The 576,716-nt window shown below is 41.8% G+C and overlaps 6 protein-coding genes, 2 long non-coding RNA genes and 2 pseudogenes across 24 annotated transcripts; 6 read left to right on the top strand and 4 right to left on the bottom strand.

Moving 5' to 3' along the window:
- Positions 1-38,888: 38,888 nt before the first annotated feature.
- Positions 38,889-62,005, bottom strand: LOC126941300 (uncharacterized). The gene is made up of 5 exons (XR_007721241.1): positions 61,952-62,005; positions 52,649-52,722; positions 47,973-48,099; positions 41,086-41,846; positions 38,889-39,023 (listed from the first exon to the last, which is right to left on the bottom strand). It is a non-coding gene; the product is annotated as an uncharacterized LOC126941300 (long non-coding RNA).
- Positions 62,006-65,505: 3,500 nt separating this feature from the next.
- On the top strand, positions 65,506-66,789 carry CETN1 (centrin 1). The gene has a single exon (XM_050767671.1). It carries the CDS (start codon positions 65,570-65,572, stop codon positions 66,086-66,088), a length of 519 nt encoding a protein of 172 aa, XP_050623628.1. The 5' UTR covers positions 65,506-65,569; the 3' UTR covers positions 66,089-66,789.
- An 11,984-nt stretch (positions 66,790-78,773) lies between these two features.
- Positions 78,774-136,990, top strand: CLUL1 (clusterin like 1). 2 transcript variants are annotated; one of them, XM_050767654.1, is made up of 9 exons: positions 78,774-78,914; positions 102,304-102,422; positions 103,499-103,647; positions 109,272-109,439; positions 111,820-112,252; positions 118,204-118,341; positions 126,231-126,445; positions 131,061-131,248; positions 136,600-136,990. In XM_050767654.1, the coding sequence occupies exons 1-9, from the start codon at positions 78,904-78,906 to the stop codon at positions 136,601-136,603; spliced, it is 1,425 nt and encodes a 474-aa protein (XP_050623611.1). In that variant the 5' UTR covers positions 78,774-78,903; the 3' UTR covers positions 136,604-136,990. The 2 variants fall into 2 exon arrangements, with proteins under 2 accessions (XP_050623611.1, XP_050623610.1); XM_050767653.1 differs by lacking the exon at positions 78,774-78,914 and adding an exon at positions 100,967-101,046 and having other exon boundaries at positions 136,600-136,884.
- A 7,414-nt stretch (positions 136,991-144,404) lies between these two features.
- Positions 144,405-157,321, top strand: TYMS (thymidylate synthetase). Of its 2 annotated transcripts, XM_050767668.1 has the most exons (8): positions 144,405-145,064; positions 145,100-145,388; positions 147,369-147,442; positions 149,783-149,957; positions 152,941-153,042; positions 154,563-154,738; positions 155,247-155,318; positions 156,730-157,321. In XM_050767668.1, the coding sequence occupies exons 2-8, from the start codon at positions 145,184-145,186 to the stop codon at positions 156,865-156,867; spliced, it is 942 nt and encodes a 313-aa protein (XP_050623625.1). In that variant the 5' UTR covers positions 144,405-145,064; positions 145,100-145,183; the 3' UTR covers positions 156,868-157,321. The 2 variants fall into 2 exon arrangements, with proteins under 2 accessions (XP_050623625.1, XP_050623626.1); XM_050767669.1 differs by lacking the exon at positions 144,405-145,064 and having other exon boundaries at positions 145,079-145,388.
- A 391-nt stretch (positions 157,322-157,712) lies between these two features.
- ENOSF1 (enolase superfamily member 1) lies at positions 157,713-197,360 on the bottom strand. 5 transcript variants are annotated; one of them, XM_050767657.1, is made up of 16 exons: positions 197,201-197,360; positions 191,374-191,482; positions 180,655-180,770; positions 177,439-177,525; positions 177,074-177,100; positions 174,411-174,483; positions 174,275-174,313; positions 173,770-173,852; positions 171,812-171,846; positions 168,861-168,948; positions 166,189-166,323; positions 162,840-162,881; positions 161,913-162,042; positions 161,518-161,617; positions 159,482-159,563; positions 157,713-158,247 (listed from the first exon to the last, which is right to left on the bottom strand). In XM_050767657.1, exons 1-16 carry the CDS (start codon positions 197,282-197,284, stop codon positions 158,146-158,148), a joined length of 1,332 nt encoding a protein of 443 aa, XP_050623614.1. In that variant the 5' UTR covers positions 197,285-197,360; the 3' UTR covers positions 157,713-158,145. The 5 variants fall into 5 exon arrangements, with proteins under 5 accessions (XP_050623614.1, XP_050623616.1, XP_050623617.1 ...); XM_050767659.1 differs by lacking the exons at positions 174,411-174,483; positions 191,374-191,482; positions 197,201-197,360 and adding exons at positions 188,326-188,418; positions 188,558-190,845; XM_050767660.1 differs by lacking the exons at positions 174,411-174,483; positions 191,374-191,482; positions 197,201-197,360 and adding an exon at positions 191,026-191,301.
- Positions 197,361-202,541: 5,181 nt separating this feature from the next.
- On the bottom strand, positions 202,542-347,827 carry YES1 (YES proto-oncogene 1, Src family tyrosine kinase). 10 transcript variants are annotated; one of them, XM_050767646.1, is made up of 15 exons: positions 290,846-291,046; positions 240,379-240,500; positions 239,422-239,515; positions 238,429-238,529; positions 237,135-237,413; positions 231,666-231,765; positions 228,168-228,266; positions 226,215-226,318; positions 225,975-226,124; positions 223,557-223,712; positions 223,219-223,398; positions 220,024-220,100; positions 217,402-217,555; positions 213,420-213,551; positions 202,542-205,113 (listed from the first exon to the last, which is right to left on the bottom strand). In XM_050767646.1, the coding sequence occupies exons 5-15, from the start codon at positions 237,403-237,405 to the stop codon at positions 204,905-204,907; spliced, it is 1,632 nt and encodes a 543-aa protein (XP_050623603.1). In that variant the 5' UTR covers positions 237,406-237,413; positions 238,429-238,529; positions 239,422-239,515; positions 240,379-240,500; positions 290,846-291,046; the 3' UTR covers positions 202,542-204,904. The 10 variants fall into 10 exon arrangements, with proteins under 10 accessions (XP_050623603.1, XP_050623599.1, XP_050623600.1 ...); XM_050767642.1 differs by lacking the exon at positions 238,429-238,529 and having other exon boundaries at positions 290,846-291,045; XM_050767643.1 differs by lacking the exons at positions 238,429-238,529; positions 290,846-291,046 and adding an exon at positions 254,897-255,010.
- Positions 275,742-275,888, bottom strand: LOC126941613 (uncharacterized; annotated as a pseudogene).
- Positions 327,586-329,061, top strand: LOC126941099 (26S proteasome non-ATPase regulatory subunit 8-like; annotated as a pseudogene).
- Positions 347,828-379,295: 31,468 nt separating the features above from the next.
- On the top strand, positions 379,296-387,445 carry ADCYAP1 (adenylate cyclase activating polypeptide 1). The gene is given in 7 exon segments (XM_050767194.1): positions 379,296-379,862; positions 380,065-380,099; positions 380,102-380,366; positions 380,689-380,799; positions 382,969-383,100; positions 383,571-383,669; positions 384,758-387,445. Coding segments are annotated over 7 exon segments (1,014 nt in total). The 5' UTR covers positions 379,296-379,680; the 3' UTR covers positions 384,948-387,445.
- Positions 387,446-438,834: 51,389 nt separating this feature from the next.
- Positions 438,835-524,013, top strand: LOC126941026 (uncharacterized). Of its 2 annotated transcripts, XR_007721052.1 has the most exons (6): positions 438,835-439,267; positions 494,860-495,000; positions 497,766-497,800; positions 503,142-503,308; positions 508,050-508,167; positions 509,648-509,721. It is a non-coding gene; the product is annotated as an uncharacterized LOC126941026 (long non-coding RNA). The 2 variants fall into 2 exon arrangements; XR_007721053.1 differs by lacking the exons at positions 508,050-508,167; positions 509,648-509,721 and adding an exon at positions 523,763-524,013.
- The last annotated feature ends 52,703 nt before the right edge of the window (positions 524,014-576,716 follow it).

The raw sequence follows: 576,716 nt of genomic DNA on the forward strand, positions 1-576,716 counted from the left end.
GGCTCATGCCTGTCATCCCAGAGCTTTGGGAAGCCAAGGAAGGAGGGTCAGTTGAGGCTGTGAATTCAAGACCAGCCTGGGCAACATAGTGAGACCCTGTCTCTACAAAAAATTTAAACATTAGCTGGGCATGGTGGCATGCATCTGTAGTCCCAGCTACTCATCAGGCTGAGGCAGGAGGATTGCATAGGCCCAAGAGTTCGAGGTTGCAGTGAGCTAGAATCATGCCACTGCACCCCAGCCTGGGCAACAGAGTGAAACCCATCTCTAAAAAAAGAAGGAATCCTTATGAGTGCCTTCCTATCCCCACCCTGTCACCTTCAGCATAGAGTGAACTAGGCCCCACAGGTCCCCAGTGTGGAGCCTCCTCTGAGCCCCACTCTGGAGGATACAAGCACTGAAGGTCACGGTCACAGGCAGATCATCAGGATTTCTTCAGTCAAGAGCTCTGAGAGGAATTGAGAATTGAGCTGGAGATCAGGGAGAGAAGAAGGGAAAGAAGAGAAGAATGTGACTGGAAAGGATTGAGCCATGGAGCCAAAGATGTTTTGAACTCCTCAAAGATGGCCTGCAGGTCCTCCGGTCATAGGCAATCCTCCCCACTCCCAGAAGCAGCAGCCAGGCCCTGCATTCAGACTACAGTTCCAGAACCCGGAGGAAGCATGATCTCATCTACCCCTCACCCTAGCCCCACGCTAGTATCAATCACCTTTATACTGATGGAAAAAGCCCAATCACCCTTGACTCCTCCCTCTCCCTCAACTCTACATCCTCACCAAGCCCTGCTTCTACCTTAGAAATACATCTCCAGCTTCTCTGTCTCTCCGTCTCCACTGCATCCCCCATGTAGGGACCATCATAGCCCATCTGCGCTGCTGCACTAACCTTCCAAAGGGCCTCCCCACGCCCACCTTTGCACTTCTCCACTCCGGACTCCAACACACAGCAGCCACGACAGTCACAAGGGACAGATGGGAGATGGGAAACAAACAAGTCAAACGCTGCAGTTTCTCCAGCTTTCTGCCTTGAGAGAGTTTCCAGCCTGTGATAAAAGGAACCTGGGCAGAGCCTGATGGCCACCTTGGGTGGAAGAGAAGCTGAAAGTCCAGGGAGATCAAGGCAAGGCAGAATACTGGAGGAGAGAGAGCCACAGTCCATTTGTGCTGCCTGCTGGGATCACTGCAATACCTTGATCTCTCACACTCTCTAGGCTTCCCCTCCAGCTGGCCGCCAGAACATTCCAGCAATGTTCGTGGTTACCACTACCTCCTTCCCACTCCTATCTCTTCCCTCCTTGTGCAGCATCTTTTGCTCCCTGTCAGCCAGGCTATTTAGTGCCTCCATCTATGATGCTTTGTGCCTTGTGTTGTGCCTCTTAAAACATCCTATTTCCTGCACTGTATCACTACATGTGTCCATGTTATCATGTCAGGTTCCAGTCAGCCGAGTTGTGCTTACTTAAACGGCATGAGAGGTTTCACAATGACTCAATAATGCCTATTTAAATGCTTTCAAAGGTTTACTGCAAGGCTTTCATACACCAATAACTATGCAAATATATGTAACACACATAGGAAACACACATAGGAAACACACATAAGAAACACACATAAGAAAGAGGAGGACGAAACCACGTGAATCTTCAAAACGCTGACCTGTGGGGAAAAGTGTGGGGGAGGGCAGAGTTGCTGCTGCTCCCCATACTCTACTGGGAGGACCCAGCAGAGCTTCCACTGCCAGACTAAAGGAGGCTTCAGAGTGCTCATGGACAGAGCTTCTTCAAGCTTCTTGGCCACGGTTAGTTTCTTTGCTGTTTTATGGCCCTCCTCAGGAGAGTCCATGGTCATTAGCTCAGCCACCTTTTGGCTTTACTTTCTTGTGAATCTGTATCACATCTGTAATCTCAGGACTTCGGGCCAAGACAGGCAGATCCCTTGAGCTCAAGAGTTTGAGACCAGCCTGAGCACTAGCTTGAGTCTTGGTGGGGTGGTGCCTGGCCACAGCAAGTATTATCTTATCATCACGGTCCATCATATGTATGCGTATCACTTTGAGGGGTCGGCAATTTTACTGTGGGTTGAGTTACTTGTCATAAGTGACTCCATTTTGAGACATTTAGGATCACAACACATGTATATCACATGTCCACTTTTATATATCACATATCCACTTTAAAAATACAACTCTCCATTTAGAAACAGATCCCTTCGATTGTTCAAAATCAAAGAATACAAGAAGAACCAGCAATCACCGAGGAGACACTTTGTGTTGGCTTAGGCAGGGTTGGAGCAGACGACCAGAAAATTGCAGCAGGCACTTTACAGCAAATGTGTACTGTGGACTTGGGAGAACCATTGCATTCCTTGATCATCACAGGAGGCAGCATACATCCAATGGAGATGGAGATGCTAAATCTGTTTTCCATACCAGAAAATAGCTCAGAATCTCAAAGCATTGATGGACTTTGAACATAGATATTTACTATTGTCTGATTTAAATTTCAGCCATATATGGATTGATATGGTTTGGCTGTATCCCCACCCAGGTCGCATCTTGAATTTTAATCCTCATAATCCCCAGGTGTTGTGGGAGGTAATTGAATCATGGGGGGTGGTTTCCCCCATGCTGTTCTCATGATAGTGAGTTTTCATGAGATCTGATGGTTTCGTAAGCGTCTGGCATTTCCCCTACTGGCTCTCAATCTCACTCTTGCCGCTCTGTGAAGAGGTGCTTTCCGCCATGATTGTAAGTTTCCTGAGGCCTTCCCAGCCATGTGGAACTGTGAGTCAGTTAAACCTCTTTTATAATTAAAAAAAAAAACAAAACCAAAAAAACAGATCCCCTCATTCAACAAGCATGACTTACATAATAACTATATATGGGCACTGTGCCACATGCTGCAGAGAATGCAAAGTCAGATCAGACACAGTCTAGATTCCCTATCCAGAAGACAGGTAGCTTAGACAGGGCATTCTAGAAAGGACCTACAGTACCAGACAGAAACTGGGGAAGGGGTGGTCAGTGTTCTGAGAAAGACACAGATTAAGTGCTAGAGAAGGAAAGAAAGTGGATGATGACTAAGTCAACATGGAAAGTTCCACTGGGACTGGCCCTGAAGGATGGTTAGAATTCCAATGAACAAGGGAAATGCTTTCTCTCCCTCCACACCAGTGGGTTTAGAAATGGAGCCTGGGAACCACCTGTATCAGAATGACCCGGGGTGATTTTATAAAGTGCAGATCTGTTTTATATCACTCTTCAGATGATTTTCATGCTCACTAAATTTGGAGAATCATCACAATAGACTAGGAGCTTCTTAAGAGAAGGACCATGTCTTCTTTATCTTCGTAACAACAGCTTCTAACAATTAACATTCAGTCAAAGATTGAATACAGGGAAATGAATTAACAATGGAGGGAAGTGCCTTAAAAATGCAGAGCAAGAGTAGCAAAATGTGGCAAAGCTTAGTGGCACACATCTCTAATCGCAGGACTTCCGGCCAAGACAGGCAGATCCCTTGAGCTCAAGAGTTTGAGACTAGCCTGAGCGACATGGTGAAACCCCATCTCTACAAAAACACACAAAAAATTAGCTGGGCATGGTGGTGTGCGCCTGCCTGCAGTCCCAGCTACACAGGGGGCTGAAGAGCAAGGATTAGCTGAGCCCACATGGTCCAAGGCTTCAGTGAGCTGTGATTGCGCCACTGCACTCCAGCCTGCGCAACAGTAGCAAAACGTATGGGACTTCCCTTAGGAGATTTTGTTGTGACTCACTGAGAGGTTCTGTCACAATTTTTAACCACCAATTCTCTGAAAATCAAGTCTTTGAGTATGGCAAGAGAGTGATCTTGTTTTTTTGAAAAGGATATTGGCTTCTACAGCTTGGTAATAAGTCACTTGATATTCTCTTCCATAGTTGAAAAAGAATGAACCTTGTGTGGCACAGCAGCCATGGTGCTGTTAATCACATCCACTAAAATGTTATATATATACATATATACACACACACACACATATATCCAGTAAAGAGACTAATGTTGAGATGGGTGCCAGATGCAATGTCTACAACCTCTAAGATGTGATTATGCTTGAAAACTGTGTGAAAACTTTTTTGAAATAAAGAAATGGCTTCTAGGTTTTTAAAAGCATACGGTTCTTTGGCTACTTCATATATCTATTTCTTTAGTTTTTAAACTTAAGGTTTTTGAAAGAGGGCTATGATTGAGAGCTGCTTTCTCTGTTTGTTCTGAGAGCCAGTATTTTATTCCATTTGCTGTGTCCCAGTTCAGAGGAACAGCCTGAAGTAATTCCTCCAAACTATTCTAAGGCCACTGATGATTCTTAGGACTGGTACTGGAGCCTCTTTTGAAGTTCAGTGGAAAGCCATGAGCCAAAGAAAATGGAATATGGCCCCCAAGTCTCAGTTTGGAGACTTGGACAAGTCTTTTAAAATCTCTGGCCACAATTTCCTCATCACGATGTACAAATACTGGAGACATGACCTGTAGGTCTGTTCCAACTCCAATATGTTAGTAATTGTTTTCCTATTAGGCTTTAGCTGTATCACATATGGACATTTCAGGCTATTGACCAATATATGCGGCTATTTTTATCACAATTAATTAATTAATTTCTATTTTTAAGGTAAAACAGAAAGCCAATTGAACAAAGGTGAGATAATTTTGTCCGATTATTTATTTATTTATTTGTCTGAGAAGGAGTTTCGCTCTTGTTACCCAGGCTGGAGTGCAATGGAGTGATCTCGGCTCTCCAAAACTTCCACCTGCCAGGCTCAAGCGATAATCCTGCCTCAGCCTCCCAAGTAGCTGGTGTGACAGGCACGCGTCACCATGCCCAGTTAATTTTGTATTTTTAGTAGAGACGGGATTTCTCCATGTTGGTCAGGCTGGTCTCAAACTCCCGACCTCAGGTGATCCGCCCGCCTCAGCCTCCCAAAGTGCTGGGATTACAGGCATGAGCCACTGCGCCCGGCCTTGTCCAATTATTTTATATGAAATAACAATTTGGTGGGGTAGGGAAGAGCCTACTAAAATTAAAGTCCAAATGATGGAATATCTTTAAAGAAACAGTTTTACTTGGCCGGGCGCGGTGGCTCAAGCCTGTAATCCCAGCACTTTGGGAGGCCGAGACGGGCGGATCACGAGGTCAGGAGATCGAGACCATCCTGGCTAACACCATGAAACCCCGTCTCTACTAAAAATACAAAAAACTAGCCGGGCGAGGTGGCGGGCGCCTGTAGTCCCAGCTACTCCGGAGGCTGAGGCAGGAGAATGGCCTAAACCCGGGAGGCGGAGCTTGCAGTGAGCTGAGATCCGGCCACTGCACTCCAGCCCGGGCTACAGAGCAAGACTCCGTCTCAAAAAAAAAAAAAAAAAAAAAAAAAAAAAGAAAGAAACAGTTTTACCAAACATTTTACAAGCAAGGTTTTCAGAGCTTGTTTTTGTTGTTACTATATGTATTTTGCAGTGACAGAGATGAGAAGGGATTTACTTTGGCTTCGTCTTTCATCTGGTTTTGTCATTCATTTGTTCTGGTGGAGATGAAGCAAGTTGATGTGTATAAAGGCCACCGTCTGGTGGTCAGTAGCATCCAACGGTGGGCACTGTTCTGCTCTTAGCTCCCTGTCCCACGGAGCACAGGCCTCTCACGGCTCTAGGCTTAACAATTATCACCTGTAAAATGAAAGATTTGGGGGCTAATTTCCGAGGTCTTTCACAGCTCAAAACTTCTAACGGGAAAAACATATAAACACTATTTAAGTACAGAATAGAAACAGAAAATCTGAAAGTTGGAAATTTAGAAATATTTTAGAGAGAGAGAGATACTTGGCTGATCACTTTTTAAAATATTGGACTAGCTAAAAGATAGTACATCTTTGTTCATATATTCGTGCTAATATTCCCAGATCATAGGAAACTTTCGGTAAATGTTAAATGAATGAATATTCAAATGCAACTGAAACAGACCCAAAAGACAGAGGAGCTATTTTTTATGTCCTTGAATTCTCACCTACCTTTAACAAGAGCTTTATTATTATTATTATTATTATTATTGAGACAGAGTTTTGTTCTTGTCACCCAGGCTGGAGTACAATGTCCCAATCTTGGCTCACTGCAACCCCCACCTCCCGGATTCAAGCGATTCTCCTGCCTCAGCCTCCCAAGTAGCTGGGATTACAGGTGTGTGCCACCATGCCAGGCTAATTTTTGTATTATTAGTAGAGACAGGGCTTCACCATATTGGCCAGCTATTCTCAAACTCCTGACGTAAGGTGATCTTTCCAACTTGGCCTCTCAAAGTGCCGGGATTACAGGCATGAGCCACTGTGCTTGGCTCAGAGCCTCTTTTTAATAGTAATAACAGTAGACATTTATTGAATGCTTTCTATGCTTTAGACACTTGATATGGATCATCTTATTTATCACATTCAGAAAATACTTGGGACCTCAGGGCAATTACTTCTTTAAGTATCAATTTCCTCATCTGAGAAATGAGGACAATAATATCTATTTTGCAATAACTGGGATGGGGGATTAGAGATAACGTTTTAAAACGCCTCACACATTGCCTTTAACTTAATACAAGCTCAATAAATTGCACCTTTTTTTCTTTTTTTTTTTTTTTCGAGGTGGCGTTTCGCTCTTGTTGCCCAGACTGGAGTGCACTGGCATGATCTCGGCTCACTGCAACTTCCGCCTCCCAGGTTCAAGAGATTCTTCAGCCTCAGCCTCCCAAGTAGCTGGGATTACAGGCATGCACCACCATCCCTGGCTAATTTCGTATTTTTAGTAGAGACAGAGTTTCTCTATGTTGGTCGGACTGGTCTCAAACTCCTGACTACAGGTGATCTGTCTGCCTTGGCCTCCCAAAGTGTTGGGATTACAGGCAAGAGCCAACGTGCCTGGCCTTAATTGCACCTATTTTTCTCATAATTTATTATTTTTTTCTACTTGTAATTTTTTGTTTGTTTCACTATTGTTGCCCAGGCTAGAGTGCAGTGGCACAATCTTGGCTCACTGCAATCTCTGCCTCCCGGGTTCAGGCAATTCTCCTGCCTCAGCCTCCCGAGTAGCCAGAATTACAGGCGCCTGCCACCATGCCCAGCTAATTTTTATATTTTTGGTAGACCTCATGTGATCTGCCTGCCTCAGCCTCCCTGGGAGGAGTGCTGGGATTATAGGCATGAGCCACTGCTCCCGGCCTATTTTTAATTTTTTTAAATTTACTTTTTAGTTTTATTTTTTGACACAGGGCCTTGCTCTATCACCCAGGCTGGAGTACAGTGATTCTATCACAGCTGGCTGCAGCCTCAGCCTCCTGGGTTCGAGGGATCCTCCTGCCTAAGCCTCTACAGTAGTTAGGACTACAGGCATTTGCCACCATGCCTAGCTAATTCAAAATTTCTTTTTTGGTAGAGAAGGAGTCTCACTTTGTTGCCCTGGTCTTGAACTCTTGGCCTCAAATGGTCCTCCCTCCTCAGTCTCCCAAAGTGCTGGGCTTACAGACATAAGCCACCTTGACTGGCCCTTTTTCTATTTTGTTTTTTTAAAGTAAAACGGGAGAACAACTGAACAAAAGCAAAATAATTTTGTCCAGTTTTTTTTTAAATGAAATAACAGTTTGGTTAGGTAGGGAAGAGCCTAGTAAAATTAAACTCTATATGATGTGATATCTTTAAAGAAACAGTTTTATTTTTAAGAACAAACAAGTACAAAAATAGTACATGTCCTAAAGAGAACTAATTTAAGGGATAGATTAAAATATTTATAATTCACTTGTAAATTGTTACTAAGTATGGTATGCTCAAGATATTTGAACATAATTTGTACTCTAAAGTAATTTAAACATTAACTTTATGAATATTGTTTATTCTATAATTTGATTAATAACAGTGAAAAGGTAAACTTTTGCTAAACTTTTGTCAAAATTGTCACAAATTCCAAATAAGTATATCAAGATTGGTGAGGTTTCACAGTATGGTTTCATTCCTATGTGGTAGTATCTGTTGACATTATGGTCTTTGAAGACTGGCAGAATTTTACTTTACTCCTTATTTCTTGTAAATAACTAGCAGTTTTCACCAGAGTTTTTGACTATAAATAACTTACACTACATTTTTTATTCAAGGTCAAGGGACAATACTTCTTTCCATTTTAGTTATTTGTATCTTTCATTGAGACAATACAACATACTTTGAGTTTAAATTTTTCTTTATCTTGAGTGTGCTTTCTTAGCACATAAGAATATCAATATTCTAAAAGATTAAAAATAAAGCGCACTAGAAGTGCAGATGATTTATTAAATATGATCTTTTGTTTTGTAGACTTTTTGCTAAATTTCAAAGGTGTTCATTGCTGATTGTTCCTATGCCGTAGTGAATTTTCACATCATCTATTAAGTTTATTTGCTTTATAAACTTTTTTTTTTTTTTAAGACAGAGTCTTGCTCTGTCACCCAGGCTGGAGTGCAGTGGTGTGATCTAGGCTCACTGCAATCTCCGCCTCCCAGGTTCAAGCGATTCTCCTGCCTCAGCCTCCTGAGTAGCTGAGATTACAGGCGTGCACCACCATGCCCGGCTAATTTTTGTGTTTTTAGTAGAGACAGGGTTTCACCATGTTGGTCAGGCTGGTCTCGAACTCCTGACCTCGTGATCTGCCTGCCTCAGCCTCCCAAAGTGCTGGGATTACAGGCATGAGCCACCACCCCTGGCCTGCTTTATAAACTTTAAAAGTTGTTGTTTTGCAATCACATACAATAAAAATATAGTTGACCTCCATATCCATGGGTTCCACATTCATGGATTCAACCAATCACAGATCAAAAATTTTTTTTAAAAGAGGTTTTGAATGTACTAAATTTGTACAGACTTTTTTGTTCGTCATTGTTCTCGAAACAAGGCAGTATAACAACCATTTACATAGCATTTACATTGTATAAGGAATTATAAGTGATCTAGAGATGATTTAAAGTATACAGTGTGCACCTGTAGTCCAATTACTCATGAGGCTGAGGTAGCAGGATTGCTTGAGCCCAGAAGGTGGACGTTGCAGTGAGCCAACATTGCGCCACTGCACTCCAGCCAGGGTAACAGAACGAGACCCTGTCTCAAATAAAAATAAATAAATAAATATAAATGAAGCATACAGGAGGATACTTTACTAAACCATTTTATATAACAGACTTGAGCATCATGGATTTTGGTATCCATGATAAGGTGGTGTCCTGGAACCAATCCACTCTGGATAGCAAAGGATGATGACTATATTTAGTATTCCATATAATGGAAGCTGCAGCCCAGATGGGTCCCACACCTTTTCTAAAGCCATAGTAGCCAAGAATAAGGCTCCATTAAGATTACTATTGTGTCCGGAACAAGTCCATTTTAAATTGAATGTAATTTTCTAATAATTGCATTTTTATACACTATTCAGAAGAATGAAAAACTTGAGACTGAAAAGAATGAATGTAAATTTTATAATTAAACTTATGATTTATAAATTGCAGGAACAGGAAAATACGGATAGCTGAAAGATCATTCGTACATTCTACTTAATATCTCTCATGGAGAAAGTGTGGCTAATGAATTTTTTGTTGTTGTTGTTTTGTTTTTTGAGACAGAGTCTCGCTCTGTTGCCCAGGCTGGAGCGCAGTGGTGTGATTTCTGCTCATTGCAACTTTTGCCTCCCCAGTTCAAGTGATTCTCTTGCCTCAGCCCCCCAAGTAGCTGGGATTACAGGCTCCTGCCACCACACCCGGCTAATTTTTGTATTTTTAGTAGAGACCGGGTTTCACCATGCAGGCCAGGTTGGTCTCGAACTCCTGGGCTCAAGCAATCCGCCCGCCTCTGCCTCCCAAAGTGCTGGGATTATAGGCATGAGCCACCGTGCCCGACTCTGCTAATGAAATATTTCTAAAACTTCAGGTTCCTAGATTTTAAGGAGCTGTAAGGAATGTACCCAGAAGTCAGAAACCAGGTTTTAGTCCAGCACAGATCATAGCCAGCTCTGCAGCCTCCAGAGTCAGCTGGGGTCTAACAGTACTTCAATAATCCTGGTCTAGGAGTTGTTGCCGGGGAAATGGGCAGCCCAGAGTGTGTTCCAGAATTATGGAGGACCCTGCTCGACTCCCGCCCTCATACTCTCCACAAATGATATCATTTCTTCCCCTGCAAAAGCAGAAGTTATCTGCTGGGCGCGGTGACTCACGCCTGTAATCCCAGAACTCTGGGAGGATGAGGTCGGCGGATCACCTGAGGTCAGGAGTTTGAGAACAGCCTGGCCAACATGGTGAAACCCTGTCTCTACTAAAAATACAAAAATTAGCCGGGCGTGGTGACGGGCGCCTGTAATCCCAGCTACTCGGGAGGCTGAGGCAGGAGAATCGCTTGAACTCAGGAGGTGGAGGTTGCAGTGAGCCAGGATCGCCCCACTACACTCCAGACTGGGAGACAGCGCGAGACTCCATCTCACACACACACACACACACACACACACACACACACACGAAGAAGAAAACAGAAGTTATCTAGCAGGAATCCCTGCAAGTTCCTGCACTCTGCCTCTACTCCACTCTCTCTGCAAAGGTCTCTCTCAGCTCCTGGCCTCACCAGTTCCCCTTATTTTCATAGGAAGAAGCAATTGTCTGCCATTCAAGGCTCCCCTCCAGCTCTCTGCTCAACCCCCGCCTCTCCCTGCTCACACGCCTTCGCCATCTATTATTGTCCCCCTCTCTTTCCCTGGAGATTCTTCTCTTACTGCCTACCCTCTTTCCTGTTCGCCTAGCTCCTGTAGTAGTCTACACTGGCAGCGTGCACTTCCAGACCTCCTGACCCCACCTCAGACCTCGGCCATGCGTCTGCTGCCACACGGTGGCGCTGACCCTGCTCTACCGAAGGACATGCGTGGCCGTAGCAACGCCCAGTCCCGCAGGCACTTTGCACTCCTTCCTTGCTCTATTTAATGTCTCTCTGTGGACCACTCAACTTCTTCTCTCCCCTTCCTCTGTTAGGGGTCATCGCGTTTCTCTGATTTCTCCACGAACTCTGTGATTATTTATTTTGGGTTTTCATTTCTGGCTTTTCGTTATCTGCCTACTTTCAAAATAATGACACTCCCACGTACCCTGCCATCACTTCTGCCTCCTAGACCTGAATGAATAACTGTCCGTTTCTGGTCACCTTTGTTTCCCATCTGAACTTTCCCGAGCTCCAGACACAAATATCCAATTGCTAACTAGATATTTCAAAACCATGCCCCTTCATCCAGTTTTTCAAATTTACTGTTGTGAAGTTCACCGTACCCACTTACGATTTTTTTAAAAACCTCATCTGTGTCTGTATTTATATTTCTTACTTCTTATATTATTTGACCTCATCTGCTAGAGGTTTGCCATTTCAAAGAAACACCTTCAGCCCTGCTCACCTCTATAGTATTTTTATTTTGTTTTGTTTCTCTATTTCTGCTCTGATCTTTATTATTTTCTTCCTTATTTCTTTGGTTTTGCTGTGTTGCTCTAGGGTTTTGTTTTAGATGAACGCTAACTTATACAGATGAGTAAATTTTCTTACTTTTTTGTTGATGGAGCAAAGGATTGCAGTAGATATTTGTTTTTGTTTTGGAGTATATGAGATGGAGCAGGGATCCCCGTTTTTAGGGGATTTTGGCCCCCGAGCCTGGAAATAAAGGCAAATCTTGAGTTCCTTGAAGGGAAATTCCAGGCACCTAGCTAGCCTTGAGAAGTAAACAACTTGATAAGCAAGAAGGTAATAGTAGCCTAAAACAATAGCCAAGGAAGTTGGAGTCAGGATATGGTTGGTTCCCCTATGGAAACTAAAGATAACATTTTATCTTAACATATGTCCCTGAGCTGTTTACAGAAACCCAGACCCCCCCCCCAAATGGATCTGTTGGCACAGAGACCTCAGATAAGGGAAAACTGAGGACTGAACTCTAACCACCGTTCTTTGTTCTAAATTTTTCCTGAGAGGCTTAGAGATAGTCACACCCATTAGAAAGAGCTAACATTCTTTTCTGCTGACCCTAAATTTTTACATAAAATGTCTCCTCTCTTTGAATCTCTGACCTTAAGGCCCCACCTCAAGATATCCTGCCCTTTCAAGCCAAAACCAATGTGTAGCCTTCATGTACTGATGTATGATTTTGTCTGTAATTACTGTTTTCCTGAAATTTACCCCTACCTTTAAAAACCCTGACCTCCGAGCCATCAGGAATGTCAGGATTTGAGCATTAGCTGCTTGGTCCTCCATGCTTAGATCCCTGCAAATAAATGCCTTTCCTTCCACCGCTGCACAGCCTCGGTGTGAATATCTGGTTTTACTGCGCTGGGCAAGCGGACCCCTCTTCGCTTCTTTTACGTGTCTACCATCTGAATCCCCATACTATGTTTTGGAAAATCCCCCACATATCTGGTGTCAAAAGCGTGGAGTGACTGTGTGAGAGTAGAGAGGAGGAAACAGCTTGGTTTTCTTCTGTCTCACAGGCATATTTGGAGCGACGTGGAATACGCCTTGCTGTTGGGTTCTCCCTTCTCTGATGATCTGTCATGAGAGGAATATGAACAACTGCTGTCCCCCGAGCCTGGGCCCCCGGATGAGAAATGTGAAGCAGACCACACGGCCTAGTAGCATTTGGTCCCAGAGGGATGAGACAGATACACATGGGTCAGAATGGAAGCCAACCTGGGGCCTGGGGCCTGCAGCCCAGAGGCTGGCTGCTAGAGCCTGGAGTCCAGCCAAACCCAGCAAAGTGACAGCCTGCCAGCAGCCCATGTTCCTGGGAGTAAACGGTTAAAACAGTGGACGCTTCTGAATTTTGTTACACAGTGTTGTTGTGGCCGTAGCCGACTAGTGCCTTATACTTTATTTAGTTTTCTTCATGTTTTGAGATATTTGGTTCACAGGTTTATTTTGAATGTGAGAGTTTTTGTTTGTTTCCTCTTCTTCTCTGTGCTTATCACTGCCTGTTAGTACAGTTCAGAAACCTTCCTGCAGGCCTCCTGGGCCTTGTGTCCAGAGCTAAGTCTTCCGTGGATGCTTCACGTCCTATCCCTGGTTAGAGAGGGAAGAGTCCTCCAGCCAGAGTGTGTGTTGGCCCAGGTACTGGGTGTGAGCTGTGTTTGCATCTTTCCCTCTCTCTAGGTATGAAGATCACATAGGTGGAGACCCGGGTGGCAGGTGGTTGAAGCTTGAAGCTTTCGTCAGTTTCCACTGATGCAGGAGTAAGGGTCAGCCTGGCTCACTTAGTTTCTGCCTTGCCTCGGGTTCTTTTAGTCCTCATCATCCCACAGGACACCAACTCCATGTCTACCTAGTTCCACACCTGGGCCCAGCAGGCCACAGCTTCAGTCTTGCTTGTCTTTTTCTTCTTTATGTAGCCCAATGCTCTGTTCACCTTGCTTTTTTTTTGAGACCGCGTCTCACTCTCGCCCAGGCTGGAGTGCAGTGGCATGATCTCGGCTCACTACAAGCTCTACCTCCCAGGTTCCCACCATTCTCCTGACTCAGTCTCCTGAGTAGCTGGGAATACAGGCACCTGCCGCCAGGCCCGGCTAATTTTTTGTATTTTTAGTAGAGACAGGGTTTCACCATGTTAGCCAGGATGGTCTCGACTTCCTGACCTCGTGATCCGCCCACCTCGGCCTCCCAAAGTGCTGGGATTACAGGTGTGAGTCGCCTTGCTTCTGAGATGGAAATGTCTTTTCAGTTTTTCTGAATATATTTTCCCCATCGTGTTGTGAGTTTCAGGCAGAAAAGGGGGGTGCACTGCATGAACTCATGAACTCACAATGCTATTCCGACCAGAATTCCCCTGGAATTTCGACTTGCAGGTTCACCAAATACTTGAATTTCATATACTCAAAACAGAACTAAAATTATAATCATGTCTTTCCCATAAAACCACTGCTTTCTGGATTCCGTATTCTGGTTAATATTCCCATCCTCTTTTCATTTGCTGAAGTCAGAATCCTCATTTATTCTTTTCTCTCACCTTCCATATGTATCTGCATCCCATCTGACAACCAACTCCCCTCCACGCACCTGTGAAGTAAGTTCATGGACATCTTATTCTATGACTCCACAGCCTGAAACTTCTCAGCTACAGAAAAAGTCCAAAGCCCTTAGTGCAGCATAGAGGGAAGGACAGGCACGGTTGTGGCCTGATTCTCTCTCAGCCTCAGCTCTGGCTATCTTGCCCTTGGCTTTAACAAAACAAATCTGTTGACAATTGCCAAGCTCTGTCAACCTGTTTCTGGCTTTAGTCCCCATTCCTGCCCTGCCTATGGCTCATCTGGCAAATGTTCAAGACTCAAAAACCACCTACTCAGAAAATAATTTCCATGAATTGCCTCCAATTGTTCATCCTTCATTTGCTTTTTTGTTTTGTTTTATTATTTATTTATTTATTTAGAGACAAGGTCTTGCTCTGTTGCCCAGGCTGGAGTGCCTCACTGCAGCCTCAACCTCCCAGGCTCAGGTAATCCTTGTACCTCAGGCTCCTCGGTAGCTTGGACTACAGGCACTCACCACCATGTCTGGCAATTTTTTTGTTTGTTTGTTTGTTTTTCATTTTCTTTCTAGAGACAGGGTTTCACCATGTTGCCCAGGTTGGTCTCGAACTTCTGACCTCAAGTGATCCACCCACCTCAGCCTCCCAAAATACTGGGATTACAGAGGTGATCCACCATGCCTGGCCTCCACTAGGTCTTCTGTCTTCTCTTTGGTAAATTAAGGAGTTAGACTAGATGATCTGTAAGAATTCTTCCGGACTCCTCCTGCCATTGTTACGCTTTGAATGTATAGTTTAACTGTAACTCATGTAAAAATTATTATTTATAGGTAACTTCAGTAAATCTTTGATGTTTCAGGCCTCAAAATATGATGGCAGTAAAATTGATGGTTGCTTTAATAAATGCTTCTAGTTTATCCTGGTTTGGGAGTTTTTCTTTGTTGTTGTTGTTTTCAGCTAAAGATAAAACACAAACGAAGACCATCGGGTAAAAGGTATGTTACTGCAAGCTTATATTGTACGTAATTACTTCAGACATTTTAATATAGTATTTATATTTTTGTTTAAAGTATTTGATTATAGTTTTATTCCAATGGGAGTCTTTCATTTGCAGTTGTTTGGATTTTGTGGTATTGTTGTTTTAAGGATTTAAAAATCCATTCAATGGAGACCTTAGCTAATGTAGAACAATTGAAATAGTTTTAAAATCGGAAAATTCCTTTCAATCTCTTTGCCTGGTTTGGCTACCCCAGAGTTTTCAGGTTCCAGTTGGAGATTTCAAGCACCTGTAAATGACATGAAATCTAAGCAAACTGAATGTGTGGTTCAGGTCACTCACTGCCCAAGAAAATCTGCCATTCATTCATTTCACTCATTTGACATATATTCATGCAACCCTTACCAGGTACCAAGCACTGGGAACACAACTGTGACAGGACAGTGGTGGTTCCTGCCCTCAAGGATCTTAGTGTTTACTGGGGGAAAAAAGCAATTAAATAACCAAGAAAAGGCTGGGTGCGGTGACTCACGCCTGTAATCCTAGCACTTTTGGAAGCCGAGGTAGGCGGATCACTTGAGGTCAGAAGTTTGAGACCAGCCTGGGCAACATGGTAAAACTCCATCTCTACTAAAATACAAAAAATTAGCCGGGTGTGGTGGTAGGCACCTGTAATCCCAGCTACTCGGGAGGCTGAGGCAGAAGAATGGCTTGAACCCAGAAGGGGGAGGTTGCAGTGAGCTGAGATTGTGCCACTGTACTGCAGCCTGGGCAACAGAGTGAGACTCTCTGTCTTTAAAAAAAAAAAAAAAAAAAAAAAAAACGAAAAATATCATGTGTAAATGCTGATAAGAAGCTTCTGAGTGCAAGAAACAGAACACCCAACTCCAACTAAGTTAACAACAAAGGAAATTTACATATACCTGTGAAGTTCAGATGTAGGCTGGCTTCAGGAAGATTTGTTCCAGGCAACTCAAAGCATGTGACAAGACCAAGCACTTTTTTCTCTTTATTTTTCAGCTCTGGTTCCATGATAAGCTCTTTTGTCATCACAGTGCTCTTCCCAAGATGGCTGCAAGCAACTCCTAAAGCTATGTGATTTACATATAGCGAGGAATAAGGAATCTGCATCCCATTCCCTGCATCCTGACCAAAGTCTCAAGATGAATTCTGATTGGGTCAGCCTAGGGCATATCCCTACCCCAACCAATCACTGTGCACAATGGGAGGAAATACGTTGATTGGCTTAGCCTACATCACGTGTTTCACCCTTGGGGCCAGGGATGGACACTGTGTAACCAGATTGAAATAGAAAGGTGTTTGGAAAGGGGCAGGAGACGGGGGGGGGGGGTGGGCTAGAACCCCACTGACGTTTACTACAAGTACTATGATAGAAGAAACAAGAGTGCTTTGAGAGCAAGTAGTACTTCGGAAAGTAGGATAGTGTAGCAGTTAGGAGTAAGAGCTCTGAAGTCATATCACCTGTGTGTGAATGCCAGTTCTGCCAACTTACTTTCCTTCCCTGTACTCTGCCTCTTCAACTATGAAATAGAGATAATGATAGTAACTTACCCCTCAGGTTAGTTTCAGGATTAAATACAATAATGCATGTAAAGAGACTAAGGCGATGCATAGCGCTCTTAGCAGTTTTTATATATTAGAAAAGGCTTCCAGGAGGAAGTGGCATTGACATGAAATCCCAAAGGATGAGGAAAAGTCATCTAAGGAAAAAAGAGGATTAGATTTTATGAGAAGCGAGGCTGGCCTCTCAATGTTTGGCCCTAAATGGAACTTGTACCACCTCAGAAGGAAGTATTTTCCATCTCACTTTCTAAATGAAATGTGTAATGATTTTACCAGACATATAATTTCTGTAATGACCAGTAAGAAGTAGCTTCTAAGAAGGGCAGCAATGTGAAACTGGAGCTCAAGGAAAGAAAAAGTGGAAATAAAAATCAGTTTGTGCAGATTATTTTTGGAATTTGGCTTTCTTTTTTACAGGTCTGTGTATGTGAGCAAGCTCTTTGAATTTTGAGGGCATCTATCCAGCTATGTTTGGTCGATTTATAGCAAGAGACTTTTTTTTTTTTAAAGAGGGAGAGGGAGCTTCACAGTTAATTGTTCCTCGGTCATTGAAGCTAGTAAGAGGTTGGCCCCAAAGACACATAAGACCCAGGGCTGGGTGCAGTGGCTCACATATGTAATCCTAGAACTTTGGGAGGCTGAGGTAGGAGGATCACTTGAGCCCAGGAGTTCAAGGCTGCAGTGCACTGTGATCACACCACTGCATTCAGCTGATTGCACCACTGCACTTCTGCCTGGGTAACAGAGCAAGACCCTATTTCTTCAAACAAAACAAAATAAAACAAAAAACAACCAGTGTCCCAGTGTGTAGAGTCTGTGATTTATGAGTTGTGAGTCAGAGTAGTGTGAACAACTACAAAGTGAGTCCATGGAAAGAAAATGAGGCATCTTCCAGGGAAAGCAAACCCCAACCCACTTATAATGGAGGTCAGGGAGGACAAACCAGCCTTAAGCAAACCCCCTTTTTTTTTTTTCCCATGCTCAGATCCACCCTAAACTGTGTCTATGGTTACCACCAGCAAGCTGTAGAAGGCAGCCAGCACTTATTCAGTAAGCCTTTACTTAGCCCCTTCTGTGGCTGAGGCCCTTCTCTGGGTACTTGGGAAAATAAAAAAAAAAATGTATCAAACACACACCTTTCCAGGCTCTCACCCTTTGGGAGTAGTAAGGATAGCTAGCTAACATTGACTGATTATGTCCTGTGAGCTAATACTCCACTGACTGCCTTGTGAACAGGATTGTTACTATGGTTGTCTGCATTTTACAGATGAGTAAACTCAAGCTCTGAGAAGTTAAGTAACTTGCTCCAAGCACCACAGGTGATCAGGGTCAGAACCAGGATTCAGACTCATGGCTATCTGACCTCAGATGGTTTGCTTTTAACCCTGCCCGTGCTTTCTGAGTTGCAGAGACTCACTGTGGGGTTGGTAGGAAGTAGGTACAGCATGTCTATGGACAGCTGTGCTCTAGTTTCTTTGCAGGGCAGGGAAAATGAGGAGAAAGTGAGAACTTGGATTGGCTGGTGTGTATTGCCAGAATGAATTGTTTTGACCCTTTTCTCTCTGTTATTCTCAAAGATAGTTGAGATCTCATTTGATTCTTCATGGTGAATATTCATTTTCTTTCAAAAGAGTAATATTGAATATTGTAGTGCTCATTAGAAGTACTTTATTGATCTTCATATATATGCACAGTTTTTTCTAATCATAAAATTTAAATTCTGGTTGCTTTTATCTTGAGCCTTAAATACAATTTTAGTTCTATGATAGTCACTGCATTAGTCTGTTCTCGCATCACTATAAAGGACTACCTGAGACTGGGCAATTTATAAAGAAAAGAGGTTTAACTGATGTACAGTTCTGGAAGCTATATAGGAAGCATGACTGGGGAGGCCTCAGGAAACTTACAATCATGACAAAAGGCGAGAGGGAAGCAGGTGTGTCTTACATGGCCAGAGAAGGAAGGAGAGAGAGCAAGGAGGGAGGTGCTACACACTTTCAAACTACCACATCTCGGGAGAACTCACTCACTATCACGAGAACAAGGGGAAAATCCGCCCCCGTGAGCCAATCACCTCCAACCAGGCCCCTCCTCCAGCACTGGGGATTACAATTAGACATGAGATTTGGGTGGGGACACAAATCTAAACCATATTAGCTACAAAACTACAACCTTAATAGAGAAGTCAGGCACAGTGGCTTACACTGTAGGCTACTTAGGCTGCTTCAGTGAGTTACGATCAGAGCACTGCACTCCAGCCTGGGCCACAGAGTGAGACCCTGTCTCAAAAAAAAAAAAAAAAGGAGAGTCATGTAAGTTTCACCAATTAAAAAAAAAAGGAGAGTCATGTAAGTTTCACCAATTAAATGTACATTATTCCCAACTGTAACTCGTATTTTAAAAGTGAGAATTTTCAAAGATCTTGTGTGTGTGTACCTGTGTGTGTGTGTGTGTGTGTGAGAGAGAGAGAGAAGAAAATGGTTTTCTCATTGAAATATTTGTAAATTTGAAAATTTTTCTGATTTTCTTAGGGCATAAAAACAGTCATTTCTCCTCCTTCCTTTCCTGAGTCATGTTTTTATACATTAGTAAACTTACCGTTGCTAAAAAAAAAATTTGAAACATTTATTCTGCCACTTTAACAGTATTTCAACAGAGCCATAATCTTCCTGATAAAGTAAAATTACGCTGGTTCTTAAGAAAACATACCAAGCAAGGACTATCTCAAGAATGTGTAGATGTTCTTAATCTTATTTCCTGACCTCTTTAAAGAACAGATATTCATTTAATTGAAATTCCCTTTGGCAACTCTTTATGCAGTTTCTGGATCTTCCATGATAGTAACCGGATTTCTTCTCGCTGTTCATAGCATATAGAGGTGGTTCTCAATTTTTTGTTTGCTGAACACTGCTGAATATAGATTTGGGGGTGGCACATTCGAAGTGATTAAAGTACAAGTACCTCACTATTCTGCTGTCAACCAAGTTGTTATTTGAATAAGTCTATTGACATGTTATTCCATCACACTGTGGATGCTCAGCTGGAGACCCTAGCTGTGGATCCTCTGGTGCAGGGGTGCAGAGAATAGGCTTTGCAGTCACGCACACTGAATTTGAATTCCTGTTATGCCATTTGTTTAGCTGAGTGACACTGAACAATTTGCTTAACCTCTCTGGATTTCATATTCATCAAAGAATCAGGGCAATAATACATCCCTTATAGAACTGTTGTGATGATTAAATGAAATGATTTATGGAAGGTACTTAAAACACAGTGATCTCTCAATAAATGTCAGCTGTTTTCAAAAATCAGTCTTTCAGATGTTTTTTAAAGGGCCTCATCTTTGTGATCGGTTCAACTGCCTATGTCTATGCTATTGACTTATTCAATGATCTCTCCACTAATGCCTTCTATTCTTGTCTGACAGTGCACTCCCTAATAATCTGCAGTCCCAAATTAGTTATGACTATTGATAGTGTTGGCCTCTTGAGGGCTATGAGCGCCATGAATATCTAGACCGATGAGGTTGTTCTTTGCGACCCTCCCTTACCTCTTAGACAGGGGTTACTGATACAGGAGCTAGAAAGAAATTATTTAGGCAGATAGTAAGGGCAACAGAGCCCTCTGTGTAATTTCCCTTTAAAAAAAAAAAGCAGCTGCTGGATCATTTATTTTCTAACAAAGAACAGCCTGAAAAATGGAGCTACGGACATAGATACGCAAGCTCGAAGCTTGCATGGGTAAAATGCCAGCAGTTGTGCCAATAGAAAAGGGCTACCTGAGGGCCAGGTATATTCAACATGGAGGCTCCATCTTCCCTTTTCTTTGTCACCACGTGTATAGTAAAGAACCAGGTAACATGGTGACAACCAGGTAGAGAACTCATCTGCATAATAAAAGAGATTAGGGTGGGATGGCCAGCTTCTTCATGCGCTATGCAAATGGCACACCTAGTCCAACCAATCTTTTGTGCCCTATGTAAATCAGACACCGGCTCCTCAAGTTCATTTATAAAACCTTCTGCATTTCATTGCATCAGTGGCAACGCATTTTCTCTGCTACCCCTCTCTGTTCAGAGAGCTCTTCTCTTTCTTTCGTCTATTAAACTTCTGCTCTGAACCTCACTCTGTGCGTCCGCATCCTAGTTTTCCATGGCCATGAGACAACGAATCTCGGGTATTTACCCCAGACAGCAATGCTGCTTCATTACCACATTCCTGATTCCTGAAGGCCCAGGACAGATTGAGCTCTAAATTCAGTTTCTACTCTAGGTAGAATTTTATGAAGCTTCCCATTGGGACAGGAGTTTGCTTCAAAATCAAGGGCTCCGGCCGAGTGCGGTGTCTCACGCCTGTAATCTCAGCACTTTGGGAGGCCGAGGCAGGCAGATCACGAGGTCAGGAGATGAGAGCAGCCTGGCTAACATGGTGAAGCCCCATCTCTACTAAAAAATACAAAAAATTAGCCTGGTGTGGTGGCATGAGCCTGTAGTCCCAGCTACTCGGGAGGCTGAGGCAGGAGAATCTCTTGAACTCGGGAGGCGGAGGTTGCAGTGAGCTGAGATCGCCCCACTGCACTCCAGCCTGGGCCACAGAACGAGACTCCATCTCAAAAAAAAAAAAAGAAAAGAAAAGAAAAGAAAAGAAAAAATCAAGGGCTCCATCTGGAGGCCGGGGTTTCTGGTAAGCATCTACCCTTTCAAGGCTAGTCTTAGGCCTTAGCTTCTGTACTCTTGCTGACGGTCAATCACCACAGGCACCAGCTGGGGATGCTGCAGAGGGAATATGTGTGTGAATGGAATCTGTGATCTCTTTTGGTGCTGAGAAGCTGGACCTGCTCGGTTTTATGACCTACTGTTCTCCCGAACAACAGCTCTTAATTGCTTCTGCACCAATCTGCTTAGAGATGCAAACCAAATTTCATCACACCCTCACACTGTCAGGTAAATTCCGTGCTCTGATGTCCTATCCCTCTGCCACCTTCATGATTCCGGCACTGACACATACCCAGCCTCCCTGCTAAAATGTCAAAGTTGGAGCAGCTATGGTGGTATCAGTCTTCACAGCTGGAGTCACCATAATCCACAGAGACAGAAACATGACTCATATTATACAAAATCCTTTAATACCAGACTAGAAATTCTGATGCTGACTTTTTGGATCGAAGAAGTTTTGGTGCAACGATTTTCACTGGAGAAAGGGGAAAGATGGCTATGGTTCAACCGGAGAAAATCTTGGTTATCAGATCAAAGGTATGTCTAAGCGGAGCTTCAGATGGTGTCATCGTTTTATTCATTGGTCTCAGATTAAGTTAGAGATAAGACAGACTGCTAGACAAATCACATAATGGAGTGAGTTTACTCAGATAATCGTCGCTCGTTGTCTGGAGTCACTCAGTCATTTGACAAACTATCACATTTTCCTTGATGATCCATTTGGTGCCAGACAGTGTTCTAGACGCTGAAGGTGGCTCAGAAGCCGCTGGGGGATGTGACTGTTCAGTGGCAGAGATTGGAAAGTTAGCAGATAGTCATAGGTCATTCATGCTGTGAGGGAGATTTGTAAGCAGTCCTGAGAAGTCGGGGAAGGAGGGAGACAGTTTCCAGGGGAGTCCAGGTCTCCACAGAGGCGACAACGTGCTACACGTGAGACGTAAGTTCACTTTGTGTTCCAACCCTATGCAGAATCCTTCCCCCTTGCCATCTGGAAATTCTCAAGTTCGGAGAATCATTTGAACTCTACATAATTTTAACATCTTTAAATTTTACGGACATTCAAATCAAAATGTTGACACTGTGGAAGAAAGCCATTAGTAATAAAAATGTCTAGCTCACCTCTAGTGAGGTACACTTGATGAATGCAAGATTGAAATCATTTGAGCATACCTGAAAGACCACCAGGCTTCAGAACTTTGCCTTAGTGACTCTGAAAAACAAAGATAGACATCTGAAGTCAGTCCCTCAGGCGGAGTTTTGTTAATTCTGTTTGTTTTACACCAGAATCCTCAAGGGCTTGAAAGATAGCTCATGAGAATCAATGGCTATGAAATTAGTCTCATTTTCACAATTATAGCATTAGTAGGAATTTGAGTACTGATTATTATTATTATTATTATTATTAATATTATTATTATTTTGAGGCAAGTCTTGCTCTGTCTCCCAGGCTGGAGTGCAGCGGCATGATCTCGGCTCACTGCAAGCTCCACCTCCCAGGTTCGCGCCATTCTCCTGCCTCAGCCTCCCGAGTGGCTGGGACTACAGGCGCCCGCCACCATGCCTGGCTAATTTTTTTTGTATTTTCAGTAGAGACGGGGTTTCACTGTGTTAGCCAGGATGGTCTTGATCTCCTGACCTCGTGATCCGCCCGCCTCAGCCGCCCAAAGTGCTAGGATTACAGGCGTGAGCCACCGCGCCAGGCCTGAGTACCAATTATTAAAAAGTTCATTACAAAACCAAAATGAACTAAAACTTAGACATGCTGGCTTGCACCTGTAGTCCCAGCCACTCAGAAGGCCGAGGCAAGAGGATCACTTGAGCCGGGAGTTTGAGGCTGCAGTGAGCTATGATTATGCCACTGCACTCCAGCCTGGGAGACAGGGACCCTGTCTCTAAGAAAAATAAAAATAAAAAATAAAATAAGATAAAACTAAATCTTAAACACACACACACACACACACACACACACACACACACACACACACACAAAGTTCAAAACAACGCAGAAAAGGAAAAGTTTCTGTGACAAACTCTCACTTCTAAGGAACAGCCTTCCTTTTCTTCCTCCCTTCTTTCCTTCTTTCCTCCCTCCCTCCTTCCTCCCTCCCCCTTCCTCCTCCTCATCCATCCTTTCTTCATTCCTTCTTTCCTCCCTTTCTCTGTTTCTCTTTCTCTCCGTCTTTCTTCCTTCTTTCCTTGTGAATGTTTTTTCTTGTTGTATTAATAACTTTGGTTTTTTTCAGTTGAATCAAATGACAATTTGATTCTTGCTCTTGAACCACATTGTCAATCTGTCAATTGGAACATATTACTTCCAGGACACATTTTAGCCTGGCAACTGCCTTTAATCTACATATTTACTACAACTCTTAAGCAGAAGTCATTGAAACTAATTTTTCAAAATGCATATGGAAAGCACCATTGAGGAAACAGATGGGACTCAGGACCTGCCTCCAGCCCACTGCCTTCCCCATTTACTTGTCACTCTTCAGCCCTGACCCCTTCCTGGCATTCTCCACTGTGGGCTCCCCTCACCCGCTCCTTTCTCATCCCCTTTAACCCTTGCTACCTGCTGCTTACTTGGACGTGCTCTTCTCCAGAAACGATATCCTCAGACCTGACAAAACCAAGCCAAGTACCCCTCCTTGGGGCTCCAATTTAGCCCTTTCACTGCCTTATAATAATCTGTTTTTATTTTCAAAGTCAAACATTATATCATACACATTGTTTTATCTTCAGTGCCTGGCACAGAGAAGCTCAAAAAATATTTGTGCAGGGCCGGGCATGGTGGCTCATGCCTGTAATCCCAGCACTTTAGGAGGCCAGGGTGGGTGGATCATCCGAGGTCGGGAGTTCAAGACCAGCCTGACCAACACGGTTAAACCCCATCTCTGCTAAAAATGCAAAATTAGCCAGGCATGGTGGTGCACGCCTGTAATCCCAGCTACTCGGGAGGCTGAGGCAGGAGAATTGCTCGAACCCAGGAAGCGGAGGTTGCGGTGAGCTGAGATTGTGCCATTGCACTCCAGCCTGGGCAACAAGAAAAAAGAAAAAAGAAAAAAAAATGTATGCAATGAAGAAATTTGGTTATCCTATAAATTAATAACCAGAATTATAGTAATAGCGAATGTCTATTAAGCATGTGTAATGTGCCAGGCACTAAGCAAAACACTCTACATGTATTTAATGTCATTTAGTCTTGGGCCCAATGAGGTAGATATTATTATTCCCCTCATTTTAGAGATGTAGACACTGAGACTTGAGGGATTTGATGGGATGACAGAGGATCAGAACTCAAATCCCATTGGAGTTCACACTTTTTACCACTCAAAAAAAAAATTTTTTTTTGAGACAGAGTCTCACTCTGTCACCCAGACTGGCGTGCAGTGGGGCAATCTCTGCAACCTCCACCTCCTAGGTTCAAGCGATTCTTCAGCTCCAGTCTCCTGAGTAGCTGGGACTACAGGAGCACACCACCATGCCTGGCTAATTTTTGTATTTTTAGTAGAGACGGGGTTTCGCCATGTTGGCCAGGCCGGTCGCGAACTTCTGACCTCAGATGATCCGCCTGCCTCAGCCTCCTAAAGTGCTGGGATTACAGGCGTGAGCCACTACGCCTGGCCTTACCACTCAATTTTGGAGCTTCTTCAAAAGACGTCCTTTTGTAGGGTAATAATCTGTTCTTAGAGGCTGCGTTCTCTTGAAACGGGTATCTTTTAGATGATCTCTTTCCGTGCTTATTTCTTCAGACTTCAGTACAAAGGCTTGTTTAGATGCAGTCAGGTTGACTTTCCATAGCACTACCTGTGACGTGTTATGTTTTCAGGCTCAAAATTCTTTTTAACCCAACAGGCTTTGCCATGTAGTAGGAAAAAAGAATGAGCTACTACCATAGCTAAAACACCAAAGCAACCCAGTGTTCATCTGACGAATGGATAAGCAAAACGTGATCTATACATACCCGGGAATATTATTCAGCCTTAAAAAGGAAGAAAATTCTGAGATATTTTACAACATGGGTGAACTCTGAGAACATTATTCTAAGTAATAAAGCCAGTCACAGAAAGACAAATACTGTATGGTTCCATTTATAGAAGGTACCTAGAGTCACCAAACTCATAGAGACAGGAAGTGGAATGGTTGCCAGGGACTGGGGGGAGGGGAGAGAATGTGGAGTTAGTGTTTCATGGGCACAGAGTTGCAGTTTTACAAGATGAAGAGCTGTGGCGATGGATTGTGGTGACGGCTGCACATCATGAGTGTATTTAACACCACTGAACAGTACACTTTAAAAAGGTTGAAGCTGAATGTAGTGCTGCTTGCCAGTAGCTCCAGCTACTCGGGAGGCTGAGGCAGGAGAACTGCTTGAGCCCAAAGGTTTGAGGCTGCAGTGAGCTATGATTGCACCACTGCACTTTAGTCTGGGTGACAGAGCAAGACTCTGTCTAAAAAAAAAAAAAAAATCACACCACTGCACTCCAGCCTGGTGACAGAGCGAGACTCTGTCTCAAAAAAAAAAAAAAAAAAGGTAAGATAATAAATTTTATGTGTCTCTCACAGTAAAAAAAAATTAAGATAAAAAGAATATACTAGGAGTCATTCTGCTTGCCGGCTGGCCTTGAGCAAACCGAAGGCTGTAGGCAAGTCCCCCAACCTCTCTGGACTTCCAAATCCTCCCTTGAGAAGTAAGGTCCTCCCCAGCACTTAATCCTGGGAGCTATTCCTCCAGGATCTCCAGCTTTCTCCCTTCTAAAAATAGAAAGGACCTCCCTAGAGTGATACGTTTTGTAAATTTAATTTTGGCACTTTATTTCCTTTCTCAGAACATGTGTCTTAGAAGATGAAACAGAGAACTAAGTTAACTGTCCAGAATGATTCAGACCAAAAAGAAGTGCTAATAAGGCCAGGTGCAGTGGCTCATGCCTGTAATTCCAGCACTTTGGAAGGCCGAGGCAGGGGAATTGCTTGAGCTCAGGGTTTCGCGACCAGCATGGGCAACATGGCAAACCCTGACTCTACAAAAAAAAAAAAAATACAAAAACTGGCCAGGCATGGTGGTGCACACCTGTAGTCCTAGCTACTTAGGAGGCTGAGTGGGGAGGATCGCTTGAGCCCAGGAGGTTGAGGTTGCTGTGAGCGATGACTGCACCACTGCACTCTAGCTTGGGTGACACAGCGAGACTCTGTCTCCATTAAAATAATAATAATAATAATAAAATGCTAAGAAGTCAAATTTTTAGCCTTGCCTGAATTATCTGACCTCCTTTGACCAAATAATGCAATCTCTGATGTCCTACTGTCTTGCCTGGAGGACTGAGCTAGATGCAATCAGGCCTTCCGGGGTTCAGATGGTCATTGTAACACAATGTCTCTGGCAACCACAAGGAGAAAAATACAACCTTTGAAGCCGAGTCCCAGAAGTCAGAATTTTAATTGAGAACAGTAGAAAGAAATCCATTTTGATAGAAAATTGTCCATAGTTCCATGTGGATTTGTCTGTAATTACTCCCAAGGAATTCTTCACTTATCAAAGTCATCATGCTTAAGTTAGGTAACTTATTTTTCTCAGAGAAGCAAGTTGAGAAAGCAGAAGAGCACACCCAAATCACGAACACTTGGCACAGCAGAAGCAGCGCGTGGTGGGGCTGGGGACAGAGGGAGGTGAGTCTGATGAGTCACTCACGACCAGAGCAGGCTTTGTCAAAGCATTGATATCCGCCCTGTCCCTGGGTTCCTGTTTCCTCAGAGCATAATCAGGGGCCTTCAGTTCCGGGTGGTCTGTTTTCCCAATCTACAACGCCTGTTGTATCATCTTATCCCTCTTCCGCTTTCCAATTTCCTCTCCCCTTCCTCTTGACCATTTCCCCTTCTTCTCTCTCCCTCTCCCCAGTAACTCCTCTGCATAAGCACGCTCACATAGAGTTCCATAAAGCCAAATCCAACACTCAATCTTTTATTATAAGAGAAAACTAAAAACAAGAGTGAAACACTGGAGATTATTTTCCAATATAATAGAATTTTCATATCAGAAGTATATCTAGCAAGTCCCTACGCAAATTTCTGCGTTTGACCATTGAGTCAACAGGCTTGAGGAGCTTTTGTGATTGTCTCCAGTTGTTACACAACTAAAGTAGGAATTAAAACTGGGGCTCCCAGCACCCAGACATTCTCCACCACCATCTTATAACAGTAACATCTTAGACATGTATAAAATCTGCACTGTAGAAGCACACTTTCCCATATGGGACTCAGCCTAGGCATCTGGCCAGCTGGCTATGTATGAATCCTATTATTATGTATAAAAACAATAAGGCTAAGAAAGTGAGTGTCTTCCATTGGGCCACCTGTCTATTAAGTGGTAGAAGGAGGGCTTGAACTCTGGAGTCTTGGGCCAACTGCTGTCTTCCATTGCATGCTCACACTTGTATTTTAGGGTCAAAGGTGCACACACAAATTTATGCATGGCAACAGAAATGATCTGGTTCAAGCAATAAACTCCTAAGTGTGAAGTCAATGCTATAAAATGATTCTGGAAGAGTCCATTTGCTCAGATGGTGCTTCCTGGCTCAGCCCGGAAGCATCATGGCCAATCTGGATACATTCACCCAAGGTCTTCTCTTAAATTTAGTACTCTGTCTTTAAGGCCTAAGTATTTCATCTGTTTTATCATCAGTCTCATCCTGAAACTCAGGATAGAGCGAGCAGTTGCAGTCTAGGGCAGGAACACCAACAAAGACATGAAATATCTGTCAGAGTCCATGGTTCCTTGAGATCCACAATTGTAATAACATTCAAATGATACTCAAAGCTGTTAGGAGGCCTAGGTTGTAACATGCGTTTTTTTCCACTTAGTGCTATACATACCATAAATGTTTCCATACCCACGAATCTATTTCCATAATGGGATGTGTAGTAGGTGCATAGAATTCCACCGTAGGTATGCCCTGTATTGTCTGTAGCCAGTCCTGAGTTGTTGAATTAAGGTTGTCTCAGATCTTTTATGTTACTAACTGAAAACCTCAGTAACATCTAAATCATTTGTTATGACTCCTTTCCTATTTGAAGACAATATGAAAAAATTGGAGTACAGAAGATCAGATTGATGTAGCCTGACATATAGACCTGTATGGTTTCCTCCAAAACATCTTTATCCCTGAAAGCTGTTTGTTCGATATTTTGATTTGTGCTGTCTAAAGGGAGCTAGTATTTATGAGAAAAAGAGAAGCTGATTAGTACGCCACTCATGAGCGTGCATTTATTTAATTAGTCAGTTATGAAATGTTTATTGCACACTGAGTTATGTCCACTGTGCTAGTCATGTGCTAGACAAAGATGGTTTAACACAGAGTCAAACTGGGCATGGTGGCACACGCCTATAGTCCCAGCTACTTAGGAGGCTGAAGTGGGAGGATTGTTTGAGTTTGGGAGGTTGAGGCTGCACTGAGCTGTAATCATGCCACTGCACTCCGGGCTAGTTAACAAAGCCAGACCTTGTCAAGAAAAAAAGACACTTATATCTCGGTTAAAGCTTGCAATCTGGTGGATGAGGTGCTAATGTATGTTTCAGTCTTCCCGCCTGGAGAATGAGCTGCCTGAAGGCAAGGGTGAAGCTGGTCCCCTCTCTGCTCACCTGGCACCTACTTCAGCAATCTGTTCCCTGGAGTCCAAGATAACCATTTACTGAACGGATGAGCACATTCAACTTAGAGTGAACGATTAAAGCCACTTACTTCCCAAAATTGAGAAAAGAATACAGGGTTATGTGAGAGGGAAGGAACTCAACTTCTTTCCTGCTTTAGAAGAGCCTGAAATTGAGACTTACTGGGAATTATACAAGAGCATTTCGTCTCTTGTGTTGGCTTGTTTATTTTACATTTTATTTGTTTTGGGTCCGTTGAGTCAAGAGATTAGTTACCGGCTACTCATTTCCTTGTTACTAAAGACTTAAAGATAACTAATAAAAATCTTAACAATATTAACATTAAATGATTGTTAATGTATACACCAGGCATATTATCTATTACTAGTCCCAATAGCTTTAGTATTCCTAATAACTTTTTTTATCCATAAAGATTGCCCAAAAGCAAATAATTAGAAGATAAATTTTATAATTGGCCAACTGAAATTTAAGTTACTCCCTGTTTTTGTTTTTTTCTTTTATTTGAGACGAAGTTTCACTCTTGTTGCCCAGGCTAGAGTGCAGTGGCACAATCTCGGCTCGCTGCAACCTCTGCCTCCCAAGTTCAAGTGATTCTCCTGCCTCAGCATCCCGAGTAGCTGGGATTACAGGTGCCCACCACCAAGCCTGGCTAATTTTTGAATTTTTAGTAGAGATGGGGTTTTGCCATGTTGGCCAGACTGGTCTCCAACTCCTGACCTCAGGTGATCCATCCGCCTCAGCCTCCCAAAGTGCTGGGATTACAGACGTGAGCCACCATGCCTGGCCTGTTTTTTTGTTATTTTAAAAGACAGAGTCTCACTCTGTTTCCAAGGCTGGAGTGCAGTGGTGCCTTCATGGTTCATTGCAGCCTCAACCTCCCAAGCTCAAGCAATCCTCCCACCTCAGCCTCCTGTGTAGCTAGGACTACAGGCATGTGCCACCACTCCCGGCTAATTTTTATTTTCATTTTTAGTTTTTGTAGAGATGGGGTCTCACTTTGTTGCCCAGGTTGAGAATCCCTGATGTTTTATTCATGTTTTAGAAAAAAGTTTTAAACATCGTCCTTAGGAACAATTTCATAAACATTTTAATTTTCATTTGTAGTGAAAAAAGCTTGTCTTTTAAGCTTTCTAAAAGTAATTTTGAGAAGTTGCTATAAATAACCTAGTTACAGGCCTGAGCGCAGTGGCTCACACCTGTAATCCCAGCACTTTGGGAGGCTGAGGCGGATGGATCACAAGGTCAAGAGTTTGAGACCAGGCTGGCTGACATAGTGAAACTCTGTCCCTACTAAGAATACAAAAATTAGCCAGGCGTGGTGGCACGTGCCTGTAATCCCAGCTACTCGGGAGGCTGAGGCAGGAGAATTGTCTGGGAGGCAGAGATTGCAGTGAGCAGAGATCATGCCACTGCATTCCAGCCTGGGTGACAAAGCAAGACTCTGTCTCAAAAAAAAAAAAAAAAAAAAACCAAAAACCCTAGTTACAGAATTAATTAGCATCCAAGCCAGAAGAAAATTAGAATGATAGACTCTTAGAGCTAGGAAAGCTAAGAAATAAAATTCAAGTTCTCCATGTAGATTGATGTTTGTAATTAAGTTCTGAGAACTCATAAAGTTGGGCATTGGTAAGGGAGAAAAAAGTTTTGGTCCAATGATAATCAATATACAATTTTCTAGGCACAGATGGAAAATAGCAAGGAAAAGATCATAGCTCTTTCAGCCTAGCTTAGAGAAGGAACTCTATGTGGGAGTTAATGGGGCAAGGGAAGGATACTGGCTACATGATTTGTGGGCCTTGTTGGAAAATGAGATGGGAGAACCATTTCAAAAATTAAGAATTGACTGGGCACAGAGGCTCACGTCTGTAATCCCAGCACTTTGGGAGGCTAATGTGGGTGAATCACTTGAGATCAGGAGTTCGAGACAAGCCTGGCCAACATGGCAAAATCTGTCTGTACCAAAAATACAAAAATTAGCTGGGCATGGTGGCGGGAGCCTGTAATCCCAGCTACTAGGGAGGCTAAGGCAAGAGAATTGCTTGAACCCAGGAGGCGGAGGTTGCAGTGAGCAGAGATCGTGCCACTGCACTGCAGCCTGGGAGACAGAGCGAGACTCTGTCTCAAAAGAAAAAAAGAAAAGAAAAGAAAAGATGGAGTGAGACCCTGTCTCAAATAAAAATTAAATTAAATAAAAAATTAAATAAAAATAAAAATAACTTCAAGACAACACTAGCACAGCATCACAACGAGCACAAGTTGCATGCCCACAAAGCTAGCCCTGGGTAGCGGGTCCAACATTGTCTTGTCCCACCAAATTCAGGTGCCGGAGCTCACCCTCTGTGTCCTGGTACTTACAAACATTTCAGGCTTTTTTTTTTTTTTTTTTTTGAGACGGAGTCTCGCTTTGTGGCCCAGGCTGGAGTGCAGTGGCCGGATCTCAGCTCACTGCAAGCTCCGCCTCCTGGGTTTATGCCATTCTCCTGCCTCAGCCTCTCGAGTAGCTGGGACTACAGTTGACCGCCACCTCGCCCGGCTAGTTTTTTGTATTTTTTGGTAGAGACGGGGTTTCACCATGTTAGCCAGGATGGTCTCGATCTCCTGACCTCGTGATCCGCCCGTCTCGGCCTCCCAAAGTGCTGGGATTACAGGCTTGAGCCACCACGCCCGGCCCATTTCAGGCTTTAAAAGAACAATGAATAATTATATCACACTGGCAAATGTCAAGACATGAATGAGCCAAAGGGGCACGAGGGTTGTTGTGTAGACCCACATGCCACAGTGAAAACTCTGGCTTTGATGGCTGCTTTTTCTGGGTAGTTTGCTGTGTTCATTAGAACAGCAATAGTCCCAAAGAACCTTAAGGCAATAGGAATAAAGCAAAACGTCTTTGTCACACCCCTCCCAGATTCTCTGTAGCACAATTGCAAAGCTTAGCAATTCTGGGCCCTGCCTCTGAGAAGCCCCACCCAGCCCACCCAGCCTCACATACTTTGACTTACGATTCTCGCCTTGTCCCCTTAAAACTTTCTTAGAGGAGGGAGAGCACACACCAGCAAAAGGCCTTGGAGGGAAGGCTTTTGGAAGATACCTCTTTTAAGAACCTTATTGCAGAATAATGAGTACATAGGCAGCATTTGGGCCACAAGACAAGCCACTAGGACAATTGCACCTGTGCCACTATGGTACATGTCACTTGAGAAATGAAATGGGACATAACCCCAGCCTTGGGCAGACACAATCTGACACCAAATTGCCAAGTGGCTGGGGTGGGTGTGAATCGGTGGTAGTACAGGGTGTTGAAACAAGTATTGAGCTAGAACCTAAGGGTCCTTCTTTCTTGATTCGACTTAGCTTCTTTCTAGCTGTGTGAGTTTAGATAAGTTGCATAATCTCTCTGGGTTTTAATGACCTTGTCTCTTGAATTAGAAGGTTGGATTATCTCAACACTGGGGTCTTTTCCTGTGAAGGAAGAGAAATTCTACACACATTTTGTTGAAAAGATATTAAGAGAAGATAGGGTAAGGAAAGGGGAAAGAGCGTGTTCAAGGGACAAAGAGTTTGTTCACTGACATAAATAATGAAATACCCAGGGAGGATGAATCATGTCCAGGAAACCAGAGGAGACAAGAGAAAGGACTAATATTTAGGGATTGAGATAATTAGCTACAGAGCACATCAGGGTGGTGGCCCAGGGAGTTGAAGGATGTTCAGGGCAAGCTCTTGGCTTAGTGTAATAGAAGAGGCGGGGAGAAAGGCTGGATGGGATACAGATTTTAATTTCAAACTTCCAAGAGGTTATTACAAACAACTGGAGAGAAGGTTGTTCTAAATTGTGTTTAATGTGAGTATTCTCTTGTTGGCAGTGATCAGCATTTCCTATAAATACCACTTACATCTTATGGAGTGAAGCTGTGACGGGGAACGTGTTAGGAGAAGAGGTGAAGAAAGAGCCGTGAGGGAAACTTGGAACCTGAGCACTTGGCATGAAAAATTGGGGAAATTGAGCTCCCCCCCCCCTTTTATTCTTTTTGGAACTTATGGCAAACAATTGCCTTTTGAATGACTGTGATCTTTTTAATATACATTTTTGCTTCGCTTTTGGGTATTTAATGTGCTCTCCAGAGAGTGGTTCAAAGCATTTAAAATAGCACTTGCCAATTTCTCCTTCTTTCTAATTAATACCAAGTGGTTACATTCAAACTGAAGTTTCAAGCTGATTCAACATAAGCAAAATGAAGTGTAGACTTGAGCTTTGGAGCCGGAATGATCTGAAAATCCCTGCCCTACCACTTGCTAGCTGTATGCCCTTAGGAAAATCATAGAACCTATCAGAATTTCAAATGTATCTTCTTTAGCATGAGAATTGTTATAATTATTGAGACAACATCTAACAGTTCTTTTTCTTTTTTTTTTTTTTTTTGAGACAGAGTTTTGCTCTGTCACTCAGGCTGGAGTGCAGTGATCCAATCATGGCTCACTGCAGCCTTGGCCTCCTGAGCTCAAGCAATCCTTCTGCCTCAGCCTCACGCGTAGCTGGGACCACAGGTGCACATCACCATGCCTGGCTAATTTTTATATTTTTTGTAGAGATGAGGTTTTGCCATGTTCCCCAGGCTGGTCTCGAACTCCTGACTTCAAGCAATCTGCCCACCTTAGCCTCCCGAAGTGCTGGAACTACAGGCGTGAGCCACTGTGCCCAGCCACTAAGACAGTTCTTGAAACGTAGTAGGAACTCAACAAAGAGTAGCTATGTCTATTCTTCCACCTACACCTCCCTCTCCCTGAGAGGAGATGCATGTGATTTGGGAGGTGATAATTACAGTTGACTCTTGAACAACTCAGGTATTGGGGCGCCGACCCCCGGCACAGTAAAAAATTTGAGTATACCTTCTGACTCCCCAAAACTTAAGTACTCATAGCCTACAGTTGATGGAAGCCTTACCAATAACATAAAGTCTATTAACACATATTTTGTATATGTATTACATACTGTATTTGTACAATAAAGTAAGCTAGAGAAAGGAAAATGTGATTAAGAAAATCATAAGGAAGAGAGAATACACTTACTATTCATTAAGTGGAAGTGGACCCTCATAAAGGTCCTCATTCTTGTCGTCTTCATATTGAGTAGGTTGAGGAGGAAGGACAGGAGGACAAGGAGTTGGTCTTGCTGTCTCAGGAGTGGCAGTGGCAGAAGAAAATCCACATATAGGTGGACCTCCACAGTTCAAGCCTGTCTTGTTCAAGGGTCAGCGGTATTAGCACACACACTTATGTTGGTCACATTGCCAAGGGTGACCACTCACCCCGTTCCACTTTGTGCCTGCAGATGAAGGCTTGGGTAAGAGTCTCTCCTCAACATCTCAGCTCCTTATGTGGCTCTGGTGGGGGGTGCCATATGCATCGGCTCGGGCAGTCCCATGTGCCTGCAATTCCCATTCTTCCCTTCCCACCTCACCCCACTTTGGGGTTCCTCTTAGGGGGTAACTGATGCAGAAGCTTTCCCTGACCCTGTCACTTACGGGTCCTTTCACAGTACCCTGTGCACACAACCCAGTACATTTCCCTTGCTGGTTGTATTGTATCTCTTTACATGTCAGTCTCCCCCACTGGTCTGTGTGTCCCGAGAGCAGGAACATGGTGTCCAGCATATGATAGACACCCAACACTTACCGAAAGGAAGAATAAAAGTCATCATATCGAAAATGACCTTTTCTCATCCAATTCTGTTTCCTCCTGGCTTTCCCATTTCGCTGATACCAGCCGAGTTTTCCAGAAGCTCTCTCTGAAGACTCCAGTAAACCTTCCCTTGCTTCCTACTACCTCAAATAGGGTCACATGACAATCTTTGGCCAAGAATGGTGGATTTCTTTTCTTTTTTTTTTTTTTTTTTTTTTTTGAGACAGAGTCTCACTCTGTCGCCAAGGCTAGAGTGCAGTGGTATGATCTCGGCTCACTGCAACCTCCACCTCCGGGTTTAAGCAATTCTCCTGCCTCAACCTCCCAAGTAGCTGGGATTACAGGCATTAGCCACCATGCCTGGCTAATTTTTGTATTTTTAGTAGAGAGGAGGTTTCACCATGTTGGCCAGGCTGGTCTGGAACTCCTGACCTCAAGTGATCCACCTGCCGCGGCCTCTAAAAGTGTTGGGATTATAGGAGCGAGCCACTGTGTCTGGCCCTATGCATGGCCATGTAAAAAATTTTTTTGTAGAGATGGGATGTCGCTATGTTGCCCAGGTTGCTCTTGAACTCCTGGGCTCAAGTGATCCTCCTCCTTTGGTCTCCCAAAGCACTCAGATTACAGGCATCATTTCTTCAGCCTTGAATGCCCTCCCTTCACCATCCTTTTTTCAAGCCCCACCTTGCACACTCCCTCCTCCCCAGCCTGAAACCACCTGTCCTGCCTTGGCCATCTCCTAGCTCTTTGTTTATGTGCATCATGGACATGGGCCCAGTGCTGAATGTGTGAACAGCAGGCAGGTCCATACTTGTGATATATTCCTTGCATTGCTGGAGGTTACTTTTGTTGGAAAAAACCATGGGGAAACCATTTGCACATAGGTAATAACAGTTTTGGAAATTTGGCTTTATTATTGAGAAAAGTTCTTGATAAGAAAGATTTGTGTGCATCAATGTAGTCTTTAATCCACTGGAGCACATTTGTAGGACAGAGCAGTGATGAAGATCCCAACTTCTTTTATACTTTCTTTCACTTCAACAGTTTTTTTCATGATATCAAAAGGTTTACATTTTTCAGTTGCAGCCCTATATATCCATTTGTGGGGCACAATGCCGTTACAGGGGTAAAAAATGAAGTGCTAATGTGTATATCTAGGTTAATTAGAAAACAGTTCTTCCTTTCTTTTCATATGCCCCCTTCTCTCTTTTCTATTTTGATTGGCATGGAAGCATGGTGTTTCTGCCAAATGAGTAAGTTGAAATTAAAAAAAAATCTTTTTCAGCCAGAATAGTGTCAGTGTTGATCTGGGGGGAAATGGGTGCTGATCCGTGTCCTGCAGACCCTACCACAAAACAAAACAAAACAAAACAAAACAAAAAACACCAGGAGTGCTTGAAGAAACTCCAGCATGAATAAATGGGTTGCCTGACAGTTTAAATAAATGTACTTGCACTAAACTATCTAACTATGGTTGTCTTTTCGAATGAAGCAAAAGAAGGTCTAGACAGATGACAACAGAATAATTCCAAGTCTGTTCCAATTCTAACTCCTAGTTGAACACATATACATAGCTGCACACACAAACCATGCAGTTTTCTATATATGTTATGGCTAATGAGCTTCATAAGAAAGCAGTGAGAATGGCTGGTAATTATTTTGTCACATGTATAGACAGCCAAAGTCCTGATATCTAGGTCTCTGCAGGAACTTTTCTACCTACATCAATTAATCTCAAGAACTTTTAGCAATTTTTGAATGTTTCTCAACATGACAGGAGGTCCTGAGCCCAGGAGCAACTGTTTTCTCTTTTTAAAAATTTATTATGATTATTATTTTAAAATGGGGTTTGGCCATGTTGCCCAGGCAGGTCTTGAACTCCTGGTCTCAAGCAATCTACCCCACTTGGCCTCCCAAAGTGCTGGCATTACAGGTGTGAGTCACTGCTCCTGGCCAGAGCAATTTCACTGAGCAAATTTTTACTCTAAGTCCTGACAGAGGTGCCCCAGGACCTCGGAGCCTTCTGCTGTATTTGCTTATGAGAAAATAAAGCAAATGGATGAACTCTCAGCCAGGTGTCTTGGGCTGAGGGCTTGAAATATTAAGGGGTTAACTTCAGTGATTAATGGGAGTCAGTGGCACAGCCAACCAGGGGGACAGCAGAGCACTCAGGAGAGAGGGGCCTGGACTCACTCTGTCACCCAGAGTGGTTAGAGACAACTGTCAAGGGTGGAGAGAGCAGGACATGCAAACAAAAGATAGGATTCAGGCCCCCGACTCCCCAACCCTCACTACTTCCTGTGCTGTTTAGAGCAGGGGTCCATTGGTATATGAGAAGAAAAAATAAAGATTTCTGATTATATTAATATTCTATTTCTTACATTAGGTACCTAGAGTAGTCAACTTCATAGAAACAGAAAGTGGAATAGTGGTTACCATGGTCTGTGGGGAGAGAGGAACATGAAGTTATTTTTTAACTATAGGTTTTCAGGTTTACAAGATGAAAACATTCTGAAGATGGCTGATGGTGGTGGCTGTACAACGTGAATACAATTAATGCCACCTAACTGTACACTAAAAAATGATTAAAACAGTAACTTTTATGTGATGTATATTTTATGACAATAAAAAATAAATAAACATATAACAATAAACACTCCTACTCTGTCACTTTCCAATAAAGGTGATATGTTCACAATGAGTGAGAAAGTAAGTATTATCTGAATGGAATTAATAGTATACAGTATGAAACTGGATGAATGGAAATATTTCCACAATCGTAGAGTTTTGTTGTCAAAAATAGTGTGTGACATCTATAAAGTCTCTAATATCTGCATATTTTAAAAACTTGGGAAGATAATTTCTAGCTTTAAAAAATCTTCTATTTTAAAAATTTCAATGGTTTTGAATCCACAATACAAAAATGCAACACTTTTTCATTAATTTGCAAGATCCAACTGACTAACATTAGGGAATAGCTGAATTTGAACAAAAGAGCTTTGCATAACTGCTAGATCCAACTAAAAAGTAAGTATGATGTTTCAGAAAGTTTAGCCAATCATGCAATTCTTCTATTTGTGTCTATTTATCATTGTAAGAAATCTTTTTCTATGTAGCCCATTAAAAACCAAGTGTTATGTGAATACATAAGTTAGTATTACATGCCTATCTTAATCCTGTCCACTGAATGAGGCTAGAAGCAATGACACCCTAATAGCAATAAACATACCCAGTGCTTAGATCTTGGTCTCTAAACACCATTCTCTTACTGAAGAAACCAGGACTCCTAGAAGAAATGGCTGATTCCAGGACTGGGGCAAAGAAAATATAAGATGAACCAGGAGCATCTTGTAATGCCTGAAAGCATGAAACTGTCCCCCAAAACCACAAAAGCATGGTAGCAAGTCAAAGGGACACAGGAGCCAATCTGAAAGAATTCACAATGGCCAGGGACGCAGGTGTATTCAGAGGGAAAGGGTGGGAAATGAGTGAGGGATAAGAGACTACAAATTGGGTGCAGTGTATGCTGCTCAGTTGATGGGTGCACCAAAATCTCACAAATCACCACTAAAGAACTTACTCATGTAACCAAAGACCACCTGTTCCCCAAAAACCTATAGAAAAACAAAATCTCAACTCAGATTCAAGGAAGGGATCTCATGAACGCAAATAAACAAATAAATAAATAAATTTTAAAAATAAAAGAATTTACAATGGCCAAAGCTAGTAATTTTTGAGCAAAAAAATAAATAATGTAGTATAGGATTATAACCCAAATTATAAAATAAATATTCATGAGTCAATGATTGGATAAATAAATTTAAAAAAGGGAGAGACAAACCTTTACAGAATTCCGAACAATGTATGTAGATACTCCTTTTCTAGGGGGTAGAACTTAATTCTCAACTCCCTGTCCCCTGCCATGAAAGTGGGCTGCACATAGTGACTTGCTTCCAAACAATAGGGTAGCAAAAGGGGAAAACAGCAGCTCCTCAGTGAAGAAGCCTGACAAATAATATCTTAACCAAGTGACAGCTAACATCCTCTATGACAGCATATGGCTATCACGTACCCCCGATATGACATAGTGGGAGGGGCACTTGACCTCTGTGCTATTCTTTAAATAGAAATTCTTTAAATGTTCTTTAAAAATTATTAAAAATAACCATAATCATGAGAAAAAATCAGACAAACACAGATTGAAGGGCATTTTACAGGATATTTGGTTAATATTTCTCAAGACTGCCAAAGTCATAAATAACAAGGAAAGACTGAGAAACTTACAGACCAGAGCAGACTGAGGAGAGATGACAGCTAAATGCAATTGAGGACCCTTGGTAAGTTCCTGGAACAGAAAGAGGACATTAATGACAAAGTGATGAAATCCAAATAAGTCTGGAGTTTAGCTGAAAATAACGCAGCAATGCCAGTTTCTTAAGTTTTGACAAATGTACCATGTAAGGTGTTAACAATGGAGAAACGAGGGGAGTGGTATATACACAAGTCTGTACTATCTTTACAAGTTCTTTGTTTTTTTAAGACAGGATCTTGCTCTGTTACCCAGACTGGGGTGCAGTGGCATGAACATGGCTCATTGCAGCCTCGACCTCCTAGGCTGAAGCCATCTTCCCACCTTAGCCTTCCACATAGTTGGGACTACAGGCATGTGCCACCATGCTTGGCAATTTTTTTTTTTTTTTTTGGTAGAGACAGAGTCTGGACATGTTGCCCAGGCTGGTCTTGAACTCTTAGACTCAAGTGATCCTCCTACTTCGGCCTGCCAGAGTGCTGGGATTACAGCACTCTGGCAGGCCAGTAGCATGAGCCACTGCGCCCAGCCTATAACTTTTTATAAATCTAAAATTATTCCAAAATAAAAAGATTATTTTTAGGCTGGGCGTGGTGACTCTTGCATGTAAACCTAGCAGTTTGGGAGGCCAAGGCAGGCAGGTCACTTGAGGTCAGGAGTTCGAGACCAGCCTGGCCAATATGGTGAAACCACATCTCTACTAAAAATACAAAAATTAGCAGAGCGTGGTGGCAGCTATAATCCCAGCTACTCAGGAGGCTGAGGCAGGAGAATCGCTTGAACCTGGGAGGCAGAGGTTGCAGTGAGACGAAATTGTGCCCCTGCACTCCAGCCTGGGTGACAGAGTGAGACTCTGTCTCGGAAAAAAAAAAAAAAAAAAAAAGTAAGCTGGGCGCGGTGGCTCACGCCTGTAATCCCAGCACTTTGGGAGGCCGAGGCGGGCGGATCACAAGGTCAGGAGATCGAGACCACGGTGAAACCCCGTCTCTACTAAAAATACAAAAAATTAGCCGGGCGCGGTGGCGGGCGCCTGTAGTCCCAGCTACTCAGGAGGCTGAGGCAGGAGAATGGCGTAAACCCAGGAGGCAGAGCTTGCAGTGAGCCGATATCGCGCCACTGCACTCCAGCCTGGGCGACAGAGCGAGACTCCGTCTCAAAAAAAAAAAAAAAAAAAAAAAGTTAAAAAAATCAAAATAAATTGAGGACAAAACTTGAAAATCATTACATCACAAAGTGTTAAACCAAGATTTTCATAAACACTGACATTTTAACTATCACATCCCTAAAAATTAACATTACTTATAATTGAAGCAAAAGCAAAAATAATTTTTTAATTAATAGAGTTATCTTTAAAACATCATTTATTTCATTCTTATCTGTTTAAAACATGTTTTATTGTATCTTCTATAATGCACTCAATACACTAACATTGTCATCGATTTTACAATTCATAGATGAATAAATATACCTATGTTTGGAATACGGAAACATTTTCACAGCAATATGAGGCTAAAAATTGTTTGTGTATCAGTGATTTAAGGATATGACTAATATGCCATATAGAAATCAAGCCAGAATGTCTGGGTACAAGTAAGTGATCATGCATAAGTCACCTTGCTTCTCTGAGCCTCATTTTTCTCATCCGTGAAATGGGGACAGTAATACTACCTACTGCTCAAGCTTGTTATTTTGGTCAAATGAGATCATGAATGTGAAAAGTTTCACAGACAGTACAGTGCCCCATAAAGGTGAGCAGGAATTCAGACTAACGAAGGTGGGGCGTCTATGGTCCCAAGGCCGAAAGCTGAAATGCAAGGTCAGAAAACGCACAAAGTGGACAACTGATTGCTAACTGAAGCAACCTAGGGGGCTTTATACTATGGGCCCTTAGTCCCTCCCCAGGCATTCAAAGTGGCAGGAGTCAGACCCAGCATCCCTTCAGGTCAGCTGGGGCCTTATGAACAGCTGAGGTCATAGAGTCACTGAGGCCTAGAAGCTGGGCCTCAGGTTATATCTATGGGTTCAAAATGTGCTCTGATCAGTTCACTCAGAGGTACTGGAGTTGGGGGAATGCCCAAACTTGAGAAAATTGACTTACGCGCTGATGTGCTTGCAGTGGAGAGGGGAATACTTGGCCCACTGGCCAGGACATGCCTTTCCTTATAAGTTTTGGTTGGAGAATGGAAGATTAGAATGCAAAGAGTTGAGATCTTCATCCAGTTGGATATTTTGCCCTGGGCAGGAACAATTTCCCACTCAAATTGGAGTTCCTTGGTGTGCTGGACAGAGGCTTCCTTCTCCGGGTTCCCTGGTGACCTCCTTTTTTCTGTTACCGTGACAACACTCCTTATTCTCCATATCATCCAGTTCTCACCATGAGTGACAATCCAGCCACAAGACGTTAACAAGATGATGCCTGCTCCTTCTCATATCTCTGGAGGCATGTTAATCTCATCAGTAGCGTCTCTAAACCCCACAGCAGGCCCTTTCCTTCTGAAAGCGCTTCGGACCATCTGGACCTGTCTAGGTGAATTTCAATAGCTTGAATCTCAGAAGCTATTGCTGTTGTAGAGGGCTGTCACTAAAAAAACTTTTTAATAATAAAATGATGCTCAGAGACTGGTATTTCCCCAACTTGGGTGTCATGTCTTCTCTTGACCTTCCCCTCCAGATGTGTCCCATCTTAAATCTCAGGGCCTTTCTCGAGGTTGTTTGTGTTTCCTCTACAATGAGTAAGACCTGATGATCGTGTGTGTGTGTGTGTGTGTGCACGCACGTGCACACGCACATTCAGGCCCTTCTGTTTCCCTCCTCACTGATCTTCAGAGATTTCAGCCTGAAACCAACTGCTGCAACTTCCTGTGTAAACAAAAACAGCCTGTCAAGATCCAAAGAAATAAATATGAACATCTCCTTATGTAGCACAGTTATAGCATTCATTTCTCTTGGAAGAAGACTTTACATATCCTCATGCGAAGCTGGGTACCCAAATCTAAAATTATTAAGATTCTGAACCCATGAAGCTTTGAACAAAGTTTGGTCTCATTAAAAAAAAAATTGATGGTGCTGCACAAAACACAACCATCTCTTTGATCTAAATGTTTTGAAAAACTGCAAAAGTTATGGATTCCACTGTCAGAAGGAGACTCCTTTGATAAAGGAATGTTTTTAATTATTTAAATACCTTCACAGCAAGAGCTCATGGTGGGTTGGTTTCTAAAAGTATTACTGGAGTCTCACTGCAGGTAACTGTGTAACTCTGTCAAAGCCATTGATTAAACAACCTGGCATGAGGCAAAGTATCAGCATGAGGATGTGTATCCCACATATAAACATGCAGCGCAGTCTTAATTGTATATTTTTAAATAACTTAAAGAATGTCACTGGATTGCTTGTAACTCAAAGGATAAATGCGTGAGGGGATGGATGCCCCATTCCCCATGATGTGCTTGTTTCACACTGCACGCCTGTATCAAAACATCTCACATACCCCATAAATATATACACCATGTATCCACAAACATTTAAAAAATAATTTAAAAAAATTTTTTAAAATGCAGCATGCAATATTAACAGCCATCTATTTGTTATGCTTTATTCACTTTCACCTCTGAGTAAATTAAAGTATTATTATATCCTAACCCACCACAGACTTCTGGGGTTCAGGTAGGAGGAATGCAATTCAGCCACAGACCTCTGATGGCTTTTTATCTTTTAAAAGATGGTTAAAGAATAACATCTGGAGGGCACGGTGGCTCACGCCTGTAATCCCGGCACTTTGGGAGGCCGAGGCAGGTGGATCACCTGAGGTCAGGAGTTCAAGACCAGCCTGGCCAACATAGTGAAACCCTGTTTCTACTAAAAATGCAAAAATTAGCTGGGCATGGTGGCGGGTGCCTGTAATCTCAGCTACTCGGGAGGCTGAGGCAGGAGAATTGCTGGAACCCGGAGGGCGGAGGTTGCAGTGAGCCGAGATCGCACCATTGCACTCCAGCCCAGGCTGACAACAGCGAGACTCAGTCGAAAAACAAAACAAAACAAAACAAAAATCAAAGACAAAGGATTTTTTTCTAATCCATAGGCAATTAGAAGTAGCCTTGAGAATTTACGAAAATAGAATTCTCTATTTCCTCTATCCCTTGGGAAAACATTTTCACATATGGAGAGGTAGTTACTATCTCTGGACTCTTTTCTGACTGCTCTTGTTCAAAATGAGCACTGAAAAGGCTTTAAATAAGGTCAAAGTGAAACCCACTAAGTATTCTTTTTAACTTAGACAGCTAGATAAGAACACACAGAATTCTTCCCTCTCCTCTTTTCTCCTTTTCTTCTCCCCTATAGTCTTTTTTTCCAAAAACATTTAATACCTACTATGTCCAAACATTATACTAGACACTTGGGATACAAAGATAAATAAGAAGTGGTCCCACATGTCAGATCACCATCTATGGAAGTCAAAACAATTAGGTCGTTCATTTGTTCATTCATTCATTCAAATAGTACCTATTGAGCACCTACTATGTACTGTGTGTACCGCACATTGAGGTCACGATAAAAAACTCAGTTACCTAGGGATGTCAGTGAACGCTAATGCCACCTGGGTCAAAAATAAAGGGATGGTAGATGTTCAGGTTATCAATTTTCCCTCCTGCCTGTGTATTTCAAATATACAATAATAATAAATAACAATAAACGTGTTCAAATGATCCATTGTCTAAATCTTTGACATAAAAAATTTTCACTAAGAGTAAATGGAATAAAATACCCATCAGGCACTACGAGGTATCAGCTAAACTGAAACTCAGTAAAACGACTTATGTCAAAGATAAGAAACTGGAGACTAGATGATCCCTGCAGAGTATGTTAAGAAATCTTTTCATTATTATGTAACTTTCTTGCCTGAAAGATGTGCCTCACCTATTAAAACACTTGTATCTGCCTACTTAGACTTGAAAAAAGATTATTTTTCAACTCTTCAAAATGGAGAATGTCAGCGTACTTTGAACCATTTGTCAAAAACATAAAAAAGCAGCATCCTCCGATGAGGGAATCTGAAAATTTTCTTTTTTTCTTTTTTCTTTTTTTTTTTTTTTTTTTTTTTTTTTTTGAGGCGGAGTCTGTCGCCCAGGCTGGAGTGCAGTGGCGCGATCTCAGCTCATTGCAAGCTCCGCCTCCCAGGTTCACGCCATTCTCCTGCCTCAGCCTCCCGAGTAGCTGGGACTACAGGCGCCCGCCACCACACCCGGCTAATTTTTTTGTGTGTTCTTAGCAGAGACGGGGTTTCACCATGTTAGCCAGGATGGTCTCTATCTCCTGACCTTGTGATCCACCCGCTTCAGCTTCCCAAGGTGCTGGGATTACAGGCATGAGCCACCGCGCCCGGGCCCTAAGTGAAAATTTTCTAACCAAATTTTAGCAAAATCCTTTGTATAGTTGGTGCTTGGCACTAAAAAAAAAAAAAAAAAAAAAATGTATATATATATGTGTGTATATATATACACACACATACACACACACACAATTATTTGTAACTGTACCCAACAACTCACATCTTTCAGTTTTGTATATATATATATTTTTGTGAGGTATCTTTTTCTGTTATCATAGCCATTAAAATCAAGTATATAGAAATAAACTGAACTGAGAACCAAACCCTTTGAGGGTTAAACTGTTAAACCAAGATTTTAAAATATGAAGAAGTATTTAATGTCTCAGTAAAGTAAGAACAAAGGTTGTTTAATATTAATAAGTGTTTTAGATTATTAGATATTAATACTTATTATTAACTATTACATATTCAAATACTTGAAAATTTGCTAGCCATAAATGCTCATAGTGGTAAAGAATAAAGGCTGAAATTCTGTGAACTAAACATGCTGCTTAAGAAGTTAAGAAGAGTAATGGGGATAAAAAAGAAAGCAAAAGGAGGAAAATAATAAAGAGATCAGAAATTAATGGGGGAAAAAGCTTTAATAAAGAGGACCAACAAAGCCAGAAATTGGTTATCTCAAAAAACTAATAAAATTGTCAAATCTCTGGCAAGACTGATCAAGAAAACAAGATAAGGTATCCATAAATTATATTAGAAATAGAAAAGAAGACATAACTGTAATTATAGCAGAAATGTACAATAGTAAATAATATTATATACAACTTTATGCCAATAAATTTCAAAATCATAAATGAAATATGTAATTTCCTAGAAAACTATACATTACAAAAACTGATACAAGAAGAAACAGAAAATCATAATGGTTCATATGCGTTAAAGAAACTGAATCAAAAAAAAAAATTAAAGAAATAGAATTCATAAAAGAAATTGAAATAATTCAAAATCTTTCCTTAAAGAAAATATGAGACCCATTGTTTTGTTGTTAAATATTACCAGACATCTAAGGGTTAAATAACTTCAAGCTTTACAATATTTTCAAATTATAAATCCCTAATTCATATTATGACACCAGCTTAACCTTAATGCTAAAACTGGTCCCAGGCAGCACATTAAAGTTTTTGGAAAATTAATAGGGTTGGAAAGGGTAAAACGAAGCTACCATTCAGTGATGATAGACTTGTTCACATGGAAGACCCAAAGAAGCTTACACATTATTAGAATTAAAATAAGATTAGTAAAATTTCCAAATACTAAATCAATATACCAGGTTAATTGCCTTTCTCTTCACCAGCTACTCAATTAGAATATTGAATTAATAAAAACATTTTATTAATAATTTAATACTAGCAATAAAAATATAAAATACCTAGGAGTAAGTCCAACAAAAGATGTACGAGACTTATATGTAAAAATTATAGGCCGGGCGCGGTGGCTCAAGCCTGTAATCCCAGCACTTTGGGAGGCCGAGACGGGCGGATCACGAGGTCAGGAGATCGAGACCATCCTGGCTAACACGGTGAAACCCCGTCTCTACTAAAAAATACAAAAATCTAGCCGGGCGAGGTGGCGAGCGCCTGTAGTCCCAGCTACTGGGGAGGCTGAGGCAGGAGAATGGCGTGAACCCGGGAGGCGGAGGTTGCAGTGAGCTGAGATCCGGCCACTGCAGTCCAGCCTGGGTAACAGAGCGAGACTCTGTCTCAAAAAAAAAAAAAAAAAAAAAAAAAAAATTATAAAACTTTTTAAAGAAGGCATTAAAGAAAACTTTTTTTTTTTTTTTTGAGACAGAGTTTCTCTCTTGTCACCCAGGCTGGAGTGCAATGGCGTGGTCTTGGCTCACTGCAACCTTTGTCTCCGGGTTCAAGCGATTCTCCTGCCTTAGCCTCCTGAGTAGCTGGGATTACAGGTGCCAGCGACCACGCCTGGCTAATTTTTGTATTTTTAGTAGAGATGGGATTTCACCATGTTGGCCAGGCTGGTCTCGAATTCCTGACCTCAGGTCATTCACCCACCTTGGCCTCCCAAAGTGCTGGGATTATATGAGCCACCACACCCAGCCAAAACTTTTTTAAGACTGGAAAGATGACATGTTTATAGATAAAGACTCAATAATTAAAGTCACAAATGCCCCTACCCCAATGATTTATGGATTCAATGTAAATCCAATCAAAATCTCAAAAAGGGTCTATCATGAAATTTGACAAGATGATTCTAAAATTTATAAGGAAGACCAAAAAGTCAATAATACAGCAAAGACATGCAAAATAAAAGAGAAGGATGTGCTTACCAGGTATCAAGACTTATTATTCTATAGCTACTGTATTAATTTAAATGATGCAGTCATCGTGTAGGGACAGACAAACCGAATCAATGGAGCAGCCACAGACCCAGCATACATGGAAAACTGATGAGACCGTTCAATCTGTGGTGCTGAAGCAATGATCCATATTTAAAAAGATGAAAATGTGTCCTTACCTTACACTATTCAAGGTAAATTAAGGAATTTATCAATTCAAGACAGATTAAGGAGCTTCAACGTGAAAGGCAAAACTTTTAAACTTTTAGTATGCAGTACCTTAAAGTACGGAGAGATTTCTCAAATAAGATATAAAAATCACTAACTATAAAATATTGAAGAATTCAACTACAGTATAAATCAGGGGTTCCCAACCCCCAGGCCACAAACCGGTACCTGTCCGTGGCCTGTCAGGAACCCAGCTGCACATCAGGAGGTGAGTGGTGGGCGAGTGAGCTTGACCACCTGAACTCTGCCTCCTGTCAGATCAGCCCGGACATTTGATTCTCATAGGAGCTCAAACCCCATGTGAACCGTGCATGCGAGGGATCTAGGTTGCATGCACCTTATGAGAATCTAATGCCTGATGATCTGTCACTGTCTCCCTTCACTCCCAGATGGGGCTGTCTAGTTGCAGGAAAATAAGCTCAGGGTTCCCACTGATTCTACATGATGGCGAGTAAGTAATAATAATACAAATAAAAGTGTGGAATAAATGTAATGTGCTTAAATCATCCCAAAACCACCCCCCACCTCACCCCGCCTGTCAATGGAAAAATTGTCTTCCACAAAACCGATCCCTGGTGCCAAAAAGGTTGGGGACCGCTTGTATATGTTACAATTTGTGATAGTCAAGATATAGTAGTCCCCTCTTATCTCTTGGGGAGACACTCCAAGACCCCCAGTAGGTGCCACCACAGATAGTCCCCAATCCTATATATAGTATGTATAGTTGTTCCTATACTTACAAACTTGTAATAAAGTTTAATTTATAAATGAGGCACAGTAAGAGATTAACAAGAATAATATAACAATTATACTGTAATAAAAGTTATATGAATGTGGTCTCTAGCTCTCTTTCTTTCTCAAAATACTGAAATATTTTTGGGCCTCGATTGACCACAGGTAACAAATCTCAGAAAGTGAAACAGTGGATAAGGGCGGCCTTCTGTATTATAAAGACAGCAAAAAAGGTACGCCTTGAAACAAGATTTTTAGAGCACATTTGATGAATTGTTTCTATTCTGTATTGTTGTATAACTACAAATTTTCTAGCTGGAAACAATAACTATTTTATTACCTGTGAGTCTCTGAATCAGGAATTTGGGCTGAGCTCAATGAGCAGTTTTTCTCTTTCCTGGGGCATTAGTGGAGATCATAGGTGCATTCAGCTGGCAGCTTGGCTGAGGCTTCCAAGACAGTTTCATCTGTATGGATAGAGAATCAGCTGAGGCGGTTGAATGAGTAGTGGCTGCCTGGGCCTCTCTTTCTCTGTATACCATGTCTCATCCTGTGGAGAGTCTCTCTGCATGGCCTCTCTCTTCATCAGGATAGCTGAAGCTTTTCACATAGCCGCTAACTTCCAAGATGGTGAAATGGAAACCATAAGGCCTCTAAGGCTTTGGCCTGGAGCTAACGCAGCATCACTGCCATATTCTATTGATCAAAGCAACACACAGGGCCACCTCCAATCCAAGAGGAGGTGCGATAACCCCACCTCATGATGAAAGGTGGCAGGTGGCGCGCACCTGCAGGGATGAGAGGAATTGTTGGCAGCCTTTTCTGCAGACATTCTGTGCACTAAGGTTTTAATATCCAAAATATGTAAAGGATTCCCATGAATCATCAAGAAAAAGATAAAAATAGAAAAATGCAAAAACACAGACATCCATAGAAGAGAAACATGAATGGCCTGTAAACATATGGAAAGATGTTTACTCTCATTATTCAAGAAAAATATATTAAATCTACCAAAGAGTGAAAATTTGAAAGTCAGATAAGACCAAGTATTGGTGGGAACTGTTATATACAGCTAATGTGAGTGTAAAATTACACATTACTTGAGAAAACAATTTTGCATCGCCTAGTAAAGATGAGTGTATATACACAGCAGTCCCACTCTTGGGAAAATTCTTGTACATATGTCCGGAAGACAAGTAAAATAATATTCTTAGGAGGATTTGGGAGGTTGGGGGGAAATACTAAAAACAACCTAAATGCCAATCAATGATTGAATGGAGAAATAAGCAGCAGTGGATTCATATCATGGAATACTATAACCCACAGCTAGATATGCCTCAATGTGGATGAAGCTTGAAAACATGATGTTGAAGTGGAAAAGAGTCACAGAAGGCGATTTCAGTGTAATTCTATTTATATACAAAGCTCACAAACAGGAAAACTGAACAATATATTGTTTAGAGCACCAAACTTATAAATGTGCTTGCGTGCGCGTGCACACACGTATGAGGGAAATGCTTAGCCCAAATTTCAGAATAGAGGGTAACTGGAGTGGGGAGAGGGAGGAGGCAAACATGGACTTCAAAGATACTGGTAATATTCTCTCTCTCACTCTCTCTCCTTTGAGCTCAATCATAGTTATATAGGTGTTTGTTCAAATATTATTCAAATATTTTTAGTTCTGAGAGTATTGATTATATACACATTCTGCACATAGAATGCATTTTTTTAAAAACAGAGTCTTACTCTATTGCCCAGGCTGGAGTACAGTGGCACGATCTTGGCTCACTGCAGCCTCTGCCTCCCGGGTTCAAGCGATTCTTCTGCCTCAGCCTTCCAAGTAGCTGAGATTACTGGCATGTGCCACCACATCAGCTAATTTTTGTATTTCTAGTAGAGACGGAGTTTTTAGTAGAGATGTTGGCCAGGCTGGTCTCGAACTCCTGACCTCAAGTGATCCACCCACTTCAGCCTCCCAAAGTGCTGGGATTACAGGTGTGAGCCACTGTGTCTGGCCTAGAATGCATTTCTAAAGTGGCAAGGATCTTCCAATAAATTGCTGAGAACAAAACACCTTGATGACATGAACGGAAAAATGATACTTTCATATATGACCATGGGAAAGACTTCAAATTGGCATGTGACTCAATCATTTCATGTTCCCATACACTGAAATACTTGGAGATGAAATATCTGGGAATTGCTTCCAAATAATCTGACAGGGGTAGATAATGATGCAACGTATCAACCGCGAGTTGGTCACTGCTGAAGCTGGGTTCATTTGTACTCTTCTCTCTCCTATTGTGTATGTGTGAGGAGGAGGGGTAAGAGGGGACAAGGGTTGAGAACCCTCACCAGAAGATAACTGGAACAAGTGAAGATATTTATGGATTATCTGAATGCTAAGCATTCCCTGCTATAAAGCATAAAACAGAGGAGATTAAAAAAGAAAGGGGAACAAAATGAAGGGGGACTCGCCAGCTTTTTACATGCAGGAAAGAGTCTAGTTGGCCAGAACACATAAAATGTGCAAGCATGAGAACACGAAAGACCCAGCCAGGCTGGCATGGGAGGCGGGGGAGGAAGTGGGATCTGGAAGGCCAGCATGGACAGCTCTAGAGCTATGTATGAGTCCATCCCACTGCTGCTGCTGTTGCTGCAAAACTTCAGAGCAGTGCTGTGGCCCTGAGCCCTTGGGCTGGCCAGAGGAAGCCCACAAATAGGACGCTGTGGCCATCCTGTAGTGCCACACTGGCTATCAGCCACCTGACTTGGGTGGTCTATGACAGAGGAAGCCCCATCACCAGACTCTCCCCTTCTAAGACCGACTCCAAGACTCTGAGACTCTGACTGCCCTTTGAAGACTCTGACTCTGGACTTCCATGGCTTGCAGCTGCCAACCCAGTTCCCACCATACCTGAGTACCCATCAGCCCTTCACAGGACTCAGGCCACCCCCAACTTCCACCCTCCAAGTTCACAGGCTCACCTCCTATGCCTAACCAAGTCGACCCCTGCAGTTCGGAACGTGCCCCCCTTCTGGTTCCTACTCCTTTCTATGCGCTCTTCCCTCTGCATAAAAGCCTTCTGCTCCTCCCTACCCCTTGTTCTCTTGGGCAGTTCATAGTCATTTTACCAGAATGGGCTCAAGTGTGTCCTCCTCCTCCAGGGAGGCGTCTCCCTGACTCCGCAGGCCGAGCAGAGCTGTTCGTCCTCTGCTACACAGCATTGTCCTCGGGGCTATAAGTATTTGCAACATGGCTGGCTCTTTCCACCCTGCTGAACTGTTCCTCTGCTAAATATTGGAGCCTCTTGTAGAGGAATCCGAAGATGAGTTTTCAGCTCTATGTTAGGAGGTACTCATTAGAGCCAGAAAATGAAGGAAAATGTTCTCTTCCAATCACAATCGCCTATCTCTGTGGCCACCATTATACATAGAAAAATGGTCTCAAAAAGCATATGTTTGCTATTTCAATGATTGTAGAAAGTATCAGAGGAAGGCGATTATGTTTGCAATAGGATGTTGCAGTTTGATCCTGGTTTTTGTTCTTTTCGATTTTCCACAATTATGTGTTGCTGTGATTTAGATGAAGTTAGCCTAGACAAGTTTTGCTGAAATAAAGGACTGCAGTTGATGCCCTCCTCCCCTGTGTATTGGTTCCTCCTTCATATTAAATGACCGCTTTCACCAACCTCCACCAGAGGCAAAGTCACATCAACCCCTAAGTGAGCCAGGGTGGAGGGAAAAGGAGAGAAGAGAGAAGGTACTGAGTTTTAGAAAGCTATAATACCAGTCCCCTTCTTACAGGGAAAAAGAGATCTGGTTCATTAAACATTAGGTTGGGCACGGTGGTTCATGCCTGTAATCCCAGCACTTTGGGAGGCTGAGGCACGGAGGCTGAGGAGTTCACTTTGGGAGGCTGAACTCCTTACTTGAGGTCAGGAGTTCAAGACCAAACTGGCCAACATGGTGAAATGCCGTCTCTACGAAAAATACAAAAAATTAGCCAGGTATGGTGGTACATGCCTGTAATCCTAGCTACTCAAAAGGCTGAGGCAAGAGAATAGCTTGAACCTGGGAGGCAGAGGTTGCAGTGAGCCGAGATTGCACCACTGCATTCCAGCCTGTGTAAGAGAGGGAGACTCCATCTCAAAAAATAAAATTAAATATTAATCATTTTAAAAATTCATCAAGAAACCTATGCTAAAAAGGAGGATGTGGTTGGACTGGTTCATTTTTCTCCTCTAGTTTTGAGCTCCCATGCTCAAGAAGAACAAAGCTAGCTGTAGCCAAACTTGGCGATTTAAACTTCTGTCATATCCATGGTATCTGTTTTTATTTAGTAATATTGTACATTTTTATCCAGCACTGTTCTATTTCACATATGATACAGTACATGCACAATGTTTTGGATCATATCTATGGTACAGAACAGAGGGCAATTACTCTAATTTATGGGTGATCCCAATTGTCGCTTCCCCCAAACAGCAATGGAATTTTTCAATATCTTCAGAATAAATCCCTCCTCTGGAGCAGTAAGCATAATATGACAGTGTGTCAACCATGGATTTGTTTCAAGATTATTTACTTACAATTCAACAACACTGCTGGCCCATGGAATGCCCCGTCAGCAAAAGCTGCATTGTTTGAAGTAGCTTGGGGAAACAGCCAGGGTTTCAGAATCCAAAGAATGTAGTTTTCCTAAATACCTCAGGATTACGAGATGCTATAGAACTAATAAATTTGCTCCTTAAAATAGTCCAGAAGGAATCCTTAACCATGGCTACATGTTTGAAAGTTTAGGTTATTAATGGGGAGAGAGAATGCTGTTTCGTCCCTTGGGCTCACATAATGAGTACCATGGGCAACTTTTTTCTCCCTTTATTCTCTTTATGATTATTTTTAAAAGGATAAATTCCAGAGGTGGATAACCTTTTGGAAAACAATGATGAAATGATGAGAGATGATGTGCAAGAGACCCACGCAATGAAACCTTTTAAGTTGGAAAATGCTTACCTGGTGCTGATGGTTGCTTCTCGGGATGGTGAGCTGGGCAATCTCATCCACCTATGGATAAACTGGATCGTGCTCTGTAGGTGTAACCAGTAATACAGTAACACAATGGAATCGAATGTTCTACAACTGGTTTATTGTTTTCATACTAGATCTAACCTATATTTACTAGGTTGGTGCAAAAGAAATTAAAAGTAATGGCAGAAAACCGCAATTACTTTTGCACCAACCTAATACATCATATTTTAAAACTTTCAAATCATTTTCCCATGTGCAATGTAATTTTTTTCACAGTCACTCAGAGAAAGAAGTTATGATTATCACCAATTACAAATGAGGAAGTACCAGCTCAGAAGACTTAGCAACTTGCCTAAGTTCACCTGGAAAATGGGTGGAAGAGTGTGGATGAAAACTCAGGTCTCTCAGTTCAGTGGTCATAACCTCTAGCCTATCCATGATGCATTTAGTTGTGCAAATTCAAATTTTATGAAGCATGCACAGAGACTTCATCCACAGTAATGAACTTTTAAACTGAGAGCAAGTCTTTCCAGAATAAAACATCCATCGCTCAGCCCCCATTGCAGCTTCGTGTGTCCGGTGGAACGTGAGCAGAAAGGATGAAGACAACTTTTGGTACATAAAAGGCTTGTGCACTCCCCTGTCTTGGCCAAGGTCCCCCTGAGACTAGAATCTAAACCTAAAACTCAACTGCAGGTTTATTTGGGAAGTGATCTCAGGGAGCAAGGCTGAGGGATAGAGAGGGTGGCAAGAAAGAGCGGAGGTCAATGCAAGAAAGAGGTACTAAGTTGGACACTCTTATGGGTGACTGGTGCTCAATCCCACAGGACCTTCTGACGGGAAGACACAAGGGGGAAATATCCACTGATACTAGTCTGCCATTGATCAAGGTGTTAAGTCTACACTGCTGTGATGTCTAGAAGCCCCAGAATGGAAATTGAGAGGCTTGGGGCACGGGCCAAAGTGAGGTACTAACAGGGTGCAATTGTGCAAACTGGCAAAGTCTGCACAGATCTGATCATCACAGGAGTAGTTAGGTGGGGCTGAGAGAATTTGAAGTCGTCTTTAAGTAGTTTCCCTTCCTGCTGGGTAAGATGCCTGTGGTAGTAAGCCAGCTCAGACCACGCAGACAAGGGCAAACCACCTGGGAGGCCTGGGGCGATAATACTGAAGGATCTTGGCACCCTGGAAATATCTAAGTAGCCATGTGAACTTGAGCTGTACAAGAGAGAAATAAATCTATTTCATTTAAGTGACCCTTATTGTGTAAACTAATAAAAAGTGCATCTGATAATCATGAGCTACAAACATCAAACTGCAGAGACTTGTTTAGACCAGCGAATAAAAAGTTTAGGTGTTACTAAGCAGCAAAGCCATGGTCCGTATGATGAGCACATTGAAAATTTCACCTCTGTTTGGCTCAGTCCGTGACACCAAAGAACAATTGTGACAACTGGCACTAAATTATTGAATTCGCTGGATGGCGTTGCCATCCAAACACAACCCCTCCAAATACTTTATAAAATACACACATTCTTAGGCCAGGCACAGTTTCTCACACCTGTAATCCTAGCATTTTTGGGAGGCTAAGGCGGGCAGATCACTTGAGGTCAAGAGTTCGAGACCAGCCTGGCCAACATGGTGAAACTCCATCTCTACTAAAAATACAAAAGTTAGCCAGGCGTAGTGGTGGGCACCTGTAATCCCAGCTACTCAGGAGGCTGAGGCAGGAGAATTGCTTGAACCCGGGTGGTGGAGGTTGCAGTGAGCTGAGATGGTGCCATTGCACTCCAGCTTGGGCAACAAAAGTGAAACTCTGTCCCCAAAAAATAAATGAGTAAATAAATAAAATAAAATATACACGTTCTAGCCTTAGCACACTGTATTTTAAGCTAAAGCAATGTAATGATGTTTTTTTTACAAGTATGATTATTTTATGTCATTGTATCATACCAGTTATTAAGAATTGATATAGCTTTAGCACACTAAATATACCCCTCACTGAATAAACTTTTAGCTAGTAAGTGACTAAATTTGACAGAGCCTTGAATAGGATATATAAAGGGACTGTGTTAACTGCTTTCCTTCAAAGTGCACATACTGACTTGAGGAAACATCTGTGCCACATTATGAAGGAGGAAGTAGGTACAGGGAGTGAGGGATAACTTGATGAAAGTGGCCCAACTCGAAACTGGCAGAGCTGGGATTTGAACCCAGGTATGCTTGACTCAGAAGTCTCTGCTTTACTCATTATGCTAAATCTGACTGAAGAAAGTTTTAGCTCTAATATTCTCTGGGACACTAGAACACCTAAAATAAATAGCTTGCTCACCTGGTGCTTAAAGGGAGGGCCATAAAGGAAGAGCACGATGTCAGGATCTGAAGACTCGGCCATGCACGGTGGCTCACCCTGTCATCCCAGCACTTTGGGAGGCTGAGGCAGGAGGATCACTTGAGCCCAAGAGCTGAGACTAGCTTGGGCAACATAGTGAGATCCCTATCTCTACAAAAAATAAAAAAGTCAGCTGGGCGTGGCAGTGCACACCTATAGTCCCAGCTACTTGGGAGACTTAGGTGGGAGGATCACTTGAGCCCAGGAGGTCGAGGCTGCAGTGAGCCATGATTGTGCCACTGCACTCCAGCCTGGGCAACAGAGGAAGATTCTGTCTCAAAAATAAATAAATAAAAAGATCAGAAGACCAGTGTTGTTCTCTGTGTGAATGGGAAAACAGCTGAGACTGTCTGACCTCAGGCACTTCCTTGATAAAATGGGAATAATACAACCTACCTCACAGGCTTTTGGAGATATTAAATGACTGTATGTGTATATAGAAGTGCTTTATAAACCATAAAGTACTACATTTACTTACTGTGGGCCATGCGCAGTATTAAAGCACTTTACATGGATAATCTCATTTAATCACCACTACAACCCTATGAGCTAATTATTCTTCTGTTTGTGGTAGAGGAATTTGAAGTTCAGCTTGCCCGTGGCCAAGTAACTAGTAGAAGGAGGAGGCTGATGTTCAAAGGCTTACGGGTCCACACTCAAGCCCCCCACCACACTGCTGCCCTGTACACGTGGTCATATGGCCACTACCTACACATTTACATGCCACCTACGTAATGTGGACAACCCGTCTCAGATTCAAACGGACTCTACAGCTGCAACATTCCTGCCTTGTCCTCACTGCAGTATTAACAGGCTCTGGCAGAAGTGGAATGATGAGAATCAGAGGACAGACATCTCTCTGGGAGCTGCTTTTTCCTAAGACCTGGGATACAATTTCCGAACACATTCTTAATTTTATCCCATTTATCTAGACATTAGTCCTAGTCTGATAAATTTCTGGAGTGCCCTCATGCTAAATTTAAATGTATTTATTTTGTGTGTATTATAATTCATCCTTAATGAATCAGGAATTCTAAGGTACCTCTTTATCTTAAAGAGTACCTAAGCATAACACATATAGCTTATGTTTTAGTCTCTAAAATTTGGCTGTGTTGGGAAATTAAGATGTTTACAGTCTAAGCCAGGTACAGTGGCTCAGGTCTGAAATCTCAGCACTTTGGGAGGCTGAGGTGAGAGGGTCACTAGAGGCCAGGAGTTTGAGACCAGCCTGGGCAACGGAGCAAAACCTCATCTCTATATTTTTTTAAAAATAACTAGCTGAGGCCAGGCGAGGTAGCCCACGCCTGTAATCCCAGCACTTTGGGAGGTTGAGGGCAAATCGGTTGAGGTCGGGAGTTCAAGACTAGCCTGATGAGCATGGTGAAACCCCGTCTCTACTAAAAATACACAAATTAGCCAGCCATGGTGGTGCGCGCCTGTAATCCCAGCTACTCCGGAGGCTGAGGCAGGAGAACTGCTTGAACCCCGGAGGCAGAGGTTGCAGTGAGCCATGATCACGCCATTGCACTCCAGCCTGGGCAACAAGAGCAAAACTTTGTCTCAAAATAAAAATAAAAGTAAAAATGATTAGCTGGGCATGATGGCATGTGCCTATAGTCCCAGCTACTCAGGAGGCTGAAGGGGGAGGATCATTTGAGTCCAGGAGGTCAAGGCTGCAGTGAGCCCTGACTGTGTCACCGAACTCTAGCCTGGGTGACAGAGTGAGACCCTGTCTCTAAAAATATATAAACATATAAATATTTTAAAAAGATGCTCACAGCTTTAAAGCAGAAAGAGAGACTAAGAATGTCTACCACTTTCTTAGGATTCACTAAATACTCATGATTTTGAGTTCACAAAGACACTTCTGTTGTGAGATATGTATCCCTCCTTTTTTAGTCCAGCTTGGTAGATGAGTTTGATGTGAGTTTACATTTGAGAGTGAGTTTGCCTCCTCTTTCCCCCACTTGCCTCATTCTCATATGTTATCTGTAAAATATTCTTTTTCAATGTGCCTGTATGAAATCTGTTCTTACAGATTTAAGATTAACTATGGACTCAATAGTAATGCAATGGGGTCTGAGATCACCCTGGCAGGCAAACACTTTGCATGAGGTGTAATTGAAAACACTAGTACAACTAAATAACCCAGTTTCCATTCTAAGCTTTGTCCCCTGTGCAGCATTCAAGGCAAAAGAAGCCCTGACCAGTGCCATGTGAAAAAAAGGAAAAGAACATGGATTTCAGATAAGAATGATCCAGAAACCAAAGGAATTTGGGAAAGACTTTATAGATGCAAAGGAGCAAATGCAGAACATGAAGAAAACTAAGAGGGCCTCAGTTCGGGGTGGGGAACCCACTGAGCTTCAAAAGATGTTTAAGCAGCATCTAAATGAAAAAATCTCCCTGGGCGTGGTCAGTTGCCAACTCAAAAGGATGAGGGAGACATCATCGTCTTGCCTAATTGCACCCCCCCTTTCCTACTTAGAGCTTAGCAGGAGGGGGCTGTAATATGATTACTTGTTGAGAAAGGGATTTCTAGTTGCTGCTTCAGAGGAGACTGAAATGACCTATTGCTTTCCTTTGATGTTTTGTTTGCTGATACAACTGCTGGACTTTGAAATGCAGTAGAACTCTAATTTAGTTCAGAAGCTTGTTTTTAAACATATATTTCAGTCAGAGAACTGATTTTTATCTAAAATCCACTTTTCAGAATTTTTTAAAATGCAAGTCTTTTCTTCACAAAAGGCGTAAGTTTCCTCTCCCATCTCATCACTTTCATTTGGCTTCTCCAATTCCCTCTGAGCTTGGAGCAGACTTCTGGAAACAAGACTGTTGTGGAGTGCATGGGAGAGAGTCCTAGCCCCCAGCTGTTCTGTTCCCTCACTGTGCCATGTACTGGACCTCATGGATGGCCTCTAAGACTGGACCTAGATCAGCCTCGCTGACAATCCTAGAGGACTGCTAGGCCCAAGGAGGTTCCAGTGGAAAGGACACAGGGACATGGCAGGCAGAGTGGGCTTCTCTCCTTCCAAGCTGGTTTGGGGAGAAAAATCAAACAGGTTAATTGCTACATCTTCATTAGTTGACTTTCCCCTGTGGGCTGGTCCTGTAGTATGGCCTAACCTTTAGTAAAGATACTTATGCTAAAGGAACTAGGCACAGATGGACTTTAGGCTAGAATTCCATCTTCCCTCTGTCTCTGTCCTTTTCTCTGAGAAGTGTCCTTACTGCTTGAACCTCGGCGGAAGAGGTGGCCTCTGCAAGGGCTGGGTGGATAATGTGCACCCTATAGGCCAAGTTCTGCTTCACCTGTTTTCTTGGACCTGCACAGTTTTCTTTTTTTCTTTTTTCTTTTAATTTGAAAGTCAGTGTCTTTAAAAAGGGCACAAACTCTCCAGGTCACTGTTAATCCCTAAATCCACCCTTCCCAGGCAGCCCACTTGGCTCATTCTGTGTTACCTAACACCACTGTGGGCTTCTGACCTTTCAACCTCTGGTGAACGAAAAATTCTCAGTTAACAGCCTCAGAAACAGCTTTAGATCCTGACGTTCCAGGGCCCTTGGAGAATAAAAGGTGGATCAAAGAGTAAACCAATCGCTCATAGACTGAGATTTAAATGAGATTTAAAAATCCAATGAAGCCACTCCTGGGCCTCCTGGTTCTGCATTTTCTGTTGGATGCCTGCACCTGGTGGGCACTCTGAAGACCACTTACAGGGTGGGACAACTGCAGAATTGCAAACCCCATGAGGTTCTGCTTGGAGTTTATGTCAACATAGATCTCGTCTTTTCTCAGCCTGTTTCCATCAAAGTAATGCTTAATTGGGGCTGATCTGGGCTCCGGGAAGGAAGGGGAGAGGGCAGTCATTCTTTCACTGGATGCATTTAATTTTACTCTACCTAACAAGTTCAAAATGCTCTAGACTTTCATTCTTCCTTCCCTTCCTCCTCACACTTTTCCATCCTTTCCCTTCTTTGACTCCCAAACCCAAATGGGGTATAAGTGAGCAGCTAGGGGTTGGGTAGGGGTGAGAAACATTGTAGATCTTTATTTTATTCACCTCAAGCCCCACATTAAATCCCACATCCGTGTTTGCTAAAACATATAAGGTTCTGTAACCCCTGGTCATGTCCTTGGAGACCATTTAAAGTCATAAAATAAGCAATGTGTACTTTTTTGGAATGGTCAGTCATTTAAAACTATCATAGAACCAGCAAAGGCACTATGAAACAGAAAGCAACATTCACTTTTTAAAAAGTTAAAACACAGGATTATAAAGACATTTGATGCTTTTTGCAGGTTTCTTCCAAATGTTTCCTTGTATCTCAGGGGATAGCTTTCAACTCTCTTTTGCGATTAGGAATATTTGGGTGAAAGTTTGAGAAACCGTGTGAAATTCTGGCAGATCTTTTTAGAAAAGTCTGCTTTTGTATCTGAGAGGAATATTTTCTTATTTCTGGGGTTCATGGAATAAGGAATCATGTAGCCCTTGGCTGGACACTTAAATATGTTCCTGGACTTGCCAAAAAGACTTGGGTTGAGTCACTGGACTTGACTTCAAATTCCCATTCGGAGACCACTGGGATTGTAAAACCTTTTGCTGCTGAGTCCATTTCTTGTAACTGGCTCCATGTATTTAAGAATAAATAATTTAGCTCTGTTAGTGTTGGTTTTGGGGTCCCCCTCCACAGCCCCAGCACAGTTATCCTGGTTTGTAGGAGCCACATCCAGCATTCACATTTTGTCTGTTCTGCATTTGTTGGAAAGTAAATAAGCAGCAGTAAAGAAGCTGTATTATGCATGTTTTCTGCCTTGGGTGGCACCTGGAATTTGCTGAATTTGCTGAGTGCAACTTAAAGTTTAAAAGGCTCCTGAGCCTCACCTTTTTCATGCCATGCAAGTCAAATGGAAAACCAAATAATCAGCATAAGCAAGCTGGTGGGTCCTTTCTCTTGGTTTCAACTGACTCCAGACCCTGTTGTGCAATTCCAGTGCTTCTTTTCTCCCCACTTCCAGTTGTTAAGTCTCCATGACCGGACTTAAATAACCATCTCCTCTCCCCTTCTCAGAGAATCAACCACCAATTTTGCATAATACTTAGGACATTGTGGTACAACAAACAAATTGAGGACCCCCCAAAAACCCAAAACCAAACAGAACCCCACTCATCTCCACTGATTTTCTAGTATGTCTTGTTTACTTTATGTCAGTCTCACTAGAACTTAAAAATCACTTTTAAAGTAATAAAGCTGATTTTCACATGCCTTGTACAGACTTTCACTAATGCCAAGCAAAGGCATTTTGCCCAGATTGCTTTCCCCAGCTTATACACAGAGTTGAAAGCAGGGAATGGGGTGAAGTGGAATGGAAGAAGAACAGATGTAAATACTAAGCATATTGCAGGTTCAGTGACTTGCCCCAGAATGGGAGCCTGTCTTAGATCCTACAAATTCCTGTTCAATCCTTCTAGGCAAGATGCTTAATTATTGTTATGTGTAGGGAAGAAAATTGTTATCGGCAGAAGGTATCCGAGTCACATGGCACCAAAATGTATCACTGGTAGCGAATATCCAAGTTATCGTCAGAGAATCTGTATAGGTCGGCAGCAACCTCTATTCTTACGTCCTCAGAAGAAAGAATTCAACTCAGGGTCATAGGCAGAAAAAGAGACTGAGGCAAGTTTCAGAGCAGGAGTGGAAGTTTATGTACGCCTGAGAGCAGGAACATAAGGCAAGTGATACAGGAGACAGAAATTATTTTAAGCAGATAATGAGGGCAAAAGAGTCCTCGGCAGAAGGGCTTCTAACAAAGAACAGCCCAAGAAATCACTTCTTTTCCAACAAAGAGCAGCCTGGGAGATCGGGCTGCAAACACAGAGAAGAAAGCTGGAAACTTGCACGAGGGGATGCCAGCAGCTGCACAGTTAGAAAGAGGTGCCTGGGGCCAGGAATGTCCACCATGGGGGCTCCACCTCCCCTCTGTTTTTAGCACATGCACAGTAAGAAAGAAATAAGTGGCCGGGCGCGGCGGCTCACGCCTGTAATCCCAGCACTTTGGGAGGCCAAGGCAGGCGGATCACAAGGTCAGGAGTTCGAAACCAGCCTGACCAACAAGGTGAAACCCCGTCTCCACTAAAAACACAAAAATTAGCCGTGTGTGGTGGCACCTGCCTGTAATCCCAGCTACTTAGGAGGCCGAAGCAGGAGAATCGCTTGAACCTGGGAGGCGGAGGTTGCAGTGAGCCAAGATCTCACCACTGCACTCCAACCTGGGTGACAGAGTGAGACTCCTTCTCAAAAAAAAAAAAAAAAAAAAAAGAAAAAGAAAAATAAGCAACATGGAGTAGCTACTCACCTGTATAATAAAAGATTGGGGTGGGGGCTGCCAGAGATTCGTGCCCTATGCCAATGGCACACACGGTCCTAACCAGTTTTTCACGCCCTATGTAGATCCGACACCGCTTCCCCACTAGCTCATCTATAACACCCCCTGCATTTAACCACGGATAGGCAACTCATTTTTTCGGGACCCCTCTCTGGGGCAGAGAGCTATTCTCTTTCTTTCACCTACTAAAATTCTGCTCTAAACCCCACCCTTTGTGTGTTTCCGCATCCTTTACCTCCAAGGCTGTGAGACCGAGAACCTTGGGTGTCATCCCAGACAACAAGGCCGCTTCACAAGTACACCTGGAAGAGAGCCAAGTGGACACCTTGTAGGTCAAGTGCCCCGTTTGATCTTGAACCTAGGATTTTATATGCTGGCCTACTTCCGGCATTTTGTGCCCCTTTCCCTCATTCTTCCCTTAGGGTGAACCTCCCACGTGCATAGTGCCCTGCTTGTGATTGGGAGGTGAGCATGTGCAGTGTGTTTAAGAAGTTGTATGCGTGCTCACCTAAGGCTTTCTTCCCTTTTCCAGTGGAACGCCGCTAGAAGGTCATACTCTGCCATTTTGTCTCTTAATGCGCATGCTCAAGCCCACTGGCCCAGTTCCAGAGATCTTAATTGGAAGCTGCCGACTACCAATTTCAAGTGTATTCATCTGTTGGGAAACTGCCTCTCCCTGTTGCGGCCATGATCAATGATCATTTTACAGCGGCAGTGTGAGAACTGCCAAACCATCCCCTGATCGTCACCTGACATTTCTGGCCGGCTGGGAGGGGAGCCCTTCTCTGCCCCACTCATGCCTGACTACCTACCTACTCTAACAAAATCAGTATCTTGTCTTCCCAGTGATTCTTTATTTTGGTAATATAGAATCAACTTGTGGAGAAGGCAGCATGATGTAGTGAACAAAGCTTCAACCGGCCAGGATTTAAATCCCAGAGCCACCATTTATTGGCCATGTACCATCAGATATGTGTTACAGGCCTCTCCTGGTCCTCATTTTTTTCATCTGCAAAATGGAAAGTGATGGCAAGGATCAAATAAGACGATAACTACAAGAAGCAAGCCCAAAGCTAGGCACACATTAAATGTGTTTCCCTTCCCTTCTTAAGTCAGAGTTTGGACTCTGAACATAAAATGTAACTCCCCACCAAGAGTTGACTCTGACTATGGGCACTGTTTCTATGAAGGAAGCTCTTGGTGGCCCTTTGTTGTAACTGTTGATTGCACACATCTGGAAACCATGACAACCGTTGTGCTTTGAGTTCAGCTTGGCCCAAATGTGGCTCTATATAAGGCAGCTTCTATACTTCAGTTTTTCCCAATACATCATAGCTTGGCTTGAGTTTGGGCAGAGGGGTGGGTGCCAAAGGAAATGTACAATGTCTGGGAAAAATTCGTATTCAACTAACAATTACCCAGATCTGTATGGCCCCACTGGGGCGCTGTTCCTGGAGCTTTCGTGTCCATTCTCCCACTGAAAATGCAGTAGGAAGCTTTATGATGATGCCTACTTTGCAGGTGTTTCGATGACTCTGGGTGGTTTAAATGACTTTCCAAGGTCACAGAGATAATAAGGCAAGGACTAGGGATAAGATCCCAGGCTTCTGTCATGGAAGAAAGCAGGTCACAAGGATTTGCGGTGTTGGAAGAACAGCGGCTGTAGCGTCTGCCTGCCAAAGTGGTCCTTGAGTTGACACTGTCCACAACATGCACTGGAAGGCAGGAGAGGGGAGGTCCTATGTAAGTTTCCTTGGCCTTTAGAAGAAACCCGGTGTCCAGGCTCTCTGTCAACTAAGTCACATATCGAGCTGGGGCAGGTAGTGATATATGGCTAATTAAATGTGCCATGTAAAAAATTCCTGACCACGAATTTTAAAAAACAGTTTGTAAAACACTCCTGGCATCATTTAATCTTTTGGGGTTTTCACTTTGTATTCAGAAGGTATTTTAGGACCAACATTGTCATGCATTCATTCAACGAATATTTATTCACCTACTTACTGTGTATCAAGCACTGTTTTGTTTTGTTGTTGTTTTGGGACAGAATCTCACTCTGAGGCCGGGCGCGGTGGCTCAAGCCTGTAATCCCAGCACTTTGGGAGGCCGAGACGGGCGGATCATGAGGTCAGGAGATTGAGACCATCCTGGCTAACACGGTGAAACCCCGTCTCTACTAAAAAATACAAAAAACTAGCCGGGCGAGGTGGGCGCCTGTAGTCCCAGCTACTCGGGAGGCTGAGGCAGGAGAATGGTCTAAACCTGGGAGGCGGAGCTTGCAGTGAGCTGAGATCCGGCCACTGCACCCCAGCCTGGGCGACAGAGCAAGACTCTGTCTCAAAAAAAAAAAAAAAAAAAAAAAAAGAATCTCACTCTGTTGCCTAGGCTGGAGTGCAGTGGCACGATATCTGCTAACTGCAACCTCCGCCTCCTGGGTTCAAACGATTCCTGTGCCTCATACTCCCAAGCAGCTGGGATTACAGTTGTGTGCCACAACTTTCGGCTAATTTTCGTATTTTTTTGTACAGACGGGGTTTCACCATGTTGGCCAGGCTGGTCTTGAACTCCTGACCTCAGGTGATCTGCCCGCCTTGGCCTCCCAAATTACTGGGATTACAGGTGTGACCCACTGCGCCCGGCCATTAAAACTTTTTAACACAAACTCTTCAAAATGCCATCTTTTGTAACCTTCATAGGTTACAAAAGGTATTAATAGATTGAGATTTGCTGGGGGAAAGAAAGCTAAAAAATAAGTCAGCTTTCTTTTCTGTAACCATTTAAAGAAATACAAAGTAATTCTACAGGTAATTCCTTGGTGGGCTTATTTGGTAATTTTTTTCTTTCTTTTCCATTTTTCTCTTACTCTTTGGTTTGTAGGAGAACCCCTTTATTCCCAGGAGGCAATTTTGAGTCCCAACATGTCCTGCATCATCTCCTGTGCCCACTGCCAAAGGAAGGCTACCAGAGCGTGGGTTTCAGCACAGCTCTGATTGGATGATAAGCAAGGAGAGTAATATGCTGCTAGGGGGTTAGAGAAAAAAAAAAACAAACAAACTAGAATACCAGAATGTAGTATTTCAAATTTCCTCCCTCCAAATCAAAAGCCTTGTGAATGAAATTATGACCATTATTCAAGTGTAATTATACTGAGTATGTAAAATGGAAACACTGAAAGTAAATCATACATTTGGATATTACATTTCATATTTGAGAACATTCCAGAAACATTTTATTATTGTTGAGTGTAATGTCAGGAGACAAACTTCTACAAATTTTATACATAAATTTTTCCATTTTCTCTGTTTCCCATTTATGTCAAGTTGAACACATGGTATGACTTTTAATATTCTCTCTTCCTTCTCCTTCCCCACATTGAATGTCAAGTGATCACACTCAATCTTGATTATCCTAAATTTACCCTTAGGCTCTATCACCCCATTGTGTGTTGCAGCCAGAACAAGAGGGTTTTTAAATTAATATCAAAAGGAGAGGCCAGGCTTGGTGGCTCATGCTTATAATTCCAGCACTTTGGAAAGCTGGGGCAGGAAGATCCCTTGAGCCCAGGAATTTCAGACCAGCCTGGGCAACATAGTGAGATTTTGTCTCTACAAAAAAAAAAAGATTTTTTTAATTTAGCAGGGTGTGGTGGCATGCCCTGTAGTCTCAGCTACTATGGAGGCTGAGGTGGGAGGATCACTTGATCCTGGAAGGTGGAGGCTGCAGTAAGCCGAGTGGCACCAGTACACTCCTGTCAAAAGAGAGAGAGAGACAGAGGCTCTAAATAAACCTATAAAACTATAAAACTGGGGTCTTATGGATGCTAGCAAATATCTTGGAAAGAACTGCCAGCTCCAGTCAATTACGGAAGACCACGGCGGCTACAAGCTGTTTTCCAGCTCAGGCGTCAACTCGTGGAAACTGGGTAATACCGAGGGAACTGCGGATTCTCGCGTGAACAGGATCTCGCAGATGTGGGGGCGTAGGAAGAGTCTCCTCAGGCCCGCTCCAACCCCCAACGGACTTAGGGGTTGGCGGTGAACTACGGGTGGCCCCGCGCCGCGCCAGCTGGGGGCGCCGGAGCGGGAGCGCGGGGCGGCGCCGTTGGGATCACAGCCGAGGCGGGAGAATGGCTTCCAGCTTCAAGAAGCCCAGCGCCGCCCCCACCAGCCAAAAGAGAAAGTTGGCGCCTAAGCCCGAGCTCACTGAAGATCAGAAGCAAGAAGTTCGGGAAGCGTTTGACCTCTTTGACGCGGACGGAAGCGGGACCATCGACGTGAAGGAGCTGAAGGTGGCCATGAGAGCTCTGGGCTTCGAACCCAGGAAGGAAGAGATGAAGAAGATGATCTCCGAGGTGGACAAGGAAGGCACGGGGAAGATCAGCTTCAATGACTTCCTGGCCGTGATGACTCAGAAGATGTCCGAGAAGGACACCAAAGAAGAAATCCTGAAGGCCTTCAGGCTCTTTGATGACGATGAGACCGGGAAGATCTCGTTCAAAAACCTGAAGCGCGTGGCCAACGAGCTGGGGGAAAACCTCACGGATGAGGAGCTGCAGGAGATGATCGACGAAGCTGATCGGGACGGGGACGGCGAAGTGAATGAGGAGGAGTTCCTTCGGATCATGAAGAAGACCAACCTTTACTGAAGTCGGTTCAGAAGCTAAAGTGACTCTCTGGGTTCCCCGCTTCCATTTTGTGAAACCTTAGAGGACGGCAGTTGCCTGTCCCTTCTTCACCCCCTCACCCCCATAATTTGTCTAGATCTATTTCCATATCTCTAGTTCAATTATAGAATTTGAAAGATGCTTGTAATGTGAGTTTTGGTTTTTAATTCTCAAGAGCCTACCTGGAGCACATAAGGTTAAACAAAGGGCCCTGAAGTTTGAGTGCGCCCTCCATTTGCCCTGTGCTGAACTTGCAGAGACATCCGTTGAGCTGGAGGCAGGACAACTTCTGGGACACACAAAAATGTGATTGCCTTTGTCACTTCTTTGGTGGTCTTAAATTATCTTGCTTCATATATCATTCCTTAAATTCCAGTCATTGTTCCAGCATAATGAGATGGAATCTGCCAGTAGATTTGCCTAGCCTGTCCACTTAGCTGAATACCAGTTTGAAGGAAAACAGAGTGGCCACTTACAAACTTACTGAGCTCAGGACAGATAATCTTTTAAAGAATAGGCTTGCTTGGGTGGTAGTACGTTGTGCAATTTAGACTATTCACTGGCTTCATACGTGCAAATGATTCTTCGTTTGTGTGTAAATTGTCCACCGTGCATTTATCTAGGGCTAGTATGTATACCTGGGCTACAGAATAAAAATAAAATCTAATACTGGCCCAAGCAAAGTATAATTTGCTTAAGAGGTTATGCTAACAAATGATTTTGAGTAAATATCTACAAATGTAGGATCTTAGTTTAGGAAATTGTAGGGAATACCTTAATATAACATTTTAAGCTACTTACAGTCCTTGGAAATATCAACAAATATCTTAGATATCAGACTATTAAAACCTTAGTCATCTCATTACTGCTTGATTATAAGACACTTTCTCCCCGCCAATCCTTAGAACATCTTGTTTCTTGGTACTTGACTTTTAGCCCCTCTGACATATAGTTGATGTTAGAGTATCTGGCGTTTAAGTAGTGCTCTATTTTACAAATCCCAGTAAACTGTTCCACTGTGGCTTGTTTATGTGTTAATACTGCTTGTTTTCTGTTATAAATTCTTTCTTGCTTTGGAGTAAGATATCTATCATTTTGAATATCTACAAATCTGAAGGTAAAGAAAATTTTTTAAATGTAATTGTGGGAAAATAAATAGATCTGCTGAGATGGAGGCTTTGACTAGTGTTTTAATAATAGGCAACAAAACAAAAAGGCAGGATATTTTGGTCACAACTAAACCTAAATTAAATCCTCATACAAAGCCCCATTAAGATAAATGCTCAAATTCTGGGAACATTTCACTTGCTTTGCCAGCAATTTTACCCTTCAGAGGGTGTGGATCTAATCAGGGGAACAAACTACCCTGGACTTAATTCTCATTAACAGGGACTAATTTGTCAAAGCGGCAGTACTAGCTGAAGTGATGGGTATGGAAGTATTCACTGTGAGGATTTTGCTGAGGTGCCTGGCACAGGGCAGGGGAACTCACCCAGGCTGCAAGATGCTAATGGTTCAGGTTCAAGGTCTTAGTGTGGACTCAGGTGCAGTCAGGATGGGAACAGGTACAACTTGAGCCAACATCAGTATGAAGGGCCTGATCTGAGGGCGGTGGGAGGAAGGGGTATTCTGGGAAGCATGAGTTCCTGGTATCCTGTTGACCAGAGTCTTGGCCCAAGGATCAACGTATGAATTAAAAGTAGAAATACCAGAAACAAAGAAAGTTGGCAGAAACTAGGAGAAGCAGAGTCTCAGCCAACTGGACTGGGCTCAGTCTTGGCTACTGGCCCAGCAGATGATAGAAGAGAAAACCAGGAACCCAGGCTGAAGCCCAGCGGTCGGGCTGGCCACACACCTCATGCCTTACAGGGGTGGCCTGAGGGCATGGTCCATTCCAAACAAGGAAAGGGGGCTCCAGAATATTTCTGAATCCCACTCACTGCCAGGGAAGAACCTCTCAATTCACTGAATAGTGCATTCTCCTGCCTCTCAATAGGCTCATACTCTAGAGAATATGGGGACAAGGGGAGGAGGGTCTACTGGAACAAGCCTAAACTGGCATTTAAATTTTAAGATAAGTTAATCATACATTGGCTGGGCCAGCCATGTCTCTTAGTCTTTACAAAAGTAGAACACAAAAAAATTCAATGGAAATCTGCAGACAACTATTTGCAGATGAGGAAACACGGCTATAAAGATTGGGAAGAACTGGCCAGGTGCAGTGGCTCACGCCTGTAATCCCAGCACTGTGGGAGGCCAAGGCAGGTGGATCACTTGAGATCAGGAGTTGGAGACCAGCCCGGGTAACATCGTAAAACCCTATTTCTACTCAAATTACAAAAATTAGCAGGGCGTGGTGGTGCCCTCCTGTAATCCCAGCTACGTGGGAGGCTGAGGCAGGACAATGGCTTGAACCTGGTGATCAGAGGTTGCAGTGAGCCAAAATCATGCCACTGTACTCCAGCCTGGTTGACAGAGCAAGACTCTTTCAAAAAAAAAAAAAAAAAAAAAAAAGAGAGAGAGAGAGAGAGAGATTGGCTGGTCCCAAGGCATTCCAAATTGGGACGAGGAATTTGGGCCTTTAAAACTTCTCATTGACTGTCAGTCACTGGGCATGAGCAGTCCCCAGGAAGAGGGGATGACTTCAAGCAAGGTGGACGTCTTCAGTCAAGGGCAATCACTGGTTAGTTCCACTGTTTTGTTTTTTTTTTTTTTTTTTTTTTTTTTGAGACAGAGTCTCACTCTGTTACCCAGGCTGGAGTGTAGTGGCACGATCTCGAATCACTGCAACCTCCGCCTCCCAGGTTCAAGCAATTCTCCTCCCTCAGCCTCCCGAGTAGCTGGGACTACAGGCACCTGCTACCATGCCCAGCTAATTTTTGTATTTTTAGTAGAGACGAGGTTTTACCACGCTGGCCAGAATGGTCTCGAACCTTCTTAACTTTTGAAGGATAATTTCACGGGAAGAAGTATAGGTTAGTGTATTTTTCTTTTAATACTTTAAATATTTCACTCCACTTTCTTCTTGCTTATGTGGTTTCTGAAGAGAATGACGTAATTCTTATTCTTGTTTCTGCGCAGGTAAGGTGGTTTCATACCTCTGGCTTCTTTCAAGAATTTCTCTTTGTCTTTGATTTCCTACAGTTTGAATATGATATAATTATGTGTAGATTTGGGGCTATTTATCCTGTCTGATGTAGTCTGAGCTTCCTAGGTCTGTGGTATGGTATCTTGTCATTGATTTGGGAAAATTCTGAGTCATTATTACTTCAAATATTTCTTCTGTTCCTTTGTGTTTTTTTAACTTGCACCAACTTTTTAATTGATACATGATATTTTACATACTTTTGGGGTACATGTGATACTTCATTACCTGCACAGAATGTGTAACGATCAAGTCAAGGTGTTTGGGCTATTACCTTGAGTATGTGTCGTTTGTATGTGTTGGGAGCTTTTCAAGTCCTCTGTTACAATAATTTTGAATTATACAATGCCTTGTTGTTAACTAGTCACCCTGCTCTGCTCTCAAACACTAGGATTTATTCCTTCTATCTAACTGGGTGTTTGTACCCATTAACCAACCTCTCTTCATCCCCTCTACCCACACACCTTTCCCAGCCTTGGGTATCTATCATTCTACTCTCTACCTCCATGAGATCAGCATTTTTAACTCCCACACATGAGTGAGAACATGTGGTATTTGTTTTGCTCTGTCTGGATTATTTCATTTAAGATAATGACCTTTTGTTCCATCCAGGTCACTGTAAATAACAAGATTTCATTGTTTTTTCTTTTTATGGCCAAATAGTGTTCCACGGTTTATATAGACCACATTTTCTTTATCCATGTGTGCATTGATGAACACTGAGGTTGGTCCATATCTTGGCTATTGTGAATAGTGCTGCAATAAACATGGGGGTGCAGGTATCCCTTTAATATACTGATTTCTTTTCCTTTGGATAAATACCCAGTAGTAGGATTGCTGGATCATGTGGTAGATGTATTTTTAGTTTTTTAAGAAACCTCCATACTCTTCCATCATGGCTGTATTAATTTACATTCCCATCAACAGTATATGAGTTCCCTTTTTTTCCTGCATCCTCACTAGCATCTGTTATTTTTGTCTTTTTAACAATGGCCTTTCTAACAGGGGTAAGATGATATCTCATTGTGGTTTTGATTTGCATTTCTCTGATGATTAGTGATGTCAAGCATTTTTCCATATGCCCATCGGCCATTTGTATGTCTTCTTTGGATGAAGTCTGCTTGTGTCCTTTGCCCAGTTTGTGCTCCTTTCTTTTTTCCTTCTCCCTCTGGTATTCCCCTCACACATATGTCAGACCTTTTGTAATTGTCCCACAAGTCTTGCATTTTCTGTTCTTTTTCATTATTTCTTCTCTTTGTGTTTCAGTTTTGGAAGTTTCTATTGATATTCAAGCTCACTGATTCTTCCTCTGACTCTGTTCAGTCTATAAATAAGCCCTTCAAAGGCTTTCTCCCTCCCCTCCCCTCCCCTCCCATTCCCTTCCTCCCTCTTTCTTTCTCTTTCTTTCTCTCTCTCTCTCTTTCTTTCTTTCTTTCTCTCTCTCTCTCTTCTTTCTTTCTTTCTTTCTTTCTTTCTTTCTTTCTTTCTTTCTTTCTTTCTTTCTTTCTTCCTCTCTCTCTCTCTCTCTCTCCCCCCCCCCTTCCTCCCTTCCTCCCTTCCTCTCTTTCTTTCTTTCTCTCTTTCCTTCTTTCTTTCTTTCTTTCTTTCTTCCTTTCTTTCTTTCGAAATCAGTTCTCACTATGCTGCTCAGGCTAGCCTAGAACCCCTGGGCTCAAGTGATCCTCTCAGCTTAGCCTTCCAAGTAAGTGGCACAAATGCACCATTCTATCATACCCAGCAATTCTTCATTTCTGTTACAGTGGGTTTTATTTCTAGCATTTTCTTTTGATTCTTTCCTAGAGTTTCCATCTCTCTGCTTATATACACATTTGTTCTCTCATATTGTCTACTTTTTCCATTAGAGCCTTCAGCATATTAATTATAGCTATTTTCAATTCTAACCTGATAATTCCAAAATCTCGGTCATAGCTGAGTCTGTTTCTATGCTTGGTTCGTCTCCTCAGACTCTGTTTTTTCCTTTTAGGATGTCCCTTATCTTTTTTTGTTGAAAACCAGACATGATATATCAGATAAAAGTAATTGAGGTAAACAGACCTTTAATATGAGCTTTTATGTTTATCTGGCTTGGAGTTAGGTTGTATTTACTGTTTAACATAGCTTTGGTGTCAGAGGCTAAAATTTCCTCTGGTGTCTTTGTTTTTGTCTCTCCTGTTATGTTTGGGTTTCTGTAGAGTCTCCGTGAATATGGTGTGAGGCTTGAGGTTCTTTACCTGTAACCCCTCTTATTATACAGGAGCCCTGCTGATGTGGTGGTAAGGTGGGAGGATGGGAGTAAGTATTCAGCAGTCCTGTGATCAGGTCTCAATCTTTTAATAAGCCTAAGTATTCCCCTTTCCCTTTCCCCATGTTAGAGTGGCCTGCAGTTGGAAGTATCCATTATCCCAGGTTGGTAGGCTTTGGTAAAACCACAGTCTATCAAGCTGTGGTAAAATAGTTTCCCTGCGGTCTGGCTTTGTTAAGGAGAACAGAGGGCTCTGGGGGTATTTCAAAATTGCTACTTTTCCTCTCTCCCTGTTGGAAGCATAAGGGAATTTCTCTTGATCTTCACCCTGAGAGTCTGGTGGGATTCCTGCAGGTAAAACTCAGGCAAGTATGAGGGCCTACACACAAAGCGTCCGCTGGAGTTTGTTCCACAGCCTCAGTTCTCTAATGAATCTAAGAAGAGTTGTTGATTTTCAATTTGTCCAACTTAATTCTTGTTTTGAAGACAGAAGTGATGACTTCCAAGCTCTTTATATGTTGAACCCAAACCTATATTATTTTCAATTAGCAATTGCATATAGCAACTGTACACTGCATTTATAGAAATATAATTGATGTTTGCCTGTGTATCTTTTTTCCTATTATGTTACTGAATTCACTTCTTAGTTCTAGGAGTTTTTAAAATACATCCCTTAGAATATTCTATATACATAATCATGTCATGTGCACATAAGGACAGTTTTGTTTCTTTTTCTAGTCTGTATTTCTTATTCCCTTTTCTTGCCTTACTGCACTGGCTAGAACTTCCAGCACTATATTAAAATAAGAGTGGTAAAAGTGAACATTCTTTCTTTGTTGCTGATCTTGGGGGGAAGATATTCAGTCTTTCGCTGCTGAGCATAATGTTAGCTATAGGTGTTTTAATCTTTATCCAGTTGAGGAATTTACCCTTTATTCCAATTTTTCTGAGAGTTTATATCATAAATTTTGTCAAATTTTTTTGCATGGATTGATATGATTATGTGATTTTCTTCTTTAGTTACTGTAGTGGGTTACATTGATTGATTTCTATTATTGAACCAGCCTGCATTCCTGGAATAAACCCCGTTTGGTCATGATGTGTAATTCCTTTTTTTATATATTGCTGAATTCTATTTGCTGATATTTTGTTAAGGATTTTTGCATCTATGTTCATGAGGGATCTGGGCTGGTAGGTTTTATTTCCCCCTGCAATGTCTTTGTCTGGTTTTGATATTAAGGTAATTTTTTTTTTTTTTTTTTGAGATGGAGTCTCGCTCTGTCGCCCTGGCTGGAGGGCAGTGGTGCGCTCTTGGCTCACTGCAACCTCTACCTCCCGGGTTCAAGTGATTCTCCTGCCTCAGGCTCCCCAGTAGCTGGGATTACAGGTGCGCACCACTACACCTGGCTAATTTGGTATTAAGGTAATATTATCATCATAAAATGAACTGGGAAGTGTGCCCTCTTCTTATTTATTTATTTATTTATTTTTTCTGAGACAGTCTTTTTGTTGCCCAGGCTGCAGTACAGTGGTACAATCATGGCTCACTGCAGCCTCAAACTCCTGGGCTCAAGTGATCCTCCTGCCTCAGCCTTCCCAGTACAGGGGCAGGCTACCACATCTGGCCAATTTTTAAATGTTTCCTTTGTAGAGAGGGGTCTCACTCTGTTGCCCAGAGGACCTCAAGCAATTCATCTACCTCGGCCCTTCTTCTTTTATTTTATGGAAGAATTATTGGAGTTAATTCTTCTTTAAAGTTTAGTTAGAATTCTTCAGTGAAGCTGTATGGGCTTGAAGATTTGGGGTTTTTTTTTTCTTTTTATCTTTTTTTTTTTTGAGCTGGAGTTTCCCTCTTGTCCCCCAGGCTGGAGTACAGTGGTGTGACCTCTGCTCACTACAACCTCTGCCTCCCACATTCAAGTGATTCCCCTGCCTCACTCAGCCTCTGGAGGAGTTGGGATTACAGGCACCTGCCACTACGCCCGGCTAATTTTTTGTGTTTTTAGTAGAGATGGGGTTTCACCATATTGGCCAGGCTGGTCTCGAACTTCTGACCTCAGGTGATCCACCCATCTTGGCCTCCCAAAGTGCTGGGATTACAGGCGTGAGCCACCACACCTGGCTGAAGATTTCTTTTTGGGGAGTTTTAAATTATACAATCAGTTTGCTTAATAGATATAAGCTATTCAAGTTATCTATTTTATATTGGGTGAGTTGCAATAGTTTGTGGTTTATGAGTTTATATGGTCCATTTCATCTGAGGTATAAAATTTATTTGTGTAGTATTGTTGCTAATATTCCCTTGTTATTTTTTTATGTTCACATGTTATATGGTGATGGTCCTGGTTTAATTCCTAATATTAGTAACTATCTCACTCTCTTCTCTCTCTCTCTCTGGTAAGTCTTTCTAGAGGTTTGTCAATTTTGTTGACTTTTTCTCCTCAAAGAATCAGCTCTTTGTTTCATGGATTTTCTGCTTTTCTGTTTTCAACTTCATTGATTTCTGCTGTTTGTTGTTTCTCTCCTTCTGTTGGTTGTGGGTTTGTTTCGCTTTTCTTTTTCTATATATTCGATGTGAAATCTTACATTATTCATTTTGGACTTTTCTTCTTTTTTGATGTATGCATTTAGTATTCTAAATTTACTTCTTAGTGCTGCATACTATTTGAACTATGTCGACAAATATTGTTTTTAAATCTTTACTCAGTTCAATGTATTTTTAAAATTTCCTTCTATGCCTCTTCTTTAACTTGTTATTTAGAATTGTGTTGTTTAGTTTCCAAGTATTTACATTTTCCTGTTATCTTTCTGCATTGATTCCATCATAGTCAGAGTGCATGCTCTGTACAGTTTCAGTTCTTTCAAATTTATTGAGCTTTGTTTAATGGATCTGGATACAGTTTATCTTGGCATATATATATATACACACACACACATATATATACACACACACACACACATATACACACACACACACACACACACACATATATGTGGCATTTGAAAAGAAAGTGTATCTGCCGTTTGGTGGAATGTTTGGAGTGTTCTGTAAGTGATGATTAGATACTGTTGGTTGATGATGTTGTTGAGTTTTCCAATAGCCCTACTGAGTTAAGTCTATTTAGTCTGTCAGTTATTCAGAGAGAGAGGTATTGAACTCTGCAATTTGAATTGTGGATTTGTCAAGTTCTCCTTTCAGTTGTATTGTTTTTTTCTTCACATATTTTACAATTCTGTTGTTTGGTGCATACACATTTAGGATTACTATAACTTCCTGGTGGATTGACCCTTTTACATTATATAATGTCTTTTTCTGTCCCTGGTAATTGTAGTTGCTCTGAAGTCTTTGTTTTCTCAATATAAATAGGCAACTCTGCTTTCTTTTGATTAATGTTTACACGATACATCTTTTTGTATTCTTTTACTTTCAGCTTACTTGTTATATTTGAAGTGAGTTTCTTGTAGACAGCATGTAGTAGGTCATGTGTATACATATATATATACACACACATATATATATATATAATTTTTTTTTTTTTTTTTTTTGAGATGGAGTTTCACTCTGACACCCAGGCTGGAGTGCAGTGGTACGATCTTAGCTCACTACAACCTCTGCCTCCCGGGTTCAAGCGATTCTTGTGCCGCAGCCTCCCCAGTAGCTGGGATTACAAGCGCACGCCACCATGCCCAGCTAATTTTTGTATTTTTAGTAGAAATGGGGTTTAACCATGATGACCAGGCTGGTCTTGAACTCCTGACCTCAAGCGATCCACCCACCTTGGCCTCCCAAAGTGCTGGCATTACAGGTGTGAGCCACTGTGCCCGGCTTAATATTTTTAATCCACTCAATCTTTGTCTTCTACTGGTGTAGAAGCATTTAATGTGAATGTTGATATGTAAGAGCTTGAATCTGTTATGGTTTTGCTTTCTCTATGTTATCTCAATTTTTAATTTCTCTGTTTTCTTTTTTTCTGCTTCATATTGGCTAATGAACACTGTGAGTCATTCCATTTTGATTTACTTATAGTGTTTTTTAGTGTGTCTCTTTGCATAGCTTTTTTAGGGGTTACTTTAAGTATTTCATTATTTATTCATAACTTATCATAGTGTATTGGTATCATTATTTTACCAGTTCAAGTAAAGTATAGAAATGTTCCTCTCTTTACATTCCTTTACCTCATTTATAATATAGTTGTCTTAGGTATTTCTTGTACATACATTTTAAACCAGATGAGTGTTATTTTTGCTTTAGCTATCAAATAATTCCAAAAACTCAAGAAGAAAAGGAAAGCTCCTACTGTATTGACCCAAATTTTTATTTACCATGTTGTTTCTTCCCTCTTTATGCCCCATAGGTCCTTCTTCTATCATTTTCTTTTTGTTTAGAGAACTTCCTAGCCGTCCTATTGGAGTAGATCTCCTAGTGACAAATTCTCTTAGCTTTCTTTCCTCTGTGAATGTCTTTATTCTCCTCTTTGTTCCTGGAGGACATTTTCACTGGATATAGGATTCTTGGCTACTGGTTCTTTTCTTTTGGCACCTTTGTAAGTGTGCAGTCTGCTGTCAAAATAAAAATTAAAATAAAATAAAAATGAATGTGCTCCTTGGCTACATTCATGAAAGTGTAATTCACTGAATGAGGAGGGACACCCATGTCTATAATCTGGAGGCCCATGCTCACCTCTGGATAGTACATCTGCAGAGAAATTGGGGAAATCAAAGTCTGTTGAGACCAGCAAGATAAATAGGGTGAAAGGATACAAAACCATGTCCAAAGAGAAATGGTTTAAAGGAACTAAGGCTGTTTCTCCTGAAAAGAAAATAGTGGAGACATCTGACCTCCAAAGAAACAGGACTTTTTCTTTGGGGCTCCAAGGGGTTTTTATGAGAGAATGATAAGGGAGAGATACTTCAGCTTAGTCTCAGGAAGACTTTTCAACAACCAAACCTGCCCAAAGATGGACTGCCCTGCCTAAGGATTGTGTTCTGACATTAAGGGTATGGAGGTATGGGTTAGATGAATATTTTACCAAAATGCCACAGATATTTCAGGCTATTGACATTGTAATGTCATACCAGGCAACTCCACTTCAATATGAGTCTCTACGACGTAAAATGAAATGGGATGTGTTTTGATAGAGAGTTGCAGATTTCATTTTGATGTTAGCGACCACACAAAATTACTTTTTCCTACATAAGAACATGTTATTACTCTAGTTGATGATGGCTACTTATAGGAAATGTGTCTGCTTCGTTATGAATCTTGCCTAATATATCTATAATTCAGGATGGTATTATAAAGTGACATATCTGATTTTAACATTAGCACTTAAAATAGCACTTATTCTGTACCACGCACTGTCTAGGAGCGTCTACATATTCCGTTATTATCTTTATTTTACAAGACAGGGAACTAAGGCATGGAGAGATTAAGTAATTTGTGCGATGTTACATACCTAGTAAGTGGTAAAGGAAAGATCGGAACCCATTCTGGCTCCATAATCCAGGCTGAAAGCCAATATACTATCCACCACCCTAACTCTTCATTTAGTTTAACCAACTTGTTAGGAATGATTCAAAAATGATTTAACCCTTATTTATCTGTAAATTAAGGGGATAATTGCCCAGTTCAATAAATGTGTCCCCTTCAAAGGTCACATACATAACCAATGGTGCTACTGGGCTCAGAACATTTTTGGAACTACGATTTTGGTGACAACCAAAAAAAGCCTCCAGTACATTCCTCTGAACGTTCTCCAGAGGCAAACCTTTCTCCATGGAGACTGGGCTTCATTTTTTGAATTAGCCTGAAGTTGTTTGTAGTCAAATCTGATAAAAAGAGCAGCTGGGGAAGCTGGCTGTTTTCATTTGTGGTTTAAAACAGTAAATGCCACCTAAATGAGGAGGCTACTTTCTTTGAATGGTTTGTAAACTGGCTTTGAAGGCACTTCTTTTAAAAAAAGCACAAGAAAGATGGTGACTGGCAACAGCATCACTGGAATAAGTCTCTAATCATCAAGGAAATCCACACTCATTTGGATGTGTGCATCTGGTATGTTATTATTTTTAAAGTTATGTGCCACAAAGATTCATCCTTTGCCATATAAAAAAACTGTTGTTACATTTATAAAGACATAAAAAGAGGAAAGGAGAAGGCACCAAATGGAAGATTCTTAGGCATTAAGTGCTCAGACAGCATAGATCTTCATTAGGTGACATCAGGGAGAAAAGACATAGACTTTGCCATCTCAGGTAGAAGTAACAAAGTCATCAGCCTCCTAGGAAGACAGACCTGGGTTTGAAGCTCTGCACAGTCATTTCCTAGCTGGTCTGGGGAAAAATTACTTCTTCAAGCCTCAGTGTCTTTATCTGTAAAATAAGGGGAATTATATTACCTTGTCAGGATGTTTTCAGAATTAGAAATAATTTAAAGAGGTCCAACACAAGTAGGTCAATCAAGGGAAGATGTTAAAATTAACAACGGGTGAAACATACTCCCAAAAGGTAAAGTGGATACATAAATGCATCTTTCTCACACATAGAGTACAATAACCTCAGAAAAATATTGCCTAGAGTAAACATGCCTACAGAGCCAACATTCACCATCCAGGAATATGGAGAGGATGTTTGGGATATGGGGGGTGTGAAATTTTACAATTGTATGACCCTTTAACAAGAGCAGACTTGCAAGTTGCACTGGCTTTCCTGCCCTCTGGTTACCTGTTCCAGCATCCAGAATTTGTGAACCTGGGGCCCAAGGACAGAATCTGGCATGGGCAGGCCTGCTAGGTGGCTGTCTCAGGGCTGCTGCAGCTGTGTCAGTGTCCCCACAAGGAGGCTGACATCCAGCCATGATCCTCGCATTAAGCCCAGCAGTCGGGCAGGGGAGCAACTGCTTATAGGCACCTTTGACTTGGCACATAAGCACCCACTACCTTTTTCCCCTCCTGCTTTATCTGCCCAGAGCGATGTTCTCTTTCTAATGTGTACAAGGCATTGTACCTATGACTCGTGGTCCTGCCATAGCAATGCTGTTTTTTTGTGGGGGTTTTTTTGCGTGTTTTCTTTTCTTTTTTTTTTTTTTTTAACTGAGGTTGCCAAGTTTGAAAAATCAGGAATTTCACATAAGCATCCATATTTCTGGCTTCTTTTGAAAAACTGAATGTTCTTTCCACGGTGAGCCCACATTCCTTCCTGACAACCATCGCCGTTCAGCGGGAGCCAAGAGGCCTCTGCTCGCTTCAGGCCCAGACTCGCAGGTCCTCTGCAGGCCCCGCCCACCGGTGTCACCTGCAGGCCCGGGCCGCGGGGTTGGCTTCCACCCTGGAGGTTGCCGACACCTGTGCCCCAGGCTCTGACTTCCAGCCGGTGGCACAGACGCCTCCAGGGGGCAGCACTCGAGCGCGTCTTATGAATGACAGGTGAGAAACAACACCCTTCAGGACACAAACTTCTCTCCTCGCCCCTCTTGCCCATTTCTCCCGAGAGCCAGAGAAGGTCGCTCCCAAGTCCAAGGCCGGGCTCCACAGATGCCCGGCCCTTTCGGCGCGGGCAGAACAAAGCCACTCCCTGTTCTTGCCGGGGAAGGTAGAAATACTGTGGGCTCCTTCAGAGGCTGCCAGCAGAACTCAGGCTATCTCCTGGGCTGTTCCAACGCATTTCTTCTCTTTTTCAAAACAGCCAGGAGGAGGAGGAGGTAGAGGCAGGGAGACACATCATCCCTGCAAAACCCCTGGCAAAATCTAAGCGGAGCCGGGTGTGGTGGCTCACGCCTGTAATCTCAACACTTTGGGAGGCCGAGGCGGTCCGATCACTTGAGGATAGGAGTTGGAGGCCAGCCTGGCCAGCATTGTGAAATACAAAAATTAGCCGATTGTGGTGGTACATGCTTGTAATCCCAGCTACTTGGGAGGCTGAGACAGGAGAATCGCTTGAACTGGGGAGGCAGAGGTTGCAGTGAGCCGAGATTGCACCACTGCACCCCAGCCTGGACAACACAGTGAGATTCTGTCTCAAAATAAATAAATAAATAAACCCAAGCAGAAAAAGAATCACTTTGAAAACGATCACATTCAAGGATCAATGCTCAGACAGTTTATGGAATTATCAGCCCAACCTGATAAAATCAGTATTTGAGGAAACTGTGGATGAGCCCCCTGGTTTCAATCCCATTCTGCCAGGTCCTGGTTAACTGAGGTTAACGAAGTAAAGAGCTGTAGACACTATTTACTGCTACCTTAAACCGATTACTCTAGCTTAGCCTACTTTCCACGTACAGATTTTACCAGTGGACAACATGATGCTTTATCTTGTTTTTCTCTCCCTGGGACTTTTTTCCAGACATTGAAAACAGAAATACTAATAAGGCCACTTTTACCTGTCTGATGCAAGAACAGAATTTTCAAACTCAACATTCATGCAACCCCTCAGTCCCTGACAATGGCGGGTGGGAAAGTTTCTAAAAATATGCGGCAGCACAATTATCGGGAAAAGATGAGATACTGTTACCTAATAAAAATGCCATAGAGAATGATGAACTACCATAGGAAATGAATCCATAGAAGAGGACATGCTGGAATGTGGGACAGTAAAAATCACTTAAACTTTGCATGACCTTGAAGAAAGTCACGATGATCTGTTTTTCCAGGTTCCTCAAATAGCACGGGGAGATGTGGCTGTTTCCCAGCTCTTCCTCTCCAGTGCACTGAATTTAGACCCTTTGTGAGTCTTCCTTCTTTCGACAGCCTCAAGTCTCTCTCTTGAGTCTAAAGGCTGCCTGAGTTCCTCTCTAACATCCTCTAGGCAGCATCAGCTAATGAGACAATGAATTCCAGGGAGGCATCTCGGTTGCAGCAGTGGAAACAGAAGTACCACTCTTGGATAATTTAGAACACTGGTGAGCAGAGGGTCAGATCACCCGGGGGTTGGTGTCACAACCAAAAAAAGTGGCTGTGGCACTGAGTTCTTGGATGGTTTTCTACAGCTGGTCCAGATTTTCCATGGGCTCACCTTTAAATTAAAAGAATTTCTGCACTTTCAAGAATTTGAAAACAAAGCCATGTGTGAGAATAGGAGATCCACTCATATGCCCTTGCAAGAAATAGGTTGCATTCCTTTTTCGGCACTTATAAAAAGTACCTCCTCTTTTTTTTTCAGAAGGCATATATGTAAATGATTCCAAATTAATCTTTAGCATGTGCCCATGTTGTTCTGATTTACTAAACTTTAAAAATATGTCCATTGTTCTCTGTTAACAGCTTTTGGCAACTTTTTCAGAGATTGAAATATGTGAGCAAATTAAAGAAATGAGTACAATTATTAGCTAGTACCATTCAACAAGCACTAAAGAAACAAATACCTCTACAATACATCAAAGGTATGATTATAGTAGATTTTATAATGCCATATAAGGTTTCTTATTTAACTTCATTCTTAATTCTCAAAATAAAATGAAATTACATAGAAGCAAAGTAATATAGTTACCAGAATAGTATTTTTACATGTCTTTAAGTGATTTTTGTTGTTGTTGTTGCTGTTTTTAAGGTAATTATGTGATGTTGTGGAAAGAACAGAGACCTGGGTTAGATAGAATGCTAGTTGTCTACCTTAACAGTTTGTGATAGTGAGCAAATTACTTACCTTCTCTGATCCTTATCTTGTTTATCTATGAAATAGGATTAGTAATACTCCTCAGGTTGAAAGGATTAAATGAGGCTCTATGTAAAACTTCTAATATGGTGCCTGGGACAGTAGAAGATGCTTAATAAAGATAGCTTTCATTATTATTATTAACTTTTTCAGGTGATGGTGATTTTAAATGTTTAGGTAATTTTTTAAACTTTAGAAAGAGTTGATTTTCAAATGATTAAGACTGCTGATTTTAATCATTTATTTTTGTCACCAGATTTATTTTTATTACCCAAAATGTCAATGACTGTCATAAAGATAAAAATTAATAATAATTGGCCGGGCGGGGTGGCTCATGCCTGTAATCCCAGCACTTTGGGAGGCCGAGGCGGGCGGATCACGAGGTCAGGAGATCGAAACTATCCTGGCTAACACGGTGAAAACCCGTCTCTACTAAAAATACAAAAAATTAGCCGGGCGTGTTGGCAGGCACCTGTAGTCCCAGCTACTCGTAGTCCTGGCTGCTCCTAGTCCCAGCTACTCGGGAGGCTGAGGCAGGAAAATGGCGTGAACCCAGGAGGCGGAGCTTGCAGTGAGCCGAGATCGCGCCACTGCACTCCAGCCTGGGCGACAGAGTCAGACTCCATCTCATGAAAAGAAAAGAAAAAATTAATAATAATTTAAACCCGAAGTATGAACTGAATTATTTCCTTTAATAGCACATTACATAGGCTGATGATAGTTTTGGTGACTGGTTTATCTATTCTTCCTAAAAGCAAACTGTTGTTAGATGGATGATCACTTGCATGTTGTGACTGAACTCAGCAGTTAGATTTTATTTTTTATTTGCTTCAGTAGCATTAGCCTTTCCTACCAAGATTCGAACAATCCATTTGCCTTTTTTTCCCCTAAAATCTCTCATACATTATAAATACTGGCTAAATATTTCCTGGACAGACATAAAGAACACATAAATCAGTCTCTTTATGATGTTTCTCACTGTAAAGGAGTTTATCTGGTTCAAGACCAGGACATTTATTGCATATCAGGTTTCTACAGTTCAGCCAAAAGTTTGAGGATAAGGACTTACTGCAAAAAGTCTTCTATTGTTCTCACCATTTTCTCGCTTAGCATATGCAGAGATGTGAAATGGTCAGTGGTGCAATCGTTGCGTCTGCGTATTTCTCTTGCAGAATATTAGAACAAGGGATTGGCAGTTTCCAGAGAAGGCTGGCAAGCTGTTTGGAAATACTCAGAAACCTGAGGAAATTAGTGGCAAGAGAGGCTTATTATTTCTAGAAATATGCTAGAGTATGTTTTGATTGTACACCTGAGGAATTAATAGATTAAGTAGTTTTATAAGGTTTGGGGTTACTAGAATACCGGCAGTGAAATTTGTCTTAGGACTTATTTATTTATTTTTTTTGAGACGGAGTCTCACTCTGTCACCCAGGCTGGAGTGCAGTGGCCGGATCTCGGCTCACTGCAAGCTCCGCCTCCCGGGTTTACGCCATTCTCCTGCCTCAGCCTCCCGAGTAGCTGGGACTACAGGCGCCCGCCACCTCGCCCGGCTAGTTTTTTGTATTTTTTAGTAGAGACGGGGTTTCACCGGGTTAGCCAGGATGGTCTCGATCTCCTGACCTCGTGATCCGCCCCTCTCGGCCTCCCAAAGTGCTGGGATTACAGGCTTGAGCCACCGCGCCCGGCTAAGAAGCTTTTATAAATTGCCTACTGTGTGCCATTTTCTGGAGGTGATATTGTTCAACTGATGGACGAGCATCACTGGTTGAAATATTTTGTGGTTCTCATGCTTTGTGTCTTGTGCTGATAGCCCCACATGGATATTTCTGTTTCCAGGTTTGTGTCACTTCTGGAGATATTAGCCTGAACTCAGCAAAATAGGATGATCAAAATGAACCTTTCCAGGGAATTCTGTCCTTGTTGTGCTGTTGTCATCTAACTTAGATACAATGGCCGGGCACGGTGACTCACGCCTATAATCCCAGCACTTTGGGAGGCCGAGGCAGGTGGATCACCTGAGATCAGGAGTTCGAGACCAGCCTGGCCAGCACGGTGAAGCCCTGTCTCTACTAAAAATACAAAAATTAGTTGGGCGTGGTGGCGTGTGCCTGTAATCCCAGGTACTCGGGAGGCTGAGGCAGGAGAACCGCTTGAACCAGGGAGTCAGAGGTTGCTGTGAGCCCAGATCACCCCACTGCACTCTAGCCTGGCAACAGAGTGAGATGCCATCTCAAAACAAAAACAAAAACAAACCAAAAAAATTAGCTGGATGTGGTGGCGCATGCGTGTAATCCCAGTTACTCGGAAGGCTGAGCAGGAGAATCTCTTGAACCCAGGAGATGGAGGTTGCAGTGAGATGAGATCGTGCCATTGCACTCCAGCCTGGGTGTCAGAGTAAGACTCCATCTCAAAAAATAAAAATAATAAAAAATAAATAAATACATAAATAAATGAATACATAAATTAGATATACCTAGAAAAGTATAAAAAAATCTTGTGTGAACATAAATTAAAATTGGCCAAAATAGGTAACAGACAGGGTCAGGCATGGTGGTTCATGCGTGGAATCCCAGTACTTTGGGAGGCTGAGGTGGGAGGATCACTTGAGGCCAGGCGCTCAAGACCAGCTTGGGCAACAAAGCGAGACCTCATCTCTATGAAAGAAAAAAAAATTTTTAAGAGGTAATGAATAACTTGCTTGCCTTCCAGCCTCCCTTCCTTAAAATACTAAGTTAAATGCAATACATGCTCTGACATTGTAGTTTGCTTTCACAAGGACTTACTGAATACTTACTCTAGGTTAAACCTTGTGCTACGTGTGGGGCTACAGGGATGAAAGAGAATTGGTCCTGCCCTCAGGAACCTTTCATTTAGTACAGAGATTTAGTGTGGGCTGGTTGGTCTCTGTTCTCCCCCTCTCCTCCAGATCTATTCTCCACCTTTTTCTTCCCCTCTCCCTGCCTCCAGGGAGGGGGGCTGGATCACTGTGGTTCATTGCTCTGTGGCTTCTGATTGAGTTCAGCCAATGGGAGGGATCATTTTGGCGTGGCAGCTCTGGCGGTTCCTCTGCAATTACAGTTCCCTCCTCCAAGGATCCAGCACTCACTGGGTTCCTGTATCCAATAACAGACTCCCTTAAATGCTCACTTCTGAAAATAGTTTCTTCATAAAACTATTTTTATAATTTCCTCTGAGTGTGCCTTCTGTTTCCTGTGCAGACCCTGATTCAATAGGAAAACAAATTATTGAAGTAGAGGAAGAGAAGTGTAATAATAGAGGTATACATAAGTAGAATGGGGCAATAAATGGCGCATTTTCACGCCATCAAGAGTGCCCATATAACAGAGATAAGTAAATATATCTTGAGTTGAACACTGAAGGATAAGAAACAAATGGGAGAAAGACCTAGAAGGGGCAATATACAGCAAGGAGGGAAAATAAACTATTGTACATTCATGCAAATGTTAGTGTTTAGGACATCTGGAACACAAAGTATATGGGAGAAAGCAGTGGGAGATAGTGTGGAGAGACAGGCCAGGGTCCATCTGTCTCATGTATGTATGGTAAGCAGTTTTGATCATTATTCACACCCACCCATCATGTACCAGACACCATCTAGCCACCTGAGATTCACTAAACAACAAAACAAAGATTCCTATCCTTAGGAAAACGTGAACAATAAGCAATAGAAGGCCAGGCTCGGTGGCTCATGCCTGTAATCCTAACACTTTGGAAGGCCGAGGTGGGCAGATCACCTGAGGTCAGGAGTTCGAAACCAGCCTGGCCAACATGGTGAAACCCTGTCTCTACTAAAAATACAAAAATTAACTGGGCCGGGCGCGGTGGCTCAAGCCTGTAATCCCAGCACTTTGGGAGGCCGAGGCGGGCGGATCACGAGGTCAGGAGATCGAGACCATCCTGGCTAACACGGTGAAACCCCGTCTCTACTAAAAATACAAAAAAAAAAACTAGCCGGGCGCGGTGGCGGGCGCCTGTAGTCCCAGCTACTCGGGAGGCTGAGGCAGGAGAATGGTGTAAACCCGGGAGGTGGAGCTTGCAGTGAGCTGAGATCCGGCCACTGCACTCCAGCCTGGGTGACAGAGCAAGACTCCGTCTCAAAAAAAAAAAAAAAAAAAAAAAAAAAAAAATTAACTGGGTGCGGTAGTGGGCACCTGTAGTCCCAGCTACTCAGGAGGCTGAGGCAGGAGAATCGCTTGAACCCGGGAAGGGGAGGTTGCAGTGAGCCAAGATCGCTCCACTGCACTCTAGTCGGGTAAAAGAGTAAGACTCAATCTCAAAAAAATAAAATAAAATAAAAACATAAGCAATAGATACAACATATAAATAAATTACAAAGCATGTTAGAAAGTGCTAAGTGTTTGGTAAAAGAAAAAGTAGAGAGAGCAAGGAAGGTCAGGAATGAGTTGGGAGGGTAGTAGGTTGCCATTAAAAAGGGGAATAGGCCTCATTGGAAAGGCCACATTGAGAAGGAAATTTGTGCACAGAGTTGAGGGAATTTAGGGAGTTAAGAATGTGGATTTCTGGAGGAAGAGCATTCCAGACAGAGGGATCACCAGTGCAAAGGCCCCATGGCAAGACTGTACCTGGGACATGATCCTGACATCAATAAGGCCAGTGAAGCTAGAGGTGGAGTGGAAAAGGAGAGAGTGATAGGAGCTGGGGTCAGAGAGTTTCAGGGTGGGAAGGTCTTGCAGGACCTTATAGGTCATTGTAAAGCATTTGGATTTTATTCTGAGGGTCACTGGGGTGTCATTAGAGACTTTTGAGCAAAGAGGTACATGCTCTGACTGAACTTTATTCTGTGAACAATGAGAATCAACTAGATGGATTTAAATATGGGTATCCCATGAAAGAAAATTACTTAACATCCTTGCTACTCAAAGTATGATCCAGGACCAGCCACATTGGCATCAGCTGGGAACTTGTTAGAAATGCAGAATCCCAAGTCCCCGAGACAAACCGAATCAGAACTTGCACTTTAACAAGATCCCAGGTGGCCCATTTGTATGGTAGAGTTTAAGAAGCATTAGTTTAGGGCGGGGCGCGGTGCCTCAGGCCTGTAATCCCAGCACTTTGGGAGGCCGAGAGGGATGGATCACGAGGTCAGGAGATCGAGACCATCCTGGTTAACACGGTGAAACCCCGTCTCTACTAAAAAATACAAAAAACTAGCCGGCCGAGGTGGCGGACGCTTGTAGTCCCAGCTACTCGGGAGGCGGAGGCAGGAGAATGGCGTGAACCCGGGAGGCGGAGCTTGCAGTGAGCTGAGATCCGGCCACTGCACTCCAGCCTGGGTGACAGCGCGAGACTCCGTCTCAAAAAAAAAAAAAAAAAAAAAAGAAGCATTAGTTTAGGGCGGGGCGCGGTGCCTCAGGCCTGTAATCCCAGCACTTTGGGAGGCCGAGAGGGATGGATCACGAGGTCAGGAGATCGAGACCATCCTGACTAACACGGTGAAACCCCGTCTCTACTAAAAATACAAAAAATTAGCCAAGCGTGGGGGCAGGTGCCTGTAGTCCCAGCTACTCGGGAGGCTGAGGCAGGAGAATGGCGTGAACCCAGGAGGTGGAGCTTGCAGTGAGCCGAGATCACACCACTGCACTCCAGCCTGGGTGACAGAGCGAGACTCTGTCTCAAAAAAAAAAAAAAAAAAACATTAGTTTAAAAGATCCATCTGATAGGAGCGTGGAAGATACATTTGAAACAGAATAGACAAGTCAGAGAGAGGTGGGAAGGGCCTAAAACAGGGCAGCAGTAGGGAGGTAAAAGAGGGGAAAAATATAAAGGAAGAAAATGCACAGCACAATGTAGACAATTCCTAAATACTTGAAAAAAATTTTTTGAAATAGTTATAGATTCACACGAGGTTGTAAAGAAATGCGTAGGAAAGAACAATGCACCCTTTACCCAGCCTCCTCCACCATTAACATCTTATACAACTATATTAAAATATCAAAAACAATCAAATGACATTGCTACAATCCGTAGAGCTTATTCAGATTTCACCAGTTATTAGATGCACTCGTGTGTGTGTGTGTGTGTGTGTGTGCATAGAGCTCTGTGTAATTTTATCACATGTGAAGCTTTGCTACCACAAACAATATATTCAAGCCATTAGCAGAAGACTTTCTGGTGTTACCTCCTTATAGCCACACCCATCCCTCCATCATTAACCCCTGGGAACAACTAATCTGTTCATCTCTATAATGATTTTGTTTCACAAATGTTTTATAGATGGGTATGTGCAATATGTATTTTTTGGGACTGGTGACAGAGCAAGACAGGATCTCACTCTGCACCCAGGCTAGAGTGCAGTGTCATGATCTTGGCTCATTGCAGCCTCCACCTCCTGGGCTCAGGTGATTCTCCCATCCCAGCCTCCTGAGTAGCTGGGACTACAGACACGCGCCACCTCGCCTGGCTAATTTTTATATTTTTGTAATGATGGGGTTTCACCATGTTGCCCAGGCTAGTCCAGAACCCTTGGGCTCAAGTGATCCAACCGCCTTGGCCTCCCAAAATGCTGGGAGTACAGGCATGAGCCACCACTCCCAAGAGCTTTTATTCATTCATAATTTCTTTGAAGTTCATCTAAGTTGTGTGTATCAATATTTCACTCCTTCTAATTACTGAGTAGTATTCCTTGGCTTGGATGTACTAGAATTTATTCATCCCATTCAACCCATTAAAGGACATTTGGGTGGTTTCCAAGTTTCCAGTTTTGGGCTATTATGAACAAAGTTGCTATGAACATTCATACACAATGAATACTTTTTGTATGAATGAATGGAATGGAATGGATAGGATTTAGTGATCGGTTATGTGGGATGAAGAGTGGCAAAAGTAGGAAAAAGTAACCCTCAATGCAATGTGCAGCCAGCAAGTACTACTACTAACAAAAAAGAGTTTATTTTGTTTCATACATATATTTCTATATATACATACACATGCTTTATTAATAACCAAAGAATATCCTTTTCAAATGAAAACAATAATTTAACATAAACTATGAACTTAAAATCTAAAGTAAAACTTGACAACAGTGATGCAGGATTTTTTGCTCCTTAGCTCAGTTGGGTCTGTGTTCTTGTCTTATGCCCAGGAAGAAATAGGTACCCGGGCATCAGAGAATGAGTGGCGTAGAATTTATTAAGCAAAAAGGAAAGCTCTCGGGAAAGAGTGGGGTCCTGAAAGCAGGTTGCCGGTTGCCGCTTCGTAATTGAATACAAGGGCTTCTATATAAAAGCTGATGGGGCTGAGTTCCCTGTTCATATAAGGCATGAATTCCTGGTGGCTCCACTGCACTCCCCCAGTGCACATGTGGGCCCTTCATCCGCTAGGGACATGTTTAGGCAAGCCGCCTGTGCACGCTCCCTTATCTGCACAAAGCATGGGTTGGAGGTTCTCTGGCGACTCTTCCCTTGCTTTCCACCTAAAGCAAGCTGGCTAACTCCTTTCAACAATAATAAAGACATACAGACAATGGTTCTCAGTACAATCATTTTAAATATTTAAGTAAACTTAAAATGGTGTTTGTTTTGATTTGACATTTTAAAAGATATTGCTGTTCTAAAAATTCTGTTTTTTTAGTTGTTTGGGCTCCTATTCTACAATGTGCTATTACTATTAAGCATTATTGTATCATGGCATTCCTCAAATAGTTTTTAAATTACTTTTAATTTGAAGAAAGAACATTCTATACAGTCATGGAAAGTGTCAAGAATGAAAATGAGGCAGGGCGCGGTGGCTCACGCTGTAATCCCAGCACTTTGGGACGCCTAGGTGGGTGGATCGCTTGAGCCCAGGAGTTTGAGACCAGCCTGGGCAATATGGTATAACCCCCTGTCTATAAAAAATACAAAAATTAGCCAGGTGTGGTGGCCCATGCCTGTAGTCCCAGCTACTTTGGAAGTTAAGGTGGGAAATCCTAGGTGACAGAATGAGACCCTGTCTCAAAAAAGCAGAAAAAAGAAAATGATAAAGGATACATACCAGGAAAACATGCATGGTATTTTGTATCATCTGCTTTAGAGTCATTCCAGTCTAGTGGGTTTTTGTTGTTTATTTTATTTTTGAGAAAGGGTCTTGTGCTGTCACCCAGGCTAGAGTGCAGTGGTACGATCTTGGTTCCCTACAACCTCCACCTACCAGGCTCAAGCCATCCTCCCGACTCAGCCTCTGAGTAGCTGGGACTACAAGCACACGCCACCACGCCCAGATAATTTTTGTATTTTTTGTAGAGATGGGATTTTGCCATGTTGCCTGAATGCCAGCCTCAAGCAATCCACCCCGCTCAGTATCCCAAAGTGCTGGGATTGCAGGCGTGAGCCACCACACCCGGCCCCCGTATAGCAGTTTTTTCTTTTCTTTTTTATTCTATGTTTTAATGAATTTACACGTTACCCAAATGTTCCTTAGTTTTTCTGCCCTCCAAGATCATTCTGGAAGAATATTTAAGACTATACCAAATAAGAATATTCAAGTCCTCCCCTGTGGGTGGCAGGAAGAACCTCCTTCCCCAGATGGTATCTAGCACCTCGGCTGGGAACTGCTTCCTCGTGCTCCTAGGTCCGGGTCCTCTCTTGGAACGACGCTACCACCACCGTGCAGACCCACAGCAGGAAGAAGGACAGCCACAGTCCCCCAATCCCCTGTCCCGGGGTGTGCACAGCCTGACTCCTAACTCCCCACCACCGACTCTAGGGGGAAAACAGCACAGGGCAGGAAACAATTTTCCTTGTCACCAACCTTTCTCTGAGGGAACCTACTGGCCACCTCCCTCTTAGGACCAGCCCATCATCCACAACATGGAAGTCCAGCTTCCCCTCAAATCAGAGTGCTTTCTTCATGACATTTCTTTGCAAAGTACCAGGACCCACAGCTCTGAGACTCTGGCCATCCTCCAACCCCTCATTCCCACCCCATCTTCCTTGTCCTCACCCCTGGTCAGGAGAAGCCAAAACATCAGTCAGCGTCCCAGGAATTAAGCGTGGCTTTCTCACCGAGGGCTCGCCCCAGATCAACCACCGGCTTCTTCTGATGTAGTCAAAAGGCTATTAGAGTCTTCTCAAATGAAAGAGATTTTATCAAAGACTTGGAGAATAAAAGCAAAAGAGGATTATGTAATAAAACATAAAACAACAAACATACACACAAACAAATGTGAGATACTATTCTCCCAGAGTGTTTAGAGCAGGAATGTTCTTGGGCATCTCTCTGTAGCCTTCCCCCTTGCCACAAGGCAAGGCCAGATCACCCTCAGTGCTCACTACTTTGCAGTGTTCATAGAATATCTGTAATAATTTTAGTAGGCTTCCTAAAACTTCTTTTTCTTTCCTTTCCTTTCCTTTCCTTTCTTTTCTTTTCTTTAGAGTCACGTCCCTCTCCATTGCCAGGCTGGAGTTCAGTGGCATGTTCATAGCTCACTGAAGTCTCAAATTCCTGGGTTCAAGTGATCCTCCCACCTCAGTCCCACGAGGATCTGGGACTACAGGCATGCACCGCTATACCTGTCTATATTTTATTTATTTATTTATTTATTTATTTTGAGACAGAGTCTAGCTCTGTCACCCAGGCCAGAGTGCAGTGACATGATCTCAGCTCACTGCAACCTCTGCCTCCTGGATTCAAGCACTTCTCCTGCCTCAGCCTCCCTACTAGCTGGGCTTACAGGCTTGCACCACCTATATCCAGCTAATTTTTGTATTTTTAGTAGAGATGCAGTTTCACCATGATGACCAGGCAGGGCTCGATCTCCTGACCTCAAATGATCCACCCACTGTGGCCTCCCAAAGTGCTGGGATTACAGGCATGAGCCACCACGCCCAGCCTATTTTATTTAAAAATTTTTTTTAGACAAGGTCTAGCTCTGTTGCCCAGGCTGGAGTGCAGTGGTGCAATCACAACTCACTGCAGTCTTGATCTCCTGGGTTGGAGTGATCCTCCCACCTTAGCCTCCTGATTAGCTGGTACTACAGGTGCATGCCACCACCCAGCTAATTTTTAAAAATTTTTTTGTAGAGACGGGGTCTCACCCTGGTGTCCAGGCTGGTCTCAAACTCCTGGGCTCCAATGATCCTCCCACATTGGCATCCCAAAGTGCTGGGATTATAGGAGTGAACTACTGTGCCCAGTCTTTTAAAAAATTTTCAAGAGATTGGGGTCTTGCTATATTGCCCAGGCTGGTCTCCACTCCTCCTGTTAAGTGATCCTCCCACCTCAGCCTCCTTGAGTAGCTGGGATGACATTACAGGCACACACCACCACCCCTGGCTCTAAAACTTCTTCTGTGCCATTTGTGCACTTCACCCAATTGCCTCTTTATAGTAATTAATTAGGATCTTGGGTGAAAAAAAAAAGCCAACAGTTATATATAGTCCTCAAAATTGTGTATGTATCTGAGCAGTCATCAGTTGCACAGTGCAGAAGGATGAACTACAGTCCCTCCATCTAAAAAGCGTTAGTGACCATCACGGAACCGTCAGATGCGTGCCAGGCCAAAGCAGAGCGAGGCTGTGCTGGGTGCTCTGTTTATGTCTGCCCGTGCTCTCACTTCTCTGTCTTGCTCTGTGCCCTTGCGAAGTTGACCCTGCGTTGGCATCACCAGGTCTGAGTCTGCTGGTTTCTTGGGTTCCCCTTGAAGGCTACTGCTCCCACAAGGCAACCACGGTCCCAGCTCTAGCTCTCACTGAGCTCCAGAATCATTGTTTCATCCCCTTACCCAAGTGAGAATAATTCTGTCTTATTCCAGGACCCTGACAAATGGACAGGCCAAAAAATTCCCTAGGTATTATCTGATCTTGGTGATCAGGGAGGTGTTTGTTTTGTTTTTTTAATGCAGACACACAATTTTAAAAATTATTCACTTTCACCTACTATAAGAAAAGTCATATTAATTCACAATTTTGATTAAAAGAACAAACAACTTCTGTGACATTTTGGCTAACAAGTGGTTCAGTATTAAAGCTTTGTCAGCCAGGTGCAGTGGCTCATGCCTGTAGTCTAAGTGCTTTGGGAGGCTGAGGTGGGAGGATCACTTGAGGCCAGGAGGTCGAGGCTGCAGTCAACCACGATCTCACCACTACACTCCAGCCTGGGCAACAGAGTGACACCCTGTCTCTAAACAAACAAACAAATAATAAATAAAGTTTTTTCAAGCATGGCAGATAATGGCCTGGATCTCTTACTGCCTTTTAGATAAAAATCTGGCAATAACCAAAGAGTTTTCATAAGGCCTGTTGATCTATTTATAAGATATGCAAATAATTTACTTGACCATTATAATAATCTAAATCTATTGTCTTTATCTTCCAATAATCCAGAGTCAGCACACAAGGATTCTTTTTTCCGTATATAGAATGAGTATTCCTTATCTGATATGCTTGACGCCAAAGTGTTTCAGGTTCTGGATGTTTTGGGATTTTGAAATATTTGCATATACACAATGAGATATCTTGGGGATAAAATCTACGTCTAAACACAAAATTCATTTATGTTTCATATACACCTTATACACGTAGGGTGAAGGTAAATTTACACAATATTTTAAATAATTTTGCACATAAAAGAATGTTGGTATACATTGAACCATCAGAAAGCAAGGTGTCCCTGTCTCAGCCACCCACAAGGACAGTCTGTAGTTGTCTGGTGTCACCATCATTCCTCATTCCGAATTGATACGCTACTGATAAGCAATCATTTTCTTATACTTACACATAAGCACTTAGTTAAAAAATGACATATATATCTGGCATGCTCAGAAAAGTTATATTGCAGCAGAAGGGAGCTGGGAGGGTCCTTTTTCCCTTGGGGAACACTGAATAAATTGTGTATTATGTGCCTGTATTCTGACTGCGACCCCATCACATGAGGTTAAGTGTGGAATTTTCTACTTGTCTCTCTGTGCTTAAAAAGTTTAGATTGGCCAGGCACAGTGGCTCATGCCTGCAATCCCAGCACTTTAGGAGGCCAAGGCTGGTGGATCATTTGAGGTCAGGAGTTCGAAACCAGCCTGGCCAACATGGTGAAATCCTGTCTCTACTAAAAATTAAAAAATTAGAGTGGTGTGGTGGTGCACGCTTGTAATCCCATCTACTCGGGAGGCTGAGGCAGGAGAATTTCTTGAACCTGGGAGGCAGAGGTTGTAGTGAGCAGAGATCACTCCATTGCACTCCAGCCTGGGTGACAAAGCTTGACTCTGTCTCAAAAAAAAAGTTAGATTTTGGAGCATTTTGGATTTTGGATTTTGCATTAGGTCAGTTCAAGTTGAAAAGAAAATCTGATTTGCTCAGGACAAACTTAACAAAACAAGTGAGATATTCTGATACTATATATATGCTCCTGTTTATATTTCCTTAATTAATTTGGACTTGGAACAACTTAGCCAATTACGGATTTGAGGATGAGACTTAAATGTTACTGTACAATGGTTAGAAAGATTCATTCCTCTATGTTATCATCAACTACTTATGGTATTTTACCCATCCTGCTGTCATGGAGATCAAGAACCAAAGTAAAACACATTTGCCAGGGTCATAATAATGTGGCCAGAATTTAAAGAAAAACTTGATTTTTAATTATGTATGATTTTGCTTGTTTAGTCTACCGATTTCTATTTGCTTTAGCTTACTCAAAAATAAAGCGCAGCACTTCTAGGGCTATTGACTCATGTAGGCCTTTATACTGCATGGGTCCAGATGCGATACATCTGGCGGTGTGCTTGGATTGGCCACTGGACTGAAGGAGAGAGAGAAGTCTGGGATGATTCCCAAATGCCGGATCTGGTGACAGGGAGATACGGCAGGGCGAGCTTGAGGGGAAAAAGCTGGGTTAGGAACCGTTGAAACTGAAGTCCCTGAGGGCTGTGCCGACAGAGAGGGAGGCGGTAGAAGGTTGCCTTTGCCTGTCTGTGGTTCTGGGTAAGTTCATTGAAAGAGAGTTCCAGGCAGTAGAAATAAGAGTACCCAGGACAAAGCCCCAGGGAAGAGAAAACATCTGACGGAGGACAGAGGAAGAAGGGTCAGGAATGAGACTGAGCAGGCGCCATGTGTCTGACACCAGAGCCTGACACATAGTACGCAGTAGACACTCAGCAAATACCATAACAGAGATGAATCCAAGGCTGGGGGAGGTGGCTCACGCCTGTAATCCCCACACCTTGAGAGGCCTAGGTGGGAGGATCCCTTGAGTCCAGGAGTTCAAGACCAGCCTGGAAAACATGGTGAGACCTTGCCTCTAAAAAAGTAAAAACTAAACATTAAAAAAGGAGATGAATTCATAACCTGGCTGCTGGAGCCCACTGTGGGTTGGGTGGGCATAAAAACCCAGCCCACTCTTACCAGCAGCTAATCAATAATTTGCCTGGAATTCTGAGGCTCTGTCCCACATCTTGGCTGCTCCTCCTCTCAGATCACCTTCTGGCCGATCCCAAGTCCACTTCCCATGCTCCTTGCTTCCTTCCTCCTGGTCTCCCTCACACTTTCCTTTCCTACTCCCCTTCCCCCGGGGGCCCTGGCTCAGCCCAGCACAGGGAGAGCCCTGTGCCACCTATTACAGCTTGCCTGCACCTTTGCGTCTTTCAGAGTGGAGCACCTACAACATAACCCTCCCCCCAACCTTTTTTTTTTTTTTTTTTTTTTTTACCAGTACAGATTGCCTCTCATAGCATAATTGGGCTTCATTATTATCCTTAAAGACCCTCTCTCTGTGGCAGATTGGAATGGATAAGATAAAGAAGATTGAGAGGATGAAGAACCCATCCTGTTTTGCCAGTGAGAAGGGGGTAGAAATAAAAAGATTAGGAGGGCTCAGGCGTGGTGGCTCCAGCGTGTCATCTCAGCTACTAAGGAGGCTGAGGCAGGAGGATCACTTGAGCCCAGGAGTTTGAGACTATAGAGCGCTATGATTATGCCTGTGAATAACCACTGCACTCTAGCCTGGGCAACATATCAAGACCCTGTTTCTAGGGGAAAAAATATTTTTTAATAAATTTAAAAATTAAGGGAAAGGTAACCACATCCTGCTACAAATAAAAGAAGTTGGAGAGGTAAGAGGAGGACCAAGAGCTAGTGGCATCATTTACACAAAAAGAGATGCTTTAAAATCAGTTGCTCATCCAATTCCACAAGGACAAAAAGTAAGAAAGAGGATAGAGAGTCACCAGTGGATTTGGTCATCATTGGCTTCTTGATGACTTTAGCAACAAAAATTCTTTTTGGTAGTGAGAGTTAGACCCTGGTGGGCTGGGTAGAGGGTTCCTAGAGCACGAGCAAAGGCCCATGCCAGCCAATGGCCCCCACTACACTCTGCCCTAGCCTTTCTCATCTCAGAAAATGGCATCCCCCATCCAAAGCTCAAGTCAAGAATCCAGCAGCCACCCTTGATTCTGACTTCCCCTCACCTCACAGTCCAGTCCCGTCTCCAAAATAAGTCCCAAATCTCACCACTTCTCACTCTCCAGAGAGCCACCATTATCTCTTTCCTGGCGATTAAAACAGCTTCCTAACTGGCTTCCCTTCTACCTTGCTTTCCCATAGTCCATTCTTCTCAGGACAGCAACAGTGGCCTTTTAAAACTAGTACATTGGCCGGGTGTGGTGGCTCACGCCTGTAATCCCAGCACTTTGGGAGGCCAAGGCGGGCGGATCACGAGGTCGGGAGATCAAGACCATCCTGGCTAACATGGTGAAACCCCATCTTCACAAAAATTACAAAAAATTATCTGGGCATGGTGGCGGGTGCCTGTAGTCCCAGATACTTGGGAGGCTGAGGCAGGAGAATGGCATGAACCCGGGAGGTGGAGCTTGCAGTGAGCCGAGATCGCGCCACTGCACTCCAGCCTGGGAGACAGTGAGACTCCACCTCAAAAAAATAAATAAATAAATAAAAACAAAAATAACAATAATAAAAACCAGTACATTATCGTTACCCTTTGGAAAATCCTCCACAATTACGCAGTCTTTCTTCAAAAAATATATGTATTTCTGACTTCTTACACTGCCCAACTTAGAGGATACGCACGTTTCTGATCTCCAGCTAATATCACACTTCTTCTGTCCCCGCACTCTGCCACACTCGGACGGGTTTGTTCCCACTCCTCCTGCACTTGCTGTCAGATCTCAGAAGAGGCATGCTGCTTGTCTTTCAGGCCAGCCGGCTTCACATATGGGCCATGTGCACCCCTCACTCAGAAGGGATCTGTACTTGGTTTAGATCTATTGTTGCCATCTTGAAATTCTTAATACTCTTTGAACACGGGGTCCATATTTTCATTTTGCACTGGGCCCTGAAAATTGTGTAGCTGGTTCTACTTTCAGGGATTGTATTAGAAGTCTCCTCCTCAAAGAGGCCTTCCTTGGCCACCTATCCTCAAGTAGCCCCTCCCCTTCTGAGTTACTCGCTATCCCATTATTCCCATTTAATTTTCTTTATAACAGTTGTCATGCTTTTATACATTCTGGCTTCTGTATTTATTTGCGTGTTGTCCAGTTCCCTCCCTTTGGAATGCAGCGTGAGCACCTATAACACAGAGACTGCTGTATGCCCGGTGCAGAATGTAATGAGTGCTCGATACATTTGCTGAATAAACTATTCCAAGGGTTGAACTTGCTGGAAGCAAGAGAAGCACTATTTTGGGTATAATGGAAATTTTAAATGTACTTGATTTTAAATGTACATTCTAATCAATAATTAAATTTGTATAGTGCTGGTCCAAACAGATAAATTCTGGCTTCACGATGATGGTTAAGTGGAATATAATTTTCTCATTTTGTATTCAAACTAGACCTTTTTCATGAAGGAGTTTGAAGTCTAGATTCAATGCCTACCTTTGCTACTTATTATATGAAACTAAAACAATTATTTTATTTTATTTTATTGAAATGGAGTCTTGCTCTTGTTGCCCAGGCTGGAGTGCACTGCTGTGATCTCAGCTCACTGCAACCTCCACCTCCCAGGTTCAAGCAATTCTCCTGCCTCAGCCTAAAGAGTAGCTGGGACTACAGGTGCGTGCCCCCATGCCCCACTAATTTTTGTGTTTTTAGTAAAGACAGGGTTTCACCATGCTGGCCAGGTTGGTCTCGAACTCCTGACCCAAGTGATCCGCCCGCCTCGGCCTCCCAAAGTGCTAAGATTACAGGTGTGAGCCACCGCACCCGGCAATAATTTTAGTTTAGTCTGAAATTTTTTTTTTTTGAGACGGAGTCTCGCTCTGTTGCCCAGGGTGGAGAGCAGTGATGCGATCTCAGCTCACGGAAACCTCTGCCTCCTGGATTTAAGCAATCCTTCCGTCTCAGCCTCCTGAGTAGCCAGGATTACAGGCACCTGCCACCACCCCCAGCTAATTTTTGTATTTTTAGTAGAGATGGGGTTTCACCGTGTTGACCAGACTGGTCTCAAACTCCTAACCCAAGTGATCTGCCTGCCTCAGCCTCCCCAAATGCTGGGATTACAGGCCTGAGCCATTGTGCCTGGCCTAGTCTGAATTTTTTAAAAAGGTTATTGTTCTACCTTCCAATGACATTGCACTCTATGTGGCTCAATAAAACATTTTCATTTATAATGACTAATTTGACCTGCTCAGCAATCTCTAAGAGAGACAAAGTAGCTGTAATTCTTCATTTTACGGGTCACGTCAAATCATTTCGTACATTCCAGCTATGTGGAAGCTTGGGGAGAATATGTGAATAATAATCACAGAACTTCAGAGCTGGGAGTAACAGTTGGAAATATTTCTTCCAATAATCACATTTTTTATGAGAGGACGATGAGGTCCAAGTGGACAGGCCCATGAGACAACCGTGTGGCAAGGAAGTTAATGAAACTTGACCTCTTAAGTCAGTGATCTTTATGCCCATCGTTCCTTTTGAGCAAGTGAGTTAGCCAACCTTTGTCTGCAAAGGGGGAAATTTTTGATTGAGAATTTATATTCTGCTTCTAAAATTTTGCTTATTATTGTGAATCATCTTTAAGTTTATTAAATGAATGACTGAATAAATGGACATAAAGAAAGAAGGAAGGGAGAAAGGAAGGGAGGGAGGAAGGGAGGGAGGAAGGGAGGGAGGGAGGGAGAGAGGGAGGGAGGAAAGGAGGGAGGGAGGGAAGGAAGGAAGTAAAAGGGAGGGAGGAAGGGAAAGAAGGAAGGAAAGAAAGGGCGGGAGGGAAAGAAGGAAGGAAGGAAAGAAGGGGGGAGGGAGGGAGGGAAGGAAGGAAGGAAGGAAAAAGAGAGGAAGGGAAGGAAGGATAAGTCTGATGACATTAGCTGCTATTATATTCTACGTGGATAATTTATTTAGATCTTTATCTTTTGTTTTACTTCTCTTATGCATATTCTCCTCAACCTTTTTTCAATGGGCCAGAGGAGGAGGACTGCCTCTTGAGACTGCGGAAAGACTTCTATCAGGCTAACGCGCCTGGCCTCTCACCCTCCCGGTTCTCACCCTGAAAAGCAGAGTGTTATTTGATTCATGTTCTTAGTCTGTGGTTGTCAGTTGAGGAGAACTCGTTAGAGATTTGCCCTCTTTCCATCTTTTTTGGACCTTACTGGTGCAAGACAGCAAATCCTAGCTGGTGTCTATGGGACACATGCTCTCCTGGATTACATAACTGCAGGGACCACTGTCATTGTATCCTGGAGCTGGTTCTATATGAGACATAGCCTGAGTAGTTAGTATACAGGCTTCCTAGTCTGCTCTGGGCCAGATGTCCCAGTCGGAAGCCCAAAGGTTGTCTGGCTATGCCAGTGGCAGGATGGGCAAGTCTAACTTAAGGGTGAGATATTAGCAAGACCACTAGGTCATGCATCTAAGATGCTCTGTCCAAGCCTGAACTTAGCAACAATAAACTTGACATTTTGAAATCCATCGATTCCTCTATTTTCCAGTTGATACCACATGCATCTTGTTGCCATCTTTCTTAATTAAGATGACTTTGCTTCTAAATCTCCTTAATTATCAAACTGCTATGTATAATATTTTGTAATCCACTTAAATCTTGAGTATAATGATGTCATAATTATGAAAGTGACCGGATTCACATGAAGTATTGCTTAATCTTAAGAACAAAATGGCAGCTGTGAAAACAGATGAAGTAATTAGAGGAAGAGCCTTTTTGGAAGCTTCGAGGTATTTTCAAAGTAATTAGTACTAGTTAGCAATAAAGCTCTCTTCTCAGAAATTGCTCTTAAAGGAGGAACATGGATTAAAGAAAAAAACCTGCTACTAAGAAGGAAGCCACTAGACTTCCTAAAAACTGGTTCCGTTTTCAACAAAATTTGGGTCTGTTGAAAAAGAACACATCAGGCCGGGCGCGGTGGCTCAAGCCTGTAATCCCAGCACTTTGGGATGCCGAGATGGGCGGATCACGAGGTCAGGAGATCGAGACCATCCTGGCTAACACGTTGAAACCCCGTCTCTACTAAAAAAAATGCAAAAAACTAGCTGGGCGAGGTGGCGGCGCCTGTAGTCCCAGCTACTCGGGAGGCTGAGGCAGGAGAATGGCGTAAGCCCGGGAGGCGGAGCTTGCAGTGAGCTGAGATCCGGCCACTGCACTCCAGCCTGGGCAACAGAGCCAGGCGTCTCAAAAAAAAAAAAAAAAGAAAAAGAACACATAGATGCCAGCCTTGACGTCAAACGGACCCAAACTTGGACAATAGTAAACTAATGAACAACGGTGCACAGAGTCAGGGTAGAGCTGGACAGTTTCCTATAACCAACTTTTCCAGGACTCTGCTCTGCTCCTGAGAAAAATATCCAAAGTGCTGCCTCTTCCATTGGCCAACCATGCATCTTTCAGGATAGGACACATCTGTTTATAGGTGTGGATTGTAGTTGCTCAGAAGTGACATTAGGCTGTTAAAAATAATAATCGTTTGAGTCTTGCTATGAGCTGATCTGTTTTCCAACAGAGCTAAGAGGTTTCCAGCTAAAAGAGGGCATTAATGGGTAATCAAGGCAGCTGACATGGGGTGTGGCTGGGCCTTGAATGTGGGTCACTCTCTGTGCCCAAGCAGAGCAAAGATAAACTCCAGACTGCATGTTGCTCAGAGACCAGGACCAACTTCGTAGGCCCCTAAAAGGTAGGTGGCCAAGTTCAGAATTGTCAAGGTCTGACCTGCTTAGACAAGTACTGAGTACATAGTAAGTAAGGATTGGCTAGTCTCTCAAAACTTGCAAACAGGGCCCAGGGTGATCTTGAGATTTCAGTTGCCGGAGAGACCCATTACATAGATTCCAGAGTTGGCTATTGTGACTAACAGCTGTCTAAGTTGTTTTTAAATGAATCATTAAGGGCTACATTTTCAGTTCAGCTAATCAAGTAGCAAATTGCAGTGGACCTAAAATACTCATCTATTGCATTATGTATATGCTAGGCTTTATCACTTTAGTGGGTTATATCGCTTCATATACTAATAGTCAAAAAATGTCAAAAGAACAAACAAACAGAACAAAAATGCCACATGACTGTGTAAGTACACTTTTCAAACTGTTTTATCTAAGCGTTTACTCACTTTCACATTGTGGTTTCTAGTATTTCCAATCTAAGAGACTTATTTTGCCTACCTAGGAAACTACATATTTTAAATTGAAAATTAAAAAAATATTTTTAAGGTTTTAATGAGTCCTATCAAAACACATTGGTATAAAGGAAGGTAGCCCAAGGTCACTGTTCCCAATTGTGTACACAGCCTGCCCCCTAGTGTTTTCTTCTAAACAGTATCAAATTTTAGATCATAGTTTTAATCTCAAAATGTTGGGTTAATAGGATTAAACACTGTGTCATCAAATTGATAGGACACAGGTAAATCCCTGACACAGATGAAACTTAAAGCAGAGAAAAACAAAGGTCCTTCCAGAAGCTGGTGGCAACTTCACTGGGGAGATATTGCAAAGTTAGTGGTAAATATACTATATTAAAAAGTTTTGTTTTGTGAACAGAGTAATGATAAGAAGAAGAGTTAGTTGAAATGATGTATGTAAAATGTGATAACTATATAATTACTAGTACAGTTGCTAGTTTATGATTGTATTAAAAAGATATTCCAAATGTTGATCAAATAATGGAGGTTTCTGTGGTTTTCTTTTTAAAATAGTAAATATATGTAAAGCAGATAAATATCCCCTTTGTGGGAGTTAAAATAATCTAGCTTATTTTATAGTTTTAACTTTATTAAAGCATACGGCTATTCTAACTTATTTAACTTTTCTTAGTAAAGTTTTAACCTCTGTATTTGGAATATGTGTAACTAATGTATATCAAATTAAACTCAAAGGGAAATTCATTAACTGAGAAGAGAAAATTTTAACTGTGCACTAATCACACCGCATAATGGGTTTTATAAGGAGTATGAGAAAAATGTGTGCGGTTGGTTTTGCTTTTTTTAAAAAAAAAAACATAGCGAACCACCTAGGTAAAAACTCACTTGAGAACATAGAATTTTGGAGGGAGATGCCTGGTGCGGTGGCTCACGCCTGTAATCCCAGCACTTTGGGAGGCCAAGGTGGGCAGATAACCTGAGGTCAGGAGTTCGAGACCAGCTTGACCCACACGGAGAAACTCCATCCCTACTAAAAATACAAAATTAGCCGGACTTGGTGGCACATGCCTATAATCCCAGCTACTTGGGAAGGCTGAGGCAGGAGGATGGCTTGAACCTGGGAGGTGGAGGTTGTGGTGAGCTGAGATCGTGCCATTGCACTCCAGCCTGGGCAACAAGAGCAAAACTCTGTCTCAAACAACAACAACAACAAAAAATTATAATAATTTGGAGGGGAAAAAAAATCAATCTAACAGATTCGAATCAATTCTGTGTTTCCAGATGTTTACTGTTGACAAGAAAATAAAATGAAGCTTGGACTCTGAGAGGATGTGATCTATCCTCTCCATTGCATTGAGTTTCAAGTACTTCACATGGCAGCCTTATTTAACTGTCATGAAGAATTTAAACCAAACAGGGACTCTAATTTGTTTGTTTTTTTAACTTACATTTCAAGCTTCCTTATGTCTCCGGCACATTAGCATAAGTTGTCTAAAGTCATAAAGAAAAATCGACAGAAAAATGCTTTGGAGCCCCAGGTGTTTTCAACTGATGCCAACAGAAACTAACCTAATGGAAGGCATTTGATGCGAGTTTATTTTTCCTTTGCAGTAACAGCGGGAACATGAAGCCGCCACTCTTGGTATTTACTGTGTATCTGCTATGGTTGAAAGATTGTCACTGTGCACCCACTTGGAAGGACAAAACTGCTATCAGTGAAAACCTGAAGAGTATGTTCGGTTTCTTGTCTGTGCTGTGTCCTGTTTGCATGCTGGCTGTCCTGCTGGCATTTATAGTGAGTCGCAGTTGAGAGATAACCATATTCGCTGTTTTCACGGTGAAATGTTCTCAAGGCACTTAAACCAAGTCATCATGACGCCAAACATCTGGATAAAAATAGAAAATTCCAATGACGTCTCTGCAGGCGTTCACATTTCCAGATGTTCGTATCATGTAGATAAAACCTGCCAATTTTTTCACTGCATTTTTTTGTATCATCCAGATGGTTGGTGTCATCTCAGCACAGCTCTAATGAACAGTGAAATACTTTTCAAGCATTTGAAAAATTTAAACCATTAGAGTAATCTGTGCAATTATTCTTAAACTAGTGAAAGAACGGGTTATAATTACATTGAATCTGGTTGTTCTGTGGCCATTAACTTGCAGCCTTTGCTTGGTGATATATGCTTTGGGTACTTAATATTTAAAAGAACAAATTAGCTAAAATGTAGCTGATTTAGGTCTGTAATTAAAATCAGAGTCAAAAATAAGCTCCTTAGTAGGCCACATTAGCTATTTTGAACAGGGAATGACAATGAATTTTAAATTTATTAAAGGTGTATAAGACACATCCATTAGGTTATTAAGGAAGCTTGTATTACATGGGATACTTTCTAGGTTTCATGCCTCCTTATTAGGTGACTGAAGCTGAAAGAAAGAGAAATTGCTGACTCTGTTTGAGGTCCCCAGTTGGGCGCTTACTATAAATTGTGAAGAAAATGCGAAATTTTATCTAATATAAACACACTTGAGTCTTAAATGAAAGAAAAAAATGGATAAATGAAAACAGGGCCTGAGCAAACTGACAAGAATGAGGTTCAGTGAACTCTGTTTAGGAGCTTACAAGTGAGGAACAGAAGGTATGGTCCATGTGGCAGCTGACAGCTAATTCATTATGATCTGCTTTCAGAATATGAGCCTATAAAAGAACAGTGAAGCCTATCTTTAGGAGACATGAAAGACTGGTGAACTCGGTGTTTTGTAATCTGATCAGATCTCAAAGAAAAAATTGCCACGTGTCTTTTAGGTTTTTCTGAGGTGGGGGAGGTAGACACAGATGAAGAGGTGAAGAAGGCTTTGATTGGTATTAAGCAAATGAAAATCATGATGGAAAGAAAAGAGAAGGAACACACCAATCTAATGAGCACCCTGATGAAATGCAGAGAAGAAAAGCAGGTACAGTCATTGAAAATAATATCTGTTCTTACACAGATCTGGACCGGAAATATTATACTTGTTAGTGCTCTTGATGAATTACTTGCTTTCCTTAATAACACATTTTATGGGTAGCTGCTTTTATTAGAGGAAAAGTTTGAGGGAAGCTTCAGACTTCCTTGAAGAACATATTTCGTGTAGGATAGGCTTCTGCAAGACTCCAAACCGGAGTCTGGGGGAGTCATCTCTGTTTAAGCGCTGCTTTCTCAAAAATGGATTATTCTTGGTCTCTTCTGAGTTAGGATATTGAGTCAAAAGTATTTGAAGAGTGTTTTTTACTAGATCAGTGGTCTCCAGAATTGTTTTTTTGTTCTGTTTTGGTTTTGTTTTTGAGACAAAGACTCGCTCTGTCACCCAGGCTGGAGTTGATCCCAGCTCACTGCAACCTTGGCCTCCTGGGTTCAGGCGATTCTCCTGCCTCAGCCTCCCTCGTAGCTAGGATTACAGGCTCCCGCCACCACGCCTGGCTAATTTTTGTATTTTTAGAAGAGATGGGGTTTCACCATGCTGGCCAGACTGGTTCCGAACTCCAGGGCTCAAGCGATCCACCTGCCTCAGCCTCCCAAAGTGCTGGAATTACAGGCATGGGCCACCGTGCCTGGCCCAGAGTTTTTTGGTCTCTCATTCCTATGACTAAAAAATGTGTTAGCACTCACTCCTAAATATATGCATATTAACTTACTTATAAATTAGATATATAAATTGCTACCCTTAATATCTCAAGACACAATATGTATGTGAGGTGGGATTCACCACTAGCGAGTGTGGATGTAAGTCCACATTTCAAATAATCTTCTAAATATTTTGAAACTTTTAGTTGACTTGCCAGATCTGATTAGATCACCATAGTTTTCCATTGTCACATGGCCAATAAAGAGCTCATAATGATCAAGTGTCAGCTCTGCCATGTTGCTTTTGGTCCACTTGAGCTTAAATTATTCATTTTTTAAAATCTGCCAATTTTTTTTTTTTTCAAGAATCTTGTTAACCATGCTGTGCATTTAGTGAAGGTTGGTTTAGTTAAAACTAGATAATAAAATCCATCAGTCTACCTGAGTTCTCTTACATGGCAACTCATTACAATTGGCTGCATGTGCACAGAGCAAGGGAACTATAGTCGATTCTTCTGGAATGTAGAGGATCCCCTCTTTCCCAAAGTCATCACATACAGTTGGGCACATACGATATCTAACATATGCATCTCAAGAGAGTACCATGTATATCCAATAATGCATCAGCCTAATTCACTTTTTCAAAATCAAATAGCTTTATTTAATAGCTATAGCTTGAACTACATATTTTATCAATGAAGAACACATATTCAAACGTCTTTGGAAGATGTAAAAAATTGTTCCTATGCTACAGTATAAAGTTCAGTAAATTTCTAAACTATAAACATTGAATAACTTGCAGTTTAATGACATTAATAATTAACATCACACTCAAAACAATGACTTTTTTTAAAAAAGGTTATCTTCAAACATTACCCTTAAATCAAAGAGGAAATTAAAACTGTAACAAAAATAATTTGGAAAATGTTTCCAATTTTAATATTGAGAGTAAATTACTTTTTTTTTTTTTTGGCAGAGGGGACGGAGTCTTGCTCTGTCGCCCAGGCTGGAGTGCAGTGGCGCGATCTTGGCTCACTGCAAGCTCCGCCTCCTGGGTTCACACCATTCTCCTGCCTCAGCCTCCCAGTAGCTGGGACTCCAGGCACCCGCCACCACGCCCGGCTAATTTTTTGTATTTTTAGTAAAGATGGGGTTTCACCGTGTTAGCCAGGGTGGTCTTGATCTCCTGACCTCATGATCCGCCCACCTCGGCCTCCCAAAGTGCTGGGAGTACAGGCGTGAGCCACTGCGCCCAGCCAAGAGTAAATTACTTTTTAAATTTATTTTTATTTTTTGAAAAACGTTAAGTTGTAAAATACGTATAACAAAATTTACCATAATAACCATTTTTAAGTGTACCATTCAGTAGTGTTAAATACATTCATACTGTCATGCAACCAATCTCCAGAAATCTTTTCATCTTGCAAAAACTGAAAGTCTATACATATTAAACAATGCCCCATACCCCCACCCCAGTCAGATTTTTAATTTAAAAATACAAGTGGAAGTTCTAATATTTTCCAACTATCCCTCTATCTATAAAGTTGGGGGCCACTGAATTTCAGATTGCTGCTTGCATCTTTTTACTACTGAGCATCATGGCCTCTGGGAGTCCATTAAGCAACTGGAGCCTGGTAGTGTGACAGGCTGACCCCAAAGCTGCGTGTCAGCCTGTCACCGGACTGGTTGATGTTGCAGCCCCACCTACTGCCCTGAGTCAGTCAGGGTTCTGGCAAGGAAAGGAGAATGCAGGACCAGCAGCTGCAAACACTTCTCCCTTTTGGCAGCAATCAAAAGGTTTTGAGGAAATCTAAAATAACTCCTCATCAGGAAAATGTGGAAGCCCCTCCAGCTGGGATCTTCCCTGGTGGGCTTGTGAGCCTGGCCATCTGGGAATAGAGACACTAGATAGCAGTAATACACTCTTCACCAAACACATTGTCACATGGAATGCTTTAAACATCTGGGTAAACCACTACTTTCATTTTATAGCTAAGAAAACTGGGGTTTGAGATTTTTTTTTTTTTTTTTTTGAGACGGAGTCTCGCTCTGTCGCCCAGGCTGGAGTGCAGTGGCCGGATCTCAGCTCACTGCAAGCTCCGCCTCCCGGGCTTACGCCATTCTCCTGCCTCAGCCTCCCGAGTAGCTGGGACTACAGGCGCCCACCACCTCGCCCGGCTAGTTTTTTGTATTTTTTTAGTAGAGACGGGGTTTCACCGTGTTAGCCAGGATGGTCTCGATCTCCTGACCTCGTGATCCGCCCGTCTCGGCCTCCCAAAGTGCTGGGATTACAGGCTTGAGCCACCGCGCCCGGCCGCGAAGTAGATACTATTATTCCTATTATTCTTTTTTTTTTTTTTTTTTTTTTTTTTGAGACGGAGTCTCACGCTGTTGCCCAGGCTGGAGTGCAGTGGCGCGATCTCGGCTCACTGCAAGCTCCGCCTCCTGGGTTTACGCCATTCTCCTGCCTCAGCCTCCTGAGTAGCTGGGACTACAGGCGCCCGCCACCGCGCCCGGCTCATTTTTTGTATTTTTAGTAGAGACGGGGTTTCACTGTGGTCTCGATCTCCTGACCTTGTGATCCGCCCGCCTTGGCCTCCCAAAGTGCTGGGATTACAGGCTTGAGCCACCGCGCCCGGCCTATTCCTATTATTCTTATTTGCAAATGAGGAGACTAAGGCTTATACGTATTAAGTAATTTGCCCAAGGGTACACAGTCACTGTAGTTTGGAATTGGGAATATTAGGATTTTGGCTTAAGAGGACAATGAGCAGAATATGTAAAATTGGGACTAATTGAGAAGATCCTGGAGGTATTGTTACTTGCCTTGGAGAAACAACCTTTTTTTTTTTTTTTTTTTTGAGACGAAGTCTCGCTGTGTCACCCAGGCTGGAGTGCAGTGGCGCGATCTCGGCTCACTGCAAGCTCCGCCTCCCGGGTTTACGCCATTCTCCTGCCTCAGCCTCCGAGTAGCTGGGACTACAGGCGCCCGCCACCACGCCCGGCTAGTTTTTTGTATTTTTAGTAGAGACGGGGTTTCACCATGTTAGCCAGGATGGTCTCGATCTCCTGACTTCGTGATCCACCCTCCTCGGCCTCCCAAAGTACTGGGATTACAGGCTTGAGCCACCGCGCCCGGCCTTTTTTTTTGTTTTTGACACAGAGTCTTACTCTTGTTCCCCAGGCTGAAGTGCAATGGTGTGATATTGGCTCACTGCAAATTCCGCCTCCCGGGTTCAAACAATTCTCCTGTTTCAGCCTCCCAAGTAGCTGGGATTACAGGCACCCACCATCACGACCAGCTAATTTTTGTATTTATAGTAGAGACAGGGTTTCACCACGTTGGTCAGGCTGGTCTCAAACTCCTGACATCAGGTGATCCACCCGCCTCGGCCTCCCAAAGTGATGGAATTACAGGCGTGAGCCACCGTACCCTGCTGAAAAACAACCACTTTAAGATGTAAGATTCAGCTGGGTGCAGTGGCTCATGCCTGTAATCCCAGCACTTTGGGAGGCCAAGGTGGGCAGATCACTTCAGGCCAGGAGGTCGAGATCAGCCTGGGCAACATGGTGAAACCCCATCTCTACTAAAAATACAAAAATTAGCCAGGCATGGTGGCACGCACCTGTAGTCCCAGCTACTCGGGAGGCTGAGGCCGGAGAATCACTTGAATCTGGGAGATGGAGGTTGCAGTGAGCTGAGATTGCACCACTGCACTCCAGCCTGGGTGACACAGCCAGACTCTGTCTCAAAAAAAAAAAAAAAAAAAAAGATATAAGATTCCAAAATTGTTCTGCAAAGTCCAAGGACACACACACACACTCCTGTCTGGGTCAAAATGTGTATTTGGCAAGCTGGGGCCCTGGTAGTTTTCTTATGTGGATCATAGCAAATGCTACCTGGCTTAGCAGCTGAACTTTACAGTGAGAGCAGCTGACAAATCCTAGCCAGGCAGAGAAGATGTGGAAGACTGTCAGTGCCCAGGTGATTCTTTGGGCTTAATACTCCAGGAAAGGGTCATTTCCATTAGCTCTGAGGCTCTCTTCTTATGGCCAGATCCACTATACTCACTTAATTCCCCTGCACAATATCTCGGCATGTAGGGGGCTGGGGTGCAGAAGTCCAAACTTGCAGGGAAGCCAGAGGTTTAGGCAGGGGCACAGGAAGAAGGTTCTGTTGCACCATAGTGCTGACCCATGAGGCACTCCAGGGGCAAGGCTGAGGCTGGCAGGGACAGGTGCCACCGCTGCTGGGCTCCTCACCACCCAGAGCAGGACTTGGCCAAGTACAGCAAGCACCACAAGGGGGAGCGCTGGGAATATAAACAAGAAGAACAAAGGCTTGTTTATATTCCCATTTATATTTATTTAATATTACATTATATAGAAATATAATATATTTATTATATTACATTCTAATTGCAGAGATGCAGGATGGCATCTCTGCAATTAGAATATAACTCAACGGGAACATTTAATTTGACATACAAGAATGCACTTTCTTGCAATGTTTAAGCATATACAACAACTAAGACAGCATAAATGAAAGAAATAAAATGTGCCAGCTTTATAAAGTGTAAAGCCCTCTTTCCCCATGCCCCAGTGGACGAGAATTGAAGACAAACTTCCCAGTAAATAGGTAAATCACAATTGTTCCCAGATCGGGATGGCATCTTCGTTGTCAGGTCACCCACACCTAGAGTAATGTTTGTCACATAGCAAACACTCAGTAAATACTTAATGAACAAATGAATGAACAGATGAATAAGATTTACAATCTTCAGTAGGGATCAATCAGCACTCTTTTCTTAAACTAAACAGAAAGCTTTGGAGGAGATCTGATAGCTGCGAGGCACCTGAAGGAGAAAGAATGAAAAAGCAGTTTAGAATGTGCACATTTCAAGGGGTGAAATCAATTAAGGTGCACATAGATCATGAAATGGAAATTGGACTTTTGTTTCTACTTTTAATTAGGAGGCCCTGAAACTTCTGAATGAAGTTCAAGAACATCTGGAGGAAGAAGAAAGGCTATGCCAGGTGTCTTTGGCAGATTCCTGGGATGAATGCAGGTCTTGCCTGGAAAATAACTGCATGAGAATTTATACAACCTGCCAACCTAGTTGGTCCTCTGTGAAAAATAAGGTAAAAGAAAAAGAGAGCTCAAGATTTCACAGGTTTTTGTTTTGTTTTGTTTTGAGACGGAGTCTGGCTCTGTCGCCCAGGTTGGAGTGCAGTGGCCGGATCTCAGCTCACTGCAAGCTCCGCCTCCCGGGTTTACGCCATTCTCCTGCCTCAGCCTCCCGAGTAGCTGGGACTACAGGTGCCCGCCACCTCGCCCGGCTAGTTTTTTGTATTTTTTGAGTAGAGACGGGGTTTCACCGTGTTAGCCAGGATGGTCTCGATCTCCTGACCTCGTGATCCGCCCGTCTCGGCCTCCCAAAGTGCTGGGATTACAGGCTTGAGCCACCGCGCCCGGCCTGATTTCACAGTTCTTAAGGCACCTGTTTCAGCTTACTATTTTATTACTTTATGTTAATGTTTAGAACAGAGGCCTTTTGCTTTCCAGAATCTAATACTAATGCTTACATCCCATCACCTGTGTATACGTGATTTATAAGGTAGAGCATCCATTCAGTGGACACTGAATGCATCTCTTAAAATATCCTGGCTTTCTACCTTGTTTTGTTATTTGTGAACATGTTCCCACTAGATAGTAAGCTCTCTGAAGGCAGGGATCATATCTTATTTGTCTTCATTTGCTCATTGGTGGCATCCAGTAAATGTTTACCAAATCGCATTTGGAATCATAGCATTGCAGTCTCTGATTTCAATCCACATTAATTTTTCCTTCTGGAGGCCAAATATTTAAAGATATTCTCTGCCTCCCAAATGTCACCTTCAACATGCTTGCCCCTTATGCATAACACACACACACACACACACACACACACACACACACCCTTTCATGTCCCCTTTCGCCCGACCCATGTATGTTCTGTAGGACTGGCATATTTTCTTTTTTGTCCCCTTTGGTTATCTTCTGAGCAGAGGGATCACAGAGGGTGGTGACCTGAATAGGATGAGTTCTGCCCCACTAACGGCTCCAATTAGGCTAGATTTTCCTCCCCCTTCAAGAAGTGAGCTGAATACAAAATTGAGTGGAATTTCACGCTCCATATTAGAGCACATACTAATTAGAATACGTTCCTGGCTTGGCAATGCCATACTTAATTACAAAGGGAGCAACTACTAAGATAATGAATGCGCCAAGTTAATTTGCCTCCACTATTAATTGCATCTGCTCTATTTTTAGAGCCACTGTCACCTGCTAATACACCAGAATATGGCGTAATGAGCAGCAGCAGGAAGTCAGGAGATTTGGGGACCATTCCCATCTGGGTCAGTTGTGTGATCTTATGAAAATTTCTTGGGGCTTTAAAGGTTCGTTTTTGTGGATGAAGAGTCAAGTAAACAGAAGCTGGAAGAGGGAGAGGCAGACAACCCACCCAAATTCTTTTCTTTATATTTTTCATGAGATGGGGTGTGGCTCCTTTGCCCTGGCTAGAGGGCAGTGGTGCCATCTTGGTTCACAGCAGCTTCCACCTCCTGGGTTCAAGTGGTTCTCCTGCCTCAGCCTTCCAAGTAGCTGGGATTACAGGCACCTGCCACCACACCTAGCTAATTTTTATATTTTTAGTAGAGACAGGGTTTTACCATGTTGGCCAGGCTGGTGACCTCAGGTGATCCATACGCCTTGGCCTCCCAAAGTGAAAACTTGACCTTTTTAGGTTATTGGTGGGCAAATGTAAACCAGGAGAAATTTCAGATCCTGTTTCCATAGGCAAAGGCAAAGTCAGGTATAAGAGGGTTAAGAAATTATCTTAAAGTTCATTGCCTCATCCTAGCTTGCCAAGAATTATTCTTGATTTGAAATGACTACTGTAAGTTGACTTTAAAATTTGCAATAAGAAATGGTCCAGGGCCGGGTGCAGTGGTTCACCCCTGTTATCCTAGCACTTTGGGAGGCCAAGGCATGTGGATCACCTGAGCTCAGGAGTTTGAGACCAACCTGGGCAACACGATAAAACCCTGCATCTACTAAAATACAAAAAAAAAAAAAAAAAAAAATTAGCCAGGCATGGCGGTGTGTGACTGTAATCCCAGCTACTCGGGAGGCTGAGACAGAAGAATTGCTTGAACCAAGGAGGCGGAGGTTGCAGTGAGCCGGCATGGTGCCATTGCACTCCAGCCTGAGCGACAGAACAAGACTCCATCTCAAATAAAAAAGAAAGAAAAGAGAGAGAGAGAAAGGAAGAAAGAAAGAAAGAAAGAGAAAGAGAGAAAGGAGAAGAAAGAACAAAAAGAAAGAGAAAGAAAGAAGAAAGAAAGAGAGAGAGAGAAAGAAAGAAAGAAAAAGAAAGAAAGAGAAAGAAAGAAAGAGAAAGAAAAGAAAGAAAGAAAGGAAGGGTCCAGAAAGAAAGTAATTTTTTATTCCATTTCTGTCCCCTACTCTATTCCACAGATTGAACAGTTTTTCCAGAAGATATATCAATTTCTATTTCCTTTCCATGAAGATAATGAAAAAGATCTCCCCATCAGTGAAAAGCTCATTGAGGAAGATGCACAATTGACCCAAATGGAAGATGTGTTCAGCCAGTTGACTGTGGATGTGAATTCTCTCTTCGATAGGAGTTTTAACGTCTTCAGACAGATGCAGCAAGAATTTGACCAGACTTTTCAATCACATTTCATATCAGATACAGACCTAACTGAGCATTACTTTTTTCCAGCTTTCTCTAAAGAGCCAATGACCAAAGCAGATCTTGAGCAACATTGGGACATTCCCAACTTCTTCCAGCTGTTTTGTAATTTCAGTGTCTCTATTTATGAAAGTGTCAGTGAAACAATTACGAAGACACTGAAGGCAATAGAAGATTTACCAAAACAAGACAAAGGCAAGTATTAAAAGATAACTTTTACTTAGAGGTCTATACCAAAGTCAAGTTTTGTTTAGCTTCAGAAATGGTAGACATTTCTGAGTCACATTGTTTTTTTTTTTTTTTTTTTTTTTTTTTTTTTTGAGACGGAGTCATGCTCTGTCGCCCAGGCTGGAGTGCAGTGGCCGGATCTCAGCTCACTGCAAGCTCCGCCTCCCGGGTTCACGCCATTCTCCTGCCTCAGCCTCCCAAGTAGCTGGGACTACAGGCGCCCGCCACTTCGCCCGGCTAGTTTTTTGTATTTTTTAGTAGAGACGGGGTTTCACCGTGTTAGCCAGGATGGTCTCGATCTCCTGACCTCGTGATCCGCCCGTCTCGGCCTCCCAAAGTGCTGGGATTACAGGCTTGAGCCACCGCGCCCGGCCAAGTCACATTGTATGGTGTTTCTTGAAGAGATAATTTATGGAAAATGTTTCAGAGCCTCTTAAAAGAAGCTTTGAAGTCTGCTAAACACCATCCCTCTTCCATCATTGTTGAGAACTGAACTCTTTCTAGAGCAAATTTTCAAAGCAGAAAGAAAAAATGCTAATAGGTTGAGAACTTAAAAAAAAAAAAAAAAAAAAAAAAAAGCAGTTCCCTCATTTATTATTTGTTTATTTATTTCATTTTGTGACAGAGTCTTGCTCTGCCTCCCAGCCTGGAGTACAGTGGTGCGATCTTGGCTCACTGCAACCTCTGATCCCAGGTTCAAGCAATTCTCCTGCCTCAGCCTCCCGAGTAGCTGGGACTACAGGTGTGCACAACCACGCCCGGCTAATATTTTTGTATTTTTAATAGAGACAGGGGTTTCACTATCTTGGCCCGGCTGGTCTCAAACTCCTGACCTCAGGTGATCTACCTACATTGTGCCCCCAAAGTGCTGGGATTGCAGATGTGAGCCACCATGCCTGGCCATTTCTCTCATTTATTAAAGCTCATGTAGATGCTCAGCTCTATTCTGCTAAAGCATCAGAGAGTTTCTGTAAAATTGATCTGAAATCCTCAACTCCCAGTTTGAGAAGAAGCCCACTCTGACATATAACCAGAGCAATTTAGTGCCCTCCTCTGAATCACTACAATCATTCCTTAAATCATAAAGCGTATGCATAAAACCACCGAAAATGCTCACAAACCCCAAACTACAGAAATATTAGATAAGAATTGCCTTCTACCAATAGTAATCATGCCTCATGGCATTCCATGTTGGAGACACAATGTTGCTTTATGTTTCCAGGCAGGAGATATCTTCTGTGGGCTTCTATGGAGTAAAGTAGATACAGCATTCGAGAAATGAGAGTTGCCACGAGGGTCAAGTGTAGGATCTGCATTTCCTTTGTTATTGTATTGACCACTAAGCCAGGTTGAAGGCTGCTCTCCTTTGAGATGAAAAATAAAATGGGCTCTTTCTATCTGTTTTTCTCTTTCTTTTTTTGAGATGGAGTGTTGCTCTGTTGTCCAGGCTGGAGTGTACTGGTGCGATCTCAGCTCACTGCAACCTCTGGCCCCTGGGTTCAATCAATTCTCCTGTCTCAGCCTCCCGAGCAGCTGGGATTACAGGTGCCCACCACCACGCCTGACTAATTTTTGTATTTTTAGTAGAGACAGGGTTTCACCATGTTGGCCAGGCTGGTCTCGAACTCCTGACCTCAGGTGATCTGCCTGCCTTGGCCTCCCAAAGTGCTGGAATTACATGCGTGAGCCACCACACCCAGCCAGCTACCACACCCAGCCAGCCACCACGCCTGACCCTATCTGACTATTTTTCAATTATATTGAAAAAAATGTTGTAGCTGGCAACAACTGAATCAGATTCTCGAAATCGCCATGAGATTACATAACTGGCCTCTGCATAGGAGAGGTTTACTTTTCAGAAACTGAAGCTAGGAAACAATGCATTACATCCTTCAGGTCCCATCGTTCCATGAACAGAGAACAGGCATCATTACTGGAATTGTTGGGTTCTATTTCAGAGTCCAGTGGACTCTTTTTATAAGTCAAGTATTTCGTCTGGTATTCCATTCTGAGGTTCCAAATTCATCAAATATTCAGGATAAACACCAGGCGAGTAGACGAAATCTATCCAGGCTGGGTGGTATCAAGTGATTTAAGCCTGACTGTTTAAATGGATATCAACTGTCTTGGAATAACATTGAGAATGTGTTCATTAGAACAAAAGGGTTCCTCCCCTCCATGTTGTGTAGCGGCCTTACACAAGCATTGCTTATATTTCCATGTGCACAGGACTGTCAGTAGTGATTCAGACATGCCAGAGTCTAGATAATGTGCCAACCACTGTAACCCTCTTCCACACACCAGCTACGAACATGGGTTACCACTGTCTGCCACCATTGCCTTCTCATTCACACAGCTGGGGGCCAACCCTACTCTCAGCTGCCTCACACACACCCTCCCCAGCCCCTCCGTGCCACTTCCATCTCAGTGATGACCTGAAAAGCCAAGGTCCCCTAGGAATGCAAATGTTAAAGAAAAAAACAAAATAGCAAACCAAAAAGTCTGTTTACTCTGCTGCACTCTTGTTTCTCCAGCATCCCTCCCCAGCCAGACAGTGCACAGACGCTCACTGCAGAGGAGACACGGTCTTCCCAGATGAGCAAATGTGGACTGTTTCTCAAGATATAGTCGGACATGGGCTCTACGGCACTTGAATGTGGTTTCCATCACTTTTCTGGACAGGTAGTTGGTGAGGAGTAAGCTTACTGCCCCTAGAAAATCTGCCTAATGACTTTGAGTTTTGCCCCTTGTGGTAGGCAAAATAATGACTGCCCAAAACATCCACCCTAATCCCCAGAACCTGTGAATTTATGTTAGGTGGCAAAGGCAAAGTAAGGTTGCAGATGGAAAAAACAAATTTGTTAATCAACCGACTTTATTTTTATTTATTGATTTTTTGAGACAGAGTCTTGCTTTGTTGCCCAGGCTGGAGTGCAGTGGCGTGATCTTGGCTCACTGCAACCTCCACCTCCCGGGTTCACGCCATTCTCCTGACTCAGTCTCCTGAGTAGCTGGGATTACAGGCACTCACCACCATGCCTGGCTAATTTTTGTATTTTGACTAGAGGCAGGGTTTCACCATGTTGTCCAGGCTGGTCTCGAACTTCTGACCTCAAATGATCCGCCCACCTCAGCCTCCCAAAGTGTTGGGATTACAGGCATGAGCCATCGTACCCGGCCTCAACTGATGGATTCAATGTAATCACAGGGTCCTTAAAAGTGGAAGAAGGAGGCAGAAAAGAATTAATTGCAGTGGCCCCAAGAGAAGGACTTGGCTCTACTTTGATGGCCTTGAAGACAGAGGACGGAGGCCATGAGCCAAGGAATGTAGGTGGCCTTGAGGAACTGGAAATGGTATAGAAATGAATTCTCCTCTAGAGCCACCCAAAAACCTAGCCCTACTGACATCTTATTTTTTATATTTTTTATTTTTTTGAAACAGAGTCTCAGTCACCTGAGTAGCTGGGACTACAGGTGCGTGGCACCACACCCAGCTAATTTTTGCATTTTTTTTTTTTTTTTTGTAACAGATGACATCTTGATTTTAGCCCAGTGAGACCCACTTCAGACTTCTGACCTAAAAGACCAAACAATAATGAATTTGTGCTGTTTCAAGCCACTGAATCTGTGGTAGCTGTAACAGAGTTAATAATAATAGTAACTGACCAACATTTGCTGAGCAAGTTCTGTGTGGCAACCTTCATGGATGGGCCTTATTGGTCATGATTGTTTAAAGGGCCAAAATCAGAAAAATAGCCAAAACTGAATTATGAACACCAAGAAAAGGAGAGCGAAAATAAAAAGAATCAGAAATATCTTGATAATCAATGTTATTTTTGTTTTTTTGAGTATAGGCTCATTTTGGTCTCAAATTTCTTTCCTACCTTGGTCTTTCTGGACCTCAGTTCCTGAATCTGTTGAAAGTGAATAGGTCCAGGAAAGTAGCTCTTGGAATTGTCTTCACTTGTCTTATGAATCCCTGGAAAGAACAGATGAGATCATGTTCTACTGTAGCTTGACCAGTGCAGGGGGCCAGCAGACCTGTTTCTAATCCTTAAGAGAGAATTAGTGGACATTAATTTTCACATGGGAAAAACAGACAGGCAGGTGGGAGAGTAGATGATTTATCTCAGCCACTGCACTGGAAGTAGCTCCCTGGAAGGGTTCTGAGGTTCTGTCAAGGCTAGACTAAGTGAGGTGACAGATTGTGCTCTGGGTGCAGGATGGGGAATTAGTGTCATATGGGCCTAGAATTTGTCATCCTTGGTGTACGTACCAGGTATTAATCTAGATGCTAGAGATAAAATGATGATTATGACACAGCCTCTGACTTCCAAGAACTCAGTCCAGAGAAAGGAAAACAGATTAGTGAACAATTACATCACCATATCGTGGGTAAAATGGCAGAAGAAGGTAATGAAGAATGACAAGATTAAAATGGCAAGACCAAGTCCCTTCCCTCAAGAGGCTTAGAGTCTAATGGGAAAGATAAGAAAGCAAACACTGCATTAAGCGGGAATCAGTTCTACAGTGGAAATTCTCACAGGGGGCTATGCAGGGCAAAGAAGAGGGTCCAGGAAAGCAGCTGGGAGAAATTGACTTTCTAGTCACCAAAGGGGATGGGTGCCTTCCATGCCATTCTATCGAACAACGCTTCGCTGTTTTTAAACTATGGACATTGCAATTTATGTCAAAATAAAATGTTTCATTTTTAAATGCTGAGGATTTAATCTAACAGAAGATCATCAGGTTGTAAATTAGTAATACATGTTTCTTAATGTCAAATACTCTATCGGGAACTGCCAGTTATCTGTTGGATAGACTTCTCTTTTACACATTTTTATATGGATTAATTCTCCTAGGGGAAAAAACTTCTCAAAACGTGATCTGCTTTAGGTATTTTCCTAAATCTTTGACCCACTGTTCATAACAGTATGTACATCTCCACACACACATACACACATATGTGTGTATATATATATACATACACACACATGACAAATGCAAAAATAGAATAGTAATAAAATAACCACTTATCACCCACTTTAAGAAACAGACATTTCTAATATCTTTGAAACTTCTTCCCAATTATAGCTTAAAAAATTATTAAAGCGTTTTTTAAAATACAGAAAAATCCAAGAGAAAAAGTTGCTTACAGTCACCTATTTACTTAATCCTATTGACATCAGAAATACTAATGATATAAGTAAGACATACGATTTTTAAAACATATAAAAGAACAAAATTAACAAAAGCTGCCCTCTCCTACCTTATCTAGTCCCTCTTCTAAAAGATAGTTGTTAATAATTCTTCATGACTCCTCCTAGAAAATAAAATTACATGCATTAATATATTTGTGTATATACTAATAATAAATGTCTAGTAATGAGATTCTTGGATTCAAGAGTATGTGCAATTTTTAATAGATGTTCAGTTGTCCTAGGAAATTATTGCACCAACATGCGTTTCTGTGTCTAAATATAGGAAAAAGGGCCCAGCACGGTGGCTCATGTCTGTAATCCCAGCACTTTGGAAGGCCGAGGCGGGTGGATCATTTGAGGTCAGGAGTTCAAGAAACCGGCCTGGACAACATGGTGCAACCCTATCTCTATTAAAAGTACAAAGATTAGCTGGGTGTGGTGGCTGTCACCTGTAATCCTAGCTACTTGGGAGGCTGAGGCAGGAGAATCACTTGAATCTGGGAGGCAGAGGTTGCAGTGAGCCAAGATCCCGCCACTGCACTTTAGCCTGGGCAACAGAGCAAAACTGTCTCAAAAATAAATAAATTAAATAAATACATACATACATACATGAAAAAGATTTTGAAAGCACCGGTAAGAAAAAGCAGTGGCATTGTCTTCACTTCTTTACAGTGCAAACTCTTAGACACTAACGTGTAAATGTTATGTTCCCTGTAGCCCCCGACCACGGAGGCCTGATTTCAAAGATGTTACCTGGGCAGGACAGAGGACTGTGTGGGGAACTTGAGCAGAATTTGTCGAGGTGTTTCAAATTTCATGAGAAATGCCAAAAATGTCAGGCTCACCTATCTGAAGGTAAATACTTGCTATTTTTTTAAATTATACTTTAAGTTCTGGGGTACATTTCGTTATAAAGTTTCGGTGCCACAAAAGAAATAGCACTCGAATATAAAATTTTCTTTTTAATTCTCAGCAAGGCAAGTTACTTCTATAGACGGTTGCACCCTTACAGATGGAACAACGGTGAGCGCGCACTTCGACAAGGGAGGGGAAGGGGTTCTGGCCCCTGCTGCTGTGTCGTTCCCCTATTGGCTAGGGTTAGACCGCACAGGCTAAACTAATTCCGATTGGCTAATTTAAAGAGAGTGATGGGGTGACTGGTTTGGCGGGAAGAATGGTTAGGACAGAGCAGGTAATTGGAATTAGTCAGGGTGAGTAGGTACTTGGAATGGGTCGGGGCGGGGCAGGTAATCGGAATGGGTCGGGGCGGGGCAGGTAATCGGAATGAGTCCAGGTGGAGCAGATAATCGGAATGAGTCCGGGTGGAGCAGGTAATCCGAATTAGGGTGAGTAGGTACTCCGAAAGAATCGGGGCAGGGCAGGTAATCGGAATGAGTCGGGGCGGGGCAGGTAATTTAAAAAGGTTGCTTTAGGAGGAAATCAAGTTTAAAAGTAGAAGGCAAAGAATTGAACATACTGACATATTGATTGATTGAAAAGAAATTCAAAACTCATATCTAACAATTTTTTTAGGGTTTCTTTAGTATTCTGGACAGAGGACAAAATCTCATTCTCACAAGCATGGTGGATTCATTTGCTTTCCTCCTCCAAGCACTTTTTTGCAGGCTCATTTCCATATGGGGGCGTTCAATGTAGTTTTTTTTTTTTTTTTTTTTTTTTTTTTTTTTTGAGATGGTGTCTTGCTCTATTGCCCAGGCTGGAGTGCAGTGGTGCAATCTCGGCTCACTGCAACCTCCACCTCTCGCGTTCAAGCAATTCTCCTTCCTCAGCCTCCCGAGTAGCTGGGATTACAGGTGTGCGCCACCACGCCTGGCTAATTTTTTTGTATTTTTAGTAGAAACGAGGTTTCACCATATTGGCCAGGCTGGTTTCTAACTCCTGACCTTGTGATCCGCCCACCTCAGCCTCCCAAAGTGCTAGGATTACAGGCATGAACCACCGTCCCCGGCCCGGTTTACAAACTGTCGTTCTTGTGTGTGTTTTTTTTTTAAATGATTAATGACCAAACACTACTGTGCGCAAAAGAAAAACCTTGAGCAAATTAGGGCAACTCTTTCCTTCTTACCGCAAAAAAAAAAAGAATCCCCGCCTCCAACCATGAAAGAAACCTTTTCATTCTGTAAATCAGTGTTTAGACAAGTGAAATATTTTTTTTTAAGCGGCATTGGCTCTCTCCCATTGGTGGGTTAATTAACTAATTAGCATTTAAATTGGGAAAATGGCTTCTCCTTCCAAACCCCGGGAATCCTTTTCCCTCTCAGAGTGGCCTTTCTAGTTCCTTCCCCATTTAGGAAATCATTCTCCATTTCCTCCATCCCTCCCCTCATTCCCTTTTCCTTCTCGAACTAAAGTCACTCCTCCTACCCCACCAGGGCCAAATTACAAATTTTCTTATATAAAACAAGAGCTTGTGATTCCTATGCTTCTGCATTTTATCTCACTAAAGCCCTAAGGGAAGGAAATTTTTAAAGTGTGGCTAATGGCTTAGAGTTGGAAATTGGAAGATACAGGACGGACAGAAATCAATATGTCAGTAAATTCTACAACACTAGCTAGAGATTTTGGGCAAGTCATTTATGCTGTCTAGGCCTCAGTTGAGTAATGTGTAAGTAAAGGACCCAAGATAATCTCTGGGTTCTAACAAAATTCTTCTATAAAACAGTGGTCCCCAGCCTTTTGGTACAAGGGACTAGATTCGTGGAAGACAATTTTTCCAAAGATGGTGGGGCAGGGGGTACGGTTTGGGGATGATCATCAGGCATTATTCTCCTAAGGAGCGTTCAACCTAGACCCTTTGCATGCACAGTTCACAACAGGGTTCGTGCTCCTGTGAGAATCGAATGCCTCTGCTGATCTGACAGGAGGCGGGGCTCAGGCAGTCATGCTTGCTCACCTGCCGCTCACCTCCTACGTACAGCTCCCTTCCTAAGAGGCCACAGGCTGGTACGGGTCCATGGCCCAGGGGTTGGGGACCCCTGCTATAAAGGATGTTCAGAAAAATCAGATTATAATTCGTTTACTACCAAGTAATAGCTCTTGTGCCCTTAACTTCCCACAGTGAAGACCGCTGGAGTAATTTATATCAACAGAAAGAACAAAAAGCATAGTCAGTGGAAACTCCTGTCCCTCCCTTGGCTTTGTCCCCTCAATCTAACAATGAGCAACTTGCAACGAATTTTGCTGTTCAGAGAAAAGGGAGAATGGAATTGTTACAATCTTTTCTGTCACCTAGGCTGGAGTGCAGTGGTGTGATCTTCGCGCACTGCAACCTCTACTTCCTGAGTTCAAGCAATTCTGCTGCCTCAACCTCCTGAGTAGCTGGGATTACAGGCATGTGCCACCACACCTGGTTAATTTTTGTATTTTTAGTAGAGACGGGGTTTCACCATATTGGTCAGGCTGGTCTCGAACTCCTGACCTCGTGATCCTCCCACCTCGGCCTCCCAAAGTGCTGGGATTACAGGCGTGAGCGGCCGGCCAAGAAATTGTTACAATCTTAAACAACATAATATCATGAACATATTTGGCTTTTAAAGTATCATTAGATACACCACAATAGTAGTAAAGGTTACCTTTGGGTTTTAAGATTAAACATGATTTTAGCCGGGCGCGGTGGCTCACGCCTGTAATCCCAGCACTTTGGGAGGCCGAGGCGGGCGGATCACAAGGTCAGGAGATTGAGACCATGGTGAAACCCCGTCTCTACTAAAAATACAAAAAATTAGCCGGGCGCGGTGGCGGGCGCCTGTAGTTCCAGCTACTCGGGAGGCTGAGGCAGGAGAATGGCGAGAACCCAGGAGGCGGAGCTTGCAGTGAGCCAGGATCGCGCCACTGCACTCCAGCTTGGGCGACAGAGCAAGACTCCGTCTCAAAAAAACAAACAAACAAAAAAAAACCATGATTTTAAAAAATACTTCTTTCTGTATTTTCCAAACTTTTAACCATAAGATATTCCTTGACTTAGGATAGGGTTATGTCACAGTTAACCCATCATAAGTTCGAAAAATTGTAAGTCGAACCATTGTAAGTTGGGGACCATATGTACATGTATGCATATATAATATATTAAAAAGTATTAGACATCTTTAAAATTTATTTGACTTTTTAACATATTACTTTTATTTAATCACCTTGCTCAAGGAGCCTGTAAATTACATATTAATATTCTCTATTATGAAATAGGTCTTTCCATTGTGCAAATTAACGCATTGTAGGGGTTCTAAACATCTATATGCTTTCCAACTCAAAAGGAATAAGGTTCCCTTTCTAAATTTTTTATTCAATTAAATAAAAAAACCATGAATTTAATGGAGTCTATTAAATTAGATCATTATTCGAGTAGTTATTAAACCTTTTTAGAGTGGACAACACTCCCTTTCTCTTTCTTTTTGAGCCAGAGTCTCGCTTTGTCACCCAGGCTGGAGTGCAATGGCACGATCTCGGCTCACTGCAACCTCCGCTTCCCAGGTTCAAGTGATTCTGCTGCCTCAACCTCTCGAGTAGCTGGGATTACAGGCACCTGCCACCATGCCCAGCTACTTTGTTGTATTTTTAGTAGAGATGGGGTTTCACCATGTTGGTTAGGCTAGTGGTGAACTCCTGACTTCAAGTGATCCGCCCGCCTCCACCTCCCAAAGTGCTGGGATTACAGGCCTGAGCCACCACGCCCAGCCCCTTTCTCCTTTTTAAACATCACCAGCCTAGGTTCTTATTTCCACTGAATTCTCAGGCTAGTTGGGCTAGTGAGGGAGTCAGGTTACACGGGCCACAGAACAAGAACAAGGATTGTTCTTTCTCTCCCTCTTCCACTTCATTCTCTCTCAGCCTCTCCCCACCTCAGTAGTTGGTCTTTTCTCCCCCTTCTTTTGAAAGCAGAGTCCATTATACAAATGGACTTGTCTACTTCTCCACATCCCTCTTGGGCCAAATTTTCTGCCATGGGCACATCTACCCCGCCTTAGAATGTATATTAGACAATTTGACATCTAGAATGTCTTGTGGCAGAAAAGGTTTTGGAAAGCATTGCTCCAAGTAGCTTTGATTATAAACTGGACCTTTTCGCTGGGTAACCTGAGCAGTTGAGAGTGCTCTTTCTCCTGGCCTGGAGCAGTGGCTCACACTGTAATCCCAGCACTTTGGAAGGCCGAGGTGGGCAGATCACCTGCGGTCAGGAGTTTGAGACCAGCCTGGTCAACATGGCGAAACCCCGTTCTACTAAAAATACAAAAATTAGCCGGGTGTGGTGGCATGAACCTGTAATCTTAGCTACGCAGAAGGCTGAGGCAAAAAAATTGCTTGAACCTGGGAGGCGGAGGTTGCAGTGAGCTGAGATCAAGCCACTGCATTCCAGCCTGGGCCACAGAGCGAGACTCTGTCTCGAAAAAAGAAAAAATAAATAAATAGATAAATAAAATTAAAAAAATAAAAAAGGAGTGCTCTCTCTCCTGAATTGCTGACTCGAGGACTCTTTCAGCCTGTTTTATCATTTGGAAGGTGGGAATAATATATCTGCTTCATACACATCTTTTGAAGATTAAATAAAATGTCTGAAGTATCAGTGATTCTCATTATTCAAGTATTTGTTTTTTAAGTCACAGTTGCAAAGTTATATACAGAAGCAGAGGTTTTTATAACAGAAAAATATACACTTCATATACTGACCTCTTACGAAAATAGTCCCGCTCAAGCATCCCTCTATGTATCATCAACATCTATTTCCTTCTACCCAGCTAAAAGTTTATTAATAATTCTTGAATGTCACAAGATAATACAGAATAAATCAGATAATACATTAAAATGCACCTGATAATCTATATGCACCAGATAATAGATACAGTATACATCAGGTAATACAGTACAAATTCAATGAAAGTTTAGTGTTGCAAAGGTAAAATGTAAAGAATGTCCTAATGTGCTCCCATACTGCTTAAAATTGTTATTATAAATTGCATTTTATTATAAATATATAAAGAATGATGTAATAGGCCAGGCATGGTAGCTAACGCCTGTAATTCCAGGTCTTTGGGAGGCTGAGGCAGGAAAATCACTTGAGGTTAGGAGTTCGAGACCAGCCTAGCCAATATGGTGAAACCCTGTCTCTACTAAAAATATAAAAATTAGCCAGGTGTGGTGGTGCACACCTGTAATCCCAGCTACTCCGGAGGCTGAGGCAGAAGAATCACTTGAAACCAGGAGGCAGAGGTTGCAGTGAGTCGAGATCGAGCAACTGCACTCCAGCCTAGGTGACAGAGCGAGACTGTCTCAGAAAAAAAAAAAAAATTATCAATCACCTAGATTGAGAAATAGAACATTACCAAAACAGACAAAGCCCCACTATGTCCCCTTCCACATCACATTCACTTTATCTCCTCAAAAGGAAAGTGCTATTTTGAATTTGGTATTAATTATTTCCTTGCATTTCTTCCTACTCATATCATGTCCCTTATACATATAATATATACACATGCCTATATCCTACATAGCAATGTTTTACATTTTGATTTTTGCATTGTCAATGTAGAACTTTTAACCTTAAAAATACGCTTCATACAGCCAGGCGTGGTGGCTCATGCCTGTAATCCCAGCAATTTGGAAGGCCAAAGTGGGCAGATCACAAGGTCAGGAGTTCCAGACCAGCCTGATTAACATGGTGAAACCCAGTCTCTACTAAAAATACAAAAAAATTTAGCTGGGAGTGGTGGTGCGTGCCTGTAGTGCCAGCTAGTCAGGAGGCTGAGGCAGGAGAATCGCTTGAACTCGGGAGGCAGAGGTTGCAGTGAGCCAAGATCGCACCATTGCACTCCAGCCTGGGCCACAGAGTGAGACTCCATTAAAAAAAAAAAATGCATCATACAAACATGAAATGGGCACATGTCTGGCTGGGCGTGGTCACTCATGCCTGTAATCCCAGCACTTTGGGAGGCCAAGGTGGGCAATTACTTAAGGCCAGGAGTTTGAGACCAGCCTGGTCAACATGGTGAAACCCCATCTCTACTAAAAATACAAAAATTAGCCAGGCATGGTAGCGTGCACTTGTAGTCCCAGCTACTCGGGAGGCTGAGGCACAAGAATCACTTGATCCCAGGAAGCAGAGGTTGCAGTGAGCCAAGATTGTGCCACTGCACTCCTGCCTGGGCAACAGAGTGATACTCTGTCTCAAACATAAAAAAAGAAAAAGAAAGAAAAGAAAAAGAAAAAAGAAATGGGCACATATCAAATGTCAATTTGACTATTTGACTTATTAATGAAGGAACCAGCAGGGCGTTAGAGCTGGGTCAAAGGAGTATAAGAGAGACTGGAGTGCTTACAGTCAAGGACAGACAGAATGCTGAAAGATTATGGAATTAGATATAAGTTAGTTAATATTCGAAAAGGCAACTAAACTGTAAATTTTGCCATTATCTTTTCTAACAGACCAAAATAATTTACATCTCTACTAGACAAACATTTGCCACTTTTCATTCCATAATTTACAGGTAATTTCATGGAGTCAGGCCCTAATCAATAGTAAATAGTGAAGACAACAAAGGATCTCTTCCTTAGACCTTGAAGTGATCTTTGGGTCAACCTCTTAGACAATAATTTAGTATGACATTGAAAGGACATGCAAGCCTGGGCAGCAAAGTGAGACCCCACCTCTACAAAAAAATTAAAAATTAGCTGGGCATGCTGGTGTGAGCCTGTAGTCCCAGCTACTCAGGAGGCTAAGGTGGAGATAGCACTTGAGCCCAGGAGTTCCAGGCTGTAGTGAGCTATGATCATGCCACTGCACTCTGGCCTGGGTAACAGAGCGAGAACTTGTCTTGGAAAAAGAAAAAAAAGAAAAGAAAAGAAAAAGAAACGAAAGGAAATGCAGCCATTCTTTTGCCTTATTTCCAAGTTCTGGATAATTTTTCTTTCCTAACAATATAAATATTATTACTTATGTATTCTTTTGCAATGTGGCTTTTCACTCAGTGTAGTTTGCAAGGGTTAGCCATGTGGATACGTGCTGCTCTAGTTCATTAATTCACTGTTGTATGTTGGTCTATGTAGGCAGATCACTATTTATTTATTCATTCCCCAGCTGAAGTACATTTGCTTTCAAGGTTTTGCTATTATAAACACATCTCATACCTTTAATCAAATAATAATTTTGTCTCTTCAATCAGCTTTGATTTACTTTGTTCTAATACTAAAAACGCAACTGTAATTATAATTTCATTATTGATAAATATAAACTAATTTCCAAAACATCACAAATCTTTTTTTTTTTTCACTATTTACTATGCACTTTTGGTCTTAATTTTAAGTGGCTTCACTATATGTGGTTCTTTTCCTCTTTTCCCATACTGATTACTGGTACTGGACATATACATCCAAAATCAAACAGTAGTGTCCTTTTTAAGGGATAAATGGGATGTGATGTAGAAGGGGCATAGTAAGGACTTCATCTGTTTTGGCAAATGTTTTCTTAATATAGGTGGTAGGCATGTGGAATTTATGACAAAAAGTTCTGTCTCCAGCCCAGTTTCTGTTACATAAAACCATATAATTAACAGTTAAACTGGATCTGGTTTGACACAGATGTAGGCGATATTAGTAATTACTCCAGAACAACAGACATAACTAAAAACTCCCACAGGCAAAAGGGGAAAATAGTGTAAGGGCTGGGACATAAGCCCATGTCGCCCACCTCCAAGTTTCATGGACCTTTTCCTTCTCCACGTTACTTTCTTTGCTAGACTGTCCTGGCGTACCTGCTCTACACACAGAATTAGACGAGGCCATCAGGTTGGTCAATGTATCCAATCAGCAGTACAGCCAGATTCTCCAGATGACCCGGAAGCACTTGGAGGACACTGCCTATCTGGTGGAGAAGATGAGAGGGCAATTTGGCTGGGTGTCTGAACTGGCAAACCAGACCCCAGAAACGGAGATCATCTTTAATTCAATACAGGTAAAGGCGAGACCCAAGAGCAGATACGGAGATGACCTGTGCACACCTTGATTTCACTGTTAATTTATGTATTAATTGTATCTGAATTTGAAGACAAGCTGCAGGGGGTATTCATATTTCCATTGTGATTGCCTTCAGGCTGACTTGATTTAACATAGTTCATGGTCTTTAGAAAACAAGAAACTCTATAAAGAAAATCAAGGCCGGGCGCGGTGGCTCAAGCCTGTAATCCCAGCACTTTGGGAGGCCGAGACGGGCGGATCACGAGGTCAGGAGATGGAGACCATCCTGGCTAACACGGTGAAACCCCCTCTCTACTAAAAAAAATACAAAAAACTAGCCGGGCGAGGTGGCTGGCACCTGTAGTCCCAGCTACTCGGGAGGCTGAGGCAGGAGAATGGTGTGAACCCGGGAGGCGGAGCTTGCAGTGAGCCAAGATGCGGCCACTGCACTCCAGCCCAGGCGACAGAACGAGACTCCATCTCAAAAACAAAACAAAACAAAACAAAACAAAACAAAACACACAAAACACTTTCTAATCTAGAAATGGCCAATTCTGCTTAGAGTTATAGGGCTATAACTGATAAAGGTAACCTTGAAGAAATCTGGCCAACGTAGTTTTTAAGAGAGAAGACTTACAAATAAAGCAATTTGAGTTCAAAATTTGACGCTGAAACTTACCAGCTGAGTAAGCTTGGGAAAGTACCTGAACCATTGTAGGCCTCAGTTTTCACCTGTAGTAAAATGGGAATAATAACAGCTATATTAACATGTACACCTATAAAGTGATTAGTATAGATTTCTTATACAAAACAAGAGCTCTGTAAATTATAGCTCTTATTAGTTGCTGACACAATAAAGCCACTGAGTTATCTTGAGAATTAAACATGTATATGTTACTCTTCACATAAAAATATATTGCCAGCTGGGCACGGTGGCTCATGCCTGTAATCCCACCACTTTGGGAGGCCGAGGTGGGTGCATCACTTGAGGTCAGGAGTTTTGAGACCAGCCTGGCTAACATGGTGAAACCCCATCTCTACCAAAAACATAAAACATTAGCCAAGTGTGATGGCGCACACCTGTAATCCCAGCTACTCAGGAGGCTGAGGTAGGAGAATCGCTTGAACCCGGGAGGTGGGGGTTGCAGAGAGTGGAGATCGTGCCACTGCACTCCAGCCTGGGCAACAGAGTGAGAGTCTGTCTCAAAAACAAAAACAAAAATAAAAACATATTGCCATCTTAAATTCCACCTATACCATGACTCCCAGGTTCAGTCAATAACTTTTTGCATAATACTCAAGTGACTTTTCTTCCTAAGACATCCCCACTCCAACACACACACATTACCTTAATCTACAATCAGGCTAGTGATTCCTGATGAGTCTGGTATCGAGGGGTTCCCAAAAAGACCCGGATAAAAAAATTACTGGGCAGAGCAATTGAAGATGCAATATTCTGTGTAGTATGTTATGTTGGTGCCCTATCCAGATCCCTGGGGATCCCTTTTACCAGCTCCCACTGGTGCTGGTGCTGCTGCTAACTGCTTATCTCTGAAACTTTCTCCCAAAGATTGCCCTTGGGGCACTTATGCCCCAGAGTTTCCTGCAGGATCAGGCTGAGGCTAATGGTCATCTGAAGCCATATTCTTGCTTAGCTGCTTTCTCTTCTCTAGTTTGCTTTCCTCTCCCCTTAAAAGTCGCACCTGAGAGCACTCCTTTCTAAACCATTTCTGTCAGAATCTCAGGCACTGCTTCTAGGAAATTTGACTTACAGCATTCTGTAATCCAGCATTTCCCTCTTTCAAACTACAAAGCTGTGGATCGTGCATGATTTCAGAAATAAGTTTGGAAAGTCACAGCAAGCTCATTAAAAAACAAGGTTAAAAACCATACAAAAAATAGAATAGGACAAACTAGAAAATATTAGCATGTATTGCATTTCATAAGTCATATGCACATCATGGAATTTCATTTCCATTTGGTATATGTGTATGTGTGTAAACATATATACACACATATGTAGACATACGTGTGTGTTTTGAGTCATGCTATCAAGTGTATTCATTACTACAGACCACAGTCAAAGAGTTTTGAAAGCCACTGTTCCAATCCCTGCCAGCTCTCTGATTCTGTAACTCCATTAGATCATACTCAAGGAAGGTAAAGTAATTCAATATATTCGATCATCCTCGTATATACAGACTTTAAGTTTAATGAGGAAAACGTATTGTCTTGAAGAATAAAACTTGAAGAAAAATTTTAGCAGTGCTTTCAACCTTTAGAAATCTACAGTCAGGCTGGGCGCGGTGGCTCAAGCCTGTAATCCCAGCACTTTGGGAGGCCGAGACGGGCGGATCACGAGGTCAGGAGATCGAGACCATCCTGGCTAACCCGGTGAAACCCCGTCTCTACTAAAAAATACAAAAAAAACTAGCCGGGCGAGGTGGCAGGCGCCTGTAGTCCCAGCTACTTGGGAGGCTGAGGCGGGAGAATGGTGTAAATCCGGGAGGCGGAGCTTGCAGTGAGCTGAGATCCGGCCACTGCACTCCAGCCTGGGCAACAGAGCAAGACTCCGTCTCAAAAAAAAAAAAAAAAAAATCTACAGTCAATATTTAGTTGTTTTTACCATTGTCAGTATTTCCTATTCTGTGCTTCAATTTACTTCCATTCTAGTGTCTGAGTAACACTAACAGATGTATCTAAAATTCTTTATGCTGATAGCAAAGGCACTTCTATATAAAAACCTCCACATAAAATAAAATTATGGTTTTCAATTATATACTTTTATAACAATTATTACCACTAAAGAGCATTTACTAGGTGTCAGGCAATGTTCTAATAACTTTTTCCATATATCAGACCATTTAATACCCTCAGTGACCCTATAAGGGAAGTAGAATTCTTTCCCCAGTTTTTCAAATGAGGCACAAAGGAGGTTAAGCAACTTGTCTGAGCTCACACAGCTAGTAAATGGTAGAACTAGAATTCAAAGTCAAGCAGTATTTCTCTAGAATGAGTGAACGTAACCACTTTGCTAAACTGCCTGTGAAGTTACTTTTCTCAAAACAGCTCTTATGTCACCATGTAAAGAAAAATACAAACCCATAAAATAGCAAGTGCTGAAGAGAAGCCTTAGGAAAGAAATATGCAAATTCCAGCAAGTGAAAAGGGTTATGGCCCCTGGCTGTATAATAGTTACGTAAGTGTTTTTTTTTTTTTTTTTTTTTTTTTTTTGAGACGGAGTCTCGCTCTGTCGCCCAGGCTGGAGTGCAGTGGCGCGATCTCGGCTCACTGCAAGCTCCGCCTCCTGGGTTTACGCCATTCTCCTGCCTCAGCCTCCTGAGTAGCTGGGACTACAGGCACCCGCCACCGCGCCCGGCTAATTTTTTGTATTTTTAGTAGAGACGGGGTTTCACCGTGGTCTCGATCTCCTGACCTTGTGATCCGCCCGCCTCGGCCTCCCAAAGTGCTGGGATTACAGGCGTGAGCCACCGCGCCCGGCCGTAAGTGTTTACTTTACAATTATTTAAACCAAACAAATACTATATGCCGTTTTTATATATGTTATAGTCACAGAAAGAGAAGGGAAAATTTAAAAATCATTCTCTTAAGGTTACATCAAGTTGCCTATCAGTTCAGTTCCATTTAAATGATTCAAATCAAAGTCTATGCACTGGAGAATTCATTAAGAGAGTAACATACATGTTATTCGTTAAGAGTGACATAAATTTTGCACTGATTCTTGCCAAAATCACACAAACAACCATAAAGTGTAAATTTTTAGGAAAACTCAGTACAAAGCTTGGTGCAATGCAATAAAGTTTGTGGCACACTGGCCGGGCGCGGTGGCTCAAGCCTGTAATCCCAGCACTTTGGGAGGCCGAGACGGGCGGATCACGAGGTCAGGAGATCGAGACCATCCTGGTTAACACGGTGAAACCCCGTCTCTACTAAAAAATATAAAAAATTAGCCGGGCGCGGTGGTGGGCGCCTGTAGTCCCAGCTACTCGGGAGGCTGAGGCAGGAGAATGGCGTGAACCCGGGAGGCGGAGCTTGCAGTGAGCTGAGATCCGGCCACTGCACTCCAGCCCGGGCGACAGAGCGAGACTCTGTCTCAAAAAAAAAAAAAAAAAAAAAAAAAAAAAAAAGTTTGTGGCACAGACAGTAATACTCAGCAAACATCCCACCTCCTGTCTCATATTTTCTAGCTCCCCCTGTGGTTAAACGTTGCCATGTGGCAAGTTCTGGCCAATGAAGCGTGAGCAAAACTGAGAAGGGTTCTTTGTAGACTGAGACAGTGAAGAGCCTATGTGTGCTCATCTATTCTCTTTTTCTGCTGAGGGCACAAAGAAAGTCATGAATTCATCTGCTACAGCTATGAGATAATGTGCCTCTGCCTACCAGGCTCCTCAGTGTTTACTGGTATGCAGCCCTTGTAACGGACACATAACACGAGCAAGAAATAAATCTTTGTTGCATGAAGCCCTAGGAATGCCGGGACTAATCTGTTACCTCAGCACAGCCTAGCCTATCCTGACTAAGGTGGTATTAAATTACTATTGAACGTGTATTGGGATTTAGTAATCTTTTACTGTATAATCCTTCTTCTGTAGGTAGTTCCAAGGATTCATGAAGGAAATATTTCCAAACAAGATGAAACAGTGATGACAGACTTAAGCATTCTGCCTTCCTCTAATTTCACACTCAAGATCCCTCTTGAAGAAAGTGCTGAGAGTTCTAACTTCATTGGCTATGTACTAGCAAATGTTCTACAGCATTTTAAGGAACATTTTAAAACTTGGTAAGTAGAGTGGCTGGTTAGGAATGCCTTGTTGACAGGAATAGTTAATTCTCAAAAGGGAAAAACAAAACTTGTTTGAAAATACCTGGAAAATATGTTTAACCTCATTAATAAAGACATGAAAACAAATAAGATGGCATTTTCTGCCTATCAAATTTGCAAATTAAAAAACCCCCGGGAAATCCTGATAGGAATGTGATGAAATGGGGATTCTCATATATCATGTATTAGTGGGAACATACATTGGTTTTGCCTTTTTGAAAGCTATTTGATTATGCATATGAAGAGCCATAAAATTTCTTTTTGATATGATAATTACACTTCTGAAATCAATCCTAAGGAATAAATCTAAATTTGATGAAAAGTTCTCCCTCCAAGATCTACATTTACAAAATTATTTAAAATATTAAAAATGTTAAACATTATCTTAATGTGTAAAAATGGGACAGTGGTTAAATAGATTATGGCTAAATATATTCAATACATTTTATGAAATGTTAAAAATATTCAAAAAATTTAAATAATGACTTGCTAACTACTTTAACAAGAGCTTTAATATAAGCCAGTCTTGGAGGTAATATTATTATCATCATTTTACAGAAAAAGATCCTGAGGCTCAACGTCCAAGGTCCAATGAACTACTCAGGTCGGAGGTGGTAGAGCAGAATGTGGAGCCAGGTCTCTCTCTGACTCCTTCATCACACTGTACTGCTTCCTGTTAAGATATTTGCTCAAAACATGCAAGATATAAAAATCTGGGTAATATGCTCAATCTTAAAGAATAATTACATTTTAAGTTACTCATAAGGGACCTTGTTAGTAGGTCACCATCAATGTGTAATTAAGCCAGATGTGACAGGATTTGCTGCCTCTCCCTTTACTTCTGAATTCTGGAGGCCTTTTTTTTTTTTTTTGGTTGTATCAGTCAAACGGCCAACATCTTTTTAGCATCTACTAAGTTTAGATACAGGAACTAGGTACTGTGAAAGAGAAAATGAAAAATTTGACAAGATCCTGTCCCCAAGGAGCTTCCTATCCAACAGGGAGCACAAGACAGATAGACAGACATACACACAACTATAAAGCAAGGCAGGATTTAGCGAGTTCACAGGAGCAGGCTCTGGGAGTTCGGGGGAGGGTCGTTCACGTTCTGGTAGGGAAGAAACTTCTGAGCTGGATATATTCCCTTTCTCACTGTCCTTCTATCCCCTCTCTTCTTCTCCTTTCCTCTTTCCTCTTCCTCCTCCCACTCTCTCCTCTCCCTTTCTTTCCTTTTTCTCCTTTTTTTTCTTTTTCTTTTTTTTTTTTTTTTTGAGACAGAGTCTTGTTCTGTCGCCCAGACTGGAGTACAGTGGCATGATCTCAGCTCACTGCAACCTTGGCCTCCTGGGTTCAAATGATTCTCGTGCCTCAGTCTCCTGAGTAGCTGGGATTACAGGTGCACACCATCACACCTGGCTAATTTTTGTATTTTTTAGTAGAAACAGGGTTTCACCATGTTGGCCAGGCTGCTCTCGAACTCCTGACCTTAAGTAATCCACCCACCTTGGCCTCCCAAAGTGCTGGGATTACAGGCATGAGCCACCATGCCCAGCCTCCTCTCCCTTTTCTTTTCTTTTTTTTTTTTTTTGAGACAGAGATTAGCTCTTGTTGCCTAGGCTGGAGTGCAGTGGTGTGATCTCAGCTCACTGCCACCTCTGCCTGCCGGGTTCAAGCCATTCTCCTGCCTCAGCCTCCCGAGTAGCTGGGATTACAGGTGCCCTCCACCACACCCGGCTAATTTTTTTTTTTTTTTTTTCTTTTTGAGACGGAGTCTCGCTCTGTCGCCCAGGCTGGAGTGCAGTGGCCGGATCTCAGCTCACTGCAAGCGCCGCCTCCCGGGTTTACGCCATTCTCCTGCCTCAGCCTCCCGAGTAGCTGGGACTACAGGCGCCCGCCACCTCGCCCGGCTAGTTTTTTTGTATTTTTTAGTAGAGATGGGGTTTCAACGTGTTAGCCAGGATAATCTCGATCTCCTGACCTCGTGATCCGCCCATCTCGGCCTCCCAAAGTGCTGGGATTACAGGCTTGAGTCACCGCGCCCGGCCCACACCCGGCTAAGTTTTTGTATTTTTTGTGGAGACGGGGTTTTGCCATGTTGGGCAGACTGGTCTGGAACTTCTGATCTTAGGTGATCTGCCTGCCTCAGCCTCCCAAAGTGCTGGAATTACAGGCATGAGCCACCACACCCTGCCATCCTCTCCCTTTCTTAAAAATACATCAATTAATTAAATATATAAATGTAGATACACACACAGGCAGCATCAAAGTGTATAGGTTGGAGAGGAGACTATTCCAAAAAGGGGGACGGCATGGGCAAATACAGCAAGAAAGAGTAGAACATCTAGGTACTGGGGGCGCTGGGAAGTCCTGCTAAACTGGTCCCCTCACACTGTGGGGCCTTTAAGCTTCCCTGTGTCAGGGCACCTCCCCTCTGTGAGTTTGGGTTCCTTCTTTGGTTGCAGGCAACCAAGACCAGCTCAGCTGAAAGAAATGGAAGGATGCTGACTCACGAATCAGAGGGGAAGCTGGACGACTATGCCCAGAGCCAGGCAGAAACGGGTCGGGTCTAGAGTCTGGGAGGAGGAAACCCATGGACAGTTGCTTCAGGGCCCAGCGCTCACGGTGAAGCAGCTGCAATTGTTTTTAGTCCTCAGATCACTCTGCTCAAGATGTGACTTGCCAGGAGGAATCTGGCTGGCCCAGCTGGGACATATGTGTCCACCTCTAGACCAGGAGAGAGGAGAGTGTTGGTTGACAGTCCCCATGTCTACCTCTTTGTCTAGGTTACTGAGTCATCAACAGATCTCAGTTCAAAAAGTCACTTGTTCAGGGGCAATATACCCTCTTCTACCCATAAACTCTCCCTCCCCTTTCATACATGACCATAACACCATGCAGCACTCAGCTCTTGTAAGTTGACATTTACCCACGTGGCTCTTTATGAACGTTCATCTCCATCCCGAGACCTACAGTCCATGAGGGTACCACCCTTCTAGGGTTTTTGTTCTTCTCTTTGTCAGTGGGGACTTAGGACTGTGCCTGGCACAGGGCAAACCCTCAATATTTGTTGAACAAATAAATTAATAAACACATGTAAATGAATATTAGTAGAATACAACAAGAGTGACAGTAGGTGAAGGTGGAAAGCAAAGGTGGGAAGCGGTCAGGGCTCTGAGTGCCGGCCTGTGGAGTCTGAGCTTCACTCTGCAGCGCTGGTGAGACGCGATAGGTTTTAGAGAAAGGAAGCCTCATGCTGGTGCCCCAGTGGGTACTGACTTCGCATTTGTAGCCAAATCAAAGTTTTTCCTGTAAAGTCATCTATCTCTTTCCCAGATGTTGGGACTTGCAATGGCAATGGGAAGTGAGATACTGAGTAATTGAGAGATCAAGTATTTTGATCTCTCAAAATATTTTACTAACAAGGCATACAAAGTGATTTTTCACACGCAATGTTAATGTTTTTCCTTTTTTTTTTTTTTTTTTTGAGACGGAGTCTCGCTCTGTCCCCAGGCTGGAGTGCAGTGGCCGGATCTCAGCTCACTGCAAGCTCCGCCTCCCGGGTTCACGCCATTCTCCTGCCTCAGCCTCCCGCGTAGCTGGGACTACAGGCGGCCGCCACCTCGCCCGGCTAATTTTTGGTATTTTTTAGTAGAGACGGGGTTTCACTGGGTTAGCCAGGATGGTCTCGATCTCCTGACCTCATGATCCGCCCGTCTCGGCCTCCCAAAGTGCTGGGATTACAGGCTTGAGCCACCGCGCCCGGCATGTTTTTCTTTTTTATGTATAGTTTTAAAATTCTAAAAGTAACAAAATCACAACTACCAAACATTTAGACGACAAAAGTTATCCATAATCCCACCATCGTAACACAACCACTATTATCATTTTACTGTTTTCCTTATTCACATTTTCTACTTATTTTCTTAGATTCCAAGAAATAGAATTACTTGTTTAGAGGTTATTAACAATTAACATCTTATTTTTCTGGATATATATATTGCTAAATGTAATAACAGCAATGTCTGCAGTACCAATTTCTCAAATACTAATTTGCATTTCAATTTTTTTTTTTTGAGACAGAGGCTCTCTTTGTTGCCCAGGCTGGAGTGCAGTGGCATGATCTCGGCTCACTGCAACCTCCACCTCCCAGGTTCAAGCGATTCTCATGCCTCAGCCTCCCAAGTAGCTGGGATTACAGGTGTGCAGCACCACACTTGGCCAATTTTTGTGTTTTTTAGTAGAGATGTGTTTTCACCATGTTGGCCAGGCTGGTCTCAAACTCCTGGCCTCAAGTGATCCTTCTGCCTCAGCCTCCCCAAGGGCTGGGATTACAGGCATGAGCCACTGTGCCTGGCCTGGCATTTCAATTTTTAAAATCTTCAGTAGTAAATGAAAAATTTTATCTTATTGTTATAATTTTATGGTTTTTTATTGTTCATGAGAATAAACATTTTCCAAGTTTGTTTACTCACTGAATTTCTTTTTTCTGCATCTTATTCAGTATCATGGATACAATTTTGTCAATTTTCTGATTATATCAATGCATTCAGGGTCCCAAACCTACCAAAGTTTAAAGGCAAAGATACTAAGGGAAAAACCAGGAAAAGATGGCAGAAAAGAATCACCCTGGCATTGTCAGTCATGTAAACATTTGTCGGGTGCCCTAGCTGCAGGTATGTGGCTCACTGAAACATGAACTCCAATTATAGGGTGAAATATATATTTAGAACCCTCTTTTGGAACTTCCATCTAGTTATCTAGCATCCTAAGTGCCTGGACATTCCTGATTGGTTTGCAATGTGTTTTGTTTCCCATCCCCAAGTTTCACAGCTGCTGGCCCTGGGATTAACAGTCACAGGCTGTAACACAATGTCTTGCACATCCCGAGTATTGAATAAGCTTTTGTAGATGGATTCTTACCATCAACATCATCATGAAAGGCAAACATACAAAATTTGTTGACTAATGTAATGAGTCATGAGTGACCGAAGTTTATTGACCAAACACTACGTACATGTAGAGTACAGAATAAACACTTTATTATCACATCTGAGGAAAAGACCATTTTAGAAGCTCAACAACCCAGGAAAACCGTGAAGATTTCTTCAAATTGTTAAGAATATCCATGCATACAGGTTTCACATTATTTTGCTATATACAGTATCAATTTTTCCAAAAGCCAAGAGCATTTTATTCTATCACCCATCCTGGACATTTACTCCAAGAAAAAATACACTGAGTCTATAAGTAATTGATTAGTATTTTGATCGTTGCTGCCTTTTTTTTTTTTTTTTTTTTTTTTTTTAAAGGTAAGAAGATCTAATGCATCCTATATCCAGTAAGTAGAATTGTCTCTTCATCTGGGACCTGGAGATCCTGAAATAAAAAAGGATAATGCAGTAAACGTAGTTGCAGGAAAGTGTGTTAGCTATATACTATGAAGTACTCTTAGTTTACTTATGTTGAACGGCTCAGCTATTAATACTCAAATTGAGTTAAAATGAAAATTCCTTCTTAAAAAATGTAATGTAATATGTATTACATTTTACGGTACATGAGTAGTTCTTTGTATATTGAAAAAATACTAAATCACCTAGGTGTCTATGTTCTATCACATCTACAAACATGTCACTTTCTAATTAATAAAATGTTCTTCCATTAGTTTGCTTTTACACTTAAAATATATATAATTGACTTTTTGGGAAAAATATCTGAGATTCACTGCTTTGTTTCGTAAAAACCAATAGCTTCTGTGTAGTCTTTTTTTAAATTGTGGTAAAATATACATGGCATTAATTTACCATTTTAACCATTTTAAAGTGTACAATTTGTGGCATTAAGTACACTCACACTGTTGTGCAACCATCACCACTGTCCATCTTCAGAACCTTTTTATCTTCCCAAACTGAAACTCTGTGCTCATTAAGCACTCACTTCCCATTTCCCCGTCCCCCAGCCCCCAGCCCCCAGCAACCACGACTGTACTTTCTATGAATTTGACTACTCTAGGTACTGCATGTAGGTGGAATCATTCAGTATTTGTCTTTTGTTTTGTTTTTTGTTTCTAAGACAGGGTCTTACTCTGTTGCCCAGGCTGGAGTGCAGTGGTGCAATCATAGCGTCCTTTTGTGACTGGTTTGTTTCACTTAGTGCAATGTTTTCAAGGTTCATCCATGTTGTTGCATGTGTCAGAACTCCTTCCTTTCTTTGGCTAATATTCTTGCATAGATTTACCTAGTGTTGCTTATGCATTCAGCCACTGATGGACACTTGGGTTGCTTCCATCTTCTGGCTATTGTGAATAATGCTGTTTTGAACATGGGTGTACTACATAGTTACTTTTTAAAACTGACACAACAGCGCTGTCTTTTGACATACTTATTTTATGGAAAACATGAGGTTTTTCTGGCTGACGCTCAACCTCATAATTTGGAGCTTGGTGCAACACAATAGGAGAGCTTTTTGTCAGTATATATCACTAAGGATTACAATGAGAGTACATATAGTCAGTATTTCAAATTATAAAAAAAAAAGTAGGCTGGGCGTGGTGCCTCACACCTGTAATCCCAGCACTTTGGGAGGCCAAGGTGGGTGGATTACCTGAGGTCAGGAGTTCAAAACCAGCCTGGCCAACATAGTGAAACCTTGTCTGTATCTACTAAAAATACAAAAATTAGCCAGGCATGGTGGTGCATGCCTGTAATCGCAGCTACTCAGGAGGCTGAGACAGGAGAACTGCTTGAACCTGGGAGGCAGAGGTTGCAGTGAGTCAAGATTGCACCACTGTACTCCAGCCTGGGCGACAGAGCAAGACTCTTTAAAAAATAATAATAATTAAAAATAAATAAATAAATAAATAAAATGTAATGAAAGAGAGAGAACTCTGAACTTTTAAAGAACTTTTCACCCAGTCTTGATCTATCTGATAGAAAGGCTTGTCAGAGAACGTTAGAGTTCAGAGGCAGCCAGCTGAATATAATTGACTTCAAATTGTCACGCACGTCCGTGTGAAGAGACCACCAAACAGGCTTTGTGTGAGCAACATGGCTGTTTATTTCACCTGGGTGCAGGCGGGCTGAGTCCAAAAAGAGTCAGGGAAGGGAGATAAGGGTGGGGCTGTTTTATAGGATTTGGGTAGGTAAAGGAAAATTACAGTCAAAGGGGGGTTGTTCTCTGGCGGGCAGGAGTGGGGCTCACAAGGTGCTCAGTGGGGGAGCTTTTTGAGCCAGAATAAGCCAGGAAAAGGAATTTCACAAGATAATATCATCGCTTAAGGCAAGGACCGGCCATTTTCACTTCTTTTGTGGTGGAATGTCATCGGTTAAGGCGAGGCAGGGCATTTGCACTTTTGTGATTCTTTAGTTACTTCAGGCCATCTGGGCGTATATGTGCAAGTCACAGGGGATGCGATGGCTTGGCTTGGGCTCAGAGGCCTGACACAAATGAAGATAAACCTTTTGTAAATCATAACTAAAGGCTATAAAAAATGAGAGTTATATTATTTTTTTGAGACAGGGTCTTACTCTGTTGCCCAGGCTGGAGTGTAGTGGCATGATGTGGGCTCACTGAAGCCTTGACCTCCTTGGCTCAGGTGATCCTCCTGCCTCAGCCTCCTGAGTAGGTGGGACTACAGGTACCATCACGCCTGTCTATTTTGGGGTTTCTCCATGTTGCCCAGGCTGGTCTCAAACTCTTGGGCTTAAGCAATCTACCCGCCTCAGCCTCTAAAGTGCTGTGATTACAGGCATGAACCACTGCTCCTGGCAGGGAATTATTGATAGAATCCCGGGTTCCTCGGTGTGCAGTAAATCTCAAATACAGTCTATTCAACCTAGATTTTATATATTTGTTAGTGAAGGTGACAAAAAAGTGATTAAGACAGCCTATTTTCTATCCAATGAGCTATCAAAAGCTTATAGAGTGGAAAGACAGTGGGGGAAGTCAGGCTCAAAGCAGCTAAGTGGAAAGAAGATTTTGCATGCAGGCTGACCTGGATTTTCATCGTGGCTACTATATTTTCTAGATGTGTGACTTTGGGCAACATCCTTAACCTCAGTGTCATCTATAAGGTAATTTAAGGACACTAGTGCCCCACTCATCTGTGGTTTTGCTTTGCAAGCTTTCAGTTACCCGAGATCAACCGCGGTTTAAAAATATGTGGAAAATTCCAGAAATACATAAGTTTTCAGTTGCAAGCCATTAAATCTCATGCCGTTCCTGCCCCCTCCTCTCTGGAGGTGGATGCTCCCTTTGTCCAGCGGCTCCGCAATGACTGCATTCCCCAAGTTGTTCTCTTAGGAACCCCTTCTGTGTTCAAGGAACCCTTACTTTACTTAATTATGGCCCCAAAGCACAAGAGCAGGGATGCTGGCATACTGTTATAATTGTTCTATTTTATTATTATTGTTGTTCATCTCTACCTGTGACTAATTTATGAATTCAACTTTATCATAGGAAGGTATGTATAGGAAAAAAAACATGGTATATATAAGGTTCAGTACTATCTGTGGTTTCAGGCATCCCCTGGGGGTCTTGGAACATATCCCCTGTGTATAAGGGGGAACTACTGCAAAAGTTTGTGTTTTATAGAGTAGTTATGAGAACTACATTAATTCATAATGTGTGGTTCATGAGACTCATTGATAGACGGTAGTTGCAACAATAAAAAATTATATTACAAGTAACTGATTCAGACTCTCAAAAACATTAATTTCCTGCTTTCTTTTACCTAAGTTTACCTACATGTTTGAGTTTGTAAAGGGGAGGTTTTTCTAGACCAATAATTTTCAAATGTTTTTGCTCTCTCATACTTCCTCAAAGGTAACTGAAAAAGTTGCAACATACTTGCATGTGATTTTTCTATATAAGTTGAAAGAATAGCAAATTGTTATTTTCCCGTGCCTTGTAAATATTAGCAAGTCATCCCTCTTTAAAATGTACCAGATGGAATCTAAATATCATTGCAATTTGACCCCGCATCATCCATTTATATCTAATTCTTTTTTTTTTTTTTTTTTTTTTTTTTTTTTGAGACGGAGTCTCGCTCTGTCACCCAGGCTGGAGTGCAGTGGCGCAATCTCGGCTCACTGCAAGCTCCGCCTCCCGGGTTCACGCCATTCTCCGGCCTCAGCCTTCTGAGTAGCTGGGACTACAGGCGCCCGCCACTGCGCCCGGCTAATTTTTTTCTATTTTTAGTAGAGACGGGGTTTCACCATGGTCTCGATCTCCTGACCTTGTGATCCGCCCGCCTCGGCCTTCCAAAGTGCTGGGATTACAGGCGTGAGCCACCGCGCCCGGCCCGCATCATCCATTTAAACAAATATACAAGTTTTTCTTTAACAGTGGGAAATTGTATCTCATTCCATTTTCTCCTTAAACTCTTATTTCAATCTACATTCCTCAGATAATTTTATCCTAATGTAGTACACTTTTATGCTTAAGTATCTTTTGTTGATCAATAAAATACTGATTTTTAAATTTTAAAAATTAAGAATATCCTGTGCATCAAATTCCAGGTATGAAATATTTATTCTAGATCGGGTGATCATTGTAATTATTATTTGTACATAATTGATCAAAATAACATAAATATACTACAAATTTCTATGACTATTAAATATAAAAAAGTAAAATTTTAAACAAATATATCTCTTAATGAGAAGGAAGAGCTTTTTATACTCCAATACGTTAATGTATCCACTAATAATTATTATTTCTTCCTAGAACAAGACAGGATTAAGCATCATGACCATCCCTATTGAGGGATGTTTTTATAGATGCAAGCACTGTGGCACCTACTGGCATAAATGCACCTGCTGATTGGAATGTTCTTTCCCCAGATCTTCCCTGCTGGTTTCTTCCCAGTATTCAGGTCTCAGCTCAAATGTGACTTCCTCAATGAGGCCCCCTGGTGATCAGATCTAAAGCACCTTCTACACAATCACTCTTTAGTGCTATACCCATTAATTTACTATCATCACACTTGTCACTACCACACAGATCTTGTTTGGTTACTTTTGTAGTGTTTGTCACTGCCAGAATGTCAGTTCTATGAAGAAAAGGACCTTGTCTGTCTTGCTGTTTGCAGACATGAGGAAGGTACTATGATATAAATGTGTGTCAGTGAATGAATGAATGATATTTGTCTGAGAGAACCATTCATTCTAACCGACATTTATGGAGTAACCACTTTGGAAAGAACCATTCTCTCTTTACTATCAAGTCAAGATACTCAAGGAAGGCAGCGGAAGAGGAAGGTCCATGTGGGCAGAGAAGCCTAGTCTTGAGATGTGATTTAGCTGGTATTTGGGTGGAACCAATAAACCAGCCTCAAAAATAACACAAGGGGCCGGGTGCAGTGGCTCACGCCTGTAATCCCAGCACTTTGGGAGGCTTGAGGCAGTCGGATTACTTCAGGTCAGGAGTTCGAGACCAGCCTGGGCAACATGGTGAAACTCCATCTCTACTAAAAATACAAAAACTAGCCGGGCATGGTGACGGGTGCCTGTAATCCCAGTTATTTGGGAGGCTGAGGCAGGAGAATTGCTAGAGCCTGGGAGGCAGAGGTTGCAGTGAGCTGAGATTGTGCCACTGCATTCCAGCCTGGGTGACAGAGAAAGACTCCGTCGAAAACAAAAAAAGAAAAAAGAAAGAAAGAAAGAAAAAAAATACACAAAGATGTGCAATTGATGCAGGGCAGGTGAGCCTGGTAATGGGCTTAGCCCAGGAGGGTTCTTGGTTTTGCTCAGGAAAGAATTTAAGAGCTACCTGGTAGAAAAAGCTCATGGCAGCTACAGCTCCCCAAGTGCTCCTGCAGAGCAGAGCTACCCTATAGGCAGTGGGCTGACAGCAGTAGCTCAAAGGCAGGTCTGCAGTCATATTTATAACCTACTTTCAATTACATGCAAATTAAGGGGCAGATGATGCAGAAATGTCTAGAAAAAGGGTGGTAACTTCCGGGTTGTTGGCTCATTGCCATGGAAAGGGGTAGTAAGCTCTGGGTGTTGCCATGACAATGGTAAACTGACATGGCACACTGGTGGGCGTGTCTTATGGAAAACTATTGCCCCATCCTTGTTTTGACTACTCCTCAATTTGGTCCCAAGTCAGAGCCCTGCCTCCAGAGTCAAGTCCCACCTACCTCACAATTATTATGTATCAGGTTTTTAAAAAGTAACACAAGGAAGGCTGGGCATGGGGGCTCACACCTGTAATCCCAGCACTTTGGGAGGCCGAGGTGGGCAGATCACTTCAGGTCAGGAGTTTGAGACAAGCCTGACCAACATGGTGAAACCCTGTCTCTTCTAAAAATGCAAAAAAAAAAAAAAAAAAAAAAAAAAAAAAAATTATCTGGGCATGGTGGCAGGCACCTGTAGTTCCAGCTACTTGGGAGGCTGAGGCAGAACTGCTTGAATCCAGGCAGCAGAGTTTGCAGTGAGCTGAGTGCCACTGCACTACAGCCTGGGGTGCAGAGCAAGATTCCACCTCAAAAAAAAAAAAAGAATAACAGAGTAACACATGGAAATTAAACACAGATAATGTGCATCTGGAGAATCTGGACTATTTTCAGCCTGGGATCTTGCTGGTGCTCCGAAACGTGTAAGGAAATGTGTAGGGAGTTTTCAGACGGTGTGGTGTGGGGGAATGCCAACATATGGTTGGCTTTCCACAGTCCTGCTAAAAAGCCCTGCAATGTGCAGAACAAACCAGTCCAGCTAAGAAAAGTCCCACCCAAAATGCTGAGAGCACCTCTGTGCTCAATCAACAGTTGAGGCAAAAGGATGCTTTGCAAGTACAACACATGTATCAGTGCATTTTAAACTCATTATAAAATCATTCTGTAAACCCAAAATAAAATTCTAAGCCCCAGAACCATCTGAAAAGACCCTTCCTCTGGGCCAAAGGCATTCCAAATTTAACCTGAAACACTAGTTCAGGCCGGGATGGGAATGGGAGCCAGACATGCCTCATTATTCCCTCCTCCGTTTGGAATTTAGGCACAGCTGACCAGCATTGACATCAACACTGGCCTTAAGACAGGTAGAACACACTCTTTAAGTCTGACAAGAAACATTTACAATCTACAATCTATCTGTCTAAAGCCTGCTACTTTGAGGCTTAATCTGCATGATGAATCCTTGGTCTCCACAACCCCTTATCTTAACCCAGATATTCCTTTCTATTGATTCAAATCTTTTTTTTTTTTTCCCCCCCCAGACAGCTCTGTCGCCCAGACTGGAGTGCAGTGGCACTTTCTCAGGTACTGCAACCTCCGCCTCCTGGGTTCAAGCGATTCTCCTGCCTCAGTCTCCTGAGTAGCTGGGATTACAGGTGCATGCCACCTTGCCCAGCTAATTTTTGTATTTTCAGTAGAGACGGGTTTCACCATGTTGGCCAGGCTGGTCTCGATCTCCTGACCTCGTGATCTGCCCGCCTTGATCTCCCAAGTGCTGGGATTACAGGCGTGAGCCACCACGCCCAGCCTCCTATTGATTCCAAATCTTTAGATAACAATTCTTTCAACCAAATGTATAAAAAATCAAGTTGTAGCCCAACCACCTTGGGGACATGTTCTCAGGATCTCCTGAGGGCTCTATCACCGATCATTGGTTACTCATATTTGGCTCAGAATAAATTTCTTCATATATTTTACAGAGTTTAACTCTTTTCGTCAACAGTTCCCACTCCCCAGTGTTAATGTTATAAACAATTCAGTAAAATTGGAAAATGTGGTCTATTAAAAATTTGGGGCCGATTGCGCCAGCACTTTGGAAGGCCAATGCGGGTGGAACACCTGAGGTGAGGAGGTCGAGACCAGCCAAACATGGCGAAACCTCATCTCTACTAAACATGAAAAACAACAACAACAACAACAACATTAGCCGGGCGTGGTGGTGCGCCTCTAGTCCCAGCTACGCGGGAGGCTGAGGCAGGAGAATTGCTTGAACCCAGGAGGCGGAGACTGCAGTGAGCCGAGATCACGCTACTGCCCTCCAGCCTGGGTGAGAGAGCAAGGCTGTCTCAAACAAAAAAAAAAACCTTAGAAAAGCCCAGGCGGTTTTTTTTTTTTTTTTTGAGACAGAGTCTTGCGCTGTCGCCCAGGCTGGAGTACAGTGGTCGAATCTTGGCTCACTGCAACCTCTGCCTCCCAGGTTCAAGCAGTTCTTCTACCTCAGCCTCCCAAGTAGCCACCACGCCCAGCTAATTTTTGTATTTTTAGTAGAGACAGGGTTTCACCATGTTGTCCAGGCTGGTCTTGAACTGCTGACCTCAGGTGATCCACCCACCTCGGCACCCCAAAGTGCTAGGATTACAGGCTTGAGCTACCGTGTCCGGCGCCCTGGAGGTCTTTAATCAAGTAAAAAAGCTGCATTATATCACTTGCTCAGGTTGCAAGCCTTTAGTGAGAAAGAATAAATGGAAATAGAAATCACTTATTGAAACAGATCTCAAACAGCAGTTTTGTTGATAAGACCGCAGGAAAACGTGGGAACTGTGCTGCTGGCTTAGAGAAGGCGCGGTGGACCAGACGGTTCCCCAGGGGAGCAGTCCCTCCGGGCCACCGCACCTGCATCCAGGTTCCCGGGTTTCCGAAGACTCTCAGCTGTTACCCAGGGCTCCGTTCCGAGCCACACCTGTGGCTCCTGCGTTTCCCCCTGGCGCACGCGCTCCAGAGCTGGGGCCGCTTGGATCCCGCGGAGCAGGAAGAGGCGGAGCGCGGGACGGCGGCGGGAAAAAAGCGCGCGGAAGGGGTACTGCCACTGCACCACTTCGCCTGCCTCCGTCCCGCCGCTCGCCGTGCCACTTCGCCTGCCTCCGTCCCGCCGCGCCACTTCGTCTTCCTCAGTCCCGCCGCTCGCCGTGCCACTTCGCCTGCCTCCGTCCCGCCGCGCCATGCCCGTCGCCGGCTCAGAGCTGCCGCGCCCGCCCTTGCAGCCCGCCTCACAGGAGCGGGACGCCGAGCCACGGCCGCCGCACGGAGAACTGCAGTACCTGGGGCAGATCGAGCACATCCTCCGCTGCGGCGTCAGGAAGGACGACCGCACGGGCACCGGCACGCTGTCGGTATTCGGCATGCAGGCGCGCTACAGCCTGAGAGGTGACTCCGCGGGCCACTGCGGGACCGGCGGCGGGAAGGAGGGAGGCGCGGCTGGGGAGAGCGCCCGGGAGCTGGCGGGGGCTGCGGAGCCCGTTTAGTCCTAACCTCAATCCCGCGAGGGAGGGGACGCATCGTCCTCCTCGCTTTACAGACGCCGAAACTGAGGCTCCCATTAGAGACGTGACACACAGGAGCGAGAGCCGGGTCCCAGCGGCTCCACGGCCGGGGCTCGCAGTCACCCCAGTGATGCCGTGGCCCCTAAGGCGGGCATGATCGGGCAGCGTTTGCCCGGTGCTGGAGAGTGAGGGAGAGCTGCCCGGGCTTGACCGGGCGCTGGTCTAAAAGTCCTGCCTTTTGCCCCTCCTCCTTCCTCCCCTGTTGACCGTTCCGCTTTGCAGAGTTTTCAAAAACTGGAGCGAAAGTGATGTGGGCGGGGCACAGGCGGCGGGGAGAGGAGAGTTGAGGCTGGCGCGGGAACTTGGTTTCCTGGCGGCCTCCCATCCAATCCCCACGAACCAGCTTTCCTCTTAAACCTTGAAAAGAGAAATTCGGGAGTCCGAGTATAAGTTCTTATTCGTCCTTTCCTCTTTTCCTTTCAGACAGGATCACCCCAGGCAAAAAATGCCTCGCGGGTTATTGGCGTCAGGCTTTCAGGGGACAGTGGGGTGGGTGGGCACAGGACGTTAGGCAGCCGATGGCCCTGCCTAACATCACACGGTCCTGTCATCCTGGATCCTGCGCCTGCTGCGTGGGGGAGGGGAGACTCCAAGGTGTGTAAGCCAGGGGCTGACCTTGACCTCTCAGATAAATGGAGCGCAGCCTTGACACAGGGTTGGAGGTGGTTTTGAGTGGGGAAACCCATTCTTGATGAAGCAGATTCACTGTGGTTAGGTAGGGGGAAAGCCCTCTAGCCCACGGAACCATCTAGAGACTGGAATACACACCAGCTGCTGTGGCTGATCCGCGTGGACAGCCTGGGGAGTTTTGTCTAAGCAAAGGGATCCACTTTTCTGCAGCTTCAAGCCCAGGGAACTTTGATAAGCCGTAGACCTCACTTTTAACCCACCTTTCTGCTTAGACATTGAGCAAGTTACTTCTCTTTTCTTTTTTTTTTTTTTGAGGTGGAGTCTCGCTCTGTCGCCCAGGCTGGAGTGCAGTGGCGAGATCTCTGGTCGCTGTAAGCTCCGCCTCCCAGGTTCACGCCATTCTCCTGCCTCAGCCTCCCGAGTAGCTGGGACTACAGGCGCCCGCCACCACGCCCGGCTAAATTTTTTGTATTTTTAGTAGAGATGGGGTTTCACCGTGTTAGGATGGTCTCGATCTCCTGACCTCGTGATCCGCCCGTCTCGGCCTCCCAAAGTGCTGGGATTACAGGCGTGAGCCACCGCGCCCGGCCCCAAGTTACTTCTCATACAGCTTCCCTATATGTTAAAAATGGAGGAAATAATGCTTGGTAGGCAATTCTGATAAAAGCAGGTGCTTGCAAAAATCTCTCTCTGTTGTCTGAATATCAGCTATACCACAAGAGAGTGTGGGATGAACGAGTACTGCATTTAAAGATAAGTTTTTACACTTTTATTTCTCTGTGGCTCGACACTTCTGATGCCTCCCTTTTTGTCCCTGGGACACAGGCTTAGTGTTGTCTTCACACCTTTGTGACAGGATTAGCACTAGTGGGCAGTGGATAGTAGCTCCTCCCTTTTTCCACATGGTCATCCCTCCTCTTGCCACCATCTCACTGTGTGGAATTCCTGTGTCCAGTGGTCACCGGGGCACAGAAGTGCTGTCTCAGCCTGAATTGGGTTATGATGTGCCTTGCAGCCTGGCAGCTCCACCCTGATCTCTGGCGCACTTTGCGGGAGTCTAGGCTTTCTGGATGCTCCAGGGCCTCGTGTCCCAGGGCAGCTTTCTTCCCTGAAGAAAGTTGGATGGCATGATCTGTCTTCCTCTCTTGAAACTGTGTGGCAAATTGTTTTTCAGATGAATTTCCTCTGCTGACAACCAAACGTGTGTTCTGGAAGGGTGTTTTGGAGGAGTTGCTGTGGTTTATCAAGGTAAAGAAGTCGCTCCTATTAGAAGTCATTAGTCTGTTTTCAACACAGCAGCCAGTGAGATCCTTTCAAAAGTCAAAGCGGCCAGGTGTGGTGGCTCTCGCCTGTAATCCCAGCACTTTAGGATGCTGAGGCAGATCACCTGAGGTTAGGAATTTGAGACCAGCCTGGCCAATATGGCGAAACCCCCATCTCTACTAATAACACAAAAAATTAGCCAGGTGTGGTGGCACATGCCTGTAATCCCGGCTACTCAGGAGGCTGAGGCATGAGAATTGCTTGAACCCAGGAGGTGGAGATTGTAGTGAACTGAGATCGTGGCACTGCACTCCAGCCTGGGCGACAGAGGGAGAACTTGTCTCAAAAACAAAAAAAGACAACACAAAAGGTCAAAGCATATCATTCCTCACCCGCAAGCCCTTAGTGGCTCCATTTCACTCAGTAAGAGCCACGGTCCTTATGGGGTCCCTTTTTCAGCTCTGGCCTTAGCTGCTGCTCTCTGCACCAGCCCTGCTGTTCTTGTGAGTTTTTGTGCACACCGGGACATCCCCGCTCCCTGGAACCTTCTTCCCCCACACTTGGCTCCTTCCTTTGAGTCTCTACTCAGGCAAGCCTTCCTAGACCTGATTTAAAACTGTGACTCTTCCCCCAACCTCCTTGGTTTTTCTCCATAGACAAACGTCACCATCTGATGTATGTCAGCCTTTCCCCTCCCCTGTTAGAAGGGGGACAGCAGACAGTAAATAAATAAGTGAAATGTGCTGTAAGCTTTATGAGGGCAGAGGATTTGTTTCTCGTGTTCACTGTTTTATCCCTAGGGCCTCAAACACAGCATGCCACATGGCAGGAGTCAATATGTATTGATCACTAAATATAGATACCATCTGTGTTCCCATGTTCATATAAACTAGAAGAGTCTCTTCAGTAACAAGGTAAACCCCTTCCAGAGGGCTGAGTAGGTAACCTCAGGCCGGGGCCAGAGTGCTCTGAAGACAGGCAGCAGCCCAGCCCAAGCTCCTCTGTGTTCTGTGTCCTGGTCTAGAACCAGCAATGTTCTGACCAGTGCTTTTTGGAAGGTAGCTGGAGTCTGGGCTCAGGTCTGGGCCATGCTAGAAGCTGGGATCCCTTCTATAGAGCCCTTGGTGTGGCTTGTATGGTCCTGGGGCAAGCCAGACCCAAGCCCTCTTATCCCATTTTAGAAAGGGCTTAAATTTGGATCCAGCCCCAGTCTGCCTTAGCTCTGTATTGGGGTATTTTGTTCTGTATTGGCCTATCTCGATCGACAATGAGCCTTGGATTTGAAACATATCATCAGAAACCTCAGAAGATGACATTCTTAAACTGGCTAGAGCCTGGTCTGAATGGATGAAAAGGAGAGACTTTTGAAGCAATATGTAAAAGACTGAGAAATGATTTGTTGGGAATAAAGAAAATCAGGACAAACTCAACAATAGAAAGGGAGGAAGCAAGAGACTCAGGAATAAAATGCATTCCCCTGTTTCAACTTAATGCTTGAATTCAGGATTCTAAGAAGTCCTTGTCAGGAACGTCAGACTCACCTCTGATAGAGTTACTCCACTGGCGACTCGATCAAATACAGGAGTTGATGCACCTGTACTGTAAAATACTGATTAGTCTGATCATTAGGAATATCCTGCCAGGTAGCAGATACACGGAACAGATTGCATGTAGGCATTAAATTCATTTTGGGATATCACATGTAGACAACACATTTGATTAGGAAACATAAAACTGTCAGATCGGTGGATATCACTTAGAGGTGTTTAGTCTAGAAAGCTTAGTTGGGGGAAATGGAAGGAAAGATCTGAGAGGGTGGTTCCAAAGAAGGGATCAGACTGTCCTAAAGCCCCCAGGAATCTGGGCTGGGACCAGCCTGCTTAAAGTTAGGATGGGCAGCTGGGCGCAGTGGCTCACACCTGTAATCCCAGCACTTTGGGAGGCCAAGGTGGGCGGATCACCTGAAGTCGGGAGTTTGAGACCAACATGGAGAAACCCCATCTCTACTATACAAAATTAGCCGGGCATGTTGGCGCATGCCTGTAATCCCAGCTACTCGGGAGGCCGAGGCAGGGGAATCACTGGAACCCAGGAGGTAGAGGTTGCTGTGAACCGAGATCACACCATTGCACTCCAGCCTGGGCAACAAGAGCGAAACTCAAAAAAAAAAAAAAAAGGATGGGTTCCATATGGGTGATGTCAAGTGCCCACCTCCCAGCAAGTCAGCAGGGGCCAGAGGCCCTTGTAGGTGGTGTCTTGGGGGGATCAACTGAGATGGCTCAGGATTTACTTGGATGCCTGCTCTGCCCTCCCCATCTCTTCCAGGGATCTACAAATGCTAAAGAGCTGTCTTCCAAGGGAGTGAAAATCTGGGATGCCAATGGATCCCGAGACTTTTTGGACAGCCTGGGGTTCTCCGCCAGAGAAGAAGGGGACTTGGGTCCAGTTTATGGCTTCCAGTGGAGGCATTTTGGGGCAGAATACAGAGATATGGAATCAGGTGAGGAGACAGAACAATGCCTTCCATTTCCTGAGTGCCCTTCCTGGCATGTGTTTGCTCTGTTGTTTTAGATAAGGTCTGGGGGATGAGTCAGTGTCCCAGGAGCTGATGTATAGCTTTGACCATGTGAGGGGTGGTGCCAGTGAAGCCACAATTAAGCCTCATGAAGGCCATTTCACACTTTTTTTTTTTTTTTTTTTTTTTTTTGAGACGGAGTCTTGCTCTGTCGCCCAGGCTGGAGTGCAGTGGCGCGATCTCGGCTCACTGCAAGCTCTGCCTCCCAGGTTTACGCCATTCTCCTGCCTCAGCCTCCGGAGTAGCTGGGACTACAGGCGCCTGCCACCTCGCCCGGCTAGTGTATCATATTTTTTAGTAGAGACGGGGTTTCACTGTGTTAGCCAGGATGGTCTTGATCTCCTGACCTCGTGATCCGCCCGTCTCGGCCTCCCAAAGTGCTGGGATTACAGGCTTGAGCCACCGCGCCCGGCCTCACACTCTTGATGATTAGTACTTACTGGACGCTTGGCACTTTCCATACCTGTGTCATCGGCAGATAGCCGCATGGTTGGTGTTTGTGTTGGGGAATGGGAAGTTCATCCGTGGGACAAGGGACAAAATGCCCCCATTGCTTTGTGGTGGCTTTAATTGCCCCTTCAAGGCTGAGCCACAGCATGCTGTAGGTGGCGCAGCTGTGAAGCACAGTGCCAGGGTCACCCTCTGCTGCCAGCTCTGCAGATGTGGAGAAAGAATGAAACATCTCACTCCTGGACTTCCACTTTACTGTCACTGTTGGTGTCACCTCTTGCTGGATGTCAGCCCAGCCCCTCCCACCTGTCCCTAGGAAAAGCAGATGCCACCTTGGGATGTGGGGGTTGTGTGTGCAATTTACTAGCTGGGCAGAGACCAGCAACCTGGAGAGCATGTGTCTCATCTAAGGGGACAGTCACAATTTACCTCCAGCCACCTGGAGGAATTTGGGCCTGGTGATGTCAGAATTATTCGATAAAAGCCTAAAATCTACATTTTATGTGCGATCATGAGATCTTTTAAATGTTAGTAGTTTCGGGAAGTTTAAAAATGCTGTGTGGACCTAGAATAGGCAGGTTCCTAAAGGCAGAAAGTGGAATGGTGGTTGCCAGGGACTGGGGAACAGGGAGGAATGCGGAGTTCATGTTTAATGGGCACAGAGGTTTTATTAGGGATGATGAAAAAGTTCGGGAGATGGATAGTGGTGATGGTTGCACAACATCGGGCATGTGCTGAATGCCTCTGAATTGCACACATAAAAATGGTAAGTTTGATGTTACGTGTACTTTATCACAATGAAAACAGTTGCTGTGTGGGCCAGGTTATTTGTGCAGGTAAGTGTTCTTTAGGTCGTTGCCTGCACCTCAGTTGTAGGGTGTCCTTAGGATGTGAGGCTACTCCCCTGGCTTAATGATGCTTTAAATCCTGCCTAGTGTTCAATTATTTCTTGGCACTGAAGAGGCCTAATAAAATTACGGTTTTAGTTTACAGTTGTATGAGTGCTTAGCTGTTGGATTTTAGTAGGGAAGTTTGTCCCTTCTTTTTTTTTTTTTTTTGAGACAGAGTCTCGCTTAGTCGCCCAGGCTGGAGTGCAGTGGCACGATCTCGGCTCACTGCAAGCTCCGCCTCCCGGGTTCACGCCATTCTCCTGCCTCAGCCTCCCGAGTAGCTGGGACTACAGGCGCCCGCCGCCTCGCCCGGCTAATTTTTTGCATTTTTAGTAGAGACGGGGTTTCACCGTGTTAGCCAGGATGGTCTCGATCTCCTGACCTTGTGATCTGCCCGCCTCAGCCTCCCAAAGTGCTGGGATTACAGGCATGAGCCACCGCGCCCGGCCAAGTTTGTCCCTTCTTATATTTGATTTTGTTTTACAGACTCACAGGACATTTTTTTAAAAAAATGCACAGGAAGTTTCCCTGGACTGTACCCAGTTTCCTCCAGTGATAGTATCTTGGGTAACATCCTGTATACATTCACATTGGTGCATTCTTCAGAGTTGTCAGATTTTGCTAGTTTTACGTGCACTTGTATATGTGTGTATTTGCAATTTTAGCACGTGTAGATTGTTGTAACCACTACAATCAAGTTACAGAACTACACCACCACAGTTTTATCTTTTTAAAATCTTCGATGTTACCTTTTTCAGAACTGTGACCATGAGAGGACTTTCCTCCCAAAATTTTGAGAACTACTGAACCAGAATATAGTCTGATACTAATAGGCAGAAATTTAACCAGAGGAGATTATGAAGCTCCACACTTCAGTTAACAAATCACTTCTCAGATTCCAGTTCCATCTCAGAAGGAAGGAAAGGGATTAAAATCCAGAAACCAGAAATGGGAGCAAAGTACAAGGTGGTGTAATCATTATAGAGGTTTCCTGACGTTTCCAAGTCAGTCGTGTGTTGAGCTGCTAAACTCTAAAGTAATTTTAGGTGGAAGTGTTGGAAGCATGCTGCTGAGGTAATAGAAAGGAATCCATGGTCTTCTGTTAGTTGGAAAGTACATGGAATGCTATATTCTACATAAGATACAATACTTTCTGTGAGACAAGGATAAACTAGATTTGTCAGTGAAATTGTGACAAGAATCGTTGATGGGTTTAGAGCATAAGTTCGTGGGGAGCACTGGAAGAAATTAAGATTGTTGAGATTAGAAAGGGTTAGCTATGAGGGGAACAGGAGGAGGTGACTCCATGACAGACCAGATATTCAAAGGACTGTGTAAAAGAGGAAATAGACTTTGTTAGGGCTCCAGAGGACAGAGCCGGGAGTCAGACAGGGCCTTGAACTCAACCCACCAAGATCTGCAAACTTTGTGGAATGCACCAGGTATCTTGTAGCCATGGATCAAGGGGGGACCCTGGGTGAGAGGCTGTAATAGATGACCTCTAAGGCCATCTCATGACATGTGTGATTAATGTGTGTACCTGTCCTCTCTTTTTGACAATTCTACAGATTATTCAGGACAGGGAGTTGACCAACTACAAAGAGTGATTGACACCATCAAAACCAACCCTGACGACAGAAGAATCATCATGTGTGCTTGGAATCCAAGAGGTTGAAAGAACCCCATCATCTTCATTTATACTAACCATACTCTTAGAGGGAAGCAATGTGGTTTTGTGCAGAGGCACCTGAGGGAGGCAGGACCCTGGGAACTTCCCCCAGCCACATGGTTGGTTGTGTGACCTTGGGCAAGTCACATTTTGCTCCACTTTCACCTTCAGATCATGAGGTTGGGTCCAGATGATTTTCTTTTTTTTTTTTTTTTTTTTTTTTTTTTTCTTCCCCTGAGACAGAGTTTTGCTCTGTCGTCCAGGCTGGAATGCAATGGTGTGATCTTGGTTCACTGCAACCTCTGCCTCCCGGGTTCAAATGATTCTCCTGGCTCTGCCTCCCGAGTAGCTGGGATTACAGGCATGCACCACCACGCCCAGCTAATTTTGTATTTTTAGGAGAGATGGGGTTTCACCATGTTGGTCAGGCTGGTCTCGAACTCCTGACCTCAGGTGATCTGCCTGCCTCGGCCTCCCCACCAGATTATCTTAATTTGTGTATTTATACTCATTCTTACTCTGAAAAGGGCTTTAAATTGCCTAGAAACTACATGTAAGGTGTTAACATTTTAAATGGAAGCCGATGAAGTTCTAGGTCGCTGCCACCTCACTAACATTTTTAACAATTACACTGTAAAATTCAGCTCTACCAGGGTGTAGAGCCAGGTGTGGTGGCTCAAACTTGTAATTCCAACAACTCCAGAGGCCAAGGCAAGAGGATGAGTTGAACCCAGGAATTTGAGGCTGTAGTGAGTCATGATCATGCCACTGCACTCCAGCCTGGGCAAGAGTGAGACCCCGAATTTAAACAACAACAACAACAAACTCTATCAGGAAATCATAAGTACTTAGGATGGAATATTTGCATCTGTGATAAAGACTTTTTTTTTTTTTTTTGAGACACAGTCTCACTCTGTTGCCTAGGCTGGAGTGCAGTGGTGTGATCTCAGCTCACAGCAACCTCCACCTCCCAGGTTCAAGTGAGTTCCCTTCCTCAGCCCCCGAGTAGCTGGGACCACAGGCATGTGAATTTTTGTATTTTTAGTAGAAACGGGGTTTCACTGTGTTGGCCAGGCTGGTCTCAAACTCAGGTTGGCCTCAAGTGATCTGCCCACCCTGGCGTCCCAGTGTTGGGATTACACACATGAGCCACTGTGCCTGGCCATGTAATAGAGACTTTTAATATAGGAGGGTGTACCAGAAGCACCAGTTCCCTGTGGCAAACAATTATTCCTGCTGTATTTGTAATTTGGTGCCACGAAGGTAGCCCAGATCCCTTCAGCTCTGATGAAAGAGCATTGCTTCAGCGGACATCTGCAGAAAGCTTGTGCCAATGGATAGTCTCCCTCAGTTCCGTGCCATCGCTGCAGGGGCTGTGGGTTATGGACATCACTGCAGCCCAGTGGCTCTCCTGGTCTCCACCATATGAGTTGGCTTGTTTTTCTCCTGTTTTACTTGGCCTTTAGCTGTGGTCTTTCAAACCACCACCCCTCCTTATCTTCCTCTGTGCTGCTTCCTCAGATCTTCCTCTGATGGCACTGCCTCCATGCCATGCTCTCTGCCAGTTCTATGTGGTGAACAGTGAGCTGTCCTGCCAGCTGTACCAGAGATCGGGAGACATGGGCCTAGGTGTGCCTTTCAACATCGCCAGCTACGCCCTGCTCACGTACATGATTGCGCACATCACGGGCCTGAAGGTGGGCTGTCTCGGGAAGGGTGACTTGTGAGCCTAACACACTGAGCTCTTCAGTTCTTTAATATGGGAAGACGAATTGCAGAGAGTTTAGTCTCTGAGTTTTTAATTTGATATGTGTAAGTAAGACGTGAACGGGCTTTTACTTTGAAACCTTCCTTTTCTGGAAGGTTTTCTGGCCCTGTGGTATATGCACTAACAGATCTATACAGGTTGTTTGTGATACGGCTTCTATGAATTTTCTCAAAAGCTATGCTGAGGTTGGGTGTGGTGGCTCATGCCTGTAATCCCAGCACTTTGGGAGACTGAGGCAGGAGCAATTACTTGAGGTCTGGAGTTCAATACCAGCCTGGGCAACAAAACAAGATCCTGTCGCCACAAAAAAATGGAAAAGCTACACTAAATTATTATTTTTTTTAAAGCCTTGAGGTATCTGCATACTCTAATGTTTTAAAATGATTTAAAGGAATTGAAACTAACATACTGTTCTGCTTTCTCCCCCGGGTTTATAGCCAGGTGACTTTGTACACACTTTGGGAGATGCACATATTTACCTGAATCACATCGAGCCACTGAAAATTCAGGTGAGAATTAGATGTTATACTTCTGGGTTTGATACCTTCTCTTGATAAAAGGTTGATTGTGGAGCAGACATCTGCTCAATGCTGTGTCCAAGATAAAGATGGCTGCTCCGAATGCGGGGCTTCAGTTTAGGGAGAAGTGGTAGGCAGGTGGGCAGGACAAGGCAGGCATCTGCCTCAGCAACCATGGGCACTTAACACGTCAGGTGCTGTGTGGTACTAAGCACCAGCACCAGAGAGGGAAGAGCCACATTCAGGCCAGGGGATTGTCCAAAAGGGGGCATTTAAACTCATTTTAACTTGAAGGAGAATTGAAGTGCAAATGTTTTTCCCTTTTTTTTTTTTTTTTTTGAGATGGAGTCTTTCTCTGTCGGCCAGGCTGGAGTGTGCAGTGGTGCGATTTTGGCTCACTGCAACCTCCGCCTCCCAGGTTCAAGCAATTCTCCTGCCTCAGCCTCCCAAGTAGCTGGGATTACAGGTGCATGCCACCACACCCAGTTAATTTTTGTATTATTAGTAGAGATGGGGTTTCCTCATGTTGGCCAGGCTGTTCTCAAACTCCTGACTTCAGGTGATCCGCCTGCCTCAGCCTCTGAAAGTTCTGAAATTACAGGCATAAGCCACCACCCTGGCCATAAATATTTTTCATTAATTTTACATTAAGTACAATATTTAGGTCTAAACTTCAAAAGTCTTTTGAAATCCCTAAGTTATAGCAGCCAACAATTGATTTGAAATGGCAATAAAAATGTAAGTTCATCTGCTTCATGAGCCTTAAGGAAAAAAACTCAGAACCAGAGACTTTTTAGCCCCTTCCAGGTTAGATTCAGGTTTTAAAAGTTACTCCTTTGAGGGAGTTTGACTGCTCTTGAGTGGAGGGTGACTTTAGGCTTATTCTCTCTGGCTTTCTGCTCCAGTCGTTTTTAGACATAGTAAGAAGTTGTAACCTGTCTTCATATCCTAATTGCCACTGTCTGTTCATCCCAGGAATCCTGGCTTTCATCCCTTTCTGTTCACTGTCCATGCATGTTATCTTTCCTTCTTTCTGCCAGAGACAGATGGGTTAGGGATTGTGGAATTCAAGTAAACTTAGAGCTACTATGAGTTACAAATTGACTGTGTTTCTGTCTTTAATAAATTTGCCAAGAGTGATTAAAAGAACTTACACCTGATGAGGCGCCAGGCTCCTGACACTGTAATGTCACAAAATACCCTTTACTCTTGATCTGTGCAAGAAAACAGCTGGTTGCACTCCAATCATGTTATATAACCTACAGCAAGGTATCGACAGGACCATACTCCTGTAAAATAAAACTTTGTTGATCACCTCCTGTGTGCTTGTTTCATGCACATGAGGAGCAGTTACTACAGGTTGTACAATTATAGCAAAATAATGATCTTATTTTGTTTTTAGCTTCAGCGAGAACCCAGACCTTTCCCAAAGCTCAAAATTCTCCGAAAAGTTGAGAAAATTGATGACTTCAAAGCTGAAGACTTTCAGATTGAAGGGTACAATCCGCATCCAACTATTAAAATGGAAATGGCTGTTTAGGGTGCTTTCAAAGGAGCTTGAAGGATATTGTCAGTCTTTAGGGGTTGGGCTGGATGCAGAGGTAAAAGTTCTTTTTGCTCTAAAAGAAAAAGGAACTAGGTCAAAAATCTGTCCGTGGCCTATCAGTTATTAATTTTTAAGGATGTTGCCACTGGCAAATATAACTGTGCCAGTTCTTTCCATAATAAAAGGCTTTGAGTTAACTCACTGAGGGTATCTGAAAACGCTGAGATGATGAACAAAGGAGAATGAAATGTATGTGCTCTTAGCAAAAACACGTGCGTGCATTGCAATCCCACGTCCTTATAAAGAAGGTTGGTGAATTTTAAGAATTTCACAAGCTTCCCTCAAATCTGAGGGAGCTGAGTAACACCATCAATCATGATGTAGAGTGTGGTTATGAACATTTAAAGTTACAGTCGTTTTATATGTTGCTATAAAAAAGTGTTCTGCATTTGTCCACGCTTTGTTCATTCTGTAGTGCCACTTACCTGCTCAGTTCCTTCCTAAAATAGATTTAAAGAACTCTCCTAAGTAAACATGTGCTATATTCTGGTTTGGATGCTACTTAAAAGAGTAGATTTTAGAAATAGTGACTATATTTTGTCCTATTTTTCTCATTTTAACTGCATCTTATCCTCAAAATATAATGACCATTTAGGATAGAGGTTTTTTTTTTTTTTTTTTTTTTAAACTTATAACCTTAAAGGGTTATTTTAAAATAGTCTATGGACTGCCATTTTGCCCTCATTAGCTTCAGCATGGTATGACTTCTCTAATAATTAAGCAAGAAAAAGATGCAAAACCACTTAGATTAAGCAAGAAAAAGATGCAAAACCACTTCAGGGTTAATCAGTGAAATCTTTTTCCCTTCACTTCGTACCAGATACCCCCTGGTGTTGCACGACTATTTTTATTCTGCTAATTTATGACAAGTGTTAAATAGAACCAAGAATTATTCCAACAAGTTATGCAACATGTTGCTTATTTTTAAAGTACAGTTTAATGTCTAGGTGCCAGCCCTTGATATTTTGTAAGAACATCTTCCTGGACTTTGGGTTAGTTAAATCTAGACTTATTTAAGTATTAAGTAGGATAATGTGTATTGATTTGCTAAAAGAATCAAGTAATAATTACTTAGCTGATTCCTGAGGGTGGTATGACTTTTCATTGAACTAATCTTGGTAGGATTTTTAAAAATCCATTTCTGTAAAACTATTTCCAAGAAATTTTAAGCCTTTTCACTTCAGAAAGGAAAAAGATGTTGGGGCTGAGCACTTAATTTTCTTGAGCAGCAAGGAGTTTCTTCCAAACTTCACCATCTGGATACTGGTGTTTCTTTACAGATTCCTCCTTCATTTCTGTTGAGTAGCCGGGATCCTATCAAAGACCAAAAAAAAATGAGGCATGTTAACAACCAACTGGAACAAAAACAGATTTTATGTATTTATGCTGCTCCAAGAAATGCTTTTACGTCTAAGCCAGAGGTAATTAATTAATTATTTATTTTTTATTTTTTTGAGATGGAGTCATTCCATCTGTTGCCCAGGCTGCAGTACAGTGGCACAATCTTGGCTCACTGCAACCTCCACCTCCCAGGTTCAAGTGATTCTCCTGCCACAGCCTCCCATGTAGCTGGGATCACAGGCACCTGCCACCATGCCTGGCTAATTTTTTGTATTTTTTTGTAGAGACGGAGTTTCACCATATTGGCCAGGCTGGTCTTGAACACCTGACCTCAAATGATCCACCTGCCTTGGCCTCCCAAAATGTTGGGATTACAGGCGTGAGCCACCACACCCAGCCCCGAATTTTTTTTTTTTTTTTTTTTTTTTTTTTTTGAGACGGAGTCTCGCTCTGTCGCCCAGGCTGGAGTGCAGTGGCGCGATCTCGGCTCACTGCAAGCTCCGCCTCCCGGGTTTACGCCATTCTCCTGCCTCAGCCTCCTAAGTAGCTGGGACTACAGGCGCCCGCCACCTCGCCCGGCTAGTTTTTTGTATTTTTTAGTAGAGACGGGGTTTCAGTGTGTTAGCCAGGATGGTCTCGATCTCCTGACCTCGTGATCCACCCGTCTCGGCCTCCCAAAGTGCTGGGATTACAGGCTTGAGCCACCGCGCCCGGCCTCTGAATTAATATTTTTAAAATAAGTTTTGAGATTGTTGGAAATAGGGCAGAGGACACATTTTACTGGCTACTTGCCAGAGTTAGTTAACTCATCAAACTCTTTGATAATAGTTTGACCTCTGTTGGTGAAAATGAGTCATGGTCTCTTGAACATGATCAGAATAAACGGCCCTAACCACACAATTGTAGTCAAAACTTTTTAGGTCACTAACTTGCTAGATGGTGCCAGGTTTTTTTTGCACAAGGAGTGCAAATGTTAAGATCTCCACTGGTGAGGAAAGGCTAGTGTTACAGAAGCCTTGTCAGAGGCAATTTAACCTCCAAGCCCTGGCCCTCAGGCCTGAGGATTTTGATACTGACAACTGAAGAACCGTTTGTTTCTGGATATTGCTAATAGGAGTCAAAGCTTGGTGCTCCATGGTCTAGTTCATGAGACAGGCATGGTAGTGGCTGGCAGCATCTCTGCAGGGGCCCCCAGGCCACAGCTCACCTTGGGAGGCATGTAGGAAGCCCGCTGGATCATCACGGGATACTTGAAATGCTCGTGCAGGTGGTCAACATACTCACACATCCTAGGAGGAGGGAATCAGATTGGGGCAATGATGTCTGAAGTCGGATTATTCACATGGTGCTAACTTAAAGCAGAAGGGGCAAGTACCACTCAGAAATGACAGTGTGGGCCAAGGCCTAGCTGTGTTACCATGCGTTTCTAGGCAAGTTCCTAAACCTCTGTGCCTCAGGTGCTTTTCTTCTAAAATACAGCATTGTGGGGTGGGGACTTTGATGGAATGAACACATGAAGTCCCTCTAGAGGTTTTGTGATGCCCTTTAAAAGGCATCAATTCAGACTCTAAATATCCGGAATTATTTGGGTTCCTCTGGTCAAAAGTTAGATGAATAGATTAAAATCACCAAATTTTGTGATCTATTTTTAAAGAAGTGTTTGTATTTTTTCCTATGGCTGCATTAGCTGCCAGGGGCTTGGGGTTTTTTTTGGCTGGGAGGGCTGTTTTGTCACTGCCTCAGCTGGGCATCTAGGAAGCATTAGCACTGTGGACTTTCTCGGTGCACTTTGCACCTGATAAACAATCCGAACAGGTCCATGGGACCACAACTGAGGGAGGTGGGACACACCCACCTCCATCCAAGAACCAAGACATCTAGGGAACCAAACCCAGATGCAGAACAATAAAATATATTCCATGCTCTCCACCCAAAAAATAAAATCACCAAATGAGGTTCCTTTCAGCTATACAAATGATTGAGATGAAAAGCAGAGGATTTAGAATCGGGGCAATCTGTGTTCAGGTTCTGCGTCAGCCACTGTAGTTCTGAGCCTTGGGGCCAGCGACCGAGATCTGCTGCCTGACTTCCATCACCTGTTATTGAACAGCTGTGACAGGCAGGCTGATATGGTTTGGATTTGTGTCCCTGCCCAAATCTCATGTTGAACTGTAATCCCCAGTGTTGGCGGCGAGGCCTGCTGGGAGGTGATTGGATCATGGGAAGTGGTCCTTCATGAATAGTTTGGTACCCTTTCCTTGGTGCTATTCTCGAGATAGTTATCACAAGATCTGTTGTTTAAAAGCGTGTAGCATCTTCCCCCCTCACTCTCTCTTCCTCCTGCTCTTTGCCATAAGAAGTGCTTGTTCTCCCTTTGCCTTCCACCATGATTGCAAGTTTCCAGAAGCTGAGTAGAAGTCGCTATGCTTCCCGTGCAGCCTGCAGAACTGTAAGCCAATTAAATCTCTTTTCTTTATAAATTACCCAGTCTCAGGTATTTTTTTATAGCAGTGCAAGAATAGACTAACACAGTATAAAATAGTTCCGCTATATTAAAAGACAGCACCTGTCTACTCACTACATACCCCCCCCCCCGAAGAGAGAAACGGTTACCATTATTACTGAAGCCTCCTATGTACCCTCAAGGGTCCCATTTATCTCTCACAGTCCTGAATTTGGCGTTTCCCTTTCCCAGTGAATGCTTTTTTGCCTTTGCTATATACTTGCAGTGATCTTTCTGTGGGACATTTAATTCCAGGAGACAAGAAAAGTGTAATAAGCAAAACCCTATGTGTGCAGATGACTGGAAGGAGATTGTCCTAATTTAAAAGACCACCTGGGGCATTCTGAGAAATAAGATGAAATAAATGTATGTCTACACCATGGAAGACTCCAGTACTGGGAAGAGGAGATGGGACAGAAGTATAGAATACACGTGATGAAAACAGGAGCTGGTTAAGGGAGTAGTGTGGTTGCAAGCCTCACTTTCAATGTACTGAAAAAATAAAGTGAGTCACCTACCAGACCCTATCCTAGGAGGCAAAATGACTGTTCGTTGGTGGGTCTCTGCTGTTACTGCCCTGTGTGGAGAAGTGGAAGCAGAACCCACTCTGCCTGAGAGTTACAGGACGGGCCAGTGGACAAGGTCTTAGTGTTTTTTGGTCATGAAGGCAGAATTTACAAGCTCTGGCCTAGATTGAGGGACCCTACTGAAGCAGAAAGTATTAATCCCACATTACTGACCTGTTTTTAAGGCTTGCAGAGACTGATATGTAGTCAAATATAATCAAGTGCTGCACCAGTTCACAGAGGCCAACTCCACCAGCATGGGGGCAAACAGGAACTAAAAGGAAATTGTTTCTATGTAATACCAAGAGTAGGGCAGGGAGAGGAAGGGGTGAAAGGGAACTTTCTGGTTTTTCTTATTGCCCACAGGTGATTAAATCATTAATTAATATTTAGGGATGAAATTCCAAGATGAAAATCATCAATAATTCCCGGATTAAGGCTAAATGAGTTAGAAGAAATCAAAATGGCAAACTAGAGACTCCTGCGCGTGTGAACTGCAAGCCATCAAGGGAGGTGTCTGATTAGTGGGGAAATGAAGGTCTGGTCTGCAGCCACTGCAGCACCCTTACTTTCAAACTTTTTGGCCATCAGCAATACTGAGAGGTTCTCATTGACACTGCCCAGTCTGCAACTGTCAATCTGGAGGAACTGCAGGGCCTTCGCCTGTAGGAGTTGCTTAAATATCACTCTATTGTGGCACTGGAAATAGAATTGAACATAACACCAACAGAAGAGTCAGCCTTGGCCCTCAGGATCTCTAAAACCTGGCAACGCGGCCCCTCTATGCCAATCATTACTCATCAGTGGCCTTCGGGAAGCCCAGACTGTATTTTGTCTTTGTTCTCGCCGGGCATGAGGCACGTTTTTCTAGTGTGGGCAGGGACCTTGTGCTCACTTTACAAATCTGCTAATGCAACAGTGTGAGTCAGGGTAAAATCACACTGGCTCGCCATTTATGAGGGAATGACTGTCACAGCGACTGGTAAGTGGGAGATGAAGCATCAGGATGAAATACGGTGACAGTGATAAGCAGGTGGCACAGACGACAACGCGGAACCGCGGCAGAGCAGTATTGCTCCTTTTGCCGGGAAAACAGAGACTCTGCTCCTCACGCTGCTCTGCTCGTGGGCTGACTGCAGCAGGTTTTGGCAGGCACTTGGGCTTCGTTTATAAGCTCAAAAAGTGAACGCAGTCATGTTTATTCAATTTGAAAGCTGGCTTTCTTAACACCATTTTCTGCCCTTGCAATAGCAACTTTAAATTGCTGCCTTGTCAATTTCAATTAGACACTTTGAAAAAGAACTGACCTTAGTCATATAAATTGGAGAAATAGCCACAAACTTTTTCTATATCTGACTAGACTCTGATAAAATGACCCAGTTTCTAAGATGATGAAAATTTCCCAGCTGAAAGTACAGCAGGTAGTGGAGCCTAACACACGACTGTGTCCTTGGTTGCTGGTCAGCGTGTACTGACCCCAAGGGGATGTCACTCACCTGTTCTCCTGTGGCAATGCCAATTCCTAATGGGACGAGTGCCTATAAAATAGAAGGCAGCCTGGTGTTATTTTCCTAAGTTTTGAACTGCAACTCCTAATGTTTAAAAACATTTATAGCTGAAGGAGGAAACGGCCCTGCTGTTGAGCCATGTGAAGACTCAAGACTGGCAAAGGATGTCCAGGGGAACACATGCGTTCAGGAGGGCTCTGTGCATCTGCAGAGGAGAAGGTGAGCCCTGCTGAGCTGCCACCACCAGCCCTGTTCCTGACCAGGGCTCTGCAGATGTCCTTCTGCAGTGTCCTGGCCCATGCTCCAGCTGCGCTCCTCCCAACGTGGATGGCACCTCCTTCTGCAGCCTGTGCAGTGGCATAAGGACAGGGCCACTTGGAGTGGCTCATTGTGAACTCACGGGGTCCAACCTTTGGCCGACTCCTTCCTGTGGGTCATCACTTTGTCATTTCCCTTCTTCTTGCCTCCCTGAGAAACCTCCTAGAACCCTCTCATATCTTTTTTTTTGAGACCAAGTCTTGCTCTCACCCAAGCTGGAGTGCAGTGGCATGATCCTGGCTCACTGCAACGTCTGCCTCCCAGGCCGAAGAGATTCTCGTGCCTCAGCCTCCCAAGTAGCTGGGATTACAGGTGCATGCCACCATGCTGGCTAATTTTTGTATTTTTAATAGAGTTGGGGTTTTGCCATGTTGGCCAGTCTGGTCTCAAACTCCTGACCTCAGATGATCCTCCCACCTCGGCCTCCCAAAGTGTTGGGATTACAGGTGTGAGCCACTGCACCTGGCCTCGTGTCTTTGTTGATTCCAAAATCCTCTTCCTTAAGGAGGAAAACTCTGTGAAAAAAAAACTAAAAAAAAAAAAAAAAAAAATTCCTCTTCCTTCCAGCTCAGTGGGTGGCCTTAGACCTCAATCTGCAGGTTAGGCTGAGACCACTGCTCACCTGGTAGACTCCTCACCTGCTGAGTTACTGGACTCTGCACCTGAACACAGCCCTGCTGCTCTCTGTCCTCTCACCTGGTCCCTGAACACTACCTCACTCACCTGCCACCTGGCCTCTGGGCAGTCCGTCCATCCTCTACTGGGACTGCGACTCCACAGCTACTCTGCGAAGGCATCCTTGGTTTCTCCCTGGTTTTCCTTCCCTTTTGTTTAGGATAATAGCAATCACACTAATAGCTCACATTTTTGGAGCTCTGAGTACCTGCCAGGCGCTGTGCAAAACACTGTCTTCAATGATTCCTGGTCTCAATCCCATGGGAGAGGAGCCATCGTTATCCCCATTTTACAGAAAATGAGAAAACAGGTGTGCCGGGTTTGAACTGTTCCTGGATCACAAAGCTAGAAAGTAGTAGAGCCTGGGTTGGAACTCCACTGATCCCAGAGCCAGAGGAGGCATCTGAATCATCAGACTAAGCCAACTACTCAGCAGAAAAATCCCTTCATTCAGCAGCCAAGTATCCCTGATTCCAGTGCTGGCCCTGAGTCTCATGGGATGTGTGGCCTTGGGCAAGCCCCGCCTGTGCCACCCAAGGCCTCAGCCTTCTCATCTGCAGAAGGTCTTAGTTTGAGCAGATGGTCTCTAAGGCACCGTTTCAAGCTAACATTTTATGCTTAAAATTTCTAATTTAAGTACTCTTGGTTCTTTATCTCAGAAGAGAAAGGGAGAAACGGAGGACAGGGGAGGAAGAAAGGCCATTTGACTTACTTGTTCTACCATTTTAAGCATGTATGTCAGACTAGGGGCCAAATGTTTTTCTTCCTTTTCAATATTTCCTGAATCTGCTCTATTCAAGCTGCCCTCTCCCTTTATGTCTCCCAGATGCCTGGAAAAGCCTCCTCACTCCCATCCCTGCCTGGGTTTCTCCCTGCCCGTTCCTCACCTCCCACACACCCTCTGTCTCAATGGACTCTACATGTAGCCACCAGTCACATCATCTGTGCTCCAGCTGTCACTATGCTATTTTTTTTTTTTTTTTTTGAGACAGAGTGTTGCTCTGTCACCCAGGCTGGAGTGCAATGGTGCAATCTCGGCTCATGGCAACCTCTACCTCCCATGCTCAAGCCATTCTCCTGCCTCAGCCTCCTGAGTAGCTGGGATTACAGGCACACACCACTGTACCCAGCTAATTTGGTTTTTTTTTTTTTTGAGACAGAGTCTCGCTCTGTCACCCGGGCTGGAGTGCAGTGGCCGGATCTCAGCTCACTGCAAGCTCCGCCTCCCAGGTTCACGCCATTCTCCTGCCTCAGCCTCCCGAGTAGCTGGGACTACAGGCGCCCGCCACCTCGCCCGGCTAGCTTTTTTTTGTATTTTTTAGTAGAGACGGGGTTTCACCGTGTTAGCCAGGATGGTCTCGATCTCCTGACCTTGTGATCCGCCCGTCTCAGCCTCCCAAAGTGCTGGGATTACAGGCTTGAGCCACCGCGCCCGGCTTGTTTTTTTTTTTTTTTGAGACGGAGTCTCGCTCTGTTGCCCAGGCTGGAGTGCAGAGGCACGATCTCGGCTCACTGCAAGCTCCGCCTCCCAGGCTCACCTCATTCTCCTGCCTCAGCCTCTCCGAGTAGCTGGGACTACAGGCAGGCGGATCATGAGGTCAGGAGATCGAAACCAGCTAATTTTTGTATTTTTAGTAGAGATGGGGTTTCACCATGTTGGCCAGGCTGGTCTTGAACTCCTGACCTCAGGTGATCCACCCACCTCGGTCTCCCGAAGTGCTGAGGTTACAGGTGTGAGCCACCATGTCCGGCCACTATGCCGTTCTTTCATTGGAGAAGCTGCAGTGGCTTTCTCCGACTGGCTGCATCCTCTGAGTGGACAGACCCCATAATCCAGCCCCACGTGGCAGCCTGTCTGACAGCTCCCCAGCGTGTGCCCTGTACTCCCTGGGGCATCTCCATTGCCCCCACCTGGACCTGCAGGCTATGCAGCTGCTCCTTCCTCAGATGCTCCTAAGGGGATGGCCTCCCTCCTGTAAGCAAAACCTGGGAGGGTTAAAGCCCAGAGCAGCTTCCTGGGAGATGCTCAGTTGGGCAGAGATCAGGTTGGTGCTAGGCCAGCTGGCATTCAGCAGGGCACAGCCACCCTGCAAGAGCCCTAAGGAGGAAAAAGCAAGTGGGACCCAAGGTGAAAAGTCTTGTTTCCCAGGGGCTCATCAGCTGAGATTCTTGTTGTGGAATGATTCCTCGGAAAGTATTTGTCACACACTACAATTATTTCAGCTACTTCATCAGGAAATAAATGCAAGAGGGAACAAGTGAAGAAATTTTAAGATCCGTCCCCAGCACTCTGGGAAACTAAACAAAAAATAAGGTGCCCCAGCAGCAGCCGCCGTTTTCCTACCTTGGAGATGGCAGCATGCCCCAGAATGTCATCAGGGGAGGTTGGCTCCTCAATCCACAATGGCTTGAACTTGGCCAGCTTGGACATCCACTCCACTGCCTCAGGCACATCCCAGCGCTGGTTGGCATCCATCATCTGCAAAAAGAGACTCTTCACAGGGAGGTCTGCTCTGAGCCAACCTCGTGGCAGGGCTGTGGCTCCCAGGGAAGAAATGCTGTCACTCAGTGCCACCAACAGCCGAGTGAGACCCCCTAACACCTCCGCTGAGGCCCAGCACACAGCCCTAACAAAAAGAGTCCGAGAGCAGCCACTGAGACGGGGACTCTGGCTCCAGGTACAGTCTTTAGGAGGAGCTGTGAATTGCTCAAGGAGCCGCTGGGAGGTCCGGCAGTGCCCTGGGCTGGGCCATGAGAAATGCTCGCTGGCCCTGGGCTCTGGTCCAATCTCCATTTAGATACCACCCAAATACATGTGTCTTACAGTGTTGGTTCTGTTTGTAGAAACCATTTTGTCACATTCTGAATCATGTACAATCAACATTAAGTTTGTTCAACAGTCATTTATTGACTATAGCCCACTATGTGTCTGGCATAATAATAAACAGCCTAAACTCTTCCATAATGGCACACCTTCTCCACTAGGCACTTTATGGATTTTGTTCCATTTAATATTTATAATAATGGGCCAGGCATGGTGGCTCATGCCTGTAATCTCAACACTTCGGGAGGCTGAAGCCCGTGGATTTATTTTCTTTTTTCTTTTTTTTTTTTTTTTGAGACAGAGTCCCGCTCTGTTGCCCAGGCTGGAGTGCAGTGGCGTGATCTCGGCTCACTGCAAGCTCCGCCTCCCGGGTTCACGCCATTCTCCTGCCTCAGCCTCCTGAGTAGCTGGGACTACAGTCGCCCGCCATCACGCCTGGCTAATTTTTTTGTATTTTTAGTAGAGACGGGGTTTCAACATGTTAGCCAGGATGGTCTCGATCTTCTGACCTCGTGATCCACCCGCCTCGGCCTCCCAAAGTGCTGGGATTACAGGCGTGAGCCACCACGCCCAGCCGAGCCTGTGGATTTCTTGAGCCCAGGAGTTCAAGACTAGCCTGGGCAACATAGCAAAACCCTGTCTCTACAAAAAATACAAAAATTAGCTGGGTGTGGTGGTTCTCACTTGTAGTCCCAGCTACTCAGGGGGCTGAGATGGGAGGATCCCCTGAGCCAGGGGAGGTCAAGGCTGCAGTGAGCTGTGATCTTGCCGCTGTACTCTAGCCTGGGTGACTGAGTGAGACCCTATCTCAAAAAATAATAACCCCATGAGGCAGTTCATATTAACCCATTTTACAAATAAAACTGTCATGCAGAGAAATAACTTGCTTAAGAACAATAAGTCAAGTGAATGGTGAGTTCAAGTCCAGTCCTCTCCCTCCTAGGCCCTGGCTCTCTGTGTACCACTATCCTTCTTGGAAGCCAGGTGCTGGCTGTGCCCAGCTTAAGGGACAGCCCCTCATCCCTGATCTTATCATGCTTGGAGAAACGGTATCTCCATAGAATGTGCTAAGTGATAAGAGCTCCCTCCCAGGACACTATGAAAACCAGAGGACAGTATGCCTAGAATGATTTTTTTTTTTTTTTAAGAGACTAGATCTCACTCTGTTGCCCATGCTGGAGTGCAGTGGTATTATTGTAGCTCACTGCAGCCTCCACCTCCTGAGCTCAGTGATCCTCTTGCCTCATCTTTCAAAGTAGGAGGGATTACAGACAAGCACCACCACACCTGGTTAATTTTTTTTCTTCTTTCTTTTAGAGATGGAGTCTCACTATGTAGACCAGGCTGGTCTCAAACTCCTGGCCTCCAATGATCCACCCGCTTTAGCCTCCCAAAGTGTCAGGATTATAGGCATGAGCCACTGTGTTTGGCCCAGAACCAATTTTTTTTCTTGTATTTTTTGGCACAGATGGGGTTTTTCCATGTTGCCCGGCTGATCTCGTACTCCTGAGCTCCGGCAGTCCGCTCACCTAGGCATCCGAAAGTGCTAGGATTACAGGCATGAGCCACAGCGTCTGGCCAGCCCAGAATCAATTTTTATCATAAGTTATTTGGATAAAGATGACCTCATTTAAAAAAAAAAACAGCATTAATTCATGTATAGTGATCCTGGGTCAAGAACTCAAAATTTCTATTTTAACTTACGCAAAAAAGCCTCTGAAGCCTCATAAAAACATCTTACTGTGACTTTCTTTCATGAAAATAGTTTACACATAAGAACTGGTTTATAAAAATACAAATCAGAAATGACTGATCCTTACATTTATCTCAGTGAAGTTCCAACATTTCTTCAGTAATGGCCCTGACACCCTCCTACCTGAGGAGCTGGGAGGGGAGATTCAATGACTGACACACCAGAGCACCAATGGGAAAACTGTTTGCTCAGGTGCATCTGTGTTAGCAAGAAAGGATCCTTAACCCCAAACTTACTTAACTAGTTCTGCAGAATTAGAAAATGTAAAACTATTAGTCCCTTTGCTTTTTTTTTTGAGTTTTCCTACTGCAAGACTATAGAACTGTACTTCCTCTGACAATTACGTTTTTAAATTCCCATTGTTTTTTAATCTTGAAACGAGTTGCATTTAGCCCTGGACAAAGGCCGCTGCTTCTCAGTGGTGTGAGAGGATATTTACCAAAGTCTTCTCTGGTCCAATCATGTCTCGGATGATTTGGCATCTTCGCACGTCATCCTGGAGATCAGCACCCACCTTTACTTTAAACCTAGAAAATGCATTTGGTTTGCTAGTTTAGACCTGTACCTGGACTTGGCAAGGGCACCTGGAGTTTCTGCAGAAGTGACTGTCTTTCTGTCAACAATTCACAGACCATGTTTTCTAGTAACCTCTTGCTCTTTCCTCATCTTCAGATAAGTCACTTGAAATAAACCTGTGAACTTTATCTCTTCATTCAGTATCAGGGCAATGACTCTCAATTATCTATTGACCTGGAGTTAAGAGGCTAGACAGAGAAGTCAGGTCTTTTTTTTGAGACGGAGTCTCTCTCTGTCGCCCAGGCTGGAGTGCAGTGGCCGGATCTCAGCTCACTGCAACTGTCACCTCCTGGGTTCCCGCCATTCTCCTGCCTCAGCCTCCCGAGTAGCTGGGACTACAGGCGCCCACCACCTCGCCTGGCTAGTTTTTTGTATTTTTAGTAGAGACGGGGTTTCACCGTGTTAGCCAGGATGGTCTCGATCTCCTGACCTCGTGATCCGCCCGTCTCGGCCTCCCAAAGTGCTAGGATTACAGGCGTGAGCCACTGCACCCGGCCGAAGTCAGGTCTTTAATACAATTAACTCAGTTTTTGCTGTGCCATGAAAAGGAATTAAGAACAAAAAAGCCACAGTGAGAACTGAAAAGGAGAGCGGGGCTGACAAGGGGTGCTGAGCTACCCTCTGATAGCCTGAATGGGAAGGGTCTGGTTTACAAAGGAGAACTCTGTCTTGAATTAACTCAGTGAGAGGAAGGCCACAGGGATGGTCTGTCCCCTGCAGTGCAGGGGCCTGAGGTTCCGGCAGGGAAAATGATGAGGTCACATAACTAGGGAATAGCAAAGTGCAGCTGGATCCTGCGTGCAGAGGTCTCCTTTACACCACATCCAGACACTTATCGGGAGCTCCTTAATCTGTGTGGATGTCCAGCTATCTCTCGAGACACGGGCCTCTACGTCCACACCCCGTGACGCTGCTGTCAGAAGGGTGTGTTGCTGGCTTCAGTGTGGGCACTGGCAGGTGAAGGAGGGGACACCACCACAAGGAGGCCAGCATCTGCCCCCTTGAACGCCAGCCTATCCTCCTTGTGCACCTCCCTGGCTGAAGTCCTCCGGCTGCTTTGCAAAGAGCCCCAGCTTACAGAGTGCCTGCCGCACACTCTCAGGCACCTGCCGTTCTCTTCTGTACCAGCTAGGGGCTTCAACTACATGATCCGTGATGCTCCAGAGAGGGTGGCTGGCCTTAGGCTCTGAGTGCCAGGCTTCCTGTGCTGAGAAGAGGCCCTTTAAATCTCCCCACAGCCTTCTCTGCCTTACCAGATACGTTGCTGCAGCCTCCCCCGGGTATGTAGAGGGAGGGCAAGCAGCCAGCACTTACAGCAGCTGCTCTGAATCCTGCCCTGTGCTGGTCCTTCTGAGATATGGCAACTTTGAGGAGGACCCAAGCTCATATTATTTCTACTGATAGACAGAAAATGAAGTTCAGAGAGGCTGAGCAATTTACTCATGACCACACAGCAAGTACTTGCAGGGGGTGAGGGGAAAAGGCAAGATGTGATTTCAGTTCCATCAGATGCCACTGCCTCTTTCCATGGCTTCATGCTGCCTCCTTCAAGCTCTCACTCCTCAACCCTTTATTTAGCTGAGGCATTAACAAGAATTCAGTGCCTCTCCAACTTAAGTGTGCACAGGAATCACTCGGGGCTTTTGTTCCAATGCAGATTCCCATGCAGCGGGTCTGGGGAGAGGCCCAGGCTGCATCTCTGACAAGCTCCCAGGTGATGCTGGAGCTCCTGCTCCACAGGATACACTGAGTAGCAGGAGGCTCAGGGGCCAGAGTGGCTGCAAGTCAGATAGGAAGCCTGGTGACATGTCACAGGCAAAAAGTGCCACCATGAGCTGCGCTGAGGGACGCACAGTGACTGGCTCAAGAGAGATGATGGTCCCTCTCATCCTGCCCTGTGTCAGGACGCAGGGTCGTCAACCATCGAGGCTCATCCAGAGAAGGTCTTAGGATGGCCAGAGGTCTTTACCTGCACAAGCAAGAGTCAGAAGGGAGAAGCGCAGATGAGCAGTGTGGAAAGGAGGTGGCCTGGAGGGAGAGGAAGGTTGTCACTCAAGTGGAAGAGGAACAGCCTGGCTCTTGGGAACTGGGACCTCTGGCTGGGAATTACATGGAAGCAAAGGGTTCCTGACATCAAAGACCCACCTGGCTGGGTGCGGTGGCTCACGCCTGTAATCCCAGCACTGGGAGGCTGAGGCAGGCGGATCACCTGAGGTCAGGGGTTCAGGACCAGCCTCATCAACATGGCAAAAGCTTGTCTCTATTACAAATACAAAATTTAGCCACGTGTGGTGGCAGGTGCCTGTAATCCCAGCTACTCAGGAGGTGAGGCAGAAGAATGGCTTGAACCTGGGAGGTGGAGGTTGTAGTGAGCAGAGACTGCGCCACTCACTCCAGCCTGGGTGACGAGAGTGAAACTTCGTCTCAAAAGAGAAGAAAAGACCGGCCTAATACTTAGAGCCCTCAAAGAATGGGAAGTGCCTAACCAAGTTAAGCTCGCTGCCTCTGGAGGTGTTCATGCAGAAGCTGAATCAACGCTAGTTACTGATGGTAAAGACTGGATTTCTATTCTAGGTTAGTGCCTGAAATCAACAACCTCCCAAGCCTCTTTCCACTCTGATGTCCTAGAATTCTAATGAGGACACACATCCTGCCTTTAGAGAAAGAGCCTGGCCTAAGGGGAAACTTCTCTTATGCAGCCCTATGAGCCACAGTGATCCTAACCCGTGGGTGCCTTTTACTCCTTGGCTCCCCTCCACTGCCTGAGTCTCTCCTGCCACCAACTGGGCAAGTCAGGTCCATCATCACACTCACCTGGTCCAGCCGTCCTTCAGCGCCTGGGCACAGAGCTGTGGGAAAGGAGCACAGGGTCATACACTGGAGAGAGCCCCTTGGTCTGACCAGGACATCAGTCATTGCTGATCCATTTCACAAGCACTACGGTTATAGCACAGACCAGAGTAACACTCATGTGTTGTTGAAATTAACAGCAGAAACAGCTTGGTTGACAGAGATCACTTTTTACTTGTAGGGTGACTTTCTTTCCTCATCTCTATGGGAACCATTTTTTTTAATGGTCACAACCTTCCTGGAAGGAGAATATAGCATTGATCTTTCTCTTTTTAAAGCTAGAATATTCTGTGGCATCCACAGAACGATGTAAGAGTAACGTGCAGAAGCCAGCCCCTCTCTCCTCACTCTTTAAAAGTAGGCACAGCGTAAGGAGAAACGGTAATAAATCAACCACGTGCCGACTCCATGCCGTGTGCCAGCCAGGAGGCCTTGAGCATGACACAACTTACAGCATGTATCTGAATCCTCAAAACCACCGCATGAAATAGGCATTATTTCTCCATCTTGCAGTGGGTCTGCCGCTGGTGCTGCCTGGGAATCATACCCTAGGCTGTCACCTTCCAGAGCCCAAGGTGATTCACTAAGTCACAGAGTCCCAGGGTCCAAAAGGTGAATGACTTTGCATTTGCTTGTGTACCTTCAGAACGAGAAAAAATACTTTTTTTTGTTGTTTTTTGAGATGGAGTCTTGCTCTGTCGCCCAGGTTGGAGTGCAGTGGTGTGATCTCGGCTCATTGTAACCACCGCCTCCCAGGTTCAAGTGATTCTCCTGCCTCAGCCTCCTGAGTAGCTGGGATTACAGATGCACGTTACCACGCCCAGCTAATTTTTTGTATTTTTAGTAGAGACAGGGTTTCGCCATGTTGGCCAGGCTGGTTTCGAACTTCTGACCTCAGGTGATCCACCCACCTTAGCCTCCCAAAATGCTGGTATTACAGGCATGAGCCACCGCCCTCAGCCAAAATGATTCAGAAAGGTGAACAAGAAAATATTAAATTTCTCCCGGAGAGGCTGGAATCTAAAGCCCATGTGACATGAGAAGGAATATATATTTGGTCTCTGCCCCCATTGCTGCTCCCCTATTTCCTAGCACACAGCCCCTAAAACCCTTGGCATCTCCTGAGTAACAGGAGTGTCTTTTGTATGTGAATGAGACAGCCCTGCTGAGGTCCCCTATGTAGCTTTAGGATGGGGCTGGGGACAAGAAAGACCTGAAAGGCATGATTGTGGGTTGGAAACTTTAGCCTATTCCCAGATCTCTGGGGAGGGGAGGGGGCTAAAGGTTGAATTGATGGCCAATGGCCAAATACTGAATCACACTTAAATACTGAAGCCTCCATAAAACCCCCAAGGGACAGGGTTCAGAGAGCTTCCAGGTTGGTGAACACGTGGAGGTGGTGGGGGCGTGGCTCACCTGGAGGGGACATGGAAGCTCTGTACCCACTCCTCACACCTTGTCCTACGTGTCTCTTCAGTTTGGCTGTTCTTAAGTTGCATCCTTTATAATAAATGAGTAAACATAAGTAGTGTTTCCCTGAATTCCATGAGCCATTCCACCAAATGACTGAACTCAAAGCGGGGTTTGTGGGAACCTCTAATCGGAGGTAAAGCCAGTCAGAAGCACAGATGACAACGTGGACTTGTGATTGGCATCTGCCATGGGCCAGTCCTCCAAGACTGAGCCCTTAACCTGCGGGGTCTGAGGCTAGCTCCAGGGAGATGGTGTCACAATTGAGTAAAATAGCAGGACACCCAGTTGGTGTCCACAAAGCAGCGGAAAACTGGTTGGCGTGAGAAGGAAAACCATACAGGTCTGGTGTCAGAAGCGAGGTACTGAGAGTAGTGGTGTGACCACAGAGGGAAAAACAGGTTGGTTTCTCCCCATTCAGCCTGTTTACAAAGCCAGGTTAAAATGCCCACCTGCTTCAACGTGTCATCTGAGTACCCCAGCCAGGCGCACGAGGTGGTGTAAGCAGGGTAGCCTTGTGCCAGCATTTGCTTCTCTGTGAAAACACAGCACCGTCAACACTTTGCCCTTCAGAATTGGAAGTGCCTGTAGCTAAGCTGTTTCCCCTGGAGAGTCCAGCTGTTCTCCTGACCTGGCCTTTTACACACACCCAGCCACAAATTACTAGGATGTGAAACCCAGGTGGTCACAATACCCTCACAGACTGCCCTGCTCCCCAAGGGCCCTCCCTACAGTGTAATCCTAAAGCCAAACTTCCTTTCAGCAGTGGCTGAAGCAAACTCTGCAGTCAGAGGTCATACTCAGGAGGCTTCACCATGCAGACCTGAATGTTGATTTGAGGGCCTAGCTACTCAGCACGGGGCATTTGGGAGGACAATGTGTCCCCAAAAAGGACAGGGGCACTCAAAAGTGGACAATGTTAGCAAAAACAATGAAGAAAAATTTCTTACAACCTACCTCTTTCTTTTTTACCAACTTGACCTTTCTGCAGTATTTCTGGAAGAAATAAAAAGCATCACTCACTATTTTAGGCAACAAAGCATGCCACTACTGTATGTGCACATTGTGTACCCGAGAAAGCTTCCAAACTCACCTAGGGCATCCTCCTCAGTCAGGACATCGGTGATGTACCTGAAATCTATGCAGGACACCAGCGTCCTGGGATCCTGGCAACGTGATAGGAGGGGAAGAGGCCTGAATCAATTCTAAGGTGGGTTATATTTTGTTTTAAAAAATTATTTATTATTATTCTTTTAGAGACAAGGTCTCACTCTGTTGCCCAGGCTGGAGTGCAGTGATGCCATCATAGCTCACTGCAGCCTCAGTCTCCTGGGCTTATGTGATCCTCCTGCCTCAGCCTCCTGCGACTGAGGAGCTGGGACTCCAGGTGTGTGCCACTATGCCTTGCTTTTTTATTTTTGTAGAGATGGGGTCTCACTATGTTGACCAGGTTGATCTTGAGCTCCTGGCTTCAATCCTCCCTCCTTGGCCTCCCAAAGTGCTGGGATGACAGGGGTGGGTTATGTTTCTAAGAAGTTGCTTATGGTGACACATGGAGCTCATTCTTTCCTGGCAGGGACCTTTAGGGCTTTGTTAAATTGTTTGACTCTGTCATTCCTAAGTGTAGAGTCCTTTAGTGGCTCCTCACTGCCCTGACAAAGCCCTCAGACACTGACGCTCTGGTCCCTTGCACCCGCCCCTACCCTGTTCTTTCCAGCTAACATGGCTTCCTGGAAGGAGGGCATGGCCCCAGGCAAACACTCAGCAGGAGCTCAGTGGGGAGATGAATGCCTGGCATCACTGTACATCAGCTTCACACCGCGGGGCTGTCCACGGTGAGCTACGAGGCTGGGGATTCGTGCTGAGACCTCTCCCCACCCTGATGGAACAGTCAGTTGGAAAACAGCCAGTAGTTCCATTCCCACTAACATCTTATAGTGACCAGTGATACTCTACCACAACTGTCGAAAATCCTAAAATCTCTTTCAAACCTGAGATTCTATTTCCAAGAGTTCTGGGCCAGGTGCAGTGGCTCACATCTGTAATCCCAGCACTTTGGGAGGCTGAGACGGGTGGATCACCTGAGGTCAGGAGTTTGAGCCCAGCCTGACCAATATGGTGAAACCCCATCTTTACTAAAAATACAATTAGCTGGGCATGGTGGCATTACAAGCCTGTAATCCCAGCTACTCAGGAGGCTGAGGCAGGAGAATCGCTTGAACCCGGGAGGTGGAGGTTGCAGTGAGCTGAGATCACGCCACTGCATTCCAGCCTGGGTGACAAAAAGGAAACTCCATCTCAAAACAAACGAACAAACAAACAAACAACAACAACAACAACAACAATAAAGAAAACAAGAGAGTACTGGCATTGAAAGGGAACAGGATCCAAAAACGGAGAGTCCACAGCAACAACAACAATAAAGAAAACAAGAGAGTACTGGCATTGAAAGGGAACAGGATCCAAAAACGGAGAGTCCACAGGTGGGACCACAACAACAATAAAGAAAACAAGAGAGTACTGGCATTGAAAGGGAACAAGATCCAAAAACGGAGAGTCCACAGGTGGGACCTCAAACACATTTCTGGTGGCCTGCAAATCATTCCCTTTTGGTGGCTACCTCCTCCAGCACTGTAAAAGGCCGGCCTTGAGTCTGGAAGGGGGCTCAAGAGCTCTGTGTCCTTCCCCTACGGATGGCCCCGAAGCTACTCTCCATGTCAAGGCGATGTGACAGCTTCCTGTCTCCACTTTCCACCAGAGGAGGAGTAGTCTCCTGCCCAACACTCTTCAAGGCCATGGTGTTCTTTGTTTTTCCTTAATTTTTTGCCAACTAATAACAAGGGCCTTCATTTGTGGATCACGAGGTTTTTAACCACCACCCAGGTGTTGCACTGAGGCCACCGCAGCTCAGAGTGGGGAAGTCACATGCTCAAGGTCATGCAGCTGGTGAGCAGTGAAACCTGGACTCACAGCCAGCTCTGCACAGGTCTGAAGCTCATTCCCCTTTAATTTGCCCAGTTTTTTCCTCCTCAGCATCCAGTTGCTCACCCCTGCTATGAAAAGGTCAAGGAGAAAGAAAACAGTCAAGTGCATAGCTTTAGAACTCACTGTTGAGCTCCTTCCCTGCTGTAACTGTACAGTAGAGGCTACAATGGCCTCATCTTACTCTTGGTGTCATAGTGACTGGATAGTATTTTTTCTTTTTTCTTTTTTTGAGACAGGGTCTTGCTCTCTCACCTGAGTGCTGTGGTGCAATTACAGCTCACTGCAGCCTGAAACTCATGGGCTCAAGCCATCCTTCAGCCTTCCAAAGTGCTGGGATTACAGGCTTGAGCCACCACGCCTGGCCTGGATAATATCTTCATAATATCATCACATCTTGCTTTTCAGAGTTTAAGAGTTGGTTTTCTCATTGATCTTTAATTTTGTGAGGTTCCTAGAGAAGTTAGGATGATCCTCTTGTCATAGTCAGGCAACGGAGGCTCAGAGAACTGGCATCGTGTGTTACAGATGCACGGTGGGGGAGGCAAGACCCCCTCACTGCTTCCCCTCGTGCCACACTGCCTGCATGAGCACAGCTATCCGTTACATCAGATATCAGAAAAGGAATGTCATGTTTTATTGGCTTTTTGCTTTATCATCACCATAGTGATCAACAGATAGTCCTGAATATATTTACTGATCATCAAACGGCATGTCATTCATGAAATCCGTTTCATTTACAGAAACAATTGTAACATTAACGATCCTACTCACCATGTCCACAAGTAACTTCCAGACAGCCTTGAAGTAAAAAAGAAAGGATTTGTAAGACATATGTGTAAAGTCCCCATTTTTTTCCTGACAGTAAATGCATTGGCAGTAAATGCTGGCTCTCAGCCACCGGGTCCCTACACCCACCTCTACTGCTGCCTGCGCCTTCCGCCATCCCATCCCCTCTTTCTCCTCCTCCTGCAGTTCCCTACCTACTGCCAAAACCTCTCAGGGGAGAAAACAACACCAAAGCAATTCTCTGTATTTCCTTTTGGGGGCTGCAGTGTGTCTGTCTCTCCTCTGGGGGTAGGGAAAGTCAGTGTGGTGCAGTTCCCAGGGGCCTCCTCAGCGTTTGTGAGAGGAGTTACCTTTCCCTCCTGCTTGGCCCACAAGTCCCACACCGCATTTAGGACAGCCGCTGTCGCCAGGTGCACCACGCCCTTCTCTGGACCAATCTGGTTAGGAAGCAAAGTACAACAGCACTTTAGAAATGAAAAAGAGGGCTGGGTGTGATGGCTCACGCCTCTAATCCCAGGACTTTGGGACCACGACCAGCCTGGCCAACCTGGTGAAACCCTGTCTCTACTGAAAATAGAAAAATGAGCCAGGTGTGGTGGTGTGTGCCTGTAGTCCCTACTCCAGAGGCTGAGGCGAGAGGATCACTCGAACCCAGAAGGCGGAGATTGCAGTGAGCCGAGATGGCACCACTGCACTCCAGCCTGGGCAACAGAGCAAAAGTCTGTCTCAAAAAAAAAAAAAAAAAAAAAAAGAAAAGATATTTAGGTCTTCCATCCAGGGACACATCTCAAGAATTAAAAGGCAGCAATAGTAACCCACCAACCCACCTAAAGGTTAAGTTTAAAAAAAAAACAAACAGTTGCTAACCCATTGAAGAGTTTCAAGAATAGTAGGAAAAACACCTGTGTTTTCCTCTCTTCTCTCTCTCTCTATATATATACACACATATATATGTATATGTATGTGTATATATGTATATGTATGTATATACATATGAACACACACACACGTACTTCTTTTTTTCTGAACCATTTGAATAAAGTTGCAAATATCATGCTCTTTTTACCCTAAATACATCAGTGTATAGTTTCTGAAAACAAGGATATTTTCTTACATAACCATAGTACAATGATCACACTCAGGGAATACAACATTGATAGAATACTGTTATCTAAAGCCCAGTCCATAATCAAATGTCAATCAAATGTTTTTTTCCTATAATGTATTTTATTTGACCCTAATCCATATCCCATCTGGGATCACATATTGCATTTAGTCGTCATGCCTCTTTAGTCTCTTTTTACCTGGAGTAATTTTTCTTCTTCTTCTTTAAATGTTATTAGCAGGCCAGGCGCGGTGGCTCACGCCTGTAATCCCAGCACTTTGGGAGGCCGAGGCGGGCGGATCACAAGGTCAGGAGATCGAGACCACGGTGAAACCCCGTCTCTACTAAAAATACAAAAAATGAGCTGGGCGCGGTGGCGGGCGCCTGTAGTCCCAGCTACTCGGGAGGCTGAGGCAGGAGAATGGCGTGAACCCAGGAGGCGGAGCTTTCAGTGAGCCAGGATCGCGCCACTGCACTCCAGCTTGGGTGACAGAGCAAGACTCTGTCTCAAAAAAAAAAATAAATAAATAAAAATAAATGTTATTAGCATTTTAAAAGAGTACAGGCCAGTTGATTTGTACAGCATCCCTCAATTTGGGCTGATCATCAGTTCCTTCATGATTAGATTCGGGTAATACATTTTTTTGGCATAAATACTACATAAGTGATTATGTCATTTGTTTTATTATTAGGGTTGTTAACTTTTACCACTTGGGTAACTTAGTGTCCATTTGGTTTCTCCACTGTGAAGTTACCTTTTCATTTTCCAAGTAAGGAGGTTATTATTGTCCCAAAATTTGGGCATCCCTTGATGACTCTTACCTCAATTAATTGTAGCTATGACAGTTATGGTGATTTTCTGATGTTATTATTCCTTTTATATTTATTAGATTTTAATCAGCTGTAATGGTGGGCTTGACCTTGTTATTTATTATCTCCTTAAAAAATTTTATTTTATTATTTTTATTTTTAAAAAGTACAGATGGGGGTCTCACTATGCTGCCCAGGCTGGTCTTGAACTCCTGGCCTTAAGTGATCCTCCTGCTTCAGCCCCAAGGTGCTGGGATTACAGGCGTGAGCTACTGTGCCCAGCCGATAGTTCATTATCTGAATGGACTCATGGATTTTATTCAATGGGTCATAAGCCATTACTATCATATTTATTTGGATGCTCAAATTGTCCCAGATTCAGCCAGTGGGAACTTCTTCAAGGTGACAACTTTCAAGGTAAGTTTAATATTCTGTGTATAAAGTAAAATATGAAATCCCAGGCACTATTGAAAGGACATTCTCTTGTGCCCTTCTCTGTGCATGGATGGGAGACTGAACTGAGTTAGGAAAAGACAAAATCCGATATCGTGGGACAAAGACAAAGGTCAGGGTATTGAATTCACCTTACTGTGTTAGAATCCTTTCTCCAGAGCCTAACTTTCTCATGCCTTGAATTTACAGTTCAAATACCAAGCTATGCACATAAAAGGCACGATGGTCTTCCATCTTTTTAAATTTGTTCTTCTCTGTTTTCTCTTTAATGACCTTCTCTTCTATCTCTAATACTACTCACATTATTTCTCCATAAAAAGATTGCCCATTCAGTAGTTTATCTCTAAACCATTTCTCAATTCAGGGAGGATGAGATGAGGTCCTTAGAGAAGAGATAGCTCTCAAGACCCAAATCTCAGGACCTCATCTCCTTAGTAGAACATTTTATTCAGCTAAATTTGGGCTTGAGTCATTTAGATCATCAGTCTTACAGAAATGACTTGTTTACCTCAAAATACTGATGATCTAAATGACTCAAGCCCAAATTTAGCTGAATAAAGTTTATACTTTATTTATACTTTAAATTTATACTTTAAATTTATACTTTATTTTATACTTTACATATATACTATATATACACTATATTATATACTTTATTTTATATTATATATTATTTATATTATATATAATATATTATATATATACTATATATAGTATATAATATACTATATTATATACTTTATTTATACTTTAAATTTATACTTATACTTTACTTTAAAATTATAAAGCCATCTCTAGGCCGGGTGTGGTGGCTCATGCCTGTAATCCCAGCACTTTGGGAGGCTGAGGAGGGCGAATCACTCAAGGGCAGGAGTTCAAGACCAGCCTGGCCAACATGGCCAAACACCATCTCTACTAAAATTATAAAAATTAGCTGGGTGTGGTAGTGCGCATCTGTAGTCCCAGCTACTCAGGAGGCTGAAGCAGAAGAATTGCCTGAACCCAGGAGGCAGAGGTTGCAGTGAGCTGAGATCGTGCCACTGTACTCCAACCTGGGCGACAGAGTGAGACTCCATCTCAAAAAATAAATAAACAAACAAATAAACCCATCTCTATTTTCACATTTGTTGCACTCAAAGGATATCTCAGACCTTGGTAGTATTACTTATATAAGCATTTTACGAAATAGGTCCCTTACCCATCTGAGCTGCCCATCACTCGTCAGCTGCCTATAGAAGCCTCTGAAGTCACCAACAATGTCCTTGAGGTCCTTGTTGAGTACATGGTGGGCGAGGGCATTGACAGCACAGACAACTATTTAAAAAGGATTGAACTCTTGTTTATGTTTTTATATTAGGTCAAGAAATTAACACCCGAAAACATCACAAACAAACAAATGTGAACATTTTATGAAAAAAATGAAATCTAGACCAGGTGCGGTGGCTCATGCCTGCAACCTCAACACTTTGGGAGGCCGAGGCAGGCAGACAACTTGAGATCAGTAGTTCCAGATCAGCCTGGCCAACATGGCGAAACCTTGTCTCTACTGAAAATACAAAAATTAGCAGGGCACAGTGGTGCGCGCCTGTAATTCCAGCTACTCAGGAGGCTGAGGCAGGAGAATCGCTTGAACCCAGGAGGCAGAGGTTGCAGTGAGCCGAGATTGTGCCATTGCACTCCAGCCTGGGCAACAAGAGCAAGACTCCATCTCAAAGGTATATTCTTTTTAAAATTGCATTAAATATGTTTTTTTTTTTTTTTTTTTTGAGTCTAGCTCTGTCACCCAGGCTGGAGTGCAGTGGCGTGATCTTGGCTCACTGCAAACTCCGCCTCCCAGGTTCACACCATTCTCCAGCCTCAGCCTCCCCAGTAGCTGTGACTACAGGCGCCTGCCACCACGCCCGGCTAATTTTGCTTTTGTATTTTTAGTAGAGATGGGGTTTCACCGTGTTAGCCAGGATGGTCACGATCTCCTGACCTTGTGATCCTCCCGCCTCGGCCTCCCAAAGTGCTGTGATTACAGGTGTGAGCCACCACGCCCAGCCGTTCTGTTCTTTTCTTTTCTTTTTTTATTTTATTTTTATTTTTATTTTTATTTTTTGTCAGAGTATTACTCTGTCACCCAGGCTGGAGTGCAGTGGCACGATCACGGCTCACCACAACCTTGACTTCCCCGGCTCAGGTGATCCTCCCACCTCAGCTTCCTGAGTAGCTGGGATTACAGGTATGTGCCGCCAAGCCTGGCTAATTTTGGTATTTTTTGTAGAGATGCAGTTTTGACATGCTGCCCAGGCTGGTCTCAAATTCTTGGACTCAAGGGATCCACCCGCCTTGGTCTCCCAAAGTTCTGGGATTACAGGCATGAGCCACTGTGCCCGGCCCCATATATGTTTTCTGTGGTTGTCATAAGAAATATCACACAAGTAGAACAGGTGTTAATCCATATACTGAGCTAAACTTCCTGAGTAGAGAACACATTGTGATTGGCTGTCACATGAAAAACAGAATCATAGATTGACAAGTTTAAATAATGTTCCCAAATTATTTTCCTATTTACTTTGTAAAGTGTTTAAACAATCAGATTCAAAACCAAACCATGCTGGTTCATGTTCCTAAGGAATAAGAAGGCTGACTTAATAGAATTTTTAAAAAGAGAAATGCCTTTTTATTATTGACAAGTATAGAAGATGCCTTGAATTCACAATATAAACTATTAAAGATTAAATAAAATGAATTTGCAATTAGCATGCTATTTGCAAAATGTTAAAATACATGAAAACACTGTCTACAAACATGAAATTTCTTACTATTGACTTTCTTATGATATACTACATTTCTCATAAGTAATTTGAAGGTTAAATTTAATTTGTGTTAGCATTACCATCAATTATTTATTTTTGGTACCTTTAATTATTATTATTATTTTTTAGAGATAGGGTCTCACTCTGTCACCCTGCCTGGAGTACAGTGGCAGGACCTTGGCTCACTCCAATCCCCACCTCCTGGGCTCAAGTGATCCTTCCACCTCAGCCTCCTGAATAGCTGGGACCACAGGCTCCAGCCACCATGCCCGGCTAATTTCTTGTATTTTTGGTAGAGATGGGGTTTCACCATGCCTCCCAGGCTGGTCTCGAACTCCTGAACTCAAGTGATCCACCTGCCTCGGCCACCCAAATTGCTGGGATTATAGGGGTGAGACACTGTACCCAGCACCTCACTGTAATCTTGAATGCCTAGTCTCAAGTAATCTTTTTGTCTCAGCCTCCTAGTAGCTAGGACCTACACATACCACCACACCAGCTAATGCTTAAATTTTTTGTAGTGACAAGGTCTTGCTGTGTTGCATGGGGCAGCAGGTAGAGAGGTTCTAGAACTCTGGGCTCAAGCGATCCTCCCACCCCGGCCTCCCAAAGTGTTGGGACTACAGGTGTGAGCCACCACGTCCTGTGGTATTTTACTTTAAAAGGATTTCTTGGACCTGGCATTCACTCCTGTAATGCCAGTACTTTGGGAGGCTGAGATGGGCAGATCACTTGAGCTCGGGAATTCGAGATCAGCCTGGGCAGTGTGGCAAGACACCATCTCTACAAAAAATACAAAAATTAGCCGGGCATGGTGGTCCCAGCTACTCGGGATGCTGAGGTGGGAGGATCACTTGACCTCTGGACGCAGAGGTTGCAGTAAGCTGAGATTGTGCCACTGCACTCCAGCCTGAGTGACAGAGTGACAGAGCTGGACCCTGTCTCAAATAATAATAATAATAATAATAAGGCTTTCTTGTGTTGTTTAAGATGATGAATAAGTAAAGTAACTCTTTGATCCTTTGCCAATTCTAGGAAACATTTAGCCTATGTTGTGTACATGGCCACAATAATTGAATCAAGCCATCAACTTAGCTTCAAAGAAAGGAACGTATTCCAAAACATTTTGATAAATTTGTTTGGTGCTGCCATGGATTCAATAGTAAAAGTTTTCAGTCATTTAATAGGACAGTTGTAGAGGTACAGTTTTACTGTCAATAAGATCCTGAGAAGGACACTATGAAAGTGGTGCCCCAGGCTGGGCACGGTGGCTCATGTCTGTAATTCCAGCATTTTGGGAGGCGGAGGCCGGTGGATCACCTGAGGTCAAGAGTTTGAGACCAGCTTGGCCAACATAGTGAAACCCTGCCCCTACTAAAAATACAAAAATTAGCTGGGCATGGTGGCGGGTGCCTGTAATCCCAGCTACTTGGGAGGCGGAGGGAGGAGAATCACTTGAACCCAGGAGGTGGAGGTTGCAGTGAGCCGAGACTGTATTATTGCACTCCAGCCTGGGCAACAAGAGTGAAACTCCATCTCAAGAAAAAGAAAGAATGTGATGCCCCAAGTTTTTGTTTTTGTTTTTGTTTTTTCCCTTGAGACAGAGTCTCGCTCAGTCGCCCAGGTTGGTGTGCAGTGGCCGGATCTCAGCTCACTGCAAGTGCCGCCTCCCGGGTTCACGCCATTCGCCTGCCTCAGCCTCCGGAGTAGCTGGGACTACAGGCGCCCGCCACCTCGCCCAGCTAGTTTTTTTTGTATTTTTGTAGTAGAGACGGGGTTTCACCGTGTTAGCCAGGATGGTCTCGATCTCCTGACCTCGTGATCCACCCGTCTCGGCCTTCCAAAGTGCTGGGATTACAGGCTTGAGCCACTGCGCCCGGCCTTTTTTTTTTGTTTTTTTTTTGAGACGGAGTCTTGCTTTGTCTCCCAGGCTGGAGTGCAGAGACCCGATCTCGGCTCACTGCAAGCTCCATCCCCCGGGTTCACGCCGTTTTCCTGCCTCAGCCTCCCGAGTAGCTGGGACTACAGGCGCCTGCTACCACGCCCCGCTAATGTTTTGTATTTTTAGTAGAGACGGCGTTTCACCGTGTTAGCCAGGATAGTTTCGATCTCCTGACCTCGTGATCCGCCCGCCTCGGCCTCCCAAAGAGCTGGGATTACAAGCGTGAGCCACTGCGCCCGGCCTCCCCAAGCTTTTAGCACATGCCTGGCTAAGGGTGAAACAGCTCTGGGATGACTGCACACTTGTGGTCACATGTAGCAGTTAGGGCTGAACCAGCCATTCCAGGTTCTCTAGGGCTTTTGTTAATGGGATACACAATCATTCTGGTTCAGATATTCGTTCCCTAGAATTGTGAGAAGACAGAATCCTCCTCACTCCTTGAAGGTGGGTGTTCTTGAATTAAAGAAAATCTGAAGTAAGTCAGTGACTCACAGTGAGGTACACTGACACCAAACCACCGTCTTGGCGATTTGATTGTTGCTATAAATCACTGACTGAAGCATACCTCTGGTTCACGTCACAATACCAAATGCACTTAACAAAAGCTAAGGATGATCTCATCTTTATGACTCTCAGCCTTCACAAGCAGCACTTATGCATTCATCTACGGTGTGTGGATTTTTCTTGCTCAACAGGAGACTAGAATTTGTGGCATTTAATAGAAATTTGGGTTGTGAGGCCAGGCACGGTGGCTCATGCCTGTAATTCCAGCACTTTGGGAGGCCGAGGCGGGCGGATCACCTGAGGTCAGGAGCACAAGACCAGCCTGATCAACATGGTGAAACTCTGTCTCTACTAAAAACACAAAAATTAGCCAGGCATGGTGGTGCGTGCCTGTGATACCAGCTACCTGGGGGGCTGAGGCAGGAGAATCACTTGAACCCAGGAGGCAGAGGTTGCAGTGAGCCAGCCAAGATCACGCCACTGCACTCCACTCTGGGTGACAAGAGTGAAACTCCACCTCAAAAAAAAAAAAAAAAAAAAAAAAAAATTTTGGTTGTGGCAGGAAATTGACTTGGAAAAGAAAAAAAGGCCCTTGAAGGCAGCTTCTTGCCAACTAAACATAGGGGGTTTTCTTTTGTTTGGGTCTGCTCAGGGACTTCAATTCTCTGGAGCCTCTAGCACTGGAAGGACATTGAGTAAAGTCTGTGGGTGACTTGTGGGTGTCTGAAGTAAGAGTGGTGTCACAAACTATTAAGGCTGGGTTTTTAAAAATTTTTGTCTATTTGAAAATTCTTGCCGGCCGTGATGGCTCACGCCTGTAATCCCAGCACTTTGGGAGGCTGAGGCAGGCGGATCACCTGAGGTCAGGAGCTCAAGACCAGCCTGACCAACGTGGAGAAACCCCGTCTCTACTAAAAATACAAAATTAGCCGGGGTGGTGGCGCAGGCCTGTAATCCCAGCTACTCGGGAGGCTGAGGCAGGAGAATCGCTTGAACCCGGGAGGCGGAGGTTGTGGTGAGCTGAGATCACGCCATTGCACTCCAGCCTGGGCAAAAAGAGCGAACCTCTGTCTCCAAAAAAAAAAAAAAAAAGATTATTTCTCTGTACATCTTTTTCTTTTTTCTATATATTCTTTTAAAAACTAACTTAGTCTACATTGTACATATTATTATATATGTGTCCAAACCCACCGAATATACAACACTAAGAGTGACCCCTATTGTAAACTACAGACTTTGGGTGATCATGATGTGCCGATGCAGGTTCATCAGTTGCAACAAATGGGCCACTCCGGGCAGAATGTTGATAAAGAGGGAGGCTGTGGCTGTATGGGGACAGGGGTATGTGGGAAATGTTGATAATGAGGGAGGCTGTGCCTGTGTGGGGACAGAGGTATGTGGGAAATCTTTGTAACTTCCAGTTCTGCTGGAAGTTTTGCTTCAGTTTTAACTTCAGTTTTGCTGTGAACCTAAAACTACTCTAAAACAAATTAAGTCTTAAAAAAAAAAAAAGGCTGCCTCTGGTTGCTCACGCCTGTAATCCCAGCACTTTGGGAGGCTGAGGCGGGTGGATCACCTGAGGTAAGGGGTTCGAGACTAACCTGGCCAACACAATGAAACCCTGTCTCTACTGAAAAATACAAAAATTAGCTGGCATTATAGTGGGCACCTATAATCCCAGCTACTCGGGAGGCTGAGGCAGGAGAATCACTTGAACCCAGGAGGTGGAGGTTGCAGTGAGCCGAGATCACGTCACTGCACTCCAGCCTGGGAGACAGAGTAAGACTCTGTCACAAAAATAACTAACTAAATAAATAAAATAGGCCGGGCGCGGTGGCTCAAGCCTGTAATCCCAGCACTTTGGGAGGCTGAGACGGGCGGATCACGAGGTCAGGAGATCGAGACCATCCTGGTTAATACGGTGAAACCCCGTCTCTACTAAAAAGTACAAAAAACTAGCCGGGCGAGGTGGCGGGCGCCTGCAGTCCCAGCTACTTGGGAGGCTGAGGCAGGAGAATGGCGTGAACCCGGGAGGCGGAGCTTGCAGTGAGCTGAGATCTGGCCACTGCACTCCAGCCTGGGCGACAGAGCGAGACTCCGTCTCAAAAAAATAAATAAATAAAAAAAATAAATAAATAAAATAAAACAGAAACAGGCCAGTCATGGTGGCTTATGGCTTATGCCTGCAATCCCATCACTTTGGGAGGCTGAGGCAGTGGATTGCTTGAACTCAGGAGTTCAAGACCAGTCTGGGCAAAATGATGAAACCCTGTCTCTACAAAAAATACAAAAATTAGCCCGGCATGGTTGCAGGCACCTGTAGTGCCAGCTACTTTGGAGGCTGAGGCAGGAGAATCGCTTGAACCTGGGAGGTGGGTAGGTTGCAGTGAGCAGAGATCATGCCACTGCACTCCAGCCTTGGCAACAAGAGCAAAACTCCATCTCAAAAAAAAAAAAAAAAAAAAAAAAATTTTTTTTTAAAGAAAAAAGCAAAACAAAGCCAAACCCAGGTCAGGTGTGGTGGCTCACACCTGTAATCCTACCACTTTGGGAGGCTGAGGTAGGCGGATCACCTGAGGTCAGGAGTTCAAGACCAGCCTGGCCAACATATAGTGAAACCCTGTCTCTATTAAAAATACAAAAATTAGCTAGGCATGGTGGCACATACCTGTAGTCCCAGATACTTGGGAAGCTGAGGCAGGAGAATCATTTGAACCCAGAGCTGGAGGGTGCAGTGAGGCAAGATGGCACCACTCCACTCCACCCTGGGCAACAGAGCAAGACTCTGTCTCTCAAAAACAAAACAAAACAAAACAAAAAACCAAAACATTAGCTAGGTGTGGTGGCTTGTGCCTGTGGTCCCAGCTACTCGGGAAGCTGAGGTGGGACAATCATTTGAGTTTGGAAGGTCAAGGCTGCATGAGCCGTGATTGCACCACTGTACTCCAGGCTGGGTGACAGAGCAAGATCTTATCTCAAATCAATTAATCAATAATAAAAACTTTAAAAACATAAAGAAGGATTAAAAAATGAATATTAATTAAGTAAATTTAACAAAGACATGATTTTAAAAAATACCCAACCAAAAACTACATTGGTGTATTCTATACATTTGAAAAACAGCCCTCCCTCTCTGTCTCACACACCAGCACTCTCTTCACAGTAACCCTATGTTTTTTTAATCATAAACGGATGATAAGGTAAGTAAGCAGAAGAACCAGGATGAGCTAATGGCATTTTTCATCTTCAGTGTGAGTGCCGTGTAACACATTTAGCGAGACTGCAGTGAGTCACCTGCAAGGTTAAAGTTAAAATGGGTTCTGTCATGTTGTGGTCTGAAAAAGGCAGAAGCCAAAAACCTTAGCATAAAAGAGTCATTAATTAAAGTCATGGAGAGATGGAAATTGATTTACCCCTGCCTGAGACATCCACCAAGACAGTGGTGTGGGGCTGGGAATGGAGGAGGGGACAGGGAGTGAAGGCCCTGAACACTGAGCTCAGCACCCATCCCAGAAGAGCTTCTTATCTATCTTAGTGCCCAGGGCCCCTCCACGTGTGCCCGAGTCGGCAAAGTTTAAAGTCTTGGCTGTTAACAGAGAGTGGGTCCAATGGCCTAACATACCTTGTAAGCTCGCTGAGTTTTATGCAACCTTTGGGGGGGTGTGTTGTAGGGTTTGCAGGATGGAGAAAGACAGCAGCTTCATCAAGTACTCAACTTACAAACAAGAGATAATTAAAGTTGCAGGATAAGCAGAAACATAGCTCACAGCTCTACCTTAGTAAGTGGTTACTATTTTGGGGAAAACTTTAACAGTAAATTGTTTACTTAATAGAGAAAAGGGGGACTGACTCACAGTATGGTCTCCTCTCTCTGCCTGGCAAATTCCTGTTGGCTCTTCGAGACTCACCTCAAAGCAATACTTCTGCTCTGAAGCCTTCCCTGAGCCGTTTGGACAGAGTGAAGATAATATGGGTTAGACATTCTGCACAATTTTCATGTTGAAATGTAATCCCCAGTGTTGGAGGTGGGGCCTGGTGGGAGGTGATTAGATCATGGAGGTGGATTTCTCATGAATGGTTTAGCACCATCCCATTGGTACTGGCCTTGAGACAGTGAGTGAGTTCTCGTGAGATCTAGTGGCTTAAAAGCGTGTAGCACCTCCCCACTCTCTTTCTCTTGCTCTTGCTTTCGACATAGGACGTGTCTGCTCCCCCCTCGCCTTCCACCATGACTGTGAGTGTCCTAAAGCTTCCCTAGAAGCTGAGCAGCTGGCACCATGCTTTCTGGAAAACCTGCAGAACCATGAGGCAATTAAGCCTCTTTTTCTTTATAAATTACCCAGTCTCTGGTACTCCTTTATAGCAATGCAAGAACAGCCTGGCTTGGAGTGGTGGTTTGTGCCTGTAATCCTACCACTTTGAGAGGCCCAGGTGGGCAGATCATCTGAAGTCAGGAGACCAGCCTGACCAAACATGGTGAAACCTTATCTCTACTAAAAATATAAAAACGAGCCAGGCATGGTGGTGTGTGCCTGTAATCCCAGCTACTGGAGAGGCTGAGGCACAAGAATTGCTTGAACCCGGGAGGTGGAGGTTGTAGTGAGCGAGATTGCGTGACTGCACTCCAGGCTGGGCAACAGAGCAAGATTCTTGTCTCCAAAAAGAAAAAAAGAACAGCCTAATATATCCTCTCTCTGTAAAACTTGTACATAATTTTAAAAAATAGTCATTCTCAGACTGCATTATGATCATGTCTTTTATGTCTACTTCCCCAATAAGTTTGTGTGCTCCTGATATGTGGGATTCTGTCTTCTTCATCCTCCTTCAACTTTTTTTTTTTTTTTTTTGACAGAGTCTCGCTCTTTCACCCAGGCTGGAGTGGAGTGGCAAAATCTTGGCTCACTGCAAACTCCAACTCCCAGGTTCAAGCAATTCTCATGCCTCAGCCTCCTGAGTAGCTGAGATAACAGCCACGCATCACCACGACCAGCTAATTTTTGTATTTTTAGTAAAGACAGGGTTTCACCATGTCAACCAGGCTGGTCTCGAACTCCTTGACTCAAGCAATCTGCCCGCCTCAACCTCCCAAAGTGCTGAGATTACAGGCGTGAATCACCACGCCTGGTCTATCTTTCTCTTTTTAAAATTACTTCAGTGCCTGATGCATGGCAGCACTCAGGAGAAGTCTGCAGAAAGACTGACTTGCCGGACAACTGACCGCCAGCCCTGTGAAGAGCAGAAACAGCAGCCACCTGCGCAGTGTCCATTGCAAGTTCAAGGAAGGTTCCCTTGCCATTCACACATACACACACTCAAACTCACACACTTCTTTTATATGCTTAACAATTTAAAATCTCTCAATGGGCCAAGATTTTTTTCTACAACTACTCAGAGTGCTGATGGTGCAAATGTCCATGGGAGAGGTATCACAATACCACCAAAGTTAGAGAAACTCTATCCCCTCCTTCTAGACCCTTACCCTTCAATCTATCATAATTTGGCTTCAGCCCTTAATAATCCACTGAAATTGACCTGGCAAAGGTCACTGTTTTGTACTTCTTGAATTTTGTACCATGTGCAGGTATGATGTGTTCAAAAAGAGTTGCATTTAAAAGTTCTGAAGAGAAAGTGCTTTGGGCAGTCAGGCGATTCTGCCATGACTTGCTGGGTATCTGCCTGTGCCTCAGTTTTCTTCTCTCTAAAAAATGAGATGGCTCAAGATCACCATTGAGATCACATCCACCTCTGAGAAAAGTTATGTTCTGTATCTTGTTTAAGAAAATAGAAAATGCAAATAAAAAAAGAATGACGTATACACGGCTCAGTATGCATCTTAGATTGGGTGGGGCCAAAGCCCTTTTTTGCCATGAAAATAGTGAACTTGAAACCAATTTGGTGTGAAATATTTTGAAAAGGCTGGGTGCGGTGGCTCACACCTGCAATCCCAGCACTTTGCTAGGCTGAGGCGGGCGGATCATCTGAAGTCAGGAGTTCGAGACCAGCCTGGCCAACATGGTGAAACCCCGTCTCTACTAAAAATACAAAAATTGGCTGGGCGTGGTGGTGGGTGCCTGTAATCTCAGCTTCTCGGGAGGCTAAGGCAGGAGAATTGCTTAAACCCAGGAGGCAGAGGTTGCAGTGAGTTGAGATTGCGCCACCGCACTCCAGCCTGGGCGACAGAGTGAGACTCTGTCTCAAAAAAAAAAAAAAAAAAAAGAAATATATATAGAAAAGTGAGTAGACTCACTGTGCATATCACAATGAGCCTTTTTTTGCTGTGGGAACTCACATCTCCTCCCTCTCCTTGCCCTTGGTTACTCACCCACGGCAGGTTGTTAAAGCTCGACAGTGGCCCCGGGTGAAAGGCAGGTGAAAAACATCCTTGTAGCTATCATTTGACACAGAGAAACAGACTAAGAGTCAAGGATTTTCTAACAGACTAGAGATGATTGCAAGGAGAGAGGCCAAATTCTGTCACTTCTAAATTTCTCCCAGTGAAATAAATAACAAACCATGAAACACTGTTTTTACTCACTTTGAGCAGTTAAACACAGAGAAAAACAAGATTGGAACTGAATCTAAATCAAGATTCTAATGAATCTAAAAATCTAAGTTACAATCACATCTGAAAATTAAGCATTCTGGAACCTTGAGAGAATCTTCAACTCACCAACTTCAGTGCCTTTTCCCAGAGTGAAGGTGATTCCACACCCCTTGATTCCATCTTCTGCATCAGTTTCTATGACGACATAGGCAGCTGAGTAGTCAGGATCCGTGTGCTGCAGGAGAGAATTCCCCGCCGAAACAATGCCAGCATGAGAAACCCGAAAAGAACCATGAGAATGATGTCACATGAGGACAGACAACGCCACAGGGGCCATGCCACAAGAGCTCCCACAGAAGGAACAGTTGCTATACCCCAAAGAAAACAAAGGGCTCTGAATGGAGAAAAGGAATGTCCTCCTGAAAGATCCAAAGTGTTTCAATAAGTGCAACGTATACTTTTTTTTTTTTGAGACGGAGTTTTGCTCTGTCACCTCGGCAGGAGTGCAGTGGCGTGATCTCAGCTCACTGCAACCTCAGCCTCCCAAGTTCAAGTAATTCTCCTGCCTCAGCCTCCCAGGTAGCTGGGATTACAGGCACATGCCACCACACTCGGCTAATTTTTGTATTTTTAGCAGAGACAAAGTTTCACCATGTTGGCCAGGCTGGTCTTGAACTCCTGACTTCAGGTGATCTGCCTGCCTCGACCTCCCAAAGAGCTGGGATTACAAGTGTGAGCCACTGCACCTGATCGCAATGTATACATTTTTATCACCTGCTTTCAATTAGGTCAAAAAGTGAGGCTCATTTTTATTTATGTATTTATTTTCTAAATAAAAAAATAGAGATGGAGTCTTGCATGTTGCCCAGGCTGGTCTCAAACTCCAGAGCTCTAGTGATCCACCCGCTTAGGCCTTATCTTAAAGTGCTGGGATTACAGGCATGAGCCATCATGCCCAGCAGCGGCTCAATTTTAAGCCAAGGAGTTTTCACTCGCAGCTATCTCTGTCAGCTCTTTGAACAAAGTTACATTCACAAGCAGCTTCAAATTGAACAAGCCAAAGGTTCAGAAAACTCTTACGTAAAATTGGACTGATCTCACAGCAGTTTATAGCAGGGCTGAAAACACAATGGCTCAAGGTCAGACACCAGTGGGGGAAAATGAAGAAGTAAAGCTTCTAGATGAATTCGCTCTTTTTTTGTTTTGTTCTATGTCACGGAATAATGGAGACCCCGAAAAGCCAGGTAGAAGATCTGAATGCATTCTTAAAGAAGAATTTTGCATAAGGCTATAACAATTTATTACTGTTATTATTCTATAATATTTATTGTGCCAGACACACTATATTCTAAGAGCTCTACATGGTTTAATTTAATCCTATAACAGTATTATCAACTAGGTGCTCTTATCCCTATTAGAGAAGAGGAAATGAAGTTTTAAGGAGGTTTACTAATTTGCAAAAGGTCACACAAGTAAATATTTTATTATTATTATTATTATTATTATTATTGAGACTGAGTCTCACTCTGTCCTCCAGGCTGGAGCGTAGTGGCATGATCTTGGCTCACTGCAACCTCTGCCTCCTGGATTCAAGTGATTCTTCTGCCTCAGCCTCCCAGCTGCACAGGCACCCGCCACTATGCCCAGCTATTTTTTTTTTTTTTAGTAGAGATGGGATTTTGCCACATTGGCCAGGCTCGTCTTGAACTCCTGACCTCAGGTGATCCACCTGCCTTGGCCTCCCAAAATGCTAGGATTACAGGTGTGAGCCACCGCACCCGGCCACAAGTAAATTATGAAGGCAGATTGTACTTCCCTGTATTGGGGATGTTGTGGCTGAGGGAGCTGTATGTGATGGATGGGAGCCCTGAGTCTGGTGTCACAGCCCAGTGGCAGGAAATCAGTGTGATGCATCACTGAGCACCAACTACGTGTCAGAGCTGGTGCAGCTTGCAAGGGTGTTACAGATATGTCTGCCCTTGAGGAGGTTACATTTGAGAAGACCTGGTTATAGGACGGGCATGGTGGCTCATGCCTGTAATCCCAACACTTTGGGAGGCCAAGACAGGAGGACTGCTTGAGCCCAGGAATTCAAGACTAGCCTGGGCAACAAAGCGAGACGCCATCTCTAAAATAAATAAATAAAAAGACATGGTTACAAAAACCTTAATAATATAAGGCAGAACATGCTAAGGCCTGGGAGAGACGCAAACTATGAACGACCGGCAGAGAGCACTGTTAGCTGAATGTGCTTCTTGAAGCGGGAGAAGGCTTTACGATGAAGACAGAATCTGAGCTGGCCGGTCGAGGAAGGGGAGCTTCTCAGCAGTGGCAAGGGGAGTGAAGGGTCTGGGAGGGAGGAATATCTCAGGTGAGGTAGCAGCAGCAGCGCAGAAAGTAAAGGGGTCAGAAGAGGGAGAGACTGGAGTGTATTCAAGGGTTGGTGCCCATCCTGGCTTGGCTGAGCCACTGGGTTCCTGAAGGAGTTGAGCGATGAGGCTGAGAAGGAGACTCCAAGAATTAAAGACCCATCGACAGTTGCTGGGTTCCAAGAAGAGGAAGCAATGGAAAAAGGAAACCTTTCACTGAAGCCTCAGATGAGGGTCAACAGGACGAGATGAGCCAAAAGTGACTTGAAGCTTTTGGATCCCTGTGATTAGCAGAATGATCCAAGATGGGTCAGGAGGGAGGGGCGGCAGGGTATGGAAGATGACTTCCGATTTAGACAAACCGCGTTTTGCATGAAGGTGAAAAACCTAACAGGAAGTATCCAGACCTATGGGTTAAGGAGGCAGCTCTGGAAATGAGATCTTGGGAATCTCCGGCATAAAGGGCGGCACCAAAGCCAGAATGCGGAGAGGGTCTTCATGGGAATGTGCAGGGAGACGGGGAAGATGCTGAAGCCTGAGTCTGAGAGAGGGAAGAAGGGGCCAGTGGAGGAAGGAGGAGCCGTCAGAAAGGCAGGAGGCCATGAGGGGAGAGAGCCCACGAAGAGGTGGCTGACAGCAGAAAAAGTATCCGAGGGTAAGGACAGGCAAAGGAGAAATAACAGGGGCAATTCACAGAGAAGAAAGGAACATAAATCGATTTCAGATTAAGAAGGAGGTAAGCCCAGCATAGTGGCTCATGCCTGTAATCCAGCACTTTGGGAGGAAGAGGCAGGTGGATCACCTGAGCTCAGGAGATCGAGACCAGCCTGGACAACATGGTGAAACCCTGTCTCTATCAAAAATACAAAAATTAGCCGGGTGTGGTGGTGCACACCTGTAATCACAGCTACTCCAGAGGCTGAGGCATGAGAATCATTTGCACCTGGGTGGCAGAGGTTGCAGTAAGATGAAATCGCACCACTGCACTCCAGGCTGAGCGACAAGCGAGACTCAGTCTTTAAAAAAAAAAAAAGCAGGAGTCTTTAGCAGATTTTGAGGATAGCTTTATTGCTCTTTCTTGAAAATATCCTACTTGTGATCAGGGAGGCTCACTTTGCTGCTAAGTGCTGATGGTCCAGCATGCCTCAAGGGCAGGTGAAGCCATCTCCATGGTGAACTGCAAAGCAGCTCATTCTAAAAGATGGCACTTGAGAGTTGGCCCACAACATGCGCCCTATGTTCCCAAGATAAAATGCTTAAATATTTATGAGCTTGCAATACAGGCATTAGATAATGTCTCCTCACCATGTGTTAGACACCACTCAGGCCCAGAGGCAAATTCCATTTCTTGAATTATTCTACAGTAAACCAGGCTGTCTTTTGAGACAGGGTCTCTGTCTGTCACCCAGACTGGAGTGCAGTGACACAATTACAGCTCACTGCAGCCTCGACCTCCCAGGCTGAAGAGATCCTCCCACCTCAGCCTCCTGAGTGGCTGGGACCACAGGTGCACGCAACTAAGCCCAGCTAATTTTTGTATTTTTTTGTTGAAACGAGGTCTCACTATGTTGCTCAAGCTGGTCTCGAACTCCTGGGCTCAAGCGATCCACCTGCCTCGGCCTTCCAAAGTGCTGGGATTATAGGCTTGAACAACCACCACGCTCAGCCAAACCAGGCTGTCTTAACATTTCACAAATCCAAAGTCAAGTCTAGATTAGGGGTTCCTTCTGCTTCAGTTTCCTCAGAGGGAATATAATTACAGCCAACCCCTCCTTTTTTCTTTAGAAACAAGGTCTCACTGTGTCATCCAGTGCCCAGGCTGGAATGCAGTGGCACGATCATAGTTCACTGTAATTGAACTTCTGGGCTCAAGTGATCCTCCTGCCTAGGCCTCCACTTAGGATTACAGGTGTGAGCCTCCTGCCTGGCCTATAGCCAACTTTACTGATGGCCTTCTCTGAGCCAGGCTCTTTACAGGTATCTCATTTACAGGTATAAAGTGAATATTATTATACCCATTTTACAGATGAGAAACCTAGGCTTAGAAAGATTGTGTGACTTACCCACAGCTGCTAAAGCTTCACAGAGGCAAAGGCAGTTGCATAAGATTGGGTGGATTCTATAAGACAGTAAAATTTCAAACATTTGAGTTCCATAAAGGATTGCCTGCTGGGTGTTTAAGTCATTTACCAACATCATATAAGAAAGGACACATGAAGATTTTAAAGAGGATGACAGCCTGGGCCCTGTCAAAAAATACAAAAAGAAGCTGGGCTTCATGGCGCACAGCTGTAGTCCCAGCTACTTGGGAGGCTGAGGTGGGAGGATTGGTTGAGCCAGGGAGGTCAAGGCTGCTGTTAGCCATGATAGTACCGCTACACTCCAGCTTGGGCAACCAATAAAAGACACTGCCTCAATAAATAAACAAATAAATTTAAAAAATAAAATAGAATAAAATTTTAAAAATGCAGGATGAACTTAATCTCAAAAAGGACATTCTTTTGCATTTAAAAACTTTCTTTAATGAGAGGTCTATTTTTATAAAACATTTCAGGTACAGAAAGAGTATAGATAATGTAATGAACACCAGCTTGCCATCTACCCAGTTTAGGAAGTAAAACATTACAGTGGGAATTAGAGACCTCGTGGTCCCCTCCGTGACCCCATTTCCTTTCCTCCCTACTGGTAACCATTTTCCTAACATTGCCGTTCCTCACTTCCCGGCATACTTTCACACATTCACTACATGCCCATACAACTCTGCTTTTCTAGCGCGGCCAGTCTCATCAGTGGACCAAGACGGGCACTGAGGACCCAGAGGGGAACAGGCTGCCTGAAGACCCTGCACAGTGTTTGGGAAACACCGCTCTAGATGGGGGAGGGGAGGGAAGGCCTGACGTTCTAACACCCTCAGTAAGCAAAAAAGACCTTCAGTATTTAGGTAGGAGTCAGAGTTCCTGCCCTTACTTTATTACATCTCTTAAGACTGATACTTGCATCAATCCTTTCTAACCATGTTTGAGGGTAATTTCATGAGACCTCCCTCTCATGTGACCCGGTTATCACGCGCTTGCTTTCTCAACCCGACTGTGACACCTTCATTTCATGGACGGGTCCAAAAGACCCAGAGGTTTGGATCTTCTCCAAGTCACACAGCAAGTTGCGGAGGCGGGATCACCACTCCAAACTCCCAGCCCCGGCCTTCCTGTTCTCCCTCACCGTGAACTCCGTCGCGTTCAGGGTACAGAGGAAGCCAGCTGGCGCTGTGCTCTAGGGTTTCATTGGCGGGAACCCAAGAAAATAATTTTGCTGCTATTGCCTATTATGCATTCTACCATTTCCAGCAAAATGTGAGTCGTAAAAGTAAAACCAGCATATTCTAAACTCCAGCAAAGAAAAAACCCAGGAGAGTGGAAAGTTTCTGGATACTTATACAATTGCTCCAAGGCATGAAAAACGGGTGTCTGCTCCAGGCGCGCCTCCCACCGTACAGAAGCAATGGGTTCGAAGTCGGGAAGCTACCCGGGGCCTGCAGGTCTGCAGTCGGCGGGGCGAGACGGACCCGGGCCGCAGGCCGCCCTTACCATGGCGTCTGAGCCGTGGCCCCCAAGCGACGTCGGGAAGCGCACGTCCCGGACCGAGAGCCGGGAGATCCTGCCGCGCACCATGCTCCCCGCACCCCGCAGCCGCGCCACCCGTGCGGTCCGGAGTGGTCGGGATCCCCAGTGCGCAGCGGGAGGGCGGGAGCGCGGCGAGGCGGGGCACCGTAGGGGCATAGAGGGCGCTCATTGGCCGCGCGGCCGCACCCCGTGAGCTTGGCCCCACGGGAGCTCCAGTCCCCGTTCGGGGCTCCCCGCGGCGCGCTCCGCCTTCCGCAGTTCCCTTCTCAGCCTGGAAGGAGCTGACCCCGCCAGGGGTCGCTCAGGGCCGCCGCGGAACCTGGGCGGGCAGGAGGCCTCGCGCCAGGTGGGCACCTCCGCGGGACCCTGCTCGGCCCGAATTGAAGACTCGTGAAGGGACCTGCCCGGGAGCGGCGCCCTGGAGGGAGACGTCGGGTCTGAGCGAGTGCATTTGCTCAGGGGCAGATTCCGGCCAGTGGCTCAGCTCCCGACCCGAGGCCGCAGGTGTCGCCAGCGTACCCAGGAGAGCAGTGCGCTAGAAAATGCTAGGTCTTTTTAAGTGCCCACAGTCTCAGTTTGCCACCTGATAAATTAAGAGGCAGGTCATCATTTATTACACCCATACCGATGCAGGGTGTTTTAAATATCTTACCTCAGCCTGTAATGCCAGCACTTCGGGAGGCCGAGGCGGGCGGATCACCTGAGGTCAGGAGTTTGAAATCTGCCTGGCCAGCATGGCGAAATCCCGCCTCTACTAAAAGTACAATAATTAGCAGGGTGTGGTGGTGCGAGCCTGTAATCCCAGCTACTAGGGAGGCTTGAACCCGGGAGGCGGAGCTTGCAGTGAGCCGAGATCGCGCCGCTACACTCCAGCCTGGGCGACAGAGCGAGACTCTAAATAAATAAATAAATAAATAAATAAATAAATAAATAAATAAATAAATAAATAAATAAAAAGGCTGGGCGCGGTGACTCGCTCACGCCTATAATTCTAGCAGTTTGGGAGGCCGAGGCGGGCGGATCCCGAGGTCAGGAGATGGAGACCATTCTGGCTAACACGGTGAAACCCTGTCTCTACTAAAAATACAAAAAATTAGCCGGGCCTGGTGGCGGTCACCTGTAGTCCCAGTTACTCGGGAGGCTGAGGCAGGAGAATCATTTGAACGTGGGAGGCGGAGGTTGCGGTGAGCCAAGACTGTGCCACTGCACTCCAGGCTGGGCGACAAAGCGAGACTCCGTCTACAAAATAAAAATAAAAATAAAATTAAAAAATTAAAAAAAAAAAAAAAAAACAGGGGCCAAGAAAATTCAATGAGTAAGACAGTCTTTCCAACAAATGGTGCTCGAACAATTGAATATCCCTATGAACGAACAAAACAACCCTGGATCCTTACCTTATATCATACACAAAAATCATCTCGAAGTGGAATATAGATCCAAATTTTAAGAGCTAGAATTATAGAACTTCTCAAGAAAACACAGGAGAAAATCTTTTTGTACTTGGATAAAACAAAATTTCTTAGGACATTAAAAGCATGAATCATAAAAGAAAAACATTGTCAATTAAATTATCAAAATTAAAAATGTTTTCTCTTCGATAAAAACCATTAAATAAATGAAAACGCAAGCTGTGATTGAGAGAAAAATACTTGCAAAACATCTGTTAAAGGACTTGTATGCAGAATATTGAAAAAATTACAACTCAGTACGATGACAACTTGATATAAAAAATGGGCAAAAGACTTCAATAGACATTCCACCTAAGCAGATATATGAATTTGAAATAAGCTTATGAAAAGACTCAACATTATTAGTCATTAGGGAAACGCACATTAAAACCACAGTGATGTACTACTAACACGCACCAGGATGGCTACAATTAAAGTGACTGGCAATACCAAGTATTGGCAAGGATGTGAAGCAGCTGGAACTCTCATACATTGCTAGAGGAGTGTAAAAGGGTACAGCTTCTTTGGAAAATAGGTTATCAGTTTCATAGAAAGTTAAACATTCATGTACTATACAACTCAGTAATCCTACTTATAGGTAATTATGCAAGAGAATTAAAAACCTATGTTTAAAATAAAAACTTGTATTTGAATGTTCATAGCAGCTTTCTGATAGCCTAAAACTAGTAACAACCTAAACATCCATCAACTGGTAAAAGGACAAAACCAGGATGTAGTACACATCCATACAATGGAATATTACTGAGCCATAAAAACATGAATCTCAAAAGCATTATGCTAAACGAAAGACATCAGACACATTGACTACATATGATTCCATTTATATAAAGCCCTAGAAATGTACAATTACAGTCACAGAAAACACTCAGCGGTTGCCAGAGGTCAGGGTGAATGGAAGAGGTTGACTGTAAAAGGGCATAATGGAATTTTCTGAAATGATGGAAATGTTCTGTGATTCTGGTAGTGGTTTCATGGCTGTATACATTTGTCAAAAACTCTAGTGGTACACTTAAAATGGTGAGTTTGTTGTATGTAAATTATACCTCAGTAAAACAAAAAATATTGCTTTGGGGTGCTGCCTCCTCTTTGAATTTGATTCTAAGTTTGCATTTTCTTTGAAATTGCACTTAAAACTGCAAAAATTTTCTCTTGTATTTCTTTTAGATTGGGTTTCTTCTGGTTCCACGAGTTTTTCAAAATTTCTGCTGAAGTGATACCACCCTTTTCTAACTTTCTAGCAATTATAAAGATTACAAAAACCAACCAAACCAAATTTGCCATCTAGTTCCACGGTATATCCTCTCAGTGTTTTAGGAGACTAAGACTTTCCATGAAAATGGTGCAATTATGATTGAATAAGTGGAATTTAATAAACTTTAAGGGCCACACCACTTTAATTCAGTTATTAGAATCACTGTCAACCTTTTTGGTCAACTGCAAAGTTTTTATTTCTCTCATCCCTATTGTCACAGGCTAGTGACAATTTTTTACTTGGATTTTCAAAGTCCTCCAACTTACTCAAGTTAACTTGACCTTTAAGATTGCAGTGGAGCTGGATTGAACCCCTATGCCATGTCCCTGTGAAATCCAGTGTCTCTCCAAGTATCTCTGGAAGTACTTGGTAGTCTTTTCTTCTACTGACCTGATTTATTTCCCGAATTTATTTCCCCATTGCATTTAAGCTAGGTTATGAAATCCATCCCTATCCTTTTTTGTAGCTTGTCATTACACCTTCTGGCCGTGACCCCAATCCCTTTTCTTTCCTAAGGTCACTGACTCACGGTTGTCTGTAGCCGATTTGCAGGAAGGTTTGGGGTAGCAAGGACTCTGCAAGGATCTTAAAATTGAATACCGCCATCTGTTTCTTCAAGGTCCCAGGGGCCATTCCTGCTACTACAGAATTTTCACATATTATCTACTTAGCTTTTATTGTTTTACTAAGTGTCATTTCTAGTTCTATTTTTTTTTTGAGACAGGGTCTCACTCTGTCACTCAGATTGGAGTGCAGTGGCCCGATCGCAGTTCACTGCAGTTTCTACCTCCTGGGCTCAAACAATTCTCCCACCTCAGCCTCCTTAGAGGTTGGGACCACAGGTACGCACCACCATGCCCAGCTAATTTTTGTACAGATGGGGTTTCGTCATGCTGCCCAGTCTGATCTTGAACTCCTGGGCTCAAGCGATCCTCCAGACCAGACTCCCAAAGTGTTGGGATTACAGGCATGAGTCACTGCACCCAGCCTCCTTCCTATTCATTTTAAAATTCAACTCGTAAGTTATTGAATTGCAGTATAACAGCTAATTGAACATTCTGTCCAACAGTTTTAGAAGAAATGGTTTACTAATATTGGAAAAATAGACACTGAAAAACTCATTTAAAAAATATTTGTTTTGGGACAGTTGTGGTGGCTCACGCCTATAATCCCAGCATTTTGGGAGGTCAAGGTGGGCGGATCATCTGAGGTCAGAAGTTCGAGAGCAGCCTGGCCAACATGGCGAAACCCTGTCTCTATGAAAAACACAAAAATTAGCTGGGCATGGTGGCATGCACCTGTAATTCAAGCTACTCGGGAGGCTGAGGCGCAAGGATTGCTCTAACCTGGGAGGCAGAGGTTGCAGTGAGCCAAGATCGCATCACAGCACTCCACATTGAGTATAAAATGTGCCTGGCCCTTAAGTCACATTTTATACTCAACTTCCAAATGAATTAAAATGCTTTTTAAAAAGCATAACCTATAGGGCTGGGTGCAGTGGCTTATGCCTGTAATCCCAGCACTTTGAGAGGCCGAGGCAGGTGGATCACTTGAGCTCAGGAATTCTGAGACCAGCCTAAGCAAATGGCAAAACCCTGTCTCTACAAAATATGAAAAGTTAGCCAGGCAAGGTGGCTCACGCCTGTACTCCCAGCTACTCGGGAGGCTGACGTGGGAGGATTGCTTGAGCCTGAGAGGTCGAGGCTGCAGTGAGTCATGATGGTGCCACTGCACTTCAACCTGGGCAACAGAGCAAGATCCTGTCTCTCTCTTTTTCTCTCTCTCACACACACACACACACACACACACACACACACACACACACAAGCACAAACTATAATATAGATAGATGAATATTAATCTTGGGGTAGATGAGGACTTCTAAGCATAAAAAAGGAATGAACAGATTTGACAATCTACAAATGTACAACTTACATGTCAGAAATTATATGGAAAATTAAAAGGCAAACAGGAAACTAGAAAAACATTCTTAAATTGAGGAACTGTTGCTATACTACAAAAATAAACGTTTACTAAATGAGGTGTTTTAGAAATCAGAGAAAAAGCCAATAATTTTAGATAGTAGTAAACGGTAATTAACACTATTATCTTATTGAAAATAAATGCTTTTGAATGACCATTCAAAATTTAGTACTATTTTATTTTCATTATACCTATATAATAAAATAATTATAAAACACACAGAGATAAGGCTCATATTTTCCTTTTTTAGAAAATTAAGCCCCTTAATTTATAATAAAACTGGTCATTCTATTTTATATTCTTTACAGAGATTGTGAATAGCTCCACTCAGATTACTTAGGTTTCTGCATTAACTGTATTTGCTGGTATAATTTTAAAAAGAAGAAAATGCTTATAAAAATAATGTCACTCACTTGACATAGAAAATTGACCACAAAGAATGAGTTCAATAATGTTCTGAATTTAATAAAGGATTGATTAAATTCTGCTCAGTAGTTACAAGTAACTGAACATTTTTTCCCCAATGGAAGAATAAATTCAGAATATACCAATTTTTAAAAAATGAATGAGAATATGAACGGCAACTAAAAGGATTAATAGGTGCATTCAATGAGAATTTTTTATTTCAATTATCCACAAAACAATATTACAATACTTTATAAAAATATTAAGTTTAGGCTACCATTATTCATTAAAAAAAGTGTGCTAGAAGGCTGTTTTTGCCAACTTCCTTTTTTGGTAAAGGTTAACTTCCACTTTAAGACACTGAAGATGAAAAGCTGTTGGAAAAAATCTCCAAATTTACAAAGTTGTTTATTTTTCTTGGCAATTTAAAAATACAGAACAATTTAAAATGAATACACATTAAGTTAGTGTTTTATCCCTACTATGCAATTGTTATTACATAAGGAACTGCTCCATTCAGTTAAAACCTAATGAATACCATCAACTTTTCCTGGCTTACTTTCCTGATTAGATTTAGTACATAAACATAATTTTGTTACCCTTTTGAATATGCTCAGAAAAATTACAATATCATAGTTCACATAAAGCCCTTAAAAAAATCTCGTGTCACAAGTTGTTGACAAGAGGAAATAATGACAGCACTCTTCTTAGGAAGACCCTCTTGGTAGAGAGTGTCAATACTAAGCAGGTTACGTAAACAGAAAAAAACAACCACAATTTTTAGTACCAGAACTATTGCCAACTTGCATGAAGTCCACCTGTCACATTTTAAAATGGTTTGAATTTGAACATATATGACATGGCAAAGAACTTCAAATTTGATGATTAAAATCAGGTAAATAATGATAGTTAAGAATTATATCCTGAAAATAGAGGGGCCTAATATAAGATTAAGGTGTGACTATATGAGAGTATTTTAAAACATATACACCAGATCTTCATTTTATCAGATTCAATTTTTCCTCTGCTAGACACTTAAACCACTAATGCCACCATTCAAATCTGTATTTTGAAATTACTGAGTTACTCTTAAAAATCAGTCTTATTTTGTATGTTTCACTTTTGCACTTTAGGGTAAAAACTGTTCCCTTTTCACCGCTGTTAATATTCAGACTAAGTTTTCCTCCCCAAATCAACCATTTAATGTATTCTAAAAGGGAAAAAATGACCACCATTATGTAGACTTTAAAAGCGAAAGTAGATTCAAACATGATTTGAAAACTGGAGTCCTAAAAATGTTTTACATTAAAGTCATATCCCACAGGAATGAATGTGAAACCGTAACTTCACTATTCTGAACAAATACCCATTTAGTGTGTAAGAAAAATTAGTTTTATAGTTATACCTTATAACTCTTAAAAGTCTCAGAACATAGCTAAGTGAGGAGCTTTGAGTGCCAGCAAAGCCATTTTGTCACTCCATGACATCAACATTAAACATTACATTCCATCCCTCTACTTGTAAAACTTTCACATTTTCTTTTCTCGTATTTCTTTTAAATACATTTTCCTCTCTGTTCATCTATATTCACCATGAGCAAAAGTGCATTCAAATCCCTGATCTGGTCATATTTTCTATTTGTGGCACCCATCCCCATAAGGACATATTAGCAATATCTCACAGTACTAAATCTATTTTTTAAAAAGGGCTTTTTAAATGCTGGGTCTTACTTAGAATGCTATCTAAAGATTAAAACATTTCCCCTTTCATTGGACAGTAGTTTCAATTATATATTGCCTTAAAAGATCAATGCAACCTCATACAAGATTAACTCACTTTCTAGTTACCTTCATTATTCTAAGACAAACTCCTCAGAAAAGGACTGAAGTGGAAAACTTCTTATTCTTTCAGTTCCATGAATATGAACATTAATGTACTGCATTATACTTTCAAATTCCACTTCTGTGGTCTAACATTTAATCAAGTTTGAGATCCTGTTTATATTCCTTTTGAAAAACCTGGCCCATGTCCATGCAAAAGAGAGCATATATTAAGATTGCATATTGACTGTTTAACTTAGAAAAAAACTTTTGAGAATAATAAATCCAAGAAACTTTAAAAACTGGAATGGAATCATTTGGTCCCATGTACTCCTTAATTTTAGATTTTATTACAGTATAGCTTTTTATCTCTCAAGTTTTATCTGTAACAATAAATAATTTTCTTTGAGCAATTCTAACTGTGGGGAAAAAAAGAAAGGAAATGATTTATAAGCAGTAGCCTCATTGCCCTTCATTACCATGCTATCACCCACACTGTCATCAGTATCTTAGCTCTATTTTCTTTGGACCCTGAAATACGTTGGAAAATTCATCATTGGTACATTAGAGTTTAATACTTGGGGGAAAAAAAGTGGTTTTGTGCAACCATATCTGGGATTCCAGTTTACATTAAAAACATGCAGAGTAAAGAAGATTTTCTTCTTTTGATTCCTGTAGAAACTCTACACAAGTTCTTTACATTTTGGCAGATTTGTGCATATAAAATAGGCTACTTGAATTATAAATTTTCTCCTGGCTGGTACTGTGGCTCTGTAGCAGTGAAGTAGTCTTCCAAGAAGGACTGAATATATTCAAATGTTGGTCTTTCATCAGGGTCCTTCTTCCAACACAGATTCATCAATTCATGGAGGGATTCTGGACAGCCCTGAGGGCAGGGCATCCTGTATCCTCGCTCCACTTGTTCCAGTACTTCACGGTTCACCATACCTAACACACAAGATTAAAACATGAAAGAACAATGGTCCTGACTACCACTAGGAAAACATAACAAACCCCCTAGCCACTAACTGATTCAAAGTATATTAAGTTTATTTAGTGAAATAATTCTTGTAACAAAGCAACAAAATAAATTTTAAACATGAGAATATCAAGAAGAGCTTAGAAAATGTTAATCTATGTTTTAACATGTCTAATTTTTCATTCCATCTTATATCTTATTTTTAATACTAATGTCTTCAAAAGCCAACCTCATTTGATTAATAAGAATTTAGGGTGCCACTATGAGGTACTGGTACTTCCTAATATTAACATTTAACAATGACCAAACTTGGGTTACTGAGGAATTGTGGCAAGATCGTGTCTAAAAGAACTTTAAAACAGGAATTCAGAAGAAAGTTCTAGTCTTGGTTTTGCCAAATATACTAACTACATAACTTTATATTGAATTACTTCTGTGAAACAGTTTCCTTATCCAATATCACCTGTTTGACTTTCTTCAAGATATTACACATGGTTCCTTTCTCGTATTCCTTTGTAATCCCCCCTCCCTCAACCCCCTGATCAGCAGCTCACCCCATCTTATCACAGGCCAGCAAAATGCCTCCTTTTCCAAATTCTTCCCAACAGTGTCTCACCAAGCCAGCAACCCTATTTCACTTCCTATCTCCCGCATCACCTTCCCTACCTGCCTGCAAGTCAGGCCATCCCTCGTATCTCTTGGAAACTTTATCAACCGGTCATCAGGAATGGTATTTAAAATAGACTATGATTCTCTAAAGAAAATGTAATGGGGTTAAATCATTATTATTTAGATGTTCAGTTATTTTTTTGAGAAATAAGTGATTTCTCAAAATACATTTTTTAAACTATTAAAAAGACTCTACACGACTTTGAAACTCAATACTTAAAAGGAAGTTTTCTGAGCTTTTCATCTAACTAGGTACTGTCATCTTCATAAGTGAAATCCAGCCAGGTGCGGTGGCTCTTGCCTGTAATTCTAGCACTTTGGGAGGCTGAGGTGGGCAGAGATCACCTGAGGTCAGGAGTTCAAGATCAGCCTTGCCAACATGGTGAAACCACATCTCTACAAAAATACAAAAATGAGCCGGGCATGATGGCAGGTGCCTGTAATCCCAGCTACTTGGGAAGTTGAGGTGGGAGAATCACTTGAACAGGAGGCGGAGGCTGCAGTGAGCAGAGATTGCGCCACTGCACTCCAGCCTGGGTGACAGAGCGAGGCTCCATCTCGGGGTGGGGGGAAAAAAGTGAAATCCAGTACATTTTACTAACCATGGAAATACAACCAGAAGTTGTTGGGGGAAGGAGAAAAGGAGTAAGGGAATTAATATTCAGTGAGGGCTTACTATAATTGAACTTCTTTTCCATTCTCTTCTTCTATTTTATCCTTATTATTTTAATTGACTATTAGGATTAACCAATCTAAATAAGCTGGAACCTATGAAAATAACTTCTAATTACCAATAAGCTTTCATTCAAAACTTCATTCAAAGGCCGGGCGCGGTGGCTCATGCCTGTAATCCCAGCACTTTGGGAGGCCCAGGCAGGCGGATCACGAGGTCAAGAGATGGAGACTATCCTGGCCAACATGGTGACACCCCGTCTCTACAAAAAGTACAAAAAATTAGCTGGGCGTGGTGGTGGGCGCCTGTAGTCCCAGCTATTCGGGAGGCTGAGGCAGGAGAATCGCTTGAACCTGGGAGGTAGAGGTTGCAGTGAGCAGATTGCAACACTGCACTCCAGTCTGGGTGACAAAGTGAGACTCCTCAAAAAAAAAAAAAAAAAAAAAACCATATGGTAAATACTTAGCATACTGTCAATAAATGTAAGGATTTCACACCTGTTAGCGTTTACCAAGGTTTATTACTGTCCCCAAATAAGACTAGTAAACAGGAGCTGTTGCTTTGAAATGGACAATCTGCTGTGAGAAGTGTATGCAACGGATCGGTCTGTCCTATATGCGGAAAGTTCTTTCCAAATCCTCTTAAAATCATCAAAGAAAGACAATGATGTTTATAAAGTATCTCTTTTTCTTCTTTAAAGATGGGTACTCTACAAATTGTTTATACTCTGATTCTCATCTGAATATTTAACTAGAATATCCCGATCATATACATTTTTATGCATTTTGAAACTATGTAGTTACATAGTTCATTTTGGATTTTTATGTCCCTGTTGAACTGACCCTTTTATCATTATGAAACATTCTTTTTGTCCCTAGTACTATTTCTTGCCTTAAAGTCTACTGCTACCTAGGCTTTCTTCAGTTAGGATTTGCAGAGTGTAACTTTTCCATCCTTTTAATTTCAGTCTCTTAAAATACCTTACAGTATGTATCTTATAAATACCATTATAGTATTTGTGTTTGTGTTTAAAATCCAGACTTACCTTTTTTTTAATTGCAATGTTTAGTGTACCTAAATGTAATTTAATTATGGATGTAGTTGTGTTTAATTCTACCATCCTGATCTTTTTTCCATTTATTCTTTTCTCCTCTCTTGCTTTTTATTTTGATTAAACAAGCATTTTTCAATGTTCAAATTTTTCTCTCCTCTGTTGGCTTTTTATCTTCTCTTGTTATTTTTGATCATTGAGACTACAATATGCTTCCTTGGCTTATTATATTTTACTCAAAATAAGTATTTTTACCTGCTCCAAACTTAAAACGATTTACCTCTTATTCCTTTACTCCCTTTGTGTTATGTCAGAGAGTCTATTTTTATATACATTATAAATTTGGTAAGATATTTTTATTTGGCCGGGCGCGGTGGCTCAAGCCTGTAATCCCAGCACTTTGGGAGGCCGAGACCGGCGGATCACGAGGTCAGGAGATCGAAACCATCCTGGCTAACACGGTGAAACCCCGTCTCTATTAAGAAATACAAAAAACTAGTCGGGCGAGGTGGCGGGCGCCTGTAGTCCCAGCTACTCGGGAGGCTGAGGCCGGAGAATGGCGTGAACCCGGGAGGCGGAGCTTGCAGTGAGCTGAGATCCGGCCACTGCACTCCAGCCTGGGCGACAGAGCGAGACTCCGTCTCAAAAAAAAAAAAAAAAAAAAAAAAAAAAAAAAAGATATTTTTATTTTTGGTGTTTTAGATCAGTTTTCCCCCAAGCACTTTAAAGACATAATTTTACTCTTTCCTGGCTTCCACATCTGAGGAAAAGTTAGCTGTCTCTGTTGTTCCTGTGTAGATAATACACAGGCTGAGTATCCCTTATCTGAAATGTCTGGGACCAGAAGTGTTTTGGATTTTTTTGGATTTTGGAATATTTGCATATATATAATGAGATATCTTAAGGGATGGGACCCAAGTCTAAACACAAAATTCATTTATGAGCCAGGCACGGTGGCTTGCACCTGTAATTCCAGCACTTTGGGAGGCGAGGGCAGGCAAATCGCTTGAGCCCAGGATTTCAAGACCATCCTGGGCCACATGGTGAGACCCCGTCTCTACAAAAATACAAAAATTAGCTAGGTGGATGGCACACACCTGTGGTCCCAGCTACTTGGGAGGCTGAGGTGGGAGGATCACCTGAGCCCAGGGAGGCAGAGGCTACAGTGAGCCCTGATTGTGCCACTGCACTCCAGCCTGGGTGAGACACCCTGTCTCAAAAAAAAAAAAAATTCATTTATGTTTCATATACACCTTATACATATATGTACACATACATATACATAATCTTAAAAATAATTTTGTGCACAAAACCAAATTTTGACGGCATTTTGACTGTGACTTGTCACATGAGGACAGGTGTGGAATTTTCCATTTGTGGTATCATGTCAATGCTCAAAAAGTTTTGGATTTTGGAGCATTTCAGATTATTTTTTGAGACGAAGTCTTGCTCTGTTGCCCAAGCTGGAGTGCAGTGGCGCAATCTTGGTTCACCGCAACCTCCGCCTCCCCGGTTCAAGTGATTCTCCTGCCTCAGCCTCCAAGTAGTTGGTACTACAGGTGTGCGCCACCATGCCCAGCTAATTGTTGTATTTTTAGTAGAGACGGGGGTTTCACTATGTTGGCCAGGCTGGTCTCGAACTTCTGACCTCGTGATCCACCAGCCTTGTCCTCCCAAAGTGCTGGGATTACAGGCCTGAGCCACTGCGCCCGGCTGCATTTCGGAGTTTTGAATTAGGAATGCTCAACCTGCACCACCTCCTTAGGGCTGTTTGGCTTTGATTTTTATAATTTTACCATGATATGTTTGCTTGAATTTCACTGAGTTTATTTTTCTTGTTTGAGGTTCACTTAATCTGTGGGTTGGTATTTTATCATGTTTAGAAGATTTTTAGCCACTACTTTTTAAAAATGTTGCCACTGTTTCTTTTTTTTCCTCTTTTCTGCTTCTGGGACTCCATTACATATAAATTAGACCTTTTCACTACTATGCCTCCCTGGTTTCATACATTCTGCTCTGCTTTCTTCCCCATTAGCTTTTACCTCTGCATTACCTTGGATACTTTGTTAATGTGTCTGAATCCACTAATCTTGTCTTCTACTATGCCCAACTAGTGAGTACTTAATTTCATATAATGTTTTACAGTTCTAAGATTTCCATTTGAGGGCCAGGAGGAGTGGCTCACGCCTGTAATCCCAGCACTTTGGGAGGCTGTGGCGGGCGGGTCACTTGAGGTCGAAGTTTGTGACCAGCCTGGCCAACATGGCGAAACCTTCTCTCTACTAAAAATACAAAAAATTAGCCAGGCGTGGTGGCACATGCCTGTAATCCCAGCTACTTGGGAGGTTGAGGCAGGAAAATCGACGGAATCTGGGAGGCGGAGGGTGCAGTGAACCGAGATCGTGCCACCGTACTCTAGCCTGGGAGACAAAGCGAGACTCTGTCTCAAAAGAAAATAAATAAATAAATTAATTAATTAATTTCCATTTCATTCTTTTTTTATATATATATAGAGAGATTCCAATTCTGCTGAAATTCTCCAGTTTTCCATTATTTTGCAAAACTTTTCTATTTTAACATTCCATATATTGCTATTTTGAAGTCTTTTGCTAACTCCAAGATCTGAATTATCTCAGCGTCTGCTCCTATTGATTTTGAACTCTTTTTTTTTTTTTTTTGAGACAGTCTCGCTCTATCACCCAGGCTAGAGTGCACTGGTGCGATCTCAGCTCACCGCAATCTCCACCTCCTGGGTTCAAGTGATTCTCCTGCCTCAGCCTCCCGAGTAGCTGGGATTACAGGTGCGCGCCACCGTGACTGGCTAATTTTTGTATTTTTAGCAGAGATGGGGTTTTCACCATCTTGGCCAAGCTGGTCTCAAACTCCCGACCTTGTGATCTACCCGCCTCGGCCTCCCAATGTGTTGGGATTACAGGGGTGAGCCACCACGCCCAACCACATTTTGAACTCTTGATAATCAGTCATCTCTTCCCTTCTTCGTATGTCTAATAACTTTTTATTTTGTGCTAGACATTTTGAATCATACACTGGAGATTATCTGGATCATGTTATCTTTTTCTGAAGGATGTTCAGTTTAATTCCATTTGTAATTTACTGGCAGATCACCTAGCTGTTAGGGCTTAGTTTTGCTCAGTTTTGCCCTTTCTCCTAGGGTATGGACTTTCTGGGGTCTCAACAAAAAGCCTAGGGTATTCTCCAACATCTATCCACTTTGGTTGGACAACAACTCAGCACTCTGTAGCCTCTGAACTCTGCTTGACTCCCCAGCCTCCTAGTAGCTATTTTCTGTTAGGTCTCCCAGAGCTTCCCCCTGTGTATGTGCAGATTAGAACTGAGCAAGGACCTGAAGGGATTTTTTTTTTTTTTTTTTTTTTTTTTTTTGAAACAGGGTCTTGCTCTGTTGCCCAGGCTGGAGTGCAGTGGTGCAATCATAGCTCAGTATAGCTTCAAATTCCTGGGCTCAAGCGATCCACCCACCTCGGCCTCCCAAAGTGCTGGGATTATAGGAGTGAGTCACCATGCCCAACTGGAATTTGAAAGCAGAATTTTAGAGTTCTTTCCCTATAGTTCCTTCTCTGGGATCCTGTCCTTCAGATCCCAGCACTTGGATCTCTGTCTCCTTTGCTTAATAAGACTTATGCTGGCCGGGCGCGGTGGCTCAAGCCTATAATCCCAGCACTTTGGGAGGCCGAGACGGGCGGATCACGAGGTCAGGAGATCGAGACCATCCTGGCTAACACAATGAAACCCCGTCTCTACTAAAAATACAAAAAAAAATTAGCCGGGCGAGGTGACGGGCGCCTGTAGTCCCAGCTACTCGGGAGGCTGAGGCAGGAGAATGGCGTAAACCCGGGAGGCGGAGCTTGCAGTGAGCCGAGATAGCGCCACTGCACTCCAGCCTGGGCGACAGAGCGAGACTCCGTCTCAAAAAAAAAAAAAAAAAAAAAAAAAAAAAGACTTATGCTTTCTGTCTGGGTTTTACTGCCCTATGCTATTTTAGAAAATGCCTTCAGAAAAGCCAATATAAATGTAAGGCTCAGCTCATGTACTTGCCCTGCCGTAAGGAATATGGCCTTTCTTGATGCAATGTTCTTTTACATATTTGATCTAACTTTTGTAGTTGTTTATAGTGCTATAGTAAGTTGGATTTTTAGAGGCTAATGCCTCTCCATCACAGCTAAAACTGAAATTTCCTCATGGTTTTACATTTAAAGTGAAACTATGGTGCATGGCTGTGTTGTTTTTTCTAGCCCTGTTTGCGGGTGTGGTGTAGGCAGAGTTGGATTTATTTAGCACAGTGATTTTGTTAAGCAATGATGATGAAATCAGAGAAGGGTGAAGGGCAAGGTAACTGCAAAGGAGTGATTATACTGCTTCACTAGGGAATTTAAGGAGAATGGTCTCACGAAGAGGGTGAGGAAGCAGGAAAAGGTGGCAGAAACAATGGAGTAAAGATCCTGGTAGCATCAAGAAATTGCTAGGGTTGGGGTAGAAAGAATTATCTAGAAAGATGGCAAGTGGTGGTCAGAAAGTAGACGCATGAAATAGATTTTGAAAGGGTTGCAGTTATTGGTAATGTTAAGGTTTAAGGTATGAAGATGGGAAGACTGGCTAAGGTAGAGTGAAAGACAAGATTACACAGGAGAAGAGTTCAAGCTACAAGAGACCAGGGTAATAGAAAAATCATCACCATGCGTATTAAGATGACAAGGAATTAAGACAGGAGAGGAGTTTTGTTGGAGAGGACAATGGTGAGTCATTAAATGAGAAGAACTTGAATGGTATCAGTGAATAACAGCAACAAGACAAAGTGGGTGATAAAATTTGATGGCATTAGATCTACAGTTGGAGGTATTAGGGAAGAGGGATATGTTAGATAATATGCAAAACCTTTAAGATTAGCAAAACAGTTTTTCCTAAAGATTAAATTTTATATGCTTTCTCTCTCAACATTAGGATACTTCAGTAGAAGAGTTTGAGAAGTAACAAACTAAAATAATACTCAATGGTAGCTGAATTTCAAGTGGGCTAAAATTTCTCCTTCCCCCTAGGAACTATATAAATCTCATAATTTTGAAAGGGAGACATTTTTATTTTTCCTCCTTATTAATGGCAGACATATTTTTTAAAGTACTGGTTTATAAATAGGTTTTGTTAGGAGAAATAAAACAAGAAAAGGATCTCAAAATAATCTAATGAAGAAAACAAGGCTAGTATATATTTAAAAAAACATACCAGGATGGGCACGGTGGCTCATGCCTGTAATCCCAGCACTTTGGGAGGCCTAGGCAGGTGGACCACCTGAGGTCAGGAGTTCGAGACCAGCCTAGTCAACATGGCAAAACCCCATCTCTACTAAAAATACAAAAAATTAGCTGGGCGTGGTGGCGGGTGCCTGTAATCCCAGCTACTTGGGAGGCTGAGGCAGGAGAATTGCTTGAACCTAGGAGGCAGAGGTTGCAGTGAGCCGAGATTGCACCATTGCACTCCAGCCTGCGTGACAAAGCGAGACTCTGTCTCAAAAAACAAACCAAAACAAAAAACAACAACAACAAAAAACCCACCAGTCACACTACTGGGAAATAACAATTATTTAGGGTATGGGGTGATGACCCAGGATATTTAAGATATGTTTATTATCTGAGAGAACAGTAAGAGGCCCTTTTGGAAAATGTCCTAAGCTGAGGTGAATGTGGGGCATACCTCATATGCTCACCCAGTCAAGGATCGTGGCTTTCACTGACTGTTACCCATCCAATGCCACAGTAAAGGGCCTTTTCCCCGCTTACAATTCTGTTCCTAATAAACTCCTGATAAAGCCACTCATGAGATAACCAAGAGCTAATAAAATGCAAGCTTACCTGGATATGGCACTCTGCCCTTTGTTACCAGCTCTGTCTGCAGAATTCCAAATGACCAGACATCAGACTTTATTGTAAACCGACCATACAGTGCAGCTTCAGGAGCTGTCCATTTGATTGGAAATTTTGCACCTAAAATAATATTGACAATCTTGCTTAATTGTTTTTAAAAAATCTATTTGTGTAAATACAGCATATGCAGGGCTAATCTTCTGTCAATATCTCTACTGTAGTCATCAGTGTCAATTCTTTAAATGTACAAGATACATGGGAGAAACATTAACTTTTAAAATTCATATTGAAATAAATCACATTTATTCCTGATTAGATAGCTGATGATTTAAAAAATAAGTTGGCTGTGGGAACAGAAAACAATTTAAGAAAATAGAGGCTGAAGTTGTAGTAAGCTAAAAATATGGGCTACAAGATGTGTAACTTTTAAGTACAGTCTGGCACCTAATAGCTGTAGTTAACTATTGGTTGATGAGTGAATATTCTACTGACTTATAATGTCTACGGGTTTTCAAACATAATTTCTTTTCTACTTTATATACCGTTCTGGAAAATTTTATTGTACTACTTTTAAAAGCCCATGTTAATTTACTCAAATATTTAGTGTATGTCTTTTAGGTGGAGGGCATTATGCTAATCATTATGGAAACCTAAAAAGCATGGCTTTCATGAAGTTTATAAACTTACTGTGGAAATAAGATTATAGGTATCTTACATTCTTTAAGTTATTATATGTTTGTAGATCGTGTTTTAAAATAGAGTTCTTGGCCGGGCGCGGTGGCTCAAGCCTGTAATCCCAGCACTTTGGGAGGCCGAGGCGGGCGGATCACAAGGTCAGGAGATCGAGACCACAGTGAAACCCCGTCTCTACTAAAAATACAAAAAATTAGCCGGGCGCGGTGGCGGGCGCCTGTAGTCCCAGCTACTCAGGAGGCTGAGGCAGGAGAATGGCGGGAACCCGGGAGGCGGAGCTTGCAGTGAGCCGAGATCGCGCCACTGCACTCCAGCCTGGGCAACAGCGTGAGACTCCGTCTCAAAAAAAAAAAAATAAATAAAAAAAATAAAATAAAATAAAATAGAGTTCTTTAGATATTTAGACAAACAGATGATCAATTTTCCTTGGCACAATCACAAAACGTTTCATTTAAAAAGTCGCAGGTGGTTGGGCGCAGTGGCTCATGCCTATAATCCCAGCACTCTAAGAGGCCGAGGCAGGCAGATCACCTGGCCAACGTGGTGCAAACCGTGTCTCTACCAAAAATACAAAACTTAGCTAGGCATGGTGGCGCATGCCTGTAATCCCAGCTACTTGGGAGGCTGAGGCAGGAGAATCACTTGAACCTGGGGGGCAGAGGTTGCAGTGAGCCGAGATCATGCCGCTTCACTCCAGCCTGGGCAAAAAAGCAAAACTCGGCCAGGCACGGTGGCTCACACCTGTAATCCCAGCACTTTGGGAGGCCGAGGTGGGCGGATCATGAGGTCAGGAGATCGAGACCATTCTGGCTAATATGGTGAAACCCCGTTTCTACCAAAAATACAAAAAAAAAAAAAAATTAGCTGAGGTGGTGGCAAGTGCCTGTAGTCCCAGCTACTTGGAAGGCTGAGGCAGGAGAATGGCATGAACCCGGGAGGCGGAGCTTGCAGTGAGCTGAGATTGCGCCACTGCACTCCAGCCTGAGCGACAGCCTGAGCGTCTCAAAAACAAACAAACAAACAAAAAACCAGTGGCAGCTACATCATCACTAATCATCAGAGAAATGCAAATTAAAACTACAATGAGACACCACCTTACTCCTGCAAGAATGGCCATAATGAAAAAGTCAAAAAAACAATAGATATTGGTGTGGATGTGGTGAAAAGAGAACATTTTTGCACTGACAGTGGGAATGTAAATTAGTATAACCACTATGGAAAACAGTATGGAAACTACTTAAAGAACTAAAAGTAGAGCTACCATTTAATCCAGCAATAACCTCCCAAAGGAAATGAAATCAGCCAGGTGTGGTGGCTCAAGCCTGTAATCCCAGCACTTTGGGAGGCCAAGGTGTGTGGATCACCTGAGGTCAGGAGTTTGAGACCAGCCTGGCCAACATGGTGAAACCTTGTCTCTACTAAAATACAAAAATTAGCCAGGCCTGGTGGCAGGTTCCTATAATCCCAGCTACACAGGAGGCTGAGACAGGAGAATCACTTGAATCTGGGAGGTGGAGGTTGCAGTGAGCCGAGATTGTGCCACTGTACTCCAGCCTGGGAAACAGATTGAGAAGCTGTCTCAAAGAAAAAAAAAAAATCAATTATATGAAAAAGATACATACACGCACGTTTATAGCAGCACAATTCACAATTGCAGATATGGAGCCAACCTAAATGACTATCGACCAATGAGTGGATTATAAAAAGTGTGGCATATATACACCATGGTATACTACTCAGTCATAAAAAGGAATGAAATAATGGCTTTTGCAAAAACTTAGACGGAGCTGGAGGCCACTATTCTAAGTGAGGTAACTCAGGGATGGAAAACCAAATATCATATGGCCTCACTTAAAAGTGGGGCTAAGTTATGAGGACAGAAAAGTGTAAGAATAATATAACGGACTTTGGGGACTAAGGGGGAAAGGTTGGGGGTGAATAAAAGACTACATATTGGAGGTGAAACCCCGTCTCTACTAAAAATACAAAAATTAGCTGGGCATGGTGGTACGAGCCTGTAATCCTAGCTACTTGGGAGGCTGGGGCAGGAGAATCGCTTGAATCTGGGAGGCAGAGGTTGCAGTGAGCCGAGATCGTGCCACTGCACTTCAGCCTGGGTTGGGCGACAGAGCGAGACTCTGTCTCAAACAAATAAACAAACAAACAAACAAACAAACAAACAAACTACATATTGGGTACAGTGCACGATGCTTGGGTGATGGGTGCAGCAAAATCTCAGAAATCACCACTAAAGAACTAGTTTCCCAAAAACTACTGAAAAAAAAAGTGGCAGCTAAATTAAGCCCTAAAGAATGGTTAGGATTTTCACATGTAAAGATTACAGGCCGGGTATGGTGTCTCACGCCTGTAATCTTAGCACTTTGGGAAGCCAAGGCAGGAGGATTGCTTGAGCCCAGAAGTTCGAGACCAGCTTGGGCAATATGACAGAACTTCGTCTCTACAAAAAATACAAAGAATTCATCAGGTGTGGTGATGTGCACCTGTAGTTCCAGCTACTCAGGAGGCTGAGATGGGAGGATCACCTGAGCCCCAGGAGGTCAAGGCTGCAGTGAGCTAAAATTACGCCACTATACTCTACCCTGAGCGACAGAGTGAGACCCTATCTCGAAAAAACAACAACAAAAACAACAACAAAATACATTACAGATAGGAAGGCATTCCAGACGGAGGTAACTGCACAAAAGTATGGAGGTTGAAAGAAAGCACTATGTCTGAAGCAGGGTTTCTCAATCTTGGCGCCACTACCATTTTGGGCCTGATAATTCTGTGTTGTGGGGGGTCTTGCCTGCACATTTCTGTACACTGTAGGAGGTTCAGCAGTATACCTGGCCTCTACCCACTAGATGTCGGCAGTAGCCCCCAGGTTGTAACCACCAAAAATGTCTCTAGACATTGTCAGATGTCCCCTGGTGAGTGGCGGTACTGGGCAATATCTCCTCTGATTGAGACCCTCTGGCCTTTCTAGGAAAGAAATTAAAACAGGTTTGTTGTCATGTCAAATGAAGTATAAAGAGGCTACCATTTGCTATATGTATAATGCAAAGGATACCTAGTCAAGTTCTTTCTTGGAGGAAATAACTATCAGAAAGCCATAGTGGTATTTACTGTACATGATTTTATGAATGAAATCAAAGTCTCTATGATTCTTCTGAGGGAACCTAGAACAATTCTTATTCTGGAAAACTCTGTATAGTCAAGAGAGTTAAGCAAAACACAGAACACTACATAACAAGCTTTTATGTAAAAGTAATTTTACCTTGTCTTGCTGTGTATTCATTGTCTTCAATTAACCTTGCTAAACCAAAATCTGCTATTTTGCACACAAGATTTTCTCCTACAAGAATATTAGCAGCCCGAAGATCTCGGTGAATATAGTTCATTCTTTCAATATATGCCATACCATCAGCAATCTTGGAAAAACAAAAAACACAAGACATATGATACAAAGGGAAGCAGAGAGAAGACAATTAAGGTTAACGTCAAATTGTATCACTGAAAATCATACTATCACAGAAGTGGATGATGGTAACAGGATATAGTCTAGAAGATAACACAGGAAAACCAGAAAACATAGTAAAAATGCAGGCTAAATTCAGATTTTAAAAATCTAACACTGGCTGGAGGCGGTGGTCCACATCTATAATTCCAGCAGTTTGGGAGGCCGAGGCGGGCGGATCATTTGAGGTCACGAGTTCGAGATCAGCTTGGCCAACCTGGCGAAACCCTGTCTCTACTAAAAATACAAACATTAGCTGGGTGTGGTGGTGCATACCTGTAATCCCAGCTACTCGGGAGGCTTAGGCAGGAGAACTGTTTGAACCCAGGAGGCAAAGGTTGCAGTGAGCCAAGATTGTGTCACACTGCACTCCAGCCTGGGCAACAGAGCGAGACTCAGTCTCAAAAAAAAAATAAAATCTAGCATTACTCTGAAGACCAAGACTAACCCTCCTAATGTCTTCTTGTATCAGTGGTTAGGAGAAGAGATAAATCACAAGGTAATTTAGTGCCTCTGGAAACAAGCTCATCAAGGTCCCTATCAGGCACAATCTAAGATGACACAGTGATAAAGGTATTAACCACAAGGTGGAGGCTCCCCAACTACTGCTTGTAGGCCAAATGTGGCCTGCAGCCTGTTTTTGCATGGCCAGAGAACTAAAACTAAAACGTTTTTTACATTTTGAGTGATTGAGACATGGTCTCACTCTGTCATGCAGGTTGGAGAGCAGTGGTGCAATCTTGGCTCACTGCAATCTCATATTCTGGGCTCAAGCAATTTTCCCACCTCAGCCTACTGAGTAGCTGGGACCTCAGGCATGCACCAGCACACCCAGCTAATGTTTGCATTTTTTTGCAGAGATGGGGTTTCACCATGTTGCCCAGGTGCAAAGTGCTGAGATTACAGGAGCCATCTTGCACAGCCTGGTTTTTACATTTTTAAAGGGTTGTAAAAAGAAAAAAGTATGACAGATTGGATGTGGCTCACAAAATCTAAAATTTTTTTTTTTTGAACAAAAATGGATTGCCAACCTCCCCTACCACAGAGTGTCTAACTCAGAAGCATGAACCGGCCTGGCATATGCCTGTCGCCTATGTATAGTTTCTCAGTATAAAGTTTTTCTGAATTGTCAGATTCTGTGGACATTTGGATGCTAGGAGGTAAGATTCCCAAATCAGCATGTCAACCAAAGCCAATAATAAGGCCTCTCAAATAGCTACCACATATCTGAAGATAAACTTTTAACAGTTTTCACTGTATATTTAAAACAAAAAGAAAAGTAAAAAAGTTCCATTTTAAACTGCATATATACCATCTTAATTCTTGTGTTGGACTATACTAAATAAAAAATTCAGCATACACTTTAGATTACTAATATTTTCTTTGGAACAGCACTCATCCACTTTAATTTTCTTAAAATTATCTGTTGAAATATGAATACATATAGACTTTACATTTGTGGAAACATCTATTTTCTTTTTTTCCAAGACAGGAGTCTTGCTCTTGTTGCCCTGGCTGGAGTGCAATGGTGTGGTCTTGGCTCACTGCAACCTCTGTCTCCCGGGTTCGAGTGATTCTCTTGCCTCAGCCTCCTGAGTAGCTGGGATTACAGGTGCCCCCCACCATGCCTGGCTAATTTTTAGTATTTTTAGTAGAGATGGAGTTTCACCATGTTGGCCAGGCTAGTCTTGAACTCCTGACCTCAAGTGATCCACTCACCTTGGCCTCCCAAAGTGCTGGGATTATAAGCGTGAGCCACCGCGCCCGGCCAGGAAACATCTATTTTCTAAGAAACCATATGATACAAGACAGCACTGGACTAAGAGTTATATAGCTGGTTCTAATACTGGTTCTGTTACTAACAAGTTATGTGAGTTTTAGATACCTCCGGTCTTTTGATACTTCATTAATCTGTAACATTAAAAGCTTGCATCGGATTATCTCTAATGTTCCTGCCAGTTCTAAAATTCCATTATTGGCCAGGTAATCCCAACACTTTAGGAGGCTGGGGTGGGAGGATCCTTTGAGCCAAGGACTTTGAGACCAGCCTAAGCAAAATAGAGATCCCTGTGTCTACAAAAATATATATATTTTAAAAAATTAGCTGGGAATGGTGGCCTGTGCCTGCAGTCCCAGCTACTCAGGAGGCTGAGGTGAGAGGATTGCTGGAGCCCAAGAATTCAAGGCTCTTCAAGCAGGGAGCTATCAGTGCACCACTGCATTCCACCCTGGGTGACAGAATGAGACTCTGTCTCTAAAAAAATAAAAAATAAAAATAAAATCCCACCATTTCACTACATAAACTATAATATTCTGGTAAGATTATTCTACATTTTAATATACACTTTCAATTCAAATGGATACATGCATATATACAGATACCTGAGCAGCCATATCAACCAGCTGTGGAAGCTTCAAATACTTTCCATCTCCTTCCTTAAGGAAATCTAACAAGCTTCCTGTAACAGACAGTAAGATATTCATACAAAATAAGCAAATCTTATATTAGGATTGAAATGAATACTCCACCCCAAATCACAACACAGAACTTCTTAGCTTTTCATTTTTTAAAATTTTGTGCAGTTTTGGAGTTTCTAAATAATTATCTAGATCCCAGAAGAGGTCTCTAAGCTGAAATTTTGAAAACTTCTCCTGATAACATACGCAAAAAAAAAGAAAATGCATTAACTTTACCTGACAAGAGGCATTTTTTCCTTGCTTTGATCAATATCCCAATTCTGATTCAGGAAGTAGTATTAAATACTTACATAATTTTAAGTAAACCTGATTCAAGAATTCAGACAACTAGGAATATCTTGGGGGTAGTTAAAACTAAATACAGGTAGCTAAATGAGTTGCTGTCGAACTACTGCTGTGACCAAGCTCTCTCTGAAAACTACCAAGTACTATGAATAACAGCAAAGAAAAAGGCTAGAAGTCTGATTATGGCTTCTCTATTATTTGTTAAAAGCTTACAATGTACTTGAATTTAATCAAGAGAAAACATCACACAAACCCAAATTAAGGCACATTTAAAACATAAAAGTGGTCTATTCTCTTCAGAAGTAACAATGCTATGGAAGACAGAGGAAGGTGCAGGAATGGCTCCAGATTAAAGACGACTAAATAGAAATGACAACTAAATGGAATGCCTGACCACAAACTGGATCGGGGCAGTGTAGTCGGTGTACTTACTGGTCCAGAGCTAGGGAAACCAAATTCCAGGCGAAAGAAAAAACATGAAGAAAATCATGAAAACAAAGAGCAGAACAGTGGGTTTATGTTGGAGTGCATGGGGCAATGAGTTTGAACAGATTATCAAGGGACAAGTGCTAAGTGAATACCAACATGAGGAATTAAAGAGTTTTAAAAATAGAAAGGACTTTTGTTACCTTGTATTCTAAATCTCTCCCGTCTGGAAATAATTGTTCCCAGTGGTCTGACAACACAGAATTCTACCATGTTCTCCCAATTAAGTAATTTTTAAATTAATATACAGCGCTAAATGGGCTATTAGTCTTACCTTCATTATATTTCTTATGCTCCCAATGTATTTTTTAATTGTTAAAAGTCTTTATCTGAAACCGAGTCTCGCTTAGTCACACAGGCTGGAGTGCAGCGGTGTCATCTTGGCTCACTGAAACCTCTGCCTCCCAGGCTCAAGCCATTCTCGTGCCTCAGCTTCCCAAGCAGCTAGAACTACAGCATGAGCCACCAAGCCCGGCTATTTTTTGTATTTTTAGTAGAGACGGGGTTTCGCTATGTTGGCCAGGCTGGGATCGAACTCCTGACCTCAAGTGATCTACCTGCCTCAGCCTCCCAAAGTGCTGGGATTGGAGGCGTGAACCACTGTGCCTGGCCTGCTTCCAATACCTTGATTTAAACATCTTCCCTCTCCTTTTCTCCCTTTTCTTTTTTTTTTTGAGACAGGGTCTCATTTTTTCACCCCAGATGGAGTGCAGTGGCACAAGCACAGCTCACTGTGGCCTCAACCTCCTGGGCTCAAGCAATTCTCATGCCTCAGCCTCCTGAGTAGGGACTACATGTGTGTGCCACCATGCCCTGCTAATTTTTTTAGTTTTTGTAGAGATGGGGTTTCACCATGTTTCCCAGGTCAGCCACCATGCCTGGCCCTCCCTTCTCCTCTGGTTCATCTAATATACTCTTTGAAAGGGCATATTTGGCCTGGGTGTGGTGGCTCACACCTGTAATTGCAGCACTTTGGGTGGCCAAGGCAGGCTGATCGCTTGACCCCAGGAGTTCCAAACCAGCCTGGGAAACAGGGAGAAACCCCATCTGCAGAAAAATACAAAAATTATCTATGTGGGGTGGCATGCACCTGTAATCCCAGCTACTTGGGAGGCTGAGATGAGAGGATCACTTGAGCCCAGGGAGGTCGAAGCTGCAGAGAACTGTGACTGCACTCCACCCTGGGGGATAGAGTGAGGCCCCATCTCACAAAAAACCAAAAACAAAAAACAAACCACCAAGCAAACCAAAAAAATGCCGTATTTGGCAACTGTTTGCAGTATACATTCCTTCCAAAGAGCGCCAGGTGCTTTGGGTCTTTAGGTGTGTTCTGGCTATCAATAAATAGGCTGTACCATTTCTTAACTTTCGGTTTCAGTCCCCTTTTGTGGGGAAAACTTTTCCTATAGCAAATACATAACTTGTAGTTGTCCCTGTCACCACTAGATGGAACTACATCATTGGTCAAGATAGACTACTGGAGAAGGTGACATAATTAGTGACTACTGTATATTATTGGTTCAAGAGTAAAAATAACAACAATAAAGCAGATGGAATCAAACACATAAAAATCAGGGCTGTCAGCTTATCTGCTGACTTACTAATTCCTCTTCTAAAGGATCATTTGCACAGGGAAAAAGAGGAAAGAGTATTAATATCTTTATCCTCCCCCTAACCCTGTTACTGAAGATCCCATCTTGTGGTCTAGAGTTTGGGAAAATGAAGAAATTTCCATTGAAAGCAGTGGGGAGGCCAGGCACAGTGGCTCATGCTGGTGATACCAGCACTTTGGGAGGCCAAAAAGGGAGGATTGCTTGAGGCCAGGAGTTCAAGATCAGCCTGGGCAACATAGTTGAGACCCCAGTCTCTATCCAAAAAAAAAAAACAGTGGCGAAAAAAGTTCCTAGAAGTCCTGAATATAGGAATTATGTTTATATTAAAATGAGAAAACTAATTTATTTTAACTTTACCTTATTTCTTTGCTTTAGTACTAAAAATGTAAGTATCTTCCTGATTTTATCATTTTAATTAAATGTGTACAGACAATTTCTATTTTTCACCTTTCTAGCTTTTCCGTTTCTTTTAGCCAAACTTAATTTCAAAATTAATTCAGCTTGCCTACTTTTCCTTTTAAACGTCATACTATCCTCTGGAATAACTGGATAACCACTATTCCATTAAACAAAGTCAGGTTTCTTCTATTCAAATGTCTATAGAAAAATCTTAAATTAGAAAACGGTATACGATAAGTCTATATGCATATAAATAGAAATAAAGACTCTTAAAAATATTATCAACACGAATACCTAAAGAGATACTAATACATACCTTTTGACATAAATTCAGTGACAATGTAAATTGGCTCTTCAGAAACAACAGCATATAGTGGGACAAGTTTATCATGTCTTAATTTTTTCATTATCTGAGCTTCTTGAAGGAAAGCTTCTGGCATCATTGTACCTGGTTTTAGTGTTTTGATTGCTACTTTTGTGGTTCCATTCCATGTTCCTAAACAACACATTTTATGAATTTATATTTTAAAGGATTTTAGACCAAACTTCAGTAAACAGCACTTACCTTAAATAATGAAACATATTTTATCATAAATTGTTGCACTTTAACCCACAGCTAAACAATGACAGAAAACAAAAATTCAGGCTTCTTACCCATCCACACTTCGCCAAAACATCCTTGTCCTAGTTTAACCTCTAGTCGCAAAGATTCTCGAGGGATTTCCCAAGCATCTTTTGCTAGACCTTGAGTCTGAGGTTTCACGGTTGGACACACAGTTGTTAACTTGTGGCATAAACCATCAGCATGTTCTAGATAAATGAATAAACTACACTGTAAAATCAATTACAAAAATTACGGGGTACGTAGTGTATCAATGTTTTAAGTTTACACTGTAGAAAAACAAAAATAGAAGTCCTTTCGAGTTTTACTCTAAAAACACAAAACAAAAAGGGAGTTGTCCATAAGAAGCAAAACATGAAATATATATATATAAAAATATATAATATAAATATATATAAGTGAAATATTTTGTAAAATTTATTGTTAAGGCCAGGCACAGTGGCTCATGTCTGTAATCCCAGCACTTTGAGAGGTTGAGGCGGACGGATAACGAGGTCAGGAGTTTGAGACCAGCCTGGCCAATACGTGAAACGCTGTCTCTACTAAAAATACAAAAATTAGCCGGGCGTGGTGGTGCATGCCTATAGTCCCAGCTACTCAGGGGGCTGAGTCAGATGAATCGCTTGAACCCAGGAGGCAGAGGCTGCAGTGAGCCAAAATCGTGCCACTGCACTCTAGTCTGGGTGACACAGTGAGATTGACTCAAAATATATATATATACACACACACACACACATATATTATTTACTAAATACTTAGTATGTATATACTAATATATAGTAAATATATTAGCATATTTGCTACTTAGTATAACTTAAAATATATATATATATTTTAAGTTATTATTTACTAAACACTTAGTATGTTCCAGTACTGTGCTAAATTCGTACTTTACAAATATCTCATATAAATGAAGCTTTGAAAACATATGCAACTTTCCCCCAAGGTCCTGCAGTTAGTAAATGGTAGAGATGGGATTCAAATCAAGGTCTGTCTGCTTCTAAAGTTCTGCCTTTGTACACTGGGTTTTATTAATTTTCAAAGAGAATGTTATCATTAAATGTTATATTTAATAGCCACTAATTTGTAACAGGCATACCAAAAATCAAAGAAAAAGTTTATTTAGGATCATTTAGGAGATTTTTTTTTTTTTTTTTTGAGATGGAGTCTCACTCTGTTGCCCAGGATGGAGTGCAACGGTGTGATCTCAGCTCACTGTAACCTCCACCTCCTGGGTTCAAGTGATTCTCCTGCCTCAGCCTCCCAAGTAGCTGGGCCTACAGGCACACGCCACCAAGCCTGGCTACATTTTTTTGTATTTTAATAAAGATAGGGTTTTGTCATGTTGCCCAGGCTGGTCTTGAACTACTGACTTCAAGTGATCTGTCCGCTTCAGCCTTCCAAAGTGGTGCGATTACAGGTGTGAGCCACCGTGCCAGCCTTTTTTTTTTTTTTAAAGAGATGAGGTCTCGCTATGTTGCCCAGACTGTTCTTGAACTCCTGGCCTCAAATGATCCTCCTGCATCAGTAGTTGGGATTAAAGGCACAAGCCACCATGCCTAGCAGGAGACTGATTTTTTAAATAAGGGAGACACAAAGTCAGGGAACCCTAGATTCATAACGGCTTAACTTGTGAATTCTGCTTATACAATCTTTCTTATTGAAAATGAGACATGTTCTCTCCTATTCTCACTAAATAACCACACAAATTCACATTGTGACAAAGGCAATTACAAGTGATGCCACTGCTTGGTAACATGCTTAATCAATGTCAAGATTGCTGGTTGACTTGACAGACACAGTTTGTAGCTAGCTGTCATTGAAGACATTACCATGGAAACATCCCCTTTCCCAGTATTAATCATATAAAGACTTTCAGGGGCATTCATATACCAAATTGGTAATGAAAAATTTTGAGACAGAAGATTCTAATATTAAATACCTTCAGTCCTTGAAAGACAAAAAATGTCTATAATCACTGTAGGTTAATTTTCTAGGATAAGAAAAATGTATCATCAGACCAAATTTCATTGGATTTATATTTAGGAAAGCTTATGTGATCCAGCCCATGCAGAGGAAGGTAATCCTTCTGACGTAGCTTTTTCTGCTACCCAATGTTTAGTTTTACTTACTAAGTGTCCATAAATATTTGCTTTTAGGTTTATTTTCACAATGTACATGTGACGAAATGAACTCCAGTGTAAATACTATGCCAGTAAGATATAAGGACTCAAATGATGAGAGTCTATTAGCACATTATCTGAGTAGCACGATTCAAGTACTAAGTATTACCTGTTCCTCCTTTTAAAACTAGAATACAACAGACATTTATTGGGTATGTATTATGTGTAAATAAGTGTGTTAAATCTTAAGAGAAATGAGGATATGGATTTTGTCCTCATAAACTAGAATGTGAAGAAATAATTTTTACCTTCGAAATATTCACATACCTGTGTAGTGTTTCACCAATTTCTGCAGAGTATCAAATTGTGCTCTGGTTGTGATATAGTATCCACCATTGTCAAGCTTCCTAATTTTGTAGTGTTTCACATTGTCACCCCTTACCTCATCCCAATCACGAATAGAGAGGGAATAAGCACCTGGGTGAAAAATAAAAACTTTCACTATATCTTTCTCAAAATACTGCCTCAAGAAATTTTATACTTACACTAATATAACAATATTCATACCTTTAGTAGTTTCACTCTCTCTTACTAAGAAAATACCTCGTTGATTTCCAGGATTCAGAAGTAATCTTTCAGCATCTTTTCTCCCCATTTTGCCAAAATACCATCTGGAAAAAAAATTAAGTGTTTTGAATTGAAAAGTATGAGGTTCAGAAAAATTATACACAAGTGTCAGTAAGAATGGATTGGGATAGGTTTGGATGACAAAGAATAGCTAAGAGAACACAGCTCAAAATACAGGAAAATTTGAGTTTTATTGATTAGTAATATCCAAATATTACTGTTAGAATATACTTACACTCTTATAGTATTTCCATGTATTAACTACTCAATATGTCTCTTAAAACTCCACCTGACAGTCACAGGAACAGTAAATGGAGAAGGAAAGGCAGCAAAATAACAGACCCTTTCTGTCAGTGACAAATGGAAATATTAAGACTATGACAGGAAGAATAGAAGTGGTTCCCTGGTAACAGCATCATCATCTGTATTCAGTAAGACACAAGTATATCATACCCAAATTATTAGTAACTCTTAAATATGTGTGGGTTTAATTTAATAAGGTTTTGTGAATAAAATGACAGTGTCTGCTGTGGAAGAGCTCACAGAAAACTGCAGAAGACAAAAACAGAAAGTAAGAAGCACCATAGTAGAACAAAGAGTTATTGAGACACATTACAGGTCATTAATAAAAGCAAACAAACATTGATAGAGCACCTATCATATGCAAGGAACTCTGTTAAGTGTTATAATATGAAAATAAAGTAGCATTTATGAATCCCAGATAAACTGGTTTAACCTAAAAGTAGTATGTCACTGAAGGTGAATTTTGACTTTTTAAAAGTTGCAAAAATAGGACACAGAGCTCCCATACACCCTACAACAAACCCTACAACTAGGTTCCCCAACAGCTAACACTTTGCTTTGTCATACTCTCTCTGTCTCTTTATATGTATGTGTGTACATGTATATATAGATACATATTTTTTCTTAACTAATTTTAAGTTGCAAACATGCTGAATTATTACCTCAAATACTTCAGTGTGTACTTGCTAAAAGAGGATACTTTCCTACATTAACTACAATGCAAGTGCCTAAAATCAAGAGGTTAACATTCATATAAAACTAACTGAAGGTAATATTTTTTCATGGTCATATTACTTTTATAATCATAAAGTGGTAATAAATCTCTGAAATATTTAAAAATAGTAAAACTTTAAAGAATGTAGTCTTTGGGCCAGGCGTAATGGCTCACGCCTGTGATCCCAGCACTTGGGTGGGAGGCTGAGGCGGGTGGATCACTTGAGGTCAGGAGTCAGCCTGGCCAACAGGCAAAACCCCGTCTTTACTAAAAATACAAAAATTAGCTGGGCATGGTGGTGCATGCCTGTAGTCCCAGCTGCTTGGGAGGCCGAGGCAGTTATTGCTTGAGCTTGGGAGGTGGAGGTTGCAGTGAGCCGAGATCACGCCACTGCACTCCAACCTGGGCGACAGAGCCAAGACCCTGTCTCAAAAAAAAAAAGAAAAATGTAAGTGTCTGATATGTATGGGATGCATATATACACCAATATACCCATCCATACCAGCACACCCCCATATATAAGCTGCAAGTTAAAAAATAAGTCAAGGCAGGGAATGAGGATAATCTGAAGGCAAATTTTTGAAGTGAGACAGCCTGAAAAATATGCAAAAGGTTTACAGATACATATTTAAGTGAAAACACAAGAGAGACTAGGCATAAGGAAATATAATTGATGCAGATTCGTTTATGATCCTACTCTAAGCAAATACTATGATGTTAGTTATTAATTTTTAAGTAACATCTATTAATACGATACATTAGCTGAATTAAGACTGGTATGTAATTCTGTGTGTGTAAAGTTGTGGCTAAGTAGAATGTGCATTAAAACATTTTAAAAATCAAAATAATTAATAAAATATGAGGTAGTGCCATACTCTTCTGCCTGAATGGAATCTGCAGGCGCTACATAATTGCTTGGGATATAACCATTCTTTCCTGTAGCGATTGATCTTGCTTCCCACCAATCTCCTTCCCTGCAACACATAAAACAGCAATCACCGCAAGGTAGACAATTGCCCAAGGTACAAAATATTGCAGTGCTATCTTCCATCTGAAGTAAACGAAGGGTATTACTTTCATTTTTTATTTATACATTCATTGGATCAAGAATTAAACTTGAACGATATTAAAAAATAGGTTACATGAATTAAAGGAAGCACAATTGCATACTGCTGTTCCAAATAAAGCCCCAAAACCCTACACACTTTCAGTTATAAGATTTCTTTTTTTAACACAATTCTTTCAACCTAAGACAGACTATGGTGAATAAAACAATTTGGGAAGTAAATCTTTCAAATTACTCCGTTTGTTTTCTTTTTTTTTCCTAAAGCTTTAAGGTGTAAGCTGCATGCCATAAAATTCCCCCATTTAAGATGTACAATTCACTAGTTTCTAATATATTCAGAGTTGTACAACCATTATCACAATCAATTTTAGAACATTTTCATCGCCCCCAAAAGAAACCCTGTACCCATAAGCAATCACTCCGCACCCCCAACTCCCTCCAACCACTGGCAACCCCACTCATCAGCTTTCTGTCTGTCTCTATGGATATGCCCACTGCATGCACTTCATATAAATGGAAATATGTCATTTATGTGGTCTTCTGTAACTGACTTACTTGGCATAATTTTTTAAAGGTTCATCTAGGTTATAGCATGTGTATCAGTAGTCCATTCTTTATTGCCAAATGCTTTTCTCTTTATAGTACATAAAATTGTAATATTCTTTTTTACTCATTTTAGATAAAAAAACAAAAAAAACCCAAAAACACCACAATGCTCTAACAGTCCTGTAGCCAAACAATTAACAATGAGCAATAAAGTTAAAAACTGAATTGATGGGCCAGGCGCAGTGGCTCAAGCCTGTAATCCCAGCACTTTGGGAGGCTGAGGCAGGCAGATCACCTGAGGTCCGGAGTTCAAGACCAGCGTGATCAACATGGGGAAACCCGGTCTCTACTAAAAATACAAAAATTAGCCAGACGCAGTGGCGTGCACCTGTAGTCCCAGCTACCTGGGAAGCTGAGGCAGCAGAATCGCTTGAACCTGGGAGGTGGAGGTTGCAGTGAGCCAAGATCATGCCAATGCACTCCAGCCTGGACAACAGAATGAGACTCCATCTAAAAAAAAAAAAAAAAAGAAAGAAAAAAGAAAGGAAAAAAAAAAAAAAAAACCACTGCATTTCTGGTCGGGCGCAGTGGCTTACGCCTGCAATCCCAGTACTTTTGGAGGCTGGGGTGGGCAGATCACCTGAGGTCAGGAGTTCGTGACCAACCTGGCCAACATGGTGAAACCCTGTCTCTACTAAAAATACAAAAATTAGCTGGGAGTGGTGGTGTGTGCCTGTAATCCCAGTTACTCAGAAGACTGAGGCAGGAGAATCGCTTGAATCTGGGAGGCAGAGTTTGCAGTCAGTCAAGATCATGCCATTGCACTCCAGCCTGGGTGACAAGAGAAAAACTCCATCTCAAAAAAACAAAAAACAAAAAAACCCTGAATTTCTAGAATAATGCATACTTATAAACATGTTATCTAGAAATATTCCAGTAAGACCAAAATTAAATTATAGTTCAGAACATGAGAACTATGTGTGGTTTATAACACATAAGCCCTCATTTTTTCAAAATTAATGTGAAAAGACCAAATATAATCAGTCTTTAAACAGGAAGACAGATACGGGATTTGTTACTAAAGATTAAATGCATGTTTTGCTTCACCGAAGACAAAAATTGAAAAGGTACTGTCCAAATTAAAATGTTATCAATGCCTAGATAAATTTGCTCTCTAGAAAACGAATGGAAAATCCCTCAGTAATTCAAATATTTAGAAACTCATACACTTGGTTTGTGGTTCCTCATATATACTAAGCACTTTGAGATACATAAACCAAAAACCTTGTATTTGATCCTGCTAAGCATTCATTGATTCATTCTAACATTACTGAACACCTATCAAGTGACAGACTTTAGAGTGTGCTGGAAATAAAAGTAAAAAGACAGTCCTCGACTTCAAGGAATTCACAGTCTAGAGCTGGGTTTTGCAACTTCAGCACTACTCACACCTTGGACTTGATCATTCTTTGCTGTGGGAGGCTGTTGTGTGCATTTTAAGATATTCACCAATGTCCCTGGCCTCGACTCACTAGAAGACAGTGGCAGCACCCCAACTGTGACAACCAAAAATGTCTCCAGATATTGACAAATGTCCCCTGGGTGATTCTGTCCCAGGTTGAGAACCACTGGTCTAAAAGAATGACAAGCAAGTGACAAATTGTCATTCAAAATGCGATGAGAGCTATGATTGAGGTTTGCATAGGTTGCTATGTAAACATCTAAGACAGATACTTAATTCAGCAGGGGATAGGACTGGGCCAGGCAGGGGAGGAAGAATGTAAGGAAAGGCATCCTTGAGAAAGGACATATTAACTATATTTTGAAGGGTGAGTAGGATTAACTAAATAAAGGAAAGAAATGGAAAGATGAGACATCACATTCCAGAAAAAAGAAACAGTATGTGTGAAAGCATGAGAGTATGAGAAACTCCAGCATACTCAGAAAATTGCAAGTAATTCAGTATGCCTGGGTAGTAGAGTCAGAAGAGGGGAGAAGCATATAGTAAATTCTCAATGAATGATGGCTGTTATCATTGTTGTTTTCCTTTTATCTTGATGGCAAGTGGTAGGTACTGAGTAATTTTAAAAGTAGAAGGATATGACCATATTTTATGTTCTGGAACAATAACTGGTAGCAGATGGGAACAAGGATGGAAGAAAACATGACTGGAAGCAAACAGACCATAAATACATACTTTGAGAAGCTACAGAGTGGTCATTATGCTTGCTAATGAAATTATTCGATCTACTTTCTACAATGAGCATCAAATTTTCTACAGTGTACCTCTAGACTTTAAAAGTCTAAGAGTCACATAAGGAATAAAACAACTTAATTTCATCAATTGGAAAGTACATGGGTTCCTTACCCAACTTTTTCCTTTTTTTTTTTTTTTTTTTTTTTTAATAGAATGAGATAAGATCTTTAAACCATCTGGTACTTAGAAAAATAGGAGCATCGAATTCTCTTCCTAAAATTAAAAAAAAAAAAAATACACTTACATGTACCCCCCTCAATAACTCTTCATTCTTAAATCTCTGTTTATGGCAGAACCACAGCAGCACAAATGGTAGAAGTAATAACTTCTGGCTACAGCAGCAGTGTTACGACATGCCTCTAAAGAAGCCAATGCATCGTTAAACCCAGTGGGCAGCGCATGCCCTACCTCTCTCATCTCTGGATCAACAACTAGCTCAGCAGTTTCAGTGTAAAGACCAGATTTCTGTCAGTATTTCTCTCACAAAATATTCATGACACTTACGTATTGTTAATTATTTGAAATCTTTCACCCTTCTTAAATGAAAGGTCTTCTGTAGTTCTAGCTTCATAATCATATAAGGCCACAAATATAGTAACACCACCTATCAGAGGGAAAAAACACCAAGGTAAATTATGTAGCTAAGTTAACAAAACAGAAAAAAAGAACTATTGCCAGCCCAAAAAGAGAAAAAAAAAAAAAAAAGCTTAAGGATAGTTTTTACTGTAGTCTCCAGAAACTATTTTTAGAAGTTGGAGCTACTGAATAATTTTAAAGTAGAGAGACATGACCATATTTTATGTTCTGGGACAATAACTCAATAACTGGTAGTAATAACTAGTCTTAAACTGTCTGAAGACCTTCCATACTACTACTATATTCTGCAAATTGTAAAACTCTGTAGACTTGGAGAAACAAATTTAATTTTGTTTCTTTTTTTGAGACGAAGTCTCACTCTGTCACCCAGGCTGCAGTGCAGTGGTGTGATACTGACTTGCTGTAACCTCTGCCTCCTAGGTTCAAGCGACTCTCATGCCTCACCCTCCTAAGTAGCTGGGATTACAGGCATGTGCCACCACACCTAGTTAATTTTTTTCTATTTTTAGTAGAGACAGGGTTTCACTGGGTTAGGGAGGCTGGTTTTGAACTCTGGCCCCAAGTGATTCGCTCGCCTTGGCCTCCCAAAGTGCTGGGATTACAGACGCAAGCCACTGTGTCCAGTCAACAAATTTAATTTTGACTCATGGTTGCAACATCTCTGGCTTGGAAGTGTAGTCAAATTTCAAATCAATTATTTGACAGAAAAAGCATTGATAAGCACTATAAACAAGTGAGGCAGTGTTCTTCATATAAATAATGAATGAACAATTGCATCTAATCATTACCAGTATTAACTAATTTACTAGTTCTAGCAAAATTATTACATATTTAACACTTAAAGATAAAAATGTCATGTTCTGTCTTAAATGGTATCAGATGGTCACAGCAGCTCATGTCTGTAATCTCAGCACTTTGGGAGGCCAAGGTGGGCGAATCACTTGAGGCCAGGAGTTTGAGACCTGTCTGGTCAACATGGCGAAAACCCGTCTGTACTAAAAATACAAATATTAGCCAGGCATGGTGGCGCATGCCTGTAATTCCAGCTACTTGCGAGGTTGAGACAGGAGAATCGCTTGAAACCTGGAGGTGGAGGTTGCCATGAGCCGAGATTGTGCCACTGCACTCCAGGTTGGGCGACACAGCGAGACTCTGCATCAAAAAAATAAAATAAAATAAAATAAAATAAAATAAAATAAAATAAAATGGTATGGATGATATGAATTATAAAGTATAAATTCAAAAACTAAACTGTCATATTTAGCATTATGTGCAGATGCTTAAAGAGATTAGCATCCTGAACAGCCAAACTATTATTTGCAAACAAAACAAATAATAAAACAGATGTATACAATATGCATGACCATTTCAATGTTAAAATCATTCAAGGCAGGTATTCAGGTTAAAAACCCCATAATAAATTAATATTCTTTTTAAAAACGGTATATATTTATTGTATACAACAGGATGCTTTGAAATATGTCTACTTGTGAAATGGCTAACTAGAGCTAATTAACATATGCATTGCATCACATATCATTTTTGTGGTGAGAACACTTAAAATTTCGTTAGTAGTTTTCAAGAATACAATATATTGCTATTAACCATGTTTTACAATAGATCTCTTGCCTCCTCCTATCTAAATTTTGTATCCTTTGGCCAACATATTTTTAATTTGAATATATATATGCTCTACTCAATATAATCCCACTGACTTGTCAGATCAAAAAAAATTTTTTTCTTTCTTGAAATGGGAGTCTTGCTCTGTTGGAGTGCAGTGGCACAATCTTGGCTCACCACAACCTCACCTCCTGGGTTCAAGCGATTCTCCTGCCTCACTGTTCTGAGTAGCTGGGATTACAGGCGTGCACCTCCATGCCCCGCTAATTTTTGTATTTTTGTAGAGATGGGGTTTCACCATGTTGGCCAGGCTGGTCTCAAACTCCTGACCTCAAGTGATCTACCTGAGTCGGCCTCCCAAAGTGCTGGAATGAAAGGTGTGAGCCACTGTGCCCGGACGACATATTTATTTGGATGTCTAATAAGCATTTAAAATCTATTACAAAACAAAGCTCTTGATTTTTGTCCTCTAACCTGTACCCAAGTCTTTCCTATCTAAGTAAATGGCCCTACTATCTAATCAGGTACTCAAGCCAAGTCCATTACTAGTGCTATCAGTTTTACCTCTAATATACTTACTATTTACTTTCCATTTCCACTGCTGCTACCCTAACCCAAGTCCTTGTCATCTCTCATTGGGGCTGGGTGGACTACTGAAAGTGCTAGTCTCATCTGCTTCTACACAGCTTCCCTACCATCCATTCTCCACACAGCTATCAGAGTCAGTTTTTCGCAAAAGAAAATTCAATCATGCAAATCCTTTCTTAATCTCTTCAGTAGTTTCTTCCTAGCTTTGAATAAAACCTAAACTCCCGACCAGAGTCTATGGGGTCCTGAGTAATTGTGGTCTCCTAACTCTTCAATCCCATATTATACAATTCTCCCCTCTGTTTATACTCAAAACTTCCAAGTCTCCCTGTATCTCCTAAATGTTGCATTTGTTATTCTCTCTCTCTAGAAAGCTCTTTCCCAGGATTGCACATAGGTAGGTCATTGTGGCTAATCAAATCTCAGCTCAAGGCTGGGAGTGGTGGCTCACGCATGTAATTCCAGCACTTTGGGAGGTCAAGGCGGGTGCATCACCTAAGTCAGGAGTTCAAGACCAGCCTGGCCAACATGGCGAAACCCCGTCTCTACTAAAGTACAAAAAAAGTTAGCCGGGTGCCGTGGTGCATTTCTTATCTTAGCTACTCGGGAGGCTGAGGCACAAGAATCGCTTGAGCCTGGGAGGCGGAGCTTGCAGTGAGCTGAGATTGCACCACTACACTCCAGCCTGGGTGACAAAGGGAGACTCCATCTCCCTCCCCCCGCCAAAAAAAAATCTCAGTTCAAATGATTTCTTTTTGAGATAGCTTTCCCTGATTAACTGTAAGGCCTTCACCATCATTCTAGTTAGTTCCTTCACAGCATTTAAGGATCATTAATCATCCATCCTGTTTAGTTGTTTATTCACTAATTATTGTCCAACCCTCTATAATGTAAGCTCCATTAGGGCAGAAACCTTGTTTGTCTTGCTCAATTCTCCATACCTGATACACAGACACTGAGTTAATAAATGAATACCCCTAATGGAGTATTTTATATAAGTAAATTGCTTTAGGTAACTAAAGTGTGTCTTTTTTTTTTTTTTTTGGGAGACGGAGTCTCGCTCTGTCGCCAGGCTGGATTTGCAGTGGTGCAATCTCGGCTCACTGCAACCTCCACCTCCTGGGTTCAAGCCATTCTCCTGCCTCAGCCTCCCGAGTAGCTGGGATTACAGGCACGAGCCACCACGCCCAGCTAATTTTTTTGTATTTTTAGTAGAGATGGGGTTTCACCATGTTGGCCAGAATGGTCTCCATCTCTTGACCTTGTGATCCGCCCGCCTCGGCCTCCCAAAGTGCTGGGATTACAAGCATGAGCCACTGCGCTCAGTCTAAAGTGTGCCTTTAAGTATCAATACTCAACCATTTTAGATCACTATCTTTCCCAAACATAATTCTAAAAGTAAACTTTTGCTAAAGACTGAGAAATGCCCTCATGGCCATCTACTACTGAAGTATTCAGAGTTAGGGGGCTGGAATTAAGACTGTAATTGACTTAATATGCATAACTTCTCAAATGAAGTCTAACAGAATCAGTGTACAGCAGTACTATGGCTTTTTTTTTTTTTTTTTTTGCGACAGAGTCTCGCTTTGTCACCCAGACTGGAGTGCAGTGGCGCAATCTCGGCTCACAGCAATCTCTGCCTCCTGGGTTCAAGCACTTCTCATGCCTCAGCCTCCCGAGTAGCTGGGACTACAGGCACACACCACCACGCCTGGCTAATTTTTTGTAATTTTAGTAGAGACAGTGTTTCGCCATGTTGCCCAGGCTGGTCTTAAACTCCTGAGCTCAGGCAATCTGCCCACCTCGGCCTCCCAAAGTGCTGGGATTACAGGTGTGAGTCACCGCGCCTGCCCTCGCTATTGTTTTTGGTTCAGTTGGAACAGACTGAAGAAACAAATGTATAGTCAGTCCATGCTTGTAGTGGGGATTTATCTTTTGCCCCCACTGGCTATTAACGAGGACATATATTGCTTGATTTGACGCTGGCAGCTGTTTTGCCAAGCCTAAGGATAAAGACACTCCCAAGGGCTGCAGAAGAGAGATAAAGAAAGCTGAGTCCTTGATGACACCACAGAACTGCTGTGTCAAGGAACCCTGAAACTCACCCTACCTTTTTAAGCCAGCTATACTTCGTTACTTCAATGAAAAAGCATCCTGATATGGGACCCTTTACAAAAGAGCTCATTTTCTCTCTTTTAAAACTGTTTGAATCTACTTTTTTAAGAATCTTCCTTCTCCATGAAAGGTTGTCAACTATCACTTCTTGCTATTCTGTAAAAGGATATGATAATGTAATAATTGGAATTCTGGAACAGGACAATAAATCTGAGCTCTCCTACTTACTGTGACTTGGGGGAAAATCATTTCAACTCTCTGAGCTTTAGGATTTTTCTTTTTTAAATCAGCAGCATCTGGGAGAAACATTCTATTATCACTACTTCACTGTCACTTAATTAACATCTATTAAGTAACTACTATAAGCCTTTAGCACTTTATAATCCTGAGAAGTTGTCAAATTCTTAAGGGAAAGGTATATGTTTTTAATCTTTATGTTCCCAGTGCCTACCACACAGTGGGGTGGGTGGGGGGAGCTCAATAACTATTTGAATAATGAGTTAATAAAATAATTAATGACATGATCCAGTACATAATCACCATCAGGTTACCACCAATTTTCCAGAACCATACCCATGTATACAATAAAACTAATTTTTATGTTAGAGACTAATTTTCACATACAATTATTTGAGAAGTCCTCAGGTAAGGTATCTTTCTTTCTTTTTTTTTTTTTTTTTTTTTTTTGAGACAGAGTCTTGCTCTGTCGCCCAGGCTGGAGTGCAGTGGCGCGATCTCGGCTCACTGCAAGCTCCGCCTCCCGGGTTCATGCCATTCTCCTGCCTCAGCCTCCCGAGTAGCTGGGACTACAGGCGCCCACAACCGCGCCCGGCTAATTTTTTTGTATTTTTAGTAGAGACGGGGTTTCACCGTGGTCTCTATCTCCTGACCTTGTGATCCGCCCGCCTCGGCCTCCCAAAGTGCTGGGATTACAGGCGTGAGCCACCGCGCCCGGCCGGCAGGTATCTTTCTTAAAGGCAGACAAGACTTAAGTATATATTACCCAAGGTGATGTTCTCAAACAGACAATGTACTTGTCTATTTAAATCTCACCTGTTAAACCAGCAGGATATGAACTTGGCACCACTGAGAATGAGGAAGATGCACCTCCAAAAGGTGTTACCCCTGAGGATCCTCCAAATGGTGTCATGGAAAGACTGCTGAAATTAACTGCTGTTCCCTTTGCTGAAGATGATGGACATGGTGACGCTGTAGTGGGTTCTGCTCCATAATGGCTCACACTTGTACTGACAGGCTCTGGAGTATTTTCAGGTCTGTATTTAATGGCTGGACTTTTGTTTTCTTTACTTTTAATGCAGCCCATTATCAAATCTACAGAGACGATAAAACAAATATTTTGAGAGTCAGTTAATACACAGGATACTTCAAAAAGACAGGGTTTGAAAAATCATTTTAAGAAAAGCATCTGCCATTCCTGCAAAAAGGAACATTAACAAAACAAAAAGAAAGCTGGAAACGAGGTCTCTTCCCCTCATTTATCTTTATTACAATTTGCAAAAGCCTTACTCCAGTCGCTTCATTCTCCAACTCAATCACCTTTAATAGTCCAATGACAACATGCCACAGTATACTGGGAAAACCATGGCTCTGAAGCCAGAGAGGCCTAAATTTGAATCCTGGCTTCCTACTTAGTAGTGGCGTGATCTCAGGGTATGTTGCTTAACCTCTATGCACTCCAGTTACTTGAAAAAATATCGCCAGGTGCGGTGGCTCACGCCTGTAACCCCAGCACTTTGGGAGGCCAAGGCGGGCGGATCACGAGGTCAGGAGTTTGAGACCATCCTGGCTAATATGGTGAAACCCCGTCTCTACTAAAAATGCAAAAAATTAGCTGGGCGGAGCTTGCAGTGAGCTGAGATCGCGCCACTGCACTCCAGCCTAGGGGACAGAAACTCCAACTCAAAAAAAAAAAAAAAAAAAAAAAAAAAAAAGAAAAGAAACAAAAAAAGTATCTGGGGGCCAGGCACCATGGCTCACGCCTGTAACTATAACACTTTGGGAGGCCTAGGCAGGCCAATCACTTAAGGTCAGGAGTTTGAGACCAACCTGGCCAACATAGTGAAACCCTGTCTCTGCTAAAAATACGAGAATTAGCTGGGCGTGGTGGTGCACACCTGTAATCCCAGCTACTAGGGAGGCTGAGGTACGAGAATCACTTGAACCCGGGAGGCTGAGTTGCAGTGAGCTGAGATTGTGCCAGTGCACTCCAGCCTGGGTGACCAAAAAAATAAAAAATAAACAAGTATCTAGGTGATAAAATTATCTGTAAAAAAAAGGAGAAAGAAAGAAAACACAACAGAAAAAAAAAAAAAAGAGAAAAACCTACCTCATAAAGTTTACCATGAGGATTAACTGTATTACAAATTCTAGACGATCTGGCACACAATGGGTACTAGCAAATACTGTTGTATTCTGTCTATACCAGCACTATGCCAACAGAAATATAATCTAAGTCACAAATGTGAGCCACATAATTTAAAATTTTCTAATTTAGAGTAGCCATATTAAAAAATACAAAGAAACAGGTAAAATTAACTTCAGTATTTTATTTAACCCAGTATATCAAAAACATTTATTTCAACATGTAACCAATATAAACATTTTAATGACTTTTTTTCATACTGAGCCTTAAAAATCTAATGTGTACTTTGCACTTGGAGCACGTCGCAATTGGACTAGACATATTTCAAGGCCTCAAGAGTTGTATACAGCTAGTGGCTATCATACACCACAAAGTAGATATATATCATTTCCCTTCCCTGTCAATGAAAACACCCCTAATGCTCACCAAATGTAACCCCAACCTATCTTTTCAACCTTTCCAACTTTATTTCCTACTATCCTCATACTTAATGCTCACACACACACACAAATCTTGTTTCCCCAATGCATATGCCCTGTGCTTTCCCATTTTGGGTTTCTTTTTCCCCCTTCTAAAATTGTCTCTGTCCAAAGTATTCTCCCCACCTCTCTACCTGCTAAAATCCTATCCTTTCACTGATGGTCATCACAAATGTTACTTTTCCATTCAGGCTTTCCTTATAATCAGTAAAATATCCTCTCTCTTAAAACCCACAATGTACCTTTGGGGAGATTTTATGAGGCTCACTTTAGTCCATTTTATATACCATTTTTTATTTACTGCTCTAATCCCAACCTACCCCCAAATTAATGGCAATACATTCCTTCAAAGCAAGAGTTGTGCTTTACTCATCACTTACCTACCGTATTATCTACCATATAGGTTTACTAACATTACAAAATCTGCATTATTCACTTTCTACAAAAGCATTAATATAGAATTCATTAATTCACTTACTTTCAAAAGTCATTCCTATTTGTATAGTTTTTCCCTTTCTATGACATTCAAAAGGAAGTAGGTAAGTGATGGCCGCCTCATAAATTCTGAAAGACTGAACATTTACAACCTCAGCTGTATAATAATAATTTAAAATGTAGCTACAAATATTAAAATAGAAGCAGTCTCAGAACCTCAGAATTGGATTTTAGATCATTCTCTTAAATGGGCATATTCTAAAGATGTGACAGTTAAGAATAAGCATCAAAATATAACCGGGGCCAGGCGCGGTGGCTCACACCTGTAATCCCAACACTTCTGGAGGCCAAAATGGGTGGACACTCTGAGGTCAGGAGTTCTAGACCAGCCTGGCCAACATGGTGAAACTCCATCTCTATTAAAAATACAAAAATTAGCTGGGCACGGTGGCAGGCGCCTGTAATTCCAGCTACTTGGGAGGCTGGTGCAGGAGAATTGCTTGAACCTGGAAGGCGGAGGTTGCCATGAGCCAAGATTGTGCCATTGCACTCCAGCCTGGGCGACAAGAACGAAACTCCATCTCAAAAACAAACAAACAAACCAACAATCAAAAACCCACAACTGGATCTGGAAACTTATTACATGGTTAGCCTTTTGTATCTATGGGTTCTACATCCATGGAGTCAACCAAGAAACAAAAGTTTCAGAAAAAAATTGTGTCTGTACTAAATACGTACAGACTTTTTTTTCCTTGTCATTATCCCTAAACAACACAGTACAATAACTATTTACATTGTATTAGGTATTATAAGTAATCTGGAGACAATTTAAAGCATATGGGGGACTGGGCGCAGTGGCTCACACCTGCCATCCCAGCACTTTGCAGGGCCAAGGTGGGTGGATCACTTGAGGTCAGGAGTTTGAGATCAGCCTGGCCAACATGATGAAACCCCGCTTCTACTAAAAATACAGAAGTTAGCCACGTGTGGTGGTGCGCACCTGTAGCCCCAGCTACTCAGGAGGCTGAGGCAGAAGAATCGCTTGAACCCGGGAGGCAGAGGTTGTAGTAAGTCAAGATTGTGCCACTGTACTCCAGCCTGGGTGAAAGACTGAGACTCTGTCTTAAAAACACAAAGAAAACAAATAAACAAACAAAAAACAGCGTATGGGGGATTTGTGCACAGGTTATATACTAATACTTGCTATTTTATATCAGGGACTTGAACATCTGGGAATTTTGGTATCCACAGGAGGTCCTAGAAGGCTCTACAATTTTCCACGGATCTTGAGGGATGACTAAAGTGAAAATATCGTAAAGGAATTATAAGCTAATAAAAGGCAGTTGCTTCTAGAAGTATTTAAAAAATTAAAGGTAAGTAGCTTCATAATCTAAAGTTGGAAAAGTCTTTTAAAGTATAAAGTAAAAGTAGGAACCTTAAAGGAAAAGACGAACAGATATGATTAAGTAACTTCCACATTGAGTGGGGCAGGGTTGGGGACAAAAGTTTAAGAGAAGCTAAAATATCTTTGTACTTGCTCATGCTTTCTTGTTCTCTCAATATATAACAAATGTACACATGTGGAATCTGGCTGACATTATACAGACAATTCTTATGCATGAAAAGAAAAAGCCCAATAGAAAAACATGGAAACCTATCAAGGGACAATTCACAACACAGGAAAAGCCAATTAACATAGGAAAACGCATCCAATCTTCCCAGTCTTCCAAGAAATGTACATTATAAGAAGATACCTTTTGTGATTATCAGACTGAAAGATTTTGACTAAATATACTTAAGCCTGAAGGGAAAATTGTAACAATCAATACATATCCACAAAATATGTAAAAACTGGGAGAGGGAAAGGTCCACTGTTCCCCACCCCACTTTCTGTTAGGGCCAAGCACTGTTCTTTGCCTTTAAAAAAGAAAAAAAGTTCAACTGTAAAAATTTTAAAAGTTGGTACAAGAAATTTGCACAATTACCTGCATTCAAGTCTAAATATTAAGAAAACAGTATTGGCCGGGCGCGGTGGCTCAAGCCTGTAATCCCAGCACTTTGGGAGGCCGAGACGGGTGGATCACAAGGTCAGGAGATCGAGACCATCCTGGCTAACACGGTGAAACCCCGTCTCTACTAAAAAATACAAAAAACTAGCCGGGCGAGGTGGCGGGCGCCTGTAGTCCCAGCTACTCGGGAGGCTGAGGCAGGAGAATGGCAGGAACCCGGGAGGCGGAGCTTGCAGTGAGCCGAGATCTGGTCACTGCGCTCCAGCCTGGGCGACATAGCAAGACTCCGTCTCAAAAAAAAAAAAAAAAAAAAAAAAAAAAAACAGTATTAACTATTACATAAATTATACATAAGAATGGCAGTTGTATGAAGGAGGAAAAATTATGGGGGAAACCCATAATACTGTAATTTAAATTGAGAGGAGGCCAACTGGGAAATACCATGTCAATTCACAACAGAGGCTCCTATAATTACCCACCTACCTCAGTTTCCATTCCCAGCTTAATTCCCCATCCTCACCTCCTTTACCCATAACCATCTTAAAGTCCTCTTCCCTCAAAAGTCACACCTTTTCCTCTCACCCTATCAAGTCTTCCATTACTATGCTTAACCTGTCCTCCAGCCTCATTTTCTTAATCCAGAGTCCTGAGCCTCTGCCTCACATCACCCAATGCCTCACATCTATGCACTTATCTTTCCAATAACTTTAGGATAGCCCATCATTTTCAGTCCAGTTCCAACAGCACCCCAGTATCAATGCACAGGACCATCATTGCTGCTCATCTCATTTAGAAATATTACTAATGTGATATGTGATCCACATTTTTAAGTAAACTTCAGGTACAATATGAGTTAAACTGATTATTATGGGTTGTCTTAGAAATGTTAACATCATAGCTGGGCAAGGTGGCTCATGCCTGTAATCCCAGCACCTTGGGAGGCCAAGGTGGGCGGATCACCTGAGGTCAGGAGTTTGAGACCAGCCTGACCAACGTGGAGAAACCCTGACTAACTAAAAATACAAAATCAGCTGGGCATGGTGGGGCATGCCTGTAATCCCAGCTACTCGGGAGGCTGAGGCAGGAGAATCACTTGAATCCAGGAGGCAGAGGTTGCGGTGAGCCGAGATTGTGCCATTGCACTCTAGCCTGGGCAACAAGAGTAAAACTCCATCTCAAAAAAAAAAAAAAAAAAAAAAGAAACGTAACATCATTTAAAACATTTATGTGGAAACCTCCCTATTGGATATTATACTGATTACCAGAGTAACAAAATTTATCTGTAGGCCAAAGTTTTAACGAAGTGGAGAGTAACACCACAATTAAGGTAGAAGACGGGGAACAGATTTTTTGGACCAGGTTCAGATGGTTTGTTTAGGTTCATGCTGTGAAGTCTGGTGGGGGATTAATAATATGTTTAAAGCTCAGAAAAAGGTGGAAGCCAGAGACAGATTAAACAAAAATAGTTTCATAGTTTATCTGAACCTTTTAAAGATAATAAAACTCTCAAACAAGGTACAGATTTAGAGGAAATCAAAAGAATTAACACAATGTTGGAGGACACCTACATACAATGATAAGACAGGGAGAGAAATTTGGAAGCAACCATTAGAATTGGCAATACTTCCATAAATACAAAAACATAGAAAAGATAATCATCAACTTCAAGACACTGGCAGGTTTGGGAAAGAGTTACAACCATATATACACACACACAATGTATATGTATGTATGCTACATATATATCTGTAGCAATTTTTTCATTACAGCAATTTTTCATTTCATTTAAGACAATTTTTTCATTATAAGCAAACAGAGAAAATGTTAGTGTGTTAAATGTGGATAAATTATTTTTGTTTGAAGTATTTTATAATTTAACACCTTTTTTTTTTTTTTGAGACAGAGTCTCGCTCTGTCGCCCAGGCTGGAGTGTAGTGGTGTGATCCTGGCTCACTGCAACCTCCCCCTCCCAGGTTCAAGTGATTCTCCTGCTTCACGCTCCCGAGTAGCTGGGATTACAGGCATGCGCCACCACGCCCAGCTAATTTTTTGTATTTTTAGTAGAGACAGGGTTTCACCCTATTGACCAGTCTGGTCTCAAACACCTGACCTTGTGACCCACCCACCGTGGCCTCTCAAAGTGCTGGGATTACAAGCGTGAGCCACCGCACCTGGCCAATTTAACATTTTTTAATAAGAATTAAAATAAGTGGGAATAAACAGACTTTCAGGAAGAAAATGGCTAATAGTGTTAAAGACAAAGTCAACTCAAGTGGCATGTAAAATGATTTAAGTTGGGAACACACGTATTATCAAGATGTTTCCTATCATTTCTTTGTCTACTTCACTGATCCTCTCCTTCACAGTCTTAGTGTAATCAAATACAGTTGCAACTTGGTTAGTCAACAGCCATTCTTCCTCTTCTTTGATAAAAAGAACTGTGATTTTGTTGATCCTTCTTCCGTTTGCCAAGTCCTTCAGGGGACGCTCAGGGCCTTTCCAGCCCTACGTGGTAAATACTGATTTATTTAAGCCACTTACACGATCTTCTCTCTATTGCCAGTTGGCTGGTTGAGCCATGAGCATGAGCTTCCAGGAAGTTTTCTTCACTTGTAAAGAAGAATACAAGACAGAAATATTCTATTTTCCTTCCACAGATGTTATCATCGATGATGCCTAAATCAAATGACTTGCTCCACATCCTTAAGACTTGTTAAAACCGTTAATTAAATGTAAGTTAAAAACCGCAAAGGAATATCACTACATGATTAGTGAAAGATTATTATCTTTTCTGTGTTTTTATATTTATGGAAGTATTCCCAACTCTAATAGGAAGCAACCATTAGAGTTGGGAATACTTCCATAAATATAAAAACATAGAAAAGATAATCATCAACTTCATTCTAGAATCAAAACATTCTAATTTCTCATTCTAATTGGTGTGTAGTGATATCCCTTTGTGGTTTTAATGTATATTTCCCTAATGACTACACCTTATTTTGAGCACGTTCTCATGTGCTTATTTGCTTCCCATCTCTACTTTGGTGATGTGACTGTTCAAATCAGTTTTTAAACTAAAGTGTCTGTTCAAATCAAATTTTTAATTGGGCTGTCTTCTTTCTGTTATGTTCTGGAAACAAGAATATTTACCACTTTAACACTATTATATTCTTTATATATTCTGGAATCTAGTTGTTTGTCAGATGTTTATACTATACTGTGATATTTCTCCCAGTCCATAAGTTGCCTTTGCATTTTCATAACAGTATCCTTGAACATCCTTTTAAATTTTAAGTTCAATTAAATTTTTTTATTTTTATGGTTTATGTGTCCTGAAAATTCTTCACCAGAAGATTTTCTATGCGTTCATCTGTAAGTTTGAACTCTTCTGTAAGTCAGGCCTATCGAGCCATTTTAAGCTAATTTTTTAATATAATAGTCTTACGTTCGAAAAAAAATTTTTTTTTGAGATAAGGTCTGGCTCTATCATCCTGGCTGGAGTGCAGTGGCATGATCATGGCTCACTGAAATTTCCCCCTTCCAGGCTCAATCCATCCTCTTATCTCAGCCTTCTGAGCAGCTGGGACTACAGGTGAGCACCACCACGCCTGGCTAATTTTTGTATTTTTTTGTAAGGACAGAGTTTCGCCATGTTGCCCAGGCTGGTCTGGAATTCGTGAGCTCAAGCAATTCGCCTGCCTCGGCCTCCCAAAGTGATGGGATTACAGGCATGAGCCACAATGCCCAACCCTATGTTCAATTTTTTTTTTTTTTGAGACGGAGTCTTGCTCTGTCGCCCAGGCTGGAGTGCAGTGCTGTGATCTCCACTCACTGCAAGCTCTGCTTCCCGGGGTTCACACCATTCTCCTGCCTCAGACTCCCGTGTAGCTGGGACTACAGGTGCCCGCCACTGTGCTCGGCTAATTTTTTTTGTATTTTTAGTAGAGACGGGATTTCACTGTGTTAGCCAGGATGGTCTTGATCTAATGACCTCGTGATCCACCCGTCTCGGCCTCCCAAAGTGCTGGGATTACAGGCGTGAGCCACCGCACCTGGCCCTTTTTTTTTTTCCCCCAAGAGTTTTTAAGATTGGTATTATTTTGTCCTTAAATGTGAGTAATCAAGAAGGACTTTCCCCTCTAGCCAGTAAAAACTCAAACGCTTCCCAGCCCTCTGTGACCTCTCATGTCTGTCAGTTCACATCATTCTGGTTGCTCTTTGTCTGGCTTTACAGTTTCACTCCATGTATGTCCATTCTAGAATTCAGCAAAAAGTCAAAGACTTCTATGGATAGCATTATTTTTTGACAAAGTGTCCTTCCTGCTGAACTTTGCCCTACAACTTCTGCTGCCTCAGCTTCCATAAATTCTGATCACTATCTCTTCATCTTGTTCTTTGCTCCAGATTCCCTGTCCCAGATCTACAATTTAGAATGTGCCTCAGGCAAAAAGCCAGGGTGGGTGGGTGAATTTAGAGCTCACCTTATTTGTTTCCCTTCTTTTAGGGATCACAGTCCTGCATTGCTGTTGTCCAAAGTCTGAAACACATTATTTCATTTATTTTGTCCAGATTTTCAAAGTTTGTGTGTGTGTGTGTGTGGAGGTGTGGGGGTTGAGAGATGGTAAACTCCATCATGGTCACTTAAAAATTCTGAAAAGTTGCCAGTGTGGTGGCTCATGCCTTTAATTCCAACACTTTGGAACTGTGAGGTGGGAGAATTGCTTGAGGGCAGTGACTGTTGGGCAGGCACCACCGCACTCTGCTCAGGGCAACAAAGAAATATCCCGTCCCCCCCAAAAAAACCAAAAAATCTGAATCAAAGTTAAAACCTAGAAAAACATTTCATTCCCTGGTGTTAATAATCATTCAAGTGATGGCTGGGCATGGTGGCTCATGCCTGTAATTCCAGCACTTTGGGAGGCCCAGGCAGGCCGATCACTTGAGGTCAGGAGTTCAAGACCAGCCTGACCAACATGGCGAAACCTCATCTCTACTAAAAATACAAAAATAAGCTGGGCATGGTGGTGCATGCCTATAATCCCAGCTAGTCGGGAAGCTGAGGCATGAGAATCACTTGAACCCAGGAGGTGGAGGTTGCAGTGAGCCAAGATTGCACCACTATATTAGAGCCTGGGCAACAAGAGCGAAACTTTGCTCAAAAAAAAAAAAAAAAAAAAAAAAAAAAAAAAAAAAAAAATCGAGTGCAGAGGATATTATTTCGTAAATGAACTTGTGCTTAACTTTTTATTATAACAGATAAAATATTCCTTAAAAATCACCTTCAAATAAATTAACATTTTAAGTGTTTTATTATCATCTGTTAAATTACTCTGTGGCATTTTTCTTTTGTATTTCAAGAAAGAAAATTTTTTTTGTGTGACAGGGTTTCACTTTGTCACACAGACTGGAATGCAGTGGCGCGATCATGGCTCACTGAAGCCTAGACCTCCCGGGCTCAAGCTATCCCCCCACCTCAGCCTCTCTAGTAGCTGAGACCACAGGCGCAGGCCACGACGCCTGGCTAATTTTTGTACATTTTTGTAGAGATAGGGCTTTGTCATGTTGCCCAGGCTGGGCACAGGGTTCTTTACACTTTGGCCTTCCCTGGGATTACGGGTGTGAGCTACCACACCTGGCCTGGAAGAAAAAAATGTTAAAAAGTATTTCCTTATGTATCTGCTTGGTAAGTCTAAATATTTATACTCAGCTTAATGTTGGGTTCTTTTGGACTGAAGAAGGGATTTCATTGTAAAGATAAAAATGGTAATAAGGAAGAGGCAAGAATTTCACATAAAAATCAGAAATTACAAGACAGTCTGATCATACACTACAAAAGCTTGTTCAAGTTTTTTTTTTTTTTTGACACAGAGTTTCACTCTTGTTGCCCAGGCTGGCATGCAATGCCGCAATCTCGGCTCATGGCAACCTCCACCTCCTGGGTTCAAGTGATTCTCCTGCCTCAGCCTCCTGAGTAGCTGGGATTACAGGCATGCACCAACCACACCATGCTAATTTTGTATTTTCAGTAGAGACAGCATTTCTCCACGTTGGTCAGGCTGGTCTCAAACTCCCAACCTCAGGTGATCCGCCTGCTTTGGCCTCCCAAAGTGCTGGGATTAGAGGCATGAGCCACCGCATCTGGCCTGCACGTTCAAGTTTGAATTCAAGTCTTGATACTAGGTAAACATTGCTTTGTTTTCCGGAACTTTTTGCTTCCCTACTGTAATGTGGATTAAGCATCTCTATTTCTTTTTTTTCTTTTCTTTCTTTTTTTTTTTGAGGTGGAGTCTCACTCTTGTCACCCAGGCTGGAGTGCAATGGTGCGATCTCGGCTCACTGCAACCTCTGCCTCCTGGGTTCAAGCAATTCTCCTGCCTCAGCCTCCTGAGTAGCTGGGATTACAGGCACACAACACCATGCACAGCTAATTTTATATTTTTAGTAGAGACGGGGTTTCACCATGTTGGTCAGACTGGTCTTGAACTCCTGACCTCAGGTGATCCACCTGCCTCGGCCTCTCAAAGTGCTGGGATTACAGGTATGAGCCACCACGCCTGGCCAGCATCTCTATTTCTGTACTTCTGATGTGTCTAACTACTTTACTCTCTACTGGTGGTACCTATTCTCTACCTCGTAACTTCTACTTACTCATAATTTTTATTCATTTGTGGTCTGCTCCAGGTTCCCTCAATCTTCCAAAGCACTTGAATTGCCTATTTCTGAGTTTGCATTTGCATGGCCAAGAGTAAAAGCAAAAAAATATAAACTGCTATCTAACTGCACTAACCTGCTGACCAGTTATGGTTTGGCTACAGACTGGTCCTATGGTTTCCTTAAGAGGCTGTGGACTAGAAGGTTCCATGATGACTGGCCTCTTTGGCACAATCTCTTCTTAACATAAGGTCTCTTAGATTGATCTTTCTTTAATAGCTAGTAGAAATACACATTTTAGCAATATGCACTAAAAGTAAAAACTTTTCAAATTGAAACACATTTCCACATTAGATTTTTATTTAATGGAGATGAAGTCATAAATCTGGAATATTAATGATTAATGTTGATCCAGCTCTACTAAGTCACCTGCCATTACCAGAGGGAGGAGTCAGGTCAGTACAGACGGCTTTACTTTGTTCCCTCCTCATACCTGAACTACTTTCATCTTCCTGGATAATGGGCAAGAGAAGGCAGAGTGGAACTAAAAGAGCTTTGCTGATGGGGCAAGTTCTCAGGAGCAGAGAAGTAAAATGGCCCCTTTCCTATTTCTTATATGGCTGTCTTGTCAACCCCTAAAAGAAGGTAAATCACTGTATTCAAAAATTTGAACCATGACACTCATCTTTTGATTCAAAATCCTGTATGAATTAAAAGGTTGGTAAGACAGTGAGGAAAGACAGACACTGAGAAAAGCTACCAGGTATTTAAGATGGTCAGACTCCAGGTATTTAAGATGGTCAGCTACCAGGTATTTAAGATGGTCAAACCTCCAGACTTTCATAATCCTGTCCATTGTATAACTTTCCTGCTTCTTTTCTTTCCATATATCCCACTTTTAGCAAACTTTGTTCCAAGTTTCCTATGTTTCTCACATTCACTTAAAATACAATCTGATCCACGAGGTCAGGAGATCGAGACCATCCTGGCTCACATGGTGAAACCCCGTCTCTACTAAAAAAAAAAATACAAAAAACTAGCTGGGCGAGGTGGCGGGCGCCTGTAGTCCCAGCTACTCGGGAGGCTGAGGCAGGAGAATGGCGTGAACCCGGGAGGCGGAGCTTGCAGTGAGCTGAGATCCGGCCACTGCACTCCAGCCTGGGTGACGGAGCAAGACTCCGTCTCAAAAAAAAAAAAAAAAAAAAAAAAAAAAAAAAAAAAACACAATCTGATCCAATGCTGACTAATAATAAAATAAAAAATAAGAAAAAAACTGAGGTTCTGTCTCTTCCTTAAAACACTTTTCCCACCTGCTTGCTTGCTTTTTTTTTTTTTTGAGATGCAGTCTTGCTCTGTTGCCCAGGCTAGAGTGCAGTGGTGCAATCTCGGCTCACTGCAACCTCTGCCTCCTGGGTTTGAGCAATTCTCCTGCCTCAGCCTCCCGAGTAGCTGGAATTACAGGCGCCCACCATCGCGCCCAGCTAATTTTTGTATTTTTTTAGTAGAGACGGGGTTTCACCATCTTGGCCAGGCTGGTCTCGAACTCCTGACATTGTGATCCACCTGCCCTGGCCTCCCAATGTGCTGGGATTACAGGTGTGAGCCACTGCGCCTGGCCCTCCCATCTGCTTTCTAAGACATCACCCTCTTGGTTTCCCCCATCTTACTGGCTGCTCCTTCTCAGTCTCCTGTGCTGATTGTTCCTCATCTCCCTGACATCTACACACTGGACTGCTGCAGAAAGGACTTCTCTATTACATTCATTCCTTTGGAGATATCACCCAGTCTCATATCTTTAAATACCACCTGCAAATTGATGATTATCAAATTTATATCTTTATGGACTTCTGAACTTCTCACTTGAACTCACTTTAACTGTCTATGCAATATCTTCACTTGGACGTCTAAAAGGATTTCGAATTTAACATTTCCAAGAATCCTAATCTTCCTCCCCAAACCAACTCCGCTTGCAATCTTCCCCATCTTGATAAATGTTAATGCCATTCTTCTAGTTGTTCAGGCCAAAATTCTAAAATCATCCTTATTATCTATTTCACACCCTTAAATTCCTCAATAACTCTCCTGGCCCTATTCTCAAAATATATTCAGTATCTGAAAACTTCTCTCCACCTCCCACTGCCACCCTGGTCTAAGTCACATCATCTTTGACTAATTCAACAATACTGAATTATTCTAATAGCCTAACTGGTCTCCCAGTTCCTGCCACTGCACCATTTACAGGCTTGTCTCACAGTTTTCCTTTTAAAATATAAATGATTAAAAAATAAATCATTTAACATCACTCCTCTGCCATAATCCACCCAAATACTTCCAACTGCACTTAGAGTAAAAGCCAAAGTTCCTACCATGGCCTTCAAGTTCCAATAACCTACTATGTAGTCTTCAACTCCTACTACTTTGCCCCAACTTGCCTCACACTTCTGCTACACTGGCCTTCTTGCTCTCCTTCAAACAGACCAAGCATACTCCCAGCTTATTGTATGTATGGCAGAGCAGTTAAGAGCACAGACGTCAGAGACAGAATGTCTAGGTGCAAAGTCTGAGTCCCTCACTTACTAGCTGGGTGAGCTTCAGCAAGTTACTCAACCTTTCTGTGTCCCAGTTTCCTTATCTGTAAAATGCAAATAATAAAAGTAAACCTCATAGAGTTGTGAAGATTAAATGAGTATGTGTATATATACACAGGAGTATATATATATATGAGTGTACACACACACACACACATTAACACCTAACACAGTGCCAGGTATTTGAAGCACGAATGTTCACTACAACAGCGATCATTTTGATAACGATGGCTCTCTTCCACAGCATGTAAAGATGGGCAAATTAAAAAAAAAATTATTGAAATATAGCACAAAGAAAAATACACATAAATGTACAGGTGAATGAATTACATAAACTCAACACCAATGTACTCACCACCCAGACCAAGATGCCCTGTCAGCACCCAAGAAGCCCTATCTCAAGCTATTAACCCTGCACAGTTCCTCTTAACCACTATCTTGACTTCTAACTTTACAGTTTAAATTTTGCCTGCTTGTAAGGCTTCTTATAAATGGAATCACGCCCGGGCATAGTGGCTCATGCTTGTAATACCAACACTTTGGGAATCATGGCTGGGCATAGTGGCTCACGCTTATAATACCAACACTTTGGAAAGCCAAAGCAGGAGGACTGCGTGAGCCCAGGAGTTTGAGACCAGCCTGAGCAACATGAGACCTCATCTCTACAAAAAGTAAAAAAATTAGCTGAGCATGGTGGCATACACCTGTAGTCCCAGACACTTGGGAGGCTGAGGTTGGAGGATCGCTTGAGCCTGGGAGATGGAGGCTATAATGAGCCGTGATTGTGCCACTGTACTCCAGCCTGGGTGACAGAGTGAGACCTTGCCTCAAATAAATAAAAATAAAATGGAATCATATATAATGCCTTATTTTGTGTTTGACCTCTTTCACTTAACGATGCTTGTGAGACTCATCTGTATTATCAGGAATAGCTGTACTCTGTTTTCACTGCTGTGTAGCATTCCTTTATATGAATATACCATAGGTAAGGGATATGAATTGTTTCCAGTTTTTTTTTGCTATTATAATAATGACAGCAATGAACATTCCTGAGCCCTCCTTGGTATACATGTATGCATATTCCACTGGACATAACCTTGCAATAGATTGCTGGGTCAAAGTGTTTGCACTGCTAAACAGTTTTCTAGAGTAGCTATAGCAGTTTATACTCTCACTAGCGAGCATGAGAGTTACCATTGCTTTACATCATCAATACTTGCTATATTTGATCCTTTTTTTTTGAGATGGGAGTCTCCCTCTGTCGCCCAGGCTGGAGTGCAGTGATGCAATGTTGGCTCACTGCAACCTCTGTCTTTGGGGTTCAAGTGATTCTCGCGCCTCAGCCTCCCATGTAGCTCGGGTTACAGGCTCATGCCACTATGCCTGGCCAATCTTTTAAAATGTATCTGGTGGGTGTGTAGGAGTCTCTCATTGTGATTTTAATTTTATGTTCATAATTACTAATGAAATGGCACCTTTACACATGTTTACCGGCCATTATCTTTTATGAAAGGTCTGTTCAAGACATTTATCCACTGTTCTATAGGGTTGTCTGTTCTTTTCTTATTGACTTGTAAGGCATTCTTTAATTTTCTGTATATTGGAGGAGTAGGATTTAGTATTTTACTCCTGCATCCCCAGAACCTAGAAGACAGCCTGAAACATAAAAAGCATTAATATTTTGTACATGAATGAATGTTTGACTGTTTGTTTTCAGATCCTAATCATAACTGTTTCTACAATTCTGCCTCATGATCTGACAATATATGGTGATTCCTAACCTCCAATCCAACCCAAGGAGGTTCCAAAATGTTGACTGCCCAACAATCTTTATAAAGTAGAACTCTGTCTGTAACACTCTCTTGGATACATCTGTCAATGGCTTCCTACAACCTACAAAATAAAACCTCAACCCTTAACCAAGCATTCCAGGTTAACTTCCCCAACTTACTTTTCTAATATGCTTTCCCTATCTTCCAAAACATGTATTTGTGGTTATGAAAAACAAAAAGGTCAACTGGGCACTAACCACAAAAATCAGGAGGCAATTATTAATTTATTTTCGTTCTTTTGCTCTAGAAAATATCTTTGAAGCAGAGGCAGCAGGATGTGCAAAGGCTCGTAAACAAGAGGGAACAAAGTGGGGTTTTAAGTCTTAAGTAGTCTGGTGCTGGTGAAGAATAAGAAGGGAAGGAGGTCAAAACAACAACAGGGAACAGAGCCTATGACTCAAGGATCTTATATTTCCTTCTATTTAGCACTAATTGCTTTATATATGTACATAAGGACATTCATTTAATTTTGTTGAAAAAATAAATCACCGTATTGTAACTTGATTCTGATTAATTCTATCCAACAACCTGCCTGACATTTATATTCCTCCCTCCTCCAAAAAGCCAAGCCTAACAAAAATTCTAGAAATACTTGTAGGTTTTCCAACTATTTCATAACTTATCAACTCCATAAGTCATATGAAAAATTTTCAACTTTATGTTAGGTGGTCATCTATCAGAATTACCTGTATCAGGCTGGGCACCTTGGCTCATGCCTGTAATCCCAACACTTTGGGAGGCTGAGGCGGGCGGATCACTTGAGGTCAGGAGTTCAACATAAGCCTGGCCAACATGGTGAAACCCTGTCTCTACTAAAAATACAAAAATTAGCCAGGCATGGTGGTGTGTGCCTGTAATCCCAGCTACTTGAGAGGCTGAGGCAGGAGCATCGCTCTAACCCAAGAGGCGGAGGTTGCAACGAGCTGAGGTCACGCCATTACACTCCAGCCTGGACAACAGAGCGACACTCTGGCTCAAAAAAAAAAATAAAATAAAATAAAAAAAAGAATTACCTATATCAGAACGTACTTATAGCAGCATGTTTAGTAAAGCTATAACAAATTTGAAATAAGTTTATAATGTATCTGGTTCAATCATTAACAGTTAACACATTATGTTGTACACACACATTATGTTGTACAGTGTTACACTATTACTTTGCTTTAATAAAATTTTACACTTTGACAGTGCTTTATGTCTTCAAAGTTGTTATTATTTAATTTGATCCCAAAATAATCCCAATATGTTACCATGACAAGCAGGCATAATCTCTACATTTTACATTTGAAGAAACTGAAATGGAGGGAGGTTATTACATGCCTTGCTCAAGGACAGGGGGCTAAAAGTAGGCAAAACTAGGGAACCAGGTCCTCTGACTTCTATACTGCATTATTTCTACAATCCATACATCCTTTAGGGAAGCCTTGTGTATAACATTCTTTGTTCATTGGTAAGTTATTAAATATTAGCCCTTTAGAAAATGTAACAAACATGGTAACATTATTTACAGCCAAACCCACTCCTCAACCTATGGCAAAAATCTACTAACTTTGGAAACAGCACCCTGCCTGTCAGCATGACAATGTTGCCTTATGATTAGTAACAGTGACTAAAAATTCTCAAATGATTTACCACATTTCTGAGCCTCTTAAAAAATTAAATGTACATTATTTCTATAAACTAACTCTAATAAGCTAACTAATTGTGACACTACATGCTCTATCTAGTTTGGGCGGAATAGCCCTAGTCTGGCATTTTGCCCAGATGGCTCGAATTTACATACAAGTTTTAAATCTTTAAGAAATCCTAGAAAAATAAATTTAGAGACTTAACTTCATAAAACATGAACAATTTCCATAGGTCACGGTGTTCTACAGGCCATAATCTAGTCTATGATTTTTCTTTCATTTTTAAATCCCCTCTCTTAAGCATAAAGCACAAAGGACAGGCAGGACCACAAAAGAGAAAACATAGGCAGAGAAGGAAGCAGCAGATTACTAAAGGGCGTGCACTTTGTCTTGTAAAAGCAAACAAAGAACTTCATTTTCCAAGAGTCAAAGGAGACAAGAAATGTTAGCAATGGAAAACTGATCTTGCAGGGGTCGGTAATGGTACCAATTTTTTACCATCTTTTTCTTTTTCTGCCCTTTAGATATACAAACAATTGACTTTAAAGAAAAGTAACCCAACTCCTAAATTCCTGGAACCTCATGGTTTCTTTAATGAAGTCTGATATAGGATCAGCCATGAGAAGAGTCTGATGTAAAAAATATGTAAAGAATTGTATGGTTGGGTGCAGTGGCTGATCCCAGCAGTTTGGGAGGCTGAGGTGGGAGAATCACTTGAGTCCAGGAGTTCAGGACCAGCCTGGGCAACAAAAGGGGACTCCCATCCCCGACAAGAAAATTTTAAAATTTGCCGGGCATCGTGGTACACACCTGTAGTCCCGGCTACTCAGAAGGCTGAGGTGGGAGGACAGCTCGAGCCTGGGAGGTCAAGGCTGCAGTTAGCTACGATCGCACCACTGCACTCCAGCCTGGGCGACAGAGACCCTGTCTCAAAAAAAAAAAAAAAAAGAAATGTAGAGGATAATTTTTGTTTGTTATAGATTACAGTAACAAAAATAACTAACAAATTAAAGCCTCGAGATTTAAAAAAAAATGTATTAAATTCAACATAGAACAGATCTGAATTATGAAGATCCCAGGTAACAGTTAATTACCTTCAGCCACCTCAGGCAATTATTAAAGACATTTTGTTGGTAGAAAGGCACCTGTCAAGTACTATTATGCATCATTCCCTCTACAAATCCAGTCAACTCAAAAAATAAGCTGACCATACACCTGTCTCAAGAATCTTTATTCTCTCAGATTTTCACACCTTACTTTCAGTCTTTTGTCAAGATTTTTGACCAGCAAATTACAGTAAATAATTAGATACCACTTTCAAGTCCTTATGTCAATTAAATGCTCCTCAGGTACTGCATGTACTCTTCTTTAATTGGGGTTTTAAACTGTAAAAATACCATTCACTTGTTTCTGTAACAATGTATGTAGTCTTTTTTTTTTTTTTTTTTTCTTAAATCTCTTTAAGAGAGACCAAAGAGGCTGCGTGCGGTGGCTCACGCCTGTAATCCCAGCACTTTGGGAGGCTGAGGAGGGTAGATTACCTGAGGTCAGGAGTTTGAAACCAGCCTGGCCAACATGATGAAAGCTCGTCTCTACTAAAAATGCAAAAATTAGCCAGACGTTGAGGCACACACCTGCTACTTGGGAGGCTGAGGCAGGAGAATCGCTTGAACCAGGGTGGTGGGAGTCACAGTTAGCCAAGATCATGCCACTGCAATCTGCACTCCAGCTTGGGCGACAAAATGAGACTTTGTCTCCAAAACAAAAACAAAAACACAAACTTAATCTCCAGTGTGGCAGTATTGAAAAGGGGGCCTTTAAGCGATGATTGGATAATGAGGGCTCTGCCCTTATTAATAAATTAATCAATGTATGGATTAATAAAGGATAAACAGATTCATGGGTCATCATGGGAGTACAACTGATGGCTTTGTAAGAGGAAGAGAGATCTGAGCTTAGCACAACAGCACATTCAGCCCCCTCACCACCTGATACCCTGCATCACCTAAGGATTCTGTAGGCAAGAGTCCTACCAGCAAGAAAGCCATTCCCAGATGCCACCCCTTGACCTTGGACTTCTCTGCCTCCAGATCTGTAAGAAATAAATTCCTGGCCGGGCGCGGTGGCTCAAGCCTGTAATCCCAGCACTTTGGGAGGCCAAGATGGGCGGATCACGAGGTCAGGAGATCGAGACCATCCTGGCTAACACCGTGAAACCCCGTCTCTACTAAAAATACAAAAAACTAGCTGGGCGAGGTGGCGGGCGCCTGTAGTCCCAGCTACTCCGGAGGCTGAGGCAGGAGAATGGCGTAAACCCGGGAGGCGGAGCTTGCAGTGAGCTGAGATCCGGCCACTGCACTCCAGCCCGGGCTACAGAGCAAGACTCCGTCTCAAAAAAAAAAAAAAAAAAGAAATAAATTCCTTTCCTTTATAAATTAGCCAGTTTCAAGTATTCTGAAAATGGACTAAGACATCTTCCTGTGCCCCATATGGCCAACTGGTCACCAGGATCTGACCATACTGCTCTGTAATCTCTGGAATACTTCCATTTCTTCCCCAACTAATTACTACTTCCCTTGACTGGATTACTGCAAAAGCCTCCTCAACTGACTTCCATCCTTCTACAGTGTTAGGTCTCCAATCCTTCCTGGCTGTAATGTGAAAAATGTTTGTGTTCTCTAGAAAACAAAGTCTAATTATGAGCCTTTGATGGTCCAGTCCCCTTTTTTTCCCAATATAAAGTCAAAACTCCTTAACGTAAAACAGAAGACCTTGGCCAGGCACGGTGGCTCACACCTTTAATCCCAGCACTTTGGGGCCCAAGGTGGGTGGATCACCTGAGGTCAGGAGTTTGAGATCAGCCTGACTAACACAGTGAAACCCCGTCTCTACTAAAAATACAAACAATTAACCGGGCATGGTGGCAGGCACCTATAATCCCAGCTACTCAGGAGGCTGAGGGAGGAGAATTGCTTGAACCTGGGAGACGGAGGTTGCAGTGAGTCGAGATTGCGCCATTGCACTGCAGCCTGGGGGACAAGAGTGAAACTCCATCTCAAAAAAAAAAAAAAAACAAAAAACAAAACAGAGGGCCTTGTATGATTTGCTTAACTTACCTCTACTGGCTCTTGAATTTCTTTTAGATCCTCAAATGTACCATACTATTTTCATAAATGTTTGGCACAACCTCCCTCTTTCCTTATGCTTGGCTTGTGACTATTCAACCTTCAGGTCTTAGCTTAAACGTTCAAGGAATCTTCCTTGATCTCCCATGTGCTCGCATAGTATATTTTATTCCTGTCCCCACACCATTTATGACACTGAATTGTCACTGCCTGTTTACCTTCCTCTGAACTGCAAACTTTGAGACAATGAAATTTTCTCTCTTGTAGCTTAGCCTAGTGTTGATCCATAGCTGATGCTCAATAAATATTTTTACAGATCATGAATACAAACTGACTTTGGAGTTAGACATACATTTCAATTCTGGTTCTGTCACTTACTAGCTACGGTGATCCTTCCTTGATCAAATTACTTTATCTTTTCTAAGCCTGAATTTCTTTTTTTTTTTTTTTTTTGGAGGAATAATACCTATCTTGCAAGGTTGTAAGAATTAACTGATATCATATGCAAAGCAATCATAGCACATATCTGAATGACAGCAGTGTTTGCCTTGGTTAAAACTTACGGCTTCAAGGACAGAATCTGACTAGAGGTAGCTTAAGCAAAAAGGGGATTTTAAAAAAATAAGTTATAGGAGTGCCTCATGGAATTCAGGGTCATAAGAGAAACTAGAACCAGCAACCCACGTTGTGGAAATTTAGTTTGTTTCTTCTCTGTTTCTCCTGGTCTTTCCATCACTTCCCTTGCTTCCCCATTTCCTCTCCCCTCCCCAACTACCTGGTCCCTCTCCACCCCACTCCCATCTCTCCGTCACCCACTCCATGTGTTTTATCTTAGTCTCTTTCCCTCTTTCATCTTTGCTACTATGCTCATGTGCTTCATTCTTCTCTCCTGTGGCACAACGGCCTTTTCAGCTCTTCATAAGGTAAAACATGGCTGGCAATAGTCCCAGAGTTATGATTTTCATTTTACAGCTAGGCTGAGGAACCATAAATATCAATTCCAAATTCCTAAAGGACCCTGGCCCAGCTTTGATCAGCTGCCTCCCTCTGGGTCAGCCCTCACTAGCCAAGAGGCAGGATCACCAATGGAACATGGCAGATCCCACCTGAACCATGAGATGATGGGAAAGGTCCCAGAAAATGAGAGAGTCTGGGCAATCAAAACACTTAGGGCTCACTACTCCATCTACTCAGTAAAAGCTATTAACATTTCAAGAGAATTGTTTTACTTACGTGAATTAGCTATAATAAAAATATATTATTAATTAGTCACAAGTTTAAAGTTAACACATCTATGATTTTAAATCTTATATGAATGGGAAATGTGTGACATCAATATAAAATATGTAAAAAGGATTATTTTTTCTTTTTAATTTTAACTTTCTGAATTTTGAGACAGAGTCTTGTTCTGTCACTCAGGTTGGAGTGCAGCGGCACGATATTGGCTCACTGCAACCTCCGCCTCCCAGGTTCCAGTGATTCTTGTGCCTCAGGCTCCGGAGTAACTAGGATTACTGGCGTGCACCACCATGCCCGGCTAATTTTTGTATTTTTAGTAGAGACAGGGTTTCGTCATGTTAGCCAGGCTGGTCTTGAACTCCTGACCTCAAGTGATCCACCTGTCTTGGCCTCCCAAAGAGCTGGGATTACAGGCATGAGCCATCACGTTCAGCTAACTTTCTGAATTTCTGATCTCAATAGCTAATGCTGCAAAACAGACTACAAAGGTTAACTTTTTTTTTTTTAAAGAAAAGTATGTAAAGATATTCTAATAATACTTTTAAAAATTATATAGTCACTAGGTTTGGTGGCACATGTCTGTAAGTCCCAGGTACTCAGGAAGCCAAGGCAGAGGATCACTTGAGCCCAGGAATTTGAGTCTGCCAGGGCAAAATAGCTAGACCCCATCTCTTAAAAATAAATAAATAAATAAATAAAACATTATACCGCATATTTTAGCTAAAGACCCAAAGAGAAAGTTGAGAAAATATCTCAAATATACATTTAAAAATTGAAACTAGTACACCCTAAATGTCTTTCCGAAACCTTGTTCCAAACTGAACAGAAAACTCTTCTTAGTAAAGTAGGGAAACACACACACACAAAATAATCACAGCTCTCAAGAAATTCATACAAATGCAATGTTATAACAAAATTGAATCTGAAAGCTCAATTGAGTTGAACTGGAAAAACCAGGAGAAAAAAAGGTAGAAGTCTGTAAGCTCGTAGCATATTTGCTTCCCATTCCCTACCCACAACAGATTTTTCTAAGCTTCTACATATATCATCAATTTTTCTTTCTTTCTTTCTTTCTTTCTTTTTTTGAGACAGAGTTTCACTCTTGCTCCCCAGGCTGGAGTGCAATGGTGCGAACTCAGCTCACTGCAACCTTGCATCCCAGGTTCAAGCAATTCTCCTGCTTCAGCCACCCAAGTAGCTGGGATTACAGGCGCCTGCCACCATGGCCAGCTAATTTTTGTATTTTTAGTAGAAATGGGTTTCACCATGTTGGCCAGGCTGGTCTTGTATGCCTGACATCAGGTGATCCACTCACCTCGGCTTCCCAATGTGCTGGGATTACAGGCATGAACCACCACATCCAGTTCATTAATTTTTCATGTTATTAATATTTGTAACATACAATAAACACTAAAAGCTTTTTTCTTTTGGGAATAATTAGAAAAATCCTTTTCCTTATATTAAACAAAACAGGCATAATAGTGATGGAATTTTCTCAAATTTCATACTGGCAAAAAAATATTCATTTTAAGACACATGTTGTCATATATACGGCCCAACTTTTCTTGTAATTTTAAATGTCCATGGGACAATTACTAAATAAAATGTCTAACTTATTCTGTTTTAAGAAAAATTAAGATGAATAATTATTTTGTTTTCATTACAAGTTTTCTATATGCTCATATTAAAATATAAATAATAAAGATGTATGTAAGTGTGTACATTGGATGCACTGATTTAATCCAGGCAATAACCATTGAAGATATGTGTTATTATCCCTGTTTTACAGAAGAGGAAACTGAGGCCGGAGAGGTTAAATAGGTTTTGGTTCTATGTCACAAAACTACTAAGTGACAGAGCCAGAAGCTGAGAATGAACTCAGAACATTTCGGCTCAGTGTCCATTAATTATTGCTGCTACAACAAATTACCACAAATGTAGTGGCTTAAAACAATACAAACGTTATTTGTCTTACAGTTCAGAAGTCTGGCACCGGTGTCACTGGGCTAAAATCAAGGTGTCAGCAGGGCTGCATTTCCTTCTGGAGATTCAGAGAAAATCAGTTCTTGCCCCTTCTAGCTTGTGGGGGCTGTCCACATTCCTTGGCTCACAGACTCCTTCCACCTTTAAGCCCTGGAATGTTGTCTCTTTCTGACTCTGCTTTGTTGTTACATTTCTTTGACTTTCCTGCTTTTCTCTTCCACTCCTAAAAACCACTGTTACTCTCTATTGTGCCTACCTGGATAAGCCAGGATAAACTCCCTATTTTAAAATCAGTTGATCAGGAATTTTAACTCTACCTGCAACTGTAACTCCTCTTTACCATGTAACCTAACATATTCAAAGGTTCTGAGAATTCACAGAGCATGGACATCTCTGGGAGCCAAGATACTGCCTACCACAGTACCCACGTTTATAATCAGTATACTACAAAAATCATGCTCATCCATTAGGGTTCAGAGAGTCAGTATGCTTCCATACTAAGCAATATAACTTAAATTAGGAGGATCACGGGTGTCCAACCCTTTGAATGTGAGGACTACTTTGCTTATCTGTGGTGGCAAATATCACAAAAGTTATGCACAGACCTTTTTTTTTTTTTTTTTTTTTTTTTGAGACGGAGTCTCGCTCTGTCACCCAGGCTGGAGTGCAGTGGCCGGATCTCAGCTCACTGCAAGCTCCGCCTCCCGGGTTCACGCCATTCTCCTGGCTCAGCCTCCCGAGTAGCTGGGACTACAGGCGCCCGCCACCTCGCCCGGCTAGTTTTTTGTATTTTTTTAGTAGAGACGGGGTTTCACCGTGTTAGCCAGGATGGTCTCGATCTCCTGACCTAGTGATCCGCCCGTCTCGGCCTCCCAAAGTGCTGGGATTACAGGCTTGAGCCACCGCGCCCGGCCTTTTTTTTTTTTTTTTTGAGGCGGAATCTCGCTCTGTCGCCCAGGCTGGAGTGCAGTGGCGCGATCTCGGCTCACTGCAAGCTCCGCCTCCCGGGTTCACGCCATTCTCCTGCCTCAGCCTCCTGAGTAGCTGGGACTACAGGCGCCGCCACCACGCCCGGCTAATTTTTTTGTATTTTTTTTTTTTAGTGGAGACGGGGTTTCATTGTGTTAGCCAGGATGGTCTCGATCTCCTGACCTCGTGATCCGCCCGTCTCGGCCTCCCAAAGTGCTGGGATTACAGGCTTGAGCCACCGCGCCCGGCCTTTTTTTTTTTTTTAACCTCATCAGCTATCGTTAGTATTATTGTATTTTATGTGTGGCCCAAGACAATTCTTCTTCCAATGCGGCCCATGAAAGCCAAAATGTTGGACGCTGGTGGAAATTATTAAAAACCAAGTGACTGAGTCAATGGAGTTAACTCATCCATCTAAATAAGTCCTAAAAGGAAACAAGCCAATAAGAGACACCATCTTCCCCTGCCCTCACCAAGCTTCTAAAGTATAACACTGAGTGTTAGGGGCAGAAAGAGGAACAAGTAAAGCTGGGCTTGTTCTAAGTAGCTGGAAGGAGAGAGAAGCACTCTAAAAGGTCTGAATCCTGGTGGTAGGGCTGTGGTTGGCATTATATCCAGCCTGTTCAGATGATACTCTACGCTACGGTTTGAATATCCCCCAAAGTTCACGTGCTGGAAGCTTAATCCACGATGCAACAGTGTTGAGAGGTGGGATCTTTAAGATGTAAATAGGTTATGAGGACTGTGCCCTCTGAATGGGTTAATGTCACTATCATGGGAGTGGGTTTGTTATAAAAGCAAGTTCGTCGAGACCAGCCTAAGCCCAGTGAGACTTTGTCTCTACAAAAGGAAAAGGAAAAAAAAAAAGCCAGGCACTGGTGAGCACCTGTAGTCCCAGCTACTTGGGAGGCTGAAGTAGGGAGGAACGCGTGAGGCCAGGAGTTCAAGGCTGCAGTGAGCCAGGATGGTGCCACTGCACTCCAGCCTGGGCAAAAGAGTGACTCTGTCTTTTTTAAGTGAGTTTCTCTCTCTCCCTCACTCTAATCCTCTCTCAGCCTCTCACCTTCCACCATGGGATAACGCAGCAAGAAGAAGGCCCTTGCCAGATGTCAGCTCTTTGGTATTGGACCTCCCAGCCTCCAGAACTGTGAGAAGTAAGTTTCTCTTCTTTATAAATTACCAAATCTGTGGTATTGTTGTAGCAACACAAAATAAACTAAGAAACCTTAAGATGCAATTGCTCTTCAAATAACCTCTAAATGAGAATTTGACAGGAAGCTGGTCTCCACATAGAAATTACTCAAATCACCAGAACTCAAAGACAGAAGGTGGGGTGGAGATGGGGGGGGTGACTTCCTTCTTTGTCACAATATCAAACATGGAGACTTTTTCCCTTTTTTCCCCTCCCTAGAGTAGGAGGAAGGGGAGCTTGACATAAGAGTGTCAAGTTTGAGGGATCCTGGCAAGAAAGCTAAGGAAACCTAAAATAGAATCTTTGTCCATTGTTGTGGTTAGCCTAGAAGCCACTTTGCAACATTCATTACTATAAACATCATCTTTAATAAATCCACACACACACACACACACACACAGAGTTGCTCCTCATTATTTTCAATTCCATATTTATGAATTCACCTGCTTACTAAAATTAATACCATATCAGTTCAGGGTGGCAATAAAAATTGATAATACCAATTTCTGCATTATTTAGCAACTGCTATTGTTTCCACTTGGAAACAGGAAACTAAGAGCCACTTGAATAAGAATGTATGGGAAAACAGGATTTGCTGCACATCAAGTTTTTATACGGTCAAGCTCCAAGGACCATATGTCTACCATAAAGTCAAATATACCTGCATGTTCTGAAGGACTTCATCCATTTACAATTTAATATATATAAGGCATCTCTGAACAAAAACACACATATAACAAGGTTGTATGATTTCTTTAAAAAAGCTCATAGGAGCCTAACCCTGATTCCCTCTAGGAGGAATGGTTCAGTCTTTGATAAGTTAGTGTTCATGATAATCTTATAGAACACAACCAGCACAAATAATGAGAACTGACTGTATATGAACATATTGATAGAAAAGATGGCCAAAATTATGTTTCTTTAAAAACTGTAATACATACTTTTTTTTTTTTTTTTTTTTTTTGAGACAGTCTCGCTCCGTTGCCCAGGCTGAAGGAGTGCAGTGGCACAATCTCGGCTCACCGCAACCTCCACCTCCAGGGTTCAAGCGATTCTCCTGCCTCAGCCTCCAGAGTAGCTGGGACTACAGGCGCCCACCACCAAGCCCGGCTAATTTTTGTATTTTTAGTAGAGATGGGGTTTCACCATATCGATCAGGCTGGTCTCGAACTCCTGACCTCAGGTGATCCTCCCACCTTGGCCTCCCAAAGTGCTGGGATTACAGGCATGTGCCACCGCGCCCAGCTGATACATACTGTCTTTTAAAAAATTTTGTTGGGCTTGGTGCGGTGGCTCACACCTGTAATCCCAGCACTTTGGGAGGCCAAGCCAGGTGGATCACTGAAGGTCAGGAGTTTGAGACCATCCTGGCCAACATGGAAAAACCCCATCTCTACTAAAAACACAAAGATTAGCTGGGCGTGGTGGTGCCTGCCTGTAATTCCAGCTACTCCGGAGGCTGAGGCAGAAGAATCACTTTAACCTGGGAGGCGGAGGCTGCAGTGAGCCGAAATCGCGCCACTGCACTTCAGCCTGGGCAACACAGTGAGACTCTGTCTCAAAAAAAAAAAAAAATTTCCGTTGAATTATCAATTCTTTTCCCCATCAACATTTAGAATCTGACCCAAATGATAAATACTGATCAAAAATTAATGTTTGAATCTATTTTTTAATGAAGAGAGCAGGGATAAAAAAAGACTGATATTAATCCATAGATCAACATATATCAAATTAATTTACTAGTTATGTGCATCTCCTTTTAAGCTGTGAAGACTTATTAATGCTTTGGAGTTCAACAACTGTCCTAGCCTCGAAATGTCCAGGTAAGGCATCAACGCTGGGTGACAAGAAAACAGCAGGTACATGAGAAAGGCAGGATGCACACTGACTGTTTCCAGACATTCCTCATATTTATATTTTGACTCTTCACATGCATTTACATGTTGAATCTCCCAACCATATGAACTTGCCTCCTTTGGCTTTTTGGAGTAAAATAATGAAGTAAAAAAATTAATAAGAAATAGCATGAATGGTTTTATTCTAGTTCAATAAAGGTGGTATATTAAAAAGAGATACAAAGTTTTCGACTCAAAAAACTTGATGTTTCCTTTCTTTCCATTTTTTTTAAAAAATTTATTTATTATTATTATACTTTAAGTTGTAGGGTACATGTGCATAACGTGCAGGTTTGTTACATATGTATACTTGTGCCATGTTGCTGTGCTGCACCCATCAACTCGTCATTTACATCAGGTATAACTCCCAATGCAATCCCTCCCCCCTCCCCCCTCCCCATGATAGGCCCCGGTGTGTGATGTTCCCCTTCCTGAGTCCGAGTGATCTCATTGTTCAGTTCCCACCTATGAGTGAGAACATGCGGTGTTTGGTTTTCTGTTCTTGTGATAGTTTGCTAAGAATGATGGATTCCAGCTGCATCCAAGTCCCTACAAAGGACTCAAACTCATCCTTTTTGATGGCTGCATAGTATTCCATGGTGTATATGTGCCACATTTTCTTAATCCAATCTGTCACTGATGGACATTTGGGTTGATTCCAAGTCTTTGCTATTGTGAATAGTGCTGCAATAAACATACGTGTGCATGTGTCTTTATAGCAGCATAATTAGTAGAAAGCTGAAACTGGATTCTTTCCATTTTTATATTACATGGGGGAGCCTTTTAGTATGGGCTATAAAATGACCATTTATATTCAGCTTTTCATTCCTTAGGATGACCTAAAAATTAAAGCCAGAACTTCGTATTTCTGAAATATCACTTACCTCTGGCTACACTATTTTAACCCTAAAATCATTGCTTAAAATATGTACATAATAACGATGTGTATACATGTTAAAATTTTTTAGGTTTTATTAAAAAATAAAACATTTTGATTTTCAAAGTTTAGCATATACAGATATGGAAGTTTCCATCTAGAAAGGCACAAATATTCTGTGGAAAACTATTTTAGAATGCAACAACGTTAAGAATTTTTGTAATCCTGATACTACTTCGTGCTCTTAAAACAGTATTAGGGCTAGGCGCAGTGGCTCACGCCTGTAATCCCAGCACTTTGCGAGGCCAAGGTGGACAGATCACTTGAGGCCAGGAGTTTGAGACTGGCTTGGCCAACTTGGTGAAACCCTGTCTCTGCTAAAAATATTTTTTTTAAAAATTAGCCAGAGGTGGTGGTGTGTGCCTGTAGTGCCAGCTACTTGGGAGGCTGAGGCACGAGAATCGCTAGAACCCAGGAGGCAGAGGTTGCAGTGAACCAAGATCTCTCCACTGCACTCCAGCCTGGATGACAGAGTGAAAGACTGTCTCAAACAAACAAAAACAGTATGAGAAGTATTTGCTTGCTCAGAGCATGTGAAAAAGTTTGTTGAACTGAATTATATAAAGATTTATCATATTATGGCCCCCATTTTATAATATTAGTTTTGAGAATGGATGTTTTAAATTCCATGAAATTACCTATACATGCTTTAGTTGTTTCTGACTGGAAACAATTTTCCACACTGTTGTTTAGCATTTACTGAGTACTGATAACAGAATATATGATATAAAACCTAAGGAAATGGTATACAAGGTATTTTTTCAAAGTTTTCCTAACTGAGATGACTATATTAAAATATTCATGACCCAACACACTTATGTCAAAAAGACAACAAACCCCGCAATTCAAAAAGAACAACTTTGCGAGGCATGGTGATTCATGCATGTAATCCCAACACTTTGGGAGGCTGAGGTGGGAGGATGGTTTGAGCCCAGGAGTTCAAGATCAGCCTGGGCAATGTAGGGAGATCCTGTCTCTACAGAAAATTTAAAAAGTAGCCAAATGTGGTAGTATAGGCATGTAGTCCCAGCTACTTGAGAGGCAAAGGTAGAAGGATCACTTGAGCTCAGGAGGTCAAGGCTGCAATGAATCATGACTATGCCACTGCACTTCAGCCTGGGCAACAGAGCAAGACTGTCTCAAAACAAAAACAAAAACAAAAACCACCAAAACAAACAAAAAACCCCAACAACTTTCTACATCAATGAACTACAGCAAAGGTTGTATTCAGAGCAAAATTCAGAGCCCTACATACCTGTTACTAAAAGGGAAATAACATAAACAAATGAATTGAGCAATTTAGGAGGAAACAAAATTAGGGGAATTTACAATCTAAAAAAAATGGCCAGGCGCAGTGGTTCAAGCCTGTAACCCCAGCACTTTGGGAGGCCGAGGCAGGTAGAGCACCTGAGGTCAGAAGTTTAAGACCAGCCTGACCAACGTGGTAGAACCCCATCTCCATGAAATACAAAAAATTAGCGGGGCATAGTGGCACAAGATTGTAAATCCCAGCTACTAGGAGGCTGAGGCAAGAGAACTGCTTGAACCAGGGAGGTGAAAGTTGCAGTGAGCTGAGATTGTGCCATTGCACTCCAGCCTGGAAACAAGAGTGAAACTCCGTCTCATAAAAATAAAATAAAATAAAATAAACAAAAGAAACTCTCAGCCAAGTGCAGTGGCTCATGCCTGTAATCCCAGCACTTTGGAAGACCAAGGCGGGTGGATCACCTGAGGTCAGGAGTTTGAGACGATCCTGGCCAATGTGGTGAAATCCTGTCTCTACTAAAAATACAAAAATTAGCCAGGCGCAGTGGCACGTGCCTGTAACTCCAGCTATTTGGGAGGCTGAGGCAGGAGAATTGCTTGAACCCGGGAAGCGGAGGTTGCAATGAGCCGAGATGGGATCATTGAACTCCAGCCTGGGCAACAAGAGCAAAACTCCGTCTTGGGGTGGGGGGCGGGGGGGAACCTCCCAAAAGAATTTTTATTTGTAAATCATACTGAGATTTCTGTTTCTCGTTTCTAATTCATTACCTTTTCTTTTAATTTACCTTACTGTAACAAAAAATACAGTATAATTTACAAATAAACATCAATGAAACAGATAAATCACTAGATTTCATCATAAACAAGAAACACAAAGGGAGAGTACATAGTATTAGGTATGAGAAGGGTACTAGAGCCACAGATGATTTGAAAAGAAAGCAATAACTTTGTATAACTCCTGCCAATAAAGTTTTCAGAACTAGATAAAATGGTTAACTAGGCAAATACAAATTAATAAAAATAACTCAGTTAAAAGATAGGAGACCTAAATAAAGCAATAACTATTAAAATAGTTTAAATCTTGTTTTAAAAAACTACCAGAGGCCGGGCGCGGTGGCTCACGCCTGTAATCCCAGCACTTTGGGAGGCCGAGGCGGGCGGATCACAAGGTCAGGAGATCGAGACCACGGTGAAACCCCGTCTCTACTAAAAATACAAAAAATTAGCCGGGCGCGGTGGCGGGCGCCTGTAGTCCCAGCTACTCAGGAGGCTGAGGCAGGAGAATGGCGTAAACCCAGGAGGCGGAGCTTGCAGTGAGCCGAGATCGCGCCACTGCACTCCAGCCTGGGCGACAGAGCGAGACTCCGTCTCAAAAAAAAAAAAAAAAAAAAAAAAAACTACCAGAAAAGCACAAATATTATGTATTTCATGGGTATTACAGGATGCTTTCTTGGTTGTAGCATCCTTCCAACAGACATCTGGGGTTATCAAAAGAGCTCCTTCCCAACTGTTACCTAGGTTTCTCAGAAATTCTCCATATCCATTCATTAATTCAAAAAAATATCTTTTGAAAGTCTAGGCTGGGCACAGTGGCTCACGTCTATAATCCCAGCATTTTGGAAGGCCAAGGCGGGTGGATCATCTGAGGTCAAGAGTTCGATACCAGCCTGGCCAACATGGTGAAACCCCGTCTCTATTAAAAATACAAAAATTAGCCAGGCATGGTGGCACGCGTTTGTAATCCCAGCTTCTCGGGAGGCTGAGGTGGGAGAATCACCTGAGCCCAGGAGGCGGAGGTTGCAGTGAGCCAAGATTGCACCACTGCACTCTAGCCTGGCCAACAAGAGTGAAACTTGAAGGAAAAAAAAAAAGAAAGAAAGTCTAGAAAGTAGAGATGCAACAGTGAACAAAACAAGGTCCGAGGCATCGTGCAGCTTGCATTCTTATTAAGAATAGTAACAGATAACATTAGGTGGCTGCTATGTGCTAAATACTATCCTAAGTATGCTTGCATGTACTAACCCATTTAATTTAATCCTTACAACCACCCTTTTAGTTAAGGACTATTTTTACTCACCCCTTAAACATGAGGAAACTAAGGCACACAGATTAGGTAACTAGTCTAAGGTCAAAGATGCTCTCAGGCAATTTAGCTCCAGAACAGTACTATCCAACAGAAATATAATGTGAACCACAAATACAAGCCACATATGCAATTTTAAATTTTCCACTAGCCACATTTAAAAAGGTAAAACAAAAAGAGATTAATTTTAATATCTATTTAACCTACTATATCAAAAATGTTCTCAACATGCAATTAATATTTAATAGTTGAATTATTCTACATTCTTTTTCCATATTAAAATCTGGTGTGTATTGCGCCAGGCATGGTGGCTCATGCCTGTAATCCCAGCACTTTGGGAGGCTGAGGCAGGGGGATCACTTGAGGTCAGGAGTTTGAGAACGCCTGGCCAGCATGGTGAAACCCCAACTCTACTAAAAATACAAAAATTAGCTGGGGGTGTTGGCACGTGCCTGTGAGCCCAGCTACTTGAAATCGGGTGTGTATTTTACACTTACAGTACATCTCAATTTGGACTGGCCACATTTCAAGTGCTCATCTATTATACTGGAGAGTGTTCATAACCACCGTTATATGTTTTTCTATTAAAAAAAAATAGTGTATTCTCAGGATGTAAGAATATACTATTCTTACATAATAGACACTATTTACAGTCTATAAAATATTATTTTATTTTATAAAATATTACAGTCTATTAAATAATATTAATTCACCAAATTAAAAAATAAGGAAGTTTAGCCAAGTGTGGTTGCACGTGCCTGTAATCCCAGCTACTCCAGAGGCTGAGGCGGGAGAATTGTTTCAACCTGGGAGGCAGAGGGTGCAGTGAGCTGAGATTGTGCCACTGTACCCCAGACTGGATGACAGAGCGAGACTTCATCTCGAAAAACAAACAAACAAAGAAGCCATATTGACCATTTTGGGTTTGGGTTAAAAAAAATAAAATGAAAAATAAGGAAGTCAGGTGCAGCTGCACATATCTGTAGCCCCAGCTACTCTGGAGGCTGAGGCAGGAGGCCAGGAATTCAAGGCTGTAGAGTGCCATAATCACACCTGTGAATAGCACTATACTCCAGCCTCAGAAACACAGTGAGACCCCATCTCTTTATACACATACATAAATAAAAGGGTAGGGGAGGAGAAGGAGGAAGAGGAGGAGGAAGAGGAGGAGGAAGAGGAGGAGGAAGAAGAGGAGGAGGAGCAGGAGGAGCAGGAGGAGCAGGAGGAGCAGGAGCAGCAGGAGCAGCAGGAGCAGCAGGAGCAGGAGCAGGAGCAGGAGCAGGAGCAGGAGCAGGAGCAGGAGCAGGAGCAGGAGGAGCAGGAGCAGCCGCAGCCGCCAGGTGCAGTGGCTCAAATCTGTAATCCCAGCACTGTGGAAGGCTGAGAAGGGAGGATTGCTTGAGGCCAGGAGTTCAAGATCAGCCTGGGCAATATAGCGAGACCTTGTCTCTGTTTTTAAAAAAAATTTAAAAAAGAAAGAAAAAGAAAAAAAGCTATTTATTTCAATAAAAGCCAAGGGGGAAAAAAGCTTAAATCAACACCCACCCCCACTTTTTAATAACTCTCATAAACTAAAAATAGAGGAATCCTTCCATAATATTATATATCTATAGCTAACGTTCAAGTCAACTCTGGCATCACAGCTTAATGGCAAACACCAGAAAGAGTCTTAATGCTCATTATAATTATTAATTTTGTTTTTCTTTGAGACAGAGTCTCGCTATGTCACCAGGCTGGATGCAGAGGTGCAATCTGGGCTCAACCTCCGCCGCCCGGGTTCAAGTGATACTCCTGCCTCAGCCCCCCGAGTAGCTGGGACTATAGGCACCTGCCACCACACCCGGCTCATTTTTTGTATTTTTAGTAGAGACGGAGTTTCACCATGTTGGCCAGGATGGTCTCAAACTCCAGACCTCATTATCCACCCGCCTTGGCCTCCCAAAGTGCTGGGATTACAGGCGTGAGCCACCGTGCCCGGCCATTATAATTATTACTTGAAATGAGGTTTCACTCTGTCATCCAGGCTCAAGTGCAGTGGCATATCATAGCTCACTACAGCCTCGAACTCCTGGTCTTAAGCAATCCTCCCATCTCAGCCTCCTGAGTAGCTAGGGCTACAGGCATCTGCCGCCACACCCACCTAATTTTTTAATTTTTTGAAGAGATGGGGTCTCACTAAATTGCTCAGACTGGTCTCAAACTCCTGGGCTCAAGTGATCCTCCCGCCTCAGTCTCCCAAAGCACTGGGATTACAGGTGTGAGCTACTGTGTCTGATCTACATGATCCCTTATACAACAAAAGTAAGAGAATTAACTGAAAAGCTATCAGACACAGATTTCTATAGGGCAGCTACAAAAATATATTGAGAAATAAGTAGTTTTGTAATATACCAAAAATAGTTACAAAGTAGTACTCAATAAATGATAGGGACCTATCAAAAGTACACGGGAATTCATTTGAAGAGGCTCTTGCTGACCAAATATAGAATTTGAGCATCCAAAAAAAAAAAAAAGGTGGCACTAACAGATTACAACTAGTTGACTAGGGTAATCCATAAGTCACGCTAATAAATAAGAACAGGAAGGTTCTCTCTTACAGAATCCCAACTACTAAACTTGGAATAAGAGAGCTAGAAAAGTATTATTTTATAACTCTTACTGCAATAATTAATTCAGCCAAGGAATCATCAATGGAAGCAAAAACTATTTCCTTATGTATAGTTTATTAAAAAGAGAAAAATGCTCATTTTATGAAGAAACCTGACAGATATCACTTAACTAAGTAATCAAAGTTAATATTGCCAATAGTAGGATAGACTTAACACAGCGTGCCTCCTGATGTCTTGAACTCTGAAGAACATAATAGCCTTTATGTGGTACTCCTGCCTCAAATTCATAATCTAAATCAAATCATGAGGAAACATCAAACAAAAACTCATTTATGTACACTATACAAAACCAGTAGTCTTTCAAAAAAATCAATGTCATGAAAGATAAAGACTGAAGAAATGTTCAGATTAAAGGAGACTAAAGAAACATGACAACTAAATGTAACATGTATTTCTAGATTGGATTTTGGATTTTTGTTCTAAAGAATATTATTAGGACAAATGGAAAAATGTATGAACTATTGTATTACTTTCCTTGCCACATTTCCTTTACTGTTCCCTCCTAGGGCTGCTGTAGAAAAAATGGCTTAAAACAACAAATTTATTATCTCATAGTTCTGGAGGCAGGATGTCCAAAATTAAAGTGTCAGCAGGGCTATGCTCCCGCTGAAACTCTGGATATCATTCTTCCTTGCCTCCTCCTAGTTTCTGATGGTAGCTGGCAATCCTTCGTGCTTCCGGCTTACAGGTGCATCCCACCAATTTCTGCCTCTGTTGTCACAAGGCATTCTCTCCGGGTGTCTGTCTTGACATGTGGGTTTTAGGTTTTTGTTTTGTTTTGTTTTTTGAGATGGAGTCTCGCTCTGTCACCCAGGCTGGAGTGGAGTGGCCGCAATCTTGGCTCACTGCAACCTCGCCTCCCGGGTTCAAGCGATTCTCCTGCCTCAGCCTCCCAAGTTGCTGGAACTACAGGCGCGTGCCACCACGCCTGACTAATTTTTGTATTTTTAGTATAGACGAGGTTTCACCGTATTAGCCAGGATGGTCTCAATCTACTGACCTCGTGATCTGCCTGCCTTGGCCTCCCAAAGGATGCTATTTCCAAATAAGGCCACATTCACAGCTACTGAGGGTTAGCACCCTTTTGGGGAACATAACTGAATTCGCAACTGGAAATTAGGTAACTGTATTATACTGATGTTGAACTTGTTGAATTCAGTAACTGTACTGCAATTGTACAAGAAAATGTCCTTGTTTTAGGAAATACATACCGAAATATTTAAGGGTACTGAGACATTATGTTTGCAATTAACTTTCAAATGGTGGTGGCGGGGACACACATACACACATACCCAAGGAGGGAACCATAAAGGAAAGGTGACAAAATGTTAACAACAGGTAAATCTGGGTGGAGGGTATCCAGGAGTTCTTTGTGCTACTCTTACAACTTTTCTGTAACTTTGAAATTATTTCTAAATAAACTTGCAGCACTATTTTCAACAGCAAAGACTTGGAACCAACCCAAATCCCCATCAATGATAGACAGGATAAAGAAAATGTGGCACCTATACACCATGGAATACTATGTAGCCATAAAAAAAGAAGGAGTTCATGTCCTCTGCAGGGACATGGATGAAGTTGGAAATCATCATCCTCAGCAAACTAACACAGGAACAGAAAACCAAATACCGTTATGTTCTCACTCATAAGTGGGAGTTGAACAACGAGAACACATGGACACAGGGAGGGGAATATCACACACTAGGGCCTGTTGGGGGGTGGGGGAAAGAGGAGGGGGAGCATTGGGACAAATACCTAATGCATGCGGGGCTTAAAACCTAGATGATGGGTTGACAGGTGCAGCAAACCACCATGGTACATGTATACCCATGTAACAAACCTGCACGTTCAGCACATGTATCCCAGAACTTAAAATTAAAACGCATACACACACACACACACACACACACACACACACACACACACACACACAAGTAAGACCGATGAGTAAGTACAACAAAAGTTCAGAGTCTATGTAAGAAAATAAAACTGGGATATAAAAGACAATCTCAAAAAATAAACACATCACTTATTTTCAGAAGGTACATTATAAAGATGCCCATCCTTCCTATATAAATCTAAGTAACATTAAATCAAAATCACAAGGAAGTTCATATGAAAAAGTAAATGCATATGAATAGCTGAGAAAGTTTTGAAAAGGAAAACAGGAAATTTGTCCTTCTAGGAATCACAACCTCATGGTTAAGAGTATAGGCTCTGGGCCGGGCGCCGTGGCTCACGCCTAAATCCCAGCACTTTGGGAGGCTGAGGCAGGCAGATCACGAGGTCAGGAGATGGAGACCATCCTGGTGAAGAGACCAACACGGTGAAACTCCATCTCTACTAAAACTACAAAAACTTAGCCGGGTGTGGTGGTGGGTGCCTGTAGTCCCAGCTACTCGGGGGAGGCTGAGGCAGGAGAATGGTGTGAACCAGGGAGGTGGAGCCTGCAGAGCCAAGATCGCCCCACTGCACTTTAGCCTGGGTGACAGAGTGAGACTCCATCTCAAAAAAAAAAAAAAAAAAAAAAGAGTCTAGGCTCTGGAGTTACAAAGTTAGGTTATAGTCCTAGCTTGTAATTTGAGTAAATTTAACCTCTTGAAGTCTATTTATCTATGAAACTAAAGATGTCAAGAATACTTAACTCTTGATGGCTCTGTGAGAAATGAGTTAATAAATATGTTATTTATCACAGGCACTGTCACACAGTCAATTATCAATACACATTAGTTGCTGTTATCATGGTTATAATCAGCAGCATCAAGATATGTGGTATTGGCATAGAAATAAACAATTAGGCCGGGTGCAGAGGCTCACGCTGGTAATCCCAGCACTTTGGGAGACCAAGGTGGGCAGATCACAAGGTCAGGAGCTCAAGACCAGCCTGGCAAACAAAGTGAAACTCGTCTCTACTAAAAACACAAAAACTAGCCAGGTGTGGTGGCAGGCGTCTGTAGTCTCAGCTACTCAGGAGGCTGAGGCAGGAGAAGCACTTGAACCGGGAGGTGGAGGTTGCAGTGAGCAGAGAAGGCACCACTGCACTCCAGCCTGGGTGACAGCAAGACTCCGTCTCAAAAAATAAACAAACAATTAAATCCCTCAAAAAGAGCCCAGAAACAGGCCCAAGAGTAAAAAGAATTTGTAAATGCTAAAAGGTGGCATTTTGAACCAGTGTGAAGACAGATTTAATAACTAGCAGTAGTGAAGTATATCATCTGAGGAAAGAAAAAATTACCTCACAACACACATAAAATCCAGAGTAAAGAGCTAAATGACTTGCAAGACAAAACAAAACACAAACCTGTAGGTAGAATTTTTAACATCATCTTCAAGTGGAGAAAAAATTCTTGAAACACAAAATCCAAAAGGTATAGAAGGAACATTATGCACAGACATGGAAAAGTCTTTGCAACATAAAGACAAAGAATATCTATAATATATTGAAGAGTCCCTAAAAATTTATAAGAAAAAGACAAGCCAAGAGTAAAACTGGCAAAGGTTATGAGCAAGCAGTTCACCACAAGGAGAGATGCATAGTAGCCTTCAATCGAAAAAGCAAATTAAAATAATTTTAAGATATCTTTATTCATATATATAACTAACAAAAATAAAATGATGTTCTATTAATCGCCCTAAAAAAACTGAGAAAATATAGAAAGAGCTTTAAACCTGCTAACATCCGTGGCTCTGTTTATCATCAAAAGAAAAAGCAACACCTATCATGCCATTAGAACACTTCATTATGGAAAGAGGAAAAACAAAAACAAAACACAGGTAGAAAAGCAATCACTGAACCTTACTGTTAGAAGGAAAGAAACTAAGCTTATGAGGTCTGACCACTCACCAACACAAGAAAGTACCACTGACAATGACCTATATGCAGCATTTACTCAAACTCCAGAGGCAAGGCAGTTCAATAAAGCACTTCTCAACAACTGTTAAAAATTACTTCTTTATAATCTTCAAATTGCTTCAAAATGATAACAAACATCTGTTTAACAAACCTTTTAAAAACTCTGTCAGGAATCAAAGGCAACTTTCAGTGTCTGCATTTATTAACATTCACCTTTAAGGCAACATCTAATCATTTTTCTAAGATATCTACCTGTCTCCATGATTTCTCTCTTATTGGTAGGGCCCAGGAAGTATCAGAAATATCTTTCAGAACCTTGGAATTCTTCTAGACCTAGAGACATGAAATCATGTAAAGCTACATGCACCTTACTATTTTCTTATTATTTATTTGTTTTTAATATTATAAACTTCACACTATGATCTCTTATGACAAAAAAATGACAGGGGAAAAGCACAAACACAGTCCCTCACTGCTACAAATTCTGCATTTGAGGAAATCACAGGGGTCAGCACAACCAGAGTGCAATGGATGAGCCTCACTCTGGGAACCACCTTCATGATCATGGTATCTATCCTGCCAGATAAGTGTACTGTCTATTTTCTTTTTGTTTGTTCTAGTTTTTCTAATTTAAAGAGCAACTTCTTGTTACAGAAATGAGAAGATAAAAAGGAGATACACTATGTGTTCTGTGTCACCTATTATTTCAAGTTTCCTGAACTGTAGATTCATGACTTCTTACTCTTGCTATAAATTTATCTCTAAGAATCATCAATATTGTTTTCCCTTTTTTGAAACATCAGTCATTGTAAGAATCCTATTCATCATCTGACAACATCCTAAGAGGTTCACAACCCTCTCTTCTACTTGACATTTGTCATGAGTTTCTCCTTCTGACTTACAGTCTTTGCATTTAAACAAAAACAAAACAAAACAAAAACTAAGACCCAGTTGCAGTGATGATGCGATGGGGTGGGGGAAAAGGGGAGATGGTGAGAAGATGCGCAGGGGAGCCACTTTAGCTCCACCCTAATTTCTACCTGCTACCCCCATGGAATTCTTTGATATGGCTAATTAGTATCTTTTCTCAATCACTAGAAGTGCTATATAAATGAACATATAATACTTGTTCTACTCTGACCCCCTCCCTCCACCAGTGTGCTTCCTAACCTTTCATATAAGAAGTGTGGGGCATTTTAAGACTTTTCACTCCTTCAGGGGGTACACTGTTAGAATTTTAAGCCTCACTCTTACTGGTTTTCCAATGTTTCCTAAAGTCTAGTGCACACATCTTAAAATCCAGAACTCTCTTTCCTGCTACTTTTAATATAAACCCAAGATGACACGGCTTCTATCTGCAAAGATTCTTTCTAGAATTTACATATCACTAGCTTTTTTTTTTTCTATTGATCGAATTAAGTTCAAAATAGCAAATATCTTAACAGCTTACCACTTCAAATATAAAATTAAATTAGTCAGATGCTCTGCTTTAAGAAACACATTTCCAGAAGCTGTTGGACTAACCAGTTTGCTTTATACCAATACTGTAACCTGAATTAAGATACCATCGATGCCCATACCTTTCAAATATTCTAACCACATCTGTACAACCAAATAGTATTTTCCATACAGATGTCTAACTTGTGTAACTACTGTACTTTTCATCCCCTTCTGTGACAGAGATAACTACCTGTTCTCCCAAAATTCATTCTCCCCTTCTACGGTATGCAGTCCTCACTGGGAGGTGGCTGACCTGCTAGGAACTATTTTTTCCAGCTCTCCTTACACTCAGATAAATCCATATGACTTGCTTATATCAATGTAAAGTAAGAGGAACGGATGTGTGCCAGAGTTTTTAGGAAGTATAATTGCGACGCTGGGCATGGTGGCTCACGCCTGTAATCCCAGCACTCTGGGAGGCTGAGGTGGGTGGATCACTTGAGGTCAGGAGTTTGAGACTAGCCTGACCAACATGGTGAAACCCATCTCTACTAAAAATACAAAAAGTAGCCAGGCAAGGTGGTGCACACTTGTAATCTGAGGGACTCAGGAGGCTGAGGCAGGAGAATCGCTTGAACCTGGGAGGTGGAGGTAACAGTGAGCTGAGATCGTGCCACTGCACTCCAGCCTGGGCAATAGAGTGAGACCCCATTTCAAAAAAAAAATTAATTTAAAAATAAAAAATAGCCGGGCGCGGTGGCTCACGCCTGTAATCCCAGCACTTTGGGAGGCCGAGGCGGGCGGATCACAAGGTCAGGAGATCGAGACCACGGTGAAACCCCATCTCTACTAAAAATACAAAAAATTAGCCGGGCGCGGTTGTGGGCACCTGTAGTCCCAGCTACTCGGGAGGCTGAGGCAGGAGAATGGCGTGAACCCGGGAGGCGGAGCTTGCAGTGAGCCGAGATCGCGCCACTGTACTCCAGCCTGGGCGACAGAGCGAGACTCCGTCTCAAAAAAAAATAAAAATAAAAATAAAAATAAAAAAATAAAAATAAAAAATACAGATACAAATACAAAAATTAGCTGAACATGGTGGCATACACCTGTAATCCCAGCTAGTTGGGAGGCTGAGGTGGGAGGATCACTTGAACCCAGGAGGCAGAGGTTGCAATGAGCAGAGATCGTGCCACTGCACTCCAGCCTGGGCTACAGAATGAGACTCTGTGTCAAAACAAACAAACAAAAACAAAAAACAACAAAAAAAAGAAGTATGGTTATTGGATATTTACAGAATATGATATAAAGAAACAGAACTCCTATATTGTAAGTGGGTGAATATGCTTAGGTTAAATAGTGCTCTTTAACATTTACAAGCTATTAAACTGAATCAAACCTTAGTTTCTCCATCAGACTCAAGTAGAATGCTTATTTGAAATTCATCCTGAGCATTAATCATACTAGTTTAGCACAAGTCTACCACTTCAGAGAGTCTTGAGTCAAAAACATTTGTGGTTACTGCCTGAGCTTTTAGTGAAGAACTACTTGTTACTTCTTTCTCTCAGGTCCATGATAGGCAGACAATGCCAGCTGACTGCTGCATGTTCCTACAATCAAAAATACTTAATAAATGTCTATGTGTCATTGTTCTATGTGCTTAGAACAACTTTAGTAACCAAAACTGAGATCCCTACCCTCATAGAGCTTACATTCCAGTGGCAGCCATTCCAGTCATTTGGAGTTGGCAGTTCCAAGCCTATCTGCCAACCTTTATGTAAAGACTTAATAAACATGGGCAATAATAAACTGTTGAGTTAACATGTGAAGGAGCTGTACTGTAGATATTCTTTGCTGGATAATAATGCTACAAAAATTAAGCTAGTATTCCCGCTAGAAAACAATGTTTCAGCTTATTAGGGAGGACAAAGGGTACATTCTTAGATACAATTGGAGAAATAAAAGGAAATCAAAGAAGAAAAGGCTACTAAGATGGTGAAGGAAATTACTATTAACGTAAGAACTTGACACAGTGGCAAGAGAGTGGCAAATAAAATTTCCACTGGTAGCTTTAGATGAGACTCTTCTTCCCGACAGTGATGTTCATATAACAATAATAGTTACAAGGCTGGAGGTGGTGGCTCATGCCTATAATCTCAGCACTCTGGAAGGCCAAGGTCGGGGAGGATCAAACTCAGGAGTTTGAGACCAGCCTGGGCAACAGAGGAATGCCCCGTCTCTGGAAAAATAAAAACAAAGGCCGGGTGTGGTGGCTCACGACTGTAATCCCAGCACTTTGGGAGGCTGAGGTGGGTGGATCACGAGGTCAGGAGATTGAGACCATCCTGGCCAAAGTGGTGAAACTCCGTCTCAACTAAAAATACAAAAATTAGCTGGGCATGGTGGCGTGTGCCTGTAATCCCAGCTACTCAGGAGGCTGAGGCAGGAGAATCGCTTGACCTGGGGAGCTGGAGGTTGCAGTGAGCTGAGATCATGCCACAGCATTCCAGCCTGGCGACAGAACAAGATTCTGTCTCAAAAAAATATAAAAATAAAAATTAAATAAAATTAGCCAGGCATAGTGGTGCACACCTGTGTCGCAGCTACTGGGGAGGCTGAGGTGACTGCATTGCTTGAGCCCAGGAAGAAGAGGCTGCAGTAAGCGGTGATTGTGCCACTGGACTCCAGCCTGGGAGACAGAGTGACCCTCTGTCTCAAAAAAATGATGTACAGGAACCAACTAGTATAGAAGACTATAAGAATGAGGAACAAGCCAGTATGGAAGAACCCTTGCTTCCTCTAGAAGTATAGCCTTGAATGACTGATGAGTCTGTACCAAGATGCAGGAAACTGCTATTATAGTGACAGGGCAAATTAGAAAATGGCTGTCTTTCCGCAACACGTCTGACATGTTGACTAAATCATCAGGCAATAAAGACCTTCCATCTATCTCTACTAACTCACCTAGAAATAAATGATATAATTAGTAGAAATAAAGGCAATATTGTACAGTAGCAATTTGATCCAGCTTCTGAGGCAGAAGACAGATTTGAGTACACACTCCATATATATGTGTATAGGTATGTATAGAGAGTATGTATGTGTATATACAGAGAGAGAATATATAGACTTCACAAACCCAAACCTATAAAAGGGCAATATTTGCTACAGTTTAGTGTAATAACTCATCTTTTGCATGTTTCTTTATTCTTTTGATGAGTTAAGTTTAGGAATAAAAGAAACTTTATTGGGAAAACATGCTCTGCTAATCTGGCTGAACAAACACCTTATTTTATAAAAAGATGAAGAATGTCTTGGACTTAGTACATCATTTTCCATTACTAACCCCAACTTACAAAAAGATGGCATTTGCTACAGTTGTTAGTGTAATAACACATATTTTTCAGTTAATGAATATATTTAATATCTGACCTTAATTAACATCTGATGTCTATTATAAAACATGCACCACAAAGTTACTTCCATTAAAAAGAAAAGCATAGGCTGGGTGTAGTAGCTCAAGCCTGTAATCTCAGCTGCTCAGGAAGATTACTTGAGCCAAGGAGTTCGAGGCTGTAATGAGCTATGATCACGCCACTGCACACCAGCCTGGCCAAACAGAAAGAAAGAAAAATAAAATAAAAAACAAAAGAAAGAAAATAAAATAATTAAAAAGTATTGCTGGGCGCGGTGGCTCATGCCTGTAATCCCAGCACTCTGGGAGACCGAGGCGGATCACCTGAGGTCAGGAGTTCGAGACCAACCTGACCAACATGGAGAAATCCCATCTCTACTAAAAATACAAACAATAAGCTGGGCATGGTGGTGTATGCCTGTAATCCCAGCTACTCAGGAGGCTGAGGCAGAAGAATCGCTTGAACCCGGGAGGCAGAGGTTGCAGTGAGCAGAGATCGCGCCATTGCACTCTAGCCTGAGCAACAAGAGTGAAACTCCATCTCAAAAAAAAAAAAAAAAGTATTAATTGAACATTCTTTGCCAACAATTCAAATGCACTATTTAATGAAGAAGAAAAAAGACAAGAAATCTCCCTTTCCATCATTGCTCCTCATTCCTAAAAAACTTACGGCATACACAACAGGCTTGTAGTCAGCCCTAGATCTAAATCCCAGTTCTGCTAGTTGTGTGACCTTAGCATATTATATATACTTTCTGATCCTCGGTTTCTTCATCTGTAATAAATCCCTACCTCAAGGGATCCAGCACAGTCGCTCACACCAGTAATCCTAGCACTTCAGGAGGCTGAGGAAAGCGGACTGCTTGAGCCTAGGAGTTCAAGACAGCCTGGGCAACATGGCGAAACCCTGTCTCTATTCTAAAAAAAAAATAAAAAAAAACAGGCCGGGCATGGTGGCTCACACCTGTAATCCCAGCACCTTGGGAGGCTGAGGCGGGGGGATCCCTTGAGCCTAGGGGGTTTAAGATGAGTCTGAGCAACATGGTGAGACATTTTAAATTTTAAAAATTAAAAACAAAAAATTAGCAGGGCATGGGGGCTCACAACTGTGGTCCTAGCAGCTACTCAGAGACTAAGGTGGGAGGATCACTTGAGCCTGGGAGGCAGAAGCTGCAGTGAACCAAGGTTTTGCCACTGCACTCCAGCCTGGGTGACAGAGTGAGACTCTGTCTCAAAAATAAAAAATAAATACCCATCTCATTCCTAATTTTTCTGTGTATTTTGGAAACACATTTCAAAGATTCAAGTCAAATGTGATAATGCATACAAAAGTGTGGCATAGTACCTATTACAGGACAGGCTTTCTTCTTTCCCTACCCAATGCCAAAGAGGAGTGAATGGGTGGGAAATGAAAAAGGACAGAGAAGATAAAGTTACAAACTCCATATTATAACACTCCTCATTTTCTCAAACCCTTTTCTACTATTTTTGTTTATTACTCCCAATCTTTTGAAGCTTTTCTGTAACTCATACTGTCCTATAGGGTTAGAGTATGAGGCAGGTTTCACACAGCGCCTATCAAACAGGTGGGGAAATCTAGGGAAGTTTCTGTACTTAAATTAAGCTTAACAGCAATGCCTTATAGGGAGAATCTGAGTATCCTAACAGGGAACTCGAAACAGTGATTTTTAAATAGTGAGGAGCTGGTAAGGTGGGAAAGGAGGGTGACTGGCAAGGCTACAGGGTTCACCCACCTCACAATCAGAGCATTTGTAGGCCAAATATTTTATTTGATCAAAGAGCTCAGCAGTTAACAAAAACAAGGCAAAAACTGAGAATCAGTCAGAAAATATTTTACCATCAAAACATTTTACCTATTTGTGAGGCTTTTATAAGACTCCAACGGGCTGCCTAGAAATCAGGCCAAAAGGCTTATGTTACAGCAAAGACTTTCTGGAAAAACAGACTCTAATTTTTTTTTTTTTTTTTTTGAGACAGTCTCCCTCTTGCGCCCAGGCTGGAGTGCAGTGGCGCAATCTCAGCTCACTGCAAGCTCCGCCTCCCGGATTCACACCATTCTCCTGCCTCAACCTCCCAAGTAGCTGGGACTACAGGCGCCCGCCACCTCGCCCGGCTAATTTTTTGTATTTTTTAGTAGAGATGAGGTTTCACCATGTTAGCCAGGATGGTCTCGATCTCCTGACCTTGTGATCCGATCGCCTCAGCCTCCCAAAGTGCTGGGATTACAGGCGTGAACCACTGTGCCCGGCCTACAGATTCTACTTTTCAAATATCAACTTACAAACTTTCAGAACACTATAATTTTAGTTTCTTTGTTTTAGAAAATCTATTTCACAAAACTTAAAAAGTTAAACATTTTCCAATGCCATGCTTGTCTTGTTCTAAATATTAACTGTATGTGTATAAAAACAAATATCCAGAACAAGTTGTCCATACCTTTGTCAATTAAAAAAAATTAAGTGTAAATTTTGATAATAGTGGCTATTTTTCTGATATAATGTTGCAAAGTTTTTATTCAAACAGCCACAATTACTTGTTAATTGACATCATAACTATCCACTTCAACAGAATAATTAAGTCATTTTTCTAATTTTATTATGAAAAAATCTGGGCTGGGCGCAGTGGCTCACGTCTGCAATCCCAACACTTTGGGAGGCTAAGGCAGGCAGATTACCTGAGGTCAGTAGTTCAAGACCAACCAGGCCAACATGGTGAAACCCCATCCCTACTAAAAATAAGAAAATTAGCTGGGTATGGTGGCACACACCTGTAATCCCAGCTACTCAGGAGGATGAGGCAGGGAGAACTGCTTGAACCCGGAAGGCAGAGGTTGCAGTGAGCCGAGACTGCATCTCAAAACAAAAACAAAAACAAAAACAAAAACCGGCTGAGGTGGCTCATACCTGTAAGCCCGGCACTTTGGGAGGCCAAGACAGGTGGATCACCTGAGATAGGAAGTTGGAGACCAGCCTGACCCACATGAAGAAACCCCATTCTCTACTAAAAACACAAAAATTAGCCGGGCATGGTGGCACACACCTGTAATCCCAGCTACTTGGGGGGCTGAGGCAGGAGAATCACTTGAACCCAGGAGGCTGAGGTTGTAGTGAGCCGAGATTGAGCCACTGCACTCCAGCCTGGGAGACAGAGCAAGACTCCAACTCAAAAAAAAAAAAAAAAAAAAAAAAAAAACCAAAAAACAAAAACCTAGCATATTTGTCACACCACAGGTTTAATAAACATTTGCTTAATTAGTATAACTGCAATTTGCCTGAGAAAGTTCTGTGCCAAGTCCATGGGTCAGTTTTTTTATAATCTTTCCTTATAGCTAATTTGATTCCAAAATTGAGACTCAAACATTTCCTTAAAATTTTATCAATACGGTCATGCATCACTTAACATATATTCTGAGAAATGCCTCATTAGGCAATTCTGACATTATGTGAACACTCTAGAGTGTACTTACACAAACCTACGTGGTATAGCTGACTACAACCTTAGGCCATATAGCATGGCCTATTTCTCTCAGGCTACAAACCTGTACAGCAGGCAACAGTACAGAATACTGCAAGCAACTGTAACACAGTAAGTATTTGTGTATTTAAACATAACTAAATGTAGAACAGATCAGTAATTACACAGTATAAAGAAAAATGGTACACCTGTATAAGGCAGCTCTACTATAATCTTAGAGGATCACCATCATGGACTGAAACTTCCTTAGGCAGAGCATGACTATATTGTAACAACTTCAACTGTGGCAGAAAACACATTTATATAAAGCGGAGAAACTATTAGAAACCATCAGGCCCAACTACCTTTTGTTTCAAATTGCTAAACTAAGGCCTAGGGAGTTTACTGAACTGACCAAGGCTAAACAGCTCTTCACCATCAGAAATGAAACTAAAATCTAGAGAGTGCTCTACCTTCCAGTCCTTTCCTTATAACACCATATTGCCTTCTCTACTCCTTCCAAATGTCTGACTGCTATTATTTTTAAAGTATCCTTATCTGTAAAATATTAATCACATCAGAATAAAAGTTAGAAGTCGACACATTTGCCAGGAAACAATTTGAAGTATTAAACTTATACACAACCACCACCAACTTTCTCCACCTCACCCCATTTCTGCTTAATGCTAAGAAACTGAAAAGTTACATTAAAAAATTAGAGAAGTGAAAATCCTCTTATGTCAGTTGAAGAAAACCTAGAATCCACATTTTGTTGGGAACAGAGGCTGAAAACCAAACAATCTTGAAGTTTCAGTGGTCAGTCCTTTTCCTCCCAGCACTTCCTGTTCCGTCCTCACCCCCAATAACCCAGCAAAAGTATACCTATGAATTATGCATTCCTTCACACACATTACCGCAAGACAATCAGGACTTTTTTCTTTTTGTCCTAGGTATATATGAACAAGTCATAATTGCGATACTGATTGTCACTACTGTGATGAGATACTAAACGCATTTTTAAAAAAATCTAGGATTTGTCTTTAGCATAACTTGGACTTCTATTCGCTAAAATAGTACAACGTATTTAAAATAAATCTTACTAGAGACTAGTTTAACTTCAACTACAACAAATTTTCAGTTCATATTAGAAATATCAAAATGACCTTTAAATTAATGTTTGAAGGATTGCTTAAGCTATTTTGTAAAATCACCTTCTAGAATAAAACCTTGAGAGCAAAAATCTAAAGAATTAACTTAGAGCTATGAAAAAGCATTAAGCTAGTTTTATAACATTTTAGTAGAGCTGTACTCAAAACATTTGTCTGTAGTAGTAAATTCATATAAATCTGCCTACAACCACATCCCTACATGCAATTTAGAATTTATTTAGTATTTATTGTGGTAAGGGCTGTTCTCAAAGATGCTATAAAACAGCTCCTTGACACAGTGAATACTAGGTCAAGAATAACAGACAAGCATGGAAAGAAATAACTACAATGCAAGGAGAGGTGTGTTTCGACATAAGTGTTTTGTGGGAGCACAAAGAGGTCCTAACACCAATGTCTTGCTAAGTATATGCCATAATGATGTGTACTTAATGTTCAAATGTATGGTCTTCCTGTACCTCATCCTTCCTCTGGTTATACAAGTTTGAGCACTACTTTTCTCAATCCTCTCTAATTTCCATCCCAAATTAGCCAAACCCCAAATTACCAAAGACAAGATAAGTCAAAGGAATTGTCTCCAGATTTTCAGTAGATAATAGTGGTAAAAGCAAGGACAAGACGCTGCTGTGGCTGGGTGTGGTGGCCTATAATCCCAGCATTTTGGGAGGCCCAGGCAGGTGGATCGCTGGAACCCAGGAGTTTGAGACCAGCCTGGACAACATGGTGAGACCCTATTTCTCCAAAAAGTTCAAAAATTAGTCAGGCATGCTCCAGTCTGGCCAACATGGTGAAACCCCATCTCTACTAAAAATACAAAAATTAGCCAGGCGTGGTGGTGTATACCTGTAATCCCAGCTACTCGGGAGGATAAGGCAAGAGAATCACTTCAACCTGGGAGGCAGAGGTTGCAGTGAGCCAAGATCATGCCATTGCACTCCAGCCTGGGCAACAGAGTCAGACTCCGTCAAAAAAAAAAAAAAAAAAAAAAAAAAAAGCCAAGCATGGTGGTGCACACCTGTAGTCCCTGCTACTCAGGAGGCTAAAGTGGGAGGATCCCTTGGGCCCCGGAGGTCAAGGCTGCAGTGAGCTGTGACTGCACCACTGCACTCCACTCTGGGCAACAGAGCGAGATCCTGTCTCAAAAACAAAGCAAAACAAAAAAACAGAAAAGATGCAACTGTTGCTATTTGCTTGGCATATTTATAAGCTGAGCAACATTTTAGAAGCAGCAAAATTTGCCTATGGCATCTTCCAGTCTGGGGATTGCCATATATAGCTGATAATGTATTTGCAACTGTTGATGTCCATCTTCTCAAACACCAGGGATAAAGAAAGAACAAAAGGAAAAGAACGCAGAGTTCCTACTAGCAAAATTCAGGCAGCCACAGGGGATATGCAATGTATACCTAATTCTAGAAGTCATCCCTCTTGAAGGCCTTCCACTTCCTAGGAGAAAGTAGAGTCCAAAGAACCTACACGCCAGCAATTCTACTCCCCTCCCCTAAACAACAGTAAAAGAAGCAATTCTAAGAATCACAGCTTAAAGCAAAATGAAGTATAATGCTACAAGGAACCTGCAGTCTCACAGCTTACTGTACATTTGAACAAGAGAAACTGAAGGGCACTGCTACCCTAGATTTGGCAGGCGGGGGAAGGAGTTGAGGCACAGAGGCTTGTAACTCAGTCCATTAGTACCTCAACAGTACATTATTCTATACTCTAAATTTACAGGTTTCTGTCTTTCCTGGAGTGGGCTTTCAGATCTTAAAGGTAAACCCAAATCCAGACCAGGATATATTGCCATCAAGTCTGCTAGTTCCAAGACAACAGTAGTGCTGCCGTAGCCAACGATTCCTTGGCATACAGACATGTGAAAATGATATTGGCGGCAGCACTGGCTCTTCTCTTTCACCCTCTACTGTTACTATAGCTCCTTTTGCTAAATCTGCCTCTGAGTTTAGACAGGAGCTGGATGGTTAGTAATCACCCAGCAGCTGCAGCTGAGCAATACTCAGCCTAATTGTGGCACTGGAGCAGCTGAGAGGAAGAAAAGAGATAATACATACCCTGCCATAGCCATACACGAACTACCAATAAGACAACACACTTTAATAGAAACAGATTATTTTCTTTAAAGAAAAGTAGTTGTACCTCGCTATAGCACTTATATTTATATTATAAACCTGTTTAAATGTGAACTGAAGGTGACCTAAGCCATGTAGGGTTCTAAACAATGGAAGATCTTACTAAAACTTCCTGTAAATATTCACACAACAAAGCCTGCACCACAAACATCACCTTTACAACATGACCAAAAGTTCCTGTGATATAAGAATCTGGCACAGATGTGATCTCTTCTTCAACTCTACAACAATGCAAAGCCACAATGTGAACAACTAAAATAGCAAGCCATTACATAAAGCAAATAAAATAGCATGACCCAGTGATTCTCTGCATTTCTGAAACTCCAACACCATATTGTAATTTAGAACCAAAACATATTCATCCTTCAGGTGCTGCAAATCTTCATAAACTTTAAACAAAAACTTACTTTATGCTGAGATTTCATGGCATTCTTAAGAATATAAAAACTAAGGCTGAAATTACTGATCTAAAGAATTACTGTTCTAGAAAACTGAAAATAGATAAAAGTCAAAACTTACGATCTTGATGTCATAATTGAGTTTTGTCATTTATGTAATTTTCAGAAAAACAGAGTATTTGATGACAGAATAGTATCCATTCGTTCAATAAACATTTTGATTACCTTCTATTGGTTATTTACAATACACAAGCCGAAGCGGATTTTAATTTTGTAAAACCTGTGTCTTCTCTCAAAATATTAAAACAATTAACTTACTAAAGAAAACCAAGTAGAACTTTATTTAGAAATTTTTTCCCAACAATTCTCTAATTATTGTACATTTAGGAGTATTTGACTTTTTTTTTTTTTTTTTTTTTTTTTTTTTTTTTTTTTTTGAGACAGTCTCACTCTGTTGCCCAGGCTGCAATGCAGTAGCACTATCTCAGCTCACTCCAATCGCTGTCTCCGGGTTTCAAGCAATTCTTGTGCCTCAGGCTCCCAGGTAGCTGGGATTACAGGGGTGCACCACCACACCCAGATAATTTTTGTACTTTTTAGTAGAGATGGGGTTTCACCATGTTGGCCAGGCTGGTCTCAAACTCCTGGTCTCAAGTGATCCCCTTGCTTCCGCCTCCCAAAGTGCTGGGATTACAGGTGTGAGCCACCATGCCCAGCCTGACGTGTTCAAAGTCGTTATACATACTAGCTGGTATATGACAATTATGATTTAACAAATCTATTCCTATTTGCAAAGGATAGCCTAGGTAGTGTTCTAAAGTCAGTCACCAAATTATGTTCTTAAACCAAGCACCTCATATAGTACATTATACACTGGATTCCTTAAAAAAAATTCATGTAAAGGCCGGGCGCGGTGGCTCAAGCCTGTAATCCCAGCACTTTGGGAGGCCGAGACGGGCGGATCACGAGGTCAGGAGATCGAGACCATCCTGGCTGACACGGTGAAACCCCGTCTCTACTAAAAAATACAAAAAAATAGCCGGGCGAGGTGGCGGGCGCCTGTAGTCCCAGCTACTTGGGAGGCTGAGTCAGGAGAATGGCGTGAACCCGGGAGGTGGAGCTTGCAGTGAGCTGAGATCCGGCCACTGCACTCCAGCCTGGGTGGCAGAGCGAGACTCCGTCTCAAAAAAAAAAAAAAAAAAAAAAAAAAAAATTCATGTAAAATAAAACATAGAAACAGATTCTGCATACAGACGTAGGGCTTAATGTATTACACTAAAACCAATACCCTTGGTAACTCCTATCAGGTTAAAACAACTTTGTCACCACTTCAGAAGCCAGGTCCCTATCACAATCTCCTCCCTCTTCCTATATATTTCCTTTCATAGAACCACAGGTATTCTATGCTTCTATCTTTACGTTCACAGAAATTTCCTTGCAGGTTTTTTCTTTTTTAATTACCCAAGTTTGGGCGACACCAGAGTTTAGCATCACTTAAATTTTTTTGGCATTAGTCTTCTTTCTTACTATAATGCTAATAGAATAACTGATGCCTACACTGATGTTGTAAAGAAAAACTGCCCACAGGAATAAATTATTTACTGTCTAACATGATGCAAATTTCAACTTTGAGTAAGTCTTACACCATCGGTTGATAATATTTCGCTTATACAGGTTTACTTCTAGTCTTTTAGCACATTTATTCTTTTATCAATACATACCACGAAGGAATTCTACTTGCATAAACAATTTTTCAGCTTGTGAATTTCCTGAACTAAAACACACACAAAAAAACGCCCATGTATTAATGTTATATACTTCGACCATAAGACAAATTCCACCTAACCCAGGAAGACAGGTCAAAGCTGTAATTTCACTTTCAGATGAACAGAAAGGAATCAATTTTGTGGTTTATGAAGTCAGCAAAACCTAACTGCGAAATTAAAGCTATTATAACATTACGGTGGTTACAAAAGAGTATGTATTTTAAGAGCCCTTTTATCTTTTATCCTGGAAACATGGATATAAACTGTTTTGTTTTCAGATCAAAGGCAATTGTCTATTTCAAATGTAGGACCCTCTGAAATGTTAACCAGCATTTAAAATCTCCACCGACTTTTAGCTAATGTCCAAAAATTAAAATACAATTTAACTTCTTTTTCTTACATGTCAATTGTGGCAGGGGTCTCACATTTATAAGCAAACAAAAACAACAAAACCATATATATTATTTGCTAAAGTAAAACTTCCTTACTGTACAATATATGAAAATCGTAAGTGATGCATACAAGATCCTTGGTTAATACAAGATACTCCTTTATTACCTGACCAAAATGCTTCCTGTCCACCGTGTGCCAAGCACTGTGACAGTTATTAGATTTACCATGCACTTTTCCTTAAATGCAGTCATGTGTATACATTTAGTAATATTTTCCTTAGTGAGTTATTTAACTTTAGAAATTTAACAGGATGGTTTAAACACATTTAAAATTATCAAGACATCTTTGGCACTAATCTTACAATTATAATACATGAAAATACTATAATCATATTATATACACGTGAAATCAACTATGTGAAAACACACATCCGTGGAACGTATATACATAATAAATGGTATGGACATAAAATTGTGCTTCCACCAGACTTTATTTCCTTTAATAATGTACAAATTAGACCGTATGTTATTCCACGCCTATATCAATTAATTATGCAGAAAATAATTCAACCAAATCCGAACTGTTAAGTCCTACTCAAAACAAAAACTAAAGTCCCTACACCAGACTTGATTTTCAAAGAGCTTCTTAAAACAACTCTGCTCCATGCCCAATAAAGTGAAAGCTGGAAGCAATTATCAAGAAGAAAAACACACTTTAAGACAAAATTTTCTTTAACACATGTGGACAGGGAACCGAACGCAACGGGAGGCGGAGTGGCATGAAAAAGTGGACGCTGAATGGTAAATTTCCCAACCCCCAATCCAAAACAAAGGAAAACTTTAAACATGTTGCGGTTTTCAATCAAACCGAGTAAAGCCCGAGAGGCTCACCCACTCGCCCCACACACCCTCTCCTCTCCCCGCACAGCTGCTACCGGCGTCGGCCGAGACACAGACCCCCAGCCTTTAGGACCGAAAAGGGACCGCTTCCCTCGCCCCTACTTCGGCCGTGTGGGCAAAAATAAACCTCGCCTCCACGCCGCCGGGCTGTCCACACGACCCCAAAGACAAGCGGTGGAGAGTGTCCCCACGCCCCTGGGACCTCAGGTCGGACTTGGGCGGGACCCGGCAGGACTGAATGGGGCAGAGACCAAGTCAGGGGCGAGCAGGTAGCGCGGGGAACGAGACGAGCCCGCGGGGCGAGCCGGGGGAGGGGAGAAGTTTCTTCCCAACTTCCCGACTCTGGCCCGCGGGGGCGGGGAACCGCGGCGGTGCTGGCGGCTCCGGGCGCTGGGGCCTAGCCCTGTCCGTGCCGGGGTGGACCCCTCCGCCCGCGGGGCCCCACCCGGTCCTTACCTGTCCTCCGGCCGCGCTCTCATGAGTCGCTGCTGCCGCAGCTCGAGGTGGCGGGAGGGGACGGAGGGCGGAGGCGAGGCCCGCGGGCCCTCTCCCTCCTCCACCTCCTCGTCCCGGGGCGCCCGGCTGCGGCAACCACGGCAGAGCCGGCCCGGGACGCGTTGCTTCAGGACGAGGGAGTTCCCTGGCTCCCCACCCCTCGGCCTCACTCTCCACCTCCTTCCCCCGGCCCCGCCCCCTCACTTCTAGCGGGGGCGGGGGCGGGCGCGGGGCGGGGGCTGCGGCTACCTGCGCGCGCCGCCGTCCGCTCACCGGAACTCGGGCCACGCCGGCCAGGCTCCAGGGCCCCCAGCCTTCCGGCGCTTACGCCCCCGCCAGGTCCCCTCCGCGGGCTCTGGGCCGCTTTGCTGTGGTCTGGGTATGCGACCGGTCCGTGTCACTTCTCCCGACCCAACATGGCGGCGGGGTCCGGGGCGGATTCCCGGGGGCGGCGCAGGCTGAGGGGGCGTGAGGAGGAGGTGCTTCCCCGCCCGGAGAGCAGGCCCGCGGCGCCCCTTCCCAGCCGCGAACCCACCGACGCTCGGCTGCCGCGGGGATTGAATGGGGCGCCCCGATTCCGCCCCTCTGCCTTTCTCTTTTCCTTGGCCTGGCTCTCCGTAGTGCCCAGGGCTTTGGGGCTTGTTTTTGCGGGGGAGGACGGGGTTGAGTTTTTTTGGCTGGCTGCTTCTCAGCACTATGCTTCCGCACCCTTTGTCGTTGGTAGTAAAATCTCAGCCCAACCGCGTGAGCCGGGGGCGTTACTCACACTCTCGTCACTATCCAGATGCCGTCCAAACAACGTTCACGTCTGGCCTCCTTCCGAGGCAGGGATCCTGTCCCTGCCCCCAGGAGCTTCCTGTTAACTGTAGGTCGAACCAGCCTTGCCGGGAGGGGAACCGAAGCTGAGTTATGTTTGGCGACTATCTCAGTAATGGTGGCTTTGGCTTATGTTGGGACAGCGTATGTCTATATGATGCTGGCGGCAGCCCAGTGAGGGAAGTGCAACAAGTATGGTTATCCTGCTCGAAAGCTGTGGAAACAGCGACCCCGAAAGTGGAGGAGCCAAGCTGGAATCGTGTCGGTCTGAAGCCGCGCACCTTTCCTATGAGCCTCGTACCCAGTCGCTGAAGAAGGGGGAGGACCCGGAAGGATGGGGTGGGGGCGTTAATCAAGGTCCTCATGAACTGACCCTTGAGGCACTTCTGCTGCAGTCACTTCTGCCTTGTCAGACTTTCGGAGTAACTTCCTTTCTTTATTTCCTCTTTGGTGGGGTTATCAGAATAGTTGTGTGACTATTGGTTTCCTTTGCGGTTTTCAGTGAAATTCAGAATCATCGACAGATACGAAATAGTACAGTCATACGTGTCAGTATTTCGGTGTTCTAGGAACTTAAGGAAATGCACATAAGGGTTTGAACATTTTTTTTTCAGCTCACTAAATGAACGAAAGGTAGGCACAGGCATTAAAGATACACATAATGTGGAACGGTGCTGTATTTTCTTTAGCTACTAAAACTTCATTTGTCTTTGACTGTCTCAGGGTTGTAAAATTTTATGTAGGTCTATATTCAGCTTTTATTAAAGTAGAAAATTCCTTGAGCTGTTGAGTTTCTTCACTAAATAGAGATGTCTTTGTCTTCTTAAACACTCAGTCTAAAAACCAGCTCTGAAATACGCCGGGCACGGTGGCTCACACGTGTAATCCCAGTATTCTGGGAGTCCCAAGACAGCAGGATCGCTTGAGCCCAGGAGTTGGAGACCAGCCTGGGCAACATGGGAGACCTCCTATCTAGTAAAATATATTTTTAAAAATAATAAATGAAATTAAATAGTAATTTGCCCCAGTTTAAGGGGTAAGGTGGCTTTGAAGATGTTCTATATGGAGTTTTAAAGTTGGGAGAGTATGTCAGAATGTCACCTACAAGTTATAGATTACATTGACTTACTGAGTTGCCTCTCTTCGCCCTTGCTTTTATTTTTATTTTTTAATTACCACATTCCCTGATTTATTTTTTAGTATATTCATCAATGTCAAACTTCAGTCTGTAAATAACCTGGAAAGTTTTCAATCTTAACATTTAGTGGCTCACTTGTTTCCAAGAATATTTTGTTTTAAAAAATTTTAATGAGGAAGAGAAAATCTGGAAAGTCTCACTGAGTTTGATGTAACAAAAATTGCTTTTAATCTGTTCATCCTGAAATGGACAAATAAGCTTGCCCCTACTTTTCCCTCCTGCACAGCATAGAGGTGTGGTATGTACATGTGTGTTAGGGAGTGATAAGGAACTTAAGTCTTGAAACCCCTGGAAAAGTCTGCTGGAGGAAAAAGCTAGGGGAAAGCTTTAAACAAACAAACTTTATGAGATATGTCCCTATAAAAGTAAAATGTTTTCATTTAAGTTGATTAATGCTTAAAATTATTTGGCTGGAAGTTTGAAAGGTTGAAAGTTGAACTAAGGCCCACTCAGTACCACCTTGGAACCTGTGATTCTACCAGGAAATGTTTTTGTTTAGGATAAACCTGTCCTACGTGCTATCAGTGATATGCTGCTGCTGCTGCTTCCGCCACTGAGGCTATGATGATGATTTTCTCTTCCTGGTAACAGTAAAAAAGCCTACAGCCCTACACAAGGTGCATGTATTGCCTCTTTTCTAACAACCATCCCCTCACCACCCCCCTCAAATCCGTTCAGTGCCTGACATTATCTGCACCACCTTAGCTTTGCTGCCTCCACCTGGCCAAGACTGCTCCTATGTCCAGTTAGGAAGAATATGAGGACCCCTCTAAGGATAAATTTAGAAGATCAGGAAAAAGGAAAGTGTTTCTCCTTGAGTGTTAGGCCTATTGTGACAAGCTCAGTGGAGAAATGCACCAACTCATCAAGTTCTCAGTGCTCCTGATGTCTTCATGGCCTTGAGGACTGAGGTTTCTATATTACAGTTTTATTTCCCCTCAACTGGAAAGGACTGTCTAAGTGACCTAAATAAATGTATATAGAGGGCCAGGCGCAGTGGCTCACACCTGTAATCCTAGCACTTTGGGACGCTGAGATAGGTGGATCACCTGAGGTCAAGAGTTCGAGACCAGCCTGGCCAACGTGATGAAACCCCGTCTCTACCAAAAAAAAAAAAAAAATACAAAAATTAGCCAGGTGTGGTGGCATGCGTCTGTAATCCCAACTACCCCGGAGGCTGAGGCAGGAGAATCGCGAGAATCGCTTGAACCCCAGGAACAGAGGTTGCAGTGAGCTGAGATCACGCCACTTCATTCCAGCCTGGGTGAACGAGCAAAACTCCGTCTCTAAATAAATAAATAAATAAATAAATGGATATAGAAGGACATATCTTGCAATGAATAGATGTCAATCGAATGTGTCTTGCAATTAATAAATGTCAAATATGGCAATCTTACATGAACTTCAGCAAGTCTACCTCCATCTTCTTGCTCCCTTTTGTTGCTCTCTCTAGCTTTTAACTTCTTCACTACCTGGTTTACAGTCTTAGAATTTAACCCTGTGCTGGCCGGGCGCGGTGGCTCAAGCCTGTAATCCCAGCACTTTGGGAGGCCGAGGCGGGCGGATCACGAGGTCAGGAGATCGAGACCATCCTGGCTAACACGGTGAAACCCCGTCTCTACTAAAAATACAAAAAGAAATTAGCCGGGCGTGGTGGCGGGCGCCTGTAGTCCCAGCTACTCCGGAGGCTGAGGCAGGAGAATGGCGTGAACCCGGGAGGCGGAGCTTGCAGTGAGCCGAGATCACGCCACTGCACTCCAGTCTGGGCGACAGAGCGAGACTCCGTCTCAAAAAAAAAAAAAAAAAGAATTTAACCCTGTGCTGAGTATGCCTTCTCCACTCCAGAACTAGTTTCTGGCAGTATAGTCTTTGCTATTGGAATCTACTTTGGGGACATCTCTTGTTTTATTTCTGACTTCAGTTCTTTCTAGTTCTGCAGCTTGACCCAGGCCTGTTTTATCTACCAAAGTCCCTGGTTTCAGCTCTAGATTCTGGTACCACTCTGCTTATTCCTAGGTAGCTTTACCCACAGCTTCAGACTATCATAGGCTCACCTTGGTTTCTCACTCTGGTGACAGCAGTTTCTAGGCCAGATGAGCACCTTACATTCTCTCACATGCCCTCTGCCGAGTAGAATACAGCCAGTAGTGGACACCTCTTGAGGGTACCTGTTTAACTCAAGTTCCTCTTCTCTGAGAATTACTCCTTCAATAGGTAGCACGTAGGCCTATGATCAAAGTACTGCTAATCCCAGGCTCCAGGCTGAAAGTTTGAATTTTGAGGAGTAACATAAAAGTGACTCGGTTAGTGATTATTCATGGTGGCCATGGTGGAATTAAGTCAAATGGCAGAAGATGAGTGTCCAGGGGTAGAGGACTCCAGTGCTGGTGGTGCCTGGGTCGTGAGCATACCATCCTCATGGCAGAATCTGGACTTTGTCTCGCCTTCCTTGCTTCCTGCCTGAGTGGGCTCCTCTAGTCTTCCTGTTGATTCTCACCATCCTCCAATAAATTCCCTTCATGCTTCAATAGAGACCATTTTTGTTCTTTCCAAATGAAAACCATTACTTAATCTTTGCTACTTACTTGTGCAGCCAACAGTAAACTCGGGAGCTGTGAGGGTGGCATCTCCTGCCACATGCTCGGAGAGGCAGTGGGAGTGGAATGGGGGATCCAGTTTTCACAGAGGATGAAGCAGGCACAGCCAGAGGCGGGAGATAAGAGAATGTGGGACCCCCACACTGAGACTTGGGACTTGTGACTTTTGCCACTGTAAGACCCCAAACCTAGAACAGAGCTGGCAGGTCAGTCTCTCCTCCTGCTTGCCCATGGCAGTCATGGCTTTTAGACTGCGCATAGCATATACTCTCCCCCAGAGCATTAACACCATCCTCAGAATCCTCAACACAATTCAGGCAACAGCCACCGCAAAACTGGAGTTAGAATATGTTGAAAACCATTTCATATTTCTGCCCTATCAGCTTATAATTTCCTCCTGAGATCTATATTTGCAATTCCTGTAGTCGTTACCAAGTGTTGGGCCCATACTTTTCTGAAGTATTAAGCTGATACATAGTCATGTCAGTGTCTGACATTGAGTTTAGACACCAGTAAAATTGCTACCAGATTGCTACTTCCTGGAAATCTTTACAAATGGGTTATGAAAAGTAGAACATAACATTGCTTGAAGGCAAGAAGTTAAAGTAGATTGTTTATCTGCATTGAGTGTTTAGAAAAGAAACTATAAATCAGGTTCTTATCTTTAAAGTTAACGGACATTAGATCATGAAACATAAAAGGTTAGTATTAAGGAAATTTGTATTAGATGTTTTGCAAGGTAACACTATAACTGGGTTTTTTTTAAAAATGTATTTAGAATAAATCCATGCTTTTGAAAACCTTGTTTTAATCTCCTTTCTAAGGCTAAATCTTTATGCATTTTTGGCATATCATTATTTTTCACACTGAGCAAATTTTAAATTCTGACTACAGATACTATATGATGTAAAGAGTAAAACAGGCCTGGCGTGTTGGCTCACGCCTGTAATCCCAGCACTTTGAGAGGCCGAGTCAGGTGGATCACTTGAGGTCAGAAGTCCGAGACCAGCCTGACCAACACGGTGAAACCCCATCTCTACTAAAAATACAAAAATTAGCCAGGCATGGTGGCGCATGCCTGTAATCCCAGCTACTCGGGAGGCTGAGGCAGGAGAATTGTTTGAACCTGGGAGGCGGACATTGTGGTGAACTGAGATCACACCACTGCACTCTAGCCTAGGCGACAGAGCAAGATTCTGTCTTGGGGGGGTTAGGGGGATCCCCATAGGTTTCTTTTGGAAGTTTTCATTAGAGACTAATAAAATCTGTTTTTTCAGTTTATACCTAATTTGGTTTTAAATTTGTTTTGATTAAAATAACTAGCCATGGCTGGGTGCAGTGGCTCACGCCTGTAATCCTAGCACTTTCGGGGGCCAAGGCGGGTGGATGTCTTGGGCCCAAGAATTCGAGACCAGCCTGGGCAACATGGTGAAAGGCCATCTCTAGTAAAAATAGAAAAATTTTGCAGTAACTCATGCCTGTAATCCCAACACTTTGGGAGCCCAAGGTGGGTGAATCACTTGAGGTCAGGAGTTTGAGACCAGCCCAGCCAACATGGTGAAACCCTGTCTCCACTACAAACACAAAAATTAGCTGGGCGTGGTGGTGCGCGCCTGTAATCCTGGCTACTTGGGAGGCTGAGGCAGGAGGACCGCTTGAGCCTGGGGGCCAGAGGTTGCAGTGAACCAAGATGGCACCACTTCACTCTAGCCTGGGTGACAGAGTGAAACTCCATGTCAAAAAAAAAAAATTATCTTCTAGCTTTATTACCATTATTATCATTTTCATTTCTTTATAGTGGGCTAATCTACAATAATTTCATATTATTTGAGCCCTGAGTTCTGATCATTAATTTGCATGGGTGCATCTTCTTCTGAATACTTGAAATCACATTTACTAAAGAATCAACAACCATGCACTGAAGATTCAAAATGTATACAATGACTCTCACAGTTTAAAGGGTGCTATTTAAATGATCTAAACACGACTAATGTAGAGATTTTTCTTCTGGAGACCTAGTAATTTTGGCATAAAATAGAAAATTGGTACTCATGCTTATTTTATGTAAAATTAATTCCAAGTTTAAAATAGAAGCAATGTGGGAGACCAAGGAATGGATGTTTTGAAAACCACAGACTGGAAAATTTGATTTATGTTATAATGAGTGACTTTTAAAATGTATATGAACTCCTATTTAGGAAAGTATTTAGGTTCTCCTTAAACCTTTTAAGGACATATCGTCCAGTCGTGGATTCTATTTGAAAACTTTGAAACAGAAAATAATCCTCTGTTTAATAAAAGCCTCCAGAATAAACAACTTCTTTAAGCTTTTCTCTAACGTCTCCCATATTCTCTGTGAAAATTACCAGTCTCATTTCCTTTGAGATGGTATGCTGTGCATCCAAAGAACAAAGCATTTCCTGAGTCTGTTTGGAGTATGTAGAACCCATTCCTAAGCGTTTGCCATGTATCCTCAAGAATCTGGCATGTATTTGAAAAAACAACAAAAAAACCCCGAAGAATACAGAAACTTATATCAAAGCTTGAGATGGTTAATGGCACAGAATTATGCAAAGTCTTAGCAAGCATTTGATAAATTTGATTATTTAGACATTACTTATTAAATAAAACTTTACTTACCTAATCAATTTGAATATCCATATATGTGACTATGAGAATGCAAAAACTATTTGGACTAGAAGTGAAATATAAGTTCTTGTTCCACTGCTAGTGGGTACAGGATTTCTTCTTGGGGTGATGAAAATATTCTGGAATTATGTAGTGGTGTTGCTTGTACAGCTTTGTGAGTATACTAAAAATCACTTTAAATGGTGAATTTTACTGTGTGTAAGTTATATCACAATATAAAAAAAATTTCTGGTACCAGAATTTTATGCCCTTTTGTAGCTATGTAATCTTAAGCAAGCAAATTTCCCAATTTCTCAAAGACTTCAGGTTTTTCCATTGTAAAGTGAAGGGATTGTATCAGGTCAATGTTTTTTGAACCATGGGTTGTAATTCCTTACGGAATAGCAAAATCAATTTAGGATATGGCAACCAGCACCTTTTAAAAAATGAAACAAATATCACAGCATACTGCATATAATAAGTATAATTTGGCAAAACTTATTTTTTCTATGTGTATATACTGAGTTATGACATAAAATACATTTTTTTCATTGTGGGTTACAGTTACAAAGGTTAAAACCCACTGTATTTCCTGATTTGTAATGTCTCTCTTTCTATAAAATTTAGTCAATTTACATTTAATTTAGTAGTAGCAAACTCTCCATTTGATCTTATAATATTTGTAGGTTATGTTCTTGGAACACTTACCACGCATCAGACACCATTCTGAACTCTTTACGTGTTAACTCAATTCTCACCGCACACTATGAAACAGAACAATTTTTATGGTTCTTTCATTTTATAGACAAGGAAATGAAGGAAAGATAAGTTAATAACTAAGACAAAATCATACAGTTAGAAGGGGTGGAGCTGGAAATCGAGCCCTAATAGTTTAATTTACAGTATGTAAATTATATCTCAATTAAAAAAAATTAGTCCCAGAATTGTCTGCCCTTTTGTAGCTATGTAATCTTAAACCAGCGGATTTCCCAATTCTGTTTTCTCAAATCTATTTTTGATTGTGAATATTGTCCAAAAAAATAAGGAAAGTTTCATTGAGGCTGGGTGTGGTGGCTCACGCCTGTAATCCCAGCAGTTTGTGAGGCCGAGGCAGGTGGCTCACCTGAGGTCAGGAGTTCAAGACCAGCCTGGCCAACATGGTAAAACCCCATTTCTACTAAAAATACAAAAATTAGCCGGGTGTGGTGGTGGGCACCTATAATCCCAGCTACTTGGGAGGCTGAGGCAGGAGAATTGCTTGAACCTGGGAGGCGGAGGTTGTATGGAGCCAAGATCATGCCACTACACTCCAGCCTGGGCAACAGAGCGAGACTCCCTCTCAAAAACAGAAAAAAAGAAAAGTTTCACTGATCTGAAAGAAACCATACTGGAGAAAGCACTAAAGGAGACGGAAGAAGCATAGTCATCAAATCACTTTGGTCCATCAGTCCTCTTGCCAGCACCTTTTGTAGACTCAGGTTTTGACTGAGTAGCAGAAATTTTCACTTACAAAAACAGAAGAGGACACTCTGTATTAAATAATCTTCCCTTAAGAAAAATTAAGTAGGCTGGCCACGGTGACTCACGCCTGTAATCCCAGCACTTTGGGAGGGCTAGGCAGGCGGATCACGAGGTCAGGAGTTCGAGACCAGCCTGGCCAACATGGTGAAACCCCATCTCTACTAAAAATACAAAATTAGCCAGGTGTGGTGGTGGGCACCTGTAGTTCCAGCTACTCGGGAGGCTGAGGCAGGAGAATCGCTTGAACCCGGGAGGCGAAGGTTGCAGTGAGTCAAGGTCACACCACTGTACTCCAGCCTGGGTGACAAAGCAAGACTCTGTCTCAAAAAAACATAAATAAAATACAGAAAAATTAAAACCCCCATCTTTTCTTTGTTTTGTTCTAATAATATAAAAATATCTTCAACTTTAGTTCAGTTGAATTTGGCTGCAAACATGTCCAGTGCTTTTCCCCAGGTAAGAATTGTTCTAATTAGTTTCCAAGGAAGGCAGTGATAACAGGGTGCATGAGAAATGTGAAACAGAATTCAGATGGATGACTGAAGTCGATGAGATTTTAATAAAAAAGAATACCAAATTATCTGTCTTCCTATCTTCTTTCTGATGATTGCTATATTCATTGGCACATACATATACCCATGCTTCTAATAATTTAGTAAATATGCAGGGCGTGGTGGCTCACACCTGTAATCCTAGCACTTTGGGAGGCCAAGGTGGGCGGATCACCTGAGGTCAGGAGTTCAAGTCAGCCTGGCCAACATGGTGAAACTTCATCGCTACTAAAATACAAAAATTAGTGGGGCATGATGGTGGGTGCCTGTAATCCCAGCTACTCAAGAGGCTGAGACAGGAAAATCACCTGAATCTGGGAGATGGTGGTTGCAGTGAGCCAAGATCGCACCACCACACTCCAGCCTGGGTGGCTGAGAGAGACTCCATCTTAAAAAAAAAAAAAAAAAAAAAAAAAAAAATAGCAAACACAAAGCATTTTTTGCTTGGAGGCTTCTCAAGGAGCTTCTGATCTCTTGGAAATTAAAATTGGAAACTCTTATTTCTTGGGTGTTCTTTAGCAGGCACTTGTCCTGCTTTTATATGCTAACAAATTTAAATTCATCTTCACCACAATCTGTGAGGTCATCCCTGTTTTGTTTTTGTTTTTAGTGTGAGTACACTGAAACTCACTTAAAATAATTTAGTGTTAAGAGAGCCAGCTTAAATTAAGCTTCAGTTTCTGTGAACCAACCCTGGTAGTTTTTCTTACTATATGGATCTGAAGTATTGCTCCCCTACTCAAATGTACCTCCATATACTGTGTACATGTATATATGCATTTCATATGTTTTCCATTGTTACAATTTATATAGATGTATTATGTCTACTCAGACATTTCCATTCTTTTGCTTTCATCTGCTATGGGATCTATATTTTACTGTTACAGAACATTTAAGGCCAGGCATGGTGGCTCATGCCTATTATCCCAGCACTTTGGGAGGCTGAGGCTGGAGGATTGCTTGAGGTCAGGAGTTTGAAATCAGCCTGGGCAAAATAGCAAGACACTGTCTCTACAAAAAATGGAAAGGAAAAAAAAAAAAACAAAAAAAAAACAGGCATGGCAGCACATGCCTGTAGTCATACTACTTGGGAGGCTGATGCAGGAAAATCCCTTGAGCCCAGGAGTTGCAGTGAGCTGTGATTACACAACTGCACTCCAGCCTGAGCCTGGGTGACAGAGTGAGACCCTGTTTCTAAATAAATAAATAAGAACATTTTGAAAATTCAGTCAAACTGTGAGGAATTTTGTTCTTTTACCTTCAGTTTAGCTCAAATCTTGAATATTTATATTTAATAGTCACATGCAAATGTTTCCCATTATTTCCTATTTAATACTACACTGTAAGTTGTTAAATTTAAGTCCAGCTACTAATGACAAACGGGGCAAGAACAGTGTAGCTATTTATACAGAATTTTGCAAATTGATCATTGAATTTACAGAGGAATGGAGACCCCTGACTTAGTTGTGTGTGTGTGTGTGTGTGTTTAACTATAATCTTACGCTTGGACAATGCTTGAGATAATGATTCCCACAAGAAGATGTAAGTTATGCAGAGAAAAAACACTTGTATAAAATGTAAAATGAGAGATGAACTTTCAGCCTGTAAAATCTACTTTGGAAAAATCAGAAGTTCTTTCAAGGCATAGGAAGAACACATTTAACAGAGATTTTAGCCAAGTAGAAATAATGCAGAACCACTGTGAAGAATTTAGTGTGCCTAGCCACATACAAGCTTTCTGTTCATTTATTTTCTAAGGTAGATACCATTTTTTTTTTCACAATTACTAAAAGTCAGGCAAATTACTAGTATTTTACATCATCATAACTCATTCATCCCTCACAAAAATCTTACAAATTTAGTAATGAAATTAAAATCCCCTGGGAGTCGGAAACATCCCATTTGTGAGAAATACACTTTTCAATTTATGCCAACCAAAAGCAGAATAAAATTTTAAATTATGAATTTTTAAGATGAGGAAAGCTGTAATCCCAGCACTTTGGGAGGCCGAGGCGGGCGGATCACAAGGTCAGGAGATCGAGACCACGGTGAAACCCCGTATCTACTAAAAATACAAAAAATTAGCCGGGCGCGGTTGTGGGCGCCTGTAGTCCCAGCTACTCGGGAGGCTGAGGCAGGAGAATGGCGTGAACCCGGGAGGCGGAGCTTGCAGTGAGCCGAGATCGCGCCACTGCACTCCAGCCTGGGCGACAGAGCAAGACTCCGTCTCAAAAAAAAAAAAAAAAAAAAAAAAAAAAAAAAGATGAGGAAAGTTAGCAATGCTAACTAATATGTCCAAGTTTGTGCAGTTATAAGGAATCTGATTCATGATCACTTTTTTCCATTGCCTCCACAGATGAAAAAGGTATTCCTAGCCCTGCAGTTTTTCTTACAGAACTCAGTTCCTTAACCACATATCAATACATTTTAATTGTGGCCGGGTGAGGTGGCTCACACCTGTAATCCCAGCACTTTGGGAGGCCGAGGCGGGCAGATCACCTGAGGCCAAGAGTTTGAGAACAGCCTGACCATCATGTCAAAACCCCGTCTCTACTAAAAATACAAAAATTAGCCAGGTGTAGTGGCAGGCGCCTGTAATTCCAGCTTCGAGAGACTGAGACAGGAGAATTGCTTGAACCCAGGAGGGGTAGGTTGCAGTGGGCTGAAATCATGCCACTGCACTCTAGCCTGGGCGACAGAGTGAGACTCTATCTCAAAAAAAAAAAAAAAAAAAAAAAAAAAATTCAATTACATATAGTATATGGCTTATGCATTTTCCAAAAGTTGGAATTTGATTTTTGATTATGGATTAGAATCCTTACATAAGGGAGGATTTTTGGATATTTGCCATGAACAGGAGATTTTTTAATCTCAGCAATTTATGTTAATTAATTTATTATCATAATAACATTATAAACAAATTTTTTTTCTAAACAAATTATTCTTCTTTGTAACTTATTTGCTCTTTTTATCCTTCTTGGAAGACAAAAATATTTTACATAATATTCCTGTTATCAAGTATTTTCCTCATAGTGCAGCTTGTGAAAACTCAGCACATTGCAACGAAGTGACTCCCCAATTTCTCATACTGAGTCAGTAACAGGAAAATATTATTATTACTCAAGGCATCCTTACTGTACTGGATGAAACAATGAAATATAAGAACGTATCCTACTTAAGAAGCTTAATACAATATTATCCAGTTACTCGGGAGGCTGAGGCAGGAGAATGGGGTAAACCTGGGAGGCAGAGCTTGCAGTGAGCCGAGATCACGCCACTGTACTCTAGCCTGGGTGACAGAGCGAGACTCTGTCTCAAAAAAGAAAAAAAAAAAAAAATATTATATACAAACACGAGTAGTAGCTTATATTTGATAAATGCTAATGAGGAGTCCAGAAAATTAAATCTTTGGGAATTTAGAGTCGGGAAGATCTTGGTAGGCGGAGGCAACTGACAAGAGCTTTGAAAAGGCAGTGGGATAATCAGGAGAGACAGCTCCAGAAAGGCATTCCAGAAAAGGAAGATGAGAGCAGAGGCAGAGTTTAATTTGAGTAAATGTGCATGAAATAGAGTGCTCCACTGTGCCAGAAGTAGAGGATTTGCGTGGGGGTAGAGTAGGAGATAAGGGCCCTTGATGATTCAACATTTACAACTCTTACACTTTAAACATTAATTTTTCTATCAAATGCCTCCAGGTCGCACTCTACTAAACTCCTTGAAGGGTGGGGACCTTTATCTTATCAACCTTGATACCTTCAGTGCTTAACACAGTACGTTCAGTTCCTGGTACAGAAAAGGCATTCTGTAAGTATTTGTTGAATGAATGAATGAATGTATCTCAGATAGAGTAAGTGAATTTCTCAAGGTCAAACAACACTAGGTGATAGTGTTATGACTGTAATCAACCATTTGTTTTGTTTTATTTTGAGACAGAGTCTCGCTCTATCATTCAGGCTGGAAGTGCAGTGGCGTGATCTCGGCTCACTGCAACCTCCGCCTCCCACGTTCAAGAGATTCTCCTGCCTCAGCCTCCAGAGTAGCTGGGACTACAGGCACACGCCACCACACCCAGCTAATTTTTGTATTTTTAGTAGAAACGGGTTTTCACCATACTCCTGACCTCATGATCTGCCTGCCTCAACCTCCCAAAGTGCTGGGATTACAGGCGTGAGCCACTGTGCTGGGCCTCAACCATTTGTTTTTACTCTCTTCAGACATGAATGATGAAACGTTACAGAATCCTTATTTCTTCATTCTCCTTTGCTTTTTGGAAATTTTCTCGGGTGAACCTTACCTTCTACAGAGTAACAGAACCAGTAAGATGTATATGTACATAGAAACACATTTATGAGCAGGAATTGGTTCACATGATTATGGCAGCTGAGAAGTCCCAGCATCTGTAGGGTGAGTCAGCAACTACAGACCCAGGAGAGCAGGTGGGGTAGGTCCAGGCAGAGTTTGAAGGCCTGAAAACCAGGAAGCCAATGAAGTCAAGGAAAAAGCCAGCGTCTCACACTGAAGGCAGTCAGGAAGATTTCTTTTCTTTTCTTTTCCTTTCTTTTTCTTCTCTCTCTCTCTCTTTCCCTCGCCTGTCTCTCTCTCTCTCTCTCTCTCTCTCTCTCTCTCTCGCCTCTCATACTGTATTAAGCACTGACTCGCTTTGTCACCCAGGCTGGAGTGCAGTTGCCTGATCTCACTGCAACCTCTGCCTCCCGGGTTCAAGCAATTCTCCTGCCTCAGACTCCCTAGTAGCTGGGATTACAGGCATGTGCCACCACCCCTGGCTAATTTTGTATTTTTAGTAGAGACAGGGTTTCACCATGTTGGCCAGGCTGGTCTTGAAATACTGACCTCAGGTCATTGCATTTAATAAATATGGCATTCCACTACTACTTCTTTGATTCTATCAGACAGTCTTCAAATATTGAGTTGTGATACTCCTGCATCGCAGAAACCATTCATTTACATTTCTGTTTTCTTTTTTTTTTGAGGCAGGGTCTCTCTCTGTCGCCCAGGCTGGAGTGCAGTGGTGTGATCCTGACTCACTGCAGCCTCGACCTCCCAGGTGCAAGCAATCCTCTCATCTCAGCCTGCTCAATAGCTGGAACTACAGACACGCACCACCATGCCTGTCTAATTTTTGTATTTTTTTTTTTTTTTGTAGAGGAGGGGTTTCGCCATGTTGGCCAGGCTGGTCTTAAACTCCTGGGTTCAAGTGATCTGCATGCCTTGGCCTCCCAAAGTGTTGGGATTACAGGCACGAGCCACCACTCCCGGCCTCATTTACATTTCTAATTTCAATTCCTAGTATAGTTTCTGGTATGTAGTAAGCATGTGATAAAAATTTTAAGAATACTTATTATTGTTGTCTCTGAGAAAAACATAATTTATGGTATCTGAATTCTGTAGCCCTGTAAGAAAATCTGTATATTAAAAATATACAAAGTTTAAGAACAACTATGTTTTATTTATGCACAAATGTTTATTTGATTTGAAATGAAACTTTAGAGAAGTTATAATAGCAACGGTCTTCTTTTCCTTCATGTTTCTTAATTATGTTGCCTTATTAACCTTTCATTCTAAAATAGTTTCTATGAACAACTAAACAAGACATGATAGTTGACTCACTCAATAAAATATATAGCATGTTTGCATCAGGACATATTTAAATCTCAGTGGCACAAATATAATATTATGTTACACTAAATAATACTTTATATTTTGCAAATTATTTTATTATCACATTTGATCTGTATAACAATCTTATAGATGTCACTATCCCCATTTTACAGGTGAGGAAACTGAGGAATGAGAAATGCAAACCAGTATGCCAGTCACCAAGTGTCAGATTAATTACTGAGCTAGAGGCCAAACGAGGTGGCTCAAGCCTATACTCGTAGCACTTTGGGAGGCCGAGGCAGACGGATCGCTTGAGCTCAAGAGTTCGAGACCAGCTTGGGCAAGAAAAAGAAAAATTAGCAGGGTGTGGTGGCACATGCCTGTAGTCCCAGCTACTTGGGAGGCTGAGGTGAGAGGCTCACTTGAGCCCAAGAGGTTGAAGCTGCAATGAGCTGTGGTTCTACCACTGCACTCCAACCTGGGTGACAGAGTAAGACCCTGTCTCAAGGTGACGAAATAATTAGAATTATCCCAAATCTACTATCCCGAATGGTATAGTTATTTTGTATCATTGTATAATTTCCTCCCGCTACTTACTCCTTCAGGTTCTAAGGGAGAGTAAGTTCCAGTTGGTTTCCAAAAGCCCCAGCTTAAATGGCTTCCTGGCAATTTTGATCTTAAAGACTGTCTTTTTAAGCTGGCCAGAGCAGCTGGCAAAAAGAGAAAAAAAAAGATTATGTCGGCTGGGCGAGGTGGCTCACGCCTGTAATCCCAGCATTTTAGGAGGCTGAGGCGGGCGGATTACGAGGTCAGGAGATCGTGACCATCCTGGCTAACACAGTGAAACCCCGTCTCTACTAAAGAATACAAAGAAGTAGCTGGGCATAGTGACGATCCCAGCTACTCAGGAGGCTGAGGCAGGAGAATGGCGTGAACCCAGGAGGCAGAGGTTGCAGTGAGCCGAGATTGCACCACTGCACTCCACTCCAGCCTGGGCGACAGAGCAAGACTCCGTCTCAAAAAACAAAACAAAACAAAAGAGACTGTATCTTTTCTTCTTTTTTCTCTCTGTCTCTCCTTTAGTACCTAGAACATATGCAGAAGGTGCTTAGTATACTCGTGAGCAATGAATACATAAATAGAGTGAGTGTAGAAGAGACTTAGGAAAGTCTGGGTAGTGGAATGGGAATGCTCTTCTTTGTTAGAAGGTAATAGATACCTCAGCACTGGGACATCAGCAGTGACAATCCTGCGTCACAGTTGGTGAGAAGCAGCAGGAAATAAGGAGGAATAGAGGCGGAGGCAGGCACAGAGGCAGTTCAAGGAAATGAAGGCAAACTGTGGTCGTGAGACCAAAGACAAGGAGAGCTGGGGAAGGGAATGATGTCATCAGAACAACAATAGAGGAAGACGGTTTTGGCAGCAGCTTTTGAATAGACTTTGAAGAAAAAAATCAGAGAGAGGGGAAAAAGGAAACGGGAAAGGGAAGTCTGTTGAGAACTCAGCATGACATTTGGAGTGGGTGGAGAGCTTCCTGTATAGCTTGATGTTTGGAACATCTGGTCACCTCTTACAATAACAAAACCTTAGAAACTTCAGCTTTCTCAAGTGGCCAGGTTAGAATGAGTATGAATTCCATGGCCAAACCATCATTGCCGGAAGACGGGAATATCTAAAGAAAGAAAAATTCAGATGGAAACTGACTTAACACTGAGAACACCCCCACTAATTCTTCGATGTAAGTGTTCATATTTGTAAATGTATATATGCTTTATTTTTGGAATACAGTATTAGCTTTGTATTAAATTTAAAGCGTTAAGTCTACTTTAATTCAATTATCTCAAAGGGCGAAAGGTAACCAACAGATTTACAAAGAAAGCAATTGTTTTCAAAGCTTATGATTTTCACAACCCATTTGTTGCATTAATTTTTGCTGGAGTCCATACCTTGTTTCATTTCCAATACTGGCCAAAATTATCCACAACTCAATTGTGCCCTCTAGTGTTTATTAGCATTTAGTGATGGCCACTTTGGAGGTTTTTGGAGGTTTTTTTTTTTTTGAGACAGAGTCTTGCTGTGTCGCCCAGGCTGGAGTACAGTGGCGTGATCTCAGCTCACTGCAACCTCTGCCTCCCGGGTTCAAGCCATTCTCCTGCCTCAGCCTCCTGAGTAGCTGGGATTACAGGTGTGCACCACCACAACCAGCTAATTTTTGTATTTTTAGTAGAGATGGGGTATCACCATGTTGGTCAGGCTGGTGTCGAACTCCTGACCTCATGATCCACCCGCCTGGGCCTCCCAAAGTCCTGGGATTACAAGCGTGAGCCCACGCACCCGGCCTACTTTGGAGTTTTAAAAAGTGATCCCACAGAACCAGACTCTTCTAATGGGCAGGGAAGCTAATAATGATTCCCACATTGTCATCTTTAGGTCACTTACCATAGCAATCAATCTCAGTGCCTTAAAAAAATGAAGTTTTTTTCTCACAGAAGGTTTAATGCGGGTTGGCTGGGCTTCTCTGCAAGCAATGTCTTGGAGATCGAGGCTTCCTGCATTTGGCGATCCCTAGCACCTTCTCACCTGCCATGACAGGGTAAGAAAAGCATGGAGGAGGCACACTTGATTTTAACTGCTTCGGCCTGGAACTGACACATGTCACCCTGCTATTTCCTATTGACTAGAACTCGTAACCTGGCCCCAGCCCAGTGGTAAGGGAGCCAGGAGGACGTGGAGAAGCCTGTGAATTTGTTCTGGAAGCACTCAGTGCCTCTGTTAAAGCTTCCGCCAGAGCAGCTAGGAAACAAGCATAATGGATATTCTAGCTTTATTATTTTGGAAAATAGTTTTTATTTGAGATTTTCCAAAAACAAAGTATTCAATCAGAAAGAAAGAATAACAATGGTAATTTTTTTTTTTTTTTGGCGATAGGGTCTCGATCTGTCACCCAGGCTGGAGTGCAATGGCATGATCTCAGCTCACTGCAACTTCTGTCTCCTGGGTTCAAGCGATTCTCCTGCCTCAGTCTCCCGAATAGCTGGGATTACAGGTGTGTGCCACCGCACCTGGCTAATTTTTGTATTTTTAGTAGAGACAGGGTTTCACCATGTTGGCCAGGCTGGTCTTGAACTTCTGACCTCAAGTGATCCGCCCACCTCGGCCTCCCAAAGTGTTGGGATTACAGGCATCAGCCACTGTGCCTGGCCTAATTTTTGCATTTTTAGTGGAGATGGGTTTCACCATGCTGGCCAGGATGGTTTCAAACTTCTGACCTCAACTGATCCGCACACCTCAGCCTCCCAAAGTGCTGGGATTATAGGCGTGAACCACCACACCCAGTCAGATTTACTTTCCAACCTGACTCTGGCATAACATTAGGAGACAAATAAGGAAAGCAAAATATTTTACCCCAAAACAAGTTTATTTGCTATATTTTGAAATGACTCTGCAAAGCTATTTTTTTGTGGGGGAAAGTTTGCATCTGTAAAGGATCTCTATTAATTTAGCTGGATCTTTTTCTTCCAGACCCTCCCAATCCTAAAGAGATTATCTAAAATCTGAATAGGAAACATTTGTCATCCTATTATCTCCAAGGGCAGCCACTATAAGACTTCAAAAGAACTTTGGTCTCCACAATCTTCTTTTTTTCTGAGATGGAGTCTTGCTCTGTAGCCCAGGCTGCAGTGTGGTGGCCCAATCTCGGCTCACTGCAAGCTCCACCTCCCGGGTTCACGCCATTCTCCTGCCTCAGCCTCCTGGTAGCTGGGACTACAGGCGCCCGCCACCACACTTGGCTAATTTTTTTGTATTTTTAGTAGAGACGGGGTTTCACCATGTTAGACAGGATGGTCTCGATCTCCTGACCTCGTGATTTGCCCATCTTGGCCTCCCAATGTGCTGGGATTACAGGGGTGAACCACTGCGCCCGGCTCACAATCTTTATCTTAACCTGAACATTTCTTTTCTATCAATCCCAGGCCTTTTTTTTTTTTTTTTTTGTGACAGAGTCTAGCTCTGTCACCCAGGCTGGAGTGCAGTGGCATGATCTCAGCTCACTGTAACCTCCATCTCCCGGGCTCAAGTGATTCTCCTGCCTCAGCCTCCCGAGTAGCTGGGATTACAGGCGCCCGCCACCATGCCCAGCTAATTTTTGTATTTTTAGTAGAGACGGGGTTTCACTGTGTTGGTCAGCTTGGTCTCGAACTCCTGACCTCAGGTGATCCACCCACCTCGGCCTCTCAAAGTGCTGGGATTACAGGCATAAGCCACTGTGCCCAGGCCAATCCCAGGTCTTCAGACAAAGTCAACTCATTGTCAACCAGAAAATGTTCAAATTCACCTATAGCCTGGAAGGCCCAGCTTCGTGTTGTCCCACCTTTCTGGACCAATCCCATGTATTTCTTAAATGTATTTGATCGATGTCTCATGCCTCTCTAAAATGTATAAAACCAAGCTGCACCCCAACCACCTTGGGCACATGTTCTCAGGACCTCCTGAGGGCTGTCTCATGGGCCATAGCCACTCATATTTGGCTCAGAATAAATCTTTTCAAATATTTTAGAGTGTGACTCTGTTGACAATATGGAGGTGCTGTAGGATGTCAGGCACATTATTACCAGCTTCGCCGTGTTTTTGAAAGTTTTTATTATAATTCTATTGCTAATAGTATGGTTAACCTCCATATAATAATACAGCAGTCCCTCCTTATCTGTTCAGAATACATTCTGAGATCCCCAGTGGATGCCTGAAATCACTATAGTACCAAACTCTATAGATACTGGGTTTTTTTGTAGCTATAGACACAGGCATATCCCTATGATAAAAGTTAATTTATAAATGAGGCACAGAAGAGATCAACAATAACTAATGATAAATAGAACAATTATAACAATATGCCAGCATTCCTACCCTTGTGCTTTGAGGCCATCATTAAGTCAAATAAAGCTTAAGTGAGGGAAGTGACTCCCGTAAGGGCGCAAAGCAGCGTGGCCGGGGTCCGAGCTGGGGTTCTGTCCCCGCTGGACTGGCACCCCAGCTGGACTGGCACCCCAGCTGGACTACCCCCATGGAACTCAGCGCCAATTACCTCCAGGAGATGCTGCAGCGGACCCGGAGGTGGAGCACGTGGAGGTGGAGGACACGACCTTCAACCGTTGCGCCTGTAGCTTCCTGGTGGTGTCAGCCAAGTTCGAGGGGAAGCCGCTGCTTCAGAGGCACTGGCTGGTGAATGCGTGCCTAGCAGAACTCTCGCACACCCATGCTTTTGAACAGAAAACCCTGACCCCAGAGCAGTGGGCCCGTGAGCAGCAGAAATGAGGGACTGGATCCTGCACAGTCATTAAATTATAAATCTGGACCAAAAAAACCCCCCAAAAACCTTTAAATGAGCACACACACTTCAGTACCATGACAGTTGATCTGATAACTGGGCCAGCTACTAAGTGATTGATGGGCAGGTAGTATAGACGGCACGGAGACACTGGACAAAGGGATGATTCACAACCAGCCCCAAGCAGGATGAAACAGGACAGCAAGAGATTTCATCACGGTTATCAGAACAGCGCGGGAAACTTAGGAGTTGTTTATTTCTGGAACTTTTCTTTTTTCTTTTTTTTGAGATGGAGTCTCACTCTGTTGCCCAGGCTGGAGTGCAATGGTGTGATCTTGGATCACTGCAACCTCTGCCTCCTGGGTTCAAGTGATTCTCTTGCCTTAGCCTCCCGAGCAGTTGGTATTACAGGCACCTGCTACCACACCCAGGTATTTTTTGTATTTTTTGTAGAGATGGGGTTTCACCATGTTGGCCAGGCTGGTCTTAAACTCCTGATCTCAGGTGATCCACCCACCTCAGCCTCCCAAAGTGCTGGGATCACAGGCATGAGCCACAGGCCAGAAGGCTGTATATTGTATTTATATGACATTCTGGAAAAGATAAAACTATAGCTATTAGGCACTGTTCTAAGTACTAGACACAGACAATACATGATGATGCTAGTCTTTGAAATAGAAAACAGGAGAAAAAGCAGGATAGCAAAGGGGGAAATGATTACTTCAGTGTTGGGTATGTTGGGTTTGAGATGTCTGAGGGAAAGCCAGTGGAAGTGTGAATGGGAGGCAGAACTCAGGAGCACTGCCAGGGCTGGAGATAGATTTGGGAATCAATAACATGTAGGTAAGAGTGGAAGCTGTGGAACAAATGAGATTCCGGAGAGAGAGGGAATGCAGAGTGTCCACTTAGTCCAGCTCCAGCCCTGAGCTGAGCCAAAGGGATGAGCAGTAATTAGCTAGGAAAGAAGGTGGAAGAGTTCATTCCAGGCAGAGGAAATAGTGATGGCAAAGAAACCTGCAGGTCCCTGGGGCCAACTGAAAAAGCACAGGATCTGTACATTTAGAAAGGAGGGCTGGGTGTGGTGGCTCACACCTCTAATCCCAGCACTTTGGGAGGCTGAGGTGGGATGATGGCTTGAGCCCAGGATTTTGAGGTCAGCCTAAGCAAAACAGAAAGACCCCCATTTCTACAAAAAATAAAATAAAAATAGCTGGGTGGCGTGTGCCTGTAGTCCCAACTACTCAGGAGGCTGAGGTAGGAGGATTGATTGCTTGAACCCAAGATTTCAAAGCTGCAGTAAATTATGATTGCACTGCACTACAGCCTGGGTGACAGAGCAAGATCCTATCTTAAAAAACAAACAAACAAACAAAAAAAAAACGCCGGGCATGGTGGCTCATGTCTGTAAATCCCAGCACTTTGGGAGGCTGAGGCAGGCGGATCATGAGGTCAGGAGATCGAGACCATCCTGGCTAACATGGTGAAACCCCGTCTCTACTAAAAATACAAAAAAAATTAGCTGGGCGTGGTGGCGGGCACCTGTAGTTCCAGGTACTCAGGAGGCTGAGGCAGGAGAATGGCGTGAACCTGGGAGGCGGAGCTTGCAGTGAGCCGAGATTGCGCCACTGCAGTCCAGCCTGGGCGACAGAGTGAGACTCTGTCTCAAAAAAAAAAAAATTTAGAAGAGACTTTTTTTTTTTTTTTAAATAAAGGATTACAGCCTGCAAGGTGGCCGTTCTGACAGGTTGGGAAGTGTAGCCTCCAGGAGAGGCTGAAAGACCGGCTCTTCAAGGGAGACAGGAATTATGCTGAGGGGGTTGGCCAAACATACATATTCAACAGGTTATAGGAGGAGCTATGAATGTTCATGAAGGGGGTCCTGAAGCATGTGTGATAAGCAGACGTGCATGTTACATGTGACCCATGTTCACTTTGGAGCGGAGACTTAACATTTAAATATATTACAATTAGGGCCTATACATCAAAAGGTGAAGCAGGGACATGGAGCCTCTCAAGTGCACAGCTTCTGTAAACTGGCCAGAACCAGTCCACAGTTGGTGGCCTCTTACCAGGAGAAAGTTACAGAACTCAGTCTCTGGTCCAGTTAAAGCTGCAGTGATGGCTGGTGGAATGGGGAGTCAGTCTAAGTGTCTGATGGTGGCTGAGCTGCAACTGCTTCAGCATTGCTCATCTCAAGGCCAGTGCTTGTTTAGTTGCTAGAGAAAAAGAAAACCCTGATGGCAATGAGAATGTAGTTTATTCTTTAATTCTAGGGAGTACATGATTTACTCCTTGCCTGGCATGGCCTTAGGTCCTGTTTATAATGTGCTATCTTATTGCCACAAAAAGTCCATTGTGTCAGGATTATGAGCTCCATTTTAACATCAATGCTGGTCAGATTTTGTGCCTAAACTGCAAAAGGGAAGGGATATAATGAGGTGTGCCTGCCCTCCCATTCTGTCATGGCTAGGAACTCAGTTTTTTAGGTTTCTCACCGGGCATGGTGGCTCCCGCCTGTAATCCCACCACTTTGGGAGGCCGAGGTGGGTGGATCACCTGAGGTTGGGAGTTTGAGATCACCCTGGCCAACAGGTGAAACCTCGTCTTTACTAAAAACACAAAATTAGCCAGGTGTGGTGGCACATGCCTGTAATCCCAGCTACTCTGGAGGCTAAGGCAGGAGAATCGCTTGAACCTGGAAGGTGGAATTTGCAGTAAGCTGAGATCACGCCATTGTACTCCAGCCTGGGCAACAAGAGTGAAACTTCATCTCGAAAAAAAGAAAAAAAGGTTTCTCTGGGGTTCCCTTGGCTAAGAGCAGGTTCATTTAGTCAGTTGAGGGGCTTAGAATTTTATTTTTAGTTTACACTGGCAACTATTATTCTACTTCTGTCTCTGTGAATTTGACTATTCTAGTACCTCATATGAGTGGAATCATACAGAATTTATTGTCAGTGTCTGGCTTATTCAGATCAGTGGTTCTTTTTTTTTTTTTTTTTTTTTTTTCCTGAGTCAAGGTCTGGTTCTGTTGCCCATGATGAAGTCCAGTGGTGCAATCTTGGCTCACTGCAACCTCTGCCTCCCAGCTCAAGTGATCCTTCCACCTCAGCTTTCTGAGTAGCTGAGACTACAGGCACACGCCACCACACCGGCTAATTTTTGCAGAGATGGAGTTGCGTCATGTTGCCCAAATTGGCCTTGAACTCCTGAGCTCAAGCGATCTGCCTGCCTTGGCCTCCCAAAGTGCTGGGATTACAGGCATGAGCCCCCACACCCGGCCTCCACAAGTGATTTTGCTGCTCAATCAGGTTTAAGAACCATTGATCTGAGGTTGGGCACAGTGGCTTATGCCTGTAATCATAGCACTTTGGGAGGCTGAGGTGGGCAGATCACTTGAGCTCAGGAGTTTGAGATCAGCCTGGCCAACATGGTGAAACCTGTCTCCACTAAAAATACAAAAATTAGCCAGGCATCATGGCACACGCCTATAATCCCAGCTACTCGAGAGGCTGAGGCAGGAGAATCACTTGAAGCGGAGGTTGCAGTGAGCCAAGATTGTGGCACTGCACTCCAGCCTGGGTGACAGAGCAAGACTCTGTCTCAAACAACAACAACAACAACAAAAAAAACACTTTTGGAGCTTTGAAAACCTGCGAATGCCCGGGCTATGCAGCTAGCAATTCTGACCTACGTGGTCTGAGGAAGGCGCCAAACATCTGCACCAGAAACAGCAAGTGAGAATGCCTGTTGTAGAAGTAGAAGATGGGAGGGGAATAGCATCTTGTGGGCTGCAGGAGGAGAGGCTGAGACGGAGGAAAATAGCAGTGACAAAGCACCTCTGAGGTTTGGAAGGACGAGGACCAGAGACAGCCACTTGGTCTGGCAAACAAGGTTTTATCAGAACCCTCAATACAGCAGTAGAAGAATGAGGGACGAATCATTGGTGAGCAAGTCCTCTGAACTCTGGAGAAATTGGAAGCAAAATTACGGGTAGAATGGGAAGGTTTAAAGGATGGATGGAGATACGGTTAAACAATTAGGTAGAAGGAATGGAAATAGAGGGACTTGATGTCTGAGAACTTCTATTTTCTTTTTCTTTCTTTTTTTTTTTTTTTTTTGAGATGGAGTCTTGCTCTGTTGCCCAGGCTGGAGTGCAGTGGCGCAATCTCGGCTCACTGCAACCTCCGCCTCCCGGGTTCACACCATTCTCCTGCCTCAGCCTCCCAAGTAGCTGGGACTATAGGTGCTCGCCACTACGCCCGGCTAATTTTTTGTATTCTTTAGTAGAGATGGGGTTTCACTGTGTTAGCCAGGATGGTCTCGATCTCCTGACCTCGTAATCTGCCTGCCTCGGCCTCCTGAAGTGCGGGGATTACAGGCGTGAGCCACCGCGCCCGGCCTTTTTTTTTTTGAGACAAAGTTTTGCTCTTGTTGCCCAGGTTGGAGTGCAATGGTGTGGTCTCCACTCTGCAACCTCCGCCTCCCGGGTTCAAGTGATTCTCCTGGCTTAGCCTCCCAAGTAGCTGGGATTACAGGTGGGTATCACTGTGCCCAGCTAATTTTTGTATTTTTAGTGGAGATGGGGTTTCACCATATTGGCTGCGCTGGTCTCAAACTCCTGACCTCAGGTTATTCACCTGCCTCAGCCTCCCAAAATGCTGGGATTACAGGCATGAGCCACTGGGCCCGGCCAAAAGAGCTATTTTCTAAATGGCACTTCGGGCAGTCACCAGAGCCCCATGGCACTGGTGACCAAGAACATAGGTTTTACAGCCAGATGACCTAGGCTCACATTCTCAGTCCTTTGATCTCTGTTCTTCTGATTCTCATCTGTAAAGTGGGGATTTTTTTTCTGCCCTGTAGGACTGTTGCAAAGGTTAAAGGAGTTAGTCCCTATGATGTTTTTGGAACAATATCTGGCATGCAGTGAGCACTCAGTTTTGTGTTAACAGTGATAGAGGCAAGGAGTGGGTTGGATGGCCAGGTCATCTCTGTGAGGCATGGAAAAAGGAACCCACTAGAGCTGCAAAGCGGTGTTCATAGTGTCAGCGGCCCAGCTAAAGCTGGAAACCATTAATTTTGTAACATAACCAACTAGTGACTATTTTATTTTCTTAGCAGAACTCAGCAACAGGAAGAAGCCAAGGCAAGGCATTAGCCAGGGAGGTGGGGCAGAAGGGCCAGGGGCTGGAGAATTTCAAGTGATCCTATGACTGTGGCCACATGGTTCAACTGTGGTCCAGGTCGGGGTTCATAAACTCAGAGGTCAGGGGGACATCAGGTGTCTGAACCCTGGCAGAGTCCAGGGGAGATTTAGAGGCTGTGGAGGTGGTGGAAATGCAACAGGGAAGAGAATTATGACCAGAGAGAGAACGTCAATACGACAAGCACGTTTGAGGGCTCCTGGCTCAGAGTTTATTCCACTCCATCAATCATTTTCTTCTTTTTTTTTTTGAGACAGAGTCTCCCTCTGTTGCCCAGGCTGGAGTGCAGTGGCGGGACCTTGGCTCACTGCAACCTCCACCTCCCAAGTTCAAGTAATTCTCCTGCCTTAGTCTCCCCAGTAGCTGGTATCACAGGCACCTGGCTAATTTTTGTATTTTTAGTAGAGATGGGGTTTCACCATGTTGGCCAGGCTGGTCTCAAACTCCTGGCCTCAAGCAATCCACCCGCCTTGGGCCTCCCAAAGTGCTGGGATTACAGGCGTGAGCCACCGCGCCCGGCCCATTTTCAAACTCTTCTGAGGAACCTGGTGATTCTTCAGCGATGCCTCAGGAATGATTCTTTCAATCAGGGCGACTCCATTTTCATTTGTTAAGACGTGGGGACCTGGGTGGGGTGGATGGGGGCAGTGAAAAAAGTATATTTTATCAACAAAATTTCACTAAAAAAAGTGGTGTTGCTTGTTTTTTTGTTTCTGGTTTGAAAACCACTTTGGTTTGGCCGGATGAACTCGGGTTTTACAGTGAGGAGGTGTATTAGTCCGTTTTCACGCTGCTGATAAAGACATACCCGAAACTGGGTAATTCATAAAGAAAAAGAGGTTTAATGGACTTACAGTTCCACGTAGCTGAGGAGACACGTCTTACGCGGCGGGCAGACCAGAGAGAGCCAAGAGGCAGGGGAACCTTCTTATAAAACCGTCAGATCTCGTGAGACTTACTCACTACCAGGAGAACAGTACGGGGGAAACCGACCCCCATGATTCAATTGTCTCCCACCGGGTCCCTCCCGCAACACCTGGGAATTCTGGGAGCTACAATTCAAGATGAGGTTTGGGTGAGGACACAGCCAAACCATATCAGGAGGCATGGTTCTGTCTCCTCCCAACTAGCGGTGTAGTTTGGGCTAGGTCCTCACCTTCTTGGGTTCTCAGTGCTCGTTTTGGGAAATGGGCGGGCTGCCCTAGCTCTTTCTGAGCTGCCTTCCCTGAGGGCTGGAGTGGAGTTCACAGCTGTGCAGCGTCTGTGGAGCTCTGCGGGCGCCACCTTGTGGTTAAAACTGGCAGTGCTGTTAGCGGGCTCAGCGGGACGTGGGAGCCCAGGTAGCTTGCCAGATGAGCTTCTATTTACATCAGAGAACAGTCTCTCCAGGGGACAGGGTGCCCTATCTAGGGTAAGAGAGCTCTTTTGTTAGAATAAATTCAGGATGAGCTGAACATGGCATAGTAGCCAGAATCTCATCATGAAAATCAGAATAACTCATCCACATACGTGAATAATTTATGGCATATGCAGCCTGTTGGAGAGAGAAGGCTGATACAATTAGTCAAAACTTACTTACAATCAGCTGACTTCAATTAGATTTTCCTTTATTGAAATAGTGACCTTGAAAATGACTTCATTTTCATATTCAGGCCTATCTCATGTGTTTCCCAGAATAGTGATAAAACTGATCTGATGTGTGTGCTGTTTACATCCCAGCACTTGTTGAATGGAGATGAAGTCAGGGTCACTCTACAATGAGCCACGACAGCCTCTTTTATCTCTAAATAATTTTAAAAATGGCTGATTGGTAATATTGGAGAGCCAGGTGTATGATTCAGAAGGGTTACTGGAACAAAAAATTCTGAAAATGGCCTTGGATTATTAATTTCCTATCCATGGGCATAGAGGGTATCTGCAACAAAGGCTCTGTCACAAAACAAATGACATAAAATGATAATAGAGTGGAACTGGGAGGGAGTTTTTCTGTCATTGTGTTAGTCCTTGAACCCTCAAGGAAAGAGATAACAATGCCTCTGGCTTTGGACTACAAATACCCACTCCCTTTGTTTAACTCCTACTTTTTTTTTTCCAGAAAAGTTTCAGACTAAAAATGTACCCTCCAAAGAGCTAGCTTCAAAAACTCCTTGCAAGAGCTCAGTTCCTTTACATTTATGGTCATTTCATTTTCTTTATGAGAAACTTGTGGATTAAAAACTATCAGCTAGGTGTGGTGGCTCATGCCTGTAATCCCAGCACTTTGGGAGGCTGAGGCAGGAGGATCCATTGAACCCAGCAGTTTGAGATGAACTGGGCAAGATAGGGAGATCCCACATCTACCAAAAAAAAAAAATTAGCCAGGTGTGGCAGTGCATGCCTGTAGTCCCACATCCTCGGGAAGCTGAATTAGGAGGATCTCTTGAGTCCAGGAGTTCAGGGTTCATAGTCTCAACCTCCTGGGCTCAAGCAATTTGATATGGAGTCTCGCTCTGTCGCCCAGGCTGGAGTGCAGTGGCCGGATCTCAGCTCACTGCAAGCTCCACCTCCCGGGTTCACGCCATTCTCCTGCCTCAGCCTCCCGAGTAGCTGGGACTACAGGCGCCCGCCACCATGCCCGGCTAATTTTTTTTTTTTTTTTTTTTTTTTTGAGACGGAGTCTCGCTCTGTCGCCCAGGCTGGAGTGCAGTGGCGCGATCTCGGCTCACTGCAAGCTCCGCCTCCCGGGTTCACGCCATTCTCCTGCCTCAGCCTCCCAAGTAGCTGGGACTACAGGCGCCCACAACCGCGCCCGGCTAATTTTTTGTATTTTTAGTAGAGACGGGGTTTCACCGTGGTCTCGATCTCCTGACCTTGTGATCCGCCCGCCTCGGCCTCCCAAAGTGCTGGGATTACAGGCGTGAGCCACCGCGCCCGGCAATTTTTTTGTATTTTTAGTAGAGACAGGGTTTCACCATGTTAGCCAGGATGGTCTCGATCTCCTGACCTCGTGATCCGCCCGTTTCGGCCTCCCAAAGTGCTGGGATTACAGGCTTGAGCCACCGCGCCCGGCCTTCTTCTTGTACTTCTTGTCTCAGCTGAATTGCCATCTCCTTAGAGAAACTTTATTGACCATCCTACCTATGAAATTCTTTCTCCTGTAGTTTTTCCTGATCACATCAGCCTTTATAGTTATCTTGCGTTTTGCTTGGTTGTAGTCTATCTGCTCCTATCGAAACATATGTCCCTTGAAGTCATTTGTTCAGGCACATATAAATATTTGTACAGGTCGTGCCCTGTGCAAGGACACCTAGCTGAGGTGGGTGCATGGGCTCAAATCTAGTCTGCCTCCACTTTCCGACCAGAAGGGCTGTCTTTAAAAACATTGTCTGAAGACACCATCCAGGGTAGCAGTGGATGTGGCCCTGTGTGTCTTGTCCAGCAGTTTATTTTCACAGCCTAGAACAGTGACTGGTACATATTAGGCTTTCACAAAATATTTAGTGAATGCTGAAAGGGAGTAATGTAGCTGCAAGACAGGTTTTTGTTTTTGTTTTTGTTTTAGATGGAGTTTTACTCTCGTTGCCCAGGCTGGAGTGCAATGGCACGATCTCGGCTCACTGCAACCTCTGACTCCCTGGTTCAAGCGATTCTCCTGCCTCAGCCTCCCCAGTAGCTGGGACTACAGACATGAGCCACCACTCCTGGCTAATTTTGTATTTTTAGTAGAGACGAGATTTCTCCATGTTGGTCAGACTGGTCTCAAATTCCCGACCTCAGGTGATCCACCCGCCTCCGCCTCCCAAAGTGCTGGGATTACAGGTGTGAGCCACCGTGCCTGGGCTGCTTCATTATTTTCTAGTATAAAGGTAGCCTGGCCGGGCGCGGTGGCTCATGCCTGTAATCCCAGCACTTTGGGAGGCCGAGGTGGACGGATCACAAGGTTGGGAGATCGAGACCATCCTGGCCAACGTGGTGAAACCCCGTCTCTACTAAAAATACAAAAATTAGTCAGGCATAGTGGTATGTGCCTGTAATCCCAGTTACTTGGGAGACTGAGGCAGGAGAATTGCTTGAACCGGGGAGTTGGAAGTTGCAGTGAGCTGAGATCGCTCCACTGCACTCCAGCCTGGCGACAGGTGGAGAATCTGTCTCAAACAACAACAACAACAACAACCACCACCCCCGCCCCCCGAAAAAAAAACCTGTCCTGCAGCTACGTTACTCCCTTTCGTTCATTCGCGAAATATTTTATGAAAGCCTAATATGTAGCAATCACTGTACTCCAGTCTGGGCAACAAGAGCAAAACTCCATCTCAAAAAAAAAAAAAAAGAAAAAAAAAAAAGAAAATAACCAAGCAGTCCTAACATTTAAAAATCCTCCAGTCGTATGTAGAGTAAAACTGAAATTCTTTACATGGGCAGGACCTGCCTCCAACCTATATCTGCAGCCTCATTTCACACCTTGTTTGCTGTGATAAATTGCTGTGGTTCTAACTCTCAGATTTCTTTTGAAAAATCGAAACCTGACTATAAGCACAGAGCTCACAAAACACAGGTAATGCTGTTTCTTGCTACGTTTCAACTTGCAAGAAGTAGTAGTTTGTATTTTGGGCATTTTTTCTAAATTTTTTTTTTTGCATTTTTTTCCCTGTCATGGAATTTCCTATCAATCTATCCTAGGATGGCTTCTAATGAGACTCCTCAGCAGAAAACTGCCTGGTAACATTAGTTCCCTCGGGTCATGTGATCCCCGTCAAATTTCCCAGTGAATGTTTTCTTGTCAATTTCTATTTGAATACTCAAAGTGGGAAATCTGTATGAACTCTGAACTTCTTTGACATGCTCTTTGACAGCTCTCTCCAGCCACTTAGCCCTTTGAATTAATTCCTCCTTAGATTTGCCTTTGTGAATCATCCATGTCTTTTTTTTTTTTTTTTTTTTTTTTTTTGAGACAGAGTCTCGCTCTGTCACCCAGACTGGAGTGCAGGGGCGTGATCTCAGCTCACTGCAACCTCTGCTGCCTCCTGGATTTAAGCGATTCTCCTGCCTCAGCCTCCCGGGTAACTGGGATTACAGGCACCTGCCACCACTCTGGGCTAATTTTTTTTGTATTGTTATTTTTAGTAGAGACAGGGCTTCACCACGTTGGCTAGGTTGGTCTCGAACTCCTGACCTCAAGTGATCTGACCGCTTCGGCCTCCCAAAGTGCTGGGATTACAGGCGTGAGCTACTGCACCTGGCCCGATCCAGCTCTTTCAGTAGATTTTAACCCTTACTTAATTTCATTCCAGCAGTCAGATCACCATGTACGTCTGGATGACTTTTTATTTCTTCCTCTCATCTCTCCATTTTACAAATGTTGTCCACCAGTCCAGGTGAGACCAAGGCCTCTCTCACCCTGGTTGTAACAGTAATGCGGCCACTGTGGAATCACTTTCTTTCAAGCTCCCTGGGCAAGTGATGAGGTTCTTATTTATTTTATATTTTATTTATTTATTTTTTAGTGATGAGGTCTTGCTATGTTGCCCAGGCTGTTCTTGAACTCCTGGGCTCAAGGCATCCTCCTGCCTTGACCTCCCAAAGTGTCGGGATTACAGCTGTGGGACACCGCACCAGGCAGGAATTCATTTCCTCCTGACTAAACTTCCTCTTCTGAAATGTGATAGGAGGGGCAGCAAATGCAAAAATCATGACCCTCTCAACTTCCTCTTGGGCTTTAATCAGATCTGTTTACAAAGGAACAATTTTAGGAAACCAAGCCAAACCAAACAACACCCCGAGCCGAAGTTTTAGATACTTCCTTATTCGCTCTTCTGGCAAAGTAAGTGACGGGGATGGCTGAGCTGACCTTCCCTAACATCAGGAAGATGTTATTTCTCCTGGTCCATGTTTCTGGTTAGTCCCATTTGGCCTGCTTTAATGTGCACATACTTCTTTCTGCTGTGCGTGTAGAACTCTCAGATCTCTGGAACAAATGTGATGACCTCTTAAGCCCTCATTAACTTGCTGAAGAATTTTAGGAAATGTGCACTAGGATTGGCACCGGGGTGCTTTAACCTTCAACCACAGGAATCCTGGTGTGCAGAGGCTGGACCTACGGACGATTTTTCTGGGAATACTGGCCTGACTCAAATGAAAACCATTTGGCCAAGCAAATTTATTGTTGTGAGCTGATAACACTGTGAATTAACATACAGAATCGAAGGGCTACTTTTTGAAAAGAAATTGGCAATTTAATAATCAGTCATTCTTTGTTTGTTTGTTTTTTTTGAGAGGGAGTCTCGCTCTGTCGCCCAGGCTGGAGTGCAGTGGCGCGATCTCGGCTCACTGCAAGCTCCGCCTCCCGGGTTCACGCCATTCTCCTGCCTCAGCCTCCTGAGTAGCTGGGACTACAGGCGCCCGCCACCGCGCCCGGCTAATTTTTTGTATTTTTAGTAGAGACGGGGTTTCACCGTGGTCTCGATCTCCTGACCTTGTGATCCGCCCGCCTCGGCCTCCCAAAGTGCTGGGATTACAGGCGTGAGCCACCGCGCCCGGCAGCACTTTCTTTACTTTATCTTCTTTATCCTTCAGAACGACTCTGGGGGATAGATGCGATCCCTGTTTCAAGGACGTGGAAGCAGAAAATTTGAGACCTTAGTAACTCCAGGCTACTTAGTGAGCAATAAAGCTGAAACGCAGTTTGTCTGGACTCTAACAACTACAGTTTCAGCACTTTGAAGACAAATGTGTTTCTTTCATGTTTTATGATATGGATTTATCAGCAAAGCCCTTCTCTTTGAGTTTCTGAGTGGACCCAAAGCTGTTTTTTGAGAGAAATAATTGGTTCTGGTGGCACCCCTGAGGAAGCAGGACAGGCTTGTCTCTGGTAAGAATATAAATCACGTTTCTCCATTTTCCCAACACTCGCAATCCTGCCGTCTGCATGTCTGGGGCCTAAGACGTGTGTTTTCCTCTACTCACAACACAGAAAACTGACATTTACTCACTCACCACTACGAGTTGGTTGCAACTCAGCTTTTGATAGAAGTTTGCTTGTGACATCTGGTGAGAGAGGGAGGGAGAAAGAGAGAGAAAGGAATAATTTTAATGTGAAAGAAGATTTGTGGGAGTTATATTTGTCTAGTGTTCTACGGTATCTGTTATCTGACTGTAATATATTAGGTGACCAGGAATAATTTTTTTTTTTTTTTTTTTTTTTTTGAGACGGAGTCTTGTTCTGTTACCCAGGTTGGAGTGCAGTGGCGTGATCTTGGCTCACTGCAACCTCCGCCTCCTGAGTTCAAGTGATTCTCCTGCCTCAGCCTCCTTAGTAACTGGGATTATAGGCATGCGCCACCAAGCCTGGCTAATTTTTGTATTTTTAGTAGAGACGGGGTTTTGCCATGTTGGCCAGGCTTGTCTTGAACTCCTGACCTCAGGTGATCCACCTGCCTCGGTCTCCCAAAGTGCTGGGATTATAGGCGTGAGCCACCGTGTCCATTCTAGAAATAATTTTTGACTCTCGCTCTCTCTCTCTGTGGGCATGTGTGTGTGTGTATGTGTAATCCTATTTCCCTTAGAAATATCAATATAAAAGTAACCAAAAAAACACTGTTAGGCGAAATTGTTTGTAACATCTGTCATTTTACTAGTCACTAAAGCTGCTTTGATTGATCCCGCAGGAATGACAGGTATCTCCTTTTCTCACTCTTTGGGGTCCGCCTCATGAAACTGGATGTTTGGTGGAGGAGGTTGTTCTTTTCAGATACAGAGGACTGGTTCTTTGGTGAAGGTACACAAATGTCTGGGCTTTCATACTCATTAGAATAATTATCCACTACCTTATTCGAGGTATTTATATAAGCATCCCTGTGAGAAATTCCTGCTGAAGTCCAGTTCACTTCTGTGAAACAATTCATGTACCTTATTCCATTTGGAAGCGAGCCCTCTAACTTTATATATATATATATATATATTTTTTTTTTTTTTTGAGACAGACTTTCACTGTGTCACCCAGGCTGGAGTGCAGAGGCGTGATCTGGGCTCACTGCAACCTCCGCCTCCTGGGTACAAGCGATTCTCTTGCCTCAGCCTCCTGAGTAGCTGGGAATACAAGCGCCCGCCACCATGCCCAGCTAATTTTTGTATTTTTAGTACAGACAGGGTTTCACCGTATTGGCCAGGCTGGTCTTGAACTCCTGACTTCAGGTGATCCACCTGCCTTGGCCTCCCAGAAATGCTGGGATTACAGGTGTGAGCCACTGCGCCTGGCCCTCTAACTAAATATCTTTGCTTTATGTTTTGGTTGTCAGAAAATTCAGGGCCAAATGAGTACTCAGTTGTACTGCTTGATTCCTTACAGATGCTAAGTACACATATGGTTCTTTAAAATAATCTATTATTATTATTTAGACAGGATCTTGCTCTGTCGCCTATGCTGGAGTGCAGTAGCATGATCATCGCTCACCATGGCCTCCAACTCTTGGGCTCAAGTGATCCTCCCACCACAGCCTCCTGAGCAGCTGGCACTATAGGTATGAGTCCTCATTTTTGAGTCCCTGTCCCATGTTTAATTTCAATTGTCATTTTCAGGTTTAATATTTTGTAAGTTATCTAAGACACCCTTTCCTGTTTTTATTTTAGGCTTATTTTTTGGCAATAGGCATGGCATTTTCCCATGGGTTACTTGCTAATTTCAAAGGGCAAAAAACCCTTTAAAATGGAGACATCTGGCTTTTACTACCCCAATACAGCAATCAATTTAAAAATTACTAATAGTGGACCCATCAGGCAGTATATGACTCTTAATGTAAATGTTAACCTGAATAAGATGAAGTCTTTAGGTCTTACTTCCAGTTCCTGGAAATACAGGGGATAGAGAAACAAGCCAAACAATATCACAAAGAAACAAAGTCAAATCTGGAATGTGGGAGATTGTATTAGTTGGTATAAAAGTAATTGAGGTTTTTGCCATTACTTAGTTTTGGACTTGCTTATGTGGCCATTCCAGCCCAGATGACCTTCTAGATGACTGCCACATAAGCAAGTCCAAAACTAAGTAATGGCAAAAACGGCAATGATTTTTGCATCACCTAATGCAATGCAACTAGCCAGGTTGCCTAAAACACTTAATTTCATGAAAATAATTGGGGAGATGGAGTCTGTTCTAGAATAAAAAAGATGAGATGATGTACAGAAACTAGATTAACTTTCATTACTGGTGAGAATGTAAAATAACGCAGCCACTCTGGAAAACAATTAATGTTTCCAGTATGTGATCCAGCAATTCCGTTCCTAGGTATCTACCCAAGAGAAAATATATGTGCACGTGAGGACTTGTATATGAATGCTCATAGTAACATTATTATTATTATTATTATCATTATTATTATTATTTGAGATGGAGTCTCACTCTGTCACCCAGGCTGGAGTACAGTGGTGAGATCTCAGCTCACTGCAACCTCCGCTTCCTGAGTTCAAGTGATTCTCCTGCCCCAGCCTCCCAAGTAGCTGGGATTTACAGGCATGTGCCACCACACCCAGCTAACTTTTTTTTGTTTGTATTTTTAATAGAGATGGGGTTTCACACGTTGGCCAGGCTGGTCTTGAACTCCTGAGCTCAGGTGATCCACCTGCCTTGGCCTCTCAAAGTGCTGGGATTACAGGCGTGAACCACCACGCCCGGCCCAGAGTAGCATTATTTGTAATGACAAAAAACTGGAAACAATCCAAATGTCCATCAACTGGTAGATGAATAAAGAAAATGTGATCTGACCGGGAAGAGAGCCTCATGCCTGTAATCCCAGCACTTTGGGAGGCTGAGGCAGGCAGATCACCTGAGGTTGGGAGTTTGAGACCAGCCTGACCAACCTGGAGAAACCCCATCTCTACTATAAATACAAAATTAGCCGGGCTTGGTGGTGCATACTCCCAGCTACTCGGGAGTCTACTCGGGAGTCAAACAAACAAAAAGAAAATGTTATATGTTCATATAATGAAATATTACTCTGCCATAGAAAGGAACAAACTGCTGATGCATGTTACAATGTGGATGAACCTCAAAAACATTATGCTAAGTAAAAGAAGCCAGAATCCAGATGCAAAAGACAACATATTAAATGCTTCCATTTATAAGAACTGTCCAGAAAAGACAAATCTCTAAAGATGGTAAGTAGATTAGTTGTTGTCAGAAGCTGAGGGTAGAAATGGAGATTAACTACTAATGGGCATGAGGGATCTTTTTGGGTGAAGAAAACGTTCTACAACTGGATTGTGGTGATGGTTGCACAACTCTGTAGTTTTACTAAAAATATCATTGGATTGTACCCTTCAAATGAGTGAATTTCATGGTAAATTACACCTCAATAAAACCAATTTCAAAAAAACATGGCAGAAGTGATGTTGTGTGAGCCCAGACCTTAAGAGGCTTTGTGCTTTTACCTTCCCTCTATGAAACCTCCCCTGAGACTGAAACAGAGGGAAACTGAGGCACCCAGCCAACAGCAGTACCAACCACTCACTGCATGTGGGAATTTGTCCCTCTTGGACCTTCCAGCCCAAATGACCTTCTGGGTGACTGCAGCCACATGAGCAAGTCCAGCAGAGGAAATGCCCAGCCGAGCTACGAGTCAAGAAATGTAAGAAATTGTTTTATGTCACTAAAAATTTTGTATGTATATGTATAAATAAATAAATCTATTTTATTTCATGCATATTTTATATACAAAATATATTTTATCTTTATACATGTTAAATGATATGGTAAAAGATCAACAACTTTATATTATTTATTTATTAATTTGAGGCAGAGTCTTGGTCTGTCACCCAGGCTGGAGTGCAGTGGTGTGATCTCGGCTCGCTGCAATCTCTGCCTCCTGGGTTCAAGCAATTCTCATGCACGATCTTGGCTCAGCTTCCTGAGTAGCTGGGATTACAGGCACGTGCCACCACACCCAGCTAATTTTTGTATTTTTGGTAGAGACAGAGTTTCACTATGTTGGCCAGGCTGGTGTCGAACTCCTGACCTCTGGTGATCCACTCGTCTCTGCCTCCCAAAGTGCTGGGATTACAGGTGTGAGCCACCATGCCCCGCCAGGAAGCTCCACTTTATTCTCACTTGAAAGTCAAGGAAACTGGGGCATATTTGTGTACGCTTCCCTCTGTCAGTCACTGGCTAAAGTTTGCTCCCATGGGCATATTTTGGTGGCATTCCAGCTTGCAGTAGGGGACATGGGTGCTAGCAGCTGGAAGTCAGACTGGCTGCATTAAGAGGCCGGAGATATGGGTACCACATTGGGGGCGTCACTATTTTCCAGCATTTGCACCACTCGGATTCATTCATGCCCCACAATTGGTTCATGGCATTCTGTCACCAATTCCTCTGGGATGACCAATTGAAATTTCTAAAAGCTAGACTTGCAACAGGGTGGCAGGAAGCTCACGCTACAGCTTCCTCTACTGCGGTTGGTACCCAGATTGGAACTGATATTCACCATTTCCCTCGTTCCCCATTCTAAATTCCCCTCACGCTTGGCTAATCTTTCTGCTAGTCTCCATTGCTTGTCCAGTGGGAAACCCAGACCTTTTCCTGTGAGGGACCTGAGCCCTTAACTCCTGTGTTCTTGCCAGGCGTGGTTGCTGTGTAGGGAAACAAGGGAGGGCCTAGCGAATCCCTGAGTTCCCGACGTACTCTCCCCTGCCCCGATTAGGTAAAGTAATCTTATTTCCTCAGGATAACCAGGGGTAACTGCTGCCATTAGTATATAACTCCCACATGCTTTCTAATTCACTGGCATGAGAAGCCCCAAATGGCAGTTGAAGCTCTAGGTTCAGTGGAACCCCTTACTTAGTCCTTTGGAAGAAGTGTTACCCTTTCAGGGAACCAGGACCTGGGGACCAGCAGAGTCTAAACTTGCAGGTACAGTTGGGTCCTGGGCTCAGGGTCTCCCAAGGCTGAATTCAAGGTGTCGACCAGGTCTGCAATCTCAGCTGGAGCTCAGGGTCTTCATCTAAAGCTCACGGGTTGTTGGCAGAGTTCAGTTCCTAAGGATTGTCGGATGGTGGTCTCTGCTTTCTTGTTGCCGGCCAACTGGGCTCCCTTCTCATGTCCTGGAGGCTGCCTGTGGTTTTCCGCCCTGTGGTCCTCTCTCCAACATGGCAGTTGCTCCTGTGAGGCCAGTGGAAGAATCTCTCTCATCCTCTGAATCTCTCCTTCAGGATGGGCCCAGGGACTTTGAAGAGCTCACCTGATTAGGTCAGGCCCGCCCAGGATAATTTTCCTTTTGATTGATTCAAAGTCAGCTGCTAAGAGCTACCCAAGTCAGCCTACATGCACCAGCTCTTGGGCCTCCACCTTCTCTTCCTGCTGTCCCAGGACTGGGTGGCTGAGTTCCACATGGAGTTGGAGTGGCTGCCTGCCAAGGACATCCAGACCAATGTCTACATCAAGCACTCTCTGTCCCTGGAGCCATACCTCATGGAGGGCGGCTACAACAAGGTGTTCCTGGTCAAGGGTAACATCCCTGCCAAGAGCTACACCTTCATCCACATCCTGCTTGACGCTATCAGGGATGAGATGGCTGGGAGCATTGAGAAGGCCTACGAGAAAATCCTTTTCACCAAGGGCACCTGGATCCTCTTCCTCAACACACTCAAACAGATGCGGACTACACCAAGAAGTGGGTCCTGGGCCCCGACAACTACTACAGTTTTGCCAGCCAGCAGCAGAAGCTGGAAGACACCACCATTCTGAGTTGAGTATCCCAGCAGTCCACCAGGCGCTGGGTGGAGTAGGGCATACGTTATTTAAAACAGTTACAGTGCAGGGTTTCCTCTAATAAAGGTGGATTGCCATTCTGTCCTCCAGGCCCTTATCTCCCAATTGGGATGGTGGGGAGCCAGGTTCTTATATCTGAGATAGATAAGTTTTGGGGCCCTCAGGGGATGGCGATAATACCCTCCAACTGGGTCAGGCTCTGTCTGATGGCTGATGCTCAGGGTTTCAAACACAGATGCCCACCGTAGAGCCCCAGCAGCACTGTGGCCTACAGGAGAGCATGGCCCCAGGTATGGGGACTATTCCAGCCGGCTATGGACACACAGGAATGCTGGGCCAGGGTACCAGATATTTTCAACAAAGCGGGTGAAGTGTCCCATTTAAAAAAATGTTGGCAACGAATTAAACAATTTTTCAAAAAAAAAAAAAATAATAAAAAACACAGGCCAGATGTGGTGGGTCACACCCGTAACTCCAGCACTTTGTGGGGTGGAGGCGGGTGGATGACCTGAGGTCAGGAGTTCGAGACCAGCCTGGCCAACATGGCGAAACCTTGTCTCTACTAAAAGTACAAAAATTAGCTGGGCATGGTGGCAGGCACTGTAATCCCAGCTACTCAGGAGGCTGAGGCAGGAGAATCACTTGAACTCGGGAAGTGGAGGTTGTAGTGAGCTGAGATGGTGACATTGCATTCCAGCCTGAGTGACAAGAGCAAAACTCCATCTCAAAAAACCCCCAAACCCCCCCAAAACACACACGCACAACAAAGTCAGCTGCTAAGGGGCATTAATTACATGTGCAAAATCCCATTGGTCACAGGATGTCACATAATCATGAGAGTAACTGTCCCATCATAGGCTCAAGTCACAGTCATGCTCAAGGGGAGAGGATGACACGGAGCCTGTACACCAGGGAGCAGGAATCTTGGGGGACATCTTAGAATTCCACCTCCTACAGTAACATTTCTTCTCACCATGAACCCACCACAGGTTTTCTGTCTATTCCATAAATACATTTGTGGTTAGAATTTGAGGAATTTCATACAAAACTGTCTGGTTGGTTCCCCCTGGGTCCTTTGGAAAAGAGTAGCCTTGAAGAGAATGGAGGGCAAGAGTGAGATTATTAAGGAAGGAACCCCCAGAGAAGCCACAGAGGATCAGGATAGAGCCAAGGAGTGCTGAGCCTTCCTCTTGGGCTCAGGAGTGCTGAGCCTTCCTCTTGGGTTGGGTGTGAGGCTGAAGCCAATAGCATAGCTCGTGTCAGACTTTTGGCTGCTCTATTCATTACACAGAAGAATAACACTTCATTAGGTGCTGTCATTCAAAGTGGAATGTATCTTCGTTCTATTCAGGGTTTTTGGCAGTTAGATTTCTGAGTTACTTCATAAAAACTTAAATTAGCTATTTTTAATGATGACTGGTAGAAGGAAGATAAATCATCATTCACAGAATTTTTAATGGGAAAAGTAATTTCAGTATTCTTTTGGGGGAAGCACTTTTGGGCAAAAGCTATTCCTACAGCCCTCATGTTATTACGTCAAACACGAACCTGGTTTAGAAGAAGAAAGATTTGCTGCTGAGTTTTGTGTTTGGAATTGGTGTACCTGAAGCATGGGGAGTGTCCAATATACGTGTGTGTGTTGTGTTTGAGATGGAGTTTTGCTCTTGTTGCCCAGACTGGAGTGCAGTGGTGCGATCTCAGCTCACTGCAACCTCCGCCTCTCAGGTTCCCGTGATTCTCCTACCTCAGCCTCTGGAGTAGCTGGGATTACAGGCATGTGCCACCACACTGGGCTAATTTTGTATTTTTAGTAGAGATGGGGTGTCACCATCTTGGCCAGGCTGGTCTAGAACTTCTGACCTTAGGTGATCCACCCGCTTTAGCCTCCCAAAGTGCTGGGATTACAGGCATGAGCCACTGTGCCCGGCCCAATTTATTTGTAATACAGTAAATCATACATTATATTAACATTTTCGGTGATTCGTTTTCTCATTTATTAAATTAATGAATACATTTTTTCAAAGTGAGGCTTAACATTGTAAGTAATACAGTGGTAGTAGAATGGGGCAAGCCTATTCATCCTGGGTTAAGTGAGAACACCTTCATTTTCATAGTGTAGAGCATTATCCTTTTCTATGGAGATTGAGCTAAATGCCAGGCTTCCCGTCTTCGCCCAGAATACGTAGCAGTCTGGTTTGTAAAAGAGGAGATATTTTGAGTTTGGCTGAAAGTAGCAATTTATTAATAAATTAATTTTTATCTTTTTAAAAATAGAGAAAGGGTCTTGCTATGTTGCCCAGACTGGTCTCGAACTCCTGGTCTCAAGTGATCCTCCCACCTCGGCCTCCCAAAGTGCTGGAATTACAGGTGTGAGCCACCACATCCAGCCTGAAAGTAGCAATTTAGGGAAAAAAAAAAAAAAAAAAACTTAGGAAGCTTTTAGTGACTGAGAAAATGAGTTGGTTTCATGCTTCTGAGAATTTATAAATGAACTAACTGAAAATGGAAACAGTGGTTATAAAGATTGTCAATAAAAAAGAAAATGAACTAGTGTCATTGAGAACTTAGAAAGTTTTCTGCATCTTTGTAGCCAGGAGGAAAAAAAACCTTTTTTTTTTTTTTTTTTTTCCTGGGAAAAAGCTGGGAGTGGTGGCTCATGTCTGTAATCTCAGCACTTTGGGAGGCCAAGGCAGGTGGATCACAAGGTCAGGAGTTCGAGACCAGCCTGGCCAACATAGTGAAAACCCATCTCTATTAAAAATACAAAAATTAGTTAGGTGTGGTGGCATGCACCTGTAGTCCCAGCTACTCAGGAGGCTGAGGCAGGAAAATCTCTTGAACCCAGGAGGCAGAGGTTATGGTGAGCCGAGACCACGCCATTGCACTCCAGCCTGGGTGACAGAGTGAGATTCTGTCTCAAAGAATAAAACAAAAAACAAAAAGCAAAAATCTTAAATCTTAAAACTCATATATATGGTATATGTGTAATAATACATATGTTTCGTCTTTTATTCTAATAACTGTCTATAAGTATAGAACTAACTGTAAATAACATACCTGACTTTTATGAAAAATAAAATTCATCAGTAAGTTTTAAAAGAAAGGAAAACATGCTTGACATTGGACCTTATGATATCATAATATCACCTAATGCACATATGTTGAAAATGCAGTGGTTTACTGACATTCCATCTTAAAAACAAATCATAGAGGATTCATTTCTGGAGGGATTAAACATAGTTTGATTAGGTTTCACCTCAACAGAGGAATCATATGTGGATACTTCCAGGATTCATGTCTTTGAAACGTTTGGAAAACTGAGGGTTAGTTTGTTCTAGTGTGTTGGGTGGGCGGCGCAGGGGATGGGGGCACAGCTCTGGCACATTGCTGCTCACTGCCAGCAGATTAGTTTGTTTGTTTTTGTTTTTTGAGACAACATCTCACTCTGTTGCCCAGACTGGAGTACAGTGGTGAGATCTTGGCTCACTGCAGCCTCGGCCTCCCTGAGCTCAAGCAATCCTTCCACTTTAGACTCCCAAGTAGCTAGGATTACAGGCATGTACCACCACACCCAGCTAATTTTTGTATTTTTTGTAGAGACGGGGGTCTCACTTTGTTGTTCAGGCTGGTCTTGAACTCCGGGACTCAAGTGATCCACCTGCCTCGACCTCCCAGAGTGCTGGGATTACAGGGGTGAGCCACCTCGTCTGGCCTCTCATTTTAATAGAAGCAGGAAATCTGGGCTTTGTTTCGTATAAGATGTTTTGATTTTTTTTTTTTTTTTTTTTTTTTTTTTTTAGTAGAGATGGGGTTTCACTGTGTTAGCCAGGATGGTCTGGATTCTCCTGACCTCATGATCCACCCACCTCGGCCTCCCAAAGTGCTGGGATTACAGGCATGAGCCACCGCGCCTGGCCACATGTTTTTATTTTTAAATGTTGGCTCAATTTTTATTAAAAATGTTGCTTGCCGGGCCCCAGGGAAGCCTGTGCGTGGCCCACTGGTGGCTAGATGGAGAGAGATGTAGTGGAGGCCTTGATACTGATGTGAAATAGAAAGAGAGTGGATCTGGGTGGCTGTGCTCCTGACCTGCCTGGTCCCATGTAGGGAAGCCTCTTCATCTTCTGAATCCCGACTTCCATTATTCAGGAGGGTTCTGATGACATTGTCTTGAAAGCACCCTCCTCTGTAATGCTCACACTTTGAAGAATTATTTTTTTTCTGTTTTGTACGAGAGACATACTGTTTAACATGTGTATGTGTGTTACGTGGGCATGTGTTGAGAGACAGGGTCTCCCTCTGTTGCCCAGGCTGGATTGCAGATGCCTGATTAATTTTTAAAATTCTGTAGAGACTGAGTCTTGTGATGCTGCTTAGGCTGGTCTCAAACTCCTGGCCTCAAGTGATCCTCCCACCTCGGCCTCCCAAAGTGCTGGCATTACAGGTGTGAACCACTGCACCTGGCTCAATGTGTTTTTTGATGAATCTTTTATTTGATATGTGACTCTCATGAGTTATGTGACTTCCAGCATTTTTCTTATGCCCATTTTTTTTTTTTCACGTAGACATTCTCGGAGTGGTAGCATGCTCTGGATGACCTGTAGCTTCTTAGTCTTTTGTTTTGACAATTTTTTTTTTTTTTTTTTTTTTTTTTAGACGGAGACTCGCTGTGTCGCCCAGGCTGGGGTGCAGTGGCGCCATCTCGGCTCACTGCAAGCTCCACCTCCCGGGTTCACGCCATTCTCCTGCCTCAGCCTCCGAGTAGCTGGGACTACAGGCGCCCACAACCGCGCCCGGCTAGTTTTTTGTATTTTTAGTAGAGATGGGGTTTCACCATGTTAGCCAGGGATGGTCTCGATCTCCTGACCTCGTGATCCACCCGCCTCGGCCTCCCAAAGTGCTGGGATTACAGGCTTGAGCCACCACGCCCGGCCCGACAATTTTCTAATAAGCTACTAGTTGTAGCTTGTTACTCTTGTTTTGACAATTTTAAGGATTCATTTCTCGTGGTCCAAGAAATAAAGTCCATATATAATGTATAGAAAGAATTAGCATTGCAATTATTTTCTCTCCCCTCTTCCTTTTCCTTTTGTGTGGAATGATCTCTTAGGCTGTGACCAGGCAGCAGGAAATGAAGCTCAAGTTAGCAGAATGTAGTGAATTTTAGCTTTTCAGGCAGTCAGTGTGGTAAATTCAGTCCCGGTTTCGACTTCACTTGGAACTGTGTACAAATTCTAAAAATTCTAGTGGTAACTGTAGTAATTCTAGTTTTGCAGGTTAGGCTGCAGAATTTGATTTTATTAAGGTTGATTTATTAGGTTCCTGAAATTATTTTTGAACAAGCTGAGCTTGTGATACCATTTATAAGTGTAATACCATTTTAAAACAACACTCAGGCATAAGAAAAACAGTATGAAACAGGCAGCCTCATTGTAAGATTCCATTCAGTATTGCTAATCTTTTGTCAAAGTCTGCCTACTTTATATATTTGTGGTGAAAAGGTATCCTTAGCAACCAAGATCATTGGTTTGCTATATAAAAGGAGATCCCGGACTATTCTATTTTTATTTTTATATAATTTTTTCTTTTTCTTTTTTTTTTTTAAAGCAGACAAACGTTAAAGTGTGACCCAGACTGATCTAACATCTAGTTGCTTGACCCTGAGTTTGCTTTTCCTTCCCAATGATAATAAGGACGCAGATGGCAAGACACGACAGCAAAAGTGCATGGGCTGCAGCGTTTGAATAAAAAGGTGGAATGTGCTTTAGGCCATGTGCACAGTGTCTCCCCTTCCCAGCTCTCTCTTCGTGTCTTTCAAGAGTCTCTTTTTTGCAAGGCTGCCCAACAAAAGGAAATCTGACATTTCCTTATGAGTCTGGGGAAAATTAAGGGAAAATAAAAATGCTTCTAGATCATTTCAAAAAATCAGAATGAAGGTAGTGATATTGAGCCTCACCTGAAAGCAAAATGTGTATTTTTTTTTTTTACCAAGTATCATTACTGAAAAAAGAATGATAATGAGAAAGAAAATAATGAGAAAAGAATAATTAGTCCCTAAAATGACAATATTTGGGCATACTTGAGAAGTAATGACATAGCTGCTGATTTCTAACTTTTATTCTGATATTAATGATTTTTTCGATCAAAGGGAGTTCCCTGCCTTTATGGTGGTTCTTTTTTCATAAACTGGGTTCGGGCAATTTCCAGAATAAGGCTACTATTTTCTAAATTCCTTTGTGATACTAAATCCCTTCCTCTTTTCTTCTAAAGGAAATGGTGCAGCAAATGTCTCACTTTGAAGCTACCAAGGAAGCATCTATTAATTTTGTGAATAAGAAAAATAGAAGAGGATGATCAATGATAATGAAGAAAAACCTTCTTTTTGGCTCTTAGGCTTTGCATAGCCATTTCCTGAGTCAGCTTTAGTTCTCATTCTCTTTAGCACCTGTACTGTTATAGAAATTGTTTCTAGAATTGGTCACACGTATATTAGAAACCTCTGCACTGAGAATTTATTTAAGTTTTTTTTGCTATTTTTTTTTTTTGGCTCTTAGGCTTTGCATAGCCATTTCCTGAGTCAGCTTTAGTTCTCATTCTCTTTAGCACCTGTACTGTTATAGAAATTGTTTCTAGAATTGGTCACACGTATATTAGAAACCTCTGCACTGAGAATTTATTTAAGTTTTTTTTGCTATTTTTTTTTTTTTTTGACATGGAGTCTCGCTCTGTTGCCCAGGCTGTAGTGCAGTGTCACGATCTGCACTCACTGCAACCTCTTCTTCCTTGGTTGAAGTGATTTTCCTGCCTCAGCCTCCCGAGTAGCTGGGATTATAGGCATGCACCTCCATACCTGGATAATTTTTGTGTTTTTAGTAGAGATGGGGTTTCACCATTTTGGCCAGGCTGGTCTCGAACTCCTGACCTCAGGTGTTCTTGAGATTGCCTGCCTTGGTCTCCCAGAGTGCTGGGATTACAGGCATGAGCCACGGTGCCCGACCTCACCCTTTGTTTTTGACTGACTGACTATCAAGTGACATTGGCAATTCAGGCAATGCTTTGTATTTCTGACCTGTAGGATAAGGACAAGCAGCCTAGGGAAGCTCATTCTCCACAAGGCTACCCAGAGTTCCCAGGGACACTCTGTTCCTTCATGAAGTGCAGAAATGAAGAATAGCCTGAGATGTGCAAGGAGTTTTTGAGAACTTCTCTTGTAGAATGAAGATCCATTTTTACAATCTCCTGGTTTATAAAAGCCCAAGGTCACTTTCAACACGAGGCATCATCCAGTAACTGCTGGCAAGTGTCTGGAAGAGTCATCTACACACAGAAAGTGGGAGAGTGTCAGACTGCAGCAGGGTTATTTGCACTCATGGTTTTTGTTTTTTTTTAAACCCAGACACGACTTGTTGAATTTCTTTCTCATGAATGAATTCTTTTTTTTTTTTTTTTTTTTTTGAGACGGAGTCTCGCTCTGTCGCCCAGGCTGGAGTGCTGTGGCCAGATCTCAGTTCACTGCAAGCTCCGCCTCCCGGGTTTACGCCATTCTCCTGCCTCAGCCTCCCGAGTAGCTGGGACTACAGGCGCCCGCCACCGCGCCCGGCTAGTTTTTTGTATTTTTTCAGTAGAGACGGGGTTTCACCGTGTTAGCCAGGACGGTCTCGATCTCCTGACCTCGTGATCCGCCCGTCTCAGCCTCCCAAAGTGCTGGGATTACAGGCTTGAGCCATCGCGCCCGGCCATGAATGAATTCTTAAGGCACTGACTCAAGCAGTTCTATTTTTTTTTCCTGCCTGAAATTACCAAATTCACTCTTACATTAATCAAATAAAAGGTTGTTAGTAATTACTTTCTGGTCTTCCTCTGTGGAAAATCACCCTGCAGAGAACTTGCAGACTTCTCTTATGCGGAATAGAATGCATGAACTACTTGGGAGATAGACTGTGAAGAGCAAAGTTTGGCCATTAACTTGGGATCCACCAACCAACGAAGACTCCTTCAGGCTTCACTCTTCAGCTATTGGTCCTCAGGGGTGAGGAGATTCTTTTTAAAAATGTCATTTTGGGCAGGGCGCAGTGGATCATGTCTGTAATCCCACCACTTTGGGAGGCCGAGGAGGGTGGATCACTTGAGGCCAGGAGTTCGGGATCAGCCTCGGCAACATAACAAGACCCCCGTCCCCACTAAAAATACACAAAGTAGCTGGTCGTCGTGGCATGCACCTGTAATCCTAGCTATTTGGGAGGCTGAGGCAGGAGAATTGCTTGAATCCAGGAGGCAGAGGTTGCCATGAGCTGAGATTGTGCCACTGCACTCCAGCCTGGGTGACAGAGCCAGACTCCATCTCAAAAAAAAAAAAAAAAAAAAAAAAAGGAAATGTCATTTTAGCTTATATCTAAAGTACATGAGTCCAAGCAAACACAGCACAAGAACAGGAACTTTTATGAAGTCCAAGTTCACATGTCACTAACAGCCAAGCAAACCTGGGGAAAAATATCTCGTATTCTCTTTTTTCTACCTATATTCAGAGATAATCAAGTGCCTTTTTGGTGCAGGATGTCAACTTTAGTATATACATACTGGTCAAACAAATGCTGTATTTTCCCATTTCATTTTTGTGTTCTCTTTTCTGTCTCATGAAGGTTTCTGTAAAATGCTGCACTTCAGATTGCTGCTGTAAATTCCAATTTTGCCATCTTTTATACATAGGAAGCAGCTGGAAATAAAACAGTGCAGTTTAAATAATTTTTAAAATAATTAAAAATATATTTATTTAAAATGAAAGATATGAAGATTGAGGTTTCTGCTCAACAAAATAAATTGTTTCTGGTCCCACTTGGCTTTATCATAGATGATTCTTCTTTGTTAGATGGATTGTAATCTGTGGATCAGAGGCGTCCTCGTAATAAGGTGGAAGTATTTTCAGGACCACATCTTGGTCCGGATAATCTTAAAAAGATCGGCAAACCACAAGAGCCAAGGACTGAGGTTTTGGCCGCGTGAGTCCTTCAAGAGACCACTAGGTGGCGGTGCTGCACCGTTAGTGCCAGAACGCCGCTCGCTCTGGTGCTTCCAGGCCGGGAAATGTTACTGCAGAGAGAACTCTGATGACTGACGTTTGTCCCCTGGAGCCGTTAAGTTGGCCCAGCAGAGGTGGTCTCTCTGTGTTATAGATCTTGTAACCGAATTTTCTATTTAGCTTTTGTTGAGGCTGTAATTTATTAAGTCATCAAACTATTGTTTGTCTTTCTAAAAGCTGTGATGGTGTTTTTGAAAAATTGGCAAGGTAAAGCCAAAATTCAGATTTTGTGAAGATTATTAGTAAAATTTCATTTCATTTCATTTCATTTATTTATTTTTTCTGAGACGGAGTCTTGCTCTGTCATCCAGACTGGGATGCAGTGGCGTGATCTCGGCTTGCTGCAGCCTCTGCCTCTTGGGTTCAAGTGATTCTCTGCTTCAGCCTCCCAGGTAACTGGAACTACAGGTGTGCACCACCACGCCCTGCTAATTTTTGTATTTTTAGTAGAGAAGAGGTTTCACCACTTTGGCCAGGCTGGTCTCGAACTCCTGACCTCAGGTGATCCATCGTGCCAGGCCTACAATTTTTTTTTTTTTTTTTTTTTTGAGACAGATTCTTTCCCTGTCACCCAGGCTGGAGTGCAATGGTGCGATCTCGGCTCACTGCAACCTCCCCCTAGTGGGTTCAAGCGATTCTCTTGCCTCAGTCTCCAGAGCAGCTGGGATTACGGATGTGCACCACCCTGCCCAGCTAATTTTTGTATTTTTAGTAGAGACAGGGTTTCACCATGTTGGCCAGGCTGGTCTCGAACCCCTGACCACATGTGATCCACCTGCCTTGGCTTCCCAAAGTGCTGGGATTACAGGCATGACCTACCATGCCTGGCCAACATACATTTTAAAAAAAATTATCTGGGTGTGGTGGTGCTCATCTGAGGTTCTAAGTACTTGAGAGGCTGAGGTGGGAGAATCCTTTGAGCCCAGGAGGTCGAGGCTGCAGTGAGCTGAGATCGGGCCACTGCACTCCAGCCTGGGTGACAAAGTGAGACCCTTGTCTCAAACAAACAAACAAAAATCCCATTCATTTGTTTTTCGTTGAATGATTAAGACTTTGCTAAAACTGAAGATACTTGATGGCTGAATGGAAAAGTGAAATACTGGTGGCCCAAGTGGCATTCAGGTGGCCTGAGCTCCCCCATGGAATCTGAATAAGGAGTTAGCAGGTTGCTGGGTGAGGCACCTGCCTGCTGGGCCTCTTCTGGCTGCAATATGAGAGATTTGGACTGGAGAACTCCAAGGTCCCTTCTAATTCTAGCAGCCTTCGATTATTTTATTTTAAGCAGTTGCAAAATAACAAAGTATAGGAGATCTTGAGAGACATTTAATTTGATTTCAATTTCCTCATTTCATAATATGGTATTTATATACATAAAAATTAAAAAATATATATACATATAAAGTTCTTCTCTAATACCAGAAGTGATTTTCATTCCTGGCATTCCAAGAATGAAAACTTTGAAGTTTTAGTTAAATAAATAATAGGTTAGGAGTTAAAGAGTCTGGGCCGGGCATGGCGGCACACGCCTGTAATCTCAGCTCTTTGAGAGGCTGAGGTGGACGGATCACTTGATTTTGAGACCAGCCTGGCCAACATGGTGAAACCCCATCTCTACTAAAAATACAAAAATTAGCCAGGCGTGGTGGTGGGCGCCTGTAATACAAGCTATTTGGAAGGCTGAGCTTGGAGAATAACTTGAACTCGGGAGGCAGAGGTTACAGTGAGCCAAGATCATGTCACTGCACTCCAGCCTGAGCAACAGAGCGAGACTGAGTCTCAAAAAAACAACAACAACAACAAAAAAAAAACCAAAAAAAACCCAAAACAAAGTCTATTATGATAGCATCTTAGAGCTGTAAATGTTTTAGAAACATTAGCCTTCTACTGCTACATTTAAAATCACTATAGAATTTCTGTATCACAAATCTGACCTTGAAGAATTCTATACAATTTTTTTGGGGGGGATATGATATATTTTGCAAATGTCATATTATGTCATATATATTCCCTTTGAATGAACATATTCATTGCTTTTCTTTTATATAACTTACTTATTGAGAGAACCAGTTATGGACTCTGCCTTCAAGGAGACTACATTTTCTGGACAGACAATTAGTTCGCCAAGCCATTATAAGAATGTGTAGTAAGTGATCTAAGTGGAGAAGAATCCCTGTGAGAACATTGTAATAGAGATGAAAATTACTATTCATAGCAGCGTCATAAAGAAAGAACTGTATGTTAGATTAGATTATACACAGATGTTTATAAAAATAATCCTTTAACAGGAAACAGATAAAAAGCATTTTGTGTCTGTGTGAAATGTTTTTTTTTTTTTGGCCTTTGGAAACCTGGAAACATACATAAAATGTTTTGAACAAATCACTCATAGTCACTAGAGTAAAGCTGTGAAAATAAATGCTAGGGTAATATTTTTCTTTTAGTTTTCAAGGCATATAAATAGTTGGATATAACAAAACTTTATTTTATTCTAGCAGGTGTAGCTAAAGGAAAAACAACTCTAAAAACTAAAAAATTTTTTTAAAAACCTCAAAATATTGGTAGACTTTTCATTCTCTGTGAAACTTTTTCCCCCTGTTACTCATGGAGAATATCCTTTCCTTAGGAGAATTGTGATCCTAATTGGAAACTCATAGTTACCCCCAACTGACATTTAAAAAGCAACAGTTTGCATTTGTAGTATAGACCATTTCAGGTTCATGGTAACTTTTGCTTATTTAAGAAATAAGTATATGGAAATTTGTCATTCGTTCTGTGAAAAAAGCAAGGGAGAAAATATTCACAGAATCAATGATTCATAGTTATTTTTGTTAGGGTGAAAAACCATCTCTTGAGAAGGACAATAGTTCAGTGAACAAATGCCACAGTGCATGGGATGACACAGGCTATACTCTTACCTGAATGGAGGAGGAAGTATGTTTTTTTGTTCAAGGACAGTTTTGATGCAATTGAAATATTACAAAGTCCTACTCATTGTTCATGAGTAATTTGATTTTAATGATGATCCATTGTGTGAGATGCATATATTCTGACAATGAACTCCTCTTTCTACTCCCTAGATAGAATGTTTGTAGTCTCTTATTCTTCCTTTTTTTTTTTTTTTGACAGAGTGTCGCTGTGTTGCCCAAGCTGGAGTACAGTAGCACCATCTGGGCTCACTGCAGCCTCTGCCTCCTGGGTTCAAGAGATTCTCCTGCCTCAGCCTCCCAAGTAGCTGAGATTACAGGAGCATGCCACCATACCTGGCTAATTTGTTTTTGTATTTTTAGTAGAGATGGGGTTTCACCATTTTGGCCAGGCTGGTCTCGAACTCCTGGCCTCAAGTGATCTGCCTGCCTCAGCCTCCCAAAGTGCTGGGATTACAAGCGTGAGCCACCGTCCCCAGCCAAAGTCTCCTGTTGTTCCTTATTGAAATTTTCTGTATCACTTCCACAACTTGGGCTTCTTCTAAGTGCCAAATTCACATCTAGCAATCAGAATGACCCCTTCCTCAGGGACGATTTTCAGGGTGTTTGTATTGAACTGGAGAATGTTAAAGGTGAACATAGCAATAAAGATAATCTAATCCCTTATTTTACAGGTGGAAAACTACATCTTGAGGAGTTTAGTTACACATCTGATAGGTTGCAGTGCTCCAGTTAGAACTCAGGAAAGATGAGAAGGTACAAGAAGATGTCTGTTGATGAAGAATTGACTGATAGCCGTGGAACACACCTTGTTTAATTTTAGTCCTCACAATAATCTTATGTTGTTGACAAATCCCTATTTTTATTCTCCCATAGCTTTATTGAGAAATAATTGACAACATTGTAGAAGTTTAAGGTGTGCAACCCATGATTTGATAAACATATATATTATGAAATGACAACCATAATCAAGTTAGTTAACACATCTATCATCTCACCTATTTACCATTTTTTTTGGTTTTGTTTTGTGGTGAGAACATTTAAGATCTATCTCTCAGCAAATTTCAGCTATACAAATTCCATGCATTAAGTACATTTACAATGTTGTACAACCATTATCACTATCCATTTCCAGAAGTTTTTCATCATCCCAAACAGAAGCTCTATGCCCATTACATAATAACTCCTCATGCTCCTTCCCAACAGCCCCTGGTAATTTCTATTCTACTTTCAGTCTCTATGAATCTGCCTGTTCTTGATACTTAATATAAATAGAATAATAAAATATTTGTCTTTCTATGTCTGGCTTGTTTCACTTAGCATAATAGTTTCAAGGTTTCAAGTGTTGATAGCATGTATCAAAATTTCATTTCTTTATTATAATTCGTAGAGACAGGGTCTCACTATATTTCCCAGGCTGGTCTTGAACTCCTGGGCTCAAGCTATCTTTCCACCTTGGCGTCCCAAAGTGCTGGGATTCCTGGTGTGAGCCACTGCACCCAGCCTCATTCTTTTTGATTGCTGGATAAGATTCTGTTGCATGTATATATCACATTTTGTTTATCCATTCATCTGTCAGTGAGCATTTGAATTGTTTCCGCCTTTTGGCTACTGTGAATAATGCTGCCATGAATATTGATGTACAAGTATCCGGAATGTAGTTTTATCATACCCTCAATGTGTATTTCCTCCCATTATCCTTCTCTTTACATTTCTTTTTCTAGCAATTCCGTCATGTTAGTATTTTCTGGTTAATCTGATAATAGTCTGCTGAATTTCCTCTCTCTAACGTCAAATGCTTTTAAAATTTTGTTTTGCATAATATCAGAATTGACATTGGTTCACTATTGAGACTTCCCATTCAAGTATTATGTCTTGTTTCGCTATTATTCAGGTTTAAATAATTGTGCCCTCAGTAGAGTTTTGAGCACGTTAATATTGTTCCTCTGCATTCTTTAAGACTATTTTTAGGTATGTTCTTTGATGGTTATTTACTTATTTATTTATTTTGAGACAGAGTCTCGCTCTGTTGCCCAGGCTGGAGTGCAGTGGCGCACGATCTTGGCTCACTACAACCTCCACCACCTGGGTTCAAGCGATTCTCCTGCCTCAGCCTTCTGAGTAGCTGGGATTACAGGTGTGTGCTACTACGCCAGGCTAATTTTTGTATTTTTAGTAGAGTTGGGGTTTCACCATATTGGCCAGGCTGGTCTTGAACTCCTGACCTCAAGTGATCGACCTGCCTTGGCCTCCCAAAATGCTAGGATTACAGGTGTGAGCCATTGCGCCTAGCCTTTGATGGCTATTTTTAGTGGAATATTTACCATTTTGTTTTCTACTGCTTATTGTTGGTATACTAGAAAGCCATTAATTCTTGCATAGTAATGTTGTTACTGATACCATTCTTTATAATATTTATATGTTAAATTCTAAACTGTTAGTTAATGTTTTAAATTGGTAGTGTACTTAGGATCCTTCTCTGCATGGATTGCTTTTGTACTTACTAAATATATATATTTAACAGAAAGAACATTTGCTTTAAAAGATTAAATTGTTGCTGCACATTATCCATATGTAGGGAGTAGCAGCATTTATTTTAGAGGCAGATGGTTTGTTTTTTCTTTAGGTAAAATCTTAGTAGATCTTTTGGTATGGAAGTCTTAGACTGGTGAAGATTGAAAAAAGGAAAATGAAGCCATTCTGTCTAATAAAGTAATACCATGAACATTCTCAACTTCCTTTGCTACACAAAGAGGGATGGGATGGGAAACTCCAAGGTTGAGAGAAGAAAAACCATGGGGAGAAATGGCCCCAGAAGGGAGCCAAGTCCCATGCAAATATGGCTGCTAAGAAATTCCCTTTAAGGGAATGTCTGAGTGACAATGATATCTGGTATTAAATTGTAAGTTCATTCCTGTTCTGTGCTCTGTTGTGATCTGTTCTAAAATAAAATACGTTAATAGAAAATTTGAGGTATAGTAAGGCCAACAGATCAGGAAATGATTGCCACTGAAAGATAATTACTCACAGTTTCCAAGAGGAACTCTACAAATTCCATGCATTAAGTAGATTTACAATGTTGTACAACAATTATTAATTATTACTATCTTTATGAACTTGCCTATTCTTGATACTTAATATAAGTAAAATAATAAAGTATTTGTCTTTCTATGTCTGGCTTATTTCACTTAGCATAACAGTTTCAAGGTTTCAAGGGTTGACAGCATGTATCAAAATTTCATTTCATTTTTTTTTTCTTTGAGATGAAGTCTCACTCTTGTCTCCCAGGCTGGAGTGCAATGGCATGATCTCGGCTCACTGCTCACTGCAATCTCCGCCTCCTGGGTTCAGGCGATTCTCCTGCCTCAGCCTCCCGAGTAGCTGGAATTACAGGCACCTGCCACCATGCCCGGCTAATTTTTGTATTTTTAGTAGAGACGGGTTTCACCATGTTGGCCAGGAGGTCTCGAACTCCTGACCTCAGGTGATCCACACATCTAGGCCTCCCAAAGTGCTGGGATTATAGGTGTGAACCACTGAACCTGGCCAAAATTTCATTTCTTTACTATTGTTATTATTATTATTAGTAGTAGTAGAGACAGGGTCTCACTATGTTGCCCAGGATGGTCTTGAACTCCTGGGCTCAAGCTATCTTCCCACCTTGGCCTCCCAAAGTGCTGGGATTCCAGATGTGAGCCACTGTACCCAGCCTCATTCTTTTTCATGGCTGGATAATATTCTGTTGTAAGTATACACCACATTTTGTATATACCACAAGAGGAAGGGGGCAGGGGCAATGAGGGAGGCAGGAAGCCCAGGCAGGGTGACTTAGGCATGTTATATCCCAAACGAGGCACACCCAGCATATGCACATAGGGCAGATGTAAAAGCATTTTCCCAGGAGCTAGAAACATGGTCAGTACACAGTCCTTCTCAGTAGTTCTAAACCTTCCATAAAGTTCTATCATATGCAACTAGCTTATGTTAACAGCACTTTGGAGAACAAACAAAACATCTGTTTTTCAGGTTGCAGATGTTTCTACAGGAAGTGAGTAGAGTAGAAAATCCAAGTGAGAGGTGACCAGGAGAAATGCAAATACTTCCCACCAAGAATTCTTACAAGTACTGAGGAAGGCTGAAGACATCATGTGGGATGGAGGCCCATGGCAACTTATTTGGGGAACAAATGCCTCAGGAAGGCTGGGGAAGTTGGAAACACCCAGTATCAGGCCCTTGGGTTATGATGGCAGGAATTCTAGTTTTCAAAGCTTGGGAAACACTAGGGAGTGACTGTTCTTAAAGGAGGGATTCTTTACAAAAGTGATTCTGAGGTCACGGACATGAATTTTGGGAATCAGATAAAAATGATGCAGTTTCCATACCAACGTGTAATATTTTATATATCACATCGACAGCTAACAGAAGCTCTAGAGCCCATCTATAGATGTTGGTCCACAAACCTTGAGTGAAGGCTCATGTGCCTTAGAAGTCACAGTAAAAGAAATGAACGTGATATGTTCTCTTTACATTGGTCATGACACACCTGGTTCAGTTATGCATCTTTAATACCACTACATGTTTTAATGGCCATAACCACTTTTTCTTTAATCAGCTCTATTGTCTGGGTTCTTATCTATAATGTAGTATGAAATTAGGTCAACTTAAAATGGTAGAAGTTTATTGTAAATGCCAGGACAGTTTTCCAGTATTTATTATGAAGGGGTTATGATTTCTTTCTAAAATAAGTCAAGTTAGGACTCATTTTCTTATCCTTCTTTCTATTTAAGAGTGTGCATCATATTAGAAAGCGTGGCTCCTTAGGTTCTGAGAAGAATTGAAGGAAATGATTACCAAAAGGGAGACTTTACCAGGTGCAGTTGTGCACACCTGTAGCCCCAGCTACATAGGAGGCTGTGGCAGGAGGATCGCTTGAGTACAGGAGCTCTGGGCTGTAGTGCACTATGCTGATCAGGTGTCTGCACCAAGTTTGGCATCAATACGGTGACCTCTTGGGAGCAGATCAAAACTCCTGTGCTGATCAGGAGTGGGATCACGCCTGTGAATAGCCACTATACTCTAGTCTGGGCAACATGGCTAGACTCTGTTTCCAAAAAAAAAAAAAAAATTAATTAAAAAATAAGAAGGACAAAAGGTAAATTTTATTTTCAAGTTATTGAAAAGTTTTCTGAATAGTTCAAAAGATAAATAAAAATCACATAAAGACATAGTAAAAGACTGCTTGACATTTCTCTTAAAATTTTAATAATTAATTTGATAATTTAATGCTGGTTAATACTCCCTTTGGGACCATAAATTAGAAGTCATTTCACTGACAAAATGACATCTAGAATGACTAAAACAGTCTACAAGAATTTCATACGATACATTTCAACAGTCTTCATTTATCTATAGGCATCATCTTAAGTCACATTAGGTATTGTGTAATAAAGAATTTGTCTGGTGTTTGCCCCAGATTCCTGGGACAGAGAATTTAAACCACTGGAATTTCCTCGGTGATAGGAGTGTCTGTTTTTCATGGTGGGCCCCCCAGACTAAGCCTGAGTTTTCACTAGTGAGATGACTCATGGCGGGCCCCTAGTTTTGGAATGGGAACTGGCCACGCTAGAAAGACCAACTATGTGATTGAGAGAGGTGGAGCTTTGAGCCAAGTGGTATCAGTCCAACTTCCAGAAAGGGGAGTGGGGCTGGAGGTTGAGTTCAGTCAGGTAGCCAATGAGGCAATGGACCATGCCCAAATAATGAAATCCCAGTAAAATCTATAGACTCTGAAGCTCCAATGAGCTTCCCAGCTGGTGAACACGACGAGCCAGGAGGGTGAAACATCCTGATTCCACAGGAAAAGGACGTGGAGTTTCATGTTTGAGACCCTCCCAGCCCTCACTCTACAGGTCTCTTCTTTTGGTTGGTCCTGGTTTGTACCTTTTATATTAAAATTGAAGACAATAAGCTGGGTAGAGTGGCTTACACCTGTAATGCCAGCACTTTGGGAGGCTGAGGCTGGTGGATCACTTGAGGCCAGGAGTTTGAGACCAACCTGGCCAACACGGTGAAACCCCATCTCTACTAAAAATAAAAAAATTAGCCAGGTGTGGTGGTGCACGCTTATAATCCTAGCTACTTGGGAGGTTGAAGCATGAGAATCACTTGAACCCAGGAGGCGGAGGTTGCAGCGAGTTGAGATCATGCCACTGCACTCCAACCTGGGTGACAGAGCGAGACTCCGTCTCAAAAAATGGGAATGCCTCAAGGGACACTTCCCCCCTACAATCCCAAAAGAACCCCAAAACTGAAGACAATAAATGTGGTGCTATTCTGAGTTCTGTGAATTGTCCTATTAAATTATCAAATCTGAGGCAGATAGGAACCTCCAGGTTTTTAACTAGTTGGACAGAGAAGCATGGGTGGCTTTGGGACTCTGGAGCTGGTGGCTGGTGCCTAAGCGGGGAGGTTCTTGTGGAGGACTGTGTTCTCAGCCTGTGGGGTCTGTGTGATCTCCAGGTAGTTAGTGCTAGAATTGTGCTGCAGTAAGAGTTCAGATGGATGAAGAAAAGCTTCTTGGCTGGGTGCAGTGACTCATGTCTGTAATCCCAGCTCTTTGGGAGGCTGAGGCAGGCGGATAACTTGAGGCCATGAGTTCTAGACCAGCCTGGCCAACATAGTGAGACCCCTGTCTTTACAAAAAAATAAAATATTAGCTGGGTGCAATGGTGTGTACCTGTAGCCCCAGCTACTTGGGAGGCTGAGGAAAGAGGATCATTTGAGCCTGGGAAGTTGAGGCTGCAGTGAGCTATGATCACACTGCCACTGCGCTCTAGCCTGAGTGACAAAGTGAGACTGGTCTCAAAAAAAATAAAAATATTTGTTTAGTATGCTTGGGTAATGGGTGATATGGCTTGGCTGTGTTCCCATCCAAATCTCATTTCAAATTGTAGCTCCCCATAATTCCCACATGTTATGGTATGAACCCGGTGAAGACAATTGAATCATGGGGGCAGTTTCCCCATACTGTTCTCGTGGAAGTGAATAAGTCTCGTGAGATCTGATGGTTTCATAAGGGGAAACCCCTTTCACTTGGCTCTTACTTCTCTCCTGCCTGCTGCCATGTAAGACATGCCTTTCGCCTCCCGCCAAGATTGTGAGACGTCCCCAGCCACGTGGAACTGTGAGTACACTAAACCTCTTTTTCTTTATAAATTACTCAGTCTCAGGTATGTCTTTATCAGCAGTGTGAAAACGGACTGATACAATGGGTAAATACAAAGCACGAAAGAACTCCAGAAACCACGGAGAAAACAGAACCTCTGGAGACTGCCACGAGTGCTAAGCCAGCCCTGAACACATATATGAACTAAGTGAAGTTTGTCTTCAGTGCCATTTGGGGACCTGGCCTTCGCTCAAACCACCATCCTCCCTCTGTTCAGTTTCCCAGTGCCATCAAGCTACCCAGGCAGACAAGAGTCGTCCACACAGTTGTCTTCCCAACTTCAGAACACGTTCTTCCCCGTGCCCCCCATCAGAAGTAGCTCTCAGTTATCATATTGGGAAGTTCTGATAAACTTATTCTCCTTAAGTTCTATTCACTGACGAGTGAAAAACATAATTTTTCCATGAGCGTTTTCCCAGTCCCTTTTATGAGAGTTGAGCTGTGATGGGGAGATTTCCTTTTCACCACGTGTTATCTTTTCTCAAGTCCTACCATTAACCTGATTCCTAAGGGTTTGAAGATTTTTGGCTTTTAATAGACCTCTATGAAAACATACTTTACCACTCTACTAGCCAAAACCAGCTAGTTGAAGAAATGGGAAAAGAATGGGGAATAAAGTTTGAAGGAGGGCGTGGGTGACATGTGGCTGTAGAATCTGGGAAGGACTCCGGAAGCAGAGGCAGAAGCCTGCCTTGTTGGGTGGAGTTAGTTTCTAAAACTTTGATTTTATAGTCTTAGATATAGCCATGTGGAAGGAAATCTGGAGAAAATGATACCGGTAACTGTATGACTGCCTCATCCACCTAGAGGAAGGTGGTCTTGGTCCAACTTCTAGAAGCAGAAAAGCAGTGGGAAAGAGGCACAGTGGGAAAAGCGTGGGCTGGTTCTGGTCTCACCTTTGCCACTGGGCAGCTGTATGAACTAGGTGCAGTCATTTAACCTTCCTGGGTCAGAATCTTCAAAGGTGACATACGGGGGTTAGACTGGATGATTGATTTCTTTTTTTTTTTTTTTTTTTTTGAGACGGAGTCTCGCTGTGTCGCCCAGGCTGGAGTGCAGTGGCCGGATCTCAGCTCACTGCAAGCTCCGCCTCCCGGGTTTTTACGCCATTCTCCGGCCTCAGCCTCCCGAGTAGCCGGGACTACAGGCACCTGCCACCTCGCCCGGCTAGTTTTTTGTATTTTTTAGTAGAGACGGGGTTTCACCGTGTTAGCCAGGATGGTCTCAAACTCCTGACCTCGTGATCCGCCCATCTCGGCCTCCCAAAGTGCTGGGATTACAGGCTTGAGCCACCACGCCCGGCCTGGATGATTGATTTCTAAGGCACCTCTGGCTAGAAACCCACTTTCTGATAATCATGAATATAGTGAATAGGATTCACCCCTTCTTTGCAAGGATGGTACAATACTGTAGGTTTTGAGCTCCTCTGCCTGTGAAATCCCTCATTTCTTAAAAGATCCCATCTCTGTCTCCTGTTGCCAGTCACATCCTCTTCAAGGGCCACAATACTTAGCATATATCATCTTTCTCTTTTACTTTGATCGTGATCATTTTTCCTTAAACCTTTCAAATCCTTTTTATTGTTTTTGGCTTTAAATTTAGGAGCACAGCTTCCATGGGACTTTGGACTTAGGTCATCTCCCGGGGAGGGACACTGTGGGCAGCATGAATCCTGGAAGCAGGATCAGAAACAAGACAGAAATAGCAGAGGTGAGTCTGGGGTTTAGCTTGAGAATAGATCAAGTGGAAAACTCCCCTTAGGGGTGAAGAGCAAGTACCAAATCAGGAGCAAGCATCGATTCAGAAATGCAGGCACAGACACAATATCCATAGATAAAGGAGCCTCTAAACCACAGAAGACTCTCACATAATCCCAGATGCACCAGGACCCAGTGTTTGGCCTTTTCAGGGCATGGCCAAGTTAATGTTGAAAGGCTGCAGCGAGCTGGAGGCCATTATCCTAAGTGAATTAATGCAGGAACAGAGAACCAAATACCGCATGTTCTCACTTTTATAAGTGAGATCTAAACATTGGGTACTCATGGACATGCAGATGGCAACAGGAGACACTGGGGACTACTAAAGCAGGCAGTGAGGAAAGGGGAAAGGAGTGAAAAATGAACTACTGGGTACTATGCTCACCACCTGGGTGATGGCATCACTTGTATCCCAGACTTCAGCATCACATAGTATACCCAAGCAACAACCTGCACATGTACCTCCTGAATCTAAAAGTTGAAATTATAAATAAAATAAAATAAAATAAAATAAAATACTCTAATTTCCAGACCAAAAAAATGTAAAAGAAAAGCTGCTGCAATGTAAGAGCTGACCACTCTGGGTAGATTCTGCTCTGCTGGTTGCAAAACAGAGTTATAGAGCAGACAAAATGTATGTTTGTTTGCGTAGAAAGAGGTAGGGAGTGGTGAGTGACTGGCTTAAGACGTCATCCCATTCTGAATACTTGGATATTAAAATATCTTCAAAAGCGGGCTGGGCGTGGTGGCTCACGCCTGTAATCCCAGCACTTTGGGAGGCCAAGGCAGGTGGATCACGAGAGGGGTTCGAGACCAGCCTGGCCAAGATGGTGAAACTCCATCTCTACTGAAAATACAAAAATTAGTGGGGCATGGTGGGGGTGCCTGTAGTCCCGGCTACCCAGGAGGCTGAGGCAGGAGAATCACTTGAACCCGGGAGGTGGAGTTTGCAGTGAGCCGAGATTGCACCACTGCACTCCAGCCTGGGCGACAAGAGCAAAACTCCATCTTAAAAAAAAAAATCTTCAAAAGTATCCTGAATAGGTGGTTATTTTATCATGATTTTTTTTTTTGTAAAGTGAAAGCAAATTTATTATTATGAAAGTGAAAGAATAAAAGAATGACTGCTCTACAGACGGAGTAGCCCCGAGGGCACTGGTTGCTCATTTTCATGTTATTTCTTGATGATATGCTAAACTAGGGGTGGATTATTCATGCCTCTCCTTTTTAGACCATGTAGGGTAACTTCCTGACATTTGTAAACTGTCATGGCGCAGGTGGGAGTGTAGCAGTGAGGACGATCAGAGGTCACTCTCATGGCCATTTTGGTTTTGGTGGGTTTTGACCAGCTCCTTCACTGCAACCTTATGTCCCATTCCCATTTCCAGGAATCCATTTCTTCCTGTTTTATCAGCAAGCCCTTTATACCTGTTTTATCAGCAAGCCCTTTATGACCTGTATTTTATGCTGACCTCCTATCTCATCCTGTGACTTAGAATGCCTTAATCATCTGGGAATGCAGCCCGGTAGGTTTTGGCCTCATTTTACCCAGCTCCTATTTAAGATAGAGTTGCTCTGGTTCACATGCCTCTGACATTTCCCCCCTTCTTTTTATAAGAGAACCCTTAATCCTAAGGATTGCAGAGGGATGAAGACTCTTCTTCTGTAACTTCTTAGGTTGAATAGGGGCAATGATATTCCTGCCTAACTATGAAGGTCTCCTGCATTCAGGTTAGAGAGGAGCTTAGTCAGAAAGCATCAGTATGATAAGGTCCATTCGTAAGTCTTGAGTTTCGATGAAAGGTGATATCTGGAAGATTAATAAGTGTTTAAGAAAACATTCAGTAAGCTTGTCCTGTATTCCTACACAAAGAGTATAACAGCAATATACTCCACAAGAGTAAACCAAAATAAGTAAATTTATTCCAACTAAACTAAATTAGAAGGCTTTTCATGAACTGGGCAACTGTTAGAACTAAGCTGATATGGGGTTGCTAGATGATTCCAGCACATGCCCAGGATTAGAATATTGATCCAGATTTTTGCATTACCAAAACTCTTGTTTCTTCTGAGTAGCAGTCAGAGGTTACTGATTGGTTCACAGGAATAAACAAGGTTAGCCTAAATTGCAGAAACAACTTAAAAACAACTAATGAGACTAGAATTTAATAACAAGTGTACCATAGTTCTTGAGACGTAATACTTCCTCTCTCCAGTTTCCCATTTTTACTAAAGACAAATCATGGTAAGACTGATTTGCTTTATTATACTTGGCTTGATTATTTGCATAAAATGTAGCAAGAGTAATTATTTTTCACATAAGCTCTTTTAAAATTGGCTTTGATGGAACTCTGTTCCATAGAAGGGATTTCAGATAAGACTTTTTAAAAGCTGAACCCAGCCATGGGTTTGTACCCTCAAATACCAATGACTTGGGTAAATTTCTTTCCTCTTGTGGTGCCAAGATAACTTGGGTTCCTGGACCTGTTAGAAAGTGACATTCTTTACTTACCACAGGTTAGAAACCCTGTACAAGGACTATTGTAGGCAAGGTATGAGGCCAGTTCCCCATGGGGCTTTTATTGGCTATATAAGTTAAGTTTAATTCCTTAAAGGAAAACACACCATTCCAGTTAAAGCCTTGGTAAAATAACCAATTTCTCAAATTGTGTTCTGTTTTAAAAGAAAACAGATTCTTATTGCACTTATGCAAATAACTATATTGCCATAAGTTAAGAATACTCACAACTAGTTTCCAAAGTCTGGAGACATTAGATAGAGAGAAACAAATGTGCTCCCAATTTTGTTCACAGCAGTATAATTTACTTAATTGCTACAAGCTGTAAATAGCTGAAAAGAAAAATTTCCTTAACTCTGAAAAACAAAACAAAGGATCAGCAGTGTTTCAAGCAAAGTTAAAAAGATTACTTCAGTTTTCTGTTGGTTCAGTTAATTCAGTTAACTCCTTTTCTGTATGATATTCATGAACATTCCAGCTCTTCATGAGAGTTCTGAAAGTTGTTTCCTCTATTCTAATGTTACAATTTCCAAAGTTATTAGAAACCTGCATTTAAGAACACCTGCTAGAGTTCTACAGTTGTTTATCATGATTTTCATCATGATTTTCTTTTTTTTTTTTTTTTTTTTTTTTGAGACGGAGTCTTGCGCTGTCGCCCGGGCTGGAGTGCAGTGGCCGGATCTCAGCTCACTGCAAGCTCCGCCTCCCGGGTTTGCGCCATTCTCCTGCCTCAGCCTCCCGAGTAGCTGGGACTACAGGTGCCCACCACCTCGCCCCGGCTAGTTTTTTGTATTTTTTAGTAGAGACGGGGTTTCACTGTGTTAGCCAAGATGGTCTCGATCTCTTGACCTCATGATCCGCCCGTCTCGGCCTCCCAAAGTGCTGGGATTACAGGCTTGAGCCACCGCGCCCGGCCCTTCATCATGATTTTCTTACCACTATTTAATTTACAAAGAAACTTAGCATTTATACTGTAGTTTATGTTTACATTGTGCCAATTGGGGTTTTCAAATTTTGCCTAATTGGGTTATGGAACCAACATTTTTCGGGATAACAAGAGTAATTCATTTAACTTTCACAATAATCCTATGAGATAGGTATGGGGAATGAGGAAAATGAATTTCAAAGAGGTTAAGTAACTTGTCCAAGAGTGATTAGAGGGACCATAATGGAACTGGGATTCAAATATAAGCCTGTTAGACCACCTAAAACCCAAGAAAATTTCTCCACTGTATGTGCCATCATCAACAGGGAACAAAAATGGTTTCTCTGTTAGAACATTGTAGCTATTGTAGCATGAAAGGCCAAATCAAGGTTTTCTTCACTTTCATTTTCTGCCAAAACTCTCAGCTCATTACATCTGTGGAACTTTGTTTTTTCTAGTGAGTGGTGAAACAGCCAAAATAAAAACAATCGTTATGAAAAAATATCTTTAGAGTTTCCCTAAGGGAGAAAACAGGTTAGAGAGAGAAGCCTGTGACTACTAAGAGGCAGGGGTCTGTGCGTGCACCTCTCCCCTATCCAAGAGGATGATCTAATTGGAAAAATATGTTTGTTCAGTGACAGCAAAGAGTAGAGTTGAGAAGGGTCCCAGAGTTCTGCTTCCCCTCCCTGGGTTCTATATGTGTGTTTGTGCACATGAGTAGTATAATAACATTCAACTCTAGGTAGGCTAGTGGTGTGTAAATGCTTCCTTCCCCAAGTAAGGCTGCGGATGACCCAAGCTTTGCAGAGAAGCCCCCTCCCACCAAAGCTTGGCATGGCAGTGGCAAATGCCTGTGAGGGTGGTGGCTTAGTCAGGGTGCCTGGGTCTTGTTCCCCACACTGCCCACCACCAGTCATGGTGAGTGGGATAGGAGAGTGCTGGAAAATTTCTCGTATTCTCAAGAGAGGCTCAAGATTGGCTGAGAGAAGCTGGATGGAGTATAAGTGGCTGCCAATCATGATGAAGGGAAGCCGTCAGCAGATGCTGCATGGCCCATTTGAAAGAGAAACCACAGCTGGCATAGGTGCCCCTCACTGAAGTCCCAGCAAGGTGAGTGCCAGCTCCGTGGAGGCCCTGGAAGGTGGAGAGCCATCACGAACCAGATGCCAGTGGCCCTGGGGGCTCATGCTTCCAATCCCAGTACTTTGGGAGGCTTAAGCCTTTGAGACTAGGGGCTCATTTGAGCCCAGAAATTTGAGATCAGCCTGGGCAACATAGTGAGACCCTGTCTCTTAAAATAAAATTAGCCAGGTGTGGTGGCACAGGCCTGTAGTCCAAGCTACCCAGGAGGCTGAAGCGGAAGAATCGCTTGAGCCTGGGAGGTCAAGGCTGCAGTAAGCTGTGATTGCGTCATTGCCCTCCAGCCTCGGCGACAGAGTGGGACCCCGTCTCAAAAAAAAAAAAAAAAAAAAAAAAAAGAACAACAAAAAAAACCCAGTTGCTTCTCCTACTCAAATATAGGCACTTCCACAAGCTCTCTAGAACTCACACCCTTAGGTGAAAGTGGAACATAAGCTCCTTGGATTTTCCTGGGAAAAAAATTCTGACTTAACTAATAACATCAATTTTTTTTGTAATCGTTGATTTGACTGAGTTTACCTAGAAATTATTAAACTTTCTGCTAATAGTAATGGAAGCTCAGGGAAACAATTAAATCCTATTGTAAGAAAATGAAAATACAATTTTATGCACTTTAGTCCTTGACTATAAAAACCCATTCCCCTGTATGTAATAATGCAAAACACATCCTAATATTCTCTGCCTGCCTCCGTGTTTTCCCACAGTTTTGCACTGGTTTCTTTCTTATTTCCTCCCACACGGGCTGAATTGCTAGGCTGTCCCTGTCAGCTTTCTCGGATTTAAAGGTCAGGAGCTCCAGGGGTCCTCGAAGGTGTCAGATTGTTAGTTATTATTGTAATAACTGTTCAGTTAACTAAAAGCTTTATGAATTTGTATATTGAAAAGTTTCAGATGGTTGCTATTTATTTTAGCTTGCTCCTTTTGCAATAAAAGCTTTCTATTTAATTATTAATTTGGCTGTTATTCCTGGCAATTCTTGGCTATAAATAAACGTTTTCAAAACACTATCCCCAAACCACTAAGGGTTTTTTCCTAGTGGTAGAGCTGTTCTATTTGAGATTTGGATGCTGTAAGTAGTGTTTAACCATGAGTAAATACTACTGATATAAATTAAATTTAAATAATAGTTTCTTCTGATTTTGGGAGGGCTGGGAGCATTGTGTATATGATAGTTTAATATAATAATGATATTATTATAATAATAGTTTCTTCATGATTTTGGAAGTGACTGCTTTGACAGTTTAGACAAAACTTGTGATGTCTTCATTGTAATTGGAGGACCAAAAGAATTGTGTTATTTACCAATTATAATGAAAGCAGAAATAACTATTGGAGATTGTAATGGCTGGTTTTATGTGTCAACTTGGATAGGCTATAGTACGTAATTGTTCAATCAAACACTAATCTAAGTGTTGCTGTGAAGGCATTTTGTAAATATGGTTAACAGCTGCAATTAAGTGAGTTTAAGTAAAGGAGACTATTCTTATGTGTGGGCCTCATTCGATCAATTGAAAGCCGAAGAGCAAAATCAAGGCTTCTCTGAGAAAGAAGAAATCCTGCTTCAAGGCTATAGCATTAGCTCCTGCCTCAGCCTCTGAAGGCTGCTAGTTTGCCCTATGGATTTTGAACTTGCCAGCCCCCACACTCTTGTGACAGATCTCAGCTCACTGCAACCTTTGTCTCCTGGGTTCAAGTAATTCTCGTGCCTCAGCCTCCCGAGTAGCTGGGATTACAGGCGCCCGCCATCACACCCAGCTAATTTTTGTATTTTCAGTAGAGACAGGGTTTCACCATGTTGGCCAGGCTGGTCTCAAACTCCTGACCTCAAATGATCTGCTCACCTTGGCCTCTCAAAGTGTTGGGATTACAGGTGTGAGCCACTGCACCTAGCCTATATTTAGATATTTTCACATATACAAATTTTACCATTATGTTACAGTTACCTACAGTATTCAGTAAACACACCATGTGGGTTTATAGCCTGGGAGCCATAGGCTATGCCATATAGCCTAGATGTGTAGTAGGCTATACTATCTAGGTCTGTGTCAGTACACTGTATGGTGTTCACACAATGACAACATCATGTAACAATGCATTTCTCAGAACATATCCTTATCATTAAGTGGTGCATGATTGTGTACATGTATATCCCATTGGCTCTGTTTGTCTGGAGAATGCTAATACAGGCTGCTTGCTCTTAATTGCACTGGAGAAAGTGGAGAAAGAAAAGGATGAGCTCAGGGCTTTACATTCCCAGCTCAAGTTCTGCATAAATGACCTGAAAATTTCTGTGTTCTGAAAGAAACTCATTTGTCCTGTAGGCTCAGACCTGAGATTTCTGAAAACCAAGCTCACAATATCATCCTGCAAGTGGCCAAACTACAACACAAATTGAATTTCAAACCTTGCCAAGTGTCTTCTGTTGAAGTGACTGCATTGATTGGGAAGAAATGGAATCCTGGAAATGAGAGTGGGACATAAGGAAAGATCCCGATGAAGCTGGGGACACTGAACTTCTACCTTCTTCTGAGTTTTCTTTACCAGTGTAAGCAGCCTCCCACCCCTGTCAGAGGTGGCTGGCCCTGCTTTGCCTGAAGAACCTGTAATGGCCTCCTTTGAGGTTGTTGATTTGCAAGACCCTGCTGATTCTTCTGCATTGTTTTTTGCAATTTATACAGACACAAATCAGGCAAATGCATAGTGAAGGTGTAGGATAATTGTGCAAGGAGCAGAAAGTTGAATCAGGTCGAATTTATTGCCATGGGCCCACTAGGTAGAGATTCTGAATTCAGTGTTGTAACTCAAGGAGTTAGAAAGAGCTCTAACAGTTTGGTATGTTGGTGACGGAAACATGAACTGAAAGGCGAGACTACTCTAAGTGAAGATGAAATGGCAGAACTGGTACGTGGTAGAGAAAGGCATCCAAGGCTTAAGGAGATTGGGATGTATATTAGTTAGGGTTCTCTAAAGGGACAGGACTAATAGCATAGATGTATATATGAAAGGCAGTTTATTAAGGAATATTGACTCACAGATCATAAGGTGAAGTCCCACAATAGGCCATCTGCAAGCTGAGGAGAAGGAAACCAGTCCAAGTCCCAAAAGCTCAAAAGTAGGGAAGCCGACAGTACAGCCTTCAGTCTGTGGCCGAAGGGTCGAGAGCCCCTGGCAAACCACTGGTGTAAGCCCAAGAGTCCAAAAGCTGAAGAACTTGGAGTCTGATGTTTGATGGCAGGAAGCATCCAGTACGGAAGAAAGATGGACACTGGAAGACTCACCCAGTCTAGCCGTTCCTTGTTTCTCTGCCTGCTTTTATCCCAGCAGCTGATTAGACGGTGCCCACTCAGACTGAAGGTGAGTCGACTTCTCCTAGTCCCCTGAATGTGAATCTCCTTTGGTAACACCCTCACAGACACATCTAGGAACAATACTTTGCATCCTTCAATCCAATCAAGTTGACACTCATCATTAACCCTCCCCAAAAAAAGAGGCCAGGTGGGGTGGTTCATGCCTATAATCCCAGCACTTTGGGAGGCCAAGGCAGGTGATCACCTGAGGTCAGGAGTTTGAGACCAGCCTGGCCAACGTGGTGAAACCCCGTGTCTACTGAAAATACAAAAATGTTTGAGGGCAGGAAGCATCCAGCACAGGAGAAAAATGAGGCCAAAGACTCAGCCAGACTAGTCCTTCCATGTTCCACAGGTGTGGAAAAATTAGCTGGGCACTGTGGTGGGCGCCTGTAATCCCAGGCTACTCAGGAGACTAAGGCAGGAGAATCGCTTGAACCTGGGAGGCGGAGGTTGCAGTGAGCCAAGATTGCGCCACTGCACTCCAGCCTGGCCAACAAGAGTGAAACTCCATCTCAAAACAAACAAACAAACAAACAAACAAAAAAACATGAGCAGTCTACTCAATTGCTACTTGAGCTGTATAAGTGCAAGGGTTCTAGGTCAAGAGAACAGAAGTTTCATTTGAATCTCTGAAGCAGAGAGTCACAGTCCCTCAATCAGTTTCCAGATTTGAGCCAGTTTGTAGAGTAGAACCTCTTGAATGAAGGAGAGGCCAGGTCCCTTCGAGGAATACCCCCACTAAGTGAGAAATATTTACACTGTTACTCTTTCTCTCAGCCTTCCCAAGAGAGATGTTTGCCTTTTACAATGGTAATTGTACTTTGAAGAAAAATAAATAATCAGATCTTTTGGGGACTACTGGACATTGACTCTGAACTGACACTAATTCTAGGAGACCCAAATTATCACGGTGGTTCACCAGTTAGAGTAGTGGCTTATGGAGGTCAGGTGACCCATAGAGTTTTAATTCTGGTCCATCTCACAGTGGATTCAGTGGGACCCCAAACCCATCCTGTGGTTACCTCCCTAGTTCAGATTGCATAATTGGAATAGATACACTCAGTAGCTGGCAGAAGCTCCATATTTGTTCTCTGACCTGTGGGTGAGGGCTACTATGATGGGAAAGGTCAAGTGGAAGCAACTACAACTGTCCCTACCTAAAAAATAGTAAACTACAAGCTATACTACTTCCCTGGAGGGATTGCGGGGATTACTGCTTGCATTCAGGACTTGAAAGATAAAGAGGTGGTGATTTCTACCACATTCTTCATTAAACTAGCCTGTTTGGCCTGTGTAGAAGACAGATGAATCTTGAAGAATGGTAGTGGATTATCCTAAACTTAGCCAGGTGATGACTCCAACTGCAGCTGCTGTTCTGGATATGGTTACATCTCTTGAGCCAATTACCACATCCCCTGCTACGTGGTATGCCTCTATTGATCTGACAAATGCATTTTTCTCCACACCTGTTAGTAAAGACCACTAGAAATAGTTTGTTTCGGTTGGCCAGCAATATACCTTCACTGCCCTATCTTAGAGGTATATAATTCTTCAGCCCTATGCCACAGTTTAGTCTGCAGGGACCTAATCATCTTTCCCTTCTACAAGATATGACATCGGTTCACAAAATTGATGACAGCAGTCTGATTGGATCAAGTGAGCAATAAGTAGAAGCTACTCAGACTTATTGGTAAAACATTTGCATGTCAGAAGGTGGGGGAAATAAATCTGACAAGAATTCAAGGGTCTTCTACTTCATTGAAATTTCTAGATATCCCTTCTAAGGTGAAAGAGCCGTTGTATCTTGACTCTCCTACAACTCAAAATGAGGCACAACACCAAATGGGGCTCTTTGGATTTTGAAGACAGCATATTCTTGTTTTGATGTGCTACTCTAGCCCATTTACTGAGTGGCTGAAGAGCTTCTAGTTTTCTATGGGGCCCAGAATGACAGAAGGATTCTGGTAGGTCCAGGCTGCTGTGCAAGCTGCTCTGCCACTTGCATCATGATCCAGCAGATTCAGTGGTGCTTGAGGTGTCAATGGCAGTTGGAGGTGTTATTTGGGGCCTTTGACAGGCCGCTGTAGGTGAATCACACCACAGGCCCTTTTTGTAGCAAAGCCCTGTCACTCTCTGCATAGGACTACTCTCCTTTTGAGAAACAGCACTTGGCGTGTTACTAGGCCTTAGTAGAGACTAAAAGTTTAACCATGGGCCACTGTCCGTTATGAACTGGGTGTTCATAACGGCCCTCACAGCCATAAGGCTGGGCATGTACAGCAGCATTCCATCCATCATCAAATGAAAGTGGGATACATGAGATGAGGCTTGAGCAAGATCTGAAGACACAACTAAATTACATGAAGAAGTGACCCAAAGCCCGTGGCTCTCACTCCTGCTACATTGCCTTTTCTCTCCCAGCCTGCACCCATGGCCTCATGTGGCATTCTCTATGATCAGTTGACTGAGGAAGCATAAACTTGGGCCCAGTTTTCAGATGGCTCTGCATGATAGGCAGGCACCACCTGAAAGTGGGGACAGCTGCAGCACTGTAGTCCCTTTCTAGGACATCCCTGAAGGACACTGGTGAAGGGAAATCCTCCCAGTGGGCAGAACTTTGAGTTTTGAGCAATACACCTGGTTGTTATTTTTACTTGGAAAAAGAAATGGCCAGTGGTGCAAGTGTATACTGATTCATGAGTTGTGGTCAATGATTTGGCTTGGTGGTCAATGACTTGAAACGAACATGGTTGAAAAATTAGTGATGAGGAGGAGAGGTATGTGGAATATCTCTAAATGGGTGAAATCCATGAAGATATCTGTGCCATGTGTGAATGCTCATCAAAGTGTCACCTCGACAGAGGAGGATTTTAATAATCAAGTAGAGAGGCTGACCCATTCTGTGGACACCAGGCAGACTCTTTCCCTAGCCACCCCTGTCATTGCCCAATGGGCTCATGAACAAAGTGTCCATGTAGCAGAGATGGAGTCTATGCATGCACATGGAAACATTGAATTCTGTACACCATGGCAGATCTGGTTATAGCCCCGGCTGAGTGGCCAGTCTGTTGGTGGTAGAGACAAACATTGAATTTCTGATATGGCACCATTTTCTGGGGGTTAACCTGGTGGCCTGTTGGACCACTTATATCATAAAAGGGGTAGCATTTGTTCTTACTGGAATAGATATTGACTCTGGATATGGATTTACCTTCCCTGCACACAATGCACCTTCCAAAACTATCATCCTCTGGGCTTACAGAATGCCTTATCCAACATCTTGGTATTCCACATAGTTTGCTTCTGGTCAAGGGATTAACCTCACAGTCAATAAAGTGTGACAATGGGCCCATGCCCATAGAACTACCGGTCTTACCATGGTTCCCAGCATCCTGAATGAGCTAGTTTGATAAAATGGTGGAATGGCCCTTTGAAGACTCAATTACAGCATTATCTAGGTGGCATTACCTTTCAGGACTGGAGTAATGTTCTCCAGGATATATACCTTAAATCAGCATCCAATATATAATACTATTTCTCCTATAGCCAGAATTCATGGCTCTAGGAATCCACGGGTGAAAATGGGAGTGGCACCACTCATTATTAGCCCTAGTGTTCCTCTAGCAAACTTTTTTCTTCCTGTTCCTATGACCTTATACTCTGCTGGTCCAGAGGACTTAGTTTCAAAGGGAAGAATTCTTTGACCAGAAGATGAAACATTGATTCCGTTGAACTCGGAGTTAAGACTGCTTCTGGGTTACTTTGGACTTCTCATGCATTTGAAACAACAGGCAAAGACAGGCACTGCTGTACTGGATGGAGTAATTGATCTTGATTATGAAGGGGAAATTGGGCTGCTACTACACAAGGAAGTAAGGAAGAGTATGTCTGGAATACAGGACATCCTTTCGGGTATCTCTTAGTACTATTGTGCCCTGTGATTAAAGTGAATGACAAACTACAACTCAATTCTGTCAGGCTGCGAATGGCCCAGACTCTTCAGGAATAAAGACTTGAGTCACCTCACCAGGGAAAGAACCATGATTAGCTGAGTTGTTTGCCAAGGGTAAAGTGAATATGGAAGGGTAGTGGAAAAAGGTAGTTATAAATACCAACAACGACCATATGACCAGTTATGGAAATGAGTGCAGTAAGTATTAAGAGTATTCATTCCTTATTTTGTTATTAATGGGTTTGAGTGTATCTGTCTGTTTATCTATCTCTAGCTATAGCAAATATCGGTGTTTTCTTTCCTCCCTTATTCCCTTACTGTACAACATTAAGATGTGTTAGTAACAGTTAAGTCAAAGGATATCAAGGAGAAGAGTGAATATCACCCTAAGGATATAACCCTTCTGAGGAACGGTTAGTGCATTTTTAATTGTATGTTTTGGATAGCTGTATCATGTTAGGCAAAAGTATGACTTCGTAATTGTCCTTATTTGGGGATTAAGTATGGGTTAACATGTGTATGAATGCCAAGTTAACAAGGGATGAATGGCTTAATTTTATGTGTCAACTTGAATAGATTATAGTACCCAGTTATTTCATCTGACATTAATCTACGTATTGCCGTGCAAATATTGTGTTGACATAGTTAACATCTATAATCATTTGATAATGTGTGTGAGGCTCATTTAATCAGAGGGCAGGGGAGCAACTGTAGTTTTCCAGGGAAGCAATTCTGCCTGAAGACTGCAGCGTCAACTTTTGCTCAAGAGATCTCAGCCTGCCAACCTGCCTTACTATGGATTTTGGAGCTGCCAGCTCCCATGATTACATGGGCCAATTTATTTAAAAAATAGCCTATTGTTTGGGAACCCTGGAAAACTCTAAGTGATACAGTAGAAAGGCGTTTTTCCTCTACTAAAAGTCAATCTTTAATGTTGCTATATTGTCTTTATGGACAAATGTTTAAGAAGACATTATTTGAAGGAAGTAAAAGTAGTTGCTATGCATATTTCACAAGCAAATTGGTCATTTTTAAAAACGCACTTCTGTCCGGGCTCAGTGGCTCATGCCTGTAATCCCAGCACTTTGGGAGGCCAAGGCAGGTAGATCACTTGAGGCCAGGAGTTTGAGACTGGCCTGGCCAACATGGAGAAACCCTGTCTCCTGCTAAAAATACAAAAATTAGCTGGGCAAGGTGGTGCACTCCCGTAAACCCAGCTACTTGGGAGGCTGAGGCACGAAATCGCTTGAACCTGGGAGGCGGAGGTTGCAGTGAGCCGAGATCGTGTCACTGCTCTCCAGCCTGGGTGCAAGAGTGAGGCTCTATCTCAAAAAAAAAAAAAAAAGGCACTTCTATACATACACAGGCTATGACATTTTGTGGGTATTGGAAGATGATTTGGGCTTATATTTGCTACAACGAGTTCATAGTGCTTGAAAAGAACAATTCTATAAAAGGGTCTAGGCCTAGGATGGCAAATAAACTTCATTGATATGACAACTTTGATGGATTTTACATGCCTGGAATGCTGTATTGAGAAGGTTTATGACTCTGAGTCTGGGCTCAAGAGGAAAGAGTGCCATGATTAATCACCTATGTCTACCATAAAACCGTGAGGGGAAAGAGTGATATATGAGTCACGAACTTATTAGTGTCTGAAATTCTCTTGCTAATTTACCTGTTGGCATGTTTACCTTCTGTCACACTATCTCTAGGATGTAAGCTCCCTGAGAGCATGGACCTTGTCTGTTTTCTTTGTGGATCTGTTTTCAAAACCTAAAAATGTATCTAGGTTTACAAAGTGTTCAAAAATATTTATAAATAAATATTCAAAAAATAGTTGTTGAATGTATTTTCTTCTCTTGATCTGGTTTATGCATATTTTCATAAGCAATTTAAGTAAGAGCCAATACTTTGTAAGCTCTTGTTTCCAGGATTGGCTTTAGGAATCTTTCATTTTTTGTATAAATTTAAGGGTCACAAGTGCAGTTTTGTTGCATGGATATATTGTGTGGTGGTGAAGTCTGGACTTTCAGTGTAACCATCACTTGAATAATGTGTGTTGTACACATTAAGTAATTTTTCATCTCTCACCCCCTCCCACCATTCCACCACTCTGAGTCTCCACCTTCTATAATTCCACACTCTTATGTTCACGTGTACACATTGTTTAGCTCCCACTTATGAGTGAGAACATGTAGTATTTGACTTTCTGTTTCCGAGCTATTTCACTTAAGATAATGGCCTCTAGTTCTGTCCATGTTGCTGCAAAAGACATGATTTCGTTTTTTTTTATGGCAGAGTAGTATTCCATTGTATAGGCTATACGGATCTTAATAAATATTGATTAGATGAGATAAGATACATGAAATCAAAGTATCCAAGACATTTTAAGGTACTCAATAAATAGTACTTGAATCTGAAATCTGCAGTGTTGCTCTTCATTCAGGCAGAATGGTTTATTAAGCACCCATAATGTCCGAAGCCCCTTAGTCAATGTTGAGAATATATACATGAATAAAATACAAACATTGGCTCCAGTAAGCCCACATTTTTATTTAAGCAGAATCAGAGAGGAAAATGAGTGTTGCAATCCAATGTGGTAAGTGCTTTAATAGAGCTAAGTTTATGGTGATCCCAGAGATAGTACAAAGGGAGGAATAATTAACTTTGCCAAATTTAGGGAGAATCAGTTCGTAGGGAAGCTTTTATAGAAGAGAAGATACTTGAGGGATGAGGAGAGCATTCCGATATGGGAAACATCCTTTGAAAAAGCACAGAGATATAGAATGAAATGCTGGGTTTATGAAATGCTAATATATTGCACATGCCTAGTTAGTAGAATGGGGTGGTTGAGGACTAGGTAAGGACTAGATCTGTTCTATTCAACATGGTAGCCACTAGCCGCACATGGCTGTCGAGTGCTTGAAATATGGCCAGTTCCCATTGAGATGTGCCACAAGTAAAGTGCACATGGAATTTGAAGAGTTAGTGAAAAAAGTATAAACCATCTCATTAATAACTTTTCAGTGTTTTTCAGATTTTATTTTAATGGTAAGTGATGGTGGGCATTGTGGCTCACGCCTGTAATCCCAATACTTTGGGAGGCCAAAGTGAGAGAGGATCACTTGAACTCAGGAGTTCAACACCAGCCTGAGTAACATGGTGAGAACTCATCTCTACAAATTAACAAAAAAAAAAAAAAAAAAAAAAAAAAAAGAAGAAGAAGAGAAAGGAAAAAAAAGGTAAATGAAGGTTGGCTAGCATTTGAGGATTGGCTCTGCTGTGAAAAGTCCCTGAATTTTTCATAACACTGAACCAACTTCAAGGAAATTCTTTCCAGCTTCACAGTGGTGGGAATGGAGAGAGTTGGGTCCTGGGAGCCTGGACCACATCTGTCAATTATTTATCCTTTACCTGTGATTTGCATGCAAGCTGAAGGCAAGAAATCAAAATGGTATTATCTTCCACACTGAGCCCTCTTTTTGGCCCCCAGGATGGATGTTTCTCTTAGTGAGTTCTGCAGCTGAATTCAGTATTCAGGCCCTGACTGGGGCTGAGAAACTGCAATTCATTTTTATCAGTGACAGTATAACTGCCCCTGGGACCTCAGGTTCCAGGAGCCAGTTACAGGTGGCTTTAAAGGTCAGGTGTTCAACAGGGGTTGGTCTTGCTCTTCCCGTGCTCATTGCGCTTTTGCAATAGAAAAGAATTAGGTTTTAGGAAACAAACCTTTTCCACTGTGTTGATCCTTCAGATTCAACTATTGCCAACAAATATCTAGGCTTGGTTTTATGGCTAATCTATAGTCATGGCCATGTGGTGTATATTCAACCACTGTATACAGGCTTCAAGGGATTTCACAACTGCTTTTTTTTTTTTTTTTTTTTTTTTTTTTTGAGACAGGTTCTTGCTCTGTGGCCCAGGCCAGAGTGCAGTGGTGCTATCATGGCTCACTGCAGCCTCGACCTCCTGGGCTTAAGCAATCCTCTCACCTCAATCTCCCAAGCAGCTGGAACTACAGGCGTGCACCACCATCCCCCACTAATTTAAAAAACAAGTATTTTGTAGAGACAAGGTCTCACTATGTTGCTCCTGGCCTCAAGTGATTCCCCTGCCTTGGTCTCTCAAAGCGCTGTGATTGTAGGCATGAGCCACCATGCCTGGCTGATCTCATGACTTGTAAAATGCAATAATTTTATTAATTATTATTAACTTATTAATCTATAGGTTGTTACTACTATAACTTGACGTAGTACCGATTTACCTAATTTTGAGCAGGAATACACTTAATAAACAGAAATAAAAATTTTTATTGTGGTATAACTTGAAGTGCACAAATCTCAAGTCTACCTGTTGATAATCTTTTATTTATGTTTAGATATATGAAACCATCACCCAGATTAAGGTATAGCACCATTCCAGAAGGCTCCTTCCTGTCCCTACCTCATCAATATCTTTCCTTTAAAGGAAACCACTATACCTTTGTCATCGTAGGTTAAACACAGGCATGATTTTAGCAACTTTCAAAGCATTGTAGATTTTTCTATATCTGGCCAACTGCATGTTTTTAATTTCAGAGTGGTGTGGCTTAAAAAAAAACAGTGAAGGCAAGGAGATAGCAGTCATAAAATCTTCGTTAGTATATGTGTTCATGTTCTATAAGACTTTGGGGGAAATTCTAAGAGAAATAACGTTGTAAGTAGAATGACATTTAATTTCTGCCTCTTCTATGTATTCTAATTTAATTGTCGGGTGGAATCTGCTATGTGCCGTGACAGTAAAGTAAATAATGATGATGATGATGATGTGTGTGTGTGTGTGGGGGTGGGTATGCTATTTGTAACACAAAGATATATATTATCTTTTATTTTGGAGACACAGTCTCATTCAGTCACCCAGGCTGGAGGGCAGTGGTGTGATCACTGCTTATCGTAGCCTCAACCTTCTGGGCTTAAGCGATCCTCCCACCTCAATCTCCCTAGTACCTGGAACCACAGTCACGTGTCACCATGCCCATTAATTTTTGTATTTTTTGTAGAGACAGGGTTTCCCCATGTTGCCCAAGCAGGTCTTGAACTCTTGGACTCCAGCAACCACCATGGCCTCACAAACTGCTCAGATTACAGGCATGAGCCACTGAGCTCAGTGTGTTTTGTTATTTTTATTGTGGACCTGAAAGATAATAGCCTAGGTAACATCTGTATTAGGATGCACTTGCACAGTTTGCAGGCCAAGTAGTCTTCACAAGCCCAGTGATTTTTAAAAACAATTTGCAAAGCTGCTGAAGCTTCCATTCATACCTACTGCCTTAGGTAACAACACAGCACTTACCCTTGTGAGTGGCAATGTCTTACTTACTGACTCAGTCTTCTCTAATTGGGATACTTGCTAGAAGTTTCAAAACAAAATATTTCTGGCAGCTGTGTGCATCTGCAGATATTTTCTGAATGAGGGCAGTAGCAGGTAAGTAGAGAGGACCTGACTTAAGGAACTCAATAGACAACTTACGAAAATGCATGTTGATTTTAGTTATTTTGATTACAAACTTCTTGATGGCAGGAGGTTTTCAAGTCTTTTTTTTTTGGTTTTCAAGTCTTATGTGGCTTCTGTAGCCCCTTCAACACTTGATGTTGTTAACTGACAAAAGCTTGCTGATATTTGTATTTTGACTTGGCTTTATAAGATGTAGTAGAGGTCTACTGTCTACAGTTGTACATATAGTGCTAAACTACTGACCTCAACCTTCCAGTTGCTCTATGTGCAGCCTACACATGATATTACTGTGTTTAGATTTTTACATAATTCTGGGCTCAAGAGACAGGACATTTGTTTCACATTTTTGGGGAGTTTGTTCTAAATGTAAAAGTTTGCCTAGCATTTAGACTGCATTAAAAGAGGACAGGTAAAAATATTTCCAGCTCTAAAATATGTGTTTATCCCTAGAGGGGGGCATTTGGAGAGGAAAGACGAATGGTCCTGCCTTCAGAATGAGGCTGACATGGGGCTGACTTTCTTAGAATGGTGTCTTTCACTGAATCTAGAATCTATGAGTGTTGAGACACCTTCAAGATGCGTCATCTTAAAGACACTGTGGTGTCCTTCTTTTGTTCTCTGCCTATTCCTCTGAGTCATGCAGTTTTCCTAGAGAGATTTTATTTATTTTGCAAAACACTTGCCTTCCGGGGACAGCCTTATTTATTAGGTGTCTGTCCTGTGACTGTCTAGGGAATAACCATCACACACTGTTGCCCAAGAGTACGTAAACCATACAGACAGCTCCATGCAGATCACTCAGCCTGCACAGCAATGAGTTGGTGCAGTGGTTTGTTGTTTTAACCTGCGCTAGAGAAGCATCGTGAAATTGCCGACCATTTAAACAGTATTAGAGTTAACAATTGGCCTAATGTATCATGCCCTGTAGCTACTTCTGTTCAGCATGTTTAGTATGGTTGTCATCTTACTTAGTTCTGTTGTATTTATGTATTCCCTTCCTTTCCAAAGTGCTTCCCAGTATGTTTGAAGATATTAGTTCTGTGCAGCAATCCTGTGAGGATGACCAATTCTTTTTCTCTGTTTAATAAAAAATGATGGAAGGCTGGGCATGGTGTCTCACGCCTGTAATCCCAGCACTTTGGGAGGCTGAGGCAGGTGGATCACCTGTGGTCAGGAGTTCAAGACCAGCCTGACCAACTTGGCAAAACCCCGTCTTTACTAAAAATACAAAATCAGCCGGGTGTGGTGGTGCACGCCTGTAATACCAGATACTTGGAAAACTGAGGCAGGAGATTCGCTTGAACCCAGGGTTTGGAGGTTGCATTGAACCCAGATCGTACCATTGCGCTCCAGCCTGGGCAACAAGAGCGAAACTCCATCTCAAAAAAAAAAAAAAAAAAAAAAAAGGTGGAAAATGAAAGTTGAGGGTGAAGGTATATGTACGTATGTATAAAACAGACAGAGGTTCTGCCTATGCATGCAGGCAGGAGACTGCTCGTGCTTTGACGAGCTTTACAGCAGCCAGGCTAGTTGGGCACAGTAGTATTTGAGTATCTTGATTATTTCCCAGCATCCCATGGGGTGCCCTTCTTTTGGAGAGGGAGAGACCCTATTATCTGCACTTGTTTCCTAGGGCTGCCCTAGCAAAGGATGACAATCTGGGGGCTCAGAACAACAGACATTTGCTGTCTCATAGTTCTGGAGGTTAGAAGTCCAAGATCAAGGTGTTGGCAGGGCCATGCTCTCTCTGAAACTTGTAGTCGAAGGATCCTTCCTTGCCTCTTCCAGCTTCTGGTAGCCCAGACATTCCTTGCCCTGTGGCAGCACAAATCCAGTCTTCACATAATCTACTCTTGGACCTGTCTGTGTCTGTGTCCAAATTTTCCCTTTTTATCTTTTTTAATTTTTAATTTTTTTTTGAGATGAGGTCTGTCACACAGGCTGGAGTGCAGTGGTGAAATCTCCACTTACTGCAACCTCCACCTCCTGGGCTCAACTGAGCCTCCCACATCAGCCTCCTGAGTAGCTGAGACTATAGGTACGTGCCACCATCCCTGGCTAATTTTTGTATTTTTTTGTAGATGCGGGGTCTTGCTGTGTTGCCCAGGCTGGTCAAGAATTCATGGGCTCAAGCAATCCACCTGCCTTGGCCTCCCAAAGTGCTGGGATTACAGACATAAGCCACTGTGCCCAGCCCAAATTTCCCCTTTTTATAAGGATATCAGTTATACTGGGTTAGGGTCCATCCTAATGATTTCATCTGAACTACATCTGCAAAGGTTTTATTTATAAATAAGACCACATTCCGAGGTATTGGGGCATAAGACATCAACCTATATCCACCACCTTTTGGAACTTCTGACTAATGGCCTCAACATGGCCCCTGACCAAGCGTGCTTCTAAATGTTGTTCAGCCCTGGTAACAACTAGCCCTGAAACCTGACATGGGGAAGATGTACTTTATGGGTTGTGTGTGTGAGGAGTCAGGAGACAGTCACCAGGAATCTGGACCTCCTTGGTCCCACAAAACATAACAAGATAATTGGATCATAAAGGAGCCAAACACTGACTAAACCACAAGCTAGATGTTCTACCTCTGAATAATGTGGGGTGAACTGTGCTTCTAAGATACAGCTTAACCTCATTCAGCACAAATTTGATTTAACACATTCAATTAATCTTATCAGTAAATATTACACACGAGATGATTCATTATCTACACTGGAAATGAGCACTGCTGATAGCCGGGTTGCTCGCCTCTCCCTTCTGCTGTTTCTTCTCGCACTTGCTTTGCCCAGCTTGCTTCCTTAATATGTTGGCTTGGTTCTCTTCTTCTTTTATCTGTCCTGGTTTGCCGTTAGCTTTCCTTCCAAGTGGAGGTCAAAAATCAGCATAATGAGAAGAATCCATAGATGCTTAGCTCCATATAAGACAAAAGAAACTTTGACAAAGAGGAAGTATATCTTTACTAAAAATATAATAAAGAGATGTCAGGCATTATATTAAAATATAATTCCCATACTTTTTTCTTTTATAAAAATATATACTTCAAAAGCTTTATGAAAAAATAGACAAACATAAGAAAATAAAAAGAATCCATATTCTCCCTCCTAATTCCAAAACTAGTGTTGCACATTGTTAATGTTTTGGTATAGACTCTTCTAGGAGGAAGATAGATTATGATTTGTACTTGTATACCCATTGGTGCTGCATCAAATAGATCAAAGGAATAAATATTAAGTGCATACATATAGAGAAATAAAAATATAAAGAAAAAACCGTAGAAATGTTTTGTTTTTAAAAAATTGATATTGTATTGTACATGTAAGTTTATTATCTGCTCTCTCTCTTTTCAGTAACATATTGTAAATATTTTCTTTTGTCGTTAAATATTTTTCTACAGCATCATGTCATTTCATTATTTTACAGTAGAAATTATCTTCCCTTGTAGGAATGTACAAATAATTTAATAAATTTAATCAATGCTCTTATAGGACATTTTATGATTGTTGTCAAATATTCTTTATTATCATCAGTGGTGCTATGCATAGAGCTGTAGTTCAGCTTTGAACAGATTCATGCTAACTTACTTCCTCAGCATTTCCTTTCCTTCACAGAAGTCAAGTCAGTGGGTTAAATTTATGCATAATTGACAGACTGCTCTCTGGAAAAGCTGGATCAATATACACTCCTGCCAGCAGTGCTTGAGGACATGTGCTTCCTAGCATGTGTGACAGTACAACACAGTAGAATATAAAACATTGTTTCAATTTGATAGATTATGATTTGTACTTGTATACCCATCGGTGCTGCATCAAATTGATCAAAGGAATAAATATTAAGTACATAAATATAAAGAAATAAAAATGCTAGTATGCAATTTCCAATGGAAAGAGTAGGGTACTGGGAGAACTGACCATCCATTTGGAAAAGGAGAAAATTCTCCTGAAGATTTTTTGCAAATTTGTTGGTCATTCATATTTCTAATTTTCTGAATTGCCTGTTTATGTCCTTGATCCATTTGGCATTTAGGCGTGATTGTCTTTTCTTTATGGATTTGTGTTCTATTTCAGCAATTTGATTTCTTGATTTTTCATAAATGATAAAATTTCTCTCAAAATTTCATTTGGCATTTAAGTTTGTGAATTTTCTTTTAATATAAAAACATGAAAAACATTTTAGTCGATTTGTTATTATCTCCTTTTATGGTTTATTTTTAACTGGCAGTCTTAAAATTTCCTTTACAGTTCTAAAATTATATATTTTTTATCTAGTACTTTTGAGGTTTTTACATTTAAGTCTTTAATCCATCTGAATATATTTGAGGTTGTAGGATATGAAGTAGACATCTAAGTTATCTCTTTTTTCAAATGAGCAGTCAGTTATCCCAGTATTCTACTGTTTTCATTGGGGATTATATACTAGTAGTTTTTTAATATTTAACTACTTTGTATTTATTTATTGTTCTATTATTTCATCAGAATCACACTGTTTTAATTGCTGCAACTTTATCACATTTTTAAATACCTGTGAGGGCAACTTTATTCATTACTTCTCTTTTGAAATGTTCTTGGAAATGATACTTGCACATAACCTCTTCATCTATTTTAAGATGTGAAATAAAAACAAAAATGATTTTTTTAATGCCTGCCTTAAAACTGGTGTTTAGTTAAAGAATCAAGTGCATTTTGGGAAAGCTATGCTTCCTCTCCCCTTCCTGATGATTGTAACTGTACAGCACTTCCAGGGAGGACAACTGGGGAGAGGAAGTATGGTAACTTTGGAAATAGCTAGTCTTAGCTTTGAAACCTGGTTTTGTCAGTTGTTAGCTGTGTGCTCTGGGCAAGCTAATTAATCTTTAAGAAACCCAGTTTAGCTGTCAATAAAAATAGTGATAATAATACCATACCTATCTCACAGGGCAATAAGAGGATTAAATGAGACAATGTTTGCTAATACAGAGTGTATCACTGCCATCAAAGAAGGAGCTTAATAAATGTTAATTTCCCTTTCCTTCTACTGGTCTAGGATTTTTGTTTGTAAAGCATTTTTATATACATCATCTCATTTGACTCACAAAGGTCTTGACTCACTAATCATACGATTTCTGTGGTATTGAATTACATGATGATTTAATAAGATATGATGATGATGTACTAAAAACCAGAATAAATTAGCTGGGCGTGGTGGCAGGTGCCTGTAATCCCAGCTACTCGGGAAGCTGAGGCAGGAGAATGGTGTGAACCCGGGAGGCAGAGTTTGCAGCGAGCCAAGATCGCGCCACTGCACTCCTGCCTGGGTGACAGAGTGAGACTCTGTCTCAAAAAAAAAAAAAAAAAAAAAAAAAAAAAAAATAAATAAATAAATAAATAAATAAAAATAAAAAGAAAGAAAGAAAAGAAAAAGAAACTCCTTGAGCTCAGGAGTTTGAGACCAGCTTTGTTGGTATACATTTTTTTTTAGTTTAAAACTATTGTAACAAAAACTCAGTATTTTCTAGGTTCATAATTTTTAATCTCTAAGTTTTTAATCTTTAAAAATTAAAAAAATTAAAAATTAAAAAAAAGATTGCAGCAAAATTTGTTATGTGCTTAAAAGAAACTCCTTGGCTGGGCACAGTGGCTCACGCCTGTAATCTCAGCACTTTAGGAGGCCGAGGTGGACGGATCATGAGGTCACGATATCGAGACCATCCTGGCCAACATGGTGAAACCCCATCTCTACTAAAAATACAAAAAATAGCTGGGCAAGGTGGCGAACGCCTGTAGTCCCAGCTACTCGGGAGGCTGAGGCATGAGAATTGCTTGAACACGGGAAGCGGAGGTTGCAGTGAGCCGAGATTGCACCACTGCACTCCAGCCTGGTGATGGAGTGAGACTCCGTCTCAAAAAAAAAAAAAATTTCCTACAGAAAATAAATACGCCAGTATAACATACTATGGCTATTAAGACTGTCTGGAGTCATTGAGACTTGAATTTGAAGCTCAGCATTACAATGTAGCAGCTGTGTAACTTTGGATAAGGTACCAGAGTTCTTTTAGCCTCGATTTCTCATCTGTAAAATGGAGGTAATAATAGTGCCTACAAAGAAGTTTGTTGCGAGGGAAAGGAAATAAGTAGTCAAGCACTTAGCCCAGTAAGCGCTCATTAAACAGTTGTTGCTGTTGCTGTTATTCACTGGTGAGTAGCAAAACCATACAGTCCCTTTGGGAAGAAGGATTTAAAATAATTTAAAGAAATAATAATTAAAAATTTCAAGCAGTACATTTATGACAAATGTAATAGTATTCCAAGCAGATGATAGTTTTTAAAAATTTATGCCTCTGTATATTTGGGTAGAGACAAAGGGTTATTTGAAAAGTATTTTCATTTTCAGATTGGGCACACTGGTTCATACTTGTAACCCCTGCACTTTGGGATGCTTGAGTCTAGGAGTTTGTGACCAGCCTGGGCAACATAGGGAGACCTTGTCTCTGCATAATAATAATAATAATAAAATTAGCCAGGCATGGTGGTGGCATGTGCCTGTAGTCCCAAGTATTCAAGAGGCTAAGGCAGGAAGCTCACTTGAGCCCAAGAGTTTGAAGTTGCTGTGAGCTATGAATACACTACTGCACTCAAGCCTGGGTGACACAGCAAGACCCTGTAAAAAACAACACCAACAAAAAACAAACCAAAATAGACAAACAAAAACTGCAAAGCTATGATTACCATACAGTGTTAGTTAGTAATAATGATAATAAAAACAAGGCTCCAAAATTGTTACAGGTAAACCTATATTCACAGGTAGATAATGCCAAGCCTGAGCCCAAAGGGCAGAGGGATGCTAGGAACTCACAAAGGAAGATCTTCTTTTGATTTTACACACAATAACCTTGTTTTATTTTGCATGTAGATTCCCCTTCCAACATTTTCTGAAGTGGTCTCAAAAACTTATTTAGGATATTGGTTTTCCTGGATCCTGTCCAAGCTTTTCCTTCTGCATTTAAGCCTTATATGAACAGAGGATTTAAACTGAAGTAGAGAGCAGACTTTCTTCTTGTTGGCTTTTTAGAGGAGGTGCTCTGGAAATGTGGGGAGAATTTGGAAGATGCTACACAGTGAAGTCTGGGATATACATTTTTGGTACCCAGTAAACTAATGTTCAGAGAATAAGGCCTTAGTAGAGCCATATATGTGAGATATTTGGAATCATCCAAACCTGTAAGCAAAGGTTAGATCCTGGTTTTTGTTTCTTGGATGTCTGCTTTATGTCTTAAAACAACAGGCAAAATTTCTTGGCTCTGTGAATATGCAATTCTGTTCTTAGATTAGAGAGAAGCTTTACTCATGTGGTTTGGAAAGCCTTCCTTTCCTAGTTGTTTTCAGTGTGTGTGAAGCACAACATTTTGAAGGTCAGAGAAGTCACGACACATTATAGGTAAGCTCATCAGCTTCTTACTTCACAGTGAGTTCTGAAAGGCATGATGCATGCAGTCCAGTAAGTGATGGTCATGATGTTCTGGTTCAGAACATTTGGGTTTCCCTACAGGTGTAATCGGTATGGAGTGAGTCATTAGTCATTGCATTTTCTGGAAGAGTCAGAAGAGAAAAGGTTTAAGTGAAATGGAATACAGTGTTATAATTCACTTTTGTCACTCACAGGAGAGGATGATGGTTTGCATCAGGCTTGTTTACTGAAAAAGCTTATTATAGCCTGCTTCTTATGCTAAGTACTGGCTAAAAAAGAATAGAATGTGCCAGGTGTGATGGCTTACACCTGTAATCCCATTACTTTGAGAGGCTGAGGCAGGTGGGTCACAAGGTCAGGAGTTTGAGACCAGCCTGGTCAAGATAGTGAAACCCTGTCTCTACTAAAAATATAACCATTAGCCGGGCGTGGTGTCAGGCGCCTGTAGTCCTAGTTACTCAGGAGGCTGAGGCAGGAGAATCTCTTGAACCTGGGAGGCAGAGGTGGCAGTGAGCCATGATTGCGCCACTGCACTCCAGGCTGGAGGACAGAGCGAGACTCCGTCTCAAAAAAAAAAAAAAGAATAAGAATGCACAACTTTTCCAATCTTGATTTAGATTATTTATACTAGGAATGTGTGAGGATGCTTTGAGCAAACATGTCCTTTTATATGATTAAGAAAAATCTAATGTTGTAGGATATAGAGATAGTGGTAGTAAAAGGTAATGGTATAGAGATATGTAGCTAAGGAAAGAGAATGTGATGGAGAAATCCTGGGTACTACGGGTGACTGATCCAAAAAGAAAGTAGTGGAAATCTTATCCAAGTGACCAGGAGCCACACTTCACTGGGCTGCTTAAAGGCAAAAATACATTTAGCTCACCACTGATTTGCAGTATGGGGGTGGAGGGGAGCAGTTTAAAAGATGTTGAAGACTCCCCATGCAAAAGAAGGAAAGCCAACTTCCCAAGTGGTGATGGTCCAAAGGCAGAAACCTGGCACAGACACAACAGTACAAACACTATACTATTTGCTAATGTTGTGAAGCCATCTGCAATTCAAACTCCCAGTATGTATACTAGACATATTCCTCTTGTTTGAATACAAAAGCCCACTTCCTCAGAGGCTAGAGTTCTTTAAATTGAATGTTAATTCAAGGTTCAAGGATTGACCCTTCAACAAAGGCGGATGTGTTAGCCACCAGGAAAACCAATTTGGGGAAGGGTTAGTTTGACTTTTAGCTAGTATTTATCATTTCTTACCAAAACTTGTTTTCACATCTGAAGGACCAACAGGATAAAAGTTGATACATTAGGGACTTGAAGTTCAGAGTATTATTAAATCATTTCCAACAAATATATATAAACAGCCTCTTCGGGGCAGGTCAGGGCTTAGCTCAAGTCACCTTCAGTTGCTGTGCCTCAGGGAGGATGCTGGTTAGACCTCCTACTCTAAGATTTCCGTTGTTCTTCTAATTTTTCTAGCTGAATATGATTCCAGCTAACGTAACAATCCTCATAGCCTAGAAAGAAACTTTGCCAGCCTGGGAAATCTACTTTGCTGGCCTGGGAAGTCTTCTGGTGAGCACTGAGGGGAGGGAGTGGGAGCATTGGAAAGAAGACTTGAAATTCCTTTGTGTTATCTGTAAACAGAAAGTTCTAATTCTTTGGTCTCTTCTTCCTCCTCTCCCCCAATCCTCTCTTTCATCATTTTCAATTATATATAGGAGGTTGGAAGGTTTCTCTTGTACTCTTAACCCTAAATACCTAAGTACCCTTCGTGAGGGAAACTGGGTAAGAACAGTAAAACTGGAAGGCTGTTGTACCCTGGTCTTGCTCTTCCCCAATTCTCCTCTAGCTCCTCCTCCCTTTCTCTCTCTCCTCTCATAAAAGTGCTTTAGTTGAGGGCCCCTAGGATTCACCCTCCAGCTCCTACCTGCACTTCAAGCCAGACTGGGGTCTCCACTTGCAATTAGCATGTCTGTCGGACTGGGCCACAGTATCCCACCTGGCCACTGCCCCACGCCTCCTCAGTGCATGTTGGGGCTGCTAGTCTCTCTAGCCTGGGGTTTTGGGCTGACAAGTCCCCTCTTCCTCGCTGGCCCCCGAAAGTCCCTCCAGGATGCTGTGCTAATGCTTGACTGGAGCCTTCCAAGATTAGAATCAGAGGGGCGTTTGGGGGTAGTTTTGGTCTTTGAAACATCAGTCATCCCATATTCCCTCCAACCAATAGAAAGCAGAAGGGGCCTATACTCTCATTTAGCAGCTTCGAGTTCCTCCTATCTATTGGCCTTTTCCCTTGGCCCAGGGGCCCAAGGCCAGATTTTCATGAATAGGAAAGCTCCCCTGGGAGAGATGTCAAACATGCCCAACTAGATGATGGCCACGAGCAACAAAAGATCTGCGGGTGATCCTGTGGGAGTTTGATTCCCCCAGGCAGTGTGGGCAGGGCTGGGTGGGTCTTTAGATTGTGTTGAGCAATTGCTGGGTCTCGAAACTTGATTTTCAGGAGTTCAGTGACCAAGAATTTCAAGTTCTCTGTTTAGTCTTTCACTCTGGTGAATGGGTTCAGGTCTGAAGGCCTGTAATTTTTGGGTGCTGAGCCCTGAGTTCTGAGCTGAGGGTATCTAAGCTGAGAAGAGCGCAGGGGTCATAGCCTTGGTAAGTCAGAGGCACAGTTCAGCCCCTGTTGGCCCTTGGAGCCAGCAGTTAGTCGTCCCCCCCAGATGGTTAATCGTGTTTGTGGTTTTCCCCCTTTAATAGGCCGTGAAGTCAGCAAACTCCCCACATGGTGGCTCCCTTTACTAAAGTTGAGTAGTGAATTGTACAAGGAGTCTTGGAAATTTTCAAATATTTCTTCAGATTGAACTCATTTCAGAATTCGTGTGGGAGGAAAGAGTAAGGTTTTTAATGGGGTTCACCTTTGACGTGAAGCAAGGCGGAAGACAGGAAAGCCACAGTGGGGAATAGCTTTGGGCGCTTTAGTAAGAAAGACGTCTCTGCTTGATTATCTGGTAGTGTTCACCGCAGGCTCTTTGTGTGCGAGCTTGCTGCAGAGGCAGAGCTGAACACGGAACACAGGCATGTAAACACTCCGACATAAATCAGTGAGCATATGTATCAGAGTAAAAGAGACATATTCCCATGTAGATGTGGTTTGAAGCTTTATTGAAGGCAGACAATCTGAAGCACGGCCAGGAATAAACTAAGAAGAAGCAGACAGTTTTTGGTCATTCATGGCCAGGAATAAGCAAAACTTAGTTTTTTTAAGAAGGAGGAAGTATTAAATCTCAAGTAAGAGCGGGAACAGCATTTAGAAGGAGAAACATAATATCTTGGAAAAAGCATGCAGAACTAATATAGCTTATTTAAATGTTAGATCCGAATCATAGTAACAGGAAACCCTCTCACTAAACTGGAATTTCCCCTAATTTTTGTGTAAGATCCAAATAATTAAAATGCACTCTAATGGTTACTGATGGATCCTTCCTTCCTTCCTTCCTTCCTTCCTTCCTTCCTTCCTTCCTTCCTTCCTTCCTTCCTTTCTTTCTTTCAAGAAATAGACCCAATTTCTCTTACTGGTGTAGAAATATATGACCCTTCTTAAATTACGCAGGAAATTGGAAGCCTCTGGGTGGATATGGTCTTCCCTTATTGCTTTCCTCTTACCACATCATTTTCAGTTAAAAAAAATTTAACTGTTTCCAGCAGAGGGATTCCTGTTAGAAACCTTCATCAAGTGAACTTGTACTGGGAACCCTCATGCTTTCCCAGTCCATCTGTGTTTCCCAAACAGAGCTCAAGTTGTAAACAAAGTGGAAAAACATATTTCTCACCCCAAAATTCTTAACATTTCATTTCTTGTGGAAAACACAATTTCACAACATCAATTTTTAAAATCTGTAAGAGCCACAGAAGGTGTGAAGGTAGCCAAACGGCCAGTCTAGAGATCCAAAAGCCAGGACTAACGGAGGACAGAATGCTTTTTCCTCAAATCCAGGCAGGGATGGAGAGCATTCTCAGCATTAGGGCATTTGTGGACACTACAAAGGGGAAAGATGTATCTGAACGATGGGGGTGATTTAGGCAATGAATCGCCACGTTAATAGCACTACTGCCAACTCTTCAAATTTAGAGGCTCTGGTGAAAAATTAAACCAGTGGCAATTTTCAACGTTTGTAGCATCTGTGACCGAACACTTCAGCACCCGGAGTCTGGACAGCTCCGCAGGCCGCGCTCCGGAGGCAGCTTGAGCTCTCATCAATCTACTCCTAGCCCGACTGTCAACGGCAGCCAGACTCAAGAGAGATTTACTGAAAATCCTCCAAGACTTCCCTTTAAAAGCAAAACGACTTCCACATTTAATGGTCTATCTGAAAGAACCTACGCAAGAAATTAGGAGATCTAAATTAAATTTATTAATAGGAGAGCTTGATGATGCTTAACTCCAGAGACCAGAGCTCTGATTGGTGGGGCTTGATGAAAAAGTAAAGAGAAATCGTAATTATATAGTTAAAAACATAACTTTTGCCATCCTCAAAATTCTAAAAATTCTTTACCTGTCCTTGAGAAATGGGTGAAATTGAAAACCATCAAAAATAATTGGACTTCTTAAAAATTGGATTGTATGAGTGAAAGGTGTTTATGAGAAGTCGATGACTCCGGATCTTATCATCCAAGAGGACAGCACAGAATAGTTAATATGTTCCTTGAGGGACTAGGATGCTGACGTCTTTTTCTGATACCCGATCATTACGTGACTGAAAAAAAAAAAAAAGGAAGTCATTTCATGAATAAAAATCGGAGCGCAACAGTGAAACAAAATATTCTGTTCTTAAAGGCAACAGGCAGACAGATGTTGACAAAGAGGGCTCTCCAAAAACCATGTTCGGATAGATTTTTGCTGACTGCACAGATAAATACGAGCAGAAGGCCGGTCACCTCTGTAACCACCGGCAGCAGCTGAAGAAGCCGCAGCTTCAGAGGCAGCCAGAGAGACCTTGGAGCAGAGAAGGCGCTGTCGACCCTCACAGCTGCCTGACCAGCGGCTCTTACAAAGGCCTGCTGGCGACCGGCCCTCTCCCTTTCCTTCCTCCCCTTCTTCTCTGACTTTCCCTCTTTTCCTTAATCGCTTGCTTATTCCTCCGGGTGGACTTACGGCCACTTTGCTCCTCCGCGCTTTACCTCCTCGCCCCCTCTTTCTTTCTTCTGTCTCTCTTCGCCCCCTTCTCTCCGTGTCACGCTCCCTCCTAGTTCTGCTCGTCTACAAACTTTTGAACAGAACACGAGCCTCGGCAAACAAGTCCTGCAGCTCCTCCTGCTGCTCCTGCTCGTTCCTGCGGCTTCTGCTCAGACACCAACGCCAGACGGTGATGCCTCTCGGGTTGTGACTCCAGCGCAGAAACTTGAAGAAGCCCTTTGCCCGCCGTCCTACTTGGCAGCACACCCTCTCCTGACAGCGGTAAGAGTTGAAGGGCAAGGGAAAGAAAACCTTACCAAACCCACCGACTCACTCGACTGCTGATTCTTTCGCTGGCATCGCGTCAGGATAGTTAGCTTTCCTTCAACCAGGTCTGGCTAGTTATTGGGCGCTGGGTATATGCATATATTTATATATTTCTAACTATAGCAAGCAAGAAGTGGCAGGGCGCGCGCCGGCTGTCGCTAAGTGGTGTTCAATACAGGGAGCCGGGGCTTCGCTCCGTCCCTCCCCCAGCTTCGAGAGTTTTTTGGGGTTGGAGGGTGGAAGGCCAGGGACGTTCTCACAGCTGTGTGCCCTCTTTCCCATCCTGCGCAGAATGACCATGTGTAGCGGAGCGAGGCTGGCCCTGCTGGTCTATGGGATAATCATGCACAGCAGCGTCTACTGCTCACCTGCCGCCGCCGGACTCCGGTTCCCCGGGATCAGGTAGGTGCTGGCTGCCCGGGCCGAGCAGGAGCTGGGGCTTCCCAGTCACAGACACTTCCTCACAGTCTCCTTCCTGCAGTCCTCTGGGTCCAGACTACTAGCATTGCCCTCTGCGCCCCCAGTGCGCCTCCGCCAGCCTTGGCTGGACAGCGGGTCCCCATTCTAGTCGGAGGGTCTGGCAGGCTCCGCGACGGCTCGGAACCCTCCCCCAGCCCTAGGCAGCTCAGGGTCCCGAGTAGAGTCAGTGAGCTTCTGGCCGCTGGAGAACCCGCCTCTCCCAACCTGGCCAGCAGGATGGGGGCAGGGCATGGCCCCTAGGTTGGTTTCTTTTACCTATTCTTAGGATGAGTTAGGAGAACTTCAGCTCTGGAGCCTGGCCGGGGGTTGAGCGTGAAGCTCCTTCGGACTTTGCTTTGTTACCGCTTGTTCTGGACTATCCGGGTGGGGCCTCTCTCTCTTTTCCACCCTTTCTCTTCATTTCATTCCAGTTCTTTCCCCTGAAGAGCTTTCTTTCAAGTGATCCGTGTTCCAACTGCATTTTGAATCCCAGGCTGTCTTGGGGGGCGTGGGGTGGGGGAGGGTGTTGGCCCGGTGTGATTGAGGAAAAGCGACTTAAGAGAGGGAAGAACAAGAACGAGACTGCGAAGGAGGGGGAAAAACAGACGCAAGGGAGGAGGAAGGGAAAGCCAGCAGGCAGGCAGGAGCGGGAGAGCAGCCCTGCCCGGCCCAGGATGGAGGAACCTTGGCTTTTTTCTTAACCCCGGGTTTCTAATCGGCAGGTGCTGCCCAGGTTCCCGGAGGCAGCCCCAGGGAGTCGCGGGCCGATGTGCCGGACTGTGGAAGAGCCCTGGGCAGGGGAGGGTCCGCACCCGCGGCGCCTGGGGCAGAGAGGAGCGCTCTTTCTGTCTGCGAAGCTGCCTTCTCCTAGCCTCGCCCAGGAACATTAGCCTTGGGGGGCCGCTGACCATTGATTTGAACGGAGAGATGGGTTCTGGCTTCTCTATTAGGATTCCAGTATCTGGACTCGGGCCAGGGCAATATCAGAAAGACCCAGGGTTCGGGGTACCCGGGCCAGGGCTGAGGCGCATCGCCGAGAAAAGGCTGGGTGCGGGGCGTGCGGAGGTATGTGCTTGCCTTGCCCTGACCTCTCCAAGGATGGAGAAAAGGCGAGTGAAGTAACGAAGTACGACTCCATCCCTGCCTAGAGAGTGCTACTAGCGCTGGCTGCATTCCAAATCTCTCCAGGGGTCCAAAGCGAGAAGGATTTGTTTTAACTCATCTCTACCCGTCCTATGTCAAGAATGGAGGCTGTAGATGAGGGTGACTGCGAAGTCGCCAGGCACTCGCTGGGTATCGCACCCCCTCCTTGTGCTCTGGGGGTGAGATGGGGCCCCGCCATCGCTAACAGATTAGCGCGAACTATTCGTTTAGTTGCCTTAAAACACCCTCGTTTCACCCTCAGCTATTTTCAAATTCCCGTGTGCCTGGCACTTTCTCCGGTCGAGAGGCACCGGAGGGCTAGGACACGCCACAGTCTGAGCCGCCGCCAAACTGGCTAAGTTTAGGGGCATCTATTATTCATGTTCCTGCCAGATCCTCTCCTGCCCAAAATAGAAACCGAGGTTCTCCGTGACCTACATCTGCTCCGGGAAGGGCTCCCCTGGGCTCGGAGGCAGGGGTGGGGGTGGCTGCGGAGCTGGCCGCCGCACACCCCATCCATCTTCCCCTTTGCTTTCTGGGCCTCCCCATTCGGGTCTTCGCGTGGGTCAGCGCCTAGTCTCGTAGGGCCTTTCTCGTCCCCGCCCGTTGCTGCTTTGTGGAGGCTCGGGAGCCGGGCGGGGAGGGGGGCGGTCCTTTTCAGTAGCCAGGTGTGCGCGATCGGCGGAGACGCCTCTGTTTCCCAGTGCTTGTTGAGGCTGTGGCCCTGCAGGACCACCCTTTACCCGCGAAAAGGGGGGGTGGGCGAGCCGCCTGGCGGGGTAGGAATGGTCGGGTGTGGTTCCTTCCTCCTTACCTCTACTCCCACCTCCAGTCCTGGGAGAAAAGACAATTCTCCGTGGAGGACTTTTATCAACTGTGAAAATCAGCGCGAGCCCCTTTCTTTGGGTCCTCGCAGAGCTGGGGAGGAACTTGTACTGACCACTCCTTCTGTCCCGGGCCACCCCGCAGGCCGGAGGAAGAGGCGTACGACGAGGACGGAAACCCGCTCCAAGACTTCTACGACTTGGAGCCGCCGGGCGCCGGGAGCCCCGCCTCCGCGCTGCGCGACGCCTCCGCATTGTACTACCCCTCCGAGAGAAGGTGAGATTCGCGCGGCCTCGCGCACACCCGCGGCTGGGCGCTCGGGACTGCGGTGACTGGAGGGGTGGTGTGGTGACCCACCGAGGATTTTTTTTTTCCCCCCAAGAAAGTCCTCAAGCCTGTCCTCTCCCTGGCCCGATCCTATTGCAGTGACAGAAAATTAGCAGCGGGCGGGTCTATGTGGACCTGAGGGCTGCGTGGGGACCGAGGGGGCTGTGGCCCAAAGAGTGGCAGTGAGTGGCGTCAAGGAACCCACACTCCACAGCTGCCATTCCTAGAGCCAGGACTAACTCCCAATCCTAGCAGTTACTCTCGGGATCGTCCCGGGAGTTGCGAGTTCTGTGCCTCTGGAGGTTTCTCTGTCAGCCTCCCTGACAGTCAAGGGGGCGCGCGCCCAACAAGGGGGTCTCCAGCGGCCACCTGGGGGGCAGAATCAGTGACCCTGGGCGCGCACTTTGCCTCCCCGTTAGAGATGTCGCCCACGGGATCCTTAACAAGGCCTACCGCAAAGTGCTGGACCAGCTGTCCGCCAGGAAGTACCTGCAGTCGCTCGTGGCCAAGGGCGTGGGGTAAGAGTTTGTGGAAGGATTAACTCGCGCATGGTGGCTCGCGCGCGCCGGAGTGGGTGCTTGTGTGGGGCGCGCGGAGGGCGGGCGGCGCGGCTTCCACGGCCGTGCGTGCACGTGGGGCCCAGAGTGAGTCTGCGCCCCAGGGTCTGGGGTGGGTACCCGCCACAGGTCGCAGGCGGAGATTTTTAAGTGGCACCTTAAATTGGCCCAGAGAGCTCTGGAAGAGGGAAAAAGGGAACGCGAGCGAGGGAGTGAAAAGAAAGAGAAACCAAACCAAACCTCTCGGTCATTCAAAACCTTCAAGCTTCCAGGGAGGTTTTGCTATAATTTCCTCTAAGCATGACTTTTTTTGGGGGGGGGGGGGATGGGGAAAGGGGTGGTTGTATTTACTGAAAATTCAAATCGAAATGATAAATAGCCAAATTTGAAGACTTAGGGAACCAAACAGTTTTGCTCACGCCAGAGAAACTGAGAGCATAGGGCTTGCGTGAAGCGTATCTCAGCAGAAGGCAACATTTTAATAAAGCCCGTGGGAAGACAGATTACATTTTCGCCATGAATAATTCATGCAGTGAAAAATATTGCCTACAGCCTGTCGACTTATATTATTACCACGTTTTTCAACTTGGCCTGAGGAGGGAGAGGAGTGCTCATGTTTGACTAGGAATTGTAGGATCGATGCAAACTCCAGGGCAGCAGCCAGCCTGGCATGTTTAGGGCTCTCTGGTTATTTTCTCTGTACGTCGGGGGTGAGAGGAACAGTGAGGACAATTTAGTGCGAACGCACGGATGGTCAGATCTCAAGAGGCAGCGTTGGGAGAAAGGTCGTCTGCCCGGATCTCATCCCGGGCCCCCCCTCTGTGGGGTTTCGTGCCGGGAAGTCCTGGGTGGGGAGGGAGGCATTGAGGGGCTTCCATCTCAGCCCTCCCTAAGGCTGCTTCCTGGCAGAGGGAGGCGGTGCGGTGGGCAGTGCGAGCCCCGGGCCCTCCCGGAAGGCTCCCGCGTGGGGTGGGGCCCGACTGCTCCCCGCAGCGATTGAACCTGTGTCTCCCGCCCCGCCACCCTCTTCCCGACCCCTTTGCTTGCAGTGGGAGCCTAGGCGGCGGCGTGGAGGAGGACGCGGAGCCGCTCTCCAAGCGCCACTCGGATGGAATCTTCACGGACAGCTACAGTCGCTACCGGAAACAAATGGCTGTCAAGAAATACTTGGCGGCCGTCCTAGGGAAAAGGTATAAACAAAGGGTTAAAAACAAAGGACGCCGAATAGCTTATTTGTAGCGATGAGTTACCAGCTACCCTGTGTATACAGCCCTGACGCAATGAAAAGTCGTTTTCCAAACTGACTGAACAGTCATCGCTCGTGTGTTCTATCCAAACATGTATTTATGTAATGAAGTAAAGCCATTAAATGAATATTTTGATAATAATACTGTTTTTCTTTTTACAAAGCACTAGAGAATGCACAGATATACTTTGTGGACCAATTATTGATATATATTATAAATATATAAAAAGAATATATATATATAAGTATAGAGAGAAGTTCATACAAAGCGTGCACAAGGATTGAAAATTCGCCTGAGCTGTTTATGTTTTTATAAAAATAAATAGAAAAGTAGACAATCATTGTTTTGAATATTACTCCTATTTTTGTAAACTGGAATTAAAAGGATAGTATTTTTATCCATGACAGGCCTGAAGATATTACTACTTACCATTTGCTACTGTACATAAACAATGACGCCCTGCTCCAGAGAGATTTTGAGGTAATGATTTGGAGAATTGCTGAAGGGCATTCTTTCCCAGTGAGTCTCTGGGGCAGGCTGCTTCAATCCCAGCCTAACTCAACTGGGCACTGTCCCCCTGGTTGGGTGACAATTCCAATATTTCTGCTTTCTTTGATTCTCCTTTTATGTGTAGTTGTCTCTCTTCAGACTCTCAGCCCAGAAGAAAATTCTCCCGATAAAACAACAGCTCGATCCAAATTGTGCTTCTCCCCAGAATTCACGCCTCTCCCTGGGGGAAGAGTTGAGGAAGTGCAGAAAAGGCGACTTCGTTAGACCGCTCTTTTTTCTGTACTTCCTGAGTTGCCAGGGAATCTAATATCCCCAAATTAGGGCAATTGGAACAAAGTGAAGGACACAGAAGTATATTGGAAGAGGCAGAGCATGCGGTGGTAGGGGGAGGACCCTGGAAAGGGACTGGTTTGAGGTTGTCCCAGGTCTGGGAAGCTGAGGGCAAGTCCAGTCCCAATGGTCCTGACTTTGGGCGCTGGGTATTGGAAATGGATGCAAAGTACAATGTGTTTTTCTCCAGTGCTGTCCATGCTTCTCATCTTGTGAAATGGCCAGGATCCTCCCCTTTGAAACCTGCTCTGTAGGAGCCACCCTTTTCCTTTGTGGTTTTATGGAGACCTCTCCTTCCTACCCTCCTGCACTGTTTAAGTACTGTTTACCATTTTTCATTCACTTCTCTTAAACTTGTGAATGCTTCTTTTTTTTGTTTGATGCAGGCACTTATTGTAAATTTTAGGAACCCCTGTGTAGCTATTAATAAGTAATTATGCACTAAATATGAACCCTTTGTTTCTTGTTTATTGAGTTTGTAGGTAAAATGTATTTTTCTACATTATTGCTTATTGCTTAGTAAAATTTATTTCATAAAACCAACCTTTGTCATATTAGAATGTGTAGTGTTTACATGTTGCTCAGTTTTGCTAACTGATAAATCATTTAATCCTCTTCTTCATATGTATGAGTACTATCTTATATCTGTGGTCAAGAGTGAGGTAAGCAAGCTCCAAAAGACCCTGAGAACCTACCCTTGTATCCTTTCTTTGGCTAAAGAAAGCATGTCTGTTTCCTGTCAATTCTTTCAACATATAGAGTAATCTTTATAAACAAAAGAACCTTCACCCAGCAACCAGATCGAGCAGCAACAGACAAACCAGCCAGCCACTCTCCCAAATTTCAGGCACAAGTTTATTTTTTATTTTTTGAAAAAAGAAGAAGAAGAAGAAGAAAAAAAAAAAGAACAAGGAAAGATTAAACGTTAGCTTGTAAAGTTTAAAGGACCTTTCCGTTTCCTTTACGGATTTGATCAGTATGAAGTCATAAATCAAAGAAAACAGAATTGGATTTGCATTCCCAGGCGGGATGGATGCTGCCAGGAGATCACATTGCAAATAGTGAAAACAGAGGCATTCGATTTATGCCTGAGTCCTGTGTATAGGATCAATCTTCCTTTAATTCTGCAGTCTCCTCAGGCAATGTGACACGGGATGCAGTTTGCAGCTTTAGTGCCTTTCTTCGCCTTTTAAATTGCCACGAATCACAGATGGCTATTTAGTGGCCCTACAATGCTGCAACACATCAGCTTGCATTTTAGTCTTAATTATTTGTTTCTTGGATAATGGGCAGAGTTTTCTGTATTTGTGTCAGCTGTTAGTGGTGAAATAGGGCTCTAGTTAACCTTTTATTTATGAAGTCTAATTTAGTGTTCCCGTGGCTAGTTGCAAGCATTTTACAGTGATCACCCAGTTTAATCTTTTGTATACTTTTTAGAAATGCCAAGAGCCTTACTAAACTGAAGCAGATTTATGATATAGTGATAATTTAGGTAGATATTAGTCTTGAAGCTCTTATTTTGTGTGCAACTGATTATAAAAACACCTTAACCAAGTATTATTACACACATGATATCTATAACTAGGACTTTGATAACTGTTATATAAAGTGTGTAAAATTTGTATGAATAAATTTTTGTAAACAATGCAACTTGGTCTAATGTTTGGGAAAAAAGACATTCAGGAAATAACTACTTTAAAATCTCTTAAAGTATTATATTTCTTTAGCAACCATAAGATTTTTTTATGTCTGGAATATATATCTATCTAAGCATCCTTGTATTTTCATGAACTGTGCTTTAATACTTGATGGGCTACTGGATTCTGCTAAAAAATTAAAGTAGCTTCTCAGATGGAGATGCCTAAGAAGGTTTTAAGCTCATAGACAGGCACGATGTTGCAACATTATAAGACACACAATTGAGATTAATTTCTATCCCCTAGTGTGTATATACATTGCTCAATATTCAGAAAGTGACTAGGTAGTAGTGGGAGACACTACTGGAGTGTAACTAATGGAGCATTAGTTACACATCTGAAATAGTGATCTAACTTTGTTCTTTTATTTTTTGTTTTAGCGGCCAGGTCTCACTATGTTGCCCAGGCTGGTGTTGCTCAAGCAATCCTCTTACCTCAGCCTCCCGAAGTGCTGGGATTACAGGCGTGAGCCACCATGCCCAGCCTAAAATAGGGATCTAACATTGTTCTTATACAAGAAACTGCAGACTAAACTTGTCTTGATAAAATTTTGTATAAAATGATCTAAATAATCAGTTTTGGAGGTTTTAAAATGGGTTGAGACATACAAACAACTGTCTCTGATTAAAATGCTTTAGGTAGAAGGAACATGAACATGAATAAGTAAAGAGTTAATTAGATGTCTTTAAAAGAAAATGTACTTTGAAGTACAAGACAAAACACAAGAAGTCATTTGTGGATTATATGCTGTCTTAGTTCGTATTTACAAACTTTAGAGCAAAACTTCCATATGAAATTCCCTCAAATTCCTTAGTGGTGTGTGTTTTGGCGCCCTTGACTATTTTTGGCTTAGAAAGTGTATAGAAAGTCACATAATAAGTGACATATCATTTAATTTAAAATGCCAGGGTTTCATCCTAAAAATTAATGGGCTCAATTAGTAAATCAATAAATGTGTCACAATAGAATTAAAGGATGAGTGAAGATTCTAGAATTCAGAATTTAGCTCAGTATTTAAGGCCTAGAATCAAATAGGGAGGAGCCCACAGTCTAGAAATCCCACTTGTTGTCAATGAGAAAATGAATCCAGTACAGTTCATATTTGCATTTGATTTTATTAGATAAGGAATTTTTCTTCTCCATCTTTAACTGCCCTCTTTGTCCTTGAAGACATTAGTGTGGTAAATGGAAAAATAAAGAAGAATTTATTTGGTTGGGGATAGGCTAACGACTTGTCAAGAACATAAAGATAAACCCCAGACTTGGCTGACTTCAAGTGAAGTTCATGTATTTAGCAACTTGCTATATTATCTTCTGTGATAACTCAAATTACAGCTTTTTAAAGGAAGACTTGATATGTTTGGGTATTCAAGAAGCTGTAACAGGTGTCTTAATGCTGTTAGGGCTGAGAACACACTTACTCAATACAGTACACACTATTGAACACCTGAAGTGGGCCACCACACTGGTCGAGAGAGCTTGACTAATACCTGGGAGCTCAGGTAGTATTTTTTGCAGAGTGTTTTTCTGAAATGTGATCATTCGGGGGGGCTTAACAATGCAAAATTGTAGGGCTCTGCCAGATCCGGTGATTCTGCATTTTAAATAAAAACCCTAGATTACTGTGCACTAGAATTTGAGACTGCCTAGATTTAGAATTGGTGACATATGTAAACGTACATATGTGCTGGTCTGAATTTTTTTTCATATAAAATAAGCAAAAGGTCATGTTACCTGCACACAGTAATAAGTACATCACTTGCCATATTCTTCCAAGATATCTGGTCATTAAGCTCTTTGACAATTTCAGTATTTCCTTTAGGCCACTATAGCTACTAGTTAGCATTATTTTACTTGTACAGGCTGGTTGGACCTCTCCTACAGGAGCTTGTGGAAGGAGAGTGATCCTTTAAGTTGGGTCCAAAATATTCAATCACAGGACTAAGAGATTATTGCTATAATGAAGAGAACTTGTGCAGCTAGCTGGCCATAATTCTGGGGATCCGGAAGTCAACTTCCAGTTGCATTATATCCCAATTTGGTTTGAATGTATTTACTGCTCCCCAACTGTTCACAAGATGATTTCTCTTGGATGGCTCACTATGACCTTCAACCCAACCCTACTGTTCACATAATCACAAGATTGGAAGCTAAGATCAAGTCATCCCTCTTCTCTTTTGTTGCCATCCTTTTCTGTAGAACGGAGATGGCAGCTGCCGCTGCTGCTGCAGATTGCATCACTGCTGGATTCTCACGTTGGTTTGTAGTTGGTCATCCTGGTCATTTCCCTTGCAACTACATAGTTTTAGCTCCATCTTAGTATCATGTCCCTCTGATCAGATGTTCCAGAGTAGCTTCCATTGTCAAAGGGTTAAAGGGTTTAAGGTAATCAGTAGTCAATTTTACTTCTCTGTTCTTTAACACGATCCTTCCTCTTTTTTTTTTTTTTTTTTTTTTTGTTTTGAGAAAGGGTCTTACTCTGTTGCCCAGGCTGGAGTGCAGTGGCACGATCTTGGCTCAATGCAACCTCCGCCTCCCCGGTTTAAGGGATTCTTCTGTCTCAGCTTTCCGAGTAGCTGGGATTACAGGCGCATGCCAACACTCCCGGCTAATTTTTGTATTTTTAGTAGAGACAGGGTTTCACCGTGTTGGCCAGGCTGGTCTTGAACTCTTGACCTCAGGTGATCCACCTACCTTGACCTCCCATAGTGCTGGGATTACAGGCTTGAGCCACTGTGTGCACCTGGACCTTTTTCTTTCTTTCTTTTTTTTTTTTGAGAAGAAGTTTTGCTCTTGTCGCCTAAGCTGGAGTGCAGTGGCTCTGCTCACTGCAGCCTCCACCTTCCAGGTTCAAGTGATTTTCCTGCTTCAGCCTCCTGAGTAGCTGGGACTACAGGTGCGTGCCACCACATCCGCCTAATTTTTTTATTTTTAGTAGAGATGAGGTTTCACCACGTTGGCCAGGCTGGTCTCGAACTCCTGACCTCAGGTGATCCACCCACCTCGGCCTCCTGCTGGGATTACAGGCGTGAGCCAGTGCTCCAGGCCAATCCTCCTCCTTTTAAAAAACAGGTTCTTATCAGTTTTTGAAAGCAAATGCTCCTTATCAGTTACCAGCAATCCCCCCATGACCACAATGTCCTTTCTCTACCCACCCAACCTTAATATTCTGTAAGGTCCAACTCAAGCTCTCCTGTTCTAGGCATCTCCTTTAGCCTCTCAGAGTCACGGTCATCTTCACTCCTCCTCCCCGGGAACCTGCACTGTTTTTCCATGACCATTATACTCTGTATTGCCCCTTCTGTATTCCCTTTCTGACTTTTAATTCCACGCTGCTCTGTCCAGTTCTGTAACTGTTTTGTAAGAGCATGACTTGTCTCCCCACTGGATGACCTCCTAGAGGGTGTGGACAATACATTTGCACTTTAGTGCCAACACACTTCTGGGAACATAAGAAATATCTTTTCTGAGTGATTGGAATAAACAGAGGACCTGTGGAATTCACCATGATATTTCTCCCTTGTAATAGGACAACTGCAAAGCATATACAGGAGTATTTTTTTTTTTTAATGTGGAAGAGCCAAAGATCTGAAAAATTAACTTATCACTTAGATGGGCATCATGAATCAGACTAGATCTACCTCCAAGAAAAGCTACGTAGAAAGAATGCCAAATTAGTGTGTTTCTATTAGTTAAGATAAACTAAAGTCCAAATTCACGTACAGGCAAAAGGCTGTCATAGATTCAAGCCACACAGGTTTTTATTTTTTTCATTCTCATAGAAAAAAGAAGAGTCATATTTTCAAACTAAAACAGAATTCACCTTATGCTTCAAGACAATAATACCTTTTTTCTGGAATACAGGAAAAGGGATACCTTGGGAGGCAGACTGGGAAATGGACTGCTCTCAAAGTGATAATTAACAGAGCAGTTATCTACAGCTGCCGAAGAAATTTCTCTCATCAGCTGAAATGTAATTTGAAACATGAGTTCATGAACAGCCAAAATAATATAATGAAAAAATATTTTTTAACAGTTTAGCATTATAGTAGGCGATGTCGTCTGGTCCCAGTTAATTTTTTTCTTAATTATGTCTTTGCTGTATATTATAGAATCCTAAGTCAGAGAGGAATATTGCCTATAAACCACAAAGAAAATAGTATGATGTGTATCTATGGGTATTTCCCTTTCTCTTGTTAACTACCCTGATATTTGCTTGGTTAACTATACCTACCTCATTCAGGATATGGACTTTATGGGGACAATAACTCCCCACTTTAAAATATAACTAATCAGGAAAATTGCATCTCCTGGCCACAGTTCCTGGAGTGGCATGTGATCCATTTCAGAATAGTGGGGTTAGAGAGGAATTTTTTTTTTGATGCTTCTGGAAAAGAAGTCCTTTTCTTCTTTGGAATGGTGTGGTGTGTAATGTAGTGCACCATATAAGAAGCCAGCCTCACAGTGGACCTGTCACCATGGAAGACACAGAGGAGTAACAGGAAAAGGCAGGTTCCTGATGACATCGCTGAGTCCCTGAGTTTCCTGTTAAATAAGTCAATAAGTCCCCTTCATTGCCTAAGTCAGTTTTTTTTTTTTTTTTTTGGTTTGTTATTTGTAGTATCAATTAGGACCTGTGTTTCAAGTAGTGGACAACCCAACTCAGACTGGCTTAGTATGGTTTTCTCAGAACACAGAAGAGAGTGAAGAGTGGTCTACAGAGGTTCCAGCCGACAGGAAGCTTTACGAGTTCCAGTGCCCCAGTGTTCCAAAGATTTCACATCCTCCGTTAAAATTTTACTCTAAAGTTTCAATATTAAAACATTTCAGAGCACCTAGAAGTGAACCCTAGTCACTGATTTTAACCATAGTAAGAAATATCCTTTGAGGAACTCTCACCATCTTTTGCTGCCAACGGTACTACTTCTTTGAACCACAAGTACCTTAGAAGTGCTCTTCTCTGAAACATTTTTTGAAATTCTGTTGAGTAGAAATTGCTATCCTGTCACTGCTGTCATTCCCTAACACCCATGAAACTTGTGATCACACTCGAGGCTCCAGTCTTCTGATGCCCTGCCCGCCATTTCCCCAGGCTCCCTGCCCCTTTCTCTCTTCGCTGTTTCTCCTCTCATCCCAGATCAGTTTAGTGACCCTGCCCGCCCCCACTGACCATTTTTCACTCCCTGACCGTTTCTGCCACATTCACATTAAGACTCCTCAAAGTTGGATCAACCCAACCATGTGTTTTCTCCTGGTTGCTGAAGGCTATTGAGAAAAATCTTGGCTCTTTTCATCCTTTCTTACTATAAATTTATGATTACCTGTGTCTGTAGGATCTATAAAGCACTCATTGCTAATCAGTCTTATTTTCTATTCCTGTACTTGTTTGCTTCACTCTTCAGTATCCTTGGCCCATCCTGCAGGGTGACCTCATTGTTGACTTTGCCTGCCATTTTCCAAAAACAAACAAATACAAAACAAAACTTCCCTAGTTTCTTTTCCTCTATCTCCATGTGTTTTTTTCACTTCAAATCCCCACCTCAATTTCCTGAGGTTTGTATTTCCTCTAACACTTAATTGCAATTTCTTCATGTTCAATTGTCCCATACTTGCCAAGTGCAATATTTTTGCAGTTCCCATCTTATATAATCTTTTTATAGCATTCCCTCATTCCTAAAACTTTCTTTTCACTTGTTCCTGGATCATGGCTTTTTTGTCTTTTCCCTCTCATACCTTTTTGTCTCTTTTTCAATCTTTTACATTGCCTCCTCTTCCTTTTTTAAGGTAGATGGCCTCAAGTCCTGTCCTTCCCTCTTTCTCCTAGGGCTATACTTTCACCTTGGATAATCTTATCTTTTATGATCTGATGGTTTGACAACTTGCAATCTTACAGACCTCGTGAGAAAGTTCACATGCCCAGTTGAGATATTTACCTGGATATCCAGTAAATACCCAAAATCAATACAATTATCCCTCATTATCTATGTGGAATTAGTTCCAGGACCCCTGCAGAACCCAAAATCTGTGGATGCTCAAGTCCTTGATATAAATGGTGTGGCATTTGCATGTAACCTGTGCATGTCCTTCTGTATGCTCTATCTATCTATCTATCTGTCTGTCTATCTATCTATCTATCTATCTATCTATCTATCTATCTATCTATCTATCTATCTAAGACAGAGTCTCACTCTGTTGCCCAGGCTGGAGTGCAGTGGTACAATCTCAGCTCACTGTAACCTCTGCCTCCCAGGTTCAAGCAATTCTTGTGTCTCAACCTCCCAAGTAGCTGAGACTACAGGCATGTGCCACTACACCTGGCTAATTTTTGTGTTTTTAGTAGAGACGGGGTTTCACCATGTTGGCCAGGCTGGTCTAAGTGATCTGCCCACCTAAGCCTCCCAAAGTGCTGGGATTACAGCTGTGAGCCACTGTGTCCGGCCTTTTAAATCATCTCTATACTACTTATAATACTTAATACAATGTAAATGCTGTGTAAATAGTCATTATTGTTTAGGGATTAATGGCAAGAAAAAAAGTCTGTACATGTTCATACACATGTAATTTTTTTGGAATATTTTCCATTTGCAGTTGGTTGAATTCACAGATGCAGAACCCATGAATATGGAGGGCCAATTATATGTTCCCAGGTAAAACTATTATCCACATTTATTCCTCCTCTTTGTTTTTGGCATCATATCCACCACACTTCTTAACTGATGTATTGCAGAGTGCCCTTCCTTTTCCTCCCCTTTACTCCATTCATTTAATTGGTCACAAAATCTTAGGATTTTTCAATCCTACTTTCTGCAGAACTCCACATTCACATAGTCTTTGGCTGTTTCTGCAATAGCCTCTCAAAACTTGGCTCTAGTTCCTCCCCCCGGTTCAGTCTTCTCTGTCTCCAGACAGATCTAAAATAAGACTCTGGTCATGCTACTATCCTATGCTGGCTTGATAAATGTTTACGGCTTCCTGTGGCCTACTGGATGAAGTCCAAAGTCTTTAGCATGTATTTAGTAGTTCTCTTCACTCTAGTTTCCTGCTCTTATCTATCACCTTTTGTTTGTGGTCCCCTGCCTCTGCAATAGTCCTCTATCCCTTTGCCCTCCTAGTGAAATGCGACTGATCTTTCAGGGAAGAACCAACTCCTTTCTCTGTTTTTCTGCTGCATTTCTTTATACTCCTAGTTTAGCATGTAGCTGCATGCATGTATTTTGCTGACAGGAAGAGGACCATAATTATTCAACTTCCTATTCTTAGGGCCTGTAGTATTTGGCATGTAATGGGCACTAAATAATTATTTGTTGAATTGAAATTAATTCTATGAAAGTTGGCAAATAGTCCTCTACCACACAGACAACAGGAAAAAAATATGATTTATATAATTTAAGGTATAGCATAGAAAGATTTTTTTTTTTGAGATACAGTTTCATTTTGGAGTGCAGTGACGCCATCTTGGCTTACTGCAACTTCTGCCTCCTGGGTTCAAGTGATTCTCGTACTTCAACCTCCCAAGTAGCTGGGATTACAGGCGTGTGCCACTGTGCCCAGGTAATATTTGTATTATTAGTACAGGCGGGGTTTCACCATGTTGGCCAGGCTGGTCTCGAACTCCTGACCTCAAGTGATCCACCCGTCTTGGCCTCCCAAAGTGCTGGGATTACAGGCATGAGCCACCACGCCCAGCCACATAGAAAGATTTTGATTAGATATTAGGAAGGATTTGGGCTACAACAAATACTTGTTGAATGATTTAAGTCAAAGCATACTCCTTTGAATACCGAAAATGTTTGCTGAGGTTGTCTGAGTTTTGAAAGGTTGTTTTCCTTTCCAATTTTCTTGTTAGCATCTGATCTAAATCGGCGATAGATTTTATGCTGTCCAATGACAAGCAGGAATGGTAACATAGAATTTGCAGATAGTAGGTGCTCACCAAAAGTTATAGATTGACCAAATGAATTTTTTTTTTTTTTTTTTTTTTTTTTTTTTTTTTTTTTTTTTTTGAGACGGAGTCTCACGCTGTTGCCCAGGCTGGAGTGCAGTGGCGCGATCTTGGCTCACTGCAAGCTCCGCCTCCCGGGTTCCCGCCATTCTCCTGCCTCAGCCTCCTGAGTAGCTGGGACTACAGGCGCCCACAACCGCGCCCGGCTAATTTTTTGTATTTTTAGTAGAGACGGGGTTTCACTGTGGTCTCGATCTCCTGACCTTGTGATCCGCCCGCCTCGGCCTCCCAAAGTGCTGGGATTACAGGCTTGAGCCACCGCGCCCGGCCGAATTTGTTTCCTAAGAAAAGGCAGGGCATTAATATAAAACTCAAATTCCTTGGAGTTACTCAAAGACCTCAAGTGTATTTGTCTTTGTCCATTGCCATAGGTGTTTCCAAATGTAAGCTTTGAAGAGAAGTGGTAAAGAATATAAGGCATTCAAACAACAGACATGAGACTCTCTTGAGTGGTTGGGAATTTTCCATCTGACTTGTAGATGAGATGTTCTTGGATTATCCCTAGGATAATCTTCTGGTTAGTCCACTTTGAATGTAAACAGCGTTCATCAGGGAAAGGTAGTCTGATTTACTTGTTCTCAAAAACTTTCTTACGTGAACAAGCCAGATGCTTGGTCGTGGAGTGAGCTGGGAAAAGAAATGATGCTCTTAGCATAATTAGATAGAACCTGTCTTGGGACTATGGTTTTGTAGGGGGCACATCTTGCTCACACAACTTTCATAATTAGGTAAGGAGCTGATGATCCCATTATCAGACTCTTTCTTCTGATCATAACATTATTTAATTGTGCTTCAATTAGAGAGAAGGAAGGAGAAGAAATAAAAATTCAAGCCAGTTCAATCTGCTGATTCCTAGGCATCCTGGTGGAAGAGCTGATGAAAAAGGAGATTGAAATTACCAAAGCAAGGCCCCTAGATTTTCCATAAATTAATCAGTGCATATTATCAGTAATGGAGAGAGGATCTTTGTTTTCCCTTTTTAATCTTTGGAGACAGGGTCCAGGGTCTTTCTCTGTTGCCCAGGCTGGAGTGCACTGGCATGACGTGGCTCACTGAAGCCTTGACCTCCCAGGCTCAAGTGATCTTCCCACCTCAGCCTCCTGAATAGCTGGGACTACAGGCAAATGCCGCCACAGCCAGCTACGTCTGCTTATTTTTTGTAGGGAGAAGGTCTCACTATGTTGTCCAGTCTTGTCTCGAACTCCTGGGCTGAAGCAATCCTCCCGCCTGTGCCTCTGAAAATGCTGGGATTATAATCATGAGCCAACATACCTGGTGCAGGATCCTGTCTTTTCTTATGGGACCTTTGTTTGAGATGTAGAACCTCTCTCTATTTTTTTTAGTAGGTTAAAGTTGACAATTAGTGTTAATGAGTAGTTTACATCCCTGACATTACTATAAAAGGCATCCTACTATAAGACAAAAACAAACAAACAAAAAAACAACAACAAAAAAACTTAAACAAACTGAGGGAGTAAGGGTTTGTCTGATTATACCTCGAAATAAATATATTTTTAAGTCCTTCTTAATAAATTATCTCTGTATATATTATAGTCATTTAGACCAGACTTAACTTTCCATTTTCATTTAAGTTGTCTAAAAACGACATTCAACTTTATTGCCTGGTTGTTGAAAGGCTATTCAATTCAAGTCTCTGAAAGCATCTGTTTTTTCTGATTGCTTTAGATGATCCTGAAGAATTCCTTCAGCGAACTGAGCTGGAGGCTTGGCAAAAAAGAGCGTTCATCACTTACATTTTCTAGAAGTCACCATTACTATGATAAGTACAAAGGATGCATTTTTAGCAAAGAATGTCAGGAGACACCAGGCTAGAGCTAGAGGAAATTTGACGAACATGGCTTTCCAGGTCCTCCCAATTCCTTGAGGGAGATGTGCTTGGGTGGGTAGCAATGGTAATTTGCCTGCCCACAGGCACATTCTGGGTCCTGTCAGGTAGAGGGAAGCCCAAAGTAAGGGATTTCCAAATCTCTTTTACCCTCAAGTACAACGCCCCAACCCCCCAGCTTAATTTCTTTATATGGTTACAAAAGCAGCCTTTGGCAAACCACCTGTGTCTAACATCCTGACATATTTTCTTATTTTATAACATATGCTCCATCATGCGCAGATTATACAATAATGGTTGGACACCACAAATTTCCAGTCACATAGAATGAACGATGTATGTGTGTAAACAGACACAATTAGTTCTGGGAACGGCTAGCTACATAATTTGTGGAGCTGAGTACAAAATGAAAATTTTAAAAAATTATTAAGAATTTCTAGATAGCAACAGCAGAGTATTAAACCAAGTGTGTGCCTGTTCTGAGCACAGAGTATGGTTCATACACCCATGAAGCTGGCCCTGGTTCTAGATGTAGGGATGCTGAGCATAGCAGACCCGGCCTGAGTCTACACCAGAACCCTATCTTCATTCATTCTTACTCTATCCTCGTTGTGTGTGTGTATTATTTTTTGACATGCACGTAATTTTACTGTCAATTCAGTTTGCCATTTACAATGCAGTAGAGATGAATCAGGTTTAAAAATTTGTGTTTAAAAACATAACATGAGATCTACCCTCAGCAAATTTTTAAGCATACGATATGTGCAGTGTTGTTTACTATAAGCACAATGTTGCACAGCAGATCTATAGAACTTTTTCACCTTGCATAACTGAAACTTTCTACCTTTTGAACATCTCCCCATTTTTCCATCCCCTCCGCCCCTGGCAACCGCTTTTCTACTTTCTGCTTTGGTGAATTCGACTACTTTAGATACCTCATGGAAATGGACTCGCATGGTATTTGTCCTTTTGGGTCTGGCCTATCTCACTTGTCATAATGTCTTCAAGGCTCATCCATGCTGTAGCACATGATCTTCTTCTTTTTCATGGCTGAATAATATTTCATTGCATGTGTATGTCACGTACTCTTTATCAATGGATCTGTTGATGGGCATATCAACAGATGGTTGTTTCTGTATTTTGGCTCTTGTGAATAGTGTTGCGATGAACGTGGAAGTGCAGGTATCTCTTATCTTCACTGTGTTTTTAATAGGTCTGTATCTCACACATAGTGGTCCATCCTTTTGGAAATATAATTCAATTATTAAATGAATATAATCAGATTTATTGGTTTTGCAAGCTACTTTCTGTTAAAATGTCCACCTTATGTTACCTAGCTTGCAATTTGGGCATTAAACCAACATTTCAGAGAACTAAACTCACTCTGGGACTATGCGAGATGGTGCGGGCCCTGTGGTGGATGCTTCATGTGGGTCAGTGGTACATGGTGCTACCTTATTGGACTCCAAGGAGTGGATTTCATCAGCACAGTAAAGAAAAATATCACTCTGGAAGGGATGTTTTGAAACTGAGTAAATATTTGCCAGCAGGGCCTTAGCCCCTTCAGGCAGAGAGAGGCCTGGGGCATTTAGCTGCAAACATGTCTCTATTAAGAGCTAAGGCTTGGGTGAGTGTGTTAGCAATGCCTCCAGCAGCAGCAGCAGCAGGCTCTGTGCTGATTCTGGAGTCTGTTTTCTTCTTTGCCTAAATCTTAGTTGTTGGGTTTTAGTTCTCATTCTTGATTAGAACGTTTCTGGGGCTTTCACTTCCGCAATCTTGTATTGCTTCAGGGAAAAAAAATGGAAAGTTCAGGTTGCAGTAGTTTGTCTTTGTGAGGAGCAAGCAGCTTGATTTTATATGCACGTGGAAAGCAAAAACAAGAGAGAAAACTGGCCGACTGATTGCTGCTCCTGCTGTGATCAATTTTCTAGCAAGCTCCAGGTACTTCTGGCTTTCTCTTAGTCTTTTTGCTTATCAACCCTGTGAGTTGGTGAATGAGGATGATGCTTACCTTTATACAGACAGACCTCAGTGTATAAATCACCTGCCAATGTCCTTAGGCTATTTGTACTTATAGAGGCATCATTGGTGCATACATGCACTCATGCGCGTGCACACACACACACGTGAATATATGTATGTGTGTCTGTGTGTGTGTGTATATATATATTATATGTATATATATATATAATACCTCCTTTCTTGTTGTGGTGCTAGATTGAGCGTTCTTTTTGTTCTAAACTTTTGTGATGCTCTAGTCATCTGTGATAATAAGAAGTGGCTGCTCTTAACGCATTTTAAACTTGTAAACTCCTGTGGCTCTCTCTTCTCCAGCAGTGCTGTTCAGGAAGGGTCAGTACAAGGTTATGTGCAGGAGCACTCACCACAGCCCACAGAAATACACCAGGGAGGTGGGCGGCAAATGGAGCGCACACTGAACGAATCAGCAACGCCGGGCTGTTACGTATTAGTGATATTTTGGCATGAACATGACCCTGGCTTTTATTGTGTGGTCTTCTTTCAGAAGCTGGGAAGCCAGCCTTTTATTGGTCTGTTCCTCAGAGTATTGCATCCAGCACACTGTGCTGTGGTCTTTACATCTTAAGGTGAATGTGGGAAAATTGGAAAGGGACCACAGATGAGCAATGGAATTGATTAAAGCCATGAAAAATGGGACTTAGGCCTTAGGAAATGTCCAAGGAGTTGGCGCTGCTTTAATAGAGAAAAAAAAAAAAAGAAACCTGAAGGAGTTATTTGTAGGCGTGAACATATTAAATATATTGTTTAAGGGCACTGATGATCTCTTTTTGAGACCTAAGCAAGTGGATGGAAAACATTTAAATCAGACACAAAAGAATACTTTTTTTTTTTTTAAATGGAGTTTTGCTCTTTTGCCCAGGCTAGAGTGACGTGGCATGGTCTCAGCTGACTGCAACCTCCTCCCCCTGGGTTCAAGCGATTCACCTTCTTCAGCCTCCCGACTAGCTGGGATTATAGGCACCAGCCACCATGCCCAGCTAATTTTTGTATTTTTAGTAGAGATGAGATTTCACCATGTTGGCCAGTCTGGTCTCAGACGCCTGACCTTAGGTCATGTACCAGCCTCGGCCTCCCAAAGTGCTAGGATGACAGGTGTGAGTCACCACGGCCGGCCAAGAACACCTTTTTAATAGGAAAGAGTACTGAACACAGGAACGGGTCTCTTAAGGAAAGTGAAGAATGCCTCTTTTTCACCATTTACAGACAGACTAGACGACAACATGGACTGGATATTTGAGGTGTAGGCTGAGACTGGGTAAATATTTGCCAGCAGGGCCTCAACCCCTCCCGGAAAGAGGTACCCTTGAGGCCTCTTCTGCACCGTATTTTCTGTGGTCTCAGCTCATCCTGTCACCCATAGGAAGATGTGAGCGACGCACTCTCCTGATTTAGAAGGGTTGGGTTACCTTGCTTACCTGTCTTAATATTAGCCTCCCTCTTCAATTTCTCCTTTAGCCATTCACTCCATGTTTCAGGGTATACCAGTTTTCCTGATATGAGCAGCCTGGCTGACTACTGCTAGGTCTCTGGGGTCAGCTGTGGCCACAGTAAATGGAAACTCCGTAGAGGTATATAACTATGATCCGTGTGTATTGCAGGGGACAGAATCATTTGGCACATCTATTGGTTGTCCTGACACACATAGGCTGAAAAATATGGTAAAGAGACTTACTGAGGCCAGCCATGGTGGCTCATGTTTGTAATGCCAGCACTTTGGGAGGCTGAGGTGGGAGGATAATGTGAGACCAGGAGTTCAAGACCAGCCTGAGCAACATAGTGAGACTCCATCTCTACAAAAAATTAAAAAAATTAGCTGGTCATGTTGGCACATGGCACATGCCTGTAATCCCAACTACTCAAGAGGCTGAGGTGGGAGGATCTCTTGAGACCAGGAGGTCGAGGCTGCAGTGAGCCATGATCATGACACTGCACTCCAGCCTAGGTGAAAGAGCAAGAGACTCTGTCTCTAAAAACCAAGCAAGCAACCAAGCAAACAAGCAAGCAAGCAAGCAAGCAACCAACCAACCAACAAACCAACCAACGAACAAACCAACCAACCAACAAATCAACAAACAAACCAACAAACAAACCAGATCACTGGATTTTGAAGACCATGGTTTACAGTCCAGTTCTGCTGCTTACTAGCTCAGTGACCTTAGATGAGCCACTCAAGTTTTCTGAGTCTCACATTTGTCCCCCATGAAACGAGAAGGAAAATAACAATGCTCAATTCACTGGGATTTTACGAGATTTTAAGGAGATGAAAAAGTGCTCTGTGAACTGTCAATTCCTGTGCAGTGGTCCGTCTTGCATGGCCAGTGTTAGTCTTTAATCCCACTTCCCGGCTTCTGGTCCCTGGCACGCTCCTCTGCTCCCTGCTCCCTGGCGCCTGGGATCAGGCTGCTGGACTGTGCAGGTGTCTGATTTCCTCCTCTCAAGCAAGATTCAGGGTTTCTTAGGTCTCTCCATTTGTAGCCTTTCTTCTCATCATTCTTTCAGGATTCTAATCCCAAAGGCGTGACAATAGGGGGGCAGTAGAGCGTTGACCAGAAAAATGAACCTTTCCAGTCACTCATTTTAAATGGGCAAACTTTGCCAGATAACACAGTGTCCTGATCCAGGTAAAATGTGCATGTTCATAAAGAAGACTCTTAAAGACTGAAAGTACTGCTGGCGATGACTGGAAACTCAGGCTTCTGTGTGAAGCTTTTGAAGGAGTGTTTCTGGTCAACAGGCCCCATTACTCCCCAAGTTACACCAGGCAGTACTTGCCTGTGAGGCTCAATGTGAATGGCACTGTCTGAAGAGAAGCCAGGGCCTGGGGGAGGGCAGGTCTTCCTGTCCTCCCCTCAACACGTGTGCATGCACAGGCATACACAGTCTCTCTGAGGAGAATGGTCAATCCATAGAGGTTGGGCTGGGGGCAAGTCAGCTGAATTCTGAACATTCGTCAGTAAAATAATGCTGCCTCTTAAAATAGCTCAAGGATGTTTCTGTGCAAGGTGCTTTTGTGGATATTTGCATATAAATATATATATATGTATATATAAAACCTATGTCTAAGCAGAAGGTATATCTTTAGCTACACTATGTATATAAACACATATTCAAGCACATGCCCAAATATAAGTCATCATGAAACAAAAATGATTGAAGTCACATAAGTTACAGTATTTATGTCCTGAGGATGGCTAAACTTAGCTACAACATCTAATTTGCAGTGACGTCTTTCTTTAACAAGTTTTATAAGAGGGATGATTTAAGTCAAGGAAGAGCAGTGACTCATTCACATGGTGGGCCAGTGGCTGAGCTATGTTTAGAATAGAAGGGATGCTAGGATCTTCTGGGGCTTAGATTTTTACCATTAAGTCATTTTGCTCTTCCACACTATTTTTTTTTTTAATCATTCACTTAGGTAAAACCAGGAACTTGTAATGCAATAGTAAAATTCTCATTTTCCTTATTTAATTAGTTCACTTTATATAACTCTCTGTTTCAGGTTCTTCTTTTGAGATTCCATTCAAATAGTTTGGGCTTATTTTGGTTGTTTTGCAATTTCTGGTATGAGATTTTACGATATAGTTTTTTACCTTTCAATTATGATAAGGGCAAAGGCCTTCAGCAATTACATATAGAAATGGAGAGACAGTTGGGAAAAGTAAGAAATTCTCTTGCCCCAAATGGACAAAAGAGTCAATTCCTTTGCCCCAAAGGAGGAGTTAATGATCTGAATAATACAATACTTGACATTCATTCAAAAAACATTTAAGGCCAGGCATGGTGGCTCATGCCTGTAATCCCAGCACTCGGGGAGTCCAAGATGGGCATATCACTTAAGGTCAGGAGTTCGAGACCAGCCTGGCCAACATGGTGAAACCCCATCTTTACTGAAAATACAAAAGAATTACCCAGTCGTGGTGGTGCACGCCTGTAGTCCCAGCTACTCGGGAGGCTGAGGCAGCAGAATCGCCTGAATCTAGGAGGCGGAGGTTGTAGTGGTGGAGTGAGACTCTGTCTCCAAAAACAAAAGCAAAGACAAAACCAAAAACATTTAATACCTGAAGGAGGTACTAGGGCTACCAGGGAGACAGAGATTACCCTCAAGGAGCTCACTTTTTTTTTTTTTCTGTGAGAAAGATGGAAATGCAAACCAGAAATTATGAGGTAAGGAGAGAAGAATGTAGTTATAAAAATTGCTGTGGGAACCAGCAGGAGGGACTAACCAAATTAAAGAGGCTGGGATCTAGACAGTGTCAGAGAGGAGCAGATTGGGGTTTATGGAAGTCAGGGTAGGGGAGCCATCCCAGGTAGTCACTAGTATGTGCAAATGCTTGGAAACAAGGTGTATGTGGAACAGCCAGGCCGAAATGAGTCTTCCTTGGATTTTACTAGCTAGGGCTGTTTAAAGGCACAAAGGCTGCCTCCACCCGGAATTGTTCCAAGGGAGGTGGGGTGGATGGGGCAGAGGGTAGGTGTCTGGAGGCCATAACCACGTAAGATGTTAAAAATTCTTCTCTGATTGTTAAGATTTTCCAGAAATGAGGATTCAGATACTCTTGCTTCTGGTAAGGTGATGGGTAGGTCAAGACTTATGACCTAAGCATCTAATGTACCATGGCGTAGGGTAGTGGTTCACAATCTTGACGGCACTCTGGAATTATTTGAGGGAACTGTACCTAAATCTTAGCAGCCAGACCAATTAATTAGAAAACAAGGGTGAGGGAGGACCCAGAGACTAGCATTTTTAAAACTCTCCAGGTGATTCCAATGTACAGCTAAGATTGTGCATCATTGGTACAAGGCAAAGTGATTTGCAAAGTGTGGTCCCTGGACCAGTGGCATCGGCATCACCTGGGACCTTATTAGAAATGCAGATTTCTGGTTCCTACCTGATGCCTACTGCATTAAGAAATCTGGAGGTGAGTACTAACCATATTTTAACAAGCTTTTCAGGTGAGTATGCTAAAATTGGAGAACTGTTTGTCTGAGAAGACAATTTGTTCCAATAACTTCATTTTCCTAATTGACTCAGCAACTTCAAGTTTCACTGATTTTTCTGTTGCAACCACTCTGCCATAACCTTACTTGGCAACAAAGAGGCTCTTTTTTTTTTCTGGCTCCCTGGTCTCGGTAAGAATCAATGATTTCCCACTTGTTCCACTTGGTCAGATTGAAATTTTTAATAAGACCTTTACTATAGGGAAGCAAAAAGGAAACAAATGATATTCAAAAGCATAAAAACCATTGGTTGCTTAGCGTATTGAGAACTGAACATTAATGAAAGTCCTCCACTTATTAATTCATTTAAAAAATGTGCATTGAACATCAGAGACACAAAGATAAATCCAGAAACACCCCTAACATCAAGGGGCTCGGGGTTCTTGGGAAAGACAGATATAAATAAATATGTGTAAAGCAATATGAGAGGTGCCACCATGGAAATAAACCTCTTCTTCACAGGACTCATCAACAGAGTTGGGGCCAGGTTTTGTGGAATCCGAAGTGTGCTCATTTTTTTGAGGGAATCTTTTAAAGAAAATTATACAAAATTATGAAAAAACATTAGCTGCAGGCCTTGAAATGGGTCCTGAAGTGGCAGCTTCTTGAGCTTCGGGGTAAATGTGCCTCTGGTATCATGGTTTAGGTCTAGGTAGCCTCCTCAGGATGGGGACTGTGTTAATCTTTCTCACCACCATATCCTCTGCATTTAGCACAGTGACTGGTACTTAGCAGTGCCTTAATAACTATTTATTGAAAGAAAGAGTAAATCTGTTATAGACTAAGGAGGAGACATAAACTAGGTCAGTCCTTATCCAGCTGGAGAAACCCCCAATTGCAATACTTTGGCTTGCCGTTGGTTTTATGGAAGGCCTGGAGAGATATCTACTCTTCCCTTTGACATGGTTTCTGTGAAACCTGGACTGTCTATACTGATGTTATTATTTCCTGCTAAAGCATGGACCATTGGGTGAGAACGTTCTAACTTCAAGAGCCCTAATCCGAGTATTAGGTTTCTTTGCTGGAATGTCACTGGACCATCTTTCATTGATGGAGAAGCTTCTTTGCGTTGGCCTCTGAAACTTTCACTTTCTCTTGATCTAAACCTCAAGGTCTTGTTTAATTTAGTGATGCTTATTCATAAACCGATGGCAATAGCTGGCTACATCAATTGGTTAAGCTTGGCTTTCTCATTAGTGTGTTTGACTATAATCTGGCTTGATGTTCATATTCACTGTATGACTCAAAATGGTGAACTCCATTGTTTTTCTCAGCACAGAGGGTTTATGTCCATTTTTTTCTTAAATTTTTATTTTTGATTATTATGGGTACATAACAGTTGTATACATTTATGGGGTACATGTGATGTTTTGATACAGGCATCCAAAGTTGTAATGATCAAATCAGGGTAATTAGGGTATCCATCAACTCAAGCACTTATGATTATGTCTATATTTTTCATCCTCATTCAGAGGGTGCCACCTGTATCTGCTTCTCCCCGCTGTGACTGCCTACTTACTTTCAGCATTTGGTTTAAGGAGCATATCAATTTAGACCTGATCTGCATAACCACGATGCATCATGTGAGCCATGATGCATGACTCAGCCCAACTTATACTCAGTGCTTTTGCTTCTGTGATTCTCCCAAGAGTTTCTCGTAAAGGCTAGTTGGTATGGTTTCCCATTGCACCAACCACACCTCTAGGAATATAGTTCTTTAACGGCAGGGGCATGGTTCTCTTGAAAGTTTGGGATTGTGGTCCATGGGGATCTTCACATTTGCTTCTTTGTCTTGTTGCCTTTGGGATTTATAGATGGTTTTGCTTGAATTGCTTAAAATTTGCTCTGTTTGTCCCATTTTACATTTTTCTCTATTGTTAAAAATTAATTTGTTTCTGCTTTAAAAACGATTACATTCTGAGGCGCTGCCAATATTCTCCTTCTTTACTTAGGTGATGGTTACATGGGTGAATTCAGTTTGTGACAATTTATTGAACTGTTGGTTTATGGAATGTGCACTTCTCTGAGTACAGTACTTTAATAAAAATAGAAAACCTATTATTAAATACTATGAAAATGTGCATATTTGTACACAAAGAATTTGTAAAATTTAGTTTTATAAGCATAGAACTACTGGATTATCAACTTTTTAAAGGTTCTTGCTAAATTGCTTTCAAAGGAGTGTATCAGTTTAAATTTCCACCATCAGCACTAAATTTTTTGGTTTTTTTTGGAGACAGAGTCTTGCTTTGTTGTCCAGGCTGGAGCGCAATGGGGCAATCATCTTGCTCACTGCAGCCTCTAACTCTTGGGTCTTGCTATGTTGTGCACGCTGTTCTCAAACTCCTGGCTTCAAACGATCCTCCTGCCTTGGCCTCCCCAGGTGGTAGGATTACGGGTGTGAGCCACTGAGTCTGGCCAGTACTAAATCTTATTACTTCAAAAAACTTTGATAATACATAAATAAAACTTACATTATTCTAATTTAAATTTCTTTAAGTATCCATACAGTTGAACATGGTCCAATTTAGAAATTTTAAATTATAAAATAATTTCTTTGTATATTTACATATACACATATACATGCACACTTAAAGTAGATACAAATATGCATATATATACATATATGTAAATGTGTATGTTATCTATACCCATATACCTATTGTGGAAAAACTGGAAATGTAGAAGACTAGAAAGAAAAAATTGGGCTAGATTAACTTTAAGTTCTGAGTGCTATGACCCTAATATCAGACATTTCATATCTAAGGCTATATAGCCAAAGTCATGATAAGGAGGCTGGGCTCAAAACCATCTCTAATTAGAACGGCCTTATTTTTTATTCTTAAATAAAAACCTAGGTACTTTTCTTTTCAGATATAGGGGTTGCTCTGTCACCCAGGCTGGAGTGCAGTGGCATGATCATAGCTCACTGCAGCCTCAAACTCCTGAGCTCAGGCAATCCTCCCACCTCAGCCTCCTGAGTAGATAGGACTGCAGGCATGTACCACTATGCCCAGGTAAGTCTGTATTTTTTACTTTTTTTAGAGATAGGGTCTCATTATGTCACCCAGGCTTCTGGACACATTTAAATCGAATTGAAAGCCATCCTGAACGAGTGGATCCTATTATTGTGTGTCTATAAGTTATATCTACACACAATTACTGCTCTAAATATAAAGAGATTCTCTTAGATAGAATTCCTCTATCTAGAATACCAGAGCTTTGGAAGGCTGAGGCGGGACAATCACCTGAGGCCAGGAGTTTGAGACCCTGTCTCTACAAAAAAATTAAAATAATTAGCCGATGGGAGGGCATGTGCCTGTAGTCCTACCTACTCAGAAGGCTGAGTGGAGAGGATCACTTGAGCCCAAGAATTTGAGGCTGCAGTGAGCTACAGCAGTGCCAGTGCCCTCCAGCCTGGATGACAGAGCAAGAGCTTGTCTTTAATATAAATAAATAAACAAAAAGTGCAATACAGTTATGAAAAAGAATTCCATTAAATACTCAATGATGAATATTTTACTTATACTTTTAGTTGTATCTCACTGAAAAGGTTACAATTTCTTTGTTATTTTGAGCACCTCAGAAAGCCTTGCTTGTTCTTGCACATTCTGAATTTTGTTTAGGAAACATTTCATTTTGGAACAAGCAACAATGGTAAGTCTGATGACTCTAATTCAGGAGTGTTTGCGTCCCAGGAGGTGCATCTTATCCCAAAATGTATCACTGTGTTTACACTTTCAAACTCTAATTGTTCTCCATCTTTCACACAGAAGGACAAAATGCCTATTGCTCCCTCTCAAAGTCCCAGAGAATACTAAAGCTGTGTGTGTCAAGCCTTGCCAAGACTGGAACATTTCTCAAGCAAGTGTTTATTTCTAACCAAGCTTTTAAAGTCAGTCCTTGGGCCAGTTAACACCAGCCTATCTTAGGTTGGCTCCCCAGAAGCAGACCCTGGAAAAAGGATTCTTGGAAGATGATGTACTTATTAGGAAGCGTCCCCTTGTAAGGTTTTCAAACGTGTGACGTGGAAGAGAGCAAAGCCAAGCAAGGTCACAGTGTGAAGTAAAGTCCTACAAAGAGGAACTCCTGGAGTTCGACTCTTTCAGGCTGCCGAGGTGCAGGTTTGCGCTCTGCACCTGTCAGTCATAGGTTAAGGGGTCTCCCTCTACCCCTCACAACCTCTGACATGGATTCCCAGGCAATCTCTGCAGGCAGCAAAGCGGATTGACAAAGGAGACACAAATGCTTGCAACTGGGAATCAAAGTGCACTGGGAGCTAGTGAGCATGAAAACGGTAATGGGATTGGAAGACAGATGAGAGGGTCACGGACAGCCTCTGCTGCATCAGCCTGCAGATCACATGTGAGGGAAAGGAGCTGGGAAGAGGATGTTTTCATTCAGATAAGCTGACTCTCCATAGCTTTAGTTCCACAATCTCTGGAGGCCACTATTTCCCAATGCCATCACAGACAACATCTGGGAGGACTTTCGGGTGTGGGAGGGAAGTAATGACGATGATAATATAATTGAAGCTCATATTTATGTTATATGCCAGGTTCAACTAAGTGCTTGGCACATATTTCTTCATTTGCTGAAGCCCATAAGGTTTTAAGTAGCTTCTTCGAGGTCATTCAATTAGGCAGTGACAGAGCTGGGTCTTAAGTGGTGGACTGAGAGGAAGTTCATGTTCTTAGTCTCTGTGCAAAGCTGCTCCTGACACATCCTCAGAGGCCTGTGGATCAGGGCTCTGCCTTTGTCTTGCAAGGGTGAGGATCCAGAGGACAGGATTTTTAATAACAATGAGGACACATTTTTTTTTTAGGGCACCATTTCCTTAACAACACTTACCATGACTTGTAATTCTGCATATTTTTGTTTACTTGTCTGTGGTCTCAGTTGCCTCAGTGTGTCAGCTACATGAGGGCAGAGATCAAGCTGCTAGGTCACCAAGGATCAGTGTGTTGGGGGTCAGTCAGTGGACAGCTCAGTCTCTCGCTCCTACTCCCGGACTGTGGTCAACCATAGGGACAGGCTCCTTCCTCTATTTACCTAAGTAAATTTGAAGATTAGATTTTCTATGTTATGGCTATATGAATCAGGCCATGCTATTTATTTAGTTTTCTTGAGACAGGGTCTCACCCTGTCACCCAGGCTGGAGTGCAGCGGTGCGGTCATAGCTCACTGTAATCTCCAGCTCATGAGGTCAAGTGATCTTCCCACCTCAGCCTCTGAGTTGCTGGGATTATAGGCACGCCCTACCATGCCTGGCTAATTAACTTTTTTTTTTTTTGTAGAGACTGGGTCTCACTATGTTGTCCAGGCTGGTCTCACACTCCTGGCCTCAAGGGATCCTCCCTCCTTAGCCTCCCAAAGTGCTGGGCTTACAGGCATGAGCCACTGAGTGTGGCCCCCGGACACATTATTTAACCTCTTTGAGCATCAGTTTTCCTGTTGAAAAGTAGGGATAGTTGTACTGACTTCAAAAAGATGTTGAGATGACTCAATGTGATAATTATAGAGAGGGCCTGGCTTATAATAGGACACATTGAATGTCCGTATTGAATGGGAAAAACACGACTGCTGTGAGGGAGGCTGGAAGAGGGGCTTTGTCATTTTCCCTTTGAATCAGAACCAGAGATTCAGACTTTACAAAGGGCTCTTGGCTTTGTGCCCCACAAGCTTTTTTGTGCCTGGAGTGTGGGTCAGGCCTAGGTAGGCTGTGCACGTGTCTGAGCCCCATGTGGAGCCACAGGGCTCGGGTGCCCTAGCTGCACTGAGAGTTGACAGAGCCCCACCCACCGCCATTCGTTGGATAGATGGGTTTCACTGAGTGTGTTGTACCTCAGCCACATGACTTAGATCCTGGAGAGAAGCAGGTTCCTGAAGGCACTTCCATTAACCACTTAATACGCTTAGGAGCCAGTAACACTGGCAGCATCAGGTTATTAACCAGAAAGTATTTCTCAAGTAGGTTGAAACGTATTTGTTTCCCTACTCTTCCTGTCCATTCAGAGCAGATGCCTGTTGTCATGGTAACAGAAACAAGAGCAAGCAAGAGTTTTTGAGTGCCCTAAACGCTTTTGTGCAAGAAGAAGGGTGAGGTTGATCTGAAATGTGGACTTGAAATATCATTTTCATCTCCCTCTATATATAGAGGGCAGATGTCATGATTGTTTCTGAATCTATTCCCTCAAAATAAGCACATTCTGTTACTGTATTTGAAGATTAAAGGAAAGAGAACAGGAGACGGAGAGAAAAGAGGTTCTCCTTTTTCCCTCTTGCATTTTCCTAAACTATTTCATCCAGGGATATTCTTCTGGAAACCTTTTCCGTCTCCTTTGGGTGCAAGGATTCTTAACAAACACACTTATCGGTTTTGAGAAAGTTTATAACTTTTTCTCTCTGTGGTCTCTGCATTTAAAAAATATGTAGGCTAGATTGTTGTTGTTTTTTTTTTCTTTTAAACATAGATCTGATTTAAGTAAACAAACAAACAAAAAATATTGGATTTGGTTTGGAGTTTAAGAGTGAATTTTGCTTTTTGTTTTTTCTGTCTGATTCAAACTATGCTCCCTGTTCTAGGAATCTCTCCTTCAGTCTAGACCCCTTTTTCCCCCTTTCAGCGATGAGGTTCATATCTTGTGCCTTCTTGTTCTGTCCCTTTCTGTCCGTTCCTTTTCAAGCTGCACAGACACACCAGACAGTCCTTTACACAGCACGCTCCTGGCATGCTGTGTACCTCATGGGCTCCACACTCGTGCTTCACCCTTCTCCCTTTGCAGTCTCTAGGACTCAGCCCACTTCCCTCAGTTCCGTCATGGGATGTAGACTCCCTGATTCCAAGTTATACCCTCACTCCTGTGTGTGAACCCTTATGAACTCCTCTGTGTGTCTGTTGTGGGTTTGTGTGTATGCATGCATGCACGCGTGTGCTGAAAGACATCAGTCCCCCTATTGGTCATCTCTATGACCAATAAAATAAGAGATTGCCACAGGAAACCTAAGGTTGGGGACCTGAGGCTACGGTGGGGCTGAGCAAAGGTAAGAACTGGAGGGCCTAAAACTGAGAGGAGGTGGAGCTTGGGAGAGGACTGTGGTGCTGGAGGCAGGAGAGCTCAGTGGCAGAGACCAGGCGCTGTGCAGGCTTCTAAGCCTGCTGGCACCCAGGATGCCGTCCTTTCCAACTGTGGAAACTTGGACAATTTATTGGACTTCTTTAAGTTTCAGGTTCCTCATCTGTAAAATAAAATAATTTTAGTACCTACTTGATATGGTTTGGCTGTGTCCCCACCCAAATTTCATCTTGAATTGTAGCTCCCACAATTCCCATATGTGGTGCGACGGACCTGGTGGGAGATAATTGAATCATGGGGAGTGGTTTTCCGCTACTGTTCTCATAGTAGTGAATAAGTCTCACCAGATCTACTAGTTTCATAAGAGGTTTCTCCTTCCTTGGCTCTCATTCTTTCTTGCCTGCTGCCATATAAAACATGCCTTTCACCTTCTGCCATCATTGTGAGGCCTCCTCAGCCACGTGGAACTATGAGTCCATTAAATCTTTTTTTCTTTATAAATGACCCAGAGTCGGGTATGTCTTTATCCGTAGCATGAAAGCGGACTAATACACTAATGTAGAGTTTTTTGAGTATTAGTTGAAATCACATGCAGACAAATTACTTGGTGTTGTACCTGGTCCATGCTAAATGCTCAATATTATTATTATTTGTTAACAGTACTACCCCTGTAGATTAACTTTGTCGATTTGTACAGACTGCCTTTCAAGAGAACCTATTCATCTGGACTAAGTACCTCTCTTGGTAAAGTTTGAGAGCATAAGAAATTTCAAAGGTTTAAATAGACAGTTCTTAATTTGTGATACTTCAATTAATTAATTTTTTTTTTTGAGATGGAGTCTCACTCTTGTCACCCAGGCTGGAGTGCAATGGCGTGATCTTGGCTCACTGCAACCTCCACCTCCCAGATTCAAGCTATTCTCCTGCCTCAGCCTCCCGAGTAGCTGGGATTACAGGTGTCTGCCACCATGCCCTGCTAATTTTTATATTTTTAGTAGAGATGGGGTTTCACCATGTTGGCCAGGCTGGTCTCAAACTCCTGACCTCATGTGATCCACCTGCCTCGGCCTCCCAAAGTGCTGAGATTACAGGCATGAACCACCGCGCCTGGCCTAACTTGTGATACTTTATTAAGCACGTTTGGTATATTTGGATTTTTGAAGTTCAAGAAAAAAATTGAGAAAAAAATGCTTAATATTTTCAAAGGCAAGAGGCATGAGTATAAATGAAGGTTCACAAATCATAGCTCTAAATACTGATAAGCCATACATCAAGCTACCAAAATGTAACTTTCCATCTTGACACATACATCTTCATGACAACCTGGAAAGAAGCTTTGAATTGAGAATTTTTGGACTCCTTGGTGGTCTGTGCAGGAATGTGGCGGCACAGCGAGAGCAAGCCCTGGTCCTTGGCCTGAGACCAGCCCCTTCCCTCCCCATCCCTGGCTCTGTCCTGCATGCAATGGTGTGGGCCTCCCTCCCTACTGTGCAGACCACTTCTCAGTCCTAGTGGAGGAGCACTCTAGTCATGGGCTCCACCCTCTGGAGGAAGGACCCCAGAAGTGGTGTTGCACAGGCTCCAAAAGCAGGTTTGGGGTTGTCTGACCTGGGAACCCTGGGGTCCTAGATACTCAAAGCACGGTCTAGGAGAGGGTGTGGTCTTCAGGCCCTGTGGACTCCCCAGGAGGAGGGGTATAGCTGGACAAGCACCAGAGTGGTGACAGCTCTTGCTTGGGCCTAATGGATGTACTTTCCTACCTCTACTGATGGAAAAGAAGTCAGGTAACTTAAACATTAAAAAACTCCTGTACAAACATAATGAAGGGCCAATGAATGCACATCAGTAGTCTGTATTTAACAAATAAGTCTAGATATGCATTACTATAATTTTATTCTGGAAGCAGAGTTGCTTTTGTAGTATCAGTATCTCAGCACTCACTTATAGTTTAATAAAGTATATTTAGAATCAATACCATATGTTGCAGAATTAATTTAAAACATCATTTGTATTTCTGCTGTCTAAAACATGAGTCACAGATTCACAGATTTTAACAGTTCATTCATTCATGCAACAAATATTTATTGGGTGCCTATTCAATAAGTACTTGCCAGGTACTGTGCGAGGCACTCTACATACTAATAAAATAGGGAATGGCTAGATCTGCATTTTATAAACAATTGACACAGGCATTAAGTTGGAAATTCAGGCTCAGAGATGGCAAAGTGTAGGAGTTTTCTGGAGAGTATGAGGGTAAACATCTGCTTAGGAAATATTTTTTGATTTATAATATGTTCTTATTTTCCAACAACAGCACTTTATTTCCACTTGCTTAAAAATGTGACTTACGAAATTTAGAAGCATTCTTCTTAAAAATGGCTCTTCTCGGTGGACCCCAAAACCTGCCCATCTGAGCTTGTCTTATGTCTCTCTGGGTCATGTTTTAAGCATGTAGACCTGGGATGACCAGACTGCGTGATGCTGGGGCACAAGGTGGGGAGGGGTGGATATATAATGGTGTTCTTATCACAGGCATTTAGGTGAACACCAGTGTCTCTCTCCAGAGATGAAGGAACTGGGATATGGCAGTAACTTTGAGGGTGGATCTTTTTATTTTGATTTTTAATGTTTGTGGGTACACGGTAAATGTATATATTTATGGGATACACGAAACGTTTTGATATGGGCATGCAATGTGAAATAGTACATCATGAAGAATGGGGCACCCATCCCCTCAAGTATTTATCCTTTGACTTACTAACAACCCGATTATACTCTTTCATTTATTTATTTTATTTATTTTTTTGAGATGAAGTTTTGCTCTTATTGCCCAGCCTGGATTGCAATGGCATGGTTTTGGCTCACTGCAACCTCTGCCTCCTGGGTTCAAGCAATTCTTCTGCCCCAGCCTCCCGAGTAGCTGGGATTACAGGCATCCACCACCATGCCTGGCTAATTTTTGTATTTTCAGTAGAGACAGGGTTTCACCATGTTGGCCAAGCTGGTCTCGAACACCTGACCTCAGGTGATCCACCCACCTCGGCCTCCCAAAGTGCTGGGATTACAGGTGCAAGCCACCATGCCTGGCCTCTTTATTTAAACATAAACAGTTAAGTTATTATTGACTATAGTGACCCTGTTGTGCTATCAAATAGTAGGTCTTATTTATTCTTTCTAAGTATTGTTTTTGTACCCATTACACTCCCTGAGGGCAGATCTTAATGCTTGACACTTAGATGATGCTCAATAAAAGCTAGTAGGGTATTGTAACTCCACACTGTGCCAGAGATTCCATCATCAAGGTTTAGTCCTTTATTTACAGTGGCATCAGACCACCAACATCCTAATGATCACAAATCTAGTTCCTGCTTTGTTTTTACTTTGTGGTTGTATGTGCATATGGGAAGCATTGGAAATGAGAAGAAAGAAATAGTCTTAAAATGAGTATTTGGAGCTGAACAAGGAACTGAGTATGGACTCTCATAGAAATCATAGCCTTATGTTCCAGCCAAGTTGGAATGTTTATACCACTTATTTGCCACGAGTTTTGGATAGTGTGACATTTGAAATATTACCTGCATAAATGTATGCCTATAGTTCATTGAAATCCTGTTAATCTAGATATAGGAGAAAAAGGCCTGAAGACACAACCACCTAGGGGATCAAGGAGTGTGATTCAGCGATTTGATCCTTAAAGCATCTCCTAGGAGTGAGGAGTCAGATGGGTGAGGTTCTTGCATCACAGGGAGTAGCCACCTTCTTTAAAAAGTGCCAATCTCTCCACAGTGCTAGAATTCTTTCATTTCTTTGGGCACACAAGCTGAAATCCATATTTCGTCTATCAGGAATATATGTGGATAAATACGTTCTACTTTAAAAATATGACTACTCTGGAAAACTGATCTTAGAAAGAACACTTTCAACCCTATCACTATCTTTCTGATACCTTGCACAAGTCATCCACACTGAAAGAGGGAAGTTTATTGGGAGACAGGTTGGGATGTTGGCCTCTTGGCAAGAGAGAGAAAAGCAGGCCCAGGAAGGGTCCTGAGTGCAGGATTTTGGGATGGACCAGGATGACTTAAGGGAGACAAAGGAAAGAAGGAGAGAAAAAGAGAGGCATGAGGGCACTAAAATATTTCCAATTTTGCTATTTTGTCACAAACCAAATTATCTAAAAGGGTTTAAAGTCATTCAATACTTTTTTTCCAGAGGAGGAAGCATATGAATGAGATAGAATATTATAGATCATCTAAAGCAATCACAATTCTCTGTGTGTAAATTAAAACAACAACAACAACAACAACAACAAACTTATTCGGAGTGTAGGTTACAGTGGTCTCATTTAGGTAAAGAACAGAGTAAGCACCAAGAAGATCCCATGGCTATACCCAAGGCCTCTCAGCTAACTGGGCCAGACAGGACCCGGACCTCTGTTCTTGTCCTTGGCTGGGCAGCCTTTCATCTCCATCACCCTGAGTCTTTGCCATTTAAATGGGGTTCCTGGAGCGCATACACTCAGTGTTTGTGAGTCCCGTGTGCGTGTTTAAGGTAGTAGCAACTGCACTCTCTTATGGTTGAAGAGGATCTTTCAGATACCGAGAGTTATTTTAAATCCTTGAGAGGGAATGGTTCATAAGAGAAGAGTTTTATTTTCAAGCACACATCATGTGATGAGCCAAGATGGGCCAAGTGCCTCCATAACTTCCTACTCAGTGAGTAACTTGCAGGAACTACTGCAAACGTTGAACCTTGCAGAGGGTTTCAAACTTTGGTAAAGTAATTTTCCAGCCTTCTCAAACTATTTTTGTGTGTAAGAACTCAGGACTGAAGTTTTTAAAAAAATAAGCCCTAAATTGCAGTAATTTGAAGCAAGACGCGGTGGAAAGAGCATTACAGACCTTGGCAGATGGATCCAGCTTTAAGGCACGGCTGCATTGCTCACTTGCTACAGGAGCTTGGGCAAATCTCTTATAGTTTCCGAGTCTCAGCTTTCTCATCTGTAAATGCGGATGGCAGATGCTATTTCACAGCCTTACTGTGAGAATAGAGATAGGCTATGTAATATACATAGCACAGTGCCTGGTGCTTAGTAAATGCTCAACAAATGCTTGCCCGCTCGCCTCCCTTTTCTCCTTTTCTTCAGATGGTTGCAGCACAGAGTAAAAGGAAGAGTTTGCAGTTACTTCGTGAATTTGAGAATGCACCATGGTTTGAACTATTGAACAGTTTTTTAGAAAACAACATTTAAAATGAAGCATAACATAATAAAGAAAAGTGTGCAAAGCATAAGTCTACAATTCAGTGAATTGTCACCAAGTTCTCAGATCCATTTAGCCAGTACCCAGATGAAGAAATGAGCAGCACCCCAGAAGGCCCTCTTCCACTATCAACAAGATAGGCTGTTTTGTCTTTTTTTGAACTACATATATATATATTCTGCAACTACGTGTGTATATATATATATAAATATATATAATTCTGCAGAATATACTCATTTATATGAGGTTTCCTTCATTCAATGATGCATCTGTGAATTTCACCTGTGTTGTTGCAGGTAGCCATAGTTGGTTCTGAATCATTGAATTTTCAAGCTTTTAGAGATCCTAGAGCTTTTCTAACCTATCCCTCTCCATTGACCAGAACAGGGAAGAGAGGGTCAGAGATGTTAAGTGATTTGACTAGTTAATAGCAGAGATGTAATTAGATCCCAAGTCTTCCAATGTCTAGCCCAGGGCTCCTTCCTGAAGTAGCTGTGGCAGTAACCTACACAGTTTAAATCCACAGTTCAATTATTATTTAATTTTGGCATTCTCCATCAGGGTGAAAAAGAAGAGATGCAGGGAAACCATTGTTGGCAATGTGTGGATATGTATAAATTCCAGAGTTGGTGATTCACCGTCATCTTCAGATCTGATCCTCTCATGTGAACCTCCTTTACTAGACTGATGTTTGTTCTCAAGGTGTGAACCAAGTGTCCCTCTTAGGGCATCAGGGTCAGGAACGGACAGTTAGAAATATCTATACCTAAATCTTCCTGTATTAATAAGATGTTATCCTAAATTTCAAAACTTCTAGAATTCTATAATTACTATTGCTTTTTATAGACATGAAGTGAATCTACCCATCTAATTCTTTGAATCTGCCATGTACAGTTTAAAGCTAACTTACTTTTATTTAAGCCTAAAAGTTTTTTGACATTATAATGCCATATACGTTCATATTTATAACACCATATATTATATAGTATGCACACCTCAGTATCATTCAGGATGCCCCTAATTTGAAGCATTCTTCTAGAGGCTCACCATTCTTAATGCAGCTCTCTAAACCTGCCATGGTGCCCACAACCCTACAATTACACTTATCCAACTAGGTTCAAGCAGTATTTAAAAGTCAATGCTAAAGTTCCTATGTGTTGGCCAGGTGTGGTGGCTCATGCCTGTAATCCCAGCACTTTGGGAGGTTGAGGCAGGTGGATCACTGGAGGTCAGGAGTTCGAGACCAGCCTGGCCAACATGGTAAAACTTCATCTCTACTAAAAATACAAAAATTAGCCAGGTGTGGTGGTGAGTACCTGTAATCCCCGCTACTCAGGTGACTGAGGCAGGAGAGTCGCTTGAACCCAGGAGGTGGAGGTTGCAGTGAGCTGAGATCGTGCTATATATAAAGTTTCTATGTGTTGACTGTGAATGGCATGACTTGTGTCATCAGTACACTTTGCTGCTATAACTTAGAGAGGACAGATCCATTTGATTGGGATGGGGAAGGAAAGGGAATTTCCAGTTGGAAGCTGCAGTGCGGTGGAGGAAGGACAGTTTTCTCCAAGCAACAAAATAGACTAGACTGCATTTCTTATAATACAAAATTCCATTCCAAACCAGTTCCCCTTCTTTAATCACTGTCATTCCTTCATAGAGAAAAAGGTCACGAGTCTTGTGCCACAGAAAGTGCGGCAGTGGGAAGAACAGCCAGGACCTTAATTCCCCCCATTCATTAGTAGTTGAAAGCCTGGCCTCTGGAGTTGGAATGTTGGTTCTTCCATTTACTCACTGTAACCTTGGACAAGTTATTTAATTCTCTGTGCCTCAGCTTTCTCACCTAAAAATTCCTCATGGGATTTTTCTGAGGTTTCAATACGTTACTCTATGTAAAGTGTTTGAAACTATACGCTAAATAATAATCATAATAAAAATTATTCCACCTAAATAAAAATACCCCTCCCACTAAAAATAGAAGCAAAGGAAAGGAATAGCTTCTACTGGACTCTAAATGTATAATTTGATTTACTTGATTACATAGTAAAGTAAAACTGGGTGTCAGTTCTGTTTTACCTTTAGGCTTAGTGGGCTAGAAATATGCCTTCTACCAGAATAACAAAATATAATTTTACTATAACAAAATACAGCTATGCATCGCTTAGTGACAGGGATATGTTCTGAGAAATGCATCGTTGGGAGATTTAGTCATTGCGTGAACATCAGTGTGCTTACACAGACCCAGATGCTAGAGCCTACTTGACACCTAGGCTATGTGGTATGGCCTACAGCTCGAAGTTATCAACTTATACAGCGTTTTCCCCTACTGAATACTGTAAGCAACTGGAACACAGTGGTAAGTATTTGCACATCTAAACACAGAAAAGATACAGTAAAAAATACCATATTATTATAATCTTATGGGACTACTATTGTATATTCAGTCTGTCTTGCACAACCCATGACTGTAACAGTGAACCCGTGGAGGGACTTACCTCAAGATATTTTGTTGGTTTTGGCCTTTATTTACGTGTTTTGTTCAAGAGACATTTAGTAGCTGTGTACCCTTGAGCAAGCTACTTCACTTTCCTGAATCTCAGTTTCCTTATCTGCAAAATGGCAACAGCAATACTCACCTTCAAGGGTTATAACTGGGCATAAGTGAAATGATACATGCAAAACACTCAGTTATCAAGCATTTATAGAACTTATGCTGTGAGCACAGGCTGGCTTCAACACAATTTTCCTGATGATGTTGAACCTATAAACGTTCGAATGTATTTAAAGTATGTCTGTGAAGGTATATAAACATATATACTAATGAAAACATTTAAAAATATCTAGATGAAGTCTCACTGCGTTGCCCAGGGTGGTCTTGAACTCCTGGGCTCAAGTGATCCTCCTACCTCAGCCTCCCAAAGTTCAGGATTTTTGGCGTGAGCTGCGGTGCCCAGCCAAAAGATATATTCTGGCTGTGGAGGGCAGCTCTGATTTTTACATACTCTGCCCCATTGTCTAACCCTGATGTGTCCTTATTTTTAATTCAAAAACCTTTTACCACATGTGAATTACTGCTTAACCAAAGGACAGTTTTACATACCACTCTTAATTGTTTGAGTAATTAGCTCAAACTGTTCTGGGAATATGTTGAACTTGGTAGATTGGATCAGGGAACAAGAGGCTATTGAGCTAGCAACCCAGACTGTGGAAATGACCCCTGAAGAATTATCAAGTAAAATATGTACACACACATACACACATACACACATACACACACACACACATACACACACACACACACAAGTTACTAGTTATATAGAAGAAAGAGACTTTAGAGTAGTCCAGTCTATCTGAAATTGACTTTACGGTTCCGGGTCAGTCTAACCATAGTCTAGGTTTTTAGCGTTCCACCTATAATTCAATGATAAGAATATTACTGTTGTGAGGGAATGAATGGATTACTCTATGAACCCAGAGGGGAAAAAGTTGTAAAGCTCACAGTAAGTTTAAAAAAACTACTTTAAGAATTTACTAGAAGAATGCATTGGATGCTGGAAATACCTAATTAGGACTTTGGGTTATATCCTAAGAATGATCAAATGAACAGTAGACCTACTTAATAAAACTAGAAACATTTTATTACTCTAGGCAGTGAGCAGTGAATCAGTGTCTTGCTTTATTCCCCGAGTGCTGGTGGCTTAAGCAAAATCGTTAACACTGTGCCAAGTTCATGGCCTTGTGCCAATGCCATTGTACAGTCCCTGAGAGAAAAAAGGAGAAAGCTCCTTGGGATAATAAGGTTAGTAAGACAGGCACATCACCAGGCAAGTAAAACAATTCAGTCCTCTGCTTCAACAAACACTTAGAGAAATGCTTCTTTGATTTTGTTCTCCCCACTCCCATCTGTTTGCTGCAGTTCTCTGCCCAGCTCCTCTGCTTCCAGTAGGGGTGAGAGGGACTTTTCTGGAGCTGGAGAAAACTTAGACCTTTTTTGTCTCCTGCATCTACACCCCTGGAGTCCCTATAGCCTACTGCATCTGCTTCTGTGTGCTTCTGCGGTGGGCCCTGTATTAGTTTGCTGTTGCTGTTTAACATGTTACTCCAAACTTACATTTACTATCTCACAGTTTCTGTGGGCCAGGGGTCTAGGCGCAGCCTGGCTGGTCCTCTGCTCAGGATCTCATGAGCCTGTAATCAAGGTATCTTTTGGGCTGTTTTCATCCAGAGCTCCGAGACCTCTTCTAAGTTCATTGGTTCTTGGCAGAATTCACTTTTGTGTGGTTTCAGAGCTGAGGCCTCCTAGGGGCAGCCCACTGTTCTCTGCCACACGGCCCTCAGCAGGTGGTGTATTTCTTCAAGGCCAATAGGAGGTGTCTGCTGCTGCTTTGATTCTTTTTATTTTCTTTTTTTAAAAAACTTTTAAATATTTAAAGGTGCCTCAGTTTAATTAAAATTTTTTTTTTTAGATTCAGTGGGTACATGTGCAGGTTTGTTAGATGGGCAATGTGTGCTGCTGAGGTTTGGGCTTCTAATGAACCTGTTGCCCAAGTAGTGGACATACTACCCAATAGGTTGTTTTTCAACCCTTTCCTCTCTTCCTGGTTTCCTCCTTTTCAAATCCCCAGGGTTTATTGTTCCCATTTTTATGCTCCCTGATTTTCTAATGGCTCATCTGATTAGGTTATACACACCTAGGATAATCCCCCTAGTTTAAAGTCAACTGATTTGGGAATATTTACATCTGTGAAATCCTTTTACAGAAATACCTAGAAGATATGCATAGCAGGGGGTAGGAATCTGGGGCTGTCTTAGCATTCTCATACCACAGGTTCCTTGTTGAAGTCTGTTCTACTTGCAATGACCCTCTTTCTCGGAGAATGCTCTGTCACCAGTATCCATGTTGATGACATCCTTGGCCTCAGATAATTGGGTCCCAGATAGTTCATAGTGTGACCTGCCCCTTGAAGTAGTAAGGGAAAGGTACAGGTCTTTACTTTTCTGGGATTGCCCCTGTTTCTCCTTACATTACTATAAACTCCCATTCAAATATATTTGATGCTGTTTGCATGTGAACACTTACACTTTTAATTTCTTTTTTATTTATTATATTTTTTTGAGACAGAGTCTCACTCTGTCACCTGGGCTGGAGTGCAGTGGTGCGATCTCTGCTCCTGGGTTCAAGTGATTCTCCTGCCTCAGCCTCTGGAATAGCTGGGACTACAGGCATGCGCCACCATGCCTGGCCAATTTTTGTATTTTTAGTAGAGACAGGGTTTCACTGTGCTGGCTAGGCTGATCTCAAACTCCTGACCTCAGGTGATTGGCCAGCCTCGCTCTCTCAGAGTGCTAGGATTGCAGGCATGCGCCATCTTGCCTGGCCACATTTTTAATTTCATAGTTTGAAAAAACTGGAAGAATCCACTCAGGGTTATTTTATATTTAAAAGTAACAGTTTATTACCAAGTGGTGCCCCAGTAACACAGAGCATTAACATCTTCTGTTAAAAAGTCTCCTTTATTCCTAGAAGTAGGTTATGCACCAGGACAATCTGGTATATCTTCAGTAGCAGCTTCTTTTCCTGCTGCTCCTGAAGCAGGAGGCCTTTTATTTGATACCTTTTATTTCCTTCTCTTGCCTGATTGCCCTGGCTAGGACTTGTGGTGTTTTTTTGTTTGTTTGTTTGTTTTGTTTTGTTTTGAGACAGAGTTTTTCTCTGTTGCCCAGGCTGGAGTACAGTGGCAGCATCCCGGCTCACTGCAACCTCCGCCTCCTGGGTTCTAGCTATTCTCTTGCCTCAACTTCCTGAGTAGCTGGGATTACAAGCATATGCCACCATGCCCATACTAATTTATTTTTAGTAGAGATGGGGTTTCGCCATGTTGGCCAGGCTGGTCTCAAACTCTTGGCCTCAAGTGATCCACCTGCTCTGCCTCCCTGAGTGCTGGGATTACAGGCATAAGCCACTGCGCCTGGCCTTTCAGTGCTGTGTTGAATAGGAGTTGTGAAAGGGGGCAACCTTGTCATGTTCCAGTTTTTAGAGAAAAGGCTTTCAGCTTTCCTTGTTCAGGATGTTAGCTGTGGGTTTGTCATATATGGCTATTATTATGTTGAAGTATATATCTTCTTTGCCTAGTTTATTGAGAGTTATTATCATGAAGGGATGTTGAATTTTATCAAATGCTTTTCCTGTACTTATTGAGATGATCATATGATTCTTGTCCTTCATTCTGTTGAAGAGATTTATCACATTTATTGATTTGCATATGTTGAGCCATCCTTGCATCCCTGGGATAAATCCCCCTTGATCATGGTGTATTATCTTTTGAATGTGTTGCTGAATTCGATTTGCTAGTATTTTGTTGATAATTTTTTGTATCTATGTTTATTAGGGATATTGGCCTGTAGTTTTCTGTGTGTGTGTGTGTGTGTGTGTGTGTGTGTGTCCTTATCTGGTTTTGGTACCAATGTAATGCTGGCCTTGTGGAATGAATTAGGGAGAATTCTCTCCTCTTCAATTATTTTGGAATAATTTTGGGAGAATTAGTCTTAGTTCTTCTTTATAAGTTTGGTAGAATTTCGTAGTAAGCCATCCAATCGTGGCTTTTCTTTTTTTGGAGACTTAAAAAAATCACCAATTCAATCTTTTTACTCATTATTAGTCATTTAGATTTTCTATTTCTTCTTGGTTCATTATTGGTAGGTTGTAGGTATCCAGGGATTTATCTATTTCCTCTAGGTTTTCCAGTATGTTAGCATATAGTTGTTCATAAAAGTATCTGATAATCTTTTGTATTTCTATGGTGTGAGTTATAATGTCTTTTTTTTCATTTCTGATTTTGTCTTTTTGGACTTCCTTTTTTTCTTGGTTTGTCTAACTAGTGGTTTTTCAATCTTGTTTATCCTTTTAAGAAAATAGATTTCCATTGTGTTGATTCTTTATATATATATTTTTTTCAGTTTCCATTTCATTTAGTTCTGTTCTGGTCTTTATTATTTCTTTCCTTCTGCTAATTTTGGGTTTGGTTTGTTCTTGTTTTTCTAGTTCCTTGAGGTGCATTGTTAGGTTGTTTATTTGAAATCTTTCTACTTTTTTGAAGTATGTGTTTATTGCTGTAGCTTCTCTCTTAGCACTGCTTTTACTATATCCCATAGGTTTTGGTGTGTTGTGTTTCCATTTGTCATTTGCTTCAAGAAATTTTTGAGTCACTTCTAAATTTATTCCTTCACTCAGTGGTCATTCCAGAGCATGTTGTTTAATTTCCATGTATTTGTAGAGTTTCCAAAGTTCCTCTTATTATTGATTGCTAGTTTTATTCCATTGTGGTCTGAGAAGATACTTGGCATGATATTGATTTAAAAAAATTTGTTGAGACTTGTTTTGTGGCCTAACATACGGTCTATCCTGGAGAATGTTCTATGTGCTAATGAGAAGAATGTGTATTCTATAGCTGTTGGATAAAATGTTCTGTAGATGTCTGTTAGGTCCATTTGGTCTAAAGTGCAGTTTAAATCCCCTCCCCTCCTCTCCCCTCCCCTCCCCCTACCCTTTCTCCCTTTCTTCCTTCCTTCTTTCCCTCCCTTCCTCCCTTCCTCCCTTCCTTTCTCTCTCTATCTCTCTTTCTGTTTATCATTATGGATTGGTGGTTTTCTCTAGTGGTAACATTTGAGTCCTTTCTCTTCCTCATTACTGTGTTTACTCTACCAGTGAGATTTATACTTTTGTGTTTTCATGATGGTAGATTTTATCCTTTTGCTTCCAGGTGTAGGACTCCCTTAAGTATTTCTCGTATGGTTGGGCTGGTGGTTGAATTCCCGCAGATTTTTCTTGTTTGAGAAAGACTTTACTTCTCCTTTATTTATGAAGGATAACCCTTCTGTGTCTATTATCCTTATGTGGCAGGGGTTTTTCCCAGCATTTTTGAATATATCATCTCATTCTCTTGTGGCCTCTAAGGTTTCTGCTGAGAAATCTGCTGTTAGCTTGATGAGAGTTCCTTTATATGTGACAGGATGCTTTTCTTTTGCTGTTTTTAGAATTCTCTCTTTGTCTTTGACTTTTGACAGTTTGACTATAATGTGCTGTGAAAAAGCCTTTTTAGATGGTATCTACATGGTGATCTCTGAGTTTCCTGTATCCAGATGTCTAAATCTCTTGCTAGACTTGGAAGTTTTCACCAATTATTTCACTAAATAGGCTTTCTATGACTTTGGGCTTCTCTTCACTTCTGGAACACTAAAAAATTAGACTATTTAATAATTTTATGGTGTCCCATTAAGTTATGCAGGCTTTGTTCATTCTTTTAAAATTCTTTGTTCTTTTTTTTTTTTTTTTTTTTTTGTCTGATTGGGTTATTTAAAACAAACCTGTCTTCAAGTTCCGAAATTCTTTCTTCTGCTTGATATAGTCTATTGCTGAAAATCTTGAATGAATTTTTTTCCAACGTTTATTTGGTTTCAGGGAGTACATGTACAGGTTTATTACCTGGATATGATGCTGAGGGTTGGGCATGAATGATTCCATCACATCATTGAGTTACTGAGCATAGTACTCAATAGTCAGCTTTTCAACCGTGGCCCCCTTCCTACTGCCCCCCTCTAGCAGTCCCCAGTTTCTATTGTTGATGTGTATATTTTTTGTCCATGAGTACCTAATATTTAGCTCACTTTTATAAGTGGGAACATGTGGTATTTGGTTTTATCTTCTTGCATTAATTCACTTAGGAGAATGACCTCCAGTTGCATCCATGTTACTGCAAAGGATACGACTTCATTCTTTTTTAGGGTTCTGTAGTATTCCATGATGTATATGTGCCACATTTTCTTTATTCACTTCATCATTGATGAGCACCTGGATTGATTCCACGTCTTTGCTATTGTGAATGGAGCTGCAATGAATATGCAAGTGCACGTGTCTTTTTGGTAGGAAGATTTTTTTGGGGGGGATATATACCGAGTAATGGGATTGCTGGGTCAAATGGTAGTTTTAACGTCTTTGAGAAATATCCAAACTGCTTTGCATAGTGGCTGAACTAATTTACATTCCCACCAACAGTGTACAAATGTTCCCTTTTCTCTGTAGCCTTGCTGGCATCTGTTGCTTTCTGTTTTTTAAAATAATAGCCATTTAATGGATTTTTAATTTAATTCATAGAATTCTTCAGTTCGAGGATTTCTGTTTGGTTCTTTTAACGATATTTACCTTGTTGATGAATTTCTCATTCATATCTTGAATTGTTTTTTTCTGATTTCTTTGTATTGTTTATCTGTGTTCTCTTATATCTCACTGAGCTTCTTTAATATCATTATTTTGAACTCCTTTTCTGGCATTTCATAAATTCCCTTTTGATTGGAATCTATTACTGGAGAATTATTGTGTTCCTTTTGAGTGTCACATTTTCTTGTGTTTTCATGTTTCCTGTGTCCCTACATTGATATCTGCACATCTGGTGTCACAGTTGCTTTTTCCTATTTTAAAATCTCCTTTCACAGGGTAGCGCTTTTTTTGTGAAGATACATCTGTGTTGTTGGTTGGGTAGGGTACTTTAGCTTTGATTCTAGGTGCATGCACCGGTGTCATTTCTTCAGCTGTAAGTGGTATCAGCGGTGTCTCTGATTTCCTCAGTGACTGATCTGCATTTGTTAAGTGAAGGCTATGATAAGGTTTTGTTGGGGACAAGAAAGCCAGGTAGGGTAGTTCTTGGGCCCTAGTTGTAGCAGTGGCAGCCTGAGCACGCCTGTCCTTGGGCTCTCAGCTGATGCACGTGGACACCAATGTTAGCAGGTCTAAGTGGGAGATTCTTGGATCTCCAGGTGGCTTCCTCAGGTGCTGGCAGTGGCAGTGGTGGGCTGCACCTCAGGGCGGGTTCTGAGGCCTCTGGACAGTGTGCTTGGTGTGGCAGTGGCTATAGCAGTGGTGGGACAACCCTGAGGCTCCCAGGAGGCCCATGCTTGTGTTACCAGTGGCTGTGACCAGTCCCCTGGTCCCCAAAGTGGCACATGAGGGTGGATGCCACTGTGATGATGGTGGCAGGCTGGGTGGCAGGCTGGGTTGGTCCACCTCAGATACCTGGGAGGAGTGCACAGATGCCAGCAGTGATGGACAGGGTGGGGTGATCCCCAAACCCCTGGGGTATGTTGCTTGAGCACTGGAAGAGCAGTGCCAGGCCAGGTGGGCCTGTCCTCTGTATGGGCTCTGGTGGGCAGGGCAGGGTGATTCCCAGACCTCTCAGTGGAGCTTGTGGGTGGAGGCAGCAGTGGTGGTTAGTAGGGAAAGCCCGTCCTCAGGGTGTGTGCAAGTGCACTGTGGTTCTGCTGCTGGGGGAGGGGTGGGGGATGGGGGTTGCTGTCAGTGGTAGTGGCCCCAGGCAGGCAGGCTTCAGGCTCTGTGGAGCATACACTTTGGCTCCCTTTGTTTTAGGGGAGGACTCCTCAGGGTGCTACACTGTCCTTTCTCTGGGGTGCAGGACTCTGTGTGTGCTAGAGTGCTAGGGACCCAGCCACCTTACTGGGTCCAACCAGTGTCACACTACTGCAGCTCTCTAGGTGGACATGTGGGGATGTCAGTAGGGCTCCAGAGATGTGGAGATGGAGGCACCCTTGGGTCACAGGGCAGGATGCAGTCTGGTGAAGCTGGACTCTCAAACTGGCTCTGTGCTGCAGTTGCTTGGGACTTGGGTGTGCGTGTAGGACGCAGTGTGAGCTCCCTATCTGCAGCAATGCCACTGCACAGTCCAGGCAGCTCCCGATACTAGTCTCAGGGCCTTGCGAGGGCTGGGGGTTCTCCCATGGCTAGGGCTGCAGGATTCCATGGTGGAAATGTAGACTACTGGGGATCTCTCACTCACCCTTTCCCCATAGTGGAGACCTTCTCTGGGCTCCCAACCAGTTCCGCTCAGCAGGCTGCCTAGTTTCCATCTCCTTCCGTGCCTTGGATATTTCCTGTCACTTCTCTGTGGAATTCCAATGGCTTTCCCTCTATTGAAGTGTGATTTTCTTCTTGCCATTTTGGTTCTTCTTTGTGGAGGAGGTGAGTGCTGGATGCCTCTCCTCAGCCATCCTGAAGCCCCTCTGGTTATTTATATTCTTTAGCTTTCAATTTTTTCAACTAAAAATTGAGGCTAATTATAACACAGTAAAGACTGCCGTGAGAATGTAATAGCATAATTGTGGAAATCACTTAGCCCAAGTGCTGAAGTTTGGTAAGCACTCAATAAATGGCTGCTATTGTGATGATTCTAGGAATTTTATAAGACACAACTTTTGGGTATATAAGCATTTCCCCCTGGGAGCGCAGGAGAGTGGAGTGGCAGTTTATGTCAACCGAGGATGAAAACGGGCTGTGCTTCACTACTCACTACTGAGGCATTTATGAGCCTGCCCCTTCACTTCTAACCTCCCTGTTTCCTCTGGCAGAAGGGCCCAGAATCAGGATAAGCTGAACTGGAAAATCCAGCAATAGGAACAAGAGCCAGCTGCTGCTGTTCCTGGATCTAGAAAGGAGAGAAGCTATACTCGGGGCTCTTGATCCTACACTCAGGGGGAAACATACCCAGGAAATTACAAGCGGATTGCTCATTTATGTTCAGGTTAATGATGTAGCCCTCAGAAACTGCTTGAGTTGCTTTCTCAACAGGTACACACTCTCCTCGGTTCGTAATCACTTTTTTGGAATGTTGATTGCGTAAAGCATAAATATAACCCTTTGCCACTTTCAAGCACTCCACAAATATTAACTAATTAATCCATTTCATAAAAGAGGAGGTTTTTGGCTCTGTCTTGGTAGCCTAACTTTCCAGTCTCAATATCAGTTAGTCACAGAGCCCAGGGACATTGTATTAACCTTATTAACATATTTTTTTAAGGCCAGAATTCCAGATGTAGAAAGAAACAGCTAAACTTGGCTCACCTCAACTGACCACCAGCTGGGGGCTTCCGCCTCTGCTCTTGTAATAGCATTAGTAGAGCTCTTCATCTGCTAATCCCCAGAAAGAGGGTATTGTGGTGGGAAGCCGAGAATCTTGGACTTGGATTTCATAGACAAGGAGCTTTTAAAAAAGAAAAATTAGTTTTCTAAGTGAGGTATATAAAAGCCCCTATTATCTTTTGTCACTATCATTTCATAAAAAAGGCAGAAATTTTTAAAAATTATACTTCAAGTTCTAGGGTACATATGCACAACGTGCAGGTTTGTTACATATGTATACATGTGCCATGTTGGTGTGCTGCACCCATTAACTCATCATTTACATTAGGTATATCTCCTAATGCTCTCTCTCTCTCCTCACCCCATCCCACAACAGGCCCTAGTGTGTGATGTTCCCTACCCTGTGTCCAAGTGTTCTCATTGTTCAATTCCCATCTATGAGTGAGAACATGCAGTGTTTGATTTTCTATCCTTGTGATAGTTTGCTCAGAATGATGGTTTCCAGCTTCATCCATGTCCCTTCAAAGGACATGAACTCATCCTTTTTTATGGCTGCATAGTATTCCATGGTGTATATGTGCCACATTTTCTTAATCCAATCTGTCATCGATGGACATTTGAGTTGGTTCCAAGTCTTTGCTATTGTGAATAGTGCCGCAATAAACATATGTGTGCATGTGTCTTTATAGCAGCATGATTTATAATCCTTTGGGTATATCACCAGTAATGGGATGGCTGGGTCAAATGGTATTTCTAGTTCTAGATCCTTGACGAATTGCCACACTGTCTTCCACAATGATTGAACTAGTTCACAGTCCCACCAACAGTGTAAAAGTGTTCCTATTTCTCCACATCCTCTCCAGCACCTGTTGTTTCCTGACTTTTTAATGATTGCCATTTTGACTGGTGTGAGATGGTATCTCACTGTGGTTTTGATTTGCATTTCTCTGACGGCCAGTGATGATGAGCATTTTTTTCATGTGTCTGTTGGCTGTATGAATGTCTTCTTTTGAGAAGTATCTGTTCATATTCTTTGCCCACATTTTGATGGGGTTGTTTGATTTTTTCTTGTAAATTTTTTTAAGTTCTTTGTAGATTCTGGATATTAGCCCTTTGTCAGATGGGTAGATTGTAAAATTTTTCTCCCATTCTGTAGGTTGCCTGTTCACTCTGATGGTAGTTTCTTTTACTGTGCAGAAGCTCTTTAGTTTAATTAGATCCTATTTGTCAATTTGGGCTGTTGTTGCCATTGCTTTTGGTGTTTTAGTCATGAAGTCTTTGCCCATGCCTATGTCCTGAATGGTATTGCCTAGGTTTTCTTCTAGGGATTTTATGGTTTTAGGTCTAACATTTAAATCTTTAATCCATCTTGAATTAATTTTTGTATAAGGTGTAAGGAAGGGATCCAGTTTTAGCTTTCTGCAGATGGCTAGCCAGTTTTCCCAGCATCAAAGGCAGGAAATTTTAACAGAACAAAATAAGGAAGATACTCTTGGGGTTTCGGACACCTTTAAAAAGAGTATGTTCAGCTTCTTGGAAATCTACATTTTTTTTTTACTGTTTGCCTCCAACAGGTCCTCATAGACTGGGTCTGGTAGGTGGGTTAGGAGTGGATCACTGGGAGAGGCCCATACCTTAGTGGTCCTGGTACCCACTTAGCCCTAGAAGGAAAGGGGCCAGGGCTATTTTATCAGTATACCTTATGCTGCATGTAATGCTTAGCACATATCAGGGACATAATAAATGTTTGTTGAGCAAAGTAATAAATATGATTATCTGTGATCTTGGCCAAGTCACAGCATCGCTGGGGCTCAGATCTGTACAATTAGATCTGTGCAATCTTATCTGCACAATTGGAGAGTCATATCACATGGCGTCCAACTTCCTTTCCATTCAAACAAACAAATGAACAAACAAAAATCTAGGTTTAGAAAGCATTAGTAGAGTGTTTTTGGTTCCTTTTCTGTTTTTAAGGATAATTCAACTTTTTGGACCACGATGACTTTTTCAGAGGTCTGTTGCAATGTTTATCTACCAAATGAAGGCGTTGACTCTTTATAGGGAAATCTTGGTTTTCACTGGCCACAGTTGAGGAAGGGACCCTTGACAACTGAGTTGGTGCTTTAAAAAAATAAGTGTTGGGGGATGAGAGAAGACTATTATAATTTTTATTTAGGGGCCTAGGAATCAACATTAAACAACTGGTTTTTTTTTTCTTTTCCTAGACAGCATTTCTGAAAAAGATAATTTCATTACCCGTTTTGTTATTATTATTTTTAAGTGTCCCATGGTCACTATATATAATTGAGTTTGAAGGTCTGATAAATCTTTGATGAATAATACAACAGTCCCCCTGGCTTATACATATTTCAAAGCCAGTTAAATCCCAGGAGCCGGCGGCAGGCGAAGGGTTGAATACACATTATGTGTCTCCTTCCACATTCCTACTCAATCCACTCTCTTTAGTGGAAAGCTTCTTTTTGTCATGATCAGCCAGAGGTGAAGAATGAAGAAGAGATGGATTTTCATTAAGAATGGAGCTTTGTATAAAATTTCTTCATCTGCCTGAACATCTGATAGGAGCAGGGCTTTGAAAATGATCTCAGATCAGATTCTATATGCATTTTGATTTTGAATGATCCTGAGTTATGCGAATGTCTTCCCTAGTTATGGCTAATGTTTAGCTAAAAAAGAATTCTTCAGACAACATTAATATGGGTTGTCTGCTTCCTAAAACAATAACCATGGTCTGCATCCTGTATGTTTCTTTGGGAATATAGATAATTCATTTTTCAATTAGGAAATTTCATATGCCTTAAAAGTTTTTTATTAACATTTCACGGCATTGTTTCTAGCTTAGATATGGATAGAACCTAATGACGCTCTTATTTGGCATTAGAGAAGCTAACTAGATATTATGACATCTTCAGCCTATTGTTTCAAGTGGAAGAGCTGTTTATTTAGACACTGACAAATTGAATGTATTTTTTAAAAATGCGATTTATCAATTTTGATGCTTTTTTTTTTTGAGATGGAGTCTCACTCTGTTGCCCAGGCTGGAGTGCAGTGGCACAATCTTGGCTCACTGCAACCTCTGCCTCCCCAGTTCAAGTGATTCTCCTGCCTCAGCCTCGCTAGTAGCTGGGATTACAGGTGTGTGCCACCACTCCTGGCTAATTTTTGCATTTTTTTTTTTTTTTTTTTTTTTTTTTTAGTAGAGATGGGGTTTCACCATGTTGACCAGGCTGGTCTCCAACTTCTGACCTCAGGTGATCTGCCCACCTCAGCCTCCCAAAATGTTGGGATTACAGGCATGAGCCACTGTGCCTGGCCAGTGCTATTTCTCTAAGACAGAATGAGGCTTCCTGTTTGCAGAGAATGTCCAGCCTATCCTGTGTCACTCTACTCCCAAGGGAAGCCTGGCTCCATCCTTGATGGCTTTTGCTTGGCTTGGTGCTAGACTACTCTTGGACACATTTTTCCCAAGCTGGGATGAGAACCCAACCTCTATTGATGTCACTATAGACTCTGATCTGTGAGTGTATTTGTGAATGGGAGGGAGATAGAAAATTTCCACTGGGCTTCCCTAGTCTCTGCTCAGCTCAGTTCTGCATCCACATAGCCTCTCCTCTATTCTCATGGGTTTGTGAGGTGGTTTGTGAAAGCCAGTGTGAAGTCTGAGATGTTTACCATTGCTGGAGGGGATGTTGTGGGTAACAGAGGAGCTCTTTGATTTGGTTTCCGAAGTTGACTATACTATTTGCTTGCTATGCAAACTCAAATAAGTTACTTGGCTGCTGTCAACCTCAGTTTGATCATCTGTAAATTTGAAATAAACGTATATACTTTATGGGATGAAGACTGAGCCCTCTAATCAGAACCAGAATCACTTGTGTTTTCATGGTCCTAAGAAATTCCTTTCCCCGGATGCATAAGCTAAAATTCTGTGACGGTTAACATGAAACTATGACTTGCTGGCTCTTTGAAGCCCTGCCCCTATGAGGACCTGTGAACTGCACTAGAATTAAGACAGCCCAGCAGGAGGATGGAGTTTTAAAAATGTCCCCATTGAAGTCTCCCTGATTTCATTTACAGTCTGCTTAAGCAGTCTGGAGCTGGGAGGAACTTCTTTTTTACTAAAGATTCCCACATTCGACCCACCCTAAAGCAGAAAGAAAGTTCTGCATTAAGTTTTCCTTGCTGCTGTGAAGTGCAGCACAGCCATGGGTGGGAATAGAACAAAGACAGTGAAAGCTGGGAAATGCTGTTCTTATCGATGTTCAGGCACAATTAGGTTTGTTGCTCGCCACCTCTGCCACGGGGCTTCCTGTAGTTGGTGGGTTGCACATTCCTCCCCTTCTTCCACCACTGAGAAAGTCCTGACAGGGTTGAAGCAGGGAGAAAAGAGAAATGAGTTTTTATTTTTATTAAAAAATAGCTCTAGGTGAATTATTAAGGTCGTGAAAAAATTGAAAGTTCTTTGGAATTCCTTTTGGTATTTTATGAAAAAATGATTAAAAGGCCACATTTTCTTCACAGATGACAACTTAGATAAAGTATTTGTGTTTATTTTTGACCCCACACTGGCCATTACTCCATAGAACAAACTATCATGGCATTAACCCCACTTCTACAAGTCTACACCTACTGTTTGGGTAGTTGTGGCTAGAAATGGAGTCCCAGGATTATTCAGGCAGATTTGGTGTTTGGAGTCACTGGGAATTTAATAGGCTGGATGGTAAAGTGGGGAAGGTGGCTATTTGGTCTTCATGGTGTACTGGGTGTTATTTTGTGAGATAAGGTTATTCAGACAACAATATATTTTTGCCTGTTATAAGCAACAATAATAACTACCAATTTCAATGGCAAATAAAATAGCAGCTAAACATGCTTACTTTGTGCTAGGCACTGGTGCTCAGTGCTGTGTAATTCATTTCCTTCTTTCTTTTTTCTTTTCTTTTTTTTTTGAAACAGAGTATCACTCTGTCACTCAGGCTGGAGTGCAGTGGCACAGTCAGAGCTCACTGCATCCTCAGACTCCTGGACTCAAGGTCTCCTCCCCTCTTAGTCTCCCGAGTAACTAGGACTATAGGTGCATGCCACCACACCAGGCTAATTTCTTACTTTTTATTTTTGTAGAGATGGGGTTTGGCTATGTTGCCTAGCCTAGTCTTGAACTTCTGGCCTCAAGCAATTTTTTGCCTCAGCCTCCCAGAGTGTTGAGATTACAGGTGTGAGCCACTGCACCCAATCTTAATAATGTATTTTTAACAATTCATTATAATAATTCATTTAATTCTTCTAGTAACTCTACTTTCATTCTCATTTCACAGATGAGGAACCCTAGGTTTGGAGATGCTAAGTTATGGAGCTGTGATCATACAGTCAACCAGTGACACAGTTTGGGCCCTGGCAGTGTGCTGTCATACCTACATTCTTTAAGTACTATTTAGATTTCCAGCTATTTGATGTAAGCTGGCTTGAATTAATTTTCCCTAATGTCTGAATAACTTTTAGCCATGTAGCTAAATTTTACTGTAGATTCCCTGGTATTTTTCCAGTGTTCAATCCTCCAGACTCTTAAATGTTATTGTTATGTGTAGAAAAATGGATAGATACTGATTTAGTCATCCCATTAGATCTGCAACTTCCATAAAATTTTCATCTTGATCCAGAGTAAGAATTACATTTTTACAATATGATCTAGTACAGACATACCTAAATGTGTAATTAAAACATGACTGCCGCTTTACCCTTACTAAGTGGGACATGTTCTGATATTGTTCTATTCTATTTCATTTCTGTTCTATTTTATTAAAAACAGGTCTCTAGAGAGAGACTAAATTTCATTTCTCACTAGTGGGTCAGAGCCCACGCTTTTGAAAAACAGTTCTTTAGCTGGATAACTTTTGCCGTTCTTTAGAAATAGTCTCACAGTGTGACGTGCAGCACCTCAGCATCCCTGTAGATAACGTTTTCAAATTGTGAGGAATTGCCAAGGTGAAATTGGCAGTAGGGGACCCGGAGGACGGTGGCATTCTCTCTCTGAAAAAGGTCAAGACTATAAACCTGGCTTGCTTTGGAGCACTGAAAACTTCAGCCTTAGAATCAGCATCCCAGCAGAATAATTATTAGCATGGCACGAAGTCCAATGAGCCAGTGAAAAAAGGCTTGGAAGCCTGTTCTACGTGGGGCAAGGGTTCTTTAAGAGTGTTCAAGGATTTTTAATAGTTCCTTAAGCAGAAAGGCACCTCTCACCCTTCGGCAGCATGTTGAAGAGAACTCAAGAGTCTCATGGAGTTTGCTGGGTTGGATTCAGCTGCTGAGAAATGCTGCAGTTGTTGACTTACTGGTTGTCATGGTGTCAGGGGCCAGCAGTTACTAACAAGCATGATCAGAGTGAGGCATAAAAGTGAAAGGAAAAAAATACAGCAGTTGGGCCCAGTCTTTTTGAAATTCTCAGGCACCAGTTTTTTGTTTATTTCTTATTTTCCTGTTTGGGTGTAACAAAAAAGGGCTTAATACTACCAGTTAGTTACCATTTATCTAATGTCAACTGTAGCCTCAGTACTTGCTCATTGCCTTATGTGGATTGCTTCATTTAGGACTTAGAGAAACCTAATGGGGTAAATGATTATTCCTGTCATTTTAACAATGTGAACACTGAGGTTTAGAAAGGCCAAGTAACTTTCCAAAGATTATATAGTTAGTAAGTCATGGACATGGGATGGAACCAAGAAAATCTGAATCTAAAGTGTGCACTATGGACAGCCAAACTTCAATCTGACGATTTGACTTCCCCTCATTGGTGACTGGGAGGTGAGTTTCACAGAGAGGGAGGAGAGGTTGGTGTGGGAGGTGTCTGTCTGAGGTGACAGGGACTCAGTCTTTCTATATTGTGTGCGTCATCTTTTCTATACGTGGTGCTGTGAGTGTCTACTGTCCTGCTAGTAAAACTCCCAGTCTCTTGTTCTTTCAGATTCTCAGTGTTTGTGGAACAGGTGAACATTTTTGGATGCTGATACTCAAGTGCTTGAATTGGTAGTACTTTGATGGACTGTAGAGGTGGCCAAGGAGAGACCTGGAAAGCAGACATGGCGTTCAGGGCGGGCGGGTCTCTGAGGAGCATGCCTGGAAGCTGGCAAAGTGAAATGATCTGGATGATCTGGCAAAGCACAGGGACAAAGCAGTGGGTGACAGATGATGGAAATATGCCAGAAAGCCTGAAGACAGGGAGTGGCAACTGGGAGGGCTGAGCAGGCAAGAGCGGAGGAGCCCAGCCCTGTACTCAGATTCTGGGACTAGACTTCAGTTCCTAAGAGGCATCGTAAAGGCAGGTGAGCACCGCTGATAGAAGAACTGAACACTACTCCAGCTTGAACATTGGTCTACGGATCCTTAAATTCTCCTTGAATAGTAACAGAATTGGCCAAGAATTAGCTTAATCTTACAGCCGAGGGCTAATTGGTTCTAAATGTGGCAATGGAAACTTTGGGGATAGCATGCTTTGTTGTCCTCATGTTGAAAATGGAGACACAGATGACTTTGCCCAGAGAAGCATTTCTGCTGAGCAAAATGTGCCAGGAGGAGAGGTTAAATGCTAAAAGCAAAAATGTTATGACAGAAAAAAAATCCAACAGTTGGTGTTTTTGATTTTTTTTTTTTTTTTTTTTGAGATGAAGTCTTACTCTGTTGCCCAGGCTGGAGTGCAGTGGCGTGATCTTGGCTCACTGCAACCTCTGCCTCCTGGGTTGGAGCTATTCTCCTGCCTCAGCCTTCTGAGTTGCTGGGATTACAGGTGTGCACCACCACACCTGGCTAATTTTTGTATTTTTCGTAGAGATAGGGTTTCGCCACTTTGGCCAGGTTGGTCTTGAACTCCTGACCTCAGGTGATCCACCCACCTCGGCCTCCCAAAGTGCTGGGATTACAGGCGTGAGCCACTATGCCCGGTCAATTTTTTTTTGAAAGGAGTGACAAAGTCCTGGCAGGGACTGAAAAATAAGAGTGTGTGTGTGTGTGTGTGTATGTGTGTGTGTGTGTGTGTGTGCAGGAGGATGTAAGGAACTGGGAAAGTGATTAGGAAGCTTTTCCTTAAAAGACAGCCTCCAAACCATTTGAAAGTGAGAACAGCAACAATAACTATGATTTAATAATCATTAACTCTTTTAAGTATGCTCAATGAATGCAGAAGATTAAATTATTTTAAGAGATTTGAAATTATTTCAACTTATTTGGCTGCTGTATATTTCATTTTGTGGCCTAGGGCAAATGACTATGCAAACTCCAGTTGTAGTTCTTTGAAAGGAAGTGGATAGTTGGACATTGATGACTGATCCTACGCTCTTTGGCTCACCATTAGAATTGTATCACCACGTGCTCTCTGCCCGGCTGTGGAGGGTGCTCCTTTAGCTTCTTATCAGAACCCTGTGGGAAAGATCCTGGATCAAACATTTCTGTTGTGGAGAAGATTCCATCAATAGTGCTTTTCATTTGTTCTTTATTTTACTTTTTTCTCAAGAAGATGGCCACACACAGAGAGAATCATACTTTTAATTCATAGAGGAACATTGCCATCTGGATGAAAGATTACATTCTGAAGTCTCAATAAATGAGTTTTATTTCCAACTTTACTTGTGACTCACTCTCTAAGATGCTTTTTCTACATCTGTGAAATGGAACAATTAATCTCCACCTGTGTCACAGTAGTGTTAGAAAAAATGTGTTACAAAATGCCTGCAGTATACTTCCAGCTTCTTTTGGAGGAGTATAAAATATTACCATTATGTGGAACTGATAAATCTTAGTATACGAGTGTGAATTTTTATAGCATTACAGCATGATACATGGAGATGAAACTGACAAATTTAGGTTATCATATATACTGACATAGATTCTCTGGATAATAAAATAGTTTCCCGAAAGAAATTTTGAGTATCAAGAACAAAATAAAAATAAATATTTAAACACAGTATTCACAAATTCTTAAATATTCTTAGCACGAATACCCTAGGCTAGTGTTTTCCAAACCATATTTATAATGCTATTTTTATTGTTTATTATAATAAATTGCATGAGAAATTAAAAGGTAGTCAATGAAGAATATGTTTGGTGCTCAAATAAGTTTGAGAAATGCTAGGTTGAATAAACAAAGTTCAACAGATTTCTGTCTGTGCATTTTGCTTCTCCAAAAGTGAAGAATGGTTTACAGCATTTCAAAACTACTTTGACAAGCGAATACAGTTGGGAAAAAGTTGTTATGGATCAGAAACAAATGTAAAAGCACTTATGTTTAAAATGACTGCTCAGTTTTTGGTTGCTTAAGTGTCCTTGGTAATTAGTAATACTGAGAATAAATTATCTTGCTACTTTTGTATACTCGCTAAGTTAATTTAAAAATAATATATTAATATCTGTTAATAATTGTGAGATTTTTAACAGCCTGACTATATACATGAGGATACTGACTATATGATATATGATTCTATTCTTATATCCACAAATATTCTATATGTTTATATAAATTATATACATTCTATTTATACATACATATAAAATTATATGATTCTATTTATGATTAATATATGATTCTATTTATATAGATTATATATTGTATATATGCATATATGAAGAGGGTTTAATCCTATTGAGTTGTTTTCTGGGACTCGTTTCTGTCCATGTTCAAATTTATCCTTCCTTTTCTATGTGTTTATAAATTGTATAGAAACGGGAAGTAGAGGATTTTAGGGGAAGAAGCAGTAAGTATTATTAATTGAAGCCTCATAAGTCATGCAGGTTATGTTAATTTCTTAGTTGTGAGGTGTGAAAAAAATCACTTTTTGCTCCTTGAAATTAAAGAAAACTTTGTAAAAAGCCATGATATTCAAGGTTGTTTCAGAACATAATGATAGACTTGTCAAGGAACATCAAGATCCTAAAATATTCTGTCATTAGATGTTGTCTGTGTTTGGCAAGGGTTATGAAAGCTCTGGCTGGAGAAAAATGTTTTTGACTTGGCTCCTTGGAGACTTGCTGGTTGAAGTAGCTACGAAATTTAACAGCGCCCCCTGGAGGCTAGCATCGGAACTGTCACCGGCATAATTTCGTTATTGTTTTTAACTTTTCAGTTAAAAAACTTTTAACTTTTCAGTTAAAAAAGAAAGCAAGCGTTCTTTGGCTGTCTCTGTGCCGATGCAGAGGGCACAACTGCTCTGTGGCACAGCCTCTGTGATCTGCTGCCGCGTGAGGGTCCTGTCATCTTGTCTTTCCGTTGCTTCTTCCTTCAGGGCACCAGGGACACCACGAAAATGGTTTTAGCTGATGACTGTGTTGCTCCAGTCTCTTGGGTTGTGCACGGATTGTTCTGAATAGGATGAGAAAGCTCTTCTTCTCAAATGAACACTCTTTCTCTAATGAGAATGTGATCAACATTTAAAATCTCTCCCGGGGAAGGAACTGAGAAGGAAACATTTTTTCTTTTTTTTCCTCGGGAGTTTTGTGACTTATCTGCCAAGAACGTGAAGTGTGGGGGATACTCAGACATTTTACTCCAAAAGCCATTTCAGAAGGCCTGATTTTGGAAAAACATTTTCTATCTGACAGTTTGTGCTGCTTCTATCTTTTCATTTCCAGGTATGAAATGAGGTATGGTTTACATAAGTGCCACTGCTGCTCACTCCACACAGAGCTGTTAATAAGAATGAATTGTTATTTTTGGAAACAGTTTGGACTGTTTATCCAAAGGAGATAAATATTAAATAGTTTTTCGTCAAACATAATATGTATGTATTAAAGACAAGCATCATATATCCCAAAAAGAATATGAAGTAAAGAAAAAACAACCAAGGTTGTAAACTGAAATGATTTTTATTATTGGTTAGGTTTGTTTGGGATTTAGTGTTTTTGGGTCTTTCTCTGTTGCACAGGCTGGAGTGCAGTGGTGTGCTCACAGCTCACTGCAGCCTCGAACTCCTTGGCTCAAGAGATCCTCCCACCTTAGTCTCCTGAGTAGCTAAGCACCAGTGTGCTCCACTATGCCTATTTTTAATTTTTTTTCGTTTTTTGTGGAGACGAGAGTCTTGCTATGTTGCCCAGGCTGGTCTTGAATTTCTAGCATCAAGCATAGATCTTTTTAATGATAGCCTTCTTCTCTGAGTGTCATAGGCATGATGCATGGAGTGTTTGCATGTGGGACAGAGTCCTGGCTCTGTCACTTTCAGTCCAGTGACCTTGAACAAGTTGTTTGCGCTCTCTGTTATCTGTAAAAGAGGAATAAAACGATCCGTCCAGTCCACATTTTAGAATTCACATTGTGTTAAAATCCTATGTACTCAGAATACAGTTAAGGACCAAACCACTGTGTGTTTGTGTTGTTGTTATTTTTCTAATGCTTTGTGTAGTGTGGAAACTGATTGGTTTCTGGTGTCTTTGGCAACAGCAGTAAGTAGTAGAACAGTGAAAAAGGAGCATTTATGCTGTTCTCCAGCAGCATAAATGAGGATGCAGGCAATTTGGAGCCGTGTCCCACAGCAAATTGTCTTTGCTGATGAAGGAAGAATTTGCACCTGGCAAGAGAAATGGACAGGGGGACTATTTTAAAGACCCTTCAGACAACATTACTAGAGAGTAACACTTTATTTGAGCTGTACAGATGAACGGAGTTAAGTCCATACCTGAGGAGCTATTGGTGGCAGAGTACTGTACAGGCATTTATCTTAAGATGAGTTCGGCATGGGGCTGGAGTGGGGCTGGTGGCCTGGGGGATGTCAGAGAGCACTGGTGAGCAGTAAATTGATGATGGATTGGGAAGCATGCCGGGTTGAGGAGCATGCTGATAGAACCAGTCTCTCCTTTTGCCCCCCAAATACAAGTCTGCAAGTGATCAAAAGTGGGCTATATTTAAATAATTGGCAAACAAAAATTGTAAAGTTTTTGCATTGAAAGGTCAGTGCTGGTAAGATAAAGTGTCTTGTAAATTAAGATTTGAAGAAATGCATTAAAATGTTTTACAATTACTTTCTGAGATTTCTGTATATCACACTAAAATTTTTTATATCATGTTAATCAAAGTTATTGACCTGGTAAGAAAATAAATCCTTGTCTTTAGACAAAGCCTCTTTGGACTTACAGAACAAATAAAGGCAAGAATATTTAAAAAATAGCACCAAACAACCAGATTTCATTGTCTATACTGACTATCCAGTGATGTTGCTTAAGTGAGACACAGTTCTTAGCTGTTGGCTAAGCAGGGATTTAATTTAATTTGATAAGAAATAGGCAGTTAAAGCAGTTGATTTCTTCCTTGTCTGGCAACTGCTTTATATTTGCCCACATTTTATAAAAGAATTTTGTGCTACTGGCAGTGTGAGGAGCTTGGCACAGTCTTTAGTACATATTAAGCTCTCAATACATGGTCATTAGCAATATTATTAATTATAAGTATCCGCTGTCATCATCAGCGCATGTAAGTCCAAGTGGAAGGGCAAGGGGAGCTGGCTTTACGGACAACTAGATCCAGCATATCAAACATGATCTTTCTAATTTCTGCCTCTGCTTGGCAACTTCATTCTCTCCTGACAGCTGCTTCTCCGCTCAGCTGGGGACATGGCAGCAGCGGCTCTGTCTTGTCACCTTTGTTGTAACCAGACAGATAAAGACACAATTCTCCATCAGCTCAGGCAGAAAAGAACCCTGATTGGTCTGGTGCAGCTCATGTGCTCACATTTTGGACCAATTACCAATCAGTTTCATTGCAACATTTTGTAAGTTGTAAAGACACATGAGAATACATGGTGTTATAATTGTTAACATCATTATTGTTTTATTATCTCTCGCTTCTGTAACTGGCTCACTGCTACTTCAAAATTTGATACAGATGTGGCCTTTCCAAGAGACTTCTTTTCACCTCCTCAGAACGGCAGGTGTAGCCCTTCTTTGTGTTCCATGATACTTGGTGCTTTCCCTTGTCCTTGCATTTATTGTGCTAGGTTCAGCCCTCGACTCTGAGCTCTTTGAGGGAAGAAGATGGTTCTTCATCTATAAAATAATAATTTTGTCAATAAATATTTATTAAGTGTGCTAGAAGACAAATTTTTGTGACAGAGACACACAATTAATTATTAAGTATTATTGGGTACTTAATAAATATTTATTGACAAAATTATCATTTTCCAGATGAAGCATTGAACTAAATTCATACTGAACCAAGGATGCCCCTTGGAAGTTATTATTTAAAATAAATCCATTAACAGGGTCTGTTACCCTGTAATTTGCTTCTGCCAATCCTATGACTATATACTAACTGCACTGAGGCAAAATTATCTGAAGATCATAGCCAGAGTTAATGTTAGTTGAACACTTACTATGTGTTGGACTCCGTTCTAAGCACTTTACATGTTTTAACACACACAGTCTTTGTGAGAGTGGGTTGTTACTATTATTATTCTCATTTTACAGAGAGGGAAATGAGGCACAGAGAAATTAAGTAACATGCTTAGGGGCACCCAGCTAATACATACATGACGGGAATGGATTTCAAATGCAATTAATCTGGTTTGAGAGCCTAGACTCTGAATTACAGGCTGCTAGTGTGTAATGTTTCCTGAAATGAATTTTAATCATATAATATCCACACAGACACACCTTTTTGTTGGTAGTAAGGGAGCAAACTCTCTAATTCTTTCTTCTCTACTTTGAACTGATCTCAATCACTCACATCAGCACTACCACCACCAATATTAAAAGAAACCTGCTAAGCTAGCCTATTAAGTGTAGGATACAGTGCTAGGTACAGGAACAAGAGGTTCATGACATATCCTTTGCCTTCAAAGAGCTTAAGCCTGGGCGTGGTGGCTCACACCTGTAATCCCAGCACTTTGGGAGGCCGAGGCAGGCGGATCGCCTGAGGTCAGGAGTTCGAGACCAGCCTGGCCAACATGGTGAAACCCCATCTCTATTAAAAATACAAAAATTAGCTGGGTGTGGTGGCAGGCACCTGTAATCCCAGCTACTGGGGAGGCTGAGGCAGGAGAATCACTTGAACCCGGGAGGCAGACGTTGCAGTGAGCCAAGATCACACCACTGTACTCCAGCCTGGGGACAAGAGTGAGACTCCATCTCAAAAAAATAACAAAGCTTAAAATCCTGGTAGAAATATGGCCCATATACATAGGAAGATAAATACCTTTCTGGATAGTCTGTGCTAAGCACAAAATGAAATACAGACAATAAAGTGTTTGGGAGTGGTTACAGCATTTTAAAAAGTGGCAGAAAAATCTGGATTGAAACCCGTGAGATGAGGCACACTCCAGTAGACTGTCAATTCCTCAAAGATCATGGCAATGTCTTAGTAATCTCAGGATAAACACAGTGTCTGCTGCTGTGCAGGGCAGACCCTTGTCTGTGTTGTGAAGTGGATTGGATCCTAGCTGTGTTACTTACAGCACGCCAGCTACCTTCTCTGTGCTGCAGTTGACTCATCTTCCTATTCTTGCTGTGTTCGTTATGAAGTTAACAAGCTAATCTTGTGAAAGTTGGTGGCAGAGTTCTTAGCACCCAACACTGGGTGCCCTCACTAAGTGTCTAGTACCAATCTAGGAGCTCAGGAAGGGGACATAGGCATGGGCTAATTCCAATGGCTTTGTAAAGTCATCCTGTGGGCATTTGGAGAGGAGTACCCTAGGGCTTTTCTTCGGAAGCTGCGATATGCTGTACTCAAGTGTGGTGTCTCTAGTGACAAACTTCTCCATGGGGAGGCTTGCTGTTGCAGTTGCTGGCTCAGCTGGTTGTTGGAGGGCCCTGGAGATGTAAGCTGCTGGGATGAACCCAGATTTACACTCAAAACAAGGCACCATAAGTCAGCTGCCAGTTCTTCACACTTCTCCAGACTGAGCAAAGCATTGCATTGAAAAGTTGGCCCACAAAACATTTCTGGTGAATCCCAACTGGTTCATAATTTGTATATGCGACTGAAACTATGAACATTTCACGTTCTCTTACATTCTGTTCTCGCAGGCTCCTGCGATCTGTTTTTGCTTTTTCTCACATTGTTGAAGTTATGACACCCATTTTTTGTTTTTTATTTTTTCCCTGCACGAGGTCCTCTTCTCATAGGCATCCATGGGAGTCTGGAGTTATGATTAGTGATGGGAAACAGACTTGTGTCTTTCACTCTCTTGCCACTCTGTGGGGTGGCAGCAGGAGGGAGGCATGCTTTCTCTTTGAGGGCTGGAGACCCCTGGGTGATAATTTTAGAACACGGACCTTACCCTCCCACCATGTTTCATGGTCAAGTTTGCTGATTCTGGAGAAGTCTCTCCTGGTGTATCTGGCATATGAAGTGACCTAAAGGACCTTTATCTTCATGTTTCCGTTGAAGCACACAACCTCATTTCTACTCTATGCTCAGCAGACTCACTATCTTTTCTGCCTCCTCTGCTGCTTGTGTTACGGATAGGAGATAAGATTGGAGAGGAGGAAGAGTCAGTTATGAGTCTCTGACAACAGGGCTGCCACTGCCAAATTGCGTTGAACCATTTTAGGTTTTATCTTCTGGGAAGCACCATTGCATCATAGTCAAACATGAAGGCCAGGAAGCCCAAGAAGTGTGGGTTTCAGTTCCATCTCCATTTATTAGCCACACTTTTGTGCCTCAGTTTTCTTATACACAAGATGAGGCTGGTAATCTGGTCAAACTTTCAGGATAAGAATTATAAACATTTAAGAAACCCAGGAAACTGTCCAGCACATAGAAAGCATTGATATTACTGAGTGATAGCACTGAGTCAGTAAAACCTAGATAGAAGTTGGAAGATAGAGCACAGTGTTCTTGTATCTTCTGAGCAGATGGGTAAAGATATTGGATAAGAATTCAGTGTGGTGGCTGTTGGAAAGTCATTACTGGGTCTTCTTGGTCCAGCCATTCCCTTTGGTCTCTGTCTTTGGCCTGGACCACCATGTTACCTCCATCATTCTTGAAGGACACACCTGAAGCCTCACCATTGTAACAGGCTTATCATCAGGAATTAATAAGGTGCAGGGAATTACTGACAACCTCTGAAACACTGCAAAAGGCACTGCCTCCTCTCCGTTGGAATCTTGAAATATGAAGAAGGGAAAGGAGGCATTTGAATGTCATTTTAAAGAAAATCTATTTTGCATCTGTAGATTGCAGTCTCCTAGAGGGTGGAGATTGGGCCTTGGGGCCCTGGGCTGCCCTATTTGTGGAGTGGTTGGCATGTTTTGTAGGCACACAGCATGAGGACGGTGGATTAAATTGGAGCCGTAACTGTGTCCACATCCTCTTCCATTGTCAAGCCTGGATCTAAGTGTGCATCAATTCATTGACCTGACCTCACCCATCAGTGATGAATGTTCAGAAGGTTTTGGTTCTCCTGCTTCCATTATAGGATTAACATCTCTCAGAGAGCACTGGCTAGGTTGGCAGACTGTGACACAAATCACAGTCATGGCATCTTGGTGGGTTCTAGCATCTATTACTTGAAAGAGGGATGAAAACTAAGTAAAATATGTAAATACTGAAATCATAGCCATCTTCCCGAGAGGTGAAAACTTTCGATGTGTTTCCTGCAGGGAGGGACTGACCTAAGTATGGAAGCACTCTAACACAATACTTGTATGCTGAATCAGAACAGACTGAAATCTTGGACTTAACACACTGCCATTTTTAGAAATATGACATCATTACAGACCAAGTTCCTCTGGTTTGAGTGGTGGGCTCTTATCTTATCCCTTCCACATTTCTTTATTATTATTTTTTTGAGACGGAGTCTCGCTCTGTCACCTAGGCTGGAGTGCAGTGGTATGATCTTGGCTCACTGCATCCTCCCTCTCCTGGGTTCAAGCTATTCTCCTGCCTCAGCCTCCCGAATAGCTGGGATTACAGGTGTGCACCAACATACTTGGCTAATTTTTTGTATTTTTAGTAGAGACGGGGTTTTACCATGTTGGCCAGGCTGGTCTCGAACTCCTGACCTCAGGTGATCCACCTGCCTTGGGCTCCCAAAGTGCTGGAATTACAGGTGTGAGCCACTGCGCCTGACTATTTATTTATTTTATTATTTTAAAATTATACTTTAAGTTCTGGGATACATGTGCTGAGTGTGCAGATTTGTTACATAGGTAGATGCATGCCATGGTGGTTTGCTGCACCTATAAACCCGTCATCTACATTAGGTATTTCTCCTAACGCTATCCCTCCCTTAACCCCCCACTCCCCAACAGGCCTCAGTGTGCAATGTTCTCCTCCCTGTGTCTGTGTGTTCTCATTGTTCAACTCCCACTTATGAGTGAGAACATGCTTTGTTTGGTTTTCTGCTCCTGTGTTAGTTTGCTGAGAATGATGGTTTCCAGTTTCATCCATGTCCCTGCAAAGGACATGAACTCATCCTTTTTTTATGGCTGCATAGTATTCCATGGTGTATATATGCCACATTTTCTTTATCCAGTCTGTCATTGATGGACATTTGGGTTGCTTCCAAGTCTTTGGTATTGTGAATAGTGCTGCAATAAATATATGTGTGCATGTTTCTTTATAGTAGAATGATTTATAATCCTTTGGGTATATACCCAGCAACAGGATTGCTGGGTGAAATGGTATTTCTTGTTCTAGATCCTTGAAGAATCGCCACACCATCTTCCACAATGGTTGAACTAATTTACACTCCCACCAATGGCGTAAAAGCATTCCTATTTCTCCACATCCTCTCCAGCATGTTGTTTCCTGACTTTTTAATGATTGCCATTCTAACTGGCATGAGATGGTATCTCATTGTGTTTTGATTTGCATTTCTTTAATGACCAGTGATGATGAGCTTTTTTTCATATGTTTGTTGGTCACATAAATGTCTTCTTTTGAGAAATGTCTGTTCATATCCTTCGCCCATTTTTTGATGGGGTTGTTTTTTTCTTGTAAACTTGTTTAAGTTTCTTGTAGATTCTGGATATTAGCCCTTTGTCAGATGGATAGATTGCAAAACTTTTCTCCCATTCTGTAGGTTGCCTGTTCACTCTGATGATAGTTTCTTTTGCTGTGCAGAAGCTCTTTAGTTTAATTAGATGCCACTTGTCAATTCTGGCTTTTGTTGCCGTTGCTTTTGGTGTTTTAGTCATGACATCTTTGCCTATGCCTATGTTCTGAATGGTATTGCCTAGGTTTTCTTCTATGTTGAACCAGCCTGGCATCCCAGGGATGAAGCCGACTTGATCATGGTGGATAAGCTTTTTGATGTGATGCTGGATTCGGTTTGCTAGTATTTTATTGAGGATTTTTGCATTGATGTTCGTCAGTGATATTGGCCTGAAATTTTCTTTTTTTGTTGTGTTTCTGCCAGGTTTTGGTATCAGGATGATGCTGGCCTCATAAAATGAGCTAGAGAGGAGTCACTTTTTTTCTATTTTTTGGAATAGTTTCAGAAGGAATGGTATCAGCTCCTCTTTGTACTTCTGGTAGAATTTGGCTCTGAATCCATCTGGCTTGGGGCTTTTTTTGGTTAGTAGGCTACTAACTGCTGCCTCAGTTTCAGAACTTGTTGTTGGTCTATTCAGGGATTCGACTTCTTCCTGGTTTAGTCTTGGGAGGGTGTATGTGTCCAGGAATTTATCCATTTCTTCTAGATTTTCTAGTTTATTGGTGTAGAGGTGTTTATAGTATTCTCTGATGGTAGTTTGTATTTCTGTGGATTCAGTGGTTGGTGATATCCCCTTTATCATTTCTTATTGCGTCTATTTGAGTCTTCTCTCTTTTCTTCTTTATTAGTCTGGCTAGCAGACTATTTTGTTAATCTTTTCAAAAAACCAGCTCTTGGATTCATTTATTTTTTTTGAAGAGTTTTTTTTTTGTGTGTGTGTCTCTGTCTCCTTCAGTTCTGCTCTGATCTTAGTTATTTCTTGCCTTCTGCTAGCTCTTGAATTTGTTTGCTCTTGCTTCTCTAGTTCTTTTAATTGTGATGTTAGGGTGTCGATTTTAGATCTTTCCTGCTTTCTCCTGTGGGCATTTAGTGGAATAAATTTCCCTCTAAAGACGCTTTAGCTGTGTCCCAGAGATTCTGTTACGTTGTGTCTTTGTTCTCATTGGTTTCAAAGAACTTATTTATTTCTGCCTTCATTTCATTATTTACTCAGTAGTCATTCAGGAGCAGGTTGTTCACTTTCCATGTAGTTGTGTGGTTTTAAGTGAGTTTCTTAGTCCTGAGTTCTAATTTGATTGCACTGTGGTCTGAGAGACTGTTTGTTATGATTTCTGTTCTTTTGCATTTGCTGAGGAGTGTTTTACTTTTAATTATGTGGTCAATTTTAGAATAAGTGCAATGTGGTGCTGAGAAGAATGTATATTCTGTTGATTTGGGGTGGAGAATTCTGTAGATGTCTATTAGGCCTGCTTGGTCCAGAGCTGAGTTCAAGTCCTGGATATCCTTGTTAATTTTCTGTCTCATTGATCTGTCTAATATTGACAGTGGGGTGTTAAAGTCTCCTGCTATTATTGCGTGGGAATTTAAGTCTCTTTGTAGGTCTCTAAGAACTTGCTTTATGAATCTGGGTGCTCCTGTACTGGGTACATATATATTTAGGATAGTTAGCTCTTCTTGTTGAATTGATCCCTTTATCATTAAATAATGGCCTTTTATTTTTTTTTTTGTCTCTTTTGATCTTTGTTGGTTAAAAGTCTGCTTTATCAGAGACTAGGATTGCAACCCCTGCCTTTTTTTTTTCCTTTCCATCTGCTTGGTAAATATTCCTCCATCCCTTTATTTTGAGCCTATGTGTGTCTTTGCACATGAGATGTGTATCCTAAATACAGCACACTGAGGGGTCTTGACTTTTTATCCAATTTGCCAGTCTGTGTCTTTTATTTGGGGCATTTAGCCCATTTACATTTAAGGTTAATATTGTTATGTGTGAATCTGATCCTATCTTTATGATGCTAGCTGGTTACTGTGCCCATTAGTTGACTCAGTTTCTTCATAGTGTCAATGGTCTTTACAATTTGGTATGTTTTTGCAGTGGCTGGTACTGGTTTTTCCTTTCCATATTTAGTGCTTCCTTCAGGAGTGCTTGTAAGGCAGGCCTGGTGGTGACAAAATCTCCCAGCATTTGCTTGTCTGTAAAGGATTTTATTTCTCCTTCACTTATGAAACTTAGTGTGACTGGATATGAAATTCTGGGTTGAAAATTATTTTCTTTAAAAATGTTGAATATTGGCCCCTACTCTCTTCTGGCTTGTAGGGTTTCTGTCAAGAGATCCTCTGTTAGTCTGATGGGCTTCCCTTTGTGGGTAACCCAACTTTTCTCTCTGGCTGCCCTTAGCAATTTTTTTTCCTTCATTTCAACCTTGGCGAATCTGACAATTATGTGTCTTGGGGTTACTCTTCTCAAGGAGTATCTCTGTGGTGTCCTCTGCATTTCCTGAATTTGAATGTTGGCCTGTTTTGCTAGGTTGGGGAAGTTCTCCTGGATAATATCCTGAAGAGTGTTTTCCAACTTGGTTCCATTCTCCAAGTCATTTTCAGATGCACCAATCATACATAGGTTTGGTCTTTTCACATAGTCCCATATTTCTTGGAGGCTTTGTTTGTTCCTTTTCATTCTTTTTTTCTCTAATCTTGTCTTCATGCTTTATTTCATTAAGTTGATCTTTAGTCTCTGATATCCTTTTTTCCGCTTGATCGATTCGGCTATTGGTACTTGTGCATGCTTCACGAAGTTCTCGTACTGTGTTTTTCAGCCCCATCAGGTCATTTATGTTCTTCTCTAAACTAGTTATTCTAGTTACAATTTGTCTAATCTTTTTTCAAGGTTCTTAGCTTCCTTGCATTGGGTTACAAAATGCTCCTTTATCTCGGAGGAGTTTGTTATTATACACCTTCTGAAGCCTACTTCTGTCAATTCATCAAACTCATTCTCTGTCCAGTTTTGTTCCCTTGCTGGTAAAGAGTTGTGATCCTTTGGAGGAGAAGAGGCATTCCGGTTTTTGGAGTTTTCAGACTTTTTGTGCTGTTTTTTCCTCATTTTCGTGGATTTATTTATCTTTGGTCTTTGATGTTGGTGACTTTTGGATAGGGTGTTTGTGTAGATGGCCTTTTATGTTGATGTTGATGCTATTCCTTTCTGTTTGTTAGTTTTCCTTCTGACAGTCAGGTGCCTCTGCTGCAGATCTGCTGGAGTTTGCTGGAGGTCCACTCCAGACCCTGTTTGCCTGGGTATCACCAGCAGAGGCTGCAGAACAGCAAAGATTGCTGCCTGTTCCTTCCTCTGGAAGCTTCGTCCCAGAGGGGCACCCACCAGTTGCCAGCTGGAGCTCTCCTGTATGAGGTGTCTATTGACCTCTGCTGGAGGGTGTCTCCCAGTCAGGAGGTATGGGGGCCAGGGACCCACTTGAGGAGGTAGTCTGTCCCTTAGCAGAGCTCAAGAGCTGTGCTGGGAGATCTGCTGCTCTCTTCAGAGCCGGCAGGCAGGAATGTTTAAGTCTGCTGAAGCTGTGCCCACAGCTGCCCCTTCCCCCAGGTGCTCTGTCTCAGGGAGATGGGAGTTTTATCTATAAGCCCCTGACTGGGGCTGCTGCCTTTCTTTCAGAGATGCCCTTCCCAGAGAGGAGGAATCTAGAGAGGCAGTCTGGTGACAGCAGCTTTGCTGAGCTGCGTTGGGCTCTGCCCAGTTTGAACTTCCCCATGGCTTTGTTTACACTGTGAGAGGAAAACTGCCTACTCAAGCCTCAGTAATGGTGGACTCCCCTTGCCCCACCAAGCTCGAGTGTTCCAGGTCAACTTCAGGCTGCCGTGCTGGCATCGAGTATTTCAAGCCAGTGGATCTTAGCTTGCTGGGCTCTGTGGAGGTGGGATCCACTGAGCTGGACCACTTGGCTCCCTGGCTTCAGTCCCCTTTCCAGGAAGGTGAATGGTTCTGTCTTGCTGGTGTTCCAGATGCCACTGGGGTATGAAAAAAAACTTCTGCAGCTAGATCAGTGTCTGCTCAAAGAGCCACCCAGTTTTGTGCTTGAAACCCAGGGCCCTCGTGGTGTAGGCACCCGATGGAATCTCCTGGTCTGCGGGTTGTGAAGACCATGGGAAAAGCGTAGCACCTGGGCCAGAACTCACTGTCTCTCATGGAACAGTGTCTCATGACCTCCCTTGGCTATGGGAGGGTGTTCACTGACCACTTGCGCTTCCCGGGTGAGGTGACTCCCCACCCTCCTTTGGCTTGCCCTCCATTGGCTGCACCCACTGTCTAATCAGTCCCAGTTGGATGAGCCGGGTACCTCAGTAAGAAATGAAGAAATCATCCACCTTCTGCATTGGTCTCCCTGGGAGTTGCAGACTGGAGCTGTTCCTGTTTGGCCATCTTGCCAGCCACCTCTTTATTTTTAATACTTATATGTTTGAAGATTGAAAACTGGGGAGAATGGGAAGGGAATTTATAGTAAAGGAGAATCAGTTTTTCTCTGTCTTTGTGCCCTCGGGAAAGTAGGAAGACAAATCCCTGAGAATTGGAGAATTTCATGCCAGTGTGAAATTACTGTGCTCTGTCCAGGCCTGTGGCTTCCCTTAAAACCAAGATTGTCCTTAAAAGCCTAGCATACATGTTTAATCACTTTACTGTTATGTAAGACAAAGTGGCCACATATCTGACTCATTCTTGAGAGGCAAGAAGATGATAACAAAGGAATCTGTCTTATCCCTTCTCTTTTGTCCTAGTCTCAGCAAGTGAGAGAAGGTTGGTCTGTTGGTTTAGTCTGGACATTTTCCTTGTTCCAGGTCAATAAATATTTATTGAACAGCTACTGTGAATCAGGCACGATGTTAGACTCAGGGGAGACAAAAATAAATGCAGTAACAGCTTTTAAGAGTTTGTGTAGCAGGAGGAGAGAGAGGGAAAGGAGAAGAGGGGGAGAGAAGGGAGCAAGGCCAGTTCTTTCCTCTAGGACACAGGGTGAAATGAACACCTTCACCCGAACTGGCCAACTGCAATAACTTCCAAAACTCCACCATTAGTCCATATAATAATGGCTTCTCCAAGATCCCTCCAGATATAAAAGAAGCACTGCGTCCTTAACAAGCCCTCAAGAACATTTCAATAAATGGAAACTTTCCTGCAGGTTATGGCTTCAGCTCTGCCATTTACTACATACCTGACTAATGCAAGTTACTTTAACCTTCCAAGCTTCAGTTTCCTCATCTGTAAAATGGGAATAATAATGGTTTTTATAAAGTAACACATAAAATATTCTCAGCACACTCAAAAAATTTAGAGTTATTATTATTGTTATATTCCTTGAGGCACTTTTGGGTAGAGGCTATTTTTTCACATTTGATTTATTTAAGGATTAGACGGTGTGGTAAGTGTCTTTCTTCCTTCCTTGTGACATAGTTAGACCGTAACTACCCTTTCCTTTTACAAACATTTCAATCCTTTGGGGCTAAAACCATCCAGGTGTACCACTTTCTTCCCCTCCTCTTCATTGTAATTTCCTTACTTTTTGGTAAGTAAATCTCTGTCTCTCTCACTGAAGACTTTAGAACCTGGCTCCCAATCTTTCTGTCTACTTCAATATCTGTCTTTATCCTAGTTGACTTACACATCCACAGTGAAATCTATTCAACATTCCAAACTTTCAGTTTTTTGAGCACTTCATCTACAAGGACTTCCTCTTCCACTCTTAGGTTGAGCAGGCGCCTCCCATGGCTACGCTCTGATGGCCATCATCACCGGAGGCTCCGCCATCTGCAGAATCTCTAAATCACACACCCCACTCCCGAAAGCTGCTTGTTGTATCTTCCCCACTCCCCTGCTCACATCCCCCTTGCATCTGCAGTCCATGGACCCTTCTGCTTTCTCTCTCCCCACCAGCCCTTCGAGTGTCTACATGCCCTTTGTCCAGCTTAGACTTCATTGTTCACACGACAATTTCATTGTTGCAAATATCTTCCTATTTGTCTTTCTGCCCAGCTGACAGAATCCCAGGTCTGGATGAACCCAGCCACCCACCTTCTCCAGGTCTACTCGTCCCAGTCTTCCTTTTTGAAACAGAATCTTTCTTTGTCACCTGGGCTATACTGCAGTGGGTCAATCATAGCTCATTGTAGCCTCAAACTCCTGGACTCAAGCAATCCTCCCACCTCAGCCTCCTGAATAGCTGGGACTATTGGCAGGTGCCACCATGCCCAGCTAATTTTTTTTGTTTTTTGTAGAGATAGGGATCTAACTGTGTTGTGCAGGTTGGTCTCAAATCCCTGGCTTCAAGCAATCCTCCCACCTTTGCCTCCCAAAGTGCTGGGATTACAGGAGTGAGCCACGTCTCTTAGCTCAGGTCTACTCTTGAATGTCTTGGCATGGTTGGAGAGTATCTCACGGCCTAGCCGATGATAACACTGTGCATTCACAATCACCAAACACGATTGGCTTCTCCTCATGGCATGGCAAGCTTCGTACTGCTTTCTTTTAGGAAGCTCCATTCTGCTTTCCTGAAAGACTGTCTTATACCTTTTTCATTATCCTTAAAACTGCCCGCTCTCCCTTGATCTCATAACATGACCTTGCCTCACATTTAGAAGCTCTCAGATGGAAATGCCCTCATGTTCCCTTCACATGATCTACCCGGCAGCCTGCGTCTGCACCCTCTTTTCACAACAGTTCTCACGGAGGACACGCCCTTCTTCCTCCCAAGGCCAATTGCTCCATGTATGTTTGGAATCCCATTCCCTCTAGCCTTTCTCATCTCTCTGGATTTGTCTGATCAGTATTAAAACATTCAAAAGAAGACATTCATACAGCCAACAGACACATGAAAAAATGCTCATCATCACTGGCCATCAGAGAAATGCAAATCAAAACCACAATGAGATATCATCTCACACCAGTTAGAATGGCAATCTTTAAAAAGTCAGGAAACAACAGGTGCTGGAGAGGATGTGGAGAAATAGGAACACTTTTACACTGTTGGTGGGATTGTAAACTAGTTCAACCATTATGGAAAACAGTATGGTGATTCCTCAAGGATCTAGAACTAGAAGTACCATATGACTCAGCCATCCCATTACTAGGTATATACCCAAAGGATTATAAATCATGCTGCTATAAAGACACATGCACACGTATGTTTATTGCATCACTATTCACAATAGCAAAGACTTGGAAACAACCCAAATGTCCATCAGTGACAGACTGAATTAAGAAAATGTGGCACATATACACCATGGAATACTATGCAGCCATAAAAAAGGATGAGTTTGTGTCCTTTGTAGGGACATGGATGCAGCTGGAAACCATCATTCTCAGCAAACTATCACAAGAACAGAAAACCAAACAAGGCATGTTCTCACTCATAGGTGGGAACTGAACAATGAGATCACTTGGACTTGGGAAGGGGAACATCATACACCGGGGCCTATCATGGGGAGGGGGGAGGGGGGAGGGGGGAGGGGAGAGGGGGGAGGGGGAGGGATTGCATTGGGAGTTATACCTGATGTAAATGATGAGTTGATGGGTGCAGCACGCCAACATGGCACAAGTATACATATGTAACAAACCTGCACGTTATCCACATGTACCCTAGAACTTAAAGTATAATAAAAATAAATAAATAAATAAATAAATAAATAAAACATTCTGTTGTATCTCCCACCAGGAACAATCCCAAAGACAACAGCAACAAAGACAGCAGTGACAAATGACAACCATGGCTGCCCCTTCCTGTGACTCTGGCCTCTCTCCTGTGACTGTGCTTCTGTAGCCACCCTCGCCCAAGCCTGGTCTGCTCCTGCCCACGTGCTTCCTCACCTCGGTGTTTCCCACCCTCTCCAGACTGGCTTCTGTCCTCACAACTCCATGACATCACCACTTACTACGGTTACTTGGGTGTTGTTAAATCCAGTGGGCTCATTTCAGTTCTCATTTTTCTTTGTTTGGAACAACATTCAGCATGCACTTATGGAAATGCTACCTTACTTCCCTGGCACCAAGCACTCTCCATTTTCCTCCCATCCCATAGCTTCTCCTTCCCAGGCTTCTTGACCTCCATGGGAACGTTGAGCTGTCTTGTTCCTCTATATGTTCCTTGCGCAATCTCAGTCACTCTGGCGGTTTTGCTCATAGTTCATATATGTCTGTAGCTTCCCAGTTGATGTTTTAATTCTGACTTCTCTTTTGAGCCATAGACACATCCACTTTAGTGGTTGGAGACATTTTAAGCTTGAATTATCCGATATTAAACTCTTGACCTTTTTTACTGCCCCTTTCCTCACTCCCCAGTATGGTGTTATTTTGGTATACTCCATTCCATAGGTAGTACCCCCGTCTACTCTGTTGCCCTGACAGCCATTTGAATTTCAAGTTTGTCAATTCTACTTCGAAATTACGTATTAAACCCATCTCTACATCCTAGTGTAAGCCCATAGCATTTCATGTTAGAGTTGCTGTAATAGCTTCTCAATAGCTTCCCCATGTCTACTTTTATATTGTTCTGATTTATTCTGCACACTGTAGTCAGAATGACTTTTTTAAAAGCAAAAGTGTGATCATGTTGTTTTCCATTGCATTTAGAATAAAATACAAAATTAATAACATAACCAATAAGACTCTGCCCGATTAGGTTCCTGCCAACTCTTGTCAGTCTTCGCTTTGCTTCTGCTATTCCAGCTACTGAGTTTGTCTTCCAGTTCTAAGAATGTGCCCATCTCTCCCTTGCCTCAGAGATTTCTCATGGGCTGTTCGCTCTGCCTGGAACTCTCTTTCCTCCATTCTTTCCCTGACTAATTTCTACACATACCTCAGGTCCCAGAAATTAGGTTTGCATGATATAAATACTCGCATAGCACTCTCTGTTCTTCCATCATAGCACTTATCATGATTCCTGTCTTCATTTATGTGGTTATTTGTTTATTTATCTCCCTACTAGGCTGTGAGCTCTTAGAAGGCAAGGACTACTCAGTCTTCCCACTCCTTTATCATCAGACCCTAGCACAGTCTGGCACATGGTAAGGGCCCAATAACTTATTCTGAATTCATGAATGGTTCATTAAAATACTCTGGAGGTGGTTACATAAGTATGTGTTTGTTTTCTCATTTATTGACTCATTCATTCATTCATTCAACGCATAGCTAAGTATTTTTGAATCCAAGGTGAGAATAAATTATTCTCTTCAACAACCCTCAACTCTTTTTTCTCTTAGCAGGTTTTATCTGGCTCCTCAGGGAATCAGTCCCCGGCAGTGACCACACTTGTCATGTCTGTCTGGTTCACTGGATGGATTAGGTTTCAGGAAAGCATTCTCTTCTCACCGTGTCTTGCGCTGTTCTGTTCCTGAATGTTCTTACTGTTCTTAATTCTGTCACAGATAATATGAACTCATCCACCAAAGGCGAGATCAGATGGGTCTAGAGGGTCACTTAGATGATCTGTGTATATTTTGTTAAACAAATATTTATCAGACAACAACTGTGTGCTAGGCTTTCCTAGACTTTTATCATGACAACCTTTTATTCTCATAACAACATTGTACATGGGGTTTTGCTATTTCTACTTTTTAGATGGGAAAATTGAGGCTCAAGGAATTAAGTTGCTCCTTATCACAGAGATAGAACTGTTTTCTTTTTGTTCTGATATGACTGTATTTTTCAAAATTGTTAATTTATGCTTAAAAATGAGCACAGCCAAGTATTGAATTATACTTGATAGTTCTTCTTTCAGACGATTTAAACACACATATTAAGAGATTCTATTTTACAGGAGTGAGATGCTAGTGACCCAGAGATCCAGTCAATTGTCCAGAATTTAGCTATGCCCTGTGTTTTGGAGGGAAATGTACACGATTCATTTTGTACCAAGTCAGGCAGAAATATGGCACCACCCTTCTAGACAGACATCTGTTCAAATATAAATTTCCTGTTTATTGAGGCTTCTGCTCTATTGAAGTAAAGGTCTCGATACGGCTGAACAAGTCAATCATTATAAACCTTGTTAGTGTGACAGCCCCTTGTGTATTGTTTAACTGGAAATGAAACACAAATACACCAAACCCCTGCAGTATCCGCTTCACGGTGCATAAATCTACTGCGCATCATGTCATTTGAAATTTGATGGCAATCTACCAAATGGCAGAAAAGACTTCATCCTCAGAGGGCCATGCAAATGATTCCAGGCTCTGAACAATAAGGTGAGAGGACACAGCCTGTCCTTGGCTCCCCTCCCCCACATCCTTCCCAGAAAGCATTCCCTAGGGTAATTTCTTAGTGGCAACTGGTGAATTATCCAAATACAAATGACCAGTGTTCAGTACCACATGCAGATCTGGCTTCAGATGACTAAATAGGATTGAATCGTTCTTCCTGCCTTCCACTACCTAAGCTGAATTATTATTGCTTGCAGCAAAACCCTCTCAGACCCTTATTAAGCCGTCTTAATTGCTTTCCTCAGCTTTCTTTCTCTTTTATTCAAACCTCAGAGGTGAGGGATAATCTGCTCTTAGTTATGCTAAGATAAAGATGCTCATCTCGCCCTGCTCTCCCTCCCTGCCCCGACTTTATCACACATCTATGCATAGAGAAGCCTGCATTTTCATTTTGGAAAGGTCTAAACCAGCCCAGTAATCTGCTGATAATAGTCCTGGACTGAGGTTAGATTATTTTAGCACTGATCATCTTTTCTTGGTTTAGGTTTTAAATGGATGGGGCATTTCTCTATTTAGTTCTTCTGGGAAGATTTAGTCACAAGTTGTTAGAATCAGAGCTGGAAGTCTCAAAGTACCATCCATTCCGTTGCTATTCTCAAGTAGATTAAATCATTCAAAACAAGCAGTTGGCTGCTTGAATCAGTCCTTCTGGGTCATGGCCCAACCTTGTCAGGGAGGCCCCTGAAGACTGGGCCCAGGTGTAGGAAGGCTAGGACAAGCTGGTGGCAGCTCCATCAGCAGCTCATGGGGAGGGGGCTGGGTGCGGTCTGGAGAGGTTGGGCTTAGTGAGGATATAAATGGGGTTGCCAAGCCAAGCAGGCAGAGCAGCAGAAGGTGGCGACGAAGCAGAGTTAGGAATGTGGCCAGATTGTGGAGGATCTACTTCCAATACAGCCATTGTCTACTTCACCAATTCTTTTAGGAGCATCTAAGGGGAGTTACGAGACTTCTAAAGGGCTGAACGTGTGTGACAATCTTTTCTATGTTCAATGACTTTCTTGGAAACATTTAATGATCTTTTTTCCCCTTAGCAAGCGTAACTTCCCGTTTGTCATTGAATACCTCATTTTTGAGCAAAAGTGTAATACCGGTGGACTGGGGAGGTTCCCAGGCACCAGTGGGACCTCAACTTCAGCTAGTGTCAAGGCTCTTGACACCATTGTGAGAAGGAATTCAAGGATGAGTCAGAAAATAGAGAAAGTATGGAGATTTACTGCAAAGTGAAAGAAAAAAGTACACACTCAAGAAAGGGGAGTGTATGTGTACTCAAGAGAAAGTTACACAATGGGGCTTGGGGTTTCTATGCTTATGGGTTTTTAACCAAAGGGTGGAATATTCATGAAAATTCCTGAAAAAGGTGGAGATTTCTTGGAACTGTGGTGCCACCCATTTTTACACCAAATATCAGTGTTCTTGTGTATTAGTCTGTTTTCGCGTTGCTATAAAGACCTACCTGAGACTGGGTCATTTGTAAAGAAAAGAGGTGTAATTGGCTCACGGTTCTGCAAGCTGTACAGGAAGTGTGGCTGTGGAGGTCTCAGGAAACTTACAATCATGGCAGAAGATGAAGAGGAAGGAGGCACATCTTATATGGCAGGAGCAGGAGGAAGAAAGCAGGGAGGTGCTACACACTTTTAAACAACCAGATCTCATGAGAATTCACTCACTATAATGAGGCCAGCAGGGGGGAAGTCTGCCCTTGTGATCCAATCACCTCCCACCAGGCTCCCCCTCCAATACTGGGGATTACAATTTGACATGAGATTTGGGCAGGGACACAAATCTAAATGATATCATCTTGGAATGGTCATGGCACTTCCAAGCTCCCACTTGGTTTTCTGTTCCTGTCTTAATTTGCTTTGGATAATGGCCTCTAGCTGCATCTGTGTTGCTAAAAAGCACAAGATTTCATTCCTTTTTAAGGCTGCATAGTATTTCATGGTGTATATGTACCACACTTGCTTTATCCAGACCATTGTTTATGGGCATCCAGGTTGATTCCATGTCTTTGTTATCGTGAAAAGTGCTGTGGTAAACATGTGTGTGCATGTATCTTTATGGCAGAACAATTTATATTCCTTGGGGTATATGCACAGTAGTGGGATTGCTGGCTCAAATGGTAGTTCTGTTTTAAATTCTCTGAGAAATCTCCAAACCGCTTTTCACAGTGACTGGGTGTGTGATTGAGTCAGTCAATGAGTATAAAATGAGGTCCTAGGTGAAACCTAGGTCAAATCCAGTGTCATGTTGGGACCAGTTGGTCTTTGCCAACTTGGTCCACACCCTGTTTTCCAAGGTCTTATCAACTCATAGCTTCTGCAGCTATTTCAACAATTTCCTTTGGCTTAGTCATGTGAAACTGCTGCCTGGAATTTTCTATTTTCCTGCAACCATTCTGTATTATTCTTGACTCAAGAGGAATTTATCAAATGTTATAACACAATCTATTCTTACTTCTCCTTAAGAAAACATCTATGTAACTTTTGAGGGGATCAAACATGGAAAAGCATATTCCATATAGCTGTTTGATTATATTTTAAAATATATTCTTATGATGCTCTTGAAACATTGAAGCAATGTATGAAAACATTCTTGAACCATTTTAGGTTGGGCGTACCTTATGAATTAAAAACAGCAGGTTCTATCTCTTGTTGATGAAGGGAGAAAATAGTCTTTCTTTGGAAGACAAAAATTTTTGTCCTGGAGAACATTTGGTTTCATAGGAAAGCTGTTGATGTCTCAGAAGAAACAGTTTATTTTCTCTCTCAGGATGAGGAAATTGCTTGAAAAATATTTTTTTATGATTCAGGAATAGGTGAATCTTTGTAGATTTAAAAGCCAGAGTATTCTATGGGAACATACATTTGCTTTAAAGTTTACACAACAGCAAGACGTCCTATAGACTTAATAATCTTTTCATTATTCTTGGGGCCAGAGAATATGTCGTTTCAAGGTTAGGTTGGTTTTCATTAAACAGGGGGAAGAACAGAGCTTTAGACTTTCTGTTTTGAGATGCCACAAGACTTTGCAATTATGACAATCGATAGTTTACAAGTCTTGTTTCTCATGTCACTCCATTAATTCTTCCTGAGCAGCACCATTGCCTATATCTATCTATATCTATCTATCTATATCTATCTATCTATGTATCTATCTATCTATCTATCTATCTATCTATCTATCTATCTATCTATCTATTTTTTGAGATGGAGTCTCACACTGTCACCCAGGCTGGAGCGCAGTGGTGTGATCTTGGCTCACTGCAACCTCTGCCTCCAGGTTCAAGCAATTCTCCTGCCTCAGCCTCCTGAGTAGCTGGGATTACAGGTGTGCACCACCATGCCTGGCTAATTTTTGTATTTTTAGTAGAGACGGGGTTTCACCATGTTTTTCAGACTGGTCTTGAATTCCTGACCTCATGATCTGCCCACCTCGATCTCCCGAAGTGCTGGGATTACAAGCGTGAGCCACCATGCCCAGTCTATAATTCTTGACTATGTAATTTTCTGGCTTTTTTCTTACAGCTTGTCTAGGACACTGATGTGGGACAGTGAGGCAGCCATCATTGTAGGCAGCTCTAAACAGTTGGAGGATATCAAAGAAAAAGAAGACATGGTGTCTGCCCTGATGAATATTCACCTCTAGCTGGGAAGGCAGAATATACGCTCATGAAGGACATTTAAAGGCAAATCTATAAGGATATGTTTATCAGCATTTATACATTAACATCAAATAATTATAGCTACCATTTTCAAGTGATTATTATGTTCAGTACTAAAAACTTTACAAAACATGATGTAGGACATATTACTATCTCTGTTTTACAGATGAGGAAGCTGAGGCTCAGAGAGGTTACATGACCTCTCCAGGACCATCTAGCTAAGAAATGACAGAATTGAGGTGGGACTCTGGTTCTGACCCCTAAGCCTGGTTTTGTGCCTGGTACTGCATCTCCACCAACAGCAACTGTGTCTGTCTCATCCACAGCCTTACATCAGCACCTTGCACAATGTTGGGCACAGAGTAGACACTCAAGGATGATTTAACAGATTCAGAACTGCTGAAGTACACAAAAGATGTACCCTGTCCTAAAGCTGTAAACTTGTCATTGAATTACTTTTTTTTTTTTTTTTTTTTCTGAAATAGCCTTTATATGGTTGGGTGCAAGATTTTTTTTTTTCTTAGAGTATATGGTTCTGTTTTTTCTGTTTAGCTTCTTTATTTTATGTTTTTATTATTTTGTTTGTGGAGATGGGGTCTCCCTGCATTGCCCAGGCTAGTCTCGAATTCCTGGGCTCAAATGATCCTCCCACCTTGGCCTCCCAAGAAGTTGGGATTACAGGCATGAGCCTGTAATCTACAACCCTGTAAATTACAGCCCAGTTTCTTGATTTATACCTGTCTTTAGCAAACTGTGAACAAATTTTGGACTTAGGGAGGGTAGTGTTTGGGTGGTACTGGCTGGAGCACCCCCAGCTCTGTGGACGTGCAGTGCCTGACTCTGCAGCCAGGAGCTTGGCTGCAGTGGGACTAGGAGTGCTATTCTCGGATGACTGCCTTCCTCAGGGGCTCTAGCATGGAGGAAGAGAAAGGGTGGGCCCTTTTCCTCTGAGCCAGAGAGTTGCACTGCTTGTGACTTCCTAAGCACAGGCTGGGAAATGCGACTTATTATTCCTCATTAGAAGATCACTCTAATTTACAGTCCTTAGAATGAAGTTATGTGCATGCTGCACTTTTGAACTCATTACTGAGTATATTAGATCATATCAAAATGCTGTTCCTGCAGCAGGTGTACTGGTGGCTCAGAGCTCAGACAGAGCCTTGGGTATGAAATGTCAGTCTGGCAACATTATTGCCTCTTCTTCTTTTGTCATATTCCTCCCCAATTTGGAACATCTGTTCATGTTTGTTTATTGAGCCCTTGGGGCTCACTTATCCAAAATCATGCTTAACTTCATGAAATTGCCATTTTAAGGACAGTTTTCTGCCACTCTACTAAAGATGAATGACATATCATGAAAAAGAATGGGGGTGAGAGGCATCATGCCATTTTGCCCTTTTCATTGGCTGCAGATGATTAGAGGACACAGACTGTACTTACAGAGGGAAAATCAGCTTGGATGCTTGTGGGTTTTGGTGCTCCCTGTTGACAGGCTGGACTTTCAATGTAGTTTTAAACTCAACTTCTGGTAAGAGGAAGCCAGGACTAGAAAATGACAATGACAACAAGGTTGGAGAGTGCTGCTGCTGCTGGGGGTGGCGCATAGAGTGTACTAGTCTGTTACAACTGCCGTAACAGAGTCTTATATATCGGGTGACTTCAACAACGGAAATGTATCATCTCCAGTTCTGGAGGCCGGAAGTTGGAGACCGAGGTGTCCGCAAAGTGAGTTCCTTCTGAGAGCTGTGAGGGAGAATCTGTTCCACACTTCTATCCTAGTTTCTGGTGGTTTGCTGGTAAGGAACATCTGTGGTGTTCCTGGCCTTGTAGTTGCTGCACCCCAATCTTTACTTCCATTTTCACATGGCGTTCTCCCTGTGTGTGTATCCGTGTAGAAATTTCCTCTTCTTATAAGGACACCAGTCACATTAGGTTAGGGCCCATCCCAATGACCTCATTTTAACTTGATCTGCAAAGACCTTTCTCCAAATAATGGCACATTCTGAGGTGCTGCAGTTAGAACTCCAACATTCCTATTTTTGGTGCGGTAATAAATTTAACACATAATATGAGGGTAGGGAAAGGTAAAAGGAAACATTTTTTATAAGGGGAAAAAATTATAATGAGTGCCTACTCTCTGCCCATCACTGGGCTGAGTACTGTAAATATTGGAATGAAGTGCCTTCTGCAGACTTTGTTGACATTATTTCTGATGTCCAGCAATGTTGTTCTTCCGTCTCTGTTCTTACGTGGTTTGAAAACCGGCACAGACTTCCATTCTCCCTCCTTCCTTCTTCCTCCCTCCCTGGAACTGCAGATTCTCCTCCAGTGGCCTCTGCCAGCCACCCGTGCACAAGCAGTATTGGCCAGCAGTGTTTATATTCACTCAGCTGGGCAACTGGAGTTTATCAGTCATTATTATTTTTTTTCTTTCCAAAATAATTTCTCTAGCAGCTGATCAAACTCAACATAGAATATGTGGGGTTTACTTTTCTACCTCCCAGGGATAAATTGGCCATGATCCACAGTAAGCTTTCCCTGAAAAGGTTAGCATTTGCTGGTTAGCTCAACTTTGTGTACAAAGATAAGCTTAATAAAGGCTTTGCTAAGATTTGTTTGTTAATGCGTCCTCTAGAGATTTGTTGCCATTTATTTATGTATTTATTAATAGAGTGACTTATTTGCATAGGGCAAGATACATAACACGATATAGAATTTATAAGATACTCTAATATCAAGTGCAGTGTACGAATTCCTTCTGTAACACCTCTGCTAAGGCTATCTTGAATAATCCTTGAGATAGGCAGCTCACTACCTGAATAAGGAATTTATTTCCATAGGTAGGCATGTCAATTTCCAAAAGTAGAAAGTACTTTAAAAAATTGAACCAAAATCCATTTGTAATTTATAATTTAACATGATAGAATGTCCACCCAATTGTCCTAGTTTTTCTAGGGGCACTAAAAAACTGAGATACCAAAAAATTCACCTTTTAAAAGTATACAATTCGGTGGTTTTTGGTTTATTTGTAAAGTTGTGCAACCATTACCACTGTCTATTTCATCTCCCTCAAAATACTGCACTCATTAGTAGTCACTCCTCATTCTCTCCTTCCTTCAACCTCTGAAAAACTACTTAATTCCTCTCTGTCTCTATGGATTTATCTATTCAGGACATTCATATAAATGGAATCATATATTATATGGCCTTTGGGTCTAGTTTCTTTTACTTAGCATGGCATTTCAAGGTTCATCCATGTTGTAGCATGTAGCATTTAGCATGTTCTTCATTACTTCATTGCAGCATATACTACATTTCTTTTTATGGGTGAATAATGTTCCATTGTATGGATATACATTGTTTATCCATTATCAAGTGATGAACATTTGGGTTGTTTCCACTTTTTGGCTATTATAAATAGTGTTGCTTTGAACATTTGTGTTCCACAAGTTTTTGTGTGAATATATATTTTCAATTGTCTTGGGTATATACCTAGAAATGGAATCACTGGGTCGCATGATAACTCTATGTTTAACTTTTTGAGAAACTACCAAATTTTTCCACAGCAGTGATGCCATTTTACATCCCCATAAGCCATGCCTAAGGGTTCTGATTTTTCCACATCCTTGACAACACTTGCTATTGTTCACCCTTTTAATCATAGCTATTGTAGTGAATATGAAATAGCTTCTTGTTATGGTTTTGATTTGCATTTCTATAATGGCTAATAATGTCAAGCATTATTTTATGTACTTATTGAACATTTGTAAATCTTTTTTGGAGAAATGTAATCATTCTAAATTTTCATTTTGAAAAACATTTCCTTGTTTATTCATTTAGTAAACATTTACTGAACATACATTTATATGTCAGGCATGTACTACACACTAGGGACACAGAGAGGCATGAAAGAAATTTCAGACTGAAAGGTGGAGTTGTCAGATATCTATCTGCATGAGGACTTCAACCTAAAGACAGATTGTCAAGGCCCATGAGGTCTCTTGTGAGAAAGGCCATCCTGAAAGCAAGAGGATGTCTACAACTCATTTGACTTCTGGTTAATTCTCCATGGATTTGGGTCCTCACTCAGAGGACAGGGAACCATAAAATATGCTTAGAATCATTTAACCAAAATTTCAGGGATGAGCCTACAGAAATACTGCCTCTGTAAAGCAAATGGCAATGAAGAGTTCAGTTCTTTTTACGTTTGGAGCTCATTGAACAAAGTCCAGAACAAATGCCGAGGCCTGAGCAGAAGGCCAGGCCAGCAGGAAGCTATAATTGGCCTGGTAAGGGCATGGGAATTGGCTCCTTTTGTGGATTCTAGAGGATTCTACAGGTGATTTGTGTGGTAGCTTCACTGAACAGTGCTGGTGCTGTTCACTGAAGCTACCACACAGATCCTCTGTAGAAAGGATCCATATTCTTTTCTTCTTTCTACTCTGTGGACTTCAGAGGCTTAGTTTCGTGTTTGTGGCCTCATGGTTTCAAGATGGCTGCCACAGCTCCAAGCATCATGAAGGGACTTATAAGCCACAGAAAATATTACTCCTTGAGCTGGGGCAGGATCACAAGAGAAGGAAAATGGTAGATAGCACAAGGTGACCAAGAAGACTAACTGAGCGTCCTGAGGGGACTCCTGAGCTAGGAAAAGTTTGAAGGAATTTAGAGGATCTCTGAAGAGAGTGTATGAACAGAGGCAGAGAAATACTAGTTTTGACTGATAATTTCAACCTACTTTTACTCCTGCGCAGGTGTGGCTTGGGGAAGTATGGGTTACAGATGAATAAGACATGGTCCCTTCCGTAGACAATCATAGAGAACAGAGGGGGAAACAAAGAGCAATATACAATTTCAATGTGATGAGATAGTTACTAAGAGAGGTATAAATAAAGTGCCTATTAGTTGGTACCTTGAATATCTCCCTCTCTACACATGCCCAAGGTTATAGTCATGCCCCCAAAAGTGGCTCAGATAATTTATACAGACTCTTCTCATTCTCCATGTCAGATGTTGGTTCTCTCCTGGTTTCTCCCATTTCTATCCTATTGAGTTTTACCCAGATTTTATCCTTCTGTCTGGTTTCATGAAAGTGAAGTCTCATTTACATAGTTTATCTGATTTTTTGAATCTGGCCCCTCTAGTCTCTGGGGTGGTCCTGTCTACTGCAGCCCATGCCTTTCCTATTCTCCTGCCTGGCCTAGGGTTTTGGGATACTTTGTGTATGCTAGTGTCCCTGGAGAGGAGAGTTTTAGGGGCTCCAAAAATGAAGAATTTTGAGCAAGAGTTTGAAGGGAATGTTGGTTTTCTTCTTGTGGATATGGAATGAGAAGATAGAGAAACACAGAAGCTTGAAACAGTTTGGTATGTTTTAAAGAGCCTGAAAATACCTTGGGATAAGCATAAGGTACTTGCAGGAAAGTAACAGGATGGGGGTATAAAAAATGGACATGGGCCAAATTATGAATGGTTAAGAATATTGGGTTGTACTCTGAATGCCAACGGAGAGCACTGAAAGAGTTTTAGTAGGGGAGCAATTAGGTCAAGTTTGTTTTTTAGAGGGCTCATGTTGGAAATGCCATGGAAGCTGTGCTGGGAGCCATGAGACTGGAGAGAGCTACTGCAGTGGTCCAGGGGAGAGACAATGGTGCCAAAGATGTGACATTAGAAATAGAAGAGGGGCTGGGCGCCGTGGCTTATGCCTATAATCCCAGCACTTTGGGAGGCTGAGGTGGGCTGATCAAGAGGTCAGGAGATCGAGACCATCTTGGCTAACATGGTGAAGCTCCCTCTCTACTAAAAATACAAAAAATTAGCCAGGCGTAGTGGTGGGTGCCTGTAGTCCCAGCTACTTGGGAGGCTGAGGCAGGAGAATGGCGTGAAATGAGGCAGAGCTTGCAGTGAGCCTAGACAGCACCACTGCACTCCAGCCTGGGTGACAGAGCAAGACTCTGTCTCAAAAAAAAAAAAAAAGAAAAAAAAGAAAAAAAAGAAAAAAAAGAAATGGAGAGAAGTATGGGGATGTGAGAAGCCCTAATAAAATAGAGCCATTGACAGTTGGGTGAATGGTGTAACTATATAAAGATAGATAGAGAATGTAGGAGGAGGAATTTTGTGGCAAAGTGGGCAGAACATTTTGTTCTCTTGTCTATACTGCATTAAAAACCTTCAGATGTTTGAATTAGCCATCATAATTCTTCTTGTCTTTTATTACACAGTATAAAAATAATTCATCCATTCCCTTCAGATATGTCTATATTTATGTTCCTCCTCATTTTAGTTGCTACTGGCACTTGACTTTTCCATGTGCCTCCTAAAATGCAAGACCCTGACCTGAGAAAACCCTACTAAATAGGGTTGGGTCAAGGGACAACAGAGTGGGACTACTATTCTCCATGGTACCTCAGTGATATATTATTTATGTGCTACATAAATTTGTAGACCAAGAATTTTTCTCCCATTTTAGAAGCCTCGCCAAAGTTTTCTGGCCAACTGCAACGCCTGAGGTCATTTCCTCATTCCTTTAAAGTTGAGAAGCACAGCAGTCAGGATGTCCTCAGCTAACAGTGACTCAAACCATAAGGACATTTATTGTCTATTTAATAAGAAGTCTGGAGAAATGCAATTTCAGGCTTGTTTGGTGAATAAATGATGTCATCAAGATCCAGGTTCTTTTCTTCTCTCTATTGTGTTATCCTCAGAGGATGAGTTTCATGTTTGTGGTCTCATGGTTTCAAGATGGCTGCCACAGCCCCAAGCATCAGGCTCTCACATAAAAGTATCTGCAGCAGGAATGAAGGGAGTAGGAGCAAAAAGAACCCCCTCTTTGTGTGCCTTTCTTCTTTCAGGGACGAAAGTCCTTCCCAGAAGGGCCCAGAAGACTTTTCTTTGCCTCATTGGCCAATCACTGGGCCAAATGGATTGGGATTGCTATGGTTGGCCTAGACCAATGAAAAGTCATTGCCTGGAAAATGAAATATTGTTGCCGAAACAAAATCATTGTTTTATTACCAAGGAAAGAAGTTCATGACTGAGTAATAGGTAATCAGTGTCTTCCCACAGGAAACCAAAGAAATGTTTGATTAAATATATAAACAGCATGGATGAGTTTGAATTTAGAGTGGTCTTAAATCTCTATATCTGTCAATTAATCAATCTACATCTATCTATCTATTTATCGCTGTATCTATTGACCTGCTTTCTAGTTCTTCTAGCTTAAATCCATATAAATCTATTATCATCTAACTTACAGTTAATCATCTTATCCAGAAACATTATAGAGAATTTGTCAAACACTTTTATTAAAAAAGAAGATGAGAATAATTTGCCATTATATTATTAGGTGACCTAGCAGTGGTTTGGGGAATCACCACACATTAATTTTTGTGTGTCTACTGTTTCATAAACTAGCCTAAATTTTTTCTGGTCTTTCTGAGATCCATCCTTTCTCCCTTTTTGGTAAATCAGGACAGTGACACTGAAAAAAAAAATTATTCCCCAAAAGATAGCTTCAGTGGTTCAGAGATAAAATCTGGACGTTCTTTCATCCTCTTTGGATGGAATTTGTTTGGTCCTCAAGGATTGGACTCACTTAATATGACCTGATTCTGTTTTACTTTCATGTTTACTTCGAGATGAGTTGTTTGATCATCCCCCATCTTGTCCCAGCTAGACTCTCTCTATCTCTTCCTCTCTTTCCCCCAACACATACATAAATACGAAGTAAGAATTGTGTGCAGTAGCTCTTGATGTTGCCTGTTAATATTTACCATTCCTTTCTAAGTGATAGACCTATCTTCACCTTGTTCCTCTGGCTTCAGAAGAACATTTTTTTCTAGCCTTGGTGCACTTTCCATGAATGTGCCTTTCTTCCTGATTGCCATGATCTATGCCACATGGAAAGAAGACTCAAAAGGGTTAAAATGGGTAGATTTCCTAACCAGGGGATGGCAGCATGTGAGTCAAAAGACTTCCTGGGCCGGGTGCAGTGGCTCATGCCTATCATACCAGCACTTTGGGAGGTTGAGGCAAGAGGATTGCTTGAGGCCAGGAGTTTGAGATTAGCCTGGCCAATATGGCAAAACCCCATCTCTACAAAAAATACAAAAATTAGCCAGGCTTGCTGGCGGAAGGCTGAGGCATGAGACTCAAATGAACCCGGGCGAGGGTTGAGGTTGCAGTGAGCCACTATCGTCCCACTGCACTCCAGCCTGGGTGACAGAAACAAGACTCCGTCCAAGAAAAAGAAAAAAAAAAAAAAAAAGACTTCCTGACCCTGTTAGGTACAAGTCTTTGTTTGAAATATTTCCTTTGATGTCCATGTAAAAATCATTGTTAAGTCTGTGCAGTTTAAAATAATAATTGTAATCACATTCTAAAATTTTGTGTCATGCAAACTTCTATTCATGCTGAGTTGAAGAAATGACATCGTCATGCTTATTTTTATTTTGAAACACCTGTTGTTTTTCCTTAAAATGGTAACTTTGTAGACATCAGATTCAGGATAGTTTTTACCTCTGGGTGGGGGCAGGGGTGGAGGTGGGGATGAGAGAGAAAGGTACAAGGAACTCTCCAGTTACATAGGTAATGTTTTGTTTCTTAAGGAAGATGGCAGCTTAGGAACAGAAAACCACACATCGCATGCTTTCACTTATAAGTGGTGAGAACACATGGACCCAAAGAGAGATACAGCAAACAGTGAGGCCTACTTGAGGATGGAGGGTGGGAGGAGGGAGAGGACCAGAAAAAATAACTATTGAGGCCAGGCATGGTGGCTCACCCCTGTAATCCCAGCACTTTGGGAGGCCAAGGTGGGCAGATCACCTGAAGTTAGGAGTTCAAGACCAGCCTGGCCAAACATGGTGAAACCCTGTTTGTACTAAAAATACAAAAATTAGCTGGGCGTGGTGATGGGCGCCTGTAATCCCAGCCACTCGGGAAGCTGAGGCAGGAGAATCACTTGAATCCAGGAGGCGGAGTTTGCAGTGAGCTGAGATTGTGCCACTGCACTCCAGCCTGGGTGACAGAGTGAGAGTCCGTCTCAAACAAACAAACAAACAAAAACCTCCAAAAAATAACTATTGAGTACTAGGCTTAGTACCTGGGTGGCGAAATAATCTGTACGACAAACATCTGTGACACAAGTTTACCTGTTTAACAAACCTGCACATGTGCCCCTGAACCTAAAATAAAAGTTAAAATTTTAAATTTAACTTTTAAGATAACCTAAAAACCCTAAAATAAAAATAAGGGCTCTTTTTAGATCTAAAGAAAGAGCCCTTAGATTGGATTTGCCAGATTTGTCTATTTTATTGGTTATCTCAAATAAACAACCCTTGGAATTAAAAAAAAAGTGCCAGCTTAATGTTAATTGTGCTAGACTTTATAACTTTTTATGCCTATTTAATATCGCATAATTTAGCATGAGTATTTCTATACACATACAAACTTTGAAAAATAAACGGCATAAATTGGCTGAGCAATTTTATTTATTTTATTTTATTTTTTTATTATACTTTGTGTTCTAGGGTACATGTGCACAATGTGCAGGTTTGTTACGTATGTATATATGTGCCGTGTTGGTGTGCTGCACCCATTAACTCATCATTTACATTAGGTATCTCTCCTAATGTTATCCTTCCCCTCTCCCCCCACCCCACAACAGGCCCCAGTGTGTGATGTTCCCCTTCCTGTTCCAGGTGATCTCATTGCTCAATTCCCACCTATGAGTGAGAACATGCGGTGTTTGGTTTTCTGTTCTTGTATTAGTTTGCTGAGAATGATGGCTTCCAGCTTCATCCATGTCCCTACAAAGGACATGAACTCATTCTTTTTTACGGCTGCATAGTATTCTGTGGTGTATATGTGCCACATTTTCTTAATCCAGTCTATCATTGTTGGACATTTGGGTTGGTTCCAAGTCTTTGCTATTGAGAATAGTGCCGCAATAAACATATGTGTGCATGTGTCTTTATAGCGGCATGACTATAATCCTTTGGGTATATACCCAGCAATGGGATGGCTGGGTCAAATGGTATTTCGAGTTCTAGATCCTTGAGGAATCACCACACTGTCCTCCACAATGGTTGAACTAGTTTACAGTCCCACCAGCAGTGTAAAAGTGTTCCTTTTTAAAACTTTAAAAAAGTTTTAATCAAGAAATCCTGAAAGATTCCTGCATTTTAAATTGACCTATTCATTCAACAAACACTGAGCACTTACTGTGCTATGTGATGGAGCTATAAAGAGCGTTAATATGTGGCTCCAGGCCCCAGCAGATCTCCCCTTACAGTAGGGTAAATAAACACGTAAACATATGGATAAACTAGATAATACTATGACCAGTGATACAACAGTTATTTAAAAATGGGCTATGATCGTTAAAGTTGCATGTGAGTCACACGTACAGCTAAGTATGTTAGGGCAGTCACAGATGGCTTCACAAAAAGAGTCTCTAAGCCTCCCTTTTCCTTAATTATTTCTAAAGCATGCTTCCAGGGAGCCTCACTCTGTATTGGGAGTTTATGGGAACTATTTATTCTGAGGCCCCAGTGGTTGATGGGAGAGGAGATCTTAAATAGCACAGGTGGCTGGTCTTGTTTTCATGCTGACTGTGTTCCTCTGAGGCTTTTTCTTTTTCTTTTTTTGATATATCCTTTTGTAAATTTCTCTCTTGTCCAAGACCGATGGATGCTTTACCTTAAGGAGGAGGCCTTTATTCAAGTCACACCGGTAGAGTGAGAGGACAGTAGCTGTTGACCTGGATCATGTGAAGAGGGAATATCAGCTTCAGTGATTGATTTCTGCCTTGCCTCGTTTCTATGTTTTCTCCTTTAGTTCAGAAATACAGAGAAGGGATAGAGGGTGGAGGAAAAGGAAAATCAATTCAGGGGTTCAGTTACACTTATCATGCAATTTGGACATGACTTGCCTCCAAAACATCGTCTGAGCATTTTCACTGGAGGAGGTAACACTTGGGTGTGTTATAAATTGAATTTGGTGCTGATGAAAGACCTGGCTTAGAATCTTGGTGTTAGATTTGTTCCTCAGCGGCAGAGCTGGCCAAAGGGCAGCAGTGAAAGGATAAGTTAAATGAGAAGAGTGCCCTTGGCCTGAGGTCCCAAGGACCTAATGAATGTCTTATGTATCTTCACAGTTGGGGATTGCATTACAAAATTCACTTACAAGAAGGTAGGGATAGGCACAGGAGCTGATCACAGGCTGAATTAAAAAAAATTCACTCTTGCTTTCCCAACATTATTTGTGTGTTTCCTTTAATTTTCATTAGACTGTTGTACTTGTCTGCCTTCCTACCACCAGCAACATTACTCATTCCTTTCTCAGCAATCTCCAGGTTAGAGAACAGTTTGGGGACCTCATTAAATCTCCAAGATTTAAGAATTTGAGATGCTTGACTAGAATAGTCTTAGAAAAGGAAAGTTGATGGTAATTCAAAACTTTTCCACTGCATAATACTCAGGGCTGATATCTCATTCCTGGAGAGTATTACAAATATTCCTTAGCTTCTGTTTTTCTTGACCTACTACTAATTTTCCCAAGAAGAACTATCAAGACTGTTTATTGTAATCGACATTGTGTAACTGCCATGGAAACAACAAGTGATCATTCTTAACAATTTTAATTTGGTAGGTAGACACCATTTCTCCTTTAACATTGCTGAAAACTGAGCAGAAGTTCCAAATAATACCTTCACAGTTAAAGAGAAATAAAATTTAAGATGCAAATATGTAGGTATTTCAGCAAAAGGAATCATGAGAAAAACATGCTTCATTACTTTTCTATTTATCTATCTATTTATCTATCTGGAGCTCAGAGGAGAGGTCCGGCGGGGTCATGTCAAGTTGTTGATGTACAGATTGCTATTAAAGCCATATTTTGGTGAGATATGGGCTGGGGTTGATGAACTAGCTAATGCAATTTAGCTCAACATGGTCACATGGAAGTTTATACAATTTTAGCATTGGATGGAAACTTAGAAGTTACCTTTAAAGCTTTGCTTCAATAATAAAATAATTTTTTATTATTTCCAATATAATACACTTATTATTAAAATTTTTTTGGAAAGCTAGCTGTATCTTGTCCTTCCTTGTTTTTGTAAACAGATGAGAAAAAGTAGAACTCAGGAGATGAAAGTAGCTCTTCTTTAGCAGCAGAGTTCAGATAACAACTCTAAATGCCCTAATTATAGTTATTTTATATCATGGTTGTAAGTTGTTTTTAAGCTAGGAGTTTTTTTGACATGGAGGGGTAAGATCTTGGATAACAGAGAACCTTTCTATTATTATTATTTTAATTATGAACAGGACCATTTCTTAACAAAGGATCATTAACAGCAGGACAGTGTAGGCCCTGAGTGTCATTAGAAGTTTAGCACACAGAGTCATCCTTTTATCTTCCCCTCTCTTCTCCTGTAAAGTTACCTAATTTCCCTAATACCATTCTGATATGGAGAGGGCCAGGTCACACTTGGAGATTTCTGCTATTTCAGACAAATTTGTAGTTTCATATCTAGGTGAATTACTTATATGCATTCATGTACTTCTACAGTTGGAAAAGAGCAATGTTTTCTACCTTGGTGCCATTTCAGGGAAACAAGAGTTAAAGACAATAGTTTCCTTGCTCTTCCCTAGAAATGAAAAGGATCCAGAGCACCTAAATGAGCTGCTGACCAGCCTAAGTAATAGGAGCGTACCTGGCAGGAAAGAATGAATTGAGAAGATAGACAAGAGTTCTTCTGTGCTTTTTGTTTTCCTGGGACAGTCAAGGTGGGAGCTCTTAGAGCAAGGAACTTCCAGAAATCACAAGCAATGATCTGACCTCGAGTATTGCTGCTGAAACCAGGGAACAACCTGGTCATGGAAAAGGCTAGCTCACTGGAAGTGTAATTAATCTTTCTGGCAGTTTCTTGCTTTCAAAACAAGAATGAATCAGGGATTTTATCTGAGGTTAGTAGTGAGTCATTTTTAAAGAAAAAGTCTAATCAAACTCTGGACTTCTGGGGCCACCTTGGAAGATGGGATTCTGACCTCTTATAGTAAGTTGTTTCTCATCAATATTCATATCTAATGAGGAGAAACTATGATCAGTTCAATTATATTTTTGCTTATCTATTAACAGATAATGATGCATGCAATTTAGATTGTAAATGAATTGGCATTTATCAAGTACCATTCCAGGGAGAGAACTTATCTGACAGACACAAGTATCTCTGGTGCCTGTATTTTGGTGCATATCATAGGTTGGGTTCCCTGTGAAGCAGACACTGAGATGAAGATGAACATTCAGGGTTCATTAGGGAGTGCCCTTGTGACCAACATCTGTAGAAGGAAGGCAGGATCCTTGGGTGGTGGGAGAAATTGAGCCATGAGACACAGTTTCAATAGAGGTCTCAGCCAACTCTCTGGGGAGACCTAAAGCTGAGATGACCCTTTGAAGTTGTCCTGAGTTGGGCCAGAGCCCAGGCATTGTACTCCCATGTCAATCAGTTATTGGATGCTGGCCATGATAGGATGGGGGTGTGACCTTAGGTGAGGCAGTTCTCTTCAGCCAAGGTAGTCCACATCAGAGCCTGATAGCTGAGAGCTTCTGCCTTCAGCACTCTCAGAAGGTGAGAGTGAGTCCTTTGTTCCTGGTGGAGGACTGGGGAGCATATCGCAGTGACCAACAAGGTCCATTCCTTGGGCTATGTCTTAGTCCATTTCATTGCAATAAAAGAATACCTGACTGGGTAATTTGTAAAGAAAAGACGTTTATGGCCGGGCGCGGTGGCTCAAGCCTGTAATCCCAGCACTTTGGGAGGCCGAGACGGGCGGATCACGAGGTCAGGAGATCCAGACCATCCTGGCTAACACAGTGAAACCCCGTCTCTACTGAAAAATACAAAAAACTAGCCGGGCGAGGTGGCGGGCGCCTGTAGTCCCAGCTATTGGGGAGGCTGAGGCAGGAGAATGGCGTAAACCCGGGAGGCGGAGCTTGCAGTGAGCTGAGATCCGGCCACTGCACTCCAGCCTGGGCGACAGAGCGAGACTCCATCTCAAAAAAAAAAAAAAAAAAAAAGACGTTTATATGGCTCACAGTTCTGCAGGCTGTATGCGAAGCATGGCACCAGCATCTGTTTCTGGTGAGGACCTCAGGAAGCTTCCAATCATGTTGGAAGGGAAAGGGGAGTTGGCGAGTCACATGGAGAGAGAGGAAGAAAGAGGAGAGAGGTGTCATGCTTTTTCAAATGACCAACTCTTGAGTGAACGAATAGAGAAAGAACTCACTCATTACCATGGGAATGGCACCATGCCATTCATGAGGGATCTGCTCCCATGATCCAAACACCTCCCACAAGACCCCACCTCCAACACTGAAGATGAATTTCAACGTGAGATTTGGAGGGGACAAACATTCAAACTACATCAGGCTATTTTGATCCACTTCTTTGTATAAGTTCTAGAAGCAGACACTCTAAGATTCCAGGGGGCCTCTCTCTCTCTTGCAAATGTAGAAGAAAAAGGTAATTGGAAAAACTATAGTCCCTGCATTTGTAGCTGGTCTTGGGGCACAACTGACACTCACACTCACTCTCCTCTACTCTTCGTTCTAGATTTACACCACCCTTAGTTAACACCTCGGCTGGTCTCAAAGGCTGACTTGTTGGTGTGACCCAGATCTTCCTTCCTGAAGGATCTAAGCCCTTGGTCATCATGTCTTCCTCTGGCTGAGGTTCCTGCACTTTTCCATTTACCATCAAAATAGGGCCAAGGAGGAACCAAGCAGCACTCAAGTGGATCATCCAAGTGTCAAACATATTCCTCCCTCCTTATGATATAATAGCAGCCCTACATCCTCCTAATCATCAGGGCCAATTGCTCCTACTGAGATGATGGTGCTTTTTTGTGCCTGTTGGTCCCTTGGTGTGAGAAGCCTAAAGTGCCCAGGTTGAAGCTGTAGCTTATCATTCAATGAGACTTTTGTTGTGTCCCCTGGAGAAAGCATTTCCTCTTTGGGTGCCAGGATCTTTAAAACCACAGAGCCCCAAGTTGTGGGGGCAGGAAGCACAAAAAGCCCCAAGTGAGACCCTTGGAACAATGGTACTTGGAACTCCTGCTTTTACTCCTTGGTTCTCAGACCTATATATTCTGCCTGCTGGGGACATAGTAGGTAGACTATATATCTGTAAACATTACTTATTTAAAACACACACTGCACCCTGGAGGATAGCCCCCTATCCTTGCAAGGTAATATTTGTGAGTTGGCAATTCCACTGTTCTTTCCACAGACGGTTCCACCATTTCATCAGCCTGTCAGCTTCTAGGTGTTACAGCATTTTATATGAAAAGTAGATTTTGTAGTTGTTGCCCTCTCCTACAGCTCTTTTCCTGTAATATGCATACCTTAGTTGGATGCAATATTATGTGGGATACTTTGCCAGTGGATCAAATACTCAATAGGCCTTTGGACAGTAGTGCTAGATGGAGCCCTGTGGTGGGAAAGGCAAGCCCCTGACCCAGAATAGATATCTATTCCTGTGAGGATGAGTAACTGCTCCTTCTATGGAGGGAGGGGTCCCATGTAGTCAGCTTATCAACTTTGGGTGGTTGGCCCCTTAATGGATGGTGCCAGACTGGGGACTCAGCATTGGCTTCTGCTGTTGGCAGGTTAGACATTCAGCAGTTGCAGCAGCTAGATTACTCTTGGTAAGTGAAAATTCACTCTGTTGAGCTCATGCATAGCCTCCATCCCTGCCACTATGGCCATTCTTTTCATGTGTCCATAATGTCTGCCATGGGTGGCTATTGACAGAGGCTGACTGAGTCATTCTGTCTGTTTGGTTATTTAGTGCCTCTTCTGTGATGAATGACCTCTGATGGGCATAGACATGTGATGTAAAGACCTTCATACTTTGTCCCATCCTGTATATCCATCCACATGTCTCTACCTAGACCTCCCGATCTTCCCCTCTTCCTTCTTCCAGGCTCCAGACTAATCAGACAAGCCATTTACTATCGTCCATGAGTCCACGCATAGTCTATCCTTGGGACACGTCTCTTCTTACAAAGTAGCTGACCATGTCCACCACCCAAAGCTCTGCTTGTGGAAGGATCTTCCCTTGCCACTGTATTTCAAGGCAATTCCCGAGCAAGTTGTAGTGCAGCCATCGTCCATTTTTGTCTTTCAGCCATATATTGAACTCACCCATTTATGAACCAAGCTAGGCTTTTTCTTCTCCTATTAGCTGGTCAAAAGAAATTGTACATGTGAGCACAGGTGTGTGCTGAGGGACAGACTCTGGTGCAACAGTGGTGGATGACTTGTGGTCTGGTCTACTTGCTTGTACAGCTTGGTCGTGCTCTCTGGTGCAACTGTGTTTAATCCTGCAAGTACCATTTTCATGTTACAGTGAATTACTGCTGGACCTGTCCAACCCATGTCTTGATGATTCAGACATATCCAGGTCACAAGGGGGCAGTTCTGACTGCCTGATCACTTGGTATCCCATGATCAGGCACTCCATCTCCACCAGTGCTCAGTAACATGCTAACAATCATTTTCCAAAAGGTGCATAATTAATTTTGTGACAGGTGGCATGCCCCAGAGCCCTATGGATCTGTGTTATGATTCTTCCACTGATACTGGCCATAAGATGCACATGGCATCTTTGCTGACCACTGAGGTATCTATTACCATAGGGTCTGCTGGAATATATGACCCAAAAGACAGATTGCTTGACCTCCAGCCTAGACCTTCTGTATATCCCTTTCCTGCTCCAATCCCGGTGAAAAGCTGACAGCTCTTCCTGCTCTGGACTTTCACTAAAAGTTGGAGACTTCGTAGATGTGTTGAAGCAATATTCCCAGGTGTGGAATATGCTGCCCTCAGAACCCAGAGAAACTGATCAGGCCTGATGCGCTTCTTCTTTATGGGGGAGATGCAAGTTATCGTATTTGTCCCTTACTTTGGAGATGACGTCCTTCCTCGTCTGCCCCAGTCCACTAAACATGTAAAATTTTTACTGATATGTTGGGGTCCTGAGTCATTGGAGGGCATATTTCCCATACTTGAGAGTTCATGTGTTTTACCATGGCCTCTGGTGTACCTGCTGTATCTTGTTATCTGCTCTGGTTTGAACAGTGTTATCAATAGAGTGGGTCAGTGCCATGCTATCTCAGAAGTCCAGTCAGTCAGGTTTGTTAGCTTATGCTATGGCAGAGGGGAGGGTGGCAGAATTAACATAATTCTGGAGCATGGCTCTAAGTTTTTACTGTTTTTTATTTCAGGTGAATGCAGACTGTTTCTGATCTTTTTTCTAGTAGGAATGGAAAAAATGCCAGATTAATGGCCACATCCTTATGTGCCTGAAGCCGCTCTAGCAAAGATTTCACTTGTGGCACAGTAGCTGCAATTGAGGCTATTACTTGGATGAATTTATGGTAATCCATGTAATTTTTGTGGGATACTTGTAGTTTTTGCAGGAACCAGAATGGTCAGTTAAATGCTGCTGATGATGAAGTGGTAATCCTCATCACCCTTCATCTTTCAGTTCTTTCAGTATGGCACGAATCTCTGCCATTATCCTGAGGAGTCTTATTTTTTATTTTCTGTCTTGGTGGTAGTGGGAGCTTGCAGTTTCAGAGGTAACCTCTTGGCCTTCTACACTGCCCTAAGTCTCACTCCACAGGCCAAGGAGCAAATGTAGGGGGGTTCTGCTGACTAGCAAGGGCGTCCGTTGCAGTAATGCATCTGACGACCAGGAAAATGACACCAGGTGGGTCAGTGAACAAACTGTGCTCACAATGAACTGGACCTGGGTCAGGGTTCCATTTATCACTGGCTTCTATGGGGGGTTCATGATGATATCTCAGTTTTCTGGATTTCTGTGTCAGCCTCATAGGATGCTGCAGGAAGGTGGTTGTGTGCCTTAGGTGAATTACTTTTTTCAGCTAAAGCAAATCCCTGTAGGGGCTACTAGCTGAGGGTATTCTCTTTGCAGCAACCCAGGATGGGGGAAGTAATTTCATGATTCCTGAAGGGGGATCTGGGCAGTGCATCACAGTGTTCCCACTACATCCGCTCCCCCTCCATCTCCACCATCAATATTCTCCTTCTGTATTCTGCTCGGGGTGTATGCAGAGTAGTTAGTGAGGCTTAGCTTTGGAGCCCCTCACTTGCATGGGCTGCTTCCCAGACTTTGAACCTAATTTTGTATTCTTTTTCTTGAAAAGAGCCCCCAAATGTAGATGCTTTACAAAACTCAATTCTTCCCCTGATTCTGCTTTATATCCTTTCAGTTTGAGAAGGGGAAGATAAAAGAGATTGACATTTGAGTGCCTACCCTGTTCTAAGCACCAGTCTTGGTGTTTTGCTTGTATTGTATTGTTTAAGTTTGGGAATGTTATTTGGATTTCTCCAGAGTTCACAATCTTTGACTTCTCTGGTGCATATGCTTTTCCTTTTGCCTGGAAGGTCCCTCCTCATTTTGCTTGTATTTGGAAGTCTTTCTCATTCTTTCGTATTTAACTCAAATACTGTCTTCTCTGTGAGTCCTTCTTCATCCCTAAAAAAGAGCTGGGTGTGTCTCATGGCACCTTGTGGGTGTCCCTCACTAAGCTCTGCTCTCGGGTCACAATTGCTGTTTACACCTGTGCCTCCCTTGCTCCTTGTTGAGTTCTGAAGTGGCAGATTTCGTGCTGTTCACTCTTGTGTCCTCAGGATCTAGCACAGCTCATATTATAAAGTGGCAGCGCATTCAATATCAGTTGACTGCTTGAAATGGCATTGATTCTCCAGTCCAGAAAAAAATGTCTCGAGAGCATCAAATTCCCTTTCTTTTGAGGTCTGAGCTCATGAAGTAACCTTTGATAAAGAAGCTTGATTTCCTAGTTTCTTGATAACTGGGTGAAGATGTTTTCAGAGAAAAGAAACAGGCGTGTTCTGAAGTTAGGGGGTATATTTTCACTGCAAAATGACAAATCAGCATTCCAGTTTGTCAGTCAGATTCTTGAGAATATTTTAGCCAGAGTTAGCCCTTCAGAACTGGAATGTTTCTAAGTTAATAGATAGGATTGTATTTTAAAAGCTAAAAGCTATAGAATCTGGTCTCTATATGGTGTATTACCAATATATATCTTCATTAAGATTTTTTATTCGAAAATGGGATCATCTTATGTATTCTAGTTTATAAATTTCATAACAATCAATAAACAAACATTTATAGCATCATTCTTGTTTTGTCAACAGTATTCCATTAAATAAATATGCCTGAATTTATTTGATCAATCTGCTTAATTTTTAAAGGCTCTTTCTACTTTGTGCTATTAAAACATATATCACCTTTATGCATATATAAGTATATGTATTTATATGTATGTATCTTTGCCCATATATCTATTTACTTCAGATACATTTCTTAAAGTGGAATTGTTTGGTTAAAGGATGTAACTATTTTTAAAGACATATATGTATGTATGTTTGCATATTTATTTTGCTACTTTGGCAGAGAATGTCATGCCTCTCATCTGTAATGGAGATTTGTTGCTAGGAAGCAGGTGCTCCCAGCTCCCCTCAGTGGGCCTGTGTGCCTGATTCTCACCCACTGGACTCAGAGCAGTAAGTGTGTCACTTCCTGGACAAGGTTGTTGAAATGTAGGTGTGCCTTTTCAATGGTCTTCCTCTTCTCTGGTCTCTCAGTTGAGTGCCAAATTACGGGGTAGCACTGGAAGCCACACTCAAGGTGGTGGAGGCTGTCAATCAGGCTCTACCATCCTCTCTGTCAATGAGAGGATGAGGGACGCCTACCACCAATCAGGATTGTCCCCCTTGGACCCTAGGTAACTGAGAAATAACTTACTGTGTTAAGCTCCTGATATTAGGGGTTCATCTGTTAGAACAGCCAGTGCTTCTCATCAACTATAGCTAGCTTGTCCTCCAAGAGGGTTGCTCCTCCACCAACAGCTTAAGAAGATCCTATCCTTGTTCCCTTCAGTCTCACCAATACTTTTGTAGCACTTAAAAATTGGCAGCTTCATAGCCAATGAGTGGTACATCTCAATATTATTTGATCTTATAATTCTTCTGAGTCCTAGTAAATTTGATGTGTTTATTGACTACTTTGTATTTCTTCTTAGCCCAGACACCTGTAACTTCAAAAATTCCTGGAAGGCCAAAAAAAAAAAAAAAATCTAAGTTTTAAAAGTTCTTTTACATGCATATTTATGAAGACTTGAAATACTATCTTTAAGCCAAAAAAATCTAGGCTGAATGAGCCTGAAGTAAGAGAGTAACTTCAATATAGTTCACTTGGGGCTGCCAACAGTTTCTCATGGTGTTGTGAGCCAATCTGATGGGGTGTGTATAAATAGAAAAAAAAAAACCTTAACGGAAGTTGTTCAATTGTTTTAATGAGTTTTGAATCCACTGGATTAAGCGAAAATTCATCTGATTTAATTGAGTGACTCTAATTGGTAAAGAGAAATGAATCAAATAGGCTATGCAGTGCAGTTATTCAAGGTTCATTTTATTTTTTTCTAATTTACTTCTGATGGTTTACTCTTCTTCCTTGGTGCTCTGTGGGCAGATTCTAAAAATAGTCTAGTATTTATGGAAATATACTACAACAGATTTAGGGACTGATCTGTGTATTTGGATTTGTTTTTATGCTTCTAAACCAAGGGTTATTTTGTTCTTTGAGTTAGATTATTGAACACAAAAATAGCCTATGATAAATCATCATGTCTGTTGTTAAAAACCTAAGTTTATAAGAGGATGAGGTCGTCTGCAGAGGTAATAGGAGGGAAAGGAGAAAGTCTGGAGGAAGAATCAGACTAACTTGGAAGAAGCAATGAGTTTCTGCCTGATGGAAGGCACAATTCTCCCATCTGGGCCGTGTGGGTCTAAAACCAGGCCCATCTTCATGGTGGTAACTGGTAAGGCAGCCAGATGGATCTCAAAGAGATGGCTGCATGGTGCATAGTAGAGGGCTTGACCTCAGGCATGGGGTTTCTAGCCTTCCATTTATCTTCCTACCTCTGGCAGAGCATAGAAGTCACAAGAATTTTCTGGATCTGAGAGAACATGTAAATCTGGGACAGTGGGTATCTCAGCAATAATTTATGAAGACAGATGACCTTGACATGACCCTGGAGACACGGGCATCCTCACTAAGCTGCAGGATGGGGACTGAGCCAGAAATTAAGTTTGTTTATTAAAACCTGGACTATGGTGCACACCTGAGTCAGCGGACAGAGATTAATGTCCATTCTAACTGCATTTCCTGGGGCCAAACATCTCAGATCGTTATGTGCTTATGAGGAGTCATAGTTTTATTTAATTGCATTTGTTCATTTACTATAATTTGATAATATTTCCTATGAGCACACATTTAAATAATTATTCAACTAAAACGATGTTTTCAGAGTTAGTCTGGCAAAGGGGCTTTGGAATCAGAAGACTCCAGTTATATGTGATCCCTCAGCACATGATTCAGATTTGAATTTCATCATGACTCGGCAGAAATCAGAGCAGATTTATTATGCCTATTTAACTCTGAGTAGAGTTATGTGCAGAACATATTTCTTAAAGACATGGAAAGGAGTTCAAAGTGCCATTGAGCTTCAGTCATAGGATGCTGGATCTCAAATTTTAGAAGACCCTGGAGTTTCTCCCTGAATCTTTGTATAGGAGTATATGAAATTTCAGTCATTGTATTCAGCTTCAAGTTATTATACTTTGAAGGGGAGAAGTAAGAGGGATGCTCCTGGGGACAGGAATTGTGCTGGCCCTGGCTTGGCCGAAGCCTGGATTCTGGAAGGCCGAATGTCTTATGATAATGGACCTTCCCACCAAATCATCTTCTCTAGCTAGTTCGATTTGAGACATGGAGTCACATGGGTGATGACTGGGCTCTCACAGTGGTTTTTGAGTTCCTGCCTTCTTTCCTGTGTAGCTGATTTTGATAGGTATTTGGGAACTGATTCTACTAATGCAGATCATGTTACTAGGTGGGAAAAACCAATCTCTGGTGTGTTCCCCATTAATAGTCTGCAACATTTTCAGAGTCATGGCTGTTGTCAACATTGTCTGTGGGTGAGAGTGGCTAAAAACCCGATGTGATTCCAGTTATTAGGAGTGCAATTTATGGGACGAATGTGAATATGTTGTATTGAGTTCGTAAGCTCGGATGTCTGCCAAAATGTCTGGAATGCCTAAATTTGATTAGACCAACTGTGTTGGGGTGTTCTGAGGCGTGACAACATCACGTGCTAGGGTGCGCCAACTTTCAAGCTAAGGAGACACAGGAGGATGCCCATAAAGTGACTACCAAAAGGGAAGCCCTCAGTCAGCTCTACCTGCTTCACTGAGAAACAGACTCGCGAGGACAAGATGCTGCCACTCGGAAACGGACCTGGAGCCAGGCATGCCGTCTTTTTGCCTGGATGCTTCGGCCTCAACGCTCCAACCTTGATGTAGGAGGAACCTATTCCTGGATGCCCAAGGACTTGTACGATCAATTCTATGCCTATTCCTGTAAGATTGGTTGGCCGTAGAAGGGTAAAAAATGTTTCCAAACAGGGTAAAAAATAGGAATGGTGGGCAGCGTGAATGGGGATAAAATACCGGTATTTGTTAAGAATTTACATGTCAATAAACCGTGTGTTCGAGTATTCAGTTACAGTGTCTCTCATCCTTTGCAGCTTAATCCATTGTACATAATACCAGACCATTCTGATTATGGCTGCATGGAAACCCACCTTAACTGAGGTCCTTTTCACCTCCTGGACGACCTCTATGTGGGCTCTGCTGCTGCAGCAGCTTCTGCCAGGTCAGGGTAATACCAAGGGGCTTGAAGTCCTGCTTCAGTTCATCTGGAGACTATTTTTCTTGCATGAATTGCATTTCTTTTGCATAAACAACCACACAGTGACTGCAGAGGTGTTAACCACCTTCCACACCGGTTCTGCCTGGCTGGGCTAGTTGCAGCACACACCCCAGGCTGCACAGAATGTCAACTTGTTGGTGTAATTTGCAAGGAGATCAGCGTATCTAACCTCTATTTTCTGAGTCCTGAAAGGCCACTCCTAAAGCAGGCATGGGTCTGTTTGGTAGTTCCCCTTTGTGCAGGGGAATTCTGTTAATCACCATTGTGAAGGGAGAGGAGAGTTACTTAATAATGTCTCCATCCTCTCTTTGCATACATCTGCTGTGAAATTAAGGATTTTAAACTGACCTGGGGAACTGGGTTGATGTGGAGCAGCCCTGAGCTCTACTCTGATCCTTGAACCATGTATTTGTTTTTTAAACAAGCTTCAGTCCAGGAGTTTGAGACTATTATGGGCAACACAGTTGAAACTCCATCGCTACAAAAAAATTAGCTGCGCATGGTGGCATGCACCTGTAGTCTCAGCTACTCAGAAGGCTGCGGTGGGAGGATTGCTTGAGCCTGGAAGGTTGAGGCTACAGTGAGCCATGTTCATGCCACTGCACTCCAGCCTGGGTGGCAGAGCAAGGTCTTGTTTAAAAAAAAAAAAAAAAAATCAGTCTTGTATCTGACCCTAAACCAGAATGTTAATATTGGGTCTTTACAGGGACCTCTGTGTTTTCTACATTCTGAAACAGGTATTCATTCATAATTTTTAAAAATATGTCTCAGCAGATAATACCACAAAGCAGATGATCCAATAATACTTCAGACCCTAACTCTTTCAGAGGGTTTTGCAGGAAGCTGATTAGTGAGAGTGAAGCCCTTATTTCCGTTATAACAGATGTGGTGAGATGCCTGGGTAGGCAGCAATCCCTGTCCTAATAGGAATAGGAAGTGGTAGGTGTGGGAGAGGAGGAGCTGAGTCAGGAGAGGCTAAATTAACATTGCGACCTCAATGACTTGTTGCACTGAATAATTATTTCTTGATTCTATGTGGTATTTTTCAGGTCCTGATGCTCTACAGAGCAACTCCCTTCCAAGCAGTGATCTAGGAATCCCATCTTCTTTTTAACATCTTTGTTATCTTGGTATGTGGGTTCCAGTCCACAGCGCCCGGGGAAGGAAGAGCTGAAGGCTTGTGCCTGAGTTTTTTACCACTTTGCCTAGAAGTTACAATGGTACCTCGACTTAGAGTTCATTGACCAGGATTAGTCACCTGACTCTGCCTAACGGCAAAGAAGCTGGGAGGAGTAGTCTCATCCTAGGAATGGGAGTGGACCCTGATATTTGTGATCAATAGTAATGTTTACTCAGTGGAAGATATACCATCAGGTGAAGGCTCCTGCTGTGAGGTGGAGCAGCTGCGGGGGCATCTGCCTACAGTTTCCTTCCCACCAGGGACCATGCTGCTGGTTTGGCATCTCTAGCAGGGCATGTCCACCTTGCATGTATGACCAGCTACATGTCTCCCCGAGAGCTTCTGCCATGGAACAGTGAGAAGCAGATGGAGGTAGCTGGTGCCCCTTTTTGTCTCCTGCACCCAGGAAGGTTGTTTCTTATTTCTAAGATTCCTTAAAAGTTCTCATTTTGCTTAGACCATTTGGAGGGGTAAGGAGGATTCTGAAAAGCTGCTGCTGACTCCTCCGGCTCATTTAGGAGCCATCTGGAAGAGGCCTTAGGGCCAAGGCGGATGTGTTGGTTCCCCAGCCTCTGAGAGCCGTCCCTAGGGAGCAAATACACATACACTCAGGCTATAAATTACTTCTCTCGTTGGTGCTAAATTAACTTTTAAGCCTTCTAAACTCCTGAACCAGCTGATAGCAGGAACCTGGTAGCAGGATGCTGAGCCCTGTGCTCAGCATTGATTAAATATAGATTGCATTTGTTGCAAGATTTAATGCATGCATGAATAGAGGCTGCAGTGGTTCCTAAATGTTGGCCTGTGACTGGCTGAATCAGAATCATCCAGGACACTAGGTAAAAGATTTTCAGGCTCCATCTCAGACCCACTGAATTAGAATTGCCTGGACTGAGGCACAAGAATCTGTATTTGAATTAAGTTCATCACGTGTACAGTGAGGTTTGCAATGGACTCACTGCAGACGTGGAAAGGGCACTGAAAGGTTGAGGCTCTGTTAGCTGGGTTTCAGTCTTCACTCTGATGTTGTGTGATCCTCCACAAGTCACTGAACCTTTCTGGTCTCAGTATTGTCACATGCATCATGATGGGATTGAACCTATTTCATTGAATAAAATAGTATTCAGAGCCCTAATATATAAGCGGATAATATATATAAGCCCCGATATATAAGCAGAGGACAGCTCTGGTGGAAGGAGTGGTCAAGTTAAACTTCTGTTCTGAAAATGGTACTTCAGGGCTGCCAAGAATCCTAGGAATTTCTGTGATGTAGTCTGAAACACTTCTGGGAGAGTGGTCATTGAGGTTCCTTTTAGTGCTGGAAGCTTTTGAGGCCATGGTGGTGCGGCATATGTCTCTGTCTTTGTTCCTGTCTCTCTCTGCCTGTGCCTTTCTCTGTTATTATCTCTGTCTCTGTGTGTCTATCTTTCTCTCTTCTTGTCTCCTTTTCTTTCTGCTTCTGTCTCTACCTATTTCTGTATCTGCTTCTCTGTTTCTGTCTTCTTTTCTCTGTCTTTGCTTTTGCATCTCTCTCCTAGAAGAGATGAAAGCTCAGGATATACATTTCTTTCCAAGTTCTCAGGTGATACATGGTAGAGATTTGAGAGGAGAATATCTGAAACCCATTTGAAGGAGCAAAGTTGTTCTTGTCTGTAGATTTTTAAAAAATCTTTAATGGAATTTGCAGGTCCAGGTCATGATTTTTTGAAGTTGAATTTATCAACTTACAGGTTTTAACATTTCTTAATAGATGTGACCAAAGTCCTGGTAGGTAAAACAGGCATTTGCTTAATAAAAATGTATGACGTGGTGTAGACTGTGTAAGCAGACTTTTGTTTTATTATTGCATTTAACCACTCAAACGCCCGCTGAATTTCTGATTATTTCTGTTCTGGGGATGCCAAGTATTTATTATATTAGAATGATATGAGATTAGGCACGACAGAACTCCTTTAGGAGTAAGAGGTTTAATGAGGTTCCAGAATTGTCCTGGTTTAGCACAAGACTGGATCTTACGAGATCTGAATTTAGCACATTTAGCAGTTTAATTTTAAAAATAAAGTCACTATTTCCAATATCAACAATAATGACAACTACCATGTGACTTCTAGCTTTCTTAATATTTTTACTCCTAAATACTTTAGGACACAGTTCCTAAGAACAAGGATATTGTGACAGTGTAACCACATATCATTCTAACACATAACTGTAATAAAATTTAGTGAGGTTAATTGACATTAAGATAATACAATTTTCAATTATTAGTCCAGATTCAAATTTTACCAATTGCTATTCATTTGTTCATACCAATACCAATATGAATTTTCATATTCATTTTTGAATTTGAAAGTGCTAGCCCTATAGTTGTAGTAAGAAATAAGTGCCATGAGATAATTAATCTATATATTCATCCATCATTCTATATTATTAAGTAATAATCCTTAGGGATATAGGAAAGTAATTTCTAGGGGTGTAGATAAAACATTCTTTACCCTGAAGATAGTTCAGAGGTATGCTTGGAGGTTAGGCAGAAAATCACAAATAGAACATGTTATGATAGAGAAAACCACAGACTAATATAAAAAGAAGGGGTGTCATTAACAGAAATAAGGAGATCAGCAGGAGATGGTTTGTGGATGCTAAATTGGAGCCTGTCTTTGTAGTATACAAAATAGGTGGAGACTTCCTATGGGCATGTAGATTTGTAAATCTGGAGAGAGATTAAGACTAAAACCACAGTTCGGAAAGTATCATAGAGAGGGGAAAGTAGAAATCTTGAAGGGGGTACATTTTTTAAAGGGCAAAAAAGTAAAGATAGAAAATTAAAAGAAGACAAGATCCAGAAAGACTCCACACAGAGTCTCATATAGGCACTACTGTTCTCATCTAATATTTTTTTTTATCAGGTTATCTGTTTATTAGAAGATTGGGTAATTGCAATTCATATTTTGCTATGCCTGAAAACTTTTTATAATCCATCTTCTGCTTTCGACTAGAGGGTCTGAAGAAAATAGTCCATGCACAAGTTTAAATAGCAAGTTAAAAATTCATAGTGGCCTTTTTCTGTTGAAATTACTATATGAATCACTATTATTTGGGAGTTTTTTGTTTTTTTGTTTTTTTTCCTAAAATAGGTAACATCCTGTAGATGTGCTCTCACTATTCTATTAATTGAACTGCTGGCTTGTTTATGTTTTGAGACCTATTCTAGCACTATTAGATTTGCCAGATGAAAAATACAAAGACCAGTTCAACCTAGGATATAATCAATTTTTCATGCTCATTATCATTTAGATGAGTCTCTTATAAGGGAATGGTTTCAGCATGACGCATTTTAATGCTGAGTAACACCTCATTCCTCTAGGTAGTGAAGAGGGAGACTTATATATGCTCTCAGCGAAAATGTTAAGATCTTAAATTACAGAATAAAGAGGAAATCAAAAGGAAATTTGTGAAAACAAAATGAGAGCCAGAGAAATGATAAAATTTATTGCCAGAAAACTTTTCAGTTTGATCAGTTTTTATAGTTCCTTAACCTTCATCATTCTTTGTATGCCTCCTGCCTGTCCTGAAGGGAAAAAGAAAAGCATTCAAAGCTTAGGCACTTTATTAAACCTTTTATAGCTTGACACCATTTGGAACCATTTCAGTATTTCATACTGAAAACAAAGACATGTCTTTCTGAAAAATTAAAATGAAAACAGACCCAATTACAGTGGCTTCAGCAGTCTTGGCTGAAGGCTGAACGTTTGACAGCTTCACGACACAGGGCTTTATCCTTGTAACCAGCGAGTGGCCTTAGAGACCTGATTATTGGAAGAGTAGAGGGTCCTGTGATTCTAGTGCTCTGATTAATCAATTTACTAACACTTCCTAGATCTTATACTTACAGTGGGAATATTCCAAGTAATCACCCCTTTTCTCATTCTGAAATATTTAAGAAAGGTGTTATAATACTGCATGCCCTGTCTCTTAAGGAGTATGATTTAAAAGCTACTTCATAGTTGTGCTTAATTCTTATCTTTTCAAATGAATTTTGGCCTTTGGCTCTGGCTACCCAGACTACAAGCTTAAACTCATATTGCCTCTTCTACTGGGAGCTCATACTGTCCCCTCTCATCGGGGATTACCCAGCGAGGTGTGTGTACATGTGACTCGCAACACATGCAATCCCATCAGACATATGTGTCCATATAAGGGACTATGGAACAGAAGAAATGACTTTTTAGGAATGTGAGGACTGGAATGGGGGAACAAAGAAATACTGCTGCCTTCCTCCAATATCTGTTAGGCTTTTTTTTTTTTTTCCCTTAAAGTATGGAAACTTTATTCTTTTCATCATAAAAGCCTCTGGCAGTGATAAGTGTGATTTCCAAGACTGTACATAGCACCAGAAGAGCTCCAACTAATGTGCTCAGCTTCGATTTCAGCATTGCTCATTAGAACAACAATGCAAACCAGCTGTCCCCTGGTGTTTGGCGAAGAAAGATCCAATTAACCGGCCATCATCCACCTGGTTCCAGATTTAGCCCTCTCCTCATGAGTCTGTAAGAGCAGCCAGTTTGCATGAATTTTTGTCATTAAATGCAAGCCGGGGGGTGAGGAGCCATGGTGGGGATGGATATTCCCTGGACTGCTGTGGAGGGTTAAAATAAAGTATAAGGCCCTCTAGAGCTTGGACATCTGGAAAGGCAGCAATGAATTAATTTATCAAGGTTTTGACCTTAACACTGTTCCTTATATTGCATACATCATTGTGAAGTCTGGCAGTATATAATGTCTCTACGAATGTGAACATAGCACCATTTTGGGATGTAATAACTTTTGCTTGGATTTTTCTCTTTAGTAATAGTGAGGTTTGAAGTGTGAACCACCCACGTATATTGTAAATTAACCAAGTACCTAGGCTGGAGTATCCGGATTTCACTGGAACTCCTCACTAAAGCTTTCCTTTGTGTATTTGTCAAAAATACCCCGATTAACTCAGAAATAAAAGCAATGACTGGAGCCCTTAAGTCATCATTATTTTATCTTTTAGAGTAAAGCACCTAATTGCTATCTGACCATTTAGGCCCTGGAATAAAACAGCTAATGATATGGCTCCTGGAAACATTACAGGCCTATGTCTTTCTAGAGTAATATCACATTCTCAATAGAGCCATCAATAAAACAATCATTTCTCAGCACTGAAGACTGAAAAACCTGTTGTATTACACTTTCCAATCTCTTCAAAATCACATTTAAAAAATCCATTTTGTTGCAAGATGACCAATCTCATCTGATTTATAAGCCGTGGTCTCAGAGGAAATATGGAATACTTGGAGTTGGAGCCAAGGAACAAATGTGCCCGGTTGGAAGCAGACACTTCCTGAATTTCGAGCAGCTCCCCGGACGTGCTTTAGAATGTGTCAGTTTACAATTTTCAAGTCATGCGGCATATCATCATCTATTTGGCAGCCCATGTACAAGGTAGAGGCCTTGTATCTTCCATTAAAGGCTTATGTTTTAGGCTTACCTATACCTGCCCTTTTTCTCTGGTCAAGAAAGCATGTAAGTGGATGATTATTTTCTAAAAATCTCCTTCCTTACCACTTCTAATTTTTTAAAAAATTGTGAATTTTGACTTTTCAAACTGTCAAATGATCTTACAATGGTCTGATTTTAGGTAGGTTTTTAGCTTCCATCTCTTTCCTCACTCTTAATAAAATTGCAGGGCATTTGAGAACAAAATCAAGATCCTCCTGATGTAAAAGTTGTTGCAGCCTGCACAGCGCATCAGGGAAAGGGTTCTTCCTAAAGCATCCTGAGTGACGACATCACTGGAGGATTGCAGAATTCAATCCCTGTGTTTTTCTAAAGTTAGAATTTTACATCCTTCCCCTAACCAAAAACAAATAAAGAACTTGTTGATCTTGGATTTCTATGACCTTAAAAAATTGAATAAAGAAAATAAAGCTCCCCAGGCTATAATCAGAGTCTTAATGTTTAAAAAAATATTCTTCTAGAAGTTATTTATTAGCCATTGTGAATTAATGGGCTAACATTTGGTTTGAGTAGGTCTGATCAGTATCTTAAATACTTTTTAGTAATTCTCAAATATTCTTTTCCTTCCCCATTCTTACCACTCAAACCTCCTGATCTTGAAGATATTCTCACCACGTTAATCAGTGACTTCAGCATCTGTCTGAAAGTTGTCCTCTTTCATGCCTCAGTCCTCTTCAGTGGCCCTGTTTTCTACATAGCCAACCCTTCTAAAACCATGACTTCATATTTTCTTGATGTTCTTATCTCTTGTTACTTTCATATCCACTGTAAGCTTTTCAAAACAAAAACTATTCTGAAGCTTGGGCCTTGAAGTCTGAAATTTTCTTTTATTGTAATCATTTCCCTACTATTTTAACTACCTCTGCTTATTCTTTGATTTTTTTTTTTCTTTAATAGAGACAATCTTACTCTGTTGGCTGGGGTGGTCTTGAACTCCTGACCTCAAGCAATCCTCTGCCTTAGCCTCCGAAAGTGCTGGAATTACAAGTGTGAGCCACTGTGACTGGCCTGCATATTCTTATTGATGGAATTATTTCTGCCTATTGTGACGGTTGATGTTTTGTCTGCCCCTCATTACCTGATCTTTTAGATTTAATTTGTTTCCTTATCAGCCCTGATGCTATGTTTAGCCTTAACAAGGATGTCCTCACCAGTATCCCAAAATTCCTCAGTTCACGTCACCAACCTCATTTTTATCTTTGTTTTGGATTGCTCCTTAACAAAAATTGCTAGAGAAAGTCAGGACGTTAACTCTGAGTAAACTCACACTTATTTTTGGCAGGACAGACCAATATTCTTAGTAAGGTCTGCAGGATGCTTTGTGAGCTGCTTGGTCTGGTGTTCCAAATTTCTCCTCTTAGACTTCTGTTCTAGCCACATTGGCCTTCTTTTCATTCCTCAAACATCTCTCTCTTCCCCTGGGTTAAGGGCCTTTGCTTAGAACAGTCTTTCCTTTATCTTCCCCTAGTTAACTCTTAACCAGTCATTAAGTGTCGGCTTAAATATCACTTCCTTAGGGAGACTGGTAGTTGAGATTAAGCCCCCACTTTCATCTCACCCCTCTGGCATATCCTAGACCATATACCTCTATCACAGTCACAATTTTACATTTATTTTTGTGATTATAGATTTGATGTCACTTGGATGAACACATGGACTATGACTGTTTCTGCTTTTCCTGGTGCCCTCAGTGACTGTACTGTATCCAATAAATGCCTTATGTGGAGTAAGCATAGGAGATACTTTAGAAGTGGCACTTTTATAAGTAGTAACTCCTGAAGCAAGTGATATTTTGACATCTTCAAATATTAGAAATGTTTTCTTTATATTGAAGTAAAATCTCTTTTCCTAACTCTGTTCCTTGGGGTCATTCAGATAAGTGGATTTCTGACATGTTGTCAAATACTCTAGCAGAGTAGAAATACCATTGCTTTGGTGTAAAATCTAGTTGTAGCTACCATATTTGGGAGGGCTTACTCAGTGCCTGGAGCTCTGCTCATCTGTAAAGTGGAAGTAATAATAATTGCTTTACCCAGTTCAGTTTAAAAAGCATCTGTTGAGCACCTAACTGTGTTCCATTTAGTGCATTAATGCGTGGGATAAAAGATGAGTAACACATATGCTATACTTAAGGAGTTTGTAGCTTGTTGGAGAAGTCCAAGAAAATATCCCAGGCAGCCTCTTACTGAGAAATTGACTTGATTTTCCCCATTCTCATAGTAATAATAATTGCTTTACCAATTATGTGTTAGGAATGTGTTAGGATTCAGATTCTTTCCAGCTACTAGCCCAAAGTGAGCAGACAGGCATTAGCCAGAGCTTCCAGAATAGCTGTGACCCAGAAATGTGTCAAGAATCTCTGATGATGGGGTATGTGGATGAACTTGGAACAATCTCAAGTTGTATCATTGGCCACTGGTACTTCGCTGGGGACTCATGGTCGTGGAAACCTGCCTGCCTCACCCTCCCCCACCTAGGACTGCACCATTTCTCCTATTCTGTATAGCCATCTGTGCGCTGATACCTCTCCCCTTTTACATGAATAGACTAAATTTTATCTTTGCCTGTATCTGATAGTGTCTCTCCATCATTCCCTTCATCCTTTTATCAACCACATCAGGAGACGCACATGTGTGTTGATCATTTTTATGAGGTAAGCATTAGGAGAGGGAACTGCAGTGGGAGTATAACTTGGTAATCTTTTTTGTAAATTGGTGTGTTACCTACTCAAGTTGAAGATTTGAAGATGTGCATTCCTATGACTCTGCATTTCCACACTTAGCTATATACCCGACAGAAGTGTGTCCATATGTTCACTGAAAGGCATACTAGGATGTTTGTAGCAGCACTATTCCTTGCAGCCAGAAAGCAGAAACTGCCCAAATGCCAATTAACAGTAGATTTGATAATCAACTGTGTTGTATTCATACACTGCAATACTACACAGCAATGAGAATGCACACACTTTACAGTAAAAACCTACAATATGGAAGACCGTCGCTTGCATAAGATGCAAGACTAGACAAAATAAATCTAGGTGTTAAAGGGCAGGATAGTGACTACCCTTGTCAGGACTAGTTATTAGAAGAGAGAGCTCAGGATGGGACTTGATGAGTGCTGATAATGTTCTGTTTCTTGATCTGGGATAGTTTGTGAAAATTCACTGAGCTTTACATTTCTGACGTGTGCACTTACTTGTGTGTAATTTCCTCTTTTAATGTAGAGTTTAAAAAGAGTTCATTCTATTTTGTCCACTTATTGAACTAAAAACAGCTTGGATTGTGAGAATGAAACATGGAAAATTACCATGTAGGTAAAGGCACTGTCCTGTTACGCATTTCAAATTGGCACTTGGTTTGAAAAGCAATCATCACGCTAGTAGGGGGTGTCTTTGAACTGATGTTCCACAGATGATAATACTCATCTTGTAATTGCCCAACTCTTGGATGAACTGACTTGGAATCTATTTTCCTATTTTACTCTTGTTATACTTGTTATTTTTCTTTTAACATGGATTTGATAATCTTAAATAGGAAATGTTTCACTTTTTATTATGTAAATTACTCTTAAAAAAGGATAGGTTAGCCACAGGATTGTTATTGCTGCAGAAGATTGCTGGCTCTTCCTTGAAAATCCTGTAAAATGAGGCAATGGGAATGAGTAAGCTTTTAAATGTAAGAGTTACATTTTTAACTTTAAAGTTGTTGCATTGTTGCATTTTTCAGGACATGGAATATTTAAAAGGTCCATGTAACATTAGGACAATTCCAGATATTGAAGATGGCTTTAAAAAACATGCAATGATTTTTTCTTTTTATCACACATTTCCTTGATCATTGATCTACGGTAGTTTAAAAAAATCTTGTCCTAATAACCATCAACAGCCTTCACAGGATACTGGATTACACAGTGGTATGAACATGAACTCCAAACCACAGTCATAGAGAGGTTCTTTATACATAGGCCAGGAGTTAGTTCTTGGCAAGAGAGGCCCTTGTTCTGGGTCCTTTTCTTGTTCACCTCTGGCCCTTATCCCTATCTAGGGGATAAGGTTTTCACAGGGCTAAGGAATTGTGGTTTCTACTTCTAGAACCATGTCCCAGATAGGAGGGGTCATGGAATTCCCAGCCCAGCCCTGAGCTGCTTCTAGAGCCTGAACTGCTGTTCCCAGTCTGTCCTCCTGCACTCAGATGTCACTGATCTGTGGGCTTCTAGGTCCGAAGGATGAATAAGGAGCAGCTATTTCCCTCGGGGTGGATAGGCGTTGACTGAGCTTGGATGTTTTTTCTGGGAAGGCCGCAGGCCTGTGTTCATGGGCCCTTGAACATAGAGATAGGAGTAGGAAGAGAATGTTGGGAAGCACACTGATGGGTTATTTGGGGGTCAGGGCTTGACTCTCACTATACCACCACCTCCTGTTGAGAAACTCCAGAGACTTGGAGAATTCTTCAGTATTTTGATCTGACCTTCGAAGACATGTAGTTATATTTGCTAAGGTGTGAGGATAGAAGGCATTTTATTTAAGTTTGCCAGGTTGATTTGTGACATGTATGTATTCTGCACATGATATATGGACCTCCATGTGTAGTCTTGTCCTGGACCTTCTGAATGTTAAAAAAGAGTCTGCCTGGACATAAACAACTCATGAACTAAAGGAGAAACACCTTCAAAATCCATATTCAATGGTGAATTTTCACAACAAGTATCTAACTTCCTTTACTAATATAGAGCAATTTTAATGATTCTAAAATGTACACCTATGTTGATCTGATCAATTAGGTTGCAATCTTTGACGGCTGAATTTGGCACAACTAACTGACTCACTGTGTGCATAATCAGCCCTGTTGACCTGACTGGAGAATGGCAGATAGGACGCTTTGGACAAACAGAGCCAGCTACTGAAAACAGATCTTCATTTGGGTAAGATTACACAAAGCCCTTTTCAATTTACAGCTAGAATTATCTGTCACTCATAGATTTCCTGTCACTCATGTAATCATGATTTAGCAATACAGGTATATGAATGCCTACTTTGCATTAGGCACTGGAATCCAATGATGAAGAGAACCTCTGGCCTCAAAATGCTCTCAGTCTGATGGGGGAGGCTATCTCATGAACAGCAAGTTAATTGCTGTGGCAAAGACGGATCCACCAGGCCAGGAGTGCACGCACTGATGGCTGTGTGCTCTGTGCTTCAGAATGTTATGTTCTAGCATCATTCACAAGACTGAGGACACAACATCAAAACTCTATGCCAACAACTTGTTACGGCAGCAGCCTTATTTAAAAATCTACATTCTGTCCCTTTGTTTGGAAACCTCTTTTTCCACATCAATTAGGCCTTTAATTTGAATCTTATTCTCTATTTCAACAAAAGTACATAATGTTGGGTAAATGTCTCCCTTTCTCCACTAATTTCACCTTGTGGTTAAGATACTCCAATAGTCAGAACAAGCCCATTGCTTTAAAAGGATACTTTTTGGCTTATCAGTGCTTAAATTAATTTCTTTATCTGGAATAGTAACATAGCATGTCCTACCTAATACAAATGTGCCTTGCCAAGATAAGCAACTGGGTGATGGGTAAATTCAGGTGTACGAAAAATCCATTATAAATTCCTGTGATTTAGGGCTCTCAGAATGTTATACCCATGATGGTTGACACATTTTTTCCTTAATTGTTCCCATTGTTTCTATAGAGAAGGAGTGAATGGGCTTGCTTTTCATGAATCTGAGTGCTTGCTATTCTAAGTTGTGATAGTTTTCCGGTAAGGGCTCATGTCCTCTGAAGAGAGGACCACTAATTTGAGATGAGTGCATTTGTGTTTGAAAAGAATTAAATTGGAGGATGGTGGATTACATTTTTTATCCACTTTGACTGTTTTGAGAATACTGAGTATACACATCCTGCTATTCCAGAGGAAGCTGTGACACAGTTATGAAGGAGGGTAGCAAGACAACCAGCTCGCCACACCTACCACCCTCTCAATTGCAAGAAATGATTGCCCATAACTATTTGACTTAATCCAAAATTGTTTTCAGGGTAAAATGCAACAAAGTTCAATAATCACTTGTGCCTTGAGTTTTAACAAAAATGTATGGATTTGGGCTGGATGATTATCCAATTGATTTGGATGAGGAGTTCCTTGAGGAGAAATAGATATTTAGAATCATACTGTGTGTACCAAGCTGAATCCTGCTATTTTCACATAACATTTATAATCAGTATCTCTCCATCCCATTAAAACCTTTTTAAAATAGTCATGGATGTGTCATTATTTGATCACTCTATAATTGATAATTGTTGGACACAGAAATTGTTTGCAATTCTAAAATATTTTCTACGGCTTTCTTTGTAGATTTGTCTGCATCTTTTATTTTTTTCTTTAAGATAGCTTCTTAAAGGAGAAATTGCTGGTTCAAAAAACATGGTGTTTTACTGTATGTCCTCACTTACAAGTGGGAGCTAAACGTTGAGTGCACATGGACACAAAGAAGGGAACAGACACTGGGGCCTGCTTGAGAGTAAAGAGTGGGAGGAGGGTGAGGCTAGAAAAACTACCTATTGGGTACCATGCTTATTACCTGGGTGATGAAATAATCTGTACACCAATCCCCTATGACATGCAATTTACCTATATAACAAACCTGCACATATACCCCCAAACCTAAAATAAAAGTTAAAAAACAAAAACAAACAAAATATATGGTATTTTAAAGATATATGTTACTAGAATGTTCTCAGTAATCATGCCAATTATGTTGGTACCACAGATCACCTGAGGTCAGGAGTCTGAGATCAGCCTGATCAACATGCAGAAATCCATCTCTACTAAAATAATACAAAATTAGCCAGGTGTGGTGGCGCCTGCCTGTAATCCCAGCTACTTGGGAGGCTGAGGTGGGAGAATCACTTAAACCTGGGAGGTGGAGGGGGTGTTATCATTAAAATTATTTTCACTATTTTGATAGGTAAAGATATTTTGTCATTTGATTTTATATTTCTGAGGTTACCAATAAGGTTGCATGGGTTTTTATGTTTGTTAATTTCTGTGGTCCATTTTGTGACTTGTTTCTGTTCATGTTCTTTGTCTCTCTTTTTTGTTTCAGTCCTGTTTTTTTTTTTTAAATCAATTTTTGTAAGTTCTTCAAATATTATATATTGGGCACCATTTTGATAGTGTTTCCTTTTAAAAGCCAGTTTTATTGAGGATAATTTACATGCAATGAAATATATTTGTCTTAAGTGTACAGTACAATGAATTTGACAATTGTATGCACTCATGTAACTATCACCATAATCAAGATACAGATTTTGTTTACTCCAGAAAGTTCCCTCTTACACCTTTACAGTGAACTCATTGTACACCCAGTCTCAGATAACCTGGGATCTTATATCTGTCATTATAGCTTAGTTTTGTCTGTTATAGAGTCAGAAAGTATATTTTATTTCGAATTGGCTTCCTTTGCTCAGCATAATGTTTCTGAGATTCACCCATGCTGTAGTATATACCAGAAGTCTGTTCCTTTTTATTGCTGAGTAGTATTCCATTGTATGGATATACCACAATTTGTTTATCCATGTACTTACTGGTGGGCATTTGAGTTGTTTCCAGTTTTGAGTTATCACAAATGAAGCTACTATGAGTAAATCTTTGTGTGGACATATATTTGCTTTTCTTTAAGGTAAATGCCAAGGAATGAAGTCACAAGGCCATGTGGTAAGTGTGTGTTTATCTTTATAAGAAACTACCAAACTGTTTTTCAGTATATGAACCATGTTACGCTCCCATCAGCAATGTTTGAAGGTTTCAGTTGTGCTTCATCTTTGCCCACACTTGTTATTTCCAGAATTTTAGTTATTTTAGTGAGTGCGTAGCGTATCTCATTCTGGTTTTAATTTAATGCATTTCTCTGAAGACTAATGATTTTGATCTTCTCATGTGCTTATTGGCCTTGTGGCATTTACTTTAGCAATTCTTGATTCAATTTTATTTTTGATATGCTTAAAATTTCTTTAAAGTGAGTGTTACAAATACATGCTAAAATTTTAAGTAATATGGAAAAGTCTATGCTAAAAAATATATTAATCCCCTCCAAACTTGTCTTAGTTTTCTCAGTTCTTTTTTTTCTAATGGCAACCATGATCACAAGTTTATATGATGCCCTTTGTTTTGTGAATATTTTTAATACTAATACTTATAGACTTTATCATATTTTATAAATACACAAGTGATACTTTTTAACCTTTTACTTGGATATAACATATAGAAAAATGCACATATCCTAAGTGTACAGCTTGAGAAAATTTTACAAACTGAACACAGCTGTATAACCAGCATCCAGAGAGAACATCACCAGCACCATGCATTCCATTCCAGTCATTGTTCATCACTTCCCCAAGGGTAGCTATCATCTTGATTTTAACAGTATGGATTATTTTAACATTTTTGTACTTTATATAGATAGAGTTACTGCATATACTCTTTGGCATCTGGCTTCTTTTGCTCAACACTTTGTGTGACTCATTCATATTGTTGAGTGTATTTGTAGATTGTTCATTCCTATTGCCATTTTCTATTGCAATGGAAGGATATATGACTACCTATTTATTAATTTTATTGCTGGTGGATATCTACCTCTTACTAAAGATGTTTTGCACGTATTCTATTGCATGTCTTTTGGTGAACATCGTGTGCACTGTATACAGTTGGATATGTATCTAGCAGTAGAATTTCGGGTCATAGGTAATATATATGACATAGGTGTACTAACTCCCACCCGCAGAGTTCTGGTTGCTTCTACATCTTCAACAATCCCAATGTATTTTCTCTTCTTAGTATTTTGTGAGTGTTCTAGCTCATTCTCTTTTTTAAGTTTCTCATGAGCGTTTTCTAATTGTGATTTTAATTTGCATTACTCTGTGACTAATGATATTGAGAACCTCGTCGCGTGCTCACAGGCCAGGTGGATAGCCTCATTTGTGAAGTGGCTGTTCAAGTCTTCTGCCAATTTTGTCTACTGGATTGTCTGACTTTTATTTATTAACTTGTAGCTCTTTAACTCTGAATATGAGTCTTGTGTCATGAATTATATGAATATCTCAGTCTGGGTTGGTTTTCACTCTTAATGGTATTTTGTTCATGAATAGAAAGTCTCAATTTTTATATACTCTGATACATACTTTCTTTTATGCGTTAGTGCTTTTTCTCTCTTCTTTAAGAAGTCTTTTTCTCTTAGTTTACAATGATCTACATTTCTTCTCAAAATATTTAGATCTGCTATTTTTCTTCTTTTCAAATTTTGAATTAACATTTTGTTGACTTCCAAAAATAATTAAGAAGGGTTCATTATTTTTCTATTCTTCGGAAGAAGTTTTGCTAAATTGATGTTTTTCTCCTTAAATGTTTGGAAAAATTCACTGGTAAAACTGTTTGGGCCTAGGTTTTATGTGAGTGTGAGAAAGTTAAAATAATGGATTCACTTTTTTTGACGAATATCACATTATTCAGATTTTCTCTTTCTTCTGACAGTTTTAATGAATTGTATTTTTGGAGAAATTTTTCTCTCTTCCAAATTCTCAAATTTCGTGTCCTGAAGGTTTTGAACATTGTCATCTATATATTTTTCATGTCTGTAGGATCTATAATGCTGCTCCTTTTTCATTCCTGATATCAATAATTTGTATTTTTACATTTTTTTTCCTGGATAAATCTTAGGGTTTTTTTCATGTATATATATTTATTATTATACTTTAAGTTCTAGGGTACATGTGCACAATGTGCAGGTTTGTTACGTAGATATATGCATGCCATGGTGGTTTGCTGCACCCATCAACTCGTCATTTACATTAGGTATTTCTCCTAACACTATCTCTCCCCTAGCCCCCCACTCCCCAACAGGACCCGGTGTGTGATGTTTCCCTCCCTGTTTCCATGTGTTCCCATTGTTCAACTCCTACTTATGAGTGAGAACATGCAGTGTTTGGTTTTCTGTCCTTGTGATATTTTGCTGAGAATGGTGGTTTCCAGCTTCATCCATGTCCCTGCAAAGGACATAAACTCATCCTTTTTTATGGTTGCATAGTATTCCACGGTGTATACGTGCCACATTTTCCTTATCCAGTCTGTCATTGATGGACATTTGGGTTGGTTCCAAGTCTTTGCTACTGTAAATAGTGCTGCAATAAACATACGTGTGCATGTGTCTTTATAGTAGAATGATTTATAATCCTTTGGGTATATACCCAGTAATAGGATTTGGAATTCTTTTCTGTGTGAATTGGAGTGACCATATATAGACTCCATGGGAGTGGATTATACAGAATCTAATAATAGTTGAAGAGGCTTTTGTTAGACAAAAGCAGCCCTCTATGGCTTTGAGAGCATTTAACATGTACAAAAGTTTTTTATAGTCAGTCACATGGATCATTTGAGGGTCCTAGTGATCTACTCTGTTCAGGACAGCAAGGTGATATTCAACAAACATGCTTTTAAATATTTGCATTTGAATCCCTAAATCAGTTGTAAATATATATTATGAACTGAGCTGGCTTGACATTTATTTATGTGAACAAGATTTGAGTTGACCACAGCTAATTGAACCCAATGGGATAGTGATCCCTCCAGTCTATCCCTCACCAAATAGGAATGTGTGGGAGCTAGAAATAATGTCATATGAAGAACAGTAATAAAAATGGAATGGCTCTAAAGGGCTTCATTGGCATCTGAGAATTATCCTGTGTTTTCCCAGAAAGCCAAATAACATGAGTAAGTACCAGTTAGAGTGAAGCTAATTTTGACTCTTTGCGGTAATTACAGCTAACATTTATTGATACTTGCTATGTGCCAACCCTGTGCTAAACATTCTAGATAGTTTATTTCCTTAAATTTTAATAATAACCCTATTTATCTAAATACAGTTTATAGATAAGTTAGGAGACTGAGGCTTTAAGAGGTACCAGGATTTTGGAGTCAGGACATTTGGTTTAATTCCCAGCTCTCTCCCCTCCTGGCATTCTATACTTGAACAATGTATACGTTTTCAGGTTCCTCTACTCTCATTTATAAAATAGAGATAGAAATTTCTACCCTTCACCATTATTGTGGATATTAGAGAGAATTCATATAAAGCATTTGTCATTCAATAAATAGTTATCATTATTATTCAACCTTATTTGGCACGACTTGTACTGTATGGTCAGGGACGACCATCACAGGCCTGATTGTTATGATTTGGTGGCAGCTGACTAAGGACGAAGAAATCTGACTTTTAGTTAGGCTTTTGGCTAAACTGAGTCACGTGTGAGGTTTTACTAGGTTTTCATCAGATCCCTAAATGAATAGGAAGGGTCATTTTTGATTTGCGAAACTGATTAAAAAATCAATCTAGTTACTTTGAAAGATATCCTTATTTTCCTCAAGGAGAGGGTATACTTGTTATCTGTAACTAGGGGGTTTGTCCTCTCAGAAAAGGAGCCGTTAGTCTACGGATTTCACACCTTAAAACGGCCCTTTGAGTCAGGAAGTTGTTTAAAAATGCACATTGTTTTGGCCACTTTAGGAACAATGGAAATTTAATGTGTCCCTTAGGCTAGATTCTAAAACTCTCATGACTTCTTTAAAATCTTCTGTGCACAGACAGGGGCCAGGACTCCTACTTTCTAGTTGTAAATGAGGAACTTCCTGATTATCCCAGTGGAAAGAAGTTGCTAAAGGATAATTGTACAGTTTATACCACTGTATTTATCTTTTAAAATGAGTAAGTGCAGATACATTAGATAACTTTTCTTACACACTATATACCTATATAAAATAACTGAAAAATTGCTGGCATTTATGCCAAGGTTGATGGATTTCATGTACATGTATACATTATGTAATGATCAAATGAAGGTAATCAGCATATCTATCACCTCAAACATTTATCATTTATTTGTGGTGAGAACATTCAAAATCCTCTCTTCCAGCTATATAGAAACATACAAAACATTATTGTTAACTCTAGTCATGGTGCAATGGGATACCAGAACTTATTCTATCTAGCTGTAGCTTTGTATCCATTGACCAATCAATCTCTCCCCACTTCCCCCTTCTTTCTACCTTTCCCAATCTATGGTATCCACTGCTCTGTTTCTGTAAGATCATTTTGTTTTAGGTTCTGCATGTGGCTGAAATCCTGCAGTATTTGTCTGTGCCTAGCTTATTTCACTTAACATACTGTCTTCCAGGTTCATCCATGTTGTTGTGAATGAGAGGATTTCATTCTTTTTTATGACTGATTAGTATTCCATTGTGTATATATATGCTAAATTTTCTTTATTCATCTGTTGATGAATGGTTATGCTGATTTTATATCTTGACTATTGTGACAAGTGGTACAATAAACATGGGAGTGCAGATGTCTCTTCAAAATACTAATATCATTTCCTTTAGATATATACGCAGTAGTGAGATTGGTGGATCATATGATATTTCAATTTTTAACTTTTTGAGGAACCTCTATACTGTTTTCCATATTGGTTGTACTAATTTATATTCTTGCAGACAGTGTATAAGTGTTCCCTTTTTTCCACATGCTTGCCAACACTTGTTATCCTTTGTCTTTTTGATAATAGCCATTCTAACTAGAGTAAGATGATGTCTCATTGGGGTTTTGATTTGCAATTCCCTAGTGATTAGTGATGTTGAGCATTTTTTCATATACCAGGTTGGCCATCTGTATGTCTTCTTTTTTTTTCTTGAGAAATATTTATTAGGGTCTTTTGCTCATTTTAAAAGTTGGATTTTTTTTGCTGTTGAGTTTTTTGAGTTCCTTATGTAGTGTGGCTATTAATCCAAGGGATATATTTCTTTTGAAGAAATTATTTTTCCATAGAGTATTTCTGACTCTTGGGCTAAAAATCAATTGAGAAGTTTTTAAATAAAAGAAAGCAATTTTATTGAGTTTTCAAAAAAGAGATTAAAAGGCTCAACTCACTTGCTTTAAGAAAAACCAGATATTAGCTAAAGCTTTATTAACACAAATATATAAATAATTACATTTAATATTCTGGTGAAATAGGAAACAAAAAAAGAAAATCGAATGGAGGAGTAGGAATAACAAAATGGAGACAGCAGCAGAAGACAGAGAGAGGTGGACAAGAGAACACCCTCAAGATAAAGAGACCAGGGCACAGAAAGGGAAGAGGCAAAGAGACAAGTACATGAGGAAACATGTCAGACTTGGAGGTGGGTACGTGCATGACTTGGTAATTATTGAGCTCCATCATGAGCAAACATTTTTGTCTGGGGAACAATCATTATAGCTGGAATAATTAAATTGTATTTCAGGGAGAGGAAGTGCTAAATACCTCCAGACTTGTAATTTAGGGCCTGAGTATCCAAGCTAGCACCATTGATGAATTTATAAGTCATTAAAAAGATGAAAATAAACTCAGTCCTAAAGCCTGGCCTATACCCAATGGATGGTCCCACTGGAGTTGGAAAGAGTGTTACTGGAACAAAGTCAGAGTTCCACTAGAATGAAAAAAGCAAGCAGTGGACACTGGTGAGCAATTCACAGTGTTCACTACAAATAACTACAATGGGCAGAGGGCTGGGTCTCACACCAGAGGAAAAGAGAAACATGATTTATTCTATAAGTTTGGAGACAGAGACAAGTAAATACTTAAGCATAGTAAAATGTCACCAATGTCAAATAGAAGTGCAAACCATGAGCAGCCCTTTTTTGGGTGGGGGGTGAGGCTTGGAGGGGTAGGGGAGTTAGTTTTCCTGGTTGTCTTGCAGAGTCCTTTTCCATGACTTATACTCCTTGCTGCTCAGTGACTCTTAGGGAGGAGACCAATGAGATGACCATGGTGAGGGTATTTAACCTTCCTTGTCTTGGATGCTGCCTCCCTTGGAGGGCTGTCCCACACAGACACTCCTCTGTTCCCTAATTCTTTCTTCCCCTTTTTATTTTCTCTTTAACTTATTCCCTGTAGGTGTCCTCTGTGCCCTTTTGTTGTCCTGATTCTATCTTGGGATGTTTCATGAATTTCTCTTCCATCCTCTCATATATGTGAATCTCAGTCCACATATTCTCTCCATTAATTTTGTTGATTTCTCTGCTTCCATTGTCGGATGGATGCTAGACTTTTTCTTCCACTTTGCTCTATTGGCCTTGCTGAGCAAAGAGGTGAGGAGGATCCTATAAATGGGTCAGCATTGAGGACAGGAGGGAAATCATAAGGGAGTTTTACTCGGTTTGGCAGCTGCTTCCTCCCAGAGCCTGATTATTGATACCTCTTCATCAGATATTTGATATTTTCTTCCACATTTAAATAAGAAATTCATTTTCAATATTGATTATTAATATTTTCATATTAATTAAAATATTTGAAACATTTCTTCCTAATATTTCTCAGGAATGACCTGGCTTTATGATGTTAAGGCAGCATTTACCTGCCTTTCTTCTCTGGCTTATAATATAAAGTACCTGCCCATCAGCTCTTAATGAATGCATCACACCCAAATTACTTCTTTCCAATCCCTAGGCTTAGTGCATGACCAGTGACAGAAGGATAGGAGCGAGAACTAGAAAGAATGACCTGCCATGCGGTGATATAGGACATTCCTAGGAAGGAGGAAGCATCTGGACTGGCCTTTAAAAAATGAGATATGTAGTTAACAAAAAAATGTGGGGATGAGGAGTTCTGGGGATGAGGGAACGGCTGGATCTGAAACGTGGAGGCGTAAAAGTGTATATTCTGTGTAGGAAAAGTTATCCTTGAAAGACTGAAGTGAGTTTTACAAGTTGGTGATTGTATCCTTAAATCTTTTCTTTATCCTGGTATAAAATACTTCCTTGTGAAAATATTCTTAATTAAGTCTAGTAGGGCAGGGATCTCCCAATCTTATTTTTAATTCTTGACTTGATTCTGTAGTTAGGAGCAACAAATGAAATTGGGTTTAATTGCGTTAGTTCTTTCAGTTTAAAAATAGAGGTAAGTGATGACACCATGTCGTGAATCAGCACCTCAGAGTGGAGATGGGGGTTGCTGGATGGGACTACAAAATAATTTTTGCTGGGAAGAATTATGGCTAATAAAGGATATTTGGTTTTAGTTATGTATTAATTCTTCATGTGCCAAATTAAAGTTCTAGGCTAAGAAATTAATTTCATATCCCGGTGATTTCCCCAAAGTATCCATCATTATATGGTAATTCTCTTAAAGCCTAGCAATATAAAACTACAAGTCAACCTAATTCCACATATTAAAATCTGATTGTGTTTCTTTGCTGTCTTTTATTGCTTCTCATCCTTCTTTCTCTCTTGCTTATCTCATATTTTACTGCTAAATGAAAGGAAAGGAAGTAATAGATACCTCGCCCTTATATTTCGTGGAAAGGTCAATTAAAATGCCTGTGGAAAATTTGTTACAACCCTTAGTTAGGTTTGGAGACAGCTACAAATGTGTTCCTTTGGCCTGCCTTTTAGTGATAATAGAATATTTGAAAGAAATGTATCTGGAAGAAAAGGGAACACTGCCTTAGCTCAGCATAGTTCCTTGGTTCCGTGTTTTGTGCCTGCAGCATCTCACTGGGGAAAGAGGCCAAAAATGATGTGAAGCCTGTGGACGCTTGTGGTCAACCAAAGACCAGTCAGTATTGCCTTAATGTTCTCTGAGATCTTCAAAGGAACTTTTGTCAAATTATAACAGGCAACATTACTTACTCCCTTGACCTTCTTGAAAAAATGTGTTTATATCCTAGCTTTACATTAAAGATCTAAGTCATCAAATATAGTTGGAGGAAATCTTAGACATCATTTAGTCCAGATCATGTGACAAGCTTAGTGAGTTGGAGGGAAACTCAGATTTTATTTTGCATAATGAATTTAGAAAAAAAAAACTCAACAGAAGTCAGGAAATAGAATCATAGATATAAGAATAGTGCTCTCAGTGTAAAGCACAGCTCTTCTCCAAAGAGGCTTCGATCTGAAAAGGCCAAAAAGAACAGTGAGAAGACCTGGAGCCAGAGGAAGTCTAAAATCACTAAAGTTTTTCAATTAAATTTCAGTTTTAATTTAGTTCATAGCTTCAGGGGTGTCAGGTTAGGTATCTGATATCCTAATATGGATGGCTCCAAGGGATGACTGGGAGAAAATGGTGACCACAGTAAATGCCACAAGGGTAACAATGAGTCTTCAGAAATATTTTTCTTTCCTATTAATCCATTTCACTACTGAAATTCAAGAATGCTCAATTTCTTTTTATCATTAAAAAGATAGGCATATTCACTTGTGCCTTATTCATTGTATTTGTTTATTTCCCCCCAAACTGGCTGTAAAACAAATTTCAGGTTATGAAATTATTTTCACCATGATTGGCACATTGGGAGGGCAATATTCTCTCTGGGAAATTGTTTGGTCTCAACATTAAATGCAAAACAAAGCAAAAACTAAACATATAATATTCTATTGCCTTTTGGAATCACGGACTACATCGAACTAAAATCATATAAAACGTTAATGACCTCAAGTCTCCAAATGCAAATACGCGCCAGAAATTTTATTCTTTTGGGATTAAATTTATTGAAGGAAATGCACCTCCAAATGACCCTGCCTGGATTCAGTCTTAGTGACAGAACAGTATGAAGGGATGTTGCTGTGTAACAAATTGCTATAAACTTAGAAGCTGAAAACAACACTGATTCGTTATCTCACTGTTTTGTGGGTCAGAACTGGGGATGGGCTCTTCTGCTCAGGGTGTCACATGACTGAGATCAATGTGTCCATGGGCTGAGCCCTGGGGAAGAATTTGCTTCTAAGCTCATTCAGGTTGTTGGCAGGAACTGGTTCCTTGTGGCTGCAGGTCTGAGGTCCTCATTTCCTGGCTGGCTGTCAGCCATGGCTGCTTGCTGTTCCTAGGGACTACCTGCATTCCTTCTCACGTGGTCCTCTCCGTCTTCAAAGTCATAACGGTGCATCAAGTCGGTCTCACTCTCAGACTTTCAAAATTCCTTTCTGCCATCATCTGGAGAAAACGCTTTACTTTTAAAGGGCTGATATGATTAGATTGGGCCCACCAGATTAATCTCCCTTTTGCCATGTAAGGTAATATAATGACAGGAGTGATATTTAATTGTATTCATGAGTTCTACCTACACTAAAATGGAAGGAGATTAAGCAAGAATGAGGGTCGTTGGAGGCCATTCTTGTAATTCTGCCTACCACAGGAGTAAGCTTGGATCTCTATAAACCCAATAAATGTTTTTTCTGAAAACCCCAAGGGTATAAGCTAAAAATAAAACAGTATTAGTTTCTGTATTATTTCTGGAGCTAAGGCATTTTCAGAAGATCTATACTTTAAAAAGTTTTAAACTTGTAAATTTGTAGTCCAAATTAATTTTTAGTTTAATATATATTGCTTTCTGATTATGAATAGCCTGTAGTCATATATGTATGTATGTATGTATTTATGCATAAATACTTAGGATTTGTTGTTTGCTAGGATTTGTTTATGTATATATATGCATAAATACTTAGGAACAACATATAATACTTAGTAACTCAATAGCTACTGCTAATGCTTTGGGCATGTTATCTTTCAGTGCTTTTTTCTATGCACATGTATTATGTTTAATTTTTAGTCATACTTGTAGTCATACTATATTTTTGCATTCCCAGTTTTCAGTTTTAAATATTTTAAAAATTGATACATAATATTTGTACATATTTGCAAGATACAAGTGATATTTTGTTGCATGCATACAATACGTAATGATCAAGTCAAGGTATTTAGGATATCCAGCACTAGTTTTCATTGTTTTACAACTATTTCTCTTACCATTTAACACATTACACACATGTACTATTAGTAGTTGCCTACTAAATGCTGCCTGTTATTCTGTTTATGTTTCCTTCCTTCTTTCTTTCCTTCCTTCCTTTCTTCCTTCCTTCCTTCCTTCCTTCCTTCTTTTGAGACAGGGTCTCGCTCTGTCAACTAGGTTAGAGTGCAGTGGTGTGATCTTGGCTCACTGCAACCTCTGCCTCCCAGATTCAAGCAATTCTCCAGCCTCAGTCTCCCAAGTAACTGGAACTACAGGTACGTACCACCACACCTGGATAATTTTCATAATTTTAGTAGAGATGGGGTTTCACCATGTTTCCCAGGCCGGTCTTGAACTTCTGGGCTCAAACAATCTGCTTGCCTTGGCCTCCCAAAGTACTGGGATTACAGGCATGAGCCACTGCACCTGGGCATGGCTTTTTCTTCATGAAGCTTACATAAAACATATTATAGTTATAACATTGTGTTTTAAACTGATAAGAATGTAACTACAATTGCATTAAAAGACTCAATACTCTTACTTCTCCCTTCTTCACATTTTATGTGATTGATATCACACTTTAAATATCTATCTATTTATTTATTATTATTATTATTTTTTGAGATGGAGTTTCGCTCTTGTTGCCCAAGCTGGAGTGCAATGGTGTGAGCTTGGCTCACTGCAACCTCTGCCTCCTGGGTTCAAGTGATTCTCCTGCCTCAGCCTCCCAAGTAGGTGGGATTACAGGCGTGCACCACCATGCCCAGCTAATTTTTTATATTTTCGGTAGAAATGGGGTTTTACCATGTTAGCCAGGCTGGTCTCGAGCTCCTGACCTCAGGTAATCCACCTACCTCGGCCTCCCAAAGTGCTGGGATTACAAGTGTGAGCTACCATGCTGGGCCTAAATATTTTTATATTGAATATCCATTAACAAATTATTATAGCTATAGTTATTTTTAATACTTTTGTCCTCTAACTTTTAATCTAGAGTTAACAAGTGATATAGACACTAGCATTAGAGTATTCTGGACTTAACTATATATTTACCCTTACCAGTGAGTTTTATCTTTTCATGTGTTTATCCTTTTTATGTTGTTAATATGATGGTTAATACTGAGGGTCAACTTGATTGGATTGAAGGATACAAAGTATTGATTCTGGATGTGTCTGTGAGCGTGTTGCCAAAAGAGATTAACATTTGAGTCAGTGGGCTGGGGAAGGCAGACCTACCCTTAATCTGGTGGGCACAATCTAATCAGCTGCCAGGAAATATAAAACAGGTAGAAAAACATGAAAAGGAGAGATGGGCCTAGCCTCCCAGTCTACGTCTTTCTCCCGTGCTGACACTTCCTGCCCTTGAACACCAGACTCCAAATTCTTCAGTTTTGGGACTCCGACTGGCTCTCTTTGCTCCTCAGTTTGGAGATAGCCTATTTTGGGACCTTGTGATCATGTAAATTAATACTTAATAAACTCTCCTTTATATATATATTTATATATATATGTAAATGTCTCATATATAAAAATGTCTCCTATTAGTTCTGTCCCTCTAGGAGAACCCTGACTAATACAGTTACTTAGCATCTTTCCATGTTATGTGAAGACATCTCTTCAGCATTTCTTGTAAGGCATATCCAGTGATGACAAACTCCCTTAGCTTTTGTTTGTTTGGGAATGTCTTTATCTCTCTTTCATTTCTGATGAACAGCTTTGCTGGTAGTATTCTTGGTTGGATTTTTAATTCTCTTTCAGAACTTTGAATATATCATCTCACTCCTTCCTGGCCCACAAGATTTGTGCTGAGAAGTCTCCTGATCTCCTTATGGTGATTATCTTATATATGATGAGTGTCTTTTCTCTTACTGCCTTCAAGAGTCTCACTTTGTCTTTGACTTCTGACAATCTAATTATGTGTTTTGGTGTATTTTTCTTTGCGTTGATCTTACTTGAGATCTTTTGAGTTTCATTAATCAGAATATTCATATCGCTCCTGAGATTTCAGAAGTTCTAAGCCATTATTTCTTTAAATAAGTTTTCTGCTCCATTTTCTGTCTCTCTTCTTTTGAAATTCCCATAATTAGTATATTTGTTTGATGATGTCCCAATTTGTCCCTTATGATTTCTTTACTAATTTTTATTTTTTTGTTTCGTTTCTCTAATCAACTAATTTTTAATGATCTGACTTTGCTTTCTCTATTCTTTCTTCTGCAAAATTGAGCTTGCTCTTGAAGTTCTTTATTGTATTTTTTAGTTTTCTTATTGTATACTTCAGCACTAGGATTTCTGTTTGGTTCTTATTTATGGTTTCTATTTCGTTCTTAAAATTTTTATTTTGTTCATGCATTGTTTTCCTGGTATTGTTTAATTATATGTGTTCGCTTGCATCTCATCGAGCTACTTTAAGATAATTATTTTAAATTGCTTGTCAGGCAATTTATAGATCTCAATTTCTTTGGGGTTGGAGCTTTATTTGTTTCCTTTGGTGATGTATGTTTGCCCGATTCTTTGTCATTCATGAAGCCTCATGTTGGTGTCTGTGTATCTGAAGTATCAAACATATTTTTCAGTCTTTGCAGAGCGGTTTTGGCAGGTAAAGATCTTCTTCTGTTAAACATCTAGGCTGTTGCGATTGTCTCTGGGATCACAGTTGATTGAGTGGGGTTGGAGCTGAGTCACATGGCTATTGCAGGATTGCCACTGGACCAAAGCAGAATGAGGCTAGAGCCAAGTTACAGGGCTGTTTCAGGATTGGTTGTGGGACCAAGGTTGGCAAGCCTGTTTATTGGACCTCAGATGAGTGTGAGTTCAATCAGGTTCTTGAGTGGGCATGAATGCGCTCAGACTACAGCTGAGAGGGGCTGGAGCCAAGTTACCAGTTCGTTTCAGGATCTACTGTGGGACCAAGGTTGGCAAGCCTGTCTCCTGGGGCATGACTAGGTATGACCTCTAGAAGGTCCCTCGCTGAGTAGACCTGCTTTTAGGCTGTAGCTGAGAGGGACTGGAAATTAGTTATAGGGCTCTCTCAGGGTCTGCATGGGACTGAGGTTGGCAAGTCACAGACCAGCCTGACTAGGTGGTGGGTCCCAAGGAAGGCACAACTGCTTGCAGACCACAGCTAAGAAGAGCTGGAGCCAAGTTACAAGGCAATTTCATGGTCTGCTGCTGGGCTTTTGGGCCTATCATTTGAGACTCATGTGGGTGTGACCTCTCTCAGATCCCTTGGCAGATGGTTCTAGTGGCAGGACCAAGGCAAATGAAGTTGTATCTGATCCAAGGAGATGAGGCTGTTTTTTCACATCTGTAGCCTGCATTATTGTTAGTGACACTGCCGTATGAGTGCAAGCCTGTTCTGAAGACAGCCTTCTTAGGTCTTGGACTCCACCAGGGTTCTCGGTCTCCAACCAAGGCTCTCACAATGGCACTTTGTCTACAGATGGCTGTCACATTCTTGTTATTGTAGGGGGACAGGGGATACAAGCAGAGGACCTTCTATTCCATCATCTTGCTGACATTCCTATTAATCTCTTTAATATGTGCACTTCTTGACATAGAGTAATACTAACTTATCATAAAATTGAAAAAACCACTGCATTTTAAAGATTTATACACCTAAATTATTATTTTTATAACAGTAAATTTTTTTGTAATGTGTTTAAGTAGATGTATACAACTGCTTTGTCAATCACTTATCTGTATAGAGGGAGGAAATTCCCAAGTGAAGATTGAAACTTTCTTCTTTCAAGTTTTAAATTATGGTTTTCTTTAGGATGTTATGGTTAAAAATTTAATCAGTCTTTGATCTCTCCTTGGATGAAACAGATTCATCCAATAATAGCACATTGAACTATGTGGTTTAGTGTAATCTCTGCTTCTACTGCAAACAGAAGAGAAATAAAGGATCTCTAGGCACAAAATTAGTTGCTCTGCATCAGGTTGCATTGCCATTTAAGGTAAATTTGTCTTTCATTATGATTGTATTCTCCATTATTTGAAAACTTGAGGCATGTTTATTTTTAGTATTGCGAGTTTCTGTTGTCAAGCTGACCACCATTATTTGTTATTTGTTGAATCTTAACCTCAAACAAAGGCATTGCCTCTTTTTGGGGGAAAAAGACTGACTTCTTATCATATAGATAGGCTTTCATTTTTATTTTCAAAACATCTCTATGCTCCACATTTAATTTTGAAAATACTATAAAGATATGGCTCATGTTACTGATTATTTCATTAAATTGTTAAATGTAAATGTTCAAAATTTGGCAGTTTAAACATTGTGAATCCTAAAACTGATTCAGAAAATTTCATAGAATCACAATTTTGACTGGGCTACCTAATCTTATCAATTCAATTTCACTTCATGTTCTTAATCTACCTAATTATATTCCCAATCCTTAATATAGATTTCCAATTAAAAAGAGGGAGAATGTTTTGTTTCTTTTATATTTATCCCCTAATTGCTTTTAGGCACTGCAAAGGTTCAGTTTTGTCCAGGTGGTTGTTTTGAAGCATACTGTGCTTTCAGAATCTCTTGAAATATTTACAGATGATGAATCTGCAGCCAAAACACTCAATAAACAGCACCTGCAGAAGTTAGACTTTGTCTAAATTTGGAAGTCAGAACTGAGGACTGGTGATTTGGATAGTTCTAGGGAATATGACTTTGGAAGAGGATTTCAGAAATTTGAAGTAAAAGCCTGCATCATGTTTACAACCTAACTGCTAGAGTTCTTCTTATATAATGTATTTTGTCATTTTGTTAGAGTTACTTTTTTTGAAATTTAACATGTCAGGTTCCCAATCTTTTTGGCAACTAAGAGATTTAGTAAATATTACAAATTTGCAAAACTGTAGCTTGAAGTTAACTCAGGGCTGAAAGTAAGGATCTCTTGTACTCATTACCTGGCAGGATTGGGCCTTGCCTGTTCTAATCTCATCCTCCATCCAGGTGTGCTGGTAAGTATTTAACAATCGCCTCACCAAAAATAGGTAAATAAAAACAAAAAGCCTGATTTGTAGCATTTGCTGAGTTCCATGTAAATATGTCCTCTGACTGATTTCAAGGTATCAAAAATTTAACTGCTGGCTTTCACAATTTCTAAAAATTTAGTAATTGGCTCTCATGAGCCCATATAAACCTGCCACAGCAGGTGAATTTATATTATCACCTGTCTCAGGAATCCATAATTCAAGAATTTTCATCTTTATTTGTGTATAACTTGGTATTTTTTCCATGTTGTTACTGTGTTAGATTCATGAAAATGCTGAAACTTTAAGAAAGTTCTCATTCTTCTAATTTGTATGCAACAGAAACTGCCAATAGCAACTTCCCACAAATACCTTAGAATGGCTCCTTTGCATTGAAAGCAATAAATCCTATTTATAGGGGGAGCATGAAGTTCCTTATCTATTCCCCTCTCTCCCAAAAGAAACAAATGAACATGTATATATGTGAGAGAGAAAAGGGAAGAGGAATTTTAATAAAAAGATAAAATTTGGTCTAATGCTGATCATTTCTCTTTACAGCCTTATATGAGCTTCTGAAGTATAGGCACTTTGTATTCTGGGAAAGAGTAGCTTCTCAAAAAAGTTTGCTGGAGGAATGAGAAAGCTGCTTGCCTAACCTGAAGAGGGGACAGAGAGTCACTTAAACTCTTCTAGAAGTTGCAACAGCTCTCCAGGGATGTTTTACTAGAGGTCTTAGGATGGTGATGCAGAATAAGAGAAAAGAAATGATTGGGAAATGGCATTATCAGCTTTTTTCCATTCTGCCATCTCCCACCACTCTTGTGAGGAAGTGGACTTCTATGAGATTTGGGGCTGCAGTCTTCTACTGAGAATAATCAGGCCACAGTCAGCAAAGAAGCTGGGGGATCAGAAGTATGGAGGCTTTTTGGTCAATACTGGTTGTATTAGGGCTTTCTAGAAGGACAGAGATAATAGGATAGATATAAATATAAAGGGAGTTTATTAATGAGTATTAACTCACACGATCACAAGGTCTCACAATAGGCCATTGGCAAGCTGAGGAGCAAGGAAGCCAGTCCAAGTCCCAAAGCTGAAGAACTTGGAGTTTGATGTTCGAAGGCAGGAAGCATCCAGCATGGGAGAAAGATGTAGGCTGGGATGCTAAACCAGTCTAATCTTTTCACGTTTTCTGCCTGCTTTATAATCTAGCCATGCTGGCAGCTGATGAGATGGTGCATATCCATATTAAGGGTGGGTCTGCCCCTCCAAGCCCACTGACTCAAATGTTAATCTCCCTTGGCAACACCCTCACAGACACACCCAGGATCAATACCTTGCATCCTTCAATCCAATCAAGTTCACATTCAGTATTAACCATCATACTGGTTAAGTCAATTAGGGAGAAAGAATGAAGACTACCCAAGATTCTAGGAACAAGTTTCTATTCTCTTGGCTTTGCTTGTGATTTATTTACTAGTATTTAGATGATTGTGACATATTTCACCTGGGCAAATGATTGTATTGTGATTTCTTTGTCAGGAACATTCAGATTTCAGTGATCATCAGAGCCATGGCTAACCTTCAAAACAATAAAAATATGAACACCTTTAATTACATTATCTTAGAAGGACAAAAATTCTTGGGAGTACAAGTGTTCAGATATATTTCTTAAGTTATGCTTTCACTATGAACATCTATTTGCTTTTGTCAAATTAATATCCAAAGAAAGTGGGTTCTTTGGTGCTTTTAGTATAATTTGGGGAAACTTGAAGTTATATTGGCAAAAAATTTTTAGAAATTCTTATTTCTTTATTTTCAGAAACCATTGCATGTACCATCAGAGTTGGATTGATTCTTGATTATTGAGATATGAAAATAGTCTTTGTTAATTTCTCTGTTCTTCAGTCATAATTATAGAGTCATGTCAATTTAAGGCAAGGTAATTCTCATTCAATCTGAGGGAATAATTAGGTAGGCTGCTGTGACCTAGTTAGTTGGATAAGGTGTAGTTTGAACAGAAACCAAAGTTAAATCATATGGGAGATTGTGACTGTTGGTTTATATGCAATATTATTATTTTTATTATTTCTTATTTCTTTATTTTTTTGTATGAAATATTCTTAGAGTAAATTTCAAATATTCAAATTTCACAAAAATGGATAATCACTTTGTAACACTGTCCTCAGGCAAACTTTGAGGTTTGAATATGGTTGGTTGGGGGGGGTTGGGCACAAATATTTTTTCCTCACAGTTTACTAATACAGGGAATTATTTTGATTGATTTAAAGAGGTTAAACCAATTTTGCATTCTGGAGACAATCCTCGCTGGGTCATGGTGTATTATCTTTTTTATATATCATTGGATTCAGTTTGCTCAATTTTAAGAGTATTTACATGTATGTCTGAGAGGAATACTGATAGATAATTTTGTTTTCTTGTAATGTCTTTCGTTCTTCTAGCAGGATAATGCTGGTTTTACAGAATGAGCTGGGAAGTACTTCCTGGCCTTCAATTTTCTGGAAGAGTTTGGGTAGAATAGATACGTTTCTTTTTAAAATGCTCATAAGAATTCATTAGTGAAGTCACCTGGGCTTGGAGTTTTCTTTGTGAGGGGGTTTTTAATTAAAAATTTAATTGCTTTAATAGATACAGGGCTATTCAACTTAACTATTTCTTTTTACGAGGTATTAGGCAGTTTGTGTCTTTTGAGGAATTCGTATGTTTTATCTAAGCTGTTGAATTTACAGGTATAAAGTTGTAGATAATATTTTCTTAATTCCTTATCTATGGATTGTAGTCATGTCACCTCTCTCATGCTTAATATTGGTATTTTGGCTCTTCTCTTTTTTTCCTGATCAGTTGGGCTAAAGGTTTATCAATGTGGTTTTGTCTTTTTATCCATTATTTTTTGTGTTCTATTTCATTAATTTAAACTTTGAATATCCTTATTTCCTTTCTTCATATTTTGCTTTTAACTTTCTCTTTTTGTCTAGCTTCTTAAGCTCAGGTAACTGTCTTGATACCTTTATTTTTCTAATTTAAGGCATTTAATTCTATGAATTTCCTTTTAGGTACTACTTTACTTGAATTCCACAAATTTTGATATGTTTTGTTCTCAATTTCATGTACTTCAAAATACTTTATTTTTATGTTTTATTCATCTTTAGTCTCTTTTTTTTCCTATTCTTGTTTAATTCCTACATAGTTGGGGAATTTTCCAGAAATATTTCTGTTACTGACTTCTAATTTGATTCCATTGTGATCAGAGAAAACATTTTGTGTCGGTTGAATACTTTTAAATTTATTGATATGTATGGATGATGATGATGATGATGATGATTATGTTTGAGACGGAGTCTCACTCTGTCGCCCAGGCTAGAGTGCCATGGCACGATGTCGGCTCACTGCAAGCTCTGCCTCCCGGGTTCACGCCATTCTCCTGCCTCAGCCTCCTGAGTAGCTGGGACTACAGGTGCCCGCCACCACACCTGGCTAATTTTTTGTATTTTTAGTAGAGATGGGGTTTCACCATGGTCTTGATCTCCTGACCTCGTGATCTGCCTGCCTCGGCTTCCCAAAGAGACTTATCCTACAGCCTCTCTCTGTGTTTCCCATTTGTTATTAGTTCCCTCTTTCCTCTTTTTTTTTTTTTTTCCCCTCTTTTAAGTTAATTATTTTTCAAATTCTTTGTTGGATTATTAACTAGAAAACTTTGCTGTGTTATTTTAATGGTTGCTTTGGGGTTTATAGTATACATATTTAACTTAACATAGTCAACCTTCAAGTGATATTATACTATTTCACATTTATATATAAACATCTTTCAATAATATACTTCCATTTGTCCTTTCCTGGCCTTTATGTTTTGTTGTCATATATTTAACCTCTATATTTGTTACAAATCCCACAATATATCATCATCAGTATTGCTCCAGTATCTTCTGGCTTCCATGGTTTCTGATGAGAAATCTGCTCTAATCTTTATTGGGATATAATGCATCTCTGTACATTATAAATTGTTTTCTCTGCCTGCTTTTAAGATTTTTCTCTTTAGCCTGGTTTTTGGTAATTTGGTTATGATGTGCTTTGGTGTGCTTTTCTTCTTTTCTTCTGTACTTGGGGTGTTTTAAACTTTTATAGCTTTTATCAAATTTGGAAACATTTCAGCCTATTTTTTTTTTATTTTTTCTGTACACTTCTTTCAGGGACTCCAATTACAAGAATATGAGGCCACTTGAAGTGTATATTACTATGTTTTCAAGTTCACCAATATTTTCTTTTGCCATGCTTATTCTGCTATTAATCTCATCCGAAATATTTTTTTTCACCTCAGACACTTTAGTTTTTATTTCTAGAAGCTTGATTTGGGTCCTTTAAACATCTTTAACGTCTACTTAACATGTTTATTCTTTTTCTAGCTTTTTGAATGTAATATAATTGTTTTAATGTCCTCGTCTACTAATGCTATTATCTGTGCAATTTCTTGGTTGGTTTTGGTTAATTTTTTAAAATTATGGTCTGTATTATGGGTTGTATGGTTATGGGCTGTATTTTCTTTCTTTTTTTTTCATTCCTCATAGTTTTTGGTTGAATGGGCATGGTCAGTTTTACCTTTCGGAATGCTGGGTGTTTCCATATTCCTGTAAACATTCTTGCAATTTGTTTTGGGATGTGATTAAGTTGCTTGGAGGCAGTAACACATTCTCATTCTAAAGTTTGGTTAGGTGAGATCAGAGCAGTGTGTAGTTTGGTCTAATTTCCCCTCCACTATTTGAGACAAAGTCTTTCTGAGTATTCTTCCCAATGTTTTGTAAATAATTAGGTTTTCTATTTTACCCTGTGGAAACAGAAATAATTCCTGGTTATCTGTGAGCTCTAGGTACTGTCTCTTCTTAGCCTTTCAGGTGATTCTTTTTCCCAATCTCAGATAGTTTCCTCCTATGTATGATCAGTACTTAGCTGAAGACTAGGAGACGAACTTCCTTTACAGAGGATCCCCTGAAAAATCTCTGGGGCTGTATTTCTGTGCACTTCTCTCTTTCTCAATACTCTTCCCTGCAAACTCATTGCCTTGGATACTCATTATATTTTGTATGCATTTTATCAGAGCATGTGTGACACACTTTATTTTGCTTATTTGTTTGCTTGTTTTATGCTTCTCTCTACTTATTAGACTTTAATTCCCATGAAGATTTCTCATTCTTTGTGACCTCAAAGAATGGTGCTTGGCATACAGTAGGGATCTAATAAATGTTGGTTGAATATATTTAGTGTTCTTAGGTTTGTTATATTTCCTTTTGGATTAAATGTTTATTATATCAGATATTAGTTTTGCTTTAAAAAAAGTAATTATAGCTTTTTATTTAAAATTTTATTACTAATTTCTAATTTTATTGGATTATTGTCAGAGTGTGTGGCCTATATATATTACTTATTAAAAATTTATTGAGTTTTTCTCTAAAGTTGCCACTGAAGTTAAAATATAAGTTTTCTAAAGTTTCAAAAATACGATTTGCTTTTCATAAGCATTTTAGAGACAGTTAAAAGGACACTATACTCTTTGTTTGCAGGAAATGTAATGTGGATGTGTTTAAGACCTTAGTATTTGTTCTCTTATATACATTTATCATAATGCTATGAACTGATAGGAATATATCTTCCACTATACTTATAATTCTGTTGATTTCTCTTATGTTTGTATTAGGCTTTGTTTGATATGTTTTAATGCTGTGTTACTCAGTGTGTAATAGTTCATGTCTCATATCTTTTATCCAGATACAACAACCATCTGTATACTATTTACTTATTGGCTTTTATTTTTTGGCCTGAAACTCATACTTTTATATTAATATGATTGTTGATTGTTTTTAGGCAAGTTTCTGCCTGTACTTGGGCGATAATGAGAATTTGCCTGAATTTGAAGATAAAATTGGTTTATTAGAGTTAAGTTTTAAAATACTCATAATAGTACAAAGTGATAACAGAAACTGTCAATTTAAAGAAAGAATAAATATCAAAATAGAACATCTTTATTTTTGTGGTGTTAATTTTGATTCCTGTCCTGTTATTCTGAAATACATCTGAAATCAGACTTTATGAAACAGTGACGTGCACAATAATTTACTCTGAAAAAAGATGTTTTAGGTTAGTGATGCCCCTTCTTGTGCATTTCTGTATTTCACAGACCATTATCTGCTTGACTTAGCCTCTTAGCAGAAAAGTCTAGAAATGAAATGTTAGAAGACAATTTTCCACTGGAAATGGAATTGAAGGATTTCTAAAATTAAAGTAAATATATTGGAAAAGACTATGTGATGGACACATAATTTACTGCTTTTTGGTGTAATAATTGTCATATAGGGCAAAATATGTTTGCACTTGATTTAATAGAGGGGTTGATGTTTGATTTGACTGACTTCATTTCTACCTATAATTCTAAGCATAAACATAAATGCTCATAAAAATGCAATATTAGCACCTTATATTACTTTCTAGTAGTTCTTATAGTATGCTGAGACTTCAAATTCCTTTGATTTAAAGTGAATCAGGCCTGGTGCAGTGGCTCATGCCTGAAATCCCAGCACTTTGGGAGGCTGAGGCAGGCAGATCACCTGAGGTCAGAAGTTCAAGACTAGCCTGGCCAACATGGCAAAATCCCATCTCAACTAAAAATATGCAAAATTAGCTGGGCTTGGTGGCACACGCCTGTAATCCCACCTACTCAGGAGGCTGAAACATGAGAATTGCTTGAACCCTGGAGGTGGAGGTTGCAGTGAACCAAGTTTGCACCACTGTATGCTAGCCTGGGAAACACAGCGACAGTCTGTCTCAAAAAAAAAAAAAAAAAAAAAAAGTGAAAAGAATAACCTATTTTTAATTGTCAATAATCTAAAAACAGGAAGTAATGGAAGTATCTGTATTTCTCTAACATTGGCCAATAATTTTTATGAGCACTTTCTCTCAAGTTAGAAAAACTGTAAATGTAGTAAATAGTCACTTGTGTTCACAATGTTCTTCTACTTTTCTAAAAATATGACTGTGAAATCTTCCAATAATTTGTAGTCATACAGTGTGGATCGGTTGTTTTTAAAAAGCTCATACTTAAAAGGCCCAAAACTTGAGAAGGGATTTGAAAGATAGAAATTGATTAAAGGAACCGATATATAAATAGAGTAGCAATACAGTAGCTAGTGATAAGATTTTAGCCACCTCAATTCTGAAATGTGGTTACAGTTCTCAGAAAGAACAGGGGAAAAATTTATAAATGAAAAAATAGTTGATACAAAGTACATGTGTCTATGTATTTGACTCTACAGAGTCCCCATGCTTCCACTTAGAGTCCGTTCCTACATTAGACAAAGCACTAACAAGCATTTCAGAAACTGATAGAACCAGTAGCATAAAGAATTAAAGAGAGATGGTGGCTAGCTTGACAGCAAGGGAAGAGATAGAAGCCTATAAAATTAGACATACATTTTTTTTCAGTGTGTTGTGCTTTTATTTACATAGTACTTGACATAAAAACGCCTTGCTCCACATTGTTAATCAGCACATTTTTATTTTCACTGTCTTGAGATTTAAAAAGATATTGATGTATCTATTTTATATTTAGATTATAACTTGATCAGCATCTGTGTTTGCAGAAAAAAAAGAGAGGTTTGGATAAATTTAGGGATAGGAGGCCGGGTGCGGTGGCTCAAGCCTGTAATCCCAGCACTTTGGGAGGCCGAGACGGGCGGATCACGAGGTCAGGAGATCGAGACCATCCTGGCTAACACGGTGAAACCCCGTCTCTACTAAAAAATACAAAAAACTAGCCGGGCGAGGCGGCGGGCGCCTGTAGTCCCAGCTACTCGGGAGGCTGAGGCAGAAGAATGGCGTGAACCCGGGAGGCGGAGCTTGCAGTGAGCTGAGATCTGGCCACTGCACTCCAGCCTGGGCGACAGAGTGAGACTCCGTCTCAAAAAAAAAAAAAAAAAAAAAAAAAATTTAGGGATAGGATTAAGACAATGGAATGTTCACGATGGAAAAGTCCCATAAGTTTATAACTCACAAACTGGTTCTCCCCTGATTCTAGAAAAGAGCAATAAAGAGGTCTATCATATTGGAACCCAAATGCAAATCTAGTCTAAAACCTTTTAACAATTAACATTGGTTCAATGATAGTTTATTTAATGAGCAGAAAAAAATTCAAAAAGACAGAAGTACTCAATTATAGGCTGAGAAATCTGATGAGATTCATGGAGCAAGGGGCAAATATTTACTTAAAAAATTCCTTTGAGTTGGAATACTGAGAGTTGAATTTATTAAGTAAACAGGCCACCACTTTAAATCAATTGAAACAAATATGAACACAATATATTCCAACTCAGGCCTGATTCTTGGAGCTAAAAAATTGTACTTTTATATTTCAATATATCTATTAAATAGCATGATATTCTTAATAAAGGTTTCCTGATCTAAGAGAAGCATGATTTTTGCTCAGCTCTGGCATTTCAGTTTTTGATCATATGACAATGTCAGAATTAGAAAAAAATACTTTAAAAGTATTAGATACATAAAGGCATTGTCTTTTGAGAATATCATATTATTTCACATGTTATTTTATGATCTAACAGTTTTTAAGGACTAGACTGAAACATAGAGAAAGGATTAAATAAAGTTTTAGCATCATCTGGGAAATCTACTTTTGCGGGATACTTCACTGTATAGTGGTAGACAAATGCTTTGCTGCACAGGTAAATTCACACTGTGCCTCTTCCTAGTTGAGAACAATGTGCTGTCAACTTAGCTGTCATTCCATTATGCTGTAGTATGCAGACTTTCCTGTTGCCTTCACCCCTTTGAAGCCCAGTCAGGTAAAAACAAACTGGGGTTTGGAGGCTCAATTAATAGAGATGGTTCAACAGATTCCATTAACAAAAGAGCTGTTTTAAGTCTTTGCCCAGGACTCAGACTAAATCATAACTTGGATTTGTAAATGTGGGCAAATGTAAGGGCTAAAATAAAATAATACATTTTTATATTCCTAACTATAGAAGGAATGGAGAATTTATTTTTTATATCTGTAATTTTATTTGAAAAAATATATTTTATGGTACAGTTCTTTGTCTTATTTTCAGCGATACAAACATCTTAGTGTGCTTTCTCGAACCACGGGATATGGAACATCACAGACGTGTAATTTTGTACTTGAAAGCTACATTGACTAGATTTTCAAAATTAGAAAACAAAATCTTATTAAATGCTAAGACACATTGTGAACATAATGAGGAGTGCTTTTAAATTATGTTCCTATTTTGTGAGAACCGACAGAGTAGGGTGCCATTGTAGTGCATTTTATTAAGACAATAAATAGATTCTCTCATTTGAGATCTTATTTCAGTGTATTACAGAATGTAAATAAGTAAGAATTTTAGGTCATATGACACACACATTCACACACACTTTAAAATCAAAACCCCGTGTCCCTTTGGATTGCATTGTGTTGAACTCGTATGTTTTCCCTAGCAGTGAACATAGTTAGCACCCAGTTCTTTCTAAGAGTTCCAGAAAGATGTGTTAAATGATTTTATTTTATTCGTGAAAGCATTTGTTCAATGGGATAGGTCAATATTTGAGTACATTGAAATATTATTTTAAATCATGAAAGCTGGGGTGGGATGTTTGAGATCATCCAGTTCAAGTGCCATAAGATCGCCACTAATTTTAGAAATTTTAGTCTCTGTATGACAATTTTCTTGACCTAAAAAATATTTCCTCCAAATGCGATTATAGTTAGACTGAGTTACATAAATGAAATAAGATACTAATTTATGTGGACACACTCCCTTCTAAACGTTTTGTAAAAATTTGACGTTTTCTTTACACCATTGTACAGTATTATGTTACCATAAGCACTTTTACAGATGTTTGTTGAAATTCAAGGAGCCATAAGAGTTAATATTTAGTCTGAACAGTTTCCCAAACCAATAACATTCATTTCAGTTTCCTGTGCATATCATGATGACACTGAGCTCAGTCTGCCTACTAATTGAGTTACTTATTTAAATGCTGAAATGGCTTCTTAATAACTTCTTTAATTATTTAGCTATTTAACAGAGCTCTATCTTCTCGTCTAGAAAATAGTGACATTAAAACTGTTAATATGTGATCCTGCGTGCTGGCATTATTTCTGGTTAATGAAAATAACCCAGATCTTTAGTAATGCGTTCATATTTGTATATCACTCATTTTCTTTGCCTTTGTGTTACCTTAGTTCAAAATTCAAAGCCTTGACATGTTGACACAGGCCATCTTTAACCACTAAAAGCACAGCTCAGCCCCAGACTCATTTATTTTGAATTAGGCAAGGTTGGCAACATCCCTGCATAGATGAATGGCTTTTGACTAAATGTGCTGTATTCTCCTCAATAGGAAACAGCTTCCCCCCACTGAACAAACACTGCCACTTTTATTACCGATCATTAATGGTTAGAGATGAAGCTGGCTGTTCTCTTGATGTTACCCCAGTGATTACATATTCATTCACTACATGCACTGTTACAAATAGGCTCTGTGTCTTATCTACTTGTGATCATTTCCAGATAACAATATGCAGCCAGATTGTTCCTGAACCCTGACCGTATGATATTGCTTGTTTTGTGTCATCTTATTTGTTAACTCATTCCTTGATTACACAGCTCTTATGCCTAACACATTTTTATCACCCTGCAGCAAATTTCTGGTATCCTTACAGCCCAAAGCTCATGTATCTGCTTTGTCAGAGTCAGAGTCAGTTTGGTAATGACTTCACCAGCATCTAGCAATACAGTAATAAGTTTCTTCAACAGGATGGGGGAAGGAAATGTTTGGTTATATACTTAGTTTTTTTTTTTTTTTTTTTTTTTTTTCATCCTAGAGACTTGGCAAAGGGAGAAGCTATGCTCACTAAGTCTGTTTACAGCCAAGTGTTTTCAGAATCTTGGAATTTTCTTTTTTGGAGTTCTTCATACTGTGGACCCATTGGAAAACTGATAAAACAGATTGTCTGTAAGAGAGTCAATATAAAAATAGTCTGCAAGAATGCATGCCACCATCTGTGTTGTCTTATCTAGAAATTGTATCTCTGTCTCAGATTGACTTTCAAATTAATATGCTTATAAATATTAATTGATGGGGAGAAATTAGAAAAAGTGTAAATGTGTGTGTGTGAATATTATATATATATACATATACACACACATATATATTCTAACACATACACAGTTTTGGATGAGAATTTCTTCTGAATTGGCAGATGAATTCAGTCTGCAGGTTTCTTTTGAATCTGTATCAATCAAAGTACATGTAAGAGTTTAAAAAGTATTATCTTCTTGGCTGGCATGGTTGCTTATGCCTGTTAATCTCAACAGTTTGGGAGGTGGAGGTGGGAGGCCAGGAATTTGAGACCAGCCTGGGCGACATAGTGAGACCCTGTCTCTAAAAAAAAATAATAATTCTCTTTCATGATAGCAGTTTTGTAAGTTGTAAGTCAAAGGTTAATGATGGAGACACATATTAACCATGGTATCCTTGGTGACTCACAAAGCACTTAGAAATGCATTTACTTCTGGATAATGTATGAATGTGTACGTGATATATGGCTACCATGTACCGGAATACTAGCTACTCCTAAGGACAGAGGGAGTAGAGAGGGGAAATTATTCATTAGGCAAATTAGAAAAAGTAAGGCTGACATGGCATTTAGGAAAAAGCTTTACTTGTTCAAATAAGCTAATATTTGAAGGAAAACAAACAGGTAAATACGATCATGTTTGGCCCAAGTTGTTCTAGTAAAAATGAGGGGTATTTCCCTTTAAATGCTCCCCGCCCCCACTTTTGGTAAAAAACTAGTAGCGATACATCCCAGAAGTTCTCTTTGTCTTGATTTATTGACATTGAAGTTCCATGCCTGGAGAAAATCTCTCTGCAAACCTTGTTACATCGTGCTTGTTATGAGTTTTTCCACGTGTTTTTCTAATTAAAATGGTTTTCTTTAGTCTAATATTTGTAGGATGAAAATATTTGAAAGTGAAATGTGTGATAATCTCTTGGACCTTTCATCACATTGTTTCATTTCCTATATTGTGTAAAGTACTTTTAATTGGGCAACTTAGGAAAGATGTTTCCGGGAGCTGTGGAATGAAGCAAGGCACGAGAACATCCACAGTCTTGTTCACTTGTCTAGATGGAGGCAACCAAACTAGATTAAACGTTAATGTTTTCCCTCTTTTAATCTTTCCAATTAATGGTATGGGTTTAGTGAATAGTTAGCTTATGAGTAGACCCAGCCTGGTGTGAAGGAGTCAACAGCTCTTTAATGGGTGTTGATGCAATCATGTCAGGAAGCACTATCCATCCAAAAGGAATCTCTGCTTGCATAGAGTCCTTTTAAAAGGGGGACAAAGCCCTTAGTTCCACAATTAGAGTTGAAGACATTTTTTTGAGACAGAGTCTCACTCTGTTGCTCAGGCTGGAGTGCAGCGGCAAGGACTGGGCTCACTGGAACCCCCGCCTCCTGGGTTCAAGCGATTCTCGTGCCTCAGCCTAGAAGGTAGCTGGGATTACAGGTGTGCACCACCATGCCTGGCCAGAGTTGAAGTCTTAAGAGGCAACACAGCAAACTCAGTACACGTTAGTGGGTAAATTACTCTCATCAAGTCACCCCTTAAGAACAGGCTTAGAGAAAAGAGATATAGTAAGAGTATGAAAACCCTGACTTCTTGAAGGGGAGCAGTTAAGGGGGCTGTACTAAGGGAGGTGCTAAAAAGAGCCTGATATACACTGGGAGTATTTCCATAAATATGTTTTCTCATATTCAAATATAGCAATTTCTAATATGTATCTCTGGTTAGAAAAGTAACTGAAAAAATTCTACCAAGTAGGTTGATGTGAGTGTGTGTGTGTGTGTGTGAGTGTGTGTGTGTGTGTGTGTGAGTGTGTGTGTGAGAGTGTGTGTGTGTGAGTGTGTGTGTGAGTGTGAGAGTGTGTGTGTGAGTGTGAGTGTGTGTGAGTGTGAGAGTGTGTGTGAGTGTGTGTGAGTGTGAGTGTGTGAGTGTGAGTGTGAGTGTGTGAGTGTGAGTGTGTGTGTGTGAGTGTGTGTGTGTGAGAGTGTGTGTGTGAGTGTGTGTGTGAGTGTGTGTGTGTGTGTGAGTGTGAGTGTGTGTGTGTGTGTGTGTGTGTGTGTGTGTGTGTGTGTGTGTGTGTGTGTGTGTGACTGTGTGTGTGTGTGTGTGTGAGTGTGAGTGTGTGTGTGTGTGTGTGTGTGTGAGTGTGTGTGTGTGTGTGTGTGTGTGTGTGTGTGTGAGAGAGAGAGACAGAGAGAGAGATCCAGGTAGGATATCTCTGCGTAAACAAGGTAAGAAAATGCTTCTGCAGAACAAATTCCACCTCCTCTTGTAAACGCAGGTGGGACATAACATAATAGGTGGGACAAGCCATTTGAGAACCTACAACGCCATCTCTGAACCAGCACCCCAATTTGTGCAGCTGGGGCCTGGTGCCTCATCTGCATACATCTGGAGGCAACAGGATGACACTAGTCCTAGAAAATGTCCCTAGTCTCTAGTCTCCCCCCGTGGGTGTGTCCAAGCCTGCAGAAGAGCCCAGGGTTTACTTGTGCAGAAGCTGGAGCACTAGCTGGAGCCTAGTCCATGGTCCTTCTTCTTTTTTTTTTTTTTGAGACAGAGTCTCGCTCTGTCGCCCAGGCTGGAGTGCAGTGGCTCCATCTCGGCTCACTGCAAGCTCCACCTCCCGGGTTCACGCCACTCTCCTGCCTCAGCTTCCCGAGTAGCTGGGACTACAGGTGCCCGCCACCATGCCCAGGTAAGTTTTTGTATTTTTAGTAGAGATGGGGTTTCACTGAGTTAGCAAGGATGGTCTCGATTCCCTGACCCCGTGATCTGCCCGCCTCGGCCTCCCAAAGTGCTGGGATTACAGGCGTGAGCCACTGTGCCTGGCCCGTGGTCCTCCTTAAGCCTGGCTGTAAGAAGTCTTTTTTTCCAGCTGCTGTGTTCTTCCTCAACTATCTCACCCCTAATCTTCAACTTGATGCCTGTGACCACACTATGGCAGCAGTCTCCAGCCTGGTTGTACATTAGAATCACCCGAGGAGTTTTCAGAACTGCTAATGCTTGGGTTTCACCCCAGAACACTTGAATCAGGGTTTCTGGTGGTGGGCCTAGACTTTGGGTCTTTTAAAATCTCCCCAGGTAAGTCTAGTGTGTAGTAAGATTGAGAATCACTGTGTGTGTGCCTCTTTAAAAATTCTGTAGGCATGGGTGAAACTAGTTGCTCATATTCAAGGATAATGTCTTGGTTACTGAAAGGAGAAAAAATATATTAACATTTTGAAATTATGGCTATACAAGGTATTTTTATACTTAAAACCACTAAAATTTGTTTTTAAATTGTGGGAAGTTTCATTAAAGAAAATTCATAGATAACTGGTGGTTAATTGACCATAGAAGGAAAAACCTACATATAGCTTTTAGATAAATATTTTATAAGGAGATTTATATATCATAGTTAATGAAGGGATAATGATTTTATATTTAGATTAACTAAAGATGCCTTAGGTTGAATTCATTAAATATTAACAGTATCAAAAATGACTAATTACCATAAAACTACGTATTTCACACTGTATGAGTGGGATGTGGACACAAACCGATTTGTCTAAATGACTTTATTATGTAAAAAAAAAAAATCACATATGTCTGGAAAAAACTTGCTAAGAGATTTATTTAAACTTTCTTGTATTCCTATTGTTGCTTAAATGTCTTCAGAAAAAAAGTGTTTAAAACTACATTTAACAGGCTAGGCACGGTGGTCCATGCCTATTATTCCAGCACTTTGGGAGGCGAAGGAGGGCGGATCGATTGAGTTCAGGAGTTCGAGACCAGCCTGGGCAACATGGCAAAACCTGAAACCCTGTCTCTACAAAAAATATTAAAAAATCAGCTGGGCGTGGTGGCACATGCCTGTAGTCCACGCTACTTGGAAGGCTGAGGTGGGAGGATCACTGGAGCTCGGGAGGTCAAGGATGTAGTGAGCTGTGTTCAAGCCACTGCGGTCCAGCTGGGGCAACACAGTGAGCTCCTGTCTCAATAACAAACCAAAAACAAAAACCAAACCTGCCATTTAATAAAGCATGAGATTAGTATTTTTAAAAATTATTATTATTATTATTTTTGAGACGGAGTCATGCTCTGTCCCCCAGGCTGGAGTGCAGTGCGTGATCTTGGCTTACTGCAAGCTCCACCTCCTGGGTTCACACCATTCTCCTGTTTCAGCCTCCCAAGTAGTTGGGACTACAGATGCCCACCACCAAGCCCGGCTAAGTTTTTGTATTTTTTAGTACAGACGGGGTTTCACTGTGTTAGCCAGGATGGTCTCGATCTCCTGACCTCGTGATCCGCCCACCTTGGCCTCCCAAAGTGCTGTGATTACAGGTGTGAGCCACCGCACCCGGCCAGAATATTCCTTTCTTTATGGGATGTCTTATGAGGTGAAGTAAGGAGTTTGCAAGTCTTCTGGTTCCTCTTGGCAAAAATAGGTGGATGAGAAGGGAAAGGAGTGAGAAGTCAGTTGTGGACTCATTGTCCACGGAACAATGGCAGGAGTCGGGAGCCATGCAGGCCTGCCTGAGAGCTGGCAAAGCACAGAGCCTAACGGGCAGCTCAGCTGTGAGTGATGTGAGTGAAGCAGCCATTGACAGAGTTTCTACTCGGGGCCCAGGCTGTGGACTGTAATGTTGTTAATCCAGGTTGGAGGTGGACACAAGAATCAATGGACAGGTGACCGGGTTCGAGTTCACTGATGGGGCTCCAGTAAATGACCATGTAAGACAGCTTTATGGGAACTGAGGCAAAAGCCCAGTCTTGGGACTGCAGCATACGAGGTGGGGAGAAGTCCTCCTCTGGAAGCGGTGGGGGTTGGGGACAAGACACTCCGGTCCTATTGGAGCAATGAATGGACAACAAAGGACACTTAGCAACGACTTGTACTTTGCCCGGATCGGTGGCTGAGCCGACTGATATTGTGTCCGGAAGTGGGCAGGTTGTCTTTGAGGAACACAGGGCGGAGCCTTCATGACCTTAGAACAGATGTGAGGGTCTGGAGAGGCAGGCAAGGAATTGAGGCAGGGCTGATGTGTCCTTGACATCTGGCTTTTGGCTCACAGCTGAAGCTGCCTTTTGCAGCTGGTCCTTATCGGCCACTTTACCCAAGGCTGTCCCGTGCCTTCCCAAGGGTCAAGCCATTTTTCTGATTGCAGGTCCCCAGAGGAATCTCCGTACCTTGTGTTCTCTAGGTTTTCTTAGATGTGCTATATATTATTTGAAGAGATAATGGAATAAATTTTCCTCTGCACCCCCTTTTTTCTCGTAACAGTAACTTTCAGGGGCTCATGAGAGACAAGCTTGAAATCTCATCAAGAGACAGACAATTATCAAATAATCACTCAAGTATATAAGGCCCTTATTATTATCCATGGTAACTGGTAACAGAAAAGCACCACCTAATATGAATGTATATTCTAACTGAAAATGTCATAGTCAATAGTAGGGCTATTAGCTTTCTATTGCTGTGTAACAAATGATCACAAACGTAGTGGCTTAAAACAACGTATGTATTATTTCACAGTTTCTGCAGATCTAGCATCTGGACATGTTTATGTTGGATCCTCTGTTCAAAGTCTCACCGGGGTTTGAAGTTGTCAGATGGAGCTGCGATCTCATATGGAGCTTGAGGTCTTCTTTTCTGCTCGTTGTCTATTGGCAAAATTTAGTTCTTTGAAGTTATAAGTGCTTGCTTTGTTGCTGGCTGTCAGCTGGGGGCCACTCTCGGCATCTGGAAACTACCTGCTGTTTGCTGCATGGCCCTTTTTATAATATGGCAGTTTGCTCCTTCAAGGCCAGTAAGAGAATCTCTTTCACAATTCTAATGTCTCCAACCTCTTTCAGGGGCTCACCTGATTATGTCAGGTCCACCCAGGATAATTTCCCTTTCGATGAACTCAGTGTCAAATGATTAGGACCTTAATTCATCTGCAAGATTCTTCTGCCATTTAAGGTAATGTAATCGTGGGAGAACTGTCCCATCATATTCACAAATCCCTCTCACACTCATGGGGAGGGAATTGTACTGGGATGTAACAATAGGGGGCAGGGTTCTTGGGTCTGTCTTAGAATTCTGCCAACCATGGTGGAAAAAAGTTTGATTGGGACTTCATGTTGAAAAATAAAATGAAGATGAAAAAAACCTTATAAACATTTCAAAATTCATGTTAATTCCACCTACGAGCTAATTCTTAGCGAAAAACAAGAAATCAATTCGTTGCTTTAGCTTAGTGTTTCTGACAAAACTGTCAGTTGTCATAACATTTTTTACTTCTTAAATACAGGCATACTTCATTTTATTGCACCTCTCTTTATTGCATTTTATAGATACTGCTTTTTTACAAACGGAAGGTTTGTGACAGCCCTGTGTTGAACAAGTCTATTGCCACCATTTTTACAATAGCACATGCACACTTTGCATCTCTGTGTCACATTTTGGTTATTCTAAAAATATTGTAACGTTTCATTATTATTATATCTGCTATTGTGATATGTGATTAGTGTTCTTTGATGTTACTATTGTAATTCTTTTGGGGCACTATGAACCCTGCCCACCTGACTGTGAACTTAATCCATAGGTGTGGGTGTTTTGACTGCACTACCAACTGGCCAGTCTGTCATCTCTTTCCCTCTCCTTGGACCTCCCTATTCCCTGAGACACAACCATATTGAAATTAGGTCTCTGCCTGTGCTCCAGAAATGGAACAACACAGTCTGGGTATGACAGCACATCTGTTTGACAGCAAAGTTTACTTATTCAGAAGATCTATATAAGATCATTGGTAAAGGTGGCTACACTAAACAACAGATTTTCAATGTAAATGAAGCAGCCTTCTACTGGAGAAAGATGCCGTCTAGGACTTTCATAGATTGAGAGGAGAAGTCAATACCTGCTTCAAAGCTTTGAAGGACAGGGTTACTGTCTTGTTAGGGGCTGACAAAGCTGGTGACTTTAAGTTGAAGCCAATGTTCATTTGCTATTCTGAAAATGTTAGGGTCCTTAAGAATTATGCTAAATCTACTCTGCCTGTGCTCCAGAAATGGAACAACACAGTCTGGATGACAGCACATCTGTTTACAGCAAAGTTTACTGAATATTTGAAGCTTACTGTTGAGACCTACTGGCTCAGAAAAAAAAGATTCCTTTAAGATATTATGGCTCATTGGCAATGTACCTGGTCACCCAAGAGCTCTGATGAAGATGTACAAGGAGATTGATCTTTTTTCATGATTGCTAACACTATATCCATTCTTCAGTCCATGGATCAGTTAGTAATTTTGACTTTCAAATTTTGTTATTTAAGAAATACATTTTGTAAGGCTATAGCTGCCATAAATAGTTATTCATCTGATTGATCTGGGCAAAGTAAATTGAAGACTTTCTGGAAAGGATTCACCATTGTAGATGCCAAGAAGAACATTCATGATTCGTGGCTGGAGTTCAAAATATCAACAGTAATAGGACTTTGGGGGAGAATTTGATTCCAACCTTCACGGATGACTTTTATGGGTTCAAGGCTTCAGTGGAGGAAGTAACTGCAGATGTGGTAGAAATAGCAAGAGAAATAGAATTAGATATGGAGCCAAACGATGTGATTGAATTGCTGCAATCTCATGATAAAAATTGAATGAATGAGGAGTTGCTTTTTATAGATAAGCAAAGAAAGTAGTTTCTTGAGATGGAAACTATTCATGGTGAAGATGCTGTGAACATTGTTGAAATAACAAAAATGGATTTAGAATATTCTATAAACTTAGTTGATAAAGCAGCAGCAAGGTTTGAAAGGATTGACTCCAATTTTGAAAGAAGTTTTACTTTAAGTAAAATACTATTAAACAGCATTACATGCTACAGAGAAATCTTTTGCAAAAGAGTCAGTTGATATAGCAAACTTCATTGTTGTCTTATTTTAAGAGACTGCCACAGCCACCTCAGACTTCAGCAGCCACTACCCTGATCAGTCAAACAGCCATCAACATTGAGGCAAGACGCTCCACCAGCAAAAAGATTACAACTGGCCAAAGCCCTAGATGATCACTAGAGTTTTTTTTTAACCAATATTTCAAATTAAAGTATTTACTTTTTAAAGACATAATGCAATTATTGCATACTTAATAGACTACAGTATAGTGTTAACATAAATCTTATTTGTACTAGGAAACCAAAAAGTTAATGTGACTCACTTTATTGTGACTCACTTTATTGTGACATTTGCTTTATTGGTGGTGGTCTGGAAGTGAACCTGCAATATCTTCAAGGTATGCCTGTATTATCATTTATGTAAAAATATTTGAGAACCTCATCAATTTTTCTAATGATTAATTTTCCCAGTCAATATGTACATCTGATTAATAGCTATATTTGACCAAAACATATATCTTCAGAATGGTCAGGCATAGTGTTAAGTAGAAAGGAGTATTTCTATGTATGTGGGCAATTAATGAAGAAGTATTTAATATTTAAATGAATTATCCTTTCTTCTGTAATTGTGAAAACTCAGATAATGATGACTTTAATAAAGAATTTTCTTTGTATTGTTTTGTAATTTTATTTTGTTCACTTAAATCATGTTTTCTAAAGTTATTAAATTTTTTCAAAAAGATGATTATACTTTATAATATTCTGTTGTATACATTTCTCTCTCTTTAATGAGATAAATATGAGATAATATTTTTACTTTTAGTTATTTTATGATGTTACCTTTAACTCGGATCTTTCTGGAAGTTACTGGGTGTGAACCTTGAGAGAACCATCTGCCTTTACTCTTTTGAACGAATGCTATTTGTTGATTTCCTCTACCAATTGTGTGGCCATGTTTTCATATAAAAATTTTTACATATGTTAAATTTTATGTATACTAATTTTATGGATGCTGGAGTTTTGTATTATCTTACATGATTCATTAATTTGACTGTCAGTTCTCATTACAAAACTATGCTGCTGATGTTGAATTGTTGTTGCTTTATAATACATTTTAACATCTGGTAGGACAACTCCATCCTTAGTGCCTTCCTTTAAAATCAATTTCTTAACTATTTTGACTTATTTAGTCTTTCAAATAACTTTATAATTCATGTATTAAGTTGTGAAACAATTTCTGCTAGTGTTTATATTACAATTGTGGTAAAACTGTGAACTGATTTAGAAAGAGTTTACACCTTTAGAGTATCAAGTGTATCTATTTGCAATGAACATGACCTCTCTGTGTATAACGTTTTAAATTCTTTAGCAAAATTTGGTAATTGTCTTCATGGATGTTTTAAATTTTTTGATTAATTTTATTACCAGTTATTATATATATAGTATAGTATTATGTGTATATATATTATAGTATTATGGTGTATATATATAGTGTGTGTATATATATATATAATATTATGACTGCAATCTTTTTTCCATTGTACTTCTAAATGGTTATTGTTGTTATTTAGGAAAACTCTAAATTCTTGTATATTTTTTAGTTTTCTTTTTCTTTTTGTTAAGTGTTTTGGATTTTACTAGATAGATAATAAAATCACCAGCAAATTTGGATCCTTTTTCTCCTCCTTTCGAATAGATATATCTGTTAAAGTTTTTGGCTTTATTGCACTGGAATCTCTAGAAGGATCTGTAATAATAGAGATGAGAGTGGGGTTTTAAGCTTGTGATTGATTTTAATAGGAGTGTGCTCACAATTTTTCATGCTGTTTGGTTTTGGCTGTTGAATTAAGATAGTTCATTTTATCCACTCAGTTGCTAGAGTTAGACATCTGACTCCTTCCTTTCCCTTACCCCCCACCCACTTCTCTCAACTAAACCCAATCTACCAGTAAATCCTCCATCCTAGTTGAGGGAAGACTGATAGTTTAACATTTGAAATAAATAAGTTTAGGTACTGAAGAGAGCTAGGAAGATAAAATATTGCAATGATTTAGGGGGAGGGCAATGCCCACTTTTTCTAGGATCGTCTATTACTGAGGAGATGACACAGGGTGTGACCTGAATGGAGTGCTGGTTAGAAATGAGGAATCTAGAGCGAGACCACTTGGAGCTGGATCCTGACTCTGCTACCTGCTAAATGAGTGACTTTCTGTGCCTCATTCCCTGATTTATAAATGGGGCTAATATAATAAATCTTTATTGGGTTGTTGGGAAGATTGAAGGATATGGTGCCCAAGAGAACATGCCTGTCAGAGCTCTGACTGCAGGGGTGCCATTGATTGACAGCCCCCACTGCAGCGATCTGAACCCCTTATTGCGGTTGCATTGAGACACTTCCCAAGGGGCTGCTCCCAGCCAGTGACTGGGCATGGCAGGGGTACTAAGGCAGACCCATTCCTGGCAGACATTGTACTCCCCTAAAAGGCGACTTTGGCTTGAGGAGCCTTGGTGAACGTTTTAAGGAACTGTGTGGTAATTTAAGATGCATCTATTCTTCCCTTCCTCCCTTCTTCCCTTCTTTCACCTGGGAACATGGCAACATGGTCTGAAGGCTCTCACAGTAACCCTCTCTTCCCCCATTTTTTCTTACAGATATTCCCTGCAATAAGTTTCTTACATTTTAAATCCTATCTTGGCATCTAGTTCTTGAAAGACCCAGACTAACCTGAATTAATTAACATGTGGAACACTCTTGGACTAAGGCTTGGAATATATTAGGTCTAGATAAATTTGAGATATTATTATTATTAACTTGTGGGAGCAGAGCATTTCCAGCTGGAGGAACAATAAATGCCAAGGCTCTAACCTGGGAAGAAACTTGGCAGATTCAAGGAACACAAAGCAAAACTGTCTGAATCGTGGTGAGAATAGGACAGACATAAGTGGGGCCAGATGAGGGAGGTCCTTGTAAAGAGGTGGGGTTTTGTTCTGCTTTAAATGACCTGAAGTCAGTAGGAGATTCACAGGATCTTATATTGCTTTAGGAACATCCCTCTGGCTGTTGTATGGAGAATGGACTGTGGGGAGTAAGAGCAGAGGTAGGGAAATCAGGAGACAGTTTCAGCTGTTCAGGTGAGAAACAATGGTGGCCAGGCCTAGGATAGAAGAGAGGAGACAGTGAGAAATGGTTAGCCTTGGCATGCATTCTGGAGGTTGGTATGGGAAAACTTATTGATGAATTGCATTTGAGGTTGAAAGAGGAATCAAGATATCTTCTAGATTTTGGACCTGAACACCTAGATAATTGTCAACGCCATATCCTGAGACAGAAAATGTTTGGGGGTGGAGGATGGGGAGATAGAGAGTTATGGAGGTGGAAATCAGTAGTTTTATTCTCACCAGATTGCACTTGTGGTTCTGGCCACGGAAAAATAACCAGGTTTGGGTTTATTTTGGGAAAGGCTAAAAACATTTTTTTAAGTCTCTTGAGACATATTGCTAGATAAATTTCCACAAGGGGTTTTAAATTTTTACTTTGATCAGTAACGTGTGAAAAAGTCTGTTTTACAGCAACTCCTGTGTGAGCTACTAGGTCCAGAGGTGAGGCAGTAAAAGGCAGATGGTCTTGTTTTGTTTGTGGTTTTTTTTTTTTTGCAGTCTCCAGCTAATGGCTCTACTTGTTGGAGACATTGGAGGAGATGATGGAGTCTGCCCCTTACTTGCCTTCCGCTTCTGTAGTTTTAGGACACAGACTTTCAGTTAGATATTAGTGCCTTTTCTAAATCTGGCCCATATTGAATTTTTATTATTTATTAAGTTTATTTATTATTTATTTTGTATACAGATATATATAGATGTATATTTTGAACATATTTTTAAAAATAGGTTTAAATAGAACTATCGTTCTACCCAACAATTTTTTTTTTTTTTTTTTTTTAGATGGAGTCTTGCCCTGTCACCCAGGCTGGAGTGCAATGGCACAATCTTGGCTCACTGCAACCTCTGCCTCCCGGGTTCAAGCGATTCTCCTGCCTCAGCCTCCTGAGTAGCTTGGATTACAGCTGGCTACCACACCTGGCTAATTTTTTCATATCTTTAGTAGAGACAGGGTTTCACCATGTTGGCCAGGCTGGTCTCGAACTCCTGACATCGTGATCCACCTGGGCTGGCCTCCCTAAGTGCTAGGATTACAGGAGTGAGCCACTGTGCCCGGTCCCAACAATCTAATTACTAGTATATGCCCAAAGGAATATAGATTTTTCTACACAAAGACACGTGCATGTGTATGTTCATCACAGCGCTTTTCACAATAGCAAAGACATGGAATCAAACTAGCTGCCCATCAACAGAGGACTGGATAAAGAAAATGTGGTTACACATACACCATGGAATGTTACACAGCCATAAAAAGAATGAAATCACGTCCTTTGCAGCAACATGGAGGCAGCTGGAGGCCATTATCCTAAGCAAATTAACAAAGGAACAGAAAATCAAATATCTCATGCTCTCACCTATAAGTCGGAGGTAAACACTGAGCACATGTTGATACAAAGAGGGGAACAATAGACACTGGGGCTTATTTGAGGGTAGTGAATGGGAGGAGGGTGAGGAGCAAAAAACCATCTAACAGGTACTGTGCTCACCACCTGGATGATGAAATGATTTGTCCACCAAACCCCAGTGACATGCATTTACCATCTAACAAACCTGCACATATACCCCTTGGACCTAAAATAAAAGTTGGAAGAAAAAAATAAAAGCAAACAAATAAAAAAATAAAATTACCCCTTCACAAAACTGAAGAAATGTTTAAAAGATTCGGAGAAAGAATTTTTGGTATTTATTCACTCTATTTTATCTTGATGGAAAATTTATACTTATATTCTTAAGTGTTATTATTTTGAAAGGAAAACATATCTATTAGTATAATCAAGGGGCTGTGCAAAAGTTATTAATAATAAATAGGGTTTGCTGGTATTTTAGACATGTTGGCAAATACCTTTTCACCATGCTTTCAGACAGTTTTTAAGTAGAGCCCAGGTGAGTATCAGGTAACATATTTCACTTTTCTGAAAGAAAATGCTCTAAGACACTTTTCAGAGTGACCATGGGATGGCGTGATCTTTCTGCAGACTCATCTGCATCTCAGTGGCTGGACTTTCATTGTTCTAATTTTAATCACATCAATCCCTTGAAAAAGACCTAATCCTTCTTTTGGCTTCACTGTACTTTGTGCATATGCTGGAAGTTTAAGTTGTCTTTCCCGACATTACGTTGTCTGATAAATATTGTTTCCTTGAGTGAACGTCCCTAATGTCCAGCCCCCATACTTGTGGGATTATTTTGATAAGTATCACTTAGCGGAACAGCTTTTTGCCCAGTCTCTGTACTGAGTACAATTGCTGGCTTTTCTTAGCATATCGCTTATTATTCTAACCTGTTTCTTCTTCCCAAACACTTTTTTTTCTCCATTTAAACCTTTACTGCAATTTCATAGGCTTGTTCAATTTCCACCGTATGTTGTACATCTAACTCTTCTATGCTGTGGACCATTATGTTACTTTCCTTCGTGATTTTTTTCGAATATATATTTGAAAGAAGGGCCAACTCATCCACTCAAGAAAGAGTAGACACTTTAAACTGTTTTTCCAGGAGAAAAGATGGATTTTTATTATTGCATCTGTTTTTGTAGTTTCATCTTTGTTGTGATCAATACCGTGGGTTTGTGAGTCTGTATCTGTGAAGGAAGGCTGTGGTTTCAGGGCAATAATATCTTAGAATAATAAACTTGTATACAGAGTAGTCATGTTACTAAAACTGTGGGATGAATTACACGTAACATCTAATCTAGCAATTCTCTCTCTTTCCTGTCACAGCACATTCAGAGAACATACCACTTCACTTCAGCAATAGTGGCTCAATACAGCAGGTTCCAACAGAGGAGAAAAGCAGGCATGGTTTTTGGAAGCAGTCTGAAAAAGTCCTGAGGAGATGGCACTCTTATTTTGACCCTCTCAACCTATGCTTTCATTTGAGAGTGAAAGGAATTGAGTTCACTGGTCTGTAAACTTTATGTATGTAATGTTTACCATGCTACCACCCCTAGTGTCTTGGGTAGTAGTTACTTAATAAAAATCTATTGAGTAAATACATAGATGATACCAAGAATGGTGAAAGATTTGAACAAATTCAAATGGCTAGTAAGTTTTACGGATGAGACCTCTGATTTCTGCTGTTCTTTTGGTCATTGCTGTGCTTTATAAAGAGAAGAAATATGAACTCTGCTCATTTATAGCCATCTGCTTTCTCTCATTTTTAGATTTTCCTGAGCTCTAACAACCGCAAGAACTCTAACAGCCGCAGCAGCAACAAATACTGATCGTGCTTCGTATATGTTAGGCACTCTTCTATTCTTCAAAATAGCGTCATTACAATTAACAACACTAGGTACTATGATCCCCAGTTTACAGCTAATGATACCAACCAAGGCATAGAGAGATTAAGTCGCTTGACTGAAGAGACACAGCTAGTCAATTGCTATGTCTCATATACTGCCTTTGTTATTCCCAGTCGAAGCACATTTTGGAACTCCTATCTGTATCATTCTTCTTAGATTTTGTGCATATAAACAGTTGAAGGGGAGGAGCTTTTCATTCATTTATTAACTTGTTAAATATTTATTGAGCACATGTTCTTTGCCAAAACTTGAGCTAAGCGCTAGGGGAAAAGAGTGAGCATTATAACTCCTATTCTGCAGAGAAAGGTAGAATACAAATTGTTATAGTAGAACATAAGTGTTATTAAAGAGGTGTTCACTTATGGAAATATTTGACAGCTTGTCATGCATCAGACACCGTGTCCTAGGTATTTTGAAAAAGTATTAATTAAGAAACAGTGCCTACTCTCACAAAGATTTTAGCTAATGTGGTGGCTGGCACATAAGCAGTTAAAGTATGATCTATTATTGTATAATGGGGTATATTTACGCATAAAGTATATTGGGAATACTAGGATGGAGTGCCCAAGTCTTCTTGGAACAGATTTCTTTGTGGGAGTGATGTTGAATTCTGCTCTGAGAGAGAGTTAAGATTTCTGGGTGGATCAGTTGGTAAAGGGCATGCCAAGCCGAGGCACAGAACTATGATGGTATAAGTATTACTGAGGCATAAGGCTGAAGAGATAATTGCAGGTCAGGTTGTGACGGGTCTTGCTTTTGCCTAGATCACTATTCATTGCTCTCTCGTATCTTGCCCTGTCATCCTGATTGTACCCTCTGACTTCTTTGGTCTCTGGATTTCTTCTTGCTTTGACTACATTTTTGGCTTACTTATCTTGACCTTGGTTCACCTCCTTGGTCTTTGTCTCTAACTTGCCTGAAGCTTAGTACCTTCTGTCCCTTTTCTGCTTGAAGCTCCTGGGTCTGGGATGGATAATCCTAAATTCTCCAGGAAGTAAGAGAGTCACCTGCATGTCTGCTAGGGGAATTCTTTCCTTATAAAAAGTGCTTATTGCCTGGAAATTATCTAATTTTACCACAGGATGCCTTGGCCAGATCATAGTATCTGTTGAGTGGGCACACCTCAATATTCTTTTTTTTTTAAATCCCAATTTCTACTCTTATTTGGGTAATTTTCTTGTCTCAAATACCAAAATAGAAATTTTTGCTGTGATGTCATAGAGTATTAATACATACATATTTGCCTTTAGTAAGAACTGAATAAAAGTGATGACCAAAAAATTCTTATGACAATGAAATGATGACATCTAACTTATTTTCCTTGAATTTATGATGATTAGAGTATCTATAATATTTTCTTTATCCTTTTCTGGATTTTCCTAATTTTGTAAATTTACCACTTTTTTTCTTCTAGAATTTCCCTTTAAATTCTGTCTGATATTATATCCATGTTTTAAAAGTATTGTGTGTGATCTTTTTGGAAATTTATGCCTTTCTAGTAATCCTCTGTTGTTTTACATAAAAGCTAAGGGAATCCAGTCATTTTGCCACTAAGAACTACTAGGTACATATTTTTGTGAAATTCTACTTTAGGATTTGAATTGGAAGAATCTTTGGTGGGAAACCAGGGTAAAATATAAAAGGGATAAGTTAGAAAATTGAATAAAACATACCTGAGATATAGATATCTGTTGGACTTAGAATTGAGTTTGTAGTCTAAGAGTCATAGGTTATTCTTTCTTACATGATGGAAATTATATAATTATTCAGCTTTCTTTTATTTTTATTATTATTTTATTTATTTTTCCATAAGTTACTGGGGTGCAGGTGGTATTTGGCTACATAAGTTCTTTTTTTTTTTTTTTTAAGGTCACAAAGTTTTATTTTTTAGTTATTCATGCAAACGTATGAGGCACATGAGAAATTTTGTTCCATACATATAATGCATAACGATCAAGTCAGGGTTTTCAGGGCATCTAGGTACAATGCATTTTTGTTAAGTATAGTAACCCTACTCCGCTAGCAAACATTGAATTTATTCCGTTTTTACTGTATGTTTGTACCCTTTGACCCAGTTCTCTTCTTCCTCCTCCGTCACTCCACTCATCCTTCCTAGTCTCTGTTAGCTATTTTTCCACTTCCTTCCTTCATATGATCAAATTTTCTAGTTCCCTTATATAGGTGAGAACATGCGATATTTGTCTTTTTGTGCTTGGCTTATTTCACTTAACATAACGACCTCCAGCTCCATCCATGTTGCTTCAAATGACAGGATTTAATTCTTTTTATGGCAGAATAGTATTCCATTGTGTATATATATACATATTTTTAATTTATTATTATTATACTTTAAGTTCTAGGGTACATGTGCATAACGTGCAGGTTTGTTACATATGTATACTTGTGCCATGTTGGTGTGCTGCACCCATCAACTCGTCAGCACCCATCAACTCGTCATTTACATCAGGTATAACTCCCAATGCAATCCCTCCCCCCTTCCCCCTCCCCCCCCCCCCCCTTCCCCCTCCCCCCCCCCCCTCCCCCCTCCCCCCTCCCCATGATAGGCCCCGGTGTGTGATGTTCCCCTTCCTGAGTCCAAGTGATCTCATTGTTCAGTTCCCACCTATGAGTGAGAACATGCGGTGTTTGGTTTTCTGTTCTTGTGATAGTTTGCTAAGAATGATGGTTTCCAGCTGTATCCATGTCCCTACAAAGGACACAAACTCATCCTTTTTTATGGCCGCATAGTATTCCATGGTGTATATGTGCCACATTTTCTTTTTTTTTTTTTAATTTATTTATTATTATTATACTTTAAGTTGTAGGGTACATGTGCATAACGTGCAGGTTTGTTACATACGTATACTTGTGCCATGTTGGTGTGCTGCACCCATCAACTCATCATTTACATCAGGTATAACTCCCAATGCAATCCCTCCCCCCTCCCTCCCCCCTCCCCATGATAGGCCCCTGTGTGTGATGTTCCCCTTCCTGAGTCCAAGTGATCTTATTGTTCAGTTCCCACCTATGAGTGAGAACATGCGGTGTTTGGTTTTCTGTTCTTGTGATAGTTTGCTAAGAATGATGGTTTCCAGCTGCATCCATGTCCCTACAAAGGACGCAAACTCATCCTTTTTGATGGCTGCATAGTATTCCATGGTGTATATGTGCCACATTTTCTTAATCCAGTCTGTCACTGATGGACATTTGGGTTGATTCCAAGTCTTTGCTATTGTGAATAGTGCCGCAATAAACATACGTGTGCATGTGTCTTTATAGCAGCATGATTTATAATCATTTGGGTATATACCCAGTAATGGGATGGCTGGGTCATATGGTACATCTAGTTCTAGATCCTTGAGGAATCGCCATACTGTTTTCCATAATGGTTGAACTAGTTTACAATCCCACCAACAGTGTAAAAGTGTTCCTATTTCTCCACATCCTCTCCAGCACCTGTTGTTTCCTGACTTTTTAATGATCGCCATTCTAACTGGTGTGAGATGGTATCTCATTGTGGTTTTGATTTGCATTTCTCTGATGGCCAGTGATGATGAGCTTTTTTTCATGTGTCTGTTGGCTGTATGAATGTCTTCTTTTGAGAAATGTCTGTTCATATCCTTTGCCCACTTTTTGATGGGGTTGTTTGTTTTTTTCTTGTAAATTTGTTTGTGTTCTTTGTAGGTTCTGGATATTAGCCCTTTGTCAGACGAATAGATTGCAAAAATTTTCTCCCATTCTGTAGGTTGCCTGTTCACTCTGATGGTAGTTTCTTTTGCCGTGCAGAAGCTCTTTAGTTTAATGAGATCCCATTTGTCAATTTTGGCTTTTGCTGCCGTTGCTTTTGGTGTTTTAGACATGAAGTCTTTGCCCATGCCTATGTCCTGAATGGTACTACCTAGGTTTTCCTCTAGGGTTTTTATGGTATTAGGTCTAACATTTAAGTCTCTAATCCATTTTGAATTAATTTTCATATAAGGAGTAAGGAAAGGATCCAGTTTCAGCTTTCTACTTATGGCTAGCCAATTTTCCCAGCACCATTTATTAAATAGGGAATCCTTTCCCCATTTCTTGTTTCTCTCAGGTTTGTCAAAGATCAGATGGCTGTAGATGTGTGGTATTATTTCTGAGGACTCCGTTCTGTTCCATTGGTCTATATCTCTGTTTTGGTACCAGTACCATGCTGTTTTGGTTACTGTAGCCTTGTAGTATAGTTTGAAGTCAGAAGTCAGGTAGCGTGATGCCTCCAGCTTTGTTCTTTTGACTTAGGATTGTCTTGGAGATGCGGGCTCTTTTTTGGTTCCATATGAACTTTAAAGCAGTTTTTTCCAATTCTGTGAAGAAACTCGTTGGTAGCTTGATGGGGATGGCATTGAATCTATAAATAACCTTGGGCAGTATGGCCATTTTCACGATATTGATTCTTCCTATCCATGAGCATGGTATGTTCTTCCATTTGTTTGTGTCCTCTTTGATTTCACTGAGCAGTGGTTTGTAGTTCTCCTTGAAGAGGTCCTTTACATCCCTTGTAAGTTGGATTCCTAGGTATTTTATTCTCTTTGAAGCAATTGTGAATGGAAGTTCATTCCTGATTTGGCTCTCTGTTTGTCTGTTACTGGTGTATAAGAATGCTTGTGATTTTTGCACATTATGACTTTGCTGAAGTTGCTTATCAGCTTAAGGAGATTTTGGGCTGAGACAATGGGGTTTTCTAAATTTACAATCATGTCATCTGCAAAGAGGGACAATTTGACTTCTTTTCCTAACTGAATACCCTTGATTTCTTTCTCTTGCCTAATTGCCCTAGGCAGAACTTCCAACACTATGTTGAATAGGAGTGGTGAGAGAGGGCATCCCTGTCTTGTGCCAGTTTTCAAAGGGAATTTTTCCAGTTTTTGCCCATTCAGTATGATATTGGCTGTGGGTTTGTCATAAATAGCTCTTATGATTTTGAGGTACGTTCCATCAGTACCGAATTTATTGAGCGTTTTTAGCATGAAGGGCTGTTGGATTTTGTCAAAAGCCTTTTCTGCATCTATTGAGATAATCATGTGGTTCTTGTCTTTGGTTCTGTTTATATGCTGGATTATGTTTATTGATTTGCGAATGTATGAGTAAGTTCTTTAGTGGTGATTTGTGAGATTTTGGTGCACCCATCACCCAAGCAGTACACACTGCACCATATTTATAGTCTTCTATGCCTCCTCCACCTCCCATTCTTCCCCTCAAGTCCCCAAAGTCCATTGTATCATTTTTATGCCTTTGTGTCCTCATAGCTTAGGTCCCACATATCAGTGAAAACCCATGATGTTTGGTTTCACATTCCTGACTTACAAAACTCAGAACAATAGTCTCCAATCTCATTCAGGTCACTGCAAATGCTGTTAATTCATTCATTTTTATGGCTGCATAGTATTCCATCATATATGTGTATACACCGTATATATAGATACACACCATATATATACACACCATATATATACACACACACTATATGTATTTTATTTATATATATATATATACACACACACACACACCACAGTTTCTTTACCACTCATTGATTGATGGGCATTTGGGTTGGTTCCATGATTTTGCAATTGTGAATTGTGCTGCTGTAAACGTGCATGTGCAAGTATCTTTTTCATATAATGACTTCTTTTCCTTTGGGTAGATACCCAGTAGTAGGATTGCTAGATCACATGGTAGTTCTACTTTTAGTTCTTTAAGGAATCTCCAAACTGTTTTCCATAGTGGCTGTACTAGTTTATATTCTCACTAGCAGTGTAGAAGGATTCCCTGTTCACCACATCTATGCCAACATCTACTGTTTTGTGATTTTTCTATTGTGGCCATTCTTGCAGGAGTAAGGTAGTAATATTGCATTGTGGTTTTGATTTGCATTTTGCTGATAATTAGTGATGTCGAGCATTTTTTCATATGTTTGTTGGTCATTTGTGTATCTTCTTTTGAGAATTGTCTATTCATGTCCTTAGAACTCTTTTTGATGGGATTGTTTTTTTTCTTACTGATTTAAGTTCACTGTAGATTTTGGATATTAGTCCTTTGTCAGATGTCTAGATTGTGAAGATTTTCTTCCACTCTATGGGTTGTCTGTTTACTCTGCTGGCTGTTCCTTCTGCCATGCAGAAGCTATTTACCTTTCTTTTTATTGCATTTGCTTTTGGGTTCTTGATCACGAAGTCCTTGCCTAAGCCAATGCCCAGAAGGGTTTTTCCAATGTTGTCTTCTAGAATTTTTGTAGTTTCATGTCTTAGGTTTAAGGTCTTAATCCATCTTGAGTTGATTTTTGTATGTAGTGAGAGATGAGGATCCAGTTTCATTCTCCTACATGTGACTAGCCAATTATCCTAGCACCATTTGTTGAAAAGGATGTCCTTTCCCTACTTTATGTTTTTGTTTGCTTTGTCAAAGATCAAATTGGCTGTAGGTATTTGGCTTTATTTCTGGGTTCTCTATTCTGTTCCATAGGTCTATGTGCCTATTTTTATACAAGTACCATGTTGTTTTAGTGACCATGGCCTTACAGTATAGTTTGAAATCAGGTAATGTGATGCCTTCAGATTTCTTCCTTTTGCTTAGTCTTGCTTTGCTTGCCTATATGAGCTCTTTTTTGGTACCATATGAATTTCAGGATTGTTTTATCTAATTCTGTGAAGAATCATGGTGGTATTCTGATGGGGATTGCATTGAATTTGTAGATTGTTTTTGGCAGTGTGGTAATTTTCACAATATTGATTCTACCCATTTGTGAGGATGGAATGTGTTTCCATTTGTTTGTGTTGTCTGATTTCTTTCATCAGTGTTTTGTAGTTTCCCTTGTAGAGGTGTTTTGACTCCTTTGTTAGGTATATTCCTAAGTCTTTTACTTTTTTGCAGCTAGCATAAAAGGGGTTGAGTTCTTGATTTGATTCTCTGCTTGGCTGTTGTTTGTGTGTGGAAGAGCTACTGATTTGTGTACATTAATCTCATATCCAGAAACTTTGCTAAATTCTTTTATCAGTTCCAGGAGCTATCTGGAGGAGTCTTGAGACTTTTCTAGGCAAACAATCATATAATCACCAAACAGTGACAGTTTGACTTCCTTTTTACCGATGTGAATGCCCTTTATTTCTTTCTGTGATCTGATTGCTCTGGCTAGGACTTCCAGTACTATGTTGAAGAGGAGTGGTGAGAGTGGCCATCCTTGTCTCATTGCATTTCTCAGAGGGAAAGCTTTCAACTTTTTTCCCATTCAGTATTATGTTGGCTGTGGGTTTGTCATAGAAGGCTTTTATTACATGAAGGTATATCCCTTGTATGCTGATTTTGCTGAGAGTTTTAATCATAAAGGATGCCATATTTTGTCAAATGCTTTTTCTGCATCTATTGAGATGATCATATGATTTTTGTTTTTAAATCTGTTTATGTAGTATATCATTTATTGACTTGTGTATGTTAAACCATCCGTGCATTCTTGGTATGAAATCCACTTGATCATAGTGCATTATCTTTTTGATATGTTGTTGGATTTGGTTAGCTAGTATTTTATTAAGGATTTTAGCATCCATGTTCATCAAGGATATTGGTGGGTAGTTTTCTTTTTTGGTTTTCTCCTTTCCTAGTTTTGGTATTAGGGTGATGCTGGCTTCATAAACTGAATTAGGGAGGGTTTCTTCTTTCTCTGTCTTGTAGAATAATGTCAAAAGGATTGGTACCAATTCTTCTTTGACTGTCTGGTAGAATTCTGCTATAAATACCTCTGGTCCTGGCCTTTTTGTGTTGGTAATTATTTAATTACCATTTCAATCTCACTGCTTGTTATTAGTCTGTTCAGGGTATGTAATTCTTTCTGATTTAAGTTAGGAAGGTTGTATTTTTCCAGAAATTTGTCCATCTCATCTAGGTTTTCTAATTCATGAGCATAAAGGTGTTCATAGTAGAGTTGGATGACCTTTTGTATTTCTGTGGTGTCAGTTGTAATATTTCCTGTTTTGTTTCTTAGTGAGGTTATTTGGATTTTCTGTCTTCTTGGTAAATCTTGCTAATGGTCTATCAATTTTATTTATCTTTTCAAAGAACCAGCTTTTTGTTTCATTTATCTTCTGGGTTTTTTGTTTGTTTGTTTGTTTGTTTCAATTTCATTTAGTTCTGCTCTGGTCTTGGTTATTTCCTTTCTTCTGCTGGGTTAGGGTTTGGTTTGCTCTTTTTTCTCTAGTTCCTTGAGGTGTGACCTTAGATTGCCTATTTGTGCGCTTTCAGACTTTTTAATGTAGGCATTTAGGGCTATGAATTTTCCTCTTAGCACTGCCTTTACTGTATCCCAGAGGTTTTGATAGGTTGCGTCGTTATTGTCATTCAGTTTGAAGAATTTTTAAATTTCTATCTTGATTTCATTTTGACTCAATGCTCTTCCAGGAGCAGGTTATTTAATTTCCATGTATTTGCATGGTTTTGAAGGTTCCTTTTGGAGTTGATTTCCAGTTTTATTTCCCTGTGGTTTGAGAGAGTGTTTGATATAATTTCAATTTTCTTAAATTTATTGAGGCTCGTTTGATGGCCTATCATATAGTCTATCTTGGAGAAAGTTTTATGTGCTGTTGAATAGAATGTGTATTCTGCAGTTGTTGGATAAAATGTTCTGCATATATCTGTTAAGTCCATTTGTTCCAAGGTATAGTTTAAATTCATTGTTTTTTTGTTGACTTTCTGTCTTGATGACTTGTCTAGTGCTGTCAGTGGAGTATTGAAGTCCCCCACTATTATTGTGTTGCTGTCTATCTCATTTCTTAGGTCTATTAGTAATTGTTTTATAAATTTGGGAGCTCCAGTGTTAGGTGAATATATGTTTAGGATTGTGATATTTTCCTGTTGGGCAAGGCTTTTTACCATTAAATAATGTCCCTCTTTGTCTCTTTTAACCACTGTTGCTTTAAGGTTTGTTTTGTCTAATATAAGAATAGCTACCCCTGCTCGCTTGTGGTGTGTTTGCATGAAATGTTTTTTTTCACCCCTTTAAGTTTATGTGAGTCTTTACGTGTTAGGTGAGTCTCCTGAAGGCAATAGATGGTGAGTCCTTTTCCACTCTGTGTTTCTTTTTTTTTTAAGTGGAGCATTTAAGCCATTTACATTCAATGTTAATATTGAAATGTGAGGTATCATTGCTTTCATCATGATCTTTTTTGGCTGTGTACTTTTTTCTTTTTAACTTGTATTTTTGTTTTATAGGTCCTGTGTGATTTATGCTTTAAAGATATTCTGTTTTGATGTGTTCCCAGGACTTGTTTTTTCAAGATTTGGAGCTCCTTTTAGCAGTTCTTACAGTGGTGGCTTGGTAATGGTGAATTCTCTCAGCATTTGTTTGTCTGAAAAGAACTGTGTCTTTCCTTCATATATGATGCTTAGTTTTGCTGGATACAAAATTGTTGGCTGATAATTGTTTTGTTTGAAGAGGTTGAAGTAGGTCCTCAATCCTTTCTAACTTGTAAAGAATCTGCTGTTAATATGATAGGTTTTCCTTTATAGGCTATCTAGTACTTCTGTCTCACAGCTCTTAAGATTCTTTCTCTCATTTTAACTTTGGATAAGCTGATGACAATGTGCCTAGGTGAAGATCTTTTTGCAATGAATTTCCCAGGGGTTTATTGTGCTTCTTGTATTTGGATGTCTAGGTCTCTTGCAAGGCCAGGGAAGTTTTCTGGATTGTTCCCCCAAATACGTTTTCCAGGGTTTTAGAAGTCTCTTCCTTCCTCCAGAACACCGATTATTCTTAGGTTTGGTCGTTTAACATAATCCCAGACCTTCTTGGAGGCTTTGTTCATATTTTCTTTCTCTTTTTTCTTTGTCTTTGTTGGACTGCATTAATTTGAAGACCTTGTCTTTGAGCTCTGAATTTCTTTCTTCTAGTTCAATTCTATTGCTGAGACTTTGCAGAGCATTTCGCATTTCCAAAAGTGTATCTAAAGTTTCCTGAATTTTTGATTTATTTTTCTTTAAGCTATTGATTTCCATGAATATTTCTCCTCTTACGTCTTGTATCATTTTGTGGATTTCCTTTCACTGGGCTTAGCCTTTCTCTGGTCTCTCCCTGATTAGCTTAATAACTAACCTCCTGAATTCTCTTTCAGGTAAATTAGGGATTTCTTCTCGGTTTGGATCCATTGCTGATGAACTAATGTGATTTTTTGGGGTGAAGAGCCTTGTTTTGTCATATTATGAGGGTTGCTTTTCTGGTTCCTTCTCATTTGGGTAGGCTCTGTCAGAGGGAAGGCCTAGGTCTGAAGGTTATTGTTCAGATTCTTTTGTCCCATAGAGTTCCTTTGATGTAATACTCTCCTCCTTTTCCTGTGGATGGGGCTTCCTGTGAGCCAAACTGCTGTGATTATTGTCTCTCTTCTGGGTCTAGCCACCCAGCGAGTCTTCCTGGTTCTGGGCTGGTACTGGGGTTGTCTGCACAGAGTCCTGTGATGTGAACTGTCTGTGGGTCTCTCAGCTGTGGATACCAGTGCCTGTTCTGGGGGAGGTGGCGGATGGTGCAATGGACTCTGTGAGGGTCCTTAGATTTGGTGGTTTAATTCTCTATTTTTGTCCTGGTTGGCTTCCTGCCAGGAGGTGATGCTTTCCAGAAAGCATCAGCTGTGGTAGTGTGGAGAGGGACTGGCGGTGGGTGAGACCCTAGAACTCCCAAGATCATATGACTTTTGTCTTCCACTACCAGGGTGGATAGGGAAGGACCATCAGGTGGAAGCAGGGCTAGGCATGTCTAAGCTCAGACTCTCCTTGGGTGAGTCTTGCTGTGGCTGCTGTCGGTGGGTAGGGTGAGATTCCCAGGTCACTGGAATTGTGTACCTAGGAGGATTATGGCCGCTTCTCCTGAGTCATGCAGGTTGTCAGGGAAGTGGAGGAAAGCCTGCTGTCACAGGCCTCACCCAGCTCCCATGCAAACCAGAGGGCTAGTCCCATTCCCACTGTGCACCCTCCTTGCCCTCAACCACCCCAAGTCTGTTTGGAGGCAGAGGGCGTGATAGGCTTGAAAACTTGCCTAAGGCTATCCGCCTCTCAGCTGCCAAAGAAAAGGGCATTAGTTCTTCCCCTGCCTGTGAAATCTGCACGAGGGATTTGCCCCCTCCCCCAAGTTCTGGCCAGGGGGCTTTTCACGCAGTTCAAACTGTTACAAATTTCAGCTAGAGAATTCCTTCTCCCTATGGAGTTTTACCACCTACTCCTCTGGCCCCCCTCCCGATGGATCCCTATGGTGCCAGGCAGGAATGGACTGCTTGGGGACCCAGTGAGCTCCCAGGGCCTTTCAGCTGCTTCCTCTACCCCTGTATTTCATGTGGCTCTCTAACTTGACTCAGCTCCAAGTAAAGCCAGAAACATCTCCCACAAACAGGCTTTCATCTTCTCCAATGGGGGTGTGTGTTTGGGAGAGGAGGATCTCCCTTTCTCACTTCTGCAGTTGGGGCACTCACAGTGTTTGGGGTGTCTCCCAGGTTCTGCAGGAGCAGTCCGCTTCCTTTAGAGGGTCTGTGGGTCCTCTTGGGATTGCTGGTTTGTTCTTGTACTTGATATGGAGCTAAAATTCACAGTGCAAGCCTCCGCATGCTGCTCTGTCCGGAGCTGCAATCTAGTCCTGCCTCTCATCCTCCATGATCCCTTGAAATCCCCAGTTATTTAGCTTTTCTGATAAAGTAAAGGTTTTTTAGGCTTCCAATTCCTGGATGGAGTTAAAGAGTAAAATATATTTGAAAAAGACAAATACAAATGGAGTTATAAAAGTTTCTATTTTTTTAGAAATAGAAAACAAGAAAGAAATCCAAATGTCTTAGTCCAAGTTTAGATGGATATTTAGTGATCGGTTCATCCAAAATCATGATAGTTTTTTTTTTTTTTTTTGCCACATCTACATAACAATGTTTAACCTTATCTAAAAGATGTCTAGAAATATAAATTCTGTGTGAAACTGTACAGTATAATGGAAATAACATTCTATTTGTAGTCAGACATGTTAGATTCCAATTTTGCCTGTGCAGCTTTGGAAAAGTCATTTGGTATATGTCTGGGCTTTTCCCTTTTATCTGCAAAATGAAAGGTTTGTCTATATGGTATTTTCATGGAAAAATACCATAAATGTATCCCAGACGGAAAGGGAGGTGTTGCTGGTGGAAGACACCACTGACATCTCTGACCTTTTACAAGAAAACACAAACAGTATGAGGGCAATATATTCCCCGACCTGGGTTTGACATCTAAATAACATAACATTCAGAATAATTTGCTTATTGTCCTTGAGTTTCAGCCAGAAGATGAAATATTTTTCCTCTTAAATCCTCATTTTCTTCAAAGAGTCCCTCAAGCTTCCTAGAATTGTATTAATAACTGCAGATATCCTACACTAATTTTGGTATTTGTATACTTCTGCTGACAATAGGAGGTATGTTATTTATTCACAAGTAGTATCAAACTTTTGTTAAAATGCTAATTGTAAGTGCAGAGCTGTGGGCATTACGGTACACCCATCTGCAACAAAATACCCAGCTTGTGACCAGAATAAATTGTTATGCAGTGAGAAGGATGACCATGGAATGACTCCCATTGTGCTATTGTAGAAAAAAAAAAAGGTAAACAACTTAAGGCTATAAATACCTGGCTATCAAGGGGGCAATTAGTTAAATAAATTTAAATGTATTTATGCATTTGCTAGGTTGATATCATGCTGGTGCATCATTTTTTTAAACTGGCTTTAAATTTTCTAATTTAAGATGGAAGTCAAAGCTGCTGCAGTGTCACAATGTATAATTATTGGACAGCCAGCAGCGATTTTTAAAGCAAATTTCACACTATTTCTGAGACTAGTGTCATACTTTGTTAGCTTGAATTAGTTTGTGAAAGTTATTTATATACCAGACACCTTAAATTAATGAGACGTAGCATTCTATTAATAAATTAGGCCTGGGAATTTAAATTTGCAAATATAGCTACAAATAGGTATTTTCAACAAAGATAAAAATATTTAGATTTTTATTTTCTTTTGTAGAAAGCCACTTATTATTTTCCCTCTTTTATGTCTTTTCATTAGGACCTAAAGCTCAGCTTCCAATATCCATTGGGAAACAGGTAGCATGATTTAGGGTTAGCTTCCTCATAGCCTCTTCCCTGTTATCCCTCGCTCTCCACCTCAACCGAAGTCAGTTCTGTCAGTGTCTCCCAAGCTGTTTCCTTCCTTTTCACTTTGTGACTTCATTTCTCAACACAACTTTCTAGTAACATTTAGCTGGGGCTTTGGGGTTACCAGAAGAACCCCTTCCCCATTTCCTACCTCTATGCACACATCTTAAGCAATATAAGAAGGGACAAATGAGAAGAGTAATCTTAATATCCTTATTACTTGTTAAGTATTCTTATATTTTCCTCTTTTTTTTTTTTTTTTTTTTGAAATGGAATTTTGCTCTTGTTGCCCAGACTGGAGTGCAGTGGCGTGATCTCCGCTCTCTGCAACCTCTGCCTCCTGGGTTCTAGCGAGTCTCCTGCGTCAGCCTCTCAAGTAGCTGGGATTACAGGTATGAGCCACCAAGCCCGGCTGATTTTGTATTTTCAGTAGAGATGGGGTTTCATCATGTTGGTCAGGCTGGTCTTGAACTCCTGACATCAGGTGATCCACACGCCTCGACCTCCCGAAGTGCTGGGATTACGGGCATGAGCCACCACACCTGGCCATTTTTTCTCTTCCTCAAGAATACCTCAGACCAGACAGTGGTAGGATGATCCACTGAGAATCCAGGCAAAAAAAAAAAAAAAAAGAAGCCAAAATGGAATCATGGCAGCACAGACAGACCGTATGTCTTAGACAAGTTGCATGGTCAGTTGGTAGGGATGTGGACAGAGCGAGATAAATAAAAGCTTGCTAATAAGCAGAATATACAGACAAAAAAGACTCGGGTTTGGTTAGCCAGCAGAATCTGAGCGGATACAAGGAAAAGCAAGCTGGAGCCAGTGTTTTTTTTTTTTTTCTTCCAGCCAGCACCAAGGACAACTCCCAGAGACCCATCTGAGCACAGGTGTTTGTCCTGGCAATCGCCTCTGGCAGCCCAGGTACGGGCAGTGGTAGGAGTTCCTGGCCCAGTGACTGTGAGCTTGCTAATATGCCAATAACACAGTACCACACTCTGAAGTGCATCTGAAGTGAATCATAGCTAGTTGATACTTCTTTGTATGCACTTTAGAAGTCAGCAGTCAATATACTATAACTTGTGCATAACTTGCAGTTTTAATGTTGAACAATTAAGCCTAGCTTAAACGGCTGGAAAGGTATGATAATATCTGGTAGGCCTCTATGGAAATTGGGAGGCAGTAAATCGTGATGGTTAAAAGCACAGGCATTTTTGGCTTTGAATACAAGCTCTACTTCCTAGTTTTCTGAATCACTGAATCTTTCTAAGGCACAGTGTCTATATCATGAGTATACTTCAGTAATACATGGATAATAATAATAGTACTGACGCTATATATTGTTGAGAAGATTAAATGTTAATTATTACTATACTAATGCTTACAGTAGGATGTGATATTTACTATATAATGCTACTTATTCCATCAAAAATTTCAAAACTGGCCACACCATCACATGGTACTTAAGATCCTGGTGAACGTCTTAAGCCTGCTAGGCTTATATAAAAGGCTTTACAAAAGTTATTTTTTGCATCAGAGAAATGTGATAAAACCTCTATGTTTTGCCCTGAATGAAAATCACGGTTAAAAATACTTTATATTACAAATTTAAAATCAGGACTGCAAATCTAGAGGTAGAGATGTGCCCGAATCCTTTGTGACCAAAGCTAATTGGCAGCTTCAACTTAGGGATGTGTATAGTAATCTCAGGTTAATTTCTTTTAGTCTTGGATGCTTCTTAATCACATAAGGAAATGACCTGAAACAACCCTAGCTGAGTCTACTGACCAGTAGTAGGATAAAGGTATTCGAGTTAAGTTAGGTGGAAATAGTAGCCAGTTTGCTATAAATACTCATACTTTTCAAATCACTAGTTGTGTGAGCCTTGTGTGTGAAAGAGAGAGAGAGAGAAAGAAAGGGAATTTTCTTTTTTTGCTGACACAGAGCACACAATTCATGATGTTATTTTGAATGCCCACAATATATTTTCATTTTATTATTACTATTTTTTACAGATGGGAGTCTCACTATGTTACCCAGGCTGGTCCTGAGCTCCCGGGCTCAAGCGACCTTCCCACCTTGGCCTCCCAAAGTGCTGGGATTACAGGCATGAGTCACTTCACTGCACCCGACCCTGAATGCTCACAATATAAAACCCATTGCTTAGGGTGCAGGCAGGCTTCAGATATCTTAGAGAGAGACTATTGTACAGTGGAGAATTGTCAGGATTGTTTTGAAACCAGAATAGCTGGTTTGAATTTCAGGACAGAGGCTTACTTCACGTTGGGCAAGTCACTAAACTTCTTTGAACCTCTGATACACCTTCAGTAAAATGCAGATAATATTTATTTTGAGGGTTGTTATAAAATTCAGAGATGGCATAAAGTAGACATTAAAAAAATGTCAGATATTATATTTATTAAATTAATGTACCAATTCAGCCAGTTATTTGTACTAAATTTGTTTGTAATAAAATTTCTCCTTTTGTGATTTTGCCAAAGGTTAACATTATTCTCTAAAACATTCTGCTTAAATGACAGTTTAAGCTTTTAAAATTAAAAATGTTTTTAGAGCCTGGTTTATTCCATGTAAATATATTCTAGTGCACATTTCCTTACTTTTTGATGATTTGAACATTATCAAGGAATACAAGACAATGGATATATTAACTAACTTGATTTAATCATTTTATAATGCATATATATCAAATAATCACGTTGTATACCATAAATATATACAATGCTTCCTTTGTTAACTAAAACAATTTTTAAAAATTTTCAGTTTTTTCAGACATTTGCATGAACAATGTTCATACTTCATTGCTTTTTCAGATCATGTGACAATACATATTTGTATGTTAAGATTGAAAAGCCTACATGGCTATTGAATTTAAACAGCATTTTGTTTTCATTAACTTTTACATGTCTGTATTATCATGTTGAAAATGAACTACTTCATCCCAGGGAAAACACATTTTCCTTGGTGAGATGAATCACTGTTGACTGATTCATCTCCAGCTCAGGGCGGAAGCTCGGTCTAGTGGTTCAAGCTGTGAGGTGTGAGTCAGTTGTTCTGGTTCTATTCCCCTTTTGGCTCTTCAATAGTTGGCTAAATCCCTGTCCAAAGGAGATGGTACCTCCCGATGTATATTGCGCAGAGGGACTGTCAGACAGGATAAATTTGTCCAAGGAAAGTAGAGAATGGGATGATAGGGAAAGTGAAAAAACATCAGTCCTCCATTTAAAGCAATGCATTTGGTATTCATCTTTTCCCTTGGATCAGTGTTGGCTTCAGGGTTTAGTAGTAATCAGAAGTGGTTGGATAATGGGACTTCAATTGCAGACCAGGGGAGATAATTACCTGTATAGCCTCTTCTCCAATAGTGACACTGGAGTGACTGAAAAGGAAGTGGGGATTGACTACCCAGGACACCCAGAAGATAGGAGTCCTCTGAAAACTTTTAATATATTGGCGTTTTACTTTAAAACACCATTTAACTGAAGATTTTCTCAGTATAGTTTTATTTTCTGACAGAAAGGGTACACAGGGCTAACAACAAACACATTGTTATTATATTACTCAGTAAATTTTCAGTTCTAAATAGGCTATAGATTTTACATTTAGCATATAGGGTAAGGAGATCTTTAAAGCAAGCTGCAGTGCTGTCATGTCATTGTATGGTTATTTTAAAAAATCCATAAAAAGAAGAGATTTTATTTAAGAATCTATTAATAGAATTATAAATTCAGCATTAGGATAAGCCAATCATCTATTTATTAAATAAAAATATGCTAAAGCACTCTTGTAAGTTTCATGGTTCAATATGTTGTTTACTTAAAAGTATAGACCAACCATTGGGCATCAGCTCCTCTATGTCTACTTTCGTTTCATATTATTGTTAATTTTTTCTCCCAACCTGGACCCCTTGGATGTTTAAAATGAACATTTTTTTTCCTCATGGTACTTTCTCCGTCTGTGCTGTTCATGGGGGGATGCTCATCAGGGCCTTGAATTTTTATTGTGTCTTAGTTTGAAATTATGCAGAAGACACTAAGACAAGGATTTGAGTGCAAGCTGTTTATCTGGGAGGCGATTCCAAGGAACACTGGTAGGGAACTGAGGAAGGGAGACAGAGCAGGGGAGGAAGGCAATCATGTGTTGTCAAGCAAGTTGCTGTGGTGTGATAGTTTCATCCCACGGGGATCTCTGGGCTGCATGGAGAACATGGAGTTACCCTCACAGAGCGGCAGGGAAGCTGAGGTGTTTATCCTCATCCAACAGTGGCCCAGGGCTATTTCTGGGGGCAGTACTTCACTTCCACCTTGCCCTTGCCAAGGTCCAGCAAGAAAAACGCTCTCAGGCAAGAAGACACTGGTGTGCCTGGTAAGCAGGCTTCAACATGTAGGTGGAGGTGGGTGTTGGGGGCTATGAGCAGGCATTGAGAGTATTTCTCACACACTCTTTCCTTCCTAGTTATTTGTTTTTCTGGTAGACATTTTCCTCAGTTCTTCGGTATCTGTCTTGCTTCTTTCTTTTCCCGTGGCAAATATTGCAATATTGGTGGTGAAATATACATGACAAAATTTACCATATTAACCAGTTTCAGTATACAGTTCAGTGGCATTAAGTACATTTACATTGTCATGCAACCATCACTACCATCCATCTCCAGAATGTTTTCATCTTGCAAAACTGAAACTCTGTACCCATTAAACAATAACTCTCCCATCTCCCCTTCTCTCCAAATCCTGACTGTCACTTTTCTATTTTCTGTCTCTAAGAGTCTAACTACTCTAGGTACTGCATATAAGTGGAATGATATAATATTTGTCTTTTTGTGTCTGTCTTATTTCACTTAGCCTATCTTCAACATTCATCCATATTCCAGGATGTGTCAGAATTTCCTTCCTTTTTAAGGCTGAATAATATTCCATTGTGTGCAGATACCACATTTTATTTATCCATTCACCTACTGATAGGCACTTGCATTGTTTCCACCTTTTGATATTGTAAATAATGCCCCTTTGAACATCGGTGTACAAATATCAGTTCAATTCTTTGCTTTCAATTCTTCTGGGTATAAACCCAGACTTGGAATCACAGAGTAATTCTATTTTTAACTTTTTGAGAAACTGCTATACTGTTTTCTACAGCATCTGTACCATTTTATGTTCACACCAGCAGTGCACAGGAGTTCCAGTTTCTCCACAACGCTCATAAATAGTTGTGTTTTTTGATAGTAGCCATCCAAATGGATATGAAGTGTTACTCTGTTTCTTATAACTTACTTTAACCTTAATTTATCTCTGTTCTTTAAACATGTTCAGTTCATACTAAAGCATGCCTTACAATATTTGTGTAAAATTTAGTTGAGCCCAGATGCTCTTTTAGGACAAAATTTACTTATTCTGTCATAAATTGTCACATCATTTTAGAAAATTTGGAAAATTTAAAAAATTCACCTATAGTTTTATGAATTAAGTACAACTGATGGAAAAGATAATTTAATAGTTTATTCAACAAATACTTATATGATGGTGACTTTTAAAGCTTGGGCTCTAAAGCCAGACACTGTAGTTAAATCCCAACTCAATACATGGCTGACTTTGGGAAAGTTATGTGACCTTTCAAAACCTCAATTTATATACCCATAAAGTATATATATAGTTATTCTAAATAACAATGACTTAAGGTTGTGGGGATTAAACATTCATTCTGCAATGATGAGCAAAGATAGACCCAAGGCCTACCTCTGTATAACAGTCTAATGAGGAAAGAGATATTATTAAAGAGATCACTGTAATTAATATATAATCGCAAACTAAGAAAAGTTTTGGGAAAAAATAAAAACATTGTTCCCAGTTTCGTTTAAAAAGGCCTGACCTAGTCAGAGGTTTCAGAAGGCTTCCTTAGGAAGTGGTGGTTGGAAGGCTCTGAAGATTGAGGAGGAATTACATGAACAAAGAAATTGATGTAAGGCTTGTCGTCGGGGGTATTGTAGACAGATGGAACAGTTTTATAATGGAAGAGAGTAGAAAATACAGGAAACGGCATGAAATTCAATCTTGGGGAGTCAGAAAACGATTTATAGAAGGGAGGTATTGAGTTAATTTTTAAGGACAAGGAAGATTTTTATATTTTGCTGGATAGAAATTTAAGGAAGCAGGCGGTGCATGCCTGGCAGAAGGAACACTTCAGAGGCTTTCTTTCCACTCCGTAGAAGTCTGCTTATCATTTGTGTCGTGGAGAAGGGTAGCAGTGATAGGTTAAGATGGAGAGGTAAGCAGACATCTGACGATGAGAGATGTCAGAACCATGCAGAATTTAGACTTTTATCTGTGAGCAATGGGAAACTATTTGAAGGAATCATGGAGGAATAGGACTGGATTTGCATTTATGAAATATCACTCTGTAGTACATGTGAAAAATGAATTGGGAGTTGAAGTGAGTTTGAAAGTAGGGAAACCAATTAGGGGAATAGGGCAATTATTTTGATAGTCCTTTCAGAAAATGACGAGGACCTGAGGTAGAGTTGTGACTGGGGGAATGAGCAGAAGGGAGAGTTTTGAGAGATTGAGAATTAGAATAAAGTTTTATGACCCATAGGAGGTGGACGATGAGGAAGAGAAATGTAGAATAAGGTAGGCTTTCTGTCTTGGTGACTGAAAAGATTGAAAATATGAAGGAAGCATGGCCTGATGTTTGCTTTTGAAGGTAGTGGGGAAAATGGAGACAAAGGATTTCAGTTTGGATACGTTGACTATTAGGCGGTTGAAGACTCTATGCCAATGTGGAGGCAATGAGAATTTTCTGGGCTGGAAATGCAAATCTGAGACATATCAGTACGTAGATGGCAGTTGAAGCCCACAGGATGGTTTTTTTTTGCTGGATTTTCTCCTCTTCTCCTCTTCTCAATGCGAACATCTTATACATTGTGTTACAGCTGAAAAGTTACTTCCCCCAGCAGGCTTTCTCTCATCCCAGAGTAGGTTAGGTGCTCTCCTCACACGCTGAGCTGAGCCTTATTGATACTCAGCACTCTCCTTAAATATTTGTCTTCCCAGCAGCAACAGTGAGGGCAGGGACTGTCCCTTCTGGGTATCCAATGTTTAGCAGACTGCTTGACACATGGGAGACTAACATATATTAAGTAATACATGTTGATTGATTGAAGAAATGAATGAAAAAGATTGTTGAGGGAAAACGAGTGCAGTGAAAGAAAAAACTCTCAGTGTCAAATTGGGAGGGAGATTAAATAAGATGGACTTTTAAAGTGTCTTTTAAGAGGAAATTTCTGATCTTTGCCATTAATGTTTGTTGTATTTCCTTTTGACATTTTTATTGGTATGTAGTTAAAAAAATTCAACATAGTTATTCTAGATTATACAAAATGTATTGTTTCCCACTTAATATTTTAATGAGCATTTTTCTCATTGTTGAAATGTCTCTATTTTTAATTTAGGCTTTCTTTTATTTTTATAGGTTAAGCAGTAACTTTGTAGGCATTTTTTGCTATATAGCAGTGAATTTTATTCATACAGAGATGGTTTCAGAATTACCATCACCTTGTCCTTACACTCACTTCTTCACATGTGCAGAGTCATTTAATGATGTGACGTTACATATAAGATTCAGATGTCAACCTTTTGGAGCCCACCATAGGGTGGAAGAGACAGACATGCACACAATTAATTAAAAATGAGAATAAAAAGTATTCTAACAGAAGTCTATGCTAAGTACTATGAGTCTAAAGTGAGGGAACACCCTATTCATTTTTGCTAAAGCTAGATACCTGCCATCAGGATGACATTTTAAAAATTAAAGGCAGGTATGTTCTTTTTCACATAATATAACATTTATTTTTGAATGGATAGTCATCTTTTGTTAATGCCCTTAACTGTAAGCTTCAGACCATATGTTTTCTTACCCCTGTGCTTATAAGGAAGGGAAACTAGGATTTATTAATTGTGATGTGCCGGGTGCTGTACTAAGTGAAATTATTCATATCATTTACTTTTTACATGTAAGTGTAGACTCATATATGTTTCTTTTCTGTTAATACTTTGGGTTATAAATTAGTACTGCCTTATTTATTTTGTTGCTTAAATTTTTCTGGCTTTGGCCGCTCAGGGTTCTTTCAGGTTGGCTCCAGAGTCTTCTTGACATGCCCCCATCCTTTTTTCGTTTGTTTGTTTTTTTTATTCAACTTTTATTTTAGATTCATGGTGTACACAGGCAGGTTTGTTATCTGAATATATTGCATGATGCTGAGGTTTGGGGTACAAATGATCCCATCACCGAGATACTGAGCATGGTACCCAATAGTCAGTTTTCAACTTTTACTCCCATCCCAACTTTCCCCCCAGTCTGCAGTGTCTATTGTTGCCATCTTTACTTACATGAGTACCCAATGTTTAGCTTCCACTTATATGTGAGAAAATGTGGTATTTGGTTTTCTGTTCCTGCATTAATTCACCTAAGTTAATGGCTCCAGCTACATCCATGTTGCTACAAAGGACATGATTTCATTCTTTTTTAAGGCTGTGTAGTATTTCATGGTGTGTGTGTACCACGTTTTCTTTATCCAATCTACCACTGATGAAAACCTAGGCTGATTCTATGACTTTGCTATGGTGAATAGCACTGTGATAAACATGTGAGTGTGTGTCTTTTTGGTAGAAAAATTTGTTTTCTTTTGGATATATACCCTGTAATGGGATTGCTGGGTTAGATGATAATTTTATTTTAACTTCTTTGAGAAATCTCCAAATCGCTTTCCACAGTGACTGAACTAATTTACATTCCCACCAGCAGTATATAAGCATTCCCTTTTCTTTGCAGCCTCAACCAGCATCTGTTGTTTTTTGACTTTTTAATCATAGCCATACTGACTGGTGTTAGATAGTATCTCATTATGGTTCTGATTTGTATTTCTCTGATGATTAGTGATGCTGAGCATTTTATTTATATATTTGTTGTTGTCCACTTGTATGATTTTGAGAAGCATCTGTTCATGTCTTTTACCCATTTTTAATGGGGTTGTTTTCTTATTCAATTGTTAAAGTTCCTTTTAGATTCTGGATATTAGACCTTTGTTAGATGCTTATCGTGAATTACATTGACCAATTGTTTTTCTCTCAACACTCAGCTGAATAGGCTCCCTAAGGCAAAAAGGGAATAAAGAAGTAGCTCAAAGGGGACATTTTGGAGGCTGGGGTAGAGGGCATGTCATGGAGCAAGCATCAGATGGCCCTGTTGGCTCTGAAGAGGGATGTGGGGGTCTGGGAATTCCAGCTGCGGAGGCTGGAGGGGAGTGCCTGGAGGAGGGTATCTTGAGGCCAACAGCACCCCTCCTTTGTAACATCCCCTGGTGTCAACTGACAGCATAGTTATTCTTAAAACTAGGACCTTGAAAGGTGACTTGTAGATGTAGAACATCCATATATACTATGTTCCAGTGTCCAATGAAGCTGTTACTTAATTTTTCCATGCTAATGTTAAAATGCTATGACATAGAAAATAACACTTGTAGATAATCTCATACTGTCTTTTTATGAATAGTTTTTATGAATACTCTCTTCCTCTCCTCTCCTCACTGTCTTTTCCCAGATCTGTTACATGCGATAAAAACAACTGACTGAGTCCCAATTCTCTTTAAATGCCTTGTGGCAGCAGTAATGAGAGATAATGACCACCCCTAAAGTGTTTCCAGTTAAAGGAAGGAAGAATATGATAGCACTTGAGTTGTGTTCTTCAGTTGTTTTTCATATGCACATCTGATCTTCTCAACAAAGGTAGTGGTTTCTTTCTCTGCCTCTCACTGAGCAAGTCATCGGAGTGCTATGTATAGAGTAAGGCCTTAGTAAATATGTGTTCAGTTGACAGGAGCAGGAGCCAGGGGCTGAACTGATCTCACAGTATAATGTCAGCTCCTGAATAATTGAGCATGGTCTGTGTGATTAATGTATTTATGTATTCGGCTGGTATTAGCAATATCCTCCCTGCCACTTTCCTGCCTGTGTCTGTCATCTGTCAGTCATGCATTTGTAGAAAGACTCTGTAACGGGTGCTTGTTAATAAAACAAGCAAGAGAAGGCATGTGCTGGAATAAATGTGTTGGGGAGTTATTGATTTGAAAATATTTAAACAATTCATGGAAATGTTCTGTTTCATATGTATACATGGAATGTATATACAGACCATCAACACTTTCTCAGTATCAACAGCTGAGATTTAAAAACGATATCCTCATGAGATGGTAAATTGACCAGAAACTATATCAGCAAGGCTAGCTTTTGTTGTTGTTGTTATGTTTCTTAGGAATGTAACACACAATTAGTAACAAAAAGGTCTCCATTCAAGGTCACATATGATGTCTTATTTAACGGAAATGCATTGCGAAAGCAATAAGCAATGATTTCCTGTTAACCACAATAATCCCAGCTGGAAAACATCACTAGAAGAAATTATAAGTAACTCTTATTTAGTTACTAGGAAGAGAGACAAAACATTTTCTTGGATGACTCTTCCATATTTTTTAATCCCAGGAGGTGGAAGCAGGGGTACAGCCAATTAGGATTATTCTGTTTTTATATGCACACTAATATAGAAAGAATCTTGTTGGTCACATCCACTTAGATTTAGCTGGATTATGTACAATACCTAACAAGATACTCAAGGCAGCACTTTTTAGCAAAAGGGTTTGTATGAGAATTGCTTGAATCACACACATTGTGGAGGATAATAAGTAATGTTTATGTTTATGAAGCAGATATAGTAATCTGTGCTTACACTGTGAGCTTTTTAAACCGCATCTAGAAATTTGGCATCTGTCCACTGGCCAGAAGTAGTTAGTCATCCCTAATGGAGCCCGCGTTGTTTTGTTGGTGCAGTTCTCTGGGGTTCTACTTTATCCTGATTTCTGGATCCATTCCACACTGTCTTGATCTATTTCTTCTGAAACTCCGGCTGCTGGACTCTAGAGAATTGTGGTTCTTGTTGCTAGGAAAATGGTCAGGATTTTAATATTCTTACTGCGGGTTCTTTTGGGTCAAGTCCTTACTGCTACAGGCCTTCCTAAGCCCACCCTTCTAGGTGTATTGTGGGGGCTGTCCTTGCCTTTGCTGGTGTCTTTCTCTACTCCATCCTCAGCTATCTGGAGTGCCTTCTATTCATGCACTTGTGGAATAGAAGGGGTAATATTTAATTCTTATGTGAAAGAAATTGTTTTTGCAGAGAAAGATTTGCTGGAAATATATGGAAGACTAGTTCCTTCAGAAACTATTTCTGACTTAGTCTGAGATCTGGGAACAGGGACTCCTAGGTTTCTTTACTTTTGCACATTCATAATCATAGCTATACTATGCTACTAGGATCAAAGGACCTTTCACCAATCCTGTCAAGCTACTTAATGTGTGAGTTAAACTTTTTAATAAGATATATTTTATTCAACCTTGTTCATTCATTCAATTTTAGGGTTACAGTTCTAAAAGCTTCCCCTTTTTGTGACTCCTAGGCTCCTTCTGCAATTTCACCATTCAACTCAATATTGGACCAAGATGGACACCTGACTCAAAGGCACTAAATGCATTCACTGGCTAACAGACAGTCAGATTCTGTTTCTGGGAACTTAAGGGATTCAGAAGAATCATTTGGTAGTGACCAGTGGCTGTACATATAGCTACAAAGACTTCACTCTAGTGGTTATGTTGGAACTTTGGTTGGCTTAGCATCGGTTAGATTCCATCCGCAATAAAATGACCCAAAGAGTCTGGTACTATGATTGGTATGGTAAGCGATTCATTTCTACACTAGGAATAGGGAGTAGGAAACAACAATAAATGTCACCACACACTGGCTACTATTAGAGAATTTGATTGTATTATTTACCTATTTACTGACTTTTCTTCCCTGTGTTAACAGTTGTAAGTCATAGAGGCTAAGGTTATTTGAGTAAGTAACCTGAGATTTGAGATGCAAGAATCATGTACTCATTTCTAGAAAAATGACAAAGAAGTCTCGAGGTAGGCTAGTTTTGGAATATAATTAAATTGAAACTGGACTTGGGATGGTGGCTATACCTAGTATTATAAAGCAATTTTGCTAAGCTCATCTATTGCTTGAGAGAAATGAGCTGCAGACAATGAAAAAGCACTGGGAGTCTTTGAAACAGCAGAGCATAGTTCTTTGGAAAAGGAACACCAGGTCAGTGTGGAAGAACGTCTTGGGTAGATCATCACTTTCATTTGACAGCTAAATAGTGGTGCTGGCGGTCCTGTTCCTCAGGGCATAAGGTAAATGCCTGAGGAATGGAAGGCTTTTATTCCCCTAAGAATGTGAAGGCTTTACTCCTAGAGGCTCTGAACTTAAGTATGGTTAAATTAAATGGAGACAATAAAACTGAAGCCAAATGGGACAGTCTCAAAAGGAAGAAATCTGTTTTATGGGGGAAAATAATGGCTACCATTTATTGTGTGCCAATATGTGCTGAGAATGGTATTAGGCAACTTTAGATTATTTCTATCCTCACAGTAAATATGCAACATAGGTATTATTATGTCTATTTTACAGACCAGGAAATTAAGGCTTAGAGAGACTGTCTCATTATTTGCTAGTAAATGGAATGAAAACCCAGGCCTTTTGATTCCAACGAGCGTCCTCATTGGAAAGAACCTCACTTTGTTAGGCTCTGGAGGACTTTTTGTATTTTGCAGTAAAATACAGAACAGAAGATAGATTATCTGTACTTTATTTTTGGATAAACGGGAAAGTATGTAACTGTGTCCTCATATATATCCTAAAACAATAACAAACAAAAATACCATTTCTTGACTAACTTTCCTAATAGCTGATTTCATTATGCTTCACTCAAAAACATTCCACTGAGTCAGTCCCCTATTGGAGGAAGTCTATACTAGTTATGTGTCCAGAATTGGTGGGTTTTTGGTCTCGGTGACTTCAAGAATGAAGCAGCGGACCCTTGCAGCTAGTGTTACAGTTCTTAAACGTGGTGTGTCCGGAATTTGTTCCTGCAGATGTTCACATGTGATCTGGAGTTTTTTCCTTCTGGTAGGTTCCTGGTTCCTGGTCTCGCTTCAGGAGTGAAGCTGCAGACCTTTGGGGTGAGTGTTATAGCTCATAAAGGCAGGGCGGACCCAAAGAGTGACCAGCAGCAAAATTTATTCTGAAGAGAAGAGCACAAGAACAACACTTCCACACCCTGGAAGGGCACTCCAAGGGGAGGCTGCTGCTGGCTTGCGCAGCTGGCTTCATGGCCTTATCTGACCCCCCCCTCACATCCTGCTGATTGGTCCATTTTACAGAGAGCTGATTGGCCCATTTTACAGAGCGCTGATTGGTCTGTTTTGACAGGGTGCTGATTGGTGCATTTACAAACCTTTAGCTAGAGACAAAAGTTCTTAAAGTCTCCACCCGATTCAGAAGCCCAGCCAGCTTCACCTCTCAGCAGTATTGGCTGCCCAGCTTCACCTCTCACCAGTACTCGCTGCCCCGGCGCTCCAGGCAGCCCAGAGGGAGCTCCTCCCACCATCAAGCCCAGCAGGCCCGGCGGGGCGCCTGGCCGAATGCGGGGCCCGCTGAGCCCGCATCCACCCGGAACCCGCGCCTACAGGCGCGCAACCCGGGCTCCCTACCCGGCACCTCGCCCTCCACACCTCCCCGGAGCAAAGGGAGCCGAGGGAGCGGCTCCGGCCTGGGTCAGCCCCAGAGAGGGGCCCCACAGCGCAGCTGCAGTCCGAAGGGCTCCTCAAGCGCGGGGCGGCCAGAGCGGACGCCGAGGCAGAGGAAGCACCGAGAACGATCGGAGGCTGCTGGCAGGTTGTCACCTCTCACTTAGATTGGCATTCAAAATCCTTGGCCTGTGTGGCGTCTGAAATTCTCAATGTGGACCCGACCGATCTGATCCTATCCTATCCCATCCCACTTTTCTAGATGGTTCTCTAGAAAACCACTGCATTCAGATCTGTTTTTCTGCTTTTTCTCTTTTCTATTTCTTACCACCACCAGCCATCAGCAGAGCCTCCACTATCAAATTTGTGAAACACTCCTCAATTGCTTGATTCTTGCTCAAGCTGGCATGTCTATTCAGTGGCACAGTCCGTATTTAAATCCAGTTTCATCTGATCCCAAGGTCTGTCCTTTCTGCTGTTTCAGGAGCTCTTTTATTAAAGGACGCTGTTGAGTTTTCTCTTGGATGATAGATATAGGTTTTGGTTTCCTGTTTTTATTTCCAGCACTTTCTACTGCTACATTCTGATATGTTTGCTTCCAAGTGAGAGAAATAGTTTCCACCTACTGTCATGCCTAGCAGGGAGATTTCCTTAGGTTTCTAAGATGGAGCTTGGAAGTAAAATTACTCTAAAAATATTAATTTGAGCCATTGGGGTAAGAGTAGTTCTAACGCAGCAGTATATAAATGAAAGATATTTGCAAGTCTTATAGAAAAAAAAAATTAACTACCTAAGTTTAAGTTATACAAGCGTACTAGTGGCTTTAAGTGATGTCCTATGTCAAGAACAACTTTTACTGTTTATGAAATTAGATAAAAAGCACTTGGAGTCAGAAAAACTTTTGTTTACTCTCAAGTTTCTATTTATTTGTGTAATCCTGGAAAAATTATCTCAGCTTCAATTTCCTGATTTTTAAGATGGGGATAATATAACTAAGTAAGGTTCAAATGAAAATTCATGTGGAGCACATTGTGATTCATAAAACACAATACAAATATAAGGTGTAGTAATTATTATTGCTAGGAGATTTGAGAGAGAATATATGAGTCTATCTGAATGCAATTCACTTGCATGAAAAGTTTGGCTGATTATCATACCCCTAAGGAATTATTACTGTCAGTTTTGTTTGAACAATTACTGACTGATCAAGGAAAAATTATGAATCAGTTTCAATAATACACATTATTATTAGCTTTCCTGAACTAATTTAGAGCACGGAGGTCCCTCAGTGTTCAGAACTCATAACATTTATTGTTTATAACTATGGTTCACAAAATTTGACTACATCTTAAAATCACAGGAAGAAATTAAAAAGGAATCCTGGATTTCATGCTGAGATACTGTGGATCCATGTTTTTCTTTTTTAACTATCTGATGATCCAATTTACTAACCGGGTTTGGCATACATCACTAGTATATGCAAATCTTTTCATAGCCAGTGATGCTTTATCTTAGACATGGTCATTTTTCATGTTTTGAAAGTGTTCTCAGTTATGTTGTGAGCTTTGCATCTCCACCTAAAGTGACTTGCACTGAGTATTATTGCTGATGATGTTTACATAGGGAAAAGTACTGGATTCTTCACAGGCCACAAGTAGTGGTTTGTACATCAATTATTTGAAGAGATAATAGCAAGTTTTTAATTATTCATGACACATACTTAGAAAACTTGGAACTTGAAGACACTATAGAAACTATCTGGTTCATTTGTCTTCTTCTTTTTTTTTTTTAGATAAGGAAACTTAGGGCAAGAGAAGTTAAAAGGTTCATCTAAGGTGACCATATCGTCATCCAGGACTAGAATTCCCAGATCTTGTCTTTTTCCTTGATTCATGGTAATTGGAGAAGGTGTAATTAAAAGGCACAAATAGACAAATCCCTAATCTTAGAAGGACCTCGATCTTCTTTTACTAGAATTCTTAGTAAGTGGCAAAATGCACAGAGTACTTCAAATTTTTTTCTCTTGAATAGTATACAGTAGATTGCTATGCAGCATCTTCAAAATTCTGAAGTCAAGGAAAAATAATCTGAATCAACGGAGTGTTCATATCCTCATTTTTTGTTTTTTTTGTTTTTGTTCTCCCATGTATTACTCAGCATGGAAATTACTGCAATATTTATCCCCTCTAATGTCATTAAGGAGACGAATTCCTACTAAAGTGAACAAATTGGGTATTAGATGCATAATAAAGACCACGCACAGAAGCAAAAGAAAATCTTAACCTTGCCAAATAAAACAGTTGAGGTTTCATGAATCCATACATAGGAAAAAATTTCTCTTGTATAAATTTTTAAAAAATAGACCAGTTATGTTTCAGGACTACATCTTCTTCTTAAAATATGAAATTCCTCTTAGCATAAATGATCTGTTTCTTTGTTATTCTTACTAAACTCTTCATCTTTTCAGGCATGGATCATGTCATTTTTATATTTGACCTTCTAGTACCTACCTCATGCCTGACTGTCAAGACATAGTCTGTTGAAACAAACTGATGAGGGAAGAAAACAAAAACCTTGAAAGCTGGAGCTAAGCAATATTTTTTTTAACTTTAAAACTATTTTTATTTCCAGTAGTATCCTAATGAAAGTGTTTTTGTACTAAAATATATTTAGAAATTGGTTTGTTTTTTCAAATTAAACTAAATTTGATTTAACTTTTGACAATGAAAGACATAATGATCAAGATATGTCAATTGAAAGATTAGAAATTAGATGATTTGAAAGAGGTTATATTGAAAAACAGGCTGCTAAGATAAAAATAACAATTAGGGGGCTAAAATTCACTCTTTTGATCATTACAGGCATTGAACCAGACGATGAGAATATAACTATGAACAAAAGAGTTCCAGTTCTATGCCCTCTCCAGGGAGAAGACAGAATATAGACAAACACATACTATCAGGTGGTAACTGTTAGGAAGAAAAAGGTGGAGTGAAGGGATAAATTGATGATAAGGAAAGAGTGCCTATTAGGTAGGGCGGCCACAAGAACTTCTCTGAGGAAGTGATATTTAAGTCAGTGAAACAGTGATCACTCAGCATGAGTAATTTTTGGGGTTAATATATACAATCATGTTTACTCAATATGATTTTCATATTATATAGTAATATATACAATTAAGTTTACTCGTTATTTTTGTAAGTATAGAATAATCAAATATTTTTTAAAGTGGAATATATTTTAGATAAAATATTTAGAACATATTTATATTTTAGAGCTCACCTCTTTTTATTACAAGCCCTCCCATTTTATAGGTGAGGAAACTGAGGTCCTGCTTTCGACAAAGACTGCTGAGGTCATGTAGCTTTTTGTTGACTAGTCACTAGAACCTGGTTTCCCAGTCCCCACGCCAATGCTTTCTTCACAATAGCAAGCTCTTCTCCCTCAGGTTTTGCATTGGAAACCTCTAAAGGGAAAAATCGGCATGATTTTGGCCCAAGAGGATGTATGGAATGGGGAAGACAAAATTTAATTCCTTCATAGAGACAACGAGAAGAAATTGTATCATGGACCAATTCCGTGTATTTAAGCCTCAGCTGTGCTTTCTTAGCACGAATTGGTAGAGTAAGCTCTTTTTCTTACTGGATGTTTTCTTGAGCTGATGCCCAGTTGCTGGTATCATGGAGCCCCTAAGTGTTGAGGCCTTGAAACATTCCCTTGATTTACTCTATTCTTACAGAATAGATGACTCTGCATCTCAGGCCATTCCCTGTTTGCTTTTAGGTAACATCTGGCTGTTGATTAAAAAAAAAAGTTATCATGAAACCCAGCAAGGGCAGTCAACTAGAGGCTCAGCTTGTTCATATTATGACAATTGTTTCTGCTTTAACCTTCAGATTTAAATGTATGTGGGGGCACGTGAATCTATGCTAATTGACAGGATAAATTAGACATTTTCTTCTTCACAGTGTTATGAGTTTGCTTATGTTTCTTTGAATGTTATCAATGGCAACATATCATTGAAGAGAAAAAATTAATGAACTCAAATAGTTTTGGGGTTTTATTTGAAAGGTTTAAGTCTGTACTAATGGGATCTTGATGTTGTAGTTCTCGTCCACTACAGTGTCCATAAAAGCATATTTTAACACCTTAACCTATCGGCTATTTGGTATCTGAGAACAACCTAGTAGGAGGAAGGACAAGAACTTGTCTTAAAGTTGCTTTTTCATAGCAAATATATTGTTTTATCTTACCCTGTACATTTATTTCACTTGGTTTGATGCTGTGTTTGCATAATGATCATACTATTTTTTTTTTTTTATTTGGTCATTTAACATAATCGCAAACTTCTTGGAAGCTTTGTTCATTTATTTTAATTCTTTTTTTCTTTTTTTTGTTGGTTTAGGTTAACTTGAAAGCCTTGTCTTCAAGCTCGGAAGTTCTTTCTTCTACTTGTTTGGTTCTATTACTGAGACTCTTCAGTGTATTTTGTATTTATTTAAGTTTGTCCTTTGTTTCCAGAAGTTGTGATTGTTTTTTATTTATGCTATCTGTTTCTCCAGAGATTTTTCCATTCATATCCTATAATACTTTTTTTATTTCTTTAAGTTGGACTTCACTGTTCTCCAGTGCTTCCTTGAGTAGCTGAATAGTCATCTGAATTCTTTTTCTGGCAATTCAGAAATTTCTTCCTGGTTTGGATCCATTGCTGGTGAGCTAGTATGATGTTTTGGAGGTGTTAAAGAACCTTGTTTTGTCATATTACCAGAATTGTTTTTCTGGTTCCTTCTCATTTTGTTAGAGTATGTCAGAGGGAAGACCTGGGGTTCAGGAGCTGCTGTTCAGAATCTTTTGTCCCACGAGGTGCTCCCTTGATGTGGTGCTCTCCTGTTTCCCCCAGGGATGGGGCTTCCTGAGAGCTGAACTGCAGTGATTGTTATTTCTCTTCTGGATTTAGCCACCCAGCAGAGCTACTGGGCTCTGGGCTGGTACTTGGGAGTGTCTGCAAAGAGTCCTGTGATGCAGTTTGTCTTCAGATCTCTCAGCCATGTATACTAGCACCTGCTCTGGTGGAGGTAGCAGGGGACTGAAGTGGATTCTGTGAGGGTCCTTGGCATTTTTGTTTAGTGAGCTAGTTTTGTGTTGGTTGCCCTCCAGTCAGGAGGTGGTGCCTTCAAGAGAGCATCAGCTTCAGTAGTGTAGGAGGATACAAGCTTGCCCTAGGGTCTCCTGGATAAATATTTGGGTTTCTCAGGAGGTGGGCAAGGACATAGAGCTACCATGAGATTATGTCCTTTTATGTCTGGAATTGGTTCATTCCGGTGGGTTCTTCGTGTCGTTAACTTTAAGCATGAAGCCACGGACACTTGCAGTGAGTGTTACAGTTTTTAAAGATGCTGTGTCCGGAGTTTATTCCTTCAGATGTTCAGATGTGTTCAGAGTTTCTTCCTTCTGATGGGTTTGTGGTCTCGCTGACTTCAGGAATGAAGCCATAGACCCTTGTGGTGAGTGTTACAGCTCACAAAGGTAGTGCGGACCCAAAGAGCAGCAGCAAGATTTATTGTGAAGAGCGAAAGAACAAAGCTTCCACAGCGTGGAAGGAGACCCGAGCGGGTTGCCGCTGCTGGCTCGGGTGGCAGGCTTTTATTCCCTTATTTGGGCCCACACATGTACTGCTGATTGGTCCATTTTACAGAGTGCTGATTGGTGCATTTACATACCTTTAGCTAGACACAGAGTGCTGATTGGTGTGTTTACAATCCTTTAGCTAGACAGAAAAGTTCTTCAAGTCCCCACCTGACCCAGAAGCCCAGCTGGCTTCACCTCTGAATCCCCCCCCTACATAGGACACCTCAACTGCTGTTGGGAATTGGGCATGACCGTTCTAGCTACTTCCTGCTCAATAGGAGTGAAGAAAGGGCCCTGCAGTTGTAGTGTCCTCCAGAGGGGAACTCTTTAGGCCAGTGAAAGGGCCAGTGGGTCGGTCTATGGGTCCTCAATAGAAGTTGTTAGTTGAGCTCATTTGGGGTTCCATTTTTAGGACCATCTGTAGCTTGATGGCCTCGATTCTAGAGGAAACAAATTTAACAAGGCAGTTAAAAAGACAGGGCCCGAACACAAGTAATAGCAAGATGGCTGCCACGGGACCTAGAAAGGGGAGAAGCCATGTTGCCCAACTCCAGAGGTCGGTATAAGAATTTGAAAGGCGTTGTCTGATTTCAGAAGCCTTTTCCTGTAAATGCTGGTTGGCATCTTGTACTAGTACTATCCCTGACTGGTTAGAGTAAAAACAACACTCTTCCCCTAAGTAGGTGCAAAGTCCTCCTTTCTCAGCAGTGAGGAGGTCTAGGCCTCAGAGGTTTTGGAGAGTCACTGCTGTCAAAGAGTCTATTTGGGATTGTAGTTACCGTCCCTACTGGATAGATTTTGTTATTTCTTGCAAACTGAGAAATCCTTTGAGATTGTGTGGTAGTAAGATAATGCATGTTACACTGCTAACTTTTAGCGAATTTTACTTTAGTTGAAAACCTTGTAAATTTGAGATTTTAATTTTTTGTTGCTATTAATAAAACTTTGTTCGGTCTGTATTAGCTTAGAATTGGTATAGATGGCTCCTTCCGGATTCTGTAAGTACTTTAAGACTTGGCTGAGTGCAAACAACTTGCTCGTTTGAGCAGACAAATTATTAGGCAATTTTCCTAACTGCTTCTACAAGAGTTTCCTTATTACTTACTGAATACCCATTGTGTCTTTTTTTTTTTTTTTCCTTAATTGCCTGGGAGGAACCATCTATCCTCCTGTCCTGAAGGGAGTTCCTCCTAGATCAGGTCGGACTTTTGTGTGGTAATTAATTAAGATTTAGATCCCCTGTTAGGAAACCTGCTGGGTTAAGGATTTTTGATAGGAAGACTATGGGTTGCCAGTGGCCTCAGTGCTTTCGGGCTATGCCTTTGTTTGCACTGACAACAAGGTGGTATTAGAGTGTTATAGGGTCACGGAGAAGACCTTCAATTATCAGTTATAGGTTTTAAATTTACCCTCGGAGAAGACCTTCAATTATCAATTATAGGTTTTAAATTTACCCTGGCTTTTAAAAGGAATAGGGTACACTGTTTTTTCTTTACTACTTCTATCTCTTTCTCTCTCTCTCTTTGACTTTGTCTCTTTCTCTCTCACTTCTCTCTTTCTGTCTCTCTTTGACTCTGTCTCTTTTTCTTTCTCTCTTTCTTTCTCTCTTTGTCCCTCTGTCTCTTCCTCTCTCTGACTTTCTGTCTCTTTCCTTCCTGCTGGTCTTTCCCTGCCTCTGCCAGCCACTTACACTGCTGTTCTCCCCTCTCCTCCTTTTTGATGACTTTGGCAGTGTAAGACTGCCACCTCCTTGGGTGTTTGCACTGCATGCAATAATTTCATGATTTCCTTCTGGTATTTAATGGGAATTCCCCCAGAGGTTAGGAACTCCCTTTCTTTCCATATTGCAGCTTGGGCATGTAGGATTAGATAAGCATACTTGTTATCTGTATACACATTTGTTCTTTTTCCCTTTCCCAGTTCTAAGGCTTGGGTAAGTGCTACCAGTTCTGCTAACTGGGCGCTGATCCCTAGGGGAAGAGGCTTACTTTCAAGTACTGTTACATCACTAACTGTGGCATAAGCTGCCCTTCATATCCCATTCTCCACAAATAGACTTCCGTTGGTGTATAGGTTAAGGTCAGGATTAGCTAAGGGGACTTCTAAGAGATCATCTCAGGTGGCGTAAGTCTGGACTATAATTTGGTGGCAGTCATCCTCGATTGGTTCCCCATCCTCTGGGAGAAAAGTAGCAGGGTTGAGGGCCACACACATACCTATTTGAAGCACCGGTCCCTCAAGGAGTAGCGCCTGGTATCTAAGTAGGCGGTTGTCTGATAGCCATAAACTTCCTTTGGCACCTAGTATGCCATTTACATCATGAATAGTCCAGACAGTGAGATCCTTTCCTCGTATTATTTTGATAGCCTCTGACACTAAGATGGCCACTGCCGCAACTACCCTTAAACAGCGAGGCAAGCCTTTTGCTACTACATCAGTTTCCTTACTTAGGTATGCCCCTGGTTGTGGGGTTGTCCCACGAGTGTGAGTAAGGACTCCAAGAGCTATCCCTGCTCTCTCTCTCATGTATAAAGAGAATTTTTGTCCTGTGGGAAGGCTTAAAGCTGCAGCTTGTACTAGGGCCTGCTTTAAGGTTTTGAAGGCTGTTTCTGCCTCTGGTTCCCATTCTACTAGATGAGTATTTGCCCTCTGGGTCTCCTTGATTAGAGTATAAAAGGGCCTGGTTATCTCACTCTATCTGGGGATCCATAGTCGGCAAAAGCCGGTGATTCCAAGGAACTCCTGCAACTGTTTTAATGCCTTAGGGTGAGGATAAGCCAGTATAGGCTGTATTCGGTTCCTTGCTGAGGGCCCTGGTCCCTTTGGCTAAGATTAGGCCTAGATATTTGACCTGCTGTAGTCAAAGCTGGGCCTTTGACCTAGACGCCTTGTACTCTTGATTAGCTAGAAAGTTCAAGAGATCTAGAGTAGCCTGCTGGCATGAGGCTTCTGAACTGTTAGCCAAAAGTAAATCATCCACATACTGAAGGACTAGAGTGCCTGGACTTGAGAAGTGGCCTAGATTTTGAGCCAGTGCCTGACCAAACAGGTGAGGGCTATCCCTAAACCCTTGGGGCAAGACCGTCCAGTAAGTTGGGACATGTGGTTTGTGGGATCCTCAAAGGCAAAGAGAAACTGGGAGTCAGAGTGCAGGGGAATACAGAAGAAGGCATCCTTGAGGTCCAGAACAGTGAACCATTCTGCCTCCTCTGGTATTCGAGAGAGCAGGGTATAGGGGTTGGGTACAACTGGATATAGAGGAATTACTGCCTCATTGATGAGTCTAAGATCTTGCACTAGTCTCCACTGATCATTTGGTTTTTGTACTCCTAGAATTGGGATGTGCAGGGACTGCTGCCTTTCCTTACTAAGCCTTGAGCTTTTCAATATTCAACAATATCCTGTAATCCTTTATGAGCTTCAGGCCTTAAGGGATATTGCCTTTGATAAGAAAAAGTGGGATCTTTTAGTCTCATTTGGACTGGGCGGGCATTTTTTGCCCTTTCAAATTGTCCTTCCAATGCCTAGATTTCAGGGTTGATTCCCTCCTCAAGTAGGGGACTAAAAATGGGTAACTTGTTCCCCATATTCATGTAGATAATAGCTCCAGCTTTGGCTAATCTATCCCCTTCCTAACAAGGGTATGGGACTTTCAGGCATAACAAGAAAGGTGTGTGAAAAGAGCAAAGTCTCCCAATTACAACTGAGGAGGTGGGAGAAACACCTGGTTACAGGCTGTCCCAGGTTCCTTGGATGGTAATGGACCTTAAGGACAGTCATCCAGGACAGGAGATTAACACTGAGAGAAGGTCATGCTAGTGTCCAGGAGGAAGTCAATTTCTTGGCCCTCAATGGTTAAATGAACCCAGGGCTCAGTGAGGGTGATGACATGAGCTGGCACTTGCCCCGGGCCACCCTCAGTCCTGTTTTTGAACCATCTGGTTGGGGGCTTCTGGCCCAGAGAACCTTTGTCCTCTGGGGCAATGCACCTTCCAGTGATTGCCTCAGCATAGTGGACATGGGTGAGGGGGCTTGTTTCTCATTGGACAATCTTTTTAAAGATATACTTGTAAACCACACTGATAACAAGCCCTACCGGGTGATTGGGCTGCTCCATTTTTTTGTCCTCGCTTAACCACCAAAGTCTGTTTTGTCTGAGGGCCATGACTAAGGCTGCAGCCTTTCTCTGATCTCACTTTTCCTTTTGGGCCTGTTCCTCTTGGTCCCTATTTTAGGATACTGAGGTTGCCAGGTTTAATAATGCCTCTAGATTTTGTTCAGGGCCCAGGGCTCACTTTTGGAGCTTTCTCCCGATATCTGCGGCTGATTGGGTAATAAACTTATCTTTTAGGATCAATTGACCCTCAAGTGAGTTAAGTGACGAGAGTATATTTTCTTAAGGCCTCCCATAGCTGCTTGAGGAATGCAGAAGGATTCTTCCTTTCCCTGAGTTATGGTGGACATCACTGAATAATTCATGGACTTTTTCCTAATTCTCCTTAGTCCTTCTAGAACACAGGTCAGTAGATGTTTTGCAACTCCAGTCCCCATGATCTGAGTCGAGGTTCCAGTGGGGATCCATACCGGGGATGGCTTGCTGACTGGTAAAGAATTTGTCCCTTTTTTCGGCTGTCATTCTCTCATTTACTTGACTAAGATACCAGGTATCTCCAAACTCTTGGGCTGCAGCTACACCCATATTCTTTTCATTAAAGGCCAGGGTTTGATCTAACAATAGCATGACGTCTCTCCAAGTGAGATCGAAGGTTTGCCATAGACCCTGTAGGACATCTATGTACCTATTAGGATCATCTGAAAACTTCCCCAGGTCTGCCTTGTTCTGCTTTAAATCAGAGAGGGAGAAGGGACATGTACCCAGGTGGGCCAAATTCTCCTCCCCCCTACAGCTTGAAGGGGACGTAACCAATAGCCCGGGGGTTTTTGTGGTCCTTTGGAGACTTCTTTGCTTATTTCCTTCTGGGCAGGGGAGATTAGAGGTGGTTTATCATTAATAGAAAGGGGAGCTGTAGGGAGGCTAGAATATGGGGGTGAGCAGAGAGGTCCTCCTGTGGGATGTAAATTGCAAGCTTTGCATAGTTGTGTGTTCTCCTTTAATGAAAATAAAGCTTGGCCTTAAGGTATTTCACTCCATTTGCCTTCCCTCTTACAGAAAAGGTCAAGCTGCAGGACAGTATTATAGTTTATACTTCTCTCAGGTGGCTATTTTTCCCCATCAGAGAGAGAATATTTGAGGCCAGGCCATAGTGCAGAAAAAAATGAGCCACCTCTTTTTCAGGGTTTGCGGGTCAAATTGATTCCAATGGCTTAGGATGCATTTCAAGGGTGAGCCTGTTGATGATGCCTGAGTGTTTCCCACCTGAAAGACAAAACCACCTGTGGTTTTGGTTTGTTTCTCCCCCTACCCAAAACCCCACAACGGTCCCTGAACCCTGCTGATCAGCACAGCTGCACTCACTGACGCAGCAGCAGAAACACTAGTTTTCCTCCTAGACCACAAGGAGGACTGAGGAATGTTGGATTTAGTGGCCCTTACTGAGGCATTCTTGAAAACCTGCACCCTTGCCTGTTCTCCTAGACCACAAAGAGGACCGAGAAAAATCGGATTTAGTGGCCCTTACTGATGCATTCTTGAAAACCTGTTAGAGTCCTAAGCATTCTCCTGTTAGTATTGGGACTTTACCCCTGTCCTATAAAGATGTTATGCCCCAAAAATGAAGTGGAGGGCCATACTCTGAGGGAAGGAAGGAATCTCCAGAGTTGGAAGAGTGATGCCTTTTGTCCTCACTTGAACAGGAAGGATATCATTTCTGAGACTCCCCATATTCTAGCTTCAGGAATAGCTTTTGTTAGGTCTGCTAGTCTGAGGAGGGATCCCAAAATTCCAGATACTTCCCCC

Source organism: Macaca thibetana, chromosome 18 (genome assembly GCF_024542745.1).
Source record: "Macaca thibetana thibetana isolate TM-01 chromosome 18, ASM2454274v1, whole genome shotgun sequence".
Taxonomy (NCBI): domain Eukaryota; kingdom Metazoa; phylum Chordata; class Mammalia; order Primates; family Cercopithecidae; genus Macaca; species Macaca thibetana.

Excerpts from the sequence above, each read along its gene's own strand:
- YES1 (XM_050767642.1), bottom strand. Across the intron at positions 223,399-223,556 it reads TTTTGGCGAAGTGTGGATGG|GAACATGGAATGGAACCACA; the intron begins GTAAGAAGCCTG and ends TGTGTTGTTTAG. Across the intron at positions 213,552-217,401 it reads TGAATACACAGCAAGACAAG|GTGCAAAATTTCCAATCAAA; the intron begins GTAAAATTACTT and ends ATATTATTTTAG.
- ENOSF1 (XM_050767657.1), bottom strand. The coding sequence starts at position 197,284 with ATGGTGCGCGGCAGGATCTCCCGGCTCTCGGTCCGGGACGTGCGCTTC. Across the intron at positions 162,043-162,839 it reads GCATTGCCACAGGAGAACAG|TGCCACAATAGAGTGATATT; the intron begins GTGAGTGACATC and ends TTCTATTTCCAG. Across the intron at positions 158,248-159,481 it reads CTTCCTACATGCCTCCCAAG|GATCCCGGCTACTCAACAGA; the intron begins GTGAGCTGTGGC and ends GGTCTTTGATAG.
- TYMS (XM_050767668.1), top strand. The coding sequence starts at position 145,184 with ATGCCCGTCGCCGGCTCAGAGCTGCCGCGCCCGCCCTTGCAGCCCGCC. Across the intron at positions 147,443-149,782 it reads AGTTGCTGTGGTTTATCAAG|GGATCTACAAATGCTAAAGA; the intron begins GTAAAGAAGTCG and ends CATCTCTTCCAG. Across the intron at positions 155,319-156,729 it reads TCGAGCCACTGAAAATTCAG|CTTCAGCGAGAACCCAGACC; the intron begins GTGAGAATTAGA and ends TTTTGTTTTTAG.
- CLUL1 (XM_050767653.1), top strand. The coding sequence starts at position 100,973 with ATGAAACTTAAAGCAGAGAAAAACAAAGGTCCTTCCAGAAGCTGGTGG. Across the intron at positions 109,440-111,819 it reads GGTCCTCTGTGAAAAATAAG|ATTGAACAGTTTTTCCAGAA; the intron begins GTAAAAGAAAAA and ends TCTATTCCACAG. Across the intron at positions 112,253-118,203 it reads TTTACCAAAACAAGACAAAG|CCCCCGACCACGGAGGCCTG; the intron begins GCAAGTATTAAA and ends TGTTCCCTGTAG.
- CETN1 (XM_050767671.1), top strand. The coding sequence starts at position 65,570 with ATGGCTTCCAGCTTCAAGAAGCCCAGCGCCGCCCCCACCAGCCAAAAG.